Genomic DNA, 576,716 nt, shown 5'->3' with positions numbered 1-576,716 from the left:
CTTGAACTTTGGATCTAAGACATAGCTTTTGAAACTTCTTTGTGTAGGAGGCCACATCAAGATCCTTCTGCTTCAATCCTTGTCTCTTCTTATGAAGTTGGACTTCATAATCCTCTGGTAAGTAGTTCTCCTTAATCTTACTCACCATGGCCTTCCAATTGGCAATAGGTAGCTTCCCCATACTAACTCTTTCTTCTTGCAGGTACTTCCACCATGTCAAAGTTGCTCCCCTTAATCTTGATTTGGCAACTTTAACCTTCTGAGCCTCTGTCACTCCTTCACACTCAAAGTGGTTTTCCATGCCTCAATCCATTCCATAACAATGTCAATATCCATTCTTTCACTGAAATGTGGCAATCCTTCAAAAGATTTGGTGTTCAAAGCCTTAATAGCCTTTACAAAAGGTTCTTCATTGAACAAGGGATCTGGTTCAGGTATTATGTCATCTATGTCAATGGTTTTCTTGCCTTTACCCTTGGTGTCTTCATCCCAAGGTCCTTGTGTCCTCTAATCCACTGGACTTCCTGCAGCTTATCCCTTATCTCGCTCATAGCTTCTTCAAGAAGTCTATTTTTCTCCTTCTGCTCTTCTACCTCTCTAGCCAGCTCTGCATTAGTGAACATTCTGCTCTCCCCTACTGATTCACCAGTATATAGATACATACACAGTCCAAAAAATATTTGACTTGCTCTGATACCAATTTGATGGGATGGGGTTTGGGATAGACTAGCCTAGTCTATGCTCTTAAATCCTTTCCTTGGATCACTTGGTGTTATCTTCACACCCTAGGGTCTCTAGGACTTCCCTTGCTTGAGTTATCCCCTGACCTTGCCCAATCCACCCACCAATGAGTTGCAATGCTGCTCCTAAGGTCTCACCTACTCATGAGACTCAAAACCCCTTACTATGGCCAATAAGGGCTTGGCTTGCTCCACACCTTCCTAGGTCTTAGCAAGGTTATATCAAGTCTAATTCATGGTCTTTCCACCCATTCATGTGCCCCCAAGAGGTTTCAAACTTTCAACCCCTTACCGATTTCACTATTTTGTGTTTTGCCTACAAAATAGGGCTACAAGGATTAGGATCAATTAGGCCTCCTACCTGGTCCTTTAGGGCTCCCTCTCACAAATGACGCACAAACTACCCAAACTCCCAAAATGGACTACCATTCATTTGGCAAGGGCTCAAGGATTTCTCTATTTTTGGGCCTCCAAGTGGCCGTACAGTGCCTTGGGTGAATTTTGGGGTTTTTAAGGGTTTTGTGAGGGTTTTAAGGTCTGTCTGGGTCACAGTGGGTGTTTTGTGTTCTATCCACCTTGTATGAATTGGTGGAGGCTCCTCCTTCACACCAGTGGTGCTTCACACACTCCTCTACACCTCCTCCAAAGGGTGCACTCTCCACTGACCAACCTTGCTCTCCAAGATCTTTGCACCAACAACCATTCCTAATTGGGCACTGTCCAGTCTCGCCTAGGAATGGGTCTCCAAATGGATTCCTTGCATTTTCAAGGGCCCTGCTTGCATAGGACTATGATACAAGGTCTCTACTCTCATTCCCCATGGTTTCATGGTGATTCCACAATGGGGAATGGAGTTATGATTCCATTTGCACAAACCAGTCCAAAACTGGACAGTGAAAAGACAGTTTTCAAAATATTTACCAACACACACAACCTGCAAATAAAAACCTAGTCTAATGGCTCATAATGAAATTATTTACACCATATAAGACACTCCTCATACTTTTGTATGCAATTCAATCCATTAACTTGCTCGGTAGCTTGATTCAAACTGACTGGTAACCAACAAACAGTCACAGTCAGGTCACTTTGCTTGGGTCATACAATCTCTGACATCCAACCCATTAACTTAGGGTTTGAAAATACTTATACTACCCTCTCCTCAGTCTGTGTGTCCATATTAGGGTTGTCCATGCCAAACTAAGGATTTTGACCTCCTGGTGGAAAAGTTGCTTGACAACTTTTAAAAGTTGTCATGCAACTTTTGCAACTTTTGAGCAACTTTCCCAATGTTGCTTTTCTTGACTCCTAGACCCTTATTGGGCCAACCTAAGGACACCACCATGCTATAAAGGACCCCTAAACACTTCCAAGGCACACATACCCTCAATTTTCAAGAAATCCTCAATCTTGACTTATAACCCTTAAGACCTCAACTAGGACCGTAACTAGGACCTATGAGCACATGGCTCATTATTTTATATACAAAGGCTTCAAAAGAAGCATAACACCAACAAAACAAGAAGGAGGGAGAGCTTGGAAGGGTGCTCCTGCAGCAACAACCCTACATGACAACCTTATCCAAACATAAAACACTCATAGAACAGAAGATACTTGACCCATAAAAGATTTGATGCGAATCAAGAGACACACCATAAGGGTATATAATTCCAAAGTAGCAAGACTATTGAGCATTTCAAGACTTAGATAGAATACGGTGCATCGGAACTATGCAACAAGTATCATAAATGATCAGATCATAATATGAAGATAGTAAGGTCATCATTGGGCATATATACTAAATAGGATGACTACTTTAAGACATCTTACCTTTACATGCCTACCACACCAATGACTAAGGTTCCATGTTTCTGAATCTCCTATAAATTTATTCATCTTCCTATTTGTGCTTGCTATTATATCCATCATAATACTCCTAGATTTATATCTAAATACACATGTTGAAGTCTTAAGTGCCAAAGCATCAATTCAGATAATTACAAACCACATCAAATAGGCTGAGAGATAAAACATTCTAAAAAATGAAGAGTAGGGCATAATAAATTCAATAATTCATACCGGATTAGAACAAATTCTTAACACAAGAGCAAAGCTCGAACTAGGGTGATTGTTACAAACCCTAGGAAAATAGTCATGCAGCCCTTAAAGGAATACTAAGATCTGAAAAACAAGTGCACAAACTGACATATGAAAGCAGTAGTTAACAAGCAAGAGAACTTTGTGCACTAGATAAGACACCAATAACAATAAGGCAATCATATGCAAATCTCTAAACCAAGTGGACCCTACAAGAGGAATGAGAACACCTGAATTCTTATTCTTGCTATCATCCCATCGATGCCCTCAATTTGCCAGTAGGTATATTGTCCAGATTTGTTGCTGATTCATGCTAGCCCTAGTCTTGCAAAAGAAGTAATACAAGATCTACCTTCAAGCACTTAGGCTTTATAGAAGGAACCTACTCTAATACCATGTTAATTTTAAGACCTGACAGATAACAATAAGCAAAAAATAATAAAGAAAAAACACATAACACAGTAGTACCCTTGGAAAACCTCCCTCTTGGAGGTGAAAAATCTAGCAACAAGTCTCAGATGTTTATTAGGCAATAATCTGAAGTGATTTTACAATATGCTTCAGCACTTGAAGCTGTCAGCACATAATGGACAATAATAGCTTGAACCTAGGGAGTGAACTTATCTACAATTTGGATGTTGTTGTCCCAAAGATGAAGTTCGCTGCCCTTTAAATGAAATATGTTGGTCTCCCATGGTGATAGCAGTGCTTCAGATAAGGTTCGCTGAGCTTCCAAATATATTCGTTGCCTTCTAATAGTGTTCGTTGTCCCCTGATTGTGTTTGATGTGCCCTCAATGATGATCACAACCTTTAGATGATGTTTGTTGATCTCTGATCATAATATGTTGATCGCTGAAGTAATTCCAATAATGATCGCTACCTTTAGATAATGTTTGGTGATCTCTAATCATAATATGTTGATCGTTGAAGTAACTCACTTATGACAGATAGGAATGTATTTTCCAAAAAATGTATATGTAATGTTTGTAAATGACTTTGTATATATATGTGACCAACTAACCTAGAAGCCTTAGGTCGGCCTTGCTAAATGATTTCATAATAATCTAAGGTTAGCACCCAATATAGGGTTAGACCAATAATCATTTACAAGTTACATTTATATATATAGGTCTTGTCCTCTCCACAAGTTACATTATACATAGGTCTTGTCCTATCCTTAGCAGGATATAATTACAAGATACATGTATTTGATCCCAGCCTTGAGTTACATCATTTGCCTTCACGTTACATGTGTTTGGGCCCAACCCTAAGTGGTTCGGATTGCATGAGAGATAATACATGTAGGAATTTTAATTGTCATTGACAACAGTAAAATTCAACAGTCAGGTATCCGAGCTAGCTACAATTCTCAACAATAATAAATATAATTATAATATAATATTATATATAAATTAAATTAAACAACAAATATATATATATATATATAATCTTTCTTCCAACTTATATCTATCGTTGTATCTCTCTCTCTCTCTCTCTCTCTCTCTCTCTCTCTCTCTCTCTCTCTCCATCCCTATCTATAAATTTGTATTTCTATCTCCCTAACTTTCCCTCGATCTATCTATCCCTCTCTCTATGCATCTCTCTTTATTACTTGTCTATGTCACCTTATTTATCTCTCACTCATTCCCCCTCTATCTCTACCTCCCCATATCCCTATCTCCACCCCACATCTCTATCTATCTCTCATTATCCCTACCTCTCTTATTAACTCCATCTATCCTACTCTATATATATCTCTCTATCTCCCCCATGCTCCTCTTTATCTCTTTCTATCCATATCTCTCTAGCTCTATCTACCTCTCTCTATCTCTCTATATTTCCCTCTATCTATATCACTCTCTCCCTCTGTTTCTCATTCACTCCATATCTCCATCCATCTCTCCTACTCTATTTCTCTAGATCTCCCCCAATCTTTCCTCTCTCCATCTCCATCTATCTATATCACTCCCTCCCGCTCCCTACAATCAACTCCATCTCTCCTACTTTGTATCTTTAAATCTCTATTTTTCTATATCCATTTCTCTCTCTCTATCTCCTCACTCCTCTCTATCTCTTTCTATCCATGTCCTTCTCTACCTCTAATTACCTATCTCTATACCGCCCTCTATCTATATCTCCCCCTCTCTATATTTTGAGCTATCTCCCTTTCTCTCTTTGTTCTCTACCTATCTCTTTCCTTCCATCTCACCATCTCTCTCTCTCTCTCTCTCTCTCTCACACACACACACACACACACACACTCTCTCTCTCTCTCTCTCTCTCTCTCTCACTCTCACACACACACACACTCTCTCTCTCTCTCTCTCTCTCACACACACACACACACACACACACACACACACACACACCTCTATATCTATATCTCTTCACCTCTTTATCTCTAGCACTCTAATATTTATTCTTCCATATGTAAGGATTGTATACAAAATATGTTTCATTTTAAGTGGGTGAAATGATGGAGGTGTTTGTACACCGTATGAGATAAACAAGGATGCTTTAAAAAGAGGGATTCCATTTATGTATATTGTTTATGTCAATGGATACTTTAAATAAGAAATGACTCTCCATGTAGACATCTCCGGAGGGTCACATACATCAAATTAGTGTCTTACTAGGTAATGATAAGAGAAAAGTACTTATCTTTCTTCACAATTTTAAAATCGGTTTAGAAGAGGTCAATAGATATCTTATTTAAAAGATTACAAAATGATAACATGAAAGAAGAAATTTTTAGTTAGGATGGATACATATATATTTCTTTGTACTTCTACTTTAATTTTCATTTATACTTCTACAATCATATCTTCATTCTGATGAGGAGATCCTAAACATTGATGAAAAAAGTATTGAATACAATTTTCATGCATTTAAATATTATTAATTCATTTACAAAAAGTGGTTGAATGAAGAAACGAAAGATTGAATCTTTTACTATTCCTCTCGAACAAAAGAAAAATCAATGAGAGACAGAGACATGCCGAGTTAAGGTGTCCATTTGATCTCGGGGAAGGCGAGTGGAGACATGTATACTTCCTCCGCCATCATTTGCACCAAACAAAACCATGGACCCATTCTCATTCATGGATGCAGCCAGCACATTCAATGGCCTTCCCCATCCATAATCAATCTCATAAACTGGGAACCTGTGGGAGCTTATGACATTGGTGCCATAAACACTTCCTAATTCATTAATTAAAGACAGAAAACCGCTATCAGGAGAATCCAGCCAGTCTATCATATTGTTAATATGAGTTTCTGAGGTACAGGAATTGATGAGCTCCTGTATAAGCCCTGCAGCGAAGCAGAGGTTGTTTGAAAGCAGAGTTTTAGCAGTTGTTCGCACAACACCCATGGATAAACAGTTACCAAAGTAAGAGGTGGGCAATGGGGGCTTCACACGTCCTCTGCAATCAGCCAGCACACTGAATATAACATGGTCTTCATCTGGCACTTCACGAGCAATCATCACGCTTCTCCAGAAGTGGGCGGCCACTGCTACTAAGGAACTCACAGCCCCGCTCTGTTTTTTCAAGGCTCTGATGTTCTCTTCTGTAAAGCAGAAGGTTGAGTATACTACTTCTGTTTTCTGACATAACCATAACTCAAGAATCTTTTGAGTCTCTTCGGCGCTCGTTGTTTTTTCCTGCACTGCCTGCAAATCGTCTGGTAAAAACTTGAAAATTTGTGCCCCTTTGATTCCATTGATTTCTATCTCATGGGGTTTGTAGGAAATAGTAATGGGTTTCTTGTTTTCTACTTTGAAGAGTTGTCTGCTGTGCAGAGGAGGGTTTGACACAGGGAGCCCTCTGCTAACCTCTGCCCATGATTTCATGAAATTCCAATATGATTTTCCGTCTGCTATAATGTGATGAAGGGTAGTTCCTATGCACATTCCCTCTCCCTGAAAACAGGTAACCTGCAATCACCATTGAACGTTCACATAACAGTTAAGGAAAAAAACTAAAAAATATATATGTACTTTCGAAGTCAAGAGATACAAATAGTACTGTGGCTAGCAAACAGCAACAGCCAAAAGTGGCTTATCAAAGAATGACTAACAGTTCAGATCAACAACATACTGAGCTGAAATATTTTAGATACTGATACAGCAATATCAAAAGCAGAAGAATAAGATCACTAATACTGCTGGTAGTGCAGCAAAAACTTTGTTTTCTTCGTTGCCAGCAGAGCCATCTCAGAACAGTTTAGAATTTTGAAATGGTTAGCTGAATTTAATTTCAGCGCATCTTCATAGTTGAGTTAGAAGATTAAAGTTATTGTTTGAGATTTGGATATTAATGATATAGCTGTATTAATTATGTTTAAAAATTAAATTAAGGTATGGATTATGGATTGTTTTATTCATCATAGTGTTTGATTGATGCAATTTGTGAAAATGAATTGTTAAGTGTAAAGTTTTGATATGACAAGGGATGAGGTTGGGATCTATTGGGCCCTTGGTCTTTTGGTGAAGTTGAAAGGTTCTTAATGAACCCACTAGAGATCAAGTCTTGCAGAGTGCATGTCACTGATATCATACGGGATGATGCAAGGATCGTGCCCTGGGCAAATTAGATAGAATGGATACACATCAGTCCTTGGCTCCTAGCTGAAAGGAATGAATAATCCTTAAAAAAAAAAGAAAGAAAAGGAATTTGTTAATTTATTAGGGGAAAGGGCCCACTAGATATCCATCTTCCAATAGCTGCTATGGGAGTGTACAACAATGGTCCTTTATTTATGACTTTTATCAATTATGTTTGTACGAAATAAATGGACATAAAATATCCATTTCTTCAAATCACATCAAAGAAATAACTAATCATATGATAAAGCATAAAGTGATTGATAAATTGATGCTCAATAGACATGTTTCAATCTAAGGAATTTTTGGACAATTTAATGAAAACATAATTGAGGTGACTACATTATTGATATTAGGAACCCAAAACATTAACTTTAAACTTTTAATTAACCAATCAAAATGTATCATATTTTGAAAAAATCTAATTCACCATTTAGAAGCTTTGACAGATGTGAAATTAAGATATCATTTTCCTAATACTTGTTGAAAACGGAGAACAATAGAAAGAAAAAAAACTGAGCATAACACTCATCAACTGGAACGCTACCAAGCTTCCCTCCGTGGCTCTGACATCAGGAAAGAAACCCATAAAAGAGCTCTGAGGAATTCAGGCTCAGTCTATTCAATAAATAGCCAAATACATATTAAATTCGGTGCACACTGTAGATATGAGTTCTAAGATAAAGAATTTATTGTGAACAGGTGAGAAAGCATGGCGTGAATCACGTGGACGGCTAGAGTCGGCTGAAGACGGCTGGATGGCTGGTGATGGCATGCTCTGTTTCGACACTTGATAATTAATTTATTCATTCCAACACTTTTAATCTACAATTTAAAGAACAATTACTAACCCTAACCATATAACCACTATTGAAACAAATGAATCCTTTCCCCTAAGTGAAAAGACTTATAAGATTGTATTCTTCTATATACAGAGAGAGATGCATACTTGTACCGAGAGAAACGATCTAGGGCAGTTGTGGTCCTGTAAAGGGTCGACCTTGGGGACCAGGTCCTGTAAAGGGTTGACCTTGGGGACAAGGTCTTGAAAAAAGGGCATATACTGAAACCCATCTCTTTCCAGAAAGGAGAAGGGTATATCTATTGATGCTTCCACAAATTCCACCCCTTCATCATTGTAGTCAACCTCCAATCTGCCCGATTCTCCCTTGTCTAACCGTCCAGCCAATGGATAGAAATACACCAGGACTGAGGAGAGGCTTTTCTTTAAGCTCTCCACTATTGAAGGGTATTGGTTTTCAGGTGGAATTCTATAGAAGAGAATCCTCTGAACATTATTGACTGGTAACCAGAGAAGATCAATGTTTGCCAGAAACATTGGGTGCCTCTCTGTTGGGATCACCGGTGCCACACTTGAGATTCTCTGCACCTTTACTTGTGCTTGTGCTTCTTCCATTATTTCTACGAGGTAGTTTGCAGAGTTGATCAACTTCTAAGAGGATATAAAAGCTTGGGGAGTTTATTCACTCCCCATGAATGTGTCCATCTTCTTATCCTGAATACAGAATCAGATTATCCTCGAAAGTTGTAATTCGTTTGGTGTTTACCCTATAACTGCGTTTGTTTGTATTTGAATGCTTGCGTAAGAGTTTAAACCAAGGCAACAAGCAGGCTGGTCCAAATCATTTTTAAAACATCTCATAAAATTATTATAAAATCAAGTGAGAAAGACACTATGCAAGAGTCTCACATAACCGATGCCTATCATCATAAGGCCATAATTACTTGGTATATTCGCATTCCATAAAGACTACAAAAGAAGTAGAACTATTAAATCATTCAAGGAGGATATAACATTATCACATATACAAGGTTTTTATATATATGAATAATACGGTTGTATTATTTTATATATTATAAAACAGAATATTATTTATAAAAAATTAGATGTTAGAAGGTATATTCTTAAAGTCGATGTAAAGTGAAGCTCAAACAATGGGATAAAATAAAAAGACAATTGTCTAAACAATGACAACTACATCAATAGTGAGAGGAGGGAGTCAACACGCCTAGAGCAATCAATGAAAGGCTCCAACTAGTAATGAAACTTTCTTCTTCGTTCTCGTTTTCTATAGGTAGTTAGGGGCACAAATAAGAGAAATAACTAGAGCCAAGTGCAAGAATCCACTAGAATATGGAGCTCCTTAAATGTGAGGTTGTGGAGAGGTTGACGGTGGGAAAGATGGGATGAGACCACTCATGAACAAACTAGTCCTTTGAAAGGAAGCTAAGGTGTGGAAAATGCTTCCTAACACTATAATCTAGTGGGGGAGATAGTGCAAATTTTCTTTACAAATCTTCTATTACAGAATCGAAAACACATTCACAAGTAGATAATAAACATGCATAAAGATAAACACAATGAACACAAGATATATCGTGGGGAAAACCCTTTTGGGTGGAAAACCCCACACTCCAAAAGCACAATACTTTGTATTCCAGTAGTCAAATTATTACAATACAATATCAACTCTTAGCTTTTTCAATAGGAGTCGACAACTAACAACCCACAATCTAGATTAATTCTGGTGACATAACACTTCACCTGTAAATATCACATAACTAATACTCTCCAAGGCTACCTTTTATAGAGAAATACAACAACAAAGGAAGCTTCTAGGTGAAGCAAGAAGATGGGTCGTGCAAAGAATTTGTCCCTATTTTTTGGCCACCAAAAAGCATGTAAATGACACATATATGTCTTCAAAGACTCCCCATTCAAACCTTCTAAGTTAGGCACCCTAAATTTACTATTTCAAGGTATGGCAAATGCTCTTATGCATCTTACAACCATCATATTTTTTAATGTTGTAAGAGAATCCATCATAAATGACTAATACTAGCTTATTCTCTTACAACTCATCATAGCCCAACTTGGGCACCCACTTTCTACATGAAAAAGGTATCTCCTGCTACTTGTCCAATATGTCATAGAATCTGTCATAGGCTGACACTTGTCAAGATTCTCAAAGTGGGATGCCTACCTCTACATGTGCAACATATGTGTGATGCAGTCATCACCAAGTAGGATGACAACAAGCATGTGGGTCCCACTAGATGACTAGATATTTGTAGGAAAATAATAAATAAAATAATATTTATAAATAAATGCAAAATCAATGTTAGGATTTGCAAAGGTTGAGACACCTTAATCCCAATATCCCTAGCTCTCTATGGATATTCCCTATCCTATACAATTTAAGGGTTCATTTTCTTCAAAGAGCCCAATAATAGGTATACAATAGTTTTTCATGAAACAAACTTCTCAAGCATGTACAAATTAAAACTCATACAAAAATACATAAATCCACATAATAAACACTTTTCAAGTTCACCAAAATTTAACAAGGTGAAATAATCATTTTCCAATATATCCAACGTCTGTCTAATAGATCTTGAAGCATCTCTCCCAAAATTTCTCAATTTTTTGAAAAATTTAAAATATCAAAACTCTAAGAATACTTTGTTTCTCTAAATCTACCTAATCATACTTTTTCAAATATATATATTTTTGCAAAAAAAAAAAAAAGACTAAAGAACAAATTCATTATTTTTCAACAAAATTAAGAAAATGCACAATTGAAATTGTGAATGCCATTTTTTTTCCCTGAATCTACCTAACAACATGCTTTTCCACTCATATTCCAATTTGACAAAAAAAAAGAAGTTTTGGTAGAAAAAAAATTATCACATTGAAATTTCAAAATAATTAATTTAGTTTTTTATATTTTGCCACCACTTTTGGTGTGACAGCGAAGCTGCATGTTGTGGCCAACTTCCATGAAGATGAAGGACTGCAAGAATTATTTTACTTTTTCACCTCCTTCCACTCATCATTACTACCATCTTCTAAGTAGGTAGAAGCTGAAGAAAAAATAGGAGTAGTGGGACCTTTTTTCGGGCTAGGTTTTCGTGATGCTTGCCAACCATACCACAAACATCAATTTGTCTTTGTGTGGTTGTTGATCAAACTCAAGTAATGAATGCATAATTTTCAAATCTACAAATTGCTAGGAAGACACTAGACTATCCAAAGGAATCATGGACTTGAGAAATTCACCTATTTGGACATGTGCTTAGGGGAAGCATTCACCATATAATGTTGTGAAAGAGCGCCAATGCACTAGGAGCCCATGCAATCAACATTCTTGGGCCTAGGGCAATCATTGGCTATATCACTTGTGTCAAAATATTGCTTACATGAAAAGGGAAAACATTTTTAATCTAATGATTGTGACTAGCAATGCCCATCCAACTTGAAGGTGATATTGGTAGGTAGGAAGTATTTGTGTGAAGTTTGTGTGAGCGAAATTTATAGTATCCGAATCAATTGCTAAGAAATAGCCCAAAGTGTTGTCAATTGCTTCAAAGCAAGCTTCAAACTAGAAGTGCAATGAGAGGTTTGGTAGCCTAACCCAAATAGCTTCACCTTTGAAGATTCAGTGAAGGGATTAAAGTTTGGGTACCAAGGTTTAAGAAGGAGTATATGTTGCCCCCAAACTTAGTGTTCCTCCCAATCTTTTGCATACTCAAACACTGCAATTAAAAAACCACACATGCAGGGATAAATTTCCAAATTTCTTTTCATTCAGTATTTCCAAGCAATAGAGTTTTAATTGTCCAATTATGGGAGGCTGGGCCATAATTAAGTGAAATATCTAAATAAACCCTTGACGAAAAAGAAAGCTTCACACTTAGATGCTTCATTTTTCAACTCCCTTAGAAAAACTGAAACAACAAGAGAAGTGATTGACTTGGGAGGGGAGATTAGAATTATAGGTCACACCCTTGTCTAAGGAAGCAGAGGCCGCCAACGGCACCTAGGGTGGGCATCCCATGCAGTGTTAGTCCTCATCTTGCCGACATCATGTGTAGCGTCGTCATGGGTAGGAACGACAAAGGCTTGATCTTCCTAATAGCACCCATGATCTTGGGGAAGAAGAAGAGGTGAAGCAGATGAAAACCTCTGAGCAGACCCTTTTAATCCCTCGCTCTGATCTTGTAAAAAATACAGTCATGGGCTAGGGTTTTGCAACCGTGGGTGATCGGTCAGAGAGGGGTTGTAAGTGCAGACACCATGCAATGCATCCTTAATGGAGGGCTTTTAAATAGTACACATAGCCACACACACAGGTTCTCAACCATCAGTGCCCATAGGAGAAGTGCTCGAGTTGCAGCCACCATCTATCTATCCCTCTTGATGTCTCTCTCTTTATTACTTGTCTTTATCACCTTATTATCTCTCAATCTCCACCCTCCCTCTCTATCTATATCTCATTATCTCTACCTCTCTTATTAACTCCATCTATCCTACTCTATATATCTATCTCTCTATCTCCCTGTTGCTCCTCTTTATCTCTTTCTATCCATATCTCTCTAGCTCTATCTACCTCTCTCTATCTTTCTATATCTCCCTCTATCTATATCACTCCCCCCCTCTCTCTCTCATTCACTCCATCTCTCCTACTCTATTTCTATAGATCTCCCCCAATCTTTCCTCTCTCCATCTCCATCTATCTATATCACTCCCTCCCTCTCCCTATAATCAACTCCATCTCTCCTACTCTTTATCTTTATCTCTATTTCTCTATATCCATTTCTCTCTCTATCTCCCTCTCACTCCTCTCTATCTCTTTCTATCCATGTCTTTCTCTACCTCTATTTCCCTATCTCTATATCACCCTCTATTTATATCTCTCCCTCTCTATATTTTGAGCTATCTCCCCTTCTCTACCCATCTCTTTCCCTCTATCTCACCATCTATATCTCTATATCTCTCTATCTCCCTATCACTCTATCTCTTTCTTCCACTATACCTCTATATCCCTCACTTCCTTGTATCTCTTTCTCTCCCTACAACTCTCTATATTTTCATCTATCTATCTCCCTCTCTCTATTCATCCATATCTCTCTCCCTCTTTCCCTCTTCCTAGACCTCTATATCTATATCCCTTCACCTCTTTATCTCTATCATTCCATATTTATTCTTTCATATGCAAGGATTGCATACAAAATATGTTTCATTTTAACTAGGTGAAATGATGGAGGTGTTTGACAATATGAAATATACAAGGATGTATATACTTTATTTAAAATATTGCAATATGATAACATGAAAGAACCTTATGACAACATAATAACATGAAATATGCCTTATTTAAAACACTGACACTGTTTATACACCAATAGATACCTTATTTAAAAGATTGCAATATGATAACATGAAAGAATAAAATTTCAGTTATGATAGATAGATATATTTCTTTGAACTTCTACTCTAACTTTCAATTATACTTTTACAATCACATAAATCAATTTTATTCTTTATTAAATATTAATATTATTACTACCTATAATTAATTTATTTATTAAAGTCGTTGAATGAAGAAACGAAAGATTGAATCTTTTACTATTCCTCTCAAAACAAAAGAAAAATCAAAGAGAGACAGGGAGAAGCTGAGTTAAGGTATCCATTTGATCGCGGGGAAGGCGAGTGGAGACAAGTATACTTCCTCCGCCATCATTTGCGCCAAACAAAACCATGGCTCCATTTTCATTCATGGATGCAGCCTGCACATTCAACGGCCTTCCCCACCCATGATCAATCTCATAAACTGGGAACCTGTGGGAGCTTACCACATTGCTGCCATAAACAGGTCCGAAATCCTTATACAAAGACAGAAAACCGCTATCAGGAGAATCCAGCCAGTCTATCATATTGTTAATCTGAGTTTCTGAGGTACAGGAATTGACGAGCTCCTGTATAAGCCCTGCAGCGAAGCAGAGGTTGTTTGAAAGCAGAGTTTTAGCAGTTGTTCGCACAACACCCATGGATAAGCAGTTACCAAAGTAAGAGGGGGGCAATGGGGGCTTCACACGCCCTCTGCAATCAGCCAGCATGCCGAATATAACATGCTCTTCATCTGACAATTGCTGAGCAATCATCACGCTTCTCCAGAAGTGCGCAGCCACTGCTACTAAGGAGCTCATAGCCCCGCTCTGTTTTTTCAAGGCTCTGATGTTCTCTTCTGTAAAGCAGAAGGTTGAATATAGTACGTCTGTTTTCTGACCTAACCATAACTCGAGATTCTTTTGAGTCTCTTCGGCGCTCGTTGTTTTTTCCTGCACTGCCTGCAAATCGTCTGGTAGAAACTTGTAAATTTGCGCCCCTTTGATTCCATTGATTTCTATTTCATGGGGTTTGAAGGAAATAGAAACGGGTTTCTTTATTTCTAGTTTGAAGAGTTCTCTGCTGTGTAGAGGAGGTTTTGACACAGGAAGGCCTCTGCTAATCTCTGCCCATGATTTCATGAAATTCCAATACGAGTTTCCATCTGCTATAATGTGATGAAGGGTAGTTCCTATGCATATTCCCTCTCCCTGAAAACATGTAACCTGCAATCACCATTGAACGTTCACATACCAGTTACTGAAATATATATATATATATACACACTTTTTTATTGAAAGTCAAGAGATACAAATAGTTATACATAATAGTACAAAAATCAACAGTAGCCAGCAATTGGCTGATCAGAGAATGATTAACAGTTCAGATCAGCAACATACTGAGCTGAAATATCCTGCATTTTGATAGAGCAATACCAAAAGCAGAAGAAGAGCGATAATATTGCTGGTAGTGCAGCAAAAACTTTGTTTTCATCGTTGTCAGCAGAGCCATCTCAGAACAGTTTAGAATTTTAAAATGGTTAGTTGAGTTTAATTTCAGCAGATTTTTATAGTTCAGTTAGGAGATTAAAGTTATTGTTTGAGATTTTGGATATCAATGATGTAAAGAAGTTAAAAAAATCTTTTTTGAAAAATCAAATTAAGGTATGGATTATGTATGAGAGTGTTTTATTGATGTGATTTGTGAAAATGAAAAAAAGATCAAGTCTTGTTGAGTGTAAGGCTCTGACATCATAAGTATCTCTTGACTTTCAATAAAAAAGTATAAAGGTTCTTAATGAGTCCACCAAGGATCAAGTCTTGCTGAGTGCAAGCCTTTGACACCATAAGGGATGATGCCCAGATCGTACCTTCAACGAATCCAGAAGAGTGGATATCCCCCAGTCCTTGCTCTTAGCTGAAGAGGATGAACAATTCTCCATAAAAAAAAGAAGCAATTTGTTTATTTATTAGGGGGAAGGACCCACTAGATATCCCTCTTCCAATAGCTGCTATAACATTGCCCAGCAATGGTCCTCTTTTTATGAATTTTATCCATTATTTTTGTTCCAAATAAATAATCAAAGAAATGAGTAATCATATGGTAAAACATAAAGAGATTGATACAGGCATGTCTTAATAGACATGTTCAATCTAACTTTTCCTGGGAAATTTTTGGACAATTTAATAAAGACATAGTTGATGTGACTACATCATTGATGTCCAGAACCCAAAGCATCAACTTTAAGCTTTTAACTAAAAATGTGAAATTTCCTAATACTTAATTTTACAACTAAGATTCTAAAAAGTCAAAAAGAACAATTACTACCAATAACCATAACCACTATTGAAACAAACTCATTCATTGAATCCTTCCCCCTAAATTGAGGAGTAGAAAATGAAAGACTTGTGAGATTGAATTGGCCTGTATACAGAGAGAGATGCATACCTGTACTGAGAGAAAAGATCTAGAGCAGTTGTGGTCCTGTAAAGGGTGGACCTTGGGGACCAGGTCTTGAAAAAAGGGCTTATACTGAAACCCATCTCTTTCCAGAAAGGAGAAGGGCATATCTATCGATGCTTCCACAAATTCCACCCCTGCATCATTGCAGTCAACCTCCAATCTGTCCGATTCTCCCTTGTCTAAGCGACCAGCCAACGGATAGAAATATACCAGGACTGAGGAGAGGCTTTTCTTTAAGCCCTCTACTATTGAAGAATACTGGTTTTCAGGGGAGATTTTATAGAAGAGAATCCTCTGAACATTATTGATTGGTAACCAGAGAAGATCAATGTTTGGCAGAAACATTGGGTGCCTCTCTGTTGGAATTGCCGGTGCCACATATGAGATTCTGTGCAACTGCACCTTTACTTGTGCTTGTGCTTCCTCCATTACTGCTACGAGGTAGTTTGAAGAGTGGATCAACTTCTAAGAGGATATAAAAGCTTGGGGAGGTTATTCATCCCCCATGAATGTGTTTATATTCTTGTCTTGAATACAGAACCGGATTATTCTGGAAAGTTGTATTTCGTTTGGTGTTATCCTATAACTGTGTTTGTTTGTCTTTGAATGCTTGCGCAAGAGTTTAAACCAAGGCAACAAGCATAATCAGACAAGCAGGCTGGTCCAAATCTTTTTTAAAAACATCTCATAAAACTATTATAAAATCAAGTGAGAAAGACACCATGCAAGAGTCTTACATAACGAATAACCAATGCCTATCATCGTAAGGCCATAATTACTTGGTATATTCGCATTCCATTAATAGTACAAAAGAAGTAATACTATTAAATCATTCAAGAAGATATAACATTATCACATGAGACAAGGTCGGTGTATATATAAATAATAGGGTTGCATTATTTTATATATTATAGTAGAGAAATATCAAGTATTATTTATAAAAAATAAGATGTTAGAAGGTATATTTTCAAAGTTGATGTGAGATGAAGTTCAAATATTAAGATAAAATAAAAAGACGGTTGTCTAAACAGTGAGAGCTATATCAATAGTGAGAGGAGGGAGTCAATAGGCCTAGAGCAATCAATGAGAGGCTCCAACTAGTAACGAAACCCTCTTCTTCATTCTTGTTTTCTATAGATACCTATGGGGCACAAATAAGAGAAATAACTAGAGCCAAGTGCAAGAATCCACTAGAATATGGCCAACTCGGAGCTCCTCAATGGGGAGGTTGTGGAGAGGTTGAAGTTGGAAAAGATAGGATGAGACCACTCATGAACAAACTAGTCCTTTGAAAGGAAGCTAAGGTGAGGAAAATGCTTTCTACCGCTAATTTAGTGGGGGAGATAGTGCAAATTTTCTTTACAGGTCTTCTATTACAGAGTCAGAAACACATTCACAAGTAGATAATAAACATGCATAAAGATAAACACAATGAACACAAGATATATTGTGAGGAAAACCCTTTTGAGTGGAAAACCCCACACTCCAAAAGCACAATACTTTGTATTCTAGTAATCAATTTCTTACAATACTATATAAGCACTTAGCTTCTTCAACAAGAGTCTACAACTAACCACAATCTTGACTAATTTTGCTAGCATAACACTTCACCTACAAACATCACATAACTAATACTCTCCAAGGTTACCTTTTATAGAGAAATACAACAACAAAGGAAGCTTCTAGATGGAACAAGAAGATGAGGTCATGCAAAGCATTTGGCCCTATTATTCGGCTACCAAAAAACATGCAAATGACACATGTATGTCTCCAAATGACTCCCCATTCAAACCTCCTAATTTGGGCACCCAAAATTTACTATTTCGAGGTATGACAAATGCTCTTACACATCTTACAACCATCATAACTTACAATGTTGTAAGGGAATCTATCATAAATGACTAATATTAGCTTATTCTATTACAACTCGTCATAACCCAACTCAGGCACCCACCTTCTCCATGCAAAAGGTATCTCCCCCCACTTGTCCAATATGTAATAGAATCTATCATGGGCTGACACTTGTCAATATTCTCAAAGTGGGATGCCTATCTCCACGTGTGCAACATGTGTCATATAGTCATCAATAAGTAGGTTGACACCAAGCTTATGGTTCCCACTAGATGACTAGACATTTGTAAGCAAATAATAAATAAATGAATGCAAAATCAATGTAAAAATTTGCTAAGGTTGAGACACCTTAATCCCAACATCCTTAGCCCTCTATGGATATTCCCTATCCTATACAATTAGAGGTTCATTTTCTTCAAAGAACCTAATAATAGGTATACAATAGTTTTTCATTAAAACACACTTCTCAAGCACATATGAATTAAAACTTGTAGAAGAATACATAAATCCACATAATAAACACTTTTCAAATTCACCAAAATTCAACTAGGCAGAATAATCATTTTCCAAAATATCCAACGTCTATTTGATGGATCTTGAAGCATCTTTCCCTAAATTTCTCATTTTTTTTTTAAAACTTAAAATATCAAAATTCTAAGAATACCTTTTTGCTCTAAATCTACCTAATCACACATTTTCAAAAATAATAAATAGGGGTAAAGAACAAATTCATATATTTTTCATCCAAATTAAGAAAATACCCCAATTAGAATTGTAAGAATGCCATTTTTATTTTTACCCAAATCTATCCAACAACATGCTTTTCCACACACATTCCAACTTCAAAATTTAAAAAAGAAAATTGGTAGAAAAAAAATTATCACTTTGATATTTCAATATATTTTTTTATAAAAACCAAAAGATACCTCTTCACAATTTGTTTTCTCTCTACAAGCAATCAAATCTACCAAAGAAATCTCCAAGTAAATACAAGTCAAATATCTTTAAAACAAGGGTTTGAAAATTTCAATTTTCTCTATATTATTGTCTTTATCTTTTCAATGTGACACAATGATCAAATAACATGCCTTTTTCTTTTAATATTGCATTTTTCCACTAGGAGTCAATATTAAATATGAGATGTTTCTGACTTTAGTAGGAATAGATATATTTTCTTAATTATACCAATTTCTTATATTTTTACATAATACAACATTTTCTTTACATAATATTTATATTTCTAAATAATTAATTTAACAATCATTTTCCTTTTTTTTATAATTCATTATATAATTAATATTTTGAAAGGATTATTGAAAATTCTTTATATACTAAGAAAATGCATTAACAATAATTGAAATATTTCAAAAAGACACATTCATGGATCTAGCACTTGAGGATTCATAATCGCAGTCAATTTGGATACAATTTTCATAGGTTTCAACAACACAAAGAATTGTAAAGTGAGATGACTAGTAATATCCATGGGCTAATGTTCTCCACATACAAGAGCAAGAGCAAGGAAAGAAAAACAAAATCCAAGTAAGTTTATTGATGAAGTAAATGTTACCAAGAGAAATGCAGAAACCTTGGAGCAATCACCCAAATGTGAAGAAGGAGGCACAAGAACTTTTGAAAGGGGAAAAGCAAAGAAAAACCCCTTGTGTTATTATGAATGAGGCAATACCTAAAATGTGTGTGTGTGTGTGTGTGTGTGAGAGAGAGAGAGAGAGAGAGAGAGAGAGAGAGAGAGAGAGAGAGAGAGAGCTCTTTACAATAATGTCATTTAGAAGAACTGAAAGAGGAGACATCTCTTAAATAGAGATGAGGAGAGGAGTTACAAAACAACTCCCAAATCTATGAATGCCACCATTCATAAAATGTGTGTGTCATGTGTCCACATCCTCTTAAGGAGGAAATCTAATATTCCTTAATAAAGGAAAATAAGAGAAAGAACTTGTCCTCACACATGTACTAGAGGACAAATTACATGTAGGGAATCCAAAGGAATATCCTAAACTAAATACAAATAAACCTAAGCCAAGTAAAGATTAAATATTTTAACACCCCCCCTTAAGATTTACTTGGGGAGTTTACATCAAACCCTTCAATGGGTTGCAAACCAAGATTTTACAATGAAATTGGAATTTCTCTTTACAAAGTGGCTTGGTCAAAATATATGCAACTTGGTCTTCCCCCTTGCAATAGAGTAGTGAAACTTGTTTGTCTTCAATTTGTTCTCTAATAAAGTGGTGTTGGAGAGCAATGTGTTTTGTCCTTTCATGAAAAACTGGATTTTTAGCTAAGGCAATGACACTTTGGTTGTCACAATACAAAGGAGTTGGTTCATGTTGAGGTAGACCCAAATCTTCAAGTAGTCTTCTAAGCCACAAGGCTTCTTTAGAAGCATTAGTGCATCCTTTGTACTTAGCTTCAGTGGATCCAAGAGAGGTAGATTGCTTCCTTTTACTATTCCAAGAAATTGCTCCTAAACCAACAAAAAAACAATAAACACAAGTAGATTTCCCATCATTGGGATCTCCACCTAGATCGGAATTAGTAAAACCTTTTAAAGTAAAATCAGAATTTGCATCATAAAGCAAACCTACATTAATAGTTCCTTTAATATATCTTAAAATTATTTTAGCAACTTTAAAGTGTGTTTGTTGAGGTTTAGACATGAATCTTGAAACCAAACCAACACTATAAGCAATAGCTGGTCTATTAAGAGTTAAATAATTCAAACTTCGAACTAATTGTCTATACAAAGTAGGATCAACAAGTGGAGTTTGCATATCAAGCATTAACTTAGTGCCTAATTCAATAGAAATTGAAACATGGTTAGCATCATTCATTTTAAACTTATATATGAGATCTTGAGCATATTTATTTTCAGATAAGAAAATTCTTTTAGAGGTTTGCCAAATTTGCATTCCTAAGAAATAATGTAAAAGACCTAAATCAGTCATTTGAAATTTTTGATTGTGTTGAAACTTACTTTCAAAAATTAAATTATTGGAACTTGAAGTTAGAATTAAATCATCTACATATAAAATATTAATCACAATGTCATCTTCACTATGTTTAATATACAAATGTGGATCGGTTTTACTTCTAATGAAACCTTGAGAAAGAAAGAATGCATTAATCTTAGAATACCATTCCCTAGGAGATTGGTTTAAATCATAAATTGATTTCCTTAACTTGCAAACTAAATGTTCATTACCTTCCTTAACAAAACCAAGAGATTGAGACATATAAATTTCCTCATGTAAATCACCATTTAGAAAAACACTTTTAACATCCATTTGGTGAATAGGCCAATTCATTCTAGAAGCTAAAGCAAGCACAAGTTTAATTGTAGGTATTTTAGCAATAGGATCAAAAGTTTTAGTATAATCTAAGCATTCAATTTGAGAAAAACATCTAGCAACTAATCTCGCTTTAAATTTACTAACCTGATTATTAGCATTCAATTTAGTTTTATAAAGCCATTTGCAAGAAACAAGATTTTTACCATGAGACAAGGGAACTAAATCCCAAGTTTGGTTAAAAATTAAAGTATCATATTCTGAGCCTTCATTGCTTTTTGCCAATGTGGTTGATTTTTATCTTGACCAAATGTTTTAGGATCATTAGAATTCATAATCTAGTAGACATTAAAGCATAATTACAATAATTAACTCTTCTAGTTTGAAGTCTATCCATTCTAGCTAAGTATTCATCACTATCTTGAATTAAAGATTTAAACCATTTAGGTCTTCTTTTAGAAGTGATGGATTCATCACTCGAAGAAGAGTCATGAGGAGTAGAGTTATTATTATCATCATCACTAGCACTAGAAGGAATAGAAAGAGATGCATTAGGAGTAGGGTTAAGAGAAGGAGGTTGGTCCTCCACAAGCACAACTTTGCTTTGAGCAAGTTCATCATCTTCCACTTTAGAACAATCATGAATGCCTTTTTTCTACAATACAAACATCTCTTGCAACTTTTAATTTGTTAGTAATAGGATTGTAAACTCTATAACCTTTAGTATTTTCATCATAACCAACAAAAATAAAAGGAGAAGATTTAGCATCTAATTTTTGTCTTTTCTCCTTAGGTTTGTGAACATAATCCATAGAACCAAAAATTCTTAAATTCTGCAAATTGGGCTTTCTACCAGACCAAGCTTCTTCAAGATTTTTATGCTTGTATATGGTGAAAAGTGGAAACAACAATATTGAAAGACTAAATGAATTCAACCACAAAACCCTAGCCTAACAATCAACAAAGATCCACCATAACATATGAAGATTACCTAAGACAATGCAAATCAAATGAAATCACAAAGATTATACCATCACATGTCCAATAGGGTTTGGATCTCCATTCTTCCTATCTCCATTGATCTTGCTTGATATATTTGCTCTCAGATTTTATATGTGCACAAGAGCTCAACAAATAACAGAAATGTGGTTGCAAGTAGGCTTGATCGCATATGAAAGTTCGAAAGCGTAGTCGGGTAGTCAATTGATCAGGGTTGATAATGAAGGAAGCATCTCCTTATATAGAAGACACCATATGAAATGGAGGGATAAGATTGTGAGGTGTAAAAGATAAATGGTCGGCTAAGATTAGAGGGTAGGTAGAGAAATAATAAAATAATGAAAGGGTAGGTAGTGTATGAATTAAGAGATGAATGACATGTGTCATGAGTGGAAAAGGCTAATTAATTAAATAAATAAATAAAGATTCATTCAATTAATAGAAGAATATGTATCAATTAAATAAATAAAATATTTATTTAATTTAAGAAAGGGTAATTTAAATAAATAAATGTATTTATTTAAATGGGAAATAAGGCTAGAAGAGGATAAATGAATTAATTAAATAAATAAAGATTTATTTAATTAATAGAAGAATTAGGCTTAAAATAATTAAATAAATAAAAATATTTATTTAATTAGACAAGACAATTTTAGGTTTCTACATTTTGTCCCTCTTTGAGACAATGCAGCTTGTCGCATTGTTTCAAAGAAGATAATATGAACTTGATACAAAGTTGCCCCAAGATGGGAATGATATGCCCCCTCAAGAGATTGGATGAAAATGTCTGGAAAGATCGCAGACAATCTCTTGATAAGAAAGACGGGATAGAATAGAGTGACAGAGTCATGGGATAATGAAGACTGACATGGGAGACCCGAGTTAGGGCTAGGGCTAGGGCTAGGGTATTCTATAAGATAGACTACGAGGGGAATACACCCTCATTGTCATCCACACCTCCAAGAGATCAGAGTGCAGAGAGAGAATAGAGCAACATCAGTCAGCAGCGATGGCAATGGTGCATAGATTCGACCACGTTCGCCAATTTGAGAGGCCAGCAGATGCAGGAGAGCCGGTGAGTACCGTAAAACCTCCTTATACTTTGTCGCAATAAATGTTGTCATTAATGCATGCTAGGTAGGAAATTTAATGCATTTTAGGATATGTCAAACAAGGTCAAAAAATGTCGGGGCGCTTCTGTGCTGGTGCTAGGCGCATTTAGGTTAGCTAGGTGCGTCTGTGTTTGTGTCAGGCACGTCTGTGCAATATGTAAGTGTGTTTATGTAATGAAAGCATGTTTATGTCTTCAAGGCCAAATCGACAGTTCTGTGATGAACATATGTTGTTGATTGGATAAGCTGCTGAGAGGATTCACTCAAGCAGGTCCTCTAGGGAAGACCAGAATAGCAGATAGGGCTAGGATTGACAATTCTGTGATAGAACATACGTTGTCAATTAGGAAACTACTCAAGAGGGTACACTCAAGAAGAGGCCCTAGGATAAAATAGATTAAGGTACTTTGTGATGAACAGGGAATGGCAAGACATAGTACTTTGTGATGAACAAGGAGCACTAAAAAGAGTAGCATTTTGTGATGAACAAGGAGTGCAAAACACGTAGTACTTTATGATGAACAGGGAGTACCACTATGATAGAAAACAACATTTTGTGATGAACAGTGAGTGTCACTAGGATAGAGCGCCATATGATAGATATAAGCACTAGGATAAAAAACAATATTTTGTGATGAATAGGGATTGCCACTATGATTGACACAGTTGATTTGATTGACTACAGGAGGACCTACCTATGCTGGAGTCACGAGAGAGATTCTCGTCGACTCAGAGTTTGCGAGTAGAGATAACAATCGAGGAGAGAGCAGCAGTTCAGGCTATGGGCCTGCAACATATTCTATATGTGCTCGAGTTTCGGGCAAACATGGGATTGCTGACTGCATTAGCTGAGAGATGGCACTCAAAGACTTGTATTTTTCATTTGTCGATGGGTGAGATGACAGTCACCTTAGAGGATGTATATAGGATATGGAGGATACCGATCGATGGGGAGTTAGTTCCTTACGATCGAGATGGAGATAGGGATGCACTGAGACAAGTGTTTTAGGATCTAGGACTAGAGATGAGGGCAGGACATGTGGCTTGGGATACCATGAGACGTACTGGATTAGCACTACCAGCAGTGCTGGCAGGAGTGATCAGTGGGTTCCTCTGTCCGAATAGGGTGACACGAGGGTTGGATGTGGGATGGGGGAGGAATCTATAGAGGGATACAACTAGGCGTAGGAGATAGCTGAGGGACACTAAGCGGGAGAGGGATCAAGCTATTCAACACTATATAGAGGTTGAGACAACACTAAGGGCAAGGAGGCAGGCAATAGAGGACATAGGGGCCAAATACGCCTATGTTTTGCAGGTAGGGGAGGAGATAGCTTACTGGAGTGACTTATACTATGGAGTGGTGCCACCAGATGAGCAGGCTAGGAGCTTCTGTAGACCATCGCGGACAACGATGACCACTGGAGGGAGGGACAAGAGACAAGCATCGAGCGATGAGGTCATGGGTCCTCCACCACCACCAGATAGAGGGGATAGGAGAGATGATCCTAGGGCAAGTCCTTCCAAGGCTTAGACTTCATCGAGGCCAACCGGCTCTGAGGGAGGGAGTTCATCATAGCCTTAGAGGGCTCCCTATGTATCAGTGTTTTGTACCATTTTGTATGATGACACCTTCCGGTGATGGTAGCCATATGTATTTGACATCATTGTATCATGACACTTATGATTTTGATATATATATGAGATGATTCATCCTTGCGGCACCTATATGCATGTGTACCTATGTGATGTTGGTTCTATGTGATTTATGATGATGATTTTATGATATGAATGCAAATATGTACATGATGAAATGAAATATTTTTGTTCTTTTATGTTTTTAATATGTTATGCAAATGCAAATGGATATGATAATGCAAATAACTATTTACATGATGAAACTGTAAAATGTGCTAACATGTGTTGTGTGCAGGATGTGATGCAATTGTGATATCTATATGTATGTATGAAATGCTTAATATGTGGTAATGCAGGTGCAACTACATGAAATGCAAATATTTTTTGGTGTGTCATTATACTTAGTCATGTGATAGCAGGCTACACAGACTCGAGGAGGACTATGGAGGTCAATCAAGAAAGGGGGATGGAAGATAGAAGATATGAAAGTGAAAGAGCTTCTTGTGCGTTATCATCATTGAGCTTTATTATGGAAAGTTGGTTATGACAATCGAGGCATATGTTCGACCTAGAAAGTCATTGTACCTATTTGCATGGAGATAAGACAGTTGCAAACAAGGAATGCCCCAGTTCATACTAGACTCTCAGTGTCCTCATATCCTTGGACAAGTCATAGCATTACTAAGAGACAATCCACAGGCAACAAATAAAAATAGGTGACGATACCCCATCCTTGCCTTTCTAGTCAAAGACATCCTGGAGATAGAATCTCTAGTCAGAGACATCCTGGAAAAGCTAAAAGACATGTCACCAACAAGATAAAATCAAAAGAAAACCAAGACTCGAAACCAACATCCACTGTAGTCTTCAAGTTTAGTGTCTCTTGTCACTTATATAAGTCTTATTTGATTGTGGTCACAATGTTTATTTTCACAAAAGGATAGATAACACTGAACCATAATATTGTCTAAGTTTGTTGAAAGATTTGATTTGTTGAAGCCCATTGTTGCTGTTGTGTCTCATCTGAAACTGACCGAATCCATGTAACTGATACTTTATTGCGAGGAAGACGAAACTTTATTATGGATTGGCGATGCAAGTGTTGCTTTATTGTGGATTGAGCACGAATAGACTGAAGAAAGTTGGAAGAAATTGTACTCCTTAGAACGTGTGATGCTCTTAGTTCCACACCCATCACTAGACATAGGATTTGCCTTAGCCACAGATAGGAGCTGATTTATTATGGATGGAAAGGGGTGAAAAGGAATGTTTATCATGAATGGATAACCAATCTTAGGTAGATCAATAACAAGCCATGATGGGAATGGGTAAGTTTATTATGAATGAATAGGTCATGAGTGTGTGCAAAGTGAAAGGATGAGATGGAATCTTGAAGGAGGGAGGATCAATGTCTCTACGCATGGCGCCGGTGACCCGGTTTTCACCATGGTACTTGCCTAGGGCGCCACCGAAGTGGTTTTCACTGTTGGACGGAATGTTTTCTGTTTTTCAAAAAAAAATTTGTTTCACAAGGCACCTGTTTGCCAGGTTTTCACCAAGTAATGATTTTTTTGTTTTTATGATTTATTTATTTATTTTATTTTTTTTAATTTTTTTTGTATTTTTGAATTTTATTTTATTTTTTTACTTTTTAAATTTTTTTTTTTTTTTGTATTTTTTGAATTGGGATACTCTGAAGAGCTATGCGTAAAACCTGAAAAGGTGCATGCTGTTGATAGGATCCTCCAAAGGTTCACCATCTAGGGTTGAGAGTTGATATGCATCGAATCCATAGGCTTCTGTAATGATGTAAGGACCAAGCCAATTTTTTTCAGACTTGTCCTTCTTCTCTCTGTCTTGCTGAATTTTAGGATTTTCTTTGAGAACTAAGTCACCCACCTCAAATGTATGAGGCTTCACTTTATGATTGTAGCTGCATTGTTCCTTGATTGAATGATGTGTAGCTCGAGTGACTATCTTCCTTGATGAAGGAACTGAGATAGAATTACTAGCGTGTGGACTACGTTGGCCCGTATGCATGTCACCTAAAGAAGTTTGGGCATCCTTCTCAACAAAGTCCCACGAGGAAGCTCCATTAAAGGTCCATGATGTATTTCCAGAAGGGAAAAGATGTATGGAACAAGTGGATGAGTTATGAAGGCTTATGATTGCGAAAAGAAGTGAAAGTAGGATAGCATGATAGAGACTTAGGATCAACAAGTATTCTTTTTGTCTTGAAATTTTAGAACTTTTGCCCCTAGTTATTTTGATGTTAGGGGAGATCAACTCTTGCTCTTTTTCCTTTATAGTATTTTTATCCTTGACTTTGATTTTTGCAGAGTCCAATAGCTTTTGATTTTGATTTGGACTAATGGACTTTTCTTTATTTTTTACTTTTAGATTTTTCTTTTCAAAGCTTGATTTTTTATCCTTAATGAGTGAGGGCTTTTGTAATTCTTGTTGATCCAAGTCTGGGAGAGGAGTGGAAATGGAATGAGTGGATGAAATGGTAAGGTTATAAGAGTTATCAAGAGGGCTGGCAATACGCTCAATAGATTCTTCGCTAGAACCACTCTTAGGACAATTGATATCAAGAGGTGCTTGCACCACTAGAGGAGATTTGCATTCAGACTTAGTAGCCACAACACTAGGTGCTTCGTACCCAATTCCTTGGTATTGCAATTTTTTTATAGATTGTTCCTATCAAAAAAATGTGTTAGGAGATAGTGGGACTTGATCAACATGAAAGATATACTCACCACATCCCATGTCTTTAAACTTGAACTTTTCTTTGATCTCTTCTTTTTTTGATGTAGAAGCTTTCAAGGATTCTGGATCCACATATGATGAAGATGGAATAGCCTCTTGATTGGCTGGTATTGTTATTTTTGATCTAGGTTGTAGATTGTTGCAATATATGAATGGATTTGGGTTTTCTTTGACGGTCACTTCAACTCCATTATGTGGAAACTTGATACATCGATGATATGTAGATGGTACTGCGCTCATCTCATGAATCCATGGACATCCTAGCAATATGTTGTATGTGAGATCTAGATCAAGGACTTGACAAACCACATCTTTTGTAACTGGCCCAACTCTGAGAGGTAAGGTAACTGTGCCTTTGGATGAATGCTCTTTATCATCATACATCTTGATGGTAATTTTGTTTGTAGAATTCATAGCTTTTTCAGAATATCCCAATTGTTTAATAGTGCTCAATGTACAAATGTTCAGACCTGCTCCTCCATCTATCAAGACTCGTTTTATTCGGTGTTTGTGTAGGAAGGCTTCGATGTGTAAAGCTGCATTATGTGGTTGGCTCACGGAGGCATCGTCAGCTTCTGTGAATGTAAGGGAGTGTGGAACGGAAAGGTATCCCACCATGGCTTGAAACTGGTCCACGTTCAGATCAGTAGGGACAGAAGTGTCTCTCAAAATTTTGTCAAGAATTTCTTTATGTGCGGGGGATATGCATAAGAGCTCAAGGATGGAAATAAGCACGGGTGTCTTCCCTAACTGTTCTACAAGATCATACTCAGGCTTGGTTGATGAGGACGTTGTGTTTTTAGCTGGAGCACCTTGAAAAGTGAATTTACCTCGATGAGTTGTGAAATTACATTCAGAGGTAGGTTCGGAAGAAGATCCAATGCCTTTTAGGACAATCTTAGGTCTTTGGGTAGAATTCTCAGGCGTTTTGTCCTTGATGATAATGGTAGAGACATAATTGTCCATGGAAATGTGATTGATAGTTGAATCATAGTTATAAGATGCTCTAGTATAATTGGTCTGCTCATTTGTGGCTTTAACTTTTCCCTTGTCATGTTTTGGGAATTGTTCTTTAAACATTTCATGTTCTTGATTGGATGAGTGTCCCTCGATCTCAATGTCGCCTCTATCAATAAGGTCTTGTATGATGTTCTTCAGTCGATGACAATTTCTGTCTTATGACCTTTGCTCTTATGAAATTCACAATATTCATCATCATTCCACCAATTTGGTTTAACCTTTGGCTCATATGGAGGCAGATCTGGAATTGTTATTATTTTGTTTGCCACTAGCTTCTTGAAAACTGACTCTAGTGGTTCTCCCAATGGAGTGTAATTCCTTCATGACTTGGAAGTTATTTGAGTATTCACTTGATTATTTGTATAGCTTGATCCGGAAAAAATGATTTTGGGTTGTACTGTATTGGCATCAACAACACCATCATTGACTGTGTTCTTGTTTTTGTTCCAAAATCTTGGCTTGTCTTTTCCTTTAAAGTCATCTTTGTTTTCTTTGAAGATCTTAATTACTCCTTGTTCAATTAGGACCTTTTCTATTGCCAAGCCTTTTTCAATGACGTCCTTGAAGGTGGACAAGCAAACTTTCCTTAGGCCATAACCAATGTCTTTGTTAACATTTTGGGTGAACATCTCTACCATTTGTTTTTGTGGAATTTCACAAGAGCATTTGCTGGCTAAATTCCTCCATCTTTGTAAAAATGATGAAAAAAACTCTCCATCCTTTTGCTTGGTGTTGCACAAAGTAGTGACTGATATGTCTGTCTCTATGTTGTATGAGAAATGTTGGATAAATGCCTCTACTAAGTCACCCAATGACTTAATTCCAGGTGGGAGTTGGGAGAACCATTCCATAGCTTGATCACCAAAGCTCTGTGGGAATAATCTCATCAAATATGTCTCTTCTGCTACCACTTCAATGCAAGCTGTGAAAAACTATCTTATATGTGCCTTAGGATCCCCTTTTCCTCTGTACTTATCAAACTTAGGTGACACAAAGTCTGTAGGAAATGGAGGCATTGGAATGCTTTTGTCAAATGGATAGGGACATATGTCTCTCATTGTGTAGGTTGGCTTCGGTGTATTTATGTCCTCCATTTTCTTTTGTAAATCCTTAATTTGTTGTTCCAAATTGTTCTTAGGTGGAGATCGACTTCTTGGACCATACCCCATGCCTAAACCACCAGGTGGAGGAGGAGCATATTGCATATATGGATGATATTTATCATACACATGTTCATATGGAGGAGGTTTATAGTGATGCTGTGTATAAGGACCACTTGGTATAGAGTTATGATGAGGAATAGAGTATTTTTTTTTTCCATGTATACCATACTCTACAGGCATGTCATGAGTTTTTTCTAGTGTGTTGCCCCCAAATTTGACGTGGGGTTTCCTTGTGTCCAAATTTTGAGCATGCCTTTGAATATCCAATTGCTTTGGTGGTTGATCCTTAGCATTGGTATGTGATTGAGTATATTTTTCTGCATAAGACTTCCATATTGGTCTGCGAAGGTGAGTATCATATGTTTGACCATGTGTGTATGGGACCTCAAGTTTTTGAAACAAATATGATGGTGATTTAGGCACCATATGTGGTCCTCTATTGCCTCCACTATTAGGCCTCCTTTGATCCATGTTGGGGTGAGGTTGTTGCAAAGGTCGATTTTCCATTATTTGAGACATGTCAAAATCATGAGGAATCTTCGCTCCACTTTGTGCCATCACTTGTAAGAAATATTGTCTATCTCTCCTCATTATTTCCTCAATCAATTGATTGAAACGGGGATCCATAATGGAGTCTTCTACTTTTGCTAAGTGTACGGAAAAGTTGTCCATATTGTCATTGTGAGTATCATTGTTGTTTGTAGTGTCCATGTTCTCAACATTTGGAATGTTTCTATAGGCATCCATGTCAGGTAATGTAGTATGATCAGAATTGAAAAAGATATCATTGTCATACTCATAGGAACTCATGTTTGCGGACTCTTGAGCCTCTTTAGCTTCTCTCCTAGATTTTTGGGAATGGGTTTCAACCATGAACTAGGTCTTGACCAAGATGTGTGAGACTAGATGAAAACGGAAAAGAGCATGGAAGACCAAGAGTTGGATGCAATGTAAATGAATTTGAGGTTTACTTGCAATGTCCAAAGTGTAAGACCAAGTATGTATGTAGTAGAGTAGATGTGGCTTCCAAAGAGATGATAGTTTCTCTTGATGAGGTTAGTTGACCTTGACTCTAAGTAAGACCAAATGAGACCCAAAGGTGATAGGCCTTGATGAGGGACCACTTAGCAAAATTTTGTTGTATTTAGTGTGTTGACAAAGCAAGTTGAGGACAAGCAAGTGACCTTTTGACTCAAGTTTAGACAAATGTGAATGTAATGCAAGGTGTAAAGCAATGATGGACTTTGTGAGACCCAAAGGTGGGTTGAATGCTAGATGAAAACTTGGAGAAATAACCTAGGAAGCTCAAGAATTCTGAAACTTATTTTTCTTGTTTGTTGGACTGTAAATTTTTCCAATTTGTGAAGTTGTTTGTTGTGACCAAATTTGAAACTTTGACATTTTTTCGCGACAAGAGGACACAATGTTGACGAGGACTCAATGTTTGCAAGTGTTTAGACTCAAAATGACTCAAAGAAAAGTGTGTTGTTTGATGTAAAAATGTTTTCAATACACTTGAAGACACAAAAGGCACAATATTTTTTATGTTTGGTCTTGAATGTTTGATTGTTCAAAATAAGACAAGCACAATTCTTATGGTTGGCCAGGACAATAGTTATTGATCCCACATGAGGCTACGCTATTCAGAGCGGATACTTAGATGCTTGACGCCACTTACTCCACCCTCGACACTCACTTCTCGGGGCAGCCAAGCATCAGTCTCCACGAAAACTCCTCGTGCGAACTGTGTATCTCTACTAAGAACCATATGTGTGGGCCGCTCCAGAGGTCCGACCTCCTGCCCCAACAACTAGAAGGATTTTGGCTTCTAAAACAAAAAGGTGCTAGTAAGGGCATCCGCTCGTGTGGCCATACATGCAACACTTTCAGCTCTGTAAATATATAAGGCTCCCAGCCGGTAGGAGTTACACCCTACAAATGATCAAATAAATTTGATCAAACAGGTTTATGGAGAGACATAGTGTTGGTATGAACTAATCTACACACGTTACCCATGGCTTTCACCATGGATACAGTTGTTTATAGTGGTTCAGAAGAGGTGGGTTTTCCTCGCTACCACTTGGGTCATTCTCTCCTCCCTAGTAGTCCTAATGACCACACAAGGAGACAGACCCTCTAAAGATGAAATAAAAAGAGCCTATTGTCCAAGACACAAAAGACACTGGTTCAATTTTAGTGCACCAATTGAAGTGTTTGCTAGTCTATGAAAACAAGGCACACAATAAAAATCAAAAACCCTTGCCAAGGTCCTGCAACAAAGATCTATTAGTAGTTTGGATTGTTTCAAATGATCACCCCTTCCCGCAAGCACACAAGTTAGGTAAATTTTAGATCCAAAAGACTTTGTGAAATAGAGGCCTTCGACAAAACGATTGTTTTGACCAATTCAAAGATCTGATTCATCATAAAAAAAAACCACTTGTAAAATTTCAAGAAATTTCTAGAAATGTAAGAAAATCCAAAAAAATTGCTAATTTGCTCCAAAAATTATTTTTTTATGAAAAATCATAAAAAATTCATATAAAATGCAAAATGGATCCAAAAAATCTGAAATTTTTACTGGACACTCTTGATGACCTTCCAAACCTACATAAAAAAATTCCTGCAAAATTTCCAAGCAGTATGTGAGATATAAGCAAAATAATGCAAAACCCTAATTTTCAAAGATCCAATTTTTGAGGAATTATTTTGCATCAAATTTAAAATCACAAAGAATAGATCCTATGTATAATTTTGACGGATTTCCAAAAATATAAGAAAATCCAAAAAATTCGCTAATTTGCTCTCAAAATTATTTTTTCATGAAAATACATAAAAAATTCATAGAAATTTCAAATATGCTCCAAAAACTCTGATTGTTTTACTGCAAATCTATGATAATGTTCTTGACCTGCAAAAACAATTTGATGCTAAAATTCAAATCCGTTTGTGAGATCTGATCGAAATAATGAAAAACCCTAATTTTTAAAGATCTGATTTTTTAGGAAATATTTTGCATCAAAATTAAAATCACAAAGAATAGAGCCTATGTATAAATCAGAGAGCTTTCCAAAAATATAAGAAAATCCAAAAAATTCGCTAATTTGCTCTCAAAATTAATTTTTTATGAAAAATCATAAAGAATTCATGGAAAATGCAAATTTGCTCCAAAAATTTTGAATTTGGGATTGAGAGCTCTAAATACTATTGTCAACCTACAAACAAAATTTTGTGTAAAATTTCCAAGCCGTTTGTGAAATATGATCGAATCTCTCCAAGATCTTGATTTTGTGTCCAAAACCCTAGCTGCACAAGGTTATTCTCCAAATTGTTTTACAAAACAACAATATTGGGTTAGAAAAACCTGTCAAAAACACATATCTAACAAAAATCCATGTCCCACTGGGCATGCCAAAATGTATATGGTGAAAAGTGAAAACAACGATATTGAAAGACTAAATGAATTCAACCACAAAATCCTAGCCTAACAATCAACAAAGATCCGCCATAACATATGAAGATTACCTAAGACAATGCAAATCAAATGAAATCACAAAGATTATACCATCACATGTCCAATAGGGTTTGGATCTCCATTCTTCCTATCTCCATTGATCTTTCTTGATATATTTGCTCTCAGATTTTATATGTGCACAAGAGCTCAGCAAAGAACGGAAATGTGGTTGCAAGTAGGTTTGATCGCATATAAAAGTTCGAAAGCGTAGTTGGGTAGTCAAATGATCAGGGTTGATAATGAAGGAAGCATCTCCTTATATAGAAAGACACTATATGAAATGGAAGATAAGATTGAGAGGTGTAAAAGATAAATGGTCGGCTAAGATTAGAGGGTAGGTAGAGAAATAATAAAATAATGAGAGGGTAGGTAGTGTATGAATAAAGAGATGAATGACATGTATCATGAGTGGAAAAAGCTAATGAATTAATTAAATAAATAAAGATTCATTTAATTAATAGAAGAATAGGGATCAATTAAATAAATAAAATATTTATTTAATTTAGGAAAGGGTAAATTAAATAAATAAATGTATTCATTTAAACAAGAAATAAGGGTAGAAGAGGATAAATGAATGAATTAAATAAATAAAGATTTATTTAATTAATAGAAGAATTAGGCTTAAAATAATTAAATAAATACAATCCTTTAAGGCTTTGGTAGGTGTTCTATTAATTAAATAAGTTGCACAAGCCATAGATTCAACCCAAAACTTGTAATCCATATATTTTGCATGCAATAAACATCTTGGCATTTCCACAATGGTCATATGCTTCCGTTCTACCACACCATTTTGTTGTGGTGTATAAGGAATGGTAAGCTCATGTTTAATTCCAAAAGATTTCAAATAAGCATTAAATGCTTTATTGACATATTCTCTTCCATTGTCAGTACCAAGAATCTTAATTTTAGAACCAGATTGCCTTTCTACAAACATATGAAATTCAGTAAACACATCAAGCACTTGATCCTTACTATGAAGGAAATATATCCATGTTCTCCTTGAAAAATCATCAACAAAGGTAAGAGCATACCTTGAACCTTGGATGGAGGGATTCTCCATGGGACCCAAGAGATCACTATGAACTAGATGCAATTTAGTATATGCCCTCCAAGATTGACCATGAGGAAAGGGTTCCCTATGCATCTTACCACTCATGAAACCATTGCAAACAATTTGAGAAGGAACAATAGTAGGCAATCCATCAACCATGTTTTCTTTTTGCATCAATGAAATATAATCAGAATTGAGATGACCAAGTCTTGCATGCCATATATTAAAATCAACAGTAGTAAGCAAGGAATACTTTGTAGGAGCAAATTCATTGAACTTGAATAAGTTATCAGTGTCCATTTTATCAGTAGAAATAACATGATTAGTTTTTTGATCAATGATATAACACATGCCCCTATAAAATTTAATCTTATAATCTTGACAAAGTTTAGGAACTAAAAGCAAATTTGATTTTAATTCAGGCACATAAAGAACATCATGTAATTTCTCATTAGGGACATTCACATCACCAATAGCTTCAACTTTGCAACTATGATTATTAGCTAATTGAATAGGAATATTGGAAGTATCAGGATGCAACGATTCAAAACATTCTTAATGAGAAGTAACATACTGAGATGCACCAAAATCAATAATCCACGCAAGTGGTTGAGAAACAATATAAGTACATGTAAATGCATGACGGGATGAATTACCATTATTATTACCTTTCTTATAATGAGGTTTATGTTGTTGATTATTTTGATTATTTTGGTTCATGGGCTTTTTACCATTTTGCTTCTTAAAACAATTATTAGTCACATGACTATCCTTACCACAATATGTACAATGGGGCCTCTTAGAATAATTATTCTTTTGATTATTATTGGAATTGTTATTATAGGATTTAGAATGAAATTTATTATTAGAATAATAATTATTATGATTATTATTATTGGAATGATTTTGATTTTTAGACATAAAATCATGTTCACTACTTTTAAGAGTACCAAATTGAATTAATTTAGCTTCCTCTTGACGTAATAAATTATGAAAAATATCATAAGTTAATTGAGTAGCTAAACTAGGAATATCAAGTTGAGCATGAATATTAGTAATAAATTGCTGAAATTGACAAGGAAGACATTTTTTAAGAATAAGATGAATTAAACGTAAATCAGCTAGTGTAATTCCCAAACCAATTAATTGACTATTTCATAGAATCAAACTTTAATAAGAATTTATCCATGGTTTTAAAATCCGTTTACCTGAGATCTTCGAGTTGGTCTTGAAGCTGAATTTTTTGAGATTCATTTGAGCTATAATAAGCTATTTTTTAAAATTTCCCATGCTTCATATGCTTTTGTACAATTTCCAATAAGAGCATACAATTCAGGAACCATCGAAATACCAATTAAACCAAGTGCTTCCTCATTTTGAGCATTCCACCTTTCTTGGTCGGCTTGAGGAGTAGTTGTAGTGGGCTTTGAACTTTTATCAATAGCAACATCCAAAAGGTACTTGAAACGAAAAATAAAGGAAATATGTGTTTTCCATGAATGATAATTAGTGCTATTTAATTTAATTTCAGGAATTAATGTAGATATGATAACAAAACAATGAACAAATTATGGTTAGTTAAAAAAAAAATTACCCCTTTGATTAAAAAACAAAAACAAATTAACCTCATTGATTAAAATTGAACCGAATAACAATAATAACTTTTTTTTTTAAATAACAAATATTTATGAAAAAAAAATTAATTTGATATTTGTAATAATAAAATAAAAAAAAATTCTTAAATTTTAATTAAACAAACTTTATTAAAAAACTTTAAATTTTTAATTAAAAAGAAACTATTTATATAAAAAAAAAGTTTATATAATAAAATTTTATTTTATTGTTTTTAAAAACTTTAAAAACTTTTGAAAATTTTAATATAAACTTTTGAAAATTTTAATATAAACTTTTAAACTTTTTATATATTAAAAATATGTAAAAACTTTTTAATGTATGTATTAATAAGAAAAGAACTTAAACTTTTTATTTTAAATAAAGTAAGCTGTACTTTATACGTGGAAGATAAAGACTTAGACTTCCAAAGATTTAAAGAGTAAAGACTTATCGCATGAAATGAAATACGAACTAATAATTTTTTTTGCATGTAACAAAACGTTACAAAGTATCAAACACACAAGTTACTGGTAAAAAATGACTGATTCAAAGACATAGGCGTTTTGATATGTAACTAAAGTAGAGAAAAATTTAAATAGTTTTTTAATCTGTAGACATAAACAACTAGAAAAATAAATCAATAATAATCTGTAAGTGAAATAAAATTTTAGAACCTCGAAACAAATAGAGAATGTCTTGGTGGCAAGCCTTCTAAAACAAGTTATACAAAATGGGTTTGGTGGCAAGCCTTCCAAAACCAATAAATATAAATTACAGAATGCAAGAAAAGAAGTTAGAAATGGAGTTTTGGCAGCAAGCCTTCCAAAACCACAACTTTAAACCAGAAAGAAGAAACTTTGGCGGCAAGCCTTCCAAAGCTTATTTTAAAAAAGAAAACTACAATCTAAGAAGATTAAACCTGCAGGCAAACTTGTTAACAAGCTTGAAAAAAAAAAAAAAAAACTGAAACCAAAACCTACACAATAGAAAATATTAGAGAAATGACTTCTTCTCCTCTCAAGAATGCCTCCAAGAAGGTGAACTCCACAGAATGGTAACCTTCATCAATCTCAACTTGAAACAAAGATCAGAAACTTGCTCTGATACCATGAAAGGAAATACAAGAGCAAGGAAAGAAAAACAAAATCCAAGTAAGTTTATTGATGAAGTAAATGTTACCAAGAGAAATGCAGAAACCTTGGAGCAATCACCCAAATGTGAAGGAGGCACAAGAACTTTTGAAAGGGAAAAAAAAAAGAAAAACCCCTTGTCTTATTATGAATGAGGCAATGCCTAAAATGTGTGTGTGAGAGAGAGAGAGAGAGAGAGAGAGAGAGAGAGAGAGAGAGAGAGGCTCTTTACAATAATGTGAAGAAATGAAAGATGAGACATCTCTTAAATAGAGATGAGGAGAGGAGTTACAAAATAACTCTCAAATCTATGAATGCCACCATTCATAAAATGTGTGTGCCATGTGTCCATGTCCTCTTAAGGAGGAAATCTAATATTCCTTAATAAAGGAAAATAAAAGAAATGACTTGTCCTCACACATATACTAGAGGACAAATTACATGTAGGGATTCCAAAGGAATATCTTAAACTAAATACAAATAAACCTAAGCCAAGTAAAGATTAAATATTCTAACAAAAAGAATTATTGAAAATTCTTTACATACTAAGAAAATGCATTAAGAATAATTAAAATATTTTAAAAAAACACATTCATGGATCTAGAACATGAGGATTCATAATCGTAGTCAATTCGGATATGATTTTCATTGGTTTCAACAACACAAAGAATTGTAAAGTGAGATCACTAGTAATATCCATGGGCTAATGCTCTCCACATACCAATCATTGGTCAAGCACATGTACATCTACCATATACATAACAATAGCTGAAGCAAAATGATAGATTTATATAATGCCATAAAATTTATGATTCAATTAAATTATCCAATTATCCCTTCATGTAATATAATTAACACATATTGTCACATTGAACTAAAATAATATATGGTCTTAGCATGATCCAAGAACAAGATGCATATTCAAACATAATTCATAACTCTAAAACACTAAAATGATCTAACATACACAAGCACAACATATGCATCAAATAATTATGAAGTCATAAAACCAAAGGAAAAATAAAATCTTATTGCCAAGTTAGGTGCTATTGATCATAATACATGAATAATATAATACATTAATGAAACACTCACTACAACATATATTATATGAATAAAAAAATCACACTAGGAAAAAGAAAAGAGTGGGCATTATAAATGGAAACTTAATAAGAACTAAAATTTTGAGTTTGACTTTATTACATATAAAAATTGAGACTAGTGGGAAAGGACAACCAATTTGTTGGGATAAAAAATTGTCCATATATGACATGGTATGGTAGTATTTTAGGTCAAAAAACTTCAATTATAGTAAAATACCTTGGTTGAATATTATGGACAACCTCTAACTTTATACCATGAGGCTATCAAGTAGACTACACCCAATTTTATTTATCACTTTAAAATTAAAAATATTTCATAAACTAATAAATAAGAGTAAATTGCTTAAATCAAATACAATAATTATCAAACCTAGGAACATATAAATAACATTAATAAAGGAATATTTGTAGAAAGTTTCATTACCTCAATTAACATCTTGGGATAAAATGATGATCTCCCTAGAGATCCACGACTATCACTATATACTTTGATTGCAACACTATCAATAGATGCAAGTCTACTTGAAGTGGCTATCACAAATGGAAAATATATTTCCTAAAGTGTTAGGGTTAAGGTGCCATCAATCTTGTAAATCCTATGTATTTAATTACTGCTATTGTTGTTTGCAAATAATTCATTAAACACTTATGAGATTTTGTTATCTATGAAAAAAAAATACCAAAATCAAAAACCATATGCACGTCTATGAAGCTCTCGAAATCTACCCTAAATAAGATAAGTTGATCACAAAAAGGAGCCCATATGACTAAAAACAATTCCTAAAACTATTAAGTGTCTAAACCAAAATATAAACTAGTGGGGTAGGTTTGGGGGAGAAATTAGATGATGTCATGTTAATTTCAACACTTGACACGATGTATTATTTTCCCAAATTGATAGAAAAATCTTCTTTGGTTAAAACTACCATCAATTTTCTAAAATTTTCTCATGTAAAGTCAAAATTATTGTCAAAAGCACAAAAATTATTTGTTGTAACATATAGGTGGTTTTGTGGGAAGCCAAAATATATCATGGTTCTTAGTGCCAAAAAAGTCACTAGTATATAGTCAAAATATTCATCCATTGATCTAGAAGGGATGTTAATTCCATACCAATGGATCCCATGTACACTACGTGGTGGCAATAGGTACAATGGGGACCAAAAAGGCTAAAAATCAACAAATAGTATCCATAGAAAACAAAGAAACCAATAATAAACAATATTTGATTTGATAGACAAAAGAGGGCACACCAAAGGTTCTACTAATACCTTCATTACATAGGTAGAACTCTATGATCATTCAAATGTATGAGCAATTGAATGTTTCAGATAATGGAGGAGCTAAAAAACCCTCTATGGACTAATGTAAAAAGTTTCTAAAAGTAATGAATTGGTAGTCGATCCTTAATTTTTTGGGGCCTTATAAGTGTGATGGTGGATATAATTTAACCCCAAAATGCTCCAAAAATATAGGTACCTTCCAAATCTAGCAACCACCTCATAATTTTAAACTCTTATAGATCTAGCTTCTCCAATATCTAATTGAGACAAAACAAAAGGCTAAACTAAGTATCTTGGACACTTTGAACTTAACGGTGAGATTATATTTACTCCAACATGCTCCAATATGAAAATGCAATGTAAGGACACAAAGAGGAACCACTCAAAAATTTGGTATTTCTATCAAGTTTTTCTAGTTTTGGAGGTCCTCATATGACACAAGATAATAGTGTACTCGAATTTTTAAAGGAAGCCAACACCTCTCAAAAAGATTAACAAGAAGAAATCCTACAAACTTTGATAGCATGTAAGAGTTGGTATAGAATTATTTATACCATGCAAGATTTGACTATGGATGTATAGCCATCCAAAATCTAGGAGCTTAAATGAAATCACATAAGAGACGAAACATAAGAAAATGATTTTATATTTTTTATCAAAATATGCAAACTCACAATATGTGTACATGAATATGATTCAATATGATGGATTAGATTAGAATGAGAACCGCTTATTTATATAGGCCAAGGTGAGACACAAGACAATATAATATCATAATAAAAGTCTCAATCATATGACTAGAGACATAAAGTGATGATTCCCTAAAAATTTCTCAAGTAAAATCAAGTAAACTAGAATGAATAGGACCTAATAAGTAAATTGGGCTAAGTGAAATACACTACTTACACCAACATGATTGATCCTATTGAGTCCATAATTTAGTTCAAAATATTTTTAAAATTTAAGTAAATTAAGGAATTTATTGGTACATATTGACAAACTTATAATGCATATTAAGACACATCATAAGACATCTTTTATTGGGAGATGTTTTGTGCACTACTTTTGGTGGTTTTAATTCATGGGTTTCTAATTACCATTTGATGGTTTCAAACTATGTCTAATATATATATATTAGGTTCTTGAGATAGAGGTTGATTGTATAGTTTTTTGGATACTATTTATTATAAGAATTCATCTAGATCTTTAGTTGGTGGTGTAGACACCTAAAAACATTTCCGGCATATAGGTGGTACTCTCATAAAGGCTTGCTCTTCAAGTGTATTATATCATGGTTTATTGAATATTACATTGAGCTACCTTGGAGTATGGGGTTTTTCTTAAGAAGTGATTTTCCCTATGCACACTTATGTTATGGTATTATTTATTATATATTTAAATGTCTTTATTCTTCTTGTAATTTTTAAAAGATTGAAATTTGCATAAAAATCTTATTAGAATATTGTAGGAAGCATTTTTGCATACCATACACTTCCTTTCATACTATCAATTTAGTTATCACACCTAGATTTGGAAAATTACCAATTAATCTTTTCCTTTTATATTCAAAATAAATTATCACCAAAAATTTGATTAGGAACAGTAATCATGGTAGAAGTAAGCATAGTTTCGGATCAAGATACAAATTTTTATAGTTATTTTTGGAGGACATTATATAAGAGGTTAAAGATAAATTTGAAGTTCAATTCTGCACACCATCCATAGACTAATGGACAAACCAAAGTGGTGAATAGGAGCTTGGGTAACTTGTTGAGATGCTTGGTAGGAGATGAGCCCAAGGGATGAGATTTAATTTTACCACATATATAGAATTTTCTTACAACATTTTGTCAATAGAAGTACTAGTAAATCACCATTCCAAATTTAATATGAAACTAGTCGGTATGTGTAAGATCATGGTGAGCTAAACCTGCCCTTAAGTTGCAATGAAAATTATAAAAATAGAGTTAGGCAACTTGACATAAAAAAATGAATAAGTTACCAACATTATTTCAAAATTATGTAACAATAAAATCTATAGAAAATTGAATGTAGTTTCTAAGCTGCTAGTTGTTTTCTGAAAAAGAATAAATCTATTGGATGAAATTTTGAAATTTCAATGTAGTGGTACTAAAATTTTAGAAAAAAGATAAGTAGCAAGTGTTTGTTTGACCACCCTAACCACAATCAAGTTATAATATTTTTTTATAAGATTTTAGATATAAGTAGAAGTCTCATGTTCGGATCTGACACATATTTTTTGTATTTTTTTAAATAAATAATTAATTTTGATTTTTATACTACAACTTTTTAAAAATATAAAAAACCTGTATGTCTGACCAGCGTAACTTGGTCAAAAATTTATGAAATTCAATCTATTTATTTTTAAATCCTACAGTATATGAAGCATAGAATGTGAAGCATGTTTTGGATTCAAATACTGCGATATCATTTGAAAGTTATAGATATTTTCAATCGGCTTATCAATCAAAACTTTAGTCGGGATATTGCCACTTTTTGGTCCCTCATGATCCTACACATACCCTAGTCCTATAAATTCTTCAGAATTAAGGAAGATAGACAAGGGAGAAAAGAGTAGCATTGAAGCTAAAGACTTTGCAAAGTACCTAAAGAATTTGCATGAAGAGATGAGAAAGCATATTAATAAGATGAATATTTAGTACAAGGCTAGGGTAGATTAGAAAGGAGGTATAGATAATTTCATAATGGAGATGGAGTCATGGTTCATCTAATAAAAGAGAGGTTTCCAATGGAAATATATAATAAGTTGACGATGAAGAAATTTGGGCCATGCAAAATCCTAAAGAAGCATAATTCAAGAAATGTTTATGAGGTAGAGTTACCAAGTGGACTTAACATTTTACTTGTGTTTAATATTTCACATTTGAAAAAGTGTCATGAAGAAGGTATTGAATATGAATCAACAAAAGCACAATGGAATATTCCAACAACTACTTCAGAAAAGAAGGAGATAGAAGACATTGTGGATAGTCTGTGAGTAGAAGCACAAGAAACATGCAAAATGGAAAATATTTGGTTGAATAGAAGGGAAGGCCTTTTGAAAATTATACATGGTTGTCTAAGGAAGAGGTTGACTATCTTGGATCCCATGATGACACTAATGAGGTGGACACACAAAAACTTAAAATAAAAATAAAATATTCACCTACTATTTTTAGTAAGGTGGCTCATTCGGGTTCGTATGGACATGAAGTCTCAACCCAAGGAGGGAAATTGAAGCACAAAATGATTGGTGAAAGAATAAAATCTAAATATTGTGTTTTGTTTGAGATATATTAAAATTTTCATCACAAGAAATTTCTCCACTGAAGTTTCAAATTCAAAATTGAGGACCTTAATTAGAAGCCCCAAAAAAGTTTCATTATTGGATAGATAGATCTTTATATGTCCTTGTAGATATTTTTTCAATGAAATTTTATAATAGCAAATCGAACACTGAAAAATCTATGACTCCCAAAAGTTGTGCCACCAATACTCAATTTTTGAAATAGAAAATCTACCTTGGCAGGAAAATGAATCGTTGGACCATTGAATGTCAAAAAGAAGGAAAGATACACTTTCCGAAACATTCTAAAGTAGTTATTGATTCTAAATAAAGAGGTGAACAAGGGTTATATAACATGACTCTAGTTGTGTAGATTGTGGCTCTAGCTTGTATATTGTTGTAATAAGAAATCCATGTCATTGTTGTTTTTGTTACGGGTTGTTTTGACACACATCAACATCTAGGTAGAACATAAAATGCACCACCTCTCTAAAAAGGAAACCAACCTCAAGAGATTGATAACCCCAAGGTCCCTTTGTGTTAGGTCATGAAAATGATGGATAATTCAATGGCTTATGTAGTTGTACCTTTATAAGGGGTTACTGGTAATCAATTAAACAAGTAGTTTAATGCATGAGGAGATTAGAAAATATAATAAACAATGTATTAACAAGTTGCTCCAATCATCTATTGCACAAAATCGAACACTTTCAACACTATAAAAGCAATAGGACAATTTGCAAACATGGAAAAACTGATTTATAATAGTAAGTTGTTAAAAATTTACTCCTAAACTAATCAGATCTGAAAAAAGAACAAAAGATGAGGGTTTAGAAAATAAATAGGACCAACTTTGCATTTGATTCACTACCTTTTAACTTGGAAGATCCAATGAAATTTGATTAACCTATAATGTCATGAGTAGTATTTCACACAATCATAAACATCATAAATGCAAGATCCTAATTTTTTTGTGAAAATGATAAAGTGATTTCATAGAACTACCATATTACATGCACAAGCATTGCACAAATTTTATATCTTCACTATAAAATATGTAAAATCTCACCACTTTATTTAATTCCATCAAATAATCTAAATTTTAAAAACATAGCAAATACAAATGCATCACCATCTAAGTGAAGAACCAACAAGTTATGGACATGTGATACACTTTCAATAGAAATGCATACTAAAAATCATCATTATCCTTGTCTTTATGCTCTCATACATTTCTCTTTTTAAAACGAATAACACCTCTCTTTTTAAAGAAGTGGTCTAGCAATTTGTTCCTTGACTAACACAATCTAATCTCAAATTTAGATCTACTTTTTTAATATAAGCCTCAATTCAAATTTAAGTAACAATGAGATAAGGTAAGTCCTACTAGGCCTCCCTATGAGTAAATTACAACTCCATGTCCAAGTCATGTTCCCTTTGTTCTCTTCATGCAACTCTAGTTCTTCACCCATCAAGAAAAAGTGAACTTGTTATAGAAGATCTATTCACTCAAGTGTAGCATGCCATCTTCACATCTCAACATATCTTCATAACATTTCTAGCATCCTAGACCTACAAACAAGCAAAGAGAGCATCAAATTATTATTCATAAAATCTAATGAATAAGAAAAATTAATATCTATCATCACAAGCATTAAATCAATCAATTTAACAAATTTTGGACAAATTTGTTGCCATCGACAACTTCAAAAAAAATTTGTAATTCGAGGCCTTCATCCTTAGCCATGCATCTTCATCCCATATACTCTTGTATCCTATTGTTCATCTTCATAAATTTTTTGTGACAATGTAACTAGAGCTTAATATATGAACATGGTTGTCGTAGAGCTATTAAGCCTGTCAACATGCATCTTTGGGACAACAATATGAAGATTTTAAACAAATGATGATTTCTCCCTATACTCAAACTAAAATGTAATATCATTTTTTATCCATTTTTGTAATATCATTTTTGTTTTCATTTGTTTTTCTAGATTTGTATAGGTGTTTTATGTCCAATGTTTAAGATGAAACTCTATGATTCATCATCAGAAAATGAAATCATGAAAAGAGAGAAGTCATAGAGTTTGACCATGGAATTTTATCCAAAATGTTGCCCATAAAAATATACATAATCAAATTTAAAAAATCCTCTCGAACAAAATAAAATCAACGAGGGCTTCAAATGCCCTCTGCAATCAACTAGTAGGCTGAATACAACATGATCTTCATCTGGAGCTTCACGAGCAATCATCATGCTTCTCTGAAAGTTCACAACCATTGCTATGAAGGAGGCTTTGACAGAGGGAGGCCTTTTCTAACCTCTATCCATGATTTTATGAATTTCCAAAATGACTTTTCATTTACTTTAATATGATTAAGGGTAGTTTTGTACTCCTTCGATCTGCCTGAAAACATGTAACCTGTAATGACACCATTGAACATTCACATAATAGTTTGCAAAAATAAAAATAAAAATATGTTGGGGTAAAATCTCATAGAATTTTGAAAGGGTTATTTGATTTTTTTTTTAAATATCTTGACATATTTGTATGGTTAAGAGCCTAAAGTCAATGTTTGAGATTTTAGGTATGACTCGTCAATTATTTATTTGTTGAGATGTATTTTCGAGAAAAGTTAGATCAATGGAGTGAGTATTGATTGTTTTATATATCATTAAATGATGGATCATGTCTTTGAGCTTACCATTGAGTCCAAGGCATTGAAGAAAGTTAGAATTAGCTTTTTTTTAATCTAAATTCAATCTTTTTATCCAAACTTTTAAGGTTTTGAAGTTGGGTTAGTTGTCAATTTCAGGAGGTGGTTGATTGTTTGGAGTGGTTTGGGCCAAATCTGACTTTGCCGTTGCATCTAGAAGGCCCAAAAAACCCTAGAAATGCATGTCAACTCATCAAATTTAGACACTTTTTCCTAGAGGCCACAAAGGTTTTTTCTGCCATCATTATCACTGTATATAATCTATACAATCATACAGATATGTAATGTACGATATGTACATATAGTTGTAGAAGAAACAAAATCACCTCCCTCGTGGCAATTTTTTCTACTTATTAGACATCATCCAAGCATCATTTTGACATATTGGTTGCTATCTAGTACCACGTTTTTTTGGGCGTTTGATTTTTTTTAAAAAAATTCTATTTTTCCTTTTTTTTTTTGCTAGACCAACATCACTACTTTTTTTTTTTTTTTGTATTTTAGGTGGCCAAGGTTTATATTTGGTGGCATCAAATTTTAATATTGGTCAAATTATTTTTAAATATTGGAGGTTCTCATTATGATTGCTTTCCATATTCATGACCTCATAAATTGTGTTTGACCCTACTTACATTAGGTTTGCATCATTCAGGGATCCCCTGTCCCATCCAATGACTCGTCTACGTCACCTCTCAGCTACCTCAAAACTTTCGACCACTTTGTATTTTTTACCAACATTTTCTTTATCACCAAAGTACTCAAGTTACCACCTTGCAATCCCACACCTTGTGCCAACCCTTATCAAGCCTTGTAACAAGACTTTTCTATGTCCAAGCATTCAGTCTGTCAGACCTTCACCAAGCATGTGTGCCCTATTCAATCCCTTTGCCAACCATTTTCCTAGCCCTATCCAAGCCTTTTGTAGCCAACAACCCCCTTGAGGCTAATTTTTTTTTTCTTTGTGGAGCATAGAGGTCACATGGGTGACCAAGGGCCTATTTGGCCTAGGAGTATTTTTTGCTCCCTTGATTTTTTATTGGGCTCCATATAGGCATTTTTTTTACGAATCATAACTTGGGCATCCAAAGTTGGTTTTTCACAAACTATATATCATTGGAAATCTAGTTCAGCTAACTTTAGTGTGGTGTAAATTATTTCACTTTTTCTTGTTGTTTGTCAATATTTATTGCAGCTTGAAGTGGACCCTTATTTTTGGACTCCTGAGCTCATAACTTTTTGCCATGATCTCTGATTTTGGTAATTCTTCTGATGTTGGAAGGGTATTGAAGAGTTGTGTCACTAAGTCATGCATTTATTCCAAATTCAGCCCTAGGTATTATCTATATTTTTTACAATTTGACGCATTTACTTGATTACTTGGACATCCTATTGCTTGGAGAGGTACAATTTGTGGGGAGGGTTTCATTTATAGTTGTTTATCATATCTTGGAAGTTTAAAATTAGTTTTTATTAGATATTTTTCTATTTTTCTTAGTTTGTGTATTGTGGCTCTAATGGCTAAATCAAGATTTGAGGCTCTTACTCGTCATTATTATCATACATAGAATGAGAGAATGTGAAGATTAATGTGGTCAAAGGGATTATGGTATACCTTGAATGATGAACAACCTACATTCACTAAGGAGTATGATAATTTTGTACATAGGAACATATGTGATGGGGTGATTGGCTTGATTGCACTTCATGTTTCAGATTCCTTGTTCTTCCACATTGAGGAATGCACTACACTTAGAGAGGTATGTGTAGAGTCAAAAATTATGTACCCCTTTGCAATTCCACCTACACTTTTGTATCCACTTTAGTGTCCATTCCCCTAGCATTTGAGTAGGCTCATTTCAACCCTTACATTAGCCTTTTCCCTCTCAGGATGCTCAGGACACCTTTTTAGTAGCTATCCTTTAGCTTTTATTTCATGTTAGTCACATGTTTCTCTTGCCACTCATCATTTTTTAGCATGATTCATCTAGACACTAGCACACCTCATGGATGTTCAAGCGTTGCACATTCATCCTGAGACATCTTAACATTCAAATGTTAGTTCTGTGCATTTCAACACTTGTCACCTATCTTGGTTGATGGAAATGGATCCAAATATTCTAAACGGCTTGCCAACCCTCTTTTCCCTCCTCTTCTCTCTTCATTCAAGCTCTCTAGATTTGGGACACAATCTCTCTTATTCCTTGGTCTCTCAAAGCTTTCTCTTTCTCTCTCTCATTTGCTACAACAATCTCTAGTTTGCTACAACACTCTCAAGCCGTCACAATAATCTTTTGAAACTCTCTTTACTTTCTCAAGCATCTTTGGTAATATCTTTCTATCATTCTATCTATCTTGTCTTTGAGTATCTTGGGATTTATCACATCCCCTATCTATTTGATCATTTTATCATTGTATCTATTTGTCTTTTTGATCAATCTATTTATCTGGTTGTTTATGGAGGTGGAAAAACCAAAGCGGGGGTCTGACTAAGGTGGACCTCTAAACACAACCCCCAACAATTTTCCTCTTCTTCATGTGTGCAGGTTTATTAGAAGCATTCGAACACACGAGGGTTTTCTTTTTCTTTATTTATTTCATTCATATTCATTTCTATATATATTTATTATCTTCTATTCGCCGTCACATTTCTAACTTTTGGGTTTTGCAAGTTATCTGAAGAACAAAGATGGGTTTTCGTATTTCTAAGTCTTTTATGTTCGTGGTCCATACGAGACTATATCGCGCCACGCAACTGTCTGTGTGGCACACTGGCATCCTTGACCGAGACACTCAGACTTAGACCTAATACTCTCTGTCTTCTCTTTCAACTTATCTAATTGGATATCTTCACTAGTTTCACTAGTTGGAGATATCTGAATGTATGTTGTGAAATTGGATCTCAAGGGAACACAGTTCTTCCCTTTGTAGGGTCACTTTTGCACCATTACAATATGTAATAAATATAAGGATCTCTTTCATTTAGTTAGTAAGGCAAGAGATTTCCAACTAGAGGTAGAATTGATGTCTCTTTCTATTGATTCATTTCCTACTATTGAAGATTATTTGGTTAAATTCAAGACTTTGAGATCTCATTTAGCAAGTTGTGAGAAAGATAAAATTGATAAGGAATGCATATTCTTATTTTTGTCTAAGTTGAATGGATTCTTTTCATATTTCTCTATTTATTTTTATTCCACTATGGATGGGTTATGTGATTCATTAGTCATACCATCATTTCATACATTTTTGTGAGAGGTTGACTAGGGAACAATCAAAACTTCATCAAAATGATGTCACTCATAAGTCTCAAGCATTTATAGTTGCACCAAAGAAAAATAACAAGCCTAAGATAGAATCTACTAAGACTTTCACCACCTCTTCTAGATAGGTTCATCCTAAGAAGAAGAAACCCAAATTTATCCTTTTTAAGGGAAATGGGTATAGTGAACAAAATTATTATAAGAAGGAGATTCATGAGTTGAAACAATTACTCAAGGAGCATCATATTTCCAATCCTTCTTCATCTAGTTCACCTTCTCCTTCTACCAATCATGAGAACACTTCACCTCTTGGAAAGGAAAGGTTCATGCATTGATTATGACTCATGCATATAGGGATTTTGGTTGGATTATCGATTCAAGAGATTCATAACATGTTGTTAATTCACCTGATTTAAAGGTTCTAGGTTCTCTTAGAGCACTACATTATGATAGGATCTTAACTACAAAAAAGAAATTTGTTCATGTTGTTGTAGTAGGTGATATTGATTTGGGTGATGGATTAGTGGCTAATTCTTTTTGCATTCCTAAGATTTCTCATAATATACTTTTTTTATTATCATATCACATAGGCAGGAAAAATAGTTGAGATCATAGTAGATTCAATGTTAATTCGTGGTAAGAGAGGTGATTTTTATGAATGATCATACAAGGTGTATACATTTGATGACTTCCATAATGATCATCCTTATATTCCTTGGTCTCCTCCATTTAGTGTTGGGAATAATTCAATTCCTCTTAATGGGTTTATGGATCTTGTTATGATTCCCCCATTACCTGCTTCATGAAGTTTGATAATTGACATGGATTATAGGACTTCAACATAGTTGGAAATATTGGGTTTCAAATTTGTGGTTTAAGGAAGGCTTCTTTTCAGGTGTTTCAGACTTGGTTTGTCATTCTTATTTTACATGTTTGGAGGACATGATTGTGGGGTAAATCTCCTCTTCACAAATTTCACATTGGAGGATGTTCTTGTGTCTCCTTATTCCATTGTTTCCTCCTTGATTGGGGTTCTTCCTAGCCTTGGTCAGACATCTTTGGAGGCACTTGACTCTTCTTAAAATCTTGTATTTGTGAGACTTCTTCCTTCTCATGTCTTTACTGAGATGGAGTTTCTTCTATATGCACCATTGGACATCTTTCTTCCCAAGGGGAGACATGTTGTTTGCCATCATTGGAATCTCTTTTAGCTTTAGACATTCTTCAACGGTTTTGATAATACCTCATTATGGGGGATCAATGTTGTCTCTATATTTCCATTTCTTGGAGGGGTGATTATATTGTATTTTGGTGATGGATGTAATTCTTGGGAAGTATTGATGTTGATACCTCCATACATGAATTCTTCTATCACTTGTATGTAATTTGCATTATCTCTTTTGGGGAGATGAATTTTGTTCCCATTGGGTTTTTTCCTTTTCTTCATTTGTGTGAGATTAGTTGCATGATTAGTTGTGCATGGGTATTGTTGATCCCTAAGAGGTTAAGGACTAAATAAGGGTAGTTGGTAAGATTCATAGGTGTGAGATCAAGTGCAGCCTATGAGACAACCTCTGAGATTTTAGAAGCCAACACTTCATTCTTCTTGGGGTTTTGAAAAGGAGAAAGAAAACTCAAATTACCCAAACCCCAATAATTGTGTAGCATATGCTTATAATAAATTTAAATCTCTTACAACACTTTAATCCTTGTATGATACAAAGCCTAGGAATTACCTATTTTATAATAGGCGCATAGTATGCCACAAACCCTTCATTGATAGGAGAAGAAAAAAATGCAAAAACTGACAATGCCATAAGATGTAATATTCAGATCCTCATGGTGGGAGGCACTTTTAAAGTCCAAACAAATTAGATGAATCCTTTAAATCTCTGCAATAGTTCATCATTCTATAGATTTTGTGATTAAAGGTATAATTTGGTGCCTATATCTATGGAAAATAGAAGAGTGAAATTCCCTACATAATCTACCCAAATAGAAAAGTAATCATGAAATTAATTTAGAAGCACAAAACATTTTCCATAATACACAAAAGAAAGGTGACTAAGGTGAAATCTACTATTTTATTAAGGGCAAACATGTTGAGGCCTGAACACAGATTACATTTACCTAACTCAGAACCATGACATTTCCTTCTATGTAAGAAAATTAGAGATGTTTTCTATCAAATAGGACTAAGGCTTGTAAAATCCTTCTATTTATTAGAAGTAAAAAAAAAGATCCCTTTTACAATATCCTCTAGGCATTTTATAATTGATCTCCTAGCTGGAAAGCATCTTCATTTAGTTACAAAATATCTTTGTGGCGGTGTGATCATGATGATGGAGATAACTACTTATATGTTGGGGAACTTTGTGCCATAATCTTCCTTGATTACTAGCATGATCACCATCTACATCTTCACAACTTCTTAGCCATTATTTGAAGGAATAAAACACCCAGTTCTATTCATGTGATCATTATTTTCCCTTCTGTTTTGGTCCCAATTATTGGTGTGCATGTGATTTTGCTAAATAGGGTCATTTGGAACTCTTTGTATGAATACCATGTAATATTTGGTTTCCAAGAAGCACCTCCATGTTTCTTGATCTAAGTGGGATGTGTGATGGACACATGTTAGGTAAATGAGAAGTTCAGGGTTACTTTTAACATTTATCAGATCCTCCATAGAGTTAACATGTGGCGCATTAGTGAGGTTCCTTGAATTTAATTCTCTAGACTCATCTCATTTGCCTACGATGTCAATGCATGGTTCACTAGGAGGGAATTTTATTGAGATAGGAGGCTTTACTTTGGAAAGAAGTGCATAGCTCCCACTTGTAACTTTCGCCATTCGAATTGTGTGAGTAGAGAGGAAAGGAGACTGGTGTCTTTAGTTAGGAAACCAACTACCGTAGATGAAGGATATAGTTTTGGCCACTCATAGGGGGTTTCCTCTTGTAGAAGCAGACTTAGGATTTCTGATTTCATAGACCAGGTGTTTGAAAAGATTCCTCTTTATAGGTTCATGTAAGGTGTCTTCTATCAGATCTCAATGATGAACCAAGTGAATAGGGTCCTTCGAGATTTTAGCAAATAATGCATCCTCGCGTCTCGATAATATCTAGTCTTCCTGCAATCACAAAGGAATTTAGAGTCAGAAATTGATGAAGGTGCATAATATGCTCAAAATACACTTAAGTGGATTGCATAACCTAAATAAAAGTTGAATGAAAAAGGATGAAAATAAATCAATAGTCCATTAGAGACAATCAATAAAGAAAAAGTACACAATACTTTGACATGAGAAGAATGACACAAAAGGACTTTGTGCCAGATGACAGAAAGGAAAACATCAAAATAAAATATCATATTTTACCATATACGACTTAATTATTTTTTTTCAAAGATTCTTGATTTTATAACTCGAGAGATTTTATACTCAAAATATAGTCCTATCTAAATGGAAGATCCAAGAATTCAAATGTGGGTGCATCATAATCATTTTCTTTCTTCCCTTGATTAGAATAGGTAGAAAATTGTGTCATTGGATTAAGCTATGTAGTTGAGCCTATCCTCCCATAGCTAACTAGTTAGACCCTTGCTAGCAGGTAGGCATCTATAGCCCTGACAAGGTTATCACTTTGGTTACTACCATGAGGGCTTCACTTCATGAACTTGGGTTATAGCATGTGCATTCACGATGTTGCATATTGTTGAGAAGTTTGTTGGAATGATGTGTTGTCATTGATGTCAACATATTATTCTGTGTATTCCAGTGTTGCAGTTAGGTTGGATGAGTTGGTTTAGCCCATGTATTGTAGATGAGTTGACGTAGATTAAAGGGTCTATGGTATGTTGTATGTAGATGGTTCATTCCCATTTGTAGAGTTCCACATGATGTTTTGATCGATTTATGAGGTCTTGTATTATGGTTGGATATTCAGTTGTTCGTGTTATTCAGTATTCTGGTTTGTGCTCTGTATTGCTCCAGAATTGCAATATCTTTAGTTGCGGATATGTGGGATGTATTATGGACCTTGATGTGTGTCCTCAGTTCGATTGGTTCATGATTTAGAAATCCACAAATGAATCTTTCAAGTTTATAGTCAATTATGTTGGTGTTATTGAGCTCCAGTAGAGAGATGATGATGATTCTAGTAATTTGAGTTGTTGTGGTGCAATTCACATTGCTTGTGAATGTTTCTAGATCATTTTTTATGCGTATTGATGTTCCATATTGATTATTGTGCGTGTTATTGAAGATTTTTCTTGTTTGGTGATGTTCTTCATGTTATGCGACATTCATGATGTGGTAGCATGTTGTAGATGATCGAGGCATAATTCTTGGAGGTTTTTCATACTTGAAATGGTTGTTTAGGTCCAGACTATGTCTTAACCAACATTGTTTTGGTCTGCATGCATTATTGTAGCATGTGTAATTATATTTTTATAATATGTAGTGTGTGTTGAGATGACCTATATTTCATGGGTTGATGACTTGTATAAATGAATGTAATAGTCATTGAGAGGTATCATGCTATGTGCGAGTATTGTATCAATCATTTAGTAGTAGGGAAGTTGTGTGAAGAAGTGTTGTAGAGAAGATTTGATAGTGAGCTTAATCAGAATTGTACCCAGGCATATGCAGATGCTATCTTCATAGTTCATGTAATATGAATTGTTGTCTGAATGCTTTTGTAAGTTAGTAAGACTTCCTGTAAGGCAGTGAACCTTCCCTAAGGGTTGTCACCCTTCTGGGTTTCTTATTTGAAAAGTGAGCTCTAGGTAGTGTGTTTGAATGCATGTGCATTCCCCATTATAATATTTCATTTACTCCTAACAGGGTATTATCTCATTGTGGGTAGGTTCCCACCAGAGATTATTTTAGTGGCGAATATACGCCAATGATGAATTTTTCACATCGACGACCTGGGAAATGGTGAATATTTTGTACTGACTAGTGGTGGCCATGTCTCCAGAACATTATCAATTTCTGTCAAATTCACGGCCCGGTCGCCATATGTTTTATGTAATTAAGTATTTCTATGCAAGGATTTCGCCAATATAATATATAGTGGACACGTGGTAAATTTAATTTTTTCACCTACACTCTCCAAGGTTGCCTTAATAGATGACCATAATACGCGTATAGGCATATGAATATTTGTTAGCTAGGAGGACCCAATTCGCCTGACATTTTGCCGACACGTGTCTCCATTCACCCCAACTTTCGCCAACTATATTGTATTTGCCAATTATTTGGATGACCCATAATCACCTCGAAAATTACATAAGTCATGTTATAGTTACATAGGATTCACCAAATATTTGTATACCATATAAAATTCCCATGTAATTTGCCATATAAGGATTGGTATAAATACATTCAAAGATCAGATCTATCTCTACACAATTTGGTGGGTTATAGGCTCTAAATTCAGATCAATAGCGAAGTTTCAGACCAAAGAAAATCATTGTTGTTGAATGCATTGGCAACTACTAGTGACCTAAGGGTGAGCGATCATATTTTTGAAGTGTTATTTATCTATATCTGTTTGCACTGTTGAGTTCGTTCTTATTCAATGGGGACCCGTCAGTGCCAAAAGGTCAGCCGGGAGATTCAGACCTCAGACATCTAGATTGTAGGTCGTAGGGCCAATGAAACATATATTATACTTTATAGTCTATTGTTGCTTCTTCAACAAATTGATAAGATGGAAAACAAAGGAGGAATGTAAGCATGTGAGGAATGCTGAAGATTATTATTGTCATGAGAAAATACAGATGAAGCCTACTGAAGGTAAAGGTTCTATTGAAGCTAGTTTTGGAAAAATAATGCAAATAGAACAAGTGGGAAAAGTTGTTCATTTAAGCGTTGTTTTTTATATTTTGAGCAGAGGCTGTGCTATGACATATTCTCCATCAATTAGTGGTTTATTACACTTTTTGAAAGTTCCTAACTAGCCTAATAGCCACTAGTCAGTAAACAGTGGATGGGAATGGGCAAGTTGTCTTGCTGAGGTTGAAAAAGAAGATGTAAAGGAAAAAATAAGAGAGTCAAACTTTATTGCATTTTCTTTAGACGAAGTTACGATAGTAGAAAATACTTCATGGGTATGCATGCTTGTTTATACTGTACAAAATCATGCCCGCCAACCTCATCTACTATTTGTTGCTAAAATGAAGGAGAGTGGGACAATGGAAAAATTATTTCAACTAGTAAAGAGAAGTTTAATTAAATATGGAGGTATGGATGACATGAAGGCTGCCCAAAAATTGGTATGTGTTGGAGCAGATGGAGCTTCGGTATTGCAAGGTCACATGAATGATCTTTGTACAGAGATTGAAAATTCATTTGCACCATACATTACTGCAATTCACTGAATGACTCACATAATGAATCTAGCTTTTGGAATTGTGAGCAAGTATGCTTCGGTAAAAAAAATGAAATTTTAATCAGAGAGCTCTACTCACACTTCTGTCGAAGTCCCAAGCGATTTGTGGAATTTCAACACTTTGCTGATGGAATAACTGACGGGAACAAGATTCTTAAGGATAATGATACCAGATGGATCTCTTTGGATGGTCCAGCACATCGCATTTTTTCAGAATATCCATCCTTGATTGGACTATTTCACACAACTCACGATGAATTAGAGCAACCAAAATTTCTTGACCTTCTTCAGAGGTTAGTAATCTAGAGACACTCTTAACTTTAGTAGCTCTTCTACCCATGCTAGAGCAAATGAGGAATATTATGAAGGTTGCCCCAAAAAGAGCTCTGTATATTGCAGAATATGCTATGCTGCGTAAGATGACATGCATGACCCTCGACAATCTCTATCAAAATCAACCAACACTATCTGATGAAAAATTTGTTAAGTGGCGGACACTCACAGATTTGAACAATCTTGATAACTTTTTACAAATTGGTGCAAACGGGGAGGTATGTGCCAATGTACAGGGAGTTGAGATATCAATACACTTCTATGCCATAGTCGACCTCGAGGAACCAGGAAAGTGCCCCAAGAAGCAACTAGCAAGAGTTGCAAGGGAATATTTCGACAAGATTGTTGAGTCTGTAACTACTTCTGTGAAGAAAATTGCCTATGATCTTTCCTCACAAATTAGAATTAGATTCCCTCCTAACAACCTACTCGAAGCCATGTCTATTTTATTTCCTCAATATTGGAGCCTCAATAGTGCAGTTGATTTTCGAAGTAAGCTACTAACTTTGATAAATTTTTTTTGCATATCTAGAGAATTGAATGGAGTAACTATAAATGGAATATTAGATGAAACTTGTCTTAGAGAGAAATCATGTCGTTTTGCATACACCATAAGGGAACAATATGGTAGAATGGAGAACCCCCACGAAGAGGGATTAGTAACAAGGCTTTGGAAATATATAGCTGAGAATGAAGAGTTGCGTGATTCAATGCCAGAATATTTGAAGCTTGTTGATTTATGTTTTACCATGATATTGGGTTTGGTGGAAGATGAGAGAGTTTTTAGTGCTTTGGGGTTCCTAAAATAAAAGCTAAGAAACAAACTAGACAAAAATTTGGAAAATTGCTTGAGGCTCTATACATCTAGGTATGATGTCCACACTTTTCCTTACGATAGGGCACTGCAAATCTAGAGGTCCAAATGTGAAAGAAGAGGTTTGGGTAACACTTCAAAACAAAGTGCTAGTGGGACTATTGACTCATGTACTGGACCTATTGGTAGCATTGAGATGCATTTCAACGAAGGTATGCAGACTCAGAGTGAAGAAAACACAGACACGAATCAAGAAAGCTCTGAATTTGATGAGGATGAAAGGCAGCTGTAAGAGATTGGTATTTATTAATCTTATTACTATATCTCATCATTCAATTACAAAAGCATATTATTATGGTTGATAACTTGATGATATTTTATGAGTTTGTCAACTTTTTGCAATTAGAATTTAATATTGATTTGTAATTGTATTTTTCAACTTTCTATTTCCAGATTTAAAATAGCATGATAAAAGACCATAATGTGTCTATTGATACAAAGTTGTTTATTTAGACATGTTGAGAACTTAGATTTTCATTAATTCTTTCAAAATATAGCCATATGATACAATTCATTCAATACACCACTCTTTGTGATTCTCCATGCAAAAGTCAATACAAAGTTTCAGAACCCTTTGCAAATGACCTTGAATTCCCTTTTATAGAAACAAGGGAGCAACAATAGCTTTAGGTAAATTTGGAACATGTGAAGACTCAACATCAAAATCAATTACTAAGGCACCGAACATTGAATATATCGTCCCAACTACCATTAGTATCACAAACTCGGCACAAATTTACATGGCCATCACAGGTCGGATTAGCAATTTAACAACTGCTACATGTTTGATGTCTCCTATTCAAAAAATAGAGTTCAAAATTAAATATTAATTCAAGCCATGACAAATTAAATATAGATAATAGCAGTGCCCAAAACCTGGTAATGAGAAATAGAGAAATGCCAAAATGTTAAAACTTGGGAGAATTTGAGAATACAAATTTACAGGTTGAAGGTTTGCACTGTGCATCATAGATTCATAGGATGGATTAGCAATATCGAGTGCTATTTTTTTCCTATTCATAAAATAGAGTTATTTCAAGTGATGCCAAATTCCAAACAAAAAATACATAAAACCTTGAAATTAAGAATAAAAGCAGGAAACTGTGCAATACATACTGTGATTCTTAAGATTTATGTGCTAGTTTTTGTAGGGTGCTCCACTCTTCGCTTGATGGAAGGTCAATATTCTTTAAACTATGAAAAGTCAACTAAAACTTCGTCAATAATCCATATTGAGTGGCTTGACATCACTATTTCACCCAATACCGAATTCAGAGTTGTAAATGGTTGGATGAATTTGAGAAAGCTCTGGGGAGTTGTGTTCTTAGGAAGCAAGTCTAAATCAGACTTCATTTTTATCTCCATGTTTTTTTGTAAGCTTCTTTTCCAATGAATTTATTTGATGAGTCAACGGTCTTAGGAAAACCAAGTTTAATCAAAGTAGTTGTCTTTTCTTGCAGCTTCAATATCTTTTTGCCACATTTATCTAGAACTTCTGATGTTTCCCTTAGTTTATGAAACTTTTGAAGGATAGATGATGTCTTAACGGTGGCATCAATGCGGTTATTAATTCCCTTGGATATCAAGTAGCTGTCACTGGTACTGTAGACTACTTGCAAAATCTATTTTGCCATATCCTCTTTTGAATAAACATGTATGATCTTCTCAATGTTCCCTTTGGTTTTCATATAAATTAATCTTAGACTTTCATTCAATTCAAACCATTCACACAACTTGTCACTCCTTTGCATTATTTTCCCCCAAATGTTTTCTTGTATATACTTCGTTGTATTTTTCACATTATCTTTCAATCTATCATCCGAAGTTTTAATTTTATCATTTGCATTGTGCAGGTGTTCTTTCATTTGTGCACATTTTTTTCTTTCTTCCTCTACTTCCTCTTCCAAATGTTTTCTTTTTTCCTTCCCATGATCCAATAGGTCCTATATTTTTCTTATTTTGGCAACAACAAACTCATAACTTTTGTATAATTTTTGAAAACTAGCTCTTTCCTCATCAATTTTTTTACTGCTTTTAGCCAAGCCCTTCAATTCTACATCCATCTTTTCCTGCTCTACAATTTCTATTGCAGAGCCCAAATTTTTTATCCTTTTTTGTAAATCATTGCACTTGTTATCTGCTACTTTCCTCTTTAATTTTTCATTTGCCAGGTCTACCTATAACTTTTCTATTTGTTTCTCCAATTTATTTTTTTCTCTCTCCACCTTTAACAGTGAAGTGTAGACCACTTTGTTAGTCCTTTTCGACACACAAATTTTGTCCACATTTTGTACTTTGGAAAAATCCATTTGGAGGGTGCTAACTTGAAATTAAGAGGGATCTATTTGACTATGTGGTGGATTTTAATCTTTAGTGGGGGGCATAACAACCATGAACTCCATCATATCTTTGTGTGGGTCATATGTTGGAAATACCCCGTTCCTTGCAAGTTGTTCGTCTAAAACTTTAGTCAGGGAAACCCTATGCAATGCTCTCTTTTTTTTCTTTATTTGCACTTGTTGTGTGTACAAATTTTTCATAGTAATCACTAAATTGAAAATCTGGGCTTGCTGAAGCAATTGAATGTTTGAAAGGTGAAATAGTAGAGGCTCCAGTTCCACCTAGGCTTGTGGTTTTAACTAATACATTATGAGGAGTACCAACAACCATTTCTGATCCCATCCCATTGTTACTTGCATGTGTAGTTTTAATAGTCTTTTGAGGGGTTTGATCTGAAGCTACAAATGATAGATTTGTGGTATTAGTGGCATTGGATATAGGATTTTGTATAGTATGTGTATCTACCACTAGTGGTCTCTTGCGAGATATATTTTGTTGTTGCACTTGTCCAACACTAAGACAACTAGTATCAGTAGTAGTATCCATGCCAACCCCACCAATCATAGTGGCACTTGATTGAACACTAATAGGAATACCATCCCCAGATTCCCCATCAATGCCAGTGGAACTTGATTCACCACCAATGGGAATACCATGATGTGGTGGTGGTTGTGGATTTGAACTTGTAACAAATGCAGGTGGACCCTAAGGGTAATGAGTAGCATCTTTCTATGATGAATCTGAAGAATCAAGTCCAATGACTGGTTTAACATGAGCTTTTGATTTTGAATCTGATGGAAGTTGTACCTCAAGTGGATACCAAATGCCTTCTTCTTTGGGACCTAGACCGCCACCTTCAAAAACCATTTTTTACACAATGTTTGCCCCTTTGCTATATTTTTCTTTCATGGACTCATTGAGTCCACCTAATATTTTAGGGACTTTAGTAGTTGTTGGAGTGGGCTCAACCTCATACTCATTTTCATCTTCACTCTATCATATGTTGTTGTGGGATGCTCCATATTCCACAATTTGCTAAACTCTTCATCCTCATCGATGGACTCAAATTCTGCACTGGTCTTTGGTTCACCAAGATTCTTCCTCATAGTCCTAAAATCATTTATTTTGATTTGAGTCCAATAACTGTCTTTACATTCTTGCATAATTGTTTTGGGAATAGATTTGTTAGATGGATTAGCAAATTTTTGGTAGAAATTGTAGGACCTCCTATTTTGGATTCTCTCCTCTGTTGTCCTTTGTGTGTGCAATGCCATAATTTGTGATGACAATTCTTCTATTGAAATGTTATTGTCAGCAGCAATTTTCTCCATCTCTTTTTTTACCTCATCCTAGGAGTCCATGTTTCTAAGCTTTTCTAGCAATGGTTTACTTTCATGTTGACATAACGCTGAAGAGTTCACATTTTTCTTAAGCCTTGCTTGAACTACACCGATTGGATCATACTGCCAGAGACCCTCATCACCAAAGCTAAAAACTATCAAAAAATCATGTGCCACATTGAATGCTTTTCTCTCAAATGTGAACCCTCCACATGAGAAAGGCATGGAAGGAAATATTCTCTTCTTTTGCTGGCCATGGAAGTGCCTATCTGTGCTCTCCAACTACCATACATATTCCAATGCAAATACCCTCTCTGTCACATGTATTGGAAGTCTATAGGGTTTTACTGCTGATCTGTAAAACCTTAACACAGTGTATTCTTCCATGAAGAACCAGTCAGCCAAATGTATTTGACTTCCAAGTTGAATGCAATCTCTACAAGACATAGGCAATCTAGGCATTGGAGTGCTTGTAATTTCATTATACATTGGTGCCAAAAAGAAGTCTACAAAATGGTTGTAGTTCTTTCTGTTATCATGCATCCTTATCTTTGGTGTCCATTCATATATTGGACACTCTGTTCTAGTCTGAGTCTTTTCATCAATCTTATAGTTCACAATGTGAATATTGTTGGTCTCGAATATTGCACGATACTTGGATAGAAGAAGATAGCACAAGTAGGATGAGAACCTAAATGTCTTACATGAACCTTTTTTGATCATTAGTAATTGTTTTTGCATGGATTGAACAACATGCTCAGCAAAATTATATCTTACTGGTTGACTTACACAATAGATATTAAAAATCATTTCAAGAAGGCTAGCACCCACTTTCCTATCATTTTCCAATCCCAGGCAAAATGTCAGCAAGGAAATAGTATCCCGAACCCATGGAACAAAAATGTTAGAATCATAAGGAGGCTTATGATTCCGATCCAACGAAGTACCACTCATTATTAAATCTCTGATAAATGAATCTCTACGAATTGGATCGAGACTCTCATAATTCTCTGTCAGCTTTCCTAGGTCAATGTGGACATTTGAGTTTTGTGCTTCAAACCCTAGGCTCAACAAACGAGCAAATTCTCCCATGTTTATGGATAGAATTTCCTCTTTTGTATTTTTATTGACAATTGATTTTTTATCTTCATCATAATTTTTGGCGCAGACCATGACAAATTCAAGGCAAGGGAATACTTCAGGTAACACCATGCTTCCCAATCTAGCATCCCCAATGTGATTTTATTTGTTCTTAGTTTTTTAACATTGTGTTGAAAAAAGTAAATTTTGCCCTTCTTGGATCAGCCACCTTATTAGACAATGCATATCTAATATCTATGATATGGTTTTCACTATGGATAGCAGGGTCATAAATATCATGGTATTCATCAGTGAAACGTTATGTTTTAACGAGTTCGGTTAGGTCTATTTTTTTTTCACTTGGCTTCTTGTTGAACTACTGCTTCTCGGTTTCCCCATTGTTGTTATTGTTAATAATTCAAAATAATGCTAGATACAAACCTGAAAAATGCTAACCCTCAAATTGAACCACCAGATTTAAAAAAGAAAAAAATGTGGGATGTAGGTGTTCTAGATTTTACCCGAAATTTCTATTTCACTAGATTGGCACAGACATACTCTGTTGCAACTTGCATTCCTCAATCTAGTAGTTATTTTTGAATCTCCCTCGATTTAGTGGTTTGTCCATGAAATGAAATACGATTATAATTTATGAGTCACTTATTTTGAAAACACTGAAAAGTACAAAAGTAATACCTAAAGGGCAAAATATCTAGAATCCTGTTGTAATTTTATAAATTATTATTAATATCTATTCGCCGCTGAAGGATAAAACATTCATTTCTTTAGTCTAAATTCTAAGGATAGTGAACACGTCACCAGACTCGAGTGACGAGTCACTTTTCCGGACTATTTTTGAAGTCTTTTTAATCCTTTTCAACTTTCGCCCGAGATAGAGCTTAATTATAGATAATTAAATATAAAATATTCAATTCCGGGTCAAGTTCTCAAAAATGTGTTTACTTCTCACATTCGAGCTGAAATCCATCCTAAGTTGTTGATCTGTGCTCATCCAACAGACGATGGTATCTATTGTCAGTTGTCATGGGTCTCATGACTTTTGCCATTTTTCGAGCATGTCACCACACTCGAGTCACTTTTTCGGACTGTTTTTTAAGTCCTTTTAATCCTTTTCAACTTCTACCTGAAATAGAGATTTATAGACTTAATTATAGTTAATTAAATGTAAAACGTTCAATTCCGGGTGAAGTTCTCACAAATGTGTTTACTTCCCACATTCAGGCCGAAATCCACCCTAAGACGTTGATCTATGCTCATCCAACAGACGATGGTATTTGTTGTCAGTTGTCATGGGTCCCATGACTTTTACCATTTTTCGAGCATGTCACCAGATTCAAGTCACTTTTCCAGACTGTTTTTGAAGTCTTTTTAATCCATTTCAACTTCTGCTCGAAATAGAGCTTTCTAGACTTAATTACAGTTAATTAAATGTAAAACATTCAATTTCGGGTGAAGTTTTCACAAATGTGTTTACTTCCCACATTCGAACCAAAATCCACCCTAAGCCGTTGATTTGTGCTCATCCAATGGACGATGGTATCTATTGTCAATTGTTGTGGGTCCCATGAATTTTGCCATTTTTTGGACACGTCACCAGACTCAAGTCACTTTTCTAAACTATTTTTGAAGTCTTTTTAATCCTTTTTCACTTCCACCCAAAATAGAGCTTTATAGACTTAATAATAGTTAATAAAATATAAAAATTTCAATTCCGGGAAAATTTCTCACAAATGTTTTTACTTCCCACATTCGGGCCAAAATCCACCCTAAGTCGTTGATCTGTGCTCATCAAACGGCTCTGATTAAGTCTGAGAATCTTGAATTTTCTTCTAATGACTTTGGCCTTGAGTCTAATAATGTGGTGAATCTTATTGATAAACTTGGACCTCCTAAGGACCTATGCATTACCTTTGATCCTAGTGAGACTATTGAAGCACCTGATGGCCCACTATATATCAGTGCAAAGATCAAAGACATACTCTCATGAGGGGTTCTCATTGATCCAACATCTATGGTGAATGTAATAACAAGAATATCTTTATACTTTACAATTGCATGAAGTAACATATGATAAATTTGATTTAGTGGTTAAGATCTTTGATGGTTTCTCTTGTACTACTATAGGTTCTATTACTCTTCCTGTTAAGGTTGGTACTAAGTGCTTAGATGTCATTTTTTCTATCATTCCTATATAAGATCAATTTGGTGTGAATTTGGGACATCCTTGGTTCTCTTCCATGAAAGCAATCCCATCTACTATTCATAAATGCCTCTGTAAAGCGGAAAATCGAACCCTAGGTGTTCTCCCCCACTCCAAGGAGAAGGGGGGTCACTAGGATTGACGGTTTTCACTTAGGAGGGACTTTACATTCAAAAGAGGGGTTGAAACCCACAAGATCCAATCCCACACAATGCAAGATTGGATTCTAAATGAGTTTCAAGGGTTAAGACAGCAAGGCTACCCTCTTTTGTAAAGAATGTAGATAGAATGATTAAGCTAGGAATGCATGAAAAGTGAGAAAGATTCACTTATAAACGGAGATAGGAATATAGGATGAAGCTGCGGACTTGGAATTAGCAGTAAAATATCGAGACGACGCTGTCCTGTAAATTTGAGCAAAAGTTGACGGGACGATGGTGCCCGGCGTGCACACGGTCCTCCGAAAAATCCACGAAACGAAGGGGGATCTGTTCGTCTCTGCACAAGGATTCCAGATCTTCAATTACAGCCGCGTACCTGCAACCTAAACACAGAAAAGCAGAGACTATTGGGGGGTTAGGGATTAGGGGTTTGCCCTTAGGTCAAACCCCGGTTTTGGAATTAACTAAGAAATGAGAAATGCTGTAAATGTAAATGATTGTAATGTAAACAAGTACTCGATACCTTGTTGTAAGAATGTTTGTATTCTTACATGCGAAGGTGTAATGTTGTTGTATGTTGTATGTTGTATGTTGTATGTTGTATGTGGTAAGTGATCTCCTCTTCAATGGTTGAATCCTTGTCTTGAATGCAACACTTAGCCTTGAATGGAGACTTAGAATGATCAATTGCTTGAAGGAATGCTTGAATGCTTGAATATCATTTCCACGTCTTGTACACATATGTCCTTCCTCTTTTCATCTCCATCCAAATGGGAGAGGAAAATGTAGTTTATATACTTGTCAATTAGGGTTGAAAGACTGATTTTTTCGACCTTAGGCCGACCAGGAAACATTATTTTCCAATTTGCAAACTTAAAGACCCCATGCCCCAAAAGAGACTGGGCCCAAAATAGGACCAGGGACCAGGGTGCTGGGCGCCCTAGTCCTGAAGGACCAAAGCCCTGGGCACCATGGTCCCACCTCCAGGGACAGCAGGGTACAAGGAGGATTAGGCCAGGGTGCTGAAAAATGCAGTTTTTGATGTCATGGACAAGTTTCAGGGTCTCCATTCAAGTTCAGTGTTGCGTCGCCATCGTGAAGACCCAAATACGGTCGAAATTGTAAGTGTCACAATTTTAGGACGCTACATTTAGCCCCCACTTTAGCGGGAGTATAAGCGTACGCCAATACTTCCGGTAAAGTACAAGGAAACAACATTGAAAAACTTTCACCACGTCAAGAAGGAAAGATATACCAAGCCCCCAGTGGACTAAGGATCTTACGACTTCGATTGACAAAGTAAAAGGGAAGATCACGAGGGAGAACCATGACTGTCAGTAGTAAGGTTCCCTCACTATGAGTCATGCAAGAAAGATATCAAAAATTTTCAAGGCAAAGCTAAGTTCGCCAAGAAATTTTCAAGTATCCTGAAGGGATAGACGGGGTGTATGCCCCCCTACGTTAAAGCGATCGCACACGCCTCAACAAGGGTGATTTCTTTAAGGTAGTGATACATATAGGGAATGAGAAGGAAAAGGAGCACGTTATCACAAGGATTTAGCCCCCAAGTGTGAGATAAGCCCAAGGATAATAGACACAAAACACAAAGCACAAGGTGACTTCGCTTTCCTTGGGGTCAGTATGCTGTATGATCATTCATGTATATCATATGTATGTATGCTTAATTGTTCTTCATTCCCCAATCAAGGAAGGTCACCTAGAAGAAGGGAACACATGTGTCTTTTGAGTCAACATGAGAGAGACCAAAAGAGATCTCAATGTTTTGCATCGTCCTCAAGTAGACAACACTAAGGACAACAAATAGAAGAATGAGAATAACACATAGAAGAAGTAACAAAAGAGAGGAGGAAAGAGTCTGCTATACTAATGAAACTAGTCTAGCACGTCATCTACCCCCCGATCTTGCTGATCAATATTTTGGGAAGGCAGGGAACACGCTAGAGGAGGAACATCCAACACAGCAGATGGAGCTATCACAAGATCCAAACAAGGGCTATGTTCATGTTCCAAGCCACGTTGTTCTTCTCTAAGAGCTAGGATAAATGCTTTAGAAAATTCGTTAGATAAATGGTTATCAACATCAACATATTCATGTTCACTATCAGAATGAAAAGAAGTAACATTTTCATCATGAATAACATTTTCATCTATATCATCATCAAGATTTATAAAAATAGGATCTTTAACTCGCACAAGATCAAGACCATCATGCATCTTATGTTTAGGAGATTTTGGCTCAATTTCTGGTTGAGGAGAAAATGGAAAAATGCTAGCTGAAGGTGTTTTTGGGGATTGTAAAGTTTGAGAAGCAGCTGCCTAAGCTCTAAGACGACGCTTTCGTCGGCGTTCACGCGCAGAACGATTTTGTCTAGTCTTAGTAGGAAGTTGAGAAGATTGAGGAGGAGGAATGTTCTCATCCTTATCACTTGGGTGTTTAGGTTGTGGTCTCTTAGGTTGGATAATAGGAGAAGAAGAAGGTCTCTTCTCTCTATAAAAAGAAGGAGGAGGAACTGCTCCATATAAAGGAAGAATATTTGGTTTAGGAAGGAGACCAAGTCCATCATGACGAGGAGGTATAGGTCTACCTTTAGAAAGTTTATTAGGGATAGACATAGTCACATCCATGGGGATGGGTTGGGAATCTTCTTGAGGAAAGACATTAGTTTTATCTTTCAAAGGAAGAACTTCCTTCTCAAGAATGATAGGAATATCAAGTTTGGGTGTTCTAGGTTCACTTAGAGATAGGATCATATCTTTTTTCCACTTTTGATAAGATTTGAAAAGATGATCACTTCGCGGTGGAAGAGATTGGAATTGTTTAGGCCAAAAGTAATCAATAGGAACGCTAAAAGTTCTTTCAGCTGGTTTAAAGAGACCATGATTGACAGTAACAACTTCACCATTATGGGGAAATTTCAAACACTTGTGAATAGGAGAAGCAATAGCTTTCATGGAAGATAGCCAAGGATAGCCTAGCTTCACACGAAATTGTTCGGACGATGGAATAATAGAAAAGTTCACATCAAGGGATTTGTTATGGACCTCAATAGGTAATGTAATAGAACCAATTGCAGGAGAAGAAAATGCATCAAATAATTTCACAACCACATTTGTTTTGTCATAGATCACTTGATTCAATTGCAAAGTAAAAAGAAATTCTTCAGTAATAACATTAACCATGCATGAAGGATCAACAAGCACTCCACGGCAAGGTGTATTCTTGACTTTTGCAACTATATATAAAGGACCATCAGGTGCCCTGATAGTTTCACTAGAATCAAATGTGATGGAAGGTTCTTTAGGGATTTTATGCTGCTCTACAAAGTTAATCACATTCGGAGTCATAGACACAAGATCATCAGGTGAGACAGAGGAATCATTAGTATCAATCGCATTAGAGGTATGAGAAGGTAACGGATCAGTAAAAATCTTGAGATTTTGTTTAGGAGGAGCTACAGATGTGTTGCCTTTATCATTCACACCAGAAACAAAGATAGTATTATTATCAATCAAATCTTGAATTTTACCCTTTAAAGCAAAACATTTTTCAGTATCATGCCCAGGTTGACGATGAAATTGACAAAAAGATTTGTTATCAAAATAGGGTGAATTAATCTTTGCAGGATCTATTTTCCTTATAGGAGGAAGAGTAAGCACATTTTGTTCCAATAATTTATTCATAATACTATGCAATGGTTCATTCAAAGGAGTAAAGTTTCATTCTTTCCTGAAAAACTTAGAAATAGGAGGCACACTTGATGCTGCATTCACATTGTTGTTGATGATGTTTTCATTGAATTTAATGGACTCTCTGTTTGGTTTAAACTTCCCAAATGGTTGTTGACTACTATCACCCTTATCACTCGGAGCCATAGGATGTGATTGTTCCATTTGACTCACAGTCAGTTGATAATTGTGAAGAGTTGCGCACAACTGTTGGAAAGAAGTAAACTCAGAAAACAAGAGTTTTTCTCTAATATCTTTTTGTAAATTAGAAATAAAGATTCTTTGAATATCATTGTCAGGCACTGGAAAAGAAATTTGAGCATACAAATGCTTATATCTACCAATGAAATCAGTCACTTTTTCTTTAACACCTTGTTTACAATGCATTAAATCAATCAAAGTAACTTTAGGACTTATATTGTTTTGAAATTGTTGAATGAAAACATTTGCAAGTTGTTCGAAAGAAGTAATAGAATAGGAAGGCAACGAGCAATACCATTTTAGGGCTTTGTCTTTTAATGTTCTAGTAAACAGTTTTGCAAGCAACCTTTGGTCATAAGCAAAATCAGTACATATTGTTTGAAAAGTCTTAACATGTGTTAGGGGGTCACCCTTACCATTATAAAGCTCCAAATGCGGAATTTCAACATGTTTAGGGGGAATAGCTCGAACAATGTCAAGAGAAAGTGGGCTCGCAACATCAAATGTGGGCACACTAAACTTAGATTGATTCATAGAGGCAATTTGTTGCTGTAAAGAAGAGACAGTTTGTGCAAGATTGTTAATGGTCGCTTCAGTCGAAGAGTTAGATTGTGATGGAGGTGTTATGTTATTGAAAGAAGGTAGAGAGTAAGGTGGCGGGACACTATGATAGTTAGTCATAGGAGATGATTGGAAAGGAGGAACACTACAAGGAGGAATGGAATGATTAAATGAATTGCCCCCTTGCGCCAGGTTCATTTGCGGAGATGAAATAAGAACACTTACTGAAGGAATGAATGAAGAAGTCAGATTAAATGAAGGAAGAGGGTTAATTGCAGAAGAAGGATTGCCCCCATAACTAGTGATCATATGAGGAATGTCTTGTATTGAAGTAGTCATTATGTTTGATGTAAAAGTAGGTATACTAGCAATAGAAGTTGTTAAAGGAATAGAATGATTGATTTGAGTAGGAGGTTGTGTATAACCTAAAGTTTCCGCACAACTCTTCATAGGCATCACATTTGAATCCACAATGTGTGCAATACCACGCAAAATATCAATTCCATTCTTATCACTTTGAAGCATACGTTTTAAACCCTCAATTAAAGGAAGAGCTTGACTATCGGGGTATTCTTGAGACATCCATTGTCGAAAATCGTCAAATTGGTTATCCAATTTCGAAAGTTGTTCTTCAGAAACCTCATGGAGAGCTTCTTCATCATTAGGAGGATTAGAGGAATTACCTGTGTCCTCGTTAAAAAGGCCATTCAAATTAGGTTCCATCTCCTCAGTAATTAAACCTTGGAAAGACTTAATTCTAAGGCTTCGTCTAACGGGAATAGTGTAAGTAGGGCTTATTGTTGTAAAACTCATGCACTAAAGAGAGAGAGAAGATTTTGAATTTTAGAGGTAGCAAATTTTAGTAAAATCAGCCAATCTCCTAGATTTAAGCTGTTAAATACAATCAGGACAATCTCCCGAAATTTCGGAAAAAATGTCCGGGACCGTGGCGAACAAAGTGCACATGGTCCTCGCAACTTTTTTCGAAATTTTCAGGGATGAAAGTTATGATGATTTTACAGCTAACCTGAAAAAATTGAGTGATTTTACGATCTGTAGATAGGCCAAATTAAAGTTGCAATCTCGAAATTGAACCCTACCAAGATTGTCGAAAAATGCAAAATTTTGAATTTTGAAAAAGAGAGGGAAACTGAAATTTTGAATTTTATGATTTTAGAGGGAATACCAAAAGTAATGCTGGTTTTGAAAATTAAAAATTGACTCAATTTCACGCAAAATTCAATTTTGAAAGTGGAAATCAAGGTTGGTATAATTAAACACTTAATTTCGAAAGTCACAAATTGCAAGAATTTGAATAAAGCACTGAAATTTCGAATGAATGCCAACACACTTTTCAGATTTAGGATAGTAAGAAACACAATTTTGACATGAATTTCAGTTTCAACAATTTTTGAATGATTAGAAGCCTTAATCCAAGCAATCCCTAGACCAACTTTGACTGTAATTTTGAAAGTGTTAGAATTGATGAAATCAGTCAAAATTCTGGATTTTAGCAGAAAAATACAGTAAGATCTAACTCTCGAAATTTTGGAAAAAATGTCGGGGATGATGGCGCTCGGGGTGGACACGGTCCTCGCAACTTTTTTCCAAATTTTCAGGGATGAGAGATATTATGATTTTGTTGCGGAATCCAAAGTTACAGCCGATTTGGAGGTGTTTTAATCAGTGAAATTATCAGTCAAAGGCTGAATCAAGAGGGTTTTAAAAATTAGGGTTTTGACACTTAACCACTTAATTTTCAAACTTAAAGCACAGATATGATTTGATAATTTGTAATAGAAGGGTAGATCTGAAACAAGCATTAACATTTAGACATTTCACAAGCTTAATTACTAAAAAGAAAATTTTAGGGTTTTCATGTAATTAACCTCTAAAATTTGCAAAAGATCAAACATGGAAATGTAGTTAAGGAAGCAAATTTTTCAGATCTAACCATGAATAATCAGAATTAGGATGTTCACGTCGGGTTCACCAAAATGTAAAGCGGAAAATCGAACCCTAGGTGTTCTCCCCCACTCCAAGGAGAAGGGGGGTCACTAGGATTGATGGTTTTCACTTAGGAGGGACTTTACATTCAAAAGAGGGGTTGAAACCCACAAGATCCAATCCAACACAATGTAAGATTGGATTCTAAATGAGTTTCAAGGGTTAAGACAGCAAGGCTACCCTCTTTTGTAAAGAATGTAGATAGAATGATTAAGCTAGGAATGCATGAAAAGTGAGAAAGATTCACTTATAAACGGAGATAGGAATATAGGATGAAGCTGCGGACCTGGAATTAGCAGTAAAATATCGAGACGGCGCTGTCCTGCAAATTTGAGCAAAAGTTGACAGGACGATGGCGCCCGACGTGCACACGGTCCTCCGAAAAATCCGCGAAACGAAGGGGGATCTGTTCATCTCTGCACAAGGATTCCAGATCTTCAATTACAGCCGCGTACCTGCAACCTACACATAGAAAAGCGGAGACGATTGGGGGGTTAGGGATTAGGGGTTTGCCCTTAGGTCAAACCCCGATTTTGGAATTAACCAAGAAATGAGAAATGCTATAAATGTAAATGATTGTAATGTAAACAAGTATTTGATACCTTGTTGTAAGAATGTTTGTATTCTTACATGCGAAGGTGTAATGTTGTTGTATGTTGTATGTTGTATGTGGTAAGTGATCTCCTCTTCAATGGTTGAATGGAGACTTAGAATGATCAATTGCTTGAAGGAATGCTTGAATGCTTGAATATCGTTTCCACGTCTTGTACACATATGTCCTTCCTCTTTTCATCTCCATCCAAATGGGAGAGGAAAATGTAGTTTATATACTTGTCAATTAGGGTTGAAAGACTGATTTTTCCGACCTTAGGCCGACCAGGAAACATTATTTTCCAATTTGCAAACTTAAAGACTTGAAGCCCCAAAAGAGACCGGGCCCAAAATAGGGCCAGGGACCAGGGCGCTGGGCGCCCTAGTCCTGAAGGACCAAGGTGCTGGGTGCCATGGTCCCACCTCCAGGGACAGCAGGGTGCAAGGAGGATCAGGCCAGGGTGCTGAAAAATGCAGTTTTTGATGTCATGGACAAGTTTTGGGGTCTCCATTCAGGTTCAGTGTTGCGTCGCCATCGTGAAGACCCAAATGCGGTCGAAATTGCAAGTGTCACAATTTTAGGATGCTACAGCCTCAAACTTCTTCATAATGACAAAACCGTAACTATAAATCATAGCATGTACCAACCCACGGTGAGGCATGGAGATGTTAATCTTGATTAATTTTATCCTAAACAATTTGAACCTCTTAAGAATTGAAGTGATGCTCTTTTTTAATCTTATAAAAAATGGAAGAATGATATAATATTATCTTTGAGTAAGCCTAGAGATCCTAGACATATTCCTCCTCCTCATGATGGGCCCGATCTCCTTCCTACACCTTATATTCCTCCTTTATATGTTGCAATACCACCTCCTACATCTTACAAAGGAAAATGTCCAACATCTCCTATTTTTCAGCCTAGTAGACCTTCTTCTATTCATCCTCATTTAAAAGAAGAGAAGAAGCCTATGCCTATTGATCCTAAACCCACACAACCCTCAACTAAAACTAAAAGAAACTGTTGTACAAGAGAACATCAATGGAGACGTCGTGCAGTGTGCTAAGGCTCATGAACTTGCTTCGCAACCCATTTCCTCCCCGAAGACACCAAATGTTGATCGATGGTAGATGTTGTCAATTGTCGTGGGTCCCAGGACTTTTGCCTTTTTTCGGCCAGGTCAACAGGCACGAGTCACTTTTTGAGAATGGTTTTGAAGAATTTTTAATCCTTTTCAACTTCTACCAAAATAGAGCTTATTAAATTTAATTAAGAATACAATTGCAAATTTAGAATTTAACTATACTTAATTAAATGTTTATTGTTTATGGAAGTCTTCCATTAGAAGTTTGCAGAACATGTTTATCATTCCTCCGCATGCACTAGTTCAAAACTTCAACAACAAGTAAGATGGACTTTTAATTAACTTGTTTTTCGCAAGATAAACATCTTTTTTTTTTTTAATTTATAAAATTATAATCAACGATAATCAATGTACAAATAATTAATGGAATGAACTTGAATATATATATATTAAATATAGAGGAAGAAACATTACATAAAAAAGATCACAATATTAAATTTATTTCCATTGTTTAACAAAATATTGAAATAACATAGCTCATAGACAAAAAGAATTTGCAAAATTATCATTAATATTTATGTTTTGGAAATTTACAATTTTTACATGTCTGAGACTTGAGTCCCTCAAAAATTTTAAAGCCAAAATGAGTGAGCCTGTGAGGTTATGAGGACATAGCCAGAAAAACAAAACTACTAGGGGGTTGGGGCTAGGGCACAGGTAGTGGACACATTCATGGTTTTCCCTAAGAATATTGCCCTCCCTCCATGTAGAATTCTTCAAGCCAATTGTAGTTTGGAAAGTCGTCTAGGAGGAACCATTTCCAGAGAAAGTCCCTACCAATCCATGCCCATTTCCTATGACGCGTCAACTGCTCCACATTCAAGTTCAAAAGAAATGGTTGCCTAACCACTGGCACTGTTTGGTCAAGGAGGAGAAGCTTGGTTAATTCATTCGCCCAAGGGATCCCCACCCCTGATTCTGCAAAGATGACAATAGTAACATCGTCTCCAAAGAAGTCTTCTTTAAACACCTTCCTTTACAACATCAACATATCCACCTTGTCTCCTCCAAGGTCCAGAAGAGACGCCAAGAATCAAGACGTAAAATTCGTGTTAACATGGTATCTATTTTCATTATGTAGAAAGTCTCTGCCCAACACCATCCTCACAGCCTCATTGGTGAACATCTCAACCTCCTTGCAAATTGATTGGAGGGTTGGGTCTCTAACAGAGCCCAAAAAGGCCCTCTGGTCCTCCACAGAAATGCTTCTCAAGTGGATAGGAGTGTCCATCTTGAGAAATCAGATTACCAAATTAAACATCTTGAGCCTATAGACCTAAACCAAAGGCAAAATTTAAATACCATGGGCTTCGATGATTTATCTACCAAAGGCTAATTGAAGATGAAAGAGGCATAGATCGTATATAAATAGCTGAAGCTCTTGATTGTAATAATTCCTTCTCTAACCTTATTAATTTCTTTAATTTTTTAAAAATCTTTCGTATATCTCTGCAAAGCTTTCCCTCAAATGCACAAGTGTGCGAAATTGGAAACAACTATAAACCAGTACCAAGTACCACATTGGAAGTCGTGGGGATAGAGTGGATTGCAGTTAGTGACTAGATATATATTAAATGACCAACATTATCGACCGTGACCTTTGATATGTGTCTATTGAATCCAATTCCATTCTAGGCACTTTCTGCTGAACTACGTTCTCTTCAAAAATTTGGGCTGAAATAAAACTTTAGCCATTGATCTACGATCATTGAACGGTTTAAAATCATTGATGGATTTTAGATACGTGTCACCCTTCATGTGTCAAAGAGGTTGCACTTATCAATACGTCATGCAGAGTCCGGACGCAATGTGATGTACTGATGTGATGTGATGTGCCTTGTCTATTAATGACAATTAATTCATGAAATCGGCAATAAAATATATATTTTTCCATAAATAACAAAATATTAGCCAAACAAATTAAATAATTTTCAAGCGGTGGATAAAAATCGCCAAATATGCTTAAATAATTTTTCCTTTAGACTAAAAATTTTCGCCCATACAATTATATATTTGTTCCTTTAAACGAAAAATATTCGCGTCCTACAATATATATTTTCCCCACAGAACAAGGTATTATTCACCAAAATTTTATGTAATTTTTGTACCCTAAGAAAAAATCGCCAATACAAAATAAAATTTTTTCCTACTTTGAAAATAAATTTCACCATCAATATGAAAATTGCCCCCCAAAAATAATGTTTGATTCACTAGGATTTTACATTTTTGCCCGAGGGGGTGGTTTCTTAAAGTTATCCCTGGTTCCCACCATGGTTTTTCCCTTAACCGGTTTTTCCACATCAAAAATCTTAATGTTATGTGTGTATTGATGTGGTGTTGTTCCATGATTTAAACTATTAATTATCATATTTGATCTATGGTTTAAGTTGCAGTAAGTTTTTGGGCAAATTGATTCACCCTCCCCTCTCAGTTTGTTGCATAGTTGCCAACACATGGCATACTAAAGAATCCCTCTATTTTAAAAAAATATTGCCCTAAACTACTTTTTTTTCACCCCTTCCCAATACACAATGTGAATTAAAAAGCCCCCCTATTTTTGCCAAATATTGTATTTTTCATAGCCCAGATTAAAAAACCCCCTTATTTTCACCGATAGGCAATATATTGTACCCTCATTTTTGGGATATTAAATCCCCCAATATGAATGCACATGATATAATATTGTGTAGTTAGTAAAGCCCCTGTGGTTACCGCATGGTATAGATCCACTACCAATCGAGCATCCATAGTCCCGGTGGAGTTATGAACAACGCCTGATTTCTTACCTTTTGATAATATATATTTTTTATTTTTCTCTTCAATACATTCAGACAATAAATTCTTGTCACCAGGTTGACATCCAGAGTGATAGTAGGAGTGAACTTAAGATTTTTCACTGAAATTTAGGACATACGATTCTGCCACATCATCCTCATTGGAAGCATTCAAAGTGTGAATTTATTGCTAAGACTCATGGAGACTCCACCTACATATGACAAGACATTTTGTAGTATGCAAATGTTTGATTATAAAATTGAGAGACTTAACAAAATCCAAATAAATCTTATATCATGAAAAAAAAAGTATTAAATGCACTTATTTTCATTTCACCCAAGGTATACAATCCTTTTATATCATCCAAGTGTTATCATGAGGAAGTATATTTCGCATTGAATTTATGCTAACCATGGAAAGCCTTAGGACTACTATTGCTTGTTGACCTTTCCTTGGGAATGATTACTTGCCAAAATAAATAACCCAAGAGTAACTGCTCACATGTGTGAAAAGGACCTGACTGGGTATAAAATTTGGTAGTCTTAGCCCAAAAGTCATTCTAAATAAAGGAACATTAGCATAGGGTATGCAGTGAAATCAACACTCAAAATTTGAGCTAGGTTGACATGGATACCCCTATTAGGCTGACGATTAACAGAGCTTAGCATGGATTTCTAGTCCTTATAACAAACCATAGGTTTGAGCGCTTGCTCAATACTAATAATGAATTTATCATTGTAGCCATTAAGTGGGTCCTTGGAGCTGATTTTCTTACCATTGAGGATAGGTACAAATTAAATACCAACATTGTATCTTCCTTCATGGGGTCCCTACTAGACTTGGGTGAACTAAAGCCTGATATAGCACAAACGACACACAACTTGTTTGGGAGTGACTACATTGGGGGACTAGACCAAATTATAGAAGTGGCCCACTATGGGATTGAAATTCCCATGACCACAGATCTTAGGGCCTATGTGGAACGAGATGTTGTGGTGGCTTGACATCCATTTGTCTCTAACTTCCACACCTTGAGAATTGGGGAGCATCATGGCCATTTAGCTCCCACCTCTAAATTCATGAGGAAAATCACAAGAGAGGATTCAACATTTGATGTAGAGTGGATTGAGGAGTTCAAAGCCTTGGTTTATGATGATGAGAGCTAGGTTACTAATGACAATGACATGTTGAGAGAGGAGGTGCTCCTGGCGATTGATGAAGAAGAAGAGGACGATGATTTCTTAGATTGAATTGGGATCCATTGCACTATGCACCTTCACCCTTTTTTCCCTATTGTGATGACATGCATATAACAAAAACCTTTTTTCTTGTTAGACTTACAAAGAAAGCATACACGTATACAATAAATATTTATCTATAGCAGGAAAATATATACATATAGCTTTTACTAGAATTTTGTGTATGCTTTTGCTTCTTTTGTTTAGTGCATTAATGTCTTAATTGTTTATAATGAATGCAACTTAAAAAAAAAATCCTATCAAGTTAATGCATGAAGGAAACACGAATTATATTGGTGTCGTCTAATTTTTTTTTTTAAAAGTGTATGAGTAGAATAAGGGTTGCCATTCACTATATATGGTAACCAACGAAGGGAAGATAATACCCATCCCAGTCAAGGGGCCACTTAATGCAATTCAGATCCCTACCTTAGCATGTTTTCTCTTAAAAGGAAAAAAGTCACTGCAAAAGGGGTGAGGATAACACGTTTCGCCATTCCAAATAATATTTGCCTTTGCTAATGTTTCATATCAATGTTCGTTGTAAACTTGTAACATCCACTATTTAGTGCCTGATGAAGGACAAAACACGTGCACAATGCACTTAGGGAAAACAAGGACTATAAATGACTATCCCCAAAAGAAGAAGTTAAATGTGTGGTAGCGCTTCTTGGAAACAACAATAATAACTACCTAAATAGCTATAACCCACAATTATTGCAAGCTAAACAAACCCATTAAATGGTTTTTAGAAATAACTCCCTTAAGTCCTAATATTTTTGGTGTTTCATGAATTTGAGGCCACACTAGAAAAGGGAGGGATAACAGGTATCTTTTTTAATTGATTTTCTCACACAGTAGGAAATATAATATAGATACATGGAGAAGGACTATTTTCTCTAGTGAAAAGGTCAAAAACTTTACCAGATGAAGGACCACTTTCACACTTGGAGGAGTAAGTGACTTGAAATAATTGACTAACTTCTCTTTGTGCAAAATATCTAATGGACATCCACAAGAGCACGAAGGATAATATGTGACGAGTCTACAACAGGGGCCATTACTTCCTCTAGTTTTCCTTATCTCACATGCTAGGATTGAGGGTTCTTTGGGTGATTCTCTGTTGGAATTATCCTCACAGGTTTCAAAGATCTCTCATTTCTAGGTGTTTGTTTAACTCTAAGGAATAAGCATAAAATTTCTTATTCATCCCAGAACTAGACTTCATCTGCTTCATGGATCTAAGTATCTACCTCACTCCTTATTTCTTGATGGCCTTTGACACTTTCGAATAGTGCTTTCTTGTTCTCTTGGGGAAAGATTTCCTTCAGGCTCAAAGAGGCAAGGCCTTTCTCTAACTTGTCTTTAGTCACATTCAAAAGTGGCTCTACAATAGGCACCTTCATTATAGTATTCAACTACAAAACCTTTTCTTTTTATTCATGAGACCAATTTTAACTCCAAACCACTGGCCCAACTTTGAAAAGTGAGATAGTTTTGAGGCGAGAAACATGAGGTAAAATCCTTTCCAAGAATGGAATACATGACTGATATTCAATAGGACTAAACCATTCAGAAGCATAGATTGACTCCTTGTTGCACATGGATAACTTCAGACCTCCTATATTTATTACCTGAGAAGCCAAGGTTGGCATCTCTCTCTTCCTTTACTCTCCTTGTTTTGTTGTTGTATTCAGGCATGGTATGCGAGCAACTATTGTTATTGTATTATTTTGATCTCGATGGTCTTCGTATGTCTTTGAAAATAATATAACATCTCTTTGGCTTTCATATAATTGGGCTCCTCAAATATTGATGCTACAAATGAATCTTCAATTGAGAACATTTTCAGGGATTTGAGGAAGTATCCATTCATTGTTTTTCTTTAAAATTTCTCCAACGGAAGTTGTCAAGTGCTCATGAAAATCAGAGAACACACTAAATTATCTAAAAAATTTATCATTGGTCCCACCAAGCATTCCGAAAAATATTGTTGATCCCTAAGAAGTCGAGACCTAAATAAGGGCAATCAGAAAGCTTCACAGGTGTGGAAAAAAGTGTGACCTATGAGACAACCTTTGGGATTTTAGAAGCGAGCTCTTCATTCTTCTCGGGGTTTTGAAAAGGAGACAGAAAACTCAAATTACCCAAACCCGAGCAATCATTTAGCAAATGTGAATCATATAATAAATATGCAAATCTCTTACAACACTTTAATCCTTGTATGATATGACATCTAGGACTTACCTATTTTGTAATAGGGGCGCAATACGCTACATACTCTTCTTTGATGAGAGGAGAACAAAAAACACAAAGTGACAAAGACATAAGATGTAATATTCAAATCCTCACCATGGGAAACACCCATAAAGGCTAAACAAAATCTGATGAATCCTTTAAATCTCCGTAATAGTTCATAATTCTATAGATTCTACGATGAATGGTATAATGTGGTGCCTATCTCTATGGAAAATAGAAGAGTGAAATTCCCTCCCTATGTGATCTATCATCCATTAGAAATTTAAACAACTAGAGAAACCCAAATAGAAAAGTAATCATGCATTGAATGTAGAAGCATAGAACATTTCCCATAACAGAGACAAGAAAGGTGACTAAGTCACAATTTAACATTTTATTAAGGGCAAACATGCTGAGGCCTAGATACAGATTACATTTACACAACTCTGAACAATGAAACATTTCTTTCTAAATAAGAAAATTAGAGATGTTTTCTATCAAATAGGACTAAAGGATATAAAATCCTTCTATTCATTAGAAGCTGGAAAAAAAAATCCTCTGGGCCTTTTATATTTGATCTCCTGGCTGGATTGCACCTTCATTTGGTTACAAAATGTCTTTGTGGTGGCAGGATCATGATGATGGGGATAACTATTTTTGTCTTGGAGAGATTTGTGTTGTAAATCTTCCTTGATTACTAACATGATCACCATCTGCAACTTTAGAACTTTTTAGCCCTGATTTGTTATTTATATAACACCCTGTTCCACTCGCATGATCATTCTTTTTCCTTCTATTTTGGTCCCAATTATTAGTGCGCATGTGATTTTTCTAAATAGGGTCAGTTGAAACTCTTTGCATAACTACCACATAATATTTGGTTTTTAGGCAACACCTCTATATTGCTTGATCAGAGTGGGACACACGATGGACATGCGCTAGGTAAACTGGAAGTTATCGAGGGTGCTTTTAACATTTTCTAGATCCTTTGTGGAGTTAACACATGGTGCATCGATGGGGTTCCTTGAATTTCAGGAGTCTCATTTGCTCATGGTGCATCGATGGGGTTCCTTGAATTTCATTCTTTAGATTAGTCTCATTTGCTCATGGTGCATCGATGGGGTTCCTTGAATTTCATTCTTTAGCTCAAAAAGAAGTGCATAGCTCCCACATGCCACTTTTGCGATCCGAATTGCATGGGAAAAGAGAAATGGATCTTGATTTCCTTACTTAGGAAATTGACTACTATCAACAAAGGCTATAGGTACATAACATGCCCTAGTTTTTGAGATCCATTTTCATCTTGCATAATTTGCATGATAAATTTTCTCTCTAAGTTGCATTTAGATGGGTGTTAGAGTGAATATAATGATCTAATAAGGTCTTTTTATCTTGATTCTTAGAGAAGGGGATATAATTCACATGTTAATTTTACTCGGACATACTAGATAATTAGTTGTGATGAGTTAGATATAATATTATTCCTAGGTCATTATCTAGAAGTTAGCTTATAATGGGGCCATGTCTCTTTATTTAGTTTTAGTCACTTAGGCCATTTAATATTTGCAATATGCATTTAATACATCATCATATACAAGGTGCTTGTACATTGTAACATGTCTCATTCATGAATACATCATTTTCTCGATATTGATGCAAGCTCATGTTTAAATGTTCTCTTGTGTAATACATCTTTCTTGGTTGATCTTTGAATTTTGCCACTTTATTATGGATTAATTATCATTTCAACAAATTATAAATGCTACAATGCCTACCTATTGGTTAAAAATATAAATAGAATAAAGTAGCAATTTAGTGACCGCAATATTTTTAGTGAGCAATTATTTAACACATAGATGACATTTGGTTATAAAAGTTAAATAGCTAAGATGTATACAAAGGTACAACCTAGGAAGAAAAACAACCAAAATAGAAATCTTAATATTAGTTTTGACTTTTAAATCAATTAATAGAACTATAAATAAATAAATTGGTGACACAAGAACTTAATATATTGAACAATATTTTGTTGGGAAATGTATGTTGTACATATTGTATAATAAAATAATACTTTAAAAATAATATTGAAATGTGGTGCATCTTAGATATGTGGATGCCACATGGATGACATTTCTGGGGCCACTTATCTATCACATTTGACATTTGGATAAATATTTAATTTGAGTGTCATACTGACAAAATATTTAATATAAAAAAATCTTGATACCAGTAAAAATACCAATACTAGAAAGTAAATGTTAGGGTCATTATTTTTATAAATCTATTGTTTATATGCACGTGATTTATGTAAAACTTGGTTCTTTGTACAAGTTTATTTCTAGAAAAACAAACACATTGAGTAGTTGAATTGAAGTTGGCTTGTGTAACCTTTGGCTTGTTCGCTGAAGTTAGATTGAACATCTCACATATGTAACATATGTGAGTAAAATATACATGGATTGGTATGTGTGGCTTTATAATTCTCATTTTTTTGTTCACATGAAAAAATGCAACCATGGTGCTTGATGCTTGAGAAAATTTACAGGGAGACTTTGTAAGTGTATTACAAATTTGTTCATGGGATAATACATTGACTTGTGTAAGTGTTTTTGGAGGTTGATATTTTCCTTGAGATGGTTTTCCTAGGGTACATTTGATGTCATTTTATGGTATACTTTTTATTGTTTTACATTATGGATTCTAAATATTTGTTTTGCATATTTTTCTTTCATGAGACTTATATTGCTACAAATTTTCCTCTTTAATATTAGAGCTTGGATATCAGGTTATAAGAGGAAACATCCCTTTATTTGTTAAATATTGGTATGAGTGGAATATTGTACATAGTTAAATCCTTATCCTTGTAAAAAAATAATGAATCATTTTTTAAGGTTTCAGATGTCTCATAAATTTGACAAATGAGGTTTTGTTTGAGATATCTTTGTGAAGATTTTAGTGGTGAAGTTTTGTAGATAATTTCCTAAAGAAAATAAAAACTCACCACTAATTCTAGAAAGCCCAAAAACCTATGGATTCATATAAAAGTTGACCTTTTCAAAGTGAACAAAATTTTATCGTTTTTAGGGCTGTGGAGTAATCTTGCTTCATCATAAACATGTGGTTATAAAGATGCATATAGGCCATACAATGGTCTACAAAAATGTACTATAAATATACCTTAGCATATCCATTATTTGCATTCAATTGTATGGAGGTTTGTACAAATAGTAAATTAATTAGTTGATGGTAAAATTAGGGGTTGATGTTTGTCAGTACACAGGTTTATAAAACATAATAATAACAATTTTTCATGCCTAGTTGCACAAAGATGCCTAATCCCTAGCCACAACCAATCGTGTGAGTGATAAGTGTCTATTGATTCAAGAATCACCCACATGCCACCACTAGACCACCCATAAGTTCCCAACTACTAATTGTTCCTAGGATTAAGGTGCTACCAAAATTATAAATTTTATTCATTTAATTACTCCTAATGTTGATTATAAATCATTTGGGATGAAGAATTCACCATCAATAGTAAAAAAATTACCATTATGTTTTACTATTGCAATAATTAAGTTTTACTAGTACGATAATTATTAATTTTACCAAATTGATCAGAAAAAAAATATTAATTTTACGAAGGTTTGATAACTAATTATTATTGGCAGTGATCTACTATTTATCAAGAAGGATTCTTGGAGGATAGAGTTTTTTTGGCCTCCAATTTTACTTTTTTTAACTATGCTTGGTAAAATTTTTAACATGATCGATGATGCAGGCATGACATGCCCTCCAGCTCCATGTGAAACACTTTTGACCCAGAGCTATGAACTGGTGAGGCCACAAATAGGAGACCTCATTCCCACACTTCACTTGATCAAACTTGCAAGCTCGATGGCCCAGTGAAAGCACAAAGCATGCAAACTTAGTGGCCTAGTAGGGATTTGAACCTTGGTATCCACTTCAGTAATGAAGTGTTTTAACTATGACACTACACGTTTGAAGATGATTGGGCCTTAAAATTATTAAGGGAGTTGTTGTGAGGTTTTTTTAATCTTTTTGGGTGGCTATTATTAAAGATAAAACAACTTGTGGTTATAAACAATAACCACCAAGTTGGTTAGAAACTAGCAGCAACTAAGTGTCTATTTGGTGTGGAGCCTGATCAGTCTCCAAGTGGGAGATTGTTGATATGTGGTGACTGATTATGCAAGTACTGTACACTTGAAAAGAAATCGACTTTGAAAAAAACCCTAAAATAGCCAACTTTGTATGTTGCCCTAAAAATTGCATGTTATAAGTGGTTAGAATGAAAAAGGCATTGTAATGGTGTTGTACTGATTTACTAGATAATAAGAAAAGATTGGACGTATGTGCTATATGGATGTAGCCCATCTTGGGTGAACCACATTAAATCTCTGTGTTATCTATGTTATGCATTTTCTTCATCTTTTGTGTTTGTATCTATATATAATTATTAATTTTTATTTTCTCTGGATCTGCCTAAACTCTAACAATTGGTATTAGAGTCATGTATTTTTGTAAATTGGCAAGGACTTTCAGATTTGAGTGGGAGCAATGGAAGAAACCAAATTCAAGTTCGAGAAGTTCAACAGCCAAAATTATCAGTTATGGAAAATGCAGATGGAGGATTACCTGTATCAAAAGGATCTATGGCGGCCATTGGAAGGAAATACAAAGAAATCAACCACGATGTCATATGAAGATTGGAATATTCTGGATAGGAAGGCACTGGGAACCATTCGCTTGTGCCTTGCACCATCTATAGCATTCAATATATCAAAAACAAAAACTATAGATTTGATGTTGGCACTGGCTAAACTATATGAGAAACCCTCAACTTCGAATAAGGTTTTTTTAATGAAGTGTTTGTTTAATATGAAAATGAGTGAGGGAGGATCTATAGCAGATCATTTAAATGAATTTAATATAGTTACCAGCCAATTGTCTTCTGTAAAAGTTAACTTCGATGAAGAGGTTAGGGCTCTCTTAATTTTATGTTCTTTTCCAGAAAGTTGGAATAGCTTGGTTATGGTTGTAAGTAACTCTATCTTTGCTACAAACACTTTGAAAGTTGATGATGTTGTTGGTGTTATCCTAAGCAAGTAAATGCGGTAGAAAAGCACATGCGAGACTTCAATATCATCAGGTATTGTTTTGAATGTAGAGAACATGGGAAGATCAAAGGAAAGAGGAAAAGGCCATGGGTGTGAGAAGTCACGAGGAAAGTCAAAGAAAGGAAGCTCTCAATCCAAAGGAAGACAGGATTGTTGGTACTACGGAAAGCCAGGTCATTTAAAGAAAGATTGTTGGTCTCGGAAAAACAAATAAGGAGATAGAAATGAAGATGATAGTAAGGAAGAAAGTAATACTTTACAAGATGCCTTGATTCTATGTTTAGATAATGTTAATGATTCTTGGGTAATAGATTTAGGGGCTTCATTTCATGCCACACCCCATAAAAAATATTTTCTAGATTATGTTCAAGGTGATTTTGGACAAGTATATTTGGGTGATGATGAGACCTATCAGATTGTTGGAAAAGGAAAAATAACGATTAAGTTGTAGAATGAAAATGACTGGTTGTTGCAAGAGGTAAGGCATGCTCCTAATTTAAGAAGAAATTTAATTTCTGCAGGACAACTGGGCAGTGAAGGTTGCATAGTTACCTTTACATACAATGTCTGGAAGGTCACTAAAGGTGCGTTAGTAGTAGCTAATGGTGCAAAGGTAGGCACATTGTATTTGTGTACTGGTAATACTTATTCTACCTTAGCTGCTATAGAAAAAGTTATTGTAGGAACAACTACAATAGATGTTGCAAGGACATATTCAAAACTGTGGCACCATAGACTTGGGCACATGAGTGTGAAAGGGATGAAAATCCTTCACTCTAAAAACTTGTTGCCAATATTGAAGCAGATTGATTTATAATTTTGTGAAAATTTTGTTTATGGTAAACAAAAAAGAGTCAGATTTCTCAAGGTTGGGAAAGAAAAGAAGAGTGAGAAATTAGAGCTTGTGCATTCAGATGTATGGAGACTGGCTCAGGTATCATATCTTGGTGGCTCTTGTTATTATGTTATTTTTTATAGATGATGCGACCAAGAAAACATGGGTATATTTCCTAAAACAAAAATCAAATGTTTTGAAACTTTTAAGAAATGGAAAGCTTTGGTTGAGAACGAGACAGGAAAAAAGTTGAAGTGTCTTAGATCTGATAATGGAGGCAAGTATTGTAGCAAAGCATTTGAAGATTATTGTTCTTTCAATGGAATCCAAAGGTAGAAAATAGTTCCAAGAGCCCCACAAGAAAATGGTGTATCTGTGAGAATGAATAGGACCATCATGGAGTGTGCAAGGAGCACGAGATTGCATGTTGGACTGGCCCTACAATTTTGGGCAGATGCTATACATATTGTTGTTTATTTGATAAACAGAGGACCTTCAAATCCTTTGAATGGTGGCAATCTAGAGGAGGCATGGACTAGTAAAATGGTAAACTATTCTTTTCTAAAAATATTTGGTTGTGAAGCTTTTGTCCATGTTGATAAAGAAAACAGAACCAAGCTTGATGCTAAATCCAAAAAATGTACCTTTATTGGATATGGAATGGATGACTTTGGTTATTGGTTTAGGGATTTTGAAAACCAGAAAATAATTAGAAGTAGAGATGTTATATTCAATGAGAAGGTTGTGTATAAAGAACATATGTAGGAAAAGAAGCATGAATAGGTCAAAAAGGAATATGTGGTGCACGATGATATTCCTGAAAAATAAAATGTCATTGGTACCTGATGCTCAACAACAACAAAATATCCCACAAACTCCTGCAAGTGTTAGACATTCTACAAGGTTAAGTAAACCTCCTAAAAGATTTTCTCCTTATTTGTATTCTATTTTATTAACTGATTCTAGTGAACCAGAAGGATATGAAGAAGCAATGCAGGGGGAAGCCAAATAGCAGTGGGAGCTAGGCATGAAAGAGGAAATGAATTCCTTGATGAAGAATCAGATTTGGGACTTAGTCCCATTACTTGCAGGTAAAAGAGCCTTGCCAAATAAATGGGTTTACAGGCTGAAGGAGGAGAATGGAGGACGAAAACTATATAAGGCCAGACTCGTGGTTAAAGGTTTTTCACAAAAAAAGGGTATAGATTTTGATAAAATATTTTCTCTATTTGTAAATATGACTTCAATTATAACTATTCTAAGTCTTGTGGTTGTTCTCCAGTTGTAAAAATGAAGAATTCAATTATAACTATTCTAAGTCTTGTGGATGTAGAAAACTTTTATCTTGAATAGCTAGATGTTAAAAAAGTTTTTCTCCATGGGGATTTGGAGGAAGAAATCTACATGCGGAAACCACAGGGATATGAGGTCAAAGGTAAGGAGGAGTTAGTGTGTAGGTTGAAGAAGATTCTGTATGGCCTAAAGCAAGCACCCCAACAATGTTATTTAAAATTTGATAGTTTCATGGTTGAACAAGGTTACCACAGATGTAATTTTGATCATTGTTTTTATTTTAAGAGATTGGATAATGGTAGTTATATTATCCTGTTACTTTATGTTGATGACATGCTTTTTGTTGGGTCTAACATGCACAACTAAATGACAAAAATTAGCAAAGTCATCTGCTATGAAGGATTTGGGTGCAGCTAAGAAAATCCTTGGTATGAGGATTTCACGGGGCAGAAAAAATAGAACATTAACTTTGTCCCAAAGTGAGTATATAAAGAAGGTGTTAAAAAAATTTAACATGCAGAATGCAAAAGCAGATGGTACACCTTTGGCTAGTCATTTCAAATTGACTAAGGAGATGTGTCCAAAGGCACAAGAAGAGGTAAATAAAATGTCTAGCATCTCGTATTCATCAGTTGTTGGCATTATAATGTATGTGATGGTATGCACATGACCATATATTGCACATGTAGTGGGCATTGTGAACAAGTACATGAGCAATCCAGGAATAGAACATTGGAATGTTGTCAAATGAATTCTCAGGTATTTGAGAGGTACTTCTAGCAAGGCATTATGTTTCAAAGGATCAAATGCTTCTCTATGAGGATATGTTGACTCTGATCTGGTAGGTGATATTTATACAAGGAGTACTACAACGTATATTTTTATTGTAGGAGGAACTATAGTTAGTTGTATTTCTAGACTGCAAAATGTTGTTGCAGCTTAGCAAGGAGATGATTTGGTTACAACATTTTCTGGAGGAACTAGGCTAGATGTAGGAGGATAGCCCATTGTAACTGATAGCTAGAGTTCCATTCATCTTGCAAATATTTTTTCTCTTCATTCGAGGACAAAACACATTCAGCTCAAGTACCACTTCATACGGTTTGTTTTAGAGGTTGGCTAGTTACGGCTTAAGAAGATTCACTCAACTGAAAATCCCGTAGATATGTTCACGAAGGTAGTCCCATAGGAGAAGTTGATTTCCTCCTCAATTTCTCTTGGCCTTCTTGACTGAAAATTATGGAATTAAGGAACAATTGTGTCAAAGAGTTTTATCCAGTGGGAGTCGCAATTTCAACAGTGTCATCCAAGATTAGTCTCCAAGTGGCTGATTGTTTGGTGTGGAGTCTATTTAGTTTCCAAGTGGGAGATTGTTAATATGTGGAGACTAATCATACAAGTATTGTACACTCATTATGTATCCTTACTGGGGTTCAGGGTCAGATTGGGCCTTGAGTGGGGGTTCGAGGGCACAAGCCCCAAGGAATTTTTTTTTTGTTTTTATTGAAAAAAAACCTAAAATAGCCAACTTTATATGTTGCCCTAAAAATTGCATGTTATAAGCGGCTGGAATGAAAAAGGCATTGTAATGGTGTTGTACTGATTTACTAGATAATAAGAAAATATTGGACGACTGTGTTCTATGGATGTAGCCCATGTTGGGTGAACCACATTAAATCTTTGTGTTATTTGTGTAGACACATAATTCTTTCCACTTAATTAAATGAATATTTAGTATTTATTTGATTATTTAACCACCAGTCAATAGTTAATTAAATTAATATTTAACTAATTCATCCTCAACCTCTTCTTCTATTAACTAAATAAATTATTCAATTTATTTAAATCAATTCATTAAACCACACTAACAATTAGTTAAATGAATAAAGCATATTTGTTTAATTTAACCCCTTTCCTCATTTAAATAAATAAATATTTATTTAAATCTCTAATCCCCCCCACTTGCATTCTCCTACAAATGCAAGTTGCATAATTTTAGTTGAAATAAATGAATTTTATTTTAATTAAAATCCTATTTTCTCTCACCCACCAAACCCACTTGCACCATAAACCCCTTCTAGATTCTTCTAATCCATTCGAAATTAGCCTAATCCTATCCCCTAATTGTTGTTACATTCCTAAGAAAAGAGAAGTCACTTCTGAAAGCCTCCAAAATATTTGAAAAACATTAAAGGCTTTTATTCTCCAACAACTTATCCCCCAAAGTCTTCAAAACCATTTATGGCTCTTACATAACCATTTATAGTTAAACTCAACTCACCCACAAGGTTAGAGAATTTCTCTCTAACTCAACCCTCATTTAACTCATGGATCTCTTCAAGGATTTATTGCTTTGACCATGGTTATCCCCATTAACTCTTGCACAAGAGTTTGTCCATTGGATAAAGACATTATTCATTGGATAAAAGATTTATATACTAACTAAATCCTAACCAAACCCTCCCAAGGCAACCTTCATGTCATCTCAAGCATTTAATGCTTCTTCCCTCTCCTCTCAAGCCATCTCATGTTGACATTTGTCATCCTGAGATTGGGTTGAAAGCCCTCACATGGATCATAAACCCATCAATCGTGGCCCTTGTTAAGATTACTTAATCTTGACCATCTATTGCCCTATTTATCCTATAAATAGAGCTCTCATTCTTTATTTTAAGGAGGAGAGGTCTTTATGCATCAAAAATTATAGTCATTTTTAAGAGAGCATTTTAGAAGCATTGGCATTGTTATTTTACTAAAATTTACATAGACTAATTAGGTGCTTTCTCATAGTAGCTTATTTACACTTGCATAGGCATTTGTTGTTATTTTCATAATCATCTTGAATCTTCATAAGACATCCATGAATAGTGCAAAAAGTTGAGAGCTACACTCATGTGAAACTTGGAGAGGAGACGAACAAGGGAGGAACAACTATGAGCATTGTGAGGAGCATCTTAGGGGGTTTTCTTTCCCTCTTTCGTTTGTGTATACTTCTTCTTGTATGTTTTTTATCTCTCTTGATATGCATGTTAAGGTTCATAGGTTCATTTGTGTTTCACTAACATATTAATGTTTGAACTTGTGTCTTGTGCCTCCTTTTTAGCGTGCATCATTTGGTGAACCCGATGTGAATCGAACACACAACCTTATGATCTATTCCAATCTAACTTTTTTGTGATTTTTCCTATAATTTTCACATATGGGTTGCACTTTAGTGCTTTTGTCTCACATTTTGATGCTATTGACAAAATATTTTTAGCGCTTTTGCTATAGGTGTAGCGCTTTAGTCATAGTTTTAGCGCTTTCATTCATTTAATTAGCGCTATTGTAATAATCTAGCACTTTTGCGCTCTCTGTCTGTTAGTCTTTTAATTGTGTAAAACTATTAAATTAGTGCTTTTGTTCATATTTTAGTGTTGTTGTCATTTGTTTTTGTGATTTTGTAATTACTTCGTCATTGTTGTTTGAAGTAGCGCTTCTATGTTCTCACAAAGTAGCGCTTTTGTAATAGAGAGTAAAAAAAAAATTGTAACCGAAAAATTAAAAACTTAGGCTTGTGGAAGCCCACCCGAAATATTTTTATTTCACTAATTTTTCTTCTTGTAGGTTACTAACAATTTCTTGCATGATTCGAGGAGTTAGAATTAGGAAAATTTAATTTCTTTATAGCTTTTTAAAGTTGGGTAAAAAGAATTCACTTTCCTTTTGTTTAAAACGACTCTCATCTTTTATTTTGGGCTAAAATCGACTACACCTTCATTTGGGCTGAAAAAGAATCTTATTATAAGGCAAAAAGAACAAACAAATCAAACAACTTTGCTTTCTTGCAAGTTAGGGACAAACATTTCAATTTGGGTTTTAAAAAGAACAACAAATCTTTCATTTCTTGCAAGGATAAAAATTCATAATCAATATTTTATTTGCAAGTTAAAAGGAACAATCAAAACTTGTCCATTTTGTTTACAAAGCGATTTTACTTTAAAGAAACATGCTTTCATTTTGTTGACTAGGATTTCACTTTCCTAGTTAGAAAACAAATTTCTTTGTGGAATTAAAAAGAACATCATGTCTGTTGGAGCAACATCTCCAAATAGCAAATTGATGATATTACAATAAAAAGGTTAAAAAGAACAAGTGTCTTTTGTGTTTGGCACGCTTGCGCAAAATCTGTAGAGTGGTCCCATTTCTAACACACACTATCCTCTCCCTTGGCTCTCGTGGTCCTAGATGCAAGAGAAAAGTGTTAGTAATGCTCTAATTTTTTTATTTTTAAGAGATTCCCTCCAAGAGACACGTCACTCTTGGGAATGACCTTGCGCGGTAAATCCTTCGAGATGCTATAGAAATCAGGTGAGAGCGAAAGTTGTAGCCTTGGGTGTAGTTGTTCCTACAATGTAACTTACCGAAAGGACATATGGGCCCCACCACAAGTTACAAGGCTCTTAAGTGAGTCACTATAGAATGAACTTACATCCAAAGACATCAAACATTACTAGACACCTCTTATTTTAGAAGCCCACCTGTTCTATTGATTGAGGATATTTGTGAAAAGTTCAGTGCAAGAGCATAGATGGTTTTGCTCCCAAGATACTCACCATATATATTTCCTTGAGTAGAAATATGGATTTTTGACAGGCTACTTGTAGCTTGATGAAAGTGGTGACTCCCCCATCATAGCAGTATCAAATTCGAAGAAATATCAAGATGTGGGCTAAAAATATCGCAACTGGCCATGACCTTAGGGATAAAAAGTGTTTGAGTTGTCTTCATCTTATTTCAAACCAGTAAACATTTGGGCCGACTTTAGGCTTTGGGAACATAAAATACATTTATAAAGGGTCAAAAAGTTCATGATTGGGTTAATTTAGACCCACACTTGTTGTGCCTTTATTGAAAAGGGGAAAGATTATTGTGCTTGTGTGCTTGCTATGTTTTCTTGTTAGAGGATAAAAAACAATTAAAACAAATTATCCATCCAACAAACCTACATCAACATTGATAAACAAATCTACCTCAACAAGTGAAACAAAGTATCATTTTGTATGACCATCACTCATATCTTGAGAAAAAGGAGTCTTCATCAAAAGACCAAATTAAATAAGAGACAACTTGGTTCATAAGCTTTTATCAAGAAAAGAAATTTTTTCTATATCAATAGATAGCTATTTCTCTCACATAGGGTATTCTTGCGTCATATGCACTTGAACCTAGAGGGAAAATCCAACGAATTCGACAAAGAGACTTTGAGCAATAGAGATTTCACTCAGTATAGAGCTTTTGATTATCACAAAAACAAAGGGGGCAAGATCAATCCTACTTTCTTTCTTTAAATCTATATCACATACAAGAAATCTCAAGGGGAACCCAAACCCTATAAGAGAGGAAGAAGTAGAAACCCTCTTCATAATGGAAGAATTTTATTGAGACATATATCCTACCCACTTTCACGTCCAAGCATTCAAATCCATTCAACTCTCAAAACGCAAAGAGGTTTTTTTCCTTAGTACTTTAAGATATTGCTTAACTAAACCAACAAATCATTTTTAGGGTGTCTCTACATCTAGGATCAATCATCGTAAGAGGCATTTTTACACATCTAGATAGGTTAAAACTAGTTTATGAGTGCATCCTCTCATTTCTAGGATTGTAACACATCTCAAAACTTGCTATACCTCATCACATCCAATTGTTGAAAAACACAAGAGCAATTCACAAAGAACTCTATTGACATCCAACCTTTAGTATTAGAGATTTATCTTTCACCAAAAATTTCACAAAACTTGTCTTCCATCAAAAAATTTCATCACCATCTCATAAACACTTTCACAAACATCACCTTTCAAAAACATGGCTCAAACAATATCAATGTGAAACCGACAACCAAAAATTGAAGAGGAGGAAGAAAACCTCAACGATTTTCATGAGGCCTTTGGAGGAGGCACTAACGATGAAGTACCCAACACTCCAACTCCAAAAGATATAGAAAGAGCACAACATAATCCCAAATTCAATAGACTCTTTGATGAAATTCTTAAAAACAATGCAAATGCTCATTTCTTGAGACTTGCTCAAGAGGAAGCCAAACTACCCTCCAACTTTGATACAACATAGATATGACAAACATCTGAGCAACATAGTCATCATGATGGTGGAGGAGGTAGAGAATAATTCCACTATGACCCTAATCATCAATGGAATCCTCCACCTCCTCCTCCTTCAGAAATAGACATGTTGAGGCAACAAGTAGAAAATCTCACCCAACAACTAAACAATGGTGTGAAGACCAATTGGTTCTCACTAAATGACATTTGTCCCTATCATTTTGATAGTAACATGCTTATGCCACCTTTTCCATGAGGGTTAGAAACACCCAAATTTGAAAAGTATAGGGGCAAAGGAGATCCTAGGGACCATATATGAAAATTTCACTCAGCTCGTTTAGAGGTGGCCTATGAGGACACATATCTAATGCGCCTCTTTCCTCAAAGTTTGAGAGGTGCAACCACACAATGGTTTTCACGATTGCCAGGGGGCATTAGATCATTTGAAGAACCGGTCCAAAAATTTATCACTCATTATGCACACAACATAGAACATGATGTCACCATGGCAGATTTGTGCAACACCAAACAAAAACCAAGGGAGTTGTTCTCAAATCTATTGCAATGGTGGAGAAAACTGTTTAGTAGACGTTCCCTTCATCTACCTAAGCAGGAACTAGTGGAAATTTTCATTTCCAACTTAAATGATGAAATGAAATTTCATTTGGACATGAAGGGTACCGAATACTTTGAAGAAATGATCACTCAAGGACTAAAATGTGAAAGATCCCTCATCAAAAAGGGACTTACCAAAATTTATAATGAACCCAAAGATGGTTCTCGTCCACATTATAATAGCGATAAACCAAAATTTTGGAACAAAAACAAGAACATTGTCAATGACGAGATAGTGGATGCAAGAAGAGTAAAAATTGCACAACCTGTGGTCAGGTTTGCAGGACAAAAACCCCCTCCTAACAACAACACCATCAATAATCCACAATATCAAGGTTGCAATGCACAACAAGAGGAACCAAAACAAAAGAAACAAAACTACAAACCAAAATGCACATATACACCCTTAGGGGAACCTATTGAAACAATCTTACATCAATTGGTATCCTCCAATATGGTGACCTTACCAAAAACATCCAATTATGAGCCTTAGGTCAATCCTCCATGGTGGGGAGATCACGAACATTGTGAATTTCACCAAGGAAGGGGACATAAAACAAGCAATTGCCATCGGCTAAAATATTGTGTTCAAGATCTTATCGATAGAGGAGAAATTGAAATTGAGGGACACGACCCAAAAAAATCCAATGATGCTCACTTAATATTCAAGAATCCACTTCCATCACATGATCAAAGGGGTCCTTCCACCTCAAGGAGAAACATAGATACCACAACCAATTACACCCAAGATGCATACAATTATATTGTGAATCACCTTTATGATGCAGATGAACAAGTTGCAACTCTTACCATAAAAGATCCAAATCTTGCATGCAACGTTGTTATGCCTCATAGCAAGATTACTATTCAAGCAACACCACAAGGGATGACACCCCTGTCCAAATAATATAATCTTGTAGAGAAATTGGATAAGACACCATCCCTCATCTCCATATTAGAGATTTTGCACTTATCCCCCTCACATAAAACAATCTTGGACCAATCTCTCCAAGAAGCGTTCGTCCCTGCCAACCTCAACACAGATCAATTTCAAGCCATGGTTGGTCGTCTAAAGTCATACCCATGTCTCACTTTTACTGAAAGTGACAATACATCCTTCCAACAACCCCATAATGCCTCCCTCCATATTGAAGGATTTGTAAACTAGCATAGAATCAAGTGAGTCTTGATTGACAATGGAGCCGGCTAAAAAATATGCACCTTGCAGTTAGTCACAACATTGGGTTATGTCATAGAATCAGTGGATGACAACAAAAAGATAACCATCAAGGCATATGATGATGCAAAATGTTTTTCCAGAGAAGATGTTATATTACCTATTGGGGTTGGGCTAGTGGTGAAGCATATTGTTTGCCAAGTTCTAGACCTTCCTTTTCCATATAATCTCTTGCTAGGAAGACCTTGGATACATGCCATGCAAGTAGTTCCATCCACCTATCACCAATGCATCAAGTTTCTACATAATGGGGTAGAAATTACAATCCTCGGCGATGCTAATTCATTTGCATATTGTAATAATATTCACCATCAGCTAGAGATCACCGTACCTAAAAGCATAGAAGCAATCCCTTCCTTATCATATGTTAATCCAGCCTCTCTTTCTAGCTTAACAACCCCTACACCAAAGAAAGAGAAATTGAAAATGAAAATGGCTAAGGAAGGTCCAGGGGAATATAATCTTAGCCAACTCTTTTATGTTGGGAAATTACTCACATCCCCTAGAACTCATGGCAAACCCCAAGGTTTACTTCAAATACCACTGGTGAAAAGAACTTGTACTTTGGCACAATTCACCCCTAGTAAAAGTCAAGAGGAGGAAACCATGGATGAAGACCTGAAAGAATGGATCTACACAGACCCTATCGACAAAGAAAGACCAAAGGCTAAGCTCCCCACTGACAAATACGACAAAGGCTTCACTATAATGCAAAGAATGGGCTATGATGGCCATAGTGCTTTGGGACCCAACAAACAAGAGCCCTTACAATTGGAGTTGCAACCAAGAGATAAAACTGGAGTAGGTTTTAAAAGAGAATCTCTTCTCAAGCTTCGATTCAAAGGAAAACCCAACAAACCCATTTATCAGACGATTACTCTAAGGATGCAATCCTTGACTATATCTGCAACATCGATAACCCAACCAACAACATCAACAACATGAGCAACACCAATAACCCCATCAATGACACCAGCAACACCAACAACACCAATAACCCCATCAGCAGTATCAACAGAACCGATAACCCCATCAACAACATCAGTAGCACCAGCAACACCAACAACACCAATAACCCCATTAGCAGCATCAACATAATTGATAACCCCATCAACAACACTAGCAACACCAACAACACCAACAACCCCACTCCCAAAAGTACATAAGCCAGTAACTAATGCACTATTCAATTCAAAAGACATCCTAGCTTTGTACAGTAATCGGATGCTAGAGAGTGATTCAAAGACAGACTCACATGAGTGGGAGTGGGATTCAATGCATTTAAATACTTTAGATGAGGAAGAAACATCACCCCCTCCACCTCGTAAGGATATCCCAGTTTATGGAGAAGCATGGATTAAAAATGTTTGGGTTCCTGTGCTAGAAGGAACTTCCACAGGTCCTACGTCAAATCCTATGCCTGAATCTGTCAAGGAGAGTACCATCGATGAAATTCACGCCTCTGTATTAACTCTCACTGATGCCTCCAACAAACTTAACTTAATCGATGAAGCAATTCCTATCATTCATCCCAAACTCATTGAATGGAACCAGCCAAATCCCCCATGCCTTGACCATTTCCAAAATGATGAGGCACTCATAGACTTTTTGGAATTATGGGATAACATACCAAGCGGGGACCATAAAGCTAGGTTTGCCATTGAACTTAATAGTGCAACATACTTCGAGGTAGATGCCAAACCTTTCAGCTGCAAAAATATTACAATAAAACATGGATCTTCTAGTGAAAACCACATTGTGACACTGTTTGATCCCAAAAAAAGTAAAAACAAAGAGTATATCCAAAGGTGAAAACCTCTTCAAGGCACCCAAGGATGAAAGGTTTGACATTCTCCCCTTTAGTACGAATCCAGAGAGATCAACCATCCTAATAGAGGAAACAAAAGAATTTAATGTGGGGACCCCTGAGACTCCTCACCAAATACATTTGGCATCTCTTTTAACTCCTGAAGAACAACCAAAATGTTTGGAATTCTTCTAGAAGCGCCAAATCAACTTTGCATGGTCTTATGCAGACATACCCGAATTAGATCTAGATTTGGTCATGCATCACCTAACTATAGAAAAAGGAACCTAAGCTGTCAAACAAAAGCTCAAAAAGATGCACCCACAAATTTCCGTTCTTGTCAAGGCTGAACTTAAAAAGCTCTTGGATGTTGGTTTCATCAGACCAATTGACTATGCAGAGTCGATCTCCAATATTGTACCTGTCGGTAAACCTAATGGGGGCATCCGTATCTATAAAGACTTCAGAGATTTGAATAAAGCATGTCCTAAAGATGAATTCCCCTTACCAAACATTGACATGATTGTCGATCTAACAACAGGTCATGCAATGCTTTCTCTTATGGATGACTTTTCAGGATGCAACTAGATTAAAATTTCTCTAGAGGATCAACACAAAACTGCTTTCACATGTCCGTGGGAAACATATTGTTGGAATGTGATTCCATTTGGTCTAAAGAATGCAGGGGCAACACGTCAAAGAGCCATGAATACCATCTTCCATGATATGATGCACACAATAATGGAAGATTATGTGGATGATTTACTAGCTAAATCATTAACAAGAGAAGGTCATCTTGTAGTTCTAGATAAAATCTTCAATAGATTAGAACAATATCATGTCCGTCTCAATCCAAAGAAATGTGTCTTTGGTGTAACTTCTAGGAAGCTCTTAGGATACATTATCTCAAGTAAAGGCATTGAGGTAGATCCTACAAAAGTCAAGGCAATCATGGAAATGCCACCTCCAAAGAATATCAGTTAGTTGAGGACATTACAAGGGCGGCTACAATTAATTCAGCAGTTCATTGCACAATTGGCTGATAAATGTCATCCCTTCACCCATTTGTACACAAAAATATCCGCTTTCAATGGGATGCAAAATGCCAGAAAGCATTCCAAATGCTTAAAGAATACCTAATGAATACATCATTGTTGATCCCACCAGATCCATGCAGACCTCTATTGTTATACATTTCAGCTACAACCATGACATTAGGAGTACTGTTGGCACAACATAATATGGAAGGAAAAGAATGTGCTGTCTACTACATCTCTCGAACACTGGTAGCCTATGAACTCAATTACACACCTATTGAGTGAGCTTGCATAGCAGTTATCTTGCCAACCACCAAATTAAGGCACTACATGTTAACACACAAGGTACAATTTATTGCCAAGATAGATCCACTCAAGTACCTACTCAGCAAGGTAGCATTAACAGGTCACTTGGCCAAATGGGTTATGATTCTGAGTGAATTTTATATTGAGTATGTGGATCGCAAAGCTATCAAGGGATAGGTTATTACAGATTAGTTGGCTGATACACCACTCAAAGGTGATGATCCTCTTATCTCCAACTTTCCAGATGAAGAAATCTTCATGATCATAGCTACACAACCCTGGAAGCTGTATTTTGATGGCTCATACACTAGACATGGCTCGGAGGCATGTATTCTTTTTATCACACCTCAAGGTGACAACATCCCAAATTAATATAGGCTCACTTTCCCATACACCAATAATATAGCAGAATATGAGGCTTTGATATCATAACTTATATTGGCCATCCAATAGAATCTAAAAGAGCTAAAGATATATGGAGATTCCAGGCTAGTCATCCGACAAGTCACTGATGAATAACAAACAAAGGATGATAAACTCATGTCGTACAAAAGGATGGTGGATAGTTTCAAAGAATCATTTACATCTATCACATTTGAGAAAGTATCAAGAGATTAGAATCGAGCTACCAACGCAATGGCCACAATTGCAACTCTCCTGGATCTTCCACAAAATTCTACACACTATGAGTTCTTGGTAGAATCGCTTTGGATTCCTTCTTATGATATCCTTGAATCTGAAATTATATGTCTCTTTGTTGGTTCAGACTCCCCATGGTACGGTGAGTTATTCACATACCTACGTGACCACACACTTCCCCCTAACCAATCAAACAACCAACGAAAAACCTTTATCCTCCAAACCACTCAATACACCATCATTTCTGAAACCCTATACAGGAAAAGTCTTGATGGTGCTCTCCTTCGATATTTGGAACAAGATGAGATAACAAAAGCCTTGGAAGAGGTACATGAGAGAATTTGTGGGGCTCACTCAAGCAATCCTTCACTAGCAAAGAAAATCATGTGAGCTGGATACTATTGGCCTTCCATGGAAAAAGACTCCTACTACTTTGTCTGAAAGTGCAAGAAGTGCCAAGTTCATGGAGATTTGATACATGCCCCAGCACAAGAATTGCAACGTATCACAACACCATGGCCCTTATGTCAATGGGGACTTGACCTCGTGGGTAAAATCCATCCATCTTCATCCAACGGTCATAAATTTATCATTACCACCATCGAATACTTCACAAAGTGGATCAAAGTCGTTCCACTTACCCAAGTCACTGGCAAGCAGATCGCCTCATTCATCCTCAATTACATCATCTGCTGGTATGGTGTACCTATGTTCATCATCACAGATAATAGACTTCCTTTCAAAAATCAAGATGTCTGTGAACTCTATGAGAAGTTTCATATCCAACACTGTTTTTCCACCCCATATTACCCACAAGGAAATGGTCAAGACGAAGCATCAAACAAGAATATATTGAGGATCCTAAAAAAGACAGTCAATGATGCTGGCCATGATTGGCAGATTTGATTGAATCCAGCACTATGGGCATATCGAACTAGAATTTAAACCCCTACAAGCACAACCCCCTACTCATTGGTTTATGGAGCAGAATCCATATTGCCTATTGAGGTTGAAATACCATCTCTATAGGTCTCCTTGCACAACCTAATAGATGATGAAGAATACTGAGTCTCATGTCTTCAGGACTTGGAGCTGCTTGATGAAAAATGACAAGCTACCTACAACCACCTAAAAACCTATTAGCAGCACATGAGCAAAATCTACAATCATAGGGTCAAACCTCATACATTTGAAGTAGGAGATCTTGTTCTCAGGAAGAATCCTCACAATCAAATGAACAGAGAACATCAGAGCAAGTTTGAATCCAATTGGTTGGGTTCATATGTCATCACTATCGTCTTCAGGTCTGGGGCATATCAGTTAGCCACTTTAGAAGGCGAACCACTAGCAAATCCAATCAACAACGTGCATTTAAAAAGGTTTCATAAATAAGTTATGCAGAGCATCAAGCTCCTCCAATCTTAGAAAATACCCAAAACATTCAGAAAACAGTCCTGAACAAAATACAAAAAATAAAAAATAAAAAATAAAAATCAAGAAAATAGTAAAGAAAAATCATTCATCCAAACAGTGAAAACCACTTTGGTGGTGCCTTGGGTAAGTATGGTGGTGAAAACCTAGCAAACATGTTCCATTTGTAAAGGATATGGCTCCATTGTCTTTTAGACTTGTTGCGATCACATCCATTGCATCCATTCATCCATCATTTATACCATGGCTTGTTATTGATCCACAATTAGGGTTATTTCTTCATGTATCCTGCATCACACTTTCATACTGACATCCAACAGGGGCAAATGTTCTTAAATTTACTGATGGAAGTGGATTCTCCATTGCTCGTGATTCATTGAGTTACTCATTCAAAAATGTCTTGAAACAATACCAAAAACATTCACAACATTCAAAAAATCTAAAAACATGACAAAAACATCAAAATCAATCAAAAACATTGCAAAGCACATTATTCCTTGTACATACACATCACAAGAGACACAACACAACATTTTGAGCTACTCAAACAATGACCACCTATCAAATTGACCAACCAATCCAAACATTTGCACACAACCATCTTCACAAGGATGCATCCTTCCTCACAAACAAGACATGGTAACATTTTCTTTGACAAGAAAATTTGGTTTGGCTAATAAATACTTGCTCGATTTGTTATTTGTTTATTTATATTAGGTTGCTACACTACTCCAAGATATCCACAAGTGATTAGAGTATCTAGGATGGCTCCTGATATCTTTTTCTTTGTTTGTTGTCTACGGATTGATCCAATGAAGTTTTGGGGCATCGACTAATGGTGTCTATGTGGGAAGTTCACTAAGCTATGTGATCCTATGCAAAAATACATGTTAGGACCTGGAGGCAACTAAGAGGGGGGGGAGGGTGAATCATTTGTCTAATAATTTCATCCCAAATACAACTTAACCAAACTTAATACTTAATACCAGTAAACCAAACTTAATGTCGATAAGTAGAATAACAGTTAATAATAGTACCAATGAAACTTAATGCATGAAACATAAAAAGAAACAATATCCACAACACATAACACAAAGATTTGTACGTGGAAACCCTATAAGGGGAAAAACCACAGTGGGAAACCTTACCCACAATCAAATGATACTATTGTAGATAGTATGTGTATACAAATGGTGTCTGCACATGCAAAAAGGCCAACTGCCTAGAGCTCACTGCTCAATCACAAGAATGGGAGTCTCACTGACTACAAATGGATGATTAAATCCAATGATAATGTACTTCTCAAAGTAGCATCTCCAATGTTGGATTCAGTACCGGTTAAGCTCTGATTGTCTCCTTCAAACCTTCCTTGAATCTTCAAATGATGTCTGCGTGAGTAGCTCTGCTTATATTCATATATACTAAATAACACAACCTTACAGTACCTTATTACATACCATTACCACATTAATCTCACAATTGAGATCTTACATATATACCAAAACCTAAGACCAAATGTGTAGGTTAGCTTACTAAGAATAATACAATAAAATCTATTACAAGTAAGTCAAGATGCAATGCATCATGTTGGCTTAATGACAATATTAATTGATTGAACCATCTCCATAATGTGTCGTGCTGATTTGGAATAGATAATGTGTGTCGGTCCATAACCTAGACGAATTTGCTGGTAACAGCAAATATGTCAACCCGATTAGACCAATAACCAAATCTCCAAAACCAAGTGTCCAAACCATGCCTTCAATATAATCAAGTGATCTCCAGATGATAACAAGTCATCCTCAGTGTCGAAGAACGATATAACCTTCCAGTGAGCCAAATACCGGTGACTATGCATAAGTCACTGAACTTGCCGGTGAACATAATCAAAGATCTCCATAAGGATAAGTGTTGACATCAATGACAAAACCAATGCAACATATCCATAATACCAACAATCTCCCCCTTTGGCATTGATGGCAACACTCGTGAGAAAAGATAGATGAGGTAAAGCAAGAATTTTCAAAACAATGGATTAGGAAGAGAGATCAAAATGTTGATGAAACTATCTCTATACTGGTAGAATAGAGTTATCCTCCATCGGTAGGAGATTCTTCATCCAAATAATAAGTAACCCTTTGGGGGTATTGAAGCAAGTTGAAAATCATGCAGATTACCCTTGGTTGATGGTGAGAAGATAGATTTCTTCTTTACCGGAAGATGTGTTAAGTTTTCACTTAACCGACGAGCATTTAATGTGGTTGGTGAGAGAAATGTCATTATAAATCAGCTAATTTCCCTCATTTTTCCAACTCACCAAGCATTCAAATTAGCAGAGAGACGAAAACAGAGCGAAGGCATTCAAGGTGAAGGTGCGAAGTGATTTCTTCAAGCATTCATAATATTTTCAAGCAGCTAAAGGTATTTTTGAACGGCTTCTTCTTCTGCTCCCAAGTTTATTCCGAACCCTATTATTGTGAAAAATGTGAAATGCCCTAGGCTTGTATTTAAGATAATTCCTGAGATTGCCAAGCAAGATGACTCTGTAGGGTCATTTTCAAAAATTCCTAAAGGTGTAGCATTTGCAAAAGACCCTAGGATTTATGTACATTGCAATATAGAAGAACTAGGTTCTAAAGAATTGATGAAAATGTTTACTAAGGTAATTTGTGATGAAAATGGTGTTGTTAAACCCAAACACAAGATTGTAGAAACTCTAGGTTTTGTGAAGATATTGAACATTCCTCAATTTCTAAAGGAAGTAGTAAGAATTGTTTTGAGTAGAGCACATGGAGAATTCTTATGGTTGGATTTTGTCTGCAAAATAACCCGACAAGCAATTAGGGCAGTATCTCTTTTACCTATTGGTATTTTGATGTGTTGCATTGGTTTTGTCATTGATGTCAACACTTGTTAATGCTTGTCAACACTTATCAACACTTAAAGATCTTTGGTTTTGTTCATCGACAAGTTAGAGACTTATGCACAGTCACCGATATTTGGTTCACCGGCACTTGGAATGACTTGGAGACTACTTGGTTATGTCAAAGACATTGTTTGGAAACCTTGTTATGATTATTTGTTCATTGGTCTATTCGGGTTTGCATATTTGTTATTACCGACAAATAGGTCTAGGTTATGCACCGGCAAGAATATCTATTCCATATCAGCATGACATGTTATAGAGATGATTTGTAATTATTGTAAATGCATTGAGCCGACATGATGCATCACATATTGATTTATTTGTAATTGATTTTATTGTAATATTCTTGTAAGCCGACCTACACATTTGGTCTTAGGGTTCGGTATATATGTAAGATCTCATTTGTGAGATTGATATGGGATTGAAAAAAGGATTGTAATAAGGTATATACGAAAATAAGCAGAGCTATACATGCAGAAATCATTTGAAGATTGAAGGAAGGTTTTGAGAAGATAATCAGAGCTTAACCGGTACTGAATCCTGCATATGAAGATGCTATTTTGAGTAGTACATTATCATTGGATTTAACCATCCAATTGTAGTCAGTGTGACTCCCATATTGTGATTGAGCAGTGAGCTCTAGGCAGCTGGCCTTTCTGCATGTGTAGACTCCATATTGTATGCACATACTATCTGCAGTAGTATCATCTAATTGTGGGTAAGGTTTACCACCGTAGTTTTTCCCCTTACAGGGTTTCCATGTACAAATATTTGTGTTATGTGTTGTGGATGTTATTGTCTTTCTGTTTCATGCATTAAACTTTACCAGTATTGTAATTAACTGCTAAACTGTCTACCAACATTAAATTTTGGTTTATCGACACTGATCATTAAGTTTGGTTAAGTCATATTTGGATTAAATTTATTAGACAACTGATTCACCCCCCCTCTCAGTTGTCTCCGAGGCCTAACATTACCCTCAACCGACAACAGACCTGATAAAACAAAGAAGATTCCTAACAACAAAGTGATGACCCTAATAGGAGCAACATCCGACAATAGATCACTAAGAGTGAATGATATCAAGGACATCAATGTGAGATTTGTAAGTATGGTGCTAGGATACAAGACCACACATGCTAACAGGCTAAATTCAGTTTCTAGTATTTGTATAAAAAGTGATTATGAGATGGTTAACAACAATGCAATGATAGATGCATGTGAATGGCTAAAAGATGAACTTATTGACAATTTTAAAAAGATTAAAGGAGATAAGAAAGGAACTTTCTGGTTTAGAAATCTTTTGGTATGCTTGATGTTGTATTTCACTAAGGAAATCCCTGATATAGGACCTAAAGACTTTGGATATGATATACTGATAGGAAAATAATTACAGGAAGCTTTTACCAACATGGGAACTACAAAGGACAACAACATAATTGAATACTTCAAAACCTTCGAAGCTAAAATAAAAACTAGAGTAAGGCTACCACAGAGTGTAGTGGACAAATATGACAAAGAGATCTGTTTTGTTATCAAGAAATATGAGACATGGATGGAAGTTGTACTCCCTAGGACTGTTTGGGCTACTAAAATGGGATATGAGGTAGATCTTACCATTCTTGAGACATATGCAAAAGCTTTACTAGATGCACCGAGAGAACCATCAGAACAAGTTTTTGGTAGTGCTAAGACTATTGAAAGTGGTTTTAAAATATTGAAGCTATAGACACCCAAAATTGTCCAGTCTAATTAAATAAATATTTTATTTATTTAATTATCTAAGCTTAATTCTTCTATTAATTAAATAAATCTTTATTTATTTAATTAATTCATTTATCCTCTTCTAGCCTTATTTCTCATTTAAATAAATACATTTATTTATTTAAATTATCCTTTTCCTAAATTAAATAAATATCTTATTTATTTAATTGATCCCACTTCTTCTATTAATTATATAAATCTTTATTTATTTAATTAATTCATTAACCTTTTCTACCCATGACACATGTCATTCATCTTTTAATTCATACACTACCTACCCCTTTCATTATTTTATTATTTCTTTTACCTACACTCTAATCATAGCTGACCTCCTTTTACACCTCTCAATCTTATCCCTCCATTTCATATAGTGTCTTCTATTTAAGGAGATGCTTCCTTCATTATCAAACCCTAACTACTTGATCAATTGACTACTTGGCATATGCGATCCTACTTGCAACCACATTTCGTTCTTTGTTGAGCTCTTGTGCACATAAAATCTGAGAGCAAATATATCAAGCAAGATCAATGGAGATAGGAAGAATGGAGATCAAAACTCTATTGGACATGTGATGGTATAATCTTTGTGATTTCATTTGATTTGCATTGTCTTAGGTAATCTTCGTATGTTATGGTGGATCTTTGTTGTTGTTAGGCTAGGGTTTTGTGGTTGAATTCATTTAGTCTTTCAACAAAAATCCACCATAACATATGAAGATTACCTAAGACCATTTCATATAGTGTCTTCTATTTAAGGAGATGCTTCCTTCATTATCAAACCTTAACTACTTGATCAATTGACTACTTGGCATATGTGATCCTACTTGCAACCACATTCTGTTCTTTGTTGAGCTCTTGTGCACATAAAATCTGAGAGCAAATATATCAAACAAGATCAATGGAGATAGGAAGAATGGAGATCCAAACCCTATTGGACATGTGATGGTATAATCTTTGTGATTTCGTTTGAATCTTTGTTGTTGTTAGGCTAGGGTTTTGTGGTTGAATTCATTTAGCCTTTCAATATCGTTATTATTGTTATCCACTTTCACCATATACATTTTGGCACGCCCTGTGGAACATGGATTTTTGTTAGATCTGTGCTTTTTTTTTGCAGACTTTTCTAACCCTATATTGTTGTTTTGTAAAACAATTTGGAGAATAACCTTGTGTAGCTAGGGTTTTGGACACAAAATCAAGATTTTGGAGAGATTTGATCATATCTCACAAAAGGCTAGGAAATTTTGTACCAAATTTTTTTTTCAGGTTGAAGAAATTATCAGGATCTCTAAATCCAAAATTTAGAATTTTTGGAGCACATTTTCATTTTCTATGAGTTTTTTATGATTTTTCATAAAAAATTAATTTTGAGAGCAAATGAGAGAATTTTTTGAATTTTGTTACATTTTTGGAAATCTCTCATAATTATACACATGATATATTCTTTTTTATTTTAATTTTGATGCAAAATATTTCCCTAAAAATCGGATCTTTAAAAATTAGGGTTTTTCCTTATTTTGATCAAATCTCACAAACGGCTTCGAATTTTGATATAAATTTTTTTGTGCAGGTCAGGAAAAGTATCAAAAGGATTCAGTAAAAATTTCAGATTTTTTGGATCATTTTGTCAATTTATATGAATTTTTTATGAGTTTTCATAAAAAAATAATTTTGAGAGAAAATTAGTGAATTTTTTGGATTTTCTTACATTTTTGGAAATCTCTCAGAATTATACACAGAATCTATTTTTTGTGATTATAAATTTGATGCAAAATCATTCCTCAAAAATTAGATCTTTGAAAATTAGGGTTTTGCATTATTTTACTCATATCTCACACACTACTTGGATTTGTTGCAGAAATTTTTTTATGCAAGTTTGGAAGACCATCATGACTCCCCAGGAAAAATTTTAGATTTTTTGGATCGATTTTGCATTTTATATGATTTTTCATAAAAAATTAATTTTTGGAGCAAATTAGCAAATTTTTTGGATTTTCTTACATTTCTGGAAATCTCTTGAAATTTTACAGGTGGTCTTTTTTTATGATGAATTAGATCTTTGAATGGGTCAACAAAACGCATTGTTGAAGGCCCCTATTTCACAAAGTCTTTTGGATCTAAAATTTACCTAACTTGTGTGCTTGCAGGAAGGAGTGATCATTTGAAACAATCCAAACTACTAATAAATCTTTGTTGGAGGTCCTTGGCAAGGCTTTTTGGATTTTTATTGTGTGCCTTGTTTTCATAGAATAGCAAACACTTCAATTGGTGCACTAAAATTGAATCATTGTCTTTTGTGTCTTGAGCAATAGGCTCTTTTTGTTTAATGTCTAGAGGGCCTATCTTCCCGTGTGGTCATTAGGACTACTAGTGAGAAGAGAACGACCCAAGTGGTAGCGAGGAAAACCCACCTCTTCCGAACCACTATAAACAACTGTATTCATGGTGAAATCTATGGATAATGTGTGATGATTAGTTCATACCGACACTATGTCTCCCCATAAACCCGTTTGATCAAATTTATTTGATCAGTTGTAGGGCATAACCCCTACCGGCTGGGAGCCTTCTGTATTTACAGAGCTGAAAGTGCTGCATGTATGGCCACACGAGCGGATGCCCTTACTAGCACCTTTTTGTTTTAGAAGCCAAAATCCTTCTAGTTGTTGAGGCAGGAGGTCGGACCTCTGGTAGCGGCCCACACACATACGGTTCTTAGTAGAGATACAAAGTTTGCCACGGGGACTTTTCATGGGGACTAATGCTTGGCTGACTCGAGAAGTGAGTGCTGAGGGTGGAGCCAGTGAGGTCAAGCATCTAAGTATCCACTCTGAATAGCGTAGCCTTGGGGGTAAAACCTCATGTGGGATCAACAACTATTGTCTTGGCCAGCCGTAAGAATTGTGCTTCACTTCTTTTAAACATTCAAAACATTCAAGAGCAAACAGCAAAACATTGTGTCTTTTGTGTCTTCAACTATATGCAAAACATTTTTTACATCAAACAACACACTTTTCTTGGAGTCATTTTGAGTCTAAACACTTGCAAACATTGAGTCCTCATCAACATTGTGTCCTCTTGTCACGAAAAATAATCAAACATTCAGATTTGGTCACAACCAACAACTTCACAAATTGGAAAAATTTTACAGTCCAGCAAACAAGAGCAATCAGTTTCGGAATTCTTGAGCTTCCTAGGTTGTTTCTCCAGGTTTTCATCTAGCATTCAACCTGTCTTTGGGTCTCACAAAGTCCATCATTTCTTTACATCTTGCATTAAATTTACATTTGTCTAAACTTGAGTCAAAAGGTCACTTGCTTGTCATCATCATACTTTGTCAACACACTACATACAACAACATTTTGCTAAGTGGACCCTCATCAAGGTCTATCAGCTTTGGGTCTCATTTGGTCTTACTTAGAGTCAAGGTCAACTTACCTCATCAAGAGAAACTATCCTCTCTTTCGAAGTCACACCTACTCTACTACATACATACTTGGTCTTACACTTTGGACATTGCAAGTACACTTCAGATTCATTTACATTCCATCCAACTCTTGGTCTTCCATACTTTTTCCATTTTCATCTAGTCTCAGACATCTCGGTCAATAACTAGTTCATGGTTGAAACCCATCTTCAAAAATCTAGGAGAGAAACTAAAGAGGCTCAAGAGTCCACAAACATGAGTTCTTATGAGTATGACAATGATATCTTTTTCAATTCTGATCATACTAAATTACCTGACATGGATGCCTATAGAAACATTCCAAATGTTGAGAACATGGACACTACAAACAACAATGATACACACAATGATGATATAGACAACTTTTCAGTACATTCAGCAGATGTGGAAGAATCCATTATGGATCCCCGTTTCAATCCATTGGCTGAGGAAATAATGAGGAGGGATAGACAATACTTCTTACAAATGATGGCACAAAGTGGAGCCAAGATACCTCATGATTTTGACATGTCTCAAATAATGGAAAATCAACCTTTGCAACAACCTCACTCCAACATGGATCAAAGGAGGCCTAATAGTGGAGGCGATAGAGGACCACATATGGTACCTAAATCACCATCATCTTTGTTTAAAAAACCAGAGGTCCCATACACACATGGTCAAGCATATGATACTCACCTTCGCAGACCATTATGGAAGTCTTATGCAGAGAAATATGCTCAATCACATATCAACACTAAGGATCAACCACCAAAGCAATTGGATATTCAAAGGCATGCTCAAAATTTGGACACAAGGAAACCTCGTGTCAAATTTTGGGGCAACACATTAGAACATGACATGGCTGTAGAGTATGGTATACATGGAAAAAATAGATATTTCATTCCTCAACATGAATCTATACCAAGTGGTCCATATATGCAGCATCACTATAGACCTCCTCCATATGAACATGTGTATGATCAATATCATCCATATATGCAACATGCTCCTCCTCTAATTGGTGCCTCAAGCATAGGGTATGGTCCAAGAAGTCGATCTCCACCTAAGAACAATTTGGAGCAACAAATTAGGTACTTACAAAAGAAAATGGAGGACATAAATACACCGAAGCCAACATACACAATGAGAGACATATGTCCTTATCCATTTGACAAGAGTATTCCAATGCCTCCTTTTCCTACACACTTTGTGACGCCTAAATTTGATAAGTATAGAGGAAAAGGGGATCCTAAGGCACACATAAGATAGTTTTTCACAGCCTGCATTGAGATAGCGGTAGAAGAGACATATTTTATGAGATTATTCCCACAAAGCTTAGGTGATCAAGCTATGGAATGGTTCTCCCAATTTCCACCCGGAATTAAGTCTTGGTGTGACTTAGCAGAGGCATTTATTCAACATTTCTCCTACAACATAGAGATAGACATATCAGTCACTACTTTGTGTAACACCAAGCAAAGGGAGGGAGAGGCTTTTTCATCATTTTTACAAAGATGGAGGAATCTAGCCAACAAATGCTCTTGTGAAATTCCACAAAAACAAATGGTAGAAATGTTCACCCAAAATGTTAACAAAGAGATTGGTTATGACTTAAGGAAAGCTTGTTTGTCCACCTTCAAGGACATCATTGAAAAAGGATTAGTAATAGAAAAGGTCCTAATTGAACAAGGAGTCATTAAGATATTCAAGGAAAACAAAGATGACTTTAAAGGAAAAGACAAGCCAAGATTTTGGAATAAAAACAAGAACACAGTCAATGATGGTGTTGTTGATGCCAATACAGTGTGACCCAAATTCATTTTTTCCAGATCAAATCAGGTGAATACTCAAACAACTTCTAAATCATGAAGGAAGTACATTCCATTGGGAGAACCACTTGAGTCAGTTTTCAAAAAGCTAGTGGCAAAAAAGGTAATCACTATTCCAGATTTTCCTCCATATGAACCAAAGGTTAAACCAAATTGGTGGAATGATGATGAATATTGTGAATTTCATAAGAGAAAGGGTCATAAGATAGGAAATTGCCATCGATTGAAGAACAACATACAAGATCTCATTGATAGGGGTGACATTGAGATTGAAGGGCACTCATCCAATCGAGAACATGAGATGTTTAAGGAACCATTCCCAAAGCATGACAAGGGAAAGTCTAAAGCCACAGATGACCAAACCAACTATGCTAGAGCATCCTACAACTGTGATTCAGCTATCAATCATATTTCAATGGACAATTATGTCTCTACCATTATCATCAAGGACAAAATGCTTGAGAATTCTACCCAAAGACCCAAGATTGTCCTAAAAGGAATTGGATTTTCTTCCGAACGTACCTCTGAATGTAATGTTACAACTCGTCGAGGTAAATTCACTTTGCAAGGTGCTCCAGCTAAAAACACCGCTTCCTCATCAACCAAACCTGAGTATGACCTTGTAGAACGGTTGGGGAAGATACCCACACTTATTTCCATCCTTGAGCTCTTACGCATATCCCCCGCACATAAAGCCATTCTTGACAAAACTTTGAGAGACACTTCCATCCCTACTGATCTAAATGTGGACCAGTTTCAAGCCATGGTGGGATACCTTTCCATTCCACACTCCCTTACATTCATAGAAGCTGACGATGCCTCCATAAGCCAACCACATAATGCACCTTTACACATTGAAGCCTTCATACACAAACATCAAATAAAATGATTCCTGATAGATGGAGGAGCAGGTCTGAACATTTGTACATTGAGCACTATTAAACAATTGGGATATTCAGATAAAGCTATGAATTCTACAAACAAAATTACCATTAAGGCATATGATGATGAAGAGAGTTCATCTAAGGGTACAATCACCTTACCTCTCAAAGTTGGACCAGTTATGAAAGATATGGTTTTTCAAGTCCTAGACCTAGATCTCATATACAACATATTGCTAGGACGTCCTTGGATTCATGAGATGAGTGCAGTACCATCTACATATCATTGATGTATCAAGTTTCCACACAATGGAGTTGAAGTGACCGTCAAAGCGGATCCAAATCCATTCATATATTGCAACAATCTGTGACCTAGATCAGAAATAACAATCCTAGTCAATCGAGAAGCTTTTCCTTCTTCAACATATGTGGGTCCAGAATCCTTGAAAGCTTCTACATCAGAACAAGCAGAGCACAAAGAAAATTTCAAGTTTAAAGACATGGGATGTGGTGAGTATATCTTTCATGTTGATCAACTCCCACTATCTGCTAAGACATTCAGTTGACAAGAACAAACTACAAACAATTTGCAATGCCAAGGAATTGGGTGTGAACCACCTAGTGTTGTGGCTACTAAGTCTGAATGCAAATCTCCTCTAGGGGTGCAAGCATCTCTTGATATTAATAGTCCTAAGAGTGGTTCCAACAAAGAATCTATTGAGCGTATCACCAGCCCTCTTGAGAACTCACATAGCTCTACCATTTCATCCACTCATTCCATTTCCACTCCTCTCCTAGACTTAGATCAACAAGAATTAGAAAAGCCCTTACTCATTGGGGATCAAAAATCAAGCTTTGAAAAGAAAGATCTAAAAGTCAAAAATAAAGAAAAGTCCTTTAGTCCATATCAAAATCAAAAGTTATTGGACTCTGCAAAGATCAAAGTCAAGGATAAAAATCTTATGAACGAAAAAGAACAAGAGTTGATCTCCCCTAATATCAAAATAACTGGGGGCAAAAGTTCTACAATTTCAATTCAAAAAGAATACTTGTTGATCCTAAGTCTCCATCATGCTATCCTAGTTTCACTTCTTTTCATAGTCATAAGCCTTCATTCCTCATCCACATGTTCCACACATCCTTTCCCTTCTGGCAATACATCATGGACCTTTAATGGAGCTTCCTTGAAGGACTTTGTTATCAGGGATGCCCAAACTTCTTCAGGTGACACACATATGGGCCTATGTAGTCCACACACTAGTAATTCTATCTCAGTTCCTTTATCAAGGAAGATAGAAACTCAAGCTACATATCATTCAGCTAAGGAACAATGGAGCTACAATCATAAAGTCAAGCCTCACACATTAGAGGTGGGTGACTTAGTTCTCAGAGAAAATCCTAAAAATCAGCAAGATGGACAAAAGAAGGACAAGTTCGAACCAAATTGGCTTGGTCCTTACATCATTACAGTAGCATATGGATCTGGGGCATATCAACTCTCAACTACAGAAGATGAACCTTTGGAGGATCCTATCAACAACATGCACCTTCGCAAGTTTTACACACATCTCTTCAAAATATCCTAAATTCAAAAAATACAAAAAAAAATTCAAAAAATTCAAAAAATACAAAAAAATTAAAAAAATTCAAAAATACAAAAAAATTATAAAACAAAAAAAATCGTTACTTGGTGAAAACCTGGCAAACAGGCGCCTTGTGACACAAAAAACATTGAAAAATTGAAAAAAGTAAAGAGAAATAATTTCGTCCAATAGTGAAAACCACTTCGGTGGCTCCCTGGGCAAGTACCATGGTGAAAACTAGGTCACCAGCGCCATGTGTAGAGACATTTCTCCTCCCTCCTTTAGGATTCTCTTTCATCACTTCACTTTGCACACACTCATGACCAATTCGTTTATAATAAACTTACCCATTCCCATCATGGCTTGTTATTGATCTACCCAAGATTGGTTAGCCATTCATAATAAACCTCCCTTTTCACCTCCCTTTCCATTCATAATAAATCAGCTCCTATTTGTGGCTAAGGCAAATCCTACGTCTAGTGATGGGTGTGGAACTAAGAACATCACATGTCTTGAGGAGTACAGTTTCTTCCAGCTTCCTTCAGTCTATCCACGCATAATCCACAATAAAGCAACATTTGCATCATATATCCGCAATAAAGTTTTGTCTTCTCCACAATAAAGTATCAGTTTCATAGATTCAGTCAGTTTCAGATGAGACACAACAACAAAAATGGGCTTCAACAAAATCAAATCTTTCAACAGACTCAGACAACAATATGGTTCAGTGCTATCTATCCATTTTGTGAAAGTAAACATTGTGACCACAATCAAATAAGACTTATACAAGTGACAAGAGACACTAAACTTGAGGGCTACAGTGGATGTTGGTGTCGAGTCTTAGTTTTCTTTTGATTTCATCTTTTTTGGTGACATGTTTTTTAGCTTTTCCAGGATGTTTTTGACTAGAGATTCTATCTCCAGGATGTCTTTGACTAGAAAGGTGAGGATGGGGTATCATCACCTATTTGTATTTGCTATCTATGGATTGTCTCTTAGTAATGCTATGACTTGTCCAAGGATATGAGGACACTGTGATTCTAGTGTGAACTGGGGCATTCCTTGTTTGTGACTGTATTATCTCCATGCAAACAGGTACAATGACTTTCTGGGTCAAACATATGCCTCGATTGTCATAACCTACTTGCCATAATAAAGCTCAATGATGATAACGCACAAGAAGCTCTTTCACTTTCATATCTTCTATCTTTCATCCCCCTTTCTTGATTGACTTCCATCATCCTTCTCGAGTCCGCGTAGCTTGCTATCACATGACTGAGTATAATGACACACCAAAAACATTTGCATTTAATGTAGTTGCACCTGCATTACCACATATAAGCATTTCATACATACATATAGATATCACAACTACATCACATCCTGAACACAACACCTATTAGCACAATTTACATTTGCATTATCATATTCATCTGCATTACATACATTCACATTTGCATCATGCATACACATATAAAACATAAAAGAACAAAAAAGTATATTGTATTTCATCATATACATATTTGCATCCATATCATAAGCATCACATAAGAACATCTCATCACATAGGTACACATGCCTATAGCTGCCGCAAAGATGATGCATCTCATATATATATATATATATATATATATATATATATATATAAAGTGTCATGATACAATGATGTCAAAATACATATGGCTACACAACCAATCCTCGTGTCGCCCTATCCAGACAGAGGAACCCACTTATCACTTCTGTAAATACTACTGGTAGTGTTAATCCTATCCATGTCATGGTACCCATGCCACATGCCCTGCCCTCATCTCCAGTCCTAGATCCCAAAACACTCATCTAAGGGCATCCCTGTCTCCATCTTGATCGTACAGAATCAGCTCCCCATCAATTGGTATCCGCATAATCCTGTATACATCCTCTAGGGTGACTGTCATCTCCCCCATCGGCAAATGAAAAGTGAAAGTCTCAGAGTGCCACCTCTCTGCCAGTGTAGTCAGCAATCCCATGTTTGCCCGAAACTCAGGCACATACAGAATATGTCTCAATCCCATAGCCTCAATCGCAGCTCGGTCCTTGGCTATCAACTCAGGTCGCAACCTCTGAGTTGATGAGAATCTCTCCCATGACTCCAGCATAGGCAAATACTCCTGCAGTCACACAAATCAATCATCTCAGTCCTAGTGACACTCATTGTTCATCACAAAGTGTTGCTTCTATCCTAGTGGTACTCCCTGTTCATCACAAAGTGTTGCTTCTATCCTAGTGGTACTCCCTGTTCATCACAAAGTACTACGTGTTTGCCACTCCCTATTCATCACAAATTGCTACTATTTTCTAGTACTCCCTGTTCATCACAAAGTGCCTTGATCTATCCTATCCTAGGGCCTCTACTTGAGTGAATCTTCTTGAGAATTTTCCTAATTGGCAATGTATGTTCTATCACAGAATTGTCAATCCTAGCCCTATTTGTTATCCTATTCTTCCCTAGAGGACCTGCTTGAGTGTATCCTCTCAGTAACTTATCCAATCGACAGCGTATGTTCATCACAGAACTGTCGACTTGACCTAGAAGACACAAATTTACATTTTTGGACACAAACATGCTTTCATGACATAAACGCTCTTTTAGACCACATAAACGCGCTTGGCACAAACACAGATGTGCGCCGACATTTTTTGACCTTGTTTGACATATTCTAAAATGCATTTATTGCACTACCTAGTATACATTAATGACAACAATAAATGCATCAAAGTACAAGGAGGTTTTGTGGTACTTACTGGCTCTCTTGCCTCTACTGGCCTCTGGAATCGGCGAATGCGGTCGAATCTGTGAACCAAAGCCATCACTACTGATTGTTGTTGCTCTTTTCTCTCTCTGCACTCTAATCTCTTGGAGGTGTATATGACAATGAGGATGTATTTCCCTCATGGTCTATCTTATAGACTATCCTAGCCCTCTTTTCCCAAGTTAGTCTTCATTATCCTGTGACTCTGTCACTTTATCCGGTCAGTCCATTCTAGCCTCTCTTTCTTATCGAGAGATTGTCTGCAATCTTTTCAGACATTTTTATCCAATCTCTCGAGGGGGCATATCATGAACTCCCTCCCTCAGAGCCGGTTGGCCTTGACGGAGTCTGAGCCCTAGAAGGACCTGCCCCAAGATCATCTCTCTTGGCCCCTATGTCCTCTACAACCACCCCTCGTGTCACCCTATCCGGACAGAAGAACCCACTGATAACTCCTGCCAACACTACTGGTAATGCTAATCCCGTCTATGTCATCGTGTCCCATGCCACATGTCTAGCTCTCATCTCTAGTCCTGGATCCTAAAACACTCGTCTCAAGGCCTCCCTGTCTCCATCTCGATCATACGGAATCAGCTCCCCATCAATCGGTATCCGCAGAATCCTGTATGCATCCTCCAGGGTGATTGTCATCTCCCCCATCGACAAATGAAAAGTGCAAGTCTCAGAGTGCCACCTCTCCGCCAGTGCAGTCAGCAATCCCATGTTCGCCCAAAACTCAGGCACATACAGAATATGTCTCAATCCCATAGCCTCAATCGTAGCTCGGTCCTCGGCTGTCAACTCAGGTCGCAACCTCTGAGTCGATGGGAATCTCTCCCGTGACTCCAGCATAGGCAAATACTCCTGCAGTCAAGAAAATCAATCATCTCAGTCCTAGTGACACTCACTGTTCATCACAAAGTGTTGCTTCTATCCTAGTGGTACTCCCTGTTCATCACAAAGTACTACGTGTTTTTGCACTCCCTGTTCATCACAAAGTGCTGCTCACATTTGCACTCATTGTTCATCATAAAGTGCTACTCATATTTTAGTACTCCCTGTTCATCACAAAGTACTATATCTTGGTACTCACTGTTCATCACAAAGTGCCTTGATCTATCTTATCCTAGGGCCTATGCTTGAGTGAATCCTCTTGAGTAGTTTCCTAATTGGCAACGTATGTTCTATCACAGAATTGTCAATCCTAGCCCTATTTGTTATCCTATTCTTCCCTAGAGGACCTACTTGAGTGTATCCTCTCAGCAGCTTATCCAATCGACAACGTATGTTCATCACAGAACTGCCGATTTGACCTAGGTAGAAGACAAAAATTCACATTTTTGGACACAAACACGCTTTCCTGACATAAACGCGTATTTATTACATTACCTAGTATGCATTAATGACAACAATAAATGCATCAAAGTACAAGGAGGTTTTGTGGTACTTACTGGCTCTCCTACCTCTGCTGGCCTCTGGAATCGGCGAATGTGGTCGAATCTATGAACCAAAGCCATCGCTACTGACTGCTGCTGCTCTTTTCTCTCTCTACATTCTAATCTCTTGGAGGTGTAGATGACAATGAGGATGTATTTCCCTCATGGTCTATCTTATAGACTACCCTAGCCCTCATTTCCCAAGTCAGTCTTCTTTATCTCGTGACTCTGTCACTCCATCCGGTTAGTCCATTCTAGCCTTTCTTTCTTATTGAGAGATTGTCTGCAATCTTTTCAGACATTTTTCATCCAATCTTTCGAGGGGGCATATCATTCCCATCTTGGGGCAACTTTGTATCAATTCATCTTATCTTCTTTGAAACAACGCGACAGGCCGCATTGTCTCAAAGAGGGGCAAAATGTAGACACCCAAAATTGTCCAGTCTAATTAAATAAATATTTTATTTATTTAATTAATTCATTTATCCTCTTCTAGCCTTATTTCTCATTTAAATAAATACATTTATTTATTTAAATTATCCTTTTCCTAAATTAAATAAATATCTTATTTATTTAATTGATCCCACTTCTTCTATTAATTATATAAATCTTTATTTATTTAATTAATTCATTAACCTTTTCTACCCATGACACATGTCATTCATCTCTTAATTCACACACTACCTACCCCTTTCATTATTTTATTATTTCTTTTACCTACCCTCTAATCATAGCTAACCTCCTTTTACACCTCTCAATCTTATCCCTCTATTTCATATAGTGTCTTCTATTTAAGGAGACGCTTCCTTCATTATCAAACCCTAATCAATCATCCTAAGTACCTAACTACTTGATCAATTGACTACTTGGCATAGGCGATCCTACTTGCAACCACATTCCGTTCTTTGTTGAGCTCTTGTGCACATAAAATCTGAGAGCAAATATATCAAGCAAGATCAATGGAGATAGGAAGAATGGAGATCCAAACCCTATTGGACATGTGATGGTATAATCTTTGTGATTTCGTTTGAATCTTTGTTGTTGTTAGGCTAGGTTTTGTGGTTGAATTCATTTAGCCTTTCAATATCGTTATTATTGTTATCCACTTTCACCATATACATTTTGGCATGCCCCGTGGGACATGTATTTTTGTTAGATCTATGTTTTTTGCAGATTTTTCTAACCCTATATTGTTGTTTTGCAAAAACAATTTGGAGAATAATCTTGTGCAGCTAGGGTTTTGGAAACAAAATCAAGATCTTGGAGAGATTCGATCATATCTCACAAATGGCTTAGAAATTTTGCACCAATTTTTTTTGCAAGTTGAAGAAAATATCAAGAGCTCTCAATCCAAAATTTAGAATTTTTGGAGCACATTTTCATTTTCTATAAATTGTTTATGATTTTTCATAAAAAATTATTTTTGAGAGAAAATGAGAGAATGTTTTGGATTTTCTTACATTTTTGGAAATCTCTCATAATTATACATAGGATCTGTTCTTTGTGATTTTAATTTTGATGCAAAAATTTTCTTAAAAGTCGGATCTTTAAAAATTAGGGTTTTTCCTTATTTTGATCAGATCTCACAAACCGCTTTGAATTTTGGCATAAAATATTTTGCGCAGGTCAGGAAAAATATCAAAAGGATTCAGTAAAAATTTTAGATTTTTTGGATCAACTGTTCAATTTATATGAATTTTTTATGAGTTTCCATAAAAAATTAATTTTGAGAGCAAGTTAGTGAATTTTTTGGATTTTCTTACATTTTTTGAAATCTCTCAGAATTATACACAAGATTTGTTGTTTGTGATTTTAAATTTGATGCAAAATCATTCCTTAAAAATCAAAACTTTAAAAATTAGGGTTTTGCATTATTTTACTCATATCTCACAAACTACTTGGATTTGTTGTAGAAATTTCTTTATGTAGGTTTGGAAGACCATCAAGACTCTCCAATAAAAATTTCAGATTTTTTGGATTGATTTTGTATTTTATATAAATTTTTTATGATTTTTCATAAAAAATTAATTTTTGGAGCAAATTAGCAAATTTTTTGGATTTTCTTACATTTCTGAAAATCTCTTGAAATTTTACAGGTGGTCTTTTTTTATGAAGAATGAAATCTTTGAATTGGTCATTAAAATACATTGTTGAAGGCCCCTATTTCACAAAGTCTTTTGGATCTAAAATTTACCTAACTTGTGTGCTTGTAGGAAGGGGTGATTATTTCAAACAATCCAAGCTACTAATAAATCTTTGTTGCAGGTCCTTGGCAAGGGTTTTTGGATTTTTATTGTGTGCCTTGTTTTCATAGACTAGCAAACACTTCAATTGGTGCACTAAAATTGAATCATTGTCTTCTGTGTCTTGAGCAATAGGCTCTTTTTGTTTAATCTTTAGAGGGCCTATCTTCTCGTGTGGTCATTAAGACTACTAGTGAGAAGAGAATGACCCAAGTGGTAGTGAGGAAAACCCACCTCTTCCGAACCACTATAAACAACTGTATTCATGGTGAAATCTATGGATAACGTGTGATGATTAGTTCATACCGACACTATGTCTCCCCATAAACCCGTTTGATCAAATTTATTTGATCAGTTGTAGGGCATAACCCCTACCGGCTGGGAGCCTTCTATATTTACAGAGCTGAAAGTGTTGCATGTATGGCCACACGAGCGGATGCCCTTACTAGCACCTTTTTATTTTAGAAGCCAAAATCCTTCTAGTTGTTGAGGCAGGACGTCGGACCTCTGGTAGCGGCCCACACACATACGATTCTTAGTAGAGATACAAAGTTTTCCACGGGGAGTTTTCATGGGGATTGATGCTTGGCTGACCCGAGAAGTGAGTGCTGAGGGTGGAGCCAGTGAGGTCAAGCATCTAAGTATCCGCTCTGAATAGCGTAGCCTCGGGGGTAAAACCTCATGTGGGATCAACAACTATTGTCTTGGCCAGCCATAAGAATTGTGCTTGACTTATTTTAAACAATCAAACATTCAATACCAAACAGCAAAACATTGTGTCTTTTGTGTCTTCAAGTGTATGCAAAACATTTTTTACATCAAACAACACACTTTTCTTGGAGTCATTTTGAGTCTAAACACTTGCAAACATTGAGTCCTCATCAACATTGTGTCCTCTTGTCACAAAAAACAGTCAAACATTCAGATTTGGTCACAACCAACAACTTCACAAATTGGAAAAATTTTACAGTCCAGCAAACAAGAGCAATCAGTTTTGGAATTCTTGAGCTTCCTAGGTTGTTTCTCCAGGTTTTCATTTAGCATTTAATTTGTCTTTGGGTCTCACAAAGTCCATCATTGCTTTACATCTTGCATTAAATTTACATTTGTCTAAACTTGAGTCAAAAGGTCACTTGCTTGTTCTCATCATACTTTGTCAACACACTACATACAACAACATTTTGCTAAGTGGTCCCTCATCAAGGTCTATCAGCTTTGGGTCTCATTTGGTCTTACTTAGAGTCAAGGTCAACTTACCTCATCAAGAGAAACTATCCTCTCTTTCAAAGTCACACCTACTCTACTACATACATACTTGGTCTTACACTTTGGACATTGCAAGTACACTTCAGATTCATTTACATTCCATCCAACTCTTGGTCTTCCATAATTTTTCCATTTTCATCTAGTCTCAGACATCTTGGTCAATACCTAGTTCATGGTTGAAACCCGTCTTCAAAAATCTAGGAGAGAAACTAAAGAGGCTCAAGAGTCCGCAAACATGAGTTCTTATGAGTATGACAATGATATCTTTTTCAATTCTGATCATACTACATTACCTGACATGGATACCTATAGAAACATTCCAAATGTTGAGAACATGGACACTACAAACAACAATGATACACACAATGACAATATGGACAACTTTTCAGTATATTCAGCAGAAGTGGAAGACTCCATTATGGATCCCCGTTTCAATCGATTGGTTGAGGAAATAATGAGGAGGAATAGACAATTCTTCTTACAAATGATGGCACAAAGTGGAGCCAAGATACCTCATGATTTTGGCATGTTTCAAGTAATGGAAAATTGACCTTTGCAACAACCTCACTCCAACATGGATCAAAGGAGGCCTAATAGTGGAGGCAATAGAAGACCACATCTTGTGACTGAATCACCATCATCTTTGTTTCAAAAACTAGAGGTCCCACATACACATGGTCAAGCATATGATACTCACCTTCGTAGACCATTATGGAAGTCTTATGGAGAGAAATATGCTCAATCACATATCAATGCTAAAGATCAACCACCAAAGCAATTGGATATTCAAAGGCATGCTCAAAATTTGGACACAAGGAAACCCCATGTCAAATTTGGGGGCAACACATTAGAACATGACATGCCTATAGAGTATGGTATACATGGACAAAATAGATATTTCGTTCCTCAACATGAATCTATACCAAGTGGTCCATATATGCAGCATCACTATAGACCTCCTCCATATGAACATGTGTATGATCAATATCATCCATATATGCAACATGCTTCTCCTCCAATTGGTGCCTCAAGCATGGGGTATGGTCCAAGAAGTCGATCTCCACCTAAGAACAATTTGGAGCAACAAATCAGGGACTTACAAAAGAAAATGGAGGACATAAATACACCGAAGCCAACATACACAATGAGAGACATATGTCCTTATTCATTTGACAAGAGCATTACAATGCCTCCTTTTCCTACATACTTTGTGACACCTAAGTTTGATAAGTATAGAAGAAAAGGGGATCCTAAGGCACACATAAGACAATTTTTCACAGCTTGCATTGAGGTAGCAGCTGAAGAGACATATTTGATGAGATTATTCCCACAAAGCCTAGGTGATCAAGCTATGGAATGGTTCTCCCAACTCCCACCTGGTATTAAGTCATGGGGTGACTTAGCAGAGGCATTTATCCAACATTTCTCCCACAACATAGAGACAGACATATCAGTCACTACTTTGTGCAACACCAAGCAAAAAGATGGAGAGTCTTTTTCATCATTTTTACAAAGATGGAGGAATCTAGCTAGCAGATGCTCTTGTGAAATTCCACAAAAACAAATGGTAGAAATGTTCACCCAGAATGTTAACAAAGATATTGGTTATGACTTAAGGAAAGCTTGTTTGTCCACCTTCAAGGATGTCATTGAAAAAGGCTTAGCGACAGAAAAGGTCCTAATTGAACGAGGAGTCATTAAGATATTCAAGGAAAACAAAGATGACTTTAAAGGAAAAGACAAGCCAAGATTTTGGAATAAAAACAAGAACACAGTCAATGATGGTGTTGTTGATGCCAATATAATACGACCAAAAATCATTTTTTTTGGATCAAGCTCTACAAACAATCAAGTGAATACTCAAATAACTTCAAAGTCATGAAGGAAGTACACTCCATTGGGAGAACCACTTGAGTCAATTTTCAAGAAACTAGTGGCAAACAAAGTAATCACTATTCCATATTTTCCTCCATATGAACCAAAGGTCAAACCAAATTGGTGGAATGATGATGAATATTGTGAATTTCATAAGAGAAAAGGTCATAAGACAAGAAATTGTCATCGACTAAAGAACATCATACAAGATCTCATTGATAGAGGTGACATTGAAATTGAGGGACACTCATCCAAGCAAGAACATGAGATGTTTAAGGAACCATTCCCAAAGCATGACAAGGGAAAAGACAAAGCCATAGATGAGCAGACCAACTATACAAGAGCATCTTATAACTATGATTCAACTATCAATCACATATCAATGGACAATTATGTCTCTACCATTATCATCAAGGATAAAACGCCCGAGAATTCTACCTAGAGACCCAAGATCATCCTGAAAGGAATTGGATCTTCTTCCGAACCTACCTCTGAATGTAATGTTACAACTCATCAAGGTAAATTCACTTTGCAAGATGCTCCAGACAAAAACACCACTTCCTCATCAACCAAGCTTGAGTATGACCTTGTAGAATAGTTAGGGAAGACACCTGCACTTATTTCCATCCTTGATATTTTACACATATCCCTTGCACATGAAGCCATTCTTGACAAAACTTTGAGAGACACTGTCGTTCCTACTGATCTAAATGTGGACCAGTTTCAAGCCATGGTGGGATACCTTTCCATTCCACACTCTCTTACATTCACAGAAGCTGATGATGCCTTCGTAAGTTAGCCACATAATGCACCGTTACACATTGAAGCCTTCATACATAAACATCGAATAAAATGAGTCCTGATAGATGGAGGAGCAAGTCTAAACATTTGTACATTAAGCACAATTAAACAATTGGGATATTCTGATAAAGCTATGAATGCTACAAACAAAATTACCATCAAAGCATATGATGATGAAGAACGTTCATCCAAAGGTACAGTCACCTTGCCTCTCAGAGTTGGGCCAGTTACAAAAGATGTGGTTTTTCAAGTCCTTGATCTAGAGCTCACATACAACATACTTTTGGGACGTCCATGGATTCATGAGATGAGCGTAGTACCATCAACATATCATCGATGCATCAAGTTTCCACACAATGGAGTTGAAGTGACCATCAAAGCAGATCCAAATCCATTCATATATTGCAACAATCTACAACCTCAATCAGAAATAACAATACCAGTCAATCGAGAGGCTATTCCATCTTCATCATATGTGGATCCAGAATCCTTGAAAGCTTCTACATCAAAACAAGTAGAGCACAAAGAAAACTTCAAGTTTAAAGACATGGGATGTGGTGAGTATATCTTTCATGTTGATCAAATCCCACTATCTGCTAAGACATTCAGTCGACAAGAACAAACTACAAACAATTTGCAATGCCAAGGAATTAGGTGTGAACCACCTAGTGTTGTGGCTACTAAGTCTGAATGCAAATCTCCTCTAGTGGTGCAAGCAACTCTTGATATCAATAGTCCTACGAGTGGTTCTAACGAAGAATCTATTGAGTGTATCGCCAACACTCTTGAGAAATCACATATCCTTACCATTTCATCCACTCCTTCCATTTCCACTCCACTCCCGGAATTGGATCAACAAGAATTACAAAAGCCCTTACTAATTGGGGATGAAAAATCAAGCTATGAACAAAAAAAATCTAAAAGTCAAAAATAAAGAAAAGGCCTTTAGTCCAAATCAAAATCAAAAGCTACTAGAATCCACAAAAATCAAGGTCAAGGTTAAAAATCCTATGAAAGAAAAAGAGAAAGAGTTAATACCAAAATAACTGGGGGCAAAAGTTTGAAAATTTCAAGCCAAAAAGCATACTTGTTGATCCTAAGTCTCCATCATGCTATCCTACTTTCACTTCTTTTCGCAATCATAAGCCTTCATAACTCATCCACTTGTTCCACACATCCATTCCCTTCTAGTGATACATCATGGACCTTTAATGGAGCTTCCTTGAAGGACTTTTTTATTAGGGATGCCCAAACTTCTTTAGGTGACATGCATATGGACCTGTGTAGTCCACATGCTAGTAATTCTATCTTAGTTCTTTTATCAAGGAAGATAGTCACTTGAGCTACACATCATTCAGTCAAGGAACAATGCAGTTACAATGATAAAGTCAAGCCTCGCACATTTGAGGTAGGTGACTTGGTTCTTAGAGAAAATCCTAAAAATCAACAAGACAAAGAGAAGAAGGGCAAGTTCGAACCAAATTGGCTTGGTCCTTACATCATTATAGCAGCATATGGATATAGGGCATATCAGCTCTCAACTACAGAAGGTGAGCCTTTGGAGGATCCTATCAACAACATGCTCCTTCGCAGATTCTACACATAGCTCTTTGGAATATCCTAATTCAAAAAATACAAAAAAAAATTCAAAAAATTCAAAAATACAAAAAAAAATGATAAAACAAAAAAAATCGTTACTTGGAGAAAACCTGGCAAATAGGCACCTTGTGACACAAAAAACATTGAAAAAATCAAAAAAAGTAAAGAGAAATAATTTCGTCCAACGGTAAAAACCACTTCGGTGGCACCCTGGGCAAGTACCATGGTGAAAACTGGGTCACCAGCGCCATGCATAGAGACATTGCTCCTCCCTCCTTCAGGATTCACTTTCATCCTTTCACTTTGCACATACTCACAACCTATTCATTCATAATAAACTTACCCATTCCCATCATGGCTTGTTGTTGATCTACCCAAGATTGGTTAGCCATTCATAATAAACCTCCCTTTTTCACCCTTTCCATCCATAATAAATCAGATCCTATTTGTGGCTAAGGCAAATCCTACGTCTAGTGATGGGTGTGGAACTAAGAACATCACATGTTTCAAGGAGTACAGTTTCTTCCAGCTTCCTTCAGTCTATCCATGCACAATCCGCAATAAAGCAACATTTGCATCACAGATCTGCAATAAAGTTTCATCTTCTCCACAATAAAGTATCAGTTTCATGGATTCGGTCAGTTTAAGATGAGACACAGCAACAACAATGAGCTTCAACAAATCAAATCTTTCAACAGACTCAGACAACATTATGGTTCAGTGCTATCTATCCATTTTGTGAAAGTAAACATTGTGACCACAATCAAATAAGACTTATACAAGTGACAAGAGACACTAAACTTGAGGGCTACAATGGATGTTGGTGTCGAGTCTTGGTTTTCTTTTGATTTCATCTTTTTTGGTGACATGTCTTTTAGCTTTTCTAGGATGTCTCTGACTAGAGATTCTATCTCCAGGATGTCTTTGACTAGAAAGGCGAGGATGGGGTATCGTCACCTATTTGTATTTGTTGTCTGTGCATTGTCTTTTAGTAATGCTATGACTTGTCCAAGGATATGAGGACACTGTGAGTCTAGTATGAACTAGGGCATTCCTTGTTTGTGACTGTCTTATCTCCATGCAAATAGGTACAATGACTTTTTGGGTCAAACATATGCCTCGATTGTCATAACCTACTTGCCATAATAAAGCTCAATGATGATAACGCACAAGAAGCTCTTTCACTTTCATATCTTCTATCTTTCATCCCCCTTTCTTGATTGACTTCCATCATCCTTCTCGAGTCTGTGTAGCCTGCTATCACATGACTGAGCATAATGACACACCAAAAACATTTGCATTTAATGTAGTTGCACCTGCATTACCACATATAAGCATTTCATACATACATATAGATATCACAACTGCATCATATCCTGCACACAACACCTGTTAGCACAATTTACATTTGCATTATCATATTCATCTGCATTACATACATTCACATTTACATCATGCATACACATATAAAACATAAAAGAACAAAAAAGTATATTGAATTTCATCATATAGATATTTGCATCCATATCATAAGCATCACATAAGAACATCTCATCACATAGGTACACATGCATATAGCTGCCGCAAAGATGAATCATCTCATATATATATATATAAAGTGTCATGATACAATGATGTCAAAATACATATGGCTACACAACCAATCCTCGTGTCGCCCTATCCAGACAGAGGAACCCACTGATCACTCCTGTCAATACTGCTGGTAGTGCTAATCCTATCCATGTCATAGTATCCCATGCCACATGCCCTACCCTCATCTCCAATCCTGGATCCCGAAACACTCATCTAAGGGCATCCCTATCTCCGTATCGATCGTACGGAATCAACTCCCCATCAATCAGTATCTGCATAATCCTGTATACATCCTCCACAGTGACTGTCATCTCCCCCATCGACAAATGAAAAGTGCAAGTCTTAGAGTGCCACCTCTCTCCCAGTGCAGTCAGCAATCCCATGTTCGCCCGAAACTTAGGCACATACAGAATATGTCTCAATCCCATAGCCTCAATTGCAGCTCGGTCCTCGGCTGTCAACTCAGGTCGCAACCTTTGAGTCGATGGGAATCTCTCCTGTGACTCCAGCATAGGCAAATACTCCTATAGTCACACAAATCAATCATCTCAGTCCTAGTGACACTCACTGTTCATCACAAAGTGTTGCTTCTATCCTAGTGGTACTCCTTGTTCATCACAAAGTACTACGTGTTTGACATTCCCTGTTCATCACAAAGTGCTGCTCTTTTCTAGTACTCCCTGTTCATCACAAAGTGCCTTGATCTATCCTATCCTAGGGCCTCTGCTTGAGTGAATCTTCTTGACAAGTTTCCTAATTGGCAACGTATGTTCTATCACAGAGTTGTGAATCCTAGCCCTATTTGTTATCCTATTCTTCCCTAGAGGACCTACTTGAGTGTATCCTCTCAGCAACTTATCCAATCAACAGCGTATGTTAATCACAGAACTGTCGATTTGACCTAGAAGACACAAATTCATATTTTTGGACACAAACGTGCTTTCATGACATAAACGCTCTTTTAGACTGCATAAACGCGCCTGGCACAAACACAGATGCGCTCTGACATTTTTCAACCTTGTTTGACATATTCTAAAATGCATTTATTGCACTACCTAGTATGCATTAATGACAACAATAAATGCATCAAAGTACAAGGAGGTTTTGTGGTACTTACTGGCTCTCCTACCTCTACTGGCCTCTGGAATCGGTGAACGCAATCGAATCTGTGAACCAAAGCCATCACTGCTGACTGCTACTGCTCTTTTTTCTCTCTGCACTCTAATCTCTTAGAGGTGTAGATGACAATGAGGATGTATTTCCCTCATGGTCTATCTTATAGACTGCCCTAGCCCTCGTTTCCCAAATCAGCCTTCATTATCCCGTGACTCTGTCACTTTATCCGGTTAGTCCATTCTAGCCTCTCTTTCTTATCAAGAGATTGTCTGCAATCTTTTCAGACATTTTCATCCAATCTCTCAAGGGGGCATATCATTCCCATCTTGGGGCAACTCTGTATCAGTTCATCTTATCTTCTTTGAAACAACGCAACAAGCCACATTGTCTCAAAGAGGGGCAAAATGTAGACACCCAAAATTGTCCAGTCTAATTAAATAAATATTTTACTTATTTAATTATCTAAGCTTAATTCTTCTATTAATTAAATAAATCTTTATTTATTTAATTAATTCATTTATCCTCTTCTAGCCTTATTTCTCATTTAAATAAATACATTTATTTATTTAAATTATCCTTTTCCTAAGTTAAATAAATATTTCATTTATTTAATTGATCCCACTTCTTCTATTAATTATATAAATCTTTATTTATTTAATTAATTCATTAACCTTTTCTACCCATGACACATGTCATTCATCTCTTAATTTATACACTACCTACCCCTTTCATTATTTTATTATTTCTTTTACCTACCCTCTAATCATAGCCGACCTCCTTTTACACCTCTCAATCTTATCCCTCCATTTCATATAGTGTCTTCTATTTAAGGATGCTTCCTTCATTATCAAACTCTAACTACTTGATCAATTGACTACTTGGCATATGCGATCCTACTTGCAACCACATTCTATTCTTTGTTGAGCTCTTGTGCACATAAAATCTGAGAGCAAATATATCAAGCAAGATCAATAGAGATAGGAAGAATGGAGATCAAAACCCTATTGGACATGTCATGGTATAATCTTTGTGATTTCATTTGATTTGCATTGTCTTAGGTAATCTTCATATGTTATGGTGGATCTTTGTTGTTGTTAGGCTAGGGTTTTGTGGTTGAATTCATTTAGCCTTTCAATATCGTTATTATTGTTATCCATTTTCACCATATACAGAAGCAAAGAAAGAAAAGAGAAAAATATATTAGAGATGCTTCGAAGAAAGTGAAGCAAATCAAGGAAAATGTAATGAACATTAGTGGCATATCAGCTAGTGAGCTTGAAGGACTTCAACCGCAGGAACACATTTCACTGGTTGGCACATCTTTTGGAATTGACAGTGAGAAACCAGTAGAATTTAAAAGAGTTGAAAGGAGGAAGAGAAAACCTTCACCGGTACCCTCTCCTTCACCTAAGAGAACAGGACTTTGAGGAAGAAACAATAGGCAATAAGGGGACCACCAAAGAAACTAACACCAAAGAAGAAACAAAAACCTATTACTCCTTTGAATGATTTATTGAATGAGATAACTAATGATGGAAATTTGGCTAATGTACACAAATTGTGTAGCACATTTAATGATTTTGACAGGGAAAGCATTGAGAATAGTATTATTTTACATCTAGACATATATAAAAAGGTTTTAATTGAAGTTGTGGATGACTTACCCAATAAATTGTATAGGAGATTGGAAGCAAAAAGGATTGCAGTGATGGAATTAGATAAGAAACCGAAAGTTGAAAAACTTCTAGCTGTACATCCTGTAAATTCAAAAGAGGAAATTGATGAATTATTTTCTAAGGCTAACCGATCTGTTTTTGCCAGTGGACACCGACAAGTAAGTTTAATGGCAGAAAGAGTAAAAGAGATTGCAGATGAGACTATTGATAACTTTTATATATTTTTTGTGGAGAAGGAAAAAAAAGAAGAAATGAACCGACCGAAGAAGACATTTAAAGTGTATCAGAAGGATAAGGACAAGGGAAAAGGAAAAGTTTGTGGTATTCCAAACATCAAGATTACTAACAATCTACCGCCACCTTTGGAGACTGCGCCAGTACACACAAATGATCCACTAGTTATTAACACTAAAGGTGTTACACATGATGACACAAATCCTAAATCTGAGATACTCTTCACCATGAATGTGGATACTTAGGAAGTGAATATTGTTGTAGATAAGGATAGTGCAGAGGTTAAGGATGACAATGTTGACAGTGGCAACATGACTGAGAAATTGATAGAGACTGTTGAGGTTGAGATCCCAACCCAAATAGAGCAACCATTAAATGTTGGGAAACCTACTAAAGGAATAGATGCTAGCACAAGGTCACCGGAGATTGAGATACCGGCAGTTGAACTTACTGAGAAACCTACTGAGGCAAAGAAATTGGCAATCACTAAGACATCAAAATAGTCTGAGAAACCCTTGAAAGTTGAGATGCAAACACAGACTAATCCATCGACAAAAAACACAAATAAAATGGTTACAAGTGATGGAAGTGCAGGGGTAATAAAGGCAATTGGTAGGTCTGAATTCACTTGCTGATGTGTTGGATGTCGGTGGGATTTGTGACCCACAATATTCACTCAGTTATTGAGCAGGAAATAGCAGGTTTTGAGGAAAAACTAGACAAACTTGAGAAAGAAAAGGCAAGGATAAGGTCTAATGCCAGAGAACTTAAAAATAAACTTGGTCCCAAGTTGGACAATCTTATTTCTCAGAGAATAGAAATATCTAAGGCATTACTTCAAGGAGAATGATCACCAGAAGATCACATGCATTATCTCACCGGCATGATCCAACAGACTGAGGCAACTTTGAATGACAACAAAAGGTTTATGCAGAGTCTGAATTTGGTTTTGGCAGATATCTTTCAGATTGTAACCAACCGGTTACAGACTTTGAGGTGAAATTTTTGCACTCGTTTGACTATTTTTGACAACCTTTGTCATTGATGTCAAAGGGGGAGTAGTGGAGAGAAAAATTCTTATTTAGAGAATATAGATCATTTGCTCAGGGGGAGCACATCTTTTTGGAAACTTTTTGGACTTCAGTTTTTGGATTTTTCTCATGAGTGTTGCCATCAATGCCAAAGGGAGAGATTGTTGGCATTCTACACTCTTATGAGAATAGTTGAAGTTGTCATTGATGTAAACCAACTAGAAACCAATTAGAAATCATCTGTCAACCCACCAGTAGTTACTGACACCGGCAACAAACTTCTACATTCACTGGCAGACACTTCACCGATAATGGCAATAATGCATACCAACACTCAAGCCGACATGGAATAAACTTTTGTTTATTGTTTTATATTGTAATTATCTTTTGTAAAAGATGACATGGCATATTGTAAAAGACTCATATATATGTATGAGATCTTATAGGTCATTTAAAAGAATGATAATGATGAGAGAGAAAGAATAGATGATATTTTTGTATAAGGTGATATAGTTGATAACAAAGGTTTTGGCAATAGACTGAGCTTAAACCGGTACTGAACCTGACATAGTTGATGTTGATTTGAAGCAGTACATTGTATTGAATTTTGATAATCCATTTTGTAAGTCAGTGAGACTTCTGTTTTGTATTTGAGTAGTGAACTCTAGGCTGCTAGCCTTCCTGCATGTGCAGGCCCCTCATTGTAAGTAATATTTATTCATTGTCCAGTGAGTGAATATTGTGGGTCACAAATCCCACCGAGGTTTTTCCCACACCGGGTTTCCTTGTTAAATATCTTGTGTTATGGTGTGTTCTCTATGCTGTCTCTGTTATTCTTATTTTCTGCATTAATTCCTATTTACCGGTACACTATTGTGGGATACAAAGTTCTTAATAAGTTTAAATATTCTCTAAACTGGTTAGACACTGATTCACCCCCCCCCCCCCTCTTAGTGTCATTGGGACTGTCATTGATTCTAACAATACAGTCATGGATCACTATGGCTTACTAACTACAACGTATACCTAGACCATTTGTACATGAACCAAAATGGAGGGGAACTTTCCTTGTTTGCGATGTTTTCTTACAGGTGAAATGATCAACCGTGGTTTCAAATACCTCAGCCAAGATCGATACTACCATGCTTGATGATGAAAATAAGGCACTATGAATAATCCATGGATCGTCATCTCATCTCATCTATTTATATTGCATTTTGTTGCATATCACCCATCCATTTGCTCATTCATTATTCATATCTGTTGTTTGCACCTAATATAATTTTTTCTTGGGTACAATCATGATGGAGTTCTTTGATACATCGTCTCTCATCTCCATTCCACATCCGCAATTTCTCACCAAATTGCATTCATATATCATGAAGGCGTGACATTATCATTTAGTTGCATCAAATGCATTCATTTCATTATCATTTACTTGCATTTACATTCATTAAATCCATTTAGATATTCATTTAAGTGCATTTGTTTATTCATCAATTTAGTGCATTCAAAACATCAAGTGCGTTTATTATCATTTACTTGCATTTCATCATTTCATTTAGTTGCATTAAGTGTATTTAGATTCATTTAGATGCATTTCAAATCATTTCATTCATTTACTTCCATTTTAGTTACATGTTAGTCATTGATGTACATTCACTTAGTCATTAAGGTGCATTTACTATCATTTAGTTGTATCTCAATCATTAAGTTACATTCATCTAATCATTAAAATTCATTCCATCATTTAAGTTGTTTCTGTTGGCTTGATTATGATTGTAATGATTAAAATTCATCATTTGTTGTCATTGATGAAACACATACACATACATAGGTTCATATTGTCAACCGGTGTGACTTCAAAGTTGTTTATATTACAACCGGTATACTAGAGGTTTATATCCAACCGATACATGGTGACAACCGATATATACATGGAGACAACCAGTGGATTTGCATAACTTGGCATCAACATGAGGATCCAGTGGAGATTATCACAAGAGCATCAAGGATAAATAATTTATATGCTTAACTCCAACCGGTATTGATTGTTCCAACCAGTATTCATTAATTATGTGATGAGTTATCCTTACTAACAAGATTTGGCAGTATTTTTTTGATGAGTTATGATCACTTAACTAGATAAATTGCACCTAGGTAATTGTGTTATGATTTCTAGAGGTCGACATGAAATCTAGATATCTATATATTGACATCACAATGAATTATTGTGTATGAGTGAAAGTGATATGTTATGTGTGAGGGAAGAAGTGTTAAGTCGCAGAGTATGTTGGTAAAGAAGTGTTAAGTACGTAGAAGAGGATCTATACAAGCAATTTGTGGTACTAAATCACATCACCTGTTGTTTTCTAATCACTACAATAGTCAAATCCCCTAACCAGGTAAGCTCTAACAACCTTCATTGTTCAAATCATCTAACCAGGTGATCCTTTATTTTGGATTCAAAAATCCTCCACAGAGGTTACTCCTTACAGGGTACTACCTTTTATAGTGTATAGCTTTTAACTAAGTTCTAGGATCTTTAAGAGAATTTTCTCCTAGCAGAGCACTTTCTAGACCCTAACCGGTCAGTTATCTATTACTGCAAATAGTGAACTTGTGAGTCCCATCTCACCGTGGTCTTTAACTATTTGGGGTTTCCATGCATAAACACTTGTGTTATGGTGGATGTTTTACTTATTGTGGATGTTTTTATATCATTTTTGATTGCATGCATATTGTTTAACAAACTTGTTAAGTTTATCTACCGGCCAATGTTTAAAGTAGTACTATTGTTGGTGTCATTGATTCACCCCCCCCTCTCAGTGCTTTACAAGTCCATCAATTGGTATCAGAGCCTAACTTCTTTAAAGCCTAATTGCTTGGAAGGGAACCCTAAAGCTACCATGGGGGATATGAGCTACTTTGAGATGGCTAGAGAGCTTGAGGCTAGTAGGAATGAGCTTGAAATCCTAAGGGTCAAAATGAAAGCTTCTCAAGTCAAAAGGAGAGAGCTAACTAAACAACTGTTAGAAATATCTGATAATAGTTCTTCAGATGAGGCCAATATTGATGCTTTAGCTAAGGAAGTTGAAAAACTAAATAGTAAGAAGCTAAATCTAAGGAGAAATTTGAAGGTCATTGCTTCACATGTAAAATGAATGAAAATAGATCAATTGAATGCACATATGGAGTGAATAATCCTGTACCACCTATGCATTCAAGACCAAATGGCAACTGGATGAGAAATTTTGACAACCGGGTCAACATGAACTGACAAAGACCCTACGAAAACTTGTTTAGTCCATTTGAGATGGAAAAGGTAACAAATGTCATTTGCACCATCTGTAAAAACTTTGGTCATGGGGCTAGGAGTTGCAGAAGAAGAACTGGGAGAGGTAATGCAGGACCTTGGAGAACATTTGGTATGGCCTGCTATCACTGTCATAAACTGGGACATATGGAAAAATTTGGTAGATCCAGAAAGAGCAAACCGGTCAATCCTTCTAAGGCTTAGAAAGGAAAGCAAAAAGTGATGACTCACCCAGAGAAGAAACTATTCCTTCACCAAGTGTGGAGAATCCTGCACCGGTGAACTAAGCCTTTTCAATATGGCTAAGGGGAACTTAATGGTAAATCCACTTCTGGACCCCTTGAGATGAATGATTGGTAAGAAAATTTGAATGCATGAAATTTTGATAACTTTCTGACAATCGGTTATCAAGCGGTTTTACATCTGTCAAAATTGTATGTATTATTAAGTGGTGTAATTAGGGTTTGTAACCCTAACGAGTGAGCATTTAATGCAGTTGGTAAAAAGGATAAAAGCGAGTTTTCACTTTGTTATTTTTTACCCTAACGCATACAAGAAATAATTTTTGAGCGCTTGCAGAGCTAAGAAAGGATTGTTAGTTGATTTTAGTTGAAGTTGCATTGTGATTTGAGTAATCAAGCTGATTTGAAGGTTGGTGAAGACTGAACTGGTGTGAACTTGAGAATTCAACTGGTTAAAGAGGCAACGTGCATGAAATAAGGTATTTCTTTGAAAAATCCTACTTCGAATCTAGTTTATTTGGAATGACATCGTCTTCTAAAATAGTAGAGAAATTGATGATTACATTTGAACCTATGGAAGTTGTAAAAGTAGAATGAATTGTGTCTTATAATGCTTTATCACAAGTTCCCAGTGGTGTTATAGTGAAAGGAGATTTGTTCAGTTACATTGATTGCAAGATTGAGGATTTAGGATCATTGTCGATATATTCTCAGTTAAAATCCCTTTGCGATGAAAACAAAAATATTCAAACAAAAGATATTAGGGTTTATGAAAAAGGTTTTCATTATGCAACTTACTTTCTTGAGGATTTTGAAGAACATACCCAAATTATTTTGAGTCAAGTTCATGAGGAAAACATGTATTTAGAAAGGACTCATACTATAACCAAGGAAGCTATTCAAGCTGTAACTGATTTTTACTCAACTGGTGAAGTAACTAAGCTGAGGCATATTTCAAAAGAGACAGTAAACACTCTAACCAGATCAACATCTGATAGGCGTGCTTTTTTTGTCAATAACATCAGGGACCCAACGATAAAGTTGGCATCTATGGTTATAGGCTACCGAGTATTCTATTCTAGTAGATTAAATAGTGTTCCATCAGTAGCGGTGCATATTGCTTAAAATATGATAGCTGAAAATGCTAATTATGACCTATGTGAGGCCATAAGGAGCCAATTATTGTTAAATATTCAGTCTATCAAGAAGGACAAGAGTCTAAAGTTTAAGTTTGGATAGTTATTGATTGGGATATTCTTTTATTTCCATAATTTCCTACCAAGAATAGGTGATCTTGAATGATCTAAGGATCTACCAGTATCTGCCTAGATTAAGAATGGTATCAAGGCTGTGAAGAACACCTTTTTTGCTGCAATGAACAAATACTTCAATGAATTTCAGAAGAAAATGAGCATGAGAGTAAGATTGCCTGAGGATGTGGTAAAACACTTTGCTAAGGATATTGTTTTCACAGTTACCATTGATTTTTGTTTGATGGAGGCAATTGAGCCTAGAGAAGAAGAAATGGAAGATATGAGTTATGAGGTCAACTATGACTTCCTGATTGGTTATGCCAATAACCTGTTGGCATCTCCAAAGGATAAAAAGAAGGCAAAATTGGATACTTTGAAGTTCAGACTACACAAATTGAAACCAATATTGTTCCTACCACAAGTGGTAAAGGTAACAAGAATAAGGCTGAGAAAGCACCTCCAGTGATGAAAAGTACAAGAGTGGCACAAAGTGTCCAAACCAAAAAGGAACCAAAACCTAAAGTTTATGCAAAGAAGGAGAATTAATCAAAGAAAAGAGGTCAAAAACTAATTCTCCAAGAAAATTTGAAGGTACTGACACTGAGGAAGAACCCAATAAAATGAAAGCAATCAGTAGAGAAGCTAAGCAAGTGAAGGAAGTGCCAAAGGTAACTATGCCTTTTGATATCTCAACTTACAAGCCTGAGACTACCTTTGAGAAGACAATGAAGACATTAGGAAGAAATAGATTTGATAATGTCAAAGATCATTTTGATTCCTTCAATGAAAATGAAAAGGAACAAATTATTCAATAGGTAATCAATTATTTGTGTCATTATAATAGACTACCTCATGATCTTGAAAAGGATATCTCTAATTCCTTGTATACTATTGTTTTGAATAAATGGGAGGAAGAAATAAAGAAAGAAAAATAAATCATAGATGATGTATTTGTATAATATTTTCCTGAGTTGTCAAAGGATGAGATGAATGAATTGGTTGATAAGTACAAAGTTCATTTTGCTTACAAAACAAGAAGATTGAAGCTGATCAGTGGAAAGGTGCAACCTATTGAGGCTGAGACTCATCGGATTGCTCGTAATATCAAATGCATGGAAGATCTTATACATTCCTCTAAGGATGAGAAAGATACTGTTGATCAACCTAAAATGGATGAGGAAGAAATTGTTAAAGATGATGTTGTCTATTTTGTCAAGAGAAAGGATGACACTATTGTCCAACAAGTCATATTTGTCAATGATACTCAGGATACAATTGATCTATCTGGAATCATTATTGTACCAGATATGCAGCCACCTGAAATCACTAACTTATAGTTTAATTCAGTTGAGAAACCGACAACTCAACCAAGAGTGGATATTCCACCAAAAAAGGAACAACCTGATAAACCCTAATCCCCATCGATTTCACAGGACATTCAGAAGGAATCTTATAAAAACATTGATACTCAGATCTCTGAACAGGAAATGGAGAAAGGACAAGAGAAAGCAATTATTAAGGTAATATCTTCTGAACCGGTAAAAACATTAGTCATACAAAAGAATGATGAAGATGATGATGACTCATTAGGCATCTTAGGGCCTATAATTGTTGATAATATGAGTGCATCTCAAATGATGAAGATTGCAACTGTCATGCAATCTAGGGCACAAAAGAAGAGACTTAAAGAAAAAAGAATGGAAGCTGACACCATTTAGAATGTTGTAGATATTCTATCAAGTCTACTACTAGAAACTCCTACAGGACATATGAAAACCCCTATTAGCAAACTTGGTCAATTGGTTGCTAATGCATATGACCGAATTAAGTCACTTGAAGAAGAAACACAAACTTATGTTGAGAAGAGTTACAGGAAGAAGCATGGAGAGAAACTTATTGAAGAAGTTGATATAGGAAAACTTGCTCTATCTTTTAATAAGGATTTGTTAAGAAAAGCTATTGAAACATGAGGAAAATATCTTTCTTCTACTTCTAATGTTTCATTCTTTTATTCTGATATCAATAACTGGCAAACTGAAACAAAGCAAGAGCTAGAAAATATATGCAATGCATATATACCACTTCAAGATTCTATTTTTTCTTTTAGTAAATTTGTGGATGATTTGCACAATAGGTTGGATATCTATGGTCTTGAGAAAGAAAAAAGACTCTAGTCACCGAAGGAATTGAAGAGTCTACTCACATCCCACGTGGACATATTGCAGAGACCCTACAAAAATGCAGAAGCTATTTTAGCTACTCCAAAAACCTGTACACTTGATTCCATGGAAGAGTTCCATACACAAATTATGTCTACACTTGAGTACACTGAGAAGATGCTAGAGACATGGAAACACACCTTATCACAGTTGAAGAGGAACTTTAATGTTATTTTCATGAGACTTGCGAATGCATGAATCTTGATTCAATTTTTCAAGTTTTTGTATATGTAAAACATTTTGATACAAACTTCTCTCTCTCTCTCTCTCTATATATATATATATATATATTACTTTTCAATTTGGCATTGTTGTCAAAGGGGGAGTAAAAATATGTATGTGTGTTGTGAAAATTTTGTATACTAGAGGTTTATATCCAACCAGTACATGGTGATAACCGGTATATACATGGAGACAACCAGTGGATTTGCATAACTCGACATCAACATGGGGATCCAGTGGAGATTATCATAGGAGCATCAAGGATAAACGGTTTATATGTTTAACTCCCACCAGTATTGATTGTTCCAACTAGTATTCATTGATTATGTGATGAGTTATCACAATTCGTGATGAGTTATCCTTGTTGACAAGATTTGGCAATATTTTTGTGATGAGTTATGATCACTTGACCAAATACACTGCACCTAGGTAATTGTGTTATGATTTCTAGAGGCCGACATGAAATCTAAATGTCTATATATTGACATCACAATGAATTATTTTGTATGAGCGAAAGTGATATGTTGTGTGTGAAGGTAGAAGTGTTAAGTCGCAAAGTATGTTGGTAAAGAAGTGTTAAGTGCACAAAAGAGGATCTATACAAGAAATGTGTGCTACTACTAGATCACATCACCTGTTGTTTTCTAATCACTGCAATAGTCAAATCCCCTAACTGGGTAAGCTCTAACAAGTTTCTTTGTTCAAATCCTCTAACCAGGTGATCCATTAGTTTGGATTCAGAAATCCTCCACTAAGGTTACTCCTTATAGGGTACTACCTTTTATAGGGTATAGCTTTTAACTAAGCTTTGGGATCTTTAATAGGATTTGCTCCTAGCAGAGCACTTTGTAGACCCTAACCGATCAGTTATCTATTACTGCAGATAGCTAACTTGTGAGTCCCGTCTCACCGTGGTTTTTACCTATTTGGGTTTTCCATGTATAAACACTTGTGTTATGGTGGATGTTTTACTTATTGCGGATGTTGTTATATCATTTTTGATTGCATGCATATTGTTTAACAAACTGGTTAATTTTATCTATCGGTCAGTGTTTAAAGTAGTACTATTGTTGGTGTCACTGATTCAGCCCCCCCCCCCTCCTCAGTGCTTTACAAGTCCATCAGTTTTGTATTTCATTTATCATCATTTAGTTGCATTTAAGTGCATTTGTTTATCTGTTATCAAGAGCATTCATCTATCCATTTAGTGCATTAATTTAATCATTAAGTGCATTCATTCATTATCATTTAGTTGCATTAAGTACATTCAGCCATTCATTTAAGTACATTCATCTAGAAACATACATAACATTTTCATACATTTCATTTTAGATTCATCTTAAAAACATGCATCATTTACTCACATCATCATCTCATCATATTTGGCATGTACAAAATTATCTATCACAATATCATTATTCATTATCTCATCTCATCATTTAGCATAAAATATCACCATTTCATCACATTAATAGCATTACAAAAGCATAATCCATCTATTAACCTGCATCCACATGTTAGAAAATCATCCATATCATGCATATAGAAATCATATCATCAACATGTACATGTAGAAAGTAAAAAATATCCGTATCATGTATCTAAGCATAACTCATATCATCATCTTGCATAAAATCATACATATCACATGGATACATATCATATCATCACCACAAAAATGAGATCTCATCATATATCGCATCAAGAATAATACATGTATTAGAGTAGAATGATGTCTCAAAATATCGGCTACCAAGATCCATCCAAGTATCAATCTAGTAACAATGTAACAAATGCATAGAAACACCTCAAATGGCACTTCAACTAGATGTTGCTACCCTACCACCCTCACCATCTTGTCGAGGAGGACCCATCACACCACCACTTCTTTGAACCCTCTGAGACCACTCTAATCTTGCCTGCCACATTTGAGAGTATCTCATCGCTCGCTGACTAATAGGAACAACCTACTCATATAATCCCCACAAGTAGTCAATCTCTGCCCCTGCCCGCCACATCTCCCTCAACACCTCCCCAGTCAGACCCTGTCCCTATGCTCCCTCCAAAACCTGAACTTTATCCTTTAGCTCCCTCACCCTATCCACCAGATCATTTCTCTCTTGCACAAGTACTACAATCAACTCATCCTCCCATGCAAAAAACTGGACATCCCTGGCTACAATCTCCACATCCCTATCCTCCAACTGTGCCTCGGCTGCTGTCAACCAAGTCTACAACCGTAATATCATAAACTCTTGTAGGTCTCCCTCTCCTCCACCTATGGCTCCCTCTCACATCTCGATCATCTCCTTTCCACCACCTTCGGCTCCCTGTCCCATCTCCATCGCCTCATCACCACCCTCTCCCCCACCGAGATCTCTCCCTCTTGCTCTCATTGCTCCCTATATCAGCGGACCCTATGATAGTTGTAAAGGCTTCCCACCTCCTCCTGCTCCTCCACCTCCTCCTCCAGCATTGTGTTTTGTCATCCTCAAAAGGTGGTATGGGATCTGCAAGATCTGAAATCCCCAAAATTGGATGAGCGGCACGATACTATGTGCACTCCTCTGTCACCTCTGCATCTACAATCTCTAGCCTTATCTATCATGGTCTTGCCTTTAATGTACGGAACTCTGCAAGGTCATAGGGCAAAACCGACCCCCACTACCATCTCTCCCACACTACCCATGCATACTCCCTTGAACCTCTCGACATACTCTGCCTCCGCCCAAACCGTATCATCACTCTGCTTGGCAAATATCTCTCCACAACATAGGATGTGTGACCAATAAAAAAATGTGTGATATACACATACGATAAAGCCTCTCCATCATTCTCCCAGACCTCACAATCAGTATAAGGCCTCCATATGATCGTTTCTAAGTCATCCAATGCCCACTGCCAAAACTCCAACTTCCCCCACTGCCAAAACTCCAACTTCCCCAAATGGGGCTGGGTCATCAAACCTCCATACATAAAAAACATAGGGCTAATCTATCGCCCTAAACCTCAAACATACCATTCATGTGACTGGAAAGTGCTCCCAAGCCCAAATATGTAACAAAGTGATCCCTACACCTAGTAATCTACTCTCTTGGTACACTGCCTTGTGCAAATCGCTGTAAAGGTGCGCTAACACACATGACCCCCATGCATAGAGAGTCCCCTCTATCACCATCTACTCTATCACTGGGTCCCAACCAATGGCCAATCCATGCAAATGTCAATTGGGGAAAAGAAAACCCCCTATGATACCTGCTAGTATGGATGATAGAGGCTCATAAAGCACTGCTATATCCTCCCATGCCATAAAACCATCCTCAATGTATACATCCTTGGAGAATATCCTCTGTACGGATGTCGTCCCTAGGTGCCGAGCATATGTCATGAGCTCTCCTCTAAACAGGATATTAAGTATTCTCCACACATCCTCCAAGGTCACGGTCATCTCTCCCATCACCAAATGAAAGGATCACATCTCGCTGTGCCATCACTCAGCCAATGCTATCAGTAGTCTGTGATTCATCTGAATCATGGGTAGATATACCTTATCATATAATCTAGCTACACAGGTACAATCTATCTTCACCTTAGTCAACTACTCATGTAGCTCCTGTGTCGCAGGGTGTCACTCCCACATCTGTAAGACAGGAAGATCCTCCTACACATATGAACACATATTAGTTGTTTTGCTACAAATTTTCTTAAGTTTCAACCTAGACTATCAACAGATACTTTTCAATCAAGTATCTTTGGGTCTCAACAAGTAATCAATTATGGAAAACCTAGACTACAATAGGTATTTATCATAATGACCTAGTCTCAATGGGGCTATTATGATTCACCAAAACAACCAATCAATCAATCAACACAGGCATCATGAGATATTTTATCTAACACTGGGGCATTTTATCACAATCGCGCTACTTTGTTGACAATAGCGCTATTACTATGATACAAATGCGCTATAACAACAAAAGCGCTACAACAGGTATACCATAGCACTATTTTCTCACAAAAATGCCACAACACCTACACAACAACACTAAACTAAAAAAGCACTATCACTATGACACAACAATGCTAGACAAACAACAACGCTAAAACAAATATGCAATAGCGCCATTGCCGCACAATAGTGCTACTTTAGGTGATAAAAGTGCTAAAACATAGGTTTAGCATTATTGTCTTACTTGGACTTTGACACTTGAAAAAACATGACAAAAATGCATAAAAAACAAAATTCAAGATTTGCGTACTGCTAGTCCGTAGTCCTCTAGCCGCTGGTATTGATAGATCTGCTCTAGCCAGTGATCCGCTATAGGCATGAACATGATGAATACTGCTCACTCTTTCACAAAAGGTCACTATCAGAGCTCCAAACTGGCAAGGAGATAGGTGCAAATGAGATAGTTTTACCCCTTCCCCTCCATATTGGTGCAGGAGCACCTAGTTTTTAACTAGTTTTGTTGATGCATTTCCAAATTTTGGAGTGATTGATCATGTTTGAGATCAATGAATGAATAATGGATTTTAGTTAGGTCCACAAGTGTGGTTTAGAGTGATTTGAAGTGTATTTGTCATCAAGGTTTATTTGTTTTCTCATTTTTGGCCAATGTGCCCTTGTAAGCCAAAACTAACAATATTTTGCAAAATAGGGTAAAACTCATTGTAAGGCCTTATTAGGCATTTGGTCATGGTATTTTTATATTGGGGAACCATCCTAGGAGGTTTAGAATGAAGAAAAAATTTTAGGTTGCAAAAATGCCAAAATGGAGCAAAAGTTGTCATTGTTGCTTGACAACTTTTTGCAACTTTGCAAAATTGAGAAAATCGGTGGTTAGGAAACCAATGAGGGGTTAGTTATGACCAAGGAGGCATATAAAATTCTTATTCAATGATTTTAAATGGGTTAGAAGATCCAGGAGCAAGTTTGAATAACATTTGAAGACAATTTCCAGATTTTTGCATAAGTTGTTATTTTGGTAGCAGCAGTTTGTACCAAATGGATTGATCTTATTACTGTCCTTCCATGGTGGTTTATTAAATTATATTGTGTTTCACAAGAAGTTTTTGTATACTTTATTAGTGTAGGTTTGGTGTGTGTTTACAATTTGTCTCTTACTACATTGCTCTTGGTTTGAGCAAGGGTTTAAGACCCTAGACATGGTTCCAACTTGAAATCCCATTGTGTTTGTTCAATGGCCCTTGGGATTCAAGTCATGGGACCTTTGTATAGTGTATATACTCTTTGGAATGTCTTATATTTTGTTTGGGAGCCACTTCCTATCATATCCCAGGTGAGCTCTATCATAGCCCGACTAGGAATGTGACTATCATTTTTGTCTTTACTTGCAAGGATGAATAAATGTGAATGTGCCAAGTGTTTGGCATGGAAGTATGAAGCATATAAGAATAGAAGAATCTCAGAGAAGAGATGGAGGTGTCACAGGGTGTAGAAACCAATAAACCCTATTGGAGAAGACCGCTAACTCTAAAACCCTCAAAAGTGTCATTTTTGGGATCCGTACCGGTACGAACAGATCAGACAACCTACCCTAGTGAATCCAAAAGTTTGTCCAAAAGAGTACTCAGATCACCAAAGCTTTTGGGGGGTCCTTTGAAGCTTTTTTGAGTAATTGCACAAAAACCGGTAAGGTAGGGTTAATAGGGGCTCTAGGGCTACTAGACCAAGAAAATAGGAAGAAGAGGAAACGATGGGAAAATGGAGAGAAACCAATTGAAGAACCACTTGAATGGAGTTGAAAAACTTACTATACACTCCTTGAGACCCCTGCAAGTGTGTGTTGGAGGTTTGGATAATCTAATAGTTGGATTTACTCTAGTGAATCCCAACCATGCTTGGGAGCAACTATGGAAAACAAATTGATAGGGAGCACTCCAAAGGAGTTGAATTGTGTAACTTGTTAATGGCCAAGGTTAGGGTGATGGAAGCCCACTAAAACATATTTTACCTACCTATTGAGCAAAGTATAACTCTTTTTGTGAGAATCTCCCCATCACATATATACCCCCCTAGTCCTAACCCTAATTCACCTCGCTCACCGCCATGGTCCCTATGAACTTTGGAAGCCTCTCATTTCTCTATTTTAACTCTGTTTTCTCCCATTCTTCTATTCTACCTCCCCCCCAATGTCTTTCTCTTTTTCGAGAGATCGCTTGATTTTTCAAAAAAAATTCTGCCCATCTCTTGGGGGGGCATCCCACCCACTAAATTAACATTTTTAGGGCATATTTCTCATACCTATTTTTATTTCTTTCAAACGATGTGATAAACCACACCATCTCAAAGAGGGGAAAACGTAGACACATAAATCTTTCCACTTAATAAAATGAATATTATTATTTATTTAATAATTTAATTATCAGTCAACAATTAATTAAATTAATATTTAATTAATTCATCCTCAACCTCTTCTTCTATTAACTAAATAAATTATTCAATTTATTTAAATTAATTCATTAAACCACACTCTAACAATTAATTAAATTAATAAAACATATTTGTTTAATTTAGCCCCTTTCCTCATTTAAATAAATAAATAAATATTTATTTAAATCTCTAAACTCCCCCCCCCCCCCACTTGCATTCTCCTACAAATGCAAGTTGCACAATTTTAGTTGAAATAAATGAATTTTATTTTAATTAAAATCTTATTTTCTCTCACCCACCAAACCCACTTACATCATAAACCCCTTCTAGATTCTTCTAATCCATTCCAAATTAGCCTAATCTTATCCCCTAATTATTGTCACATTCCTAAGAAAAGAGAAGTCACTTCTCAAAGCCTCCAAAATCTTTGAAAAGCATTAAAGGCTTTTATTCTCCAACAAGTTAACCCCCAAAGTCTTCCAAACCATTTATGGCTCTTACATAAGCATTAATGGTTAAGCTCAACTCACCCACATGGTTAAAGACTTTCCCTCTAACTGAACCCCTATTTAACTCATGGGTCTCTTCGAGCATTTATTTCTTTGACCATGGTTATCCCCATTAACTCTTGCACAAGAGTTTGTCCATTGGATAAAGGCAGTACTCATTGGATAAAAGATTTATTCACTAACTCAAGCCTAACCAAACCCTCCCAAGGTAACCTTCACGTCATCTCAAGCATTTAATTCTTCTTCCCTCTCCTCTCAAGCCATCTCATGTTGACATTTGTCATCCTGGGATTGGGTTGAAAGCCCTCACATGGATCATAAACCCATCAATCCTGGCCCTTGTTAAGATTACTTAACCTTGACCATCCATTGCCCTATTTCTCCTATAAATAGAGCTCTCATTCTTCATTTTAAGGAGGCAGAGGTCTTTATGCATCAAAACTTATAGTCATTTTTAAGAGAGAATTTTAGAAGCATTAGCATTGTTATTTTACTAAAATTTACATAGACTAATTAGGTGCTTTCTCATAGTAGCTTATTTACACTTGTATAGGCATTTGTTCTTATTTTCATAATCATCTTGATGTTAGAGTAAAGTAATTAATTAACTTTACTCTCCTCTTAAGATTTCACTTTATGCACACATATTAGGCATTTAATAATTAATATTTAATTATTAAATGCACTCACCTTAGGGTTAATTTTTCCTTTTGGTGTTGATCTCCTTTATAAGGATTGATCTCTTGTATTGTATTACCCTTTTGATTCATTTTTTCTCTAATAATACATCTTACACATTGTCAGAGCCAAAACCCTTGTTTTGTTCTCTCTCTTTCTCTGTGACAGGTTTCTTGCATGCAGGTGTTTTTTGGGTTCTGTGGATTTGTATTTCTCAAATCCTACATGGTATCAAAGCCAGATCTGCTACAGCTTGTTCAGTTTTTGAAAGATTTAGAGATCTAGGTTTTGGTTGCATCAGATCTGTGTTTATCTTTTTTTATTTGCAATAGGGGGTTAATTTTTTTTTGGAGCACTTTGAGCCCAAATGGACCTCACCGTTGAGCTCACAGCATCCAAAAACCCCTATTTTCATATAATATACGTCCGATTCGGACACAGTTGCTCCAGAAGGCAAAAAAATTTTGCCCCAAGGCCGTACGGCCGCAGGGCATGCAGATCAAGGTCGAAAATCATCGAAAAATAAATAAAAATAAAAAAAAAACCAATCTTTTGGTTTTCATTTCTACGCTTGCCATTCAAAAGGGGGAACCACCCGGCGGCCACCCCTGCACCGCCCGGCAGCCACCCCTAGCGGCGGGCTCGGGAGGAGCCACCGCCGCTCCACCACTCCCTGGCTTCAACCCCCACTGGCTTCAACCCCCATGGGCCCTATAGCGCTTCCGTGAGGTCACATCCATGATCGGGAGCCCGTCGCTCAACCCTCGCCGTGCTCCATCGAGCTTCCCCGTCGCGCTCCGCTGAGCTTCGCTCGGTTCTCCGTCGATCCACCTGCACAAGCCCCGCAGGCTCATTCCTAATCCACGACAGTCATATCTGTGACAAGGGGCCATGCCCAGAGCCCTACGCTTCAGCCCCCTGGTCTGCCCAGATGACCAAGTCCTATTTTTTTAGCCCCCAGGGGCCAGAAGGGCCAAATTGGACTTTTTCGAGCAACTTTACGAAATCGGGTATAAAATGGGCGTATGAGCTCCGGTTTTTGCAAACAAATAGTCGTTGGAAAGCTGCTTCCGGCACTGTTCTGATGGATCAGGTCCGATTTCCTAGTTTTTCCATTTTGATGCTGTTTTCCTCAGTCAAAGTCAGAACTTGTTTTTTGCACTCCCGGAGCCATATCTTTTGCATACAGACTTCATTTTTCGCAAATGAATAGGCGTCAGAAAGGTGGTTTCATGAAATTTCTAGATCTTCCATCTATTTCATCAGTAAATTCTTCAGGTAATAAGAAATTTTTCTCAACCAGTTACTACTTTCTATCATTTTCTAGCTTTTAGTTTGTACTGGGGATTGGATTTTTGCATTGTGGGGGGGTTTTTTTTCTTGCTTTCTGTCATTTACATCAGAAAACTAGAATCTACAAACACCAAAAAAAAATAAACAAACCCCTTCTGCATCTTCTATCTAGTTCTGAAAGACCACTTAATAATAATTAAAAAAAATTCAGAGCAGTTGAGGCACAGTTCACAGGATGGTCGACAGATCTATTGAACCTCTCACACCGCATAATTATCACACCTAGAAGGGTCACATGATGACTCTTCTCCAGTCTTGAGGGTTATGGTCCTGTTTAGATGAGGTTCAGCCTTAGTTGACTCGCCCCTTTGAGGTTATGCAGCACAGGAACAATATGGATCAGGCTATGGGATTGATGGCTTTACACATTTCCAACAGTCTCCTGTTTCATCTTGAGGGTTGTCTCACTCCTCAAGCAATTTGGACCAAGTTTGATGGACTTTTTGGTACTATCAATTAGTTCAGAGCTTTGCAGCTTGAGGCCGAGTTAACTTCTTTGGGACCTGATTCGTTTCCCTCCATTGAGGACTTTCTGATGAAGTTCAAACAGCAAAGTTCTATCTTGCAGGGTTGTGGAAAAGTTAAGACTGATACAGAGTGCATCTTTCTGATTCTCTCCAAGCTTCGGGGTCCATTTCAGATCTTCTCTTCAACCTTCTATTCCACCATGGATGCCTTGGGTGCTCGACATGTCATGCCTTCTTTTGAGGTCTTTTGTGATCATTTGACTTGTGAGCAAGCTAAGCTCAAGCAGTTGGATTCACTTTCCGGTTCACAGAACCAAGCATTGGTAGCCCAGTCCTCCAAAGGAAAATAGACGCAGAAACCAAAGCCTAAGAAAGATTCATGGGCTAGTGAGAATCCCTCCAAGCCACCACCTAAGTCTGATTCAAAACCATAGTCGAATTCTAAACAGGGCAAATCTTCGAAGTTTGGTGAGTCTTCCTCCAAGACTAAGAAGAAATCAGGAGATCCTTGCAGTTTTTGTGGCAAGGAAGGACATCTAGTTTCCAGGTGTTGGAAACATTTAGAGGCTTTGGAGGAAGCCATGCAGCAACATAATATCAGTGCACCTTAGCCTCCTTCACAGCCCATAGGGAAAGGTCATGCTCTTTCTGCACAAGCATTGTCCTCAGAATCCACTTGGATTCTAGATTCTAGTGCCTCTCACCATATGACACACACAGAGGATTTGGTCACTGCTCTTGCCCCTACAGGCACTAGACATATTGCAGTTGGTGACTCCGCACAACTTACAGTTTAGGGTTTTGGTACTGTTTCATTAGATGGTGGTTGTTTACAGGATGTGCTTCTAGTTCCTGACATTTCGACAAACCTTCTATCTGTTTATCAGATTTGCCACTCTGGCTCTAGTAAGACAGTTGAGTTCTCACCACATGATGTGGTTATTCGAGACCTTCATGATCCTAACTTGGTTGTGGCTACTGGGAGTGTGGATTCTACATCACACTTATATAGATTTGATGGCTTTGAGAGTTCAGACATTGTTGGTTTCTCTCTTATAGCACATGCAGATTCAGTGAGCAAGCTTTGGCATGAGCATTTTGGCCATGTCAATTACCGATATCTACAACAGATGAGTACTCAGGCACTTGTGATTGGGCTCCCACAGATTTCTTGTACTCATGGTGTATGTCGACGTTGTGTTCTTGGCAAACATCAGTGAGATCCTTTTCCTAAGGGTCGAGCCACTTGTGCTAGGGCACCCCTAGAGTTGGTACACAGTGATCTTATGTCATTTCTGACTCCTTACTTTTCAGGGGCCCGCTATGTACTCACTTTTATTGATGACTTCTCCAGACGTACATGGGTGTACTTTCTTAAGTACAAGTCTGATGTCTTTGACTCTTTCAAGACTTTTAAGACATTTGTGGAGAAGCAATCTGGACTTTCTATCAGGAGGATACGCACAGATAATGGGGGGGAATATGTTAATCAGGCTTTTACAATTTTTTGCACTGAGCATGGTTTATAGCATCAGTTTGCAGTCCCTTACACCCCTTAGCAGAATGGTGTCGCTGAAAGAAAGAACAGAACCTTACGAGAGATGGCAAATTGTATGATACAGTCTCGAGCTATGAGTTCTTCATTTTGGGCTGAGGCAGTCAATTGTGCCAATTATATTCAGAATCGGATGCCTCATAAGGAATTGCGACATATGACTCTTGAGGAGGCTTGGACCCATGTCAAGCCTGATGTTTCTACATTCTGAGTTTTTGGTAGTGAGGCTTGGGAATTTATTCCTGATGCTCATCAAAAAGCCATGGAGAGGAAGAGTTGACCACTCATATTTGTTGGCTACTGTGAGGATGTTAAGGCATACAGGTTGTTTGATCCTGATTCCAGAGTGGTCTTGTTTCGGCGGGATGTCCAATTTGATGAGCGCTATCCTTAGATGGATTCTCCATCACCAGCTTCTCCCTCATTGCCTACTCCTCCCTCTTCACCTCTTGAGGATTACTTATCTCTTGAGGATGATGTAGATGATGATCCACCATCTCCACCACCACCAGTTTCTCCATCTTTGCCTAGGTGGGCCCGTGTCACTGTTGATGTAGTTGGTTCTTTGGCAGGTGATCCTTCATATACTCATCGTACTCATGCTTAGACATCTAGTTCTAGTCTTTTGAGTCATGCCATTTCGGATGATCCTCAAAAGTTTTCAGAGGCGACAGGTCACCTTGAGTGGGATAGGGCCATGGATGAGGAGTATTCTTCTTTGATGAAGAATCGTACTTGGGATCTTTGTCCTCTTCCTAAGGGAAGAAAGTTGGTTCGGTGCAAGTGGGTGTACCATACCAAATATGCTGCAGATGGTTCTATTGATAAGTATAAGGCACATCTTGTTGCGAAGGGGTTTTCTCAGGTAGAGGGTATTGACTACTCCGAGACCTTTGCTCCTGTCACCAAGATGAATTCTATACACTTGGTACTTTCACTTGTAGCTTCATAGGGATGGATAGTGTTTCAGATGGATGTGAAGAGTGCCTTCTTGCATGGAGACCTACATGAGGAGATCTATATGGAGTAGCCTCAGGAATTTGTGCAGGACACTTCTTTGGTTTGCAGACTTTGGCGTTCATTGTATGGTCTCAAACAAGCCCCTCAGGCTTGGTATGAGAAGATGGACTCTTTCTTGCTTTCCTCTCACTTCACACGCTGTCATTCCGATCACACAGTGTATATTCAGCATCAAGAGGGTGATCTTTTGATTCTTGTGCTATATGTAGATGATCTCATCATTATAGGTACCTCATCCTCCATGATTCAAAGTGTTCAGAGAGCTTTGATGGAGCAGTTTGAGATGACAGATCTTGGTCTCTTGCACTTCTTTCTGGGTCTTCAGGTTATTCAGTCTTCGGATGGGATTTCCATATTTCAGGAGAAGTATGCTTTTGATATGCTTCAGCGATTTGGCATGCTTGATTGCAAGTCTACCCCCACTCCATTTCAGTCAGGTGTTGTTTTGTCTTCCACTTGCTCTACTCCTTCAGTAGACCCCACTTTATATAGGCAGTTGGTTGGCAGTTTGTTGTACTTGACACATTCTCATCCTGATCTTTCCTTTGTGGTTGGCATTGTCTCCTGGTTCTCCCATGATCCTCATGAGAGCCATTGGCAAGTAGCCAAACATATTTTGAGGTACATTCGGGGCACCACTCATTATGGCATTCACTACACTTCAGGATCCCCTCACATCATTGGCTTCATTGACTCCGATTGGGCTGGTGATGTCAACGATCAGAAGTCTACTTTTGGCTTTGTTTTTTGCCTTGGTTCTAGTCCTATCACATGGTCTTGCAAGAAGTAGTCTGCTATTGCATTATCATCTACAGAGGCTGAGTACCATGCAGTAGTGTTAGCTAGTTAGGAGGTTTTATGGCTTCGGCAGTTGATGACCGAATTTGGGTTTCCTCTAGATTGTCCCACTATTCTTTGGTGTGACAATCAGAGTGCCATTCACATTTCTCGCAACCCAGTGGAGCATTAGCAGACAAAGCACATTGAAATCCACATGCACTTCATCAGGCAGTTGATTCAGGATGGTTCTCTCATCTTGGAGTACATTCCTACAGAGGAGTAGGTTGCAAACATCTTCACTAAACCTTTGGCATCTCCGCGCTATCTTCAGTTGCGCTCCATGCTTGGGGTGAAGGAAGTTGTCCTTGGAGGGTCTCAGGGAGGCCATCCTTCCTTCATGTTTTTTCAGCATGTTTCTTTATCTCTTTTTGGAGAGGAGTTTTTTCCCCCTGGGTTTTCTCCTTTACTCCGCTTTATAGAGATTTTTTTGTATTCGGGTACCTGATCAGGCCATGTTGTTGGGACCCTCTGTTGCTTTGTAGTTCCTTTGCTTTCTTCTGCATTGTTTGTAGATGCATTGTAGATCATCTTATGGGGGGGTGTTAGAGTAAAGTAATTAATTAACTTTACTCTCCTCTTAAGATTTCACTTTATGCACACATATTAGGCATTTAATAATTAATATTTAATTATTAAATGCACTCACCTTAGGGTTAGTTTTTCCTTTTGGTGTTGATCTCCTTTATAATGATTGATCTCTTGTATTGTATTACCGTTTTGATTCATTTTTTCTCTGATAATACATCTTGCACATTGTCAGAGCCAAAACCCTTGTTTTGTTCTCTCTCTTTCTCTGTGACAGGTTTCTTGCATGCAGGTGTTCTTTGGGTTCTGTGGATTTGTATTTCTCAAATCCTACACTTAAATCTTCATAAGACATCCATGTATAGTGAAAAAAGTTGAGAGCTACACTCATGTGGAACTTGGAGAGGAGAGGAACAAGGGAGGAACAACTACGAGAATTGTGAGGAGCATCTTAGGGGGTTTTCTTTCCCTCTTTCATTTTTGTATGCTTCTTCTTGTATGCTTTTTGTCTTTCTTGATATGCATGTTAAGGATCATAGGTTCATTTGTGTTTCACCAACATATTAATGTTTGAACTTGTGTCTTGTGCTTCCTTTTTGGCGTGCATCAATCCATGTTATGCATTTTTCTTCATCTTTTGTGTTTGTATCTACATATAATTATTAATTTGCATTTGCTCTGGATCTGCCTAAACCCTAACAATGCCTACACTAGGAAGGAAAGTAAAATAATTACAATCTTCTTATCATATGTAGTAATTGGAAAGAATGAAAAAAAATGGATTATTGGTGCTAAAGGATTGGAGATATAGGAGGAGAAATGAAGGACTGCATGTAATATTTTTTTTTAAGATAATAAAGATTTGGGCCTCTCTTCTTGGTGGAGTTTTTTTTCTAAAAGGGTTTATCTATGTAAATACTATGTTATTTGATTAATTTGTTTCTCAATATTTGCCTGAGTAACTTCTTATTTACTTTTTTGTATTCTCCATTAGGTTATGCACTAGATAAAACCTAACTTATAGTTGAAATCAAATTTTCATTTTATAGCTATTCATCATCATTTATAATACCTATTCCTCACCAAGGTGTCACTAACATGTGTCCTTCCTATTTTTTAATGGTGTAACCACCATTGTATCCCAACCATCATCACATAACAATTTTTCCTTTATAGCCAATAGTGAGATTTCCACCAGCTACCTAGTTGCATATTGATTTTCTTAAGGAAGCAATTTTTTGGAGAACATAACTTTCACCCATGGAGTCAATTTTTTATGTTCTTATAGTCAATAAAAAGATATTTTTAAGAACTACATTATAATGTCAATGGTTTTTTATGTTCTTATAGTCAATAAAAATATATTTTTGAGAACTACATTATGATATCGATGGTTTTTTCTATAATTGTCTATTTATTATAGAAAATACTAGTTGAAAGGTAGTTTAATTTTCCTTATATTTATAGGTCATATCTTATGCTCATAGTATCCAATTTGGATTTTTTTATAGGGAACACAAAGTAATTTATAAAAACTTTACAATAAATTAAATCTAGAAGTGTTGATATGTAATTTGTTCAACTACATGTTTTTGAGTTATTTGTTCATTTTCTTAACTATATTTACTTTGTGGGTTTGCAATAAATCAATTCTACAAGTGATTTGGTAGTTGATTCATAGTAAATATATATATTTTAATCTCTAGTTGTCCTTATTAACATTGTTGATATAATTTAAAACCTATATGTGAAAGTGTAGATATATTCATTGTGCAATTTTGTAGGTTCTCTATACTTATATGTTGCATAGATAACTCAATTGAGGGTGATCTATACTCACAAACATTCCAATATTAATGTAGACTCTATTGGTTGTCCATGCTTTTGGTCACTTAGTGCATTAATAAAGTTTTCATTATGAGAAAAAAGATGGTGTTACCTCAAATACTTGTATTATGATCTACCTATTATTTTTTTCTATAGAGAACATGAGACTCAATAGGAGTTTGATGTAGGTACATTGGGCGATGATCATCATGCCATGGAATTTATTTGTACACTTGGATATTTGGCATGACATGTTTGTTTATGCATACATATTGTTTGGAATGTACTAATTTTAGAATTACAAGTGGTGGTTATCTTCTTGGTTTGGAAATCATGATTCTATTCTATCTTTTGGAGTTGGTATAGTATTGGATTATTTTTTATTGTGAAATGTGCTTGAATACTTTTTAGTTGGGATATGGTTATCATAACTCTATGTGTAGTTTGGTTTCACAATTTAGTGGGAGCTTTGGTAGTGATGTGGATTCCTCACTTTATGATGAATGATCTTTTACAATTATTGTTGGTGACATAGAGGAACTCTTGGATCATGTTTTTTGTATATAGTGGTAGCTATTTAAAATATGAGTTTTTATTGACTCTAGATGGTTATCTTCATGTGAATTGGAGAGGTTGACATATTGTTACAATGGATGGATCTTTGATACATTGAATGAGGTGTTGGTTATGATTTTCTAGTTTAAAAAGTGATATTTGGTTTAAAGGATGGACATTATCGTAGTATGGTGGACTCTTCATATTTTTTACATGATACATGCACTCTTAAGAGAGAATATATTTAAGACATGAAACCTTATTTTGAGATGTAGATCACAATGTCATTTGGTGTGTTCCCAATTCTACAAATGGATCTTTAATAATGATTTATGATAATTTGATAGATGAGGTTTTTTATCATTTTTATTATCAGATTTTAGTCACTGCAATGTTGCAATTAAGGCTTGATCAGTGTAAGATGACTAATTGTACACCTATATCAAATTAAGGTGAGGCTAAAGATCTCTTGTTCTTGGAGATTATGTGTTAAGACAATTACTCTTTCATAAGGTTTAAAAAATAAGATCAAGGAGGCTACACTTGATTTGGATGTGAGTTCAACATTGACTTATTAAGGAAATTATTCTTGGAGAGACTCATTGTAGCTTGGATATTGAAGGAGCAATCTCAATCCCAACTCTTGGTCAACTCAATAGTGAATTATTTAATATATATTCCCCACCTTATTTTTAGATGCATTTTTTATGCTTTTTTAAATCTCATGGGAATAAGTCCTTAACTATGAATGTTGGTTTTGGAGGGATTATTTGAGGATTAATTTGTATGATTTTATTTTCCCCCTATCTCCTTATGTATAAAAGTTTGTTATGAAGATAATTTTGAGGAGTCTAGAGGATGGATTTGGGCATATTCCTCAATTTTGGTAATACTTTTTATTTATTTCTTCCTTAAATTTGAGAGGCTTGCATCCTAGTTAGTCTACTTTAATGCATGTGATATGTTTGACCTTTGATTTAAATAGTTGGATGTTGATGAGGCTTTTATTTTTGGGATTTTGTGAAGGAGATATTAATTATAATAGCTTGAGTGATTAGAGTTGTTGGTAGAAGGACATCCTACATGGTCATAATTTACAAATTTTCTCTCTTGAGTCTTATGTTTCTTCCTAGGGCTTCATATTCAAATGAAAATGGAGTTAAGTTTTCATAGAGCCATTATAATCACCATTTTTCCAATAATTTACTATTAATATACTTCATTGTTTTCTATGTGGGTAATTGTGTGGAGGATCTTTAATCTCTTATCTTTTATGATGTGGAGAACTTGTAAGAGCTAGAGAGTTGTGGTGACAAAGTTATGTTGCAATGGTTTAGCTAACAAGTTTTGTATATCATTATAGATGTTCCTTGGTAAAAAAAATTTGATATTAATGGCATTGACCACACCATTATATGTAAAATTAATTAGTGGATTTTTAGATACTTTTATTTATTTCAAATTTGATATTGCCCATACATTTGGACTTCTAGGTTGTATATGTGTCCTTTGTTAGATATTATCATTGTACTATAATATTGAAGGTCTTTAGGACATGAACTATTTTTGTAGGAGAATTATAGACAAGGACCTATGATTACGGTTTGGTTTGGATATGCTAATGGCATAAGGTTAACCTATTATGCCAATTATACATTATTTTTGAAGTATAGATAGTTGAACATGTTAGAAATGAGTTGTGGTTGATATTCTAGCTATGTTGGTGAATTCTCAAAAGCCACTCAAATCCTATTTGTTTCCATTGTATTTGGTGTTTGTGTTTAGATATCAAGTTGAGATAGGATTTTTGCTTCTATGTAATAGTGAGACATCTCTTTTAGATTGGATATATTATATTTTGTGCAATGAGATGATGAAGGATGAGGAAGTTCTTGTTTGAGATGGTGGTCACCTTATTTGTTGTTGTAAATATCTTGATAGAGAACATGGAGCACTTGGATGTTTTGATGGTACATACTGGCTATAGGGATTATTCTCTAGGTAGTTGAGTTTATTTTTGACCCCTCGTGCAATGTATACAAGTGGAAGAATATTGAAAAATTGTGTTGTATACTTTGCATAATGAAATAATAATGCTAATAATTTAAAAGTAATATTTAATTGTGATGCATATTTCATTCCCAAGGTTACTTGTATGTTTTATGCAACATTGAGATAAATGTTTAATGTGGATGACACATTGGGAAAATATTAAAAATTGAGAAAAACTTAGTACCTATGAAAAAAAAACTTAGAGAAAATTGTAAATGTGGAGGTTGTAGTTATGTAAACTTAAAGTTTTGAGGCACATGGTCTATGTAATACCACACAGTGGTTTTGTACAAGCTCGTTTCTATAGAAGAAAACATGAGTAGTTGAGGATGACTTGTGTACAATTTTAATTTTTGAACCTTAAAGTTGGATTGAACATCTCTTGTAGCTTGCATATATGAATAGAAGAAGTATAGATTGAGATGTATGGCTACATGATTCTCATCTTCTTGTTCATGTGGATGAATTCAACTATGGTTCTTGATTATTGAGAAGATGGAGATATTGCAAGTGTATTGCAATATTTCTCATGAGATAATACATTTAGTTGTGTGGCTCTTTTGTAGGTTAAGTTTTTTTTTGGATGATTTTTCTAGGATACATCTAAATTTTCATCTTGTGGTATGTGTTGGCAAGAAAGAAGAAAGTACGGACACAATCATTATATATACTATCGTACTTCACCACAAAGAGATTGTGGAGTTTCATTTAAAAAAGACATCATCCATAATAGAAGTAGAAAAGATGAGCCACTTCTCATTAGCTAGATATTGTATAGAGAAACATGTAAGTAACAAAATATGATGATGCGTATGAGGGTGAACAATATATGTATGTAAGAAGATAGATAGAATATAAGATGAAGAGTAGATATATATATATGATGTAATAGAAGATATAAGGATAGATAAATATGCATGTGAGTGATAATATCAATATACCAAAACTATGCATATTATACTATCTATTGAATGCTTCATATTTTGATGCTTTATTAACTTGTTAAGTAACCCATATGGATCAACTCCTTGCTTCCTTTGTACAATTGAGTTTAAAGTATAAATACAACATACAAAAATAACTCAAGGGTATCAAAACTTCACTTTTTGTTCCCAATTTGTTTTCAACAACATTGGTTATGTTGTTGAGACTTTAATTAGGTTGTATAAATGTCATCAAGGATATACTTAAATTTTAAATTTTAAATGAAATAAAAAATCTAAAAAATGATGATTTTTTTGATAAATTGCAACACTATCCCCTAATGTTTTCCTTATGAAAGGGGGTTAGGTACCAAGGGAATAGAGAATGTAAGGAGGGGAGAAGGCGGGGGGGGGGGGGGGTGTTATCCAAAAGGAACACTTGAAAGGATGTGACTAATAGAAAAGGTTCCTAATAACTACCATGGGAGAAGATAAAGATGTAATGTAATCCCAAATCACATACACCCATGGCCAAATCAGATAAGAAAAATTAAAGACAAAATTTAGAATGGATTGATCAAATAAATAATGTGAACATGGCAAGCCTGAATGGAGAGGAAAGAAGGAAAAGACAAAATATTGAGAGAGGAGAGATACTAAAAAGATAAAAATATAGAGATGATAAGGAGTGATAAAACCAATGAGGGTACTGCTAAGCATGCCAAAGTGGGTGCTACCTGAAAGAAGAAAGAAAGAGAAAATAGAGATAAAGAATAGAAGACCCTAGAAAAATAAAATTCATGATGAGAAAAGCTAGGAAAACTTTTGAAATGATTAGAGTGTTGGGAAAATAGTGTCTCAACCTTGCATTTAAATGAGGTTATTATTTATAGAAAGTTTTCATTTGAGCATAAAATGGTGTGAAATTATCTCCAAAACTTTTGGTTGGATAGATAAGCATATCGGTAAACTTTCATCACAAGACCACAGCTAGTTTTGAAGATAGTGAAGTTTCTATTTTGGAGGGGTGCAATGAAAGGTTTAAACTTAATTTTGAGGACTTTAGAACCTCCTAAAAACCATAAAAATTGGTTTTAAACTTCATATCAGTTTACAAGGTGATAGAGCACTTCACGAGCTTTTCGACACTTCAAACAGTTCATCAATCAGACACACGGTTCACAAGTTATGGCCTCCAGAAGTTTGGACTCCTGAAATAGGACTTATAAAATGCATCGGACACATAAATGAGTTGTAAAGGGGAGGGACACGTGTTGATGTATGTTTTGACACGTCATAAGGCATCTAGATTGGAGATAAGGTCAGCTATACTTTATTAGGTGGTTTTAGCCCATGGTTTTGTAATAGTATTTGACAGTTTTTTGTATTGTATCTCTTATATATGAGGTGCATGAGATAGAGGTTGTGTGTAAGAGTCTTATGGATATTGAGTTACCTTTGAGTCTTTGATTAATGGTACTCCTGTAAAGATATTTCTCTACAAGTATATTGTAATCTGTAATTGATTGTTGAATAATATATTGGGCAGCTTTTGGAGTGAGGGGTTTTTCTCTCGAAATGGTTTTACCCATTCAAATCACTGTGTTGTGGTATGAATGTTATTATGTCTATTTATGTTAAGTTTTTGTAACTATTGTGATGATTTGTATAACTTTTTGCATTACTCACCTCTCAAGGTTAGTGTAGAAAGTTGTCCCACTACTTAACTTCCTTACAAGTGTTATCAAAACTTGATCACCTTTGGTTTCAATTGTGAGTTGTTGGGTTTTTTGAACTAATCTAGATTTGAGTGGGAGCTTGTGCATAAGACACTTTTTTTTAAAATCTTGTTGCAGTAATTTTAAAATGGCAAGTTCATCAAGGAGAATATAGGTGGCTAAATTTAGTGGAAGTAATTTTGAGATGTGGAAGCTGAAGATGGAAGATCTGCTAATAAATCAAGATTTGTGGGATGCTATTGATGCGAATGTCCAAAGACCCTTAGATCCTACTGTAGTTGCTCAATATAATGTTATGGACTGTAAATCCAAGGGTCTAATAAGACCGTGCTTGGCAGATTTTGTTTTGATCAATGTCCACGAAGAGAATACTTCAAAGAAGTTATGGACTAAGGTTGGTGAGATTTATCAAGCTAAATCTTTATTAAATAATATTTTCTTGAGGAAGAAATTGTATTCCTTGAAGATGGAAGAGGGTGGATGAATTGCAAACCACCTAGAAGCATTTAATATGTTGGTGGCTCAGTTGGTATATGTTGCTTATAAGATGGACGAAGTGGAGAAATATCAGATCTTGCTTTGTTCTTTACCTGATTAGTGGGATTATCTTTTTATGGCTATCAATAGTACTTCTATTGTTTTGAAGACTGAAGATCTAGTGGGTTCCCTACTTGGTGAAGAGATGTAGAGGAAGGTATCCATGGGTTCGAAGTAAGCCTTAACTGTTCATGGAAAACCTAAGGAAAAAGGTAAGAATAATGAGAAGCATAATAAATCCAAGTCCAAAGGGAGATCAAAATCTCTTGGAAAGTCCAAAGTCATCTGCTAGAATTATGGTAAACTAGGACACATCCGTAAATACTCCAAAAAAGAAAAGAAGAAGAAAAAGAAGTACGATTTTGATTCTGAGTCCGAGAAGGAAGATGGTGATGCATTCATTGCAGTTTTGGCTACTCATTTAGGTAATGATGCATGGTTAATTGACTCGGGTGCATCTTTTCATATGACTTCCAATAGAGATTGGTTTTCTGAATATGAATAATTTAATGGAGGTAAGGTATACTTGGGTGATGATTTACATTTAGATATTATTGGTTATGGTAAAGTTAGGATCAAGTTTCTAGATGGTAGAATAAAAAGGATTGGTGGTGTGTTGCATATCCCTGGATTAAAATAAAATTTATTATTTGTGAGCAAACTGATAGATGCGAGTGTGTTGGTAGTCTTTATTGATGCAAGATGCAAGATGATTAAAGGTGCTATGATGATTCCTAGAGGTATCATGTTCAAAATTTTATATAAGCTAAAGGCATACACTATTGTGTGTAATAGCACTTCTGTAAAAAATAAATCTTTGGATACTTCATCGGAAGATTTTAGGGTTTCACCTTCAGTGGATGGACATGGCTTTTAGGTACCTAAGGGTGCTCTTTCTTCTAAAGAAAAGTTACTTGCAAAGAAGACTATGTTATGGCACTAGAGACTTGTCCACATTGGAGGAAAGCGTCTAAGGACCTCAAAAAATAAAAACCTTGTTGAAGGTTTGAATGATTGTGATCTTGACTTCAATTTTTGTGAGCATTGCATTTATGAAAAACAACACCGCGTTCAATTTTACTCAAGTTATCAAAAATCTTGTGGTGTTTTGGATCTTATTCATCCTGATGTGTTTGGTCCTATAGATGTTTCTTTGATTGGAAAATCCACATATTATGTTTCATATTTTTTAAAGAGTAAATCTAAATTTTTCAGTTGATTTAAATAATTTAAAGCAATGGTTGAGTTGTAGACTAGAAAGAAAATCAAATGTTTGAGGACTGATAATGGTGGTGAATTTTTCTCTAATGATTTTGATAGATATAAAGAATGTGGCATTAAAAGAAATAAGACAACTCAATATTCTCCACAACAGAATGGAGTTGTAGAAAGAATGAACAAGACACTGATGGAGAAGGATAGGAGTATGCTTAGTGATGTTGGTCTAGAACAAAATTTTTGGGCTGAAGTTGTTGCCACTGCTTGCTACCTAATTAACATGTCTCCTACATCAGCTCTTGTTGATAAAACACCTATGGAAGCATGGTTGGGTCACAAACCTTCATTGAGAAATCTTAGAGGTTTTGGTTGCAAGGCATAGGCACATGTGCCAAAAGAGAAGCAAACAAAGTTGGAGAACAAGGATATGAAATGCATCTTCATCAAATACAGTTATGGTGTGAAATGATACAAGCTTTGGGACCTTATTGCATAAAAGGTAATTCATAGTAGAAGTGTAATTTTTAGTTTTACAACAATGTTTCTTGCCCTTTCCTTTGAATCTTCTAAACTTTTCTTTCTTATCAGTGTTAGGGCGGTTAGCATCACTATGACCAATTTTATTACAAGATAAACACTTCAAAGGTAGCTTTCCTCTATACTTACCAGTGCCTCTTGGAAATCTCTTTGCTAACAATGCTTCAAGTTCCATCACTTGATCTTCACTATCTTCATCTCCTCGGTTGCTTCCATGACTTGTCCTACACTCATGATTTTGATATGTCTTTTCCTTTTCTAGCAAATGAACTGGTAACAAAAGCTTTAAAGGAAGATTCGGTAGATTTAGTCACCTTATTGTCAAAACTATTTAACTCAAAAGATATAAGCGTACCAATTAATGAGTCAACAATTACCTTATCCTTTAAAATAGATATAAGTTCTTGGATTACCGATACTCTTATAGCATACTAAGGTTGAAGAGTTGTGAGCATTTTACTTACTATTACATCATCTTCTATTTTTTCTCCTTCCCTCTTAATGTCACCAACAACTTCTTTTATTCTCTAACCATACTATCCAATATTCTCTCTTTCCAACATTCTCATGTCATCGAACTTTCCTCTCAAGCTTTCCTCTTTTTCTCTTTGAACATTCTCATATCCTCCATAGATTCTCTCTAACTTTTCCCAAACCTCACCTGTAGTTTACAATCCTTGAACATCAATATATTTTGAATCACATAGAGTACTTACAGTAGCTTCTAGGGCTTGTATGTTATCTTGTTGTTCTCTTATTTCATCTGATGTCAAGGGAGTAGTGGTAGGAGCAACATATGTTGTTTCAACTTGCTTCCAATACTGTGCACCAAGAACTTTGATGTAGATCTTCATTTTGTCCTTCTAGATCTTGTAGTTATCCTTATTGAACTTGGGACACTCTTTCTTCATCATCTTGAATTCTTCAAAATCTTTTCCTCAAGAAATTAGGATTTCTGCACACGGAGGATTAAGATCTGATACCAATTGTTAATCCTATCAGGATTTGATTAATACTGAGAGGGGGAGTGAATTAGTATTAAGACCAATTGAAACTTTAACTCAAATTCAAACTTATTTCAGCTTATCTCAAATCTAAAACTATTTAACAAATATCTCAACTTCTGTAATCAGATCTAATACCCTCTTTATCAAATTTGCTTAACACATTATTCAAATCATTTACCAATACTTTCACCACCAAAGTAATCATATAAAATTGATCAATTACCAACTCATTAATCTTAGGAATAAGATCAAATACTTTCTCAAACAACTTCTTATCAGTACCAATAATCTCTGATATGCTTCTAATAAAACATCATAACCAATGTCAAGAAATAATGCATGAAATAAAATATAAACAAGAACATCACATGAAAACACATTCCACACATGAACACCATAAGGTTTTGACATGGAAACCCAAATAGGAAAAAAACCACGGTGGAAGCTGGCACCCACAAATATTTGTACTCTTTTGAAGTACGCCCTGTTACGAGCTTAGCCTTGTTAGAAGCTTACAATACGTCCAGTTAAGAGAAGACCTTGTTAGGAGTCACCTAGTTAAGGTATTTGCCTTGCAACTTGATAATCTATTAGGATCAACCTCATGAGAGTATTTAAAACTCTTTTGAGAGATTCCCTATTAGGGGACTTAAATGTTTAAGGCTTGTTAGAACCTACTCGGTCAAGGGATTTAACCTGTTGCAACTGTTAGGGAACAACAATAAGAAAATCATCTATTTACTTGCACTTCTCTGTTTGATTGATCAGATCCAGTTATACACAACACTCTACAACTCTTAGGTAGATTTCACACTTCACTTGGATGGCTTAACACATTCTCTAAGACTACCAACACAATAAACATCAACTGTGTCAACATAAATAGCCATCTCAACTAGGTCGGCCACAAAATCTAATTACATCATGAATTTACAATAAGATCACAAAAGATCATCATAGATCACTATCCAGATCATAACAACAAATTACAATGCAATATCTATAATTGATTGATCATAACTCATCATGGAAATCTGATCTGTATCCTCAAAACACTCTCCAAAGCATTTCATTGATTCCCAAGAAAATCTTCCTTGAATCATGCTAAACAACTATTAAATCTTTCACGCGGGTTGTGTCGTGTTACCAACTTTATGATAGTTCTGATACTTAATATAAGTACAGATCCAATAGCCAACAAGATGAGAGGGGGGGGGGTGAATCATACAAACTTAATCATCAATGAAAACATCAGATTCTACCTTGGTAACATATATTAGTCATAGAATAAAAACTGTCAAACATGCAAACTCAAAAGTATATGAACAATATAAACCTCATAACACCAGATTTAATGTGGAAACCCAAATAGGGAAAAACCACTGTGGGATTTCAGACCCACTAACAAATATACTCTTCTAGAGTATGCTCGGTTAAAAGCCAATCCTGTTAAAGATTACAAAACACATTGCTAGATGTGACCCAGTTAAGGGATTTCCCTCAGATCTGTTAGGATCTTCACTTTGTTAGAAGTGACCTTATCAAAGGATTTCAAACACTCATTTTGAATGTCACCATGTTAGAGGATTTACTTATAAGACTATTAAGTCCACTAGGTTAAGAGATTTCTTGTTACTTTCACAAGCTAACAGTAATACAATCTATCTGCAACTTTACATCTAAAATGCTAAAGCAGATTCTTATTTGTTCAACACAATCTAGACATAGAACTATTCTAGTCTATCTACTAGGCATCAATACTCTGTTATTCCAGCAGGTCTTCAAGCTTCTATGCTCAGTGATCACTATGTAGCATCCCTATGCATACACTTGCTTGCATCCACTGTTTATCAACAGTTCCTTATTTATAAACAATCATCTAACCGCTTAATCTCCTTGATCACATTTCCCATGATCAATCATAGCCATTAGATCTTCAATCTTGTCCAGGTTCATTGTATCTTACGATCTGAAAAATGTTTTACCCTACCTTGGAACTTGCACAATCATCTTGGAACTTGTGTTAGGGTAATGTGGTTCAATCTGAGCTGTAGATATTCTTGCCAATTTTCCATTGCCTTAGATTTGTTAACAAACTTCTTCCACGGCTTGCCAATCATTGATCCGCTCCATCTCATCAGCTTCTTTCATTAAATATCACATGTAAACATTTAATGCATTCTTTTATAGCTCGGTTACAACTTGGTGAATACTAAACTTTACTCAGTAGACATTCTGTCTTCATTAACCGACTGCGATAACCTTAGGGTTTATCGACTAGGTTCCTTAGGGTTTACCGACTAGGTTCTTTGCCTAATAACATAGTGTAGTATTAACCTTTACATTTTACAACATATGTATGATGTTAAAACAATCTAAAACATCAAGATCTCATCATTTTCTGACTTGGTAGAGTTGCCCATTGAATAACTTATACCTTTATTCATCATATTCTTTCCTGTGTCTTTACTGACTTCTTTATAATCTTGATATCATATTTCTTAAGATATGGCAACATCATACTGAATTAGAAAATGAATTTCTTGACATCAATGACAAAATAATAATATCAAGACAATAAAACATCTTTAATTAGTTATGTCCATAATCATCAACAACCTTCTCAATATCCTTGTTATATTGCCAACAATCTCCCCCTTTGGCATTGATGGCAAAACCAATTGATTTGACCATTAAGAATTCGGATTGCTGTGATTCTAAAATGCTGAAATGCTCTCCCCCATACATCAGACTTCTCTTCTGGTTTTCTCTCAGTCTTCTCAAGTCTTCTCTAAGTCTTCTCAGGTCTTCTCCTCCTGGTAGTCTTCTCCTCCTTTAGTCTTCTCCCCCTTGGGTAGATCTTCTCCCCCTAGTAGTCTTCTCCCCCTTTGACAACAATGCCAAAAAGAAAAGAACTAAAACATAAGTTGTTTCTGTAAGAAGTTATTTCCTGCTGATGTGTATCAACTGAGTCTCGGTCAGAGCATTTGTTTACAATTCCTGTTCCCTGTATCATTTTCTATATTATCTTAATATTGTTCCAGTACACTTTCAGAAAAGCATTCTAAAGTGTATCACTCCAGCATCTACTCCCTAAAATATATTCAATAGATTCATCAAAGTGATGCCTTCATTGGACTCGGTCAGTGAGTAAGAGATAGGGGTAGGACCCCTAACTTACTTCTGAGATATTCGAAAGTGTCCTTTGGTAGTGGCTTGGTGAAGATATCAGCTATTTGTTCCTTTGTGTTAACATATTCCAACACCACTTTCTTTTCATGAGCTTCTTCTCTAAGATAATGATATTTGATAGATATGTGCTTTGTCTTAGAGTGCATAATAGGGTTCTTTGAAATATTAATGGCACTAGTATTGTCACAAAATATAGTTACTGGCTCGGTAACTTTCTCATTTATACCTTCCAACAATTGTTTGATCCATGCAATGTTGGTACAATTCAACTTACTATAACAACATATTCAGCTTCGGCTGTTGACTGAGAAACACATCCTTGTTTCTTGCTAAGCCAACTCACTAGTCTTTCTCCTAAGAAGAAAGCTCCTCCACTTGTGCTTTTCCTGTCATCAATGTTGCCTGCCCAATCAACATCAATATAGACTTTCAAATCAAAATCATTTCCTTTATAATATACTAAGCCATAATCTTTAGTGCCTTTCAAGTATCTGAAAATTCTTTTGATTGCTGTCATGTGTATTTCCTTAGGATCTACAGAGAATCTTGCAACAATACCTACTGCATGTGCTATATTAGGCCTGCTCTGAACAACATATTGTAGTTTTCCAATCATGGATCGGTAGAGTGTCTCATCAACAGATGCAGATTCATCATTCTTTGATAGTTTGCAGTTTGTAGTCATAGGAGTACTTACTGGCTTTGAATCCTCCATTCCAAATTTCTTCAAGATTTCCTTTATGTATTTGGATTGAGTAATGAAAATTTCATTTTTCATTTGTAGTATCTATAAGCCTATAAAATACTTTATCTCACTGATTAATGACATCTCAAATTCTCTACTCATTTCATTACCAAAGTTCTTGCATAAAGAGTCATTTCCACAAAATATAATATCATCAACAAATATGGCTGAGATTAGTATTCCATTTTCATTATTCTTCATGTACATGTTGTTGTTCTCACTTGTCCTTATAAAACCAATCTTAATCAAATAAGAGTGCAGTCTTTCATACCATGCTCTAGGTGCTTGTTTCATACCATATAAAACTTTGTTCAATTTACATACCTGATCTTTATTATTGTCTTCAATAAATCCTTCAGGTTGTTCAATGAAAACTTCTTCTTCTAATATTCCATTCAGAAATGCAGATTTGACATCCATTTGATATACCTCGAAGTTTTTGAAAGCAACATATGCCAGCAATGTTCTAACTCCTTCAAGTCTGGCAATAGGTGCAAAAGTCTCACCATAATCAATTCCTTCTTCTTGGGCATAACCTTTGCAAACCAATCTTTCTTTGTTCTGAATGACCTCTCCTTTCTCATTTAGCTTGTTTCTGAAGATCCACTTTGTACCGATTACATTTTTGTCCTTAGGTCTTCGGACTAGTGTCCATGTGTTAATCTTCTTGATTTGATCAATCTCTTCAGTCATAGCATTTATCCAATCTTCACTATTGAATGCCTCTTTTACTATTCTTGGTTCAAATTCAGATATCAAACATGTGTTTTGTCTCAGCTTGTTCCTTGTCATCACTGGATCATCCTTATCTCCTATAATCTGACTTGGTACATGATGTCTTCTGACATATTTGGCTAATACAGGCTCGGTAGGCTCTGTATGATCCTCTTCATCACTCGGTAACTGGATATCTTCCTCATTTCCTTCAACAGTTATCTCGGTAGGACTTTTCAGTTGCACATAGACAAATTCATCATAGTCTTCTGATTCTTTGGAATTCCTGTCATCAGTTTTTTATGCAAATTCATCAATTTTCACATTTGCACATTCTACTATTTTGTTAGATGATTTGATCAGACATTTAAATGCTTTGCTTCTAGAAGAATATCCTAGAAATGTTCCTTCTTCACTTTTCTGATCAAACTTGCCATTTCTATCATCTTTATGAACATAGCATTTGCTTCCAAAGATCTTAAAATAACTTATGTTAGGTTTCTTGCCATACCAGATTTCATAAGGTGTCTTTAAAGTACCTTTCTTCAATTGAACTCGATTCAAGGTGTAAACAGCTATGCTTATTTCTTCTCTCCAAAATTTTTGTGGAACCTTCTTCTCAATCATCAGTGTTCTAGCACAATCCACAATAGATCTATTTATTCTTTCAGCTATTCCATTTTGCTGTGGAGTCCTCGGTGCAGAGACTTGTCTTTTAATACCATGATTATTGCAAAATAGGTTGAACTCATCAGATGTGAACTCTCCTCCTCTATTTGATCTAAGACATTTCAGTTGTCTTCCTGTTTCATTTTCAACTCTAGCCTTGTACCACTTAAACATTTGAAAAGCTTCTGATTTTTCTTTTAGAAACATTACTGCCATCATCCTTGAATAATCATCCACAAATAATATGAAATACTTATCACCATAATAACTTTGAACTTTCATAGGACCACAAAGATCAGTGTGTACAAGATCTAAAATTCCTTTAGAAGAGTAGGACTTACTTGTAAAGCTAGATCTTGTCATCTTGCCCATTTGGCATCCTCAGTACATAGCATTCTCAGGTTTTTCAAGACTCGATAGACCTCTTACTCTGTGCTTCTTACTTATCTTGATCAGATTATCAAAATTAACATGACAAAAACATTTATGCCATAACCAGGTGTTATCAATCTTTGCATGCAAGCACTTGTTGTGAGTAGAGTCAAGGTGAAATGTATTACCTTTTGTTTGTGTCCCGGTAGCAGCTAACTTTCCATTTTTGTCATGAACTTTGACAATTCCTTTCTGAAATTCTATTCAGTAACCTGTGTTGTTTAGCTGTGCTACACTCAACAAATTATATTTCAAACCTTCAACCCAATAAACATCATTGCATCTTGCTTTATCAAGAAGTGTTATTGATCCTTTACCTCTTACCAGACATGGTGCATCATTACCAAATCTAACATAGCCTCCATCATAATCTTCTAACATAACAAACTTGTGTTTATCTCTTGTCATATGATGTGAGCATCCACTATCTATAATCCAAGAATCATTAGTGTTTATGTGAGATATTAGGGCTTTTTCTTCATACCTTACTTCATCTGATCCATCCTTGATAGCCACATAAACAACTTCCTCTGTATCAGTCTCATCTGATTTATCATCTTCAGATTCCTCATCAGCAATTAAGAAGGTCTTTCTATCTCTTCTTCTGAAGTCTCGGTGACCTCTGTAATGATTATCTTTCTATCTGTCATCTCGGTAATCTCTCTTTTCAGTGAAATCTTTGTCAGGATAGTTAGAAGCCATATGTCCAATTTTATCACAATTGAAACATTTCAAGGGTAGTTTTCCCTTCTACTTACCTTTGTCTCTTGGTAACCTTTTGGCCAATAGTGCTTCAAACTCTTCTTTCTTTCTGATTTCTTCATACAGTTTGTGTACCTTCTCCATGTTCTTCCGAAATATTTCACTTGCTCCACTATGATCTCCTTTAGAGTACTTATACTTTCTTTCATTGTAATCATTAGATTCATTCAGATAAAAAGAACTAAATGCAGACCCACTGTTATCAAAATTACTTAACTCAAATGCATGTAGCTTACCAATAGTAGCATCTAAGGAAACTGGCATATTAGGTATAGACCTCAATTCATTGATTGCAGAGACTCGGATTACATAGGCAGGTAGAAGGGTTCTTAACAACTTACTTGTCACATCCTTTTCTTCAATAGTTCCTCTTGCTCCCTTGATTTGATTTACAATCTCCTTTAGTCTTGTACTATACTGGGTTATGTTCTCACCTTCATTCATCCTCATAGATTCAAGTTGTCCTCTTAGACTATCAACTTTTTCTCTTTGAACATGTTCATCTCCTCCATATACATATATGAGCTTAGTCCACAAAGCCTTCACATCATTGCAGCCTTCTAGATCATTAAACTTAGAATCGGTCAATGCAGATGTTATTTCAATCATTGCTTGAATGTGTTCTTGCTTTGCCTTTATCTCTTCCATAGTCAATGGATAGGTGCTCGGTGTAACAAAATCATTCTCCAGATAGTATATAGCATATTCTGCAACTCCTAATAGATGTAGCTTCATCCTTTTCTGCCATGTAGAGAAACTTGACTTATTCAGCTTAGGTGCATCCCTCTTATACATCTTTGGATTTTTAACTCATGTGCCTTTAAACTTTCCTTTCAGAGTCCAAAGCTCTCATACCAATTGATAGTTCTGATACTTAATATAAGTACAGATCCAATAGCCAACAAGATGAGAGGGGGGGGGGGGTGAATCATACAAACTTAATCATCAATGAAAACATCAGATTCTACCTCGGTAACATATATCAGTCATAGAATAAAAACTGTCAAACATGCAAACTGAAAAGTATATGAACAATATAAACCTCATAACACCAGATTTAACGTGGAAAACCAAATAGGGAAAAACCACTGTGGGATTTCAGATCCACTAAGAAATATACTCTTCTAGAGTATGCTCGGTTAAAAACCAATCCTGTTAAAGATTACAAAACACAATGCTAAATGTGACCCGATTAAGGGATTTCCCTCAGGTCTGTTAGGATCTTCACTTTGTTAGAAGTGACCTTGTCAAAGGATTTCAAATACTCATTTTGAATGTCACCTTGTTAGAGGATTTACTTATAACACTGTTAAGTCCACTCGGTTAAGAGATTTCCTGTTACTTTCACAAGCTAACAGTAATACAATCTATCTGCAACTTTACATCTAAAATGCTAAAGAAGATTCTTATTTGTTCAACACAATCTAGACATAGAACTATTCTTGTCTATTTGTTGGGCATCAATACTTTATTATTCCAACAGGTCTTCAAGATTATGTGCTCAGTGATCACTATCTAGCATCCCTATGCATACACTTGCCCACATCCACTGTTTATCAATAGTTCCTTATTTATAAATAATCATCTAACTGCTTAATCTCCTTGATCACATTTCCCATGATCAATCACATCCATCAGATCTTCAATCTTGTCTAGGTTCATTGTATCTTACAATCTGAAAAACATTTTACCCTGCCTCGGAACTTGCACAATCATCTTGGAACTTGTGTTAGGGTGATGCGGTTCAATCTGAGCTGTAGATCTTCTTGCTGACTTTCCATTGCCTTAGATTTGTTAACAAACTTCTTCCACGGCTTGCCAATCATTGATTTACTCTAGCTCATTAGCTTCTTTCATTAAATATCACATGTAAACATTTAATGCATTCTGTTATAGCTTGGTTACAACTCAGTGAATACTAAACTTTACTCAGTAGACATTCGGTCTTCATTACCGACTAGGTTCTTTGCCTAATAACATAGTGTAGTATTAACCTTTACATTTTACAACATATGTATGATGTTAAAACAATCTAAAACATCAAGATCTCATCATTGTCTAACTCGGTAGAGTTGCCCATTGAATAACTTATCCCTTTATTCATCATATTCTTTCTTGTGTCTTTACCAACTTCTTTATAATCTTCATATCATATTTCTTAAGATATGGCAACATCATACTGAATTAGAAAATCAATTTCTTGACATCAATGACAAAATAATAATATCAAGACAGTAAAACATCTTTAATCAGTTATGTCCATAATCATCAACAACCTTCTCAATATCCTTGTTATATTTCCAACACTTTATGTAGACTCGTTTTCGATCACCGTTATAACAAAAAATCATTATTGGTTTGATGATTTCTTCACCAGTCCTTAAACCCTTCTAAAATCTTAGCAAAACTTCATTAGAAATTTGAAACATGCCTTCCGGTAATCGTCACAAGTTCCAGTTCTAGTCATAAACACCTTTCCATGATATAAGTTCACCATCCAAACCACAAATCACCAATCATCGCCAATCGACCGATCCAATCAAAACAATTTTGCTTTACCGATTAAAGTCCTATTTTACAAACTTTAGTTCACTGCCGGTAAACCCTGTCTTCTAGTAAACCAAATCATTTAGATGATAAAACAAATCATCAGGAACATCAGTTGCCAACAATGACAACATGAATAACTGATCATGTCATCTATTCATATAATCTCAATATCTTCATCACAAATATACTTATATCCCTTACCGGTGTAATCAGCCAACTTCAACTGCATGACCTGATCTGCATTAGTTATGCCAAATGCCAACAGATACTCTCTTTTCTCTTCCAAGGTGCTCAACAAGTGGGAGAATGTTGGGAAAATGGTATCTCAACCTTGCATTTACATGAGGTTACTATTTATAGTGCATTTTCATTTGAGAATGAAATGGTGCAAAATTATCCCCAAAGCTTTGGGTTTGCTAGATAAGCATATCGGTAAAGTTTCACCACAAGATCACAACTAGTTTTGAAGATATTAAAGTTTTTATTTTGGAGGGGTGCAATGAAAGTTTTAAACTTAATTTTAAGGACTTTAGGCCCTCTTAAATTCTCTAAAAATGGGTGTGAATGGCGTATTGGTTTACAAGGCAATAGAGAACTTCACAATCTTTTTGATGCTTCAAAAGGTTCGTCAATCGGACACACGGTTCACAAGTTATGGGCTTTGAAAGTTTGGACTCCTGAAATAGGAAATATAAAATGCATCAAACACATAAATAAGTAGTAAAAAGGAGGGACACCAGTTGATGTGTGTTTTGACACGTCATAAGGCATCTAGATTAAAAATAAGGTCGACTATACTTTATTGGGTGGTTTTAACCCATGGTTTTGTAATACCGTTTGACAGTTTCTTGTATTGTATCTCCTATATATGGGGTGTGTGAGATAGAGGTTGTGTGTAAGAGTCTTGTGGCTATTGAGTTACCTTTGAATCTTTAATTAGTGGTACTCCTATGAAGAGCTTTCTCAACAAGTATATTGTAATTTGTAATTTATTGTTGAATAATATATTGGGTGGCTTTTGGAGTGTGGGGTTTTTCTCCTGAAAGGGTTTTCCCCACGTAAATCACTATGTTGTGGTATGAATGTTATTATGTCTATTTTTGTTAATTTTTTGTAACTATTGTGATGATCTGTAAAAGTTTTTGCATTACCCTTCTCTCAAGGTTAGTGTAGGAAGTTCTTCCGCTACTTAACTTCCTTATATGGAGAAAAGAATAAATAACTAAGGAAGATATAAAAATTTGTTGTTAGGAGATTGTAGTAGCATAGAAGCTCCATCTCTACCACAACTCTCCAAATGTATGATAATTATGATAGGTCTATCAAACCTAACAATAAATTTAGATGATATATTTCTTGAATTTCTCAAAACTCTGGAAAAGGTCTTGTTGATTAAAGAAGAATGCTTGGAGGAATCGGTCAATAGAAGAATAAATAAATTAAAAATAGCAGAAATAGAAAAGGATAAGATTAGGTATAATTTGGGATTGGAAAATATGTTCATTAACTAATGAAATGTCATTAAAAAAATGATTAAATGATGTTATGTAGAGTCACAACTATAGACCATGATCCATCGCTTATGCCATATAAGACTAGAAGGATTTCAGTTGAGGAAGTACCACAAAAGGAAGAGACAATTAAGTGAGAGGATAAAGTAGAAGATTGGGCAGCGATTCTTAGAGAAGATTTTTTTGAGATTAAGTTAGCAAGAGATAGGGGAGGATAAAATAATCCCTTTATATAAAAATAATAAAAAACAAGAAAACAAATAGTCCACAGATCCACAAATCCAAAATAGAAAAGAAAGAAGCTAAAATGGAGTCAACCTTTAAGCTAATAGTGTTTGGGAAGAACACCACAAAAGTTGCATAGCATATATTCTTATTGGAGCCACTTTGGGATAGGAACTATATTGAGAAGGATGCAATTAAATTATTAAAATGTGTGTCTTCCTTGGAGGAAGGCACATTGGAATAGTACAAAAAGGATGCATCCTAAACATGAGAAAAATTTAGAAGAAGTGAAGGAATACTTATTAGCTAATTTTGATACTCTAAATATCCCTATAGAAAGTGTAAGTAAAATGAGGGATTTAGTTCAAAGGAGGATGAATCAATCAATAAATAATTATGGATCTAGTTCAAAAGGAGAAAGAATCAATCAAATAATATGACAAGAGATTCAAGGAGACATGTCAAAAGGTAGAAGAACCCTTGACTGAAAGACAAAAGTTTGAATGGTTCATCTCTAGTTTATAGAAAGATATTAGAGTAGCATTGGAGGGAAATATTTTTGACACCTACAAGGATGTTATCATATGTCATACTACATTGAGGCCCAATCATGGCATGGAGTTAGATGGATAGAAAGAGGCCCTTGATAAATTACAATTGGTAATAGAACAATTGACTTCACAAAAAAAAGATTATAGCCAGAAGGAGAACCAAAGAAGTCTAAAGAAGTACGGTGTTCATACCGCTCAAGAGAAGGGAATGTATGAAATGAATGCCCCAAAGTACAAGGAGAAAGAATAATAGTTTCCTCACAAGTAAAATTCAGAATCACACTAGCTGAGTTAAACTCATTATATTGTGGGACTTGTGATGAATAGGATAGTCACCCCATAGAGAATTTTCTTGCCAATCAATTATGGATCTAGAAAGTTTAATACTATCCAGACCCTATAATTCCATTGCTTAATGATTTTTGATAGAGAAGTAGATTGGAATATGACTTATGTTAAATGTCTTGCAAAGCTCCCTTTATATGCCAATGATGGAAGATATAGAAAAATCCCATGGAGGAATAAGATAAATTCTTATGCATTATAAACCATCCTCCACAAAATTATCTAGAGAATAATAGACGATCCAACTATAGGGGATGACGAGGATGTAGAAGAAACAACTGCATGAGGAATGATGAAACCTTATATAACTATGGAAAAGTAGGTCATTTTGCAACATAATGTTGATTAGAGAAGAAGAAAACTTGTTCCCTTTGTGGAGATGATACACATGACCTATTCAAATATGAAAGAGGGAAACAATATTTTCAAAATCCCCCATCACATTCAAGGAGTGATGACTTGAAAGGAAATAGAGGAGCAAGATTTATAACAAGAATTCCACTGCATAGGGTGAGAGGATGCTAATGCATGGATATATAGTCATTTGATGCCTCAAACAAAGAGTTTTTAAGAAGGAAAATAAGACTTGGATCTCAAAGAAGAAGAAGTTATGAATAAAAGGGACAAGGCTATAGTCCTAATGCGTTAGGGAACTGATACCAAAATAATTAAGTATAAGATTATTGAAGAAGCCAATAAGGGTTTTGGATTGGAAGAGGAATAATATGATTACTTCTATCCCAATAAGAAACAACATGATAGGAAAGTAGAAAATCCTAAAAAACATATCCTACAAAAACATAATGATTATTTGGCTTGTTTTTTAGAAGTTTAGTTATGACGTTAAAAAGATAGGTCTCTTTGGCCCAATAAAAGTATTTATTAGTTAAATTGAAACAATTGGGAAAAACTAGAATAAATAGAATATCCTCAAATTCTATCACATAATCGAATACTGGTGTAGACGTCTAAAAATGGTCAACGCTTGCGGAGTCATACTTTAACATTCGCGCATTGCCTTATTTTAGAGTTTTTGCGTTGCATTAACATTTCTTCTATGTTGTACACTTGGTCTTTATCATTTGCGAGCATCGAGTCCTTCTTCTGCATTCCTCTTTTTTTTTCTCGCTTTTGAATTAGGTCTTGTCGATAGCAATCTTCAGTCATGATTTTGGTCGATCTTATCTTGTCACATCATTGTGTGTGCTCATTTTCATCATTTTGGACATTGTCAACCCTAATCAATGATAGAATTAGGGTTTTGTCCTCCTGTCAATCTTTCAATCATCTTTTAGTAATCATTTGTGATTATCAACTTGTCAATCTTGTCATTTTATGATCGATTCATCATCGATCCTTATCCTTGTCAATCTTGTCATTTTTGCGATCGATTCGTCATCGATCCTTGTCCTTGTCAATCTCGTCATTTTGTGATCGATTCATCATCGATCCTTGTCCTTGTGAATCTTGTCATTTTGTGATTGATTTGTCATCGATCCTTGTCCTTTTCAATCATGTCAATTTGGATCAATTAGTCATTGTTCCTCATCAATTGGTGCCTATCAATTTGATCTCCTTGTCAATCTTGGTCAATTTGTCATTGATTTTTGTCAACCAATTTTAATCATTTATCAACATTGGTCCTTTGTCAGTCAAAATCATGATGGAACCTACATTAATTTCTTGTTGTCGTGACCTAATTCCTTGTCCTCTTATTTCTAGGGTTTTATGATTTGTTCATTTAATCCTTTTCTTATTCTTTGTGGGTTAAATAAATCTATTTACTTAGTCCTAGGTCTCTTTCATGAATTAATTAATGGATGAAAACCTATTAATTAATTCACCTAATTTCTATTTCATCTTTTTCCTCAATTTTCTAATTTTCTAATTTCTCCTAATTCCTAATTTCTATTTCTCCTATTTTCTTTAATTTTTCTAATTTTTTCCCCCTAATTTCATTCCCTCATTTTCTCCTATGTTTATGCTTCCATTTGTTGCAATCATGGAGGCTATTTTCTCTCTTCCCTTTTGTCATATGAATGGCATTTTAATCTTGTCATAATTTGTCATAATTTGTGATGCATTTTGCATAGCAACTTGTCATAATTTGTCATACTCCTTGCATAGCAAATTATCATTTTTCATAATTTTGCCATTCTTGATTTGAATTTCCTTTCAAATCTCTTCATGCTAATCTTGTCCTCTCTCCAATTTGTCTATAAATTGGATGATTTTCTTCAATGAAAGGGGAATCAATCACATTTTCAATCAATCAACCATGCTTCTAGTATCCTTATGTTGCAATTTTCATCTTGTCATCTTGCTTGCTTTCATACTTTTCTCTTGCACTTATAGGTGAGATCCACAAATAAGATAATGTGAAGGAGAAAGAAGGACAATGGAGGTCAATTGAAAGAGACATTGGTGATGATTTTTCATTTATTTTGAATGTCTTATTTTCAATTCTTCTATTGATTGTAATAGAATTTTATTTCATTGCAATTTAGCTTTTTGGTTAGCTAATTGATATTGCTTCGATGCATTCCATTTTCCTAGTTACAACTGGAATTAAATAAATGTACCTCTATTGATTACCAACATCTCAATAATGTCAAATCCAAGCATGTTATGATAGATTTTTGTGTGAATCTCAATATCACTCTAACAACCATTTGGGGAAAGACTAGGTTTCCCCAAGTTGGTAAAGTCTCTAATTGACAGAAGTTTAGCAAATGGATTAGGTATGGAGACATTAGGAGCATGGATAATGTGGAAGTAAACATTCACGACCTTAAGAAACTAGTAGACTTTGAAGTAGTGGAAGTGAAAGAACCTTTCAATACTCTTAGGGAAATGATAGATCTAAAATAGTTTATCAATTCTAATGGAATTGTGGATTCAAGGAAGGAATAAATCTCTTTTGTGGATGAGAACAAAATAGTCCATAATCCCTTAGGAGAAGGAGAAAATAGAACATAAGTATCTCAAGAAAGGGATAGACAAGATCGAAGAATCATCTGTTCAATATCTAGGCTACCCACTGTAGACAAATAAGAAGATTCAAATAGCTCCAAATAATTTGAGTTAGTCAATGACAATACTAGTGTAGATAGTGAAGAAGTTATAGATGTATGGATACAAGATGAGCATGAATTAACTTCTCAAAAAGTCTATGGGTTAGAGTGCATTTATGATACTTAATTGGTTCACAATTTTTTAGAAATCTACTAAAGAGAGATAATCGATACCGCACAATATAAAAATAACACAAAATTACTAGACAAACTCCATCACAATGCCTAAGCCAAGAGGTTATACATATTCACCATACCACAAAAATCATCAACCATAAAATAAAGAACATACCCAAGGCACATGCTTGTTACCAAAACATTAAAATTGGAAAGGGATAAAATACATCACAAGGTCCCACAACCTCCATACTACGCACTTGTTATACATTACTTCCCAAAGAAGTGGGAGTTACCTGTTAGATCTAAGTTTGAATACCCATTTCCTCAATTTAACCCTAAGAACACTATTTGAGGTACTGGAAAAGAATACTCTAAGAATAAATTTAGAATAGTATATCACAAAATAAGAAGAAGTGCACCATAGTGTATAATAAATGCATATATCCAAGAAAGGGAAATGACTCATTGAAATAAATCTATAGAAAAGATAACATGTAGAAAATTGTGGGAAGATGAGAAAATGACTACAACATTAATTACACTCCCTCACTCCATGGCCATAAAGATACAAGGTTGGTGTCCAAATGTATCATTTTTTTCTCTCAATATATCTCCATTCTTGTCCTCTTCTATATTGTAACACTACAAATACTTGTCTTCCACCTTGCACAAAATAAAAGCTTCTATCCTATTAGATATCACTTAGAAGCCTAGTCCTAAGTATAAAAATTTCCCATATAAGGCTATGAAAATTGAACCAATTGGAGAATTCTCCAAAGTCCTCATGGATATCATTTACATAGAACACATCTGAAAGTATATCCATGTGCCCCTGAAAAAGATGGGCTATATAAAATTTGAGACACAAATGCTCATCTTTCTTAGTTAATCCTAGAACCCAAACTTGCCAATCACAATACAAACATATAGTAGAAAAGAAGCTTGATGCGTGGAGATACTTTATTGACATCACAGATGAAGAAGGATGAGTCTACATATAAGAATGATAAATGATGAATATTTTAACCTAGGCCGGCCTTACTGAATCACAAAAGAGGCCATTTAAAATCCATTACAAGGATACACACACAAAGAGGTGCCACCAAAGAATAACATTAAAAATGTGGAGGTCACTAAGTTGGTAGGAGCCACATATGACTAAAGGAGCTTAAATGGAACCAAGATCACAAACCTTTCTATAAAGTATGCACAACTATGGGCATCACAAACAAGGTCTACTACACCAATAGGGAGGATTTTGCCACTGCAACCTCTATTCATGCAACATATTAGATGGTGATGGTAGGAAAAGATATTTACCTTTACAAGGTACTACACTAGGATTTATTGAAGAATTCAGAGCATGAAAAACAATCACAATAATAATTTTAGTATGGTGCCCTAGTTATTTGTCTAACATTCTACTTCATAAATGAATTACAAACATTTGTAGGGAAAGTATGTGATACTACTAGTTTGATCGCAACACAAATTCAAGACCATGTTAAACACTTCAGGGATGTCACCTCCTACATTGCAGCATACTAGGGATTTCCAAATCATTCATAAATAAGATGCATGATAGGGAGAGAATCTAATTTGACATGGTCTAGAAATACATGGACACACTTGTATTCTTGTTTGACAAGGACTTCATTCTCATGGAGGCCATTAAGCTGTAGACTTGTTGGATTCCCCAATTTCCTTACGAATTCACTAAAGTGGAGATAGATTCATATTCCACTACACTTCTCAATATCCCCAAGGATCCTAAGGTAGAAAAAATTACAACCTATAGTGAATTCATGGATAACAGAGAAAAGAATAAATGGGGGGAACACTTTGAGAAGAACAAGGAAAAACTTAGAGAACAACAGAGCCTACCTGAAGGAAAGCTAGAAAAACAAAGTACTACAACTTTGTTGAGGTTTATAAGGTTACAAGTAGGATCCTCCATAATAAAACTACACAATCTAGAAGCAACAAATAAAGAAAGAGAAGATTGTGAACTACACCACCAAGGAAAGAAAAATCCAATGAAGAGGCCTTCACAACTCTAATGCAAATGAGTTTGGAAAAATAACACAAGTGGAGGAAGGAAAAATGCCTAGGGAGGCATCATTGAAATAAGTGGAAGAATAACATGATCTATTGGAGGAAAATTCTCTTCCAGAGTAAGATGCACAATTGGTGGATGCAAATCAAATTTATAGTGGGTTGTTTTACAAGGAGATACTTGATATGACAATGGAAACATAAACTGATATGGTGGTAATTAATAAGATAATCATAGAGAGGGATTTAATATAGTACATGGTAGCTTCTAACACAAATCTAGATGATCTCATCAAATGTTTTTTATACCCCCTCCCCATCACACTTAGAGTATGAAGAGAACAAGCGGCTAAAGAAGAAGAGAACATAAGGGATCTTGCCATTGGGGAAATAGCCCCTATTTCCATCCATTCATAAAGACAAAGGATCATGGAGATTCAAGTAAAATAATTTTGATCAAAGAAGAGGTTGGAAAGGCTAATGATGGAAAACTAGACATAAAAAATAATGTATAGATGGAGATTAGGGAAGCCACTGTCAAGATCCTACTAGAAAATTTGTGAGGAAGACAAAAAAATATAAGACCACTTGTTCAGAATCAACACATTCAAAATTGGGGACATCTTCTCTTCCACTACAATCAACTACACCTTCCTCCACAACCTCACTAATGCATTCCATCAAGGACTTTTGGCTTGCTAGAAGTAGATTCAACTAGTTACCTCACTGCAACTACTCCAACATCCACTGGTGGGATCTAAGGTGGATATGTAACATATCTCCTCTACATAAGTTTTATTTGGGGGACCTATTACATCAAACAACAAAAAGAGAGAGATTGAAACAACATGTGGATATCTTAAAATAACTAGAGAGCTTTGTAAAAGACATCAAAGAAAAGCTCCCACAAAAACAAGGGGATTCTTCTCAATTGCTTTCAATGCAATTGAAGACATTGGTTGATGGAGTCCTACAAGAGGATTAGTTGTAGAAAAGACAACACATCAATAAATTTTTGGTAGAATTGTAGAAGACATGAATGGAAGAGGAAATAAAAAAGTGTGCCACCTCCCACTCTACTCTAGAATCACATATTAGTGCATTGAAAAGTACTAAGGGTGATACTAATGCCCTCTAGCATTTTTGCTTACAATGGTCTATAGTGAAAACCCCTATCAAGGCCCAAATAGGTCAATTATAGGTACATACAATTTAGAGAACTACCACATATAATGCTCTCTAGGATATTAATGGATAGTTCCATTAGAAACTTGAAGAATTATATGTATAGTTCCAATAGTTTGAAGACTACCAAGATCAAACAAGGTACAAGTTCCACTAGTTGAGGGAGGCAATAAGCCTGTGGTTAGGTCAAATCACTTGAATCCTTATGAAGGGATGATCGACTTTACAACAACAACACAAGAAATACATAAGAAGTGAAAGAGAAAATGCTTAATTTTATTACTCTGATCGAATAAATAAATTTTAATATTCCAAATTCTAAAATAATAGTGGCCAAATCAGCTTTACAAATATGCAGGCTGGAGCTATAAGCTTTCCAACTATTGTTTTGAATTGAATAACTCGACTCTGAATGAATAACCTCTTGCCCAAGCCTTCATTTTATAGTACTCTTGTGCTTCTTGAAAGTCCCAATCCCCCTCTTGATGGACAACACATCAAAATCAATGATTACAACACATATCCAATAGACGACCTTTCATCTTCCCCAGGAGGCCACCTAAAGAGGTTTCTTTTCAATCTTCCCAAGTGGGTGCCTAAAAGGCGTCTTTTCCAATTTTTACGTATAACCATTCAATAAATATGAGTGCATGACTCTTCCCCTTCCCTATTCTCACATCCAAAAGGGTATTTTTATGATTATAGCATGATAAATGATAGAAAAATGTGTTCCTTCATGAAAATTACAATTTCCTTTGCATATAGACCACAAAGATTTAATATTTTCAACCATATATGTCCTCTTGGACACTTTACTTGGTACCTAGAGACCCATAGATGCTTGCATTTATTTTTAATCACCTACCCTTAACTAAAAATAAAAATAAAATATTTTTTGGGTGATGCATGATTGCTCTAAGCTGGTGGATGCTCCTACATCAAGTCCTTTAGGAGATATAGAGGTTAGCTCAATAGATTGAAATTACCAACACCCTTCTAGAGGCAAAGCATATGCTCATGCAGATTTAGGTGCACAAACAACAACTACAAAAAGATAAGATAAAATGGGACAATAATTTTTCTAATCTCAAGGAGATTTATAAGGATGTTATTCCTATACAATATAGTTGACTTGAGGACAAGCCAAAGTTTTGAAAGGGGGGATGATGTTGGTAAAAGGAGCAAGTTGACACAATCATCATAGATCCTACCACGCATCATTACAAAGAGGTTGCAGAGCTTCATATTGAAAAGACACCATCTAGAATAAGAGTAGAATAGATGGGTCACATCCTATTAGCTGGATATTTGTATAGTGAAAGATGAAAGTAACAAAATATGATGATGTATATGAGAGTGAATGATGTATGTATGTAAGAAGATAGATAGAATATTAGATGAAGAGTAGACATGTAACTATGATGTAATAAGAAATATAAGGATAGATGAAAGTACACGATTACTCTTTGATAATATCAATATGTCATACTTCTACATATTATGCTATTTCTATTGAAAGTTTCATACTTTGATGTTCAGTTAACTAGTTAAGTACCCTATTCAAATCAACTCCTTTCTCCCTTTGTATAACTAGGTCTAGGGTATAAATACAACACACATAAACAACTTAGGTTTAGAACTTTGGTTTGTGTTTCCCACTTTTCTCACTAATAATATGTTATTGTTTTTTTGCATTATGGACTCCAAACACTTGTTTTGCATATTTTTCTTTCATGAGAGTTATGTGGATATGCATATTAATCAAATTTCAACATCTCTAATTAATACTTTATGTACCATATTTATTTATAAAGTTACAAAGATCAATTTTAGGGTTTGAGATGATCATTAATTTATCTAAAAAATTAGTATATTTAAATAAAAATGACAAAAACTACTAAAAAAAAAGAAAAAGAAAAACTTTGAGCCATAAATGAAAAATTACCCTAAAAATGCTAACTAAAATATCGTAAAAATAATCTATCATACATCTTGTACTAAAATAGGATCTTTAAAAAAGCAATTTCTAAAAATAACAAGCATTGTTTTTAAATGTGCCCCCTTTGTATGATTATCTTAAAAAATCTTAAAACTAACATTTTTTGAAATTGCTATTTTATTTTGAAACACAATGAATATGTGAAGAATCTTGAAACTCTAACCACCAACCACCTATGACTTCACCAACTATCAAAACCCTACTATAGAAAGTTTGAAACCCTAAGATCTATGATGGGGAAAGACTGCCTTAAACCTTAATGACACTCTAGAAGAAGGTTGACGAACACTAAAAAATCTTACTAAAATTTGATGACAAACAAGTCTAAATAAAAAGTAGACAAACATGGTACTTCTACTTTTAATGTTTAAAATACTTTTTATTTTGGTCTAAATAGGCTATAAGTGCTTTTTAGGGGTTTTTGGCACTTGACAAATTCATAAAAAGAATGTATTTTTGCTTCTTCTACCATTTAACCTCACTAAGGAGTGCTTTTGCTATTCTTTTTCACCTTTTTTATACCTTAGTCAACATTTTAATTAAGAAATAAAGTGTGTAATGTTGGGTCCAAAACTCATTGCTGCACTTCCTAGAAAAAATCTCATGTTCAAGGCCAAGGTTATCATCATGAAGATGAAACCCATTCATCTAAAAAACAAGGATGGTTAGAGGTCAACTCTATGAGAGTGGATTTTCTCTGCTACGCTTTGAGCTCAACTTAGACTTAGTGGTTTGAGTAAATAAAATGGACAATTAAGAAAAATGATAGCAAAATGATTTAACTCTAAATCTTGTAAATAAGTTGAAAGTAACTAGCTATCTTAATACCTCAAAATAGTCGATTTTGATACCATTTCAATGAGAGAAAGGTGAGGGCATGATACATGACTTAGAGGGTAATTTTTTTAGTTTTTGATATGTAACTCATAGGGTAATTTAATATTCCCTATTCTATATGCAATTATGAACTGCATGAAATTTGAGATTGAACTAAAATTACTAGTTTAATTATTTGTTTGTTTTAGTTTCTTGATTTAATAAATATATTCCTAAATGAATGCTTATCAAGGGTTCTAGAGTCAAGTTGATAGGAAAAAATTATAGTGAAAGACAAAGTACTTAATAGCTGATCAAAGCATGGAAATGCATCAATTTAAGAGAGTCATAGATAAAACATACTTAGTTATCTATAATTGAATTCATCAAATTAAGGTTACACTTATAATAGAAATGTGCTAAAAGAAAACCTGTGTTACATTAAAAATAACCTAAAAGTGTACCTACAATATTAGAGATATAGAACTTATGATACTCAGTACAATATTCTCTTTTGAGATTTCAAAAAAATTTAATGTCTTCTTGAAATTGAGTTCAACAATTGAAACCCTAGAAATCTCTGAGACTTGTATCTCCTAGGAATTTGTATCAATTGTTTCAAGGTGTGCGCCCTTGGTCTCCTTGTGTTGTGCAATGAAACGCTCAGGTTTGTGACATGCCTTAACTGCCTCCTATGGATTCTATAAGTATAGTGGTTGTATCGATCATTAATAGGTTGATCTTTTGGTGCAACAACAACCACACTTGTAACAAGTAGTATCAGAGCTTGGTCACAGGTTCAAACCCCTCACTTGTGCCTGGGGGGGGGATTGTTGCAAGGTATGCACCCTTGGTCTCCTTGTGTTATGCATAACAGCGCTCAAGTTTGTGATATCTTAAATGCCTCCTGTGGATTCTATAAGTCTAGTGGTTGTATCAAGCATTAACAAGTCGATCTTTTGGTGCAACGACAACTGCACTTGCAACATCAACCAATACAAAAAAATGAAGCAAAACATCCCCTTAAACATGATGGACACCAAAACCCTAAATGTTTTTGGCTTGATGATGATTGTAATGTATTCATCACTTGTCGTGATTGATGAAACACTCTCACACACACATATGATTACATTGACTACCAATGTAACTTCAATTGGTTTACACTGTCAACCGGTATGTTTAAGGTTTATCTCTAACCGGTACTTTGTGTCAACCGATATGTGCATAAGAGACAACCTGTGGCTACACTAAGTCAGCATCAAAATGAAAATGAAGATGAAGATGGAGATCAAGCAGAAGATTCCAGGACAACAGTTCACATGCTTTGTTCCAACCAGTATTGACTGTTCTAACCGGTATCTGATTTTGTGATGAGTTACCAACACCGACTTCTTGGTGGTCATTTTTGTGATATCTGATTTTGTGATGAGTTACCAGCACCGACTTCTTGGAAGTCATTTTCGAGATGATTTTTGATCACTTGTCTAGATACACTGCACCTAGGAAATTGTGTTTTGATTTCCTTAGCCGACATAAGATTTGAATGTCTATTTTAAGACATCTTAGTGAATCATTTAAAAGACATAGAGAACAAGTATGGTTATGATGTTATGTGAATACAAATATGCATCAAGAGTGAAAGATTTTATTGAAGAGCGAAAAGTGTTAAGATGAAGAGCAATGTTGAATGTACTTAGAAAGATCTGATCAAGCAAGCATTGTGCTACTCAAAATAGATCAAATCATTCTTGTTATTTTCTAATCATTACAACAGAATCAAATCCCCTAACTGGGTAAGCTCTAACAAGCTTCATTGTACAAATCCTCTAACAAGGTGATTCATTAGTTTGGATTCTCAAATCCTCCAATGAGGTTACTCCTAGCAGGGTAGTACTCTTAACAAGGTATAAGCTTCTAATCAAGCTTTGGGATCTCGAACAAGATTCACTCCTAGCAGAGAACTTTGTAGACCTTAACCAGTCAGTTATCTATTACTGCAGATAGTTAACTTGTGAGTTCCATCTCACCGTGGTTTTTACCTATTTGGGTTTTCCATGTATAAACACTTGTGTTATGGTGAATGCTTTACATTTTGTGGATGTTGTTATATCATTTTGGATAGCATGTATTTTGTTTAAATGCTTGGTTAAGTTCATCTACTAGTTAGTGTTTGAAGTAGTGTTTTATTTGGTGTCATTGATTCATCCCCCCCCCCCTCTTAGTGCTTTTGAATTCCATCAAATGCAATGTTGTAGCTCCAATAAAATCAATGATTTATAAGAATTCTCACCTAAAATGGATGTCTTATATTGAATAGTAGTTGTTATATGTATAGAAGTAATTTGGAGGAGAAATGGAGGGTAGATGGAGTTCATATAGGTAGGTGGGAGAACCCCCCTGCATTAATAAAATATATACGATAAAAAATAGTGTTACCACTACATTTGGTACTCAATTATTATTATTTTTTTTAAATGTACATTATTATTAGGCTCCTTTGATATATATCAACATTTGTGATGTACGCATATATCAACTTCTAAAAAATTGTTTGTACTTTAGAAGAAATTTAAAATCATGTGAGGAGTTGGAGGTGGTTTAAGAAACACCACAAATCTCCACCAAACTAAAACTCTATCTTGCCATCAATATGAAAGATATAATAAAAAATCAAAACTTAGGTAAAGGTTCTTAGTTCCTTTGAAATCTTTGATGACAACCTTGAGAAATTTTTCATTTTTCAGAGTGTCACCACCCCATTGAAACTATTTGACAGTTTCTTATATTTGTTTTGACATTTAGAGAATTATCGAGAACAAGATCCTAATTGCGAAATTTAATCATGTCAAGAACCTTTTGTCTTTGCTAGCCTCTAAGGGCCCAATGGGAACTCCATGAAATTCTAGAATCAACTTAGAACTCTGCAACATATAAAAAATGCGCTTTTCATGACTTGAGACTCCTATATAGACCTTCATGCAATTTCAAAACCACACTAAAGTTTTGATACACATAGACACAACATTTTCCTTTACTTTACTTCATCCATCACTCAACCCTCCTTAATTAATTCATCAAGAGATCAAGGGTGAAATAAAATGAAAAAAATTACTTGAATAAGGGAAGGTCAAAAGTTCAAATTTGATAAGTTGTATGAAGGAATCGACAAAGTTTTGAATCTTTGTGGTTGAATGGAAAGGAGTAGTACCTATTTAAGGAGTGGTTGAAAGTTCCAACTCTAAAAGAATTTTATTTTTTTTGGAATGTAATGAAATGGTGTACGAGGTGTGCAAATGCAATGAAACAAGTACCAAGGGATGAGATGGATGAGGAAGTCCAATATTTTGATAAAATATTTAGTGGAAAATTTAGGGATGCCAAATTTTAGGGAAGGCATGTTTTGAATGAAAAGTTCAATGGGGACGGAGGGATCTAAAACTCCAAATGACCGATGAACATGAGAAAATTTTGAAAAGGAACAAATCAAGTTGTTAGGATAAATAGGGAAGGCATTAAGGTATGAACAACCTTGAAACTAAAACTTTGGAAAGCACACAAAAGTAGAAGGCCAATAATCATACTTAGCTAATTTTGGATGTTGACATAGATGCTTTTGATAACATACATCATCTAAATATATATGACCCATTTGCAATGTCTTAATTTTATAATCAACAATGACTCAAACATTAATATGACACAGAATGGAAATGAACTCGAGAAAAAGTGACATTATAGATTTGAGTCGTAATATGCAAATTGCTAGACCATCTTTGTAGGCATGAATTTGACTCTAATAAATTGAATCAATTTTTGTGTTTTTATTCATACATTTCAGTGCAACACAAAATAAAATACATGTTTTAATTTTCAAATTAGAAAGGAAAAATTGACAATACATGGGTAAAATTCATAATATTTACACTGATTTTTGAGATGTTTCACATTAATATTAAATAGCATTTAAGTATATACCTTTTTGGCTTTCTCCAATGTAAAAAGATAATACACTAGATCAAAATAGAAGACAAAAGAATTTATGTTTATTGTGTAACGTCGTAAATTAAACCTTGTGCAATTACACATCACATAAGCATCTTCACTATAAGTCGATTGGGAACATTCATCGCTTGTTTGTATTTTTGTCCAAATGGATTGTGCTGGTGCCCAAAACCACAGATTGGAAAACCAAAAGACTTACCAAATCCTCAAGTAATCCAATCAGCCTTGGCCAATGAACAGGGATGGTCGAAGACCAAATCCCTTTGCACTTTAGGCTCCATTGAACCTAGGTGGGTATGCCCCTTCCTCTCAAGCATAAAATAGGTTATTGATAGTGGATTTAAACCTTCTAGAAAGTTTACACAATTGGCAAATTATTGTTCTGCAACTATGCTTTATTATGTGCTTTAACAGAATGCTTTGAAAAGAAATGGTTCTGAATGTATATTGAAAATGAGATTGCTTTCAGGACTTAAATAAAATCTGCATAGATTAGTTCATATAGGATTTCGGAAGAACATTTCTCTATCAAGGATCTTGAATGCATACAGATCAAAACCTTAAAAGATCAATAACAAACCAGTGCCTCTATCTGGGGATATATATGACACTTTATGGACAAAATATCTTATCAACTCAAGAGATGATTTCTCATCAACTATGAAGGTTTAGTATGCATTACACAAACAATAAGAACTCAATCTTTCACTTAATGCAATGGTATGTGATTCACATCATAGATAGTCTATAAACAGATTTATCAAGAGGACAAAGACAAATCATCAACACAAAAGTGTACACAATATTTGGAAAAAGAGACAGTGAACCTTGCATATTAATCTTCAGGAAATAATTGCATACATAAGCTGCCCTTGTAAATACTTCATTACAGATTGCTTGCACAAAATGATACTTCTCCTTCCTATAGACTTCTCTGATACAAAATGATATTCAATCCTGACAGCATTCTCTTGTTCTTGTGACTCCCCCTCTTTTAAATAAAAATGACTCCCTATAAGTATCTGAATCAAAAGGCATATATGAAAGGACACACCCTTTCATACACAGACAGTTTCCCTCCAAAGGACACACCCTTTGGTTTAATAAAAAATTACAAATGAGAACCTTTAAAAATACTAAATGATGCTTTAATAATGTGTCTTCTATTCTCCATCTCGATAAAAATCTTCAGCAAATATTCGTCATCCTCTTATTTATTCCTTTTGTTTTTTGATGGGACCACGTCTGATTTCTTCATTGAACCTCATGTCAATGAAACTATTGCTTTCAGTAAGTCTTTTCTAAGATCCGTCGCAACCTAAGTTTGTTCGATAAGCTCTGCATATATGAAAGGACACACCCTTTCATTCACTTCAACCGTTTGCCTTAACTGCCTCTATCTACTACCTGTCGCTAATGGTTAGTCACCAAGTCACGATGAATACACATCGAGCACCTTTGATCGCTATATAGCGACCACCATTGGATCAATTTGTTCGACCATCCGATCATCCTTATTTGCTCGACCTTTTACCTTACCTGAGCGAGTCTCTCTTTTCTTTGTCTATCTGTGTCGCGTGTCACTTTTTGGTTCATCTGCGGATCCACCTTGAATGCCACTGGACCCTATCTATCTTGCCATTTCATCTACCATTGGACCTGGGTTCTTCTTCTACGCTCCACCACGTGGCATATCTGGACTCGCTTGTAGATCTACCTGGATGACACCTCATCTACCACCTTGGTAGTCACTATGTCATGGGGGATATAGGTCGTGCAACTTCATCTTGTGGTATAGCGACAACTGTGATAGTTCTAATACTTAATGTTAAGTACAGATGCCAATCTAATAAGATGAGAGGGGGGGAGTGAATCATACAAACTTAGTCTTTCATAAAAACATCAGATTCAACCTCGGTAACATATAATTCAGTAATATATCCAAAACTGTTAAACATGCAAACTCAAAAGCATATAAACATCATAACACTCATAACACCAGATTTAACATGGAAACCCAAATAGGGAAAAACCACTGTGGGATTTTGGACCCACTAAGAAATATACTCTTCTAGAGTATACTCAGTTAAAAGCAAATCCTGTTAAAGATTACAAACACATTTCTAGATGTGACCCATTTAAGGGATTTCCCTCAAATCTGTTAGGATCTTCACCTTGTTAGAAGTGACCTTGTTAAAGGATTTCAAACACTTAATCGGAATGTCACCTTGTTAGAGGGTTTTACAAATAAGACTGTTAAGTCCACTCGGTTAAGAGATTTTCTATCACTTCACAAAATAACAGTAATAAAAATCTATCTGCAACTTCACATCTAAAATGCTAAAGCAGATTCTTATTTGCTCAATACAATATAGACATAGAACTAATCTTGTCCATCTACTCGGCTCTATATTCTGTTATTCAAAACAGGTCTTCAGGCTTCTATGCTCGGTAATCACTATGTAGCATCCCTATGCATACACTTGCCCGCATACATTGTTTATCAACAGTTCCTTATTTATAAACAATTCGCAACTGCTTAATCTCCTTGATCACATTTTCCATGATCAATCATAGCCATTAGATCTTCAAACTTTGTCTAGGTTCAATGTATTCACCGATCTGAAAACGTGTTACCTTGCCTTGGAACTTGCATATATTTCTTGGAACTTGTGCTAGGGTATTGCGGTTCAATCTGAGCTGTAGATTTTCTGCCAATTTTCCTTTGCCATAGATTCTTTAGCAAACTTCATTCACAACATACCAATCATTTAATCATAGCCAGCTCATAAGCTTCCTTCATTAAATAATGCATGTAATCATTTAATGCATTCTGTTATTACTCGGTTGCAACTCGGTAAATACTAAACTTCACTCGGTAGACATTTCGCCTTCATTAACCAATAGAGATAACCTTAGGGTTTACTGACTAGGTTCTTTGCTTGGTAACATAGTATAGTATTAACCTTACAATCAATAACATATGTATGATATCAAAACAATCTAAACATCATGATCTCATCATTTTTTGACTCAGTAATAGTTGCCCATTGAATAACTTATTTCTCCCCTTATTCATCCTATTCTTTCTGTGTCTTTTACCTATATCTTTATACTCATCAAATCATACTTCTCAAGATATGGAAACATCATACTGAATTAGAAAATCAATTTCTTGACATCAATGACAAAATAATAATATTAAGACAATAAAACATCCTTGATCAGTTATATCCATAATCATCAACAACCTTCTCAATATCCTTAATGAAATGCCAACAATCTCTCCTTGTCTGTTCTAATGCCAATAATTTCCCCCTTTGGCATTGATGGAAAAACCAATTGATTTGGATTGTTGTGAGATTCTGAAATGCTAAAATGCTCTCCTCCTGTCATCAGAATTCCCCCCATACATTAGTCTTCTCCAGTCTTCTCCAATCTTCTCCAGTCTTCTCCCCCTTTGACAACAATGCCAAAAAGTAAAGAACTAAAACATAATTTCTTCCACAAAGAAGTGAATTCCTGATGTTATATGTCAACTTAGTCTCGGTTAGAGCATTTATGTCTTCAATTCTTGTTCCCTATATTTGTTTCTTGCACACCTTTAGAAAACCTCCTAAAGTGTCTAGTTCAACATCAACTCCTAAAGATATTCTGTAGAGTCATCGAATTGATGCTTTCACTAAACTCGGTCAGTCAATAGAAGATAGGGGTAGGACCCCTAACTTACTTCTGAGATACTCAAAAGTGTCCCTTGGCAATGGCTTGGTGAAGATATCTTCTATTTGTTCCTTTGTGCTAACATACTCCAACACCACTTTCTTCTCTTGAGCTTCTTCTCTAAGATAATGATATTTGATCGAGATGTGCTTTGTCTTAGAGTGCATAATAGGATTCTTTGAAATGTTAATGGCACTATTATTGTCACAGAATATATTTACTGGCTTGGTAACTTTCTCACTTATACCTTCCAACAGTTGTTTGATCCATGCTATGTTGGTACAATTCAATGCTGCAGCAACGTATTTAGGTGTTGTTGTTGACTGTGAAACACATCCTTGTTTCTTGCTAAGCCAACTCACTAGTCTTTCTCCTAAAAAGAAAGCTCCTCCACTTGTGCTTTTCCTATCATCAATGTTGCCTACCCAATCAGCATCAGTATAAACTTTTAGATCAAAGTCATTTCCTTTCTGATATACTAAGCCATAATCCTCAATGCCTTTCAAGTATTTGAAAATTCTCTTGATTGTTGTCATGTGTGTTTCCTTAGGATCTGCAAAGAATCTTGCAACTATACCTATAGCATGTGCTATATCTGGCCTGTTGTGAACAACATATTGTAGCTTTCCAATCATGGATCAGTAAAGTGTCTCATCAACAGATGCAGATTCATCATTCTTTGATAATTTATAGTTGGTAGTCATAGGAGTACTTACTGGTTTTGAATCCTCCATTCCAAATTTCTTCAAGATTTCCTTTATGTACTTGGATTGAGTAATGAAAATCTCATTTTTCATTTGTAGTATCTGTAAACCTATAAAATGCTTTATCTTACCGATTAATGACATCTCAAATTCTTTGCTCATTTCATTTCAAAAGTTCTTGCATAGAGAGTCATTTCCACAAAATATAATATCATCAACAAATATGGTTGAGATCAGTATTCCATTTTTATCATTCTTCATGTACATATTGTTGTTTTCACTTGTTCTTATAAAACCAATCTTGATCAAATAAGAGTGCAATCTTTCATACCATGCTCTAGGTGCTTGTTTCAAACCATATAAAGCTTTGTTCAATTTACATACTTGATCTTTATTCTTGTCTTCAACAAATCCTTCAGGTTGTTCAATAAAAACTTCTTCTTCTAATATACCATTCAGAAATGCAGATTTGACATCCATTTGATATACCTTGAAATTTTTGAAAGCGGCATATGCCAACAATGTTCTTACTCCTTCAAGTCTAGCCACAGGTGCAAAAGTTTCACCATAATCAATTCCTTCTTCTTGAGCATAACCTTTGCAAACTAGTCTTTCTTTACTTTGAATGACCTCGCCTTTTTCATTCAGCTTGTTTATGAAAATCCACTTTGTATCGATTACATTTTTGTCCTTTGGTCTTGGGATCAGTGTCCATGTGTCATTCTTCTTGATTTGATCAATCTCTTCTATCATAGAAGTTATCCAATCTTCACTGTTAAATGCCTCTTTCACTATTCTTGGTTCAAATTCAGATATCAGACATGTGTTCTATCTCAGTTTGTTCCTTGTCATCACTGGATCATCCTTATCTCCTATAATCTGATTTGATGCATGATGTCTTCTGACATACTTGGCTAATACAGGCTCGGTAGGCTCTGTATGATCTTCTTCATCACTCGGTAACTGGATATTTCCTTCATTTCTTTTTGCAGTTTTCTCAGTAAGACTTGTCGGTTGAACATAGACAAATTCATCATAATCTTCTCGTTGTTTGGAATTTCCTTCACCATTTCTTTTTGCAAATTCATCAATTTTCACATTTGCATTTTCTACTATTTTGTTAGATGATTTGATCAGACATTTGAATGCTTTACTTCTAGAAGAATAACCAAGAAATGTTCCTTCTTCACTTTTCTGATCAAACTTGCCATTTCTATCATCTTTGTGTACATAGCATCTACTTCCAAAGATTTTTAGATAGCTTACATTAGGTTTCTTGTCATACCAAATTTCATATGGTGTCTTCAAAGTTCCTTTCTTCAGTTGTACTCAGTTCAGGGTGTAAACTGTTGTGCTTATTGCTTCTCTCCAAAATGTTTGTGGCACTTTCTTTTCAATCATCAGGGTTCTGGAACAAGCCACAATAGATCTGTTTCTTCTCTCAGCTATTCCATTTTGTTGTGGAGTTCCTGGTGCAGAGACTTGTCTTTTAATACCATGATCATTACAGAATAAGTTGTGCTCATAAGATGTGAACTCTCCTCCTCTATCTAATCTAAGACATTTCAGTTGTCTTCCTGTTTCATTTTCAACTCTTGCCTTGTACCATTTAAACATTTGAAAAGCTTCTGATTTTTCTTTTAAAAACATTACTGACATCATCCTTGAGTAATCATCCACAAATAATATGAAATATTTATCACCATAATAACTTTGAACTTTCATAGGACCACAAAGATCAGTGTGCACAAGATCTAAAATTCCCTTAGAAGTGTAAGACTTACTTGTAAAGCTTGATCTTGTCATTTTACCCATCTAGCATCCTCGACACATAGCATTCTCAGGTTTTTCAAGACTCGGTAGACCTCTTACTCGATGCTTCTTGCTTATTTTGATCAGGTTATCAAAATTTACATGACAAAACCTTTTATGCCATAACCAGGTATCATCTATCTTTGCATATAGACATTTATTCTGAGTTGAGTCAAGGTGAAATTATTACCTTTTGTTTATGTACTGGTAGCAGCTAAATTTCCATGCTTTTCATAAACTTTGACAATTCCTTTCTGAAATTATATTCGGTAACTTGTGTTGTTTAGCTATGCTACACTCAACAAATTATATTTCAAACCTTCAACCCAGTAAACATCATTACACTTTGCATTGTCAAGAAGTGTTATGGATCCTTTTTACCGGACATGGTGCATCATTACCAAATCTTACATAGCCTCCATCATAGTCTTCTAACATAACAAACTTGTGTTTATCACCTGTCATGTGATGTGAGTATCCACTATTTATGATCCAAGAGTCATTAGTATTTATGTGAGCTATTAGGGCTTTTTCTTCAAACCTTTCTTCATCTGATCCATCTTTGATAGCCACATAAACTACTTCCTTTGTATCAGTTTCATCTGATTTATCATCATTGGATTCCTCATCAGCTATTAAGCATGTCTTTCTATCTCTTCTTCTGAAGTCTTGGTGTCCTCTACAATGATTATCTTTCTGTCTGTCATCTCGGTAATCTCTCTTCTCAGTAGAATCTTTGTCAGGATAGTTAGAAGCCATATGTCCTATCTTATCACAATTGAAACATTTCAAAGGTAGTTTTCCTTTATACTTACCTTTGCCTCTCGATAACCTCCTGGCTAATAGTGCTTCAAACTCTTCTTTCTTTCTGATTTCCTCATACAGTTTGTGTACATCCTCCATGTTCTTGCAAAATATTTCACTTGCTCCACTATGATCTCCTTCAGAGTACTTATACTTTCTTTCATTGTAATCATTAGATTCATCAAGATGAAAATAACTAAATGCAAATTCAACATTATTTACCGATGACCCACTGTTATCAAAGTTACTTAACTCAAATGCATGTAGCTTACCAATAGTAGCATCTAAAGAAACTGACATATTTGGTACAGACCTCAATTCATTGATTGCAGAGACTCGGATTGCTTAAGCTGGTAGAAGGGTTCTTAACAACTTACTTGCTATGTCTTTTTCTTCAATGGTTCCACCTGCTCCTTTGATTTGATTGACAATCTCCTTTAGTCCTGTACTGTATTGGGTTATGTTCTCACCTTCATTCATCCTCATAGATTCAAGTTGCCCTCTTAGACTGTCCACTTTTGCTCTTTGAACATGTTCATCTCCTCCATACACTAATATGAGCTTGTCCCACATAGCCTTTGCATCATTGTAGCCTTCTAGATCATTAAACTCTGAATCGGTCAATGCAGATGTTATTTCAATCATTGCTTGAATATGTTCTTGCTTTGCCTTTATCTCTTCCATTGTCAAAGGATAGGTGTTGGGTGTAACAAAATCATTCTCCAGATAATATACAACATATTCTCCAACTCTTGATAGGTTCAGCTTCATCCTTTTCTGCCATGTAGAGAAACTTGACTTGTTCAGCTTCGGTGCATCCCTCTTATACATATTTGGATCTTTGCCTTAGGTACCTTTAAACTTTTTCTTCTAGAGTCCAAAGCTCTGATACTAATTGATAGTTCTAATACTTAATGTTAAGTACAAATGCCAAACTAATAAGATGAGAGGGGGGGTGAATCATACAAACTTAGTCTTTCATAAAAACATCAAATTCAACCTCGGTAACATATACTTTAGTAATATATCCAAAAATGTTAAACATGCAAACTCAAAAGCATATAAACATCATAACACTCATAACTCTAGATTTAACGTGGAAACCCAAATAGGGAAAAACCATTGTGGGATTTTGGACCCACTAAGAAATATACTCTTCTAGAGTATGCTTGGTTAAAAGCAAATCCTGTTAAAGATTACAAACACATTGCTAGATGTGACCCGATTAAGGGATTTCACTCAGATCTGTTAGGATCTTCACCTTGTTAGAAGTGACCTTGTAAAGGATTTCAAACACTCAATCAGAATGTCACCTTGCTAGAGGGTTTTACAAATAAGACTGTTAAGTCCACTCGGTTAAGAGATTTTCTGTCACTTTACAAAATAACAGTAATAAAAATCTATCTACAACTTCACATCTAAAATGCTAAAGCAGATTCTTATTTGCTCAATACAATATAGACATAGAACTAATCTTGTCCATCTACTAGGCTCTATACTCTATTATTCAAAACAGGTCTTCAAGCTTCTGTGCTCGGTATTCACTATGTAGCATCCTTGTGCATACACTTTCCCACATACATTGTTTATCAATAGTTCCTTATTTATAAACAATTTACCAACTGCTTAATCTCCTTGATCACATTTCTCATGACCAATCATAGCCATCAGATCTTCAAACTTTGTCCAGGTTCAATGTATTTGTCGATCTGAAAACACGTTACCCTGCCTTGGAACTTGCATACATTTCTTGGAACTTGTGCTAGGGTATTGCGGTTCAATCTGAGTTGTAGATCTTTCTACCGATTTTCCTTTGCCATAGATTCTTTAACAAACTTCATTCATGGCATACCAATCATTTAATCATAGCTAGCTCATCAGCTTCCTTCATTAAATAATGCATGTAATCATTTAATGCATTCTGTTATTACTCGGTTGCAACTTGGTAAATACTAAACTTCACTCAGTAGACATTTCACCTTCATTAACTGATAGTGATAACCTTAGGGTTTACCAACTAGGTTCCTTAGGGTTTACCGACTAGGTTCTTTGCTTGGTAACATAGTATAGTATTAACCTTACAATCAATAACATATGTATGATATCAAAACAATCTAAACATCATGATCTCATCATTGTCTGACTCGGTAATAGTTGCCCATTGAATAACTTATTTCTCCCCTTATTCATCCTATTCTTTCTGTGTCTTTTACCGATATCTTTATACTCATCAAATCATACTTCTCAAGATATGGCAACATCATACTGAATTAGAAAATCAATTTCTTGACATCAATGACAAAATAATAATATTAAGATAGTAAAACATCCTTGATCAGTTATATCCATAATAATCAACAACCTTCTCAATATCCTTAATGAAATGCCAACAATCTCTCCTTGTCTGTTCTAATGCCAACAGACCGTTGATCCACTTCAAACTTGCATACTTGTTAACCTCCCCTTTTCCGCATGTGCGTAGTCACCAAGTCACGAGTTTAAACCAGCATGCATCTCTGCCTTGTGACATAGCGACGATCGTCAGATCCTCTGTGATCACCATCTGATCAGTGAAACTTGCTCGATCTTTAACCTCCATCCTCACCAGTCTGTTGTAAAATTTTGGTTTCTTCGGGATACGTGTGCGTGTGGGGTCCACTGGCTTCAGCCTTCTCCATGCCAAAAGCCTTCTGTGTTTCAACAATTATCATACAGGCCGCTTTGGATTTAAACGTAAAATGAGCTTATCCCACAAATAATGTGGGATAAAGGCTTTCCCTCTACTAGCGCAGCACACTTGAAAGTTTCCAAATCCTTTTCCACCATTTGATATGCCCAGGTTTGGGGGTCTTGGCGATGCTAGTTAATATTTGGATAACTCCATTATCTTCAATATGCTCCTGCATATAAAACACCCGCAGTAAATGCTCGAATGATAAGAAAAGGGGTATCTATTATAGCACAAAGTATTTTGTAAAAATATGTGCTAACAGTGGTTCTTTCTAGGGATGTATGTTCTCTTTAAGGACATTATAAGATCCTAGTTATCTCTAGAAAGCAGACCAAAATGAAGATTGAAAACATATAATAGAAAACAAGAGAAAAAACTATATTACTATAATATAAAAACTACTCTCTGATCATCAAGAGAAGAAGTGTTTCAGATATTGAGCATGAACTGGAAATTCTAGCACTTCTCCATCAATATCCTGCAAGTAATATGATCTTTTCTCACCTTTTGCAAAGACGATATAAGGTCCTAGCCAGAGTGCATCAAATTTTCCATGTTTTCCTTTGTCTTGGTCTTTGGCATTCCATTTTAGTACCCATTCTCCCTCCTCAAAAGTTCTGTCACAAGCCCTTTTATCATGTAAAGCCTTAACCATCTGTTGCCTCTAAATATTTCTTTCCTGAGCCTCTTTTCTACATTCGTCCAACTCAGCCAAAGTCATCAATATGTCCCCCATAAATTTTACTTCTTCTGAAGGTGCCTCTGTAACAAATTTATAAACTGGGAGCAAATTACTCAAAGGTAATATTGCTTCTTTGCCATACACAAGCTCATAGAGGTCAAATCCTATGGATTTCTTGACTGTCACTGTATCAACCCATACTGTCGATATCAATTTTGAATCCCAAGCTCTTTTATTATCACCCAACATCCTTTTGATAATCTTCAACAAGTTTTTATAGTTGGATTCTGCTTGCCCATTTCTTTGGGGATGGTAAGGTGATGAATAGGACAAAGTGATGCCATAGTTTTCACAAACATTAGAGAACTCATTGGATCTGAAACACATCCCATTATCTACCACAATTCTCTGAGCTACCCCAAATCTAGTAAGAATGTTTTACAAAAGAAACTTTATCACAACTTTGCTAGTAGCTTGTCTTGTAGGAATGACTTCAACCCACTTAGTAAAATAGTCAGTAGCCACCAAAATGCATTTATGCCCACCACTAGATTTGTTTTCTATTTCCCCTATGAAGTCAATACCCCACATCTAGAATGGTTCCTCTATATGCATGGGTATGAGAGGAATGGCTCCATTATACTTAAGTTTTCCTGAAAACTTTTGACATGCTTAATATTTTCTGATATAAGCATGACTATCTCTAAAAATTTGGGGCCAATAATAACCAGCATTTAGCATTTTATGAGCAGTGGTTTTAGCTGAGAAATGGCCTCCACATACGCCTTCATGTAAGTCTCTCAAAACAATAGATGCTTGACACTCATCAAGACACAATAAAAGAATACCATCTCTATTTTTCCACTATAGATCTCCATTAAGTAACACATACTTAGATGTTTGAAGCTTTAAAGTCCTCTTCTGACTATCATTTAAACTATCTAGACATTTCATGTATCTTAAATAATTAACAATATTTGTATACCAAGGACATCTCTCAAGGCTAATTTGTACATTTTCCAACTCTACCTGATTTACCTGTGCTGTTTCAAAATTTGATTTTTCCATTAGCTTTTCCAAACCATGACCCCTTACCAACTTTGTGATTTTTAGATCAATATTGAATTCTTGGATTTGATTTATCCATCTGCATCTCCTCCTAGTGGTTTCTGACTATCTGAAGATGTCTTTAACAGTAGCATTTGGTACATAGGCAATGACAGTGGCACCAACTAGATAAGGTCTAAAAGATTTCATAGCTTTCATAAGAGCATAAGCTTGTTTTTAATTTAAATCATAATTCAACTCGAATGCTTGCAATGTTTTGCTAAAAAACACCACCGTTTGTTCATGACCTTCATCATTCTTTTGTAACATGATAACAACAATAGTATGGAATGAAGCAAATGAAAACACTTGGAAGGGTTTAGAGAAACCAAGTGATTTTAATACGGGGGCTTCTTTGATGGATCTTTTGATATTTACAAAAGCTTCAAGAGCCTCATTAGTCCATTTTATTTCAGCACCCTTTTTCAGCATTTTAGCAATAGGCTTTATGATTTCAGAGAAGTTTGAAACAAATCTTCTTACAAAGTTAATCTGACCGAAAAAAGATTGAATTGCTTTAATTGTTTTTGGGATTTAAATTTTATCAATAGTAGAAATCCTTTATGGATCAATTATTACACCATATTTTGAAACAATATGGCCTAAAAACTTTCCTTCAGTAACCCCAAAGTGACATTTTTTAGGATTCAAAGATATGCCATATTCTAATGCTGTTATAAAAAAAAAAGTCTAAGTCGTTACAATGATTTTCTGCATTTTTAGAATAAGCAGTCATATCATCTTCGTACGCTACTAAAATATGATCAATTAACCCTTCAAAGGCTACATCCATGGCCCTCTGGAATGTAGCTCCTGCATTTCTTAAGCCAAAAGGCTTTCTTGCATATACATAAGTCCCCCATGGTGTAGTAAAGGTTGTCTTGTATTTCTCTGACTCCTTGACCTTAACTTGGTTATAGCCTGAAAATCCATCCATCATAGACAACAATTCATTTCATGTAACCTTCTGCAATAGAGCTTCCATGTTAGGCAAAGCATAGTTATCCTTCAAAGATGAAACATTTAAATTTCTGAAATCTACACATAACCTAATATCACCATTTTTCTTTCATACTGGTACTAAGTTTGACACCCATGTTGAGTGTCTTATAGGCTCAATAATCCCTACATTTCTCATTTTCATTAACTCCTCCTTCATCTTAGAAGCGAAGGTAGGGTTTATAGGCCTTTGATTTTGCCTAAAAGGTTTAGCATCTAGTTTTAGTGGTACCTCATGCTGAAAAAGGTCTTCTTTGTATGCTTTATGGTCATCATATGACCAGCTAAAGACATGCCTATACTTCCTCAATAAATTTATCAATGTTGTTCTAATCTTCGGTGTGAGCTTTTTTCCAATATACACTTCTCTTGGATTTCTCTCACTTCCCAAGTTAAATTTTTCAACACCTTCACACCCTCCTAAACTAGGTCTAAACTAGTCATGTCTTTATCATCAAACATTCTTTCCATCTCTACCAATCCCTTCGAGATTTTATTTGTCTTCAGCTGCAACACCTCCTACCCAAGCACTATTTTTGTGCCATCCTTATCTTCTACAAGTCCATTCCAATCAATCTGTCAGTCTGAATACTGATCTTCACAAAAGAGAAATCTTAGTAGACCCCTGTCATTATCAAACACTTGCCAACTCTTAACATTATCAAGAACAGATGGTCTTGTTTTAATTTCAACTTGTGTAATATCATCAAAAGGGATATCATTATGTTTAACTGCCAGGTTAGCCATAAAATCCACCAAAATATTATTGGACCTTTCAATCCAATTAATGGAAAAAGCATAAAAAAATTCAATATAATCCCAAACCTCATTCCTATAACTTTTTAATTTTGTATTTTTCGCAGCAAATTTGCCTCTAACTTGTGAAACAACTAATTCTGAATCACCATAAACTATTAGTAACTTAATGCCATGCATGTTTGCTAATTTAAGTCCTAATAAGAGAGCTTCATATTCGGCAATATTGTTAGTACATTCAAAAGCCAATGAGAAAGAGTATTTAAAAGATTTTCCATTAGGTGAAATAAACACAACTCCTGCTCCATTTCCATCCTTACTATAGGCACCATCAAAATACAATTTCCAAATTAAACTTTCATTGTGTTTAACAACCTCTACAATTTTTTCAACTTCTAAAGGTTTAGAAATACTTACCTGAAAGTTGTCCATGTCAAAATGGCAAAAGCAAGTTACTTGATCCAAATAAACTTCTTCTATGAGGTAGGGAGATCTTGTTTCTATGTTGATTCTTACCTCTACTCCTTTGACCGGGATGGTAGCATATGATAGATCTAATTGCACATATCCACCTACCAAGTTCAACCACTATCTGGATAGGAGCATTCCATAGTTTGCAGACACTTGTACAACTGTTACATCTATTTTATAGGCAGTGTCTGGACAAGCTGGAAACCTGGACTCAATATCCTTCATGATCCCAACTACTAGGACTAACCTATTATCCATTGCATAAAATTTTCCGTAAGGGGTATCTACCTTCATTCCTAACTCTTTCATGACATCCTCTGGCATAATATTTACTGTTGCTCCTGAGTCTATCATGCAATTTTTTACCATCTTATTGTTTATAAGCAGTGTTAAATAAAAAGGATCCACTTGTGCAAAGTTTTTAGTAATGGACATGCCTAAATATACCACAGTAGGATCTTATTTTGATTTGGGATTTTCTTTATTGGCATCACCCACATTTGATATGATTTTCAAAGTCTCATTCTTGTAATCTGGAAATTTCATCACTTCAAGCAAAGGCATATAATTTTTTACCTGAGACAACGCTTGAGACATAAAATTTCCACAATTTGAAAGAGGCTTACTGATTTATTTTTTCTCCATAGGCTTGACCAACTTCGGAGTATCAATTTTCTTTGTTGGTTCACTTGGATCCTCTTTTCCTTTCTTTTCATTTGCCTCCTTGTTCACACTTTGTTTTGAGACTTTTGCGAATATTCATGTAGGCCTCCCCTATTCAAGATTCATTGTTCTGTTTCTCAGCTCGTAATTACTCTTGGCCATGGCAACAACAACCACTATGAATGCTCTCTTCCTCCTCAGTCAAGTTTCTCAAAGAAGGCACTGCTTGCTCTTGAAATAATTTTCTCAAGGCAAGGGCATCTTCATCGTCATCAGAAAAAACCTATTGTATGCTATATTGTTGATGGTTTCTCATCCTTTACATATCTGAATGCTTCTCTTCCTCAGATGAATCCTCATCTCTACCCCAAATAGGATCTGATGACAAAACATTAATTGTAGGCTCACATTCCTCTTCTTGATGCCAATCCTCCATCAGACCCTGTGCAATCATGCATTGATTTTCATCATGGGGAAGATTGCATACCTCACACCATGGAAAATCTCCCACAAAGTTATTTGCTCTCTTCAGTGGATTTGGGGTTTCTTTACTCGGATTTGGTTTTATTGGCTTCCCATCTTTCTAGTTGGTGTTATAAGGCATATCATGGAGTCTAGGCCTATTGAAATTCATTTGCTTATTATTTCTGTATGGCGGCTTTTCATTAAGATTTTTTTTACCTTTTATGTCCTTAAGCATATGCATGATCTAAGTAAGGTCATCTTTGTTGGGAACCCTAGGATTGTATAACTTTGTATCATCTCTTTTAACAATTTTCACATCAACCTTCCTATTGTTCTCAATAGTTGCAGCAATCTTGAATGCTTGTTGTAGAGTATCAGGTCTATGAGACAAAATCTCATAATGGGTTTTACTTTCAAAAGCACTCAAATAAAAGTTAATCAAAAAAGAATCAACAGGTCCGACATCTCTGGGTATTCTATTTAATACTTTATTAAATATTTTATTAAACTCAGCAACTGATTCATTCTGATTTTTCTTTATACTTGTTAATTCATGGGATGCAAATGAAAGATCATTGTGATCTCCAAATTCTTCCAAGAACAAAATTACAAACTCATCCCAACTGCCAATACATCCATCAAGAAGATTCCTATACCATTCCCCTGCATCTTCTGCCAAAGATTGAACAAACAACTTCATGAATATATCCTCATGAGGAAACTCAAATTCTTCAATGATATTTTTTACATTAACTACATGTTTTTCTATTGAATTAGTTCCATTCCCTAAGAATTTGGGGATTGCTGATCTTAAATCACTAGTGATCTAATTTGGATAACCAACAATGCCAATGAAATCCATCTATCTGTATCTTTCAATGATCATAGGCCTTCTGTCGACATGATGGTTGCCTTGATTGTTCATACTTCCTCTATTGAATCCACCATTGTTGCCATAATTACCATTGTTCCCACTATTTCCACCACCATTATTATTGCCATTGTTTCCATTATTACCTCCATTGCCATTATTGTTGTTCCTATCTCCACCATTGCCATTTCTATAGTTGCCATTGTTATCTCTATTATGTCCATTATTTTGACTGCTTCCATACCCATTACCTCCTGTATGGTTACCCCTATTTGTGTTATTCTAGTTCCCATCATTTCCCCCATTTCCATTCCTTCTTCCATCCTCATTCTTTTCTTCACTTTGATCTCTATGTACATCCCTCCATCTTCTAGTTCCATTTAATAATGGGTTATCATAAGTTACAAAAGGTTGTTCTATTCTTCTCATATGAGGGAAACTATATTTAGGAATTGTTGTCCTATTTCCTTCACCTTTACTTTTGTCTTCAATTTCTTCTGGCCTAGGGCTTTGAATTATATCTCTTTTTATTCCTAGTTTTTGCAACACCCAATCTGGTTGTCTCTTAAGAGCTTTAGCCATCTTGGATTCATCTCCATTTAAATTGGCCATTTTAAGTATGATTTCATCTAGTTGCTTGTCCTCCTCAGTCAAGATCTCATCATGACTATGTCTACTATCTTTTGTACATATTTTATAGAAACAATTTTCCTCCCTATTTTCAGATTTGCCAGCAGATGAAGAATCTTCCTCCCTACTAGGAAATCTCTTATATCCTTCAAACGACATGTTTGATTTCTTCTCTTTGTTCCTTTTCTTGGGACTCAACTAAACAAAATCTTCTTGTCCCTTGTGCAGAGACCTCCTCCCCTGCATAAATCTTATTAATAAATTCCTAGGGGTTTCTTTTATTTTCTCAACATACCAATTATTATTCATGTATTAAAATGTTAAGATTCGCCACCTCCTAAGAGGAAATATTACCAACTTAACTGATCTTCTAGGATCTCTCCTCTAGTAGAGTCTAAAACAAACTACCAAAGATTTTGAAAACTTCATGTGACAACTCCCAAGCAGAGTCACCAATTTCTTGGTGCCGAAAACCATAGATTGGAAAACCCAAAGACTTGCCAAATCCTCAAGTAATCCAATCAGCCTCGACCAACAAACAAGGATGGTCGAAGACCAAATCCCTCTGCACTTTAGGCTCCATTGAACCTAGGTGGATATGCCTCTTCCTCTCAAGCACAAAAGAGGTTATTTATAGTGGATTTAAACCTTCTAGCAAGTTTACACAACTGGCAAATTATTGTTCTGCAACTATTCTTTATTATGTGCTTTAACTGAATGCTTTGAAAATAAATGGTTATGAATGTATATTGAAAATGAGATTGCTTTCAAGACTTAAATAAAATCTACATAGATTAGTTCATATAGGATTTCGGAAGAACGTTTCTCTGTCAAGGACCTTGAATGCATACAAATCAAAACCTTAAAATATCAATAACAGACTAGTGCCTCTATCCGGGGATATATATAACACTTTATGGAGAATTATCAACTCAAGAGACGATTTCTCATCAACTATGAAGGTTCAGTATGCATTACACAAACAATAAGAACTCAATCTTTCACTTAATGCAACGACATGTGATTCACATCATAGCAAGTCTATAAACAAATTTATCAAGAGGACAAAGATAAATCATCAACACAAAAGTGTACACAATATTTGGAAAAAGAGAAAATGAACCTTGCATATTAATCTTTAGGAAATAATTGCATACATAAGCTGCACTTGTAAATACTTCATTACAGATTGCTCACACAAAATGATACTTCTTCTTCCTACAGACTTCTCTGATACAAAATGATATTCAATCCCTACAACATTCTCTCATTCTTGTGACTCCTCCTCTTTTACATAAAATATGACTCCCTATAAGTATCTGAATTAAAGGAATATATGAAAGGACACACCCTTTCATACACAGACAATTTCCCTCCAAAGGACACACCCTTTGGTTTAATAAAAAATTACAAATGAGAATCTTTAAAAATACTAAATGATGCTTTAATAATGTGTCTTCTATTTTCTGTCTCGATAAAAATCGTTGGCAAATATTCATCATCCTTTCATTATTTCCTTTTGTTTTCAATGGGACCGCATCTGATTTCTTCGCTGAACCTCATGTTGATGAAACTGTTGCTTTCGGTGAGTCTTTTTTGAGATCCATCGCAGCTTAAGTTTGTTCGATAATCTCTACACCACTGGACTGTTTCACTTCAACCATTTGCCTTAATCGCCTCAGTCTACTGCTTGCCACTAGTGGTTAGTCACCAAGTCATGATGAATACACATCGAGCACCTTTTGATCACGATATAGCGACCACCATTGGATGAATTTGTCCAACCGTCCTTATCTACTCGGCCTTTAACCCTACCTGAGTGGCTCTCTCTTTTATTTATCTATCTGTGTCGTGTGTCACTTTTTGGTTTGCCTACAGATCCACCATGAATGCCATTGGACCCTATCTATCTTTCCATTTCATCCACCACTAGACCTAGGTTCTTCTTCTGCACTCCACCATGTGGCACATCTTGATTCTCTTGCAGATCTACTAGGATGACACCTCATCTGCCACCTTGACAGTCGCTATGTCATGGGGGATATAGGTCATGCAACTTCATCTTGCGGTATAGCGATGTTCGTTGATCCACTTTGAACTTACATGCTCATTAACCTCCCCTTTTCTGCACGTGCTTAGTCACCAAGTCACGGGTTTAAACCAGTGTGCATCTCTTCCTTGCAACATAGAGACAACCATTAGATCCTCTGTGATCACCGTCCGATCAGTCAAACTTGCTCAATTTTTAACCTCCATCCTTGCTAGTTTATTGTAAAATTTTGGTTTCCTCGGGATACACATGCATGTGGGGTCCACCAACTTCAGCCTTCTTCACGCCAAAATCCTTTTGTCTTTTGACAGTTATCATATGGTCCGCTTTGGATTTAAATGTAAAATGAGCTTATCCCAAAAACAATGTGGGATAAAGGCTTTCCCTCTGCTAGCGCAGCACACTTGAAAGTTCCAAAGCCTTTTCCACTATTTTATATGCATAGGTTTGGGGGTCTTGGTGATGCCAGTTAATCTTTGGATAGCTCCATTTTCTTTAGTATGCTCCTGCATATAAAACACTCACAGTAAATTCTCAAATGATAAGAAAAGGGACATCTATTATAGCACAAAGTATTTTGTAAAAATGTGTGCTAACAGATTGCCTTGTCTACTTAGAACTTGTCTTCTATCAAGCATGTTGATCAATTGACCGATGGATTCAACCGCATCGCGGAGATGTCCACACACCATACTATTGTCCTGCGAATCTATCAATCCATAGGTGGTTGCTTGAGCGTTATGCCTATGCTGGAAAGAGTTTATAATGCCTTTATCTGTGGTCACTGATGTCGGGATTCCTTCCAATAGCTATATCTCAAGTATTTTTGTAATTTGAAGGGATTCTTGATCATTTTGAGAATTAACTTGATCTCTTGGTGTCCATTATCCTCATCATACATAGATTTTTCCAACATTTGAAGATCACCATTGTTGCAGCTTCTTGGAGAACCCGTGGTGTCATCTTCACAAGTGTTGGAGGGGATTTCATTCTCTTTCTTAATTAATTTGCATATCCATAATCTCTCTATTCAACTTATCTATTGTTTTAATTGTCCATTTCTTATCTTTATCATTTTCTTTCCTATCATTGTTACTATCTAGGTTGTCCATGGAGGTGGAAACACCAAAACATGGGTCTAACTGAGGCAGACCTCTAAATACAACCCCCAACATTTTCTTTTCTTATTTGTGTGCAAGTTTGTAATTGAGAGGGAAAATATCTATCTTGTTGGAGGCTTCAATCATGGACTGGTTGTAAGCTTTCTTTATACTTTCTAACTTTATTTTAGTGTCACACATTTTTTATTAATTAGCTTAGCTTATTATTACATCATTTTTTTAGTAGCATAGCTATATTTGTCATTTCTATAAGGTCTATGTACTTTGTCCACATAGGATGACAACATGCTGCACTGGTGTCCCAGTCTCGCGTGCTTGTCCCTAAGATAAAGACTTAACAGGGTCATCTAGGAGCTTTGTTTGTTGGTTATTTATCTTATTTTATACTTAGCATCCCATGGATCACCCTTAGCACCATTTTAAGTGAGGTAGAGAGAAATTAGGTTTGTTCCTTGAGGTTCATCACCTTGAGGGTAACAAATCTCGTCCTCTACATTTTGGTGAACTTGACGTGATCCAATTGCATTATCATTTTTGTTTGTCTTTGTTTCATAATTTTATTTAAAATTTGAAACAAAGTAAAAAGAGAAAACAAAAAGACAAGTACAAATACATTCTACCTTTAAACTCAATTTGATCCAATTTTCTTCACCTCTAAGCATTGTAGACTTGTGGCATCCTCGTAGTGTGGTCAAAGTGTTGTGGAGCTTGTCCATGAGCTTTATGATCAACACTACCACAAGAGTTGTTGTAAGAAGGATTGATAGGAAGAGTATTCCTACAAACCGTTACAGTCCTCCTAGGCTAGGTCCAATGTTTAACAATCCACTTCCTGATCCTAATGAATTTATGACCTCTCACCTTGTCAGAATCATTTTTACAAGAGGACCTTATTCACCCGATTCACAATCAAACTCTTAGAATAATACTCTAGGGAATTCTCCTCCATCTTCACCTCCTATTGTTAATCATGATTCTACTATCACCATTGATTTTAAACAAATTAACATGTTAGAGAAGAATTTGAGAGACTTTGAACTAGGAGAATATCTTCCCCCGGGCTAGAAATATTGTAAGCACTTTGAGAGACATCTTGATCTCAGATAGAAGAGGACTGGAGATGTTGAGGGCATTATCTATGATTGTCAAGACTCACCTGCCCTTGGCTGGTACTTCTCCCCAAGATAGCCAATCTGACACTTATGGTCTCAACTTGGTGTTGACATACCTAGTATGATGATACATATGGTTGAGCCTACACCCACCATCCCTAGTATTAATGCTTCTACCATTCCCCTACGTTATACTAGTATGGCTGGTAGTTCCACTCTCACCTCCACTACAGGACACACTGCTTCTATCAGTGCTAGTCCAAGTGTTGGTGCTATCTCTAGTAGTAGTACTAGTCCTAATGTCAGTTCTGATGGAGGTAGTGGCACACATGGTGCTCCTCCTCCTCCATCGCTTGCTAATTTTGTCTTGAACACCACATTGTAGAACATGGGGCAATTATAATTATAGATCACAAACCTTGCGTCCATCTCTGGCTAGTCTTTGATACTATCTGTGGCTAAGGCAAATCCTACGTCTAGTAATGGGTGTGGAACTGAGAACATCAGATGTTTCGAGGAGTACAGTTTCTTCCAGCTTCCTTCAAGGCCATTCGCACACAATCCGCAATAAAGCAACATCTGCATCGCCAGTCCACAATAAAGTTCCATCTTCTCCACAATAAAGTTTCATCTCTGGCTAGTCTTTGAAAATTAGGGTTTTGCATTATTTTACTCATATCTCACAAACTGCTTGGATTTGTTCCAGGAAATTTTTGGTGCAGGTTTGGAAGACCATTAAGACTCTTTAGTAAAAATTTCAGATTTTTTGGATCGATTTTGAATTTTATATGAATTTTTTATGATTTTTCATAAAAAATTAATTTTTGGAGCAAATTAGCAAATTTTTTGGATTTTCTTACATTTCTGGAAATCTCTTAAAATTTTACAGGTGGTCTTTTTTTATGATGAATCAGGTCTTTGAATTGGTCAACAAAACGCATTGATGAAGGCCCCTATTTCACAAAGTCTTTTGGATCTAAAATTTACCTAACTTGTGTGCTTGCAGGAAGGGCTGATCATTTGAAACAATCCAAACTACTAATAAATATTTGTTGCAGGTCCTTGGCAAGGGTTTTTGGATTTTTATTGTGTGCCTTGTTTTCATAGACTAGCAAACACTTCAATTGGTGCACTAAAATTGAATCATTGTCTTTTGTGTCTTGAGCAATAGGCTCTTTTTGTTTAATCTTTAGAGGGCCTGTCTTCTCGTGTGGTCATTAGGACTACTAGTGAGAAGAGAACGACCCAAGTGGTAGCGAGGAAAACCCACCTCATCCAAACCACTATAATCAAATGTATTCATGGTGAAAACTATGAATAACGTGTGCTGATTAGTTCATACCGACACTATGTCTCCCCATAAACCCGTTTGATCAAATTTATTTGATCATTTGTAGGGCGTAACCCCTACCGGCTGGGAGCCTTCTGTATTTACAGAGCTAAAAGTGCCGCATGTATGGCCACATGAGCGGATGCCCTTACTAGCACCTTTTTGTTTTAGAAGCCCAAATCCTTCTAGTTGTTGGGGCAGGAGGTCGGACCTCTGGTAGCGGCCCACACACATACGGTTCTTAGTAGAGATACAAAGTTCGCCATGGGGATTTTTCATGGGGACTGATGCTTGGCTGACCCAAGAAGTGAGTGCCGAGGGTGGAGCCAGTGAGGTCAAGCATCTAAGTATCCACTCTGAATAGCGTAGCCTCGGGGGTAAAACCCCATGTGGGATCAACAACTATTGTCTTGGCCAGCCATAAGAATTGTGCTTGACTTATGTTAAACATTCAAACAATCAAGACCAAACAGCAAAACATTGTGTCTTTTGTGTCTTCAAGTGTATGCAAAACAACTTTACATCAAACAACACACTTTTCTTGGAGTTATTGTCAGTCTAAACACTTGCAAACATTGAGTCCTCATCAACATTGTGTCCTCTTGTCACGAAAAATAGTCAAACATTCTGATTTGGTCACAACCAAAAACTTCACAAATTGGAAAAATTTCACAGTCCAGCAAACAAAAGAAATCAGTTTCAGAATACTTGAGCTTCCTAGGTTGTTTCTTCAGGTTTCATCTAGCATTCAACCTGTCCTTGGGTCTCACATAGTCCATCATTGCTTCACATCTCATTTTACATTCACAATTGTCTAAACTTGAGTCAAAAGGTCACTTGCTTGTCCTCATCATACTTTGTCAACACACTACATACAACTACACTTTGCTAAGTGGTCCCTCATCAAGGTTTTTTACCTTTGGGTCTCATTTGGTCTTACTTAGGGTCAAGGTCAGCTTACCTCATCAAGAGAAACAATCGTCTCTTTGGAAGTCACACCTACTCTTCTACTTACATACTTGGTCTTACACTTTGGACATTGCAAGTACACCTCAGATTCATTTACACTCCATACAACTCTTGGTCTTCCATACTTTTTCCATTTTTCATCTAGTCTCTCACATCTTGGTCAAATACCTAGTTCATGGTTGAAGCATGCCTTCAAAAATCTAGGAGAATAGCTAAAGAAGCTCAAGAATCCACAAACATGAGTTCTTATGAGTATGACAATGATTTATTCTTCAATCCTGAGCACACTACATTACCAAACATGGATGTTTATAGAAACAATCCAAATGTGGAAAGCGCAAACACTATAAACAACAATACTATACACAATGACAATGTGGACAACTCTTCAATACTATCAGCAGACATAGAAGACTCCATAATGAATCCTCATTTCAATAGATTGGTTGAAGAGATAATGAGGAGAGATCGACAGTACTTTTTACACATGATGGCACAAAGTGGAGTTAAAATACCTCATGACTTTGACATGTCTCAACTTATGGAAAGTCGACCCTCACAACAAACTCAATCCAACATGGATCAAAGGAGACCAAATAGTGGAGGAAATAGAGGACCGAATATGATGCCTGAGTCACCATCAGTTTTGCTTCAAAAACTAGAGATCCCACATACACAAGCTCAAACATATGATACTTACCTTCGAAGACCATCATGGAAGCCTTATGCAGACAGATATGCTCAATCACATGCTCAAGGTATGGATCAATCAAAACAAGTAGATACTCAAAGGCATCCTCAAAATTTTGACACAAGGAGACCTCATGTCAAAATTGGGGGCAACACAATGGAAAATGAAATGCCTATTGAATATGGTATATATGCACAAAATAGATATGGGGTCCCTCAACATGAAGTTATGCCAAGTGCTCCATATATGCCACATCAATATAGACCTCCATATGGACATGTCTACGATCAGTATCATCCATACATGCAACAAACTCCTCCTCAAATGGGTGTTTCAAACATGGGGTATGCTACAAGAAATCAATCTCCTCCCAAAAATAATTTGGAGCAACAAATAAGAGATTTACAAAAGAAAATGGAGGACATGAGTACATCAAAACCAACATACACTATGAGAGATATATGTCCTTATCCCTTCGATAAGAGCATTCCAATGCCTCCATTTCCTGCACACTTTGTGACGCCAAAATTTGACAAGTATAGAGGGAAAGGAGACCCCAAGGCACACATAAGACAATTCTTCACAGCTTGCATTGAGGTAGCGGCAGAAGAAACATACTTGATGAGGTTGTTCCCACAGAGCTTAGGCGATCAAGCTATGGAATGGTTTTCTCAATTACCTCCTGGTATTAATTCATGGGGTGACTTAGCAGAGGCATTCATTCAGCATTTCTCTTGCAATATAGAAACAGATGTCTCAGTTACTACCTTGTGCAATACGAAACAAAAGGAAGGAGAATCTTTCGCAACATTTTTACAAAGATGGAGAAATTTAGCTAGTAGATGCTCTTGCGAAATCCCACAGAAACAAATGGTAGAAATGTTCACTCAAAATGTTAATAAGGCTATTGGCTATGATCTCAGGAAAGCTTGTTTGTCTACATTCAAGGATGTTATTGAAAAGGGCCTAGCAACAGAAAGAGTCTTAATTGAACAAGGAGTCATTAAGATATTCAAAGAAAACAAAGAGGACTTTAAAGGAAAGGACAAACCAAAATTTTGGAACAAGAACAAGAACATAGTTAATGATGGTGTTGTTGATGCCAACACAGTGAGACCCAAGTTCGTCTTTTCTGGATCAAGTTCTACCAACAATCAGGTGAACACTCAAACAACTTCTAGACCATGAAGGAAGTACACCCCATTGGGAGAACCACTTGAATCAGTCTTCAAAAAGCTTGTGGCAAACAAAGTGATCACAGTTCCAGATTTTCCTCCATATGAACCAAAGGTCAAACCAAATTGGTGGAATGATGATGAGTATTGCGAATTTCATAAGAGTAAGGGTCACAAGACAGGTAATTGCCATCGATTGAAAAACATTGTGCAAGATCTCATTGATAGAGGTGATATTGAGATTGAGGGACATTCATCTAATCAAGAACATGAGGTGTTTAAGGAACGATTCCCAAAACATGACAAAGGAAAAGGCAAAGTCACAGATGATCAAGTCAATTACACTAGAGCACCTTACAATTATGATTCTACTATCAATCACATCTCAATGGACAATCATATCTCTACTATTACTATCAAGAACAAAAATCCTGAGAATCCTTCTCAGAGACCCAAGATTGTCCTAAAAGGTGTGGGATCTTCTTCTGAGCATACCTCTAAATGTCATGTTACAACTCGTCGAGGTAAAATCACGTTGCCAGGTGCCTCCACTAAGAATACCAATCCTTCATCAACCAAGCCTGAGTACGACCTTGTAGAACAGTTAGGGAAGACACCTGCGCTCATCTCTATTCTTGAGCTCTTACGCATATCCCCCGCTCATAAAGCTATCCTTGACAAAATCTTGAGAGACACTACCATTCCTATTGATCTGAACGTGGACCAGTTTCAAGCCATGGTGGGATACCTTTCCATTCCACATTCCCTTACGTTCACAGAAGCCGATGACGCCTCCATAAGTCAGCCACATAATGCACCTTTACACGTTGAAGCCTTCATACACAAACATAGAATAAAACGAGTCCTGATAGATGGAGGAGCAGGTCTAAACATTTGTACATTGAGCACAATTAAACAATTGGGATATTCTGATAAAGTTGTGAATGCTACAAACAAAATTACCATCAAGGCATATGATGATGAAGAACGTTCATCCAAGGGCACAATCACCTTACCTCTTAGAGTTGGGCCAGTTACAAAGGATGTGGTTTGTCAAGTACTTGATCTTGATCTCACATACAACATATTGCTAGGACGTCCTTGGATTCATGAAATGAGTGCAGTCCCATCTACATATCATCGATGCATCAAGTTTCCATACAATGGAGTTGAAGTGATGGTCAAAGCGGATCCAAATCCATTCATATATTGCAACAATCTACAACCTCGATCAGAAATAACAATACCATTCAATCGAGAGGCTATTCCTTCATCAGCATATGTGGATCCAGAATCATTGAAAGCTTCTACATCAAAACAAGCAGAGATCGAAGAAAATTTCAAGATTAAAGATCTGGGATGTGGTGAGTATATCTTTCATGTTGATCAACTCCCACTATCTGCTAAGGTATTCAATCGACAAGAACAAACTACAAACAATTTGCAATGCCAAGGAATTGGGTGTGAACCACCTAGTGTTGTGGCTACTGAGTCTGAATGCAAAACTCCTCTAGTGGTGCAAGCATCTCTTGATATCAATAGTCCTAAGAGTGGTTCCAACAAAGAATCTATTGAGCATATCGCCAACCCTCTTAAGAACTCACATAGCCTTACTATTTCATCCACTCATTCCATTTCCACTCCACTCCCAGACTTGGATGAACAAGAATTACAAAAGCCCTTACTCATTGGGGATCAAAAATCAAACTTTGAAAGGAAAAATCTAAAAGTCAAAAATAAAGAGAAGTCCTTTAGTCCAAATCAAAATCAAAAGCTACTGGACTCTGCAAAAATCAAAGTCAAGGATAAAAATCTTATGAAGCAAAAAGAACAAGAGTTGATCTCCCCTAATATCAAAATAACTAGGGGCAAAAGTTCTGAAATTTCAAGTCAAAAAGCATACTTGTTGATCATAAGTCTCCATCATGTCATGATACTTTCACTTCTTTTCACAATCATAAGCCTTCATAACTCATCCACTTGTTCCACACATCCTTTTCCTTCTGGTGATACATCATGGACCTTTAATGGAGCTTCCTCAAAGGACTTTGTTATCAGGGATGCCCAAACTTCTTTAGGTGACACGCATACGGGCCTACGTAGTCCACACACTAGTAATTCTATCTCAGTTCCTTTATCAAGGAAGACAGTCACTCAAGCTACACATCATTCAGTCAAGGAACAATGCAATTACAATCACAAATTCAAGCCTTGCACATTTAAGGTAGGTGACTTGGTTCTCAGAGAAAACTCCAAGAATCAGCAAGACAGAGAGAAGAAGGGCAATTTCGAACCAAATTGGCTTGGTCCTTACATCATTACAGCAGTATATGGATCTGGGGCATATCAGCTCTCAACTACAAAAGGTGAACCCTTGGAGGATCCTATCAACAGCATGCACCTTCGCAGGTTCTACACATAAGCTCTTCGGAACATCCTAATTCAAAAATACAAAAAAAATTATAAAACAAAAAAATCGTTACTTGGTGAAAACCTGGCAAACAGGCGCCTTGTGACACAAAAAAAAATTGAAAAATCGAAAAAAAGTAAAGAGAAATAATTTCATCCAACGGTGAAAACCACTTCGGTGGTGCCTTGGGCAAGTACCTTGGTGAAAACTGGGTCACCAACGCCATGCGTAGAGACTTTTCTCCTCTCTCCTTCAGGATTCTCTTTCATCTTTCACTTTGCACACACTCACAACCTATTCGTTCACAATAAACTTACCCATTCCCATCATGGCTTGTTATTGATCTACCTAAGATTGGTTAGCCATCCATAACCCTCCCTTTTCACTCCCTTTCCATCCATAATAAACTAGATCCTATCTGTGGCTAAGGCAAATCCTACGTCTAGTAATGGGTGTGGAACTAAGAACATCACATGTTTCGAGGAGTACAGTTTCTTCCAGCTTCCTTCAAGTCTATCCGCGCACAATCCGCAATAAAGCAACATCTGCATCGCCAGATCCGCAATAAAGTTCCATCTTCTCCACAATAAAGTATCAGTTTCATGGATTCAGTCAGTTTCAAATGAGACACAGTAGCAACAATGAGCTTCAACAAAATCAAATCTTTCAACAGACTCAGACAACATATGGTTCAGTGCTATCTATCCTTTTTGTGAAAGTGAACATTGTGACCACAATCGAATAAGACTTAAACAAGTGACAAGAGACACTAAACTTGAGGACTACAGTGGATGTTAGTGTCGAGTCTTGGTTTTCTTTTGATTTTATCTTTTTGGTGACATGTCTTTTAGCTTTTCCAGGATGTCTTTGACTAGAGATTCTATCTCCAGGATGTCTTTGACTAGAAAGGCGAGGATGGGGTATCGTCACCTATTTGCATTTGTTGTCTGTCGATTGTCTTTTAGTAATGCTATGACTTGTCCAAGGATATGAGGACACTGTGAGTCTAGTATGAACTGGGGCATTCCTTGTTTGTGACTGTCTTATCTCCAGGCAAACAGGTACAATGACTTTCTGGGCCGAACAAATGCCTCGATTGTCATAACCTATTCTGCCATAATAAAGCTCAATGATGATAACACACAAGAAGCTCTTTCACGTTCATATCTTCTGTCTTCCATCCCCCTTTCTTGATTGACTTCCATTGTCCTTCTCGAGTCCGCGTAGCCCGCTATCACATGACTGAGTATAATGACACACCAAAAACATTTGCATTTCATATAGTTACACCTACATCACCACATATAAGCATTTCATACATACATATAGATATCACAATTGCATCACATCCTGCATACAACACATGTTAGCACATCTCACATTTTCATTATGTAAATAATCATTTGCATTATCATATTCATTTGCATTACATACATTCACATTTGCATCATGCATCACATATACAACATAAAAGAACAAAAATATATTGCATTGCATCATATAAGCATCCATATCATAAAACATGTATCACATAAGAACATTTCATCACATAAGGTACACATGCATATAGCTGCCGCAAAAATGGATCATCTCTCATATATAATCAAAAGTGTCATGATACAATGATGTTAAAAGAATCATATGGTTACAAAATCACCCGCAGGTGTCTACAATACAAAAATGGTACAATACTGATACATAGGGAGCCCTCTAAGGCTATGATGAACTCCCTCCCTCGGAGCCGCCTAGCCTCGATGGAGTTTGAGCCCTAGAAGGACCCACCCCAAGATCAACTCTCCTGGCCCCTGTGTCCCCTGCAGCCACCCCTCGTGTCGTCCTATCCAGACAGAGGAACCCACTGATAACTCCTGTCAACACTATTGGTAGTGCTAATCCTGTCCATGTCATGGTATCCCATGCCACATGTCCCACCCTCATCCCTAGTCCTAGATCCTAGAACACTCGTCTCAGTGCATCCCTATCTCCGTCTCGATCATAGGGTACTAACTCCCCATTGATTGGTATCCGTAGAATCCTATATACATCCTCCAAGGTGACTGTCATCTCACCCATCGGCAAATGCAAACTACAAGTCTCTGAGTGCCATCTCTCAGCCAGTGCAGTCAACAATCCCATGTTCACCCAAAACTCAGGCACATATAGAATGTATCTCAATCCCATAACCTCAATCGCAGCTCAGTCCTCGGCTATCAACTCAGGTCGCAACCTCTGAGTCGATGGGAATCTCTCCCGTGACTCCAGCATCGGCAAGTACTCCTGCAGTCAAGCAAATCAAATCATGTCAGTCATAGTGGCATTCACTGTTTATCACAAAATGCTACTCGCTATCTAAATGCACATAGCTATTTATCCTAGTGACACTCACTGTTCATCACAAAGTGTTGCTATCTATCCTAGTAGTACTCCCTGTTCATCACAAAGTACTATGTGTGTGACACTCACTGTTCATCACAAAGTGTTGCTATCTATCCTAGTAGTACTCCCTGTTCATCACAAAGTACTACGTGTGTGACACTCACTGTTCATCACAAAGTGTCACTCACATTTGCACTCCCTGTTCATCACAAAGTGCTGCTCATATTTTAGTACTCCCTGTTCATCACAAAGTACTCTATCTTGTTACTCACTGTTCATCACAAAGTGCCTTGATCTATCTTAGTCTTCCCTAGAGGACCTTCTTGAGTGTATCCTCTCAACAGCTTATCCAATCGACAGCGTGTGTTCATCACAGAACTGCCGATTTGACCTGGAAGACACAAATTCGCATTTTTGGACACAAACACATTTTCTTGACATAAATGCGCATTTATTACATTACCTAGTATGAATTAATGACAATAATAAATGCATCAAAGTACGAGGAGGTTTTGTGGTACTCACTGGCTCTCCTGCCTCCGTTGGCCTCTAGAATCGACGAACACGGTCGAATCTGTGAACAAAAGCCATCGCTGCTAACTGTTGCTGCTTTATTTTCGCTTTGCACTATGCTCTTGTGATGGTGTAGATGACAATGAGGATGTATTTTCCCCCGTGCTCTATCTTATAGATTGCCCTAGCTCTCATTTCCCGAGTCAGTCTTCCTTATCCCGTGACTTTGTCACTTTATCTGATCAGTCCATTCTATCCCGTCTTTCTTATCGAGAGATTGTCTGCAATCTTTTCAGACATTTTCATCCAATCTCTTGAGGAGGCATATAATTCCCATCTTGGGGCAACTCTGTATCAGTTCATCTTATCTTCTTTGAAACAACGCGACAAGCCGCATTGTCTCAAAGAGGGGCAAAATGTAGACACTCAAAATTGTCATGTCTAATTAAATAAATATTTTATTTATTTAATTATCTAAGCCTAATTCTTCTATTAATTAAATAAATTTTTATTTATTTAATTAATTCATTTATCCTCTTCTAGCCTTATTTCTCATTTAAATAAATACATTTATTTATTTAAATTATCCCTTTCCTAAATTAAATAAATATTTTATTTATTTAATTGTCCTACTTCTTCTATTAATTAAATAAATATTTATTTATTTAATTAATTCATTATCTTTTTCTACACATGACACATGTCATTCATCTCTTAATTCATACACTACCTACCTCTTTCATTATTTTGGTATTTCTTTTACCTACCCTCTAATCCTAGTTGACCTCCTTTTTACACCTCTCAATCTTAACCCTCCATTTCTTATTGTGTCTTCTATTTAAGGAGATGCTTTCTTCATTATCAAACCCTAATCACTCAGACTAATCAACAATTTTGGAGGACTTGGCTACACTACGATCCTACTTGCAACCACATTCCGTTCTTTGTTGAGCTCTTGTGCATATAAAAATCTGAGAGCAAATATATCAAGCAAGATCAATGGAGATAGGAAGAATGGAGATCAAAACCCTATTGGACATGTGATGGTATAATCTTTGTGATTTTGAGTTATTTGCATTGTCTTAGGTAATCTTCATATGTTATGGTGGATCTTTGTTGTTGTTAGGCTAGGGTTTGGTGGTTGAATTCATTTAGCCTTTCAATTTTGTTATTATTGTTATCCATTTTCACCATAAACAGTAAGATCCTGCTTGACATCACCATCCTTAATACCATCCTTCCCTAAGGGGCTGTCATTGAATTTTGATTAGTTCAATGGTGATGGATATCCCAATGTACATTTCGATTCGTTCATGACCATGTTTAGTGACTACCATAGTCTAGATTTTATCTTAAACTATTCTCACACTATCTTACGGGGGTCATGTTAGAATGGTATAGTTCCTTACTCTATCACTCCATCCAGATATTTGATAATCTTATGGATCTCTTCCACAAATGGTTCCAAGCCAACATTGGCAGCAAGGTCATCATCGCTAACCTTGTTCATTGTATGCAAAAGTTGAATGAGAGGGTTACAGACTTTATCTCATGATACTAGATCTATCTCAACCAGGATCCCCTTTTCCTTGCTAGATAGTGACTTGCAAATGATGTTCATTGTAAATCTGCAAACGACATTGAGGGAGAAATTATCCCTTAATCATTATCAAAACTTTCCAATCTGTGTTTTTTGCTCACTGACTACTAGTATATGATGACTTAGTTCAGAGACTCCTCTGTGAACCCTCGTATTGGTACATTCGTAGGCTTGTCCACGGAAGGGTCCTAAAATAACAATGTTGTGGCTAATATTATAGCTACTCCTTCGATAGTTGCTACATAGGAACCACAATGCAATAGGATCACCAAATTGAATGATTCATATTTGAGCATAATGCAAAGGTTATTGAAAGACAATCTCATAACCCTTTCGGAGATTAGACCTTTGTCTAATAACATACCATACCCTTGTTGGCATGATGATCCAAATTTATGCCAATATCACTATATGCCTAGTCATGACATTAAAAGATGCTATTATCTTAGACACATAGTCCAAGACCACATCGATAGTGGAGCTATAAAGGTTGATGATAAAAAGCATAAATCTAACAAGTCCATTGATAAAATAAATAGTGAGTTGTAGATATACATAGATCCATTCCCTCCACATTCATCTAACTTTATCTCTAATCCAAATTCAGTATCAGATGATGGCTCTTATATTAATATTGTTACTATCACTTTGATCTCACCTCCTAGACAGAAGGTGCAAGTATTTGATATATCATTCACCCTTCTGGATGCCCCATATTGTGGAGATATTTTTCCTTTGTACATCGCTATGAAACTTAATGGTGAAACTATTATAGGTGTGATATTTGACCTCTCATACTGAGTCAATGTCATCATAGAGGAAACCTTGTTTTTCAGTGGATGGCGTAGGCCAAGATATGACAAATGTTGTGCAACTTTAAGAATGCATAATGGGTTGTCCCTTTCTCCTTTGGCCAATATCACCTTGATGGTCTTTGTGGGACCCAAGGTTGTTTCGTCTATGTTTGTGATCATTCCTGAATCAAACATTTTTTGAGTTAAACTAGGTATTTACTAGTTGATTTCTATGGATGTGGTCCCTTTCATGATTCATAAGTCCCTAAAGTTTCCTCTTAAGGGTTCAGTGCATGTCATCCAGGATACTCGATATCAACCCTTGGTAGCTCGTGGGGATTTTTTTGCTAGATCATTTTTTTCCTACTCTAGTGGAGCCCATGCTTCCCTTTGGTGACCTGATGTACCGAGCATATTATCAGTACAAGATGGGGGAGTCAGCCCCTAGATTAGTTTAGCCTAGTTATTTATTGCCTCTTCCTACATTGAACTCTTCTTTGTCTATTCCTGCAAGTAGTGCCTTATGCCCATTCATCATCGAGGGTTGAGGTTAAGCCCGTTCCTCTGAATAGACCTCCTCATTTGCCTAGGAATATGTAGCCTCTAGTGGTGTCTTTTGTTCCTGCAACAATACCTAGTGCAAACAAGGGAAAGGCACTTGCACTATCAAAGTATGTGGCCCACCCTCCCTTTGAGCTCTTGATCATCGTTGATATCCCTCGACCTTCTCAATATGAGAAGGGGAAGTGTTCCCCTCATGCTCGTTCATCACCAATTTCTCCTGCTTCACAACCTATGTCGACACCCTCTATTCCTATGGATGCTCCTCAAGTGAAGTGAGGTAGGATGCCCGTTGCTATCAATGTAGTACCTGTAGACACTAAATTAATTATTTTAATTAATTTAGTTCTCTCACATAGTTAATTTATTTAATTATGTAGAACTAATTATTTAATAAATCAATTCTCTCCTATTCTTCTATGTATCCAAAATTAATTCGTCATAAATCTCCCCTTTAATTAATTAATATTAATTAATTAATTAACCCAAGTGATTCCTACAAATCACCTTTTCCTAATCTATCATTAACCTAATCAATTCTTCTAGAAGTTCTCTTAATCCCACTTACCATTATTCCTCTAATTTTTAATTGCTTCCACTCATTCTCTCTCCTAGTCAAATCCTCCTACAAATCCCACTTGCCCTAATCTCACCTAATCATTCTTCTAATCCCTCCTCTAATGAGTTGCTAGTAGCTAATCCTCCTTATTAGCCACAAAGTCAACTCCTTGTCCCCTCACTCAACCTCCTTCCTTAAATGCTCTTTTCCTAGGTGAATGTGAGATTTTCAAAATCTCACATTCCTCTAGGTATCCCTTCACCCAAGGAATTTTTAATTCCTTTCTATTCCTCCAATCCCCATGCTCCTTCTTTTAGGGAATTTTAATTCCTTCTCCTCATCCTCTAAGGAATATTTTTATTCCTTTTGTCTTTCCTAGGTGCATTGGGAAGCCTTCTCAATGAACTTTGAGGAGTGTGGAGACAAGAAATGCCTTTATGACATATCTCTTGGACTCCACACTTGTCTTGTCAACTCCTCTCGATCCATGTGTGGGCTCACATGCAATCGTGACCCTCCATTTTCAATCAATCTTAGCCCTCCATTTCCTCTCTCCTAAAAATTGGAGACTCCACTCCTTCATTATCCATCTTTAAATCAAGTAAGTTTATGCTGCCCATTTTTGTTCAAATCATCATCTAAGCACCCAAGCTATAGCCAAATCCATAGCAATCCATCACTTAGTCATTTATCCATCCATCTCATCCTCCCATAAATCATATTATGCACATTTGGAGAGCCAACCACATACAATCCAAGAGAAAGTCCAATCCAGTTGGAGAAGGGTGCTATTCTAACCTCGTTACGCTCAATCCGAGGAACAAGAGATGTATGGAGGTATAATGGTTTATATTAAGTTGGTTTGAGTGTTTATGTTTATTTATGCTTATATTAACCATTTTCTTTCATTTCAAATTTCCCTTGGTTCATTTTGGCACACTCGGTGAGACCCACGTCCCTTATTTAACAATTTTCTTCTAGTTTTCATGAGTTTTTAGTCGCAAGTGTCAGAACAACACGAGCGACTGCATTTTGGCATGAGAAACTCGGTATCAATGCGAGCAATAGGGTCTTTAGTGTGTGCGCACACACTTCAACACGAGTGATTCAAATTTGAATATGTTAACCCACCCCTTTTTGCAGGTTTCTCGATCAACACAAGAGCTGCGAAAACAACGCTTCCAACTATAACATTTTTCTACTCGTTTTCCTAGTTTTTGTTTTCAAAATTCTACTTTTGGTTTTATATTTAGTCATTTGAAAAACACCTAAAAATAAAAATAGCTCAGAAAAAAAATATTAGTTAGTCTTTTGATTTGGTCTTTTTTTCATTTACAAATGTTGCTTTAGCATGAGTGCTTTGTAAATAGTGTGGGCGCTCTGCTAGAATCCCGCCCGTATTCAAAATTTTAAATTTTCAAAATTGTGCTAACTCACTAACCGGTTTTGTTTGTTTTGGCGCGAGCGCATGCGCTTCAGTACGACTAACATTAAAAAAGTGTGACCACTTGCAAGTATAACATTTTGTTTTTGCATTTTTTTTATTCCACATTTTTCAATTTTCTGTCTTCAGACCCTACTGCAGTGCGTACGTAGGCTTTTCGGTGCCTACACAGGCGCTTCAGTGCAGTTGTCTGCAGAACAACGTGAGTATTGTTTGTGCATAATTTTGTATATTAATCAGATTTTGTGAGTTTTGTAGGTTTGTCCGATTAGTCCAAGACACATTTTCAGACTACTAACCTATGTTTCTGAAGAGCATTGGCCCAAGATTCTGCTTGTTGAAGAATTCATTGCTCAAAACCATAAAGACTACTAATACATTGTTTTTGTAGGTTGCCCAAGGAGATACGAGCAAACTTTGTCATTTTTTTAATTAGGCACTTAAATCTAATTGGGTAAAAGAACAATGTGTCTTACGTGTTTGAGAAAAGTGTAGAGGTAGGAGAGTATGCTCTTGTCTATATAGACAATTAGAAATCCAGACCCATGAAAGTTTTCTAGTTTGTTTGCATGCTCTTTACCTTTTGCGGGCCTGCCCTCCCAATCTACCTGACACACTCGCATAGGCATTGGTGAGAGGGGAATGACCCAAGTGAGTATGCCTAAAACACAAGCATTCCAACTGTGTAGGGGAAAAAGCGAGACTAGGTTAACATGCCCTAATCCTACCTTTTGACACACATTACGGAATACGAAAGAGCCTAGAGATATCGCACAATTGGCTACTTCTTTTTGTGAAAGAGAGAGCCACAGGATATCTATTAGGATTTCTATTCCCTTGTTGAAATTGAAAGATAAAATGATGCAAGTTCAATCCCTAACCTCAAAATGCAAGTAGGAACTAATGACAAGATTGCAGAATTGAACTTAAATGATGGAAAGCTGTAAACACAAGGATAAGACAAGAATGAAAATGCGTACCCGGAGTTAAAATCTGACTGAAAATGTTCGGGACGGGGGCGCGGGCGCCACTGTCCTGATTCTACCCCTGAAACTGCTCCAGAAACTGCTGTTTTTGCACTTTGGAAAAAGCTGTCAAAAATGCTGAAAATGCTATCGGACCAGGGCGCCCAGTAGGGACCAGGGCGCCCAAAAGGGACCAGGGCGCCCAACGCCCCTATCCTGGCAGGACCAGGGTGCCCCACGCCCCTGTCCTGGTCTTTTTCTCTGAAATTTGGTGGGAAGGTCGGTCTCAGTCTGCTTCTCCCGGATCTGCAACCTGTGGCGTCGTCCGAGTCCCGAAACCTGCACTTATATCTGAAAAGGTGTTTGGGCGGCTATATAGGGTTTTGCCTTAGTCAAACCCCCGCTTCGGTGATTTCCACCTCCACGAATAGCCAAGTTGTATTGTAAAATGTATTGTGTGTGCAAGGTCCTTAAATGCAAGAAAGCAAACTAGAGCAACCTAGAAAGTAAACCCTAATTGCTTGTAAATGATAATGTAAATGCTCTAAATCAAGATGCAAAGTGATCTAAAGTATGAATAAATGATATATTGAAGCTTATGCAAAGACATGAAAACAACATGAAATCATACCCAACCCTCAAGGGAGGAGTACAAGCCAATCTTCGGTCGGTAATCTCCTATTGTTCTTCAATGTCTTCCAAGCCCTAAATGAATGAATGAAATTGATGAATACTTGATAGATGGATGTTGAATGTTGTTTAAGTCTTCAAAGATCTGCTCTTTCGCTGCATATGAGGCCCTGAAAATCAAAAATCGGATCCTTTCCAATGAGGAAAGAGAGCTTTTATGTATGAAACCCTAGGTTGTAAATTCGTATTTTGGCCGACCTAGAGATTGAATGTCCCACCAATTTCTTGGGGTTAAGCTTTATTTTATGATTGGATCGTGCTCCCAAAATTTCGGGAAAAATGTCCGGGACCATGTTGCACGGGCGCCATGGTCCCGACAACTTTTCACCAAATTTTCAGGGCCGTCAGATATGATGATTTTAGAGAGAATCCCGAAGTTACAGGTGATTTTGAGATGTTTTGACCCCCGAAATCAAGCCCCCAAGTTCAAAATAGGACCTAATTAGGGTTTTTGATTAAATGATGTATTGGAAGAATAAAATGAAAGGGGCACACTTTAATGAAAGGGCCCAACTTTATGATATGGGAGATGATAAAATAGGACCTTAGACCTAATTAATTTAATTAATTAAGTGCTAAAGGGGAAATGCAATGCAAAATGCAAAATGCGCCAAGGCGGGTGCTAAACTAGGTGTGAAATTGTACCACCCTAGCAAGTGCGTACAATTTACGACGCTACATTTAGCCCCCACTTTAGCGGTCATATGAACACTACGTGCATATGCAAGCTAAAGTACAGAAAAGTAAACATTATTTGAAAAAGGATATATCCATAAGTCTGTCGAACGAAGCCCCCAGCGGTATCTGCAGTACACAGTTAGGAACCGCACCCTACAAAACACACGTTAGATCACAAAATCACCTAATGCTTACTAAGGAAGGTGATGAAAATTCGAGGGTAGCTATATGCCCCCCCCTATTTCGGCTTGCTAATTTTAGTGAGTTGAAACAGGGTATCATGTTTACCACTTCGAATTGTTAAAGAATATTGATGACAAATGCTCACAAGAAGATTTGATATGAGATCAAAAACTAATGGAGAATCATTTGGTAAGAAAGAGGACTAAATCTCAATTCCAACACAACAAAGAGTGTGAGGATTTGGGAGTTCTCTAACACAAGATGAAGGATGTAAATGGAAACAAAATGAAAAGAGAAAGAAAGAAAAAAAAAAAAAGCATGAATACACACATTGGTGATCCAAGAGAAGAATAGTGAGAGAGAAAAACATGGACTTCTCGCCCCTAGATCTTGTCTAGGTGATCCATGGGAGAAAGGACACGGAAAACTAGCCCCTAGAGTCTGTCTAGGTGATCCATGTAAGGGAGGAGAGTGAGAAAGTCTAGCCTTATGCCGCTAGTTCCACTCAACCTCGTGCATGTGTGTGTAAGGGAGGTTAGAAGCACCTCATAGGAGTCTATGCCCGAGTATGCTACAACCTGTATATGTATAGTACAAAAAGGTGACATCTCGCTCTAAGAGTCTGTGCTCTGGTTTCGAGAATGACCCATTGCCCAAAAAGTGTAATGTTTATGTCATAAGCAAAGTAGAACAAGGATACCTACCTTCATCACAAAAGAAGATACCCCAAAAATGCAACAATGTCATAGATCCAAGCAAGAGAGTTTTGCACTCTTTAAGCAAGGATGAGATAGTTGAAAAGGGATATCTTGTAGTATGTGTAAAGGAGATCCTTAGAGGAGAAGAGATCTTTGTACAAAAGACACCTATCCCCAAGAGGAATTGTCTTAGACAAATATAACATCTTCTAGAATAAGACAAAGAAGAGAATAAGAATGCAATACTTTCTTCTTTTGTGAGTTGAAAGTGATTCTTAATGAAGGACGATGCTCCTTTTAACCCAATTGGGAGAGTGAATTCATTATAGATGTATTTTACCAAGTGCAAAAGAGGTTGTAGTCAAGGACTTAGTCCTCTTGTAAGAGAGAATCCTTGAACAAACAACAACAAATGCGTACAAGGCATAACATCAAGTAATAAAGTCCACACCATCCAAAAAATAGGAAAAAGTGGATCCTTAGATAAAAATAAGGAAAGATTATTGCCTCAATGAGAAGGACTTACACAATCTTCTAGGAAGAGATTTGGACATAAGCAAAAGAAGAGATGTATGAAATCACTCTTGTCCCCATAAGAACAAGAAAATTAGGCTATTATGTTGCTTCAAAAAATATGACTGCACTTGAAATTTTACCATCATGAATGACAATGAGCCCCCAGTAAATGAGCTACCAATGTCACATAATGATGAGCAACATAATAGCCATTAATGTTATTTAAAGACATGATAGATTGAATGAGGTATTTGAATATGACATGCTAAATGCTCAACTATAAGTGAGATCAAAAACATGTATAAAATGATAAAAATTGAAGAAGAAAAATCACAAGAAATCTTAGAAGAGGGATGAGTGTAATTTATTAGAGCCTTATCCCTGGAGGAAAGGACTTTATGATGAATAGGAGATAAAGATTCATAAATGGATTTAGAAATTTGAGGGGATTCATAAAGAGATTTGTTCATCGCCAAGATTTCCTTATGAAGGGAATGAGAGTTGATAGAAGTAGAAGATGATTTAGTTGAAGTGAGATCATCATCACTACTAAATATAGCATTCACATTTGGTCTTTTAGATGCTTTAGTGCGTTTGCAGAGATTATAGCCGAGTCCAAAGGCATAATTGTGAAAATTAGTCTCTAGAGGAACTTTTATCCCTTGTTCATGAGCACCACAACCTTTTCCATGATACCCATGCTTAGCAAAAATGCGAAAACCACGACCATAATGATCATAAGACAAAGAATCAAACTCTTCATAATTAGAGGTGTGAGGAGAAGAATTTTGAGAAGCGGCCACAAAATTATTGCTCGTAGATTCAGGTAAGACTGATTGATCTCTAGTTTCTTCCTTCTCTTTAACTTTAAGCACTCTAGGAGGAACCCTATACTCACCTACAAAGGTGGGATTGAAATCAAGAGATCCCCAATCGTCTTCTGCGAGAACCTTCTCAAGATCAAAAGCCTTTTCATGTGTAGACTCAAGTCAAGAAGGATCTTCTTCAAGAGCTTTAGACTCATCCAAAGAATTTTGATTATCAGAGGGTGATGATTCATCCATAGGTATCTTGTTTAACGAGTCATCACTAGAAGAGGAAGGCTTAGAAGAACTCCCTTTGGAAGTAGATGTTTGCAAACAAGCCTGAAGTTTAGTATCACCTATCAAGGTATATGTCTTATTTTTATAAATGAATTTAACTTGTCTATGCAATGTAGAGGGGACAGCTTGCATACTGTGAATCCAGGGTCTCCCTAATAACAAGTTGTATGTTAGATTTCCAGACATAACATGGATAGGAGTAGGCAAAGTAACAGGTCCCACTGTGACGGGTAAGGTGATAATACCTAATGAAGACTTAGCCACATTATCAAAGCCTCAAATGGGATGAGAGTCAGGCTCAATAAGGGATGTATCCACATTCATCTTATGCAATAGATTAATGCTACACACATTAAGGCCAGAGCCATTATCTACTAGTGTTCGTCTTATAGCAGTGTCATTTATGATAACCACAATCATCAAGGGATCATATTGTTGTTGAATTTCACTAGTAGGCAGCTCATCTTGGGTAAACACAATTTGAGCTTTAGGATTCATCACAGAGTTAACCAAAGACACTATATTACTAGATGTATTAGGTGGAGGAACATTCAAATCTTTCAAGGCATCTTGTAACATTCCATGATGAGCAGAAGAAGTTTGGATCAAATCCCAAAGGGATATCTTAGCAGGGGTAGCTTTAAGTTGTTTTATGAGATCATAGTCCTTACTAAGCATTTGTGAAATACGAGGCGCTTGAGGAAGAATAGGTTGGGAAGGAGGAAGTGAAGTGGGGATAACTGGAGGAGGACTAGGTTGCCTATTGTTTCTTGTGTTATAGGTATGAGCAACTGCATGATAACTCTCTCTAGTTAGTTTCTTAGCATACTCATAAGGGCTCTTAGAAGAATAACCTCCTTGCACAGTAATAATGGGTTTCTTAGGAGTGCAAAAAGAATCATTAGCATAACCACCTTGAACCACTAAGATAGGCTTATTTAAAGGTTGAGAATTTTGAGAAGGACAAGCACCTTGGACAGTGAAGAGAGGTTTGTTAGGTGTCTCATTCACATGTATCAAATTGATTGAGGATGGTTTAGAGGAACGAACAAAAGTGTTGGAAGAATTATTGATAGTCTTCTCTTGCACTAAAATATTATCACAGATTAAATCAATTTTAGGAGAGAGACAAGGGGTAAGCATTGATGTTCTAGTAGGAAGAGGAAAGGTCATATCATCCTCTATCATCAAAGGATCTACATGGGGAATAAACTCTCTAGGAGAAGGATCAACACTACTCTCTAAAGTCTCACTTTTGAGAGGGAGATCTTTGAAAGAAATGTTAACCATCTTGCTTTGAACTAGGGTTTCCTTATGAGTAGAACCAAGTTGAGGAGAGGGAGATGCTTTATTTTTAGAGGGAGAATAATTGAGATTCAAGGAAGGGGAGAAACTATCAAGAGAGTTTCCAATCTTGATTTCATCCCCTTTGGCTAGGGGTAGAGAATAATCTATATCTTCTTCTAATGGTTCATCCCAAATAGTGAGGTTGTTGAAAGGAATGTTTAAAGTATTGTCAATTTCGAGAGAGGAGATAACATTGTTTATTAATTCTTCATCCTTAGGAGGGAAAGCATCAATAAATGTGTTAAACTCATCCTCTTTCCTCAAAATATGTTCAATATGATCTTTAGGGGAGAGAAAATTAAGGAAATTGCTTATTATTTCATCTTCTTTCTCTAAGGGATGCTTATGGGTAAGACAAACTTTAGGAGAAGGGTAAGCATTTATCATTAATTCATCATCTCTAGTGGGAATTTTGTTGGAAAAGGAAAGGCCATCACTAGGAAATGTAGGGATAATGTCATCTTCTTGCACACAAGGATCCTCATGAAGGGAGCATTTTTTAGGAGACACAAAGGCATCAAGGGCATCATCCCACAAAGCATGATCGTATCTATTAAAAGGTTTATCTTTTGATTCAAAAGGAGATATTTCCTCATAGAGGGGATTATTGAACACAACCATGTTACTAGATTCAGTGGAAGAGTTGCTAGGAATGTACCCTTGAGAGGAACCATTTGACTTATCTTTCTCATCACATCTAAATGGCATAGTAACAAGGTTTATGAGTTTTTGGTAAAATGAAGGTTTGGTATATTTAGGTTTCAAAAATTCATCTAAAGCTTCATCTAACTCATAATCATCACAAATATGATCATCTTGCAAATAAAAATCTAACATTTTGAAATTGCATAAAATTTAAACACACAATGCAAAGAAACACACTTTTTTTTTTTTTCTTTTTAATGAAAATGAAATGAAAACACACAAAATCTAGATCTAGATCTAAAAAATGCAATGCAAGAGGAAGCAATGATAGATTCACATCGGGTTCACCAAAATGTGTAGGGGAAAAAGCGAGACTAGGTTAACATGCCCTAATCCTACCTTTTGACACACATTACGGAATACGAAAGAGCCTAGAGATATCGCACAATTGGCTACTTCTTTTTGTGAAAGAGAGAGCCACGGGATATCTATTAGGATTTCTATTCCCTTGTTGAAATTGAAAGATAAAATGATGCAAGTTCAATCCCTAACCTCAAAATGCAAGTAGGAACTAATGACAAGATTGCAGAATTGAACTTAAATGATGGAAAGCTGTAAACACAAGGATAAGACAAGAATGAAAATGCGTACTCGGAGTTAAAATCTGACTGAAAATGTTCGAGACGGGGGCGCGGGCGCCACTGTCCTGATTCTGCCCCTGAAACTGCTCCGGAAACTGCTGTTTTTGCACTTTGGAAAAAGCTGTCAAAAATGCTGAAAATGCTGTCGGACCAGGGCGCCCAGTAGGGACCAGGGCGCCCAGAAGGGACCAGGGCGCCCAGTGCCCCTATCCTGGTAGGACCAGGGCACCCTACGCCCCTGTCCTGGTCTTTTTCTCTGAAATTTGGTGGGAAGGTCGGTCTCAGTCTGCTTCTCCCGGATCTGCAACCTGCGGCGTCGTCCGAGTCCTGAAACCTGCACTTATATCTGAAAAGGTGTTTGGGTGGCTATATAGGGTTTTGCCTTAGTCAAACCCCCACTTCAGTGATTTCCACCTCCACGAATAGCCAAGTTGTATTGTAAAATGTATTGTGTGTGCAGACCTAGTGTGTGTGCAAGGTCCTTAAATGCAAGAAAGCAAACTAGAGCAACCTAGAAAGTAAACCCTAATTGCTTGTAAATGATAATGTAAATGCTCTAAATCAAGATGCAAAGTGATCTAAAGTATGAATAAATGATATATTGAAGCTTATGCAAAGACATGAAAACAACATGAAATCATACCCAACCCTCAAGGGAGGAGTACAAGCCAATCTTCAGTCGGTAATCTCCTATTGTTCTTCAATGTCTTCCAAGCCCTAAATGAATGAATGAAATTGATGAATACTTGATAGATGGATGTTGAATGTTGTTGAAGTCTTCAAAGATCTGCTCTTTCGCTGCATATGAGGCCCTGAAAATCAAAAATCGGATCCTTTCCAATGAGGAAAGAGAGCTTTTATGTATGAAACCCTAGGTTGTAAATTCGTATTTTGGCCGACCTAGAGATTGAATGTCCCACCAATTTCTTGGGGTTAAGCTTTATTTTATGATTGGATCGTGCTCCCAAAATTTTGGGAAAAATGTCCGGGACCATGTTGCACGGGCGCCATGGTCCCGACAACTTTTCACCAAATTTTCAGGGCCGTCAGATATGATGATTTTAGAGAGAATCTCGAAGTTACAGGTGATTTTGAGATGTTTTGACCCCCGAAATCAAGCCCCCAAGTTCAAAATAGGACCTAATTAGGGTTTTTGATTAAATGATGTATTGGAAGAATAAAATGAAAGGGGCACACTTTAATGAAAGGGCCCAACTTTATGATATGGGAGATGATAAAATAGGACCTTAGACCTAATTAATTTAATTAATTAAGTGCTAAAGGGGAAATGCAATGCAAAATGCAAAATGCGCCAAGGCGGGTGCTAAACTAGGTGTGAAATTGTACCACCCTAGCAAGTGCGTACAATTTACGACACTACACCAACTCACTATAATAAATAGACCTTTTGGGATGAAAATATCGAAGGACGGAGCTATTTGAGAGTTCACTCTCATATTGGGAATTTTGTAGGGCCTTTAGGTCTTAATCACGCTTGTGTCACTACATCTTGCTTGGTACTTTGTAGGGCTATAGGCCTCAATCATGCTTGTGCAACTATAATAGGTAGTCTTCAAACGAAAATCCTTACTAAGAGCCCTAGGACTAGAAGCCATCTGGTTCACCTCCGAAAGGTAGATAATCTTTGTGAAAGAGAGATAGTAACTCCCCCAAGAGACTTTCCATATTGTGCCCCCATTAGCATTTGGAGTTGGCTAATACAACATTGAGAATCCATTGCATTAGACTCAACGGTCATATTTTGATTAGCTATTGGGTGTGTACCTGTGTCAACAAGCAAAGGTTTTCCTCCTCAACCAACTTCCTAGGATAGCATGTTGTGCTTGATGTCTCTATTTGAGTCCATGGTTAATGTTTTTTCTATGTCTTCTTGCCAAGAGTAGAATTAGTGTATCCAACCTTTCATATCATCATAATCCAAGTCTAGTCCAAATCATAGTGCCTAGTCATCCCCACGTCATGTTCTAGTCATACCCAAGTCATGTCCTAGTTTGGTCCTAGTCATATCCTAGTCCAATTTTGAACCAACCTTAATCAACTTCAAGCCACACTTAAGTCCAAATTTTCCAACAAGTCAAACTATGTCGTAAATCTGCCTGCCTCATGTTTCATAAGCCAAAGTTGTACAAGCATCCTAAGAAGTCAATCCATCGTCCAATCAAGAAGAAGAGTCTCACACCAGCACAACTCATTAGACATCGAAAGTTTTTGTTTACCAACCGCAAACTCTTCCTCAAGAATAGGACCTTTTTGCACCGATATCACAATTATATCCATGGTCATAGCAATGAGTTTGATGCTAGTCATGACCTAAGAGTCTAAGATTTACACCAAGGATCCAACTTGTTTTTCAATACCAACTATCATCAAAATTAGGGTCTTCGCATACCTTCATACAATTTGCCATCTGAACCTATCACTTATTGAGTCACTTCCATATCAAGGATAATCTAGTCATCAAATTCTTCTAATCATCACTATCACCCTTCTTTAATCTTTCATCACCAACTTTTTCTAAGGATTTAGCACATCAACCAATCTTTATTCAATCATCTTTGATCAAATCAATCATCAATCAATCATCCTTCAATCAAATCAACCTCACACTAAGGTTCTATGCCTTGTGAAGTTCTATTTAGACCTCATCCTTAATCAATTAATCATTTTGCCTTTGTACTTGGGAAAGAATCCCTCCCAAGTACCTTTACCTCATCCTTTGAGTTGATCAAGACTCTTATCCCACGTCTTTATTTTTCTTTGGATCAATAGTCAATCCTTAGTAAAAGAGAGACTTTGATCACTATCCTAAGGTCTAAATTTTACCAAACTTGGTCATTACCTTGCTTGTGGTTTCATCAACATCTCCCACCTAAAATCCTCATCCAAGGACTAAGGTGCAACCCTAATCAAACTAGTGTGCTAATCCAAGGACCCCATCAATCAATCTATCTGATTTCATCAAATCCAAAATCCAAAATTTTTGCTAAGTCCTTTCATCAAGCCTTTTTCTTCCAATCAATATTTCTAAGGTTATTCTTGCATGGTCACAACTCGTGTTGACATATGTGCAGAATTTGATGACATGATGATAATGTATGTTGTCATTGATGTCAATATGCTGAAGTGTGAACCAGTATGTTGAAGTAGGTAAACTAGCAAGTGAACCGGTATGTTGAAGTAATCTGGCAAGTCAACCAGTATATGCAAAGTTTGTATCGGGGTTTCACTTAATATGACTACCAGTTGGTAGTCTTAGCTTCAGGGTTTCCAGTTGATGCATTCCAAGTTTGTGCAATTCCATCGACGACATCCTGTGATGAGTTAGCATTGAAATGAAGATCTGAGTGTGTTTCCACGTCAACCTTGTGTGCGTGAAGGATCTCCTTGAGGATCTTGCATGAGAAGATTGATTCTATCCACCTCGGGAATGTGCAAAATCTTAGTAAATGGCAAAGAACGCATGATGGGTTATCAACTTCCACAAGCGGTGAAGAACGGATGATGCAGAACATCTTGAGATTTGTTCAAGATTGTTTTACCCTATGTAATGTGATTAAACGGTCAAGATTGGACCGACTGTATTGTTAATCTAGATGCTTAGGGTTTTAGGTTTTGGCCACTGACCTAATTGTTGTCTATAAGGTCGATGATGATTTTCATTTGAAGTTGTTGGCAAATGAATGTATGTGAGGTGATTCTTGCCAGACCGGAGAAGTGAGTAGAGATTTGCAAAGTGTGATTGCACATGTAGAGGAACTGAAGTGGATCTGCCTTGGCATTGAATGCTATTATCAGATCAATATATTACCTGTTGACTTCTAACCATTTCAGTAGTTGGAAAATCCCTTTACCGGGTAGCTTTAACAGGGTTTTTCTAAATCCTTTAACAGGGTTTTAACCTCTAACCGGGTGATCCCTAGAAGGATCGGTTCCTAGCAGAACCTGCTGTAAAGTCTTTAACCGGACTAGGCTCCTAATAGAGCGAACTTCAGAAGAGTTCAAGAACAACTTCTGGGTATTCATCTCCACCGTGGTTTTTCCCAGTTGGGTTTCCACGTGAAAAAATTAGTGTGTTATGTGTGATGCCTTTTCATGTGATGATTTAGTGTTTTCTATTAAGTCGTAATGCATGTTGATCTAATGGTCATTGTATGTCTGATGTATTACTCGCTTAAGCATATGGGTGAAGTTGAGATGGGATATTAGGTTTTAAGAAATTCTAAGTGTTACTGGTTTATTTTTTTTAGTCTTACTGTGTGTTAGCAATAGTGTCTTGGTTTAGGTTGGTGGTGTTGTTTGCCAGTTAGTGCAGTCTTTGCAATTTAAGAAATGAGAGAAAGTTTTTGTCTATACTGATTCACCCCCCCCACCTCTCAGTACCTATTGGGTATGTATTGTTCATCATTATTCATCAATTGGTATCAGAGCATGTGATGAGCATGTGAAGCAAGCTAAGGAAGAAAGCCTTAGGGGAAAATTTGAAGACATGAGGATGGTTGAAGGAGAGACCATTCAACAATATGGGATAAGAATTAAAACTGTTGTTGGAGACATCAAGAGTGCAGGAGGTATAATGGATGATCCTACCATTGTTAGAAAAGTTTTAAGATCCTTGTTACCGGTCTATATAATAAGGGTTGCCGCTATTTAGGAGTTGAGATCTATTGACAAGACAAAGGTATCCCTAGACTCCATCATTGCTAAGTTGACCGCATATGAGCTAAATAGTTATGATGGTAGTGTTCAAAAGATCGAATCAGCCTTAGAGCATCCACTGCACCATCTAGAAAGGGAAAAGAAGTTGGTACCGGCTATGAACCTAGACAAAGAAGAGATATGGATTATGAGGAGATCCTAATGGAGTTTGAAGCTCTTCTTTCCAAGAGACTTCTTAAGGGAACTGAAAAATACAGAGGTAAGCTCCCTTTGAAATGTTTTTCTTGCAATAGGATAGGACACATTGTTGTCAACTGTCCTAATAGTGATAATAAGGACAAATTGGAGACGTTTAAAAAGTTCAAAGGAGGAAACAAGAGAAACCATCTTGTTGCGGTCGATGAAGGTGTCACTGATGATGAATCAGAAGATGAAGAAAGCGAAGACACAGCGTTTGTAGTCGTTAAGGAAGATGTGTTAGACAAGAAGGCTCTTGTCTCCCACTTTGATAATTCTAATGAGTGGATTATTGATAGTGGATGTTCTCACCACATGACTGGTGACTGGAGAAAGTTTCTATCTCTGGAAGATTATGATGGAGGTGTAGTTTGATTTGGTAATGATGCACCATGTATGGTAAAAGGCAAAGGGTCCATCTCTCTAAATGGAAAAAGCAGTGCTGATAATGTGTATTGGGTAGAAGGTCTCAAGAATAACCTTTTGAGTGTTGCCCTGCCGAATGATAAAGGACTTACTCTGGAATTCAAAGGTGGAGTGTGCAAAATAAAAGGAAAAAGTGGGGAACTGATGGCCACCAGTATGCAGACTAGAGGTAACTTATTTCAGTTAAACACAAATATCAGTCAATGTCTAATGGCTAAGTTTGATGACAGTTGGATATGGCATAGGAGACTCTGCCATGTAAATTTTGATAATATTGTGAAGGCCAGTAAGGTCAAGGCGGTTAGAGGATTGCCTATGCTGAACAAACTAGAGAATCCTTTGTGCAGAGAATGTCAACTAGGGAAAATGTCTTCCTCAACCTTCAAAGGTAAATCTTTCACAACAAATAATTTACTTGATCTTGTGTATACTGATTTGTGTGGTCCTATGAAAACTAGGAGTGTTCAGGGAGAAAGGTACTTTATGATTCTTACTGATGATTGCTCAAGAATGATGTGGGTTACATTCTTGAAAGACAAGTCTGAATCTTTTGGAAAGTTTAAAGCCTTCAGAGCACTAGTTGAAAAGGAAAGCGGTAAGAGGATTAAATTCCTTAGAACCGACCAAGGAGGTGAGTTCACTTTTGATGAATTCAATAAGTATTATGAAGAGAACGAGATCAAGAGGTGACTATCTGCCTCCTGGACTCCACAACAGTATGACCTAGCAGAAAGGAACAACCAGACTATAGTTGAAGCAGCTAGAACGATGTTGATTCAAGGAAAGGTTTCTCACACTTTTTGAAGAGAAGCGGTGAGCATTGCAGTCTACACGATGAACTGGGTACTCATCAAGAAAGGTAAGGATAAAACTCCTTATGAGTATTGGACTGGTAAGACTCCAGTAGTGAGCTACTTTAGAGTATTTGGTAGCAAGTGTTATATCAAGAGAAGTGAACACCAGAGCAAGTTTGATGCAAAATGTGATGAAGGAATATTCCTAGGGTATTCCACCAAGAGAAAATCTCTCAAGTGTTTTAATAATAGGACTCAGAGAATTGTTGAAAGCATCAATGTTAGAGTTGATGAAACCTTTGAGAAACCTAAGGAAACTGACAACGAACAAGCAGTAGATGAACCAAATGTAACCTTCTAGGAACCAGTTGCAAAACAACCAAGTACAAGTAACAATGCTCCTACACCGATAGATGTAGATGAAGATGAAGATGAGGATGAAGAGGAAAAGCAAGATGGATCAGCTAAGATCATTCCTAGGTATGTAAAGCTACATCACAATCCAAAGAAAATCATAGGGGGTAAGGATGCAAGAATACTTACAAGAAGAAAGGTCAGAGAGAATTCTTGCATGATTTCTGAATTTGAGCCCAAAACATTTAAAGAGGCACACAAAGATGAAGACTAGATTAAGGCTATGAAAGAGGAACTTGACCAGATAGAAAAGAATGGTACATGGTCTTTGGTACCCAGACCTGAGCACAAAAATGTTATTGGCACCAAATGGGTTTTTAGAAACAAGCCGAATGAAGATGGCACAATGGCAAGAAGCAAAGAAAGATTGGTATGTAAGGGATATGCTCAAGAAGAAGGAGAAGACTATGGAGAAACCTTTTCTCTAATAGCTAGATTGGAAGGAGTTCAAATGCTACTTGCATATGCAGCCTTCAAGGGATTCAAAGTGTATCAGATGGATGTAAAATCTGCATTCTTGAATGGAATACTTGAAGAAGAAGTGTATATAGAGCAACCAGATGGGTTTGCCCTATCAGAAGACAATGATATGATGTGTAGGATACATAAAGCCTTGTATGGATTGAAGAAAGCACCTAGAGCATGGTATGAATGTTTACACTCCCATCTTGTGAAGATTGGATTTGAAAGAACAAGTGAAGATAGAAATATCTATCTAAAGTCAAAAGGAGATCAGATTCTAATCTGTGAAGTGTTTGTTGATGACATAATTTTTGGTGGAGATGATAAGATGAGCCATGCATTTGTAGATGAGATGAAGAAGGAATTCGAGATGTCACTAATCGGAGAGATTAAGTTCTTCAGTGGACTACAGATTCAACAAATGAAAGATGGATCTTTATCACTCAGTCCAAGTATGTCAAAGAGGTGTGAAGACCTTTGGCATGGAAGACAACAAACCAGTTGGTACACCGATGTAGACCAGTTGTAAATTGTCAAAAGAAGATGATTCAGCGTTGGTGAATGAGAAGGAACATCGGTCAATGATTGGTAAATTGCACTATGTAGTACACAATGGACTAGACATTGCACATGTAGTGGGCATCACTGCACGTTTTTAGAAAAGTCCAAGAGAATCCCACTTGGTAGCAGTCAAGCGGATTCTTAAATATCTGAAGGGAACTATAGATTATGAATTGTGGTATCTATACAGTAATGATTTCAATCTCAAAGTGTTTACCAATGCCGATTGGGCTGGTAATGTGGACTACCGAAGGAGCACAATCGGTGGTGCATTCTTTCTCGGTGGTAGACTAGTCTCATGGATGAGCAAGAAGCAGAGTTGTATCTCTCACTCCACAACAGAAGCAGAATATGTAGTAGCATTTATGAACTGTACTCAGACAATTTGGATGAAGCATGTATTAAGTGGTTTCAAAGTCCCTATATCTGAACCGGTGAGTATATTTTGTGATAACACAAGTGCAATCAATATTTCCAATAATTTGATATTGCATGCTAGAACCAAGCACTTTGAGCTCAAGTGTCATTTCTTAAGGGAGAAAGTTCAAAGCAAAGAGGTTGTATTGGAACATGTTTCCAGTAAGGAGTAGTTAGCAGATATATTCACCAAGCCTCTATAGAAGGCTACATTTACCTATTTAAAAGGTGAATTAGGGGTATTTCCCTTCAAGAGGTGAGCTAAAGGTATGTGCTCCACATCAGTCAGATATTGCATTGTCAAATCTTTTTTAGGATTGATGTGTTGAAGGATGCTACTCCTCTAGGGGAGCAGCATAGTGGAACATGAAAGCTTTTGCCTCCACTTTGGCATTGTTGTCAAAGGGGGAGAAGATGTGAAGCAGATATGATTAACTGTAGTATTAAAGACATATAATATGGAAGAAGATGTAGAGATATCTTTGTGTATTGTCATCAATGCCAAAAGGATAGATTGTTGGCATATGTGCATAATTTGATGACATGATGATAATGTATGTTGTCATTGATGTCAATATGCTGAAGTGTGAACCGGTATGTTGAAGTAGGTAAACTAGCAAGTGAACTGGTATCATGAAGTGTGAACCAGTATGTTGAATTAAACTGGCAAGTGAACCGGTATATGCAAAGTTTGTATCAGGGTTTCACTTAATATGACTACCGATTGGTAGTCTCAGCTTCAGGGTTTTCGATTGATGCATTCCAAGTCTATGTGATTCGACCGACGACATCCTATGATGAGTTAGCATTGAAATGAAGATCTAAGCATGTTTCCACATCAACCTTGTGTGCATGAAGGATTTCCTTGAGGATCTTGCATGAGAAGATTGATTCTATCCACCTCGGGAATGTGCAAAATCTTAGTAAACAGTGGAGAGCGCGTGATGGGTTATCAACTTCTAGAAGTGATGAAGAACGAACGATGCAGAACATCTTGAGATTTGTTCAAGATTGTTTTACCCTATGTAATGTGATTAAATGGCCAGGATTGGACTGACTATATTGTTAACCTAGATGCTTAGGGTTTTAGGTTTTGGCCACTGACCTAATTGTTGTCTATAAGGTTGATGATGATTTTCATTTGAAGTTGTTGGAAAATGAATGTATGTGAGGTGATTCTTGCCAGACCAGAGAAGTGAGTAGAGATTTGCAGAGTGTGATTGCACATGTAGAGGAACTAAAGTGGATCTGCCTTAGCATTGAGTGTTGTTATTAGATCAGTATATTATCTGTTGACTTCTAACCATTTCAACAATTGGAAAATCCCTTTACCGGGTAGCTTTAACAGGCTTTTTCTAAATCCTTTAATAGGGTGACTCAAAATCATTGAGGTCTTCAAATCCTCTTGCGAGGTAACCTTTAACAAGGTTTTAACCTCTAACTGGGTATTTTGCCATCCCTTAACCTGGTGACCCCTAGCAGGATCGGTTCCTAGCAGAACCTATTGTAAAGTCTTTAATCCGACTAGGCTCCTAATAGAGAAAACTTCAGAAGAGTTTAAGAACAACTTGTGGGTATTCATCCCCACCGTGGGTTTTCCCATTTGGGTTTCCATGTACCTGTTGGGTATGTACTGTTCATCATTATTCATCAACTCAATCCCAAAAGAAAAAGATGGCCGAACAACAATATGGCATGCCAGACATTAGTGTCCTATATCAATACCCTACCCAAGATCCTACGCAAAGTGTACAGCCCGACATCCAAGATCCCCAACCACAAGGGGACCCTAACATGGTTGATCAAGATGACCTCTCTCTGAAAGTGCGAACATTTCTAGAAAATTCATACAATCAAGAAATGATGGAGAAATTCATCTGACATAATCCTAGTGGTCTCCAAAAGACTGTTATTGAAAATGGAGCTCACCTTCCCCCTAATTTTGATAGATCCATTCTTGATCAACAACCATAAGGAGACCTTGCTCCTGCTCACATTGTCACACCTATTCTTCAACCTCAACCAATCACACCCCCGCCTATCATTCAACCCCAATCAATAGCGCCTGCGGTATCCATCCTTGTGGTCTCCACCCCACCTTCTTCCTTCTTAGCATCCATGCCAATATTAAATCCGATCTCATCTATTCTCCAACATGCTTCTATACCATCTTCTTCTACCTGATCACATGTCTCTATTCCACAATCCTCTATTCCTCTCAATAATATTGCTAATTTCATTCACGCTTCACTTCCTCCCATCACAACAATTCATGGGTCGCAACAAATTGTCACTCAAGTCCCTGTGACATCAATCATCATATCTCACATTCTCGCTTCTTCATCATATCAATATATTAGTGGTGGTGGTGCACCTTCCATGAATCATCTGATATTAGGGGCAATCACAATCCATCATGTCCAAAATCTATGGTGCAGAGACACCTCAACACACAAGCATACGAGGAGGTCAAAAGTCATAATATGAGCAATTTTATTGTATTTGAGTCATTCATAATGTATTAAGGTTATTTGAGTCCATTGAAGCATAATATGTAAGGATAAATGAGACATTTTGTCCAAATATATCATATTTGGTCCATCTTGAAGTGTTAAAAGTGTCCATGTAAGGGTTAGAGTCATTTCTGTCAAAAATGCAAAAATTGTAAAAATTGCAAAGTTGCAACATTGCCAAAAAGTGCAACAAAAGTGTAAGAATGAAATCCATTGGTCATGAGGTGGTTAGAGTAGTTAGGAGTGAGTTTTAAATGGTTTATAAAACCATGTTTGGTCAAAATCAAGGGGGTAGAGCAATTTGGAGGGGATTTGACAAAGATTATCCATCAACCCCTCAAACTATCATAAGGTTTTAAGGAATCTATGACTGTCATAGATCCATGGAGGCTCACATTGTTGTAATTTTTATATGTAGATATTTTTTAATATATATTTATGAATTATCTTTTAGATGAATCCTTTCTTATGCATTTTTGTGGAGTATTTGGCAAGATATGTTTGTTTTTTAAAAAAATGTCAAAACCCTGCCAAGGGTTACCCGTTTTGGAAAAATCCTCTTAACTTTTTATTTAACCATTGGATCGGGCTATAAATTTGAGAGAGTTTTTTTACCTCATTAATATAAATTTTGACTGGAGATATTATCTTTATGATCAATATTTAAAAAGTTATTGATGACTATTTGTTACAGTTCAAGGTGAAAAGCAAATTGGTGAAGGCAGCAACCGTCCGGTTGCAATGTTTGGTATGGACACATGAGGAATAATAATGAAGAAAGGATATATGTGTTGGAAAGGTATTTGAATCATATTTCTATTAATTTTTATCTGACTTAATTTGGTTAAGATTTGAATAATTTATGATTATTTTGGTGAAAATAGGTTTTGAAGGATGAAACCCTAAACTAGGGTATTCCATGGCAATAAAAAAAAAATTCTCTCATGTTGTGGTGAATGTTATGATCTGAAATCTTGAATGAAGGTCTGTAGGGATGGAATATAACCTTTGAAATTGGTTTGGAGTTGAGAAGAGTGGTTGATCTTTTTATATGCCTCTTGATTCAAGTTTAAGGTCTTGTATTAGTTTTGGGTCAGTAATACCCTTGAATGAAGGTTTTATGGTTTGTGATAGATGCTCTGCATCAAATTGGTATCACAGCCTAGTAAAAGATCTAGTCTAAGAGAGATGTTTGTTTTTTATGTTATGGATGAGTTTTGGTTGCAGGTGCTTGTCCATCTAGCTGTAAGAGGAAGTTGGTGTTGTGTGTGGGTAGGCAAGGAAGGTCTATCAAGGGCCAAAGGGATGGTCTAGGGCCATGGGATGGTCCATTGATTGACAAAAGACTAGGGAGAGAGGCAAAGAGGAGAAATCCTAGGTGAGGCACATAGGTTGTTGGTAAGGCGATGTAGCATGGAGAGGTGTACTTATGGTTGGTAAAAGCACTTGGATGGCAGCCACTACAAACTCCATTGGTAGGAGTCACAAAGAGATTGTTTAAGAAGGAATCAACAACATACAAAGGCATAAAGAGGTAAAGATGAAGACAAAGGTGAAAATTTCACTCAAATTTTTTCTTTCAGGTCATTGTACCTATGTTTCCAAAGAACTTGGAAAATTTTCAAGGTTGGGAGTATGGCACAGAGGCACCTAAGCACACAAGCATACCAGGAGGTCAAAAGTCATAATATGAGTAATTTTATTGTATTTGAGTCATTCATAATGTATTAAGGTTATTTGAGTCTATTGAATCATAATATGTAAGGATAAACGAGCCATTTTTTCCAAAGATATCATATTTGGTCCATCTTGATGTGTTAAAAGTGTCCATGTAAGGGTTAGCGTAATTTATGTCAAAAATGCAAAAATTGTAAAAAATGCAAAGTTGCAACATTGCAAAAAAGTGCAACAAAAGTGTAAGAATGAAATCCATTGGTCATGAAGTGGTTAGAGTAGTTAGGAAGGAGTTGTAAATGGTTTATAAAACCATTTTTGGTATAAATCAAGGGGGTAGAGCAGTTTGGAGGGGATTTGACAAAGATTATCCATCAAACCCTCAAATTGTCATAAGGTTTTAAGGAATCTATGACTGTCATAGATCCATGGAGGATCATATTTGGTGTAATTTTTATATGTAGATGTTATTTAATGATATATTTATGAATTATCTTTCAAATGAATCCATTCTTATGCATTTTTGTGGAGTATTTGGCAAGATATGTTTGTTTTTACAAAAATTGTCAAAACCTTGCCAAGGGTTACCCATTTTGGAAATGTCCTCATAAATTTTTATTTAACTGTTGGATCAGGCTATACATTTGAGAGAAGTTGTGTAACTAAGTAATATAAAGTCTGATAGGAGAGATTTTATTTATGATCAATATTTAAAAAGTTATTGATGACTGTTTATTACAGTTCATGGTGAAAAGCATATTGGTGAAGGCAGCAACAATCTGGTTGCAGCATTTGGTATGGACACATGAGGAATAATAATGAAGAAATAATATATTTATTGGAAATGTCTCTGAATCATCTTTCCAGTGCTTTTTTCCTGACTTAATTTGGTTAAGAACTGAATAATTTATGATTATTTTGGTGAAAACTATTGATTTTCCCAGGTTTTATTGGATGTATTTTAATGTATATATCTAACAAAATCTGATACTTACATTCTTGGAATTCTATGTATAATATTGAATTAGATATTTACATTCAAATACATCCAATAAAACCTAGGAAAATCAACATGGTATCAGAGCTCAGGCCTGTGAAGTTTAATTTGGAGGTTGGAGAGGGTTGGAGAATTCAGTTTTTTTAGAATTTTCAGTCTAAAATATGCCATTGCATAGCCCTTGGTTGGCCTCAAAATGAGGACTATAATATATGGATGGAAAGATCTATGTTTCTATTTTTCAAATATGTTTATCTCATCAAGTGTTGGTGTTGGAAATAAGCCACACCTGGACCGACGATGGACTGGTCCAAGAGGGGCCAGTAGCTCAGTGGTAGAGCACTCCAGCAATGTATGGAAGGTCCTAGGTTTGAGTCTTAGTTGGTCCATGTCTCAACATGGTATCAAAGCCAAGTCCAGGCTAGGAGTCCCAAGCACATGAGAGGTGTGGCTTAAGGGGGGGTGTTGGTGTTGGAAATAAGCCACACTCGGACCGATGATGGATTGGTCCAAGAGGGGCCAGTAGCTCAGTGGTAGAGCACTCCAACAGCGTATGGAAGGTCCTAGGTTTGAGTCCTAGCTGGTCCATGTCTCAATAAAAACAATTTTTAAAGGATGAAACCCTGAAGTAGGTTATTCCATGGCAATAAAGAATTTGTTCTCTCATGTTTTGGTGAATGTTATGATATGAAATATTGAATAAAGGTCTGTAGGGATGGCATATAACCTTTTAAATTGGTTTGGAGTTGAGAAGAGTGGTTGATCTTTTTATATGCCTCTTGATTCAAGTTTCAGGTCTTGTATTAGTTTTGGGTTAGTAATACCCTTGAATGAAGGTTTTATGGTTTGTGATAGATGCTCTACATCAATCTGTGACAAGATATCATCAAGGAAATCCAAGACATGAAAAACATCATCAAGAACATGAAGGAAGGGAATAACAAGAGAAAACCTTATTTGTTTGAGGAATTGTGTCCTTGTCCTTATGACTCGTCAATATCCATCGCACCTTACCCACTAGGGTTTGAGATGCCTAAGTTCATGAAGTATAAGGGCCAAGAGGACCCCTGAGACCATGTCCATGAGTTTCATATCTTATGCCAAGAAGTCTCCTATAGCGATTTATATCTTCATAGGCTCTTTCCTAAGGGTCTTAGGGGAGACTCTCTTGCATGGTTCTCATCCTTGCCTCAAGGTTCTATCACCTCCTTCCTGGAATTAGTAGAAAAGTTCATGGCCCACTATGCCTATAACATTGTCAACGATGTTTCTACGATGTTTCTATGATGGACCTTTGTAACATGAAATATAGACCTAAAAAAACTTTTGCTAACTTCTTGCAAAGGTGGCGACACCTTATCAAGAAATTTTAGTGGGATATGCCAGAACAACATCAAATTGAATTATTTCAAAAAAAATTGGTTCCCAAATTGTCAAAACCCTTGACATCTCAATGCATAAATTCTTTCCAGAAGTTGACTGATAAGGGCCTAGCTCTTGAACGTGTCTTTTTAGAGGATGGTACCCTAAAGCATTATAAAAAATCAAGTCATAATTCCTCCTCTTATCATAATGACAAACCAAAATTTTGGTCTAAGAACAAGAATGTAGTCAACGATGGTGTTACTGATGCAAAGAGGGTTCAAACCATGGCTGCTCCTCCAAAGCCCACCACCACTAATTGCCAATTCAATACTCATCAAAACAATCAAAATCAATCTCAAAATCCTCCCAATAATGTTTCAATTCAAGGGGGACCACCCCGATCCAACAATAGGACTCCAAGAGACTATACTCCTCTTGCCGAGCCCATTGAGGTTGTGTTCCAAAAGCTTGTCCAAGTGGGTACGGTCATTTTTCCAATAACTCGCTCATTTGATCCTAATCAACCCAAACTTGGGTGGTACAATGAGAATGAGTATTGTGAATATCATCGTATCAATGGGCATGGTATACAAAAGTATATGAAGCTGAAGATCTACATACAAGACCTCACTGATAAGGGTGATATTGAAGTAGCGACAACAAAACCTAGTAATAACAATGACAAACTCAAGATGTATCAGGGACCTTTCCCAAAGCGTGACAAAGACAAGGGATCATCATCTAATACCATGAACTACGATTACACCAATCACATAACAGGCTTTGACTTTTTAGTGGGTCTCAATGAGCTTGTAGATAACCATGTTAATGTCATCGTTGTCCAAGGAGCTAACCCTCCCCCTTCCCAAAGAAGACTTAGGATCACTATCCAAGGTGATTTCACTCTCAACCAGCAAGAAGACCTAACCCTACCAAGACAGTCATTCAAGGTGCCACACTTTCCCCTTCCCACTCTCAGAATGACTGCAATGTAACTACCTATCAAGGGAGAATAAATGTCCAAGGAGTCCCTCCTTCGTCGAACCTGTCCCCATGTCATCCACCCGTCGATATGATCTCCTTGATCATCTTGGGAAGACCCCCACACAGATCTCCATCTTAGAGCTCCTCAAGACCTCTCATGTCCATAAGGAGATTTTGGAACAAGCCCTCCTCGAGTCGCGTGTCCCCGACAACATTAATGTTGCCCAATTCCAAACCCTCATTGGAAATCTCGCTGTCGAGCAACACCTTGTTTTCACTTCCAATGATGATCCCACAGATGAGGACCATAAAAAACCATTGCATATTGAGGTCCTTATCCAAAAACACAAGGTTAAACGCATTTTTCTAGACGGTGGATCCAAACTCAATTTTTGTACATATAAGTTAATAAAGCAATTGGGGCTTTCTGAGGACCTGGTGAATATGTAAGGAAGAATCACAATCAAAGCCTATGATGCAGAAAGGGTTTCTAAATGAATGATCACTTTGCCTCTTCAAGTAGGCTCTGTTACAATTTAGACCCCTTTCCAAGTCCTCCTCGGATGCCCCTGAATTCCTTCCCTTCAAATCGTTCCTTCCACTTATCATCAATGCATCAAATTCCCCTTCAATGGCAAAGAGATCGTTGTCAAAGTTGATCCACAACCCTTTCAATACTGCAATCTCTTAGAGGGGATGCATCCATATCATTTCTCATTAAATAGACCCTCTCCAACTCCCCCATCTGATGCATCTAAAGTCACCTCCACCTCATCTCAAACAGAGCCCAAAGTCAAGATCTTGGACAATGGTTATGGAGAATACAAACTTGAGGATGTCTTATTAATAGGCAATCTCTCCTTGTCTCCCAAGTCATTTGGTAAGCCCAAAGAAAATAAAAAAGATTAGAAACATGTTATACAATGCAAGGACACTACCTTCAAACAATGGGGTCCACTTGATGAGGAAAGTCTAGAGACAAATGTTTCTTCGTGGTTGTACCAGGAAGAAGATGAAGATACAAAAAAAAAACCCAAGAAGATGTACCCAAAAGAATCAGCCATAGTGGAGAAGATGTGCTATAAAGAACACGACCTGGGGCCAGAAGAGAAAGGAATCAAAGCACCAATAAATCCCATCTCATACAAGTATAACATGGGCTTGGGTTATACTCTAGTGCCTAAGATCACTATCATTGGTGCCCCTTCAAGTCCTTCTTTGTATGTCAAAGACTCTGATGAAGAGAAGTTCCATGAAATTCCTTTTGAATACAAAGCTGACATCTTCTTTCACACCCACGTCAACACCATCACCCCCATAACCCCTTCCACACCGCACGAACTACAACTCATTCACCCTGAGCTTATAGATTGGGACCAACAAGACAAACCCGCTTTAGACATCTACACCGACGACAATGCTCTCATGACTCTCTTGACTATGCACAATTTAGAAAACTGCAACAGAGTTCATGGGATTCAATTACATGAAAAATGATACTTTGGTAGTTAGGTCAATGCCCTTAGTCGCAAAAAAGATAATAAAAAGAAAAATCATGATTCCCTAGGTGAAAACCTCTCTGAGGCACCTTTGGATGAGGAAAAAGTAAAAACAAATGGCGTATCCGAAAGTGAAAAACTAGATCAGGCACTTGAGGATGAGGGACTTGACCTCCCTACCATTTTTCCTCCTCAACAGGATAGGTCAACTTTGCTAATAGAGGAAATAAACATTATCAATATGGGCACCGAAGACATTCCAAAGAACGTGCTCATTGCCAAGTGCTCATTGCCAAGTCCTTGACGGATCAAGAGAGACAGGACTTTATCAATTTTCTCAGAGAAACAAAGATCAATTTTTCCTGGTCATATGTTGATATGCTAGGCCTAAATCTCAACTTGGTAGTTCACAATCTTGTTGTTGGTTCATATGCCAAACCAATAAAGTAGAAGTTGCGCAAGATGCAGCCACACATTTCACTCCTCATCAAAACAAAACTACAAAAGATGTTGGATGCTGGATTCATAAAAACAATAGACTATCTTGAGTGGGTATCAAACGTTCTACCTATCGGCAAAGCTACTGGGGGCATCAACATTTGCACAGATTTTTGAGATTTGAATAAAGCCTGCCCTAAGGATGGTTTCCCACTCCCCAACATAGACATGATTGTAGACCTCACAACAAGACAAAAAATGTTATCACTTATGGACGGATTCTCCAGATACAATCATATCAAGATCGCAGAGGAAGACCAACACAAAACAAAATTCACAACACCAAGGGGCACTTTTTGTTACCGGGTCATGCCTTTTGGTCTCAAGAACGCCAGAGCTACATATCAACAAGCAATGACAACAATTTTGCATGAACTTTTGCACAAAATCATGGAGGATTATGTGGATGATCTTCTAGAAAAATACAAGACAAGACATGAGCACATCCCTATCCTAAGGGAAATCTTTGAGAGATTGGAAAAATACAAATTGCACCTAAATCCCAAGAAATGTGTCTTTGGTGTCACAGTAGGGAAACCGTTAAGCTTCATTTTTTTGCGCAGAGGCATAGAGGTTGATCCTTCAAAGGTGAAAGATATCATGGAAATGCCTCCCCCAAAGTCCCTTAGACAACTACGCAGTCTCCAAGGAAAGGTCGAATCTATCAGATGCTTCATCTCACAACTTGTAGACAAATGTCACCCATTTGCTCACCTATTATGCAAGGATACCGAATTCAAATGGGACTACCCATGTCAAAAGGATTTTGAGAAACTTAAAGAATATCTTGCATTGCCTCTAGTTCTTATGCCTCATATTCCAGCGAAGCCACTTCTTTTGTACATATCTGCTATTGCAGTGGCATTGGGGGCATTGTTGGCACAAACAGATGATCAAGGAAAAGAGCATGCTATATACTACATCAGTCGCACACTAGTAGGGTATGAACTCAATTATACCCCTATTGAAAGAGCATGCTTAGCACTTTTCTTTAGTACACAAAAGCTCCAACACTACATTCTTAACAATAAAACAAAATTGATTGTTAAAATCGACCCTCTCAAGTACCTCTTGTCAAAGGCTGCTCTCAGTAGCAGAACTCCTAAATGGGTCATGTTAACTGAATTTGACATCAAATATGTGGATAGAAAAGAAATCAAAGGATAGGTAATAGCAGACCAACTGGCCAATGCTCTGCTTCCAAGTGATCACTCGATCCTCATAGAATTTCCAGATGAATTCATAATGACTGTCACTACATCCTCTACATGCAAGTTATATTTTAATGGTTCTTGCACCCAAAATAATTCGGGGGTAGGAATATTGTTGATCACACCCCAAGGAGATTGCATCCCTAATTCATACTAGATAGGCTTTGCATGCACCAACAACATCACATAGTATGAAGCACTAATCATTGACCTATGCCTAGCTATCCAATGGAAGATATTAGAACCACATGTCTATGGTGATTCCCAACTTGTCATTAAACAAGTCAATGATGAGTATCAAACAAAAGATGACAAGCTTCTTTCTTATCGTAGTATGGTTGAAGACCTCAAGAAGCATTTTACATAAATTAAGTTTGATCAGATTCCACATACTAACAATAGAGCTGCAGATGCAATGGCCACTATTGGTTCCCTCCTCCAGATGCCGACACATAGTCAAAAATGCAATTTTTTGGTTGAGAAACTCTTCATACTGACATATGACCTACTAGAGTCTGAAATGGTGTGCGTACTCGTTGGTCCTAAATCTCCCTAATATCAAGAGACCTCCACTTACATAAGAGACAACACCATTCCCCCGTATCTCACCAAAACCCAATAAAAAATCTTTATCCACCGATGTGCCTGTTATACTATCCTTGGAGACACCATATTTAGAAACCATTTTCATGGTTCCCTCCTAAGGTTTTTAGACAAATAAGAGGCTGAATGGGCACTACGTGAAGTGCATGAAGGTATCTATGGGGAACACTCAAGTGGTCTCACTTTGGCTAAGAAGCTCTTGCACACGAGATACTACTAGCCTACAATAGAAGTGGATGCATACAATTATGTCAAGAAATGTATCCATTGTCAGAAATATGGCGATAAGATCCATGCTCCATCACAAGATCTGCAACCTTTTATCACACCTTGGCCCTTCTCACAGTGGGGCCTCGATCTCATTAGGAAAATCCACCCTACATCCTCCAATGGTCACAAATTCATCATCATCGCCACTAAATAATTCACCAAGTGGGTGGAGGCTATTCCTCTTACCTTCACCACTAGTAAACAAATCTCTAAATTCATCCTCAACTACTTGACCTTCCGATATGATATTCTCAAAATTATCATCACATATAATGGCAGACCTTTCAAAAATTGGGATGTTAAAGAGCTTTGTCAGAAGTTTGATATCCAACACAGCTTCTCCACCCCCTATTACCCACAAGGTGCCGACCAAGTTGAGGCTTCTAATAAAACCTTAATCAAAATTATTAAAAGGACAGTTAATGAAGTTGGTCATGATTGGCACCTCCAACTCCATCCTTCTTTATGGGCTTACCACACTTCCATCCGCACACCCACATGCGCCACTCTATATTCCCTCATCTTTGGCTCTGAAGTTGTCCTTCCTCTTGAGATCGAGATCCCCTCCCTAAGGGTGTCACTGCAGAACATCCTCTCGGATGAGGAATACAAAGTTGCTAGGTTGCAAGAGATACAATTGTTGGATGAAAGGCGCCTCAAGGGATTAAATCATCTTCGGGTATATCAAAATCACCTATGCTTGAGTTACAACAAGAAAGTCAGAACTCGAGAACTTGACGTTGGTGATCTTTTCCTTATGGAAAATTAGAGAAACCTTCAAGAAAGAGAAAAGAAAGGCAAGTTTGAGCCTAATTGGCTTGGACCTTATGTGATCACAACAAAGTATGGGTCAGGGGCGTATAAGTTGGCTACTCCTGAAGGAGATCCCTTGGATGAGTCAATGAACATCATGCACTTGAAGAGATTCTATCCCTAGTCCTCATAAGGACACCAATTGTCTTAAAATCTCAAAAAAATAAAAAAATCAAGAAAATACAAAAAATAAATAAAAAATGAGAAAAAGATCCTGAAAAAATATCGTCACTCTGGTGAAAACCTGGTAAACAGGCATCTTGTGACACAAAAAAAATGGAAAAAGCATAAAAGTAAAGAAAAATCAATTCGTCCATCAGTGAAAACCACTCTATGGCGCTATGGGCAAGTACCTTGGTGAAAACCTGCGTGCAGGTGTCAAGGTAAATAATTTGAATCCATTGTCTATCGAGTCAAACTCGCTCCCCATTTCCTACCCATCAGATATCCATGTTCGCTACCGCCCAATCCTCCTACCATAACGTTCATCACCCGCTCACTCAGCCACGTTCCACAAAACGATCACTTGCATGATGATAAGTCTTTGCTTGAATTGTGAATAAGGATAAAACCCATTAATATGAGCTTTCCCCCAATCAAACTGCACTTTGTCCCACTTCCTGAGCTTGTGTCTCCATGTGAGCTTCATCAAGTCTTGATTTTAGTCCTACGTACATAGGATAGTCCTCATGGTCATCTAGCCAATTTCCTAGTCAAATTTTATCTTCCTTATCCTTTTCCCTTGGGATGAATCCTTCCCTCACCTAGTAGTTTAATCTTTTATCCTAATCCTACTCTTGGCAAGAGATGACAGTTGGTCATGTATGGGTGACTTGCTTGATTTTTGGGATTTTCATTTTTGGCTTGCATCTTTTTCCCTACAACTACTCCTATCTACGATTGCCTGGATCCTCCATATCAAGGTATGTTTGCGATGGGTGTATATTGGGGCATGTTTCATGGTATGGCATGTATCGGATCTCTCTTGTACGAACCGACAACCTGGTACTAGTGTTTATCAACACTTACCTTGTCATGTACAAGGGATATCTATGTGCTTGAGGGTTTCCTTGCATGTATCCACAACGTTCTATCAATGTGCTCGAGGGTTTCCTTGCACGTATCCACAACTTTGTATCAATGTTCCTCATATTTCTTCTATCCTATTTTAAGGTCATTATATTATGATTGACATATTCACAAATAAATTTTTCATTATTCATATAGGTGTATTTTTATCTATTGAATTAATCATTTAGGTTGCATCTCAAATCTTGTTATTCATTTAACGTGCACATCAAACTTTGCTATTCATTAAGGTTGCATCCCAAATTTTTATCCATCACTTCGATTGCATTTTAAATTATGTTGCATTTTTATCGTTTAGTTTGCATCCAAATTGTGTTTCATCATTTAGGTTTTAAATTTTGTTGCATTATCCATTTCATTACATATCCACTTTTCTTATTACATTACATATCCATTACATTACATATTCACTTTTCTTATTACATTACATATCCATTGCATTATGCATCCATAAATCATCAGAAAAATCTCAAACATCATACAAGTATATATATAAACGCATCATAAAATCTCAAAAACATATGCATCCATCAAAGAGTCAGTAACATATCATAAACACATGCATGCATATCCATCCTACATCCATCAACATGTCATTAGAAAATCATAATCATAGATGTATATAAGCATCCATCCTCCATCACAAATAGGTCAGCACAATACATCTATAATCATCATCCATACATCACATCATAACGAATAATGTCCATAACAAAGTACATGTATAACCGCCGCATAAATCATATATGTATACACATAAAAATTGGCTATGAGCAATTAAATAAATATTTTATATTTATTTAATAATTTTTCTTCTATTAAATAGTTAATTTGAAAAGATTAATTTATTTAATTCATTCCGTGTCTTTCTATTAGTTAATATTTTATTAATTAATTCATCTATTCTATTCCTCTAAAATAATTAAATATCTAATATTTAATTATCCTTTTAACCAAGTTAATTAAATATCTAATATTTAATTATCTCCTCCAATCAATTAAACATTCTAATATTGAATGGTTATTCTCCTATCCTATAGTCTCAAATATTAAATAATTCTCAAAATTATTTAATCCCTTTTCCAACTCACCCTCCATCTCCACTTCATCTTCCCTTTGCCAACTCATCAAACATGTGGCTAAGGAAATTAATATTTCTTAAATATTAATTCATCATTTATCTTCAACCTCCAAACTTAATGAATATTGTGTATGTACACATATTTCATAACCATTTCCTATATTCTCTCCAACACCCCCTACATCTTAGGAAGGACTTGAGTCCACTTGTCCTCTCATGCCTAAATCTTCTCTAACCATCCCTAGATTCTCTCAGTCAACAACCTAGTCAAGGTGAGATGAGTGACACTTCTCTTCTCCTTCCCCCTTTCTCTCAACCTTCACCCTTACTCATAACCATTCAAATCTACAGAGCTGATCATGACCGTTGATCTAAGCCACATCATCTCATCCTCTCAAGGTCTATAAAATCAAGAGCTTCAGTTGAGAGAGAGTTAGCCTTCAAATTAATCATATGCATCAGTGAGTTTTAATCTTGAAGCAAATAGCAAATAGCAAATATCATATAGCATTTTAGCATAATCATTTAGCATAATCATGTAGTATTGCATATCATAGTATCAGTTAACTACAAGTTATCAGTCCATTCTCCATATGTCATCTTGGAAGCCATCAATGCATTGTTTGAGAGCACACCATCTGCAACCAAGAACAGTGGAGTTAGGACACAATGAGACATAAGCCATGAAGGTAATATTAATATTTTATTTTATATGTATTTCATGCAGTTTCATTGGTTGAGTTTGGATTTCCTGTAGCATTTCCATTAGTATTTTGTGAAACTAACTTATTGTAGGTAACATTCTGAGGATGAAATTCAAGTCGACACAATATATATATATATATATATAATGAATATGTCAGTCATGATACAATGATCACCCCAAAGGGACAAAAATAACACATAAGTCAAAATGGACCTAGCTCTCTCCGCCTGTCTCCCTAGCCCCCTCCTCATCACCTCCTCCTCCTCAGGATCCCCCTACTCTTCCTATCCTAGGTGGTCTGAAACCAACCGATCAATTTGTTTGTTGACTCTGTGTGGGACACTGGCTGTGGGTCCTATGGAAGCATACACTCTTGGTGTACGAGGCCTCTCTCTAGTCTGCTGGTACCACCCCATGGTATAATCCTCTGTAATAGGAAACCTCTCGTCCTTCCCTCTCTTCCCTCTCCTTCTGCTGCATCATATCCAAGTACATCTATCCAAGCCCTGCAGGGACCAACATCTGTCGTGTTGTGTCCCTCTCCCCCCACAGGCGAGTAACATTTGCCTCTGCCCTATGAACTCTAGCTCATAACACCTCTAGCTCCTCATCCTATTGCCGTAAAGAATCCTACAACTCCCCAATGGTATTCTTTGACCTAGCCTCCTCCAACATCCTCTTTGACTCCTCCTTGTCCATCTACAGGTCATCTACCTCTGTCCTGGCTGTTTAGAGGCTCTTAGTCAAATCGCTGACCTCTTGGTGTAGCCTCTCCACCTCTGCCTCTAGGATCTCCCTCCTTGCCCTCTCAATTTGCACCTCCTCCTTGAGCTAGTGTAGCCTCGCCCTAGTAGCATCCCTCTAGTGCAAGTTTGCCAAAATCTGCCTGTGATACCCCTCTTCTACCCTCTTCTCCTGCACCCTATACCTGTACCTCTAGTATTTCCATAGGCATCGCCTCACCCATCCCATCCCCTCCTCCCCCAACTGCGTCCCCTATCACTATTGTTGCTGCATGTACCTAGGTTGTCTCTAGATCTCTCCCTCATACCACCCCCCTCTATTGTCTCACAACACCTCTGCCTCCTCCTGCCAAAACCTTGTCTCCAGGTGCAACCTCCTCTCCTCTAACCACCTCATCGACTGCTAGTTGTAGCTAATCATCCTCCAAAAATCTAGGAATATTCAAACGCATTGGTAGGTGCACCTCCCACCAGCTCCTGTATCCTCTGGTCATCCCCAGGATCCTCCCTTGCTCCCCTCCGCTCATCCCACACTAGCTAGGTTTCCATCTGAAAGCTGGTCCTCCCCTCTAGTGAACTCACTACCTACCCCCATCTCCCAACCTCCCGAGTCATCCGAGGGTATAATGGTATGTCCCCCACTATATTCTGCACCAAACCGAACTACCGAGCTACTCTGAAAGGTGCGTAGTACTCCATAATTTACACTAACCGACTAAAGAGCCACATCTCTACACCAACCCAGTGCAGCTGCCAATCCTTCCTCCATCTCTCACAATCCAAAAATGGTTGCCATGTAAACTCCATGAGCTCATCGAAAATGCGAGGTCAAAACTAGATAGCTCCTATCTATGTATAGTGTAGAAGGCCCCTGTATCTATCGATATAAGGTCGTCGAGATTGTCTGTCCTGTATACCAAGTGGTCATGTCATTGCGAGGTGCTCCCATGCCCATATGTGTAGAAGGGTGACCCTTGTAGATAGACTGACATAGTCCATGTATACTACAAGATGCATATCTTGATAAAGTTGAGCCAACATCGCTGCTCCCCAAGCATACTCTGTGCATTCTTGTATCATGTAGTAGACACAACGGCTCCATCCGATAGGAAATCCATGCCCTCTCAGACCAGGTATCATCCGTCTACTCAGATCACAAGTACTAGGCGAGGAATGTGTGGGATCTCCATCGCCCTACCTAGATGCATCTTACTCTTGTTTAACATGGGTAGTGCATCATACTCACAAATCTCCCGAAGGTAGAAATTTTCCGCACCTAGTTGGTACTCAGGGATGACACTGCGAATGGGGATCTTCAATATCCTCCATACATCTAACAAAGTCATTGTCATCTCTCCTATGGGCTGATGGAAAGTACAAGTCTTGTTGTCCCATCTCTCTACTAGCGCGGTCATCATAACAGTATGTGCTTGAATACTCAGTCATTGACCGACAAAATGCAATCCTACTGCGGCTAGTATATCTAGCTCATCCGTCCTCAGCTGCCTGTAGAGTCTCATGGTTGTCATCTAGTGCTCCCTCGATGCCAACGATCCCAAATCAGCCTACATCCATGCAACCACTTCATTATCTCATAACATTCTTCTCCCTATTCTATCCCGAGGCATTCATGATCCCCAACTAAGCCATTTTATTTGCCTTTACTTATCAAATTCTTCATCTCCTTCCCCTCCTTGTGCTTGCGCTGATTCATTCAGTGCTCATGCCAAACCCATGGCGCTCGTGCTATGCCACAGTCACATGTGATAAAGCATCCCAGATTTGGGTCCTTAGCTCTGATCAGCATGGGCACTCACACCACGTGCCCTCTTTCCCCCCCCAACCTAGCCCTAACCTAGCCTAGCACAAGTGCTCGCGCCAAATATGTTTTCCTACCTTAAAACCCCTTAAGATCCCTATTGCCCCGCAAGCGCTGGCGCTATTCGCCAATGCTCGTGCTACCCTAGGGGTGTGCACGTCGAAATGACAATCAACATGTCTACGTTGTCAGACTTCTTAGCCTATTTCTAACTCTAGATATAACCTAAACCTATCAAATCAAAGAGGAGGTTAGCGGTACATACCGGTGGTCCATAGCAGGCAGCTCTCTCGTAGCAGCGAAGCCTCTCAATGCGATGCTCATGTGTCGGAATGCGATCCATATCCTCTTCTCTTCTTCTAGGCTTTGAAATGCTCCAATGCTTATGTGTGACAATGACCCTTAATTGGGCCCTGTGTGACTTATATAGGCCCCCTCGCGAGCCCTCTCCCATCGTCTTCTCCCTTCCTCTATCTCCCCTTATATTTCCTCATTCATTTCTCTCTTTCTTTCTCGTCCTCTCGTCATTTCTCCTCCTTCCTTCTTCTTTTCGAGAATTTTCCGCCAAATTTTAAAAAAAAAATTCCGAAAAATTCTCAAGGGGGCATACACCACCCGCGCTTTACATCGGGTAGCCTTTTTCTTCTATCTTTTACTCATCACTAAATTTTGCCGCTGCGTAAAAGGTACAAAATGTAGAGACTTAAATTAATTATTTTAATTAATTTAATTCTCTCACATAGTTAATTTTTTTTATTATGTTGATCCTTGTTCTCCTCAGTAATAAATAAATTAAATTTAATTAATATTGTCACTATGGTCCAATAATTGATTTATTTAATAAACCAATTCTCCCCCATTCTTCTAAGGTATCCAAAATTAATTATTCCTAAATCTCCCCTTTAATTAATTAATTAACCCAAGTGATTCCTACAAATCACCTTTTCCTAATCTATCATTAACCTAATCAATTCTTCTAAAAGTTATCTTAATCCCACTTACCATTATTCCTCTAATTTTTAATTACCTGCACTCATTCTCTCTCCTAGTCAAATCCTCCTACAAATCCCACTTGCCCTAATCTCACCTAATCATTCTTCTAATATCTCCTCTAATGAGTTGCTAGTGGCTAATCCTCATGATTAGCCACAAAGTCAATTCCTTGTCCCCTCACTCAACCACCTTCCTTAAATGCTCTTTTCCTAGGTGAATGTGAGATTTTCAAAATCTCACATTCCTCTAGGTATCCCTTCACCCAAGGAATTTTTAATTCCTTTCTATTCCTCCAATCCTCATGCTCCTTCTTTTAGGGAATGTTTAATTCCTTCTCCTCATCCTCCAAGGAATATTTTTATTCCTTTTGTCTTCCCTAGGTGCATTGGGAAGCCTTCCCAATGAACCTTGAGGAGTGTGGAGACAAGAAATGCCTTTATGGCATATCTCTTGGACTCCACACTTGTCTTGCCAACTCCTCTTGATCCATGTGTGGGCTCACATGCAATATTGACCCTCCATCTTCAATCAATCTTAGCCCTCCATTTCCTCTCTCCTTCTATAAATTGGAGACTCCACTCCTTCATTATCCATATCCAAATCAAGTAAGTTTATGCTACCCATTTGAGTTCAAATCATCATCCAAGCACCCAAGCTATAGCCAAATCCATAGAAATCCATCACTTAGTCATTAATCCATCCATCTCATCCTCCCATCAATCATATTGAGCACATTTGGAGATCCAACCACATACAATCCAAGAGCAAATCCAATTTGGTTGGAGAAGGGTGCTATTCCAACTTCATCACGCTCAATCTGAGGAAAAAGAGGAGATCTATGGAGGTATAATGGTTTTTATTAAGTTTGTTTGAGTGTTTATGCTTATTTATGCTTATATTAACCATTTGCTTTCATTTCAAATTTCCCTTGGTTTAGTACCTATCATGATTGCACCTCTTGTTCTATTGGTTGGGCCTTCTCTAGTCCTCGACAAGGTTTTGAAGGCCTCTTTTATGGAGCATGATGATCCTAATTCTTCTAGAGCTTCAGCTCCTAGTACTCGTCTTCATCACAATTAGTGTGCACGCAAGCGTAAATGCTATCGACAGGCCATGGCTCGAGAATGTGATGCTACTTAGTAGTTTAGCGGTGCACCTTCAAAACTTGTTCCTGTCACATCAGATCCTATCTCTTCGAATATTCTAGTCTCTACATCATCTTTGGTGTTGCTTTCGGTTGTTTCAAGGCCTATTTATGAACCTCCCCCTAAATGGATACAGGTCTTCATTGCTCCTTCCTTGGAGCCACCCCAAATCACTTCATTTTCGGATGTCCCTCCATTGTCCCAACCTTTGGATATGTTCCACATGCAAGTGGTGTCTAGTGTAACTTTGTTTGACCCTTCTGTTTCGCAATCACTTCTTCATCAGAGCTTTCCCGGGTTCCTCCAACTTGCCAAAGTTTACAAGAAGCCTGTGTTTCCTATGCAACCTAAACACAAGTTCAAGCAGGGCCCCGTTCTGGAGTTTCATAGGCACAAATTGGCTTAGGTATGCTTCTCACCTATCTCTTTGTCTGCTTATGTTGTTGAGAAAGCCCCACCTTCTCCTAAGTTTGTCACTGCCCCTCTTGCCGAGGCTAGCAGTCCAACTCCTACCTCGCCTCCTCGAACCGAGTCAACTGCTTTCTCTACGAAGGCATGCTTGTTTGACTCTCTAGAGGATATCTTGACGCTATCTACAATTTTCACATGAGGTGAACTCACAATAATGGTTTCCACTTTTTTGCCAACTTTGACATTGAGATGAACATTTTTAAAATAATCTTCACTTTCTGACACTTATAACTTTTAAACCATTAAGAATTTGAAGATGATGTAAATTAATGATTTGTAACATCTTCTCTGTAGATTCCCAATATATTTATTTTTCCATCTCCCTCAAAAAGTAGTTTTTTTATAGCAAACAACATTTTTAAGAGTGATGTGCCCCTCGAAACGCATTAACTTTTTTTTTCTATAAATGATAAAAACTCAATTCTTTCGAATTTTGGTTTGTAACATCAATATCCAGGGCATGGAGTTGGTTTTCTAGTGATATGTTGAATATTTTTCATTTTATTAAGTTTTGAAGTCCGACTAATTATAATCTAGACATAGGTGTATGTTTGAACACATAACTTGTTCTATACATATCAAAATTCTTTTTTTTTGGTTAGAAATAAGACATCAATATGTAGGGCATAGATATTTTTCATAATTTTTTTGATTTAGCTTACTATTTTTCCCAATGCATTGAACAGAGAAGTTCATGTTCATTGAAAAACCAATATTTCGTAAAATTAAAAAAAAGATCATAATAAACTCACAATGTAATTAATTATAGTCATTGGAAAGCTTGCTTTGAGGACTACCATAAAACATTTTGGGTTGTCAAGATCATTCCATTTGAGCCTTCAACTAGAGGTTTGAAGGCCAAAAATCTGCATAATTTTGTAGAAAGTTTCAGAGAAGTGTTAAAAAGGGGGTTCGAATGAGAGGGGGTTCGAATGAACCCCCCTAAATATCTTTGAATGAAGGGGGGTTTGAATGAACCACCCTCCCCCAATATAATTAAAAATCAGCAAAAATAATTGTTAAAGGGGGTTCGCTCGAAAGAGGGGGTTCGAGCGAAGTGGGGGGTTCGAGCGAACCCCAAAGGGTAGTTCGTTCGAACACCCCTAGTTCGAGTGAACACCCTCCAAAATTTTTTTCCCAACATCGCGTTTTTCCTTCGTGGGTGAAAGTGGGAACCATTATTATGAACTCACCTCGCGGTTGTTGACCCTTGCCTCTTTTGAGCTTGTGGACGTGGATGTTGCTGCAATCTCGTCCCTTTCCCTCACTACTAGTGAGGCGTTTGGTGCTGCCCTTGCAATGGTTCCGCTTTGGTCTTGCCATCCTTCCTCGTATGATCAAGATTGGGAGGACGATGACCTAATCATTGAGGGGTTTTAGGGCACTACCTTCCTTTACCTTATAGCATAGTGTGTGCATGATTGTCTTTCCCCGTGCTTTCTTTACATACATTTGTTCCCTCCTAGAGGACCTAGGTTACTCCGTAGGTTCTTGGAAATGAGAGGTTGAGTGTCTTTATCTATTGTGCTCTCCTGGAGGACCTGAATTACTTTATAGGTACTCAGATACAAGATATTTTTTATCGTACAACTTCTTCTATCTGTTATCTACTTCTTCTATTTTTCATATCTTGCTTTTCGACATTCCAGTACAATGTAAAGCATTGGGGGCATTTAGGCCTTCTTCCATGTTGACCCAAATTTTTATTTTCTCTTTGTCTTGATGTGCTCTTCTTCAAATCCGAGAACTTTGGCATTATGATGAAACACCCATTTGCAACTCTATTACACACTTTATCTCTACTATGGGTTCTAACGCCAAATAATTAGAACCCCCTACGCTCTTGCATCCTCGTTGATGTTGTGGGTCTTATGTATCATCCACCAAAGATGACATTCCACTGAAACATCCCGCTATGTTGACATGCCACAACATTTCTTCTCCTTAGAATGACATCTTTCATGCATACCACTCTAAGGGGGAACTATCATATCTACATAATTTGCATTTGTATCTGTTTAGCTTAGCATTCTTGTTTTCCTTGGTGGGGGAAAAACCACTTGATCTATTTTTATCTTGTCACCTTTTGTGGGGGCCAATCCACTACTTATAAAATCAATCTATGATCACCCAATCACATGACTATCTAGCATTTTGCTATTCATGCTGGCCAAATCTCGCCCAATCAGATGACTATATAGCATTCTACTATTCATGCTGGTGAAATCTCACCCTATAATATGGCTATCTAGAATAACACAACTTTCTACTCATACCGACACTATCTCTTTTATCATGGCAGCTTATATTCCTTATCTTTCATAATAGGGGTTTTCCTCCATTAAGTAGGGTTTGTTTCTATCATGCTATCTTATCTATTCAATGTCTGATTGCTTTTTTGTCTAACATGTGAGACTGCTAGCATGAAATAGCATAGCAAAATCTAACTATATCTCAAGTTTATCTTGCTAGGGGCAACGTCGTCTAATCAACAAATTTTGCTCCAATGAATTTTGCTTCCTCTTCGTGGATATAAATATCATCTCTCTACTTTAGCTTCACATTTCTCGACAAAGATATGCTCACTAAAGTGGGGGAAAAATATAACATCATAAATTGCACCTCGTGCATTTCCACGTCACATAAGCATCTTCACTACAAGCCGATTGGGAACATTTGTCGCTTGTTTGTCCTTTTGTCCACATGGATTGCCTTTTCAGCTTAGAAATTGTCTTTTATCAAGCATGTTGACTAACTAACTGATGGAATAGCACATTGCGAAGACATTGGCACGCCATGCTAGTGTCTCATGAATTTGTCAGTCCATAGGTGGTCATTTGAGCATTACGCCTACATTCGAAAGAGCTTGTAAGGCCTCTCTTCCTGACCACCGACATTAGGATTCATTCCAACAGCTATATCTCATGTATTTTTGTAATTTGAAGGCACTCTTGATCATTTTGAGAAGTAACTTGAGCTCATGGTGTCCATTATCCTTATCATACACATATTTACCAACATTTGAAGACCACCATTGTTGTAGCTTCTTGGAGAACCTGTGGTGTTGTCTTCACAGGTGTTGGAGGGGAGTTCATTCTCTTTCTCAATTCATTTGCATATCTATAATCTCTCATTTCAACTTATCTATTGTCTTAATTGTCCATTTCTTATCTTTATCATTTTATTTCCTATCGTTGCTACTATTTGGGTTGTCCATGGAGGTGGAAGCATCGAAACGGGGGTCTGACTGAGGCAGACCTCTAAACACAACCCCCAACATTTTCTTCTCTTATTTGTGTGTAGGTTCATAATTGAGAAGGAAAATATCTATCTTGCGAGAGGCTTCAATCATGGACCAATTGTAAGCTTCCTCTATCTTTTCTCACTTTGTTTATGTCACACATTTCATATTACCTACCTTAGCTTATTATTACATAATTTTCTTAGTAGTATAGTTGTATCTGTCGTTTTCGTACGATCTCTGTATTATGTCCGTAGAGGACATAAGTGCAAAACATATCCTCCAATGCAAATAACTCAAATCCAGATCTCCACACGCTATGGTGAGACCCATAACACATCAAATTACCTTCCACAAATCATATCCGAACCTAAAGATAGGTCTAACATAGAATATCACAACTAACAATGAACAATGCCACAACATCCAGAGAACACATAAATTTTTGGACCACCAAACTAACATATCCACAATGCCAAAAGCATAACCAAAGAAGAAAACAATATCAACAACACTTTCCGAACCCAAACACTTCTGGAACAACCAATAGAACAACTACAACACCAACACGATAAGATATCTCAACACCACAAATTTTTCGAACCATCAACTATCCGAAACAACAAGTTTTCCATCAATGACAACCACAACAACACATCCAACAAGGATGCCATTTGAGTGGCAAGTGTTGATACAAGAGTAATGGCACTGCTATAAGCACTTGGTGTTGAGGGCTTCTTTCTTTTAGGTGAGGTAGCCTTAGTAGCTCCACCTTTCTTCTTAACTACCTGAATCTTTGTCCTTTTAAGGACAATTATTGTTCCTCTATCAAGATCATCAGCTTCCCGTTGGTCCCAATTAATAGGATCCAAGGGTTGAGCTTGTATATAATAGAGATACATGAGGTCAATGAGGTTAGACCCATAATCTGTGATCCCTACTACATCCCAACATAGTTGGTAATCTATTATTTGTTTCGAAGTCAATCTTGACCAATATCTTCTTCTAACTTCAAGATTGTCAACACAATCCTCCTAATAATCTTCGAGCTAGGGTATATGATTAAATGTAGGACCTAGATACAAATTGTCCCTAACAAAATCTTTGTTGTCATAATCTAGCCTCAAAACATCAAAAACATCCAAGGTATACTTATCTAGGTCTTTTAGATAGTTGAGTGCATCTAATTGTAATTTGCAAGAATATAGGCCTAAAGTGACAGGAAACTGAATACCTACTTTCTTCCTCTTAGTGCATCTTTTTTTTACGTCAACAATTTGTCTCCAAAGCTCAAAAAGAACCCATTTTTCTTTGACATACCTAGGTAGCTTCAACAAAAAACCATCAAAGCCTCCAACACTTTATTACTAAATATATAAATTACAAATATGCATTGAATGATGTAAATAAAAGCTATTAACTATAAAAAAATAATTATCAACTAATACATTTTTTTTAATACTAAAGGCAACAAAACAAGGGTGTTGACTCTATACAAAGATAGTCCAAAAAGGCCACAAACTATTGATCACAAACAAACCTTTGATAGCAGAGGCCAAAATAGACCACTTATACAACACACTACTAGAACAACTAGTAACCCACGCCGAAGGTGGGTAGAATAATCACACAGAACTTGAAGGAGTGTTTGGGGAGAGGGGAAAAACAATCTTTCCTCCACCGACGAACAACAATCCAAGCAATACTATCATTTGGGATACCATCACAAGGGGGATCAAGAAGGGGGTACCCCAAAGTGAGACCATTAGCACCAAGAGTAGAAAGTTGACCAAGCAACAAAGCCTCCTCTGAAGGCTAGACAATAGTTGCAGATGAAAACGGTCCATTGGTTCAGAGGGGGCCACACCAGTAGTAAGATGTAGAGGAGGATCCACGAGGTCTTGGGAGGCCACACTAGTAGCAGGAGGCAAACCATCATCTAGGGGGGAGTCATCAACAACATGTGAAGAGTCGTGAGAGGAAGATCGAAAACTAGGATAGTTAGGTGATCACCACAAGCATCCTTCCACCAAGTTGTGGTGCCTTTACAACATGAGAGAGAACAATCTGTGGCCAAGTGATCAATAGAGAAGAAATAACTACATCAAAGAGGAGACCCTCATAATCTAGCGACTGAGTCCATGGCATATCCCCAACCATAAGAACGCCATCCCCAAGATTGGGCATGTAGATGTCAATATCAAACAAAATGCATGCAAATATATAATGACCCATTAAGAAAGTGGTATCACCTACTGTCAAGAAGCAACCAATAGAGTTGCCAAGATCAATCTTTTAATTTTTTTTTATAATGCGAACAATAAAACATTTTTATTATAATGCTCAAGATTAATCATTTTACTTTTAAAAAGTCGAAATATATTTACTAGTGAACAACAAAATGAATTTACTTATACATAATAAATATTGACTTCTTTATATACATTCATTTTATTTACTTTGCAACAATTTATTTATTTTAAAATATCATTTTTTACTTATTTATTTTATTTAAATTTAATAAATTACTAATTAATAATAAAATATTGATCAAAGATCAATATGTAGGAAACAAAACAAAAGAAAAAACAATAATAATCACTTTGATAGATTTTATGTGTGTATGCATGCTTGTGCAAGCCACTCCTTTTTTAAAATGAGTACTACATCTTATAAAGTGTACTTCATATGAGATTCATTTTATAAGGTTTGCTACCTTATTATATAAAAAAGATCATGACTCTATAACATGCATTATAGTTTAGGGGTAAAATAATTTCTTTTATAAATTATCAAAAGGGTTGTAATTCAATTGATTGAGCACAATTAGTATAATTATTAATATAAATTAATTTATAATTTTAAGGATGTATTAGTTTCCTTCGTATTTACATAAGCATAAAAATGTGTTGATGTTCAACTATTTCAAACATATAAAATTCATTTGCAGGGAAGCTCACATCCACAACAAATTTTCACAAAACTTGATTGCAATAAAGTTCTCACCTCAATGATATGTACACCAGAAGGATCATTCCTAAATAACCTAGGAAAATTTATTGTAAGATCTTATGGTAATAATTGATGCAAATAAACTCAAGGATAAATTCGCATGAAATAGAAAATTATGTCCCCGTATTTTTGGGACAAAGGAGCAAGGAATGTGGGAATGTATTTTTAGGATGAAAGAGGATGACGGGAGGCCTTTATATAGAGGGATGTTAGAGGACAATTTAAAAAGATGATTTTTAAGTTATTTATAGGATAATATATTTATTATACAATTATATTACATAATATTACAATAGAATTGAAAGTTGAGATGTTCAAAAGTTTAAAATAGTGTGTATATGTATATACATATATATAAAATTAAAATAATAAGATGGACTATAATTTTATATTATAAATTTTCTCTTGACAATCTAACTTGCACAAAAATTTACTATGGAAAATCACATCTTAGTACTCTTTTCAGAAATATCTTAATATACAATTATTTTGAATCAATTTGTTAAGCTCAGTAAAATATTTCAGTTGAACATTTTAGTTTAGTTTCGATACGTAGCTATATATATGTATATATACAAAAAATTAAAAAAATATACATAATTATAAAACTAAATAAATTTGAATGATACTTCATCATTGATCGATGCCAAATTAAAAAATAAAAGTAATATATCCCAAAACTGTCAGAATAATTTAATATATTGTTAAAAACTTAATTAAAAAAATACTTATATTAAGACTTAAAATTTTGTACATATTTAAATTATCAATTGAAATTTCAAAATTTATTTTTAAATTTTTAGAAATAAAAGAAAACAAAACAAAAAAAACTGAAAACAAATGCCAAGTTGCTGGGTCACCTCGTGGGAGTTGCCGAATTGTGTCAGTGTGTTGAAATGCAAGGCCGCATTGGTGATGAAAAACGGTATCTGTTGATAAAACTATCACCCTTTGTGCCCTAGCCGTTATTCTCAAGAGTCAACAACGAGATCAAAATTAACATGTTCTTATTACGCAAATTTGTTCGTAAATTTTAACAGTTTTTTTTGCCACCATTTAATATTTGTTGAATTTCGAACTGAGGCATACCCTAAGTGCCCAAGCGAACCCCGGGCGAATCCGGTGCGGGTGCACCACTCAAAACCCACGTACCCAATAACTTAGGTTATAAGTTTTGATAGTATGCATAATCAAGTTCAATAAATAACAAACAAATGTGCTAGGATCTCTTTACCTACTTTCAGTACTAAGGTTGATTTGATCTACTTTACAAAATAATATATTGTATATCGTGTGTTGGCTAGAGTTTTGGAAAGGGTTGTGGTCCTCCCCTGACCCTTTGTTTTATTAGTTTGGTTTTGAACATTTTCCGAGGCATCCCTGTCCCTAAAAGTTTTAGGGATGGGTTGCTTGGAGAAGGCCTAGAAATATGTACCTGCATATTTTTTATTAAAAAAATAATAACAGACACAAATAAGAGATGATCATTTAAGCATTACTTGTTGAATGATGATGTGGCAAAATTTAAATCAATCATTTTATAATTATTTCTTATGCAGCTATTAAATATCAAGGTTCAAAAAACTTAAAATAAAGTGAAACAAATTCTATATTTCTTGTGTACAAATAATTGTCATAATGGTAATGGGTGACCATATTAGTACAACTGGTAACATGTGTAATAAGGTTGTAGTTCAAGTTTATTCCCTCCAAATTATGAATAAAAAAATTATAGCATACCTTTGCCCTATAGGTGCACATTTAAGATAATAAAAAATATAACTACCTACATAACAAATGCCATCAAATGCTTAGCGTTGATCATGATAAAAATCATGTCCTGATAATGATACAAAACACTTAATCAAGATTTGATTAATGATTATGAAATCAGCATAATATTATGCAACAATAATTAGTGGACGCAATAATGTTCTGCCTCCTAATCCTCTAGCTCTCTTGAAAGCCACAAGTGGTCTCTTTTATACCGTCCAAAATTATATGAAGATTTTTGACTACCTGTTCATGTAAGGAACAAAAGAAATGAGGTTAAAATTTGAGATAAATCTACATTAATGAAACGATTGCTGAAACATCCTTCCATAATTGGTCAACTAAGAGCAGATAAAATTGATCACTTAATGTAGAAACAAATATTTATATTTCAATATTTGCCAAGGTCATAGTATCATTTAAGAAAAGAATAAACGACCATGTTAAAGCTCTAACGGTTTTTTCTTTATAAAGCATCTATACGCTAAACAGGTAAATTTTTAGCAAAGAAACCTTGTAGCTATAGATTGCATCTTAAGGTAAAACTTGAGCAATATTGCTAAGTGTATGGGCTAAAACAAGAATGCATATAGAGAAGCATCTAGAGCACCAAAATCACTTACACCTGAACATAATGCTTTGAATAGAATGAAATAAAATTACTTATGTAAATAGTAACCTTGAAAAATTTATGAGTGCTGTGTCTCAAAAAGCATAGGGAAGAAACTCTGAGGAGTAAGCCAAAGAGTCTTTTTTCATTGCCCTTTCTCAAGATTCTGTGAGTGTTTCATGCATGGTGAACAAAGGTTGCTTAGCTATTCAATTGATTCTGTGTGTTGTTGAGCATTGGAAAGAACGGTATTTTTGTCTTTTTAATAGTGCTACAGAATTTTACAAGATTACAAGTCAACGAAATTTCTTTTGATTAATCCTTAAACAAATATACCGACACTGATAACAGAAGAGGGAGATGTAAAGAAAACATTTTTTTGATACTGAGGAAAAGCTGTGGAAAGAGACAACGAACCAGGGATTGTGACTTTGCAGCACAGATTTTCCCTATTTCCGTACTATAAGAAAGGAAGATCTCTTGAAGTAGAGTACAAGTTGGCAAAGAAAATGCTCAAATGTTCTAATATTATGAATCCTAAAATGGCAGGTGGGAATACAATAGAAGTCTACAGATTGTTACCTATATGCATTACAGTCTACAAAATAATATATTGAATAATTACAATTAAACTCCTGATTTTTCTTTAGCAATCTGGAAATAGCACTTGGAAATTTTCTGGAAATGATGCTCCAATTCTTGAAAAATGTTCAAAAAGGGTAAGGAAATTGCTCAGGTCTGCATGAAATTTACTGGTTTTTCTTTCAAGAATCAATTCTTTTCAACTACTTTTAATTTGTTTCTTGATGAAATTTGCTCAGATCTGGGTATGAATAACCTGCATCTCCTTCACAATTTGCCACCTCTAGCCTTCAATGTTGAGTCCTTATTGTCTTAATTCTCAATCATACAATTACTTTCCTCATTTGTTCTACTTCAAAATCTGATTTGCATACATAAATCGCACTTACTGCTGCTTCTTATCTGCTGCAAACTGATTTGAATAGCATTGCAAAATGACTTTCCCTCCACCTTGCATTAATAGGCGCTCCACCTAGTGATTTGATTTTTGACAAAGGGGGTCCACTATGCAATAATTAACATTGTTTTTTTTCAAATTTTCACATTGCCTTTTACTCCAATCCAAGTCGGCCCTCTCTTTGCTTTACATTTTGGAGTTTACACTCTAGATCATTTCACATGTTTTGCTCCATTCTCCAAGCTGACCTTGCCTTTATTCACCTTGAGTGGGTATATGGGGTACATGCAATGCTAAGCAAAATTCCAAGATATTCATGCATTGCTACGTGTGATTGTAAGGTAGCCTTGCAGAGTTTGGAGGAGTTGCAAGATGAACATGCAATTTTAAGAGGGATTGCAAGGTTGCAATACAATGTTAATTGAAATTGCAAGGTTGACATGCAATGTCAAACGAAATTGCAAAACTGATGTGCAATGTTAGGGGAAATTGCAAAGTTGATGTGCAATGTTGAGCGAAACTGCAAAGTTGATGTACAACGTCTCCTTTGTAATTTTGAGCAGAACTTGCATGTAGATCAACAATTTTAAGAGAAATTTCATATAATTCTTGCAATTTGTAGTAGAATTTGAACCTTGTCTTTTGCACGATTCTAAGTGGAAATTGCACGTTGCTTTGCACACTTTTGTTAAATCAATTTTGAAACTTATTGCAAATTTCAAACTTCCCTTTCATTCTACATCACTTTCACACTTTTATTCCTTCATTCTTCACTTTCTTACTTTTACACAAGGGATTTGAATCTACCTTATTTTCCTATCTTGTAAATAAGACCTTACGAGGAATCCTCCTTGCTATGGAATTGAAACCTTGGATTTTCCTTGTCATTTCCTTCTCAAGCTTGGAATTCTCCATCATTTTTCTCTTCTAATACACATTTCACTTTCTTGCCAACTTTTTGACAACATTTCTTGATCAAGCGAAGTTTCCTCATGATTTTGCATTTTATCATTGAATTCCTAGTCCACGAGATAGGTGCTATTGAGCAACATTTAGACATTTTCATTGAATCTTGACCATTTGAAAAGGATATTATGCAATTCACTCCCTACCATGAACTCCTATCCATTTCATGAATTGATCATTGCATTTCTCTAGATTAACAAGGGTTTACAACCTTTCAAATGGCTAGGAAGTTAAGAGACCAAAATTATTGCAAAGCTTAAGAAAAACTAAGCAAAACAACTAAGCTAACGAGCAAAAAAGGGGGGTGTGTTTACAACACAACATTAGTGCCAATTCAAAAAACTGTTCTTGAACATTTCAAAGATACAAATCCATTCCGTACCCAGAATCTTCGGATAATTATTTCCAACCTATCAACCGACTAGGACATATAGTCGAGCGAAGAAAAACCACAAATTGGACCAAGGCACTTCATCTTTGATTACCCAAGTGTGTGCAAATGCGTTCATTCCATCTCAAAGACCATTGAAATCTCTAGAATCCATCATGACAAGCTATGTGAGTAGTCTTACGTCAAAAGAAACTTGGATATTGCCTCACTACCAATCAGGCGTCCATAGCCCCAACGAGGTTATCGTTGTAATTCCCACGAACATTGTTCCATTGCCAGCCAAGCGTCCATAGCCCTGATGAAAATATTCACATCTTCCCAAAGCCAAATATTTTGATATTTCTCTTTTCATTTCATTTCTTTCTTCTTTTTTCTTCTTTTCTTTTTTTGTTGAAACTGCTTTTCTCACATATTTTTTGCAATTTGGCCCATAAGCCGTGAAGCTCATAATGGGTTTGAGAATTACAATGGCGCTAAAGTAGGGATTTAAGATTTTTCACTAGCCACGATTTCTCCTAAGAAATTGCAATATCTTAGAGCAATTGATTATGTGTAAAAGATATAGTAATCATGAGATTTTAGTATCAAGACACAATAGATGATTCCCTTCAGAGTCAAGGACAAATCCTCACCAAATGATAAAGCTGGAGAGAATAACCTCAAATTCTAAAAAACTTCATAAATATTTACCCAAGAAATGAAGTGGACATAAAATCAAAATCATGCCGATGTATGCCAAAAACTAAGTTGCCAGATTCTTCCAAAAATTCTCAGGGTCCCAATTCAGTTCTGCTGGAATTCTGGTCCTTTACAAATTTGCTGCAAATTCTTCCAAGGTCCTGAATTTGCCTTGTGGGTTTGCTAAAAAGGAACTAAGGAGAATTTTGGGGAATTTGCAGCGAATTTCAAATTCAGTAGCAGAACCCAGGACGAATTTGGGCGCTAAACATGTTTTTTAAATTTTTTTAACAAGTTTTTTTATTGCCTATTTTGGTCAACTCGACCCTCCAACCCTAAAATAGACCACTAAAGAGGCCAAAAAGACCCTCCAACTCTATTAGCATAGTTGACACTTGACAATGCTGAATTATGAATTTATTTGCTGCTGCATATATGTATATATTTTTTATCTTTTAATTTTATATGTTTTTGTATGGACAAACCCAAAGCGAACCCAAACCCACCCTCAAAAAAATTTGAAAGAATTTGCGAACCCAAATCCGAACCGGGACCGACAGTTTACGCCAAAAACATAATACCCTTCTCACAAACAAAGCTCCCACAAAGGAAACTAAAACTAAGCAACAAATAACACTAACGCAAAATATAAAAAAGAAAACAAACTAAAACCACTCGAGCCAGTTGACCCAAGGCATATCCACAACTAGGCTAAGCAAAGAAAAACTAAACTAAAATAGATGGAACGGAAACCTACTCTAGAGCTGAAAAACAAACTAAGCTATGTACAAAACACCTAGAGCAAACAAGACTCAAAGGACCTAAATATATACAAGACCTTACATGATTTCTCAAAATATTCAACGGTAACAAGGCATTGGTCATGGTTCGAAGTTTTGCAAATTTGTCTTTGAATTTAGAGAAATGTCCTTTCACTATGCAACCTTCATATTCAACGAAAAGATCATGCAATATTAACAACTTAGGCAATTCATTGGGTCCATGATTTATCCACACACGAGTTGTTTTTCCTAAACTTCCATAATCAATCTGATAACCTTAAAAACTAATGGTAAGGAAAGAGACAACCTGGCATGCTTTGTCCTCAAATGGACATTCGTGTTTGCCATTAATAGAATATTAAAATAATGTTAATTTTAGTATTAATGCTCAATAGTGTATATTCTATTTTAGTTAGATCGTCTACGATCTTCTCAGCAGTTTCTTATTAGAAACTTGCTATTCTTGTAAATATTCTTGTATTATTTATGAGCGCCTTGCTCATTCTGTTAATGTATCAATTCTTTGAAATCCATATGCTTCTGCATTTGTTTTATGGCATCAGAGCTATAGGAGAAATTTTTTCGAAATTTTTTTAATTCTAATCTCCAATTAGTGGAAATTTTCGAAATTATTTCTGGTTTTGAAAAATCCATCTAGGGTTTTTCAGTTTCCTAGCTCCTGTGACTACCTCGCGGGTTTGTACAGTCACGTTTTTTTGCGACCTGTGTTCGGCGGCGTTCGTGGTTGGTGCGTGACCTGCAGAGTCGTCGCGACCTGTGTTCGGCGGTGTTCGTGGTGGTGCGCGACCTGCAGAGTCGTCGTGACCAGTGCTCCGTCTGTCCACCACCTTCGTGTGTCTGCGACCTCCGTGTGTCCGCGACCTGCACCCTCGGCGTCGCGACCTGCAACCCTCGATGTCGCAACCTGCACCCTCGGCGACGCGACACGACCTGCAAACGCGTCGCAACCTGCACCCTCGGCGATGCGACACGATCTGCAAACGCGACGCAATCTGCACCTTCGGCGACACAATTTTTTTCTGAGCAAATCATGGCTTCCATGACCCTCTGTTTTTTCGATTAAGGTGTTTAACTTCCAGTTTTCATCGAAAATAAATTTTTCTTGCAGATTCTTGGTGGGTTTTTCGAAACCTAATCTGGGTAGTTGCCCGATTTTTCTGGGTGCATCGTTTTCCGTGCCTCGATTTTCGAGCCAACAAATTTGAATTTGGTTTTCAGATTCCCTCTGGGTTTTCTCTCATCTTTCAGTACATTGGGAAACATGCAAATGGCATCTCTCACCAATCTGATGTTAGAAGGCAGTCAACGCTTTAATGGCCACAATTACAACATCTGGAAACAGCATATGTTGACCATTTTTGAATATAGGTGTCTTGACCAGCTTGTTTTGGGAAAAGAGCTCAGTCCTGGTACACCTAGTGCAGATCAAGATAAGTTTGATGAACGCAATCAGGAGGCAATTATGCTTCTCAAACTCTCAGTGACTGATGATCAGTTACCGCAGATTCCTTCCGGCAAGACAGCTTCCGACATCTGGAAGCATCTGAAGGAATTGCATGAGACATCCGACAAGAGTCGAGCATTCTTTCTAAAGAATCAGCTGTTCTCCATTATGATGGATGAACGTATGTCCTTACAGGAACACCTCACGAGGATTAAGGACATTCGAGATCAGCTCGAAGCTATTGGTCGGACTATGGAGGAAGAAGACATGGTAGTAATCACTCTGAAAAGTCTTCCGAAATCGTATGAACACTTCATTGAGACCCTCAATATTACTTCCACTAATGTTGATCTGAAGTTTTCAGAATTGTGCACCAAACTTCTACAGCAGGATCATTGGAAACAACAGTTTGGTAGTGGTACTACATCAGCCTCCTCGGAAAATGCTTTCACAGCCCAATCCTTTCATAAGGATAAAGGCAAATTTCAGTCCTCTCAGTCTTCTCAGCAGAAAGGCTCTTCTCAGACACAGGATGGAGCTAAGAAGAAGAATGTGCAGTGCAATTACTGTCACAAGTACGGCCATATGAAGAAAGATTGCCGTCAGAGGCTCGCTTTTGAACAAAAGAAGCAGGGAGGGTCACACCAGAAGGCGCATGTTGCTGAACATTCCGAGCAGAAGGAGTCTGCCTTTTATGCCTTTATGGCTAAGAGGTCTTCAGATCATGCCAGGTCTTCTGCTTGGTACATCGACTCTGGTGCATCACGTCACTTTTCTCATCGGCGTGACTGGTTTACAGACTTCTCACCTTTCAGTGATTCCGTTGTATTTGGCGGAGGTGAGGAGTATACAGTTGTTGGCAGAGGCACTGTTCAGATACAATCTGGTGGTAGGACTCTCCTTTTTTTGAATGTGTACTATGTTCCTGGAATGGAACTTAATCTGCTCTCTGTCAGCTAGATTATGAGGAATTCTCCTCAACTAGATGTGGTGTTCAGTGCTCACAAGTGTTCCATCATTGATCAGGAGACTCGTCTTACTGTTGCTGTTGGTCTAGAGGATCATGGCCTATATAGGCTTCTTGACACTGGTGATTCTCCTGAAGTGGCTCTGGTAGCTCGTGTTTCTCCTCTCAGCACTTTGTGGCATCAGAGATATGGACATACAACATTCAGTATCTCTCTCAGCTATCTCAGGAGGGACTTGTTTCAAGGTTACCTAATATTCAGACTCAGCATCTTGGAGTATGTGGCGCCTGTCAAGCTGGCAAACAGCATCGGACTTCATTCACACATGGAAAGTCTTGGCACACATCTAAGGTACTTCAATTACTTCATGCTGATATTTGTGGTCCTATGAATACATCTTCTGTTACTGGTTGCAAATACTTTTTGCTTATTGTAGATGATTTTAGTAGAAAGATGTGGGTGTACTTTCTTAAACATAAATCAGATGTATTTAGTATCTTTCAGAAGTTTAAGTCCTTTGTTGAAAAAGAGTCTGGACATAGCATCATTACTCTTAGGACAGATAACGGGGGGGAATTTTGTTCTTCTGCATTCTCCAACTTTTGTGATACCCATGGCATCAAACGCCAATTGACTACACCCTACACTCCTCAGCAAAACAGTGTTGTCGAGCATCGCAATCGTACGGTTGTTGAGATGGCTCGCTCTATGTTACAACACAGGAGTGTTCCGAATAAGTATTGGGCTGAAGCAGTGTTTACTGCTATCTACCTCCTTAACCGTTCTCCTACTCAGGCTGTTAAGGGGAAGACTCCAGAAGAGGTTTGGTCTGGTCGGAAGCCTAAGATCAACCACCTGAAGGTTTTTGGCTCTGTTGCCTATGTTTGGATTCCAGATGCTAAGCGCTCCAAGTTGGATTCCAAAAGTCAGAAACTCATGATGACAGGTTATAGTGATCACCATAAGGCCTACAGACTGATAGATATAGACACTGAACGTCTTATCTTCATTCGTGATGTTGTATTTGATGAAGACAGAGGATTCTTTCAGTCCCTTCTTCTGAGCAGAGTTCTGAGAATCAGCCTCACAGTGTTCTTATTCCATTAGGTTCGCCTGATGGGAGGGATGATGCAGAATCTATTTTCGATGATGCACTGCCTGAGTTCCCTTCGGAGAATAATCCTCCTCCTGCTACTCCTGTTCCTGATCCTGAGCCTCTTCCAGCTCCTCCAGATGTTAGCACGTCTACTCTCCGGCCTAAATGGTGGGCCAAGACCATTGGTGATCTCAGGGATACTGAGCTCATTGAGGATAGAACCTCTCGTAATAAGAGCAAACAGCAGCATACAGTTAATTTTGCTCTCATGGCTAACATACACAGTGTTTTTGAGCCTCAGACATACTCAGAGGCTAAAGGTATACCTGAGTGGGAACAAGCTATGGAAGTTGAGTTCCAGAGTCTTCAGAAGAATCACACTTGGGCCCTTTCTGATCTTCCTTCAGGGAAGAAGCCCATTAGCTGCAAATGGGTGTACAAAGTAAAATACAAAGCTGATGGAACCCTAGACAAGTATAAGGCTTGTCTTGTTGCTCGTGGGTTCTCACAAAAAGAAGGCATTGACTATGAGGAGACTTTTGCTCCTATAGCCAAAATGAGTACCATACGGCTCGTTCTTGCCTTGGCAGCCCAGTTCAGTTGGAAAGTCCATCAGATGGACGTTAAGAGTGCTTTTTTGAATGGTGACTTACAGGAAGAAGTCTACATGACGCAACCCCCAGGATTCAAGATTGCTGGTCAAGAACAGAAGGTCTGTAGACTAGTCAAAGCACTCTATGGTCTGAAACAAGCTCCTCGAGCTTGGTACATGAAAATTGATAAGTACCTGACAGATCATGGTTTTCAGAGGAGTCCATCTGATGCAAACTTGTATATCAAGCATACTAGTAATGATATTCTGTTTGTGGTTGTCTATGTGGATGACTTAATCATTACTGGCAGTTCAGCACATTTGATCACTGGGATCAAACAAGATTTGTGCCGCACCTTTGATATGACAGATTTGGGACTTCTACATTACTGCTTAGGAGTTGAAGTCTAGCAGACTGAGAACAGTATCTTTCTCTCTCAGTCCAAGTATGCCAGAAGTCTTGTGGACAGGTTCAGAATGCAGGATTGCAAACCCGGCTCTACTCCTATGGAACCCGGGCTCAAATTTTCAGCTCAGTCATCTTCACCAGTTGTGGATGAATCTCTGTTCAGGCAACTAGTGGGCAGCCTCATCTATCTTACTGCCACTAGACCTGACATCAGTTTTGCAGTGAGCTACATTTCACGCTTCATGACAGCTCCCAAGGCTGATCATTGGATAGCAGCGAAGCGTGTGCTGCGTTATGTGAGTGGCACTCCTGATTATGGACTTCTGTACACTCGGAGTTCTGATCCTATACTCAGTGGCTACACAGATTCTGACTGGGCAGGTTCGGTTGATAACCGTACGTCTACAGCAAGGTATGTGTTTAGTTTGGGATCTGGTGCTGTCACATGGACTAGTAAGAAGCAGCAGGCAGTGGCTCTCTCCTCGACAGAAGCAGAGTATCGAGGAGCAGTTAAGGCATCTTGTGAGGCGGTTTGGCTTCGATGAATGCTTGCGGATATGCATGTCTCCCAGGCAGGTCCTACTCCCTTGTTCTGTGATAATCAGGGAGTGCTCAAACTCGCCAAGAATTTAGTCTTCCATGAAAGAACCAAGCATGTGGAAACTCATTGTCACTATATTCGACAACTGGTTGAAGACAGATCCATCCAGTTGCTGTATGTTCCTACCTCGGAGCAGCCAGCAGACATCTTCACCAAGCCCCTTGGTCCTGATAAATTTGTAAAATTCAGGGGGTCTATAGGTGTAGTTAATAGATTGAGCATTAAGGGAGGGTAATAGAATATTAAAATAATGTTAATTTTAGTATTAATGCTCAATAGTGTATATTCTATTTTAGTTAGATCGTCTACGATCTTCTCAGCAGTTTCTTATTAGAAACTTGCTATTCTTGTAAATATTCTTGTATTATTTATGAGCGCCTTGCTCATTCTGTTAATGTATCAATTCTTTGAAATCCATATGCTTCTGCATTTGTTTTAGCCATTCATCACTTCAGAAGGTTGGAGTTGATGATGTAGCATTCCACTTGCATCAACATCATATTCGTCAATGAGCAATGCAAATTGAAAATCATATTCAAATTTGAATGCAAGAGAATGGAGTATTTCTCCTAATTGTCTATCTTCATGTTGCATAAACCATGCATCCTTGTGCAGCTCTGTAAGCATATCTTCAAAAACTAGGGTCTCTTTGAGAGGTTGACCTTTAAATACTTTCTCCAGTTGTTCCTCAAATACAATCTCCATGTTTGAAGATTGATTACCCTCTGAAAACTCTTCATCATGAACAATTGGTAAATCTTCATTTGAATCTTCCTCTTCCTATTGCAAAACTGAATGTTCACCAAGGATATCTTCCTCTTGACATATATTTAAGTCACTTCTTTAAATTGTAAGACATCAAATAATGACAAATCTTGACAATCCTTTGCATCACTTGTTTCTTTTGCCAAGTTCTCCATTTTAGATTCTTAATGATTTTTGGTCACAACAACAACTTGTAGCTCTTCTTGCTCTAATACTTCCAAACATTGATCATCACTTGCCACTATTTTGCTTACTTGAATATCTTCCATTGTCACCTTGACTTCCACTTCAACATATTCTTCTTTTGGTGCCATGCATGATAAGGTATCTTTTACTATAGTACATCGATCATTAGGCTCAATCTTGCTATCCTCTTGTAACTCATTTCCTTCACTATCAGATGATGCGGCAACACATTCCTCTGTTCTTTCAAGTTCTATCATGACATACTTCTTAGTTGCAAGGTATGTTCTCCAGATTTTGTCTATGGTGTATTCCTCTACCGCACTTGATTGCTCTGGTAAACCCAACTGAAATTTGACTTGATTGATTGCCATCTTGCATAATGAACATGTAAACTCAGAGTGGGCTATACTATGAATCCCACACCAATTAGGTAGAAGTATTTCTTCCAGACATAATCCATTATCGATACTTAACTGATTTTCAATCCACCTTTGGAATCTTATGAATGCTTCATTTCTGACTTCTAGAACATTGAAATCATCTACTTCGTCAAGTATCATTGGTTTAGGTGTACCTCAAAAGATCTTTCCTTGTAGTGCCACTCTACCCTTGACAACTAAGTTGCAGGGTTTGCCCCCCTAGACCCCTGGTACTGGTCCGGTCCACTTGTGGTCTGGACAGGGTCCGTGATTCATAGGCCTAGTTTGGACCAGGTCGAACTTAGGAGGGCCCAGGGGTCTGATGGCCCAAAAATGATGTTTTTTTTGCAAAATTTAATTTTTTTTTTTGAAATCCACCATATAAAAAATTAAAATATAACCCTCAAAGTGAGTTTTAAAACATTAACTTGGTTCATTTCACACAAGCAACATGACTACAAGCAAGGGGAAACGAAGATGTGGGATATAGAGCCAGAGCATACTAATTTGGATGCTTTCGCTTCTCAGCGTATTGCATTTGATGACTCGGATAGTGAGCAAACTTATAGTGCAAGTGCAAGTGGCATTGACATTGGTTCATCTAATGTCAATGTAAATGACGAGGAGGATGCAGAGGAGGAGAATGAGGATGATGAATAAGAGAATCCATTTGATGATTAAACTTTAAATTGTTGAAAGTTGAAACAATGATACTGGAGTATTTTGTCATTTTGATATTAACTTGATGTATATGATGCTATTAAGTTTTATGGTATGATCATGATGCTATGATTACAAGTTTATGTTGGTTTTGTTGTTTATATGATGCTATGTGACATGCTTATAGGTTGCATATATATAGATGAAATTTAAATGTTTTTGTACTAACGAACCCAAAACCCTTTTCAAATTTTTGCCGTACCAACGTACCGATTCTTTGAACCCAAATCGATGCTTGAACCCTAACCGACAACTTAGCTTGACAAGAAGGTCAAGGAATTCAACTCATCATGTTTAGTTGTATCGTGGATTCTGCATTTTCTTGGTAATGCAAATTGAGACAAACTTTGTGGATGTAACTATGCATTCAAAGCCCACCAAAGCTAGAGAATATCAACTTGAGGACTATCTCGGTCACAAGAAACATGAAACCGCTGCCCATCCATTGAAAATTTAAAATCTTATAATCTTCTATAGACATAAAATAAGTCACTTAATTAAAAAACCATGGTTTAACACTTAATTAATTAAATACGAATAATCCTGAGAAGCTTAAGGACTATTCAACATTTAATTAATTAATTATTTTTATGACACCTTTTAAATAATTAAAATTAGTCATCATTAATTGTTTAATTGATTTCTAAGGTCAAATAAAAGGGGACATTACAGTCTTCCCTTCCTAAAGATTGCTTGTCCTCAAGCAATCTAAACCTGCATGCCAATATTTGAATCCCAAATAAACCTAAAGAATGCCCCATCATAAATCCGTTGTACCATTCTGACACAACTGAACCTGTAGATGGAGGAAATGGGTGTTCGAATCAATGATTCAAACTTGTTCCATCATCCTACTTGCAAGAAACATACATGCCAAGCAAATATCTATACTAAAACACACATGCATGCTACAAAACCCACTCCACTACCTTCCTATCTTCCATGATCTTGCATTTAGACCTTTAGTACTCTTAGATTTTTACCACACCACACAAGAGGCTAAGGAAGAATGGAATGATTGATTGAAAAATGATTAAAAACAAAAGATAAGTACGTTGAAGAACTCAAAATGACATTATAATCCATGAACATCAAGAAGCGAGAGAGCTCAATGTAAGAGGGGCAAATGGTTTTATAGGCATCCTCATAGAAAAAGCAAGTTGAGGGAGCAATGTGGGATTAAAGAAGGTAGTTAGAAATAAAGTTACAAGACTCACCGAGTCCCGAGGCGGGTCGCCCTCGCCGAGGCCAGTGGCCTATCGACTCAGACTCGGCTAAGATTGGCCGGGTTTTGGCAAACTCGTTGAGTCTCAAGGGCTAGACTTTGCTGCCCAAGCAGCAAATAAAAAGTGAAAAAAAAATGGCTTTGTTTTAAATGAAACAAAAGGTTAATGTGTTTTGAGTCTCACCCTAAAAAGTCATTTTTGTTGTTTGAAAACGCGAGGAGAGAAAAAGAGGGTTTTGAGCAAAAAAATAGAGGCATTGAAGAGTAGACCAACAGGTAGATTGAAGAGGAGATTGCAATTGTTGATTGTTTATGCAAGTTTGTAGCTTGCATTCAAGCATTTAAAGGTGTTAAAGAAGGATTTGGAAGAGGTTTCTAGCCAATTTATAAAGGTAAGTACCATTTTTTTGTTATTTTTTGATTTTCTTACTTTCATATTTCCATTTTTTTGTATATTTGTTTTGTTTTTGTTTTATTTTATATTCATGGAAAAAATATGAAAGTTGAAACCCTAGTTTTGTTTTTTTTCTATTATTTATTATTAAGTTTAACTTAATTAGAATAAGAGACATTATGCTGATTTTTTTCATTTATAATATATTGCAGCATAATGTCTCAACCTATTGGTAGTGGAAGTGGTGCCCAAGTTAGACAGGATAAGGCTTGGAAACATGGCATCCCTAGATCAAAAAAGAAGTAACATGTATTTATTGCAAAACAAAATATAATGGGGGAGGTATTAACCGGTTGGAATACCACATTGCACAAATAGAATGCCATGATGCACACCCATGCAAAAAAGCAACCCTTGAGGCTATACGTGAAGTGCAAGATCAATTAGAGGAATTTAAAGAGAAATAAGAATTAAAAAGGAAGCAAATGGAAGAAATGGCAGCCATTGGTGGAGAGGCTTCTTCAAATCCTCGACCACCATTTCCTAGATCTAGAAGTAGTGGTCTGTGGTAGTGTGAGTGTGAGCATTGGGCCTCGAATTGCAGAGTTGAGCGATCACTGATATTGGCTCCTCTGAGCCTTAAACTTCTAGGCTCTAGCTTTTATGTTGATATATGTTTTGCACTTTTGATGACATGGACTTCATCTTCCATGAATTTTGTAAACATTTGACACTTTGTATTTCTAATGTGTTATTTAGTTTATCTTATTTCCTTCAGCTCAAGCCTAAAATTTGCATTTATACTTAGGCAATGAATGTAAACTTGTGTATGTGTTCAAAGTAGCTTCTATTTGATGAGATTATTGTCTCTTTGAGGTTTATTTATTAAAAAATACATGAAACAAGTTTAAAATCGTTAAAATCTTTGAATTTCTTGGGTTTTTCTATTTGTCGAGTCTAGATGCTAAGTTTGAGTTCGAGTCAAAACTCAACTTGTCGAGTCTGAGTCTTGTAACTATGATTAGAAATGAGCAATTATCCCACCTTCTCCAAGTGGATGAAATTGGTAGAGTGAAAGGGGATAAATTGGACATGGGTTTCTGAAAGGATTAATGAATATGTGTTTGTGAAGTGGTGAAGATTAGGGATTCATGAGAATGAATTTATGTAGGAGTTTAATGAATTGATTAAAATTAGAGAAACACAAAATGATATCCATTTAATCGATAGAACAATTATGGTAATGTATAAGGACATTGTATTGAAAAAAAATATGTGACTACAAAACCCAACAACTTTGTCACGCTTTAACACATTGTAAACCAAACCATCCATCATAAAAATCTCTGGATCACAAGGCCAGATTGGGAATCTACTATTCTTGATATCTGATGGCTCTTGCTGCACCACTCTCATTACAACTGAAATTCCAATCTACCAAGACTTTATTTATTTAGCTTATATCCGAACAAACTAACCATCCCATAGAAGCAACCAAGGAGACTTGCAAGAATCAGCTCCTCCTTCCATAGAAGGAAGCACCTCATACCAACCATGCATCCCACTCTTATGTGTCATTTGAAACATGGTCAATCATCTCTGTGAGTGGGTTGAAAGAAAAATAATATACACACCTCACAATGCAATCAATGTGAAATGCATCGGCAGAGTCCCTTGGAAATCTTGAACAATCACTAGGATTCCATATCTCATCATTCTCATTGCATGAACCAAGAGGTGTGTCAGAATTAGATCATGAGTAGATAAGTTTGCATCACCATGCAAAATCTGCTCACCAAGCCTAATGGAATTGCACCCATGATGGTCTATCCTAGCACTATCATCATGTCAAATCTCTTTGATAGTAGAACTGTTGCAGTTACTAAGTAATTGTTCATCACTCCCGAGCTCATTAATTCCTTCAATCATTTGTTCAACCTCTATAGCCCTTGTATCACATTCCTGTTCCTGCGATGTGGCTGCAACAAGTGACTGTCTTCCTGCTTTGTAAAGAGAAAAGTGGGCTAAACTTAACTCAAGTTTAATTTCATCAACTTCTTTCTCTTTCTCTATGAATGCTCTATAAGCCTTGCCTGCAAATTTGGTGGCATGGTCTATGTTCAAAAGAAAATGCAGATGATCTGATTTTATTAATGAAAGGGGTCATTACAAAATCCCAAAGGGCAGGATTTTCAGCTTGATGAAAAATGGGTTGGCTATTGTCTATAGAAATGAAATCAGAAATGTGTATTTTTGTTAAAATTTATATGTAAACCAAAAGGAATATGTAAGGTTCCAAGCATATGATGTCCCGGATTTATGTGATGAGAAAGAAGGAAATATGTACTTAAAAGTAAAAAAGAAAAATCCAATGGATGTTGAAATGGTACATCAAAACATAGAAGAGCTGGTTAAACATGCTTTGAAAGAATAAGAATTTAGTGTTGAAAACAGAGATGAAGCAAAGCCGGTTAATGGTACTTTTGAGTTTTGACTGTGATACATCCAAGGGCAGTATCAATATAAAATGCTGCTGAAAATTGTCCCTGTTCTATAGTTTGATCCTAATGAAATATGGTGACCATGGCCAGTTAAGATGCTGATTTTTAATGCTGACTTTTACTTTCCCAGGCTTTTGTAGCTGTCCCTGTGGTGGTTTCTTTCTAAGTATTGGCTCTTCATTTTGTGTAGAAATTTTGATACAATGGTCCTTACCATTGTACTGGCCTAGTCGGACATCAAATTTCGTAACCTTCCTTTTTAGTAAGCTATTTTTTTTATTTTATTTTTTTAAAATGGCAGAAGAAATAACCTCCTGCCAAAAGCAAGATAGGATAATATACTGTACTAAATGTCAACTACACAAAGGGGAGGACGTAGCATACAAAATATGTAATTTGCACAACACACAACTATTCGTCATAGTGGTCATCAAGGATGTGAAAAATATGAGACATCCTCCCATAATCAGATTAAGGTTAAATGTTTGCTTAAGCTATAAGGATGTTGAACTCAAAATTTTCATAGCAGGAGAAAATAGGATTTATTTTCCTCTTCAATTGAGGATATCAGATGATCAATGTTGAACCCAAACTGTTCATAGCAGGAGAAAATAGCACTTATTTTCCTCTCCAATTGAGGATATGAGATGATCTTTTTCTAAACACTTTGAGAACCAGATAATTTTGATCTTCTGATAAATTTTATCTGGAGTCATTACTAATGAAAATCATAAAATTTAGTATTGTATTTTCTGATTGAAATACTTCTTCAATGTTCAGCAAGTGTGGTTTGCATTGTTGACCTGAGTATATCAGTATTAGAAGCTTGTTTCCCTAATAATATTCAATTTTTTCTATAAAAAAAGAAAGAAAACAAACCTATCTTCTTATGTTTTCAAATTTGTATACTCTGTGACTACATTTGGTCTGGAAGACAGCATTATATTGTGGGGCCGCCCACAATTATACTTACAATTTAAAATATCACCTCCATAAAAAAGGTTACATGCTCAAATTGTAACCACCAATAAGAAGAATGCAGCTGAGTGGAATTTAAACTCCAGTACATAGACCATGAACAAAACATGGATGAATAAGTAGGCCAAGAACAACACAATGATACTCCATTTCTTCTATTGCTTCCAATATCTAGAGAAATCAGATCAGCTGAGTCATTCAGACACTTTAATTGGAAGGAACTGTGTCTTATCACCATCTAGACATCTAATAAATATGATTAATACCTCAGATTTGATGATGTTGATGCTAGTAGGCAACAACAACAGTCCATATGAATTGAATTTATGCTAGATCAGTTGCTAAAAGTAGCCTTCAGAATTGAGCCACCATAATGCACCACAGGCAGCAGATCCCATTGCTAACTTTTTACTTCTCATAGCCTCCCCCAAGCACTCAACAGAAACATTTCCAGGGAGTCTTAACACAACCATATACGTGAAACTGCATAACATAATAAAGAGTCTAAGATTTACACTTTAAAAGAAATCATATATTGTCAATCTTAAGTGTAACTTTCCAAAGAGGTATTGACCTATAGAATCATTCATCTAAATCTCATACTCATATTTAGTCTTAATATTAATTTCATGGCATTCCTAGCATATGATGCACCTAACTATGTGCATGAAACTAATTCCTTTACCTTCTTTGGTGTGGCAAGCCATCCTCTTTACAGCAGACCCATAATGGTGACTCCCACCTCTGCTTTTGACAGAATTCATTGAGGTTGGATATTGCAGATCCTAAATACTGTGAGTTACCTGAGCATACGTTAGGTCTCATAAGTCCATTAAAATTTAAAAGAGATCACTCATTTTGGAAATCTCAAGAAGTACTAATTTATGTACAAGGAATGTGTAGATCTCAAGTAAAGAAACCAACAGATTATTTGATTCCTCAGCACAATAGGCATGAAGGTAAGCATCTTGGATACAGACCTGTGGAATAATTTGCAGATGGTGACTGATACCCAGAAGATTTAACATCTGATTCAATACATTGATGGCAGTCTGGTTGTTCATCTTCAGAAGTTGTAGCTTGTGCTGTAGAACTATATGTCAGAGTATCTTGTTTGCATTCTATGTTTTGAATTGTTGATGACGTACGGTTTTCCGACAAGATATCTGAAAATGGCTGATGATTCCCATGCTTAGTCAAGGTGCTCTCCTGTACTGAGGGTACAGCATCCATATTGATTTCAACTGGATCTTTTGAAAACATCCTCTTCTTCTCAGATGTATTTGAGAAAGAAGATTTAGAAATAGAAGGATTTAAAGCTTGATGTTTCCCACTAAACATAATTTCTAGGCCTGGTCTGTATGTTTTATCATTACCAATAAGCACAGCATTGTTCTTTTTACATGTTCTGAAAAACACTTCCAAAGATTTATTTGGATGCTCTAAGTTATAAGCCTGCAAAATCCATTCCAATAAGACTGATTTAGAGTTAAGTAATGAGTCAACATCTACAGAAAGCTGTACAAGATAGAGAAAAAAGAAATGCCTATTATAATGCTTCCATTTAAAAAAATTGAAAAGCACATTCTATTAATCATGTAACGTTCGCTGTTTCCACAAGACCAATCAAACTGAAGAGGCCATTTACACAAAATGAGATTAAAATACATTTTCATTAGTAAACCATGAACTTGATGCTTATTTGACAATCGAAATGGTTTTAATCTGGAGATTCATAAGGATTCTACTATTAAACACCCACATGCAATGCTTGAAATTGTTTTATTATTGATTATAGGTTCAAAGTAAATAGGATTAATGTTCTCCTAGTTCAATTCTAATACAACATGGAAACTTGATTTGTTAGACTGGAGCATAATTTGCAAACTTGGATTTGCCAAAAACTTGGCAGACACAAGTTTGACTTGGACTTGGTGATTTGGCAAAAATTTGGCATGCATGAGTTGCTCCTATAAACTTGCCAAGTACTCACCATAAGTTACTTTGTAAACTCACCGGAAACTCGGTGAGTTGGAGGTTGATTTACATGATGCAGAAAATCACTCACATGTACTCAGTGAGTTTGCAATTTATGAACTGGAGTATTAGTTACACATTCTTATCTACAATGCATTAATAAATAAAAGCACACAATTAGATAAAGTTAAATGAATGCTATGAAAAGGTATAATGTATTGGGCTCTTAATTTTTTTTGAGATTACTACATGGTATTATATTTCTTATTAAAGAAAAGCATTATATTATTATTGGATAAAGTACAAAATTCAAATGTTTTGAGCTTAAACATGGATGATACAAAAGACGTTTAGAGAAAAGGTAGCAAAAAATGCATATGATCTAGTGAAGTACAAAACCTTGGGATGGAAAAGATTTCTTCTTGCCTGTAGACGCAGCTGAAGATGGTCTTCCTTTTGTGTTTGAATGCTTGCAGATTCCCAATCAGCAAACTGAATAGGTGGTGACTATTGCCTTTTTGTGAACTTTGTGCCTTAATAACTTCTAAAATCTCACTCAGAGTTTCACTTATATTAGCAAGTGCAATGTGGACAGAAGAGTCCTTGAAACGGGATATCATATTTATTAGAAAGCATGAGATGGTTCCAAATAGGACGTGATGTCCAAATCTTACTTTTAAGCTTACTTTAATAAGATATGATCAAGGGTGGCAGTCTTGATAACAATCTTTAAATAGTAAGATAATAGCAAGAGATTAAGGAATATGGAAACTGTGAAGTCTTATAAATAAGACAGTTTCCTAGTAACATCAAGAAAAATAAGATACTAATCTCAAGATGTGATTACTTCGAATAGGATAAGGAGCGATACATTGTCCATTCACCTTAAATAATAAAGACTTGCAAGCATCCAAGTTATCTTTATGATTGCATCTCAGGTCTGCTAGGAGATACAGTATTGATTTACAGGCAACAGTAGATCAATCATCAAGTCAAGTATCATCACGGCGAGATGAGAGTACTGGATCCAATAATCCTCATCACGGAATAACAGCTATATATAGGAGAGCTGATATAAGGCAATATATGAATCCGTGAAATACGATACAGATTACTGATTAGTGATTAGTTTGGTATGAGATATGCATAGTAACAATAGCATGGGAAGAAAGATGAACAGCAATAATGAAATCGAAAATCATTATGCAAGGAAACAATGTTGCCGTCGGGTTCCAGTAAACATAAGTATTGATCACCGATTACTATGCATTATGCCCTATTAATCCAATTAAGATTATTTAAGAATCGGTTAAAGTTAATAACAAAAGGATGTGATAACGATGGACGTGTCTCTATTCTCCAAAGGAACATAACCGATTGATTGTGTGGATATATATTCACAATCATTTCATTCTCCAAAGGGTTGAATATATTTTATCTTGTTTCTTTGTTCCAGTTTGGAAGAGCTCGAAGTGAGCAAGGGTGAAAGCCCAATACTGTGTGCATATTCCAGTCAGCAATATATATGAGAAACAGCACCCTCATTGCATAGAGTTCAATTAATAATCAGAGACAGAAACCATCTCTCATCATTGTTAGTGATTGAGGATCATTATCAGCATAGTTCCATTGCCAAATCAGACACAGCTTCACAGCATATCATATGCTTATTGCAAGTTACTATATTCATATCAGATACAACAGTTATATCACTTCAAGCGATAATACAGATCAGACATTGCATGATTCAAGTGACTATATCATAAACAGCGACCTACATTGCCATAGGCAATAGAACCTTATATATCATTGCATGTTTACCTTGTTATATTTGATACAACAAGTAATTACCGCATTCAATGCAAATATTCATCAATTCGCTTGAGCATACTTTCAACTATACAAATCAGAGAGAGCAAGTGGCATTGAGCATTGTCATATCTTATATAAGTGCATTCATATTTCAATTACATAATTTCATTGTAAAAATTAGATATTGTCAATTAGAAAATTGAAGTAATTGTCCTAATATTCATAGCTATCCTAAAACGAGACATTACATAGGAGTTTGGTACAGATGTTGGCATTGGGATCAACATTTTGATGGGTGGCAAGGCTAAGTAAATTAATAGAGAGAGTTTAAAAGTTCTTTGTTTCAATCATAGTTATTAGAATATTTGATATCAACTAAATGAAAAGTGTGACCAAAGTTGCCTAATATTAAAAGATAAATTTACACAGCCACAATTTCATTTGAATAATGTAAAATTAAAAAAGGAAGAGCACAAATTTGATCATTCATCTTCCTAATATGATACTGATCATACCACAGACTGAGAAATTATTACCTTTAGCTTTCGTATTGCAACTTGTGCAGCAAATTTCTTAGCCACATTTTTGTTTGGCCTTGAAGCACTTCCATACACCATAACTTCTTTTCCATTCACTTTTAGTTGAACCAAATATTGAAACAGATATTCATTTCCTTTTCTTTCTATCTGGTCCTTGCATTTCAATTCATGGTGTTGGCAAATTTCAAGGAGTTCCCGTACGGGTTGAAGACGTAAGGTTTCAGGTGTGACTATTGGCTCTAGAATCTTTAACATCAGTTTCCAAACATACTCCAAATCAAAGCCAGTATCTATTAGCAAAGCTCCAGCAAATGATTCCACTAAATCTCCAAGTACCTGAAAGTTCAATGAACAACATAAGCATACAGTTACACAATAACAACCACACACAACAACAAAGCCAACTATTTATTAAAATTAAGTACAAAAGGCAGGGGCAAACATCCATTTCTCCCATGAAAAGGAGATTATTCTTTTACCTAGACTTTTTATATCATACTTCAAAAACCAATTACAGTTTGATGAACCTGTTAACAATTAAAATATATTAACTTCAAGCAAAGTGAATAGGAATAACAAGTAATCTCCACTCTAATCAAACATTTAGGACTTAAAGATTCAAATAATTTGCTTTGATGACACTGGAGACTGTTCTCAATATTTTGAAACAATTCTTTAGATTTTGAAGTGCTAAAGCTTTTTGTCAACCTCAAGTCAAAATTAATCTTTTCTCAGTGTTAAAAGATATTTTCTTGATGCTATAGCTAATTTCTACGTTGGTCCCTAGTGGATACCTATTTTCAGTATTATAGATGAAGTTTAGTTTTTAACATAGTCACCACATAACAAAGTGAAGTGTCAGTTAGCTTATCTTTTGGGCCACAGTCATGAGGCAATCTTACTTATAAAACCTAAGAAAAGGAATTGTATGCCTAGGACCAAGCACTCAAGCCATGGAATTATTATTATATGCCTTGGTCAGCGTGCTCATGCAATAGCACCATTAACTTCTTAAAAATGTAATGACCCTCACCAATTCTGATATAAATTTCAGACTTTGACCCCTTGGAGAATTTCGTCAAATACTTGGCATATGACTGGTTCAAAGTACTTCAGACTTATCTTGACATTAGAACCCTTTGTTTCAACAAATAGATGACTTGCAAAACATAAAACTACTATCTAGGATGATGATGCAACTCTATTTCCTATTATTTGATTTCAATGACATAGTATAGTATGCAGAAATAAAGATTACAGCAGACTGTCATTAAGACAAACAGTTGGCAAACATCATATAACAATGACTACATGAGGGACAGCCTTATAACTCCTTTATTCATGAATCGAATAGGCTCATTACATTCATTCAACAAGTGTCCAAACACTTAGCCAATGAGTACTGATTTTCAGATTGTCTGAAGATATAAGACAGCCAAGACATACATGCAAACTACTGAGAAATACAATGAAGACGTGTTATCTTAGAACCTGGTATAAATCGCCAAAGTGAGGCGATGAAGAATCAAGCAATAGCCACTAACAGTGAGCCTCCAATGTGCAAGATTGAACCATGTCCAATGCCGCCCCTGCTGCTGCAAGTGGTAGGTCTGAGATGTCAAAGTGAACTGCATACAAGGGCTCCAAATCACCTCCTAAACTGGTCGGCCTCACTCCTAGAGGAAAGCGCTTCACTCAATGGTGTGTCTAAATGCCAAATAATGAAGTTATAACCCAAATCGAAGGGTTCTTGATGCACAGGTCCGTTCTGATCAAAACACTGAAATATGGCCAGATCTATCACCCAAAACTCTTCAAAGATATCACAAAAGAAATCGCCTTGCCTCCCAAATGATATCGCTGTCCTCCAATGTGGAATTCAATGCACAAATGATGATGAATGAATCAAGATCGTGGGTTGGGTAAAGTCTGCTCCAGTCTGATAACTAGCTGCAACTTAATTCGATTCACCTCCAAAATGCACCAAATAGCATCGCCCTCTTCCATCTACTATGACCCAAGAACAAAATCATGGCAATATGAAGGTCTGAAGCAAACTCCTCAAATCTGATATGAAAACTCCATAAGCTCAATGTGAAGAACTGAATATTCCTCACTCACAAAGCAACCCTTCAGAGGATCTTCCACCTCCTCAGTTATGCAGATCGAAGGGAGGTATCGTTCCCTAAGACCAATTCTGCAGACAACCCTTGGCTCCACAACTCAATTGAAGAAGATAACAAACAACTGATGCCGAAACATGTATTCCCCACTTCTATTTATTCTTTTCATAACTCATCATAAGATACGTTCTAGAAGATAGGTGTAGGTACACTTTATATTATTTTAACTATAATACCTTGTTGTGCCTTGCTGTGGGTGCTCTTCATTTGCAGTTTCGAGGTATTGTTTTGTTTGCTTATGTCATATGCTTCATTTGCTTCTGATTTGGCATGATTCTATGGAGTTTTGAGTGAGTTACAAGCAATTTAGTGAGTTTTGGGATGGCTGGTTCTGCGTTTTCCTTGTATTTGATTTCAGAACAGCAAGTAGTATTATTGGTTAGAATGTGTTAGTGAATTCATAAGATATGTACTTCACTCTATCTCCTTTCACATTTCTATCATTGTAAGAATTGCTTCAATAGTACTGACCAATTCATTCTATGTTGTATTTCCCGCTGAACAAGTGGAAGAGGATGGCTTAGCCGCCTGTATGTTTGTAATTCAGTTTTGTCCTCCCACTGAGCAAGTGGTTGATTGATGTTGTCCTCCCACTGAGATATGCAGTTGAGTCATAGTTTCATTTAAAAGTCCTCCCGCTGCATAAGCGGTAGAGTGATTTGGTTCTATTATGATTTGTTGCCTTGGCTGGTTTACCGCCAAGTTTGTGTTCTTCATCCTGCTGAAAAGTGTAAGGGGTTGGCTTGCCGCCCAGTTTTGTAATTGCATTGTAATTTCCAGCGGATTAGAAAGCTAACGAACCCCTTGTCGCCGTATGCTCTCACCTTCCCACATTGGGCTCTTGGTGATCAGAAAGTGGAAGGGTTACCTTTCAGCAGCATTTGGTTTTCATTTCCTAACCATAACAAGTGTCATGTTGAATGTAATTGTGGAAAAATTTCAAAAAAAATAAGAGGGAATTTTACACACTTCCTCCATCATACACTTATAATTAGACTAAGTAATGAGTGTTACTAAAGATATCAACTTCTATCTCAGGTTCAACCACAACATATGTATGCAAGATGATATGGATATCAATGTGCTTATTAGCAATGTTTGATATATGAAATATGTTGATAGTATAATGATGTGATGTCTGATATAAACAGTATAAATATCCAATCAATAAGTATTGCTTGCAGCACGGTATTTGTTGTATCTGATGCTGCAACGTACTGATGCAAATGTGCACTATCACAATGGTCAATATGTTGTTGTGACTGGCTCTGAATTATATGCTTGCAACTATAGATATTGATGTTGTTCTGCCTCCTTTCTATTGGATCGATCAAGGTGTTGTCTCTTGTTCCTAATTCCCCCCCGTTAGAATGTTTTTGGATACTTCTTTGTATTTCCCAATGGAATATGATAGGTTGCATTCCCAGAGGATACCACACATATCCCTTCATAATTGCCTCTTTCCTTGTAATGTCCTCTTCTCATTGACAACCTTCCAATAGTCCATTAGCCTATTCCTGAGACCCGTAGGCTAGGTGGAATGAAGAATGAGGGTCCAGCATTGATGAAACGAGGACTTACTATTATTAGTAAGTCAGGGAATGGCTATTCTGGTGATACGATCCTACTGAGCTCTCCATGCTTTGCCTCTGGACACAAAGATCATGCTTTTCGGAGCATTAGTTTTTGACTTACTATTTTTAGTAAGTGGTAGTGTGGCATAATTCTATTTTTCGCAGTGGACAAGGTTCTGATTCTGCAGCAGTTCAGTGGTCATCCTGGCTCAGTTTTATCCTAGTTTTGATAATAATTAGTACGGGAGTCATATGTGACACAATTAAATATTATTTCTTTATCCTAAGGTTTAATATTTAATTAATCTGTTTATTTGCTACTGATTATCGAATTTGGGATTAATGTCTATATTCTCCTAAGTATTTGCTGAATTTCATGTTTAATAAAGAGATGTCGAAATGTTTGAGAGAGATATTATTTTTTATGACTTATCTCTAATATTTGCCAAAGTGTAACGTGGGTCCATGCCTTGGGCGTGAAGTTTGACTTGTGGGAAATGGCACTACACTTGGGGTCCACATGTGGTGGAATGAAATGCAAATGAAAGGCATTGAATTTGAAGGAATTTGCATTTGGGTTTGAGGTGTGTGAAGTTATAAATAAGAGCCTTGGGCTCCCATTTGCTCCATCTTGAAAAATTGTAATGTTATGCTGCCGGTTTAGTGACAGAACTTGAGGCTTCGGAGTGCGTCTCCCTAGTGCTACCCGGTTTCGTACTTGAAATACAATACCTAGTTGTGCATTGTATTCTCCTACATTCTCAGAGTTTGCCAGACATTTTTGGTGGTGAAGTGATTTTGGAGACTCGCTGGTTTTGCCTGTGGCTGAAGCACATTTTCGATCACACCTTTCTGCTGGAGCGACCAACGATTATGGGTATCAGCTCTATCCTCCTTCCCAGCAATGGCGATACATTTTGTGAGTTTTTAGCAATTTTAATTAAGCTTTGAATTTCCTAGACCAAATCGAAATTCCTAGGTATAGTGTGGGTTTTTGTTTTTGCATTGGGATGCGTGCAAATAAATAAAGGGTTGTTTGGGTTGTAGTTTTGATTGGTTGTTGTTGTGAGTGATATATTGTGGGTTTGGGACTGGTTTGAGTTGATTCGGATGTAAAATGAGGGAGTTATGAGCATTTTGGTATTTCCATAAGCTTCTGATTTGTACTTTCAGCCTGCAGATTGGTTGTAACAGAAATTTACATTCTTATTGTAGAAATCTGCATTACTCTCCTTCTTTCATCTCTATTATTGTAAGGTTAGGTAGTAGTACTACTAACCAGTTCTATTTTTTGTAACTCTCATCCTACTGAATAAGTGGAAGAGGCTGGCTTGCTGCCTGATATTCAACAACTTTGTAATTTTCAGTCCTCCCACTGAATAAGTGGTCGAGTGATAGCTTGTGTAATGGTCCTCCTGCTGCATAAGCGGTTGAGTTGAGGTTATTATGTAATTGCAGTCCTCCCATTGAAATATTGCGGTTGAGTGATTATTATTTTGGGTATCTCACTTGGCTGGTTTACCGCCAAGTTTCCTTGTTCTCCTACCGGATAAGCGGAAGGGGTTGGCTTGCCGCCCAAGCATTGCATTATGTTTCAGTTTTCTAATGCTAATGATCCCCTCAACACCGTATGCTCTCACCTTGCCACATTGGGCACTTGGTGATCAGAAAGTGGAAGGGTTACTTTCCAGTATGATTTCAATTATATTTTCTAACCTTGACGGGTTAATTCCTTGTTGATGTTATTGCCGGCCTTGAAAATTCAAAAAACTTTCACTGGGATATTACATTCCTTTAGGCAAATCACACCCCTTAGTAATCAAGTGGTTAGTTATAATTACTTCTTTATCGATTAATGATAGTTCTTCTTTAATTACAAATATGGTGATTGTTGTTATCATCATCTAAAACGTTGCTTTCCATAATCGATTCATTATTAATCAATGATACATAATAGTTTATGTATCTGCTGCTGTTATCCACTCCCGATGACTAATTCTTGGTTTAAGCTAATCTGATAATCGTTGTTATACTTCTCTGAGTCACTGATTCTTGATCGATACTTGTCAGTGTTATTCTGATCTCTATGGATCCTTGGTTATATTGTCTTCATGTATACTTGATGTCTTCAAAGGCAAATTCTATTCCTCCTTAATTGATAAAGATCAATCTTAAAGCTATGATTGGTATTGGTTTGTGGATTGCCCGCATGGGGACATCACACATAACATCTTGAGGTCATGACTTTCAAGTCCACATTGTGTAGGGCCTAGGTGGATGGTTAAGGTAAGGAGGTGTGAAAATTGTATAAGTCTGGAGGTGACCCCCTTGTAGCTTGTACAAATTTGTGCATATCTCTACTTCATTAGTGTCCAAGAGGGGAAAATCATGAAATTTGGCTAAGTAGAGTATCAACCCCCTCCTGGCATGTACAAAGTTGTGCAAGGGTAAGGGGGGTAAATTGTGTAAACCCCTACCTCATATGCACCCTAGCATCTCATCTTATGCAAAGCTGCTTGTCAAACCCGCTATACATTATGACATCAAAAGGAGCTTAGGCTTGTGCAAGCTAGGGTCATAAAGCCACCTAACATCCTTGTGCTAAGAACCCTTCCATATACACTCTAGCATATTTGTGTAGGACGACATGACAAACGTGCCCTACTTTGTGCAAGCATGATCATCATATGCCCTCAAGAGGGGATACTTGTGAGGTTGTCTAAAGTGATCAAACTTGTTCAAGGCATTAATTTGTGAAACCTTACCTTATATATGTGCCATCCTTGTTGTGCAAGCTTACCTTTGAAACCTGAACCCCCCTTTGTGTGCAATGGTACCCTTAAGATGCACTCAAGGGATAGTATTGTGCAAGGTTATCTCCTAAATGCGCTCACAAACTTGTGCGTAAGCATGCCTAAAACCCACTCCAAGAGGCCATTGTGCACACAAATGTCTCATGTACGCTCCTCCCCTATGCAAACAAGCTACTAAATTTTCAGCTACCACATATGCAGCTACATTGTCAATCACAATTTGAATGGCATTTTGCACTCCCACTTCCATCATCACCTCATTCAACATGTTGCACAATGTCTCTCCATTTTTTATTTCATAGGAGGCATCAACTATTTTAAAGATACCAACTATCCCCCTAAAGCAACTAAAAAGCTGAAGAGTGTCCTATTTCTACCATTTGTCCACTCAGCAGATAAAATGTCGTGGCCTTTTTTTTCCCCAATTCTCCCTTGTTCTTCCACTAGTCTGTATAAGTTTTAGACCTATCCTACAATAATAGCCCACTCAATTCATGACAACTTGGTATCTTGAACCCCTTACTTCCCACGGTCAATGCAGTGACCAATTGTTCCCAATAAGGACTAGAAGCAACATTGAATGGAATATTATTGTAGAACCAAAATCTTGCACATGCCAACTTTGCCTACCAGGACTATTATGGGGAACAAAAAAGTTAGAAATATGGCTGTCCACACATCCTAATCCACGTATTCATGGCCCAATGGAAGAAGAGTCCTCCACATCTCCTTGTGACCCTGTAGAACTGAAATATGGGATTGGGGCTGCCATTGCCTATGTACTCTCTTTATCTACCTTCCATTTCTCAAATGCTGCAAGGAGTGCTTTTGCCTCCCTCTCAGCCTCTTCATAAGCAACTTCACATGGCTTAGCATCTCGGCAAGTGATCTATGCAAAGTGACACTAAAGTCAATTTATGCCACCATTCATAGGCTTAGCGCAATAGAAACAAATAACTTCTCTTCACACTGCATCTACAATCCCATGTTTCCAGCAAGATCTCCTGGTTTGCCACCAGTTCTACTTGCAAATGCCATTTTCCTTTAGAAAAATAGGAAAACCTAGCAAAAGGGAGACAGCATAAAAAAACAGTAATACTCTAGTCAATAGTGCTGCAACCTAAAATCAAATTGTAAAAATTAAAAATAAAAGCACAAGTGACAAGACAATGTAATAAATCTAGTATCTACTTCAGCCACATGAAAAAGAATTCATGTTCCCCTAGCATTGAAATTAACTTGCAAAACCTGATCTACAGGTAAAATATCTAGCTATGCAGGTAGGTTTTGTTAGTAACATTTTTATTATATTTGTAATTGTGATTATATTTATTTAGAGTTTGTTAAAAAAAAATATTTATTTATGTAAAACTTATACAATCTAGAAACATTGGATATTGAAGGCATATTTTTTGTATGTTGCTAAGGTCTATTAACAATTTATGTTTTGTACTGTCTTGTTGAAAGGGATTGTGCAATGCTGGTAGAGGAATGTTTTCAGTTGCTACAACACACAAATAAATTGAAAGATAGAGATTACATTGGCTCCCCTACTTTGTCGGAGAAGAGATGAATTCATTAGTCAGGACATTTTGAGCCCCAACCAAAATAGTCACTGATACAAGGTTCTGCAACTTGTAGAGGCAATATCTTTTGCATACAAATTTGAAACAAGATGCTGTTTCATTTTAAAATGCATTATTTTTTGGGAGGAATCCAAGCATGCAAAAGTATTCAATTTTAGATATCTTATTTATGATGATTTTGCCCCCAGAAGAAAATTGCTTTTAACATGTTCTAACATTCTAAAAATTCAATACATGAGAGAGAATAGTATATCCTAACGTTCACAAAGGTCAGCCAAGGTGTGTTCACACCACTAACATTGCTAACATTTTGGACATTATATTTATTAAAGAAAATATAGAAGTGCAAAATGTAAAATTAAATGTTTACTTAATGAATATAATCTGGTGGTCCTTTGGGCCCCTTGTTTTTCATTGTGCACTTGTGGTCAACATTACCAATAATGGATGGTGAAGCACTTTTTTGATGCTTTATCCTTAGTAATTTAGTATAAAGAAGACTTCAAATTTGGTGATATTGACAAATATGAGCATTGAATTTAAGGCTTGGTGTCCCTATTTATGTCTTAATCCTTAGGCCATTTCATGAATAAAAACAACTGGATCATCATTGCCATTGCAAATTACAACAAACGACTCTTACATAAAGGAACAAAATAGTGCAAGACTTGAAGATATGGAGTTGAAAACTCACTACAAAACAAGATTGGAGCTATAGAAACAAGGACCTACTAGAAGTGCTAGGATATATCTTCCCATCAAAAGTGTCATCGAAAGCCATCAACCATGTGACAAGTTGTGGTCAAATGAAAACATCATTGCAGCTTGCCCCAAAGAGTTATCCACAAGTATCGGTCTTCCTTCTCTATTATGTTTTTCACTTACACTAATTGAAACACGATAATGTTTACATTATTACATACACTAGCATCGAGCCCTTTTAAACCCTAACATAGTCACAGATTTCTTTCAATGTAAAACCTTCGATTCACACTTCTGGTCATGCTTCCGTTCACGTCGTCGTGCCCTAGATAACACATTGAAAATACCTCCTCTATCATAGTTAAAAATGCATTAAATAACTTTTTTTTAAAATTGTTTCATTGATAGAACTTTGATAAAAAAATTGGTGAGTTATATGACAATTTTTGGCAGTTTTGGGGATTTTTTTGAAAAAATCACAACACGTTTCAAACAAAATGTGGGGCCAATTTATTTGGCAACCAACTCACTGCCCTTTTTAGTACATAAGTTGTTTATTGTTCTATTTGAAATAATAGAGATGACAATGCATACCAAATACAAGAGTAAAACATCTCTTTAATCACACATGAAATTATTATAGAGTCAATCCGACTAGATCATACTACTTAATCATACATAATCTATGTGAACGACCTAACAGTTGTTGAGAGGAATACGCTTGTCAACCAATTGATGCTTATAACTACCCAAAATCGACAAACAATAATACATAGTCAAATAACCAAAATTATTGAAACATAATATTAGACATTTACACAATCTAGAGCATCCCCTCCCCTCCAAAATGAATAAGTCACCTTCCAAATAACAAGTAAACATCTAGTAACATTAGGGAAGGCTTTTCAAAAATGATAATGATTTTGTAAACAAGGAACTATAACAAAACTGGAAATGAAGTTTGCAAACTTGGACTTGGACTTTACTTGGCAAATCAAGTAAGAGCAATGAGGATGTGGGGGCAATGCCCCTAGTAGGGTCAATGGGCAGTGTTGTGACCATTTCACACATCGCCCCATCACAAATGGGGACCCCCTCTTTTGTTTTTTAGTTTTAGGTTAGGTTTGCAATATGGTCCTTTAGAATTGGACGGGGTTGATTTCTTTCTTTCTCCTCAACGTTTTGAGACGAGCGATCTAGGATGATCGTTTCATTTGATCATCATTGTTGCCTTGCAAAATCGGAGATGAAGTGTTGAAGGACATGTTATTTTGTGAATGGATGCTTGGAAGGAGAATAGGTTATAGTCAAAATATTCATGAAGAAGCTTAAGGCCAAGTGCTTAAGTGAGCAAAACTATCATCTTGGAGTCATTTGCTTTGACCCCCCAAGGCTGCGATCTAGCTTGGATCACTTCCTTTGCCCCCCTAAAGGTGCAACCTGTCTTGGCTCAACATTTCCTTTGCCTAGGTCCTTGAGTGAAACCTATTCCTTGGCAATTTTGGAGGTTAATGACTTGATCTTGGTGAGGTAATGTTGAGAATAAGGTCTGATTGAGCAACTTTGTCAGAATTCGCTCCTGACCTTTCCAAAGGGTCCTGAGCGAAATTCTTATAAGGTTTGTCCCTGGGAAGGATTCTAAGGCAAATTCCATTTTGATGCCTTCTCATTAATGATTTAAGGTATGGAATGCTATCTTGAGATAAATACATCATGTGTACTTGATCATCTTTCGGTTTGTTTTGCAGATAAGAGGAGACCAGGCCAGGACAAGGACGACCTATTCCAGTCGATCATCATCAAGGACATTCCAAAGGCATAAAGGTGGACTCAAGGTGTTTTGAAACGTTGGAAAACTATAGGTGTTGAAGAAGTTGCCAGCCATCTCCAAAACCTTCACTTCGCCACACTAAGGACCCACATGATGACAGAGAAGAATGACCTTACCAACACTTCAAGGCGAGGTATGCTACCAGAGAAAGAAGACTTGACAATTAGGAAGCCTCATCAAGCACATATGAGTCAAGGAGGTATATCATTCATCACATCAAGGACAAAGGAGGATCAACCAAGGCACAGGCGTCAAACAAGGTGGCATTTCAGTCACAGCTCCTCGAGTTGGATTGGTCCACCTCAGCATATCCAGATTCAATGTACCTCATTTATCGGGGATGACACAAACTTCGAGGGCTAGGGAAGTTTGTTATAACAAACCCTAATTAGGGTTTCTATCTTGTAATCCTAGCCATTAATTCTAAGTCAATCAGAGTCGTCTGTTTATAAAGGGTTCTCTATATAAAGCCCTAGCTCCTCATTTGTAAAGGTTAATAGTTAATAGTCAGAGATTAGTTAATAGTTAGGAATTAGCAAAAAGAGATAGAGATAGCATTTTAGACTAAGTTACCGGTTCGGGTTTGGATTCAAGTACGAATTCGCGGATTCGGCAAAAAAAAAAAAATCTTGGGTATGGGTACGGGATCGTCCGTACATATATATATATATATATATATATATATATTTTAATTATATGTAATATGTATAACATATGTTATATATGTTCAATATATACAATCCATACAAAAATAAAATATACAATGTGACTTTCCATACATAAATGATAAATCATAAATCCATAATTGCCAATGCCAATAAATATTCATATATCACAAATGTAATCAGTAAACCAATAACTAAAGTCTAATATCATATTCATAATTTGCAAAAACGATAATATTCAAGTTTCAAGTCTTTTTTAAAAAGTCATAAAGGGGCGAATTAGAGTTTTATTATAAAAAAAACTATTTTAAAAAGTCATTTTTTATTGTTTTTTGACCCGTGGGCCCTATTTTTGGGAACCCACGGGCCTGGGTTCACGCAGCTCCTCCTGGGTTCACCCGAGTCCTCCAGGGTTCCTCCCAGGTCCTTCCCAAGTGGCCGGGTTCCTTGTGGGTCTTGCAACAGGGAATCCGACCACCTGAGAAGGACCCGGGAGGAACCCAAGGAGAACCCAGGGAGAACCAGGACCGGGCAAGAACCAGGACCCGGATCAAGGCCAAAAGGGGAAGAACCGATATCTTAGATTTTAGAGTAGAGTAGAAAGAGAAGGCAAAGATTGTTGCCAAGACATGTAAACTTCATTGAAGGAATGGTGAATTCTGTATCGATTCTGCAATTTGCATGGTCTCTATACTTCTCAAATTTAATTTCATGTTATTAGATGAATGGAAGAAATTTGTATGATCAATGGTGAAATTTGTATATCCACACTACTAGCGTTTTGTTGATTGCAAACTTGCCTTGCGTAGTCAACTGGAATCATTCAGCTTAAGCTTGACTTCAATTATCGCTTCTTCATTGATATGCATCAACCTGACGGTGTCTATGCTTGTAGCGGTGATCTGAACATCATAAAGCCTTCCTTAGAAGATCGCACTAACCTTGTGGAGATGATCCTAGCATGTCAAAGCAAGACTTAGTTAAAGTTTCATCAAAGGTCATCCATCGCTCCTAAATTCTTAGTGTTAGAATTAGATCCTTCTCCAACCCTTATCCTTTTCCCTTTTTTAAAAATCAAGGATCAATAAAGACCCACGTTCCAGTGATATCCAAAGCAAATCAGACGCTCAAGTCATTGAATGTAAGTCCCCTTGTGATTCCAGCAAAATCACATCATACCACAAGAGCTTATCCACACATAGAGAACCTACAATCATAACCTTGGAGCTACTCTGATTGATCCTCCTGCGAGATCTTCAGCATTCGAGGAAGCTTTATTCAAGAGAGGATAAGGTACCTTTAGGTATTTTATTCTGTGTTTGGTCGTGTACAAAAAAACACATCAACACCTACCTCTTCATCCCATCCAAGCAGATCAACCGTTCACCCAATGGGGTTTAGACTTTATTGGCATGATCAACAAACCTTCTAGTGCTGGCCATAAGTGGATCTTGGCCGCAACAGATTACTTCACTAGGTGGATAGAGGCAATTGCATTAAGGGATGCCACTGAGGCCTCAGTGTTGGAATTCCTTAAGGGAATTGTGACAAGATTCGGTGTCCCCTCCACCATCATATCAGACAACGCCCGGGCATTTGTTGGAACCCAAATCAGTTCTTGGGCAGTTAAGCAGTGTGTATACTTAAAGACATCATCCAACTATTACCCTTCAGGGTAACGGCTTAGCTGAATCTTCCAACAAGAAACTCATCAGGATAATTAAAAGGACAATTGAAGACAATTAGAGGGCATGGCACACTAAGTTGAGGACAACCTTATGGGCTGACAGGATCACACCCAAGAGGGCGATTGGTAACTCCCCTTTCATGCTAGTATATGGGAAGGAAGCAAGACTCCCAACTTCCCTAGAGTTACCCTCTCTTGAACTAGCACATCAGCTGGAATTAACAGAGAATGATGCCATGACAATAAGGCTAGCAGAGCTGATGGAGCTAGAGGAGGTTAGAAGTCAGGCTATGCATACACTTGAGACTCATCAAGAGCAGGTCAAGAAAGTTTTTGACAAAAGGGCGACTAATAGGGTCTTCAAAGAGGGGGATCTAGTTCTCAAGTGGGATGCAAACAAAGCCAAAGTTGGGCAACACTCCAAATTTGATGCTATCTAGAGTGGTCCATATGTCGTCACTAGTTGCAAGGAGGCCCATGCATTTCATCTCTCCAAGCTAGATGGCGAAGTCCTTCCAATCCCAGTGAATGGGTTCATCTCAAGCCCTACTTCTAAAGAAGGGTGTTGATGACTATGTAAATATTAGACTAAAGGTTGTTCTGTTTTCACAAGTGCTTATGCACATACCACATTCTCCTTAAGAGGGTGTGCACTCTAGTTTCTAGTTTTCCTCCAAGTGATGGCACACACATGTTTTGGATCTTTTCAATGACTCAGTGCCCAATGGATGCTTAAGGCTTCTGGACTTCATGCTTAGCAGGCAAGCAACCCGCAGAAATTGCCAAAAATATTGTCATTTTATGACACCCTTGGTCCATCAGTGAGAACCGATCAGAGATATGTTCTATGGACCAGTGCTACCCCAGTTGATCAAGGAGAGAAGAATCATGAAGTGTGAAGTGTTGCCTTGTCCGGAGGAAGTTCCTCCCTTGGCCTTTTCTTCTTCTTCAGAACTCCGGACCCCCAAGGTTCTGAAGTTCTTTTCCCTTTGCCTTCTCTTGTTCTCCTTCTCCGGAACTCTAGAACCCCGAGGTTCCGAAGTTCTTTCTCTTTCCCTTCTCTCGCTTTTTCTTCTCCGGAACTCCGGAACCCCTTGTTACCTCTCCTTTCTTTTCCCAGAATTCTGGAACCCCGAGTTTCCGAAGTTCCTCTCCTTCTCTCCCTTTCTTTTCTTCTCTCCCGAAACCCCGAGGGTCCAAAGTTCCTTTGCGCAGTTCCCTGGAACTCCGAAACCCCAGGGTTCCAAAGTTCCCTCCCCTTCTTCTCTCCGGAACTCCGGAATCTCGAAGTTCCCTCCTAGCCCTTTCTTCCTTCTTTTCACATGTTTCACAAGGTTGCTGAGTTGATAGCTCAGCAAGGGTGCGAGCTTTTGTGATAACAGTTTCCTTGTGTTTTGCTCAAATTTTGGTGAATTTGCCCAAGTCCAGATGAGTTTTATTGAGTTTTGAAGTTTCCTAGTGGTTTTGAGTGGAAAAATCATCATATTCCGGATGAAAATCCATATTCTAAGGGTTAAAAGGTCAAAATTCCAGACTAGAGGTGCTTTTCCCCTCATATTCCTGACTACCCATGATTTTCCCCTCTCAAAATCCAAACTGGACATGGATTTCCCTTGGAATCCAAACATGTCTTAATTTTCCACATTCAAAATCCGAACTAGGGGCAATTTTCCACTAGGATGATTAAATTTTGTTTAAGTGTTGGGAATTTTCCTGACTACTTTCGAATTTCCCCTAGGGAGTGTGGATGAAGTTGTGAATGACTTAAGTGAGGATTCCTGATGACTATCGATTTTCCACCAGAGCTTTTCATGACGAATTTTTGTAAATTTTAGTGCCTATTGATGACATTGATGACTACTTAGCTAGGAGCAATAATGAGAAAGAATCTAAGAAAGATGAGATTTTGTCACACATAGCTAGGGATGAGACAAGAATGCGGATTGCGTAGGTGGTTGTCCTATTGGAGATGTGACAACGAACATTGCTACTCCCATGGATTTCTAGATTACTTCAGTTGTCCTTGGTTGTACTACAAAAGAGCAAGAATTTCGAGAGGTTGGTGACACCCTTAAGGCAATCAGTGCGAGATTGGTTAAAGAAATAGAGAAAAGAGAGAACTACGAAGAAGAGAATATCAAACTTAGAGAGTATATTGCAGGGATAAGGTGTGAGAATCCCACCCTTATTTCCCCTATTGCAATTGATCGTGGACTACATTCACATTATGAGGTAGCGAGAGATACACTCTCGGAGTTGGAGAAATGGATTGAAAATACAGAGAACCAAGTGGATGATTTCCTTATTCAGTTTGTCTAGGCTTATGACAGGACAACGGGGCTTATATTTTGAATACATTATTTGGAGGGAGTTTGGGAAGAATTCCGACCTATTCAGGAAAAGACTATTCTACGCCTCAGAGCTTTGACGAAGATTCCAAAGTCCACATTGATCAGGGAGAATGTTGTGCACAATGGAGATAGATATGATTTCCATGGTTGGTATTGTTCATTAGCCATGAAGAAATCAACTTATGAGAGCGCACAAATAAGTTGTGCAGAGAAGGAAGGATCAATTCATGGTATTCAATCGAAGATCCTTGCCTCAATTGAGGAACTATTGGGAGTTGATGTCAGTGAAGCCAGTGGGTTGCACTTAGCAAAATTGAGAGACAAAATGAAATTCATGTATTTCAATTAGTTGGACTCTTTGAAGAAGAGTCAGACGGATGATTTGGTCTCTTTGTTGATTCATGCTCATAATTCGCAGAAGCTCATGCCAAATTGGGAGAACACTTTGGAAGCTTGTTCAGATGCGTTGGACATGATTGATTTGCAGCAGGATACGTTACCCAGCATTTCCATGGAGGAGTTAGATTCTATGTTAACTAGATTCTTGGTTTATGCTGTGAGAGAAAGAGATGCCAAGCAGAATCTTCTAGAAGATTCCCTATTTGATGACTAGGTATCTTTCTATTGGGCCATATGTTGGTGGCTCCATTTTTTATGTAAACTGTAATTAGGGCAACTCCAGGGTTTTGTTGGCATGATCTTGGCCATCCATTTTGTATGAGACTCTTTATATACCTCATTGCCTCTCATTTGTAAGGGAGAGATTTTGTAGAATTGTTGGTATATGCTGCAGCTTCTGAATATAAATCATTGTTCAACTTGATGGTGATTTTGTTTTTCAAGTGTTGTTTTGCATTCAAGGTTCTCAATTCCTCCAAGTTAGATTAGAATTTGCTTTCATGTTTGTTAGATTGAATGAAAGAATTGTTGAGTATATTTGTGTGTAATCTATGAATCCATACCACTAGCTTCTTGCTGATTGTAAGTGCGCCTTTGTGGTCAACTAGAAATTTATGCAAACTTAACTTTGATTATTACATATCCATTGTTATGCATCAACTTGGATGGTTTCAATGCTTGATGGTAGTAATTTGAATATCTATGAGATACCCCTTAGATGATTGCACTAAGCTCATGTCAAGATCTGTTCGATTTGATGGTGAGACCTTACCTAGTTTGGTTCCCCACTAAATTTGTTCATCATTTCCTGCATTCCTAGGCTTAGAATAGATTTCCTGAACCCTATTCCCTTTTGTCCCTTTTTTGAAAGTCTTGTTAGAATTAAGTCTAGAAATACATTTCCAAATCCTAAGTTATCAGCACACCCATTCCATATTCATGATAAGCAAAGTTGATCCGAACAATTGTGCAAGTCCCCAAGTGAAAACAACAATTCACATCGACCATTGAGTTACCCACTCGTCAAGATCTGACTATAGAAACTATTGTCATTTTATGACACCCTTGGTCCATCAGTGAGAACCAATTAGAGATATGTTCCATGAACCAGCGCGACCCCAGTTGATCAAGGAGAGAAGAATCATGAAGTGTGAAGTGTTGCCTTGTCTGGAGGAAGTTCCTCCCTTGGCCTTTTCTTCTTCCCCGGAACTCCAGAACCCCGAGGTTCTAAAGTTCTTTTCTTGTTGCCCTCTCTTTTCCCTTCTCCGGAACCCCCAAGGTCCGAAGTTCTTTGCCCTTGTCTCTATCCTTCTTCTTTTTCCGGAACTTCAGAACTGTTGGTGTCTGTTTTATCATCTACCAAACATTAGGATAGGATACCCTAAGGTATTCTATCCTCTCCTGAAAAATCACTACTGATTCCAAGGTCTATATGTGCGAACAAGCCACTTTAGTGGAATAGCTTCTTGGGTAGTGTATGCTGAAATTTTCAAGGGGGACTTACGTTTGACAAGTATTCTTTTGAACTGCTGGACTTAGATGGATTTAGCAATTTAGGCTCTTCTTTTTTTGGGAGTTTTATGGGATTTAGACTTTCAAAAGAAAGGGAAAAAGAGATAGGGTTCAAGAAGGCTAATCTAATCCTACGAATTCTGGAGACGGTATCAACTGGATGCTTTCGAGAAACCAAAGCTTGCTTCGCCACACTAGGGACAACTACACAAGGCCGGTGCAATCTTCAATGGGTTGTGCTTATGATCGAGATGTTGGGATGCACAGGGGATGGGCTCAGACTAACTTTGCACGGTAGAATGGAAATCATCCATTTACCAAAAGTATGAGCGGAAACACATCATCAATTGATACTTATCAAATCCTTCATTCAAATTAACAACAATGAAAGCAAATCTAAATTAATTCTAACTAAGTGTTGAGGCAATTGAAACCATGCAAATCATTCAAATAATAGAGATTACAAAGCAACGCACATGCAATATATTATCTGGAAATGACCTTAAGCAACAATACATCAAAAACCTCACCCCCTCCAAATGAGAGGAGGTAGGCTTATATAGTTTTCAAGAATAAATGGACGACCGAGATCAAACAGTGATCAACGGCCCAGATTGAAAGCTATAAACCCTAATTAGGGTTTCCAAAACTAACTACCCTCGACCAATTACATTTGGGACACTTGTCCTTCTTGCTAAATATGAACCATCAATGAAAATAGAAGGTTGTTGCATTGTGAAGTGTGCCCTTCTAGAAGCTTCTTGATAAGTCATGTTCATCGAACCTGGACCTGCTAACTTGGAGTGATCTGATTGGTTGGAAAATGACAAGGCGCCACCTCAACGTGTTGGATGTCTTCCTTGAATTCTCCAATTTGTGTCAAGAAATCATCTAAGTATGGAAATTTGATTCCTTCTTGTCGCCATTTGATTCTGCTTGGGAGCTTGTCTTTTTAATTCCTTCAGGAGATGAAATCCTTCAAGAAGTTGGAGGTTTATTTAACTTTCCCATATTTTCACCAAGTCTGAGAACTTTTCTTTCTTGATGCCTTGAGATTCTTTCAAGTGCCTCAAATTTGGAGAAGAAATCTCTTCGCGAAGTATTTCTCATACTTAGCCAAATTTTGTCCCTCTCTATGCTCGGACGAACCTTGCTCGTGGTCCTGTTTTCAATTCTGAAATTGGCTTGAAACTCCATTTGTGTTTTCTGTGATGATCTTGCCTTCAGTTGCCAATTTATGTTGCGTGGGAGGAGGGTTAGAAAGCTCTCGGTAACCCCTTGCAAATATGAAATGATGGGATCAAGTTGTTCAGGCATTCGTTGTGATCATGTCCTTCTTCTCGATACCCTGACATGCCTTCAACATTTCCCATACTTAGCCAAATTTTGGCTATCTTCACACCCGGATGAACCTTGCCTGTGAACTCCAACTGCGATCTCTATGATGATCCCGCTTCTATTTCCTCCTGCGTCCTGTAAAACCAAAGGAAAATAAGTTAGAAATCTATCTTGGATTAAAGAAAATCGAGGCTGCGAATGGCTAAGTGTTTCGAAAATTTCACTTCATTTTCATACTTAGCCATGAGAATGGGATTTTCACATGTAAATTCTCCAACCTTCAAGATAACTGTGATCACAATCCAACACCAAGTGTTATAACTCCGAAAATTTCTTATACTTAGCCAAAAAAATGATTTTCCTCCCTTAGAAATTCGAACAAATTCACTATTTCTCAAACTCTAGAAAAACTCAGAAAATACATAAATCTGCCTCATGAATTTAATTTCACCTTCAAAAATACTCAAAAATTCAGGAGAGATTCAATAATTCGTCCTTATACTGGTTGTCTTTCTCCAAAAATCTGTGAAACTTTTGTCAAAAAAGTTTATCCATCTTCCAGCAATATCCAAAACTTTCTCCAGATGAACTCCAAACTGAAAGTATTTTACTATGCTCTCCTTAATATTTTCGAACTTCTTGGTGTAGAAATAAAGTTTACAACGAAGTATTTGTAAATAAAGTTAAATCCGCAATCAGAAACCCTTAAAATCTTCCAAATCATGTTTCCAATTTTAACTTCATTCTTTTGGAAAGTGTTGTCATGTTTCCAAATTCAAAGAAAATATCTTCCAAAAGTTTCCAATTTGGCTATAAGTTCGAAATATTTATTAATCTTCTAATATTCTCTTTAAAAAAAACTTTCAATTTTGGATTTAAGTTCGAAATCTTGAAGGATTTTCATGACATCACTTTGTATTTTCGTTGATTTTGTTTGACTTTTATGTGTAGGTGGACTTTTGGAGGCTTACCTTCATCTTCCTCAAACTTGGGCGGACTTTCCTTACCTCTCCAAGGCATGGCGGGGTTTGAGAAGGCTCTTCAACATCATACTTAACATCTACTTCCTTGGGCGGAGTTTTGAAGGGTCCCTTCAACATGGAGGGCAGACTTTGAGCAAAGCTCAATCAAGGCGAATTTTTAGCTAAGGCATAGGGTGGACTTTGGAACACACCCCCTAGGCGGACTTCTAAGACATCTCCAACATGGGCGGACTTCTAGACCTTTGCATCATTTTGCTAGGGTAAAGCGGAGTTTTGATGGGTCTCCAACATAGGGCGGACTTTGGACTTCACCCCTTGGGCACCCCACACACATGGCAGACTTTAGAGTGTTGGCCATCATGGCCTCTTCCAAAACATGGTAGACTTTGAAGGGTTGGCCACCAACATGGTAGGATAGGGCGGAGTTTCAAGGCCATTCACTCAGCAGCACCTTGGGCGGAGTTTTGCTAAGTCCCCTTAGGCATGGCGGACTTTGGTGGCACCTCCTACATGGCTCTCGAACCTTTGGCGGACTTTAGACTTGGCTCCATCAAGGCGAAATTTTGGCTAAGGCATGAGGCGGACTTTGAAGGCCTCTCCTCATGGCTTCCTTTACCTTGGCGGACTTTGTAGTAGGCACCTCCAAGGTCTCCATCATCATGGCGGACTTTGGCTACACTCCTCTTGCTTGACTTAGCATCTTGGGTGGACTTCTAGCAAGGTTTCCACATGACTATGGCGGACTTTGGTGTCTTCTCCATCTTGGGCGGACTTTGGAGAGTGCTCCTTCGTGACCTCCTTCATGGCTGGGCGGACTTTGGAGTTACCTCCTTCATAGCCCCTCTTCTTGCTTGGGTGAACTTCAACCTTAGCCCCCACATAGCCTCTTCAGCCTTGGGCGGACTTTTAGCTTGGCCTCTTCATGGCTGGGTGGACCTTGGAGTTACCTCCTTCATAGCCCCTCTTCTTGCTTGGGCGGACTTCAACCTTAGCCCCCACATAGCCTCTTTAGCTTTGGGCGGACTTTTAGTTTGGCCTCTTCATGGCTGGGCAGACTTTGGAGTTGCCTCCTTCATGGCCCCTCTTATGCCTTGGGCGAACTTCAAGCCTTAGCCCCCACATAGCCTCTTCAACCTTGGGCGGACTTTTAGCTTGGCCTCTTCATGGTTGGGCGGACTTTGGAGTTGCCTCCTTCATGGCCCCTCTTATGCCTTGGGCGGACTTCAAGCCTTAGCCCCCACATAGCCTCTTCAGCCTTGGGCGGACTTTTAGCTTAGAACCCATGTGACCTCTCCAACCTTGGGCGGACTTCAACCTTTGCTCCTCCATGGTCTCCTAAGGTGGGGCGGACTTTGACCCTTGCTCCTCCATGGTCTCCTTAGGTGGGGCGGACTTTGGAGTGGGCACCCATGTGACCTCCAAACTCATGGCGGACTTTAGGCAAGGCGCCCACATGACCTCCATTAGCATGGCAGACTTTAACCTCAGCACCCACATGACCACTTCATCCTTCATGATGGGGTTTGAACCTGTAGAAACACTTCAAAACCCTTGTTAGCCAGACTTAGAAGAATTTTCAAAGAAATTTCAAAATTTCATAGTTTAATCTAATTTAAACGGATTAACTTGAAATTTGAAATCCGTGCTTAGGTGGATCATCTGAAAAAGCAAAAAGCCTAAAATCTAGGGATTTTAGCTTTTTAGGTCAAAACTTGGAATTTTCGAATTCCAGTCGAAGCAGGTCAGTGGTGCAAGTGTAAACCCTAGGTTTGCATCCCGAAAAAAGCAAAAAGCCTAAAATCTAGGGATTTTAGCTTTTTAGGTCAAAACTTGGAATTTTCGAATTCCAGTCGAAGCAGGTCAGTGGTGCAAGTGTAAACCCTAGGTTTGCATCCCGGAAAAAGTAAAAAGCCTAAAATCTAGGGATTTTAGCTTTTTTGGTCAAAACTTGGAATTTTCGAATTTCGGTCGAAGCAGGTCAGTGGTGCAAGTGTAAACCCTAGGTTTGCATCCCGGAAAATGCAAAAAGCCTAAAATCTAGGGATTTTAGCTTTTTAGGTCAAAACTTGGAATTTTCGAGATCTGGTCGGAGCTGGTCGATGGTGCAAGTGTAAATCTTAGGTTTGCATCCCGGAAAAAGCAAAAAGTAGACATCCCTAAAAAATAGGAAAAACTTTCTAAAAATAGCCATATCGGGGATTGGGCCAAAAATGCCAAAAACGAAACTTCCTAAAAAATAGGAAAAAGCAAAAAAGCAAACTTTCTAAAAATAGAAAGTTGTCCAAATTCGTCCAAATCAATTGCGATCTTCGTCCTTTGGCCTCTCTAAGCACTCTGGTGGCATTCGCATTTCGAAATCACATAACTTGCAAAAACTAACTTTCAATCATCAGGCCTGAAATGCTCTGAACTGGACAAGGCTTGGTGAAACTGCAGCAAAAGGTCACAGGACACTAACAAAATCCTAGAAAGCAGGAAAAGAGAGGGTCCCCATTTGCAATGGGGCGATGTGTGAAAAAGGTCACAACAGTAACCTCGAGGTTCCAAAGTTCTTTGCCTTAGCCGCTTTCTTTCCTTCTTCGGAACCCCGAGGTTCCGAAGTTCCCTTCCTTCCCCCTGCTTTTCTCTAGTTTCTCCACAACTCCAGACCCCCGAGGTTCCGAAGTTCTTTCCCTAGCTTAGCCCCTCCTCTCCCTGGCCTTTCTCCCTTTTCTCCAGAACTCCGGAACCCCGAGGTTCCGAAGTTCCTAGCCTTCCTTTCCTTCGCCTCTTCTCTTAAGCTTCTCCTTTGCCCGGAACTTCGGAACCCCGAACGGGGTTCCCCTTCTCTCCTTAGCCCTTTCCCTCTCTATCCCGGAACCCCGAGGTTCTGAGGTTCCCTTCCCTTGCCTTCCCCGGAACTCCGGAACCCCGAGGTTCCGAAGTTCCTTCCACTTTTGCCTTCTCTCTCTAATTCTCCGGAACCCCGAGGTTCCGAGGTTCCTTGTTGCCCTCCTTTCTCCTATCCCGGAATTCCAAAACCTAGAGGTTTCGAAGTTCTTCCCTTGTCTTCCCACTTCGGGAGTCCGAGCTTCCGAAGTCTCTGGGCTTCCTTCTGACTGGCGACACTTCCAAACGGCGTGATCGGCACTCAAGGCTTTTAATGCTCCGACAATTTTGGTGACTTGTGCACTTTCTTTTGTGGAGCCACAAGGGTGCATTAAGTGGTTTTGGCAGGATTTCCATCAGGGAGGTACGGGGGCCATGCTTGGTGACTTTTGTCATGACTGACTTTGGAAGGTTAGTCAATCCACCTTCCTCAGAATTGCCTTTTGAGGTATGGCTAGGTTGCTTGCATGTACAAGTCAAGTGCATGCACTTCCCTGCACTTCAAGACTGACATGCAGGGGTCATGATCACCATTGTAACCCATTTTTTTTCTATATAAATGCTATTAAGCCTCATTGTAAAGGGTTCTCTCCCTGCTAACTTGAGCTTTCTTATGCTCTTCTCTTCTCTTAAATATTTGTAATTATTTTTACATTTCTGCAACTATAAGATTGGCTTTTGGCCTTATGATTAATTGAAAATCACCATCCTTGCCTTCTTCTAACCTATGTATGTTGTGTATGCTTTCTTACCTTCATTATAGGTGTATTTCTTGTGGCTTTTCTCTCCATATATGCTGTGTTAACTTGTTTTCTGATTGTGATTTGTGGGAATCCTTCTCCCCTCTTGACACTTAGCAAACTCTAACCTCCATACATGCGTTTGGGTCACTTATGCAATTGAAGTTGTGCATCTCTTGGGTTTTTTAGTTGGTTCCTTGTGCCATTTTGGTAGGGAGAGAAACAATCTCTTATCTTGGTGCATCACCTCCTTTCATTTCAAGCATTCTCTCTTCCCTTTTACCTTTGCAAATTGTTAGGATAGGTTTAAGAGTTAGTTTTGAAGTGTTGAGTTAGTTCAACACTTGCACCTGGATTGAGAAGGAAGTCGGCCTTCTCCGGAGATTCAACCCCCTTGCACAAGGTCCCACACTTCGGGGTTGTTTCCATGTTTCACAAGGATGCTGAGTTGATAGCTCAGCAAGGGTGCAAGCTTTTGTGATAACAGAAACCTTGGAATCATTTTAGTTGATCTTATCCTTAGCATCTGAGGTGATTTTGTTCAAGAGAGGGTAAAGTACTTTGGTATTTTATTCTGATGCTTGCATGTGCATAAAACACACATCAACAGGTTGCCACAATGACGAATGAATAAAAAGAAATTGTTGAAGTGTGATAAAGTAAGAAAAGGTGATGATGTGGGCAGTGATCACATGTAAAGAGAAGCGATTGAGAGTCCAGGAACAACAACGAATAAATTGTATAGCAATATTAACTAATCCACGGTTAGCAATGAACGAGAGCAGCCCAAGAGAAGCCACACAAAGATATTATTTAGACATCTACGTGAAAGCACATGTAAAGAGAAGCGATTGAGAGTCCAGGAACAACAACGAATAAATTGTATAGCAATATTAACTAATCCACGGTTAGCAATGAACGAGAGCAGCCCAAGAGAAGCCACACAATGATATTATTTAGACATCTACGTGAAAGCAAATTAGCTTTAAATAAGGAAATAACTCCAAAGAAAGTAGTCACTAAGAGTAGCAAAGCAGTGCTTACTTGTGTTTATTTATAACAAATTAAGACAAACTTCAAGGAAGTATTTGAAAGATAAACTACTAAAGTCAGTGACAATATAGAAGGCAGTGACTATGTTATTCCAAAAGTCAGCGACTTTTAAGGGAAACGTCTTCAAATGAAAGATCTAAATTAATGAGTTTATGTTAGTCAGCGATGCAATTTGAAAGACAAAGCATCTAACAAAATCGATCTCCAACTATTTTATTATGGCCAACTCCCACATAAGCCAATAGCGAACTCATCTCTAAAATGGTGACTTCAAACTAAATATATGCAGTGACTTCATTAGAAGATTATGACCGCAATTAACATATTGATTGTAATTGAGTAAGTTATAATTGTGACTTAAATCAAGCAGTGTTGATATAACCAATACAAACATAGATCACCAAAGATTACGTTCGATCTGTTTCAGAAGACAAAGGAAGTAAGACTGATCGACGATAAGCAATCAACAACATAAACAATTATCGTTGTGGAGGGATGCAATGTCATCCAATAGTCAGCGAATACACATGTGAGTTAATATTAAAGAAGAGGCACAATGTCACACTCAGATTAAGTTATGTAGAGGCATCAAAGTCTATACCCATGACCAAAATAATAATGAAGGAAACAACTAATAAGCTGTTATGAAGAATGATGAGTTTGAAGGGATATGACTCTGCTAAGTGACTTATCCTTCCAATCTCATGGTATAAGAGGGCATTCTCAACCTTTGAATCCGGGTATCGATTTTGGATGTTATCTCTTATTTCATCCCTTGGGGGGTCTGATCTAATTTGAACAATTTGCTTTAGTATTGTTAGCTGCATATAATTAAGGGAGGAATTAAAAAAAAACGGGGTGGTGAGTATAAGTATGATAAGAAAGATATATCTCATATAAGTAAAGAAAAGAAAGTTTGAAGAAAGAATTAAAGAGGTGTTATGTATTGTGTTGTGGGTCAAGGAGATAGATAACACATCAGATTTGAAGAGAGCCTTGTTTAAGAAAATTATTTTCAGGCTTAAGGAGAGGATTGTGCAGAATTTATGACAAACTTGTGAGAAGTTTGTAATATGATTTGTGATAGATTTTAAGGTGAAATAAAGAGCTTCATTATAGCAATTTTAAGAAGAAAGTATTGTTGCAGACCTACACCAGATTTGTAGAGCAACTTGAAGAGGAAAATTGATAGCATTGATGGTGAAGATAAGTCTAAATTATGGTAAGTCCCAAATGGGGACATTACAACGAGGATGTCGTACAATCTCTTATGTAAATGCTTATGAAGTATTGTGTTCCTATAGATAACACATCAGATTTGAAGAGAGCCTTGTTTAAGAAAATTATTTTCAGGCTTAAGGAGAGGATTGTGCAGAATTTATGACAAACTTGTGAGAAGTTTGTAATATGATTTGTGATAGATTTTAAGGTGAAATAAAGAGCTTCATTATAGCAATTTTAAGAAGAAAGTATTGTTGCAGACCTACACCAGATTTGTAGAGCAACTTGAAGAGGAAAATTGATAGCATTGATGGTGAAGATAAGTCTAAATTATGGTAAGTCCCAAATGGGGACATTACAACGAGGATGTCGTACAATCTCTTATGTAAATGCTTATGAAGTATTGTGTTCCTATAGTAACTTTCCTAAGACTCCCTACAAGAAACTAACAATGGTTAGAGCATACAAAGCTGAAATACTATAGAATTGATTTCAGGGGATGTTTTAAAATCCGTTAAGTAAATGCTTATAAAGTATTGCATTCCTGCAATAACTTTTCTAAGATTCCCTACAAGAAACTAACTCTCAACAATTAATCATCTAAGCAACATTTATTTAATGAGTGACATTTGTTTTGTTTATTTATTTATTATAAACTAATGAACTATAGATGTAACAAAAAATAGCAACATTCAGAAACCATTTGAGCGTCCTACCTATTAAACCTTTGCTTTCTTGGTACTACCATCCAAAATAGGAACAACCACATTTCTCTTCCATTTGACACCATTCTACCTGCTCTTAACCTTGTGATCAAAGGCAAATTGTAAAACCCTACGAGATTCCAAGTATGAAACATAGTAAAACTCTTGGGAAACAAAGGTAGAACTTCATGCGGCACATGAAGAGAAACCAACAAAGAAGCCAGTTCCTAGACTTAGAATAAAGCCACAGTTCAAAATTGATGTCTAAATTTGCAAACCACAAGGGGGTAGCATTTCTCTTAAAAACCACTTGAATGAATACCTATCATCTCCTTAGGATACTAGCAGCCACTCACATGCACACATGAGAAATAAAAGCATTGGAAGATGACAATCTTCTACTTGGTGATAATGTTGATACATCATTTATTTAACTAATATATAGAGCATGTAGATATCTTCTATATTCAAATATTGTTCATTAAATATAACATTAATTTAATTATAATTATTTAAAATTAAAATAACAATTAACAACTAATTATAACTATATAATCAATGTATTATATTAATTATGCTATTATTGATATCTCTTGGCGTCATTTAGATAGATGTATTTTAGATATCTAGACTAGTTAGCATTTGAAACTTCTGTAAAACTAACTTCTGACTTAGTGTGCTAAATATATTCTACATAACGATGTTAAACTAAAGCAAGCTGAACTATTTTACACTGATTGCTCTCATAAGTACTAAAACCACGCTGAAAGCGAGCGTGATCTAAATTCTTTTGATTTTTAGTAGCTGTTCATTAAAGTGTTTTCATTACCAAATACTGAAGACACATACCATTAAATATAAGCATCATTATGAACATTTTGATTTATTTGTAACATATAGGCCTATCTTGAAAGAAGCTTCCTGACTGTGGATGTGCAGTTGTGTTTGACGCTAGGGAGAGAGAGAGAGAGAGAGAGGAGGCTGACCTTAGGGCATTTTGGTTCTACCTCATCATATGAATCTTTGTTTACATGAGTATTTATGAAACACACATACTTGTCAATTGCAGAAGAAAGACTATCTGACTTCTGAATAAGATATGTATAGAGGTCCTTCCGTACAGCTACATTAGCAAAAGATTCATTATTCACAGTCATTGATCTCATATCTGTCAGCCGGCCAGGACCCATGTCTGGATAAACTGAATACAAGTAAGATGTTATAATGTAGTCCAAAACAGCATCTCCAAGAAACTCGAGACGCTGAAAGAACAAAAAAATATGTGAACCCCACCATTAGAATGCCAAAGGAGGTTTACTCATAATACAAAAACCATCACTTGAATGAAAGCAAAAGAAAAACAGATATATATAATGTTTGATTTATAAATATGTGGAAAGACTTGGGTTTGATTATAAACTAACCTGATAACATCCTCCATTATGCTCATTATATGAAGGATGTGTGAATGCCTCCAAAAGCAACCCTTTGTGAAGAAACTTGTGTCCTATTAACCCTTCCAAATTAGAAATGTTTATGTAATCGATTAGAGATAAATTATTTCTACTTTGTATGCAAGCATCCTCTATAAGCAAGGGATCAAAATCAATTTCTATTCCAATCCACTTAAGAAATGATAAAGCTGCTTTAAAACCACTTTCCACTAAGTATGCTCCGATCAGAGCCTCAACTACATCCGCAATTGTCTTCATATGCATCCAGTGATGTCGTTTAGAGCATTTTACAATCACACCATCTACTTTTTCCTTCATAATATTCCCCTCATAATAGTGTATCTCATTGACATTCTCTGGAGTACAATTTTCTTTGCAAGGACGACCAAGAGCAAAGAAATGTTTTGGATCAAAATACTCATCCCGTATATATGCCTATAAAATAAAATGAGGAACCTGAGTATGTACATCATAAACTAAAATCAAAACAAGATACGAAAAGTAATTACCATTCAAAACAAATTGTGTTGCAACTTACTAATCAAGATTATTCTATTCATATAAGATAAAGATAGAGAAAGAAGGTATTGGCATGGAATGTAATCTCCAAACAAGAATATACCACATCTTTATAGATAATTTGTAACTAGAAAGCATGAAAGTGATAACCTCAAGGTAAGAGGACCCACAAAGAATGCACAAACACCACTAATTGATATTAGTATCAGTAAAAAGGATATTCAGCAGCCTTGAATTATGTTAGAGAAATTCCCATAAAAAGATTTGCTGCTTGCAAGTAGATAATTTGGATTAAAAGGAATTATAATAATAAATACAAAAGCAAGGGGGTGCACAATGCACACAGGCACACAACTAATCCATATCGGTATTCATAAATAGAATACTCAACACAACTAAGCAATATTATAGACAGAAGGGCAGAAAGAGAGAGGCTGATCTAAATTGGACCTTGAAGTGAGTTCCAAACTTCAAGTAGATAATTAATCTCACTTACCAGTCATAATGGCCCTGGCCACAAAAAACACTTGCACTACACCTAATAAGTCATATGTCAGAAAGAACAGAGATACAAGTCAAGAAAGGAACTAAAGAGGTTGCAAAAAGGATCTAAGAAATTGCAATCCCTTAAGGGCCATAAATTGCTGAAGAAGGTCCATCAGAGTGAAAGTGGTAGCTACATTAGTGGGATCATAGCTTAGCTAGAGTCATGTCAGTTTCATATGTGTCATGTCAAACGCCTACATGACATGGCAGTTTTGCCTGTTTCAAACAGAAAAGAAGAGTAACATCTGAGAAATGATGTCACTTTGTGTTCCTTGGTGTTTGAACTCTTTGTTATGTTCATTATATTGAGTTTGTGAATATATACACCTCTAGGTAAGATATTTCTTCTTGATTAAGTGTTATCAAGCTGTGCATTGATTTCAGTGTAGTGTAGGTGAATTGCAGAGTGTATTGAACTGTAACAAAACTACTAATGTGTTGTTGCTTTCCTTGAAGGCCTTTGAAAGGCAAATGCCTGTTTATGTCTGTAAAATGATGTCTCTTTATGTTCCTTTGTGTCTGAACTCTCTGTTTGCTCATTTTGTTTAGTGAATATGCACACCACTAGCTAGAGTAATTCTTTTTGATTCAGTGTTATTGACTATTATCATGGAAGCAAAGTGTAGTATAAGAGATTTGCATGCTACTGTAACCTGTAACAACACTGTTGACATGACATTGGATTTCTTTAAGGCCTACAGAAGGCATATGGTTTGTAATCTTGAAGGAGACTGACACTTAACATTACAATGGACCAGTTGCCAATAAAAGGATGAATTGGTCCATCCATTTGTCCCAACTCACAACTACCTATAAAGCAATCAAACAATTCTGCATCTTTTCATCCAAACTCCCTTTTCCACAAAAATCTGGTATAAATTGGCTAAGCGCCTCAAAATCAGACTAAAAGTGACAACTCAATTAGAAGCAACAACATTCATTAGTCAAAGCAAAGCATGAAAATATCAATACTTATGCTCTGCCATCTAGCTAACCCCAAGGTTAAGACCCTAGCTCTTATCGAAGGACCATAAAATTGACAATAATTGAATTAATATAATATCAATCATAGTCAAAGCAGTCATTTGTGACACTTCTCTCTAGTGCTACGTTCTGCAAACTTCTATAACATGCTTCTTGCGTCTGCTTTCTTTTACAGAATGTACAAGGACTATTTCTTGTAGGAAATCTAATGTCAAATAGAAAAATGATGGCAAATTTAAAGAAGCTGACGAAGAGAACTACTGATGCTAATGAAGTCAAATTGTTGCTGACAAAGATTTCTTAGTTGCTGCTGAATATAATAAAAAATTGCTGCTGAAGATAACTAACAGTTACTGATGAAGATGACAGACAGTTGCTGGTGAAGATAATAATAGTTGTTGCTAACACATCTCTATACAGTCTATAATTTGTTGAAATTTTGGGCACACTTAATTAAAGTAGATTATGTTTTAGGCATTATTTCCAGCTGTCCAAGTCCATCTTTAGGAAATTATAATAATTTTTATTTATTAATTAGCTGTTTTAGAAGAAAGCCAATTGCCATTTTCAAGAAAAGTTTTTACTTTTCAGGGAGATATTTTTAGTTGGTCAATATGTTGATATAATCACTCAGATTTTGATTTTATTTTAGTTTAATCGTCCAACTGGAAAATTGCATGTCAGATACCTTATGTTAGGATTGATTTAATTTTCTTTGTTAGTTACTTTTAGGAGATCATCTATATTGTGTAAGAAGTTTTGGGAGAGAATCTTAGATTGTAAATCAAAACTCAAAAAAGTCAATTTCATAATAAATAAAATGTTTTTTAGTGTGTTAATTTCTAATTAACCCGTCCCATAATTTTTTTTTAACAATGGTATCAAAATGACTTTCATTGCGTAAGTGACAATTAGATTGGAAAAATTTAGACTTAAAGCTCCTCCAAAAATGTTCAAGATCCAAAGAATTTGAGAGAAAATACCAGCTTTATAGTCACAATGGCGACAAACAATGTTGTAATGTTACAATATTCACAAATATTATTGTAAACTGCCTTTTTTGGCGATTTTTTTACAACCATGGGAACCTCGGCTCCTCAAACCCTCTGAACATGTCTTCTTGCAGGTTGTATGTACACATGCAACAAATCTCTCACATAATCCAACCCTCAGGACCTAGTGCAAACTGCCCCCAATTCGACATTCTGTTTTAATACTCAGGAACTCCCCCTCTGATGCCACTGATGAAGGGATGAACCCTCTCAAAGCACACATGCAAGTAACTAATAATTTGACTTAAAATCTGTTGTAGGGTACTAACCTATATCAAAAGAACATACAAATGTAGTTCGGAAATGCTAAGAAATTTCAGAAAAAGTGCAAACTATCTCTCTTAAATTTTATTCAAATGCTCAAGAAATATGCAAATTACTTGACAAATCCGAAATTACATTGTAGGACAGCCTTATAGGCATCATAAGCAATCTGAAATTTACTACAAACTGATATAAATAGTTTCAATAACAAGAAGAAACTACTCAAGAAAACAATTCCTTCAACAATGCATTATGCCGCCAAACTGGCTTCCAAACCTTCAACCTACAATTTCTTCTTCTTCTTCTTCTCCATCTTCAAACCTGCAATTTCTTCAAGTGCAAGTTTCTTCTTCCCCTCAAACTTATTAAATCTGAGCCCATTCGCTTAACATTCAATACATGCAAATCTGATTACAATATCTTTCAACCTGCAAGAAGAAACTACCACAGCAAAATACCCTTCAAATCTAAATTCCCTTCTTTTCCCTCCTCATTCACCTTTAAACCCTTCAAAATTCGAAGTCTGGAATTGAAATAATGAGAGTTGTAGTTGTCAACCTATACATCAGTTACCTATAATTGTGGTTTGATGACCCCCAAAAGGCTACGCCAAAATCAAAAGGAAAACATCTTCTCCATTTAAAAATTACTTTAAATGTTTATGGATGCCTTGTCAACTCCACCTCCTAACATGCCCAGAATAACAGTCCACTTTGCCATCAAATACACTCAACAGGACCCCAAAATAGAAAAAGACAAACTCATTCTCAAGCACCCATTTGAACAACTATTTTTTAGGAGTGAATTAGTGAGTTGTCACAAGTTGTAACTCCTTTTTCCAACACAAGAATATTCCAAATTTAAGGAAAGAATGTGCCAAATTCAAATTTGAATATCCTGTCTGTTGATGTGTTTTTTACGCACATGCGAACACAGAATAAAATACCCAAAAGAATCTTATCCTCTCTTGAACAAAGCTTCTCAAATGCTGAAGATTAGCTTAAGGATCACTTGAGACAACTCCAAGGTTTATAAATGTCAGGTCTTGACGTGTGGATAAGCACAAGTGGTCGTTATTGTTGTTTCATCAAGGGGCCTTTCGCATGAGGAGACTTTATGAAGTTTTTCGCGGATGATATGCAATGAAGTTCTTTCCTACTACTACGAGATATTTATCAAAAAAATGGCAAAAGATGAGGGTCGAGAGGTACTAAGCTATCCTAAGAATAGATAGATGAAGGGTGATTTGAGTGAAACTCTACTAGTCTTAGTATCACCATATAAGAACAACTCCACCAAAACTAGTGCAATCTTCTAAGGACATTTGAAGATTTTCAAATCGCTACTAAACATAGACAGCATCAATTGAATGCATACCATGGTTAAGCAACAATTGATCTTGAGCACTTTCAATGATTCCAGTTGACCACACAAGGCACTTACAATCACCAACAGGCTAGTGGTATGGATTACGAGCTTCACAATAAATCAAGTACAACATTCCATCATTCAATCTAAATACTTAAACTAATATCAAAGATTGACTTGATAGGATGAAAAACCATTCAAGAAGCTTCAAGGATTGAATAGAAACACCATAACTTCAATGATTTATTAATCCAAAAGCAAAGTAACAACAATTCTTCAAATCCTTCTCTTATCATTCTTGAACTCTAATATCTCTAATCTCTCTCTATTATCTCTAACTGGTCTATTATTTCTCTATTCCTTCTTACAAATGAAATGAGTGGAGTTTATATATCACTCCCAAATACAATGAAGGGCCAAGATCAAATGAAGATAAAGGGCCAAGATTTTGCCACATAAACCCTAATTAGGGTTTGATACAACTGAAACCCTATCTAGATAAACATTATCATGAAATCAACCAATGAGAAAATAACAAGTGCTAGCACTGAAATCGAGGAAGCATCCTCCAATGAGAAAATGATTTGCCAAGTAGAATCATAACAAATTGTCTTCTAGAATCTTATTTCCTTTCTCACTTTCCCTTTTGGCATATTCAATGAATCTTGACGTTATGCCCTCTATCTCAGTCATCGGAACTTCTAGTAGAGACTTCAACTGTTCCTCCATGTGCATGACTTCATCGAAGGCTTTGACGATAGCATTATCCCATTCAGGTTCGAGCTCTTGTGTCTTGCTGGCTAAAACAACGAGTTCAAGCATATCATCCAACTATCTTTTGGTGATCATTCCATCAGTTCCATGAAAGATAACTCTTACTCTCTCCTCCAATTCTCTAGCTTCTATAATCATCCCCGGATTGATCTTCCTCTCCAAGACGATTTGTTCTACTTCTACTATCTTATCATGAATACGATGCATATCATCTTAAACTCGATTGCACCCGTTTCCAATATCTTCAAAAATGATCTTCTTTCTCTGAAGTAGACTACTCCAATGTAGAAAGTTGGGTGTAGATCCTTCTTATTTTCTCTCTTGATCAGACTTCCCAAGGTGTATTTCTTATTACTTACAATACTGGAATGATAACATCTCTAGCATGAGAAAATGCTTCAAAAGGTTCTATGAGGACATGAGTTCTTCCAAGGACTTTTATGACTCTATCAAGTGTCTCTATTATACCCTTCATGAACTTGCTAACCTTGGTATAAGAGTCTTCTATCCATGTATCCATCAGTTGTGCTAAATTCCTCATCTTCTCCATATGATCAATTGATTTCGTAGGAAGCAAGGGTGGTGGTGTAGCTACTGGACTCTGATGTCTCAATGGTTCTTGGAACTGTTGGAAGTAGTTTCTCCACACACTTATCTCCTTCTCCAACCTTTTATTCTTTTCTACTTCCACTCTAAGCATATCATTAACTGCCTTTAATGAATCATTGCATCACCTATGGCTTGCTCGGAGGTGAGTGGACCCAAATCAATAGTCTCCATATCATATTCATCTCCTACTTCATACTTGTTAACTATTGGAGTAGCTATTTGTAACTTGCGAGAACCTGAATCATCTCTGATCACCTCAGACATCTTCGTAGCTTTCCTTTTCTCAGTGACCTCTCGAGTCCGACTTAGAAGGCTCTCTAAGTCATATGTTGGTTCTTCATCAACTACTATCACTTCTCTGGCCAGTCTTTCTTTAAGCCATTCAGGAATAGAGGATCTCCCTTCTTGAACTTGTGTTTCTTCAAGCATCTGCTCATCTCGGGGTGGCAAAGTAGTCTCATCATTGTCTTCTTCTTCATCTCCATTGATCTCTTGAATGTGAGGAGTGAGATCTTCTTGTTCTTGTGATGATTTCTCTTTGCCTTTATCATTATGAACTATGGATTCCATTGATTCAATTGCTCCTTGACTCAATTCCTTATCTACCCTCTGTTCTTCGTGTCTTTCATCGTGGTTCAACTCTTCTTCATGCCTGGAGGAAGGATGATTGGAACTTGATTTATGCTTCTTCCTTGATAACTCCTTTTCTCCACGATCATCTTTTCTCTTCAAACCTCTTGAGTGAGATGGTTGAGAAGCACTTCCACTCGCGCTTGCTTCATCTTCATTGTCTTTCCTCACTTCTGAGTGGAATGTCATTGTTATGTTCTGCTCTTTCAATTTTTTATGTTGTATGTCTATACATATGCGAGTGTATTCCAAGACTTGTTTCATCAAATCCTTCAAATCTTCGACCTCCGTGTCAACCCAATTGATCTTGATCTCCTTGCTTTCTTTGGCATAGGCTAATTGGAGATATTTGCCACTATCTTCCACTTGATCAGCAACATTAAACAACTTACATTTCCTAATGAAATCGAGAGGTAGTCTAGAATACATCTTTTTCTTCACTTCCACATCATCTTGAATGTTCATCCAACAGTCATCTAACTGCCATTGGTGTCCATACTTCTTTCTCAAAATTCCTTTTACATTGTCATATGGATCAAAGTGATCTCTAGGAGTGAATGGCTTGAGTGAATAGAGTAGAATGCTAACTCTTTCTCGGCGTCCTCAACTGCTTGAAGGGAAGGACATGCTTCAATAGAGTCTCCAAGTGTAATAGGAAAAGAAACACTGGTTCTATGCTTATGCCTATATGCCTTGACGTATGCCACCAATTGTCTCACCACTTCAAGTAGCACAATTATGTCTGTCGGGTAGCATGGCAACATGTAGGGAGGGGAAGGACACCCTTGGACTCTAATATAAGTGAACTTTGGGAATTGGATGAACCACACACCATATTGTTGAAACAATGCTTGTGCTTTTGGAGAGAGTCTTTGCTGAAGTCCACCTCGAAGCGACCTTGTGATGTGCATAGTGAATGCATTATTCACTCTCCGATAGTGTTGTTTAGTTGGATGATGGAGCTGTGTATAGCACTCATGTGTTGAGACATGGACCAGCTAGGACTCGAACCTAGGACCTTCCATACGTTGCTGGAATGCTCTACCACTGAGCTACTGGCCCCTCTTGGACCAGTCCTTCGTCGGTCCGAGTGTGGCTTATTTCCAACACCAACACCCCCCCTTAAGCCACACATCTCGTGTGCTTGGGGCTCCTAGCCTGGACCTGGCTCTGATACTAGGACTCGAACCTAGGACCTTCCATACGCTGCTGGAGTGCTCTACCACTGAGCTATTGGCCCCTCTTGGACCAGTCCATCGTCGGTCCGGGTGTGGCTTATTTCCAACACCAACATCATGCACTTTTATTTCTACTGGTCCTCTTCTGACTATACCCCTATACACCAGTCCAGGATACTCGTAATTCCTTGCAAGAGAGTATATGACATAGGAGCTCATGTAGAATGTGCTAGTGGGCATCAACCTTCTTAATTGCAAATCGATATTGTTGCTAATGAGCCTCGCCCAATGGATTGCGTCCTTGCCATGGGTGACAGTCTCTATGAAGTAGAACATCCAATCCTTGAAATATGAAGCCTCGGGTGCACCAACCACTCAATAAAGTAGGGTGATGAAGTCTCTGAATTCATCTTTGAAGTCCACCCTATGTAATCTGTCGGGCCACATGCTCTTACCACCTCTACTCTTCTTTAACCAAAACTTATCGACGACCTTTGAACAAGCTTCTGGATCATCGTCATAGGCGGACTTAGCTCCTTCCACACTTATATAGACCATGTCCTTAGGCTCAAGTAGATGAAATGCTTCACTAGTTGCTGTCTCTGAGAGATATGCGAGTACTCTTCCATCCTTCGCCACTATTCTTCTTGAGGGAGAATCATAGTGTTGAGCACATTCAACGATTAACTCGTAGCATTGCACCGGAGGAGGGAAGCCAGCTGCTTTTATAATCCCACTATCGATCATCTTCTTCGCTGTAGTATAAGGCTCACTTGTGTATAACGGGTTCCGGAACTTCTTGGTGTTGAATTTCCCGAGATTGGTATCTCCTATTCTGTTCCAATGAGATGTGATCTTAGTTTCTAATGCACTGCTCCTCGAGTCTTCCTTGATGAGCACTTCACGGTTCATGGTTCCACTTAATTTAGGTGCCGCCATCTCTCACCTATAAGAGATGTGTAAGTTAGGATAATGGTAAAAGATATGCGAAATATTGATACAATGAAGCCTATTTGCTTAGTAGACAACCTACGATATTGATCTAAATCAATCTTAAATTTAAATGAATCTGAAATTGAATGCTAAATAAGACTGACTTTTACACCTATCTGCACTTTCTCAATGAATTAAGGAAGTCTACTTTACTAAATATGTCATTGTTTGCTCCTAATCAGACCTGCATCTAGCCTCCTATCAACCAAATACAATATTTACCTCTGATCCTTTTGAAATTTAACCTTAAGTCTGATCAACAAGGTGACTGCTGAGACTGTAACTGGTTAATTTCGCCTTGAAAAGGTGAATTCACTTGGATTTGTTATGATGCTAATGTGATTCACAGTAACTATATCTCCTTTATGAGAAAATTCGCTGTCTCCTAGTGACTTTCCAGCTCAATAATGAGATTCGGCCCTCTTGATTGTTGGATATGCTATGCACCTCAAATCTTCCTTTTTTGTGACTGAATTCACTACTTGAATTCGCTCTTAATTCTGATTGAATTCGCTGATCTTAATGAAGTTCGCTGTCTGCTTGAAATTCACTAGAGAAGGATCGTTTTGATTTGATGTTTGAATGAATGATTTTATCCTTCTTAAATAGGCATTCAAGGCAAAAGGTTGTGTCTTTTCCTATGAAGGCCAACTTGGTTTAACAAAAAGAAAATTTGTTATTATCTTTTAATGCAGGCCGACTTACATCTTCTTATTTAAATTTGAATTTTGTTTTGGCGCCAAATTATTGTTTGATTAATCTTTGAAGTGCATTCAAACATAAGGATTTTGCTCTCAAAAGGGATCACATGAAGTTCGCTCCTATTGATGTTCACGTGAAGTTCACTCCTAAACCCTTTCACATGAAGTTCGCTCTTGTTAGCAAGCACATGAAGTTCGCTCTCAAAGGCAAACACATGAAGTTCGCTCTAATTGTCTTGCACATGAAGTAACTCTTAAATTTCGCCTTTCATCTTCTTAACTCAAAATAATTCTTTTCAAGCATTACATTGGCTCAAAGCAGTGGTCTTATAAGCAATCTTGTAGATTCGCTCTCAATTAGAGGCATACGAAGTAAAGTTCGCTCCATTACCTTAGCACATGAAGTTCTCTCTTGGAGGCCAGCACATGAAGTTCGCTCCAATTGCCTTGCTCATGAAGTTCGCTTCAAACAAGAATTGAACTCACCCTCAATCACTTTCATTGTTTCATCAATTCAATCCTTAGGGTTTTTAAATCTTCATCCACAAAAACATGTCAAATTGTCCTTATGAAGGCCTAAAATGAAAATTCACTCCTATCAAAGAGCACATGAAGTAAACTTTGCTCCAAAGAAGGAGTACTTGAGATGATCTCAGATCAAAATCATGCTCACTATCTTCATTAAAACACTCTAATTCACACTCAAACAAAGCTTTTAAGGGAAATTTGCTCCAAAAGTGATGGTCATGAAGTTCGCTTCAATTACCTTGCTCTGAAGTTCACTCTTGAGGTCATGCACCTGAAGGTAATTTCGAGTCAAGACACTAACTCTCCTTTGCTCTCTTTCGCTCATTCTTTCAACTTTAATGCGTCATGCCATGCTCAACACAAAGTGTTAGGAAGAATTTTGCTCTGTAGGAGAGGCACATGAAGTTCGCTCCACAAGAGGTGCACATGAATTTCGCTCCAAATGCCTTGCACATGAAGTTCGCTCCACGAGGTGCACATGAATTTCGCTCCAGATGCCTTGCACATGAAGTTCGCTCCAAGGTTCATGACATGAAGTGGTTTGAAATTCAAGACTTAGTGTTTGCTCGTTCACCTTGCTTCACTCCATCCATTCAAAACTTGTCAAAATAAGGCTCATGGAACAACTTCGCTCTCAATGAAGGGCATTTGAAGTGAATTTTGCTCCTCAAGAGGAGCACATGAAGCTTTCGCCCTCAACCTCGACCACTTGAAGTATCCCTAACTAGCAGTCTCTCACATTCTTCGGTTGAACTCATGATAGACTTGGCTCTCACAATATCTAGACACTACAAACCCACTCATTTCACCTGCAAGAGTTGAGATTAGACTAAGAGACTAGGACTTGAGCAAAAACAAGGGGGTTCCCCATTTTGATGGGGCGATGTGTGAAATGGTCACAACATTGTCGACCATGGATGCTCCTACATCATGATGTAATCTATATAGAAAGCTCAAACAAGATGAAGAAACAATTTAAAGAGGCCATAATGAAAGAATTTCAAAAGACTAGTTCAAGACCAATGCAAAACTTTCTTGGCATGGAGGTATGCCAATCTAATGGTAAAATATTTATTTGTCAAGCTAAGTATTTGCAAGATATGTTCAAGAAGCTTAATATGCTAGATACTAAAAGAGCTAGCGCATCAATTTCATGTGGAGAAAATTTGATGAAAGAATATAGATCATTGAAGGCATATTAAAGGAAATATAGAAGTATTTTTTGGAGCTCAATATATTTGACAGCTACAAAGCTCGATATTGTGTTTGCACTATCATTAATTTCAAGGTATAGAAGTGAACCTACAAAAAGACATTTACAAGCAATAAAAACAATACTAAGGTATGTTAAAGGAATAAAGGATCATGGATTCCATTATTATTCAGTTGAACATTCATAGTCATTTGGTTATTCAAATACAAATTGGTAATATCATCAGAGGAAGAAAACATGATAGCATTCTTTTACACTAAAGTGGATTGATTACATGGAGTTCAAAGAAGCAACACAGTGGCATTATCAAGTACAAAAACTGAATATGTTGTACTAAATGAAAGCATGTACACATGTAGTTTGGTTAAGAGTTTTGGAATATCTAGGACAAGAACAAATAAATCCTACAACAATATTTTGTGACAATGAGGTAGTGTAATGTCCCTTCTAAGATTTCTTCTATCTTCTATTCCTTTAAATACATATTACTTAGCAATAGACAAGTCGCTGTCCTAACTCGATCTCCAATTAATAGATATTAAATCTTTTCATGGCAACTGCCTTAATCAAAATCCATGAATATGCATATGGGATCGATGATAATATTATTTTGTTCAGAATCTATGAGTGACTAAAACTGCTCATGCCATTTTCTTTATGATAATGAAAGCTCAAACTTTTGACGGTAACCACCATATTGTCTATTCTAATCCTTCAATATATTTTCTGACAGATTTGTCTTAGTCGATCACTTGTCGAAGGTTTGTGTAGTTTCCATAAGTTTCGCATCATATAGTCTAGTGTCTATTTATGAATGATTGGAATTAATATCCGATATTATTTGTGCTTTGCACATAAACGATATCTCTTATCATAATCATTGTCCAATTAACTATTAATTTCAATTAGTCTAAATGATATTCTTGTTTGTTGGAGAAACCATATGATTGCTCTATATGTATTCTTTTGACCGGTCCTTATCATTTCTTTGATATCGATTTGAGTCTTCTAAATTCGTCTCCATAGGAGACTTCCTGAATTTGGACAAGTTCAGCAAACTATGCTCATATGGTCTTAAACTTAGAATGGTTTGTTAAGGTTGAATAGGGATATCAAATTGGTTCACTATTTTGGTCTAGTGTTTATAGTGGGGACATGACAAGCAATGAACCGCTTATCTAGAGTGGCTTGATTAGACTTCATCACTTTCATCAGCCGGCACAAATCAACTTATTGGTGTTATAGCCGATACAAATCAACTTCCTCTTGACACTTCATGATTTCCGTTTTATTTTTATCACTGCCTTTTACATGATGATCACTTCCCATTGATTCGATGCTTCTATAACCTAAATCCAATAGCACTAAGATCAAATCTCTAATGATGGGTTGGCCACCTTAATTGTTCTTTAATCTGTAATTACCATCATAAAAATTTCCTTGGAACAATTCTTGTAAAGTATGTTTGCAATGTATGCATGTCTTGTGATCGGTCGCCTTTCATCTTCCAATCTAAGTACCAGCGCTGCAATCTTTAATACTGTCCCTTTGTTGGGCCTCAAGGGGTCGACTGCTTTTTGTAGTCACTATCATATATCATATATCCTGTAATCTTTGTCATATATCATAGGCTTATTCACTGCTCGTTATTCACATTTTTCATAAAGATAATACAAGCAGCTTTCTCAATACTTGACGGAATCTTGTTTGGGGACATCACAACCATAGCATACTTATTGCACACAAGCTAGGATTGACCATCTTTGATAGTTCTCTACTCAAATATATAGTTTTATAAAGCACATTGACAAAAACTGACAGACCGAAGAACAAATTATAAGCATCCATATATTTTTATTTCAATAACCCAATAAACAAATTTAGTCACAAAATCCTGAACTGAGTGCTGCACTCAAAAACAAAAACAATCACAAAGAATTACACATGCACCAAAGATACATATTGATACTATACAAGAAAATTCAGGAATATCAAAAAAACAGCACAAACCACTAATTCCTTGCCAATATCATAAAAACAAATTGAGCATGTTTAGTACTTCCATTTATCCAATTGGAAACATATATACAAACTAATATAGCTATATAATTAAACTGGACTTTCATAGTTACCTGAAAACCCTTCACTTTGGCCCTTTTGATTAAATTCAAATTCTTTATGGCATTAGACCTCTTTTTCGTTAGTTGCCCCTCACCCAACTTGTCATGCACCAGAAAGAGACGCCGGCTGACACTATATTTGAGGAAAGCATCTCCAAGAACTTCAAGTCTTTCTAAAGAAAAGCCTTCCATGCATCTTTCTGTAGTTATGGCCTCAAGAACCTGCTAAAACAATAACATATGAAGCTAAAAAAATGGGATAACCGGCTTTTATACTTGTTGCAATGTCTTTAGAGATGAAAAGAAAATTCAATTTCAAATTGATGCCAGTAATGCAGAAAATATCAATCTGTTACTCAGCCATTGTCTTCCCTGTGCCTATCTTGATGAACACCAACATTCTTATAATTTATTCCAGGTCTGTACCTACCCTGCTTGTACATAACTGATTTCCTTCTGGAAACGATGCTGCCAATAATTCCTTCAGTTCAATGGCAACAAGAAAGTTTTCCAGTCGATGCATCATTGATGGTAACAATGAAATCGAACTTGCCAGATACTTTGAAAATCCAACGAGTTTCATGATACAAAGTTCCGGAGGAAGCTCCACAAATTTCTCCTCCAAAGTCCCATCTCCTGAAATTTCAATTTGAAGTAGAAATGTAAAATTAGCAGGAAAGTAAACTGGACTGGAAAAAAAAGGAAGATCGCTATACAGAAAATATTGAATCATAGCTGCAAAACATATTAAGAAGATGATTAAAAAGAAATTTGCATGACAAAAGAACATAACATGACACATGGCCAGCTTCTATGTAAGGTGGGAATTTGGAGACTATTTGAACTTACAGGCAGTAGTAAAGATCCGGTTTAAGACTCAACACACTCGAGAACTTGCTCACTACCATTTCCCTTCTGCTCCAAAAACCAAACTAGCTTAACCACATCAAGTCTGATATTTGACAGTATTGATAATGATGGGAACACAAAATATTCGCACCAATATGATCATCAAAAAACTTGAGATTCCCACCAAAATAACACATATCATTGAAATAAGTTCATGCTGTATTTATATTATATTGATATCAAGACTAGAAGATGGTCTCCTAAACTGTAGTTTTGTTACCCCAAACTAACCATGAAGAAATAAATTCAACAATTCCCTTCTTAAGATTTGAAATGTCATGTTCCCATATTTGGTGTAAGCCACTGAAGACCCTTAGTCTATTTCCACAATTTTCTTGTTGGCTGAAGGAATGGTAAAAAAGAAAAAAATTATATCCCAAATACTCCTCCCCCTTTGACATCAAAGGCAAGGGATTTATGAGGTCAAAAGATAAAACAATGAATAGCTCCCCCTACACACATGCCTCTTCTAAAGAACATAGTGACTAGATGAGAGTGATATCACTCCAGATTTCTCCCTTAGATACTCAGAAGTCTCTTTTGGAAGGGGCTTTGTGAAAATGTCCGCAATTTGTTCCTTTGTAGCGTCTACCCCAACTTCACTTCCTAATCAACCACCTTCTCTCTTAAGAAATCATATTTGATTGGAATGTACTTTGTCCTAGACTGCATAACCGGATTCTTTGAGATGTTGATTGTACTCATATTGTCACAAAATATGGAGATGGCATGGCATGCTCATACTCAACCTAAACATCCTTCAAAATCTCTTTCATCCATAGAAACTCTGTGCTCACAAGATTGCAATCTTCCATTCTAAAGTTATTCAACATTTCCTTACCCTACTTGATTTGTGAAATGAATATCCCTTTATCTAATTGAGAAAGTTGTAGCCCAAGGAAGAAAGATTACTCACCAAGCGTAGACATTTTGAATTCTTTTTGAATCTCAATGTAAAACTCTTAACACATATTGTCAAGTTACTTCCTCCAAAAGAGATATCACTAACATAGACCAAAACAATCAATAGGTAATCTCCTTCATTCTTGGAATAAAGATTGTTGTCCACAATTTCCTCTATTTAAACCGTGTTCTTGAAGATGCTTGTCTAGTTTTGAATACCAGGCCTTGGGGCTTGTTTTAGCCCACAAAGTGCCTTCTTTAGCCTGCAAACATAGTCCTCATTCTCTAAAAGGACGAATCCTTCAAGTTGTTCAATGTATACCTTTTCCTCAAGATTGCCATTAAGGAAGGCAGACTTCACATCTATTTGGTAGACTATAAAATTCTTATAGCTGGCAAGCGCTAAAAACATCCTTATTGCCTTCATACGAAAAACATGGGCAAAGGTTTCTTTGAAATCAATTCCTTCAACTTGAGTGTAAACCTAGCATAATAATCTTGACTTGTTTCTCACAACTTAGCCATCCTCATTTAGCTTGTTCCTTGATACCCACTTAGTGCCAATCACACTTTTATCCTTAGGTCTTGGGACAAGTTCCTATTGTCATTTTATGACCACCTTGGTCCATCTGTGAGAACCGATCAGACATACGTTCTATAGACCAATTCTGCCCCAATTTATCACGTGCCAAGTTAGGGAATCAAGAAAATGCTCAAGTGTTCTTTCGTCAAAGGGCAAACTTTTAACCTTCTCCCTTCATCCTTACATCTTGCCTTCAAATCTCAAGGTCCACTAACCAGCTCTCTTTCCCTTATAGGATGTTGGCGTTCACGATTCAGGAAACTGGTCCAGCCCTTACTCTTTTGGTAAGCGTTAAACCGTTTCTCGGAACCCTGAAATACGAAAACTCTTCCTTTGTTGGATTTCAAGACTCAAGGAACTAGTCTAACCCTTACTCTTTTGGTAATCGTTCGACCATTTCCCCGAACCCTGAAATACGAAAAAACCCTTCCTTTGTCAAATTTCAAAATTTGGGGAACTAGTGTAAACCTTACTCTTTTGGTAAGCATTAGACAGTTTCCTTGAAATATGAAAACCCCTCCTTTGTCAAATTTCAGGATTTGAGGAACTGGTCTAACCCTTACTCTTTTGGTAAGCGTTAGACCGTTTCCCCGAACCTCGAAATATGAAAACCCTTTATTGGATTTTTGAATTCAAGGAACTGGTCTAACCCTTACTCTTTTGGTAACCTTTAGATTGTTTCCCTGAACCTTGAAATATGAAAACCCTTCCTTTGTCGAATTTCAAGATTCGGGGAACTCATCTAACCCTTAATCTTTTGGTAAGTGTTAGACCATTTCCGCGAACCCGAAAATACGAAAACCCCTCCTTTGTCGGATTTCAGGATTCAGGGAACTAGTCTAACCCTTACTCTTTTGCTAGGTATTAGACCATTTCCATGAACCCCGAAATAATTAAACCCTTCCTTTGTCGGATTTCAAGATTCAGGGAACCGGTCTAACCCTTACTCTTTTGGTATGTGTTACACTGTTTCCCTGAACCCTAAAATATGAAAAACCTTTTCATTGTCGAATTTCAAGATTCAAGTAATTGATCAAATCATTACTCTTTTAGTAAGCGTTACGCCGTTTCCCTAAACCCTGAAATACGAAAACCCTTCCTTTATTAGATTTTCGGATTTGGGGAACTTGTCTAACCTTTACTCTTTTGGTAAGCGTTAGACCGTTTCGCTGAACCCCAAAATAGGAAAACCCTTCATTTGTCTAATTTTGAGATTTGGGGAACCAATTTAACCCTTAACTTTTTGGTCGGAGTTAGCCTGTCTCCACGAACCTCAAAACCCCGTATCCTTCTCTCGCCTCTTTCATTCCTTCAAACTTTCGAACTCCACATTCTTGACTCCTCATCCTTAGCAACGTTTTCTTGAAGGTCCAATATGCAATCTTTGATGACCACAACACTTTTAGATGGCATCATTGACATTCAAGAATCTTAATGCTTCACCAACTCCTGCAACTTGTCTACTTTCATTCATGGAGCTACAGGGGTGCATTTATTGTATTTTGTAGGTTACCATCAAGTGGAGTCCAATGCCATGCCTATTTATGGTTGTTTGATGGGTTTAATGTTAACTATGTGTGCGCCAACCTTGGATTGTCAAGCAATCCACCTTCTAGAGGCACTTTTCTTCTTGTGATTGCCTTGTCAATGTATGACCTAGCTTCTTGCACACACAATCCTGTTAGATTCGGCCATTTCCCATCTTCCCAGATTGACATTCTCCTGTACATGCCAGAGTCAAGGTTTCCCATCTTTGACTGTTGGTTTCTTCTCTACAACCAGTTTGCTACAAATAGGTTGTTAAGCATCATTGTAAAGGGTTGTCTCCCTACTAGCTTGAGCTACTTTCTGTTCTTTCACTTCTCTTGAGGATTTGTACATTTTCTTGCATTTCTACAACTGTAAGTTGGGTCGTTGACCTAAGAATGAATTGAAATCATCATTCTTGCCTCTTCGACTTATGCATGTTGTGTATTTTTATTTACCTTAAGTGTGTGTTTAGTGGTTTTCTGAGTGCGACTTTTGGGAAACAATTTTCCAAATTACATTCGGCAAAACCTAACCTCCATACATGTGTTTGGTGTCATTCACGCAATTGAAGTTTGTGCATCTCTAGGGTATTTTAATTGATTCTTGGTGTCATTTTGGGGCAAGGAGAGAGACATCTCTTATCTTGGTGCATCACCTCCTTTCATTTTCTGCATTTCCTTCTTCCCGTTTCTCCTACGAGCTGTTAAAGTAGGTTTAGAAGTAGAATTTGAGGTGTTTAGTTCGTAAAGCCTCTTACTTGGATTAGGAAGGAAGTTGGCCTTCTCCAAAAATTCAACCCCCATGCGCAATGTCCCACACTTTCGGGTTGTTTCCATGTTTCACGAAGTTGCTGAGTTGATAGCTCAGCAAGGGTACAAATTTTTTTGACAATAGTTTCTAGCATGCCTGGTGGGACATACTTCAAGATTAGTTCATCAGCCTGCTGATTAGATGGTGCTAGACAAAGAAATCTAGCTCTCGTGCTAAGGGATCTGTGTTTCTCTTAGCATCTTGTCCTTGAAGAGGCCTTAATTCAAGCACTTGGCAACTCTGAATTCAATTTGGTTTCTCCATGTGGGAAAGACTGTCATTGATGTCAAGGAACTTAGTTGTGTTTGTTAAATTTCATTATTGATGATAAACGAGAGAAGAAAAATGAAGATTGTTAACATCAAATGTTATAGACATGTTGATGTCAAGAATATATTCATTATAATTATGAATGAAAGAGATGGATGAACAAACTGTTAGTGATGTCAAAGTAAATATTCACTATGAGAAGTGAGTCAAGAAGAGTTATTTGATTATATAGACACAGGCTCTTAAATTGATGTGTACCGATCCAATTTACAAATAGCAATTGATGGTATCAAGATTCATTCTATACTTGATAGCTATGAAATGTTTGATGATTAGCTGAGTGACTAAGATTATCTGCAGCAACTACATTAGAAGTTTCATTAGATACATGATAAAGCAGCGAACTGACAAGGCAAAGTGACTTCATATCATTGGCAAGTTTCCTTTATATAAGATGGTTGACTATTGCAAAAAAGCATTCGAGTTTAAAGCAGTATGTAGTGATTACATATGGAAGAACAATGAAGACAGTGAGTTCAGAAAATATATGTCTAAAGAATGTAACATGTCCTCTTAGACTGCAGCAATTAGAAGTCAAATAACAAATTCATTAGACAAAGTGATTAATATCGACCAGTTATATATGGCTGTGATTAAGAAGAGTTAAAGTGTAGCGACCTTTTATTAAGGAGAAGAAACGATAATAAGGTCATCAATATGTTAGCAAACATTAAGGTTGCACGACATCATCATGATCACACAGCATTAAGCAGGAAACTAATATGTTAAAGGGTGCAATTGTGATCGCAAAACATGCAGAAATTGATATCAAAGAGACAAAAGTTTTTAGACATCAATATAAAATGAAGCAATATTTTGTATTGAACCATTATCACTAATGCAGCAATGCAAGACAATATCAAAGTAGCAGCGATTTATATGAAACAAATATCAAGCAGTTTAGAACAAACAACAACCAATAAGCAGTGATTTATTAAACAAAAGTTACTATGTTTAGGGGTGCAATTTGCAAGAAGTTCAGTTTCTTTTTGTTTTAAAAAAAATAAAAATTAAAAAGATGTGATTTAAGACAAGAATATTATTAAGAGTTGCGATTCATTCTGAAAGGATACAATTTATTTATTAAAACAAAAATAAATCAAAAAAAGAAAGATTAAGCAAAAAAGTATAAATCTAAAAGTCTCCTGATCTGATTTATATCAGACCTAGGAAGATTAAGATCTCAAGGAGAAAGTGTGAGTAGTATGTCTATTATTTATTAAAGGTGAGTGTGCAAGATATATTTAATTCAGATTTACTACTGCTGTAAAGAAATAAAACTAAATGGGAAAAAAAAGTTATGGCTCTGCATGCAAAAAGCAGAATAAGGTCATTACCTCTCTGCGAGCATCCCTTTCCACTGCGAGGTGTTTACCAAAGCTATGGAAATCGGTTTGTGGTTCTGGCTAGTCACACTAGGGCAGACGAACTGAGCAGGGTAAAATCTCGAACCATCAAGCAAGAAGCTTTCTTTGCAAAAACAAAGTATTCTCTGGTTGATTCGGCTAGGGTTCCCCTTCCTTCGCTCCAAGGCAGGGATCGAAAATGGCAGTCGGTAAAGCGCAGAAATAATAAGGCAGAAGGGCAATCAAATCGTCTTATGCGAAATCCCAACCTTGGTTGGAAGGAAGGTTCTGTAAAACCTAACCGGACAAACAGGCCCCCGGCTTCCATTCTCTTTACTAAAAAGTCCGTTGGCAAACTACCTAAAGCTAGTCCCAGCGGGATAATCATTGATATTAATTCCCAAACATTGGATATGTATCAAATGCATTGCAACAACAGAATGTTTTTTGCACGATGGAAAGGTTGGGGGATCCCAACTGAACAAATTGCTAACTGGGTGGTGTCTTCTCTCAATAACCAGGTAAAAATTGACATCCTTCTTGATCAGTTCTTAGCTATTGAATGCGGTAATCAAAATTTAAGCAATTCATTGCTAAACAAGGGCTTATCAGAGTTCATGGGCTTAGGGTTTGACTGTTGGGGATGGCAAACCCTCTTTCATCCTTCTCAATTAAATTCATGCATGGTCAATAGAGCTATATCACTCGAAAAAATTCCGGTTGAATTACAAAATAATGATTTTTTAAGAATTTTAGGGAACAAAATAGGTAAATTTGTAGAAGTTAAAAAATCAGCCCTAAGCTTCTTTAACCATCTTCTGATTGTTAACATGGATATTAACATTAAAACTATCGAACCAGTAACACTAAATTGCGATAATCTATGTTTATCCCTTGAATTACCCTTCTACAATGGTCCTTTCGAAGTTAAAAGGCCAAGGAAGATTCCCTTTAAAAACGCTTTCCCTAAATCAATCTCCGAGTCGAGAATCGCTCCAAGGGGGTTTCTCCATTAAGGGTTTTAATAATACTAGCACTAATCACCCTGCCACGGTTCTGTGTCATTAGAGATCCCCAGTTAAGACCTTATGTTCTCCCCAACCACTGTCCTCTGTTATTCCCCCTATAGGTGACCCTTCTCTCAGCGATCGAAACTTGGAAGAGGGGGAAATTTGTGAGTGGCTCCCCCAAAAAGAACAGCCCGGTATGACAAATATGTTACCATCGTGCTCTCTTACCCCACTAGAGAGAGAGAGCTCCTCAGAAACTTCCCCTCTGCGGAATCTCACCATCCCATCGCTATCAAAAGAGAAGGATAATCCTCCCCAAGATCAAGAATGGGCTTCTTGGCAGAATCAACCATTCTCCCCAGTCTCAAGTCTAAAGGCCCCTCTGGGGGAAGAGGCTTGCCCTTCTTGGCCATGGGTTGACCCTGTTACAACTGTAATATCTGAGAGTGACCGCGTGTCTAAGGAAGTCGACATCATTGCCAATTTTATAGGGGAAGAAGTAGTAAACGACCTTATGGATCAATTGGTTGATGAAATCTGTGATGATGAGGAATTGGAAAGACAAAGGGATCTCCTTGTTAATAATCTAGTAAATATTACTAGAGTTAACTTATAAACAGATGAACTCTTTATAGCATCAGAGAACTTGGAAAATCAGCAACCTAACACCCTAGGCATTCTCTGCTCTGTTAAAAGCAAAGACTCTCCGGATTGTGCTAAATTCAGTAAAAGAAGGGGCAGGAGATCCCTTGCTGAATTAAGATTGAAGGATGGAGAAGCTAGAGGTCAATCCAAAATATCTACTCTTTTTAATGTAGGGGAGGGGAAGTTCCTCCCCACAGAGCCATGAAAATCATAACGTGGAATGTTAGGGGTTTGAATACCCCTAACAAACAATGCATCTTAAAGCGTTGTATCTCTGATTCTAAACCTGACTTAATGTTAATTCAAGAAACAAAAATGAACGCATCTGAGATTTCCCTCTTTGAGCAAAAACTAGGGGCTAGACAACTAAAACATTCCCCGGCCACAGGCGCCTCAGGGGGCTTAGCTATCATTTGGGATTCTAGAACCCTTTCGTTCACACCTTTAGAGATTCAGCAGAATTGGATAGGAGGAGATGTAGTAAGCTACAAAAATAACCTTAGATTCAAACTAATTAACGTATATGGCCCCATCCAGAATAAGGATAAGGTGAAGGTTTGGAAGGAACTTGAGTCCTTTCTAAAAAGTTTCCCGAACGACCTAAGTATCATCGGTGGAGATTTCATTGCCATCACTAAGGCATCAGATAAGAGAGGAGGAAGTAGCAAGCTTCCTCCTTCAGCTGTAGATTTCAATCTCTAGATCAATAGGAATTCCTTGCTAGAAATCCAGATGGCAGTGAATGCCTTCACCTGGAACAATAGAAGATCTGGTTTCTATAATATTGCAGAGAAACTTGATAGGTTCTTTATCTATGGAGGGCTCTCAGAGCTAAATTACTCCCTGAAGGTAGATTTTCTTCCTTTATCAAGATCGGACCATTTCCCACTCCAATTAAACTTATCATCCGACAATGCCCCTAAAAAATGCCCCTTCAAATTTGAGAATATGTGGTTTAGAGATGACAACTTTCTAAACTTACTTGAGAAATGGTGGAGTAGCTCCATTTTCTCAGGTTCGAAGATGTTTATTGTTGCTAGTAAGTTAAAGCTTATAAAAAGGAAGCTCTTAGAGTGGAATAGGACCAATTTTGGTAACATCTTTGACAAAAAAACCCTAATAAAGAATGATCTCAATAAGGTTAACACTGAGGTACTTGAGAAGGGGATGGATGAGCATCTTTTCCTTAAGGAAAAGAACCTACTCTTAGAGTATGAAAAGATACTATCTTACGAAGAGATCTTCTGGAAACAAAAATCCAGGGAGACTTGGTTGAGTGATGGGGACTGAAACACCAAGTTCTTCCACAACAGCACCAAGCAAAGGAGAGGGGTCAACCGAATCTCTAAGATCATGAACAGCCAAGGATCCATCCTGTCTGAACCAGATAAGGTTGCGTCTGAGGAAGTTAAGTTCTATGAGAATATCTTAAACAATCTTGAAGGCTCCAACCTTAGGGGCCAACTCGATATTATTAAGAATCTCCCGAAACTCATTACCAATGACCACAACCAAACCCTTTTAAAGAAATTCTCAGTGGAGGAGGTTAAATCTGCCCTCTTCAAGATGAATCCAGATAAGGCTCCGAGCCCGGATGGCTTCCCCACTAGCTTTTTTCAAAAATGTTGGGCTTTTATGGAACAGAAATCACGGATGCCTTAGAGGGGGTAAGGAATTCGGGTAAGATTCTTAAAGAAGTCAACAATACCTTCCTTGCCCTCATTCCAAAAAAAAAAAAACCCGGAGAGCTTTAATGACTTCAGACCAACTGCTCTCTGCAACACTCTGTATAAACTCTTAACAAAAACCTTAGCAGCTAGACTCTAGAATCTCCTCCCCTTAATTATTAGCGAGGAACAAACTGGCTTCGTAATGGATAGATCAATCTATGATGGGGTGATTATTGCCCAAGAGGCCATTCATTCGATTCAGCTCAACAAATCACTGAGCATGCTAATCAAATTGGACATAAGTAAAGCTTATGACAAAGTTGATTGTCGCTTCCTTTGCAAATGCTTGGAGGCCTTTGGCTTTTCCAAAACCTGGATCAACCTTATCTTCGAATGCATATCCACCCCTAGATTCTTGGTTCTGGTTAATGGCTCCCTGGAAGGTTTCTTTAGTAGTTCGAGGGGGCTCAGGCAGGGTGATCCTATGTCCCCCTTCCTTGTCATTATTATGGCTGAAGCCCTAGGCAGATCTATTTTGGTGGCCAAAGAGAAGGGGAAGATCCAAGGTATTCCCATCACCAGTGGCCTCCCCTCCTTCACCCACCAGCAATTCGTTGACAACACAATGCTTTTCGGGCAAGGTGGCTCGAGGGAGGCTCGTGCCTTTAAAGACATCCTTAATTCCTACATGTTGGCCTCGGGTCAAGAGGTTAATCTAGCTAAATCTGCAGTTTTTTTGTTCAACATAGACCCCCTTTTAGGAAAAGAAATCTGCAATGTCCTGGAAATTAGTCAAGGATCCCTTCCTTGCAAATATCTAGGCATTCCCCTTGACAAAGGCAGGAGACCCTCTAATTTATGGGACAACTTAGTGGACAAGATCAAGTCTAGAATTAGTACTTGGAAAGGGAAATGGCTCTCTTCGGCTGGCAGGACTACTTTGGTTAGATCGGTCTTATCAGCTATGCCCATTTTCCAGCTTTCCCTCCAACAGTTGTCTTCTTCCAAACTTGCTGAGATCAACAAGCATCTCAGAACTTTCTTTTGGCAAGGTACTAATAGCAACCACAAAACCTCACTCATTTCTTGGGATAAGATATGTACACCAAAAGAGGATGGAGGTATTGGCATCAAAAACCTACGAGATCAAGGTAGAGCTTTGGGGGCCAAGCTAGTCTGGAGATTATTCAGATTTCCTCACCTCAAATGGGCAAGATTACTTAACCTCAAATACCTTAATGGAGATGATCCAACCCAAATCTTCAGGGAGCCCAACCCTCCCAAAGGTTCCTACCTTCGGAATTTTATGCTCGATTGTAGGAAGATTATCTCTGACCGGCTAACCTGGAACCTGGGGTCTGGGGACAAAGCCCCTCTTTTGGTCAGATTCTTGGGGATGGTATAAAGCCATTGAAAACATCCATGACTTTGGGGTTACCCGGGCCCTTCTTGAATCACATAGAGGCCCCCTGCTAAATAGTTATCTCTCCCCTTCAAAGGAAGGGGCTGGTTGGCAATGGATCGAAAGGGATGATGAAGCCATCTCGGAGAGGGACAAGCATAAACTTTTGTCAATTCTTAATTCTAGGAACTTTGTCGTAAGTCATGATGAGGACAAGCTCGTATGGGAGGGCTCCTTAAGAGGAGAATACAATTCCAAGGATGAGTACTCTCACATATCCAAAGCAGTTTTAAGACCTAAGGTAGAGCTTCCATTGAATCTTTGCTGGGATAGAAATTGTCTGCCTAAGGTAGGGATTTTCTCCTGGCTGGCGATCCAAAGCAAACTCCTCACTGCGAACAAATTTAGGCGTATGGGCTATGAGGGTCCTAGTAGATGTCCTCTATGCGAAGCAGAGGAGGAGGACACCAATCATATACTCCTTAACTGTCCCTTTGCTCATCAATGTTGGATCTGGTTCACCAATAAACTTGAATGGTCTGCAGCCTTTCCCAACACCATCTTAGGGATGCTCATGGCTTGGCCTCTCCTTAGGCGTGGATGTCTCTTTGAAGGTTTATGGAGAGCTCTCCCATCATCCATAATGTGGGAACTCTGGAAAGAAAGAAATAGGCGCCTCTTTAAGAATGAAAAACTAGATGCCCTAAGAATCATCAATAAGATAGAGTCAGCTGTCATTGAGCTTGTGAACAATAGACTTACCTCAGGTTCACTAAAAAATGCTTCTATATCTTATTGGGATGAAAGGACAAAAAAACGATGGAAGGGCTTGTCCTTTCCTCCCTTTGTAGGAGTAGGCCCTTCGGCCAACCTCCAATCTAGGGCGACATGCAGATGGCAGCCCCCTGGTGAAGGGTGGCTGAAGCTAAACTTTGACGGGGCTGCCCAGGGCAACCTAGGGCAAGCTGGGATAGGATGCGTTGTTCATAACTAGGAAGGCAAGGAAATAGCATCCCTTGCTTCTCTGGCTGGCATCAACACAAACAACTAGGCAGAATCCTTGATCCTTCATCATATGTTACCTTGATTCGCTACATCTTCCATTAAACTTAGTCAAACCACCTCCTTTTCTTCACTGGCTCTGCTCAACTGACTTAGACAGGGAAACAAACAGGACCTTGACAAGAAAAACTCTATTTCAATCTAGACCTGACCTGAGACCTATTCTCCCTGTTCCTTGATATAACCAACTTGACTCTCCTGAAAGGCATGCTTCATTGTTGCAATCTTGAGGCTTCAGGCAGACGACTAACAAGAAAAATGATGAAGGAGTAAGCCTAAACAAGAAAAATCGCTCCTGACCCTTCTAGAGGGTCCAGGGCGGAAAACCCTAAATTCACCTTTTTCTTCCAGATTTGAGTGAGACTAAGCTTGGACTACAAGGAAAGAACCTATTTGGAATGCCTTGAAGAGGTTTTGGACCTTCAAAAATGAGAATTTTGAGCTCAGGAGAGAATTTCACTCCTGACCCTTCCAAAGGGTCCAGGGCAAAATTCCCAAAAAATGCAATATTTCCTTCAAAGTTTTGATGAGCTAACCCAGTAATAGAGATAAATGAACCCTGGAGATTGCCTTGGAGGAGGTCAACGATCAAATTAAGGTGAATTTTGACCTAATAAGCAAAAATCGCTCCTGACCCTTCCAAAGGGTCCAAGGCGAAATTTACATTTCCACCTAATTTCCTCATGAGAAATGATAAAAGTTTGAAATGCAAGACTTTGATTAGGTCAAAACAAACATAAGCTCGCCCTCCGAGAGATTTTGGAGTCGAAAACAAGGTATTCAGGACCTAATTTGAAAAATCGCTCCTGACCCTTCCAAAGGGTCCAGGGCGAAATTCTTGAAAAAACCTATTATTCACCTTGTTTAGGCTAAGTTGAAGGCAAAATGCAAAATTGTGATGGCAAATCTAGGTTGTGAAGATTTTGATTCATGAAGCAAACAAGCCTAGATGAGAATTCAAACAAGTCTTGAAATAATTTAGGCTTTCATCACTTTGGATATTTCAGTACCTAAGACGCAAAGAGCCTTCATTAAGCCTTGATCAAACCTTGATGTTCCTCAATTTTCACTAAATTAGCCAAATTCAAGACATTTGGGGAGTCTAAATTAAATTCGCATGAGTTAAGGCCATTACAATTGAATTAATTAATTTTTAAAGCCTTAACATAAATATAAAATCCACCTTGGAGGCCTTAAAATCAATTTTAAAATTTTAAAAATATAGGTGAGTGCTCAAAATGCATTTACTTGCTTTTACAAGCAAGTCAGCCTCTTCCTAAAGGGAATTTTATTTGTTTTATTGCTAAAAAACTAGGTCGGCCTCATAGTTAATTAGGGTGAGTGCCCTATATAAGAGAGGAGTATTGTTTCAAAGTGCAAATCATTCATTCATTGTTTTAAATGTGATTTTGAGAGGCAGATTGGAGAAGCGAAATCTAGCAGATTGGAGGCGAATTTCTTAGCAAGTTGGAGGATAATTTCCAGATTTTGAAGGTGTTTGAAGGCGAATTTCCAGATTTTGAGAAGCTAGTGGAAGGCGAACTTCTTTTGAAGGCTAATTGAGGTGTAGTTCATCCAAAAGAAGACCACAATTCAATCCTTATCCAGCAAAGTCTGATCTTCTTTCTTCATTTCTCAAGGTTCATAGCTAGGCTTTCAAAGGAGAAGGTATGAAGAATCAAATTGTTTGAAGCTCTTATTCAAGACTTGTTTTGATTTTCATAGTTTTTTTTAAAGTCTAAGTCTTGAAAATCCAATTTTCATTCATAATTAATTTGAAAATTTAGAATTTCTGGATTTATCATGTCATGTTCAAATTAATGTTTTGGAATCATTCCCTTTGAAAGGTCTTAAATTCTACACTTTAAGGTATGATGCTTAAAGACTAATTTTAAATTTTTGTGTAGGCATCAAATGACGACCCCCAAAGCTGGAGGATCTACTAGTCGGCAAGCCCTCATCAAGGAAGATCAGAGGAGCGACGAATTGGAGACCAGGATCGTGTCCAAGTGGAATAATGTCGGAGACACCAACTTAGGAAACTTCAATGTGAAGAAGTTTCGAGAGTTCCCCTATATTGGCAAGCCATCACCTGTTGCAAGAAGGATAATTGAGAGTGGCATCATCAAGGCTGCAGGTTTCCCTCCCGCAGTCAAGTGTCATGAGTTGATGATCGAGTGTGCCCGCCACTATGACTCACAATCAAGGATGATAGTAACCAAAGATGGGAACATCTTAGCCTACCTTTTAGAGGAAGCTATAAGCGAAGCTCTTCATCTTCCGGACCATAAAGACATGATCTACAAAAGCTTAGAAGGAGCAAGGTCGATCTATGAAGATGATCCTGAGTCTTGTTTGAACTTCATCAATAAGAATTGGTTGCTCAAAAGTCAACCTCGCCTGAACAAGATTCCCAATACACCACATAGGATTGACTTCCAGGAGGAATACAGAGACTTGATAACTTTGCTCAATCGAGTTACAGGTGCTTCTCAAGCCTTCTTCTTCGAAAAGTGGATGTTCTTCTTCATACAAGTGATAGTCCAAGGAAAAGGAATGCTTCATTGGGCCAGAATCATTAGCAATTGTCTGGACGTGCAGTTGAGAAGGCTAAGACCCACCAAATCATTCCACATGAGCTCATATGTTATATATGCCTTGATCAGGAGTTTCGAGTATGCAGGGCTACCTCACAGAGGAGTGATTGGAAGAGGACCCGAAGAAATAAGAGTTTGTGATTCTTATGTTCATCTGCATCATCCGCCTAGAAGTGACTACAAGTTAGTCAATGACTCCTTCACGATGAACATTACCAGGATATTGCAAGGAGGAATTCACAATCGATTGTCTCTGGATGCACAAGAGCTTGTGAAGAAGTATGGCGCATGGTTCATCCAATTTCAAAAGTTCACATACATCAGAGTTCATGGGTGTCCTTCACCTCCTTACATGTTGCCAAGATATCCAACAGACAGGATAGTACTACTTGAGGTGACTAGACAGTTGGCAGCTTATGCGAAGGCATCCAGACACAAGCATGGAAATGGGATTCCCGTGCCCATCATACTAGGGAACTCAGTTGAGGTGTGTCCTAATACTCAAGCCGCAGAAGATGCAGAGAAGGAATTATCTTTATACTCATTCACATCCTTTGCCTCGCAAGAGAATTTTGATCCTCATGGTTATATGGAGGAGACAGTCGGTAGGAAGTACAAGCATGAGTTTCAGGTGGAGGACTTTTGGATGAATCTCCCTGGCTAATTTAGAGGTTAAAAGAAAGATGCATTCCAGGCTACCCTTAGATTTCATCAAGAAATGCAAAGTTTATAGAGTACCCGATCAAGCCCAGGATAATGGTAGATACCTCCAGTCGTCCTATGAGAAAGAAGACAAAGAAGTGAAGATAGATTGGAATGAGCCTGAGGTTTTAGACTTGAGAGCTTTGATGGCTCCCGTTTTATCCTGCACTCGCAGATGGGTGGATGTACAGCATCAAAAGTTGAAGGAGCAAAATGTATCAATGACATTTACTTTGGAGGCAAGACCAGAAGAAGGAGAGGCAAGTGTGAGTGAGAATACTTCTCATTCCAAAGGCTCAAAGAGGAAAGAAGGACCTGAGAAGAAAGAACCTTCCAAGAAGAAGCAGAAAACAAACCCTAATCACCCACCAAGCACATCTTCTAGGCATGAAAAGGAGGCGAGTCAAGGGGAAGATCAAAGGCAGATAGTATATGAAGTTGATGAGTCTATGGAATCCATGGTACAAAATGATAAACAAGAGAAGGACAGACACCTCAGCATTCATCAAGTCAATCTCCCCAAGTTGATGCTAATGAGTAACACGAAGAAAAGAATGATGATGAAGCAACATCTCCTTTCCAAGAAGATAGGCCACTACCTAAAGAAATACAAGTGAGGGAAACAAGATCTGCCATTCCCGATTGGCTGAAAGAGAGACTGACAAAGGTAGTTGTGGTTGAAGAGGAAGAAGATGTGTTTGACTTGGAAAGCCTTATAGGAAATTCTCATTAGGTAATGGAGAAGAAGAAGGCCACAAAGATGTCTAAGGTAATTAGAGATGAGACAGGATCCAAGAAAGTGCAGGTAGCTACACCAGTGGTGGACAAATATGAGGATGAGATTCTTGCAGAAGAGTATGGCTTAGAAACATTTGAGCTTGGTCCACTTACCTCTGAACAAGCGATGGAAGAAGCAACTGATTCATTTGAAGCACTTAAAGACAAACTCAAAGAAGAAATGGAAAAGAATAAGAAGCTTGTAAGGGAGGTCTGTGCTTGGAGGAACTATTTTAGTCACCTTAATCAGCCCTTGAGACGTCAGGATCCAGCAGTATCTCCTTTACAAGCACTCCCTCTTGAATCAGTAGGTGAGGCAGAAAGGGTGAAGAGCTTGGTTCAACTTATGAGTTCTTGGATTGATAAATCCCACACGGTAGCTGTTGAATTTGCAACAAGAATGATGAAGACAGTTCATCGAGCTATCCAGGTCCTTGAGATTATCCATAATCTAATGATAATTGTAGCTGCATTCACTCACACTAGAGATGTTATCATTCCTATCTTACAAGTGATAAGACAAACACCAAGACGGATTTTGGCACAAGAAAAGATAATGGATGGAGGAACCCATAACCTCCTACAGTGGTCAGCTCTGCTCCAGACGAAAGAGGTCCTTTTTGAAGACATCAACACCAGATGCAGTCGAGTTGAAGGTATCATTCATCCAATTCAAGATAAGGTGTTTGAGGTGTTGTGTACCATTCTTGACAGGCGGATCGAGATTGAGACAGATGTGGACATCCAAGAGTTGGAGGAAAGAGTCAAGGTCATCTTTTGCAAAGAGGAGAACATCATCACAGATAAGCAACGAGATCAGATGTACACTACTATGTTCCTGATTGAGAAGACCAAAGAACTTGAACCTAGATGGGAGACAACTCTTCTCACTGCTTTTGACAAGTCCTTCACTTGGAAGAACGAATGAAGAATCTTCTTGAGATTCCCATTGCTAAGATTGAGAGAATTGTGTCCAGATTCATTGAATATGCTAAGAAAGAGCATAGGAAAGGGAACAACATTCTAGATGAAAAGTTGTTATAGAATGATGTGGCAACTTAATTCCTATTGGTCTATGTCTCCTCGGTATTTGTGCCAATTCTTTATTGGCTATAGATTAGTGATGTTTATCTAAATGGGGACTTTTTTGTAACAAACCCTAATTAGGGTTTAGGTGTCAAAATCTCAGCCATCGATCTTCTTTTGATCCGGGCCATTCATTGTATTTGAGGATGCTATATATACCCTCACTCATTTCATTTTAGAAAGTTAGAAAAATTAGAGAAGAGAGAGAGAGCTTAGAGAGAAGAAAGTTAGAAAGTTATTGTTGTAGCAAGATTGAGTAGTGAAGAAAGAATTTTGAACAACTGTTGTCCATTTGGCTATGAGATCAATAAAATATTGAAGTTATGGTGTTTTATTGCAATATTTGTGGTTATCTTCATGATTGTTTATTTTCTTGAATCAGTCTCAGTTGAAGTAGCATTTAAGTTTTAAGTTTGAAAGACGAAGTGTTATACTTGATCTTTGATAAGATTCATATTCCAAACCACTAGCTTCTTACTGATTGTAAGGACGCCTTGTGTGGTCAACTGGAAACCTTGAGATTGATTAAGAATTCAATCATTCTTGGAAGTATTGATATGTATCTCTATGATAATATCTATATCCTTGATGATTTGAAAAACTATTGAATCCCCTTAGAAGATAGCATCAATTCCAGTAGAGTTGTAATTTCTTGGTGAAACTGAAATTGGTAGAATCTTATCAAGTCTAGTCTTCATTGAGTCATTCTTAGGATCAGTTCAAGTATTCCTTCTTTAAAACCCTTATCTTTTGACATTTTTGAAAATCTGTTAGTGTTAGGAAAATCCTGTTCCTACATTTGGAAAGAAAGTAACGTGGACAAGCTTTCTCTGAAAGTACGTAAGGCCCCTTGAAGAAACAGCATATACAACGACCACTAGTGCGCTTATCCACACGTAGAGATCCTACAACAAAGAACCTTGAAGTCATCCCGATTGATCCTTTTCGCGACATCTTCAGCATTCGGAGACTTTAATCAAGAGAGGATAAGGTACCTTTAGGTATTTTATTCTGTGTTTGGTCGTGTACAAAATACACATCAACAGGATTTCATTATGAACGAGGACCGAACCAAAGCAAACTCGGATATTGCAGCAATGTTTCTAGCCCTTGCAATGCATTTTGAGAAGGATAGGGATACGGTGGTGAAATTATGTAAGAAGGTCTTCATTAAATACATTCTCAGTGAATTGGAACGGGTTATGGTTAATATAGATGAAGAACTCACAGCTCCCAAACCACGGGACTATGATGTCCTTATCAAAAAAAATAACCCAGTCCCTCGCTCCCCTATTCTGGTAATTGAAGACCTGGTGGCTTTCGAAGCTCTGCGCTCTGTCAGAAGTAGGAATTTCCTATTTCTCACTTGGATTCTCCAAGTTAAGAAACCCCCACGGGAGAAGTGGTTGCAGAACTATCTGGAAGCGGAAAATATCACGATCATCCCTGATCATATGCCTCTCCCTCGTTCCCCTATTGCCCTCTCAGCAGATGCACCAGAGGGCTTTGGGCCTCGCCCCCCCCAACAAGCTGAGCAAGAAAGGATGAAGGCCCCTGGAATGGCATTCCTCAAGGACGAGGTTACATTATCAGAAATAATCTTTTTTTGTTTTAAGCAGTTATAGAATACTTAGAGGCAATACGCTTAACAGCCTTTTAATCCTTTTTGAAAAGGAATGCTACATAGATGATCTTTCAAAACTTTTCCATTAGACTTGAGATGGTTTTTGCCTCTTGCTGTTTTTTGATTTACGAAGACATGAAGCTATATATCCATAAGAAATATATAGATATGTGATTATATAAAGGCATAATATAGATCTTTCAAACTCTGTTTTTCTGTAGAAATCTGCTTTCCTAGGTCTTTCTTATGCTTCTAGGTTAAATATGGGGGAAGTGTTAGTTATGCTTTGAGGCTGCGATTATAAGGGTTTTTTGCTTTGATACATTTATTGGTAGTCTCAGTTTCCAGTAGTCATCCTATGGCCTTCATGAGCACAATCTCGTTCTACAGATATATACTCAGAAATTTCATAAATACATATATATATTCATGTTTCTTCTTGCAATCCAATGTTTAGAATGAAGCAATGAGTCTCTGCCTTTTTGTTTGGTGTTTGTTAAGTTTGAGTATGCAGGCAAGGGGTGTATTGCATCAATTTAAGAGGAAACATTTATGTATAACATTCATACACTTTATCATGCTAAGTTTTACTTAGACTTCAGTTAAATTACTTCAGTTAGGCAAAACCACAGCTTATAAATGTGGAAATTCATAATACCCAACTCCATGTAGAACTAGAAGTCAATCCTAGTTAGCATCAAAGTCTAGCGAGTTTAGTCAGATTAGATGACTAAACTCACTAAAGCCATTGTGGGGGTTTACAAGCAATCACCTTCGATGAAGAGGTTTAACTTTGAGTCAAATTTAAGCAACATTCAATCATGATTTCAACATGTTTGGCCCATAAAATGTCATTTGTGTAATACAATGTTTAGGCTAGAATCAATCAATATTAGAAGCCTTCTATTATTTTTGCAAATGTTTCAATGTCACTATTAAAATTGGCAAGAGTCTATTTGAGTGGGTTTTATGTGTCCACAAGGCCCTTGAGCAAATTCAATAAGTGAATCCAACAATGAAATAGAAAAATAATGAAAAGACATGCTTTTAAGTAAGTGAAATTGCAAAACAAAGCTTAAAAGATAACTTTTGAAAATACTTAGAACAAATTCTAACCTCGATTTATTTGCCCTTGAATATTCACTTGTGACCTAGCATGAAGCAAGTTGCGCAAGTTAAACAACTGCTTTGCCTTTAATAATGGTTGGTCCTTGTACTTTAGAGTGACTTTATGCCTGAAATTGAAAACACATAAACTAGGATTCATATTGAGATATAAAAACACACAATGGTATGCATTTCCATTGAAAACAACATGTCTCCCAAAGTTTAAAGATTTTCCTTGTATGAATCAATATGTTACATGCAAAGATATGCACATTCCATTTACTTGAAATAAACTAAATAATTGCTTATAGCTCCTAAATCGATTCATCAACATAACTAATCAATTCTTCGTCTTTTTTCATAAATGAAAATATATATTGATATGGAAAAACATTTATAGACGAGTGTAGATATATTAATATGCCAACCTTAGAGTTCTGCATAATAACCACATGTAACATCAAATGTACAATTTCATCAGATGAGTTTTTGCAAGAGACAAAAAACAACTATAAAAGTTAAATGTTGTAAAAGAGAGATCAAAGAGGCATGCACAACAGAGTAACACTAATAATTACATCATCGATACAAAATTCTAAATTAGCAGATTGCAAGAACAAGTGGGAATCCATTGCTTAAGTAGAGCATGATAGAAATTAGGACAGTAAAGACAGCCTTCCTCTTGCATTTCTTGCCTATAATTAAACGACGCTTCTTGTTGTGCAACCTCTAGTAGCCAACTAGTGTCTCCTTTTGGCACATTGTTGGAGCTCTCTCCTCAAGGAAAATAATGTATCAATGGGCTTGAGAATTTCACTTGACATTGGATAATGTTGACGATGTGACACCTCACGTTTTCATATAAGAGCAATAAATTAATGGCCCAAATTTGTTCTGATGATTTTGTAAAACACATTGATCTTCTAAATGTTTTAGTTCTTTGTATTCCTTTTTTTTGTTGCTTGCCAACCACATGCAACAACTACAGTAAATTGGTTTCCATAAATCTGTTATGTGTGTAAGCATCCTTTAGGTATTTGTCTTGGGCTCAAATATCATTTATATTATCATGCCAAGCACCAAGCAGATTAGGATCACTTATTGGGGCCTTGCTAGCTATTGGAACCATCAATTAAAAACTCACCTAACTCGTGAGTGCTTACAAGTTGTAGACTGGGCCAAGTAAATTACCCACTTACTCATGGCAAGTCTTGGCAAGTTGCTGGCTAGGACTTGCAGCAACAACTTGGTAAGTCCAATTTTGCAACCCAACCCCACCTCTACTATAAAAAAAATATTGTAATATTTAGCTTACAATGGTAAATTAAATTGTTTAGTTAGTTTTTAGTAACTTTCTATTCTGTAAGTCAGTTAGTTAGTATTTAGTATTTGTAATATTATAAACACACAAGCCCCATTGCAAATGGGGACCCCTCTTTTTTGCTTGTTAGTTTAATCACTTTGGCTTAGTTTTGCGTAGCTTGGCAGTAGTTTTAGTATCCTAGCAAATTGGGGAGGTTGTATACCCTTGTCAGTCTAGAAATGCAGTGATCAATACATGAAGTAGATGTGAGGTTAGTCCTTGAAAAGATGTGATCAAGTTGAAAGTCCAAGTCTAAAGTCTATGATTGAGATCTTCAAGATAAAGGATAGAGTGTCAAATCATGAGGGAAATTTGCTTACCAAGACATGGAATTTGAAAGTTGTCAAGTTGTCAAAGAAAAGTTGAGATGATAAAATTCAAGATCAAGACAAGAAAAATTTCTTGTCAAGGTCATAAGCGTGGATTTCTGACCTTGACAAGAAAGGAAAATGAGGTAAATTTGATTCCCTTGTGCAAAATAAAGGAAACATTCCAATGTTTAAGTGACAAAAGCATGGAATTTTGTTGGAGATCATTTCCCATGTTCAATTTTACTTGGAATTTTAGTTAGAACCAATGAATGAGCCTCAACTCCTCAAAAAGAATAACCATGACTTTGGTGAATCCTTGACTTCCTCTGAAATACACTTGGAATTTAATCAACAATCCTCATCCACCTTGTATTTCCACTTCAAAATCCCTCTCTAGATCTAAAGTGTGCTCACTAGTACTTGCACTAAGTGAAAATGCGCCCTCTAGTCCCTCTCCACCTTGGAAATGTGCTTAAGTGTCCTTGGACAACCTTGAAATGCACCTACTTGTCTTTGCACATCCTCAAAACCCACTCAAGAGTCCTTACACATGGAAAACCCACCCATTTGTTCTTGATCATCATGAAATTGCACCCAAGTGTCCTTGAATAGGTAAGATTCGCGCCCAGTAGTCCTTTTACAAGGTGAATTTGCATTGGACAGTCCTTGTCAAGGTCAGATTTGCGCTTGGAATTCCATGACCACCCGCAAAACCCGCTCAGCATTGCATATATAATATATATACCTGAATTCTACTCAGGGAAAAGGCAAATGTGTGAAGTATGATGAGGGGGACCAACCTGTTTTTCTATAAAGGAAAATTTGATGTAAGAAGTGACAAAATCAATGCAAAACATGTAACAAGGAGGCTGACTTGACATGAAGACAATATAAATTGAAAAAACAAATTAAAATGCAAACCAAGTCAACCCTTATCAAGAGTTTGCTACTTCTAATATGAGTACCTATTTATGCAAGACAAGGAGGTCATTTCTAGCATCATTCAAAACAGATTCCACACTAAAAAAAGCAATCAGCAAATAAAGTGCAGAATTAAGGAGCAAATCCCAGTAGAGAGAAAGGTGAATAAGATCTAGAGGAAAGCGAATTCCACACTATTGTGACCATTTCACACATCGCCTCATCACAAATGGGGACCCATCTTTTGCTTTCAGTTTTAGGAGTTTGTTAGATTAGATTGCTTAGAGTGGTCCTTTTAAAATGAGTAAGTTTGAGTTGATCTTACTGTCGGCATTTTGAGAGTCAAGGATTCACATCATTCACTGGTTTTGATTGAAATTAAGCACGAATTTGGCTAATGTAGGTTGCTTTTGGAGGGTAAGTATTCTAGGTTGGCAATTTGGAGCTCAGTCATTGACCCCCCAAAAGTCCGACATAAGCTTCCAGGCTCAGTCATTGACAACTTGAAAGTGCGACTTGAGCACCTTAGGCATTTCCTTGCCTTGGTCTTGCATAGCATTGCCTTTGATTGAGATCATCATTGTTTTGACAAGGCCTTGCTAGGATCAGGCAATATCGAGTGTGGAGAGAGATTGCCCACATGATCAAATCCACAAACTAAAGGTTTTGGACGATTTCTCTTGCCTTCCTCAACCAGCGACTTAAGGATTTTCATTTCCTTCATTGATCAAGATCAGCAAGTTGAGCAATCTCATCTCCAATCAAGCTTCCAATGGACATCTTAAGCATTTCAGATTGCACTTCCTTTGACCATGCAAAAATGCGAACTAAGGATAGAGTCATTTCCATTGCTATGCCAACTCAGTGACTTAAGAGATCAACAGACTTCCTTTGCTAGGCTGATTGTGCGACTTAAGACTTCCTTTGATCACTCCACTTAGAGAATGGGCATTTCCTTTGAGGGTCCAAATGTATGACATAAGGATCAAGACACTTTTTTTGACCCCTTGGAAGTGTGACATAAGGATCAAGGCATTTCCTTTGACCCCTCAAATATGCAACATAAGAAATTACATCATTTCCTTTGCTAGGCTGATTGTGCGACTTAAGACTTCATTTGATCACTCCACTCAGTGAATAGGCATTTCCTTTGAGCATCCAAATGTGCGACATAAGGATCAAGACACTTCCTTTGACCCCTTGGAAGTGCAACATAAGGATCAAGGCATTTACTTTGACCCCTTAAATGTGCCACATAAGGAATTACATCATTTCCTTTGCTAGGTGAAATGTACGACTTAAGAAATAAGGTGATTTCCTTTGCTACCTCAAATGGGCAAGATAAGGTTTTTATCACTTCCTTTTCCCCCCAAAAAGTGCAACTTAAGGATGAGTGGCTGTCATTGATCTCTAACATTAGCGACTTAAGGAAATGATGTTTGAAAGATGATTGAAAGGGCCCCGCGATTTGACAGAAGAAACTTTTTTTTTTAAATTTGAACTTGATGATTCAAGTTGGCCTTAGAAGTTGTTATTGCAAATCATTCAATCATATCGGCCTTTGTGACGAACTATCGCACCCCTTCAAGCAACTATAAAGTTATGTTTAATCATTTCATTTGATCAAACTAAAATCGATTTTGCACAGGCTCTATCGAAGGCAGCGATCCTTCATAAACCATAGCAAATTCACTCTTTGATTGAGGGCTATTTCGATTAACACTGAAGCGAACTCATTGGAGGCATCAATTTGATCATTATCTACAGCGAATTAACCCTTTTAACAGCAAAATCGTCCCCAAGGGCGGCGATTCTAATCTTGATCACATATCATCAAATTTGTCATTCCAGATCACAGTCAATTCCTTCATTGGAAAAACGACTTTGACGAAGAAAAGGCAAAGCCTTTGGAGCATATCAAATTCACTAATCCAAACAGCGAATTGGAGAAAGGTTATCGAATCTACATCAGCAGCTTGACAAAATCCAGCAATTGATCAATGTAATGGGCTGCCCCAATTTGAAAAAACGAGGTGACTGATTTTTCACTTGAATGTCCCTGTGGTTTAGTTGGACCTGGTGCGTTTTACTTTGTTTTCCATGCTTTCATTCATTTTTACAAATTCTTGTGCAACAAGTTTAATGAATAACAAGTTTTGAAAACAATGAATCGCAGATAACAATCATTTCATTTTTTCATTTCACAATGTCAATGGGTCTCACACATTATATTGAACAACCCAGCTCAAACAATATATATGTTTCCCAATGGCCCAAATTCAACAGACAATATACCCGAACCCAATGTTTTTCAGTTATAAAAGTTTAAAACTCAGTGTCTGATGTACCTATGCATTAGCCGCAAAATAGTTCTAGCGACCCCTTCACTTCACAACCCAGAACCATGAATGAATGAACATCTTTCGCACCCCAAGTATGCTGATGTAACTCTACCGAGTAGCGCAGTATTCCAGTCACAATAGCAACCAATAATCCTGCGGCTCCACACTCTACATGACCCAAGAAAGGTTTGGACGGCTAGCAAGATGCATTCTGGGCATCATACTTCTCCCATTCCTCTGCCACTCCTCACGATACTCCTCCAGTGAATAGCGCAACTCTGATATCTGCTGTTGCGGCCACAATACAGTGAACACCAACAGCACTATGACCCGCTATGTGTTGGTTCTGTGAGGACTGTGACTAATAAATGGAGGACGTCCTCTCCCCATGAAAGTCGTGCAACTTAATATAATTCCAAACACAAGATTCAAGAGAAAATCAAACACTGAGCTCTGCGAATTCGGAATTAAGTCCTGCTAACTTCCTTCCCAGCTGTGTAATCACCATCCATACTGGAACTATCAAACCCACCTTCACTCCATGACAATTTGTTTTTTAAATTTCTCTGATCTGGTCTTTCACAAGCGCAAGAAATATTGCAAAAGAGGATGATCGTCCTCCAATGCCTGAAAGTTCCCCAGAGGTAACTCCAGAAACACAAACTCCAAGAATACCCAATTTCCAAGATACACAACCAGCATTTAACGCTCTTATTTATAACATTTCGGCACAATTACCAATGCACCATAAATGTGGGATAAAAGAATGCTGTAATAAAATATTAATATCCCTTATGTGTCCAAAATGAAAGGGAACTTTTAATTTTTCCGTCTAAACATTAGTCCCAGCATTAATTAATCACTGAAGTTAAATATTTAAATTTAACTTTAGGAACTTTTAATTTAATTGCCCAATTAATTAATGGCTCATTTAATTAGCAATCCTGTTGAAGAATTAAATGCACCAAAATACTGACATCAAAAAATGATTCAAATATTGCCAGACACTAAGCCACAACTGACTTACTATAAATAGTAAGTAATTGGAAACCCTGTCAAAACACCTCTGATTGGCCTGAAACTGAAATCACCTAGGCCAAATCCTACACTGATCCCTGTAAAGTCCTAGTTAGCCCTCGAGACCATGGCAAGATGGGCTAACGATAGATCACCTCATGACTGCTAAAAAGAGGACATTACAATCAAGGGAGCACTCATTTAGAAAGACAATTTTGTCAAAGGAGCAACTAAATTGATATAACCAGTCTATCTCGAAGCAATTCACAAGTAGGACATGGTCGAAGCACAACAGGCTCTCATCAAGGAGGACTTAAAGGGAGAGGCGGTGGAGTCAAAGATTGTGTCATTCTGGGGCAATGTAGGACATATCAACCTCAACCAATTCAACATGAAGAAATTCCAGGGACCGCTATACACCACCAAGCCATCCGACTACGCCAAGATGATGATCAAGAGTAGAATACTAAAAGCAGTAGGCTTCCCTCTGGCAATGCAAGGCAACGAATTGATCGTTGAGTGCACCAGGCATTATGATACAAGCAAGAGGATAATAGTGGCACCTGACGCCAGAGAACTTGCTTACCTTTTAGAAGAGGCAATTAGTGAGGCCTTCCATATACCTAAATTCAACAACATGATCTACAAGAGCAAGGATTCAGCACGGACATTCTATAATGATGATCCTAACAAATGCCTACGCATAATCAACAAATCCTGGCTATTGAAGAGCAGGCCTGGCTTATCCAAGATACCCACCAAGCTCCACAAAATTGAGCTCAAGGAAAAATTCAATGATCAAATCACACTACTCAACTGAATTGTAGCAACTCCTCATGCCTCTCAGTTCGAGAATTGGATGTTCTACTTCATGAACACATTATATAAACTGGAAAACAGAGAATCAATTGGGCAAGGATAATTAGCAATAACATTGATATACAACTCAAGAGGCTTGAGCGAACCAAGACATTCTTCATGAGCTCATACATCATATATTCACTTCACAAAGCTCATGAATATGCAGGATTAACCTATAGAGGTCCAGTTGGTACAAGAATCGGAGAATTGAGGGCATGTGAGTCATACAAATAGTTGTTTTACCTTGGCAAGACACAATACAAGAGAGTGAATGATGCCTTCACTATGCACATCATAAGAACGTTTCAAGGTGGCATTCATCAAAGATTATCCCCACCGGCGAAAGAGCTAATAGAGAACTTTGGTGCTTGGTTTATCCAGTTTCCCAAGTTCACCTATATAAGAATACAAGGATGGTCATGCCCACCCTACATGTTACCGAGCTATCCTACTGACAAGTAAATATTGCTTGATTTGGTGAGTCAATTGATAGCATACAACAAAATTCAGAAGAACATGCACAAGACGAGGATCACATTTCCCATCTCAATTGGACAGTCGTTAGAGGAGTGTCCATCTTTGCAAGTGGCAAAGAAGGTGGATGAGGAATTGAAATCTCTTCATCTAATTCCATACTTTTCCAGAGACAGCTTCGATCTCTATAGCAGCATCAAAAGACCAAGTGGAAGAAGACACAAGCATAAGTTACAATTAGAAGATCATTTCATAAATGCTAAGGATGATCTAAATATAAGGAAAAGAATGTGTTTGAGGCTACCTATTGATATTGTTAGAGCAAGCAAGGTCTTTAACATTCCTGATCAAGCACAGGATAGTGGAAGGCGCCTCTTACAAGTATATGAGCAAGAGAAAGATAAAGAAGTAAAAATCAATTGGATTGAAGAAGAGGTCACCAACTTGAAAGACTTAATGAAACTAATCCTATCATACACCAAGTGATGGGTAGATGCTCAAACCTATGTATTGAAAGGTCAAGGCACTTAGGTGACATTTGACTTGATGGGAGAGGTAGAGTTTCCAATGATGGGACAGAAAGCGAAAGCTAGAGTGGAAGCGCCACCCACTCGGCTCATTCCAAAGGATCTAAGAGGAAAGAAATTAACAAAGAAGAGTCTCCAAAGAAGAAACATAAGTCAAGTTCAGGACACCACCCTTCTTCCAGTACCTCTTCCATGCATGAAATAGAAATGAATCATGCAATTGCTCGGGAAGATCACCCACCTAGAGAGAGCATAGATCATTGAGTGAATGAGTCCATGGAATCTACAATCCAAAACAATAGGTGTGAAAGGGCAGACAAGGGAAAACAATCGATGAATCAAGACAAGGGAGTCCCTCCTAAGCCAGTCAATGATAAGGCAGGCAATGATGCATATATGAGTATTGAAGATGAGGATCAAGAAGTTACATCTCCACCCTGGTGAAGATCAGCAAATGAATGAAGTGCAAGTAGGAGAACAAAGATCCGCTATTCCTACATGGCTTAGGGATTGATTGACAAGAAGTTATAGTAGGAGAGGAAGATCCTTCTAGATTGGGCAGCTATATAAATAGAACTCAAGAAACCAAGAAGAAGAAAGCAACCAAAATGTCAAAAAGGACGAGATGGTGAAAGATCCAGAATAATACAAATTGCCACTCCTAGAGTAGACAAGCCCAAGGATGAGATCATAGCAGAAGAATATGACTTGGAGACTACTGATTTAGGTCCTCTTACCACTGATCGGGCATTGGAAGACATGAATTGTTAAGATATAGCCCTCATGAATCTAACTAATGGTAAATCGGTTATTATCTAGAGAGTGATATATTAACAGAGCATACAGTTTGGAAATTAAACATAAACAAACTAATTGTTATGAACGGTTGCCTCCGTAGGGACATGTCCATACATGGCAACTGCCACGTATGGACATGTCCCTACGTAGGCAACCTTTCCTCTTGTATTTAAACCGGATTCAATGATGGAGACGATCAATAACTCGCGGCAATCAGTCTTCCAAAATCGCTGTCATTATTCTTCGATCCATATTTAACAACATGGTATCAGAGCCAGCATATTAAGAGAATAAATTAGACAGCCATATTACTCATAAGCATTTATCGGAAGTAAATAACAAATCAACGCAGAGGCTATATACGCAGAGGATATATCTGACTAAGAAAATATTCAAAATGTCAAGTAATATGAGAGTGGAAGATAGACTCGAAGGAGCCTCCAACTTCGTTTCCTGGAAGATACGAATCATTGCCATTCTTGAAGAACTAGAATTAGAGTCTTACATAGAAGAAAATCTAGATATGCCAAATGATGAACCAAAGAAATCTACCTGGAAAAGGCGTAATAATAAAGCAAAGAAAATAATTATTGACTCAGTCAAAGATCATATTCTTCCATCTATAGCCAGACTGCCTAAAGCATATGAAGTATTTAAAACCATTAAAAATACATATGAAGTTAACAATGCGAGCAGAATGTTAACCTTGAAACAACAACTTTTAAACATAAAGATGAATAAAGATGATACAATATCTACATACTTTTCAAGGATATCTGAAGTAAAAGACCAATTACAAACTATTGGAAAAGAGGTAGATGATCAAGAAATCTCTCTCATAGCCCTAAGAGGATTACCAATTTCATGGGAATCCTACATTCAATGTATTAGCAGAACACCCCCCTTACCCAAATTTGAACAACTTAAGAATGAGTGCATTCAAGAGGAATCTTGACTAATCTCAAGAGGATTAGGGACAAATAAAGAAGGAGAAATCCAAGCACTTAATACAAATACCTTCAACAAAAAGAAAAAGTTCTCCAAACAGAAGAGAGGAAATAAAAACCATCAGAAAAGAGATATGTCTAAAATTCAATGTTACAAATGCAACAAATATGGGCACACTCACAGGAATTGTCCAGAAAGGAAGAAAACACAAGCTAGTCTAGCCGAAGTCAAAGGAGAAAACTCACTTTTCTTCTTAGCCCTATCAAGCGAAATAAATACAAATAAAAACACTTGGATCGTAGACAGTGGAGCATCAAGGCATATAACTGGATTCAGAAATCAGTTTGAAACACTTAACGGGCACTCAAGTGAAGAGGTTACTATTGGAGATAACTCCACATATCCTATGAAAGGAATTGGGACCTGTACTATCAAACTAAGAAATGGAGTATCTCTACAATTAAAGGATGTTCTGTTTGTACCTGGAATAAAAAGAAATCTAGTCTCAATCTCAGGCCTAGCTGATCAAGGATATCGGGTTACCTTCAATGAAGATAAAGTTCTACTCTGGCCTAAAAATACAAATATCAAAAATGCCATAATAGTAGGTTCAAGAGATAGTAGCCTATACAAACTACGCAGTGATCAAAAGGAAGCACTAAATCTTGAAGTTTCAAATAATAATGAATTATGGCACAAAAGATTAGGACACCTAAGATATAGTGCTCTATCCAACATAAAGAAGATTACTTCAGGACTGCCCCAACTAAAATCTGAACACACAGGCATTTGCAAAGGATGTGCCTTGGGAAAGAATGTGAAAGTTTCTTTTCCCTCAAGCGAGCACAAATCAAAAGTTATTTTAGAACTAATTCACTCAGACCTATGCGGTCCCATGTCAACACCATCCCTAACTGGATCCTTATACTACATAATCTTTGTTGACGACTACTCTCAAAAAACATGGATATATTTTCTAAAGTGCAAAGACTCAAATGAAGTACTATCTAAGTTCAAAGAATTCAAGGCACTAGTAGAAAACCAGTCAGGGAAGAAAATTAAGGTGTTAAGATCCGACAATGGGGGAGAATATACATCTGACAACTTCAAAGACTTTTGTAATTCTGTTGGGATTAAGAGGGAGTATACTGTAACATATAATCCACAACAGAATGGAGTAGCAGAAAGAAAGAATAGAACCATAATTGAAGCAGCAAAAGCCATGATGCATGACCAAAACTTACACACTTCATTCTGGGCAGAAGCTTCAAATACAACAGTCTACATTCAAAACAGATGTCTGCACTCAGTTCTAGAAAACATAACTCCTGAAGAAGCTTTTACAGGGAACAAACCAGACTTAAGTCATTTAAGGATATTTGGCTGTCCCGTATATATACATGTTCCTAAAGAAAAGAGGACAAAACCAGAACCATCCGGAAAAGGAGGTATCTCCATTGGCTATAGTGAAAATACTAAAGGATAACGCATTTACATTCCAGGGAAAAAATCTATTGAGATAAGTAGAGATGTAAAGTTTGAAGAAAACACTACACTCAAAGAACCTGAGGATGATAACATTACTAAAGAAGAAGAAGATCACATAACTGAGATTGAGAGGGAGAATATCATAGAAAATTCCAAACCTTCAGACACTGAGAGGGAGGACATCATAAGAGCTTCTGAACCTCTTGTTGATGAGAATATTGAAACACTCAATAACAAGAAAAGACCTCTATGGGCAAGGAAAATGATTGAAGAGAATAATGTAGAACCAAATGAAATTTCCAAAGAAAATAAGAGAACAAGAACTCTAAAATGTTATGTTGCACTTCTAACCGAACTCACAAATTCTGAACCAACAAATGTCAGAGAAGCCTTATCAAAACAGGCTTGGAAAGATGCTATGGTTGAAGAATATCAATCTATACTAAAGAATGATATTTGGGATATAGTGCCTAGACCAAAAGACAAATCAGTTGTCTCATCCAAGTGGTTATTCAAGATCAAATATGCATCTGATGGCAGCATTGAAAAACATAAAGCTTGCTTTGTGGCCAGGGGATTCTCTCAGAAAGTAGGAATTGATTATGAAGAGACATTTGCCCCAGCTGCGCGGTATACGTCAATAAGAACAATCATTGTAATTGCAGCATCCAAAGGATGGAAAATTCACCAAATGGACATAAAGACTGCCTTCCTAAATGGTTCAATTGAAGAAGAATTAGATATAGAACAACCAGAAGGATTCACCATACGTGATAAAAATTGCTATGTTTGTAAACTAAAGAAAGCTCTCTATGGGTTAAAACAAGCACCTAGGGCCTGGTATGCAAGGATAGACAACTATCTCTCCAAACTAGGGTACTCCAAGAACCTAGCAAATCCCAACATCTACTTCAAGGCTTCAAATGGCAATATGATTATATTGGTCCTTTACGTGGATGATCTTTTGATAATAGGGGAGGATAATCTCATTGAGAAATGTAAGCAAGATCTGGCAGCAGAATTCGATATGAAGGATCTAGGGCTTCTACATTATTTTTTGGGATTAGAAGTATGGCAGAAGAAAAACTACATCTTCCTAAATCAAGGAAAGTACACCACAGATATTCTAACTAGATTTGGGATGATGGAGTGTAAGCCATTAGCTACACCAATGGAAACTAATTTTTACAAGCTGAAAATTGAGGCAGAAGATTCAGAACCTACAGATCCCACACTCTATAGACAAATCGTCGGTTCACTCATGTATTTGGTAAATACTCGTCCTGATATCTGCTATGCTACAAATGTATTAAGTCACTTCATGTGTGAACCTAAGAAGATACATCTAATGGATGCTAAACACATTCTAAGATATTTACGAGGCACAATCGGACTTGGCTTAAATTATGAAAATGTTGAGATTCAACTTGAAGGATATTCTGATTCTGATTGGGCCGGAAGTACCACTGACCGTAAAAGTACTACAGGGTTTTGCTTCAGTCTTGGTTCTGCTATGATATCTTGGTTCAGTAGAAAACAGTCAGCAGTTGCACAAAGCTCCACCGAAGCAGAATATATGGCAGCCTCCATGGGAGCTCGTGAAGCGGTATGGCTAAGAAAGTTATTATTTGGATTATTTGGAAAAACTCTGAATTCAACAATAATTCACTGTGATAATTAGAGTTGTATCAAGCTCTCAGTAAATCCAGTTTTTCACAATCGATCCAAACATATTGAGATCCCTTATCACTACATAAGAGATATGGTAGATCGAAACGTCATAAAACTAGTGTACATCAATACTGAAGAGCAAAATGCTGATATCTTCACCAAGCCACTTGCAAGATTGAAGATAGAATACTTGAGAAGTAAACTTGGTATGACTAGATTATAATTGAGATTATTAGGATGAAATTACTACCATGTGTAATTTGTTCATGAATGAATAAATAAAATGTATATTGCAATATTCTAACTGTGTTCAAGAAGATGACAATCTTCTTATGTTTAAGGTTACTATTTCAAGGTGACGATCTTGACAATAGTTGACCAAGTGTCAAGATTGACTACATTAAGTTGTTGTCCCGGACTGTGCCGGATATCTTGATCCTAAAGTATGTGATCATCTCATGATTGACTTCTTAAGTGATTGTCCCGGACTGAGCCGGATATCATGATATTGAGTTTATTGTCATGAGACTATATTAAATGTTGTCCCGAATTGTGTCGGAAGTCATGACAGAATATGCTCCCAAGAAAATTACTTAGATCCACTCCTGCTAAGAGGGAGTGTTAAGATATAGCCCTCATGAATCTAACTAATGGTAAATCGGTTATTATCTAGAGAGTGATATATTAACAGAGCATACAGTTTGGAAATTAAACATAAACAAACTAATTGTTATGAACGGTTGCCTCCGTAGGGACATGCCCATACGTGGCAACTGCCACGTATGGACATGTCCCTACGTAGGCAACCATTCCTCTTGTATTTAAACTGGATTCAATGATGGAGACGATCAATAACTCACGGCAATCAGTCTTCCAGAATCGCTGTCATTATTCTTCGATCCATATTTAACAACATGAATGACACAGTGAAGACAGCCCATGACAAGCTAAAACTGGAAGTAGAGAGGAATAAGAAGTTGGAGAAGGAAAACAGTGTATTGAGAAGTCATCTCCAGAAGCTCAAGTTACCGCTAAGGCAGCAAGAACCTTTGGCTACGCCACTGCCATTGCCTTCTCTCGACTCAGTTGATGACTTTGAAAAGATGAAAGCTTCAACACAACTAAAGGATACTTGGATTAATAAGACTTTCAAAAGGGCGAATGCATTAGTAAGGGAGCTAGTAAAAATATTTGATAGAGCAATGGGTATTCTTGAAAGAACTCCAGCGCTCATGACAGCATATGATACTTTTGTCTACACCAGAGACTTCACCATACCCATATTGCAAGTAACGAAGATTATGCCAAGACAGACTTTGGTAAGTGAAGGACTGTTGAAAGATGGGCAATCACCTAATTTCCAGCAATGGTGTAATTTGCTTCACATGAGGAAGGTCTCATTTGTAGATATCAGTGGTGGATGCACTCAAATTGATCAAGCAATTAATTTGATACATGATAAGATTTTGGAAGTAGCCAAGACCATTCTTAAGAAGGAGTGGCACGAAGGAATTGATATTGATGCCAATTTGCTAGTTGAGAGTGTGAAGGTCATATTCTTTGGAATAGATGAATCACCTTCTGAGAGGCAGCTAGATGATATGCATTCATTCATCGTACTTGCCAGCAAGAATAGAGATTCCAGTCCAGGATTGGAAGAGACGTTTGCCTCAAGCTTGGATGAAGTCAGTTACTTGGAAGACCAATTGAAGAACCTGCCTACAGCTCCAATAACTGAGATTGAATCAATGACGTCCATATTCTTTGAATTTGCAAAAAGACAAAAGGATGACAGCAACAAGATTCTAAAAGATAGTTTGTTATAATACCATGTGGCATCAATTTTTCCTATTGGATAATTTTTCCTTGTATTTTGTGCCAAATTGATATCACATTCCAATTGGCTGATATTTAATAGTTTGCAATAATTAGGTATTTTGGTTGTAATAAACCCTAATTAGGGTTTAGGTGGCAAAATTTGGGCCCTTGATTCAAATTTAATCTTGGCCATTCATTGTAATTGAGAGCTCTATATAAGCTCAATTCATTTCATTTGTAAAGGATCGATTAGAAGAGTTTTAAAGAATTGTTGCTCGATGCTGCAAAAATTAATAAAATCATTGGACTAATGGTGACTTATTGAGTTTTGAAGCATTTGCTTGTTTCTTCATACTTTTATGAGAGAAGTTAACATTGAAAAGACAAAACAAATTAGAATAGAATTTTCTTTAAGTATTTAGATGAGTGAAAGATGTATGTGCATGATTGAAAGTGAGCCTCGTTGTTCATACTATCGGTACTCCATCAACGGTGAAGTATCTCGGGTGGTTAACTAAACCCATCTTAGCCAAAGCTTAACTTCAATTCCTATTCCATCATAGATATGCTTCATCTTAAGGTGTCTATGTCTGTGATAGTGATTTGAGAATCACCAAGCTACCTGTTGGTGTTTGTTTTATCATCTACGAAACATTAGAATAAGATACCCAAAGGTATTCTATCCTCTCCTGAAAAACCACTACTGATTCCAAGGTCTATATGTGCAAACAAGCGACTTTAGTGGGATAGCTATTTGGGTAGTGTATGCTGAAAATTTCAAGGGGGACTTACATTTATGAATGTCTTTTAAGCTTTTGGACTTAGATGGATTTATTAATTTTAGGCTCTCTCTTTTTTTGGATTTTTCGGGATTTAGACTTTCAAAAAGGGGAAAAGGGGATAGGGTTAATGTAATGTCCCTACTAGTTAGAGATCATTGTCCTGCAAAACAAATTGTTAGAATACAACATATATATATATAAGCCATTTTTTAATTTGCAATCTATCTTTAATACTAAATTAACATCATCATAATTTTCATCTAATAAAATGGATACGAATGCCATACGAAAGTATGTCCTTAGGTGGCCGTGAAGCTCACCCCCTTGGTTCCAAGATGTCCTTAGGTGGTCGTGAAGCTTGCCCTCTTGGAACCCCTTGGTTCCAAAATGTCCTTAGGTGGCCGTGAAGCTCGCCCTCTTGGAACCCCTTGGTTCCAAGATGTCCTTAGGCGGTCGTCAAGCTCGCCCTCTTGGAACCCCTTGGTTCCAAGCCCTCCAAGAAATCGAAGATGAGTTCGAATCCTGTCCTCTTACACCCAAGCCATCCAAGGAAGACCCTTGTCTATTCCTTGCCTTGGGTGATACCTTCATCATCCAAGTCCTCAGAGGGGACCGGCTAGATCCGTCTCTTCTTGGTTGAATTTAATCAACCAAGCCATACATATGCATATCAGTTTTCAGTATATATACTGCCCTAGGGATTATCATAATCCCTCCCTTAGACTAAGTGAGTTTCCTCCCTATAGCCTCCATCATATAATCACATTTATAATACATTTTTGCATTTGATTACTATTTTCCATTCTATAATTCACATTTACATTTTCCTAATTTAACATGTATTCCCTAACATATTTTCATAAAAATGTTCATTAACCAATATTCACATTTATTTATTACGTATATTCCTAATTGTTCATTAATATGTATTCATATATTTTCACATATCCATTTAACACGTGTTTACACATATTCCTAAAAACCATTCCTTAATATAAAAATATCCATTAACATATATTAAATATACATTAATTATATTTATTAACATATATATTAAATTATCCATTCATTAATATATATCTAAAAATATTAATTACTTGTATTTGTTAACATATACATTAAATGAGTATTAATTATATTTATTAATGTATATAATTAAATGTTCATTATTTATATTTGTTAATATATAACATGAAGTTTTCATTCATTACTTACCTGACCTCTTCCTCTTTCCACGTAGTAGACCCCTTATCCTCCCCTGATTTTCCCTTATTTCCTTTCCTTTATATCTCTCAATTTGAGGGAGAGGTCACACCTCTTCATCATCTATGCCCTTTGGCAAGAGACACACCCTTTCACCATTATCACCCTTTGAAAGAGTGCAACTCTTCATTATTTCTAGCATTTGAAAGGGACACAACCTTTCATAATCAAATCTGCACTTATTATTTAAATCAGATCTGCACTTCTCCTTACCAAATTATCCCCCCCTCAAATGAGGTTTTCTTCTCCCTTTTATATATCATTGTTGAGGGAGTCACAACTTTTCCTTTCATGTCTTTTGACTTTTCATTAACTTAATTAATTTTTAATTAATCATATTAAATTATATCATTTTATATTTTAATTTTATTATTATCATTTATTATTAAATTCTATTTCAAAGTGGGGATATTATTATCATTTATTATTAAATTCTATTTCAAAGTGGGGATATTACAGACCACCCCTCCCAAATTTGCTTGTCTTCAAGCAATGCAGATTTTAACTTTCTCAAACTAAGTCATCTACAAATATGAATTAAAAAACAAAGAGCATACACTTGAAAAACACTAAGCATACACATGGATAATTGCAAACACAAAGCATACACATGAATACATGTATTGTCAGATTTCTTCTTATTGACTAGAATGATTCAATGATTCATCTTTACCCTGCAAGATGGCAGGATCAAGGTTCTGATACCACTATAATGTCCCTACTAGTTAGAGATCATTGTCCTTCAAAACAAATTGTTAGAATACAACATATATATATATATATAAGCCATTTTTTAATTTGCAATCTATCTTTAATACTAAATTAACATCATCATAATTTTCATCTAATAAAAAGGATACGAATGCCATACGAAAGTATGTCCTTAGGCGGCCGTGAAGCTCATCTAAACCTATGAACTCTGGAGACGGTATTAACTAGGTGTTCTCGGGAAACCGCACTTTGCTTCGCCACACCAAGGACAACTACACAAAGCGGGTGCAATCTTCAACGGGTTATGCTTATGATCGAAATGTCGGCATACATAGGGGATAGGCTCAAACTAACTTTGCACAGTGAAATGGAAATCATCCATTCACCAAAAGTATGAGCAAAGATACACCGTTAATTAATACTTATCAAATCCTTCATTCAATTCTAACTTTGAAAGAAAATCTAAATTAACTTATAACTAATGTGTTGAGGAAATTGAAACCATGCTAATCACTCATATAACAGAGATTACAAAGTCTTAAGAAAAAGCGCAGATGCAATGTATTATTTGAAAAATGACCTTCACGCAACAATATATCTAAAACCTCACACACTCCGAATGAGAGGAGGTAGCCTTATATAGTTTTCGGAAAATAATGAACGGTCGAATTCAAACAGTGATCAAGGGCCCAGATTGAAAGTTATAAACCCTAATTAGGGTTTCTCAAAACTCTATCATTTAGAACAAGCAAAAGAGTGACATGTGGCATAGCTGCTATTGTCACTGAGGTGAGTGTCCAGTTTCCCTTTTTGTTGATTCAATGTATCTGGACACAACGAGCTGAACCTCTTCCGTAGTGACACTTGGCAGGTTACTAATCTGGATGTCAACGATGTCCACATCATCAGTACACGTGGTGAGGATGCATTCCCACTCAACTGCCTGGACAAGAAAGTTTTTGTCAATGAAAAGAAAACTCGCGATCCTTGAGAGATTGCCCTTATCAATCATCCCCGAGACTTTGAAAAAGATCGACTGAACTCTGGCTCTCAAGTTCTTTGCCTGCAGGTGTTTTTCTCGTATACCTTCTTTTTGCCAAATTTCTGATGCCACACGAAACACTTTACTTAAAATCTCTCTGACATTTTCCTCAATCTCAAAACACTTAGCTTTAGATTTCTTCAGGACTTCAATCCTAGTGACCAAAGCATAATATCAAGTGTTAAAATCATACTTATCCCCAGCCTGGATGACACCTACATCTACCAAGTTTTGCTTTGATAGACCTCAACTAACCCTCAATTGTGGAAGTATTTCATCTTGGATTTCTTCAATATCTTCCCAGTTTGCAGCTAAGTCCTGAATTTTGCTGACCAATGAAGAAGCCGACTCATGTGCTGATACCAAATTTTCCACAAGTATGTCAACACGCGCCGAAGCATCTGAGATCCATTCCTTAACTTGCGTGAACGTGCCCTTCATGTCCTCATAATCTTTCATCGACTCTTGCAGAAGAGACTGCGGAGGGGTGACTGGTATCTCATGATTAAGTGGCTTAGTTAGATGGAGAACATATTTCCTCCACTGTTGATTCTCTTCCTCGACCTTCATTCTTTTTTCCTTCTCCTTGACTAGTCTTGCCTTGAGGGTGTTGCAAGAGTCGTCAAAGTATTGGACTTCTTGGTCCTGAGTAGGCTTACCCAACTTTACTGTAATAATCTTATAATCTTCCGGGGCAACATTGTCCCGAGTTTTACCTTCTTTTGGTACAGCTATCTGAACCGTTCTAAACCCTGCACTATCCCTCTAAATTAAAGAGAATTTCCTAGCTAGCTTAGGTGGTTTAATCACAACTGGTTCTTTCACTTTCGCCAAAACTGTTGATGTATTCTCTTTAGAGTGGGTCTCATTAGGAACTTTAGCCCTTATCCTTTCTTTCAACCAATCAGAAATGGTTGACTGCTCCATAGTCTCTTGATCAAATCCACCATTTGTCTCTCCTGGTCCAGTGACTATACCATCAAGAAAAATTACTGGAGGCTCAATCTCTTCAACCTCTGTGGCTCTACTAAGAACTGTTCCTTGTCTAGGTTTTGGACAGCCTCTCTCATTATTTCTTCAATTGAAGGAGAAGGCACTCTTACTTCATTATCCCCTAAATCTGTGTCCATAATTCATTATTCTTCGGTTCTCTCTGGTGAGTGCTTCAATGCCCTAGTCACGATCTCTTAATTGCTTGGAGAAGCTTAAAGATCGAGTCTACTGCTTGAGACAACTTATTACCATTCTACCCAGATCGAAATGGAAAAGAGTAGGCGACCGAATAAAGCTCTATCTCGAGAGGCTCTCTATTGCTAGCTTTATTCTGTAAAGGCCCAGCAAGGTTGAGTCCAGTTGGCCGTCTAGTTGGATCGAAAGTCGATGCCCCCCACTCCTTTCTTTCAAGTTATAGTAGGGCTACTTTCCGTATAGCTCTGGTCCAAGTGTGCAACCTTATCCCCAAGATTAGTTGATCCGCATCGAGGTAGCCCAATATAGAGGTAGGGGCGTTTGCCCCTCACTCGTATCTCGTCGACGTATCACCCCAAACCTTTCTTCAATCACTAGACCGTTGGAAGCACCTACTTCCCCTGATGCTGCCACTCGAGCACTACTCAATCTGGGGCCAGACTGCTCTTAGTACAAACATATGCTAACTAGGAATCGTCGTTGCTACCTGATCCGAACATGCCACTGCCTCCGTCGTCCATAGTAAACATGCTTCCTCCACAGCCCTACCGATGTCGGGTGGGAGGAATGAAAGTTGGTGGGAGGCCAAATAATATGAAAGGCACGGGTGGGTGGGAAGCCCCTATTATTTAACACGGTCCTAGGGTCGGAGGAAGATAAAACGGTTGTTGGATATGGATACGGGAGTCAATTAAGTAGGCGGGAGGGAGGGCCCCTACAATTACAATTCTATGGTGACGCCCCCCAACTATATCGGAACAGGAACTGCGTTTTGAAAATAGCTACCAGCCGAACTACTATAGGTTCTCAGCTACAACGAATCTACCGACTAGAATTCTCGAGTTGGGTGGGAGGCCCATCAACCCCCCACCCATCCCCACACACGTTGCCAACCCACCCCCAAGTGGGAATTCTAGTTCTCCCACCCGCCCCTGGGGAGGGCGGGAGGAAGACGCGCCAGGTAGTTGCGTTCTTCAACTGCATTCTGGTCAAGCACAACAGATGCGGGACTCAAATGGAATGACCTTCGTTTGATTCACGTCTCTCCCCAACAATTTTCCTTCCCTTGGCCTTTCCAAAACTTCCAACAAGTTCTTTTCTTTTCTGGGACCAAACACTTTCTGGATTCTGAGCATTGCCTGTAGAGATACCAGGGTTGGAAGACATAGTCATCCATTCCCATCAAATCATAAGCTAGGTCAACACCTTTAGACTTCAGTTGCTTTGTCTTCTCAGATGTCCACCACTTGGAGTATTCGACCACTGATCTCATAAGGTCTGCCAAATCTGACTTTTCCTCGTCTGACCAATCAATCAAGGCCAATGGTTCATTTCTTATCTTCTCGAAGCCCGGCTGCTAAAGCTCAGGATTGTCTTCTACTTGATCAGCAACTTTGAATACTTTTGTTGCTCTCACCATACTTAGGGGAATCCTTGACCAAAATCTTCTTCTGGTTTCGAAACTATCGACTGAATTAGTCCAATAATCTTCCAAATCAATTCTGTGTTCAAATACCATTCCTTCTACCTTTTTCATCTTATGGGATGGATCAAAGTTCCCTCTTGCCTTGTATTGATAGAAGGGGTACCAAGCCAACTCTTTCTCTGCAATGGCAGCAGCTTGTGATGATGGGCATGTCTCTAGTCCATTTCCAATAGTGAGAGAGAATGTTCCTGCCTTCTTCTGCTTCTCTCTCTGAACTATCATATAGCTTTCTAGTTGCCTAACAACTTCTAGCAGCACAACTCGGTTGGTAGGATAGATTGGGAGCTTATAGGGAGATCCGGAAAATCCCTAAATTCTGATATAGGTGAATCTCGGGTATTGAATATACCAATACCCGAATCTGCTTATGAAGTCCATAGACTCTTGAGAGAGTCTCTAATGTAATCCACCTTGAAGTGTTCGTGTGATATGCATCAAAAAAGTATCATTTACCCTATAGAATTGTAACATTTCTTCCATGTGCAGCTAATCGTAGACAGGGAACTAATTCTCCTTGCTTCCTGTTGTCCCCATTTTTGTTTCCAAAAATGAAGGACCATTACATAAAAAATTTGTGAAAAAATGAAAAAAATTACTCTATGGCGCGCTTCTCGAGGCAGAATTTCGACTAATCCTTGGTTTAGCTTAATCCTCAGTCCATCCTTGAACTACATTTCGAATTTCGTCAAATTCTGGGTTCGTTTGCTATGTCTTTCTTTCAATTTCGGGTTTTAAAATCCCGACTGCAGGTGGAGAATTTTCTTCAAACTACAAGTTTTAATGATGTCCATTGTTTTGGTCTTTGTAGGGGAATTTTTAGCTTATTACATGTACACTTTTATTAAAAGATGAATACTTGTAATTTGTTTTAAATTTCCCCTTTGTTGTTTTTATTATTTTTATTGTTTTTTGACTTTTTTAGTTAAAATAGGAATTTTTTGGCTAAGTTACAAGTAAACTTGTAGTTCTCTCCAAAAATCCCTACTTTAATGGTTTTTACATGTGATAGGGATTTTAAACCCCTATTACATATGTGCAAGTAAGTTATAACTTGTTGTAGGGGTTTTATTTCCCCTTTACAAGTGCATAAAACTTGCATCTCTCTCCAAAAATCCCGATTTTGCCTTGTGAATGAAAAAGTGACAATTTTAAACTTGCACTTTGTCTCCGAACACCCGATTTTTCTTATAAAGTGCATTTTTGACATTTTAAACTTGCTATTTGGTCAAAAAATCCCGATTTTGCCTAACATGTTGAAAAAGTGAAATTTTAAACTTGTTATTTCCTCCAAAAAACCCGATTTTCATTGGTTCATGCAAATTAAAACTTGCTATTTGTTCCGAAAAAACCAGATTTGCAAGGGAAAAACGTTTTTTGAGGATTTTTAGCAAATTTTTGTGGAGAATTTGTTGGAGGAGGAAGGTGTTTAGGATTCCTTCCTATTTTCTTGCATTGTTAGACACCTTTCTCGCCACATGGAGGTTAAGATTGCTGGTTTTTTGCTTTATAACAGCAACCACGTTTTTTTTGCCATTTGAAATGCCACGAATCAGCAATCTTATAAACCGTTTTTGCTTGGTATGCTAAGGCGTTGAGGTTAGAAAGAGTCTTGGCCACTTTCCATGCCATTTTCCATCCATTTGACACCACGTTTTTTGCAAATGACGTTTTTCAAAAATGTGGCAAGGGTTTGGGATTGCGGTTTTTGTTTATTTATTGGATTGTCTTCTTCATTCCAAGATTGATTAATCATCTTGTTGAAGAGGCATTTTCAGATTGGAGCAAGGTAAGATTTCTTTTCTTCTTGTTTCATTTTTCTTGTTTTCAAATATGTTGGTTCTTCCCCAAAAAGAAATCGGTTTTGTGAGAGAGATTTTCCCCTTTGTAAAGCAATTTTATAATTGCATTGTTCTTCCCCATTTTCCCTCTTTACTTGTATTCGGGATTTTAAATCTCAATTACATGTTGGATGAAAATAATTGTTCTTCTCTTATGGATAAAAGATTTAACCATCTTTTGTTGAAATTCCAAATCGCAAAGATGAGAAATACCCATCCTTTCAAAATCGGGTTTTTAGAACCGGATTACATGTTGAAAGTTCTTCCCATTTTCATAAAGATGATCTTCCCAAAATCTTTTCATTTTCAGTCATATTCATTTCCATCATCCGTACATACCATTTCATCCACTCATTTCACACCTTCATTCATTTTCCCCATTTAAAGTCTACCTGCGGTCAGCCATCGAGAACCCGAAATTGGTCCAAAATGCACTCAAAAATCACTTGAAAATGAGTTTTAAAGGTCCAATTACAAGTGCAAACTTGTGTTTACCCATTACGCATATGAAGTTGCATGTTTGTTCCCACACTTGCAAGTTAATGCTCTTGTTTTTCCCACACATGTAATGTAGCTTCCAAAACCTGAAATTCACTTGTGAGCCCTTTTTTGTATCAATTTATCTCTTCCCTTGTCAGTCCGGTTTGCACACACGATCTACCAAATCAATGAATTAAGGCATGGGCCTTATTTTGCCAGCAGATTTTAAGATTGGAGGATGATACAAAGAAGAGATACAACAACAATTCATGGTTGAGAGCATAGAATGCTTTCAAGACAAAGATGGTCATGACATGAAAAGAGGAAGGCGGTTCTTTCCCTCCTGAAAATCCAATACTACCCCAAGCAAGAAGATAAGGTTGAAGTTCGTTGGCCAAGGACACAAATATCATTAAGGATGCAAGTTCCCTTTCCGGTTCAAGACATCTTTACCAATCAAGAATACTTCAACTTCTAGCATCCTGAAGCGACATGAAGATCATCACAGACAAAGGATGATGCAGTTAGAGTCATGTCTTTAGACATTGAATAGTTTTAGTTATGCATTTGTAATTTTGTTTTGACAAGTTACATGTAAAAAATAAATTTGTAATTGCAAGTTAACTCATTACTTGCAGTTTTGTAATTATATGTAAGACAACTACAAGTTGTGTCCAATTAGGACTGTAGTTGGAATAAGTCTTAGTTAGTTATTGAAGTCTTAGTTAGTTATTGAATAAGTCTTGGTGGTTGAGAGAATCTCTCAAGTTAGTTAGGATCCTCCCACCTTTTTCTCAAGGCTCCTCTTCTATAAATACTTGAGGGGTCTATTGTAATCTTTATCTTTTGGAAAGCAAGCAAAAACTCTGCCAAATTTACAACAAAGAAGTCTTTGAGCTTTCACGTGTAAATTCAAGAATTGAAAGGAATAGAAGGAAATTGCTCAAGCTTTGAGTCTCTGTGCTACATACTTGAGTTCGTGTTCTATATTATCTTTCTTGCAAGTGTTCCTTAAAGAGCTTAATCACATCTGATTCGCAGTCTTTGTGTTGCAAGTAGTTGAGGTTAATATAGATTAAAACAAATATTTTGTTGAGAAAAACTGCAAGTCTTTGTGCTTTCACTTGTTCTTAGGAGTAGATTTTGTAAGAAATAGTTGTAAGTCTTTGAGCTTATACTATTTCCCATTCATTTAAGTAGAAAAGAATAAGATATTTCAGTCTTTGAGCTGCTATAATTTGTTCTTTATAGCATTAGTATAGAAAAGGGTAGATAGGACTTTACATAATCAAGTCTTTGAGCTTGATATTGCTGTCCCGTCCCGAAGGAAGTGACGGAAGTCTTTGCGCTTTCAAGAAACTTCATTTCTTTTCTCTCATTTCATTTTGAAAGTGGTTAATCCTGTTTATATCAAATCGCTATCCTTTTCTGTGAAGAGAAAATGATATTGTCTTTCTTCAAGGAAAAAAAAGATTGTTGTCCCATCCCATTTTATTTTCAAAGTTGTAGTTAGATAGGGGGAGCATTCCCTTAATTAGGAGAGTTTTACTCACACACTGTGGTTGAAACCACAATTTTGTATATTTCCCCAAATGTACAAAATTTTCAACAAACACTTTCCACCTCCCCTCTGCAGGTGAGGCCTCTGTATCTATAGGTTCTAGCAAGGGAATAGAACAAGTATGAGCTCATGTAAAAGATCCTATCTGCCTCCAGATTTCTCAACTGGCTGTCCAAGTTATTGCTTATCATCTTAGCCCAGTCAATCATCTTGACTCCATTCATTATCTCGTTTATGAAGTAATACATCCAAGACTCAAATGGAGCGCCTTGGGGATTACCTATTATTCTGTTCAACAAGACAATCATGTCTCCAGTATCTTCTTTAAAATATGCCCTCACCAAGCTCTTCCTTGACAGCTTGGAGGCACCCTTTCTTGGCTTGTCCAACCATGAATGATTGATGGTAGCCTCATACTCCTCCATATGGTCTTGATACATTCGATCAGCCTCATCCCTGGTCACATACACAGCATTATGATATTTTGGAATTCTAAAAGCTTCCCTTATGGCCTCATCACTGATATTGGCCAGCACTCTTCCATCCCGTGCTACAACATCTCTACTGACAGGGTTATACTGCCTAGCGCACTCAGCTACCAACTCCATGCACTGCATAGTAGGGAGAAAGCCAGTAGCATGCACAATACCACTCTTAATCATTTTATGTGCGGTCACGGTAGGCACAAGGTTATCTAAGCCGAACATCCGCTTCTTAAACTCCATCAGATTGATATGCCTGAGGTTTGTATCACTGACGCTCTTCCATTTTGAGTTCATTATTGATTCAAGAGGAGCATCCTTGTCTACTTGGAACTTCATTGTGCCTGAAATCTGCGAATAAACATGAAGCTTAAGTTAGAAATCAGAACTTAGATTAAATATTTAGGAACTTGATGACTAAGTGGTTAGTATTTCACTCTATTCTTGACACTTAGTCACAAAATGGAATTTTCACATGTAAACTCAACACTCTAGGGATACTTATGATTTCAATCCAAAAACCAAGTCTTATAACCTTCAAAACTCTCATCCAATTCAGTCCAACATGATTTTTCTTATTGAAAATTTGGATAAATCCATAAAAATCACCTCCAACAAACTTGGAAAACTCAGAAAATTGAATAAATCTGCCTTCAAAACCAACTTCACCTTCGATGGAGAGAGAAGAAAAAGACAAGAAGATAGAAGGATCTTTTAGAAAAACTCAGAAAATTTGAATGATCTGCCTCCTATCAGCTGGTTATACTCCAAAATCTATCAGCGTTTATGAAGAACAAGGTTGGAAATGATGATTAATGCCTTCAAAACCTCCAAAACTACGCTCAACGTGTGAATATCTTCTTTCAAACTCCTTCAACCTGCAAGAATAATTCTTATTTTTGCTCTCAACACTTAGAAAACTCGAACTCGTGTGCAGAAATGAAAGGAGAAATGTCTTATTTGTATTAGAGTTGGTTTTCACAATTAGAAACACGCAAATATCTTTCCAATTCATGTTTCTAAATCAGTTTCAGTCTTGAATATTCATGGAGAAAGTTTCTAATTTTATTTGAGTTGCACAATCATCTTCATCTAGTTCGAACTTTCACAAGTGCAAGTTTCTAATTTGAGAATCGATCCTAAATTCGAACTTGATCTCCAAATATCTTCTTTTTAGAACTTTCTAATTTAGTTCGAAGTTCAAATCTTTCCTCAATCTGCAATATCTCTTCTCCAAAAAAACTTTCCAATTCAGTTCAAAGTTCGAATTTCCTTGAATATGCTAACATCACCCTGAATTTTACCTCATTTTTCAAGCTTGTGTTGACTAGTTTGACTCCTTAATCATATGGCGGACTTATTTGATATGTTGGTGCCACATCTTCATATAGGGTGGACTTTATTGTGTACTTGACACAAGTCTTGGCACTAGCACTTGTCCAAAATGTTACTATCTTGCCTCCAAATTCATCATTTTACCTTCAAATTTTCCTGTGTTGCACTTACCAATAATCATTTTAGCTCCTCTCAGTCTTGTTTAGTGGTTCTATTACCTTTCAATCTCATTTTGCCATCTTAAGGCCTAACCAACGGGGCGGAGTTTAGAGAGCTTGTGACACAATCATCTTCATCTTAAGGGCAGGGTTCTTCTTACACTTGGAACTTGCCTTGACACCACAAGGCGGACTTCATGAAACATGTGCACCTTGCATTTTAACTAGATCTCCCTCAAGGCAGACTTTGGAGGGGTTGGATTTGTGCACTCAAAACCTTGCAATCAATACAAGGGTGGACTTTAGGGCATAGGTGGAACAAAACTTGGAACAATCCTCAAGAAGGCGGACATTAAGCCATTCCTTAAATTGCATATGTTCATCCTAAGGCGGACTTTGTAGGCTTCATGACACAAGGCAAGGAACTATTCTATTCATCCTAAGGCAGACTTTCAAGAGCTCAAGGCAAAACACTTAGAAACTTTTCTTCACTTTACAAGGCGGACTTTGGGAGATAAGTGGAACAAGACAATGCACCACACCTAGTATCGAGCGGACTTTAAGCAATAGGTGGAACTAAACAAGGCACCACACTTGCTCATAGGGCGGACTTTGAAGGCTCTATGTCACAACTCTTGGCACCTCCATCATCATGCTTGGGGGGACTTTCTTGATGGTTCATGCACCTTGAGGGCGGACTTTTGAAGTCTTGTCCACCTTCACCTTGGCGGACTTTTTAAAGTTCATGACCTTGCCTTCTCACTGGGCGGACTTTTTCCTAGGCACCAAGGAGGGCGGAGTTTGAGCTGGTTCAAGGCAAGGTAGGGCAGACTTTTCCCGTCTCAGGCACCATATACCAAGGCGGATTTTTGGAGACTTAGCCACCTTCTTCATCATAGGCGGACTTTTGATCTTTCCTATCATAACATCCACCATCACACATTGATTAGCTAGACTTAGAGAAAAAAAAAATTGAAAAACTCCAAAATTTGATAATTTCACCAATTTTCGCCACATTAGAATGATATTTGAAATCCAAACTTAGGTAACCTATCTAAAGCGTCATGACCCCTAAAATGTAGGATCTTAGCTTTTTGGGTCAAAACTTAAAAAAAATTATCACGATCGGTATAGGTCGATGGTACTAGTGCAAATCCTAGGTCCCACTTCGAAAAAGCAAAAAGCAGACATCCCTAAAAAATAGGGAAAACTTTCTAAAAATAGAAAGTTGTTCAAATTCGTTCAAATCAAATGCATTCTTCGTCGTTTGGCCTTTCTAGGCACTTTGATGGTGTCTAGACTCTGTTATCACTTGGCTTGCACAAACTGACTTTCAATCCTTCGGACTCAAATTGTTCAAAACTTGACAGAACCAACAAAACTGAAGCGGAAGGCCACGAGGCACTAATAAAAACCTAGAAAGCAGGAAAGGAGAGGGTCCCCATCTTCAATGGGGCGATGTCTGAAAAAGGTCACAAGACTACCCCTAGAAGATTGCATTAGCATCGTGAAGATGCTTATATCATGTCAAAGCAAAGCTTAGTTGAGCTCACTTGAAATTATCCATTGTCTTGCATTCTTAGCATTGGCATAGCATTCTTTTTCATTTTTTTTAATCAAAGATCATTATCCATTGTCTTGCATTCTTAGCATTGGCATAGCATTCTTTTTCATTTTTTTTAATCAAAGATCATTAGTAGTAGGAAAGAGCAATATTGCAACATCATCTGAAGAACGTCATTTCATTGAGCTTCAATTGAGCAAAAAACAACTATGTAAGTCCACTCGCATGCACAACAAAAACATAATACCATTGAAGCTATCCAACACGTCAAGACTTGACATCAAGAACTTTGGAGTCTTCTCAAGTGATCCTTTTTGCTAATCTTCAGCATTTGAGAAGTCTTTGTTCAAGAGAGGATAGAGCATTCAATACTTTATTCTGTGTTCAATTGTCCATAAAAATGTCACCAACACACACCGAAATGGGAGGCGATTCATGAAGAAAACAAAGTCAATCTCAACACAATTCAAAGTGAATCATGTTGATTGTAACTAGGTAGAATGCGGATTCCAATTGCCTTAAGGCAACATTGGAATCCGCCAAGGGCTGGGCCCTCTCTCTCACACCAACATAAAATAGGGCAGACCCTATCCTCACGCCACTTGATGTGGCTTTATAAAAACATGCTAAGGAATAATAATAAATAAAATAAAGGTTATTTTATGCTAAGCCGACTTTAGAGGTTTATACCTAGAGGAAGATATATATATGAGTTCATCAAATGAAGTAAATACAATTTTCACACCACACATACAATGCGATCTGCTCTGCTCCTAAATGTGATCTGCCCTCCTCCACTTGGCGAATCTGCTCCTTGGTGAACTGCAAGAACATTTAGCTACATGCTCCTTCAGCCTATCAAAGTTATCTTCTGCTGGTGGATGTCTTGATCATCTACAACTAGGGCATCACTCTACATCACCTTGGCAGCTTGCTGTTTGGACAGCAATCAGAGATAAGTGTTGTAATCAGAATATTGTATTTAAGGCATAATCAGATCTGAGGATCTTTCTTGCTGGGTTTTTCCTCCTAGGAGGTTTTCCCAGGGTACTTGTGTGTTGTGTGTTCATTTTGTTCATTTCTTAACTTTTACTTAATTCTGGAAATTCCTAAGTACTAACAGCAATTCATATAATCTGGAAATTAAGTTAAATTCCTATTTTCTGAGTATTGAATTAATCTAAAAGACTAAAATCGACAAATCATAGCGAATTCAACAGCAGATGGTGCGAATTGGTTCAAGGAAACCAGAATTCAAAGGCAAGTGTTGATAAAGGAGGCTAAATTTTGTCAAGCAATCAAATCAGACGTGAAAAGGAAGTGATTCATCAAAGATGAATTAATGATTTACATACAGATCCAAGTGTTTTTCCTCCTCATTTTGAGCATTTTCCAGACGTGAAGCTTCATTTTGCAAGTGAAAGATGCCATTTTCCACATTTGAAGCATCTTTTCTAGGGTTTAAGAGGGGTTTGTCAAACAATTGTTGATGTTATCCTGGGATTTGTTTCATAATTTTCCCTTAAAATATGTCTATCAAAATGAATTTAAAGTGCAAGTTTCTGAGCTTTTATTCCAATATTTGTTTCATAATTTCCTCACATTTCACTACAGATCTCCCGAATTGAAATTTCATTCACAATCATGATTTAAGCTATGTTCTATTTTCAGGTATGATTGCAATAAGGAGGCGGATGGAAAATGAGAACTCAACAAGGAGAAGGGCATAATAACCTCAATAATGCAATCACAACATGGAGGATACATCTACAACAAGAAGATCAAGAATCCAAGGAATGATTTACGAAATGAAAGCATGGAATGATGGAGTAGGAGACAGATTCAACACTTCAAGAGGATGACAAAGGTAGATTGATCCATGATGAAGGACTCAACATGATTGATGGAAGACAACATCAAGATATTCAAGATTGAAATACAAAGGAAAAGCTAAGGAATACATTTCGGAGAAGACAAGTACAAATGAAAGATAATACAAGAGAACTTTTCAAGGGTTGCTCTATGATGATGTAGGATGAAAAACATCACGTGGACGTGCTCAAAATCAAAGACATCAAGGACCAAGACATTGATGAAGAGGAAGAAGATAGCAAAAGAATTCCAAAGATAAAGATGGAAATACACAATGAAGCCTAAGGAAGATAGTTTTAGAAGAGTTAATCAAAGTTACAAACTCATTTGATGGCGAATGAAGGATGCAACAACACAAGGTCAAGATCCAGAGCCTCCAAGAAAGAAAGAATGATAAAGATGATGCAATTTGGGAATATGAACCATCACAATCAGTCAAAAAACTAGATGATGTTGAGTATCAAGAGATATTGCTAGAGATGCAAAGACATTTTCGTGATGAAGGATGAAAGTTTACAACAAATGCAAGCTAAGGTGGCATCTACTCATCTCAACCAATCCAATAATGACAAGTCAGCATGTCTGGATTCATTGAACCTGACTCATCAACAAGTTGGCATGTGGAATCATATTTAATGAGATATTACAAATCATTTTTCTCATTGGTGTTTTTTCACAAAAAGATGTGCATTTAAGGACTTGTCATTTTATCATTGGCGGATATTAAATGTATAATGTGGTAGTTATAACTACCTCAACTTAGGATTTCATTGAATTTTCTTGGCCCTTGATTTACAATTAATTTGGCCCTTCATTTGTACCTCAAAGTCTATATAAGGGTTGGCTTTTTCATTTGTAAAGGTTATTGATAGAATAGTTGATAGAGAAATAGTTCTTTAAGCAAGTAGGAGGAGGAGGAGGAGGAGGAGATCACAAAGTGTTGCCAAAACTATGATAGAATAAATACATAATTTTCATTGAAGATATGGTGGATCTTTCTGTGTTGTTTCAACATTTTGCATGGCTTCTACTTCTCAAGTTTTAGTTAAAATTAATTGATTTTAATGGAGAAATGTGGAGATATGTTATGAGTTCCTTGGTTCATACCATTTGTGATTTGTTGATTGCAAATTTCAAAGTATGGTTAGTCTGAACCTCATTTTGGCAATAGTTTGATTGTGGATGTTTATTTGCATTGCGCTAGCATTGGGTATTTGAATGATGTATTACAATATGAAAATCTTTCACTACATTAGAAGATTGCACTCTTTCTATAGCGATGTGAGCTATAGAAAGTAGTTCCATAGGAAGTTGTCTATCAAAGCACTATCCATTATTATCATTGTCCTTAGGATTTTAGATTAGATTATCTAACCCTTCATCCTTTTGTCTTTTATTTGAAATTCAAGTCAGCCTAGCATTCAAGTTCCAGTGAAGTGTAAGTCACTTTGTGATACCAACAAAATCACATCATCTCACTGAGTCATCCCATTGCATTGTCTAGATATAACATGTGTAAACCTTGGGGTAGCCTTAATTGATCACATTGTTTAGCATTTGAGATTTCCTTGTTCAAGAGACAATAGAATACTTGGTATTTTATTGTGTGTTGTAGGGTGTCACAAAACATGCATCAACAATATCTTTCTATTCTGTCTTTAGTTCTCAACCATTTTCGTTATGGAAAGATCATCTGCAATTGCTTATATAAGGAGTATTCCTCTCCTTTGTTAATACACAACAATTAATTATTATTTCATGGTATTAGAGCATAGGTTCTCTTTTGGCAAACTTTTGGTGTCACTATTATGGTAACCTTGGTCATATGAAGAAGTTTTGCAAAAAGCGGTTGGCTGATCAAAAATCCAACAAGGGAGGATCTCAATAGCAAGCTCATGTCATAGACCATTCAAAGGAGGAGTCAGCATTCTATGCATTGATGGCCAAAAGACCAGCAAATCATGACAAATCTTTTGCATAGTAGTTAGTAGAATGACCATTAAGGGAGGATATTAAAATAATATTGTGATATTTAGGTTATAACGGTCATTTAAGTTGTTTAATTAATTTTTAGTAATTTTCTATTTTGTAGGTCAATTAGTTAGTATTCAGTATCTTTCTATTTTGTCTTTAATTCTTGATCATTTCCAAACACTGTTTCTAATTGCTTATATAAGGAGTATTCCGATCCTTTAGTTTTTTTTATGATATCATGAGATAACCTAGCGAGACCCAACCCAACGACCCAACCACACCTTGTCTCGGTCTTACTTTTTGTAGAGTTTTTGGGGCATGGAGGGGGAGAGCTAAGGCGAGAATACCTCAATGGACAACTGAGCAAGCTCAAACAACCCAACCGTCAGATAAACCCTACCAATGAGAGTTGAAACTTGGACCAACATGGGAAAAACCCAAAGCCTTGGCACAACCTTACCAACCGTTTGAGCTATGGACCAAAGCCCAATATTCCTCTCCTTTGTTAATATAGAACAATTAATTATTATTTCATCTAAAACATAGCACGCATGTAGGAATGCACTATAAATATGCATGTTTTTTCGTAAATAAGCGCTACAGGCCCTCAACACTCACTCACAAAGAAACGATTTAAATGCCTTTGAACTCATCCTGTATTGAATTCAACAATTGTACAAGAGAAATTTTATAGATTTTTGATATTTCAGATTTTCTTCTCTTAGTTTCTCTTTTCAGCCTTTTCAAACTTGTTTAACATTTTAAAAAATTCCAAGCTTTGAGAAATATTGGCTTTTACATGTACAACTGTGATTTTAATGCATTCGAGTTAATCCATGCTAGCTTTTGTTCAAAATTTCTTAGATTTATTCACTTTTTTTTTTTACTTTTCCAAAGCTAGGTTTAGCACTTATTTTATTTTTCAATGCTAGGGTTTGCAGCAATTTCTTTTTCTTTTTTGGATTCCAATAGCAGTGTCAGTGGCATCAAGAAATGGAAATTGACACTAAAGCATTTGAAACAAGCATGTCACTCGGAAGCATGGCATACTACGACGAATTGTTGGATTTCTTATTAGTGAGTGGAGGCATCAATAGCCTCAAATACAATATTACATGCACTATAAATTGTATCCAAATACTGAGGCAAAGGTTGTATGAGAGATGAATATCACCCTCCTTATACAAGAATATATGATATTTGTCATTTATGTTTTGAAACACATGCTAGTCATGTGATCTTACAATTTAGCACAACAACAAAAAAAAATCAACTGTAGTCACACATTCATGTAGGGTAAAAGGAGGCAAGAAAGAAAATCATTTGAAATTAGCATAAGGAAGTAAATGAATAAGAACATCATTTTTATTATATAAACATTTTAAATCCAGTCACCATTAGATGTGGATATAAGAATGTGTCCACTTGCTCAAACTGAAGTTTCCAGCTAACTATGCTTTTAAGTTATTCCCAAATTCTTTATGTTACCAAACATAAAAATTCTCATGCAATCTAGAACATTTAAACTTACTTCTTTTGAAAATATTCTGCATAGTTGTACTCTGAAGAAATGCCAAATTTGCTATTTGAGTTCATCTGATGAAGGATGTCAACAATACAATAGAATGTATTATCATGTGTTGTAAGCACCAAGGAGTTTTTTAGAGTCTGCATAGGTACCCAACCATTAGCCAACCTCAAATAATCTCTCATTTCAAGTAGGTGTCCCTCACCAAAATTTTCAGGCATTTTTTGTGATGTAAGACTGAAAACAGGGGACGACAGAATGTCTTTTATAATCTTCCACTCAATAGTAATGTCTTTCTTTGCATCACATGATTGAACTGGAAGCAGCAAATAGGAGGTTGATGGGTTTCCCTGGTTTCTATCTTCCCTACCTACTTCCACATAATCGTTCTCAAAATCTGCCCTGTCCAGTATGATTCTGAGATATATTTCTTGAAATTTTAGTGCTTCTGCAAGCTGCAAAGACAACCATGCATGGAATTAAAATGTATCTTGACAAAATCAAATACTGAATTTACAGATATTTAACAAACTGCAACTGTTAATCATGTTACCTGAATCGGATCGAATTCCAAACTCCTACAAGGTATTAACTCTGTATTGACAATCCTCCCATGAGCCAGATGAAGCTCAATCTTCATGGTCGCTGCTTGCATGGGTAGAGTAGATTCAATAAAAAGAGCAAATTGTGTGTACTCTCTATCTGGAGGAATAGGATTAAATTTCAACAAATAAGCATTAAGACAAACAGGCTTTGTGCATTCATTCAATCCTCCTTTCAGAGCAACAGGAACTAACATCTCATAAAGCTCCATTCCCATCTCAGCTCCTGATACAAATAATTAGCATTGTGTTAAATAATATAAGTTAAAATTTATGATTGCGTGAATATAATTAAACAATCATTTCAAACTTCAATAAATGCATAATCATTCTATTATCAAAACAAAAACAAAATCAAGAAGCGTAATTATTCAAAACTCCAATATACCAAAAATAGTGGAGCATGGAAAGCACCCTGTACATAAACAAAAAGATGGACATACCTTTAGTCTTGCGTGAATCGGAACGTGGGCAGTCTTCACTGCCTTCATCCTGTTCGTCTTCTGCTGGCAAAAGATAGTCATTAAGAGCACCTATAGAGTGTAAGAGTTTGCATGCCTCTAGACATGCCACCCTCTTTCCTTTTTCCACTGAAGAACATATAGGACCCTCTACTTGCCGAAAAGGTGCATTAGATGGAAGACTTATACAACATTTCACACCTCCTGGTTCTTCAAAGTTGGAAAATTCTGGAACGGGACAAAAAAACCTATTCAAATAACAACAGTATTAGCATAAACTATCAGAACTTGAAGACTTTCAATTTAGAAATACAGTTAAGTAATCAAGCTACCAAAAATTAAGAAAAATGAATTGGAGAGAAATAATCACAAATTTCAGGAACATACTCATCTTTAGAAAGCTTTGAGCAGTAATGATAGAGTAATGAGACACTGCATCCAGTGCTGATGGTTGCCTTTGTACTATCTACTTTATATATTTGATCTTCCTCATCTTCATATGGATCTGCACCTTCTGGAGTTCGATCCAAGACCTCTCTTGTCATCTGTTCTTCACCAGTTACAAAGTGTTTGACTAATTTTTCCTCGGCAAAATTTCCCCTGTCAGAAGGATAGATTAAATAGATATGTTCGACAAATATAGCATACATAGAATCCTGGCAGTATATGGAACAACTATAACATTTAACAACAGAAGCAATGCACAGAGACATTGACAAGAATGCAAAGAATACCTTTCAACCAAAAAAATATATTCAGACTCTAGCATACGTGCACGACCTCTAGATTGTATGAAGCTGGCCACAGTGTCTGGAAGATCAAAGCGTATTACAAGAGAACAGGTTTGAATATCAAGGCCTTCTTCAGCAACATTAGTTGCTACCAAGATATTTATCTGTTTGTAAAGATTCAAGGATTATGTAAAGTTATTCTATATCAAATATTTTATCTGTTTGTAAAGATTCAAGGAACATGTGAAGCTATTCTATAATAAATGGTTGGATTTCCAAACAACGCAACCACAAATACATTTTATAATATTATATGAAAAGAAGTCCAATAAGATAGGAGATCTACAGGAAAAAAAACATTAGCTTAGCCTAGATTACAAGTCACACCCCTACACCTTAGAATCAGATAAAAGCATAAGCATCAAATAAAAACATTGCAAAGAGAGCATGAATCATGCAGCACATACTAGGATTGGCATTGTGGACCAACTTTCTAATAAAGTACTTGGCCAAAAGTCATATTTCACACAAACAAGAAATAAATAGAAAAAATTAAGTAATATAACAATACCAATTGAAATATCAATTTGAATGACTTAATTCATAATGTGTTGGAAGCAAATATTTCACAATGTTCACATCAATTTTATCTTGTTAAAATTCACCATGTATACATGGAAGAGATCACACATAAAAAGCACAGAGAATTACAAAACTAATTATAAAGCCTTGATATTAATGCAGTTGTCTTATTTACATGCAATCTTACTAAAGGTCCAATGGTATTTTAATAGAAAAGTTATTTGTAGAATTCCTATCCAAAATTTTCACATGTGGAATTTTGGTCAAGCAATTAACATATTGTCTTTGACATGGAATTTATGAGCAGATGTGTTAGGGAACTTGTGGTTTTGAGGTTTGGGACAAAAATCATTTCATAGCATCTCAATGACAAGCAGTTGGCAGTCTTTCATTATAATGAAATCTGAATACAAAAGACTTTTGCTGTCTGCAACAGAAATATATTCTTCCAGAGCTGTTGCAATCAACTTTATTCAAGTAAATAAATAATTTTACTCCCATGTGAGGTTACCTGTGCAATCTGAGATAGCTTCAACGTGAATATAGATTGCTCCATCGTGAATGCATGACTGCACTCGAGAATACTCCTTATCACGGGTATATCTGCACCCAATAAATTGACCACACGTGTTTTGCCTGTATAGGTGAATCCTACTACCCTCTTTGCTTCCATGAATGACTGCTCTTCTGTCTTCCACAGGTTCCCCAAATATCGGGTGGTAATAAGAAGTCTTGTATTCTACTAACAACTAATACATGCAGAGCCTCCCATATTACCAATCACCATCAACATCCTTCCAGTCAATGTGCAAGGAAAATAAGAACTATTTCATTCAATATAGAACACTTCACTAAGTTCATCACTAGCCACACAGATTTAGGCATGAATTCGTCACAAATACATTCCAATAATAAGATTGCCTTCCTGCACAGTCGCTAGGGAATGTATCTTTCGGTTTCCACGTGTTTCATCCCCAAAACAATGTTGGATGCACCTCCAAAATACGTATGCTTAGGAAAACATGATTTGCATTAATGGAAATAATAAAACAGTGCTGTTAATGATATATATCATACTTGCCCATAGAGGCCCACAATTGAAAGTATTTTCACGGTATAAATAATAAACATACCAAGAAGTCTTTCTAATCTTTTATAATGAAACCATGTAAATTTTCATAAAACCATCAAACATGAGACTTCTATCACCAGTATCAAATATTTGCCATCTTGCTCATTATGGACCAACTACAAATACCACTCAAGATGAGAATAGCGCTGCCCCTGGAATACAGCCAAAAAGATGATATATTTCCTCTCTATGCTAATGCCCATGCCTCCATTATAAAATCATCTGAAGAATCTGAATGATTTCTCCAAGTCCATTTAGGACAGATTTCACAATGTCAAAAATGGTGATTCCCAAGCTCCAAATCCGAATAAGAATTAATCTGAGAAAACTCTCAAATCAATGTTGAGGATAATAATATTCATCAGGTATCCAACATCAATACCAAAGCCTCTTTAAATAATATATAATTCGGTTCCAGCACAGTTATATTTTAGTGACTTTAATTAATCTTTATTTAAAGCCACTTTAATTAGTTATTAATAATATTGCCTTTTAATTTAAAGTTTAGGTAATACTATTAAATAATTCGTTTTAATTCTTTTTCCTCCATTTTAGCCTTCAGAAATAAAACAGGACGTTACACATTAGATCCCTTACTACCTGTAGCTGTTATTATCACTCAACAGCTCTCTTACTCCCACTAGCATGAAAAATGACATCACCCCACTCACTTACACCTCCCAACTAAGGATACAACTTTCTCAAGGACCCAATCCTTTTGAGAAAGCCCTTGTAAGCCCTCAACTAAAATTTTCAATGTTGTCAAAACGTTATGTGATTCCCAAACAATATTTCACATAATAAAACTAGCTTTTGTTCCATACCACAACATGTACAAAGGGTACACTTTTCAAGAAATAATGTACACAAGGTATATTATATTCGTACTAAACAAATAAATACTACTACCATTTAGGAATAGCCAAAAAGGATAATGTAGTGTCCCCAATCAATCTTCTTTTCTATGAGTAAACTGCAATCATTGGTGTTGCTCCTTTTGACATATATAGACTTAGTTCTTTCCAAGAGTTTTAGACCTACCCTTTGATTTATCCTTAGGTCCCTTTCGATCCCTTTTTGGTCCTCTTTCCTTCGACTTACTACTAGTGTTAAAGTCATCTACCAAAGTTTATGCCTTAGGATCGCCAATGGCATACATCTCCATGCCTTCCAAGTAAGGGAGAACATCAACATTCTCCATTGGGATTTCAAAGGCCACCACTTTACCTTTTTCTTCTTCCATCAACTCCATTAGGTAAAGGGGGAGCCTAGACATCCTTATTAAGGCATGGTTTCTCCTCTCATTAGTGATACCAAGTAGATATGATGCAATGTCAAAAGTATTAGAGTTTACATTTAAATCCAGCCACTTATATTTAGGAGAATCCACTAAACTCTCAACCTACTTTGACCGATCAGCATCCCGTTAACCTTATTTGCATAGCTGAACTACTCGACAGGTTCTCGGCGAGTTGCAAAAACTTGCCGAGTTTTTCTGCCCAGCGAGTATTTACGACTTTTACTCGCCGAGTTTTAGTCAAAAACTCGGTGAGTCCGAGTCAAAAACTTGGCCGCATGTGCGTGATAAGGAAAAACAGCACAAAACAAATTCATTTTGGGTTTTTTGATTGGGTTTTCGGCTGAGAAGGGGGAACGTTGAAGCAATTGTGACCGCAATTGGAGCTTGTTTGAAGCAATCCACACAAAGAAGAGGAGCAAGTTAGCGCAGAAACGCCTCAATGACCTTGTCTTCATGCAATATAACCTTCGATTGCGCGTAAGGAAGGTGGAGGAAATAAAAGGTGGTCCAATTGACTTGGATGATATAGATCCTTACAATGATTGGACATCACACAAGCAGCCTCCATTGTTTTTCGAGGGTGAGATCATTGATTTGGAGAGGCAGGCTATGAAGGAGGAGGGGGGTGGATTTGGTTTCACGCTGGATGACATTGAGGAGGAAGAGGATGAGGATGAGGGGTCATTGCCAGTGCCACAAGAAGGTGGAGACATAGCTTCAGCCATGATGGAGGATGAGCCAGCCATACCGAGCGAGGAGGCACAGACACTCACACGCCCACTGCATACTTCTAGGACTGGACCCTCTAGATCTACCTCTCGCAATTTTTTTGCTAGAGCTGGGAAGAGGAAGTTGTAATTGTAATTTGTAATGATGTATTTACTTTTGGTTTTACAAAAACTATTTACTATATTGCTTTCAAGCTTCTAGCCATCAGCATTCCTCATGAGGATGCGATTTTGTAGACACTTTGCATTTAAATATATCTGGAATCAGCTTGTTTCTTTTGTGTTGTCATTTATTGACTCATTGGATGCATCTTCTCATTAAATTTTGCAAAAAAAATGCATTTTTATTAAATTTAAGCGTGTTTTTAAGTTGCCGAGTTTTTTGCCGAGTTTTTCCGGGTTTTTGCTGAGTTTTTGTCGAGTTTTTTTTCCCAAGGGCTTAGCGAGTTTTGTCGAGTGCTGAGTAGTTCAACTTTGCTTATTTACTTGAGATTTGGGGGTGTTGGGCCTTTCAACCTCAACCTTTGGATCCAAGAACCGTTTACTAAAATGATTTCAATCTTTGTAGAGATTTCCTCAGCAAGGTTGATATTAATGCAAAGCAAAGCATAGATCCCAAGTACATGGTTGGTCGTTGAATAATCCACAGACACAAGGCATCCTAAACAAATACCAATCTCTTTCAATATGTCTTCAGAACAATATTTGGTAGCTAAGTTTTTGTAATGTCCCTACTAGTTAGAGATCATTGCCCTGCAAAACAAATTGTTAGAATACAACAAATATATATATATATAACTAATCTAATTTGCAATTAAACTTCAATTACTTAATTAAAACTAATCTCAATTCTTATTTAATAAAAAGGATACGTGTGCAGTACTGGGACATGTCCTTAGGCCGCTGTGAAGCTCGCCCTCTTGGAACCCATCTTGCTTCCAAGCCATACCAGGAAATCGAAGGTTAATTCAATTCTTGTCTTGGATGTAATTTCTTACACCCAAGCCATACCAGGAAATCGAAGGTTAATTCGATTCCTGTCTTGGATGTAATTTCTTACCCCCAAGCCATACCAGGAAATCAAAGGTTAATTCGATTTCTGTCTTGGATGTAATTTCTTACACCCAAGCCATACCAAGGAAGACCATCATATATGATCAATTCCTTGCCTTGAATGATGCATCTCATCATCCAAGTCTACCAGAGAGGACCGGCCAGATCCATCTCTTCTTGGATGAACTTTGTCAACCAAGCCATAACATATATGCATATAGATTCTTAGTATATACTGCCTACCAGGGATTATCATAACCCCTGCATTAGACTAAGGGAATTTCTTCCCAATAGCCTCCATCATATAGCCACATCATTCATACTACATTCTAGAATTCATTATCATTTTCATTCCATAATCTACATTTACATATTCTTATATTAACATGTATTCAGTAACATATATTCAAAAAATATTCATTAACATGTTCTCAGGAAAACTCATTAACATATAAAAAATATTCATTAACATATTTTCATGACTATTCATTACCGTATATTCACAAATATTCATTAACATATATCTAGAACTATTCATTAACATGTCTTAAAATATTCATTACTATATATATGTGTGTGTGCGGCACACACGTCCACACACATATATCCTCTGTGAACCGCAGACATCACTTACCTGTCGCAGTCTGCAGTCTTAATCGCTTGCTATCCTCCCATCTCCCTTTCTTCCCCTTGATCCCTTAATATCAGATTATGCTCTTAATCGATTCCTTGTGAAGAGTGTTACTGTCACATTAACTCCCTGTTCAATCTGTGTATATGTTTATCTAATCTTGCTGAGCATAAATATGTATATAAATATAATGATTGATTTGACGAGTATCGACCCTTAATCTCTACACTTTTTATGATAATCCGTAGTAATCTCCCCCTTCATTCACCTTCAATGCTTCCTTTTATAGCCTCTCATATACTTGGAGAGGGGCGACTATATGGAGGGAGGCGCCTATTCAAGGAGTTGCATCCTTTAATAATCATTTTTTTATAATAGAGGTCGCACCTTATAGTGTGGAGTTCCTCTAAGGTAATCGCACCCCAATTATTAATTAATTAATGATTAGTTATACATGGTCATTCTTCCATGGAGGCGATCTTATTAAGGAAATCATGTTGATCGCTAAGTAATAATAAACGATTGTCTTGAATCTCTAAAAGCTTATTGTTGGTTGGATGCTTCGTGGTTATGGCCACTGACTTATATTGCCTGATGGAAACATGGAATCCCTCGAATAATCATCATGTGGTACGTCTGGTGCAATAATCATATGGTCATGCTGTTGTAGTCACTCCTAGTGTAGATGAAGGTGATCGAATCGGTTGATTTCAATGTTCTTATGTCTAACCAGGTTCTTGGTCAACGATCATTGAGCAGTCCCTGGAGATCACTTTTTTTTGCTAAAGATGGCCGAAAGACTAATTTATAAATGTGTAAGTCCTTACTTGTCGTCCTTCAACCTTAGAGGAAAATCGTGAAGTCTCATAAATGAGACAATTTTCCGATTTCATTTATATGATTAAAAAAATATTATTAAATAATAACATTAAATAAATATTTAATAATTTCAAATAATCATTCGTTAATAATTATCATATTATTTAATAATAATAAGTGTTTCATTATGCTATATATAATGATCAAGGAGTGGACATGACAGTTTTAAAGTCTACCCACATGGGGGTGATCGAAATTCTATGAACCAGTGAACCAAAGTTCAACTACCACTCCTTGATGTAGAAACTAACACCATCCATCAGCCATGGACCATTATTTTAGCTATCTTCCTTGTCTCTCTTTGGAATCACAAATGATTAAATTGTATCCCATTGACAAATTTCTGATAATTACCTCTTGTCCCCTGTTTAGTTTTACACCAACTGGCGATTTTATCCCAGACTGGCCCAAAATTTGCACATTTGGTATGGATAATTGTTTCTAATAAGGCCTTAACTAAATGATCTAGGGCAAGCAAATTCATGAACCTCAAAAGTCCTCAGCTTTGCACTACAACCCAAAGGGATTCTATTGGCTCCAATCAAAAAATTTGGGGATAGGGCATGAGCAATTTAACTTATCAACTTCTTCTCAAGCATTACCATATATCAGCCTCCATTCCCTAAAAATTCCATGTTGATCAATCTTCTAGTTGTGTGGCAAAAGGTTTTAAAACTGGTTGCTGCTACTTCTTTAGGGAAGAACCATATCTTTCAAAAACCCCAATGCCCGAGAGCCATTCCCATGACTAGTGTTTTTGTATTGACCAAGGGCAAAGTTTGAAGTCCTTTTGATCCATATTCTTCCTTCCATATTCATCCCTAACTTCTTTCACAATTCATGCTCTAAATTCCTCTATCAATTCACCAACCTACTACTTTTATATTCACGTCTAATTATTTTGTCTATTGTCTATAGAAACCCTATTTTTTATTGCAATAAAAGGAATGGTGATTCAAATTCTGCTCCCCAAATAGAGCTTGGTTGGAAGGTATTTTTTGTGTACCCAATAAAATCTTATGAAATACTAATTAAAGTTTGGACTCAAATATTTAACCAAAACCCTAGACTATATTAAATGCCTACACAACATCCTGTAACAACTTAGTATCATGCTTTTGACTTCATTATATAACCCTGAAATAACAAACTCTAATCTACTCTTCAAGAGTCTTACAAAAACAAAAGTTTCTCTTTACCTAAAAAATTCTATTCCATGCATGGATAACCTAGAACATGAAGCAACCCCATAATAGAAGATAAACTTTAAATTGTATTCATATTAAACAAGCTAGAAATGCATTATAAAACATTGCCACCATAGCAATAATAGATTAACATATGGCAGTTGCAATAATAATAAACTCATGGCTGCATGGACACAACAATGAACTGAGAATACAATACTTACAAAAAACCTAGATTACAAATCATCTATTATATCAAACAAACTATAGAATATTGCAATATTCTATTATAGTAGCTATAGCAAATGGATTCATAAGTGCTTACATCCACAACAATTGTAAGTGTCATGTAGACTCAATATCATCAGTTTCAACCACCATTAAAACTCAAACACAACCTCTACATCAGACCGCTTGTTCAACCAAAGGGGTTTCATCTTTGAATGCAAGATTTATGGGGTTTCTGTCCCTCAACCTCCACAAATCCATGTGTTTTTTGTAATGTCCTGTTGGTGTACGTTTTATCATATACCGAACATTAGAATAAACTACCCAAATATAATTTATCCTCTCTTGAACAAAATCACCGCATATACTAAGATTGCTAGAAGATCATATGGCGATTCCAAGGTTTCTTTTGTCAGGTCTTGACGTGTGGATAAGCTCAATGGGCATTGTGATATGCTGGTAATACACAAAGGGACTTATGCTTGAATTGTTCACAACTTTGGGATTTAGAAAGGTTTATCGATTGATACTCTTCTCTTTTTTGGATTTTCGGATTAAGACTTTCAAAAAGGATAAAAAGGATAAGGGTTTAGAAATCTACTCTACTCCTATGAACTCAAGATACGGTATTGATTTGGTGAACTCAATAAACCACACTTTGCTTCGCCTCACTTAAGCCAACTACACAAAGCGGATGCAATCTTCAAGGAATGTGCTTATGATCGGAAGTTTAAGCATCCACAAAATGGAAAGCTCGGACTAACTTTGCACAATGAATAAAAATCATCTATTCATCAAAAGTATGATCGGAGATACACCACAAATCAATACTTATCAAATCCTTCATTCAATCTAACAACATGAAATAAAATCTAACTAAGATGTTAAAGAAATTGAAAACCTTGTTAATCACTCAAATAATAGAGATTACAAAGCCTTAAGAAAAAGAACAGGAGTAATATATTATTTGAAAATGACCTTCTTGCAACAATATTTCAAAAACCTCGCACTCTCCAAATGAGAGGAGGAAACCTTATATAGGCACACAAAAAGTTTGAATACCCAAGATCGAACAATGATCAAGGGCCTAGATTAAAAGATCAAAACCCTAATTAGGGTTTTAAAACTCAATTATTTTCAAAATAGAGAAAAAAGCACAAGTGGCGCAGCTGCTAATCTTGGTGAAGTGACCATCTAGTTTCCTTTCTGGGATGCTGCAAATTCAATGTATCTAGACACAAGTGGCCGAACCTCCTCCATGGTGACATGTGGCAAGCTATCAATTTGGAAATCAACCATGTCCACGTCATCAGCACATGTGGCGAGAGTGTTCTCCTGGTCAGCTGCATGTGCTAAGAAATTCTCATCAATACGAATGAAACTTGAAATCTTGGTGAGATCTTCCTTGAGAATCGGCCCTGAAACTTTGAAGGACTTTCCTTGAACTTTGGCACTCAAATTCTCTACATGCAGATGCTTCTCTCGCACCTCATCCTGCTGCAATATCTCAGCTGCCACAAAGAAGACTTAGTCCTGAATACTCCTGATAGTCTTTTCAATCTCTAAACACTTAGCCTCAGATTTTCTCAAAGATTCAACCCTAGTAATCAAAGCAAACTAAGAAGTGCTGAAATCATATATGTCACTGGGTTGGATGACTTTTCTGTCTATAAGATCCTGCTGAGAAAGCCCTCTAATTATCTTCAGACATGGAATTATCCTGCTTTGAATATCCTGAATATCTTCCCAAGCTTCAGCTATGTCTTGAATTCTACTCAATAAGGAAGATGTAGAGTCATGTGCTGATACCAGGTTCTCAATGATTATGTCAGCACACTCTCAGGCATCAGAAGTCCATCCTTTGGCTTCTCTAAAAGTCATCTTCATGTCCTCATAATCCTTTAATGATTCTTGTGGAAGAGGTATGGGTGGAATAACAGGTACCTCCTCCTGATCAATGGGTTTTGTCAAATGTTGAACATATCTCTTCCATTGCTCATTCTCAGCTTCAAAGAGAGAAAAGACCCTGCTGGCAGCAATAGAGTAAAATTTGCCTTATCTAAATTTTATCTTCATTCACTGATTGTCAATGCACAACTTAGACTCTCTTTCTGCATTATGTGCTTTGTCTTTTTATCAAATGGGCAGTCATCTTTCATTTCCACGTTTCCTTAGGGATAAATCTGAATTAGGACATGTTTAAGAGGGGGGACTGCTTGTGGGGTGCGGATCCTTCCCCCAAGGGATTAGTCTCGCCTCAACTCGCTGGGCTGGGTCACGGGGATACCCTCAGTATCAAAAAAAAAAAATCTCAATTAGGACATGATTGCCTTTTCATCCACTTTTCTCCCTCTTAAAATTTGTCTTCTAGCTTTGAAATCTGACCATTCCACTTTGACCTGCAAAAAAATATCCTTTCTAAAGTTGGAAAGGCTGCAAATATCCTTCTTTTAAACTTTTGTGCCTTAAACTTTTTGTCTTGTCCAGCAACTTGTCTCTTCCAAGTTTTGAATTAATATCCAACACCCAACACAAGTTTCTTCAACACCAAAATTAATCAAAATACCAATCACGCCAAAGAGAAAATTAATGAAGCTTCAACACTGGTTTAAAATAAGTTTTATTAGAACCATTAATTAAATCAACCAGCCATGCAAAAGGAATCTCCAATCGTATGGAATATAATATTCATTCCACAATCTTTAGCAACACCCCAAAAGACTTCACAAACAACTTCCAATCGTACCTGCAAATCTGTTATGCTTAAGCTGAGACTCCGTTCGAGTCTCACAGCATTGACCAGGGTAGATCTCTCACCACCGGAGCTGATATTCAGAAGGGTTTTCGTCCTCTAAAAGGTTTGAGATGAATTGTGTCAATCTCCAAAACGATAAGGGTTTTCACCAAAGAGAAATAATAATCTTCAACATATTCCAAATGAGAGCCAAAAATCTATTATATAGTCTTAATGAGAAATTAGGGCAACACAACAACAGGACAACTCAAAAAATAAAAAAATAATAGCCTTTGCCCTTTTTGCTCATAAAATATCATTTAAATCTTTTATTTCTTTTCCTCCAATGTCCACTTTATTTCACTTAAATAATAAAGTCACTTTATAAAATATTTAAGTCAGATACTAGAATAATATCACCCAACCTTAGGAAATTCACCAAGTCCTGAGACTAAAGACTTTGCACTCTAAAGCTGAGAGGAGACCAAAGCTGTAAACAGTTGCCGAAAATAGCTGTTAATAAAAATAGTAAGTCAGCCAAAACTCCCAATTGACCTAATAGGTGTCTAGATTGACACTTACTAAAAATAGTAAGAACGGACAAGTTGTCCAAAATTGCTCCAGAAAGTGTCACTCAACTCCATCAATCCATCTGAACACAATTGCAACAGCAAAATGCTCCTCTGATCATGCCAACATCAAACCTGAAAGCCAACACAAGCTACACTACAAGAGAACCTAGAAATGGAGACATTACACTAGGACAATGTTGAATGAAGCTAAGTTGCCTAACATATATTGGAGAGAAGCAATTCATACTATTGTTTACATTCTAAATTGAAGGCAGATAAGAGTGAATAACACAAAGACGCCATATGAATTGTGGAAAGGCAAACCTACATCAGTCCAATATTTTAGTGTTTGGAAGCAAATGTTACATTAAAAGAGATGAAGATGACTTGGGTAAGTTTGACTCAAGATCTAATGAAGTTATTTTTCTTTGTTACTCAACAAGAGGCAAGGCATATAGATGCTACAAATAAAAGACTGAAGAACATTGTCGAAAGTGCTAATGTGAAAGTTGATGAGGCACTACATTATAAATTGGCATCAGACAAAGAAAATAGTGATCCAGATGGATCAAACTGCATGAATGAATAAGTTAAAGAAGATGAACCTAAAAGAATCGATACAAAAACTTCACCAAGGTGTGTTCAGAGAGATCATTTTGAGAGTCAGATTCTTGGAGATAAGAATGGTGTAGTTCTAACTTGAAGAAGATTAGCTAGACTGAATGAGCAAGTACACTTTTGCATTTGCTTTGCTATCAATAATTCAATCTAAAGATTTTGCAGAGGCTACCAAAAATGATAATTGGATAGATGCAATGGAAGAAGAACTAAATTGAAAAGAATGAGACATGTGAACTTGTTCCAAGACACAAGGATAACAATGTAATTGAAACAAAATGAGTATTGAGAAACAAATTGAATGAAGATGGAAAAGTAATCAAAAATAGGGCAAGACTAGTAATTGAAACAAAATTGGTATTGAGAAACAATGTAATTGAAACAAAATGGGTATTGAGAAACAAATTGAATGAAGATGGAAAAATAATCAAAAATAGGGCAAGACTAGTCTACAAGTGCTATGCTCAGGCAAAGGTACTGATTTCAAAGAAACTTTTTCTTTGGTGGACTGGTGGCCAGATTAGAAGCAATTAGGATATACTTGGCATTTTCAATATTTAAGAATTTCAAAATTTATCAGATGGATGTTAAGTCAACATTTCTAAATGATAATTTGGAAGAAGTGTACATTGAACAACCTGGAGGGTTTCAATTGTTTGAGATATGCAAGTTGAAGAAATCGATGAATGGTCTCAAGCAAGCTCCCAAGGCTTGATATTCAAGATTGGATAGGTATTTGTGGTAGCAACTATTCAAGAAAGGTATTGTTGATACCGAGCTCTATATAATCAATTGATTGTTGTTGTATATGTTTATGATACAATTTTTTATGGTAGTAGTGACAAAATGTGTAAAGAATTTGTTGAAGAAATGCAAAAAAGAGTTTAAGATTTCTATGTTTGGTGAGTTATCATTTTTCCTTAGTTTACAAATTTCTCAGTCAAACAAAGGTAAATTAATATCACAAACCAAGTATGTCAAAGAGATGTTGAAGTTCAAGATGGAGGATTGCAAACCTATGAATACACCTATGGTTACTAGGTGCAAGTTAAGAAAGCATAATGAATCACACAAAGCAAATCAAACTATATACAAATCAATGATTGGAAGCTGCTTGTATGTGACTGCATCTAGACCTAACATTACACAAGCAATCTATATAATTAAAAGATTTCAAGCTGCACCTTAGGAGACACGTGTAAAGGCAATAAAAAGGATTTTCAGATATTTGAAAAGTACTATGGACTATGGTCTATTATATCCTAGAAGCAAGAATTTCAATTTGACAACATACAAATGCAAATTGGGCTGGAAGTGTTTATGATAGAAAGAGCACTAGTGGTGATGCATTGTTTATTGGAGATAGTCTTCTATCATGGCTAACCAAGAAGCAAGACTCTGTATCCTTATCTATTGTAGAAACAGAATATATTGCAGCAATGTCATGTTGCAGTAAAATACTTTGGATGAAGCAGACCTTGAAGGATATGAAAATTGAATATGATGAGCCTACTTCAATTCTCTATGATAATACAAGTGCAATCAATATTTTCAATCTGATGATGCATTCAACGACAAAGCATATCTCTGTCAAGCATCATTTTTTGAGAGAAAATGTTGCAGGTCAAGAAGTCAAGCTGGAGTATGTTGATACAAAAGAGCAAATTGAATACATTTTTACTAAACTCCTTCCAAAAGAAACATTTGACTATATCAGAAAGAAGTTGGAAATGATATCTCATTATCTCTAAGTGCTTAAGGAGAAAAGCACAAGTTCAATGGCAGCTAATCAATGGATTATTCTTGCATCCCTGAAATGCTACAACTAGAGAGAAAGCAATACTTCTTCACATTGTGACCTCAAACCATTGATATTCGAATATGATGTGTGTGTCATTGCAAATCTCATGTTCCTTCGCACAAGCCAATTTTTTGTGTAGAGATTGCTCAGCAAAGTGATCTCTAGATAACGATAATTACTTCCAACCTAGTCCAATTTTATCTTTTCAATTCTTAACAACCATAACAATATCAATCACACACGATCTAACAATTATGCAACACAAGAAGAACACATGATTTACGTGGAAACCCTTATGGAAGAAAACAACAACAAAATATTGCTTATAGAAAATTCTCTTTACAAGTTTTATCGACACAAACCTACTGGAGACATCAATCCCCACAATTTGTAGAAATCAAACCCCACCGCCAAGAACTACTTAGCAAGAGACACCAATCTTTCCTTTAGGAAGCATCAACTTCCAAACAAAATTCTACATTATGAATGTTTCTTCTGCAACGGATGATGGACAAATCAATGTCCTTCTTCAATCTTGTATGCCTTCTTGAATCTTGAGTGTTACTCATATAAACTTCATCACAAAATCTGCCTTGAACAATTACTCTTCTTTCCCATCAATTTCCTTGTGTTCGAATAATGCATCTTCACATGGCACATGTATTTGCTTTACAAATCTGTTGGTGTATATGACCTGTTGTAAAGTGTATCCTCACATAATTTCATACTCATTTGGGGGTCACTTTGGTGTTTCTCCCTTCATGCCCCTGATTTTAACTGATTTTGTTGAAAACAATGCCTAATTCTAGAAAACTAACACCTGCAATTTCTCTCTAACCTAGTTCCCAGCCTAGGAGGACAGGACTAGTCCTCCTAGACCCCTAAATTATGGTGCCTAGCACCATGGTCCAATCTAAAGGGGCCCAAATTTGAACCCTCTAACGATCAAAAAAATATTGAGCGAGAAACTACTCCCCAATGTCGGCCTTTTTCAATTTTTCAACATGTTTCATGCGGTTTGAGTATAAAATCAAGTCTCGCCCCCTCATTTGAACATCTCTTAGTAGCAATTCAATTCCAATTGAGCAAGCAATCAAGCATTTTAAAGGCAAAGGAGAGATCAAGCATTCAACATGGCATTCGTGATCAAGATTATGTATCTTTTCCATGAGTGAAGACATGCATAAGGTCCCACCTTGCAACATCAACCTTTCATGAGACTTCAAGCCAAAGAGATTCATAGAAAAGGTATAACATTTGAATTCTACATTTCCTTAAGGTTTTCAACCTCTACCCTACAAGGGTAAGCTCTCTTTCTCATTATCATTGTTGTAGGGGAGGTTAATTCCTACTCGAGGTTTGACTTAGGCAAGCCCCTATATAGCCCAACACCATTTTCTCTCTCTTTTGTGTGTAGGATTCAAATCTAGCAAGGTTGTATTACAGATTCATGAAGTGTACACTGCGACAAACATATCCAGACCTTGAAGAAGCAGGAAACCTTGATCACTATCAATTAGCCATAGTGACCAACACTTTTTCGACGAAATTTTGAGGAGAATCTGTGGGACATCCTAATCAATCTGGTTATGATATTTGCATCAAACATCTTCAAATCAATGGCACCTAGCCACATTGACCGACACTTTTAGGCTCAAATTGTAGACACAGTTTCCTTCTTGATTCCTATTTCCAGATCTATCTTCAAACTTTGCACATATGTTTTGTATCTTACTATTCATGATGATTATTATCAAATTTGAATCTTTACACCTAGTTCTTGCATTTTCTCATTCTATCTTATACAATCATATCAAAAGTCAAAAGAGAATATCTCAATCATTGTGCCAAGCTCTCCCAAAGGTTTGAAGTTGGGCGTACTGATTATTCTCCAATGTATGTTGATGTGAATGGGCTTGATTCCTAGTTTGCATGTTTAGACTAGTGAACCCCATTTACACCACTTTACCATTAGACTAGTGAATCCAATACCCCAATGAGAAGAAGTAAGAGACTTATGGCTTCCCAAGGTTTAAACACTAAGGGTGTTGAGCCTGGGTTGGTTAACTTATTCCCTAGGAGCTTAGGTGAATCCTCTTTTCTTAATCCAGCACCTACTATGCCTAATATTGTTGAGAATCCTTCCCATCATGCTTCTCATGATGAAGAGTCGATGAAGATTACTCTTCAACTCAAGTGTCTATTGAGAAATTGGGGAAGATTGTCAAGCAATTGGATCAACAATTTTTGAGACAAGAACACTTGGGTGAAGAGGCAATCCACTTGATCGAAGGTCTAAAGAGGTTGATTCAAAATGATGAACATGGTGTGGATGTGTTACTGTTAATGTTATTATAGCTATGGTCGGATTCCTTCAGGCCAACATAGATAACATAAAGGTTGTGATAATATAATTATATTATAATTATTGTGATAATATAATTATTGATATTATAATAATTATATTGATAATACAATTATTGATAGTATAATAATATATTGATATTATATTAATATAATTTGTGGGGCCATCTTGGAAGAGTGGCATCCCTTGATGAAAGGGCACCTCTAGCATATATAATGAGATGTGCAATCTCATTCATCAAGACATATGACAATACAATCCAAGTGCAAATCAATTTCATTAGGCAGATCAAATATGAAAGTGCTCAGGGGAGACAATCATGTATTGTCTATGGTTAGGAGGGCAACTCATTGCCTGTGGTTAAACAAGCATTTTAAAAAAAAACATGGTATCAGAGCAGATACGATCTGGGAGAGTAGGGGCAGATAGAAGTCTGTGAAGAATTTTATATTCTTGCCGAATCTATTTCAAATGGGATGCTTCTATTGATTCAAGCCTTCTATTATTTGGCGGGGCAATATATTTTTTGTATATCATTTATGCTAAAGTTTTTCATTATTTTTGTTGGGCCCGATTCTATATGTATGCCTTCACCGTAAAGCATATGGAAATAATTCTAGTGATTGTATTAAGTTCTAAGAACTAAATATAGAGCAACTTTATTGATATCAGCAACACTATATTTATAATCGCATCAAAAGTTTATTACTTCCCACGGGCATTTAGAGTTTTTGCCGTTTAATGTCATCGGGCAATACAAAGGAAATAAAATGTTTGATATCCCATATTAGTGCGAAGATTATTGTTTGGGATAATCAATTGTTTGTGTACTTTTTCCATGAGGCCCGATATATATATATATATATATATATATATATATATATATATATATATATATATATATATATATATATATATATATATATTATTGGGGTCTTCTCTATGGTTTGAGAGGCTATATTTCATCACAGATAACTATAATTGATGTTATATTATATGTTGAGTGATCTTTTTACAATATTATAGTGAAATACTTCAGAGGATTATCGACACCATTCCTCTATTGGGTGATTATCTTGTCGTGAAGAGCTTTAAGTCATAGGATATTAATATTTCATGCCAAACTATATTTCAAGAAGGTTGTATTGTTGTAGACTTCTATTGCCAGTGGTAATTGAAGTTCTTGAAATGGTATAATAGTTGTTGGCTTGCCGAATATAAATTCTTAGAGTATTCGCTGGGTCGATTCTCTTCCAAGAACCGTTTCACATCTTTTAGAGGTGCAGTTCGAGGAAATGTATTTGTGTTTGGGTGGCTACTACAGAGATTATTGCTGGAAACTCATAACAGTTTTTGCATGAAAATATGGAAGATGTTTTTGCTAATAACACTCATCGTGGGCATGTATGGTACCATTATTCTATAAACCATTAATGTTGGTAGGTCACCTAGTGGAAGGGATATGGTGTTGGGCATTAGAAGTCAAACGAATGTGTGAGTTGGTTGTGGGATGCCACTTCCTTGGTACGGCTCTTCAAGAACTCTGAGATTCTAACAACACCATTACCTACTGGACGTTATTATAAATTCAATGTTGGAGTTGTTGTCTACTGGAGCTATGCATAGTGATGCAATATCTGAAGAGTGACCTCCATATCATTCAGTAGTTGTGGAATCTACTTTCATGCTTCAAGTACAACAAATGCCACCTTGGTCTAGGATACAAGGATGATACCAATGAATCTTGGTTCAATGCCAAAGGAGATACCTTTAATTGTCACCCATCCCACAATGCATTTTGTGAGACCTTTGTATTGTTTGAACCATGGCAAACAGATGCCCACTATAGAAAATGTTGGTCAACTTCTTGGAACATTCATGAGACACTATAGTGGTGCAAAGATCAAGAAAGAACAATTGGTGGATTGTGAGGAAGATTAAACAAACAAGTTTTTTTATGATTATACCTTTGAATAATGTTCATGAATTTCTTATGTAGTTATTATTCATGCAATAACATTGGTATCTATTCTCGAGATAGTTTAATTGTATGAACTATTAGTAATCTCTTTCTATAATGCTTCTAGGACGGATCTAAGAGCAAAAGGATGAGGAGAGATCACATTCAAGGGAGAAAGAGCTTGATGCATCCTGTGAGGAAGTCACACAGGCTGAAGAATGGAGACACAGACTACTGCCTTGGGACTAAGTTGGTGGCACATAAATGGAGACATCCCTTGAAGAGGGAGAACCTATACAGATTGCAATTACAATCAGTTTCTTCGAAGAGGAGGAGTTAACATTCAGAGGGAGTCTGACAAACCTACAAAGGCAACCTTGGATGAGAAGGTCAGCAGGTTGATGTTAGTACTCGGAGCTTTAGAGGGAGTCCCAGCATCAGTGATTTCTTGAGATGTACCTAAATGCATTCTTCTATGTGTGAGAGAAGTTTGAGGTGCAAGCCCTTGTTAATGCATTCTTCTCTGTGAGAGAAGTTTGAGGTGCAAGCCCTTGTTTCCACCCTCTCTGAGTAGCCATGGTGGTAATGCATTCTTCTTTGTGAGAGAAGTTTGAGGTAAAAGCCCTTGTTTCCACCCTCTGGGAGTAGCCATGGTGTTAATGCATTCTTCTCTGGGAGAAGTTTGAGGTGAAAGCCCTTGTTTCCACACTCTGGGAGTAGCCATGGTGGATGTCATGTGAGAGACTCCATGACTTAGCACTTGTGTTTATTCACCCTCTGTGAGTAGCCATGGTGAATGTCATGATGAGATGGCAACATCACGTTGAATGATTCCATGATGAGCACTTGTGTTCACTTGCATTTCCATTCATGGGAGTAGCCATGATGGACCCACCCTCTGGAAGTAGCCATGGTGGATATCTCTACATAACTTAGATATCGAGAAGGATTCCTCCCTAGCTAAGAGGGAGTGTTAATGTTATTATAGCTATGGTCGGATTCCTTCAGGCCGACATAGATAATATAAAGGTTGTGATAATATAATTATTGATATTATAATAATTATATTGATAATATAATAATATATTGATATTATATTAATATAATTTGTGGGGCCATCTTGGAAGACTGGCGTCCCTTGATGAAAGGGCACCTATCGCATATATAATGAGATGTGCAATCTCATTCATCAAGACATATGACAATACAATCCAAGTGCAAATCAACATCATTAGGCAGATCAAATATGAAAGTGCTTGGGGGAGACAATCATGTATTGTCTATGGTTGGGAGGGCAAATCATTGCGCGTGGTTAAACGAGCATTTAAAAAGAAAAACAGTTACGTGGTATACCTGATATAGCAGATGAAAAGACTATGAAATTGGCTAGTTGTGCCGAAGTGCTTAAGCATTACAATCCTCCAACCCAAGTTACGATTTCCATGCCTATTCCTACATCTCTACCAAATGTGCCTACATATACATCTTCCATCAAGGCTACCACTACACAAAATGTAAATGCTACACATGTTAGTAGTGGGAGAATCCTATCAATCAATCTTCCATTTGTTTCTCAACCATCTCCACCTACCTACTGCAATGTTCCATCTACCTATCAAACTATACCTTCAAATCCTCCATCACAATCCAATTCATCCACCAAAGCCACCATAAACCACTTCATTAAAAATGTCTCATCATTACAAAAACAATTGGCTACCATAAGCCAATCCAAATCCACTATTCCTACATATTCCACTGCTACCCCACTTTCCATTGGCATCCTTCATACTCGTCTTCCACAACACATTGAGGTTCCCCATTTGGAGAAATATAATGGACAAGGTGACCCCCACACTCATGTGAAAACATTTTTAACTTTGTGTAGTAATTTCCATTATGATCAAAGACCCCTTTCAAAATTATTCCCTCATTCCTTAAAATATAAAGCTTTGGAATGGTTTTGCTCCTTGCCTAGTTATCCAATTGATACTTTTCAACAATTGGTCAATGCATTTATTCACCATTTTCCAAACAATATTGATCCACAAATTACATTGACTGATTAAGTGCATTGTAAACAAGGTGTTGAGGAAAAAGTAACTGATTTCATTGGTATATATAAACACTTGCATGTGGGGGATGACCCCACAACGCAGTGGTCAGCTGAGAGCCTCCTACATGGAAGGTCTTGGGTTCAAGTCTACTCGACTAGTTCTTAGCTCCAGGGAAAAGCTAAAAAATACCGCTTCGGCTGTGACTTATCAAATATATATATATATATATAAACTTGCATGCACAAATTGCTTATCCTATGATTGAAGGTGATATTCAAAGGATTTTCATTAATAATTTGCAAAAAGACATTAACGATAAACTTTTGTTTTTTGAATTCACATCTTTCACAAAAATGTGCACAACATTTTATAATTATCAGCTTCAAGTGAGTCAATATGAGCCCTCATCATTTTTGACTCCGGTTGATAGGAATGAAGATGCTCATCAAACATTTCAAAGTTTTAGAAAACAAAACAAAACTTTATCAAGATCAATGGCAAAAATTCTTCCAATCACATTGATTCTCAAGTGGCGGCCACAACAACCCCTGTTGTGGCTCACTTTTCTTCAAAATTCAAGCATCGCAACTTCACTCCTCTTTATGAATCTTTGCATAGAATCACGCTTCAAATGATTAATAATAAGGTGATTAAGGTTCCTCCTATTTGTCCTATAAGTACTTCCAAACCTTTGTCACTTCCTTGTGATCCAAAAGCCTTTTGCCAACACCACTATCATGCAAGCATGATATTGAGAAATGCATATGTTTGAAATATGAAATGTAAGACCTTATTGACTCTAATCTAAGTTACCAATTTAGGTACGAGTATGGATACAGATTCATGGATATAGTAGAAAAGAAAGAAAAAAATCTTTGGGTACAGGTATATATATATATATAGAGAGAGAGAGAAAGTTAAAATAAGGTTAATATAGTAAAATAAATAAATAATGCACTTAATAATAATGTGTTTGAATATTTAATAAAGTTGAACACTAAACAAAATAAATAATAAAATATTTTTAAAAATTTAATTTAAAATATTAGTAATATATAATAATATAAATAATAAATATATTATAATATGTTTGATTTAAATATTTTAAAATAGTAAATTTTAACATTGAATTAAAAGAAAAAGTAAATACTAAAAGACCGATTTAATACATATAGCATAAATAAATTCAATTTTAAATGAAAAAGCAAAAAATCAAATTAAAAACAAGACAAAAAAAAAAAACATGTGCATAGTCTACTGAATCCAAGTCGAACCCAGAGCCATACTAGGCTCGAACCCGACCCTACACCCGATCATCCAAACCCATACCCGGTAACTTAGATTCTAATGCTATAGCAGTGGATGGTGTGAATGATAAAAAATAAAAAAATCTATGGCACCTCCTAATCAAAATTTGCAAATCTTTACCAATCATTTGCCTTCCCATTCTACCAATGTTGTTAAGCATAATGACAGAGGCTTTATAGCTATTAATGATATATCTAATCAAGCCAACAATGGTGTGAACTTGATTGAGCGTCACCTTTGACTCGAGACATCATAAAAGCATATGATGGACCACTATACATTATTACAAAAATCAAAGACAAGCTTTCACATGGAGTGCTCATTGATCCAGTATGTATGGTAAACGTTATCACAAGAAAATATCTCTATACACAACAATTTCATCAAGATATGTATGACAAATCTGATTTTGTGATTAAGGTGTATGATGGTTTCACTTGACCCACTTTAGGTTCCATCACCCTCCCCTACGAAGTTGGTACCAAGTGTTTCACTTGTCCCACTTTAGATGTCACCTTTCCCATTAACCCTACCTCAAACCAATTTCGTGTGAAGTTGGGACATCCTTGGCTCAATTCCATGAAAGCTATCCCTTCTACCATCCATAAGTGTTTGAATTTTTCTCACAATGGGCAAGTTATAACGATCAATCATAGTATTTATCAGCCCTTAGATAATCATTGAAACTTCACCCTTGATTGCTTTTGGCCTCAAAAACCTCAACCTTTTAAAACTCGTTGAGATGTCCTCTTCCTATCCTATCAAAAGTTCAAAGCATATAGGATATCAAATTTAAGTAAACCTTCAAGGTCAGCAATGGCTGCTCTTCCTAATGATTCCTTATCTATGGATATGGAAATAACTATTCCAGATCCACATCCTGGACTAGGACTTCACTAGCCTCTTCCTCCTATATATGTTGTGGTTCCACCTCCTAAATCCTATAAAGGACAAAGAGAAAAGTGCCCAACATCTTCTACCCCTCAACCTAGTGTGGTTTATTCCATTCCTCCTGCACTCAAACAAATCTAGACCTTGAAGAAGAAGAAAATCTTGGTCACTATCAATAATCCACAATGACCAACACTTTTCTAATGAAATGTCAGGGAGATAATCTATGGGACATCCTAATATAGAATCTATTTACGGTATTTGCATCAAACATCTTTAAGACAATGGCAACTAGCCACATTGATCAACACTTTCAGGCTCAAATTGCAAACACAGGGTCCTTTCTAATTCCTATTTTCAAATATGTTTTCAAACTTTTCATATTTGTTCTATAGCTTACTGTTCATGATGATTATTGTCAAATTTGCATCTTTATGCCTAGTTCATTTTCTTATTATATCCTACTCAGTCATACCAAATGTCAAAAGAGAATATCTCAATGATTGTGCCCAACTCTCCTAAGTGCTTGAAGTTGGACCTATTGATTATTCTCCAATATACGTTGATATGAATGGGTTTGATTCCTAATTTGTACATTTAGACCATAGTTACAAGACTCGGACTCGGCTCGGACTCGGCAAGCTGATTTATGACTCGGACTCGGACTCGGCACCCAGACTCGCCAAATAGAAAAACCCAACAAATTCAAAGATTTTTAGTGATTTTAAACTTGTTTCACGTTTTTTTTAAGAAATAAACCTCAAAGACACAATAATCTCATCAAACAGAAGCTACGTTCAACACATACACAAGTTTACATTCATCACATAAGTATAAAGGAAAATTTAGGCTTGAGCTGAAGGAAATAAGCTAAACTAAATAACACATTAGAAATACAGATAGTGTCAAATATCTACAAAATTCATGGAATATGAAATCCATGTCATCAAAACTTCAAAACATATATCAACATAAAAGCTAGAGCCTAGAAGTCTAAGGCTCAAAGGAGCCAATATCAATGATCGCTCAACTCCGCAATTCGAGGCCCAATGCTCACACTCACACTACCACAAACCACTACTTCCAAATCCAGGAAATGGAGGTCTGGGATTTGAAGAAGCCTCTCCACCAATGCCTGCCATTTGCTTCCTTTTTAATTTTTTTTTCTCTTTAAATTCCTCTAATTGAGCTTGCACTTCACGTATAGCCTCAAGGAGTACTTTTTTCCATGGGTTTGCATCATGGCATTCTATTTGTGCAATGTGATATTTCAACTGGTTAATACCTCCCCCATTATATTTTGTTTTGCAATAAATACATGTTACTCATTTTTTTGATCTAGGGATGCCATGTTTCCAAGGCTTATCCTTCTAACTTGGGCACCACTTCCACTACTAATAGGCTGAGACATTATGCTACCATATATTATAAATGAAAAAAATTAGCATAATGTCTCTTATTCTAATTAAGTTAAACTTAAAAATAAATAATAGAAAGAGAAAACAAAACTAGGGTTTCAACTTTCCTATTTTTTCCATCAATATAAAATAAAACAAAAACAACACAAATGTACAAAAAAATGGAAATACGAAAGCAAGAAAATCAAAAAATAACCAAAAAAATGGTACTTACCTCTATAAATTTGCTAGAAACCTCTTCCAAATCCTTCTTTAACACCTTTAAATGCTTGAACGCAAGCTACAAACTTGCAAAAACAATCAACAATTGCAATCTCCTCTTCAATCTATCTGCTAGCCTGCTCTTCAATGCCTCTATTTTTTTGTTCAAAACCCTCTTTTTCTCTCCTCGTGTTTGCAAACAAGAAATATGACTTTTTAGGGTGAGAGTCAAAATATATTTACCTTCTGTTTCACCTAAGACAGACATATTAATTTTTTTAGCTTTTTTAATGTTGCTTGGGCAGTGGAGTCCAGGGCTTGGGACTCGGCGAGTCTGTCGAGTCTAGCAGACTCGGTGAGCCTATAAGCCGGTTAATTAGTAAATAAGGCTTTTTGTAATGCTTTAAAAGAAGACAATAGTATTAAGTTATAGCTGCGGGGTAGTTAGTTACCGGGCGGTTGATGGCCTAACCAACCGCAAACTCTTTATATTGTAACCTTGTAGCACATTTGGAAGACATAGGATGAGAATGGAATATAATAGAGAAATCTGTGTTACATAAATATATCTTAGTATACTGTATTGTGTGTTCTTGATTCCGGATTAATGTGTTACTATGCTCTGGTGTTATAATCTGGATATTAATGTTCTGGATACTACAACCTAACTCACTTAAGCTACTTACATTTTGGCGTCGTTGCCTAAGTCGAATCTGAAGGTCTCAGGAGGGAAAGCTAGCGGGATGGAAGTATAATGGGTCATCCATTCGACCAAAGCATCTTGGTGACAGACAGTGACGTAGAAGATAATACAGAAGTAACCAGGGAGGATTAGTTGACACAAGACCTGATTCACGCGTGGAACGTTTCCGTGGACCGGTACGTACAGCGAGAAGCGGAACTGAGCGCTGTCTCGACTGGTACGGTATGAGCAGAACTCAACGTGAACCAGGCCGTGCACGATCTCCTGGGTAGCCTTCCACGGTTGTTGGCACGTGTACTCGTGGAACATGAAGAGGAACGAGAGAACACACGAAGGGAGCAACGGAGGTAGCAAGTGCTTCAACAGTATAGAGAAAGGAACCGAAGGGAAGAAGAGCAGAGGGACTACACACAACGACGAAACCACTGCAATTCCAATAATTAATGCCAAATACACTTAACAAAGATCGAAGCCGACAAGCCTCGGAGGAACAAGAAGGGAACGAAGAAGACATAGTGAGAAGATCCCTGCGTATCCAGGAGCAACTGGAGAGGCACCTGAAACTCTACCGGATAGTTGAAGAAAGAGGGAGCCTGGCAAAAGGTTCTTGACAACATACACAAGAGTGGGACAGGAGTCACAACAGCCCAAAGGCAATAGGCAGCAGTGATAATTGGGAACAAACAACTGCGCCAACTGAGTCATTCAACAATTCCCAGAATAACTCGGGGGGTACGAGGAAGATGGCACATAACTCCGAAAAACAGAAACTTCCCAGATTCAATGGACTAGGATCGAAGGACACCGCTCGCCACTGTAAAACGTGTGTCACCATATGGCAGGCTAATGGCAAGGATGATGAGGATAATTGGCTGAAAGCATTTCCAGCCACCCTCCGTGGAATTGCCATTGACTGGTACACGGACCTACCCACCACTGCAAAGGATACCTAGAAAAAACTGGCCAAAGCATTTGAGGAGTAGTTTCGGCTACTAAGGGACGATGACGAGATCGTCGCAGAAATATACAACACTAAACATGGCAAGACTGAGACCGTACGGTCCTATTACTGCAGACTAAAAGAATTAATTGGAAAAATGAACAATACGCCAGCCGATGGGTTGAAGAAGCGATGGTTCATCGAGGGTCTGCAACCATCCCTGAGGAAAAAGATGAAGGTAGTACCTCCATCTACTTTCATGGACGCTTACAATAGAGCCATGGATATTGAAAGCGAGAGCAAGACATCAAAAGGCAAGAAGCGCACAAGTGATGAGGATAGTAGTGATCAGGAAAGCGAGGAAGAATCACAAACCATACAAGCACTCCGGAAGGATATGAGACGGATGATGCGGCAAATACGGACGCAAAAGGAGGAAAGTAGGGAGGGCAGGGACCTCTAGTACACAAAGTGCAAACTAGAGGGACACACAAAAACCAATTGTCCAAAGAAAACTTTTTGTGACATCTGCCAAGTGTTGGGGCATTCCATTAAGGAATGCCCCTACAACTTGAAGGCAAGGAGTGCCCAGGTACTATATACTCAAGAACAATCAACACCACCAACTACACCCTCCAAGAACACAAACTCAGACGCATCACCAGGTGGCTATAGGAACAATTGGAGGGGAAGTAACAACAACAGCAATAATAATACCCCACGAGGACGCATCCAATATGATGCAAAAGGCAGACCGATGATATAATGTCGACGATGTAACGAATGGGGCCATTTTGCACATGACTGCCAGAGTGGTGTTGGACAAGGAGGAGGGATACTCTGCAAATGGTGCGGGTCGGGCAACCACGAAGATACAGAATGTCCAAGACAGAAAGGCGTGAACATGTTGGAGGTAGTACAATTGAAACCAGAAGTATTGGCCATTACCTGATCTCATACAAGGAAACTAACTTACCCCGAACCAGGTATAGAAAAGGAAAGACTAAAGGAGGCACAAAAGGAAGTAGAAAGGGAAATGAGTGAGGGACGGCGGAAGACAGTACCCCACAAAACCACCAGGACCATACGAGCCGACTCCGAAACTACCATAATAAACCAGCTCCTACAAACCACCGTGCCAATCCATGTAGCGGATCTGTTGTAGACACTACCACAACTACGGATAGCTATAAACCAAGTGGAGGAGACCACAAAGGAGGAAAAGACGCCAGGCCACAGAGAAGAAATGGAAGGAAGGAACCACTCAAAGGAGACCGCTGACCCTATGTTGATGGCAATAGGGGTAGGCAGGACACCAGCCGTAGTAGAAATGGAGATTCTTGGTTACAGACTTACTAACACGATTGTAGATGGTGGGTCCGCGGTAAACGTGCTACCCGAGGAGACATGGAAAACCTTGGGGAAGCCGACGCTTTGGCCCCCTGCCTTTCACCTCGTAGGAGCAGATCAACATGGCATAAAACCACTTAGCACACTTATGGGCCAAAAGGTAACCATTGGAACCCAACAATTTTTTCTGGATTTTATTGTTATATCCTTAGCAAGGAAAGGATACGATGCACTCTTGGGAAGAGGATGGCTCATCATGGCCAAAGCGGATCACAATTGGAAGAAAAACACTCTCTCAATCGAAAGTGAAGGAAAGAAATATATCATTGATCTAGGAAACCAAGTAGTGAGTCAAGAAGTGGCTTCAGACTCCGGGTCCGAGAAAGGCACACCAGGGGAGGATGCTGAAATGGAACCTGATGAAGGAGGAGTCCTCCGCCTGGGGAATTGCTCAGAGGACAAAACAAGTTGTATCAATGGGTTATTCCACTGGCAGATGGAAGATTATGAAATCTTCCACCCGTGCAACATGCTGGAGATCCTGGAGATCGAGGAAGGCAATACTTACCCACCACAATTTGCCGAATACCAGGAAGGGGAAGCCCAGGTAGATGGGACCCCGGCCCACCAATTCGAAGAAAATGAGATCGTACAATATGTGGAACCCAAGGTACAACAAACCAACCTCGGCGAAGAAAAGGATCCAAAAGTAATACTAGTAGGGGACGATTGGGACCCCATACTAAAAGCAGCAGCATTTAAAATATTTCTCGAGTACAAAGATGTGTTCGCATGGACATATAAGGATTTGAAAGGAGTGCCTCTAGAACTATGCGTACATCGCATACCATTAATACCAGGGGATAGGCCAGTAAGGAAACGCCCTTACCGCATGAATATAAATTACGTGGCAAAGGTACAAGAGGAAATAGAAAAAATGTTAGAAGCCGGAATCATATTCCGGGTGCAAACCAGTGAATGGGTCTCGCCTATTGTCATTTCGCTCAAAAAAGAGGGAAATCAGATCTGCATCTGCGTAGACTTCAGATGTTTAAATGCTATGACAGTGAAAGATCCCTTTCCCATACCATTTACTGATAGTATACTGGAAGAAGTGGCGGGGCACGAAATCTATTCCTTCATGGATGGCTTTTCGGGCTACAACCAGATCAGCATAGCCGAAGAGGATAGGCTGAAAACCACCTTTATTGTGGAAGATGGAGTTTACGCGTATAATCGGATGCCATTCGGATTATGCAACGCCCCAGCCACATTCCAGAGGATCATATTGCATATCTTCGACAAAATGGCAACTGGAAATTTTAAAGCATTTTTGGACGATTGGTCAGTGTACAGCGAGAAGAAAAATCACTTGCAAATACTAGGGGAGTGCATGGAAAGGTGTCGTCGAGCACGACTTGCCCTCAATCCAAAGAAATGTCGGTTCCTCATTCCCCAAGGAAGGTTACTTGGCCACATAGTCTACAAAGCAGGGTTGAAGACTGACCCTGATAAGATAAGAGTCATCATGGAAATGGAAGACCCAACGGATGTTACAGGAGTAAAATCTTTCTTGGGCCACGTAGGATACTATCGACGGTTTATCAAAGGATTTGCTAAAGTGTCCCTCCCACTAGAAAAACTCACAAGGAAGGGGGAGCCATTCGTATGGCACCAAGAGCAAGAAGAGGCCTTTAGGGAACTCAAATCCAGACTTGTAAGTGCACTTATTCTGGTATACCCAAATTGGGATAATAAATTTCATGTACATGTGGACGCCTCCAACTTTGCCATTGGCGCCACCCTAGCATAGGCAGGAGCCACAGGCTTGGACCACCCTATATACTTTGCCAGCCGCCTACTGTCGAGAGAAGAAAGAAACTATAGTACCATAGAACAAGAAGCCTTGGGGATGGTGTACGCAGTGCAAAAATTGTCATTACCTCCTGGCCACGCCCTTTACCTTCTTCGTAGATCACCAGGCACTCTTGTATCTAGTAAACAAACCGGTCATCCAAGGGAGAGTAAGTCGATGGCTGATCTTAGTCCAAGAATTTACCTTCAACATTGTGGTGCAACCAAGAAAGAGCCATGTAATGGCTGATCATCTGTCAAGGATAAAATCTGGGGAACGCACAGAAGGGGGAGTAAATGAGGATTTTCCGGATGGCCACTTGTTTCAAATAGCAGTCTTACCATCTTGGTATGAGAAGCTTGGACAATACCTCGCCAGCGCAACGTTCCCAAAGGAGATGCCCCCAAGTGAAAGAAGGAAGCTGGCACTGAAAAGCACAACGTTCCAACTGATCCACGACCTTTTGTATAAAATGGGCCCTCATGGGGTACTACGAAGGTGTGTCTTAGAAGAAGAAATTCCGGGGGTTCTGAGGGAATCACATGAAGGGCTAGCCGGAGGGCATATGGGCCCAAATGCTACCGCAAGAAAAATATTACTAGCAGGGTTATGGTGGCCTACACTTTATGTAGATGCGCGAGAATGGGTGTCAAGTTGTGATACTTGCCAAAGGGCGGGTAAGCCACTCAAACAAGACTTTATACCTTACAAAATGGGTCGAAGCTAGAGCTCTTCCAGACAATACGGCACTCAGTACCGCCAAGTTTCTATATGAACAGATCGTAACTCGATTTGGCATACCGATACAAGTCACTAGTGATAGAGGCGTACATTTTGTGAATCAAGTGATACGCACTATGACAATAGAATTCAGAATTTTTCATACCCTGTCGAGTCCATACTACCCAAGGGCGAATGGACAAGCAAAATCAACAAACAAAGTATTGGTGTCCATTCTATACAAGACTTGTGGAGTAATACAAGAGGACTGGGAGGAAAGGTTGAGCGCGATGATGTGGGCCTATCGTACTTCTTACAAAGCCACTACTGGGCACACCCCATTCCAGCTCATGTATGGACAGGAAGCTGTAATGCCAGTAGAGTACACTATACCAAGTTTGAGAATAGCGGTCCAAAACCAGTTGGGGGACGAGGACAGCCTAAGGGAGCGATTGACTACATTAATTCAGATGGAGGAACGTAGGACAGTGGCACAATGGGCCACAAAAGTAGCCCAAAGAAGAAGGAAATTTTGGCACGACAAACACCTGAGACGAATGAAATTCTCATCAGGACAGTTGATGCTCAAATACAACGGCTGGAATGAACTCCGACCTGGGAAGTTTAAGGTACAATGGTTAGGACCCTATAAAATAGAGGGAGTAGGGGCACACGGAGCTATAAAACTATCTACCATAGATGGCAATCCGATCAAAGACCCAGTAAATGGCTCAAAACTCAAAATCTACAAGGAGAGAGAAACTATCTAGGGGAGAGGAACTGTCCAGGAGAGAGGAGAGAGAAACTCTTGCGGTAAATATGTTGGGGTATGCCTGGAAAGAAAGTGGGACCAAGGAGAATGGTTCTAAGTCACAAAAGTTAGAAACATGGGCTAAGAACAAGGAAAAATTAAATGCAAAGAGAACCCGAATAAAAATATTTCGCATGAAAAGAAAAGGCCATAGAAAAATAAAGACCAGAAGAAATATAAAACGTTTAATATGGGGCCAGCCAAACACAAGAGGGAGTGCCTCACAAAATACGAAACGGAGAATAAAAAGCACTCGACATAAAAGGAGCCAAGTGGCACAAAGGCACATAAACCTTGGCAAAGGCAACAAAGAAGCATGGAGGAGTATAAAAGGCGTACGCAGTAAGCAATTGGCACAAAGGCATAGCAACCCTTGCGAAGGCACTATGCGGCACATACGCACCACGCAGCACGTACGCACGACCAAGAAAGGGTACGCTACGCATTGGAAAGGTTGGAGCATACGCAGAGCCACGAAGGGGAGACGCGGCGTACGCAGAAAGACAAAGGGGAGAGGTGGCACGAAGCACAGTGGCACGAAGGGAAAGCCAGGAGGCGGAGGCGACGGCTACGAAGGGAGCGCCCCAAGCGTACGCAGGCTAAGACGTACACGGGACAAAGGCACACGCAGCACCAGTGGCGTATGCAACACCACCGGCGTACGCAACACCACCGGCGTGCGCAGCACCACCGGCGTACGCAGCACCACCGTAGGCGTGCGCAGCACCAGACCAAGGCGTACGCAGCAGCCAGTGTACGCAGCGCCCAACTGGGATGTACGCCTTAGCCATAGCCACAGCCACAGCGCACACAGCGACCAGGAAAAATGGCCACATTAGCTCCATAGTATAGAGATCCGTGAAAAAGCTCAAGGCTACCAAAAGGGCCATCACTATGGTTGCACAGTAAGGGGAAAACATACGCTAGCAAGGCACAAGATGGTGAAAGGAAGTCACGGCAACCCTAGAACAAGAAGTTATGACATAAACTACAAGGCCAGTACCTCTAATAAGCAACCAATGGCCATGACAGGAACCAGCAAGAAAAGCCAGGAGAGGGCAAAACAGGTAAACGTGGAGAATATCACGTTTGAAGGAGTTCTTGGAAGTGAGTGCAGGAGGTGGTCGGAAAGCAATGAGGACCACCCTCTAAAGAATTCATTGAAAAGAGCAGAGGTGGATAAGATCATTTTTATGCCCATCTTCAATCTAAAAGAATTCGAGCCTCTATTGCGCGCCATGGTCCATGGATATGAGCAGGACAAACATAGATCAGTAATTGACTATTTGGGTCAAACAGTGGTCATTTCTTATGCACCCAAGGAATTCAACAAGGTTTTTGGAATTCCAAGTAGCGGCGATTCAGCTATGAAACCATCAGCAAGGATGTCTACAAAAGAAAAGAAGCAGCTGCTGCAACACATCTGCAGTAATACACTCACAGAAGAGCAATGGGACAGTTTATGGCAGAATAGCAATAGAAGGGGCTTGAAAAAATCTTATCTCACCTCACCAGAATGGAGATGCGTTATGGACATCCTAAAGAGTAAGCTAACTGCAGCAAGCCGAGCATCCGATGTTGCAATATGGATGCTACGCCTCATGTATGGACTGGGCAATGGTAAAATATACAACTGGGGCCGAGTCCTTTCGAGCCGGGTAAAGGAAGCCATGCTCCTCAAACACAAAACCCTATATGTACCTCATCACCTCATTGCTCTCTTCTTGGAAGCATTGAGAACACAGGTAGCATTAGAAAATAGAGGAGGGTTTGTGGCCTCAAGTCGGGTGGAGCCCTACAAGCCAGCCATGTACCATTGGCTACACCTGGACACCTTTTCAGTAGTAGCCACCGAGGCACCAAGAAAGAAAGCAAGGCAAGAACTGGCAAGAGGCATGGAAGATGACAACTCTGACGAAGAGGTAGAGACGGGGGAAGAGGAAACATATACATCATCTTCATCGGAGGAAGATGAAGGGGAATTCTGTATGGAGCAGAGCCACACTATACATGGACCAGAAGGTGATAAGGAGGATAGGACAGGGTCAGAATTCTCAACATTGGAACCAATGGGCATGGAACAGGAAGGAGGACACATTGGAGGTCTGCTGCTAGAAGGCTGTATATGGATGGGGAGTAAGGAAAATGGTACTTTTCAAACCAGCATAGATTCCCACCAATGCGGGAGCCCACACTCTCCATATAAACACACCCAGGGGCGTGGAAGCGGCTAGAGCTGTGGCATTGGTAGTGGCACCAATCACCGATCCGCTCGCAACCATGGAGGTAGGAAATACAAAAGAGGAAATACACCTGGAAGAGCTAGAAGGAGACAGAGGAAAGGGGACCAAGGAAACAGACATGGAGACAGAAACAGACAGCCTACTGGCCAGATTCCAGATGGACATAGAGGTTCCACCTCCTTCACCATGGCTGGGGCCTAACTAGCAGGAGGAAAGCCTGAGGATTGAAGAGATTGGGAAAGGGCACAGTACATCCTCACCAGCGGAGGGGATCCGAGAGTGGGACCCAATTGCGCAGCATTTTCTTTCCGAGTTGGAAGTAATGAGGATAGCCACGGAGAAGATGATAGATCATTCTCGAGGATCTGATATGCCTGCTATAGTAAGAGCAATGGAAGCACTACTAGCATTTATGACAGAAGGCTGCAAGAGGGAGTTCTCAGAGAAAATTAGAAACCAAGGTTGGCCCGACACGGGAACTCTAGATATAGTAGCAGAATGGGGAGTACCACAGATCCTTAGTGGGCATACAGGAGGTAATCAGGAAGTAATGAGAACCCTCACTTCCATGGAACAAAAATTCCATACTACATTCTTACAGCTCCAAGGGATGACCTGGAAAGTGAGCAAAATGGAAGGAGACCACACCTTAGCCCTACAGTGAGAGAGTGAGTTGAAAGAAAGGATCAAAGTTCAAGAGCAGGAAAGGGTTCAAGAGAGAACCACGCGGCTGGAAAAGGAACGGGAGTTGGCTGCCTCTGAGAAAGACCGAATGGATGCACTCAGGCTTCTGAAAGCAACTCAAGAGAAACAACTAATTGCCGAAAGAGATCTAAAGATCCTCCGAGAGCGGACCCCTACGGGAACAGGGACGATCTCTTGTCCCTCTAAGTAGATAGTTTTTGTTATTTTGCTATTTGTGTTCGTCTGGAAGACGAACAAGTTTTGGGGAGGGATGATGTAAGCCGGTTAATTAGTAAATAAGGCTTTTTGTAATGATTTAAAAGAAGACAATAGTATTAAGTTATATCTGCGGGGTAATTAGTTATCAAGCGGTTGATGGCCTAACCAACCACAAACTCTTTATATTGTAACCTTGTAGCACATTTGGAAGACATTGGATGAGAATGGAATATAATAGAGAAATCTGTGTTACATAAATATATCTTAGTATACTGTATTGTGTGTTCTTGATTCCGGATTAATGTGTTACTATGCTCTGGTGTTATAATCTGGATATTAATGTTCTGGATACTACAACCTAACTCACTTAGGCTACTTACAGAGCCTACCAAGACCCAGCTAGACTCGGTTGAATCCGAGTCCAAGGTCGCCTAGCCTCAGCAGAGGCGACCCGCCTCGGGGCTCGTCGAGTCTTGTAACTATGGTTTAGACTAGCAAACCCCATTTTCACCAACTTACGACATTTATGATATAACTTATTTACTTCACACACCCTCTCTTCTGCACATTCCACCCTCACATCATATGCCATCTTCACAAAATTTGTATAACCTTCTTCAACATATATTTTCCTTTCTAAATCTGCTCTAACTTTCTTTAATATAAATATGAAATACTCTTCAATTTTGAATGATATTTCATTGAAGACTTACTTTATTAACCTCCACCTTTTTCTTCTTTTTATACCATCTCATGTCCCCTCATAACGGGTGTGAACTTCTTCCAAGGGAGGAGACACTCCTAAGAGGTGTGATTCCTAAATGGAGGTTGGCCTCTTTTATTTAATCCTATCGCTTCCTTTTCTAATCTTTAAATGCTTCCTTACTAACCTTTATCTCTGCCCTTAGTCATTGGTTCCCTTCATAATATAATCTCTTCTCTTCATAATATAATCTATGTTTTTCGAAATATAATTGCAGCTTTTTTTGAGCAAATTGCTACCTAGGGGTAGCTACCATTCTATTAAGCAAAAAAGAAGTAAATGATCAGGTGCAGAGACTGAACAGCAGGGTTCTTATGGCCTCAACGACCTCCTGAGAATGCTCAATCTGCTGTGATGGAAACAAGCTCCCATTGACACACACTAAATATTCATAGGTTTCCATATTGTTGTTGCGGTTGTCGTCCCTAAGCACCTTGATGGTCTCAAACTTGACATGAATCTCCAGTAACTCTTCTACATCAAAGACATCAGCCAACAGACCAAAATGTGTAGTAGTGTCCAACTGCTGCAGAGCCTCCACAGCCATCTCCCTAAGTGGGGGGACGGCCATCCTCCTAATGGCCCTTTCCGCGGCTCCATGATTACTGGTGGTCCTAGCTACGATGTACACAAACCGCTCAAGGAGGGCTGCATTGTGGGAGTGGGGGTCGTTTAACAGTTTCTCCACTAAGATTTTTCTCACCACGTCAGTCTCCACATCACCATCGATGGAAAACAACTCTTTCAGTTGATTCTCAACAGAGCCTTGTTTGCAGTCGCAGTGGCACGCTGAGATAGATACCGTTTGAGAGCTCGCCATTTCTTCAAAAGAGAATGAAGTCGCTGCAACTTTTACAGGCAATTTCTATATTCTACCCATGAATCCTGTTATTCAAGACCAACATTCCCATCTAAGTCTATCCATGCGTTGGGATTGCCATCGATAATGGATTGCTCGGTCTGATCAATTGTGTGGTTGGACAGAAAATCTGCTGCTCTGTTTGCCTCCCTGAAAACATTTTTGATGGAGTAGTCCTCAATATCTTGTAGCATCCTCTGTATGCAAATATAATTGCTACTTTGCATAATATACTCTTCATAATATAATCTATGTTTCTCATAATATAATCGCTGCTTTTTAACTCATCATAATCACTGCCTCTTTTGATCATAAATGCTACATATTGGAGTTTGCTTCCTTCTTAATAAGAAATCACTGCTCCTTCTTAGTCATCAGATATCTTTCAAACTTGAGCAATTAATAATTTATTTATACGCCTTTTAACATATATAAAACTATAGTCAGCCAGCATTGACTTTATTTATTTAAATACTGTATTCTTATTAATCAAATGAGTATATTCAACATCACCTCCGAGATATTTGTTGTTATGCTCTTCTGATCTTTTCCCTTTAAAATCATTGACAAAATTTGCAAAAATGAGCCACCTTGGGAGCTGCTTCAAGGGTCATTCAGCCTTAAACAAACAGATCTTAATACATAAAGCTTACAGCTCAGTCTGCAACACTTCAACAAGTCAATAAATCTCACATCACAGCCATTTGGGACTAGTTTGACATATTAAAACATTAGTTTCACTCTTAATAATTTTGGTTATGTCATTTCCTTAATCTATCCGGTCCTAGCTGTATGATAACATTGTAACAGCATTTTATATCAGAATATACCAAAAAGCAAGCAATTAAATATCATTTGAGTTGCATTTGTGAGCTGTACCTGAGAATAAGGAGTTAGTAAACTTTATATCAGCATTAATGAGATTTTGATTTCAGTTGATTCACATTATGCATATGTAGCAGCTATTTTTTTGTGTTTTGCGAAATCACTTTCCTTAAATAATTAATGATTTGCCATTTTGTCAAATGTTTGCAAAGATACAAAAAAAAATAGTTAAGGATATTTCATTATCATTGAAAATGAAAACTACTAGAAGTTCATGCTGCATTTTTGGTGCACCTTCTAGCTCAAAATGACCTTGAAGTCAAACATTTGCGCGAATAATGAATAACTTCAATTCACTAATCAAGTCAATGCCAGAGGTTGTAAAAGCTATGTACAACTGTTAAGGTATAACCAATCATAGACAAAATTAAATTCAGAGCATATAACACCCTTCTCTCAAAAAGCTAAAAATCACCTTGCCAGAACGAAAATCATCAACAATATTGTTCATCTTTGCCCGTGACATTGCTTTCAACCCAGAATGATGCCCAACAAGGAAATCACTTTGCCAAACATCCAGTACTTCTACATGATTAATAATTTGTACTAGTAATCGTGCTGCAATTATCCTTTTCACAAAAATAATGCATTTCACATTCTTTTTGTTCCTGAAAAAAAGAAGCTTACAATATCAGATTTATCATCAGCCTTCATTTTTACAAAAAATAGTATTTTACTATTAACTACCACAAATTTTCACAGAAATTATTAACTGCTGATTGTGAATTTTCTGTCTGAATCTACATTAATCTTGTCCCTTCAGCATGTTGGACACATTTTACTTAGTATGCCAGCAGGCACACTTTAGAGGTCAGGCAAACACGCATGATTTGCAGCCAACTCATATTAATTCCCAAATATAGTCAATATAACCAAAAATAGACCAACCATTATCCTCTAGCCTCCAACTTACAATGACCATACAGAAGATTTCCAAAACTTCATTTCCAATCATCATATCTCACAACAATGTGAACTTAAACCAACACAGCAGAACAGTTTCAAAGACATGATACTAAATGAACAGCTTTTGGCAGAACACTGAGTTTGAGCTTTTCAATCAACGTTTTCGATCACAATCTGTAATCCATCATCAGGACAAGGAAAGAGAGAATCATCCTGATGATGGATCACCAAGTGTGATCCAGAACATTGATTAAAAAGCTAAAACACAGTTTTCTGCCAGAAGCTCTTCATTTAACAGGAAAAGTCGCCATTTCTAGCCAGAAAGCACAGAACAAGAGCATTATACAGCTAAATTAATAGCAACAAAACAAATTCTAAAATACTTTTTGCAGCTAACTGGAAGCTATTTGGTAAGTGTGTGAAGTGCTTCCCCTGTCAAGTTTCAGGATTTCCTAGTCCTCTGTTAAATGAAGTTTCAGTTCTTTTTCTTACGTTTTTTGAAAAAACAAATCCTAATGCCCCAAACAAAAAATAAATTTATAAAGCACAGAACAAAAATCGCAAAATAATTGTGATTAATTGCAGATTGCAACCACCAGAATCAGATCACTCATTTATCCATCTAATAACTAGAATAACTTGCAAGGCATGAAGACTTCCCAAAGTTATTTTAACTGCAAATGAAGTGTAATTGATTTAGCTGGTTTATTCAACTTTCCTATAAATTAATTATCCCATCAAAACCTCATTTTACATTGCAGGGTTAGATTCTCTTAAGTAATTAAACATTTGGCCAATTAGAGAGCACTCATTCTTCAGCATATATATGTTCCATCCTCATTCAGTTAGGAACTAATTACTGTTTTATGGTGTGAACACCCACATTTTTTGAAAAATGGCATGTTGCCCCAAAACCCCTTCTCTAGTAATCGAAAGAAAAATTAAAAATTGTTGTGGGCTATGCTGGAAGGAAATAAGTGCTTTTTCCTTTATTTACCTTGAAATTACAAGAATGGCAATTTTTTCTCAAATAATCGAATTACAATTAGAATTTTCATTTGCCAAGTCAAAATCCCAATCCAATTAAAGTACCATGAGTAAAAGAATCAATAATGCAACTGTGCCAGTGAAAGTCAAAGGAGGGCAACCAGAAAGCAAAAACTAGTAGGACAACAGGAACTGGCGTAGTAAGAACAAGCCAGATAAGAATTCAATTTTTCCTTTCTAGTCTTAAAAGGCTTTGCTCTGTTGATGAAACAAAAAAGAGTATACAATCAAAGCAAAGAAAGTGGAATGCCAACAGAAACAAGGAGTATGTACTCTATAAGAGAGGGAAAGAGAGAAGTATCTGTAATGTCCACTTCACCTTAGTCCGCATACATTCTCGGGATTGACCTATCATTTGACCCTCATAGGCCAAGGAGATTGATTAGGGACTTAGGGAGTCAATTGGTAGTGATTTGCGGCTTCACATTTTGTGTCTATTTAACTTTATTGCGAAATAAGGAGATTACACATATGTTGAGACGTGTGCACTTTAATTATAATGAAATAATATTTTTAAAGTGCAATTTTATTAATTAATATGTGTAATAAAATAATAAAGTGTAATAAAAGGAAATGAGGAGAATCTTCTAGAAGGAACCAATTGATTCATTGTTCATTGTTCATCATCGGTTATTTGGATATCTACTCTTGTGTAGACTTGTGGAGCCAAGTGTTTCTACAGACTAATCATTTGGGAATGAAAACTCCCTATGATTTGCATAACTGAGGAAGTGAAAGATCTTCCGAGGGGTTGCAGCTGAGAATGGGAGACAACTCAGTCTTCCATATTGTGCTTATTGGGATTACTTCATTTACATTTACATTTTCATGGTGATTGAAATCCATGGTAATTTCAGATCATTATATTGGACATCCCTAGTGCATCGATTTTTATGTGAGAAGAGAGGCAATGTAATATCTTGAATAAAAAAAATTGTTTTTAAGTGCAATAAGAACTACCAACCAACACTTAACCCGTTAAGGTTAGAAACCATAATCTCAAAGCTTGCTGAAAATGCAACCCTTCCACTTTCTGATCACCAAGTGCCCAATGTGGGAAGGTGAGAGCATACAGTGATAAGGGGTTTATTAGCTCACAAATCTGCTGGAAATGATAAAGCAAATACAATACTGGGCGGCAAGCCAGCCCCTTCTGCTTATCCAGCGGGAAAGCAAGGAACTTGGCTGTGAACCAGCCAAGAGAATAATATTGCAAACACAAATCACTCTACCGCAATATTTCAGCACGAGGACTGAATTACAAATCACTCAACTCAACCGCTTATGCAGCGGGAGAACCATTAAAACCAACATCACTCGACCGCTTGTGCAGCGGGAGGACTAAATTACAATTTATCAGATGTAGGCAGCAAGCCAGCCTCTTCCACTTTTCAGCGGGATAAGAGATTACAATCCAGAATGGGTTAGTAGTACTACTACTTAACCTTACAATAAAAAGGGAAGTGAGAGTAGAAGAATAATGCTGAATATAAGAGATAATGATCATGAAACTCTTTCAACATCAAAAACAACAGGCTGGAAATGCATAACCAGCAACCCATAAACCCACTAAATTACTCATATCTCTCTCAAATCTCACTCAATTCACCCCAAATCACTCCCAAACCAGCACTAGACCAGCAGCAACCAAAACAAACCAAAAGGAAGCTACCAAAACACCCCAAATTACTTTGCATGCATCCCAATGCACCCTCTAAAACCCACACCTAACTAGATATTTTCGATTTGCATTATTAAATTCAATACTCAATGAAAAGTGCCACAAACTTACAACATGAATCGCCAACAGCAAGAAGGATGATTGAACCAGTACCCAGAACGACCAGTCACTCAGGCAGAGAGGTGTGATCAAAAATGTGCTTCAGCTGCAAGGAAACCAGCAACTCCAGAAATCACTCCAAACTCCAAAAACACTGAAATATGCAATGAAAGTATCATAGATTACAGCACGCAGCTAGGTACTATATCTCAAGTACGAAACTAAAAAACACTAGGGAGCCGCACTCCGAAGCTTCAAAGTTCAAACGCCAATCCAGCAACATAACGATGCAAATTTTCAAGATAGCCAAAATGAGAGCCCAAGGCTCATATTTATAACTTCACGCCTCCCCAAATGCAAATGGCACCCAAACTCCATTTAAATTCACTTTCATTGTGCCTTATGTCTCCCACCAACATGGCGCCCACTTACCTTTCCTAGGCAAGTTTGAACTTTGCCTTGGGTGGCGTCTTTTTGCAATATTAAACATTAAACAAAAGATGTTTAATCCTCCTAAAGTGCCACCAACAAATTCGCCCTTTGACTTAGGAAATAACACATGAATATCAATTAATTATTTTTCCTAAGTCATCCTCAACAATTAATCAGTAACTACAAATATTTAAATATTAAACCTTTGACAAGGAAATAATGTTTAATTAAATTACTTATGACTCCCATACTGATCATTAATAGAAACCAGGATGAAGCGGAGTAAAGAAGACCAAAGAACTACTGCAGGACCAAGACCCTGTCCACTGCCAAAAATAGAAATACTCCATACTGCCACTTACTAAAAATAGTAAGTCATGAATTACTGCTCCGAAAAGAATGGTCTTCTCACCCAGTGATAGAGCATGGAAAGCTCAGTAGGACAGCATCATCCAAACAGCCAACCCCTAACTTACTGAAAATAGTAAGTTCTTGCCTCACCAACATTTGAAACCCTAATTCTTCATTACACATAGCCTACGGATCTCATGAATAGGCCAATGGACCAATGAAAGCACATCATTGAGAAGGGGACATTACAGGTGATCTTATTGAAGGACAACTAGAAGTGAAAATTGTGAGTTTGCTGATCGAATTGCAGGTCTGAGACAGAATCGTGTTTCCTCCTCCAAACCCACGATTTGGTTCACATTTCATCATTAAGGCATTGAATCATCCTTAGGAGGTCAGCGATAGCATTGGTGAAGAAAGGTGATGCCTTTGGAGGAATTTTGAAGGATTATTTAAGGAGAGATCAGTGACAAATCAGGTCTGAAGCAAAATCGTGTCAGACCACCATTCTCAACAAATTTGCTCATAGTCTTCTATTTTGGCAATATATCTCACCAAAGAGGACAGCGCCTCACTTGAGGAGATAAGACGACCATTTCTGGAGAAGAGATTGGAGGCTAGCAGCAGATCATTAATTATTATCAGACCATCTTTGTTGCAGCAGGGGCGATTTTAGGATAAAATCGATTTTGCAGATTGAAGGCTTCAAATACATGATATTGCTTGCTTCTTCCAGTATCAAGTTGGGCGATCTCTTTCAGGTTCTTTTTTTGGCAACATTCTATGTACTTTCAGATAGTTGTAATATTCATGGCTGTCAATGTCTTCAGAAATTCTGAGTAGTAGATGTTAAGTGTCTGGTCTTTGGTAGAAGATATTGTATGAGTTTCTTGATCATTGCTAATTGAAATAAAGGAGGAATAAGGTTGCACTTCAATCATATGACTGTCTGAGGTTTCATGCCAATTGTTCGATGTAATGACAGCTAGCTGTAGGTAAATAATTGTGTGTCCTAATTGGTATAGAACATCATAAACTAGTTGCTTATGCATCTTTGGCAATTATCCTATCTATTAGAAGTTATTGTAGTTGTTCATTCATTAGAAATATGTGGTTGTTAATCTCTACATAAATCTGAAGAAATTCTGAGACAACATATCAGCATAACAAGCAAAACATAAAATCCGCATAACACGCAGTTGGACAGTTGTTGGTTAGCAAATATTCCTTGCATTTTCAGTTAATCTACTGCAGGGGATATTTCAGTATCTAACAGAATTTTTGCAGCCCAAATGAAGAGGAAAGGGCTGATTCTCTAATAGAAATTGTGAGACAACTCTTATTTATGGATTTCCATATTTAGACTGAAATTGAATGTGTGAAGTGATTTAATTAATTGATGTTTTTGGTTCATGTGCTTAATGTCTGTTTAAATTGTATGTCTCAAAGAAATGTTATAACAATAAAAATATTATTCATTACACATCTTATATTATAAATTGAACCATGTTGCAGGATGCCAATGGAAAAATCATGTAAAGGGAAACACAATAAGATACCGAACACAGTATAGGGCATATCAAATCCAAACCTGTACTGTATAAGAATTTCTAAAAGAGCTAGTACTTTGCTTGAAAAGAATGGTTCCACCAAAGAATCAGCAGCAATCAATTTATCATCTTTGGCACCATCTGTGTAGACCATGGAGGACAATAATTATTTTGAGCCCGAAGGCTGAAAATCAGAAGAGACTAGAAAGCACAGACAGACCAATAATATTATTTTCCCATGACAGAAATAAGATTATTTTCCAGTAGAAACACCATGACTCACTTCATTTTCCTCAATATAATTAAATAGGAGATATCAAATTATAACGATAGAATTCAACTTGCAAGTACAATTACTCTCACACAAATACTAAATAATTTAACTTAGATGATAAGTCTCCAGGAAATAGGGTTTTGTATTTTCATATTATAATGATACTATACCATCTTATAGCAATAGAGGGCTAATGCTTGACACCCAATCTAGCATTGGATCTTTATAGTATGAAATAAGGCAATTTCAAGTAATGTTTTATAGAATGCAAACAAAACTCGCCATTGAATTGACCAATAACTATTTACCAATCATCTTTCATTAAGTTTCAAGCACATAATATACTCATTCCTCATGCCATGAGCAGCAACTCAAGGATCAAACTTGAATGGAAACATTTGTAATCAAATTTTGGTGCACATCATTAGGCTTTCAAGGTTGCTTTTAATTCTTACTAAGTGTGTAACTATAAAAGAGACTAGAATCTAGACGATAAGTTCACACGTGGAACGCTGAAAATAAAAGGCTCAAAGGTATACCCAAGTGTTGTTGTGCTTGACTCATCTTGTATGCCATCTTAGAAAAATTATTTGCGAAACCTCTTCATTTTAACTTTCAAACATATTACATACTCATTTTAGCATGTAATTTCCCCATTTGGCAAAGGCATTCAGAAAGCAAATGATTTAATTAATTAAATTAAATTGTCTAAATTACTATTTTTAGGCAACTTATATTTAATCAATTATATTTATAAGTTGAATATTTAATTTTAATAAAGTGACTTAGTTGGGGCCAAACATAAAATAAAATAAAATATTATAAAATCATTTTAATGAGAAAAAAGAAATTAATATTTTAAAAGTTATTTTATAATTAAATTCCGAAAAGTTCTGCTCAAGGTTATAAAAGGAGACTGAGGAGAAGAAAGGGATCAATCCAAAAGTTCAATTATTTCTCTAAGATATTGTGCCCGTGGCCAAATTCTTACTAGTGGGACAAAAAGCCCAATGCTTCCAACCAGAGATTGACAATGAGCTGAAGATTTGGGATTTAGGGACGAAACCCTAGGATTTTGTTTGAGCAATTTCATAGAGAAGTTGTCATTGTGCTAAAGTCGTGGAAGTTGGAGATCGGGTTTAATCAATAAATCTTCCACATTCACAGAATTTTGCAAGCTCCAAATTTATTGAAAATTTGCAAACAAGTAATAAATTTATGTGATTTGAATGTAAGAGTGGAGATGAAAAATATATTCTGTTCATGTTGTGAAAGAAAAGGTTACAGATCATTTATTTGAATCAATTGTAACCTAGCCATACCATTATCCTAGGCTATTATACTATACTCAACTGTACACCATACATGGAGATGTCAATGTGTGATGTCCCCATCAGTGACTTAAAAAGAAAACACATAATGTATAGTTAGGTGATCGAGGGTAGCAGTCTTGATCAACCCAATAGTTAGGAGTTAGAAGAAATAAGTATAGGAATTACAGGTTAGTTAATCACATAGTTCATCTCCTTCAAAGAATAATAAACAAACAAGGGAATGAATGTTCTTCTCAGAAAAAAAGATAGCAATACCTCCATAAACATAAGTACCCAAAGTATCCTTCAAGAATAATTAGAAGTCATACCTCTAATAGGAAGAGGCCATAGATGAATCTCGGTACACCTGCAATAAGATATTTAGCTTCATAATATAAAGACTTGCAAGCATCCATAAAAATAAATGGAGTCCAGAAGGAACACAATTGCCAAACAAAACGATCTCCCTCATCCACACACCTGCTCACAATCATACCCTTCTATATCATAAAGGATCGAGCATAAAAGGATAGGGTCATGAGCAGATCATCCTTGGATGAGTGGCATCCTCACATTTGACAAACTTCTATCCGGACTTTTGATTCATTCCATTCAAGTTCCAGTTATGAACAGCGGATACAATGTCAAAGATAGAACACATAAGAGGAGACATCCAAGTCAAAGGATGTCGATAACTCCATAAAACATTATTTTTACCAAAGTGTAAAGAATCCTGCTGGTACTTACTGCTGATGCTGGTATTTTTTTGTTTTGTGTTTTGTTGTTTTGTAATTTTTTTGTGTTTTTCCAAGGATTTTGAATTTAAAAAGCAAATGCTAATAAACTAAATGAATTGATCACAATTGAAAATGCTAAGATTGTTTGAGAAATGATAACTTCAGTCACACAACTTCAACATTATTGAAATATAATCCTTATACAAAGCATGCATACCCGGAGGAAAAAGAATACAGTTGCTGCTGGAAATTTCTGCTAAAAAGCAGCACCTTTATTGATTTGATTCTACCCACAGATGATATCTTTTCTCTCAAGAATGCCGCTGATAACTCCTTCCCTGCTGGGCGCTGCACTATGATTATTCGTGTGATTTTTGGCAGCCTCCTTAACCAAAATCGTACCACTACTAGGGGTATCACCTTGCTGCAACTAAGGGTTTTGGGAATGCAAGCCGTACAATCCTGAAATGAATCCAAAGCCCTCCTTAATCAGCACATTCAAAACCTCTATTATTCTGATCAAGAAGAGATGAATAACCCTGTGAATATGTTTCCAATCTGTACAATGTTGACCTCTGGATGAAGCCAATCCTATAAGATATCCTCAGCTGGAATTTCACAACCTCAGGCAGCTCTGACAACAAAGAATGCACGTCCTCCAATGTCGAAATCTCTGAAAATCTGCAGGAAACCCATGTCTCTCCACAAACTCCAAAGCTCACAATATTCAAGAGAAATAATCATCAACATAATGAATCTAACTTCTCATTCCAAGGTTTATATATCTCCAAAGAAGTTCGAATTTTTCCAAAAAAGCATTTTAAATCATTTCATTAACTCCAATACTTTAATTAATACTTTGGCATAGGCTTCCACGAATTAATTAAATAAATGGCCCCTTTCCAATGATGACTCGACCCTCAACTTAAATGAAAATTATAAAGTTAAATTATAACTTTATAATAAGCCATTTAATGATTTAATATTAATTTGGCCACTAAAATCTTAATAACTCCCAAATACTTAACATTTTGATATGCCGTCTGAAACAAAAGTCCATCCTGCTTTTCCCCATGTGACCAAATGCTCTTTCTAAAAATAGAAAGGTCCCCTCTCAATCAACTTCTGGCTTACTATAAATAGTAAGTATGGCAAATGTATAGCAAATGAAGTCCAAATGACGCCAAATGAAAGCCAAACCAAAGTATACTGAATCCTGGAGTAGATGCCAACTGAACGAGACCCTCTATCCATCCTTATTAGCCGACAAGGGTCAGAAATATAGGCTAATCTACCTGATACTGATGACTAAATAGAAGGGGACATCACATAAAGAAGGATCCGATCACATGCCTCCAAAGAACTAGTCATGCATATTAAAATCGTGACACTCAATCACGATTAGGTGTTAAACAAATGCTAATCAAGGAGTTTGACCATCAAACTAACCATTCCATTGGTTAGTTAATCAAAACCGATTTAATGAAGGGGTGCAATCCAACAAAGAACGTGGCTCTTAACACCGCGCCTCCTCACATTACAAGCAAAGTGTAAGATCAAGTTCTAAACATTCTCAAAAGCATCAATGTATATTTACCTCTCTTTGTATAGATATCCATTGGATAGCCCGATCTGAGCAATTGACCTCAAGTCAAGAATTGGTTGCATAAGGAATACATTCCATAACAGAGAAGGCACCACTTTAATGCGCGCATTTCATATTCCAATCAGAAACAGTATCTCTGCACTGTCTATATCTTCATAATTATTGTGAAGCATATAACGCCGAAGGCCCAATATTGTAGCATATATATAAAATGGATAAATTTCACACAAGGCTCAGTTCATTGCATGCTTAAAACTGTCATATTCTGAAACAGCAGTACCATCATTATTGCATAGTCCGAAATTTGTATTAGACTCCATTTCAATCCTTATTTCTATAAAGGACCACATTTATTCAGTATATATCAGACATTGTTGCATATTCTCAATATATATATATATATATATATATATATCAGAACTGGCAATTGATTGCTTGTGTAATCTCTTTACTAGACTCTAATTGCAATTATTTGATTAAGTAAGAAATCAGAATTAGTTAATTGTTCCAGATTCCTGAGATAGTCAAAAACGGGACTTTACATGATGCTAGTGATTTGCAATATTAAATTCATAAATACTAGACATCACAATTAAGGAGTCAGCATAGTCAACAAGGTCATCAAAGAAAGGAACTAAACCTTCCTTTTTGCTTGTTGTACTTCTTCCGAAGTGAAGAGCACACGATTATACTAAGAGGGGGGGTGAATCAACGTAACAACGATTTTTACCAATTTGAACTTTATCAACCACAGTAGAATTATTTACTAAATCCCAACAATCATGCACATAAGAACACAATAACACAATGTTTATGTGGAAAACCTAATGGGAGAAAACCACGGCAATTTAATGCTTTTATATAATTCTTATTTTACAAAGTTCGTAGGCACCAACCCCTAACTTAGTTTGTGAGCATCGACACGCTAGAAGCACCAACTCCCACTTCTGAATTTGTAGGCACCAACCCTTACATTCACTTCGTGAACACCAACTCACTAGAGGCACCAACCTCAACAATATGAAGCACCAACTTCACTAGTTCACTTTCCACCTTGTCAATGTTGTTTTTACAATGGATGATGGATGATCTTATTCTTCACAACTTATGCTATAAATCTTCTTCTCAAATTGATATTAAGTCCGCTATGAATTGACTATAATTCTTCCACAAAACTCTTTTCACAATTGTGCTGTAATGGAGCTCTTATACCACCTTCAAATCTGCTATAAGTCTGATCACAGTTGTGCCACAATATGATCAGACTTTCTCTCTTCAAACACTGCTATAAACTCTTCTTATGTCCACTCTTTCAGATCTGTAATAAATCTTTCTTCAATTCTACTATAATTTGTCCTTGAATCTGCCAAAAAACTTATTTCAATTCTTGGCAAAATTCTGATTGCAAAGTTGTTATAGACCTTCTCACAATTTCCTTCTATAATCTGATCATAAGACTGTCATAAAATATCCACAATCTCTTCTCAAAAGTCTGTTACAAACACTTTATATACTTCAGCTTAAATCTTAAAAGATCTTCACATAATTGTCTCTTAATCTGGTGTATATAATATATACTTGATTATCTTCTTCACACTCAATACACACCTCTTCCGTTCACTTCCAATCTCTATACATACCTTCTTAGTCATGTATTTTAAAAGACGTGTCTCTTTACAAATCATATCTCTTCAAATATAAATTGCACCTTCTCCTTCACCTTAAATCTTAAAAGATCTTCATATAATTGTCTCTTAATCTGGTGTATATAATATATACTTGATTGTCTTCTTCAAACTCAATACACACCTCTCCCATTCATTTCTGATCTCTATATATACCACCTTAGTCATGTATTTTAAAAGACGTGTCTCTCAACAAATCATATCTCTTCAAATATAAATTGCACCTTCTCCTTGCAAACTAATGTATATATTTCTTTAATAAATCTCTATAACAAACCATTGCATAGTCTTAGTGAGTCAGCTATCATGTTTTCTAATCCATCGCTCATTTAATAATTGTTGATTGTTTAATACAAACAAATCTTATTTATATCACTGCTATTTCACTGTGTTTATCTAAAGCAAATTGGATCACTTTTGTTAGTAGTTGGTCTTTATAAGCATATTTGTCTTTTATGAAAAGTGATGCTTGCTTTGGATGAGAATCTCTGCTTGTTTCTTCACTGCTTGTTTTATCTTCTTGTTTATATTTAATATAAACATCATTGCCATTGTAATGTTAGTCTCTTGTTCATAATTAATCGCACCCTCTTATTTCTAAACGGTTTGCTGCTTAATGTCATTCTTTTGATGAGATTGCTGTCTTATGATGATCCCTGTCGCTGCTCTTTAATTCTTTTCTTAATCGCTGCCGCTTAACAAACATAGTCGGGCTTGCTTATCAATTGCTGTCTTCCTTGTATATTCATTACTGTCCTTCGCCTTTAATATACATAGTGCCACCTCTCAAAAACTTCACCCCTTGTGTTCACTTTCAAGCACTGCATTCCTTGCCTTAATCTTTACCTCCTCGTAGACCATATCAAGTCACTGTTTCTATTGTTCATTGTTTACCACTAATATAAACAATTTAATGATAATCGTTGTCATCACTATTTCCTTTGTTATTGTTGCTTACCTTAATACTTTACAAAATCACCATTCTTTGCTGTATGATATCGCTGCTCTTATCAATCAGTCTTAGTCGACTTTGTCAAACATAGATCATAGATGAAGTCATCCTCATCGCTACTCCTTAACTTATATTGGTTGTCTTATGATCAATGTCATTAATTATTGTTTGCTCCAACTTCATAACTTCAATCACTACTAATGAAGTTGACCATGAACTCGCCCAGCAATAACTATAATAAAATGCTGAATTATAGAATACACATCAATTGACATTCTTGCATTCCCTTGAATGCCAACCTCTTTATTTCATCTGTTCCTTCATTCTCCTCTTAATTGAATGTCTTAAGAGAGTCAACCATATTCATCATTCATTCTCTTCTAAGTGTTTGATTAGTTTACTCCAAAGATAATCACATGAGTGCATGACTTAAGTTTATCCATAAGATAATTAGCCATCCTTGCCTATTTATTAGTGGCCTTAAGCCATCATACTTTATCAACCAATTCTTCTTTGACATCAATGACAAAATCTAACAATCACAACTAAGTGCCCTTGACATCAATGACAATATTTCCAACACTGAGGAGTCGTACAAGTTTGAAAACATTTGATAGTAGCATGGCATCCTTTGAGGAGTCAAACAGGATCAAATATTATCATAATAGGGGTGACACGGCCTTATAAAGGCTCAAAACTTCTAATCAGCAGAATATATTCAATTCTATCATACAGACACTGAGCAAGTATAAGAGGCCTGAAAGAAGAGCAGGGGTCTGTTGTCTACCAAGACCAAGGGCCGGTTGATTCTAACCCTCTTGCTCGACTTGGCAGCCCTGTTTTGCTACCCTTCCAGACTTTATGCCTTAAGACACTTAGATACTTTCTGACTTGGTAAGACTGGCATGGAGATGGTAACTGGCTCCTTGACTTCATGGGTCCTATGACCACACGACAGCCCCTCGTTACCACTGGATACACTCTCCAATGCTCTTGCCAAGATAGAATTAAAACAGTAACTCTAAACTACTTATTTGATACAGAGCAATAATACCATATGAAATTATACAGTGCGTAATATCAGTCATGCTGTCCCAGTCATATACAAACAGTAATATATATCAGTCATGCTGTCCCAGACATATTCAAACAGTAATATATATCAGACATGCTATCCCAGTCATATACAAGCAGTAATTTGTAAAGTCGGAACTGTTACATCTAATAAATACATACATGAATAATTCCTATTTAGTATTTTAATACTGTTTCCTAAAGCAATAATTAATAAACTGACTGAAGGAAATTACTGTGTTCTTGGCTGGGCCAAGAACGTAACCCTTACCTGTCCGTGGTAGAGTAGAAGATAATTCCAATGTGATCTGAATTTGATACCTTGCTGGCAATCGTTTCCTCCTTTTATTTTATGTTCTCCTTTCTTTTTATCTATGTTCCCTATCCCCTCATTTCCACACAATGCCTCCTCTTTATAATGAAAGAAAAGGCACCATAGTTTGGGGAAATACGTGACTTATTCTTGAGTCACGTCTTTCCACTTGGAATAATATTTCTCTTATAGGAATCGAAACCCTTAAATAAACTTGTCATTAATTTAATAGCTAATTTAATTATAATAATATTTAATCATTTACACATTTAACTATTTATACATTCATTTATCTTATACATTCGTTTATTATATATACAGTATATTGATCAACATATAATAAACACTCAATGTTAATATTGAATAGAACAAATGAGCCATATATTCATAAATTCAATATTCAATTAGCATGATTAACTGCTGACTACATAATTATGATTATAAAAGGGGGAATTAATGCTGGCACATGACAGTCCACCCTTCCTAAATTTGCTTGTCCTCAACCAACTTGAGTTGGGGATGGTTAAAAATTTCTTCCCCTTCCCAAGTGGCATCTTCTTCGGGCATCCCTTTCCATTTTACCAAAAATTCTGAGATGACCCTGTTTCTCAACCTTCTTTCCCTCATGTTTAAGATAGTTTCAGGTTCTAAGATCAATTTACCCTCGTCATCGAGCCGAAGTAATTCTGCAAAAGGGGTAACTTGTTGCCCCAATACTCTTTTCAATCTGGACACATGAAAAATGTTGTGGATCCTACTGTTTTTTGGCAGTTCAAGCTCGTATGCCACTTCACCTATTCTTCGTAAAACTTTGTAAGGACCATAAAACCAAGGTTTAAGCTTTACTGCTTCACTCACCTTAAGGGAGGCCTGCTTGTATGGTTGGAGTCTTGATAAAACTAGGTCTCCAACCTCAAAGGTTCTTTCCACCTGATTTTGATCGGCATAAATCTTTTGCTGATTCGGTGTAGATTGTCCTTGAGAACTTTGAGGATATCCATACTTTGCTGTATAAAGTCCTTGGTCCCGGGCACCCTGCTGTCTTGGATGATTAGATTCCCAAAAGAAGTAGCATCATACCCATAAAGGGCTTTAAATGGACTCATTCCTATGGAAATATGATGGTAACAATATTCCAATACTTTGAGGATATCCATACTTTGCTTTAAGAAGTAGCATTATAACAATATTCCCCCAAATGCAGCCATTTGATCCATGCATTCTGCTAATTGGTAACATAGTTCCTACAATATCCTTCCAACCACTTGTTAACTACTTCTGTTTGACCATCAGTTTGGGGATATTTCCTATTTAATATTTTAATACAGTTTCCTAAAGCAATAATTAATATCCTGACTGAAGGAAATTGCTGTGTTCTTGGCTGGGCCAAGAACGTAACCCTTACCTGTCCGTGGTAGAGTAGAAGATAATTCCAATGTGATCTGAATTCGATACCTTGCTGGCAATCATTTCCTCCTTTTATTTTATGTTCTCCTTTCTTTTTATCTATGTTCCTGTTGACGTGTATTTTGTACACAATCATACACAGAATAAAATACCAAAGGGTACATTATCCTCTCTTGAATAAAGCCTCTGATTGCTGAAGATGTCGCAAAAAAGGATCAATCAGGGTGACTCCAATGTTCTTTTATGTAGGGTCTCTACGTGTGGATAAGCACCAATGGTCGTTGTGAATGTTGTTTCATCAAGGGGCCTTACGTCCTCTGAGCTGCAGGAACAAGATTTCTCTAAACTAACAAGTTCTCAAAAAGATCAAAAGGTAGAGTTTGCAAGGGATAAATTCTAATCTAATTCTACGAATGACCCAAGGTAGGTTAGACTTGGCAAGATTCTACCAATTTCAATATTGCCATGAAATAACAACCCAACTAAAATTGATGCGATCTTCTAAGGTAACAAATGATTTTCAATTCATCAAGGATCATAGACACTACCACAAAGGCACATATCCAAAGCTCAATGACGATTGAAGGTTTAAGTAATTCAAGTCTCTCCAGTTGACCACACAAGGCGTTCCTACAATCAGTAAGAAGCTAGTGGTTTGGAACGTGAATCTCACCAAAGATCAAGCCCAACACTTAGTCCTTCAAACCTAAATACTACTTCGATTGAGAATGATTCAAGAAAACAAACAACCATGAAGATAGCCACAAGAATTGCAATAAAACACCATAACTTCAATATTTTATTGATCTCAAAGCCAAAATAGGCAACAATTGCTTGAAATTCTTTCTTCAAAACTCAATCTTGCTACAAAATAACTTTCTTCTCTCCAAAAGCTCTAAACTTCTAACTATTTCTTATTGCTCTCTATTTTCTAATTACAAAATGAAAGTGAATGAGGGTATAAATAGCATCCTCAATTACAATGAACGGCCCAGATCAAAAGAAGATCAACGGTTGAGATTCTGACACCTAAACCCTAATTAGGGTTTTATTACAAAAGTTCCCCTTTTATTGAACAATATTAAATGCATAGCCAAATATTTAATTTGGCACAAAAATCTAGGAAACATAGACCAATGATAATTAAGGTGCCATGTCATCTATAACAACCTCTCTTCTAGAACCTTGTTCCCTTTCCAATGCTCCTTTTTAGCATATACAATGAATCTAGACACGATTCCTTCAATCTCAGCCATAGGAATCTCGGGAAGATTCCTCATTCGTTCCTCCAAGTGAATAATCTGATCAAAGGCCTTGAGAAGAGTTGCGTCCCATTCAGGTTCGAGTTCCTTGATTTTCTCAATCAGGAGCATGGTAGCAAACATTTGATCTCTTTGCTCATCTGTAATAACATTCTCATCTTTGCAAAAGATGATCTTGACCCTTTCTTCCAACTCTTGAAGACCCACATATGTCTCAACTTCGATTCTTCTGCCAAGAATAGTACATAAAACCGCAAACACCTTGTCCTGGATTGGATGGATGACCTCCTCCACTTGATTGCATTTGGCGCTGGTGTCTTCGAAAAGAACTTCCTTCATCTAGAGTAAAGTAGACCACTGGAGTAAATTATGAGCTCCTCCATCCATTATTTTTTCTTGTGCTAAGGTCTTCCTTGGTGTTTGCCTGATTACTTGAAGAACAGGAATGATAACATCTTTAGTATGAGCAAAGGCGGCTACTGTTATCATTAGGTTGTGGATGATCTCAAGGACCTGGATAGCCCGATGAATGGTCTGCATCATTCTTGTTGCAAACTCAACTGCAACTGTATGGGATTTGTCAATCCAAGAGCTCATAAGCTGGACCAAGCTCTTAACTCTCTCTGCCTCACCAACTGATTCTAGGGGAAGTGCTTGCACAGGAGATACTACTGGATCTTGACGTCCCAAAGGCTGACCAAGCACCGACCTCTCTCTCAAGTTTTCTACTCTTTTCCATTTCTTCCTTAAGTTTATCTTTAAGTGCCTCAAATGAATCAGTTGCCTCATCCATTGCCTGCTCAGTGGTGAGTGGACCAAGCTCAACGGTTTCTACATCATATTCTTCTGCAAGGATTTCACCTTCGTACTTGTCCACTGCCGGTGTAGCTATCTGCAACTTCCTAGACCCTGTCTCATCTCTGATCATCTTGGACATTTTGGTGGCCTTCTTCCTTTCTGTTACACCCTGAGAATTTCCAACAAGGCTATCTAAATCAATCACATTATCTTCGTCTTCGATCACAATTACCCTTGTTAGTCTCTCCTTCAACCAATCTGGAATGGCGGACCTTGTCTCTCTAACTTGTATCTCTTTAGGCAATGGTTCTTCTTTCCGGAGAGGAGATGTCGCTTCATCATCATTCTTGTCTTCATGTAGCTCATTGACCTGGGGAGATTGACTTGATGAACGTTGAGATGCCTGTCCTTCTTCATGTTTATCATTCTGAACCATGGATTCCATAGATTCTTCCACTTCAAGTGTCTTCTTCTCTTGTCGAGAAGATGTGCCGGATGAGCGATCTCGATTGGCCTCTTGCTTCTTCTTGGAAGATTCTCTTTTCTCAGGTTTTTCCTTCCTCTTCGCACCTCTAGGATGAGGATTGCCTTCACTCACGCTTCTGGGATGAGGATTGCCTTCGCTTGTGCTTCTAGGATGAGGATGGCCTTCACTTGCGCTTGCTCCTCCTTCTGCCGATCTTTCCTCCAAAGTAAAAGTCATAGATATATTTTGCTCTCTCAACTTTTGATGTTGCACATCAACCCATCTGTGAGTACAGGACAAAACTGGAGCCATCAAAGCTTTTAGGTCCACAACCTCAGGTTCATTCCAATCTATCTTTACTGCCTTGTCCTCTCTATCATAGGATGACTGAAGGTGCCTGCCACTGTCCTAAGCTTGATCGGCCACTCTGTAAACTTTGCATTTCCTGATGAAATCCAAAGGCAATCTGGAATGCATCTTTCTTTTCACTTCTAAATCATCTAAGAGATTCATCCAAAAGTCCTCTACCTAACATTCATGCTTGTACTTTCTACCAACTGTCTCCTCTATATACCCATAAGGATCAAAATTCTCCCTTAATGAAAAGAATGAAAATGAATATAAGGCCAACTCTCTTTCTGCATCATCTAAAGCTGGAGCATTAGGACATACCTCTACTGAATTTCCTACTATGATAGGTACAGGAATTCCATTTCCATACCTGTGTCTAAATGCCTTTGCATAAGCTGCCAACTGCCTAGTTACCTCAAGTAATACTATCCTAGTTACAAGCTCCTGTGCCTCTTGAGATATCCGATTGTGAATCCTGCCTTGCAGTGTCCTGGTGATGTTCATTGTGAAGGTATCATTGACTAACTTGTAATTACCTCCTGGTGGATGATGCAAATGAACATAAGAATCACAAACTCTGACTTCTCCAGGTCCTCTTCCAATCACTCCTCTGTGAGGTAGTCCTGCATATTCAAAACTCCTGATCAAGGCATACATGATGTACGAGCTCATGTGGAAGGATTTAGTAGCCTTCAGTCTTCTCAACTGCACGTCCAAGCAATGGCTAATAATTCTAGCCCAATGAATTGTTCCTTTTCCTTGAACTATCACTTGGATGAAGAAGAACATCCACTTCTCAAAATATAAGGCTTGAGGGGCCCCTGTAACTCGATTGAGTAAGGTTATCAAATCTCTGTACTCCTCCTGGAAGTCGATCCTATGTGGTGTGTTGGGAATTTTGCTCAGGCGAGGACGACTTTTGAGTAACCAATTCTTGTTGATGATGCTCAAGCAAGTGTCTGGATCATCTTCGTACATGGATCTAGCTCCTTCCAAACTTTTGTAAATCATATCTTTATGTTCTGGTAGGTGAAGAGCTTCACTTATAGCCTCCTCTGAAAGATAAGCTAAAGTGTTTCCTTCCTTGGACACGATCGATCTTGACTGTGGGTCGTAATGGCGGGCACACTCGATCATCAGCTCATGGCACTGGATTGCTGGAGGGAAGCCGGCCGCCTTGATAATGCCACTTTCAATTATTCTCCTCACGACAGGTGATGGCTTCCAATGTAAGGGACCTCTCGAAACTTCTTCACACTGAAGTTTCCCAAGTTGGTATCTCCAATGTTGCTCCACTTCGACACGATCTTGGTCTCCATTTCTTCATTCCTTTGATCTTCCTTCATGAGGGCTGGACGACTGGTAGATGCTCCTGCCTTTGGGGTCGCCATCTTGATACCTACATAACATTTCATAATGAGCAATATACCTTGGGACGTAGAAATATAGACTGGATTGAAGTTTTGAAAATTTAGGAAACTTCATGATAAGTCTTTGAATTATCATTTCCTAAATATGACTATGCAATTAGGATTTCAAAATTTCAAAAATTGAACAAGGGAGATCTTGCCATACCTCTCTTTGAGAACTAGCTCTAAAAAACGATGCAAAAATTAAGAAATTCGCTAGGCAAAATGAAGATCAAAGTCCTCTAGCAAATGCGCCTCCTTCATCAACTTCACCACCCTTTGGATCTTCAACGCCTTGAGGAAAACTCGTTCCACCTCCAACAAAATTCGCACTCCTTCTTGGATGAGAATTCGCACTTCTCCTTGGATGAGATTTCGCTCCTCCTATTACTTCTCCAAATCGCATTTAAACAATGATTGAATGATGGATTAAAACGCTATAACATACCTCCCTTATATAGGCGCTCATGCACTGTAATTGCCATAGGCCAACTTGGAAAATAAGCCTAGAATAAATAAAAATTAAATAAAAGAGGAGGCCGACTTTTATAAAAATGTTAAAATAAAACCCCAAGCGCACTCCCTTCATTTAATTTAATAATAATTAATTTAAATGCCTTTGCAATTAAAATTTCGATTTCTTAAAAGGCTAAATTAATTATTAAATGCCTTATGCGAACTCATTAAATGCCCATTTTAATTAAAATATTTCAAAGTTTTATCGAATTTTGGCATTTAATGCAATTTAAAAAATATTGGTGCCTAAGCATGGGGGGTATAAGGGACATTAACAACATCGCTCTGGTCCTTGGGTGAGGGACAGGAGCGCCCATGCATTTTAGCCTTGCATTTCTCGCTTTTCACATTCAAAGTTTTATCCTGGACGTCCAAAATGGCCTTTTCTCTTGGAATCTTGAGTTTGATTTATTCCATCTATGGAAGGAGTGCATCTTAAAACATTTTCGCCCTAGTCCCTTGGTGAGGGACAGGAGCGATCCACCTTTTGCCCTTGGTCCTTGTCTTTTCCAATCGCCAATTCACGTTGCAGGGCAATCAATGATTTTCCTCGTTCGTTCCATGCATGCCTAACTCGTTTCTCTAGTACCAAATGAGCTCTTCCAAGGACATTCGCCCTGGTCCTTCAGTGAAGGACAGGAGCGATTTTTGCTTTTGGGCTTAAAATCATCGACTCTTGAGGTTAATTCCTTGTTCATTATCTTCCTAAGGACATTTTTGACTTCGCATAATCTCGCCTTGATGTGGTTCTGGAAAGGGATGATTGATTCTATAGAAATCGCCCTAGTCCTCCAGTGAAGGACAGGAGCGATCTTTAGTCCATGGCACAAATCCTTAATCATATCGATATCAAATTATCTCCAAGGCGTAAAACGTTGTTCCCTAATCCATCTTGAGTCTTGTAAACGAAAGTAACACTCCATAATGTTAGGCAATAAGGCAAGTTTGAAGATTTCGCTCTGGTCCCTGGGAGAGGGACAGGAGCACCTAAGCCAAATTCATCAAGTTTTCGTGGTCTTTGCAACTTTGTTCTTCTTTGAAGCATTCCAAATATTATCGCCATCATGTACCTTGGCCTGGATTTGACCAAACTTGAAAGGGAGACTTGATAATACATTTTTCGCCCTGGTCCCTGGGTGAGGGACAGGAGCGCCTTGACCATTATAGGTTCCACTTGTGTTTTGCAATCTTTCAAAATTATCTTCAATGGAGTGATTATGCCTTCCTTTACTCATCCCAAACGTAAAACTTGCTCTTCCTTTGCCAAAAACTTGTCTCTTGAGAAAATCGCTCTGGTCCCTGGGTGAGGGACAGGAGCTTCCTTTTAAAAATCGCTCTGGTCCCTGGATGAGGGACAGGAGCGCTTTAGTTACTTAGGTTGATTTTCTTCATTGTGGTCCATTCAAGTTATATTCAATGAGCAAAACATACTTTCCTTGTCCTCCTCAAATCGCGAAATCATTTAAATCTTGTGAGGACAATGCAAATTTGGAATTCAAGCTCCGATCCTTCAGTGAGGGACACAAGCGATTTTGCAAATCCAGGCTCATCCGCCCTTCGTTAGGCTTCCAAACTATCTTCAACGGGCAAAAAATACCTTCTTTCATTCGTTTCAATCACAAAACTGCTTCGTCCTTGTAAGAAAATTGCATTTTTTAGAAAACCGCCTTGGACCTTCAGCAAGGGACAGGAGCGCCCTTTTGCAACTTGGTATATTTCTTTGCCTGTCGACTACTTAAATTATATTCAATGGACAAAACGTGTCCTTCTTGATCTCTTCCAATCATAAAATTGTTTTGGTCCTGCAAGGACAGTGCAAATTTGAAAATCAAGCTCCGGTCCTTCAGTGAGGGACAGGAGCGATTTTTGTCCTAAAGGTCAAATCTTTACAATTTTCATCTCAAATCTCCTTTGCTAGGAAAGATATCATCGTTTTACAAGCCATGAACAAGAGCCCAAAATCCAAAAAATGTCCAAGAAGGTGTGTTTGAAGAAAATCGCTCTGGTCCCTGGGTGAGGGACAGGAGCGAACTTGTCTTGTTAGGCCAAAAGTTCAATCTTTCATTGCCAACGACCAGGTCTGGATACTCCTTTATGCTCGTTTCATCCTTCATTGTGTCCTTATTCTGTCTGTTCGATCAAATGAGGCCCAAAACGATCTAGATGAGCCATTTCGCCCTAGTCCTTCAGTGAAGGACAGGAGCAATTTGGCTTTAAACTTTAGAAACTTGTCATTTTTGAGTCTTCAAAAATCTTCAAAACCTTCAATTCACGCTCGATTGTATCTCCTGGCGACCCTGCAAAAGCAAATAAAACAAGTCAACAACCAAGATGCATAAAATATCATTTTCGCCCTGGTCCCTGGGTGAGGGACAGGAGCGATTTTGCCCCTTTTGGAGTTAAAATATCAAAACCTAGGTCTTCAGATCACTTCATCATGCAGGGTTAGGTCGTCTTCAAGGCCAGGAATCAGTTAGCTTACTTCCAAAATTTGGTCAAAATTCACCCAGACAAAATGCATAATTTAATCATTAAAATGCTATCACTTAGACCTAACTTGAATTTGCCCTCAAAATCTTGACTTCCTGGCAGGCTCATCTTATTTCAAAATTGCAATCTACGAGGATGCTTAATAATCTTTTCAAAATTTGACTGGACTTCGGCTTGAAAATATTAAAAGGAAACCCTAAGGCTTAACCCTAGTCCAGACGACTCACACACTCACTCAAAACCCTAAAAGCAGAGAGAAGAACAGGGAAAACAACAGCAAAAAAAGAGGGGGTCCCCATTTTAATGGGGCGATGTGTGAAATGGTCACAACAGTTCCCTATCCCCTCATTCCCACACGATGCCTCCTCTTTATTATGAAAGAAAAGGCACGATAGTTTGGGGAAAGACGTGACTTATTTTTGAGTCACGTCTTTCCACTTGGAATAATGTTTCTCTTATAGGAATCAAAACCCTTAAATAAACTTGTCATTAATTTAATAGCTAATTTAATTATAATGAATATTTAATCATTTACACATTTAACTCTTTATACATTCATTTATTATATATACTGATCAAAACATAATAAACACTCAATGTTAATTTTGAATAGAACAAATGAGCCATATATTCATAAATTTCAATATTCGATTAGCATGATTAACTGCTGATTACATAATTATGATTATAAAAGGGGGAATCAATGCTAGCACATGACACATTGTTATCCTTGGTGGGTTGTAGGGTTTTTTATGCATATCCTTTTCAATGGGAGTTTTTGCAGGTAGAAGTTTTTAACCCAGTTGCACATCTGGAATGATAGAGATGGAGAAAAGCAATGGCAGCAATTTGTGTTGTGGAAACTTCAAATGGAGGACATGATCGTTGACAGAAACCTTTGGGCTGTGATAGCTGGCTCAAAACCTCAGACTATAACCCAAGATGCTTGGGATACAATGGATCAGAAAGCTAAGGGTCTGATAAGACTCCATCTAGTTGACTTTGTGCTCCTTAATGTTCATGAAGAGAAGACTGCAGCTGAGCTTTGGAAAAGGCTTGGTGATATTTATCAAGGGTAATGTTGTGCTCGCACACACACCCCTGCTTTAGGGGACCATCTAGTTGACTTTGTGCTCCTTAATGTTCATGAAGAGAAGACTGCAGCTGAGCTTTGGAAAAGGCTTGGTGATATTTATCAAGGGTAATGTTGTGCTCGCACACACATCCCTGCTTTAGGGGACCCCCATCTTTTTTTTTGGTTTGCCCAATAGAGAGAGAATGAAGGATCTTGCACTTTCAAACCCTAGCACCTTGCAGACGAAGCAACAAAAAGAAAGTCGCGCCCCTTTGATGCCCAAGTTTGCAAGGGAAGCGCACAAGCCGAAAATCGCACATTCTTGCAAAAAGACCCGAGTTAAATCACATAGTAAGGCGTAAAAACAAAGTCGGCCCATTCTCATGTTTTGCGAAAAAGGCACAAGGAAAGAAAATCACGCAATTCGGCCAAATTAGCCAAAATTAGAAAACCAAGTTCGCAAAAGGACCCCATAGGCCGAAAAATGTCAAAATGAGCATTCTCACAAAATGACTTAGAACCCCGAAAACCAATAAAGGCGATAAGATTTGAAAAATCACCTTTCAGGCCGAAATTGGCAAAAATGAACAAAGCATCAAAATTCGCGTAGTCAAGCTAATTAGGCCGAAAATCATTCAAATACCTAGATCGTGCAAAATGGCCCATTTGCCCGAAAAACTTAAAGAAGACGTTAAACTTTTAGATCCCCTCATTTAACCGAAAGTGATCAAACAAACTCTCAAAACGACTTTTAAAGGCCTAAAAGGTGAGAAGATTGAAAAAACGAAAGTCTAATTCGCACAGAATAGCCAAGTATGCCGAAAATGATAAAGGGAAATCAAAGTCACCCAATATTATCTTAAAGGCCGAAAATTACAAAACAAGTCTAAATCGTGCACTTTCCTCCAGTTGGCCGAATTTCTTCTCTAGAAGGTAGGCGTTTAAGTCAAAACAAGAACATCTCGCATTTCTCATAAATAGCCCGAAATTTAAAAGGAGGTATTTTTTTAAATGAGATCTCTCAAAACGTCTAAAGGCCGAAATTAGTATACAACTTGCAAAATCGGCTCATAAGCCGAAAAGGGTGAAAACCTTTACAAAGTTCGCCAAACCATCTTAAAGGCCGAAAAACTAATGAGTGCAAATTCGTGCAAAACAAGTCAATAAGCCAAAAATAAAATTAGAGTTCCAAATCTTGCAATAAGACTTAAAATGTCGAAAGTAATTCAAAGACTAATATCTCTCAAACAGAGCTTGGAGGCCGAAAATCAATATAAGTTCAAAATCTCGCATAAGGAGAAAGAGTCAAATCGCACCAAAGGTCCAATTTCACCAAGAGGGTCTTTCAAGCTTAAAACTCAAAAGCTTGCAAAATCGTCTTGTAAGCCGAAAATGACTAACAGTTCACATTCGCACGATTAGGCCAAATAAGCTGAAAATACAAAGGAACCACAAATTCACAAATCGGCTCATTTAGCCGAAAAGGTGAAAAGAACCTAAAATCGCACAAAGAAGTCTATTTGGCCGAAAGGACTTCAAAGTTCAAAAATCGCACATATAGGTCAAATAGGCCAAGGATTGCAGATGTCTGTCTAAGCTGCGCCAAAATTGGGTGTTTGGGCATGCATCTGCAGTCTCAAAATCTTCTAAATCTCCCTTGAATATTGCACCATTCTTGTGAGGTTGTGAGTTATTCTGGCCAAGCAAGGATTGGTTATGTCGAATCCGTCTACTCGCACACCAGTCTTGTTTATTTTAGGCCTCTTACCCTTCTCCTTTGCTTTTATTCCCCAACTTGAGAAATGCAGCATCATTTTAGATGCATTTCAGCTTGTTGCAAATGTAAGGCCCCTTGTGCTCCGAGCAAAACACACCAACCGTTGAGTTATCCCGCAGTCATGACCTGACATTTTGAACTAAAACAGCATTAGGGATTCCTTACACGAGAGGATTATGATACTCAGAGAGAACATTCTATTATGCGTTGGCCAGATAGAGTTGTAGCAATACAATTTTAGCCACGTCAACAAGTAATCCTTGGTAAATAAACTTTTTCTGATAAAGAAGTTGTATTCTCTGAGAATGGAGGAAGGAGGATCCGTTGCAGATTTCTTAAATGCATTCAACATATTTGTTGCCCAACTAAACTTTGTGGGTGTAAAAATTGATGATCAAGAACATTGCATGCTCCTATTATGTTCTTTGCTTGTTTCATGGGATCACCTGGTTATGGCTATTGGAAGCACAACACCCACTTTCATGTTGGACGATGTGGTTGCTTCACTGTTGTTAGAAGAAATGTTAAGTCTTCTAAGATGGCTAAGGATGACCTTGTTGCTCATGGAAGATCAACGGTGAAAGGAAAGAACAAGGACAAGAAAGGCAAGTCTAAGTCTCCTCGTAAAAAGTCCAAGGCTAAATTCTAGAACTGCGGCAAATCCAATCACTTCCGAAAACATCGCAAAGAGAAGAAAAGAAAAAACAAGAAAGCCTCTAATTCTGATTCCAACTAATCCTGTCAAGATGATGTGAATGCTTTGGTCGCTGCCTGGGCAACTAATGCATGGAAAGATGTATAGTTGATTGACTCGGGTGCTTCTATCCACATGACCTCTCACAGGGATTGGTTCTCAAAGTATGAAAAATATGACGGTGGATAGGTGTATCTAGGTGATGACTCTCACCTAAAGATTGTTGGTCATGGAAGAGTCAAGATCCAATTCCCTAATGGTAGAGTGAAGGGGATTGATGATGTACTGCACATTCCTGGTTTGGCACGAAACCTTCTTTTAGTTAGCAAGCTAAGCGATGTGGGAGTGCAAATTGTTTTCTCACAAGGTGGATGAAAGATGACCAGAGGTTCTATGGTGCTTGCTAAAAGTGTTTGGTTAGGCACTTTGTATAAGTTGGATGCATGCACGGTTCAGTGCAATAGCACTTCTGTGAAGTCCAAGAAACGGGCTTTGGATTCTTCATCCTCACCATCAAACCAAGCAAAGAAGAAAACAATTGCATCAACATCTAATGGTCGTGCTTTTAGGGTACCTAAGGGTGATAATGCTTTGGAGATGAAGCTCCTAGCTGAGAAGACAATGTTGTGGCACCAAAGTCTTGGCCACGTAGGTAAAAAGGGCCAACAAGCCTTGAAAAATAAGAGTCTTTCTGAAGGCCTTGATGATTGTAATCTCGAGTTCAACTTTGGCGAACATTGCATATATGGAAAACAACACCATATTTCAGTTTATTCTAGTTCTCTTAAGTCTACTAGGGTTTTGGATATGTCTGTTCTAATGTATTTGGTCCACTTAATGTGCCTTTTTAAATAGATCTATGTACTTTGTTTCTTTCATCAATGACTATTCTAGAAGAACATTCGTTTATTTCATCATAAGTAAATCTGAAATTTTCAGTCCATTTAAGGAATTTAAGTCCTTGGTTCAACCAGACTAGTAGGAAAATAAAGTGTTTTAAGGACAAATAACAGTGGTGATTTTTGTTCTGCTGAGTTTAATAGGTTTTGTAATGACCATGAAATTGAAAGACATAAGAAAACTCCATACACACCACAACAAAATGGAGTTGAGGAGAGGATGAATTGAACGTTGATGGAGAGGGCTAGGAGTATGATGAGTGGTGTTGGCCTTGAACAGAAATTTTTAGCTAAGGCAATAGCCACTACATCTTATCTAATAAATAGACCTCCTACTTCGACGCTTGTTGAAAAGTCTCCTATGGAAGCATGGTCTAGTAAAACACACTCAAGAAATCTCAGAGGCTTTGGCTATGAGGCATATGCTCATGTGCCTGATGTAACGAGATCTAAACAGGAGAAGAAGGTGGTTAAGGGTATCTTCATCGGTTATGGTATCGATGTGAAGAGGTACAAGCATTGGGATCCAGTTGAAGTGTAATCTACAATAGGAATGTAATCTTTCGAGAGCTGAAACCTTCCACAATTGAAGTGTGGACAAAGAAGGATGAGACAAAGAAGGATGAGAATCAGAAGAAAGAGTCTTCCACCCACTCCTAAGAGAGATGAACTACGTACCCTTGTGGAAGCTGATGATGAGGAGAGTTCTAAAGAGGAACTCGTGATAGGTGGCAATGTGAAAGATACAATTATTCACCAGAAAGGTTTGGTTATTCATTGTTAGATTCTAGTTGTATTTTTGCTTTGTTTGCTAATGTTGATGAGCTTAGGACTATTAGAGAGGCAATGGGTATGCATGATGTAGATTCTTGGATGGAAGCCATGTATGAAGAGATGGTTGCATTGAAGAATGCTACATGGGATCTAGTACCTTGGCTTGAGGGACGAAAACCCATTGGTTGTAAATGGGTGTTCAAGAAGAAACTGGGTCCAGATGGCAATGTTGAGAAGCACAAGGCACGATTGGTCGCTAAGGGATATTCCCAGGTGGAGGGAATTGATTATGGAGAGATATTCTCTCTTGTAGCTAAGCTAACGTCCATTAGGTTCTTGTTATCACTCGCAGCAGCTCATGATTTGGAAGTTGAGCAAATGGATGTGAACACAGCTTTCCTCCATGGTGACTTGGATGAGGAGATTTACATGTCACACCCAAAGCACTTCGTGCAGAAAGGTAAAGAAATCTCTTTATAGTCTTAAGCAAACTCCTAGAATGTGGTACTAGAAATTCGACGCCTATATTTTGTCAGTAGGATTTTTGAGATCTAAATTTGACCACTGTATTCATTACAAAGCTGAAAATGGTCATATGCTCATTATTGTCCTGTATGTGGATGATATGTTGGTCATTGGAAATGGGAAGAGAATGATTTCAGATATGAAGTCTTAGTTGTTAGCATAGTTTGAGATGAAAGATCTAGGTGTAACAAAGAACATTCTAGGAATGGAGTAAGGAGAAATAGAGCTAACAAAAAGCTTTGGTTCAGCCAAAGAAAGTATGTGAACTCTATGCTGGAGACATTCAAAATGTCAGATTGTAAACAATTAATTGCTCCTCTTTTACAGGGGACGAAGCTTTCTATTGGGGATTGTCCAAAGTCTCCTACTGAGATGGAGGACATGACCAGAGTACCTTATACAAGTGTTGTCGGTAGCCTAATGTATGTTATGGTCTGTACGAGGCCAAACATTGCACAAGCAATGGGAGTCCTTAATCGGTTTATGGCTAATCCTGGACGGGTGCATTAGGTTACAGTGAAGAGAGTGTTCAAATATTTGCAAGGTACTTCAGAGTATTCCCTATGTTTCCATGGTAATTCTATTGGACCTCGAGATTCCTTGAGTATTTGTGAATATTTAGACTCTAACTAGGCAGATGACATTGACTGTAGAAGATCCACCAGTGGATGTGTTCACGATGTTTGGTGGTGCAGTAAGATGGATGAGCAAGCGGCAAGCTGTTGTCGCTTTGTCCACAACTGAAGCAGAGTACATTGCAGCTACTCGTGCTTGTAAAGAGGCAGTTTGGCTAAGAGAGTGTGTTCGGATATTGGTTTTGATGCAAGACATATCACTATTAGTTGTGACAACTAGAGTGCCATTTGCTTGGCAAAGTACCCTACATTTCATGCCAGGACTAAGCACATTGATGTGCAGTTTCATTTTGTTCGTGATAAGGTGCAAGATGGAAAGGTGAAGTTGGAAAAGGTAGACACTTTGGTGAATGTTGTTTTGACAAAGCCAATGACTGTAGAGAAGTTCAAGTGGTGTGACACTTGTCGCAATGGCTGAACTTTGAAGAAGTAAAATTCTTAGGAGCTCTTCAAAGTCCAGCCCAAGCGACATGTGGCAATCGCTTCCTATTCTTTAGCACAGATTTGGAAAGATTCTCAGCAGAACCTAATCTTCCACCCAGATAGACTTGGAGTAAATTGGAAATTTCTATTTTGGCATATGGCATAATTATCTCATCTTAGACACCTTGCGTTTGAGGAATAAATAATATTTGCATTTAATATTATTTATGCAAGAGTTATACACGAAGGAAGTTTCTAATTATATGTTGCAAATACATTGAACTTGAATAGATTCGCAGATTCATTAAATGTGGACGCTTTTGTGAAGCTTCTATAAATACAATGTGTTGTAGAAGTGAAATTAGGTGATGCATTTTTAAAGATGTCATTATGTTGCCTCAATTGTAATAGATTTTTATATCACAGTTGAAGACACCTGCAAGAGCATAGACTCTATATATTATTTGCAAAAGGTTTTTAAAACTGTAATACAATTGATCTATGCTTTGGTGTGGTAGGTTTTTTCCCAAATGTGTTTTCCCACGTTAAATCTTCTATGTCATGTTTACGTTAAATCTGAAATTTATTTGTGTGTTCTTTCATTTGTAATGTTGTTAAGGGGTTTGCAAAGAAAATTGCATTCACTCTCTTAGGGGTTTTGCATTAGGAAGGTGTTGTGACGTATTCACACATCCCCCCATTGCAAATGGGGACCCCTACTTTTTGCTTTCTAGGGTTTGTTTTCTGGGTCTTTTAGGGTTTTGTCTATTAGCCTTTGCATGCTGAGTGTTGCTAAAGGGATCACTAAGATAGCAGGCTCTGCTTGAGCCAGGGTGAGTCCACAGGGCCCCAAAATTAGGGTTTCTTTGAAAGTCTTCCTTAGGACAAAGTTTTGCTCTTGTTGCTAATTGTGTCTTGTTTGAGGAGGTCAATGAGGCTTGGTGAGTGAATATCATCCTTGAAGGTCTGAGTTAAATCAAATTGGTGAGTGATGAAGTCTGGAATGTCATCTTGATCTTCAAATGTCCTGAAATTTGGCTGTCTGGAATGTCATCCTGATCCTGAAATTTGACTAAGTCTGGAAAATTGAAGAATCCTCCAAAAACTAGATTTTGCATTATAACTCTTGGAGGTCCGAAACCACTCTCAAACATCCTGACAGTATATATGGAATATAACTTAAAGTATAAGAATTCTTATACTTAAATGTTATATTCCATACATGAATCCTGACAGAGAGACCAAAATGTCAAATTTTGCTCCTGACCCTTCCAAAGGGTCCAAAGCGAATTTCGCTCCTGACCCTTCCAAAGGGTCCAGAGCAAAATTCTCCATATAACATTCTAGTTTGACCCAAACTTAGAACTAACTCATTCCCAGGCATTATTGAGGGCAAAACACTTATTTGGATGAAGAAATGTGAGAAATGAAATCAAGATTTGAGCCTAAATGTGAATTTCGCTCCTGACCCTTCCAAAGGGTCCAGAACGAAATTCTCCCTAGACACCTTTTTCTCCTTGTTTGCACTGGAAACCTTGATTCCTTGGGCATGGTAAGGGCAAATTGACATATTCTTGCCTTAGGAAGTGATTTGAGGTGTTTGAAAGAGTGGATTTTGTCTAAAGCATGGATTTCGCTCCTGACCCTTCCAAAGGGTCCAAAGCGAAATTCACCTTTTCCTCTATTTTGCTCTTTCACATGGCCAAGTTTTGGATTTTTGAGGCATAGTTGAGGAGACTTGGATGCATGTTTGCCTTGGAGAGGACGTTTAAGACTACAAAATGGTGCAAATCAACCTAGAATGGAAATTTCGCTCATGACCCTTCCAAAGGGTCCAGAGCGAAATCTTCCATTTAACCTTCTATCTTGCCTAAAATGATGAATAGAGTTTGAAAGGACCTTGAAATTGATCAAGTTTGAGAAAGAATTGGATAAATCAAGATTTTCACTCCTAACCCTTCCAAAGGGTCCAGAGCGAAAATCCTCATAACCCTCATTTCCTTCCTAATTTTGGCTAAGTGTTGGTCTCTAAGGCACGTTGGAAGGTGGATTGGTATGTTCTTGCCTTGAGAGGGAGTTGGACGCTTTGAAAGATGAAGATTTTGCCCGAAGTATGAATTTTGCTCCTGACCCTTCCAAAGGGTCCAGAGCGAAGTTCATTATAAACCTCATTTGCTCCCTTGCTTGGACTTCAAACCTTGTTCCTAGGGTGGAGAATGATGTATTTTTGCCTTACAAAGAAGATTGGAGTTGAAAAGATGAGATGTCAAGCCTAGAGTGTGAATTTAGCTCCTGACCTTGCCAAAGGGTCCAAAGCGAAATTCCCCAAAACCACTCTTTTCCCTCAATTTTATGCCAAGTCTAGGGTGGTTCAAGGTGAATTAGGATTGGGAGTGTCCTTAGGTGTGACTTTGACTTGCCAGTGATTATCAAGTTTGAAGGAATTGAACCAAATCATGAATTTCGCTCCTGACCCTTCCAAAGGGTCCAAAGCGAAATTCCTAGGATCACCTATTTTCCTTGCAAATCAAGTTAAGTTTTTGGTTTTTATGGCCTAGATAGGAGTGAGGCGGTGTATCCTTGGACCCTCTGGAAGGGTCCAGAGCGAAATTCTAAAATCTACCTATTTCTTTCATATTTGTGCCAAGCCAGGCCTAGACAAAGATGGTAGAAGCCCTTGAGATTGCCCTTGAATGGATTGTTCTCTCCAAAAGTGATGATTTTGGGCTAGAGGAAGATATTCGCTCCTGACCCTTCCAAAGGGTCCAGGGCGAAATCCATTATGGGTCTTGTCCCTGGCTATGATTTCTAGCAAAATTCTCTTTTCTAGTCATTTTGAGGTCAAACAAAATGTTGCAAGCATGGCAGAAGGATCCAAGGTGAGAATCAAGTAAGAACAAAGTGAGAGGAATGGAGTTGAATGAAGGAAAATAAGCAAATCATGAAATTTGCTCCTGACCCTTCCAAAGGGTCCAGGGCAAAATTCACCAAATGTCCTTTTTCTTCCAAATTTGTGCTAGACCAAGACAGTGATCAAGGTAGATTGGGCTTAAAGATTGCCACAAGCATGTCTTAGAAGGGGTTGTGAGTGAAAGAAGTCAGTGTTTTGTCCATGATCAAGAAATTCGCTCCTGACCCTTCCAGAGGGTCCAAGGCGAAATCCTCAATTTCACCTGACTTGCTCATGATAAAGGTCAAAGCATGGATCCCTAGGCTTGGGAGGAAGGAAAGCTATCATATGTTTGCCTTGGGAGGAATTTTGGAATAAACAAGTAATAGAATTATCCTAGAATAGCAAAATTCGCTCCTGACCCTTCCAAAGGGTCCAGGGCGAAATTCTTATAGAGCATGTCCCTGGGAAGGATTTTGAGCGAACTTTATTTTAAAGTCTTCTTGTTGATGATTTAAGGTGGAAAATGCTTTATTGAAATGAACATGTCATATGTACTTAATCACCTTTTGGTTTATTTTGCAGATGGAGAATTCCAGTCCAGCATCATCAAGGATGTTCCACAAGCAAAAGGGAAGACTCAAGGTGCTTTGAAGCATTGGAAGACTCAAGGTGTTCAAGGAATTGCCAGCTATCTCCAAAGCCCTTCACTTTGCCACACTAAGGAATCACAAGATGACCAAGAAAGGCTTTGCCAGCACTCCCAGATGGAGGTGTACTTCCGGAGAAGGATGACTTGAAAATCAGGAAACTTCATCAAACACATGGGAGTCAAGGAGAGGTACTCCATTCATCAAACACATCAAAGACAGAGGAGAATCAACCAAGGTCGATAGCAAGGGTCTGTTGAAGAAGCAGAAAGTTTCAAAAGAGTTAATTAAAGTTAACTTCTCAACATCATCAAATTGAACATCAAACAAGTTACGAGTGTCAGACAAGGTGGCATCCCACTCATCACTCCTCCAGTCTGATTGGTCCACCTCAACATGACCAGATTCAATGTACCTAATTTACCGAAGGTGGCACAAACTTTGAGGCACCTACCCCTGCTTCCTATTGGTCCTCACCCTTGGAATGTAATTTTCTAAGGCTAAGGAAGTTTGTTGTAACAAACCCTAATTAGGATTTCTATCTTGTAATCCTAGCCTTTGATTCTAAGTCAATCAGAGTCGTCTGTTCGTAAAGGGTTCTCTATATATAAGCCCTGGCTCCTCATTTGTAAAGGTTAATAGTTGATAGGGGGTAAATAGTTGGTTAATAGAGAATAGATAGTAGTGAATAGTCAGAGAATAGGAAATAGTTAGAGTAGAATAGAAAGAGAAGGCAAAGATTGTTGCCAAGATGTTGTTGTAAAGGAGTTGTAAACTTCATTGAAGAAATGGTGAATTCTATGGGTTGATTCAACAATTTGCATGGTCTCTATACTTCTCAAATTTGATTTCATGTTATTAGATGAGTGGAAGAAATGTGTATGATCGATGCTGAAATTTGTATATCCATACCACTAGCAGTTTGTTGATTGCAGACTTGCCTTGTGTAGTCAACTGGAATCATTCAGCTTAAGCTTAACTTCAATTGTCGCTTCTTCATTGATATGCATCAGCCTGATGGTGTCCATGCCTGTAGCGGTGATGGTCCTGGGATGTCAAAGCAAGACTTAGTTAGAATTTCATCAAAGGTCATTCATTGCTCTTACATTCTTAGTATTAGAAATAGATCTCGTTTCAACCCTCTCCTTTTTCCTTTTTTTCAAAATCTAGGACCAGTAAATCTCACGTTCCAGCAATATCCAAAGCAAATCAGACGTTCAAGTCGTCGAGTGTAAGTCCCCTTGTGATTCCAGCAAAATCACATCGTACCGCAAAGAGCTTATCCACGCGTAGAGAAACTACAATCAAAACCTTGGAGCTACTCCGATTGATCCTTCTGAGAGATCTTCAGCATTCGGGGAAGCTTTATTTAAGAGAGGACAAGGTACCTTTAGGCATTTTATTCTGTGTTTGGTCGTGTACAAAAGACACATCAACAGAAGGTTGTTTCTGCTCCTCTGCTTTCCTTTCAACAACAGTAGTATAACAGCAATATAAACTTCAAAAGTGGTATAATAGTAGTACAACTAACGTTACAGACTCGCCTGGACTTGATGAGTCCCGAGGCAAGTGACCCTTAGCAAGTCTCGGAAACTTGATTGTGAAGACTCAACCATAATTGGGTTTGGCAAAAAACAAAAAATGATACATAAAAAAGTAACTCACTCTATTATTTGTGTCTTATATTTGCCTCATGCTTTCTAAAAGCAACTTCAATTCATTTTCAAGCCAAAAGAGAAAGAAAAAAGAAAGTTTTGAGCCAAAATTGGAATGTTTTGAAGGAAAACCAACCAAGAGATTGAGTCAAAATCGATGGTTGAATCACATTTGAGGAGGTTTTTACCTACTTTTGGTACATCTAGGAGGACCAAGAGCTCACCATTGATTTCAAGCAATATTAAAGAGGTAAGTTTGCATTTTGAAGATTTTTTGTGTTTTTTAAAAGAAATTCCATTTCTTTCTCTTTTGTTTTTTGTGTTTTTAAAAAGAAATTCCATTTCTCTTTTATATTTCCTTTTTCCATTGTCTATTTTGTTTTAGTGGACCAAAGAACAAACCCTAGGTGGGTTTAGCTTTTTTGTTGAACAAACCCTAGGTGTTTTTGTAAAACGAGTTAGTTTTATAGTTGTAAAAGCTAGATTTTTTTATCTTAGTTTTAAGTATAAATCATAAATGTTAAATTTTTCTATTTATGTGTTATTGCAGCATTCATGAGATTTATAAATACTTTTTATCAAAATTGCCATTATCAATGAAAAAATATTTTAAATATAATTTTCTAGAGCATTTGCCGCCAATGGTAATGACTTGGATATTGTGAGTCTAAATGGCTATGTCACCATGAGATTAAAAATACATTTACTTCCCAGCATTAATATTACTGATGTTAATTTGTGTGGTTCTTCACCAGATTTAGTATATGTATTTGTTGCGGAAGGTTTGCCACCAAAACTATTTCAATTATCAGTGTTAATCTGGAAGGCATACCGCCAAAATAAGTATTTCATTGCTTCGACACTTTGTAAAGAATGCAATATTGAGTTGTATAGCATGCCACCAACATATATTTTAGTAAAAAATCCTTTTCATCATATGCTCTCACCTTGCCCACGTCATGATCTTGGTGATCAAAAGGTGTGAAGGCTCATGGAATGTCCATTGTGAAAATTACAATGAGACTTAGGTTTGACTTAGAAATGAGAAAATGACTAAATTGTTGTTTGCAATACGAAAAAAATTGTGTACAACACTCCATAGAAAACATAGGTTTTGTACTACACTCCAATTAGAAGTAAAACTATCTAGATCTTTTCAGAGTTTAGAATTCAGAGTAAAATTTCAGTGTGTCCAATTTTAAATCTTTTTAGACTTCCACAATTTGTTTTAGTTGTAGTTACAGGGGAGGGTTTATCCTTGTGCGGTGTTCTATTTGTCATGTCCCAAAACAACAAATTTGAACACCAACACAATCCATTATTCAAGGAAGAATTTGGAATTATGACTTTTGACTTTAGTTGCCCAAGAATATAATACAAGAAAAAATACTATAAATAATCTTTGTAAGCTTGAGCTCATAATGTTTGCAATGATACTTCTTATAGTTACCTATAATTATATTTGTTATAGATGCCATAAAAGGTAGCAAATTTCTAATACTTATTAACATAGAGTAATTACTTTATAATTTACACAACATACCTCATAACATATATACATAACAGACTAAATAAAATTGTCATAAAAGATGTGAAATATATTAATTAACATAATTTAAATAAGCTTTTAGCACAGGCAACCTTACCTTCAATCAAAACAGAATCAAAAATCGAAAAGGTGTCCCGTAAAAATGATTTGCGGGTATCACTATCAATATCATCTTCATTTGCATTTGCATTATCTGCTGTCTCAAGTAGCAGAATTTTAACAGCCTGACAATAAAAGGAATAACAAATAATAAATAAGCACCTAGTCTCATCCACCATTGAATATTCAACTAATTCAGATATTCAGCACGGTAGAATAAAAAACAAGCAAAAAAATAACAATCATCTCACTGAGGATCATTGAACACTAACAAACATTCATACCCTAGTTTAAAATAAAATAATTCAAGTTATATAATGATTCTGCAAGTTCTTGATGTTGGAAGAATGAAAACATGCAGTTTAAGAAAATTGGATGGCACTTTAATGCATGTGTGCTGACATTCATTATTAAATGCGGAACTTGCATTAGTGGTTGTAACTCAATTTTCAGACATGTGTTGTTATTGGATCATTAAAGAATTATTGATATAATGTAATGACATATGTTGTACTAGACAAAATGTTACACTACTTTTTGTAGACGACTCAAACTTGTCCAGAAATTCAACAATAATTATTGTACCAAGAGGTTTGTCATTAGACCAGCATACTTCTCCTAAGATGTACAGTAGTGGAAGAAAACATCACCAATGTCAATTCATTGCCAAATGTACTGATGAACTGTAAAGACCCCTACCAATTTAAACCAGATTTTTGCACTTCTTCCCCATGATCACTTTGTCAGCATTTTGCATGCATGTGAAAGTGGGGCATTACTGTTTGCAGAGTTTATGATGCTTGGAATGATGATAATATTTAAACATCATAAATTGCACAGAGCATTCATAAATAACACAACAATAGTTTTCACTATCCAGAAGAAATAATAACATCAATATTTCATAGATCAGTCTGCTCATGCTGTGATAAAAGTTCAGATTACAAAGGTGAACTTTAATAATTTCTAACCTCAACGAATAGCTACAATTGACCTTGGTAGCAGCAGTAGCAATCTGAAACACCAAATCTCCTTCAATCTCCTACAATCTAAAACAGCAAAATGGATACAGGAAAAACCCGAACATTCCCTCTTTGACTGATAGACCAGCAAATGGAGTCTGAATCAGCCCTTTCTGTCACACTTGGCAATGTTTAAATAGTTGCCTAGCCCCTTAGAAACCTCATGTCCAGCCACAAAGGAGTCCTATGGCCTGTACGGTGTTTATTGTTCCAACCCCAAACTGAAAATGGTGGCCTACACTATGACTTTTAATCACCCGGCCCTTCCTACATTCAAACACCCCACTAACTTGGTTACTAGTGGCAGCTGAAGCACTATAATCACCCAAAACTCAGTCAAAATTCGTCGCCCATCTCTTTGAATGGTTTAAGGCTAAAAATGGAGGTTAAAATCACCCAGCAAATCTTTAGTATCATGTACAATCAGTTATTTCTGATTTTTTGTAAGTCTCTGCTAACTCTAACAATTTGTCTTGCCTGCAAGACTTCACAAATTGTCCATTCATTCAATCCAAGCCTGAAACCTGTGTGATTCCACCTGCAATCAGCTAAGGAATGTATCTCACTGACAAAACTGCTTGGTCTTAGGGTTTTCATCCTAGGGTTTGTTCCTCAAGAAGCTCAAAAAACCACCATAAAGAATAATAAGCAAGCATACAAAATGAGCTATCAAATCCTCTTTTTATAATTCCCTTAGAAAATTCCCAAAGGGCTTTTTGAATTCCCACTTAAAATAATTCATTAAAGCACATTAATAAAGTGGCTTTTAATATTTGTTTCTTTTTTTCACTTAAGTCACTTTATTAAATTAATTAAAGTAAAGCTATCCATAAAATTTACTTTATTGGACAACTTTACTTAATTAATTTAATTTATTCTACGATATCCCGAAATTAGCCTACCAGAATTAAAAGGGCTAAACAGATCATTCCCACTACTACTGAGAAGGGGACATTACATGAACATCAATGTGTTTGGTGTGAGCATAATAACTTGGTCTCTTCACTATCTTTAAATTCTCTGGTAAAAGCGGAGTTAGTGTAACCTAAGAAAGTTGCAGATCACTCGAAACTTGTTGTAACCAGATTGCTTTACAATTAGTACTAACAGCTGCTTCAAACTCTATAACATGTTGAAGATTTTCCTGCAACAAAACATTTCCCATGCCCAGACATAAAATACAGCTAGTAGAACAAGCCAATGTGTAGTCTATCTATCCTATCAACCTAAAAACAAATGTCTTCCAATATAGAATGCCAAAGTCAAGAGCACCTTTGGCATATCACAACACATGTTTTGTTCATTGTCAATGAACAAGATCATATTGGCAAAAAATCGAAAGAGACTACTAATAACAAAAGAAAAATATTATCAAACTATCTGCTGGTTCTCTACAGAATGACTCATCAATCCTTAATAAATCATCATAGGCTGACAACTTCAACCCAGCCTCCATAGGTGTAGTGGAAGCATTCTTATCAACCATCAAAAACCATTCCAAAAAAATCCTGCCATACTTGCCTTATGAAATGAAAATGTATCCAGAATACTACATATAAGCAAAATTGTAAGAAGCCAAGATCAATGATACCAAAAGCATAACATAGATCAAATTTCACACCCTAAAATGTGATGGCCCTACTACCTGTGATGGCAAAATCATTGACATATGCAGCCAAAATCACAATATTATTGCCATCACTTTCGAAAGAGATGTGTATCCAAATAAAATTGTCTCAATCCAGAATATTTAATGCAATCAGCTTTTATGTAGTAGGATAATGAAGCCCGCTTCAGCCCCACACAAACTTAAGAAACCAAAAAACTAGATGATCATAACGAAGTACCTAAAATCCTTTGATCTCCACCATATAGACCTCATAAACTCACAAATCAGGTTGCATATAATCAAAGACAATAAGAGAAGATAGAAGATATTTGAGCAATGCCAAAGAGCATTAATTGAATTTATGTACAACTCACTAGTGTCTAAAACAACAAACAATGAATGTTGTCCACTAAAGCACTCGCAACAAAATGGAGATCATAACCCTTACTTTGGAGAGCCCAACCAAATATACAAGATAGGCACAAGAAACCACAATAATGAACTATTATATAACAAATGAAGCACAAATTACCAAAGAAGGAAAAAATGAGATCTGCTAAAAGGGGAATGCTGCAAATGTATAACTTGGAGGCATCTTAGTAACAATTGCATAGTTGGCGACTAAAGGATTCTCGTAGAGGGAAGTAACAAACTATGAGTAGACCTTTGTTCCTACAACAAAGATGAGCACCATCTGTCTAGTTCTAGCCATGGCAGCACAATTTAGCTAGAAAGTCCATCAAATAGACATGAAGAGTGCCTCGGGGTTTTCAGGTTGTTGGAAACAAGCATTAGGTATACAGACTGACGAAAGCTCTTTATGGTCTGAAACAGACACCCAGGGCATGGTATATAAAGATTGACAGGTATTTGGACGACCAACGGTTAAAGAAGTCCTTCAAATCCCAATTTATATGTCAAAACCATAGGTAATGATATCATTCTTCTTGTCATTTATGTGGATGGTATTATCCACAAGTGAAAAACTCTCCAAAAACTCTTTTGATTTGCGAGTACTCCTGAGTCAAAATGCCAGAAGAGTTACTCTCCAACGAGTTTTTGAAAAACTCTCAGCGATTTCTTCCTATAAAAAATGCAAAAAATCGCGAGTATTGTATTAAAAGCTCCTCCAAATTCATATAATTTACTTTTTTCTTGCTTGCAATCAAAAAAACGTGATTTTCATTTGTGGTAAAGGTTTCAAAGGCCTTAATTTGGGCTTGGCTGCCCCTCTAACCCGATGGGGGTGTTGCCCCCAAATCCCCACAAGGGGCGCTGCCTCTTGACCCCATTGGGGTTGTTGCCTCCAAACCCCCATGAGGGGCACTGCTCCTCCTCATTGGGGTCTCCACTCCCAAATCCTCATTAGATATTGGAATCTGTCAAATGAAAAGCTTGATTACAATGAGAGATGACGGGGAACTAAGATATAAAGCTTGATTACAATGAGAGATGACAGGGAACTAGGATATTACTCGAGTGTGCCTACTTAGACGTTATTATTGCACAACTTGCCAAAAATCTCTTTAGATGAGGCAGCTTCTACATATGACATGGCTGGTGGAACTTGCATTATAACCCATTTAAAGTTGAACTTGTTTTTTGGTCTATGGTATGTATTAAATTCTAATATGATTTATATATGATGTAAATTAGTAATATGTGTGTTTTTGAAGAATATTTTAAACATTTATATATATAAACTGTTCGATAAAATTGCGGAGTTATTGCCGATTTTTTGGCCAAGTCCCGAGTTTTTTTTTTTAAATTAGGCCAAAAGAGTTATTGTCAAGAAAGAGTTTTCCATCTATGATATATTATCATTACAAACAGTGGACCACATTTGCTTGAGCAAATCAAATGGAAATTGTGTCAGGCTTTTGATATGACAGGCATAGGCCTTCTTCAGTATTGCCTAGGTATAGAGGTTTGGCAAACACATAGTGGTATTTTTATTTCTCAATCTAAATATGCCAGGAGTTTGCTAGATAATTTCAGAATGAGAGATTGCAAAAATTCATCTACACCTATGGAGAAAGGGTTGAAGCTTTTACCCAAAACAGGGTCAAAGGTAATCAATGAGTTAGCATTCAGGCAACTAGTAGGCAATATTATCCATCTTACCGCCACTAGACCTGACTTGAGATATGTTGTGAGTTTTCTTGTTTCAAGACAGCCCCCAAGGCAGAACATTGGGTTGTAGCAAAGCTAGTACTAAGATATGTGAAAGGGATACTTGACTTTGGCATTTTATATAGAAGAAGCAAAGATCCTAGGCTGGTTGGGTTCATACATTCAGATTGGGCGGGTTTTGTTGACAATTATATGTTTCTAGCCTTGGTATGGGTGCAGTCACATAGACCAAAAAGAAGCAACAGGCAGTAGCTATTTCCTCGATAGAAGCAGAGTATCAAGGAACTGCCAAAGCAGCATGTGAAGCAATCTAACGAAGGATGCTTTCTAACATGCAAATGTCTCCAGCAAGACCTTTACACTTGTTTTGTGACAATCAAGCGGTGCTAAAGCTTGCCAAGAATCCAATCTTCCACGAACATATGAAACATGTGGAGCTTTATTATCATTTCATTTCATACAACTTGTAGAAGATGAATCAGTGATGTTGCAGTATATTCCAACAGAGGATCAAACTGCAAACATTCTTACCAAGCCCTTGAGTCAAGACAAATTTGCAAAATTTCGGGGCAGACTAGGTGTAGTTAGTAGATTGACCATTAAGGGATAGTATTAAAATTATATTGTAGTATATAGTTTATAATGATCAATTAAGTTAATTAGAATAGACATTAGGAGTATTCTTTTATTTTTTCAATTATGTTCTTATCCTCTACTTTTCCTAGTTGCCGATCTTATCCTTTACAAATAGATCTTTGTAATCTCTTATTTAAGGATACTTTTGCTCCTTATTTCAATATCAAATATTTTAGAAATCATTCTCTGTGTTTTCAATTATTTTACAATTATCAGCCATTTGACTTGATCAATTCTATGACTTTTCTTCTATTGCAAATTGGTTGACTAGCAACCAATATCTTTGGATTCGATTCCATTATCCTCATTCTAGTCTATGTATACTCTCACATTTACCACATCAAGAACTTGGTGATTAGAAAGAATAAAATTTGAGTGATTGAAAAAATCTCTTGTGGATTGAAACCAACGCCTTTCAGGAGTTATTATATACTCTCCTTAACTGTCATGGCCAAGTTTTCCAAACAAGATTCAACAAGTCTAGCATGTTTAACCAAACTCATCAAGTACTCGGTAACCAAATCTCTAAGCCTTGTTTGACTAGTTCACCTCAAGACTCCACGAGTCCAAGCAAGACTAAGCAAATCTCCTAACTCACCCAAGACACTATGTTTTGAACACTAAAAGCCCGTATGGAAATCTAATGAAGTGGTTATACCAAATCTTCTAACTCACCCAATACATGCCAAAACAAACATGTCATTAGATGTGCTAGCTACCCAACAATGCTTGTGAATTGAGACATACTCGATGACATGTGAATCAAGACATCCTTTGCACATGCTTTGCATCTATAGGAGCCACCAACATACAAACTGGGGCATACTCTACATTTACATGACAACTCTTCAACAATGGACTAAAGCATACTCAATGTCCAAAGAGAGATTTCAAAAGGGCAAATGTGTAGTGAACACCATAAAATGCAGCAAAAAGCAAAATAAAATCAAAGGCAAAACATGCAATCAATGAGCACCTAGAGTGGAGTGAAGGTTCAAACATGCTACAGACTTATGTTTTCTGCAACACCTAAAGAGGCAGCAAAAGCTTCATGTTCCAATTAAACTCCAATGCAAAAGTGGCTAAATTATAGATAGAGCCCTAAGGGGACCTCTGCTTGGTTGAACTGATGAATTTCCATGACCATGGAAGGTTTGCTCAGTTCAAATAAGGATTTTGCATGAAATTGAAGTGTACACCCCAACAAGACATGGCAACTCACATGTCCAACATGATTTTTCCATCTTGCTTCTCCTATATTTGCCCAAGACATGACTCTACCGTGGTGATAAGTAAAGAATCAAACCCTTGAACCCTCTGGGCCAAGCCAAAACCTTAAAATCGCACAAGAAGCATTCATTAACTAGGCAAAAGTACAAGTTGCAACCCCAAGCAGATATTGTCTTGCCAATAAGTTATAATTTGCATGACCAAGTTCTTCTAACACAGCTAAAACACTAAATTTGTGTGCTTATGTGACTTTTACCCAACATCACTTGTATTACATCATGACTCTTTAAATAAGATAGTCAGTAATCTAGAAGTAACTCCTATCTATAAAAGATCAACATATTTTGAAAGCAAAAACAATTTTAAAAAACTAAAACTTGATATCTTTCCTATTTTTGAAAAGTAATATCTCCATTCTACACAAACAACATGTCATTGTTAGTTTCTAGGAGGAATTGGTTCTATTTTTGGTGTTGTGGCAGGTTTTCATGCAGATTTTTGTACCATAGAAAGTCATTATTAGAGTCCTAATAGTATGGAAAGACACCATTGTCCTTCTGCAAAATGTAGTTATTTTTAGCAATAGCTTAAAAACAAATAAGTGCTTTGAGCACAAAACATTCAAGGGTAATGATTGACACTATGTTTATGCTACCAAAATTATTATTCACACCAGATCATCTATATTAGTAATTTCATTGATTAGATTGAGAATGAAAATAATAAGTGTCAAGCTTTATATTGATATTGCTTTATTTATCTAGGTTGTAACTTTGCATGCAACTAGCCATTTAGTCTTTCAAATCGTGTATTCTCCTTTGTTCAGGTTGTTAGTCCTTCAAATCTTGTTTGGAGTGGATTACTGTTCTCTCTTTTAACCAATCATGTTTAGATTAAATGGCTTTCATTCACAATATCTGGAATCCTCACTTGCAAGACACATCCAGCTCTTGTATCCAAAGCGAAAACATAGGGAAGTAATCATTTTTTGAACAGTGTTTATACTTGTATATATGGTCTATGGTGTGGTGTCTATGGTAAGTTAGCTTAGGTTTAGGTTTAGTTTAGGTCTTGTTGACGTGTCTGAAGTCGCATTGCTGCAAACTCCATACGGCCAACGCAGAATAGAATAGCCGACTGATTATCCTATCCTCTCTTGAGATAAGGAAGTCCCTAATGCTATTTTTTATATTTGATCAGAGGGGACAACCTCAAGGTTTCTTTTGTCAGGTCTTGACTGCGGGATCTCTCAGTGGTCAATGTGCTTTGCTGGAAACACAAGGGGGACTTACGATTTTGCAACAAGCTAGTCTACTATGATTCTCGAATTACGCAATAAAGAGCAAAAGGAAAGGTGTAGGAGATCTAAAACTAACAACACGGGTATGCGGGTAGACGGATTCAACATAACCAATTCCTGCTTGGCCAGAATAGCTCACAACCTTGCAGGAACAGTGCAATCTTCAAAGGGACTTGGAAGATTTTCAGACTGGAGACGCACGGCTAAGCACCCAATTCTGGCGCGGCTCAGGCAGACACCTGCAATTGAACTAAACACAATTAAAGGCTCAGGTTAACCACACAAAAGGATACACAATCAGTATATCCTCAGTGGTATGAGCCCGAATCTATCAAATACCTGCACACCTAAAATAGAAAGATCTATCTAAAATGCTGAAAGAAACCATGCAAACAGGATGAAAACAAGACAATAAACACCAAATCAATGTTTATATATTGATTTCAACTACCTATTACAACAATTTCTGCAGCATCTCTATGCTACTGCTAAGATCTAACCTATTCTAACTCTAAAATCTAACTATCTAACCATCTAACCCTTTACAAAAGAAAGGCCTCTGCCTTTTATAGATTTTACAATAATGAATCGAAGGCTAGGATGGACTGCATCCAAGGGTCCTGATCTGCCTTCCAGAAGCTGGCAGCTTTAACCCATGCCGAATTAATTCTTAGTTATCCAACCAGCAACTATCTCAACTACCTGCCACTATTTGGCTTTAATTCAGGTCTATCCAATCTTCCTGGTGGTTGGGAATAGTTATCCACAAAAATATCTTGCGCGGGACCCATAAGCAGTTTACAATAAAGCTGTTTCAATTTTAAAACTGAATTTCTGGACTTGAATCCAATTGTGTGTCTTTTCTCGAGAAGGCATAGACTTGCAGCATTCAGAGTGTTCTTTGCCTTTTGCCTTCAATTTTGCCGGTGGACTTCATCTTTGCTCAGTGGCACGGTTCCCAATGCTCGGTTGTTCTCGTGCTCTTGCATCTTTTCTTTTCCAATCTTCAGCGCCTGGCTTTGGAGTGCGATCCTTTCTTGATTTGCGTTTGAGGCCTTCTCCTAGTTTTTTAATGACGTCCTGCAATCAATCAACCAATTTCATTTCATTAAATCAATTTGAAAAATTAATTAATTAATTTAACAAATATTAAATCTAATTATGACGTCTGGCTTGAGAAGCTCTTTGTGAGATGTATCTTGAAAATGCTTCTCCTTTCTCTTCGAACGTGAAATCTGATCCTTGGTCTTGATGGTGTTTGGGCGATTTACTTCTACGTGTTTTACCTTTGGAGTCTTGGGCATTTTGAAAACTTCTTATAGCGCGACTCTGGAGGTTTGAAGAGCTTCTACAAATTTTTAAAACTCTAACTCTCATGCCTTTTCTGGTGAATTTCGAAGAATGGAGGGCACTTTTGCAGACTTTAAACTTTACGTCTCCATCTTCCAAATTATGAACTCTGCGTTTTCGCGCTCTGTCTAATAAACTTTCTACGCTGTGTTCTTCGGATGAATGGGGATCTATCAATTTCGCATTCCTTATATTTGGGCCTATGCGTCGCGATTCTGGGCACTATGGCAAATTTCGGACCTTGGAGGGGTTTTGACGATTTGCCCAGAATTTCGGACCATTCAGCATTTTTATAAATTTCAGAGCTAAACGCGTCTTGGCAAATTTGATATATATTTTGAAATTTCGGAGCTATTTCACCCTTTGCAAATTGCGGAGTGTTTTGAATGAATTTAAATGCTTTATCATTTTCGGACCTTCTAGCCTGTTTTGCAAATTTCGGAGCATTTAGCATTTTTTTTTTGTGTAACCTGTTGAAAATTCGGACCTAAATGCCCTTTGTAAAACTTCGGATCTATAAACCCGTTTGCAAATTTCGCAATTTTTAATGCCAAATTCGGAGATTAAGGCGCTTTTTACAACTTGTCCAGAATTTTGAACCATTCAACGTTTTTGCGAATTTTAAAGTGAAGTTCGGAAATTTGGAGGTTTTAACGTTTTGGTGCCCAAAGGCATTTTCGGACCATCTAACACTTTTGCAAAAAAAAACCTCGAACCCTTTACCCTTTCTTGCAAATTCTACGAATTTCGAATCGTTAGGCGTTTCTAGAATTTCAGAGTTTTCAAGCGTTTTGGCGAACTGGGAATATTTTCGGACCTAAACTACCTTGTGGCAAGTTATTTACTTTTTCAACTTTTTGCCCCATGGTCCGAAATTGGGGATTTTAAGTGATTTTCGGACCTCTGGGGTCTTTTTGCAAATTTATAACAAACTTTGAAATTTCGAAGCCAGGGTCCGAAATTGGGCATTTAAGTGAAATTTGGACCTAAAAGCACTTTTGGCAAGTTAAGTGAATTTCGGACCTCCAACCAGTTTTGTCAACTTTTTCACTTTTTGGCCCAGGGTCCAAAATTGGACAACTTAAGTGAAATTCGGACCTCTGGGGCATTTTCGCAACTTTTGAACTTTTTCATATTTTAGCCCCAGGGTCCGAAATTGGGCATTTGAAGCATTTTTAAACGTTTTTCTAAAGAAGTGCGAGCTTGGGCACTTGGGCAAGTTTGTCAAGAGCTCGCTGAAGGATCATTCAATGGAATATAACATTTAAGTATAAGACTTTAAGTTATATTCCATATATACTTTCAGGATGTTTGAGAGTGGTTTCGGCCCTCCAGGAGTTATATTGCAAATTCTAGTTTTTGGAGGTTTCCTCAGTTTTCCAGACTTAGTCAGATTTCAGGATCGGGACATTCCAGACTTAGCCAAATTTCAGGATCAGGAAATTCCAGACTTAGCCAAATTTCAGGGCAAGACAGAAAGGCACAAACTGGGGGGTCCCTGTCCAAGACAGAGATGGGTGTGCGATTCGCACAACAGGTCTCAGGGAGCTTTCCCTTCAAAATTTAACTGAGCTTTATCCTCATTCATTGTTCCATTTTTAATTGTCTTGCAAAAAACAAATTAAAATGCTAACTGACTGCAGTATCAGATTTCCCACCTAGGACAGAAAGTGATAATAAACCCATACACAGGAAGTAAATGACTATATTTTGTAATTTATGTCAACAATGAGGTCAATATAATCAGTAATCTAAATCCATGTTATCAGTAATTTTTTTTTGTTTTTTCAGGCCAATAGCAATTCATCCACAACAATTAACCCGTTAAGGTTAGAGTAATAAGCAAAACAACTGAAAGGGAACCCTTCCACCTTTTGTTCACCGAGAGCCCAGACTGGGAGGGTGAGAGCATACGGTGTTCCGGGGATCGTCAGCATCAATAAACAAACTAAAAATTACAATTGCATGGGCAGCAAGCCATCCCCTTCTGCTTATCCAACAGGATAGAAACTAAACTTCTTGGCGGTGAACCGACCAAGGGAAAGATTACAAGAAACAGAAGTTCAATCACTCTACCGCGTATTTCAGCGGGAGGACATTACATTAACAATCACTCTACCGCATATTTCAGCGGGAGGACCGAAAACATTGAACTTATCACTCGACCACTTATTCAGCGGGAGGACTGAAAATTACAAATTATTGCATATCAGGCGGCAAGCCAGCCTCTTCCACTTATTCAACGGGATGAGAATTACAAAGAGAGAACTGGTTAGTAGTACTACTACCTAACCTTACAATAATAGAAAAGATAGGAGAGTAATGCAGATTTCTGTAGTAAAGATATAAATTTCTGTTACAACCAAATCTGCAGGCTGGAAACACAGACCAACAGCAAAGATAAATGCCAAAATATTCATATCTCCCTCATTTTACATCCGATTTAGCTCAAACCAGACCCAAACCCACCATACAACATATGCAATGCTAACCAATCAAAACAACACCCCAAAAAGACCCTTATTTATTTTGCACACATCCCAATGCAATGCAGAAAACCCACGCCTAGACTAGGAATTTCGATTTTGCATAATTAATTCAAAACTCAAACAAACGTGCTAAAAACTTACAAACTTATTCGCCAGTGCTGGGAAGGAAGATAGGATTGATACCCATAACTGTCAGACGCTCCAGCAGAGAGATGTGAGCAAAAATATGCTTCAGCCATACGCAAAACCAGCAAGTACAGAATCGTTGCAACACCAAGATGTCAATGGCAAAGCTCTGAAAACGGTAGAGGAATACAAGGCACAGCTAGGTACTGTATTTCAAGTACGAAACCGGGTAGCACTAGGGAGACGCACTCCGAAGCCTCAAGTTCTGTCGCCAATCCGACAACATAACATTACAGATTTTCAAGATGATGCAAATGGGAACCCAAGCCTCATATTTATAACTTCATTCATCAAATTCAAATGACATCCCTCCAAATTCCACGCTTGCATTTGAATTTCATTTCCACTTACATGTGGACCCAAGTGTAGCGCCCATTCTCCTAAGTCAAAACTCATGCCCAAGAAGGGGGAGGACCCACGTTGGACACTTAGGCACATAATGGCGATGTAAAGTGAAATAATATCCCTTTTAAAAATATTTCACATGCCATAAAACAACTGAATTTCGCCCAAACTTAGGATTAAACAAGCATTAATCCCAAATTTAATAAACCAGTAGCCAATAAATAGATTAATTAAATATTAACCTTAGGATAAGGAAATAATATTTAATTATGTTGCAAATGTCTCCCGCACTGATTATTATCACCAACAAGATGAAACTGAGCCCAGACGACCACAGGCTGCTGTAGAATTCAAACCCCTGTCTACTGCCAAAAATAGAAATGTGCCACCCAGCCACTTACTAAAAATAGTAAGTCAAGAATTAATGCTCAGAAAAATATGATCATCGCGTCCAGAGGCAAAGCAAGGAGTGCTCAGTAGGACAGTGGCACCAGAATGGTCATCCCCTGACTTACTAAAATTAGTAAGTCCTCGTTTCATCGATGCTAGACCCTAATTACTCATTCCACCTAGCCTACGGGTCTCAGGAATAGGCTAATGGACCACTGAAAGAACATCAATGAGAAGGGGACATTACAAGTCTGCAAGACGAGTGTTTGAGTTTTCATCTGGCTCCATCCTCTGCTCAAATCATTTAGTATAATTTGACAGTCATGCAAACTTCTATTACTAAACACAAAAACAAATTTAATGTGCATACCATGTAACCATAGCACAAAGAATATCATTCAGAAGCAAACGATTATACACCAAAATTGCATTCAAAAGAAATATGTAACAGAACAACCATAAACTACAAATTATGCTCTCAAAAACATTGGAAATGAAAGTCAAGCATCAAAATGTTTGTTAGAGCAAATGTACCAACCTTATCCACTTAAAAAGAAAAGGATATAATCAGGAAAATCTAAGCATGCATTGCAAAGTAATGTAACAAGAAAAGCCTATAAATACAAGAGCACAAATTAAAGCAAAGTATGCTAAATGACCAATCTGATGTGAGCATACTAATTACTAGCATACATATTTTGGAGGAATATAGATAAAGTACGCTGAAAGATTCATATTTGTTCATTATTCCAATTAAAAATGTATATATTATTATATTGTAAATAATATTAAATTATTATTATATGATGATATTGTAGTTAATATTAAATTGCTATTATTAAGATAATATTATAAGATTATATTTTTATATTTCTATTAAACTCTTGATCAAAGTAAAAAATCTATTAAGACTACAGTATTATTATTATTATTATATTATCATATCATTATATTATTATTATAATATTGGATTGAGATAATTACGAAGTTAACTGATTGCATGATGGAGATAGACACAATAGATTGATCAATTAAACTCAAACTTAATGGTGGTTGAGAGAAGAAAATAAATAAATTGTTATTTTTGTTTTTCATGCATTTAAGTGTTACAAAAACATCAAATTGAATGCTTCTAGTTTTTATTAATGAATTTTTTTGCATAATTAATATTAATTTATTATTACATTATGATATTGTAATTAATATTAAACTATTATTAGGATATGATTATATTATTATGTTTTATATATTATTATTTTTATATTACCAAATTATTATTGTTATATTTTTATTTTATATAACTTCTTATCCATATTCTTGAGAAAAAAACCGGACTTTATGTAGGGACACTTTTAATTCCCATAATTAATAATATTAGATTGAGATAATTACGAAGTTGATTGATTGCATGATGGATATAGACAAATTGATTGATCAATTAAACTTAGAGTGGTAGTTGAGAGGTGGAAGTGAAGATATGATTAGCATTAAATAATTAAAAATTAGTTAATTGAATACAAGGAAGGAGAAAATAAATTTTTAAAAAAGTAATAATTTTTTTTTATTTTTAGTCATTTAAGTGTCGCAAACAAGTCAAATCAAATGTTTCTAGTTTTTATTCACAAACGTTTTTGCATCCATATGTGAGTATAATACACCTTCAATGTAAAAAATTTTAATAATTTTTATTTTTATTTTTGAAAAAATAGATAATAAAATAGATTAAATATTGTATAGAGATTTGATTCACAAAATTTAAATTGAATAAAATAAAAATTTATATAAATAATTAAACTATTTTATTACAAGCATTACACAAAAAATATTTCTATTAAAAAAAATAAACCCAAATATTTATCTTTTATAATTATAACTTTGTATATTGTCCAAGGGGTTGAGATTAACTAGTTAAAACACTAGGTTCTCACTATGGAGACCCAAGTTCAATTCCCAATAGGGACATCTGAAGTGGAATTCTAAGTTGTGACTCTTGGCCTTCCATAGGAAGGGAAAGGTCTTGGGGTCAATCTAATCAAACATAATAATAATAATAATAATAATTCAAAGATATGTAATGGGGATGGGGCCCCCTACTGTGTCCCCACTGGTTCATAGCTCCAATCAAAAGCTATTCAAGCATCTGCCAATTACCGATCAAAAAAAAAAATTGTAACTTTGTATAGTTTTTTTTTGAAATCATTCTATTTTTTATTAATATTTTTTGAAAATCATAATTTTCTTTCTAATCATTTTAATATATAAAATATAATTTTATAACATTGAATCATAAGTTTAAATATTTTTCATTTAGCCATTAAAAATACTTATTTCAATTTTTTGTTTATATTATATAATTTTATAATTATTGATAATTATTTGATTAAAGATTAATTATAATTAATATTACATAAATATAATTAAAATAATATATAATCTTAAACAAATAATTATTAATTAAGTTTAAGATTAACATTATTTTTTCAACAAATTGCTACCTAGTGGTAGCTACCATTATATTGATTTGAAGAGATTACTATCTATAAGAGCTTCCCTCGATCTAGACCAGCTCGACTCACATGAATCTAGCGACGGGGCGGTGAAACTGACTCATCCCCCTATCCTATATATAGATGGGGACCGAGCAATAACAATATATACAGTACAGGGGTCTCGGTCGGGCCAATGGGAACCACTTGGGTTAGCAGAGACGAAACCTCTCCTCCCTCTATATAGATTGATTGTATGGGTTGGACTATATATAGTTGCCCGGAGATGTCAAGGACGGAATTCAGAGGGGAGGGCGGCTATATAGATAGGGGGGCCCCTTATACATCTAGCCACAAAGGGAGAACAACAGGGTCTTGATAGCATCTATGTGTTAAATTGAATTATCTTCTATTTGCAATCTCCTAATCTAATCATTAAATTTAACATGGTATCAGAGCCACGGTGAAAGAAGATCGTGATCAGATTCTCTACAACTTCTAAGTATTCTCTCCTCTCTCTTCGTCGAGCAGTACCTCTAAGTCTCAAAAATGGTGAACGGTCTTAAAGTCGAAGATAGGCTTGAAGGTGCATCTAACTTCACCTCATGGAAGTTCAGAGTGCTTATTGCACTTGAAGAAAATGATCTTCTTCAATTCATAGAGGAGAAGGATTTATCCGAACCTAAAGAGCATGAGGAGAAACTGCAATTCAAGAAGAATGCAATCAAGGCAAAGAAGATATTAATCGACTCCGTAAGGGATCACTTGGTGCCTCTCATCTCCAAGATGACAACTGCAAGAGATATGTTCAAGACCTTGGAGGGTTTATATGAGATTACAAGATTAACAACGTAAGTAGGGCTCTTGCCTTGAGACAACAACTCCACCAGATGAAGATGGCAAAAGGAGATTCAGTCATCACCTACTTCATGAAAATTTCAGAATTGAGAGATCAACTATGCACAATTGGGGATCAAGTGATAGATAAAGACCTTGTTATGCTAGCCTTGAATAGTCTGCCTCCTTCATGGGAGCCATTTATTCAAAGCATAAGTGGAAGGTCAAAATTACCTAAGTTTGATCGACTTCGTGCAAATTGTATTCAAGAAGAATCAAGATTGACTACCAGAGGAATCGTCAAGAGTTCTCAAAATGAAGATACACATGTTCTTGCCACTCAATCTACCAAGAAACGAAAGTATTGGAAGAAGGGCAACATCAAAAGGAATAGAGATTTCAAACCAGATTTTGCACCTGATTCTAGGAAGAGGAAGAAAGATCTCTCTCGCATCCAGTGTTTTAGATGTGACAAGTTTGGTCACTTTGCAAAGGATTGTTTAACAAGACCTAATCATCAAGTAGCAAACATCAATGAAGTCTCATCTCAGAAGGAGGTTGAAGATAACTCCAATGGTTTTCTTTTCATATCAGCATTATCAAGCAATGTTCCTACGGAAAGTGATACATGGTTAATTGATAGTGGAGCCTCTCGACATATCACCGGTCATCGGGAGCACCTTTCTGATTTAGTAGAGAAAGAATCACATCTCCAAGTCATCATTGGGGATGATGCACGCTATGCTGTAAGAGGAGTTAGTGCTACATCTCTAAAACTTCAATCAAGAGTTTCTCTACACCTAAGTGATGTATTGTTCGTACCAGGGGTCAAGAGGAACCTAGTATCCATTTCAGCCTTGGAGGATAAGGGATATCAAATTGCATTTTTTGAAGGAAGAGTTTTTGCTTGGCCTAAGAACTCCAGCATCAAGACTGCTCGTGTGATCGGAAATCAACATGAGAGTTTATACAAACTCTCCACTCTCCCAGTTCAAGCACTTATTCATGATTTTGCAAGTTCCAGCGAACTCTAGCACAGAAGACTTGGACATCTTCACTTCAAGGCTCTTCCATCTTTGGAGAAGATGGTAAAAGGTATTCCTAAACTCATTCATGTAAATGATGGTACTTGTAAAGGTTGTGCTATGGGTAAAAATATTAAAAATCCTTTCCATAGCAGTGAAAGTAGGTCTAAAGAAATACTAGATCTGGTACATTCAGATTTATGTGGTCCAATGTCAATTCCATCCCTAAGTGGATGTTTGTATTATGTAAATTTTATAGATGACTACTCTAGGAAGACTTGGATTTATTTCTTAAGGTCTAAAGAGTCTGATGAAGTCCTAGGTAGGTTTAAAGAGTTTAAAGCTCTTGTAGAAAATATCTCTGGAAAGAAAATTAAAATTTTAAGGTCTGATAATGGAGGTGAATACACCTCGGGGTAGCTTTCGTGATTTCTGTATTGAGGCAAGGATCGAGAGGGAGTTATGTGTTCCTTACAACCCTCAACAAAATCGAGTTGTTGAAAGGAAGAACATATCTATTATTGAAGCTACAAAAGCTATGATTCATGATCAAGACCTTCAGATTGTTCTATGGGCAGAAGCCTCTAGAACAGCAGTGTATATTCAAAATAGATGTCCCCATCGGATATTACAAAATATGACTCCTGAAGAAGCCTTCTCGGGTATCAAGCCTGATATCAGCCACCTGAGAATATTTGGTTGTCCTGTATATGTGCATATTCCTAAGGATAAGAGAACCAAGTTGGAGCCCTCTAGCAAAAGAGGAATATTTGTAGGCCACAGCGAAACCTCCAAAGCCTACCGTATTTACATTCCTAGATAGAAGCAAATAGAGGTTAGCAGGGACGTCACATTTGAGGAAGATGTTGCATTCAGGAAGTCAAAAGGCTCATGCATGGAAATAGATGATGAGACTCCTCAAGATATGGATGTTGATCATACTCCTGAGGTTCAGAGGGAGTCTACAGAACTTGATATAAGTAATGATCTAATTGAACCCTTGGATCCCACTGATGGGCCTAGAGATATTGTTGTATCTCGAAAGAGACCTCTTTGGGCACGAAACACTATGCAGGAAGCAGAACAATTTGCTGCTCCTAGAGGCACATTTAGAGAAAGCAAAAGACCACAAAGATTCTTTGGTTATGTTGCATTAATGTGTAATCTTATTGAATCTGAACCTTCTAGAGTAGAAGCAGCCTCAAATCAACAAGTTTGGAAAGATGCAATGGACGAAGAGTATCAATCCATTCTCAAGAACAATGTGTGGGATATTGTGCCTAGACCAGAAGGGAAGTCTGTTGTATCTTCCAAGTGGTTGTTCAAGATAAAACATGCAACTGATGGCAGCATTGAAAAGTACAAAGCTAGATTTGTGGCTCGTGGTTTCTCCCAACAAGAAGGAATAGACTACGAAGAAACATTTGCTCCTGTTGCTCGCTATACTTCCATTAGACCCATCATTGCTATTGCAGTTGCTAAAGGATGGAAGTTGCATCAGATGGATGTGAAGACTGCTTTTCTCAATGGCGTGATTGAAGAAGAAGTCTACATCGAGCAACCTGAGGGGTTCGTGATTCATGGGAAAGAGTCTCATGTGTGTAAATTGAAGAAAGCCCTATATGGTCTTAAACAGGGTCCTCAGGCTTGGTATGAAAGAATTGATAGATACTTAGTGGGTTTGGGTTTCTGCAAAAATGATGCTGATCCAAATCTTTACTTCAAAGTATTCAATGGTGATATGTTGATCTTGGTACTTTATGTTGATGATCTATTTATTACCGGAGAAGATCATCTCATTAATAGATGTAAGGAGTTGACTTCAGAATTTGAGATGAAGGACTTAGGACTTATGCACTTCTTTTTGGGGTTGGAGGTGTGGCAGAGGCCCAATAGAATTATCCTAAGTCAAGGTAAATACACCATCGACATCTTGAAAAGATTTGGAATGACTGATTGTAAATCCATGTTCACACCCATGGAAACTAACTTGAAGAAAATAATGGAAGTTGCAGCTAGTTCAGATCTTGTGGACCCTACTATGTACAGGCAATTAATTGGGTCCCTGATGTCTAGTTAACACTAGACCGGATATTTGTTATGCAGTGAGTGCACTTAGTCAGTTCATGAGTGAACCTAGACAGATACATCTAGTTGCAGTCAAGCATATCTTGAGATACTTGTGTGGCACAGTTGGATATGGCTTGAAATACTCTTCCAGTATGGACCTGATTCTTGAAGGATATTCTGATTCTGATTGGGCAGGGAGTGTTACTGATCGGAAGAGCACTTCTGGTTGTTGCTTCAGTTTGTGATCTACTATGTTTTCCTGGTGTAGCAGGAAGCCTCCTACCTTCTCGTTGGGGTGCAAAATGGCATTGAAATCCCCTCCCACTATGGCCTTGCACTGCCTATTTTGTACTTCTAGACTCAGAATTTTCCACAGTTCTTTCTTCTCTGGAGTTTTGGAGGGGCCATAAATGTTATAAAGGATGTAATTCAAATCAAAAAGGAGGCTTTTAATTTCACATTTAATCCAATTCTGGTTTGAAGAAATAATTGATAAAGTTAATTTATTGGGTTTCCAAAGAACACATAAACCTCTTCAAGCGCCTGTAGCCTCCTGTGAGAAACCTTCCCATCCAAAGCAAAATTTAATGAAGGCTTCTCCATTTTCTTTGGATAATTTTGTCTCCTACAAGATGATTATGTCTACTAAATTACTTTCAATTTGGCGTTTAACCAAACGCCATCTGTTAGGGGTGTTTAGGCCCTTAACATTCCATGTTAGGACCTTCATTGCCCCCCAAGGGAGGGCTTGCCTCCCTTGTATCTCAACAGGTAGGTTTTGATGGATGACTAATCCGAGAGTAGGCCATCCTCCGCTCTCTTCTTGCTATTGGTTTTCCTACCCACTCTAAGTTTGGCAAGGGTCTCCTTGGAAGGAATTGCAATCGTCTAGCTAATTGTTCTAGGCTCTGCGATATCCAATTCTTCTTCTTCTTCTCTCCAGTCGAGCAATTGTATATCATCCTCGCTTAGAACAATGTCTAGATATAGCAATGGCTCTGGTTCTGTTATACCTTGATCGTTCTGTATAGAGGAACATCCTACTTTATCTTGGTCATTAACAACTATGATTGCTTTATTTTTCTCATCATCCTCGTTCTCAACTATCTTTGGAACAGTTTCAGTTTGAGTATCAACCGGTGTATCGTTTCGTCTCCTCTGTCTCCAAAATTTGTCGACCATTACTCTGCACTGGTCTACATTGTGGTTTTTTCTTCTGCATCTAATGCAGAAAAAATCTTTGTTTTTCAATCTTTTGAATCCATCCTCTCGCAGGCATCCAGAATTTCATTTCTTTTGGGATTGGTTGAATGCTTAAAATTTTTATTCAGGCAAAGTGAATTTAGGTATCATCCCCCATGTCCGTTTCTAGCATTATACCCATTTTATTGCCAATCTTATTCAAACAATCTTCACTCCAAAATTCGAAGGGAAGGTCATATAACCGCAACCATATTGGTCTTTCCTCTGTGGTTTGGGCACAAGGGTCAAAATTCAAGGTCCATCTCTGGACATATATCTTTATTTAGGATTGAATTTCTCGAGCTCTTCGACTTCAAATTCCACCATGAAAAATTGTTTTGGCATAAAGTTTATTTCTTTAGCCTTGTTCCAATTCTGATAGACCCATTTACGGATTTCTTCCATGGTTTTTTTTAACACCCATTACTCTGGTTATAACAGCCAAATTGTTGCGGCAATATCTTTGTCCACAAAGTCTAACAGCTCTACTTCCCATGTTTTATCCTCCTTGCTTTCCATTCCCTTCTCTCTATTGTCATCCTGGTTGGCCTTCCCCTGGTTCGAAAGCCTTTCCCTCTCCCTTCTCTCCATTTTGGTTTTGTCATAGTTTAAGACTAATCTTATTATTATAATCATAATCATAATTAAATTAGGAATTTATTCTTAAGAAAAATGTATATTTTCACTATAATGTTTATATTATTTTAATGAAGTGAGAGTTATCGTTAATATTACAAAAATATAATTACAGTAATATAATTTAAAATAACAATAATTCAAAATTATAATAATTAGGAATTACAACAAATATTTTTATTACAATACTATAAAGGCAAGTACTGGCCACTGCATTGCACTTGTTTCATTTGACACTCCACATCAAATTAAATGTCTTTACTTTTTATTTACAAACATTTTTTAATTCTTAAACAATACTTAAATTTTAATTAGCTTAAATTTTGTTATGTTATGTTTAATTTAATACCACAATCAAGTTTAAATGGCGAGTGACTACACTTAATTTTAGCTATTTATTTAATTTCATTTGACACTCACAAGCACGTCAAATTAAATGCCTTTAGTTTTTATTTACGAACGTTTTTAATATCCAAGTAAGTGTAATACGCCTCTCGGCATAAATTACATCCTTTGAAAAGAGAACAAACTCCAGCCATAATTAGTTAACATGCAGAAGTAGGCACTTTTCCAGTGCTAAGTATCCAAACATGGGTTGAAAAATAAAAAATAAACAAAGCAAATCACATTCCTCAAAGTCTTAAAGAACACAACCTAATTTCTGTGACCAAGCATATGCATGAACAAATTCTATTAGAAAAATGTCACCTTACAAGAAGCTGAGAATGGTTCCAAACATGCCACAATAAAGCAACAGCAATACTTACTCGTGAATGCTACATGAAAATATAATTTGGGTAATACAAAGCTGAAGATAGCATGTAAAAGTAGAAATGACGCACTTGTTTTGCACCCCAGAGGCCAATTTCACTCAAACAGTACATCACTTCAAGATATGACTTGCTGATGCTTCTAGTTTTCTTTCCAGTTCCATTAAAATCATGTTTGTTTATCTCCACATTTTCCCCCGTGCAACAACTAAAAACCTGAGAAATATGCTGTTTTCACAGATCAAATGACATTAGAATCTGTCATCATCATAACATGCACCAAAACCAATATAAGAAAGAAATAATGAAGCAAATAAAAACAAATAGTTATCAAGTTTCAATAAGCATTTGAGCACCTGAGTTCTGTATTTATCAAGTTTGTCCCTGCAAGATGTAATGGGCCCACCATCCATATGACTTTTATTATCATAATAACAGACCATCATTTCCGGAGAAGGCACAAACGATTCAATTTCTGACCTGTCCCCAACGGTATATACCTGCATCGACCCTTATCACAGATATCATAATGAACAAAATGATCTACCTGTGGTAAACAAGGTCACAACATAAATGATAAATCTATAAAACTCAAACAGAGTTATATAAGTAATAAAATTCCTACAAAGTTCTGCAAAAATTTTCAGTAACCTCATAATGAAAATATTCACCTTTGCTTCTAATAACTGCTCCAAAGTGTTTATGCCTTTGGCATACTCAAGTTGATTGGACCCACCTACATGACATAGATAATTAACAAGTTTAAATCAGTATCCAAGCCAACAAATCCACTACTAAATTAAAATTGAAATATCAAGAGGACAATTTGTTGATTTGTTCCCTTCATTTATTTATTAATTGAATATCTAGATTTTTGTATTCGGGAGATAATTTCACAACATACATAATAAGTAAAAACATTCAAATGCGAGATTCAAAAATATTTTTTTAAAGTCATATTGTGAAGATGGCGCGAATTGCCAAAGATTTGAATCGGTGGCAGGCACAGAAGGACGGAAGTAGCGGGGAGCATGGCAACGAGCGCGGAGCAGAGTGCACAGGACCTAGCATTTGGGCTCGGGAGGCTGAGGAGGCAATTCCTATGGAGGCCATTCGAGATCAGGTGGCAAAGGAGAAATGGAGGGCCTCAAACTCGGAAAGACTTCAACTTTCAGCATCACCCAAAGATGGAATTCAAGTTGATCCGCACCAGAAGCATCAAGAAACGCATGTAGCCCAATGGATTTTTGAGGGGGGTAGATGGATCAACAAGTGCTATCCCTATTATCAAAATCAACATCACGCGGAACTACTGATGGGCAGAGGTCAAAATTCAATACGTAAGCAGCGGTCGAATAAGAGATTAGGGCCTCCATGGACCAAGCAAAGGGCGAATATTCAGCATGATTTCAAGAGGAAGGGGCTCCCTCCCACGACAAGTGTTGCAGAGCATCTCCAAAGGCATGGCTTCAAGAAACGCAGGAGTGGGTGGTTCACGCAAACAGATATACCTAAAGCTAATCAGGACGATAATTGGAGATCCAGAAATCCAATGTTCACCCCCCAATCCAGTGCAGTATGGAAAAGGAAAGTGAATTTCAAAGAAAATGGCGAAAGCTCCCGAAAACCTGCTGAACCACAAGAACAGGTAAGTGAAAAATCCCTCGCTACAATCCATTTGGAAGATGATAAAATCAAGGAGATTAGGGATAGTCTTCGAAATAAAGGATTCTTTGTAAAATGGGGTGGGGGTCATTGGGGTAGAGGGAATTTTGCAAATTGGTGTAGAAATCAATGGGGTGATGGGATTAGGATCAAGTTGCTCCCAAACGATTACTTCTTGGTTGAATTTCCGAACAAAAATGATAAATGGAAAACCCTAAACAGTGGTCCATACATGTTGGATGGTATTGGAGTCCCATTTGATCGAATGGCAGCCCAACTTTAACCTTAGGACTCATACCCTTCTTGACAGTTCGGTTTGGGCAAGGCTCTACAACATTACATCAGATTATTGGAACACAGAGATACTGAAAGAAATTAGCAAAAGCCTTGGAACCTTTATCTCGTAGATGAGATCCTGGAAGATAGGATTTGGGGAAGCTTTGTCAGATTATGCGTCAATGTCAACCAGATCTCAGCTATGCCAGGTAAAGTCGGGCTTTTGGGTGCTAGGGAGGTGTGGACATAGAGAGTCAATAGAGAGGATCAAATGTTTATATGCCCCAAATGTTTTTCTAGAGAACATGTAGGTGTGGAGTTTGAACTTACTGCAAAAATATCTAAAGCATATGCATGCACCCAAAGCAAGGAATTGACCAATATGGGAAGCACTGTCAATTCTAGTGCAAAGGGTCAAACCAAGGATCCTCTCATTGATCCAGGAATGCTAGGGTGGATGGATAAAGATAAGGACTTTATAGGGTCACAGAGGGAGCTGTTGATTGATGAAATTATGGGAGCCCCCGTCACTATTTCTAACCCCATCTCTAAGCCACACCTGAAGCTGCCAGACCAGAGTGGCCTAGAACAGGATTATCCAGAAACAAAATTGGAAGGCAGTGCAGTAGGCCTACAAGCATTGCTAATGGAAGTTAAAACTTTACAATCTGAGATAGAAATGCACATGAGGATTCTGCAAGTGTCACACGGAGATGGTCTAGGTCCAATCACTATGGGGGAACCGGGAGAAGTAGCCTCCACTGGAGGATCAAAACAATCAGTGCAGGGGATGCAGAGGGCAGCCTGCACACAGTCAAAATCATCCCCTTCGGCGATCCGCAAAGATGATCACACCTCTGTAGAACATTAAGGGGATACAGTTATAGAAAACTTGGAACCCCAGTTGGAAGCTATTGGGGAAGAGGAAACTGAATCTGAGTGGGAAGAAGATGATGAAATTGAGCTTGAAGAGTTAGGAGACTGCAGCACAAAGGGGTTTGAGGTTATTGTAATGTCCCCTACTTAGTTTAGGCTTTTTTTAACCATAATTAATCTATCTCAACGTACTTATGACTTAAACCAAATTGATTAGGAGACAAACTATTTTTAACAAGAATCCAATCAATGATAACAAAGAAACATAGGCTTCTTTCTGATATTAACTTAAACATTCTATCTGATTTATATTCTAATACTTATTATTAATATACATATATTTTATCTATATACATTATTTATTTTCAGATATTATCATTATATATTTTACAACATATGCAGTTCTTATAAAAGATCATCATTATTATTACTATTTTATTTTTATTATTATTATTATTATTACTATTATTATTATTATTAAATTCTGCACAAGAACATTATCGGACTTCCTATATATAAGCATACATATTAAGCACATCATCGTGCATACCACCAATAACAAGGCTGAAACTGCCCGTAACTTAATAACCTTTTTCTCTCCCCCCAGCATATGAGTTTGAAACCTCCATTAAATATCGTGTAATGCTGATCAGGTGCATCTCTTAATTTGGAACAGCCATATCCTTTCATTATGTTATCGATTATCCTTTCTACTAATCGTTGTCTTCTTAAACAGATCGCTAACCATAATATTGATCGATATTATTATGTCCTTTCTAATTATCGATTAGATAATATAGTTAAAGGATATGGAGTTGTAAACATCTGAGGGTAGTCGACATTGTAAGTGCGTGGCGGCCATTGGAAGAGATTGTCTTTGTTGATCTTATCAATATTCCCTTAATTCTGCATAAACAATAACTCTTTCCTTAAATCGATAGTCTTTATGACTAATTAACAATATTCAATGCTAATCTTAATCACTCCTAGTAATGTTCGAATCACTATTAATGTCTTTCGTATCAATATCGCTGTTAATGATAATAATATCATTCCTTACTTGCTGACCACATGAGAATTGGTCGCTGTCTATCAATTATATTAAAAATATTATTATAGCTGGTCAAGGGTGACATTCCTTAGCAATACTGAGTTCAATCATCTCTGCAACATAGCTATGGATGATGATTCTGTAATGTCCCCGATGTATATTACGCTTGACAATTTGAGACTCAGTTTAGGTTAGCAGTTACTATGTGAATAAATGGTGGATGCTTATAAGTTTCAACTTCAAATTAAAACTCATTTATTCATATTTAATAATAATTAATGAATTTCAAATAATTGTTATAATAATTAAAAATAATTATTTCAATTAGGCTTTATATATATAATGATCAGAGAGGGGACATGACAGTTACTGGCTCCAAAATCCCTAAACTCAACATCAAACCTAAAGGTAGGAGAGGGCGCAAATCAAATAAAACAATGTTGGAAATAGCAGCAAAGGCTGCAGGGCAAACCAAACTTTTGACAGGGAAGGGTGCTCCCCTTCCCCAGGGGCAATGAGGATCACAATCTGGAATGTCAGGAGCTTAAATACCCCTAACAAATGGCGCTTGATCAAGCGTCAAATAGATGAGGCAAAAGGAGACATATGGTTATTACAAGAAACGAAGTGGAGAAGGGCTGAAATTGATAGAAAGATGAGGATGTGGAGGTAGTGGTCTGGACAATTTGTAGAAGCTGAGGGGGCGTCGGGAGGCATTGGCATCATCTGGAATCCGTTAACAGTAAGAGGAGTAGTAGTGGGCGAGGGCAGGAACTGGCAACCAGAGTTTCGTGACTCACGGTGAGTCACGCGACTCAGCAAGCCGAGTGACCCCTGCCTGGTCACGGTGACCCTAACCCGGGCTCGGACGGGTCAGGTTGCGTGACTCGCCAGACTTGCCGAGTCAGCGAATCACTCCCTGACTCGCCAAGTCCGAGGGTCATGACCCAGCCGGCGTCACTTAAATAGGTTAGTCTTCAGACATGTAAAGTTAGTTACTTACCTGTTTTTCTAGGATCTAAGTGCAAATGCTTAGTGTTGCAAATGAAGAAATCAAATAGGATGGAATGTAGATGATTAAAAGCGAAAGGGAATGAAATCATATTTTGCAAATTATATATGGCGAGGCATAAATTGTCCTTTTATGATGGTCATAAGCTAGTTTCATTATGTAAGATAGGATCTCCACTTGCATTTATTCTTCTAAACTCACAAAGACGCGAAGTTTCTAAGGATAGCATAGGAAATTGTTGATTTTCTTTCTGGTTCAGCCCTGGAACATGCTGCATAGTGGTAAAATAGGTAGCCACTGATATGCTTCTCATATTAAAAGAACATCAGGCATCTCTTTGATGATGTTATAGTGTCGTTAAGCTAATTCAATAATGCATGTATGAAACAAGTTTTAAATTGTTAAAAATCTCTAAATTCAAGGGTTTTCTTATTTTGCCGAGTCATTACTGAGTCACGAGCCGAGTCACGAGCCGAGTCACGAGCCGAGTCAGCCTTGCCGAGTCGGAGCCAAGTCCGAGTCTGGGAACTTTGCTGGCAACATACTAAGATAACTCTTTTGAGCAACAATGAAAGTTTTTTCATTATCAATGTGTATGGGCCTATGGCAACCTCTGAAAAAAGGGAGCTTTGGAATCTAATTACTAGCAAGTTGGAAGGTAGTAGCAATGAAAGGAGCATCATAGTAGGAAACTTCAATGCCATTTTGAACGATCAAGAGAAACTAGGAGGCATCCAGAGACCCAATGCAGTTCAAAGGGATTTTCGAAGGTTTGTGGATCAGAATCAGCTTATGAATATTATCCCCAAGAATGGTTTTTACACTTGGACAAACAGGAGGACAAGATTCACTAATATTGCTGAAAGGTTAGATAGGTTCCTGATGTATGGGGATTGGATTATGCAAGGTCCTCTTATGGAAACTTCCATACTCCATCTTACGGGCTCGGATCACTTTCCTGTTCGACTAACCGCATCACCTTGTCACCCTGGGGGAGGCATCCCATTCAAGTTTGAGAAAATGTGGAGCACCAGATTACAAAACTTGATTGCAACTTGGTGGAATGCGATTGATGTGGGAAATAACTCAAACCTCTACAAATTTTGTAAGAGGCTAAAATATATTAAAACAAAACTCAAAGAATGGAATCAAGATCAATTCAAAAATATTTTTGCAAAAGAAAGAAGAAAGGAGGCTAAACTTGAAAGGATCAATGAAGTTGTGATCAGCAGAGGAATGGATAATTCGGATTACCTGAGAGAAAAGATGCTTAAGGATGAACTCAATGAAATTTTGAAAAGGGAAGAAATACATTAAAGGCAAAAATCGAGAGAGATATGGCTCAAGGGACAGAAATACAAAGTTCTTTCATAGATCGGCAATTGCTAACAGGAACAGGAACAGGATCTCAAAGATTAGGAGAGCAGATGGCAGCTTGGCCCAGAACTCAGAGGATGTCAGTAAAGAGGCTGTAAATTATTTTGAATCAATTTTGAACAAAGTCAATCAGGAGGACATAGGCACTAGGGACAAGATTTTGGAATCCATCCCAGCCTTGATATCAAAAGAACAGAACAAGGACCTATACAAAAGGATTGATGAGGAGGAAGTCAAAAAAGCTACCTTTCAACTCAACCCGGACAAGGCCCCTGGGCCTGATGGCTTCCTTGCAGCTTTCTTTCAAGCTTATTGGGGCATCATAGAGAAAGATCTTCATCTAACTGTGGAAGAGTTAAGGAGGAAGATGACATGATGGGAGCAATTAATCACACCTTTCTAGCTTTAATCCCAAAAAAGAGCTGCCCTCGAGAGATGGGAGATTCTAGACCAATTGCCCTATGTAATACAGTATATAAGATAGTCACGAAGATTATTGCAAATAGGTTGAAACAGATTATTAATCACATTGTATCTAATGAGCAGAGTGGATTTGCCCCTAGGAGATCAATTGTGGAAGGTATTATTACGGCTCATGAAACCCTGCACTCTGCCAGAAAAACCAGGAATGCTTGTATGATTTCGAAATTTCACATCCTGAAAGCCTATGATCTGGTGGATAGGCAATTCCTTTTTGAAGTATTGGATAGGTTTGGCTTTGGAAGTTGTTCGATTAAGTGGGTTAAGAGTTGTCTGTCTACTCCCAAATTCTCTGTATTAATCAATGGGGCTGCCCATGGTTTCTTCTCCACCACAAGAGGTATTCGGCAAGGGGATCCAATTTCCCTCTTTTTATTCATCATTATGGCAGAGGCCCTTGGGTGATCAATCTACAGGCTCTATCAGGATGGGCCTTGGCTTGGGGTTAATGTGGCAAACGGAGTTGAACATACTACCCATCTCCAATTTGCGAATGACACAATTTTGTTTGGTGTTTCAAGCAGGTGTGAGGCTAGAACCATCAAGTCCTACCTGGAGGATTATTGTAAGGCATCAAGGCAGAGCATTAATTGGAATAAATCTGAAGTTTTTTTCATCAATACCCAACCTAGACTGCAGAGAGCTCTATCTAGGATTTTAAATTTAAAAGTTGCCAATTTCCCAGGAATATTTTTAGACACACCTTTGTTTGTAGGTTTAAACAAGATTAGTTATTGGGATAAATTGATTGAGAAATGCAAGGCCAAACTTGAAAACTGGAAAGGAAAGTGGCTATCTTCGGTTGGGAGGCTCACTATGATCAACCTATGGCATGTTTGAAAATCCCTATGGCAGTAGAAGAAGAGCTCATCGAGATCATGCGTAAGTTCCTACGGAATGGGGTCGGTGACCAAAACAAATTTCCTCTGGTTGCCTGGAAAAAGGTCAGCCAACCCAAGGATGCAGGGGGTGCAGGCATTTGCCAACTCTCAATAACGAACCTGGCCATGGGAGCGAAATTAGTTTGGACTGTATGCAGTGGTGGAGAACAAAAGTGGGTCAGGATACTTAAGCACAAGTATCTGGATTCAACTGAGCCAAAGAGGATCCTGACAACTCTCAATCCTCCTAAGGGATCAGCTATCTGGAATTATATATTGGAATGTTGGGATATCATCAGCAACCATGTAACCTGGGAAATAGGGAATGGATAGAATGCTTCCTTTTGGAATGGTTCCTGGGGGTGGGGAGATCTTGAGTTCGCTCCCTAATTTGAACAAGATAAAAAATGTGACATCTGGACTGTGGGGATGCAAGGTCGGTGACTTTGGTGAGATAGTACAACAAAATGGAGTAAGCAAGTGGGTGTGGCAGTCCCTGGACAACCTAAATGTTGATCAGCAACAAAAGGATACCTTGAGCAACATACTAAGTAGTCGTATGATTATCCCTTCTGGGGAAGAGGATATAATTCGATGGTATGCATCAAAAGATGGGAAGTATAAAGTCAGCCTAGATTATAAGCTTAAAGATGTTGCGATTGCCAACCAAGAATGGCCATCAAAATTGCTATGGAATAAGCACTGCTTGCCGAAGGCGGGGGTTTTCGCCCGGTTGGCTCTACAGAAGAAAATTCTAACTAGTGATAGACTCATGAGATTTGGTGTGCAAGGGCCTAGCAGATGTGTTCTTTGTGGGCAAAACTCGGAGTCAGTCGAGCACTTGCTATTGTCATGTGAATATGCAAGCAATTATTGGTGGCATTTCATGCAAAAGTTGAATTTTTCTTGCCCCTTCCCGGTCGGGATTGATGAATGGTTTAGAATGTGGCCACGATATTCTTCGAAAGCAGTTTTTGGGGATTTATGGCTGATCCTTCCTTCCCTACTGATTTGGGAGCTATGGAAGGAGCGCAACCAGATAATCTTTCAAGACAAAAACATGGGCTTTGAAAGCCTTTGCCAGAAGATTGAAACCTAACTGATTGATCTTACAAATGAAGCTGCCAAATCGAAAACCTTGAAGAAGAACTCATACACTGGATGGGATAGCAAAATGAAACTAACCTTCTCAAACCTTTCTATTCCTACTCTATTTGGGAGCGACTGTAGCAAACTTCCGACCAACTCCAGACCTTTGGTCAAGTAGACTGCCCCTGAACCTGGTTGGGTCAAGATTAATTTCAATAGGGCATCGACTGGCAATCTGGGCCCTAGCAATATTGGCTATGTTATCAGAGATGAACATGGAAATTCTCTGGCTGAGGTGACAAAGCATATTGAGTTTTCCACAAACAATGTGGTAGAATTTTGGGCTGTATTGCGTGGGCTCCAGGCTAGAGTCGATGTTGGGGCTCGGAGAATCCACTTGGAGGGTGACTCATTAAATGTGACTAATGCAATTAGGAAGAATGAGACCCCAAGTTGTATCCTTAACCAATAGCTTCGCCCAATCAAAACCATTTTGGACGGATTGGAAGATTATCGCATAAGCCACGTGTATCGAGAAGGCAATGAGGCGGCAGATAGGTTGGCAAAAGCAGCAGCGGCGTTAATCAATCCATAATTTCTTAGTACTATGGGTCTCATCATAAGACAATTTGGACGGGATTGGTGTTTCAATAATGTCTCGATGAGGAATTATTCTCCCCCGTTTTCATTTAAAGACAGGTGGATTCAAGTATTCATTTTTTGTAAGCTCCGGCGAGGTATGATTTGACATGATGAATAAGAGCTGGATAACCAAGCTCATTGAAACCTCAAGTTGTGGCGACTTGGAAGTTGTGTGGCACATAGGAGCAATTAATGATGAGGATGATTGGACATCTCATACTTTCTCGGCGTTCATGACATTACATGGAAGTGTCTATTTATAAGCTTTTAGTTTCTTTGTTTTCACACTGCATTTGGTTGTTGTGAGTTAGATTGAAGTGGTAGGTGTAGTGTCCTAAAATTGCGACCCTAGCAATTTTCGACTGCATTAGGGTCCACATGCATGCGAGATCGAAACCTCTAGCCTGATCGAAGACCGGAGACTGCTCAACCCTCGGAATCAGCTTCTTCCTTGGCCTCTGCATCACCCTGTCTGCACTCTACCCTGGAGAAAGGGCTAGGACAGGGGTGTGGCGCCCCTGTCCCCCCTAGGACAGGGGCGTGGCACCCCTGTCCCTGCCCTATTTTGGGGCAGGTTCCTTCCTAAAGCATGCATTGTGGGTTGTGTTGTCGGCCCATGACGAAAATCAAATCCACTAACATGTATTTAAGGGGCATTTGTCCTCTCATTTGCATAAGTTAGAAAAGGTTAAAGTTGGATAAGATTGGAGTTTGTCAAGTTGCATAAGCGATCAAGCATTCAAGAGCATTCAAGCATTATTTTCCAGCATTGAGCATTCTCAAGTCTCCCTTCAAGGCTAGGTGTTGCATTCAAGTCAAGGATTCAACCATTGAAGAGGAGATTGATTACAACATTCAATTCCACACAAGCATTTCTATCAACATTGCTACCACAACCTCCCTTGAGGTGATTTACAATTCAGTCTTTCATTTACATCTACTTGCAAGTACTTTCTTTCATTATTTGGTTAATTTCATTGTGAAACTCTCATCTCTCCTTAGAGGGAAAGAGTAGTTTCCTCTTGATCTCCATCATTCACCTTTTTCCACATTACAGTAGGGTTGTGAGACTAAGTATAGCTAGGGATGGACACGCCTATCATGTTGGAGGCTACAAAACGCCAGATGGCATTTATGGGGGAAATTTCTGACAAGCGGCTGTTAGCAGTTATGGCCACTAAACACCCTCTCATTCTACATGTTGTGAAAAGAATTTTGGGTGGGGATTTTCTCAGAGCTATTCACCGATATCGGGTAAATTCGGATATCCCAGCCATGTTTGTAGCCATGTTGATCTATATGGGGGTGAGTAAGCAGAGAGTGAAAAAGATCACCCAGATGGTCTTCAGGCATTGTTTTTTGGGGGAGATTGACACTGTCTTCGACAATGTCGATGCTAATTTGCGCACCCCCCTTCCTCAAAATTATTACATGTCTCTTGGTGTGGGTGTTGAGGTTAAGAAATTTGTGGTAGTGCAAGCTCTTGATCAAGAGAGTCTGGTTGCAAAATGGGAGACGAAGGCCCGAAATATCTCCTTCCTGTTAAGGGTTACAGGCATACTGCCCGGCTTTAGCAAATCTTGGAGGCGGCAGTATGTTGTGGCAGAGGGTTTGTGTGGAAGGCAAGATATTGGAATTTTGGTAAACGGAGAGGAAGACCCAGAGCATGAGTGGGGATTTGGCTGTGGCGAGGAGTGGATCCCGGATTATGATTGTCTCCCTAAAGAAATGGCGGATTCTGAAGCTCATGCAGATTATGGTTTGGAGTACCCAGTGGAACTGAGAGCTGTTATGGCCCAGAAAGAAAAGGCGCTTGATCAAGACGATGAGGAGGACGAGAATGGCGACCCAGATGCCATTGAACCCGAGGATGCGAATGTTGGGGCAGTGTGAAGATTATGGTTCTGTTTTGTTTTCTGTGTATTTGCAGGGTAGAAACCCTGAATTTTGAGTAGTGCTATATTATCTCTATGTTTTTTCTTGCTTCCAATATGATTGTATAGAGTGGCCATAGTTGATGGGGCTGTCTAGATATTGGCAGATTTTGGCAATACTGTCGGATATAATACAGGTGTAGTTGGTCCATTTTGGAGTCAGTAGGGCAGTCTGGTCGAATATGGTGTTTAAATTTTGTCTTTCTATACCAGACTCTGGAATATATCTATATGTACAAAATCCTTTTATATTAATATAAATGGGTGCTTCCCCCCTGCAGCTATTAACTTTTCAAAAAAAAAGCCTCAAATGCAAAAGGTATATTACCATAAATAATTTAAGGATTTTATGATAAACAAATGAAATTGCAAGAAGAAATAAAGGCAGTGTAAAGAACCAAAAGTATCGATACAGCAGAATTCAAGAAGAATAAATACAATGTAGGTTGATTCAATTTGAGTATTATAGTATTATTATACTGAATGACAAAAATCTCCAGATGGCTGCAAAACGTCCAATGCCCAAAGCAAATGATAGAAATGCAAAGCTAAAAGTGGAATGATATATGAGTAATGCTTTGGGTACTACATTTACTATGTTTTTCTTTGTAAGTCTTTTGAAAGACTTGCTAGAGAATAGGAGAAGTTAGTTCAAATAGGTACAAGTCATTCCAAGTCTTCTAAGTCATTTGCATTGGTTCCAAACCAATTTACAAAGGTTTAGAAGGCCACAACTAGTTCAAATAAGAGGTAAAAGAAAAATACACCTTCCTACTCTACTTCAAAGACCAAATGCAGAATAATAGAAAACAAGGCCATATGTGAAAACTACAAGAAAGAGGTCCCAGTGAATCCAAATGTATGCAATAATAGATAGAGTAGTTGATTGATATCATCAAGAAGAATGACATTACAATTCTTGATTCTTTTTCTACATGTTCTTCCTCCTCTTCCAAATATGGTAATGTAAAGTGTGACAATATATGCATAAAATCAAACATAGGCAACTTCTTGGGGTCAGGATAAAGCAAGCCACAAGAAAAGTCATTGAAAGTGAGCCAAGAGCTCATGTTTGGGGGAAAATTTTGGTGTGTGTGTGTGTGACTTGGATTGAGCACTACCTGTTTCGAGTTACTCAGTTTAAGAGAATTTTCCAAAGCCATGTGAGTATATGCAATCCATTTGTTCAAAATAACAAAGCTGAAAGAAAAGAAACCCATCTGTTTGCAGAAAAGTCAAATGCACAATATTGAAAATAAATTAATCTAATCCAAATATTTTTGAATTCAATGCAACAAATAAATAATCTTCTTTTCATTTTTCCATTTAAATGCTACAGTGCAGTTTCCTACACACAAACTTATGCAACTAATGCAGTTTTGCTATCCTGATTTCTTCATGTTGGAAATGAAATTATTTATCATCTAAGATAAATGCAAAGATATCATTTTATATTTGCATGCAATGTCTATATTCCTTGAATGTGAACTGATTTGTGTATGCAGCTGTTCATAGTAGTGCAAGTTCAGCTTTAAATGTGATGTGCAGAAGATGCAATGTTTCTTATGATGTATGCAAGCATGAATGATGATTCTCATGCAAATAAAACACATCCCAAATGACTGTTCCAATATATGGAATGCAAGTTTTGTTAGAATAAATAAACCCATCAAATATTAGTATTACATCATTATAGAAATTAGCAATAATAATACGGTGTATTGTTATTGTTAATAATATATTCAATTCGGTTCTCTACCTCAACCAACAATCTCACTTTGTATATATTCCTCCGCTCATTAATAGTAAATCACTGATTGAACTCCTAAATTCATTTTGTCTCAGAACCCTGTTGATTAAAGCAAGTTGAAGGTACCCTGTTCTATGTTTTTCCTTGCTATGCAGGGACTTTTGAGATTTAGTGAAGACTGTAGCTAAGCAAGACAAACATGAAGAAATCCAGATTTGGAAGTGAAGGTCGGGCTATGATCAAGCCCAGTCCACGCAATGAGGAAGGAATGGTTTTGTGATGAGCAAAGTGAAAAGAGGTGACTCTTGGCATTTGGCAAACATGCACAATCAATTCAAGAGAAACTACTAGTTTTCAGCAGGGGTTGATCTCAAAACAACCACAGTGGTTTCATAAAAGATGCAATAATTGCAAAATTGCCAAGGAGTGTTTCATAACAACTGCCAGTAACAAACCAGTGATTTCGCCTAAACTAAGGAAATGTAAACAAAAAAGGACCTGAAAAGAGTGAAAAGACACTAAGGGACCATAATGGGCTATAAGGCATATTAGAAGAGGTTTACGAGGTTTAATTGACAAAATTGTCCTAGAAACCAAGGTCAACTGGTATTTTTTACACTATGTAGCCTCTCGGCAAGAGTGGTGTCACATCCCCTTTTCCAATAAGTTCCCAAGATGTTCTATAAGCCCATTTCCAATTTCCCATGGGCTTAGGGTAATGACTTTATGACCTCTAAGTGAGTTATACCCTTTATGTCTTTATAGAGTGACCACTTCAAGTGTTTTACAGTTTTTATGTTTTTTTTAAAGAGTAAGGGTATCAGCCCATTCCTTAGGAGTTATGCTTCCATTTTTGGAGCATAAGGTATCATCTCATTTCTTCGGACTTTTGAGTTGTCATCCTCATCTACTTGTAATCTTTATAAAAGCAATTTCATTGCACTTATTGTTTACAATTTGTGAATGGTATAGCTGAGATTTGTTCATTGCATTTTGAGTCTATGTTAGTTTATCGAGCAAGTGGATCATTTCTGAATAGCTTCAAGGCAGCTGTTTCTAGGTAGAGATTTCATGCAATTATCTGAAACTTTACAACAAAGCTCAAAATGAAAACAGATTGTTATGCCAATAAAGAAATCAACACATACAGAGAAAACAATTATTCAACTTAATCATTTGGGTTTAAAAAAACAATGGCAAAGTCATCACAGTACCTTTCCCCATTATTGGAGAGGCAGTCATACCAAATATTCTTGGACGCTTTTCACTATCCTTTTTGAAAAACTCCTGCAGATATTTTCAAATCCAGTTTAAGTATGATTCTGGCATGGACTTAAAAACCAATTATAGTGATCTTCCCTATAGTTAATCTACAGCAGTTGTGCTTACAACACAAACTCATACCTTCATTACTTGTGCATATGAATGCCGTTTCTGAGCATGATGGCATTCATCAAATATCAAGACCTCAATTAACTCCATCTTCATAAAACAGTGATGCAAATTATGTAATAGTATATCTGGTGTCATAACAAGAACCTGTAACAGAAATACGACAAATATCATGAGTCATAGAGCAACCACCAATTTGTGTAGAGATGTATACCATATCAGATACAGCTATTTTTACAATATACATTTGTCTGAGCATTAAAAAATTCAGGATGAAAAATCTTGATTAAAACATAAATATTATTGTGTATAGATTGTAGTTTTGACTGTCTAAGGTTTTTTACTTGACATTTCAGATCAAACTCCATGATCGATCATCAAGAAGAGAGAAAGAAAAGAGAAAAGAAGGATTGTTAGCAGACCAAGCAGGATAGAAAAGGAGGGAAGTGAGTCAGTATGGGAACCAAGAAGAACAAGGGGAGGATGGGGAAGGGGTACCCTTATTTGATTCAAAAATTCCAAAGGGGAATAACCAAATTATTAAGTAATAAAATTAAAATAACAAAAGAATAATAAATCAAAAAATTTATGGAGAAAAAAAATCAGATACATCTATATGTATACAATAACAATAATAAGGATAATAAATTATTAGTATTCACTATCATAATGGTATATTAATAGAATGATATTAAAATATACATAATAACTATATATACCTCAGTTACCGGTTCTTGCCAAAAATGGCCGGGTCCTGGTCCTGGTCCGAGCCTAGTTCGACCTGGGTCCCACCCGGGTCCTGCCCAGGTGGCTGGGTTCGGGACCCAGGTCGAACCAGGGAGGACCCGGGTGAACCCAAGCCCGTGGGTTCCCAAAAATGAGGCCCACGGGTTAGAAAACAAAGAAAAACAATTAAAAAACGAATTTTTTAATCTTATTTTAACATTTTGAAACTTGAATCAGTTGAAACTTGAAACTTGAATATCATCTTTTTTGCAAATTATGAATATGATATTACATTTATGATTTACGATATATCTTTATCAGAATATTTATTGGCATTGGCAATTATGGATTTATGATTTATGATTTATCTGTTATCATTTATGTATTACTGTATGGGAAAGTTACATTGTATGTTTCATATTTGTATGTTTGAATTGTGAACATATATAATTTTGATGTTTGAAGTTTCATCATATATATATAAAAAAAAAATTAAAATATATATATATATGTGTGTGTGTGTGTGTGTACGGACGAACCCGTACCAAAAAAAAAAAAATTTGCCAAATCCGCGAATCCGAACCGGAACCGGTAACTTAGATATATACTTATAAAATATATCAATAACAAAAAAAAGCCAAAAGAATAACATAAATAGTATTTTTATTCCTAGCAAAGACTCATTCAAATCATTTTAATAACAAACTTAAAACCTTTCAACAACTTGGCATGTGCCAGCTTCTTTGTTCATTCTATATAACTTACATTGGACAAACTAATGGCTTCATTCAAAATTTCAAACTATAAAAGTAAACCTCATATTTCTCGTGTAAATTTATAACATATCAAGAGGTCTGTTTTAGCTGAACAATTTTATAACACAAAACACCAAATTTGATACCTAAACACTACTACAATAGATTATTTCAGAAAGTAGTAGATTTTGTGCAATCTTGACTCTTACTTTTCAATGTATATTGTTAGTGTCAAGGCCACTTGTAATAATGTGAAATACAATTGGATCCAATGCGCCCAATTATATGCCAATGACTTTTGTGTGTATATAAACACATACTAATTTCACTACTTAGTATCTTGTTTGATCTGTTGGTGTTCGAAATAAGCCACGCCCGGACCGGTCCAAGAGGGGCCAGTAGCTCAGTGGTAGAGCACTCCAGCGGCGTATGGAAGGTCCTAGGTTCGAGTCCTAGCTGGTCCATGTCTTAACATGGTATCAGAGCCAGGTCCAGGCTAGGAGCCCCAAGCACACGAGAGGTGTGGCTTAAGGGGGGGTGTTGGTGTTGGAAATAAGCCACACCCGGACCGGTCCAAGAGGGGCCAGTAGCTCAGTGGTAGAGCACTCCAGCAGGGTATGGAAGGTCCTAGGTTCGAGTCCTAGCTGGTCCATGTCTTTACATGATCATATAAATGTAGTAAATATATTGCCTATGGTTTTCTCCATATTCTCACTTGTGTATTTGTTAATTGAAAGATTTGTCACCTATAAGAATTTTCCACATGTTCCTACAGTAGGTGTGACAATAGAAGTAATAAATGTTATCAAAAATTGCAATTAAATCAATCACATTTTTTCCCTTAAGAAAATGCATATTTTGAGTAAATCATAGTCAACATTTTTTACTGTTTTGTCATGTTTAACAACATTTAAACTATCTGGAATCCTGTTTAAATCATCCATCTGATCTTTCAATCAATTTTCCTGTTTTTGATTGCTTATGACATGACCCACAAATTCTTTGTTTTTCGGTAAGGTTTTCTATGCAATTATTCCTTCAATTGAATAGTACTCCTTTTCAAATTGGTGAAGATATATTGCAAAGTAACTAGCATGAGCAATTTAGTTGCATCTTTCAACTATTCTAAAAGTGAGTGCAAAGAGTGTGACTACCATAGCACATTTTAGCTCAGCTTGGCTCATTCATCAGTCAATTCCACACAAGGTCCAGATTTTGGATAAAGCATTTAGTTCAAAAATAAAACAAATTCTATTCGTTAAATCTTTTGCTACAACTATAGGAAAGAGTAGGTAGTATTAGAGTCCTATACAACAACAACTAAGAGGACTACAAATAATCAAATCCAGACAGGGTTCAAGTTTTGAATGAATGAGATTGGAAGCAAGTTATTTGGTCCTTCCACAACAAAATAATTACGAAGACACAAATGGATACCTCCTAAAACCAACTTAAAGTTCTACTTGGCATCAAGTGCAAAAACTTCCACCTGGTGCCAAGTTATTAAAGTTCCACCTTTTGGCATTAGTGACATAAAATCTCCACCTGGTACTAATAAACCAAAACTTCCATCAAGCACCAAAGGAGCATCTTTTTTTGCCAAACAAAGTGGCAAACAAAACAAAAGTGGCACCCAAGTTAGTATATGAGCTCAAGTGAAAGATAAACATCAAATAAATTGAAATAAAGAAGAAAAAGCAATGAATATGAGGCCCCCATTCAAAGTGACACGCAAGATGAATCATATCAATATATTATTATTTTTCTGAGGTAGGTAATGGCTAAACAAATGATTTTTGTGAAGTAGTGAATCGACAAGTAGTGCAAACTCCCATGGAAGAGAGTAAAAGTTTTTTGATTCATCATCTTTTTGGGATGGCAATCTTTAATGGAGCATATGAGATTGCAACTACTTCCACCCTAGAAGCAATAATTAATGAGAAATCAACAACATCAAAATTTCATCTATCTAAATATGCAGATCACTCTCACAAAGGGAAGAATATCTCAGACCCAAAAGATTATGTTACACCTACAAGCGATTTTCTTTCCATTTATGGAGGTACTTCAAAGACATTTTTATATAAAGATGTTAATATTTACAGCCAAGAACAACCAAAAACAGATCTTTTTTGTAAAGATTAAAAGATTAATTAAGTCAAGGCCAGAACAGTGACATGAATCAAAGAAACAATCAGTTGTAACAAAAATAAAAGAAGTGCAACTCCCAACAAAATTGAATAGCACAAAAGCTCTCATTGAACAGCTAACTCCAAGTTTAACAAGAGTTCGAGTTGAGGAGAAGACAGAAGACATAGCAATTGAAGTGTTAGGAAAACAACCACTGTTGCAAAATTTGCAAGTAATTAATAAGGCATTAAAAACAACGAAAGAAAAATACTTGCATTTCATAAGTGACTAGGATATTGCCATCAAATTTGCAGAAGAAGCCCTTAATACATCTAAGGAAATGAGAGAAAGAGTTGAGGAACTCACTTGTGAGCTTAGTTTAGCACATTTTGTGATTCAATAGGCAAAAGAACAGCAAGTTGTTGCAGCAAATTTGAGGGACATAGAAGCTAAAGCAAGGTCTAGAGAATTAAAAAATACAACTAATGAACGTGAAAGGCTAAAAAGGGAGCCTGAATTGGTTCAAGCAAAAGAAAGGAGAGTCAAAGAAGGCATAACTAAGAAATTTTTGTAGGGGATTATGGATCAACAAGCAAAGCAACTTGAGGATGTCAAAACTGGATGGGAATTAGAAGCAATTGCTTCAAAGGACAATTGCACAGAATTAGGCCAGCAAGAAGAGTGGTCTAAACAGCATACTGAATTCCAAACTGAAGATTGAGATGATTTTCAATCTTTTTCTAGATCCCAGTAGGTTCATGTTTCAATTATCATGAGAGAAATTTTTGATGATTCTTTCACTATGATCATTGAAGAAGCATCACCTGGTGTAGGGATTCCAACTCCCAATCATGTCAAATAGGTCCAGCAAAAGCCAACTACGTCACACGTAAGATCGAGGACTGCAAATTAAAAATTCCCAAGAATGATTTGGGATAATGGTATTTGCAGAAAGATTCTGTCACAAGCTCTTGAAGAGTTGCACTAACATTGTTTAAAGACGAGCAATTTTGAAAACCCTTGGCATTACTATTTTGAACTCTCAAACATTCAAAATAATTTTAAAAACCAAAAATTGAAATCTTATTCTAATTTCAATTCATTATTTTAGGTTTTCATACTTTTAGTTTTTTGTACATGCAAGTTAAGGGACTCCAATTATGCGTCCAATTGAAGCCTAGGGCAATGAATTTTATGTGAACACTAGGGTGAAGAGTTTACATATCATATGCTGAATTTTTACACTTTTGAGGTGTTCAACCATGATTCTTTAGATTATTTTAAAGACAATATTGCATAAAATAATGTCTATATTGTTTTAATTTGTGAGCTCAGGAAGATCTAGGGATAAAACTATTGTTTAGGCATTTCTTCATGATTCTTCATAGTACATTAGGATAGTGTAATGTCCCATTTTAGGATAACTTGGTATTATGGGACAATTACTTAAATTTCTTCTACTGACTATAGATTACAATATCTGATTTTGATTATGAATTTATATAATTGATAGTATAAAGATAAATATATAAATAATGACACTTATCAATGTTACTTGCTCTATCTAATAGATGAAATGATGTATGTGCTAAGTGAATGATACGCCAATAAACTTCCCTTTCACCGATTATGTGATTTATGCCACTGTGATACTCCAATCTGCAACTAGATGCCGATGCTTGCCTGATATGTCGATATATTTCAGCAATGATCCTTGTTTCTAAGTCTGATGTAAACAATAATGTATGCAGATATGAAGTGGCTGCTCCTGATGTGAAGAGATATACTTGCAACAAAATAAAGACTGCTGTTCCAGATATATCAATTGATCTGTGCAATGTCTTGGTGCCTTTCCTGATATATGCCCTTGCTCCTTATGCAATTGGTGGGGTGCCTGAATGGCAGACTGCTCTCAAAAGCTGCTGAACATTGCCCTCAAGGTGTCTTCTTACTTGCTTTTGGAGATGGCTTTGTATGTTCCTCTTATACTTCTTTAAGGACCCATGTCTTATTTTAGATAATCTCTCTTGGGGAATTTCATCAAGTAATCCCTTGACAATGATCCTCTAACCAATGATCTTGAATTCGAAAGTCATGGTCTTGAAGTTTTGGGTGAACCTGCCAATTGATTCCATCCATTCTATACCTAATATCATGTCTATGTTTCCCAATTCCATCACATGTAAATCGTCATGGAACTTATAACTTCCAATGGTGACTTCAAGCATTGGCGCTATTGTGTGGCATCTTAATCTTGAACCATTGGCCATCACTATGGTGAAACCTTCTTATTCATAAGTCGAAATCTCTTGGGATTGGATGAGAGAAGAATTTAGGAAATTATGTGCGACTCCACTATCGATAACAATTGTGATGGGGTGTATGTGTAGGAACCCCTGCACCCTAAATGTTTTAAGCCCATGAGGTCCAATGATAGTAGCTAAAGTGCCACCTTTCTTTTGTAGAGAAGGTGGGCTAGCCTCATCTTTTGATTCGCTGCTATCTAAATCACCATCTTCTTCTCCTTCGCTATTTGGCCTAACTTCAATGTAATGAATCTTTCCTTTCCCCATCCTGGCTCCCATGGCTCCTTACCTGCAAAACAAAGTTTTCTTCTTCTTAGGTCCTGTCTTGTTGCCTCATCTAGTTGGTTTCTTCTTGACGCCTCTCTTTGGAAAGGTGGGTCAGCATGGTCTTTGGGTTTTGCAGATTCCTTGAATGGTGCTTTGTTCTTTATTGTTCCTTGATCCATGTCCCTAGATTTCTTAATGGCCTCTTGAAATGTTTTTGGATTGAGACCCTTTATCCAACCTCTTAATGGATCCATCAGCCCATCCATGAATAGTACTATTAGCCTCCTTTTGGATATCTCAGTAACTAGGACTGATAATCGTTGGAACTCCATTATATATTCATCAATGGATCCCTTTTGTTTAAATTGGACCAGCTCTTTAAAGCAAAGTTCCGAATCTTTGTTGTCAAATCTTTTAATTAATCTCTCAATGAATTCCACATAAGAGGTGATTTGTGCATGCCCCATGTTGGTCATTCCATGGTAGCACCATTCATGTGCTACCCCATCTAGATGTAGCGCTGCATATTTGATGGCCTCATCTTCGGACATAGAGTTCAATTGAAAGTAGGTATCAATCTTTTGTACCCATGCTCATGCAGTGGTCTTTCTTGAACCATCAAAGTAAGGTATGCTGAGTTTTCCAACCTTCCTCTTCAATTCTGAATAATTGTCACGGTTCCCCTTTTTGGGCATATGCCTTATCCTTAAGTCCATGTAGTATTTTAGTGACATCTTTGTTTGAAGACCGCCATGTATCCAATCTTGTCTCAATTGATCTTGAAGATCTACTAAAGAAGGTTCATTTTCTTCTTGCTGTTCAACCCTTGGTGTAAAAGTTGGTATCATGGGCCAGGAGCTCTTTGTAGTAGTCCTATGGCTTGGACTTCCATTAGTCGATTGTCCTTCATTCCCTCCTTCATTAATATTATTATTATAATGATTTACTGAGACGCTGATCATTGTTTGTGTGAGAATGTCGAGTAATTGAGCCATTCTTTGTTCGGCAAAGAATTGATCCATCTTCCTACCCAGATCTTTGTCACCCATGTTTGTCTTCTCTTGTTGGTTGTTCTTGTTGTCTTGGCCTGACCTCTTGCATTGATAGGTTTTCAGATTTTTATCACTCGTAAACATTCACAGGCTGACAGGATTTCTTGCTCCAATACCATTTGTAATGTCTTGTTTTAGGAAACTTGGTATTGTGGAACAATTACTTCAATTTCCTGTACAACTATAGATTACAATATCTGATTTTGATTATGAATTTAGATAATTGATAGTATAAAGATAAATATATAAATCATGACACTTATCAATGTCACTTGCTCTATCTAATTGATGAAATGATGTGTATGATAAGTGAATGATAGGCCAATAAACTTCCCTTTCACCAACTTTGATGAGGGATACAGAATGAGTACAATGTTGTCTCTGATCTTGTTGATGTGTTCACTAGGCACATGCAAACTCAGAATAAAATACCAAAGTATCTCTCTTGAACAAAATCTTTCGGATGCTGAAGATTTGCTTAAGGTTCATCCGAGAAAGATTCCAAGGTTCCGAATGTAGGATCTCTACGTGTGGAAAAGCCTAGTTGGTCGTTGTAATTACTATTTCATCAAAGGGCATTTATGATTCGAAAGGACTCAACAATTGATAAGCAGATGGTATGCAGTAAGGATTTTCCCTAATACTACTAAATGATTTTCAAAAAGGGCAAAAGGTGAGGGTTTAAAGGGAATCCTAAACTACTCTAGCATGAATGGATGAAGAAACAATACAAGTGAAACTCAACTAGTTATAGCATCGCCATACATGAACAACTTTGCTAGAACTAATGTAATCTTCTAGGGATGTTTTAAGGTTTTCAAATCACTATCAACCATAGACACCATCAATTGAATGCATATCAAGGGTTAAACGATGATCGAACTTAAAGACTTTAAAATGCTCCAGTTGACCACACAAGGCTCGCTTACAATCAGCAAGAAAGCTAGTGGTATGGATAACGAGCTTCACAATGCATCAAATACAACATTCCACCATGAAATCTAATACTAAAATTATCATCAAAAGATTAGCTTAAGAAGATAGAAGAACCATGTAATGAGCTTCAAGGATTGAGTAAAACACCATAACTTCAATGTTTCATTAATCCAATGACCAAATAACAACAATTTTTCAAGTCTAACTCTTGCTCTTATTGCTCTTTCACTATTTACTATCAATTGTTAACTATTAACTGCTCTCTCTTCTCCTTGTTATTCCCATTAACCCTACAAATGAAAATGAGTGGAGCTTATATAGAGCTTCCAAATACAATGAAGGGCCGAGATCAAATGGAGATCAAGGGCCATGATCTTGCCACCTAAACCCTAATTAGGGTTTGACATAAATGAAAACCCTATCTAGAAAATCATCACCATGAATCAACCAATAAGAAGACAACATGTGCTGGCACGAAAATCGAGGAAGCATTATCCAATAGAAATACGAGATGCTATGTGAGATCATTGTTGTCCTCATTTTTGTTTCCAAAAATGAAAGACCACTACATTAAAATTTTTGTGAAAAAATGAAAAAATTTACACTATGGCATGCTTCTCGAGGCAGAATTTTGACAAATCCTTAGACTGGCTTAATCCTCAGTCTATCCTCGAACTACGTTTCGAATTTTGTCAAATTCTGGGTTCGTTTGCTATGTCTTTCCTTCAATTTCGGGTTTTAAAACCCCGACTGTAGGTGGAGAATTTTCTTCAAACTGCAAGTTTTAATGATATTCATTGTTTTGGTTGTTGTAGGGGAACTTTTAGCTTATTACATGTGCATCTTTATTAAAAGATGTTACTTGCAATTTGTTTTAAATTTCCCTTTCTTGTTTTTGTCTTTTTTATTTTTTTTTGGTCTTTTTTAGTTAAAATAGGGATTTTTTTACTCAATTACAAGTAAACTTGCAGTTTCGTCAAAAAACCCCTACTTTAATGGTTTTTGCATGTAATAGGGATTTTCAATCCCCACTACATATGTGCAAGTATTTCTAACTTGTTGTAGGGATTTAATTTCCCTTTTACAAGTAATTAAAACTTGCAGTTTGCTCCAAAAAACTCGATTTTGCCTTGCAAATGCATTTTTGACAATTTTAAACTTGTCATTTGTCCAAAAAATCCCGATTTTGGCTTGGCAAGTGAAAAAGTAAAAAATAAAGCTTGTCATTTGTCTAAAAAATCCCAATTTTGCCTTGTAAGTGGAAAAAGTGAATTTCAAACTTGTTATTTCCTCACCAAAACCCGATTTTCATTGTTTCATGGCAATTCGAACTTGTTGTTTGTCTCCCAAAACCTGATTTGCAAGAAAAATGAATTTGTTGAAGATGTCAAAGCGATTTTTTGTGGAGATTTGTTGGAGATGCAAAGCGTTTAGGATTCTATCCTATTCTCATGCATTTACAAACACAATTTTCGCCATTTAGGGTTTATTGTTACTCCACAAATCTGCATTCTCCTAAATCGTTTTCCCTTCTCTCACCTAGGCATGGAGTTTGGGATAAGATTTAAGCTATTTAATGATCCATCAATGATGCATTGAATACCACATTTTTGCAAAAACGTGATTCCTTTGGCTGCAAATTGGAAGGGTTTAATGCCACGAATCTTTGATAAGATGAATCGTTTTTGCTTTCCATGCTAAGGCGTTGGGATTTGAGGAAGATTTGACCTCTTCTTGTGCCTCCAAGTTTGCATTTTGCTGCCACGTTTTTCATATAAGACATTCTTGCAAAAACGTGTAAAGGGTTTGGCATTACGGTTTGGGTTTATTGATTGATTTTGCTTCTTCATTCCAAGGATTGTTGCATTTTTGGAGAAGCATTTGCATTTTCAAAAACGGTATGGCTTCTTTCCTTTCTCTCCTTTTTTTTTACTATTTTCTTGCTTTCTTTGTTTCTTTTTTGTAAATATGTGTTGTTCTTCCCCCAAAAACCAGTTTTTGTGAGAAGGATTTTTCCCCTTTGTATGCAATTTTCGAATTGCATTGTTCTTCCCAAAACTCCCTCTTTACTTGTATTCAGGGTATTTAATCTCGATTACAAGTTCGCTGGAAATTCTTGTTCTTCCCCTACGGTTAAGGAATTTAACCATTTTTGGTTAAAATTCCAAGTTAAAAAGTGTGAAATACCCCTCCCTTGCAAATTCGGGTTTTGAAAACCGGATTACATGTTGAAGAGTTCTTCCCATTTTCATGAAAATGACTTTCTCGGATTTTCCCATTTCTATCCATTCATGTTCCCCATATCCGTACTTTCCATTTCCATCATTTCCTGCAAGTCAAAATCTCATTTTTCGTCCATTTCTCCATTTTTGAATTTATATTCAGGTTTTAAAACCCCGATTGCATGTATGTCCTTTCCAACTTGTATACTTGCGAAAATTCTCCCAAGATCCGAAATTGGTCAAAGTCAAGATTTTCCCATTTCTACATATTTCCCCTCTTCCTCTCACAAAATCGTGAAATTCAAGAATCAAAGTTTTACCCATTTGGAGAAGGAAGAATGATATTTGCAGTTGACTATGATGTTGCCTTAACTCTTTTAAGTCTTCATCACAGCATTCCAGGTTCACAATCAATGTCAGATTTGTCGGCATCTCCAACTCCAAAGAAAATGAAATACAAATATGACAAATATCTGAATGAGGTTGCACCTTCCTAGGTTTCTTCTCCTTTGGATCGCATCAAAGACACAGAGATAGGGCACCTTGATATGGCATAATTCATCAACAAGGTAGAAGATCCACAGGATAATAACTTGCAGCGGCTGTTGGACAGCCATATCCATCATGCATCTTCCTTCCCAATGGCTGCCCTAGAACCTGAATTTGTTCTTACATGTGCCCATCATTTTGACAAGGAATCAAGAGTCATCAAAAATGATGATGGTGAAGCTATAATTCGTCTTGATGCGGACAATTGAGGAGGTCTTCAAAATACCTCCTGCACCTGTTTATATGGAAATCACCAAAGAAAGTGCAGCAGAATATTACATGAAGAGGGAAAAAGATTGCAAGTGGCACATCAATAGGTGGATCCAAGAGCCACGTCCTTCCTTCTCAAGGTGGGCAAAGTTGTACCGTTGTGATTTCAAATGGGATATAGGAGACACCATCACTCTTCTCAGCAGGATGATGGGCCTTGAGCATTCCAATGTCTTTGAGCCATGGATGTATCAGTTCATTATGTTCATACGGCAGTCACATCACATTTCATGGGGGGAAGTCATCAGCGATGCCTTGTGCGAACAACTTGCAGCAGTTCCTACCACCATGACCTTCTTCATGAATTCTTACTTGGTATATTTAGCAACATCACTTAGACACTTTCCAGGTCCTTCTACCAAGCGTGATCGCTCGCTTATACCAGTTTGGGAATATTATGACCAGTTGCCATTGAAACCCAGCAAACTGCATTTTAGAAGGGTCCAAGATGCATTCTTCAGATATTTCATGTGTCAGTTTGACAGAGATCTCAGGAACAAAAGAGTATCAGATGAGGCATGGGTCAAGGTCTGAGTATGGGTGTTTGTTCCTACAATTTCCCACCTTCACCTATATGAGGATAGGATGCTATGATGGTCAGCCATAAATGCTTCCAAGATACCCAACCGATAAGATAATTTTTATGGAGTTGGGAAGACAGATCATGGCTGTTCACACTTTTCAGTCTGCTAAGCACAAGGTTGGAATGGGGATCTCTACCACAAACCCATTGAAAATTGGTCGATACTCACTTGTCACATCTGTGAAGGCTAAGGCCATGGAGGCTGAATTGCAAGAAATCAAACTTAAAAGGTTCAAACCTAGAGCTTATTTTGATTATAGAGGTATGAAGGAGAAGATCAAGAAATCCTTTGTGCATGTTCATCGCATTGAAGACATCTGGGTAGATCTCCGCACAGAAGCCGAAGTCCTCAAGACGGATTACTGCAGGCTCACTGTTGAGCAAATTGTTGATTTGAACTTGGTGGATATCCCACAACGGATGATTGATGACGGGCATATACTTGATACTGAATACACTTCACGGAGGGTTGAAGAAGCTCCACTTCCTTTGATCCAATGGTCACACAAGAAGTGCATCTCCATCCTTGACAGATTTCAGCCTATCTTGGCCAACACTAACCCATGGCTGAAAAGTAATGTTGTTAGACTTATAAAAATCAAGGTTGGTAAAGAAGATGATTCTACGGGACCTCTTGGACTGAAATCTGAGATTCAGATTGACAACAAGGAGGGTGCTTCATCTTCGGGCACAAGGATCAAGTTACGAGTCGGTCGTGCAGTAGTGCTCCTTTCTGAGGAGACGACTATTCGTGGGAAGGAAAAATCACAATTCCATGTTCAAGTGATCGATCTGGATAATCCAGAAGAGGGGCAGCAATCTGATGATGCTCCTAAGTCTCCAGTTTCAAACTCGCCTCATAAGGTCATTCCTCCAAGTTCCATTGAGATGCCTCTTTCTCCTCCTGATTTGCTTGCGGATGAGTCTCCTCAGAATGCAATTCCCATTTCAGCATACGAGCCATCTCCTGATCATCAACAAGAGAGTGTTGAAAGTTACTTGCATTCAGTTATCAGAATTTGATACTTCCACTTCTGGTTTTGAAGAATTCATGAGGCAATCTTCATGCCCATTGGTAACTGAGCAAACCATGGTCGCTGTCCAAACAGATATTCCTCCCAGGATGAACACGGTGATTCAAACAGAAACTGCTTCTCCTTTGCCTACGACCGTGACTAGAGGGGAGTTAATGACTTTGCCTCCATGGCTTAGTTCTTTTACCCCGAAAAGGAAGAAGCAAGAAATCTCACCTGATGCCTTTGATTACCAGCAACTCAAACAGTCCAAATCCAAAGTTGCTAAGAAGGCCAAGACTATCTCTAGGGTAACTGTTGATAGCAACAAGATGAAAGTAGTTGAAATTGTGGAACCTATTGTAGATAAGCCACTTGATGAAATGTCAACTGCTGATTATAAGGTTACGAAGATAGAGTTGGGGCAAGCAAACGCATGAGGTCATTAAACATGATGCTCAGTTTTCTATTGCTTCATTGGTGCCAAGGTGTGATGATCTTCTTTCAAAGAAAGACAAGCTAGAAGAGAAAAACCAACAGCTTATGGCAGCCATTCATAAAATCACAAAACCTGCTGTTGAAGGGAGTAACTCCATAGGTTCCTCTGGTTCCCAAGAATCGATTTGTGGAGTGGAAAGGGCTGCTCAGAAAGTACAAGCACTGAATTCTTGGGTTGATCAGCTTCATGATCAATGTGTACAAGTAATGAAAGACATTTTTCAAATAATGTCTAAGTTGGAAACCATTGAGGAGAAATTGGATCAGACTTCTAACACTTTCAAAAAGAATCTGGAAAGTGTTGAGAAAAGTCTGACAATCTGGCATACCATGCCCCAACAACAGCTGAGTATTTTGCAGGAGCATGCCATCATCTCTTCCAGGGTCATGTACTTGGAATTTGAAGAACTCCTGGTAAACAAGACCCTTGTTCTTAAATCCCTCATTGAGGAGATCGGTGATGCAAGGAGATTCCGGGGTGAAATTTACCGAGGTATTGTCTCACATTGTGAAAGGGCTTCTTGCAACATAGTAAGTCAGGATGGAGAGCTGATTCCAGAAGAAGAAGTTCTTGCTGATTTACAGATGAGGATTCATAATGAATGGAGGAGCGAACAATTCTCGGCAGCTTCGATTCAAGCATTGATGAAACACCAAGCCTTTCTGCATGAAATCCAGTCTATCCTCGATAAAAACAATTCCGCGCTCCTCCGCTATCACAACACTATTGTGAAGACTATGGTTGTTGCCAAGAACACCCATGAACCAAATCCCGATGAACTACAAGTGAGCATCCGAAAATTTCAAGGATTTGTGTCTTCACAAAATGCAACTTAAGTGTTTTTTAACACTTAGTTGATTTTTCCTTTTTTGTAATCTTTAGTTGTAATTTAGTTTTGACAAGTTGCATGTAAAAGTATTTTTTTGTAAAATGCAAGTTACACATTACTTGCACTTTTGTAATTACATGTAAATCAACTACAGTTGTGTTCGATTAGGACTATAGTTGGAATAAGTTTTAGTTAGTTGGAATAACTCTTAGTTAGTTAATGAAGTCTCAGTTATTTATTGAATGAGTCTTGGTGGTTGAGAGAATCTCTCAAGTTAGTTAAGATCCTCCCACCTTTTTCTCAAGGCTCCTCTTCTATAAATACTGGAGGAGTCCATTGTAATTATCATCTTTTGGAAAGCAAGCAAAAACTCTGCCAAATTTACAGCAAGAAGTCTTTGAGCTTATGTATGTGGATTGAAATTTTTGAAGAATAATAAAGAAGGATTACTCAACTTTTGAGTCTTTGAGCTACATGTTTGAGTTTGAATCTTTTATTTCTTCTATGCCAAGTGTTTTTAAAGGAGCTTAGTCCAATCTGATTTGAAGTCTTTGAGCTGCAAGTAGAGAAGATTAATTAAAATAGGAAACTCTCTTGAAGAAGCAGCAAGTCTTTGAGCTTGCGTCTATTCTTGAGGAAAAATTACTGTTTGATAAGAAATAGCAGCAAGTCTTTGAGCTTGCATTAGTTCTTGTCTTTGTGTTGAAAGAATAGATTATTTCAGTCTTTGAGCTGTTATCTTTTATTTGTTGTAAAATTTAGTATAGCAAAGGGTAGATAGGACTTCCAATAGTCAAGTCTTTGAGCTTGATATCGCTGTCCCGTCCGGAAGGAAGTGACGGAAGTCTTTGCACTTTCAGGAAACTTCATTTCCTTTCTCTCATTTCACTTGAAAGTAGTTACTGCTGTTCATATTCAATCGCTATCATTTTCTGTGAAGAGAAAAGGATATTGTCTTTCTTGAAGAAAGAAGGAAGACTACTGTACCATCCTATTTTTATTTCAGTTTTAGTTAAATAGGGGGAACCTTCCCTTAATTAGGAGAGTTTTTACTCGTGTGTTGTGGTTGAAACCACAATTTTGTATATTTCCCCAAGTGTACAAAATTTTCAACCAACAATCATAACAAACTGTCTTCTAGAATCTGGTTCCCTTTCTCACGTTCATTTTTGGCATATTCGATGAATCTAGACACCATTTCTTCTATCTCCCTCATTGGAATCTCTGGTAGAGACTTGAGCTGCTCTTCCATGTGCATTACTTCATCGAAAGCTTTGACGATGGAGTTCTCCCATTAGGTTCGAATTCATGAACCTTGTGTTAGGATAACCGGTGAACAACTGAGAAGGGGGGTGAATCAGTTGTTAACCGATTATGTCAATCAAACCACTTAATAACCTTTAACCGGATCACATAAACATTGAATACCGGAATAGCAGAAACAGATACCGGTAAGCAATAAAACTTAAGAATAAAACAAAGAATTAACACAATGCAACCATACCACATAGCACCATGATTTGTACGTGGAAAACCCGGAAAGGGAAAAACCACGGTGGGAAGCCTACCCACAGTCAAATGATACTTCTGTAGAAAGTATGTGATATAATAAGGGGCATGCACATGCAGGAAGGCACACTGCCTAGAGCGTACTGCTCATTACAAAAGAGTCTCACTGACTACAAAGAGGTTATAACCACCTCAAGATCATTTGTGATGTCCCCATTTAAACAATCAAAATATAATAATGCCATTCTAAAATAGAATTTAATAATAAATAATAATCCAATTAAAAATATAAAAAATAATTTAAAAAAAAAAATATATATATATATATAACCAAATAAATGAATAGAATGGACTAAATAAAATCTTAATAATAATAATAAACAAGATTCAATATATAATTTATATTTATTAATTACATATTCATCAAATAATAATATAAATTATACGGTATTATATTATTACAAAACACAAATAAAAAGTTCTCACCGATTCCTTGAGTTTGATTGTTGTTGCTAACTTATCAAATGGTAAACTTTGGGCAGGCCAGATCTGGCGCATGTCAAAATGGTCTCCCTTGCAAAAGTATAAGAATCCTTCCAAGTGAAATACGAACCATACAATTATGGTGATAATGACCTTTGGTAGTGATTCATTAAAATGATTAATCTCTTATATTTATATGAGAAAATGAAGGTGACAGCTTGATCAATAAAGATAGCAATGATATTAATATTCGATACAAGCATAGAAGATAGCATTGGATAAAAAGAAGACTGGAATTAGTCAACAACGATAATAAGTATCAACAAATGACATATCCTAAACAAGATAAGATTATAGATGAGAATCCATAATAAATTACCTTGAAGACTAGACGGAGAGTTTATGATCCTTCCAACCAATATGTAAGAGGATATAAGAGACGAAGTCGATTAAGCCAATTATAATACCAAGAATCACCACCTAGGATTAGTTAGTAATAAATAAGATAATATTAAACAATATCATTGGTCGGTTATGAAAGGGTATAAGCCATGCCGGTTGGAGTGCAATCGATCCTTTCGGTATTGCAAGATATAAAAGGAAATTGGATTCACTCTGAAAAGGGGAGGAGAGATTAATATCCAGCAGGATCGATTAGTTCAGATCAGAACTGTTATTAAGTTACAAGCAGTAACATCTTGTTCTTGGTAGCATTCATGGGATGTGCTTAATATGTATTTCTACTTTATGAAGTCTGATAATGTTTCTATGCAGAATTTAATATTAAGGAAAATATTAACATAGAGTGCAATATATTTAATAAGGATATAAGTATCATGACAGTGGCAGACCAGAACTGACATGCATCAGATCTGTCTGCCAATACCAACCCCTAAACATATTACCAATTAGGATTGTTTCAAATGGTAGTAGTATTAGTAGATTATATAAAAGGATACTAGCAAATCCATAAATAATTAGTAATATTTTAATTCGTAATTCATTTGTTATATATATATATATATATATAGTAACATAATGATTGTAAATATAGATATTGATTATAATAGATATTAATATAATAATTATGGTTAACATAACACTTTAGAAATTACTCAATAATATTACATAATAATTCATACAAATAATAATAATAAATGCGTAAATAATTTATAAATGAATCAGAATAAGATTGATTGTTTAATATGGTAAGTTAGAAAGTACTTGGTAGATTAAAGAGAAATAAATGATTAAATAAGGTTAATATATATTTAATATATTAAATGATGAAGAAATGAGTTATTACAATGTTATATGAATAACAATAATTTGGTTATGTGATAGAGGCTAGTGGGAAATTCCCTTAGCCCAATGCAGGGATTAAGATAATCCCTAGTAGGTAGTATATACTGAATATCTATATGCATATATATGGCTTGGTTGACTAAGTTCATCCAAGAAGAGGCGGATCTGGCCGGTCCCCTCTGATGGACTTGGATGATGAGATGCATCATCCAAAGCAAGGAATTGACATATGGTCTTCCTTGGATGGCTTGGGTGTAAGAAATTAAACCCAAGACAGGAATCGAATTAACCTTTGATTTCCTGGATGGCTTGGGTGTAAGAAATTACATCCAAGACAGGAATCGAATTCACCTTCGATTTCCTGGATGGCTTGGAACAAGGATGGGTTCCAAGAAGGCGAGCATCACAGCCGCCTAAGGACATATCTTCGTATGGCATTCGTATCCTTTTTATTAGATAAGAACTGTGATTAGTGTTAATTAAGCATTTTCAAGTTAAATTGCAAGTTAGATTAGTTTTATATATATATATATATATATATATATATATTGTTGTATTCTAACAATCTATTTTGCAGGACAATGATCTCTAACTAGTAGGGACATTACATAATTGGACAACAATCCAGAATAATGAACTGCCAGAGATAGCATCTACCATGTCTGATTACAGTCCCGGTTAAGCTCAATACCGGAGGCCTTTGATCTCTTCCTTAAACCCAATTCGATCACCTATGATCGACCAAAACTCCTTCGCATATGATATTGCATTTCACGACCACAACACACTTATTTCATTCCATACCATTCCCATTCATGATCTACAATGAGATCTTACATCAATTTATACAAGCCGTAAGACCTAAACCAATTAAGGTTGGCCAACTAAAAGATATTACAATAAGATCATTACATACATCCATATTACAATGATATGCCATGTTGGCTTAAGACCAAAACAACAATAACCAATCCATAAAAAATCCCGGTAACTTGTAGAGAACACGTTAACATGATATCGGTCCATAACCTAGATAGGTACCGGGCCTAATCTGGGTCCACCACGCCAAAGCAATGTCTTCAAACAGTTGAGGCATGATCAGGGATCACCTTTTGCATCCTGAATTCCATCTAGAAGCCACACCAACACCACTTAGCATTCTGTCAAGGTTTCTCAGTGAAAGCTCTCTCGGTTAAACCTTAAACCCATGTTGGTAAGGGTTTACAAGAGTGTATGATAGCATCCAATTACCAAGTCAATACCGACTGACCAAAACATGCTCCAGAAGCATGTAACACTTAAAACCAAACATACTCCATTTATCCAAACATGTTGGAAGTATCCAACAGATAGTCTCTTCTGTTGGTAACACTAGATCTTCTACCGGTAACCAAAACCTGTCTGTCGGTAACCAACCATAACAGCTAGTGTTGACATCAATGACAAAACATCAATGCAACACACAATCAATTCATCCATATTGCCAACACCTTGCTTGTCAAATTCACAATCTCGAGCATTTCATCTATTTGCTCCTTGGTTGCCATATCACCTTCACCGTAGAAGATAATCTTTATTCTTTCCATCAACTCTTTGGATTCTATGACTATTCCTGGATCAATCTTTCTTCTCGGGACATCTTGTGCTACTTGTTGTCCTCATTTTTGGACCATTACATGAAATTTTTGTGAAAAAAATTTTAAAAATTACTCTATGGCATGCTTCCCGGGGCAAAATTTCAACTAATCCTTGGACTGGCTTAATCCTCAGTACATCCTCGAACTACGTTTCGAATTTCGTCAAATTCTAGGTTCGTTTGCTATATCTTTCCTTCAATTTTGGGTTTTAAAATCTCGATTGCAGGTGGAGAATTTTCTTCAAACTGCAAGTTTTAATGATATTCATTGTTTTGGTCTTTGTAGGCGAATTTTTGACTTATTACATGTGCACTTTTATTTAAAAGATGTTACTTGTAATTTGTTTTAAATTTTCCCTTTGTTGTTTTTATCTTTTTTATTGTTTTAGTCTTGTTTAGTTAAAATGGGGATTTTTTGGCTCAATTACAAGTAAACTTGAAGTTTGGTCTAAAAACCCCTACTTTAATGGTTTTCACATGTAATAGGTATTTTAAATCCCCATTACATATGTGCAAGTATTTCTAACTTGTTGTAGGGGTTTTATTTCCCTTTTACAAGTAATTAAAACTTGTATTCCTCTCCAAAAAAACCCGATTTTGCCTTGCAAGTGCATTTTTGACAATTTTAAACTTGTCATTTGTCTCAAAAATCCCGATTTTGCCTTGTAAGTGAAAAAGTGACAATTTAAAACTTGCACTTTGGTCTAAAAAAACCCGAATTGCAAGGAACAACGTTTCTTTTGAGGATTTTTAGCAAATTTTTGTGGAGATTTTTTGGGAGATAGAAGGCATTTTGGATTCCTCCCTATTTTTATGCATTTTCAAACACCTTTCACGCCACATGGAGGTTAAGATTGCTGGTTTTTAGCTTTATAACAGCAGCCACGTTTTTTTGCCATTTGGAGTGCCACGAATCAGCAATGTTATGAATCGTTTTGGCTTGGTATGCTAAGGCGTTGAGGTTAAAAAGAGTCTTGCCCATTTTCCATGCCATTTCTCATGCATTTGCTGCCACGTTTTTCAATTTTGGGCATTTTTTCAAAAACGTGGCTAGGGTTTTGGAATACGGTTAATTTTTTTTTAAGAGATATTCTTCTTTATTTCAAAGATTAATCATCTTTTTGAAGAAGGCATTTTCAGTTTCGAGCAAGGTAAGATTTATTTTCTTCTTGTTTCATTTTTCTTGTCTTTTTTTGTTTTCTTATTTTCTTCTTGTTTTCAAATATGTTGGTTCTTCCCCAAAAATCAGATTTTGTGAGAGAGATTTTCCCCTTTGTAAAGCAATTTTAGAATTGCATTGTTCTTCCCCATTTTCCCTCTTTATTTGTATTCGGGATTTTAAATCTCGATTACAAGTTGGATGAAAATCATTGTTCTTCCCTTACGCATAAAAGATTTAACCATCTTTTGTTTAAATATGAAGTTGCAAACATGAGAAATACCCATCCTTTCAAAATCGGGTTTTTGGAACCGGATTACATGTTGAAAATTTCTTCCCATTTTCTTGAAGATGATCTTCCCAAAATCTTTTCATATTCATTTCCATCATCCGTACATACCATTTCATCCATTCATTTCACACCTTCATTCATTTTCCCCATTTAAAGTCTACCTGCAATCAGCCATCCAAAACCCGAAATTGGTCCAAAATGCACTCAAAAAACACTTGAAAATGAGTTCTAAAAGTCCAATTACAAGTGCAAACTTGTAGTTACCCATTACGCATATGAAGTTGCATGTTTGTTCCCCGCAATTGCAGGTTAATGCTCTTGTTTTCCCCACACATGTAATGCAACTTCCAAAACCGGAAATTCACTTGTGAGCCAATTTTTGCATCAATTTCTCTCTTCTCTTGTCAGTCTGGTTTGCACACACAATCTACCAAATCAATGGATTAAGGCATGGGCCTTATTTTGCAAGCAAATTTCAAGAATGAAGGATGATACAAAGAAGAAATACAACAGCAATTCATGCTTGAGAGCATAAAATGCTTTCAAGACAAAGATGTTCATGACATGAAAAGAGGAAGGCAGCCCGTTCCCTCTTGAAAAGCTGGTACCACCCCAAGCAAGAAGACAAGGATGCAAGTTCCCGTTCTGGTTCAAGATGTCTTTACCAATCCAAAATACTTCAAGTTCTAGCATCCTAAAGCGACATGAAGATCATAATAGACAAAGGATGATGCAGTTAGAGTCATGTCTTTAGACACATGGAATAGTTTTAGTTATGCATTTGTAATTTTGTTTTGACAAGTTACATGTAAAAGTAATTTTTGTAAAATGCAAGTTACACATTACTTGCACTTTTGTAATTGCATGTAAGGCAACTACAAGTTGTATCCAATTAGAATTGTAGTTGGAATAAGTCTTAGTTAGTTATTGAAGTCTCAGTTAGTTATTGAATGAGTCTTGGTGGTTGAGAGAATCTCTCAAGTTATTTAGGATCCTCCCACCTTTTTCTCAAGGCTCCTCTTCTATAAATACTGGAGGAGTCTATTGTAATTTTTATCTTTTGGAAAGCGAGCAAAAACTCTGCCAAATTTACAACAAGTCGTCTTTGAGCTTATGTATGTGGATTGAAAGTTTTTGAAGAATAATAAAGAAGGATTACTCAAGTTTTGAGTCTTTGAGCTACATGTTTGAGTTTGAATCCTTTATTTCTTCTATGCCAAGTGTTTCTAAAGGAGCTTAGTCCAATCTGATTTGAAGTCTTTGAGCTGCAAGTAGAGAAGATTAATTAAAATAGGAAACTCTCTTGAAGGAGCAGCAAGTCTTTAAGCTTGCGTCTATTCTTGAGGAAAAATTAATGTTTGATAAGAAATAGCAGCAAGTCTTGGAGCTTGCATTAGTTCTTGTCTTTGTGTTGAAAGAATAGATTATTCCAGTCTTTGAGCTGTTATCTTTTATTCATTGTAAAATTTAGTATAGCAAAGGGTAGATAGGACTTCCAATAGTCAAGTCTTTGAGTTTGATATTGCTGTCCTGTCCCGAAGAAAGTGACGGAAGTCTTTGCGCTTTCAGGAAACTTCATTTCCTTTCTCTTATTTCACTTGAAAGTGGTTACTGTTGTTATTCAATCACTATCCTTTTCTGTGAAGAGAAAAGGATATTGTCTTTCTTGAAAAAAGAAGAAAGATTGTTGTCCCATCCTATTTTATTTTCCAAGTTGTAGTTAGATAGGGGGAGCCTTCCCTTAATTAGGAGAGTTTTTACTCGTGTGCTATGGTTGAAACCACAATTTTGTATATTTCCCCAAGTGTACAAAATTTTCAACCAACACTACTCCCACTATCTTATCATGAATATGATGCATTTCATCTTGAACTTGTTCACATCCTTTTCTAATATCTTCGAAAATAATTCTCTCTGTGCGAAGCAAACTACTCCACTATAGAAGATTGGGCGTTGTTCCTTCCTTTCTCACCTTTTCCTTGGATAAAATATCTCTCGTTGTCTTCCTTATTACTTGAAGTACTGGGATGATTACATCTCTAGAATGGTTGAATGCTTCGGAAGCCTCTATGAGCACGAGTTCTTCCAAGAACTCTTATAACTGTATCAAGGTTTGCATAATATTTTTCATGAACTTGCTTACTTTCTTGTAGGAATTTTCTATCCATGTATGCATCAATTGAGCTGAATTCCTTATTTTCTCTATATGATCCACCGATTCTGCAGGAAGCAAAGGAGGTGGTGTAGTTGTCGGGCCTTGTTGTGCCAAAGGCTGCTGAAATTGCTGAACATAACTTCTCCATACATCTATTTCCTTTTCCAATTTTCTATTCTTCTCAATCTAAGCGCTTAACATATCATTAACAACTTTTACTGAATTAGCTGCTTCGCCAATAGCTTGCTCGGATGTGAGTGGACCCAAGTCAATAGTCTCCATATCATATTCATCAGCTATGATCTCATCTTGATACTTTTCAACTCTTGGAGTAGCTATTTGTAATTTTCTTAATCCTGATTCATCTCTGATTACCTTCGACATCTTTGTAGCTTTCTTCTTCTCAATAACTTCTTGAGTCTGACTCAAAAGGCTTGCTATGTCATATGTTTGTTCTTCTTCCTCTACTATTATTACTTCTTGAGCGAGTCTCTCTTTTAGCCATTCAGGAATAGAAGATCTTCCTTCTTCAATTTGTGCTCCTTCTACCATTTGTTCATCTCTTGGTGGCGAAGCAGCCTCATCATCATTCTCACATCTACCCTCAATCTCTTGAATAAGACAAGTTGAGTCTTCTCGCTCTTGTGATACTTTCTCTTTGGCTTTTGTATTATGTACTGTGGATTCAGCTGATTCATTAGCCCCTTGACTCAATTCCTTTTCAATTCTTAACATTGGATGATCTGCACTTGATTTGTGTTTCTTCTTTACGGGCTCCTTCTCACCATGATCTTCTTTTCTCTTGGATCCTCTTGAATGAGATGGTTGCGGTGCGCTACCACTTCCACTAGCTTCATTATCTTCCATCTCCTCTAAGTGGAATGTTGGAATTATGCCTTGCTCTTTCAATTTCTGGTGCTGCACATCTACCCATACGCGAGTGTATTCCAAGACTGGTTTCATCAACTCCTTCAGATCTTCAATTTCCAAATCTGCCCATTTGAATTTGATCTCCTTATCTTCTTTGGCATATGCTCCTTGGAGATATTTACCACTATCTTGAACTTGATCAGCTACATGGAATAGTTTGCCTTCTCTAATGAAATTGAGGGGTAGTCTTGAGAACATCGTCTTCTTCACTTCTATATCATTTGGAATATCAACCCAATAATCTTCTAAATGCCATAGGTGGTCCACAACTTTTCCCCAAAAGTTCTCTTACTTTACCATATGGATCAAAATACTCTCTTATTGTGAATAGTTTGAGTGAGTGACGTGTTAATTCCTGCTCGGCATCTTCAGCTGCATAAATAGATGGGCATGACTCAATGGAATCTCCGAGTGTGATAGGAAAAGGAATGCCTGCTCCATGCCTGTGTCTATATGTCTTTTACATATACTAGCAACAACCTCACTACTTCAAGCAACACCACTCTATTTGTGGGGTATTGTGGCAACATGTAGGGAGGAATAGGAGACCCCTGAATTTTGATATAGGTAAATTTCGGAAACTGTATAAACCATGTACCATATTGCTCTATCAAAGCTTGTGCCTCTGGAGAAAGTCTTTGTTGTGATCCACCTCAAAATATCCTCGTGACATGCATAGTGAATGCATCATTCACCCTCCTATAGTGTTTGTTTCGGTGGATGTTTGAGTTGGGGATAGTAATCATACACTTTGATTTCTCCAGGTCTTCTTCCTACTACACCTGTATACATGAGTCCTGAATATTGAAAATTTCTTGCTATAGAATACATAACATAAGAACTCATATAGAAAGCTTTGGTGCGCATTAGTCTCCTTAATTGCTTATCAATATCATTGCTGATAACCCTTGCCCAATTGATCACCTTCTTATCTCGAGTGATAGTCTCAATGTAGTAAAACATCCATTCTTCAAAGTGGAAAGCCTCGGGTGCTCCAATTACTCGATGAAAGTCAATTCTATGCAATTTATCCGGCCATCTGCTTCTCCCTCCTCTACTTGTTTTTAACCAAAATTTATCAATGATCTTCGCACAGGCCTCAGGATCATCTTCGTAGGCTGATTTAGCACCTTCTAGAGTTATGTAAGTCATCTCCTAGGATTCGGATAGATGAAATGTCTCGCTGATAGCTGTCTCCGAGAGATAGGCAAGCACCTTCCCATCTTTTGTAACGATTCTCCTTGACTCTAAGTCATAGTGTTGAGCACATTCTACGATGAGTTCATAGCATTGCACTGCGGGGGAAAAGCCAGCTGCGCTGATAAGTCCACTTTCAATCAACTTCTTTTGTGTTGTTGTAGGCTCATTGATGAATGATGGATGACGGAATTTCTTCATGTCGAACTTACTGAGGCGAGTATCTCCAATTTTGCTTCAACTTGACGTGATTCTACTCTCGATCTTGCTTCCTTCATATCTTCCTTGATGAGTGCTTAGCGAGAGAGATTCTTGTTTTGCTTGGGAGCCGCAATCCTTCACCTACAAGAAGCGTGTAAGTTAATTTGATGAAAAATAAAAAAATTGAATTTTCAGATCAATCTTTGTTTGGTAAATTTGCCTCTAAGAATTTTAAACTAATTTAAGTATAATCAAATCTGAATCCAGATAATTGCACCTTAGATCTTATGCTAACACCTTATTAAAGATCCAAATAATGATGAAACTTGCAAGGATTAAGGACGAATTTGTTTTAAAAACAAACCCCTGCTGATCTTCTTACAAATTTTTTTGATTCAATTAAAGAGTGAATTCGATCTGCACTTGTTGGTCTATAAAATTCGGTGTCTTATTCTAATGGTGTCTGCTGATTGATGTTTGCTGTTCACTAAAATTTCAATTTTCTGCTAATTTGCCGCTCTATGCTGATGAAATTCGCTGATGAAGGAAGGATTAATTTGTTTGATTTTATGTTAAAATGATTGCTTGAAGTGTTCCTTTATAGGCACTCAAGATGCAATGATATTTCTTTTCATTAAGGCCGACTTGTCTTAATGGAATTTTAAAAAATATTTGCCTTAGCCGACTTTCTCCTAAACAAATTTCAATTTGTTTTATTCGTCTCACGTACTTCGTTTAGGCATGTTTGGGAATAGGAATCATACTTAATGTCAGATCACTCTCTCACATCTCATATCGCTTTCATCCTTCAACTTACGAAGTTGACATATGCTAAATTCAAGGTGATAACTGCCTTAGTGAAGTTGGCAATTTCACTTACTGCTATTCAACTTGTCTCATGAAGTTTATGCATCGCTTTCCTCTCTCAACTCACGAAGCTATCTCATCGCTTGGTTCCCTTGATACATGAAGTTGATTCATCACTCACCTAACTCAATTCATGAAGTTGTTTCATCGTTCACCTCTCTCAACTCACAAAGCTATCTCATCGCTCGATTCCCTTGATACATGAAGTTGATTCATCACTCACCTACCTCAATTCATGAAGTTGTTTCATCGCTCACCTCTCTCAACTCACGAAACTATCTCATCGCTCGGTTTCGTTGACTCATGAAGAAAACCATCGCTCACCCTCTCCCCGAACATGAAGTAAATTACATCGCTCGTCTTCTCTTGAGCACGAAGTAAATTACATCGCTCGTCTTCTCTTGAGCACGAAGTAAATTATATCGCTCATATCCTTTCATATCGCTCCAAAACATCAACTCATGAAGTAGATCACATCGCTCCCCTCTCCCCGAACATGAAGTTGGGCATTGCTCCTCCTCTCTTGAGCATGAAGTAAGTATTTCGCTCTCTTCTTATAATGCATGAAGTTAACATTTCGCTCTCTTCTTCCCGAACATGAAGTTGGGCATCGCTCTTATTCTTTCATACATGAATTTGGTTGCATCACTTATTAACTCCAACTCATGAAGTAGATGAATCGCATCGCTCTTTAACTCCAACTTATGAAGTGTTTGCATCGCTCTATCCCTTTGAACACGAAGCAGGTTTCAATGTGATTGCTCATATGTTTTAACTTGTGAAGTAATTGTGTCGCTCTCTTCTTGTTGCACACGAAGCGAACTCCATCGCTCTTCTTCCTTTGAACACGAAGCAAACACATCGCTCTGATTTTTAAAGTTGATCAACCACCTGTTGTGACGTATTCACACATCGCCCCATTGCAAATGGGGACCTATTGTGACCATTTCACACATCGCCCCATCAGGATGGGGACCCCCTCTTTTTTCTTGGGCTTTGCTTTCCCTTAGCTAGGTTTTTTCTCTGCTTGCTAGGTGTTTTGAGTGAGTTAGTGGTAGCCTGGGCTGGGTAGATTAGGGTTTCTCTCAAAGAGCTCATCCTAGAGTTTCTTTCAAAGCTGAGTGTAGCCTGGATTTGGGAAGTCATATGTTGTCTGCCTTGAACCCTAGGGTTGTCTTAGGGGAGCTTTACCTTTTAGGGGATTGAAGATGGTAAATTGTGCAAAAGAGATAAAAGTTTCAGGTCAAGGTAGGTTAGGAATGTTGGTTTTCATGTCAAAGTCTTGTCTTCCTCTAAGTCAGAGTCGATTAGGCAGAGTCAATGGCCAAGGGAAGATTCAGGAGGCGATTTCAGGAGTTGTTGAGCAAATTGGCAAGGATGTGGAAGGATATGCACCAAGGATTGAGTCCAGGGCAAAGTCAAGTTAATTCCAAAATGAATTAGGCCTGGAATCAGGGATTTTGCTCCTAACCCTTCCAAAGGGTCCAGGGCGAAATTCATATTTCCTCTGCTCTATCCTTGTCTTGACCAAGTTTGAAACTTCTACTGCATGGTGTGGAGGGCTCGGATGCATATTTGCCTTAGGAAGAAGGTTTGAAGCGACAAAATGATGGAAATTAGCTTGGAGGAGGAAATTAGCTCCTGACCCTTCCAAAGGGTCCAGAGCAAAATCCTCATTTGACCTCCTATTTTGCCTAAGGCATTGGAAAGACCTTGTTTTGAGCTAAGTAAGTGGCAAATAGACATGATGGTGATAAGGAGAGGTGAATTTGATCAAGTTTGAAGGTGAATTGAGGCAATAGAGTGTCAAATCAACCTAATTTTATGAATTTCGCTCCTAACCCTTCTAAAGGGTCCAGAGCGAAATTCTTAGATGTCACCTTTTTTCTCCTTGTTTGCACTGAAAACCTTGTTCCTTGGGCATGGTAAGGGCAAATTGATATGTTCTAGCCCGAGGAAGTGATTGAAGGTGTTGGAAAGTGTGGATTTTGTCTAAGGCAAGAATTTCGCTCCTGACCCTTCCAAAGGGTCCAGAGCGAAATTCACCTTTTCCTCTATTTTGCTCTTTGATATGGCTAAGTTTTGGATTTTTGAGGCATAGTTGAGAATGCTTTGATGCATGTTTGCCTTGGAGAGGAGGTTTAAGGCTATGAAATGGTGGAAATCAAGTTTGAAGGAGAATTTCGCTCCTGACCCTTCCAAAGGGTCCAAAGCGAAATCCTCCATTTAACCTTTTTTTTTTGCCTTAAGACCTAGGTTAGCCTTGCCTAGAGCTAGTTTGATGATGGATTGCCTTGACTGGGATGGAAGGAAGTTGATTTGATCAAGTTTGACGGAGAATGGGATAAAGGAAGTGAGAGACTAGCCAAAAATATGAATTTCCCTCTTGACCCTTCCAAAGGGTCCAGAGCGAAATCCTTGAAAACACTCATTTTCTCCTTAGATAAGGTCGAGACCTTGGCGTGGATGCAAGGAGAGTGATGTATGTTTGCCTCCCAGAGAAGATTGGAGTTGGAGATATGAAGAATCAAACCTAGAACATGATTTTCGCTCCTAACCCTTCCTAAGGGTCTAGAGCAAAAATCTCCATGGACCTCATTTCCTTCCTTGTTTGACCAAGCTCTTAGTGTCCAAGGCATGTTGGAAGAAATATAGACATGTTCTTGCCTTGGGGAATGATTGAAAGCGATAAAAGGTGGAGATTTTGTCCTAGAAAGGGAAATTCGCTCCTGACCCTTCCAAAGGGTCTAGGGCGAAATTTCACAAAACCACTCTTTTCTCTCAATTTTATGCCAAGTCAAGTGTGGGCTAGGGTAAATTAAGATGGGAGATGTCTTTAGGTATGACTCTGACTTGTTGGTGATCTTCAAACTTGAAGGAATTGAGCAAAAACATGAATTTCGCTCCTGACCCTTCCAAAGGGTCCAGAGCGAAATTCTTAAAATCACCTATTTTCCCTTCAGAGCAAGTCAAGTCTTTGGTTTTTATGGCTTGGATGGGTGTGAGGAGGCGTGTCCTTACCTTTTGAAGTTGATTGAGGTTGAAAGAATGAAGAAATAAGCTCAAAACAAGATTTTCGCTCCTGACCCTTCCAAAGGGTCCAGAGCAAAAATCCTAAAAACCATCTTATCCTCCAAAATTTGTGCCAAGCCAGGCCTAGACTAAGGTGAGAGAAGCCCTTAGGATTGCCTTTGGATGGATTTTGACCACCAAACATGTAAATTTTGAGATAGGACAAGAATTTCGCTCCTGACCCTTCCAAGGGTCTAGAGCGAAATCCTGGATAGGTCTGGTCCCTGGCTATGTTTTTGAGCGAATTTTCCTTTTCAAGCCTTTTGGGGATCAAGCAAATGTTGTTAGGTTGAGAAATGGATTCGCTAGGTAGGAGAAGACAAGCAAAACATGAATTTCGCTCCTAACCCTTCCAAAGGGTCCAAAGCGAAATTCTTCAAACTACCTATTTCCTCCTTGTGTGAAGCCAAGACTTTGGTTCCTAGAGCGTGGTTGAGGTTGGAATGATGTTATTTAGCCTTGCAAGATGAATTGAAGTAAAGGAGATGAAGGATTAAGCCTAAAACTTGAATTTCGCTCCTAACCCTTCCAAAGGGTTCAGAGAGAAATTCACAAAATATCATTTTTCCTTCAAGTTTGAGCTAGGCCAGGACAGTCATAAAGGAGGATTAGACTTGAAGATTGTCACAAGCTTGCATTTGAGTAAATTTTGAGTTCAAGAAATGTGAGTTTTGACCTAAAACTTGAATTTCACTCCTGACCCTTCCAAAGGGTCCAGAGCGAAATTCTCATGATCACCTAATTCACCCATGGTGGAAGCTAAAAAATGAATCCCTAGGCTTTTGAAAAGCTAAAACTAGCATATACTTACCTTGAAGAGAAATTCAGAGTGAAGGAGTGAGGTAATTGAGACCTAATTATGGAAATCGCTGCTGACCCTTCCAAAGGGTCTAGGGCGAAATCCTTGGAAATACCTTTATTTTTTTACCTTGTTTCAACTAGGCAAAGGCAAGTTGCAAGGACATGATGACAAGAGAATGAAGTAGTGAAAAATCAAGGTTGTGAAGGTGTTGATAGATGGAGTAAATGTACCTAGGTGAGATGTTCAAGCAAGCCTCCTTGGGGTGATTTAAGCCTTTCTCATACCATGAACATTCTAGTGACTATGGAGAAAATGTGCCTTCATCAAATTTTGAAGAAACTCTAGCATCTTCTAGGCTTACCTATATCCTCTCATTAAATTGCTAATCAAGCCTCATTTGTGTGAGTAATGCAAATTCGCATGATTTAGGCACTTATCAAAATGGGTTAATTGATTTTTTTAAGCCTTAAGATCAAGAAATTTATCCTTTGGCGCCCAAATATTCTTTTTTAGCTTTGTTGCTAAATCGGCCATGCTTTAAGGTGATTTTATTTATTTATTTTTTATACATTTATGAAGTCGGCCTTTGGTAAAATGGTGAGAGCGCCCTATAAAGGAAGGATGTATTTTGAAATCTTCATTCATTTTTTCCTAAGCGAATTTCAGGAGCAGAATTAGAAGGGCGAATTGCAGCAGGTAAAGGCAAATTTCTTGATTAAGGAAGACTGGTTAAAGGCTGATTGAAGGCTAAATCATCAAGGGAGAACCTGAAATTCAGACTAAAGACCTTCCATCCAGCACAAAACTTCATTGTTTTATCCATCTTTTCAAGTTGATAGCTAGAAATCAAGGAGAAGGTATGTACAATTGGATTTTTGAAAGCATATTTAAGATTTGATTCAAATTTCTATATCAATCCTTTGTGAGGTTAAGTCTTCAATAATCTGATTTGATTCATAAGTGATATAAATTTGAAAATTCATAATTTTACGGGTTTATCATTCTATTTTCAAATTGTAATCTAATCATTTCTTTAAATGTTTCAAATCCCCTATCTTGGGTATTATACTTAAACCTAACTTAAACCTCTTTTGTAGGTATCAAATGACAACCCCCAAGGCAAGTGGATCCACTACCCAGCAGGCTCTCGTCAAAGAAGATCAAAAGAACGATGATTTGGAGACCAGGATCGTGTCCAAATGGAGCAATATCGGAGACACCAATCTAGGAAACTTCAATGTGAAGAAGTTTCGAGAAGCGCCCTACATCAGCAAGCCATCACCCATAGCCAAGAAGATAATTGAGAGTAGCATCATCAAGGCCGCAGGCTTCCCTCCCGCAGTCAAATGTCACAAGCTGACGATTGAATGTGCCTGACACTATGATTCACATTCAAGGACGATTGTAGCCAAGGATGGAACTGTCCTAGCTTATCTTTCAAAAGAAGCTATAAGTGAAGCTTTTCATCTCCCAGAGCCGAGAGATATGATCTACAAGAGCTTGGAAGGAGCTAGGTCTATCTACGAAGACGATCCTGATACCTTTTTGAACTTCATCAATAAGAATTGGTTACTCAAGAGTAGGCCTCACTTGAACAAGATACCTAATACGCCACACAGAATTGATTTCCAAGAAGAATACAGGGACTTGATAACCATGCTCAATTGGGTTATAGGTGCCTCTCAAGCCTTCTTCTTCGACAAGTGGATGTTCTTCTTTATTCAAGTGATCGTCCAAGGAAAAGGAATGCTCAATTGGGCTAGAATCATTAGCAACAACCTAGACATGCAGTTGAGGAGGCTAGTCCCTACTAAGTCATTCCACATGAGTTCATATGTTATATATTCCTTAGTCAGAAGTTTTGAATATGCAGGGTTACCCCACAGGGGAGTTGTTGGGAGAGAGACAGGAGAGATAAGAGCATGTGATTCTTATGTTCAACTACATCACCCACCTAAGAATTGCTACAAGCTAGTCAATGACACCTTCACAATGTATATCACTAGGACATTGCAAGGAGGGATTCACCATTGACTGTCTCCGGAAGCACAGGAGCTCGTGAAGAAACATGGTGCATGGTTCATTCAGTTTCCAAAATTCACCTACATCAGGGTCCATGGATGTCCTTCACCTCCCTATATGTTGCCAAGATACCCTACAGACAGAATGGTATTACTGGAAGTGACTAGACAGTTGGCAACTTATTCTAAAGCATCAAGACATAAGCATGGAAATGGTATCCCCGTACCCATTCTACTAGGAAATTCAATTGAAGTGTGTCCTAATTCTCAAGCCGCAGAGGATGCAGAGAAGGAATTGTCTCTGTATTCATTCACATCCTTTGCCTCAAGGGAGAATTTCGACCCTCATGGTCATATGGAAGAGACAATTAGAAAGAAATACAAACATGAGTTTCAAGCAAAGGACTTCTGGATGAATGTTCAGTATGATATGGAGGTGAAAAGAAAGATACATTCTAGATTACCCTTGGATCTCATCAAGAAACGTAAAGTTTACAGAGTAGCCGATCAAGCTCAGGACAGTGGTAGATATCTCCAATCGTTCTATGAGAAAGAAGATAAAGAAGTGAAGATAGATTGGAATGAGCCAGAAGTTGCAGACCTAAGAGCATTGATGGACCCTGTTTTAAATTGCCCTCGCAGATGGGTGGACGTACAGCATCAAAAGTTGAAGGAGCGGAATATAGCCATGACATTCACCCTAGAAACAAGAACAGAAGAAGGAGAAGCAAGTGTGAGTGAGAATACTTCTCATTCCAAGGGATCGAAGAGAAAGGGAGGCTTGAGAAGAGAGAACCTTCCAAGAAGAAACAAAAAGTGAACCTTGATCGTCCACCAAGTACGTCTTCTAGGCATGAAAAAGAGATAAGTCAAGGAGAAGATCAAAGACAAATAGTGTATGAAATTGATGAGTCTATGGAATCCATGGTGCAGAATGATAAACAAGGCAAAGGACGAACACCTCAGCACTCATCAAGTCAATCTCTCCAGGTGGGTGCTAATGAACAACAAGAAGAAAAGAATGATGATGAAGCAACATCTCCTTTCAGAGACGATAGACCTCTGCCTAAGGAAATACAGGTAAGGGAAAGAAAGTCTTCCATTCCAGATTGGCTAAAAGAAAGACTAACAAGGGTAGTTGTGGTTGAAGAGGAAGAACAAGTATTCGACTTGGAAAGTCTCATAGCAAATTCCCATGAAGAGATCGAAAAGGAGGAGGCTACAAAGATGTCGAAGGTAATTAGAGATGATGCAGGATCCAAGAAGATACAGGTAGCCACACTAGTAGTAGACAAGTATGAGGATGAGATTCTGGCAAAGGAATATGATCTAGAGACATTTGATCGTGGTCCACTTACCTCCGAGCAGGCCATGGAAGAAGCGATTGATTCAATGAGAGCGCTTAATGACAAACTCAAAGAAGAAATGGAAAAGAATAAGAAGCTAGAAAGGGAGGTTAGTGCTTCGAGGAATTATTTTAGTCACCTCAATCAACCATTAAGGCGACAAGATCCAGCAGTATCACCTTTGCATGCACTTCCTCCCGAATCAATAAATGAGGCCGAAAGGATGAAGAACTTAGACCAACTCATGAGTTCTTGGATTGATGAATCTTACAAGGTAGCCGTTGAATTTGTAACAAGAATGATGAAGACAGTCCACAGGGCTATCCAAGTCCTTAAGATCATTCATAATCTATTGATAACTGTGGATGCATTCACTCACACTAGAGACATTGTCATCCCGGTCTTGCAAGTAATAAGGACGTCAAGGCAGGTTTTAGCACAAGAGAAGATAATGGAAGGAGGAACCCATAACCTTCTGCAGTGGTCAACTTTGCTCCAAATGACAAAAGTTCTTTTTGAAGACATCAATATCAGATGCAGCCGAGTTGAAGGCACCATCCACCCTATTCAAGACGAGGTGTTTGATGTATTGTGTACAGTCCTTGACAGAAGGATAGAGATCGAGACAGATGTAGATGTCCAAGAATTGGAAGACAGGATCAAGATTATTTTTTGCAAGGAGGAGAACATGGTCATAGAAAAGCAGCGAGATCAAATGTATGCTACTATGTTCTTGATTGAGAAAACAAAAGAGCTAGAGCCTGGATGGGAGACAACACTTCTCGCAGCTTTTGATCAAGTCCTCCACTTGGAAGAACGAATGAAGAACCTCCATGAGATTCCCATTGCTGAGATTGAGGGGATTACGTCCAGATTCATTGAATATGCCAAAAAAGAGCATAGAAAAGGGAATAGAGTTCTAGATGAGAAGTTGTTGTAAGATGATGTGGCAACTTTATTCCCATTGGGCTATGTTTCCTCGTTATTTGTGCCAATTTCTATTGGCTATGGTTTGATAATGTTTATCTAAATGGGGTTCTTTTTGTAACAAACCCTAATTAGGGTTTAGGTGTCAAAATCTCAGCCGTTGATCTTCTTTTGATCCAAGCCATTCATTGTATTTGAGAGTGCTATATAAGCCCTCACTCATTTCATTTTAGAGAGTTAGAGAGTTAGAGTCAGAGAAAAGAGAAATAAGATTAAGATTGTTAGCAGCAGAGAAATAAGTAGTGAAGAGAGAAAGTTGAACAATTGTTGTTTTATTTGGCTATGAGATCAATGAAATATTGAAGTTATGGTGTTTCATTGCAATCCTTGTGGCTATCTTCATGGTTGTTTATCTTCTTGAATCACTCTTAATAGAGATAGTATTTAAGTTTTAGAATTAGATTGATGAACAAATGTTGTGTTTGATCTTTGGTAAAACTCATAGTCCAAACCACTAGCTCCTTACTGATTGTAAGCACGCCTTGTGTGGTCAACTGGAGATATTAAGATTGTTTAAGAGTTCAATCATTATTGGAGATATTGATATGTATCTTAGTGATAGTATCTATTCCATTGGTGATTAGAAAATCATTAAATCCCCTTAGAAGATCGCACCAATTACAATAGAGTTGTAATCTTTTGACAATACTGAAATTGGTAGAGTTTTATCAAGACCAATCCTCATTGAGTCATTCGTAGGATTAGTTTGGTATCATCTCCTTAAAACCATTATCTTTTGCCCTTTTTTGAAACATCAGTTAGTAATAGGAGAACTCAGTATTCCTCATTGAAAAGTAGTTGCAAGAACAAGCTTTCCTAGAAAGTACGTAAGGCCCCTTGTAAAACAGCAAACACAACGACCATTGGTGCTTATCCACAAGTAGAGAACCTACATAACAGAACCTTCGAGTTTCTCCGATTGATCCTTCTACGAAATCTTCAACATTCGGGAACTTTCTTCAAGAGAGGATAGGATACCTTTGGGTATTTTATTCTGTGTTTGGTCGTGTACAAAAGACACATCAACAGGACCCCTCCTTTTTTTTTTTGCTTTCTAGGGTTGGTCTTCTTGGCTTGGTCTTTTTAGGCTTTGTGCTATTAATCTTTGCATTGGAGAGTTGCTAGAGAGATCATTAGGATAGTAGGGTCTACTTGAATTGAGGTGGGTCAGTAGGTGGTCCAGGTCAGGGTCTCTTTGAAAGCCTCCCCTTGGTTAGGCTTGAGTCTTGTTTCTAGGGTCGAGTTTGATTGAGTTTGAGGAGGTCATTGTATCATGCTAGGAGCCTTGCCTTTTGAGACCTATGCCATTGAATCAAGTCAAGGATGCCTTGGACATTAAGTTGAGTAAATTTTTGATCATGGACAATGAGGAATTTGAGTGAGAACTTCAATTTCGCTCCTGACCCTCTCAAAGGGACAGGAGCGAAATCTTCCTTGGCTCTCTTTGCCCTCCTATTTTGGATAAAAACTTCACTTTAAGGCATGGATTGGGAGGAAATTAGCTTGAATTCACCCTTGGAGACGCCTTGGAAAAACTTAGACTTGGAAATTTGGAGAAAAGGTCAAGAATTTGAGCATTATTGCAAAATTCGCTCCTGACCCTTCCAAAGGGTCCAGACCAAATTTCCTTAGACTCTTCTCTTGCTCTCAGTTTAGGCCACAAACCTTGCTTTCTAGTCATGATTGAGGAGAGGATGACCTATCTAGGCCTTGAGAATGAATTGAAACATTGCCAAATGCACTTGGATCATGGAAAAATTTGGAATTTGAGCTTAAAGAAGAATTTCGCTCCTGACCCTTCCAAAGGGTCCAGAGCGAATTTCTCTAAAACACCTCTCCTGCTTCTAACATGAGTTAAAATCCTTGATTCCACGCCTTGAGTGAATGAAAAATGATCTATCCATGCCTTTGGAAGTGAGTTGCAACCAAGTGAGATGAGGAATATGGAGAATTTATGCAAAAACATCAAATTTTGCTCCTAACCCTTCCAAAGGGTCCAAAGCGAATTTCTTCTAAGCTCCTGACCCTTCCAAAGGGTCCAAAGCGAATTTCTTCTAAGCTCCTGACCCTTCCAAAGGGTCCAGAGCGAAATTCTCCAAGGGACCTAATCCCTCACTAGAAACATTGAATGGTGGTCATGTATGGCAAGAAAAGAATTCACCAGTCAATTCTAAGGTAAAGATGAGTGAAAAGAAGGAAGAATTGGGCCTAGAGGAACAAATTCGCTCCTGACCCTTCCAAAAGTAGTGAATTTCTCAAAAACATGTACTTTCCTCCCAATTTTAAAGCAAATTGCCCTCAAGGTCTTTTCCTAAGATGGTTTGAAGCTAAATAGCATGAACAAGCAAGCTAAGAGAAAATTTTATCAATGCCTAAGCCCTATTTATCAAATTTCGCTCCTGACCCTTCCAAAGGGTCCAGAGCAAAATCCTCCAAAAGACTTATTTCCTCACCAAAAGTATTGAGTGGACATCACTTTGAGAGCAAATTGGCTTGTGTATGATAAGGTAAGGGTGCAAAAGACAAGTCCAAGGCAAATTGAATGTGAATGTGAATTGAGCCTAAAAGTGCCAATTTCGCTCCTAACCCTTCCAAAGGGTCCAAAGTGAAATTTCCTAAACCTCTATTTGCTCCTTGTTTGGGGTCAAAATCTTGGTTCCTAAGGCATGGTTGAGAGAGGATTGATGTATACTTGCCTAGAGAAGTGGATTGGAGCAAAGGAAATGAAGGAATTGCTCCTGACCCTTCCAAAGGGTCCAGAGCGAATTCTCTTGAAACCTCCTTTTGCTCTCAATTTTGTATCAAGCCTAACGTTGATTGAGCTTGATTGAATTTAGAGGCATCCTTAGGCATACATTTGAGTGAATTGTGGTCACAAAGTGTGAAGAATTTGTTCAAAAATGCCAATTTCACTCTTGACCTTTCCAAAGGGTCCAAAGCGAAATTCCTAGGAGGTCTAGTATTTTGCCTAGGCCCTTGAGCGAAACCTATTCTTAAGCATTTTTTGAGGCGAATGATTTGATCTTGGTAGGGTAAGGTTGAAAATAAAGTCTATGTAAGGTAAATTGAGCAACTTTGTCAAATTTCACTCTTGACCCTTCTAGAGGGCCCAAAGCGAATTTTATTATAGGTCATGTCCTTGGAGAGCGTCCGGAGCGAAATTAATCCTAATGCCTTTCTTGTTGATGATTTAAGGTAAGAAATGCTATGTTAGGATGAATATATCATAAGTGCTTGACAACATCTTTTGTTTGTTTTGCAGATCAATAAAATCAAGTTGGAGGGAGATCAGGCCAAGACAAGGGTGACCTCTTCAAGTTTCATCATCATCAAGGACATTTCAAATGCGAGAGAGGACTCAAAGTGCTTCCAAGTTGAAGGACTTCAAGTGTTCAAGGAGTTGCGAGCAATAGAGCAAGCTATCCTCAAGATCTTCATTCTACCACATTAAGAGATCACAAAATGTCAGAAAGAGGATCTTACAAACATTTCAAGGCGATATGAGCTACCAAAGGAGGAGTGACTTGACCGTGAGGAGGTCTAATCAAGCACATCGAGGACGAAGGAGGATCAACCAAGGTCAATGTAAGGGTACATTAAAGAAGCGGATAGTTTTAGAAGAGTTAATCAAAGTTAGCTTCTCATCATTATCACATTGAATATCAAGAGATATGACATTCCTTGATTAACCAAGCACAAATGCAAGACAAGGTGGCATCACAGTCACTGTTCCTCCAGTCAGTTAGGTCCACATCATCATGTCCAAATTCAATGTACCTGACTCACCAGTGATGGCACAAAGTTCGAGGCACCTACCCTGGTTTCCTATTGGTCCACTCATTAAATGTAATTTTCTCATTGGCTAAAGGAGTTTGTTGTAACAAACCCTAATTAGGGTTTTCAATCTTGTAATCCTAGCCATTCATTCTAAATCAATCATAGCCATTGAAATGTAAGGAGCTCTCTATATAAGGCTTTGGCTCTTCATTTGTAAAGGTTAATAGGGAGTCAATAGTTAATAATGATTAGTTGTGAATAAGATAGAAGGATAGAAGCTTAGATAGTAATTAGAATAGAGTAGGAAGAGAAGGCAAGAAATTGTTGCCTTGGTTGTAAAAAGACTCCATTTTCATTGAAGATATGGTGAAATATGTCGTTTCTTTGCAATGTGCATGGTTTCTTGTTGAGTCTTCATATTAGACGGTAGATAATTAGATTGAATGGAAAAAAATTGTTGAATGCACTCGCTTGGAATCCGCCTAGTCCAAACCACTAGCCTCTTACTGATTGTAAGGGCACCCTGCGTGGTCAACTGGCATTGAATGAGTTTAATTTTGAATTGGTATGCATCTATTGTTCATGCATTAACTTGAATGGTGATCAGTGTCTGATGGTGTAACGATTTGAACAATTTCAAAATTCCCTTAGAAGATTGCACTGAGCCGATGTCAAATTGTTCAGTTTGATGGTGAGACCTAACCCAGTAGGACTCCACCTAGTCGTTTATCCATCTTCTTACATTCTAGGTCTTAGAGTAGACTTTCTGAACCCTTTACCTTTTGCTATTTCTTTATTATCTCGGTTAGTAGGTAGGACTTAAGTTCCAGCATATCAAAGCGTTCAAGCAATCAAACATAAGTCCCCTTGTGATTCCAGCATAATCACTTCACACTAACAGAGTTTATCCACACGTAGAGACCCTACATATAAAGAACCTTGGAGTTATTTCGATTGATCCTTGGGCAAATCTTCAGCGTTCAGATAACTTTGTTCAAGAGAGTATAAGATACCTTGGTATTTTATAAAGTTTTCATGTGCATAAAAAATACATCAAAACCACCCTAATCGCTTACATCTTTCATTGTGTGAAGGAACTTCATCGCTCATATCTTCTCATAACGAAAAATGGATCTCATCGCTCTTACATCTTGGAGCACGAAGTTGATAAAATTGCTCACATCTTTTGATACATGAAGCAAAATCATCGCTCACTTACTTTAATTTATGAATCGCTGTTATCTTCTCAAACATGAAGACTATAAATTGCTCACTTACCTCAACTCATGAAGTTCGTTCATCGCTTTCCTCCTTCAATGGATGAAGTATGTGTTCTGCTCACCTCCTCTAATACATGAAGTAAATGATATCGTTCCTCACCTTTGAAACCTGAAGTTCGCTCTGATGTGTTTGAAGGTGAAGTTAGAGGTTCACTTCGCTTAGTTCCTTTAATGCACGAAGTTGATGCAATGCACTTTTCAGGTCACTTTTCTTCACTTACATCATGAATTTCACTTCTCATTGCAGATCGCCCTCTTCCTCTTATACATGAAGATGTGAATTCGGTGTTCAACTTAAAAAATTCAGAGTTCAGGGCAAACTTACACATTCAAAGGCTCAAATTCCTACTAATTCAATCAATTCTCAAACAAGAGACTCGAGACAAACCAATTCGACCTAAGAAAATGGCAAATTGACTAATCCCCAAGCTGGATCCCTGATCAACCTGACCTGAAATATAAACTCAAAAAGCTCACTCAAATCAATTGAAAGCAAAGAGAGACATGGCAAAGCAAGAAGAGACCAAAAAAAAAGGGGGGTCCCCATTTTGATGGGGTGATGTGTGATGTGTGATGTGATCACAACAGATCTGATTATGTGATTTATGCCACTGTGATACTCCAATCTGCAACCAGATGCCAATGTTTGCCTGATATGTTGATAGGTTTCAGCAATGATCCTTGTTGCTAGGTCTGATGTAAACAATAATGTATGCAGAAATGAAGTTGCTGCTCCTGATGTGAAGAGATATACTTGCAACAAAATAAAGGCTGCTGTTCCAGATTTATCAATTGATGAGTGCAATGTCTTGGTGCCTTTCCTGATATATGCCTTTGCTCCTTATGCAATCGGCGGGGTGCCTTAATGGCAAACTGCTCTCAAAGAGCAAATCCAAACTGGATATGATAAGAGATATAAACTAAATTGATGCCTTATTGGAATGAATAGGATTGTCTTAATATATGATGAGGAAGGGCATCTAAAAAGACATGTCTCTTGTCTCTTTGAAATCGTTTCCCTTAATCTATCTTTAATTGCATCCTTTCACATATTAACAAATCGGTTGTGTCCAACTTAATTATTAATCATAACCGTATCTTTTATTAGGTTAATGACTGGAGATTAATCAAAAACTAAAAATTGTTTGCTGTCTTAAGTTTGATGCTGCCATAATGGTTATTATTTCTCTCATATGTCAATGTGCTTGGGATGATTGGTACTTTGTTTGACCTGATTGGTCTCTTCCTGCGATGATCATCTTGGAAATGATATGCTGATGTTAGATCTATGCTAACTGTTTGTGATTTGGCTTACTCAGATCAGATGTGTTAGAATAATAGTTCTTTACTGTTAATGGTCAATAATGTCTACAGTAGTCAGTAGTTAGAAGTAGGTAACTTATTTAATAGCTACAGTATTTTTGTAACTTCTATATATTGTAACTTTTTCCTCAGTTAATGAACAAGATATTTTTACCAGTGAATCTATTATTCACATGGTATCAGAGCCTAGGGTTTTTGCGTCTGTTTAACCCTAAAGATCGCAGATTTGTTTAAGGAAGAAATTCGAGGGTTTGAAACCTTTGTTCTAAGCATCAGTATCTGGGTGGTTTTGGGAATCGTTTTTCTTCCTTCCAGCAGCGTGAAAATTTCGCGATTTTTTCTAGGCCCCTTTCGCGATTTTCGCGACTTGAAAAATCGCCATTTTTTCTACAAACCCACGTCTGTTTTTGGTTTTTTCGCGATCTGCTTCCGTGTTTTTTCGCGATCTGTTTTCGTGCGAATATTCTTCGCATCTTTTGCAACCCCCACATTTTTTTTTCGCGCTCTCTGTGCGGTGATTCGGCGGCCATTTCGCAAAAAATCGCGAAATTCCTCTGTGTGCAATGGTTTTTTTTCTTTTTCCGGTGACTGTATTTCAAGCCACAATAGAAATTTTTTATCGCATTTTTTTTATGATTTCGGCCCGCGCCAACGCCTTCTCTACCCAATGGGACTCCATTTATTCACAAACCTCTGTTTTTTTTTCGGCGGGAATAGTTTTCTGTTCCCTGCGACAGTGTCTATTTTTCCCATGATCGGGGTTTTGTTTATCTACACTTGCGACAAACAATTTTTGACTCATGTCTGCTTGAAGCAGCTAGGGTTTATGGGTCGCGCCTAGGGTTTCCAAAAAACACCTGTCTTTTTTTTTGGCACCTAGGGTTTGCGAATTTCTGCAATATGGGTGTTTTTTTTAAACGGCCTATGGTTTTGACCCTCCATTTCAAGGCAGAATTTTATTCTAATTGCAGCTACTTAGTGGGCTTTTCGAGAGCTTTCCTAGGTCATCGTTTGATTTTTCTGGGTCTTCCAAAAAATTTTGCCTTGAAAACCATGCCAAGGTTTCAATTTCTGCCTCAAAATCCAACTTGCAGAACTTGTTTTCATTTGTTGTTTTTCATGCCTTCAAATTCGTGTCGTCACCAGTTCGACCTTGGGGTACGTGATGGAATCTCTGACGAATATAATGCTCAAAACCAACCAGAAGTTCAACAGCCACAACTACAACACCTCGAAGCAGCGTATGTTGATAATTTTTGAGTACCGATGTCTTGATGCAGTTGTTTTGGGCACGTCTCAACATCCAACCACTACCGGAAAAGATCAAGACAAATGGGATGAGCGCAACCGGGAAGTAGTCATTCTCATCAAACTCTCCGTCACCGATGAGCAATTACCTCAGGTACGTTCTAGCAAAACTGCGAAGGAGATATGGGACCATTTGAAGAGTCTCCATGAAACCTCAAACAAGAGCAGAGCATTCTTCTGAAGAATATGCTCTTTTCAGTTATGATGGACGAAAGGACACCTCTGCAGGATCACTTGACCAAGATCAAGGACATAAATGACCAACTTGAGGCAATTGGTCGCACAATGGAGGAAGAGAACATGGTCGTCATCACTCTGAAAAGTTTGCCCAAATCTTATGAGCATTTCATTGAAACTCTCAATATCACTTCCACTGACGTCAATTTGAAGTTTTCCGATCTTTGTAACAAACTTTTACGGCAAGATTGGTAGCGCCAGCAATTTGGAAGCGGTACCAGTTCCACCTCCACCGAGCAAGCGTTCTCTGCCAAATCTTTTGCGAAGAACAAAGGGAAAGCTCCATCTTCTCAGCCGAAAGGCTCTGGTTCTTCCCAAGACAGCAAGAAGAAGAAGAACGTTAAATGCAATTAATGTTGATAAATGATAGCCTCGGTAAGATAAATGATTGAATGAGAGATAAATGAAGTCTCTCATTCAATCATCTATCTCATCGATAGACTATGATAAGACTTCAGTCATCTTATATATACACGTGAGATTATGATCATGATTCAGTTATCATATATTTATCATCGATTGTATGCATGATATACGATCTAGTTGTGATTGTATCCCTCGATACATATATATAACCTTCCATATAAATCCCGATTAACAATCGGGTTCTTAACTAATGTCTATATACCAATTAACATCGGTTACAAATCATAATGCATAGGATACCGATTGGTATCCGGTTTATTGTTAATGCTTACACACCGATTGGTATCAGGTTTAATGTTAATACTAAATACACCGATTGGTATCGGGTTTAATGTTAATACTAAATACACCAATTGGTATCGAGTTTAAAGTTAAATGCATACACATCGATTAGTATCGGGTTTAGTGTTCATTGCATACACACCGATTATCGGTTAATTCAATTATGGTTTGAAAAGGCACGATCAAGTAATATCTTGATCGGTCATGTCTAATAGACATGCCCGGTCAAGGTATTGCTTGATCTCCTATGTTTGCATATATATATCAATCAGTGAAATGTAGGGAGGACATCGAAATTGATAAATGCTCTTTCTCCATCTGCAACATACCATATAAATCAGATTTATTATATTGCGAATTAACATAACTTGAAAGGAAGAATAACTTGAATATAACTTGCACCTTGAATTGAAAATTGAAATACATTTACAATTATTGTCATAAGTTTGGTCACATGAAGGACGAGTATCAAATTCGATTGGCTTCTAAACAAAAGAAGCAAGGAGGGTCTCAACAAAAGGCAAATGTCGCAGAGCACTCAGAGCAAAAAGAATTTGCATTCTATGCTTTTATGGCCAAGAGACCAACAAATCCAGTCCATTCTTCTGCCTAGTATATCGATTCAAGGGCTTCATGGCATTTTACTCATCATTGGGATTGGTTCACGAAATTTGAATCATTCTCAAATTCAGTCATCTTCGGAGGAGGAGAGGAGTACACAATTGTTGGTAAGGGCATTGTCCAGATTCACTCAAGAGGTAGAAATTTATTTTTTCTTGATGTCTACTATGTTCCAGGCATGGAACATAATCTCCTCTCCGTCAGTCAAATCACGAGGCATTCTCCTCAATTAGATGTTGTCTTCAGTTCATCCATCTGCAGCATTGTTGATAGGGAGACTCGTACTACAATCGCTATGGGACTTGAGGATCATGGTTTGTATAAAATTGTTGATTCTGACGATTCTCAGGAGCACGCTCTGGTTACTCGGAGTACATTCATCAGAACACTTTGGCATCAGCATTATGGGCACTTAAACGTGCAATATCTCTCTCAGTTATATCGGGAGGGTTTGGTTGTTGGTTTACCTGAGATCCAACCTCAAAATCATGGAGTTTGTGCAGCCTGTCAAGCTGGGAAGCAGCATCGGACACCATTCTCGGATGGTGATTCTTGGCGAGCCTCCAAGGTCCTTCAGTTGGTTCACGCTGATGTATGTGGTTGTAGGTACTTCTTGTTATTTGTTGATGATTTCAGTCGTAAAATGTGGGTGTATTTTTTGAAAAATAAATCAGATGTGTTCAGTACATTTCAGCAGTTTAAGGTCTTAGTTGAGAAAGAATCCGATTCTCAAATTGTCACTCTAAGGTCCGATAGGGGGGGGTAGTTTTGTTCCAATGACTTCTCTACATCTTGTGCTACACATGGCATTAAACGCCAACTCATCACACCATACACCCCTCAGCAGAATGGTGTTGTTGAACGTAGGAATCGCACCATTACTGAAATGGGTCGTTCTATGATAGAGCATAGAAATGTTCCTAAGAAATACTGGGATGAAGCAGTTTACACTGCAATCTACCTTCTGAATCGGTCACCTACACATGTCGTCAAGAAGATGACTCCTGAAGAAGCCTGGTCAAGACGCAAGCCTAAAGTGGGCCATTTGAAAGTCTTTGGTTTTATTGCTCATGTATGGATTCTAGATGCCAAGCATGCTAAGCTGGATTCAAAGAGCCAAACACTTATGTTTACTGGTTACAGCAACAACCACAAGGCCTACAGGTTGATTGATGTGGAGATAGAACATCTCATTTTCAGTCGTGATGTTGTGGTTGATGAGACTACTGGTCCATTCATGCCTTCTACTACTCCTAGTCCTATGACTTAGTCTCTGAAGACTTATGATGTTGGTGTTCGTCTTCCTCTTGGTTCCCATGATGGGAGGGCTTCAGAGCATTCTGACTCTGAAGATGAGGAGTCTATTGGTCATGATATAGCACCACCTGATTTTCCTCAAGATTCACATCCAAGTGACTTTGTTCCAGAAACTCCAGGGGATGTTGTTTCTCCAATGCCAGATGTTGGTACTTCTACCCTCAGGCCTAAATGGTGGGCCAAGACAATAGGAGATCTTCATGATGATGAGCTTATTGAGGGCAGATCCGCTCGCAGAAAGAGAAAGCAGCAGAATACAGTCAACTTTGCACTTATGGCCAACATCCACAGCAACCATGAGCCCCAGACAAATTCTGAGGCTAAAGGCTTTCCTGAGTGGGAAAAGGCTATGGAGATAGAATACCATAGTCTTCTGAAGAATAACACTTGGGTTCTTTCTGATTTGCCTCCTAGGAAGAAATCTATCAGCTGTAAATGGGTTTACAAAGTCAAGTATCATGCAGATGGTACTTTGGATAAGTACAAAACCAGATTGGTTGCCCGGGGTTTTACATAGCGGGAGGGCATTGACTACGAGGAGACTTTTGCTCCTACTGCCAAGATGAGTACCATTCGTCTTCTTCTCACCATGGCAACTCAATTTGGATGGAAACTTCACCAGATGGACGTTAAGAGTGCATTCCTCAATGGTGACTTGCAAGAAGAAGTTTATATGACTCAACCTTCTGGCTTCAAGGTTCCTAGTAAGGAACATCAGGTTTGTAGATTGGTAAAAGCCCTATATGGCCTGAAGCAAGCCCCTCGGGCTTGGTACTTCAAGATTGATCAGTATTTGGTTGAACATGGTTTTCAGTGCAGTCCCTCTAACACTAATTTGTATGTCAAACTCTTCGGTGATGTTATCCTTTTTCTTGTTGTCTAAGTGGATGACTTGATCATTACTGGCAATTCAGCACATTTGATTACAACCATCAAACAGGACTTGTGCCAAGCTTTTGACATGACAGATTTGGGGCTTCTCCATTATTGCTTAGGTGTCAAAGTGTGGCAAACTGATGACAGTATCTTTATTTCACAGTCCAAGTATGCCCGCAATTTGCTTGACAAGTTTCGAATGCAGGATTGTAAACCTGCTTCCACACCTATGGAGAAAGGGCTGAAGTTATCAGCCAAGTCTGAATCGCCTGTAGTAGATGACACCGAATTCAGGCAACTAGCAAGCAGCCTCATCTACCTCACTGCCACTAGACCTGACATCCGTTTTGCTGTCAGCTACATCTCTCGCTTCATGACGGCCCCAAAAGCTGATCATTGGATTGCAGCGAAGCGAGTACTGCGATATGTGAAAGGCACTTCCGACTATGGCATTCTATATAGCAGGTGCAACAATCCAAAGCTGATTGGTTATACTGACTCAGATTCGGCAGGATCAGTGGATGACAGAAAATCCACTTCTGGGTATGTATTCAGTTTGGGCATTGGTGTCGTCACTTGGAGTAGCAAGAAGCAATAGGTCGTGGCTCTTTCCTCGACCGAAGTTGAATACTAGGGAACAATCAAGGCTGCATGTGAGGCAGTTTGGCGGATGTAGACATATTACATAATTCTTGACTTGTTCGTTTGATTATCTTTGATGCAAATCTGTCATCACGGATAATGAATGGATATATTTATGATCGGCAACTCTTCTTGAATAAGTACCACTTTCTTGTGGTCTTGATGACGATGTTGAATCATAAACATCTGATTTGGATCTTATGACTGCATATTCTTTGATGAAAGATCAGCTGTGTATGCCTTGGGTGCTTGCAAGTCTTTATGCCTTGATGGATAGCTCATGTACCAATACCTTATTAGTCTTAGTCCTAATATTTTCTTGGAATAGGATGGTGTTCTCAATGTTTTCATTCTGCAGTTAATGTAAATATACAACCTAATATTAGTACTATGCACACTTTACTACTCTCTAACTCTTAACTAATTAAAGATAGTCATCAAGGCTGCCACCCTTGATCACACGACTGTTTATAGTTTTCTAGGCCAAAGTTAGGGACAGTATAGATAGAGCCATAAAACCTTCTTTCCAAGGAACTTTATCCAAATTTTATCAGATGACTGTCTTTTGATTCATTTTCATTGATCAGCCGCACAAAAGCAATATTACTACTAGAATTTGAAATCAAATCTATAACCTAGAATCTAGTGCATAGATATAGATGTAAATTAGCTTAATGAAATTAAACTAGCTAAATCTCCAAAACAAAATTGGTCACAAAATGTTTGCTTTGTTATTCTAATTATTTAACTAGTTTAAATCTATTTATATGCACTAGATTTTGGGTTATCGATTTGACCATAGTTCACAAACTTTGCAAGTACGCATCGAGTTGCCAAGTATTCACTGTTTTTTTACTGCGCAAGTTTTTAGAAGTTTAACTCGCAAGTTTGGAGGAACGATTTTCTAGTGAAAACTTTCCCCATTTTTTGTGAGTACTAACCAAAACACAAAGAATCCGTGGAGAAAAATCATGACATAGGAAAAATGTACCAATGCAGGAAAAATGGGGGTAAAAACACCGACGTGGGTAAAACACAGATTAAAACGTGTTTTTCTCATGATTTTTTGCCTACGAAACCATTCATTCACCCCTCCATTAAACACATAGCAGCAAAAAGGGTCAATCAGACCTGTAGCAGTCTATTATACTTCCTCCATCCAAGGTATCTCTTGTTATCTTTGGTTGGGTGATGGGTGAATGACTTAGAGCACGTTTTTGAAGAGTAATTCCATCAATACGAACTTGTATCTGCATGTTAACTTGTATCAGCATTGTAATCTCTTTTCATGCACTTTATGACAACGACATATCATTATTGATATGTTTATGTGAACTTTATATTGTCAAAAAATTAAAAGAAAAATGAGGGTGGTTATCACAGAGCAAACCATATGATTACAACACTTGGTAGGTCTTCTGTGGGATTAGATGCAGGTGCCAATTTCTTGTTAAGTGGCCTGACTTGTTCATGAACCAAGGGCCTTCTATGAGGATGTCCATAGAAGCAATACAATTCCATTTATTCTTGAACTTTGATCTGAGAGTCCTTGTTCCAAAGTAAGTGCCCATAAATCTGCATAAACTTCTTGCTTTTTATTAGCCAGATTCTGTATTCCATTTCATCTACAGAGAAAGAGCCTTTCAGATGTGTAGGCATCTTGATATTAGCACTTCTCCTTTTTCATTGGAAAACTGAACTGAGAGATGATTTGATAGGATGGTATTATGTCATGTACACTTTCTAGAGTGGACATCAGAGATGGAGGAGTTGGCCTATCATTGGAGTCTCGTAGGCTAGCAGAGGTTGATTGGGATATAGTGACTGGATTTTGGCCGTACAGCCAGTTTGGAGCAGTTCCTAGATTTTAGGGGATATCCCTAAATTTTAGGAGGTCGTGACAGTTGCCAGTCATGAGGTTATTCATGACCTTTCAGATGGTTTCAGTTTCCGGAGATTTGGGTGTGTTTCCTAGTTTCTAGGTGAGACTGCCGGTTGATCCATGATTTCCGACATCAGTCACAGACAAGTGACAGGTTCAGTTTCAGGCTTTTGGTGTGTTTCGAGCTTTCTATAGCTATTTGGGTTATATTTTTAATATATTTAAATATTTCCTTAGTCAGCATTTTAATATTTTAAATAAGGCTATGTCTATAGCCATTTCGGAGTTATAAGGGGTTTTTGGCTTCATCTGGATTCGTATGCCCATGTGTTATAGCTCGTTGGAAAGGTCTTGAACTTTTCTAAATGATTTTCACTTGCCAGGGTCCTTTTGGCACTTGGAGTTATTTTATATTGAAAAGTGGTGTTTTCTCTATACTTGGGCGCCCAATATTGGGAAATATGACTTTATATTAAAGCGCACTTTTCATATATCTTTAGGGTTCGATTTGAAAGGAAAGAGATATAAGGAGAAGGAAACCTAATTTCTCATTATCTTTTACATATTGAAAACTTGTTTGGTGCAATATTGCTCTAGTAGCAATTCTTCAATCTGGGATGCAAACCCCATGATTGGTACTGGCTGGGACGTAGCCCTCAGCTATTGATTGGCAGTGGATTCTTTTGGCATTGGCATTATTGGTCAGAGTGTATGCACCATTCCTTGTGGAGATTCAGATTGTTTGGTGAAGGTTTCAGCAGGGTGATTGAATTTCCCAGCTGGGGCGTGATTGTTTCAGCTTGATGCCACCATTACAGCAGGTACTCTATATGCTAGAAGTGGTGAAGACTTTCATTCAGCCATAGCTGGTGTTCTTGGTTTGTGTTCATCATCTACCCTTCAGTTGGCGCCATTATTGGATGTAAGCACATCCCCAGTGCGTAGGGAATAATCTGGATATTATAAATCAGAAATCTGCCTGGTAAGATTTGTATCAATTCTGATTTAATTGAATGTTCTTACTTGTTTCAGTTTCCTTCCTTATTTGCTGCTCTTTATTCATTACTTGCTTATATTTTCAAAAAAATACAAAAAGAAACCAAAAATTCTGCAACTTCTCTCTATTCTATAAGACCATCAGCAAAAATCACAGAAAAATATAGTTTATTATTTTAAAAATTACAGCAGATCAGCAAGGGGATCCATCAAGGATCTTTCATATTAGAGGAAGTTGTGAAACTATTTTACTGAAGCACTATAACTTGCCTTATGGATGATTAAGGTTGAAACTGGATTCAGATTTTTGTTCTTCATTTACTTTCTGGATTTAAAATAGTATATTACAAACACAAACATAATAGATATGCATGGAAATAGCATAAAGAACTTCAGAAAAGTTAAACAAGTAATGCATGTTTGGCACATCAAACAGACATATATTGATCCAAATGAGATTTCAACATTAATCCAGTCCAAACCAGATGCCTCTGAGCAATTCGAATTTCAAATTGTTATAAAACTTCTAGATTGTAGAAAACTTTGAGATAACAATCCTGGAAGAATTTGATGTCTAATTGCTATCTAGATTGTAGAAAGCTATGAGATAGCAATCCTGGTTTTGGCATCCATATGCATGCTAAAACAACAAATTAAGACATCTGTGTACAAACCAACTAATGCGCATAGAAATGCAATCATCAGAGTAATGCTTCTGGCAAACCTCATGATTCTCTAGCTCTTCCATCCAACTTTGATGGGCATGTGAAGAATGTTTTGCTTCCCCATAGTATTTCCCCACCTTAAAGTATGTGTACTTTCTGATGACATCAGCTTGCTGCCAAAAGAAAAAATAAATGACCTATAGTCAGAGTTGAACAAACAAAATCTACAAAACACCTAGATATACCAATTCCATATAAAAAGTAGGCCAGAATAAGAAAAACTATTTCAACCAAACAGTTATGTTGTATATGTATCAAAAATCCCAATCAACAACCCAACAACATTGTGAAAAACCAATTCAAGAATATGCTAGCCCCCTTCTCATCAGTACTTTATACCTAGTAATTTAAAATAACAAAGTGTCAAAATGTATCATTCATTCTGGTTGTGTATAAAGCCTATCTATGGAAACTGGGAATTTTTACCCAGAAATTAATGTAAGATAAGAAATGTGAATATCAAGCAATATCCTATTTCTTCACTTTTCATCGATACAAACTTCTTTGTTCCTCCGCACCAACTTCTAACACTACAATTCTCATGGAAAAAATTTCTTTCACGCTAACTCCTATTGACTATATTATCTCACCCCCAACTCCCCTTCTATTGATCTTTATTTATTGTTCTTCTTTAATTCTTGAGCTTACTTTTTGTTGAGATTCGACAATCATACTCACCTTTCATAAGGTTTGTCATCAATTGATTGTCATTTTTTGTGTCAATAAAATCAATCCAGTCAGTTTGAAAGACCATCAGATTAGGATCCATGTGCTTCAACTAACACTTTTGCAGACTGAGGATGATTGCCATATGGTAAAGAAATGATAAAATATGATAAGGAAATGGTAAAATATGAGGGGCAGTAGAAGAGCAAAGGAACAAGCAGGGGCATATCAGCAAAAAAATTTGGGAAAATGAGTTTGAATTTCATCTAAGTGTTAAGAGAAAAGGAGGCACACTTTTCCCAAGGCTTTTCCCATGGGTTTTTTTGCCAAAATCATTAAATTCGACCTAAGTGGGATTGCCATGTGATTTTGAAAGAAAAACCATGAGTTTTTTCCACTGGAAAACATTTCTGATTGTTGAGTCAATAGTTTATTCTACCTAAACCATTATAAAGTTCCGCTTTTGGGTTAAGTTGATGGAAGTTTCTGCCCAACTCCCCATTTTGGGTATAATATTGTGCATCAAAGAAGACTAAACCATAAATTCAAAATGTAGCACACAATTTCACAGTTTAAGCCATCAATGATGTGTTCCTAAGACTTTAAAAAGTGGCAAATTGATAAGTGAATGCCACCAACCTTGTCATGCAATCAAAACAACTAAAATCAAGCACTTTTTGAGTGGCAATGCCTTTACTTTTCCCCACAAAGGATGGCCTAAATAGCCCATGCATGCTTTAGAGGTAGATTTGCCACATAAAATCTCTCCCCAGCAAGTGAAATAAATTATAATGTCTAAAAACCCTAGTGGTTTCTGCTTCCCTATATTTAGTCACCCTAAAAGTTTAAAACAGGTTTAAGCATGTAACAGTTGAATTCTAACAACTATAAAGGAATGCTGTTCATCTTTGATAATATTGTGCAGAATAAGTACTTTTCTTCTTATTTTTGCAGACCTGCCAAATTTCAATACCAATTTAGAAGGCTTTTCAAGAACTGAAGTAGTATATCAAAGGTTTCCAGCAGCATCCTTTCAATTTCTTCCTCCTTTTCTTGTCTTTTCTCTGTTGCTAACAGTCTTATACTGTATTTGTCCTTAGTTGAGTGGCTAGTTTACATCAAATAGAAGCCATTTTTATTTAGCACAAGTTTTGTTTTCCACAAGGCACTTTTCAGCCACCTTTAGCAGCAGAGTTGGCATTGAAGAGTTTCAAAAGCCTAGCTTCACAGTTTTCGCAGCAGCAGAGTTGGCACTTTTCGCTGATGAAATCCTTTATGAGCAACTGCCTAGGGTTTCACGTATACTGTTGTGTGAATGGTATCCTAATGGTTTAGGACATGGTTCAAGCCATCCTAAGGCATATCAATATATTGTTCCAGCTGTTTGAGGATGTCATGTTGCATAACGAATTGATGGAGTTATCAATGGCTTCACCATGGTGGTTAGGGTTTTATTCTTCTTCAAAAAATTATGAAGGATTTGCCATATTTCAGAGGATCTATCAATTGCACTGGAATTCCGAAGGTCATTCATGTGCAAACTTTTTTAGCAATGATGATATCTAGTAGTGACTATTATCAGTACTCTAGGTAATGTATAAGAGCCTATTTTGGGCTGTTTATATTTTATAAGTTGTTTTAGAATAGATTTGCTTTAAAGTTGCTTTCTTTCTGCTTTTTCTACAGCCTGTGGATAGGTTTACCATTGTCTTTAGAACGATTAATTTTGGAATATTTAATTATTATTCTCAAATCCCTGAAAGCTATTCATTGTAACCTAAAAATAAATGCCTTGGGAACAAAGTTCTTATTGGTGAGAGGTTAAAGTCAAGCTTATACTGCAGAGACTGTCATTTACGTATTCGGTCTGAATTATTGTGTTCTTGTGTAAAATTTTCATAACTCATTGTTAGGATTACTTTGGATTATTCCACTCTTGTTGGTAGGAATCTACTAGCATCTGTTTTAGCCAGAGTAAGCATTTGTCTTTCGGTTTACTTTGTTTAGTTACAAATCTACTAAAAAGCCTAATTTGTGAGATAGTACCATTCAGGTCTTCTGCTCAACCTCTGAGATCAGAAAGATAGGTCAGGTTTATTTTCAGTGATTTTCTCTCATGCAAAACCCTATTGATAATCATGTAAAGTGTACATAGCTATTAAATTTGTTCATAGCTTCAGGTTTTAAGATTAGTGTTTAGAATCTAGACCTCAATGAGATTCCTTTGCTAATTTGAAGAGAGGTTTTCCTCATATGCTGTTTGGTTTTGTGTTGTCTCATAAGAAACAAAGTTAAAACACTAAAAAAAATTACCATCCCTTAGGCAGTAATTTAATATTTTTAGTTTCTTTTAATTTTGTATCGCTTAACTCCGCCTGTAAAAGGGACTACATGGGTTAATCCATCCTCCCATAAGGACAGAAATGTCGACTTGGTAAAACCATAGGTAGGATGGGTCAAAATTAGCTGTTTGGTTTTGTGTTGTCTCATAAGAAACAAAGTTAAAACACTAAAAAAAATTACCATCCCTTAGGCAGTAATTTAATATTTTTAGTTTCTTTTAATTTTTTATCGCTTAACTCCGCCTGTAAAAGGGACTACATGGGTTAATCCATCCTCCCGTAAGGACAGAAATGTCGACTTGGTAAAACCATAGGTAGGATGGGTCAAAATTAATTTTGATGGAGCTTCAAAGGGAACTCCGGGCCTTCAGGGACAGGCTGTGTGGCTTGAGGATGGAACTAACAATGAAGCAGAGGTCAAAGCGGCATTGCTTGCTGTAAACTTGGTGAGGAAATTATCAATAACAAATCTTCAATTGGAAGGGGACTCGCACAAATCATCATTAGTGCAATAATAAATGGAGTCTCACAAACATGGAAAATTAATAAATATATAAAATTAATTATAGCCAAGCTTACCATCTTTAATGATTTCAAAATCTCTTACACGTCCAGGAGTGGAAATGGGGATGTGGATATTTTATCGAAATGGGCAGCTGCATCAAAAAAAAATGATGACTGTGAAGTTTTGGAGGACTTTAAAGGGGTTAGCAATGATGATGATTTAATACGTTTTGCTAGATGAAAAGCAGTGAGTTATCGAGGTGAATTTCAGTCTGTGGAAGAAGGAGGACCAAATTGCTTTTGGGGGGATGATTACAGATGAGAGGCTGAGAAACATCTTCTCCATAGCCGACCCCATGTTTCTGCGAATTGTCAAAATGTTGTTGGGAGATGAGTTTATGCCCTCAGATTATAAGTACATAACTAATGTAGATATTGCATCCATGATCTTAGCGTGGTGTTTGGAATTGGGGAGCAAAGAAGATGCATGTTGGATTATAAACGAGTGCGTTAAAGGACAATGGTGTTATGGACTGGAAGCTTTCATTGCTATTGCTATTCCAGGAGAGGGTTTCAAAGCTAGAGGGGGAGATTGGCTTCATGTTGCAGAATTCACCCCACCTCTGAGGCCATTTTTTTTGTGGAATGCATTAGGCAACAAGGAGGATAGAAGAGATCAAGCTCAGGCGGGTTGGAGCTACTTGAAGGAGTATTTACAGGAGCGGGAGGTGAAGAAGCTGACAGAGACTAAGCCTACGCGGGCCAACAGCTCACAGAGATGGAAATATAACAAGGACGACTATTGGCAAGGACAGGAAGGGAGAAAAGCATTAGTTTTTTGATAAATCTCTGAGCATATCTACGTATTTGGAAATTTTGTTATATATTATGTACATTTTGTTTTAGCTGGGCATTGGACACTTCTGATCAATAATAGGGATTGTACATTCTTGACATTCAGTGGGTTGTATAAGGGTTTCATTAGGAGCTGGTAATATATTTTTTGTAAAAAATGGGTTTGAGGGGACTGTTGAAAATATGTGCATATCAGTAGTAAAAGACTACAGCATTGATTTTTGTATTAATTTTTTAGTATCAATATAAGACTATGCAGGTATATCCTGCCTTAACCAATCAAAAAAAAATTATCACTTCCACTCTTTTTCCATAAACCCACCTTTCTTGGCATCTTGAGCGTCATATAGATAAGACTACATTCAGCAATCTTTGCATGTTTTTGTCGTTATCCACATAATGGATATCGGCACATGATCTAAAACATCAATGTAAAAATTGCTACAAAATTTTCTATAAAAGCTTGAAAAAATTTCTAAATAACATTCAAGTTTTCTAAGATCATGTTTTTGCAAATTGTTTTTGATTGTATCCGGTAACCCAAATACAAAAAATAAAAAGAAAAACACTTATAACTGATATCAAGTTGTAACTCTTTTCCCATACATACCCATGTATTCTGTAGGTAATTCACCTTTCTTGGCATCTTGAGTATCATATAGATAAGACTACATTCAACAATCTTTGCATTTTTTTGCCTAAGATATCCACATGATGGATAATGTCACATGATCTGAAACATCAATGTAGAAATTGCTACACAATTTTCTCCAAAGGCTTGAAATATTTTCCAAAACTATTATCCAAGTTTTGAAGTTCACTTTTTTGTAATTTTTTTTGGATTATATCCAATAACCCAAAAAAGAAGAATAATAATAACTGATATCAAAGGAGCAACTTCACCATTCCCGTATTTTGATGGATAATATTTTTTGAAGGATTCCTTAAGTGATCAAGAATAGCCCTTTCCATCACTAGTTTCCCAATTGACATTTTTCTATCCAGATAACGACAAGGGCAAGAAAAGCCCAGTTGTATTCCAAATAAGGGTCAATTTGAATATCGTGTACATGAAAGAAGGGGACGGGGTCAGATTTCCTTGCAGATTTTCAACTTGTCAATTTTGAGTCATCTCAAATGGGACAATAGGCTCAATAGCCTCAAACTTGTGAGTCATTAGGCCATTCAACCATTTACTGATTTTTTATAGATTCATCAACCAAATTGTTGATTTCTCATTATACCGGAAACTATAGGTGTCAATGAACTTCCAAATCAGCATCGTCACCTATATCCAAAGTGGCAATTAGTCCACAAGATCAATCCCAAGAGATGCAGGGGTCAGTCCAACATCCCCTCCTCTGACATAACTCAAGGGAATTGAACCTAGGTTGAGGCTCTAATACCACATGTAAATTTGTCATTACACCAAAATCTACAAGTGTTAGTGAACTTCCAAATTAGCAAATTCCCCTATGGCATTTTGTAATGTCATTTACAAGTTGTCTCAAGAAGCACAAAAGACATAAAAATCCTCAAGCCTATAACTCATTAGATCAATTAACTTCTGTTGGTTCTCCTGATTGGTTACAGTATGCTGAAAATTTTGCATGTTCACCACTTCGAAATCAAAGGTTGTGCATTCACAACAATCCCAAAAACAACTTGAAATTTTTTATGGATTCCTTGAGCTATCACGATGATCCTTTCCATCACTATATTGACATCATCTTAGGTCACCTAATTTACATCCCTCTACATGGCATAAGTCTAGAAGGTACAATCCCTATTGTATTCCTTCTACTCACAGTGATCTTCATGGTTTTTATTGTGTTGCTTGTTAGAGAAAAGAGGAGCAAATTAGATGCAAAAAGAAAGACATATGCTTGCTGTATATTGTCATTAGTGGAGATGTTATTGTAGATGCAAAGACACCTTTCTTCTCAAATAATTGTAATCTACTGGCAGTCTTGTATGGCTAACTACTATTGATAATTTTGGAACAAGTGCTAAGGTTCAAATAAAACATGGCTTTGAGCAGAGAATATCCGTGGAGTCCTAGATGACTCCTCTTTCAAAGTGTGCATCCAGCAATAATCTCAAATAGGGAGTGGCCGGTAACCAATTTAGACTCCAGAAAATCTTCAATAAATCTCCTTCCAAAACTAAGGCATCCTCATACAATGAAGCGGTCAACAGTTTTATGTCTTGAATCTCCAAGAAAGATGTTGGTTGGGATAATAGAAGCTTAGAATGAACGACCAACCAAAGATAATAATCCAAACTCCACAAATTTATTATTTTCTTACAAATCTTCAATAAATTTCTAACCTGCCAAACCCCCATGAATTTGGAATGATATGTCAAATTTTCAACTCAAACTATTTAATCCTTATCTTCTTGAGGCTGCCACTTTTGGCTTTATCCTATTTGAGGTGGCTATCTTATACTTCTTTTGTTTTCTGTTTACTTATTTTTATTTTTAACCTTTTTTTTCTTTTGCTATAAGGTTTGAAATATTTCTATGGGGACATAAAAGAAACTGCCTGCATCACTTGTTATTATATATTATACACCAAACTGCAGTATAAAAGCCCTGGGCACAGCATCAGTTTTTAGAATACAGATGTTTTGCATCAATCAAACACTAGGCTGGAAAAACATCACAAACAACATAATTTATAGTGAAAACACCCTCTATTCTTTACCATAATTTGGCACTTAGATCTTCATCCACTACACTCAAACATTCCTTGCTAGAATCTGTCATCCAATCTTCTCAAGCACTCCAAGCACCTATCTTCAAATTTGTAGCCAACTATTAATCTCAAAACACACCTAAGTACGGCATACACCACTTAACTTTCAAGTTTGAAGTGCTATTGTCACTTGAAAGACAATTGGTGGAGATGTTGATGGCAAAACCATCATAGGTGCACACATTACACAATTTAACCATTTTTTTGCTTGTCCAAACTTTTTTTTATACAATTAATTCACTCCAGGAACATGCATCATACATTTGAGCCATTTTCTGGATAGCTAACATAAGTTTTAGTGGTAGTCATGTACATACACTTGGGTAGAAATTTTGTTTGATGCCACCACATTCACTTATGCGAAGTGTGGGTTTCATTAAGTTGAACCACTGCTGTAGATTTTAAGTGATATTGGCACCTTTAAGTGATGTCAAGTGGAACAACCACCCCCCTTATGCCAAGGCAGTACTTTCCTTCACTTAAGTCAGGTGGAAAGAGCCTCATCTTACCCTTTCAGTCTTCATTTTTTTGAGGTACTTAGTTGTATATTACTATATAGTGTTATGTAATGTCCCCTTTTGGGATCGCCCTGAACCTTGCCCTTTTAAATATCAATGTCTGCTAATTTTCACCCTTATTGATTTTGATATTAGATATTGATCCATTGACTTTCTTGTCTTCTTTGATCTTATGGATGGTTCCTACAATTCCCCCTTCTCAATTGAATTAATCTCTTCTTTATATCTTCGTTTGTGGGAAGTCACGCCTCTTCGTAGAAATGAGTTATCACTCTTCATTGCTGCCCTTTGAGAATAATAAATTATTCTTCAAATTGATCTCCCTTGGATGTAGACACAGCCTTTCCACCATCAGCACCCTTTAAAAGAGTGCAACTCTTCATTATTTCTACCTTTTGAAAGGAACACAACCTTTCACATTCAGATCTGCACTTCTGATTCCCCAAATTATCCCCTCAAATGAGGTGGTCTTCTCCCTTTTATATCTCATGTTTGAGGGAGTCGCAACTTTTCGTTTCATGTCTTTGACCATTCATTAACTTAATTAAAATTTAATTATATTTAATTGTATTATTTTATATTTTAATTTTAATTTTATTACTATCATTTATCATTAAATTGTATTTCAAAGTGGGGAAATTACAAGTTAATAATTGCTAATGACCCTCAACAACCATTGAGAGCTTACAAGTTAGAGGTTGACAGTTCGAAACCTGCACCCCCAAAAGTTTCACTCACTCCAGCCAGAATTTACCAAGCAGAGGCATGTTTATGTGAAACCTAACAAACTGGATTGTTGACCTATAAGGCAACGAAGGTGATATTTATTGGAGTCAAAATCCTGACGTAAGTGAAGGTAATGAAGGATTGCAATAGCTTTCCCTATTCACCAAAATAAATAAAAACCTACAAGGATCCCCCAAAATTCACAAGGTGCAATCCAAGGAGCTTCTAGCAAGGCAAGCTTCAAGTTACAGACTCACAGAAAGGTCCAATGTGGCAGTTAGGCCATTGTCCAATGCACCTGCTTATCTACATTTGCTTCTTAAGTTTTAGCAACACAAGTGCTCCTATGCAAATTTTAAATCAAGCATATAAGATAATTTGGAATCTTCTCCTATAATGATGGAGCTGTCATAGTTTAGGAATCATTAATAAACTGTGAAAAACTAGGGGGTGTTCAAATTATACAGCCACTGCATAATGAAAAATTTGTCAAATGGCTGCATATATTTCCTTCCCTCTTTTTTTCTATTTCCTTCCAAATTTTACCTCCAAAAATTTTCTTGATAACACAAATACATACACATATCTACCATTCATTTAACAACTGCTTAATTTTGGCCTGTTAATGGGCTTTCTTGGGTTGATCCAAATAAGGAAGATAGGTCTACAGTGGAATGGAGGAAACCGGAGCAGGGATGGACAAAAATTAACTTTGATGGAGCGTTCAAAGGCAATCTAGGCCCTTCAAGAGCGGGCTAAATTTTTCGGGATTGGAAGGGGGATACCCTCGCCCTTGGGGCGAGATGGCTTCCGGAAGGTACAAACAATGAAGCAGAGACTTGGGCGGCTTTATGGGGAGTAAGGATGGCAAAGAGACTGAATGTTTCTAAACTACACCTTGAAGGGGATTCGATGATCATTGTCAATGCAATTATAAAAGGAGAAATGCTTTCATGGAGGCTAGATAAATGTATAAAATTAATATTTAAAGGATTTAAATGATTTTGAATGTTACCAAATTTCCCATACCCTGCAAGAAGGAAATCATGAAGCGAACACTCTATCCAAGGTACGGGCATCATTTAATAATATGCAATGTAGGGAGATATGGGAAGATTTTAGAGCAAGTGAGCTAGGGTACGAGGAGGAAGGTATGTCAGCAATCGAGGAAGAATGATGAATTTTAGTGGTCAAGGTTGGCGGTGATAATTAAAAGGGCACTGTCTAGATTTTTCTATTTTCAAAGCAAGGTGGTGAAGAGTGAAAACAGAGCTCTGAGGTGGTGGCAAACAAGTTCAAGCAGGAGATAATGGAGGTGAACTTTTCTCTGTTGTCGACAAAACAACAGCTTGCCTTTATGGGTAAGTTTTCGAAGAAACGATCGAATGGAATTTTTAAATTTGAGGAACCCATTTTTATTCAAATTTTGGATTTACTTTTTGGGGAGGAGTATATGCAATTGTAATTCAAATTCCCCACCAATGCGGATATAGTTTCTATGGTGGTCGCTTGGGATTTAGAATTCGATTCCAAGGAAGAGACTGAATATGTAATATTCCCACTAATTTTTTTTTGTTTTTCGGAGCAATATCACAATCAGCAATCACCCGTTAGGGTTAGAATAATGAAAACCATACAACTGGAAGGAACCCTACACTTTCTGATCACCAAGAGCCTAGACTGGGAGGGTGAGAGCATACGGTAGCAGGGGATCGTTAGATATGAACTGCTGAATTGCTGAAGTACAATAACGGGCGGCAAACCAGCCCCTTCCGCTTATCCAGTGAGAAAGCAAGGAACTTGGCAGTGAAGCAGCCAAGAGAACAACACTGCAAACACGAATCACTCTACCGCAATATTTCAGCGGGAGGACTGAATTACAAACTACTCAACTCAACTGCTTATGCAGCGGGAGGATCATTACAACCAATATCACTCAACCGCTTATGCAGCAGGAGGACTGAAATACAAATTATCAGATATAGGCATCAAGCGAGCCTCTCCCACTTTTCAGCGAGATATGAAGATTACAATCCACAATGGTTAATAGTACTACTAATTAACCTTACAATAGAGAGGAAAGTGAGAGTAGAAGTATATTGCTAAACACAAGAGATAATGATCATCAAACTAATTCAACACCAAAAACAACAGGCTGGAAATGCATAACCAGCAACCCATAAACTCACTAAATTGATCATATCTCACTCAAATCTCTCCAATTCACTCCAAATCACTCCCAAACCAACACTAGACAAGCAGCAAATAAGAACAATCCAAAATGGAGCTACCAAACACCTCAAAATACCCTACATGCATCCCAATGCACTCAACAAAACCCACGCCTAGCTAGGATATTTCGATTTGCAATATAAAATTACCCAGAATGATCAGTCGCTCAGCAAGGAGGTATGATCGAAAACTTGCTTCAGCCACAAGGAAACCAGCAACTCCAGAAATCACTCCACAATTTGAAAATACTGAAATATGCACTAAAAATGTCATAGAATACATCACACAGCTAGGTACTACATCTCAAGTACGAAACTAGAAACACTAGGGAGCTGCACTCTGAAGCTTCAAAGTTCATATGCCAATCCGGTAGCATAACGATGCAATTTTTCAAGATGGTAAAATGAGAGCCCAAGGCTCATATTTAAAACTCCAAGCTCCCCCAAATTCAAATGCAAAAGGCGCCCAAACTCAACTCAAACTCCCTTTATTTCATTTCAAGTCTCCTCCAACATGGCGCCCACTTCCCCTCTTCCTAGGCAAGTTCGAACTTTGCCTTTGGTGGCATTTTTTGCAATATAAAAATTATAAAACAAGAGTTGTTTTATCCTTCCAAATTGCCACCAAATAATATGCCATTTGACTTAGGAAAATAACACATGGATATCAAATAATTATTTTTCCCTAAGTCATCCTCAATACATTTTAAATACAAATATTTAAATATTAAACCTTAGACAAGGAAATAATATTTAATTAAATCACTTACGACTCCCATACTGATCATCAACAAAACCACGATGAAAGAACTGTTGTAGGATCAGGACCCTGTCCACTGCCAAAAATAGAAATGCTCCATACTGCCACTTACAAAAAATAGTAAGTCATGAATTACTACTCTGAAAAGCATGATCTTCGCACCCAGTGACAGAGCATGGAAAGCTCAATAACACAGCATCATCCAAACAGCCAACCCCTAACTTACTAAAAATAGTAAGTTCTCGCTTCACCAACGTTTGAAACCCTAATTCTTCATTCCACATAGCCTACGGGTCTCTAGAATAGGCCAATGGACCACTGAAAGCACATCATTGAGAAGGGGACATTACAAAATAGGTGTTTCATGTTTGTGTTCCAGAGAGATCCCTGTTTGGTTTCAAGTCTCTATTGGCAAAGGCAGTCCCTAGGAAGGGATTACAAAGGAGTTTGAGTGAAGATATTTGCACTGGAGAGGAGAATGAAAAGTTTAGGCCCTTCATTCTGTGGAAGGACGGGATGGACAAAATGGAACAGCGGGAGGAAGCCTTAATTGGGTGGGAAGGGCTCAAGGATTTTGTCCGTGAAAAGGAGATAGAACAACAGAGGTTGCGGGAGGAGAAGAAGAAGCGGTGTGGACAAGGGTCACGCTTCAAGCCTGAAGAGTACTGGGAGAACAGACGAGGGGTCCAAGGGTTTCAATGAAAGTGCGGGATGGTGCAGAACTGTGTTTGCCATTTGCCCATTTTTTGTAAATTTGGCATAAAAATTATATCTAAAATAGATAGAAGTTTTTATGTTTAATTTATTACAGTTGAATGCCAATTTTGTTTCATGGCCTCAGCCACGGGAGATAGTAGTTTACAGTTACTTTTATGAAGAATGTTTATGGCATTCGGGGATGGGAAGCATATGAATGTAGCGGGAGATCTTTGGTTTAGTCATGGTAGTTGCTGGACAGATATATTTTTTTGAAGTACTATGTAATACTTTGCTTTTTGAGAAATTAATAAAATCATAAATTATTGAGTAAAAAAAAACAATTGCTTAATTTTAAGCAGAAATATAAAAAATTCATGAAACCACTAGCTTCACAAAAAGTTCCTAAAATATTTGTGCACTGGTCACTAAACAAAATAAACTATGCAGCCTCATGGCAACATGGCCTTAGCTAAAAAAATTAGCTGCGACTGCTCAAATATTTAGGAGTTTTTTTTTCATTCATTGGTCCCAAAAAAATTTATATTTTTCTGCTTATTTGTAAATCTTTTTATTTTTATGTAAATGTGCAGTAATTTTTTTGGTTTTATTTAAATGTGCAGGCCCATGGCATATTTTATAAGTAAATATAAAAAGAAAAAAAGTTGAGCAGTCATGTGACACATTTTCCATTACACAATGGCTGCATCTTATTCACCAACAGCTAAAATTCAAATTCCTAGACTGTCATTGTTCCGCCATTTTTAAAAAGATTCAGTATCACACATTATTTAGCAACAAGTTCAACAATTAGCCAAACTCGTTAAGCAAGAAACAGAAAACGCGGCAATTTTAGCGGTTCTCTAGAAGTACAATTGTTAAACAAAATGTAGCATGTTCAACGAATTCAGAACTAAACGGTTTCTTAGTTAAACGTTCAGCTAACTTAACAGGGGTCCTGAAGCCTAAGAAAAAGCTCTACAAACTTTAGCGTGTCACTAAAAGTAGAGTAGTCGTTAGAAAAAATTAGTGGGCAGCTCAAAGTAGGGGCGGCTCTAACCTGTTCAACAAGAGGTACGGTAGGCGCAAGGAAAACAAAGACATTTTTGCCGGGCTTCTTGACGCGCTCGGCAAGTTCTACCATTAGCAAAATAGCTATCAACGTCTTCCCCATCCCTGTCTCCAAATACACAATAATATTCTCCTCCTTTGCCTTTTCACATAACTCCAGCTGATACCTAAATTCATTACAAAAAATAAAGCATTACATGCTGCAAATACACTTAACTATTTTATTAAACTGCTAATAAACAGCAAATGTAGACAATTTTAAAGAAACTGTTATACAAAAACCTTGGAAAAACAAACTTTTTGGCAATTATACATTAAACTGTGAATACGGGAAAATTAAGACACGAATTTAAAAAAACGTTAAAAAGAACAGGTGATCTGACCTTCTGGCGATGGCTCTGGGGTCCTTCGTCGCCTTTTCGGCTGGATTGTCCGAATTGAAGTCATCCAAATAATCTATAGCCAAATTCGCTTCATTATTTTCTTCTATTTCGTCTATGGTGACCATTTTTGGGGAAATTTTAGCTGGAAGAATGCAGCACTGATGCAACGGTAATCTCCTGCTCAGGAACTAAGGCATGGTTGGAATGTAAAGAGTGGAGTGGGTAAAACTTCAGAAAGTGTAAGCAAGGAACTTTTGTGATACCTTCCCGGAAGGTGGAAGAAAAGAGTGAATGGGTAAATAGAGTTAAAAAGTTGTCGGAATGTTAAAAAAAGAAAAGAAAGACGTTGGCCTGTGCTTCCCACGCCCTTTCCTGAGGGTTTCCCATCTATTTTCGGAGAACGTGGGTTTGAAGTTGATCCGAACATTCAGTTAGCTATTACATAGTGCAAACGGTTGAAAAATAATTTAGGGTTTTTTGAAATAAGTTAAAAAAATTTAATGAAGTCTATTAAATTAAATATTTTATGATGAAGTGTTATTTAGTTTTAATCATCTTTTTGTTGCATAAGATGTAAGTTTTTTTTTGTTTTTTTGGTCTTTTAAAGGTTTGTTTATTTATTAGTCTCACATTTAAAATGATGTGAGTTGGTTTTCATTTGTGTAACTTAGTGTGAATTGGTTTTCAATTGTGTAACTTAGGTGTGAATTGGTCTTCAATTATGTAACTAAAAGCTTAGCTTTTCTCTATATTGCAACTCTCATATAGGTTTTTTCATCAAGTTCTTATGTGGGGTTAAACTCTTTGACATAATGCATTTTTTTCAGTCAATTTGTTTTGTATATAATAGTGTTAAATTTTTCTAACATAAACTTTTTAATATCCTCATTAGCGTTAGGATATTCTTGCACATCAATATTCCATAAACTCATCTACTTATTGTTCTACTTTATTAATGTCTTCATTTTACAATCTAATTTCTTCTCAACAACTATTTTAAGTAGATGTTTATCCTTGTTTTCAACCTTTTTTAAATAATTTAACAACTAAATTACCATTCATGTCTTTATAAAAATGTCTTGCTTTAATAAAAAAAATCTCATAAAAGACTATTGATTTATGGGTGCATGTTTTCTTGGGTTAGATGTGCATAGCTTTTTTTCAAGTTTGGTGGGGTTTGCTCTTAGTAAATGTCATTAAATTCTTTTATTTATCATTTATTCTATTTTTTAATTTAAAAGGTGAAACATGGAAGTTGATGTTCCAAGAAATGGCTAGGTATTAATGGAAATGTTAGGTAACTTCTCTTCCTTTTATTTTAAAGGATGGGAAGTTAAAAAAAAATGTGGTTAAGGAAAATAAACATTTTCTATTGTTTTTTAATGTTTAGTTTTCTTAATATTTAATTTAGGTTGGTTTAATAAAATGTAATTCATATAAGTTAAATATTATGTTAGTTTAATAAAATTTAATTTATATATGTTTAATTAACTTAGAAATTGACTAATATATATTTGTGGAATTGATGTTATGGTAGTTTGTATTAATTTTTTAATGTAAAAATATAAACAAAAAATAACGTAATTATTTTTAAATTGTAATATGTTTAATATTGATATACATGTTAAATAATTTGATATATTTTAGAATCAAGAACACATAATGGTAGATTGGTATCCATCTCCAAAATAAAATGTTTATTCTTTACTATGTAGGGACAAATATAGATATCAAGGACAAGTATAATCACATATTTGTTGTGTATCAATGAACTTTTACTTTGCAATCCAAGTTCCTTGTTCTTCACTTATCTAATGTATCTATATCATTTGCATATTTTGAATACCTAAGGATTAACAATATTTATAAATGCCTTGGTAGGGCTCCCAATATGTCACAGTTAAACATGTTCTCCTAGGTCAACCTACATTATATAAATGGTTGAAAATAACCATGAATATGTCTTTAAGAATGCTTGTGTATATTATCTTAGAATAAGGATGCATATGCATACACTAGTTATTAAGAATGGAATTATGAGAGCTATATTATGAGCACAAATAAATGACTAAAATCATGACAAGAATTAGATTATGTGGCAAGAATTCAGATTACTATTAGTAGCCATCAATGAAATCAGACAAGCATACAATGTGGAGAACCCCTTTGGATTTAAAAAATCCACCAAAATAGTGAAGTGTCTAACTTGTGTACTCCAATTGACTTAAAATTACAGTTGTTCGTATTCTTTAGATTGATTCAAAAACAAAGAAACACTCTTAACTAACCAATTTTAACAATTATCTACTATTCTTCAACTCTTTGCTACACCATGGTCATAAATTGTAGGATTTAAGAACTTGAAGAAGTTTTCAACATTGTATCTCCAACAACTTCCAATGATCCATACTAATCCAACACAACATATGTAGATCCTTAAGATGTTTAGAAGCTAAAAATACTATCACAAAGAAGAGGAAGACAAGATCCAAATTGTGGAACACCAAAAGTCACTTCTTATGGATATTTTACCATCTACAATTAGTGTTTTGTTTTTAGTTGCATATAAGACATTTATTTTGCTACATATGGTAAGATTCCCACCTTGAAAAGATACCAATTAACCTTTTGAATAATTTTGAAGGTTAAAAAAGGTCCACAAAATTCAACAATAAATATGCAACTTTGTTAACAAATTTGTATTTGTGATAGCAACCTTCTCAAAGTCATACCTTTTATATCCAAACTCAAAACATAATGTGATTTTTTTAAATTGTACAGTTTCTCAATTTGAAAATAGCATTAAATTGACTTGGAAATATGCCCTACAATTTTGTTGTGGGCATGATAAGAGTAAAGGGGGAATAATAATTCTTTTAAGTAGTAAATGGTCCAACTTTGTTGTTAGAATTTGTTGTTTCTCCCTGTAACATAAGTATTTGGCTAATTTTAGAAAAATATGGGATCAAATGTGGACTTTACTCTAGATATCCTCCTAATGAATATAAGGAAAGGGCATAGCTATGGAGTTGGTTATCCTCGTTGCAATAATCCCTTGGGTTTTTGGTGGATATTTTAATATGGTGGAATATAAGGAAGGCAAAATTGGGGGTCTAGGTGTGAATTGGATAGGGAATGAACCATTTTTTCTAAAATATGATGAAGAATAGTTAAGATGTAGTGTCCCTCCTAGACTCACATTTTGGATTTATGCTTTGATAGACTTGTTTAGACTCATGGTTGATGTTTTGATGATTTTTGATCGACACTTATGATCTTATTTAAACTCTAGATGCTTGTTGATGATGATGGATATTTGATATGATTCATGATGTTGGATGATTTATATGATCGATGATACATTCTGGATTATTTTGATGAATGGATTATATGCACTTGATTTTCCTATGTGGACTATATGATTTATGATGTTATGTTAGTTCTTACCCCTATTTCGTGATTATGGCTTCATGTGATGCATTGATGTTGTGTGAGTGTCTTCGTGAAATGGACGATGTCATATCACTCATTGTGAGCATGATATGGTGTTGTTATTCTCTTGTCACTTGCATGTTTATCATTATGTATATGGTGTATCATGTCTAGTGATGCAGGTTTGCAAGTACCGAACATTGACTCCACCTGGTCTCACAGGTTTGAGTGTGTCCTATCTCAATGGCAAGTTGTTGGAGATGGCATAGCTTCCCTCACACACTCTAGGCTTGGGATGTATGCCTTGTCAGTTGCGCCACGATGCAAGTTGGTGTTTAGAGTCTTGGGCCAATTGTTCGTTCCCTTTTTGTCAGTTTGCTTGAGGAGATGTGAGTATGTGTTTGTACCAATATGAATATTTAGTAATGTTTGATTATTAAATAGTAATACTATAGCTAATTATTTATCGATTAATTAATTAATTATTATTTATTAATTATTATTTATTTGGTTAATTGTTTATTTGACATTTATTTATTGTTGTTAAATTTAATTTATTGATATTGATTTATGGGTTATTGATTATTTAGTATTTATTTAATTAAGGTTGATTTAATTGAATTATTGATTTATTATTTATTAATTATTCAATTATTATTTATTGTTTGATTATGATGTTGTTATATGGACCCTAATCAGACTCGGAGGTTAAATTTTCCCTACTTCTATTTGTTAGGCCCAATATGGAAAGCTAATGTACTGAGAGGGGAGGGGTGAATCAGTACTCCAAAACCTTTCTTCAATAATAACCTTACTGTTATGCATAAACAAAATAGTGCAGTAACATAAAATAAAGTTAAAACAAATAGATAACAATCATACATGATTCACTCCATAACACATATATTCTGGTTATGCAGAAACTCTTGGTTAGAGAGAAAAACTACGGTGGGGATGGCACCCACAACTTCACTACTGCAATAATAAAGATTGCTCGGTTAGAGCTACATTTAGCTATTTTTGATAGCTTACCCTGTTAGGAGTAACAAGATCTGTTAGATCTACCTTGCTAAAGGATTTTACAACATTAATCTGAATGTTGCACCTGGTTAGAGGATTTACAGTTTATAGACTTGGTTAGAGTCTTTTACCCTGTTAAAGGTTTCTCTTTCAACTTCACAATATTACAATAAAATCATTACAAATATCTGCAACTTTACATCTAAAATGTTATAGCAGATTCTATGTGCTCAGAATAAGATTACCTTGCTTATAACATACCTCGGTAACCCATATTATAACTCAGTAAACCCTTCTGTTTACTCTGTTCTTCAACTGTTCTCTGATAACCTTCTCAGTGACCTCTCTGTGTCTCTATAACAGTCTTCCTTCATACATATATGCACACACCCTTGTTCTTAATCCATGATGTATAAATAGATCTCTTAAAATGGTGATCTGATTCATTGCTTCGATCTTACAAACAAGATTCCTCGAATGAATAACTAAACAAAATATTTCATTGGTTAGATTGACCTTGCAATCATACACAATCTTCTAGTGCAATTTCCAATGTAATAACGGTTAGCTGTGCCTCGATCTTGTAATACGTTTTCATGTGCATGCCAAGTTCAATGTATCTGGTAACACGTTTCACTCGGTGAATATCAACTTGGTGTGTTAACTTTATTGCTTGGTAGCCATAAAAAGATACTCAGTAAACAGCTCGGTAAATACTACGTTTTGTGACTGCTTTCTTCTGTAACCGACTAGACTGTTCATACCGACTTCTTTGTGTGTACCAACTGCATGATTCGGTAATGCTAACCGACTAGAATATATAGTATGACTTTGAATATAAAAACTAATGGCAATTTGATAAGTAGTAACAATCTCCCCTTTTGACATTAGTTGAGATGTTTGACAAAAACTACTTTCAAAGTCATAACTCAAAAATCTATATACATTGCAAAATGACTACACTTGACAATATATATAATAGTCAATGAAATAGTATATGCAGATATACTCCCCTTATCATTATTCTGTACATAACTCGGATTTTGCATGCTCAATTCTGTTATGTGCTTGTGTGCTCTGATTGCTCTGTATATTCTGCTCGGTATACTCCCCTTGTATACAGTACTCAAAACTGTGTTACAAAAACTGTGTCACTCTCCAAATATAGTATTACTTCCCCTTTGTCTGATATTACTCCCCCTATGTAGTATTATAGTATTACTCCCCCATTTTGACAAACATCAAAAACTTAATTTCCATCTAGGGGCGGTAACTGATCAAAAATAGATTTATACTTGTTCTGGGCATCGGTGAGGGCGACTGAGAGTGAATCCTTTACACTTTCCATTAATGAATTTTGTGCTTGAATATCAGCTAATAGTGATATTAATCCATCAAGAGTGCTTCCCTCTTGTGTAGTTGATAGGAGTGTAGCTCTGTTGATCTATTCATGTACTAATGAGAGATGAGGAAGGAATAATGTTTGAAGGGTCATTATATCCATCCTGATTTTATGCTCTTCATTCCTGAGTTCTAACTGTTGAGCCATGAGCTGTTGAAGCTTGGTATAAAAATTCTGAACTGAATTAGGCTCGGTGGTGAACTTAGTTGAGAGATCGGTGATCTCTTTCTCAATTGCATCAGTTTTATTCTTGATATCTTTAATGAATAAGGAAAATGTACAAAGTTTCTGAAATAAATAAAGAATATGCTTGAGTTGAGGGGACAACTCAGCAATGAATTTGACAAGCTTTATTTTTCCTATAGCTAGAGCTTTTTGTACCTCTTCAATCATTTTTGTTGTAAGCTCTTTATCTTTTAGCTTGCTTAAGTACTTAGATGCATCAACTCCAGATGTTTCTATTTGAGTAAGGAGTTCATCCAGTTGAATGTGGATGGCTGCATCGGTTGACACTGTTGTTGAAGGTAGCATTTCTGTTAGTAGTGTCTTTACCTTCTGAAGTACTTTATTCTTCTTTTGAATAGCCAATTGTTTTTCCTATTCGGCCTTTGCTTTGCATAGTTCACTGAAATCGGTAAGTGCTTGCCCTTTTAATTTTGAGATATCCACATTGGGAAACACGATCGGTTTAATCAAATCAATTTTGAAACTATGCTTTCTCACCTTCTTCTCTCTTCCTTTGGTCGGTTGCACTAAGACAAGTGCTTGTGAGGCTTGTTGACCCTCGGTAGGTTGCTTGGTAGATGCAACACTTTGGTCGGTTCCTGTAGCCGTTGTAGTGTCCTTGGGTGTCTCGGTGCTAGGGGTCTCAGCTGTAACATTTACAGTGCTTGATGATGCTTGAGACGTCTGATCTTTGGTTGTATCTTCTACTGCTTCAGACTTGTGACCTTCGGTGCCTTGATGTGTGTCCTTAGGAGCTTCGGTTGAGACAGGTGGCTTCATCGGCGGATAAGGCTGAACTTGTTCTAAAACAGATTCACTAGATACAAGTTTTGCATAGATAGTGCCTTCAATCATTTCCTGCTCTGGTGCTTCTTCATCCATAACATCTTCATCAATTTGGATAGTGTTAGTCGGGTCTTGCTTGGTAGCATCAGGACCTTGCTCTGTGACATCAGGATCTTGCTCAATGACATCAACAATTTCAACTCGAGATTGTTCACCGACATCCTTTAGTTTGAAGATTCCCTGCCACTTGGCTTTTGTCTCATTTTCCACATCAATGTATAGCCCATTCATCAATTTTAAGGCTCTTTGTTTGACAAGAAATTTAGAATTGTATGTTGTCAAATGCTCCTTGATTTCTACTACAGACATATCAGGGAATAGATGGACTAGACTTCTCTCTCTTATTTGTTTCTCTAAGTCCATTGCATATTTCCATCTGTTATCAATATGTAAGTATAATTCACTCGGAAGTGACTTTACTAGTTCTAATGGAGCTAGCCGAAACTTTAGAAGTGTGCAGATGACAGCTTCTTCAATTTGTCACTTCTCATCATTATTCCTAGTCTCATACTTAACATATCTAAACCTTGCAAATCCACCATATTCTTTAAGATTGGCACAAAAAATTTCAACACTGTGAATATTTACCTTTTTGCTTTTTACAATTTGAAATTTGTTCACATCATCAGATTCTGTATCACTAGACTCTTTTGCCAAAATGAGTCTCTGAGTAGATTTCTTATAGGTCTTGGTTACCTTGGGTACAGTAAAACTCTTTTGTTTCTTACTCGGTGATGCAACTGATGCTCTAGTGTTGGGTCTCTTTGTTGGTGGTGTCGGTAGGGCCTTTGAAATGTCCTGTTTCTTTCTTTTCAAAATTTTACCCTTAGGCAACTCGGTACTTAATGTTATTGCTGCCTCTTGAGCTTCTGATTCCTCTTCGGTAATGGCAAGAGTGCCTTTGACAGGTGTAGAGGAGGATTCTTCTCCGAATTTCTCAGATAAAACCTTTATCATTTTTGTAGCTTTTTCTTGTAGCCTTAGGTACTACAATGCTCATTTTTACTTTTTCCTTCACCTCTTCATATGTTCCATATCTTAGTTCGGCAGCATGCCTTGGCAACGATAGATAGGCATCAATTTGCTATTGTGTTATATCATAGTCAATCTCATAACCCATTGGTGGCAAAGATTGAGTCCTTGGTTCAACAGCATTCATATAACAATAATCGGTGTCTACCTCAAAACATATATCATCCTTATATTTTTCTACCAGCTGTGGTGGAATCCTGTACCTGTTGTGCATCTTCTCTTGAAATTTGCAAAAATAGTCATCCATGATATCATTAAAGTTATCTCCCAGTTTCTTGATAAAATCATTGATTTGATGGGTGATAGGTTGGTGTAGCTCCCAAACTACTTTACCGACTAAGGGAAAGAACTTCTCAAAGTAGAAAAACATGCATACAAGAAGTGAACCAAACTTCAGTGTATTTGTCGAGTTGTTCTTCTTCGGCTTTCTTATTGTGTTCAGGTTCACAAACAAGTTCTTCAATAGCACTTCACATAAATCTACTTTCATTCCCTTCTTCACTATTTTGTAGGCCAAGTCAACTACGACACATGGTACAATGTTTTCCCTTGCAGATTGGAAGAAACAGTAACCAATTACTCTAATTGCAAACTTGAGTTCTGCATCAGTGACATTGTTCAATTTTAGTCCTCGATAATCAAATTCTACTCCAGTTAGACTGATTAGCTCCTTCTGTGATATCATTTTTTGTGCTCATGCATGATCATAGATAGGATATCTGGTGATCACATGAATGATTTCCTTAGTGATTTTGAATGGTTGCTCCTCTAGCTACATAAAATCATCATGTACTCTGCTCAAGACAAACTTAACCCACTGGGGTTTGAACACACAGGGATAGGCTAGGGCTTCAGTTAATCCCTTGATTTTGATACGCTCGAATTTGCTATCCATTTTTCCATTAGTACAAAGTTCATCATATGTATCACTAATCTCAACATGACCGAGTTCCTCAACACGACATTTGGTGAAGAATCTAACATCTTCAACTAACAAGACTCGATCCGGGATGAGTGAAAATGCAGTTTTGTCATCCGATTCAAAGGCAACTTTGGGAGTCAAAGAATATTTCAGCGAGGGCTTCTCCACATTTTTGACAACTACAGGATCTTGGATCTTGGGCGCCATTGTAGGTTTCAGGTAAAATTTAGCAAACTATCCTTAGGGTTTACAAATGATTGACGCTTCACACTCGGTAGATAATAGCAATTTAACTAGATCGGAAACCAACTTAACAGTGTGAATAGATTTGATGTAAATACCTTGAAATTCGCTCTGAATGAAGTTTGATCGCCTTGATTCGCTCTGCTCTACTCTCTTGAAAACTTGGTGAATGAAAATGACCGTGAAAATACCTTTAAGTACTCAAAAAAATCTTATTGGGCTCAATGCAAGTTAGGTCAAAACATTAAATGCACTCGATTCACCTTTTACTGATTTACTCCTTTTTTTCGTTTTAACTAAGTAACCAAATTTCCTTCATTAACTGACTTGACAGGCTTCCTGTATACACTAACTTGACAAGTTTCTTGTAAAGTACTTTTGATAGAATTTCAAACTGACTAATTGCATCTTAACTATGCAGATTTTGAATTTTGTACATAATAGAATAGGAACTGTTATGATTTAACTTTTAGAGAATGCAGTCCCTTCATACCTTTTCTGACTAACTTGGAATAGGTGCACCTGACTTGGTAGGTAAGGTGCTTTCTTCATCTGACATGATTTCCTTCTTTTTCCAAATCATCTTGAATTTTTCTTTTATCTCTTCAGTGTCTCTTCTAGGTTGATCTCTGCAATCTCCAGCTAAATGTCCAACTCTGTGACAATGAAAACATTCCATACCAGGATTTCTCCATGATCTTCGGTTGTTCATTCCAAACCTTATAAAACAGTTGGCACTAATATGTCCATATCTTCCACAACATTCACACCATATCCTTGTATTGTAATCCCATGGTACTGTTGTATATTGTCGATAAGGATCAGTGTGAGTCCGGTAACCTCTAGTGTTTGCTCGGTGTGGATACTGCATGTAGTTCTTTTGCTTAGACTAGCACTTCTCGATATTATGTCCATATCTATTGTAGTTTTTACAAAACCCTTTGAATTTTGCCTTCTGATAGTTGTTAACAGACTTTGTCCTACATTGATTAGATGTGTGACCATATTTATTGCAATTGTAACAATATCCATTGGACTTAGTGATATTCGGTTGCTTACCTTTTTTAATCTGGCATATGTTGGCAGTATGACCTTGATTTCCACAGTAGTAGCAAATAGGCTTCTTCCTTTTGATGTTATTCCTGTTTCCAGCTTGCTTTGATGATTCTCCTCTCTTGGTAGTATGAATTCCTTTCTTAGTTGATTATTTTCCTTTGTAACCGAGTCCTGCATCTTTGTTGGGTCTTCTTGTACTCAGTTGCTCATCCAACATCTTTGATGCTTCATAACTCTTCTTCAATGTTTCTTTGGATTTCATCTCTGTTTCAATTTCACCAGTCAACCTTGATACTTCAAGTTTTAATGCTTGATTTTCATCATTCTTTAGAATTGCTTCATGATGTGCATAACCTAGTTGATCGGTCATATTTTGTTGAATACCAGTTAGCCTTATGATTTCATCATTCTTTTCAGATACTAAGACTTCAAGTTGTTGTTTCTCTCTTTGTAGATCTCTTGCTTTATCCTCGGCTATCCTTAATGCATCTAGATTTTTAGTCATTTGTGTACTGAAATGTTCATGTTCTTTTTTCATTGCTTTTAGTTGATTAGCCAATGCTTTGTTCTTTTCTTTCAACATTCCAATCATTTCTTCAATCTCTTCAGGTATACTATTCTCAAATGATGTTTCGATTTGTTCCACTAACTCTTGATAATCCTGCAAGTCATCAGATAATCTTCTTCTTACTTTCAGAGATTTTTGCATTTGCCTTTGCATGTCTGCAATCACTTGATTTGCATGATCCAACTCTTCTTGTAGATATACAATCTTCTGAGATTGTTTATAGCCTTCCATTGATAAGATCTTTCTCTTTAGGTAGTTAAACCTTTTTTCAAGATTCAAGCTCTGATACCAATTGTTAGGCCCAATATGGAAAGCTAATGTACTGAGAGGGGAGGGGTGAATCAGTACTCCAAAACCTTTCTTCAATAATAACCTTACTGTTATGCATAAACAAAATAGTGCAGTAACATAAAATAAAGTTAAAACAAACAAATAACAATCATATATGATTCACTCCATAACACATATATTTTGGTTACGCAGAAACTCTTGGTTAGAGAGAAAAACTATGGTGGGGATGGCACCCACAACTTCACTACTGCAATAATAAGATTGCTTGGTTAGAGATACATTTAGCTATTTCTGATAGCTTACCCTGTTAGGAGTAACAAGATCTGTTAGATCTACCTTGCTAAAGGATTTTACAACATTAATCTGAATGTTGCACCTTGTTAGAGGATTTACAATGTATAGACTTGGTTAGAGTCTTTTACCCTATTAAAGGTTTCTCTTTCAACTTCACAATATTACAATAAAATCATTACAAATATCTGCAACTTTACATCTGAAATGTTATAGCAGATTCTATGTGCTCAGAATAAGATTACCTTGCTTATAACATACCTCGGTAACCCATATTATAACTCGGTAAACCCTTTTGTTTACTCTGTTCTTCGACTGTTCTCTGATAACCTTCTCGGTAACCTCTCTGTGTCTCTGTAACAGTCTTCCTTCATACATATATGCACACACCCTTGTTCTTAATCCATGATGTATAAATAGATCTATGAAAACGGTGATCTGATTCATTGCTTCGATCTTACAAACAAGATTCCTCGAATGAATAACTAAACAAAATATTTCATTGGTTAGATTGACCTTGCAATCATACACAATCTTCTAGTGCAATTTCCAATGTAATAACGGTTAGATGTGCCTCGATCTTGTAATATGTTTTCATGTGCATGTCCAGGTTCAATGTATCTAGTAACACATTTCACTCGGTGAATATCAACTTGGTGTGTTAACTTTACTGCTCGGTAGCCATAAAAAGATACTCGGTAAACAACTCGGTGAATACTACGTTTTGTGACTGCTTTCTTCTGTAACTGACTAGACTGTTCATACCGACTTCTCTGTGTGTACCGACTGGAATATATAGTATGACTTTGAATATAAAAACTAATGGCAATTTGATAAGCAGTAACACTATCAATGCGGTTTCCCCCCATATTCTTCGACGGGGGTTTGGGGGCAGCGCCCCTTGCGCATGATATAGGGCAAGGTCGAGGGGTAGCACCTCGTGAAGCCAAAAAGATTTTTATTGTTTTATTAAGGCATTGGATGTTATTTTTCTATTGGTTGACATGTTGTAACCCTAATTTTTTAACCGACATAAGTCATGATAAAAAGGCTAACGGTTAGGGTTTTCTGTAGAGAATTTTATAGCATTTTGCAACGGTATTGAGTTGCAAGGGATTGTTGGTTGTAATCATTTTTGATTTACTAAATAATAATATTGGACTCTCTATTTGGTGGATGTAGCCCGAGATTGGGTGAACCACGTTAAATATTGTCTCTTCGTTGTTATTATTTGTGTGTTTTTCATTCCTATGTTAATATTTATCTGCATATAATTGATTTTTTTGCTTGCAATTCCTAACAAGTGGTATCAGAGTTGGTTGTGTTCGATTATCGTCTGCAGGAAAAATCTCATAGTTGAGTGGGAGTCTCATGGTTAAGTGGGAGCAATGGTGAATGAGGGTAAATTGAAGGTAGAAAAATTCAATGGGAAGTGTATATGGTGAAATTGGATAACAACAATAATGAAAACTAAATGGATTCAACCACAAAACCCTAGCCTAACAACAACAAAGATCCACCATAACATATGATTATTACCTAAGACAATGCAAATCAAATAAAATCACAAAGATTATACCATCACATTTCCAATAGGGTTTGGATGTCCATTCTTCCTATCTCCATTGATCTTGCTTGATATATTTGCTCTCAGATTTTATGTGCACAAGAGCTCAACAAAGAACGGAATGTAGTTGCAAGTAGGATCGCATATGAAAAGCGTAGTGTAGTCAAGTGCATAAATTGATTAGCCAGTTAGGGTTTGATAATGAAGGAAGCATCTCCTTATATAGAAGATACTATATGAAATGGAGGGATAAGATTGAGAGGTGTAAAAAAAAGGTCGGCTATGATTAGAGGGTAGGTAAAGAAAATAATAAAATAATGTGAGGGTAGGTAGTGTAGGAATTAAGAGATGAATGACATGTGTCATAGGTAGAAAAGGTTAATGAATTAATTAAATAAATAAAGATTTATTTAATTAATAGTAGAAGTGGGATCAATTAAATAAATGAAATATTTATTTAATTTAGGAAAAGGGATAATTTAAATAAATAAATGTATTTATTTAAATGAGAAAAAAGGCTAGAAGAGGATAAATGAATTAATTAAATAAATAAATATTTATTTAATTAATAGAAGAATTAGGCTAAAGTAATTAAATAAATAAAATATTTATTTAATTAGACTGGACAATTTTAGGTGTCTACATTTTGCCCCTCTTTGAGACAATGCAGCTTGTTGCGTTGTTTCAAAGAAGATAAGATGAATTGATACAAAGTTGCTCCAAGATGGGAATGATATGCCCCCCTCGAGAGATTAGATGGAAATGTCCGAAAAGATCGCAGACAATCTCTCGATAAAAAAGAAAGGCTAGAAAGGATTGACCAGATAGGATAGAGTGACAAAATCACGGGATAAAGAAGACTGACTCGGGAAACGAGGGCTAGGGCTAGGGTAGTCTATAAGATAGACCACGAGGGAAATACATCCTCATTGTCATCCACACATCCAAGAGATCAGAGTGCAGAGCGAGATAAAGTAGCAGCAGTCAGTAGCGATGGCATTAGTTCACATATTTGATCACGTTCACCGATTTCAGAGGCCAGCAGATGCAGGAGAGCCGGTAGGTACCACAAAACCTCCTTGTACTTTGTTGTAATAAATGTTGTCATTAATGCATGCTAGGTAGTGCAATAAATGCGCTTTAGGATAATGTCAAAAATGTCCAAAAATGTGTAGGCGCGTCTATGTTGGTTAGGCGCGTCTGTGTTTGTGCCAGGCGCGTCTATACTGGGAAAAGCGTATGTGCCAAATGCGAGCGCGTCGACGTTGTTTAGGCGCGTTTGTGAAATGTGGGCACATTTATGTAGGGCAGGAACGTTTGTGCAGAGTAGGCGTATTTATGCAGTCTATAAGCACGTTTATGTCTTCAAGCCGCGTTGATGTCTTCAAGGTCAAATCGGTAGTTCTGTGATGAACATACACTGTCGATTGGACAAGCTGTTGAGAGGATACACTCAAGCAGGTCCTCTAGGGAAGCCTAAGATAGCAAATAGGGCTAGGATTGACAATTCTGTGATAGAACATACGTTGCCAATTAGGAAACTACTCAAGAGGATTCACTCAAGCAGAGGCCCTAGGATAGGATAGATCAAGGCACTTTGTGATGAACAGTGAGCACCAAGACATAGTACTTTGTGATGAACAGGGAGTACCAAAATGAGCAGCACTTTGTGATGAATAGTGAGTGCAAATGTGAGCAGCACTTTGTGATGAATAGTGAGTGCAAAAACGTAGTACTTTGTGATGAACAGGGAGTACCACTAGGATAATCAACAACACTTTGTGATGAACAATGAGTGTCACTAGAATAGAAGCAACACTTTGTGATGAACAATGAGTGTTACTAAGATAGAGTACCATACACACTTAGATAAAAAGTAGCATTTTGTGATGAACAGTGAATGCCACTATGACTGACATGATTGATTTGCTTGACTGCAGGAGTATTTGCCTATGCTGGAGTCGCGAGAGAGATTCTCATCGACTCAGAGGTTGCGACTACAGTTGACATTCGAGGACAGAGCTACAATTGAGGGTATGGGTTTGAGATATATTGTGTATGTGCCTGAGTTTCGGGTAAACATGGGATTGCTGACTGCGCTGGCTGAGAGATGGCACTCAGAGACTTGTACGTTCCATTTGTCGATGAGTGAGATGACAGTCACCTTGGAGGATGTTTACAGGATTCTACGGATATCGATCGATGGGGAGCTAATTCCCTATGATCGAGACGGAGACAGGGAGGCCCTGAGACAAGTGTTTCAGGATCCAGGCCTAGAGATGAGAGCTGGACACATGGCATGGGACACGATGACAGTGACAGGACTGGCACTACCAGCAGTGCTAGGAGGAGTGATCAGTGGGTTCCTATGTCCAGACAGGGCGACACGAGGGTTGGTTGTGGGCTGGGGGAGCACCTTGGAGACACTGGTTACATAGCACACCAGATATGCTTGGGGATCGTGTGTGCTCACTTGTACTATGAGCTGCATCAGTTTGTGTATCATGGATCCATAGGATTGGGTTGCGGAGTTACATTGCTACAGGTATGGGCCTATGAGCATCTGTCAGTTACCTGACTAATACACTTTAGGGTCAGGGGTCATAGACGCAGTTTTGTGCATTTATATGATATGATTACATCCCAGCCACGGATTGGCAAGTTGGAGCATTGGCATCGAGTCTTGGATGAGATCGACACTATGATATGGAGGTCATACCTTGGGTGTGAGTAGTGGGAGGAGGACGCAGTGGATCTACCATGTACTTTCCGGAGCAAATATCTGATTGGGCGGACACCCTATGTATTGGAGAGACAACTGATTGATAGGGCGTGCAGGCAGTTTGGCCATATTCAGCGGATGCCATGGGGTTTTGGGATGTATGCTCGGACAGTCAAGGATTAGGCACACTTTGGGCCATTGTTGTCGTATGATCAGGTCATGATGCAGCTGGTGGAGATGGTGCCCTTGCCGTGGGATATGTGGCCGAATATTGAGGATGCAGGTATGGATGCAGAGTACACTGCATATTGGGTTGAGCATCCATTCCCATGATTGACAGACCCAGGGGAGGTGGTAGATGGAGATGACGATGGAGATGGTGGGGGGAGAGGCCGACGAAGGAGGCGGGGTGCTATTGGAGAGAGGAGGGTGGCTCCACGGAGAGAGGGTGGGGAGGAGAGATAGGTTCGGGTAGTGAGGGGTCATGGTGGATTGCCACTACAGGTGCCAACAGCATAGGGTCCTAGACAGGTGCAGGGACAGGGGCAGAGGTAGGTACAGGTATAGGCACAAGCACCAGTATAGGGGGAGCCACAAGCAGAGCTACAGGCAGAGGCACAGGGGGCCGAGGAGGAGGAGGATGAGTTGCTTGAGCTGAGGGAGATCTGCTAGAGACAGGCAGATGAGATTCAGGACCTGGAGAGAGAGACAACTAGGCTCAGGAGGCGACTGAGGGAGACAGAGCATGAGCGGGATCAAGCTATCCAACACTATACTGAGGCTAAGACAACGCTGAGGGCTGGGAGGCAAGCAACATAGGATACAAAGGTTCGATATGCCTATGTTCTATGGGCAAGGGAGGAGATAGGTTACTGGCGAGACCTATATTATGGGGCAATGCCACCAAAGCAGCGGGCGAGGAGCTTTCACAGACCATCGCGGACAACGACAGCTATGGGAGGGAGCCAGAGGAGACAGGCGTCCAACGGTGGGGTTATGGGTCCTCCACCACCACTAGATAGAGGGGACAGAAGAGATGATCCTGGGGCGGGTCCTTCTAGGGCTTAGACTCCGTCAAGGCCAGGCGGCTCTGAGGGAGGGAGTTCATCATAGCCTTAGAGGGCTCCCTATGTATCAGTGTTTTGTACCATTTTGTATTATGATGTAGACACCTTCGGGTGATTTTGTAGCCATATGTATTTTGACATCATTGTATCATGACACTTATGATATATATATGAGATGATTCATCTTTGGGGTAGCTATATGCATGTGTACCTATGTGATGAGATGTTTCATGATGTATGTTTCCATGTGATGGTTATGATATGGATGCAAATATATACATGATGAAATGCAATATTTTTGTTCTTTTATGTTTTTAATATGTTATGCATATGCAAATGTGAATGTATGAAATGGTAATGAATATGACAATGCAAATGATTATTGACATGATGAGAATATAAAATATGCTAACATGTGTTGTGTGCAGGATGTGATGCAATTGTGATACCTATATATATGTATGAAATGCTTAATATGTGATAATGCAGGTGCAACTACATGAAATGCAAATGTTTTTGGTGTGTCATTATACTCAGTCATGTGATAGCAGGCTACACGAACTCAAGAAGGACGATGGAGGTCAATCAAGAAAGGGGGATGGAAGATAGAAGATATGAAAGTGAAAGAGCTTCTTGTGCGTTATCATCATTGAGCTTGATTATGGCAAGTAGGTTATGACAATCAAGGCATATGTTCGACCCAAAAAGTCATTGTACCTGTTTGCATGGAGATAAGACAGTTGCAAACAAGGAATGCCCTAGTTCATACTAGACTCTTAGTGTCCTCATATCCTTGGACAATTCATAGCATTACTAAGAGACAATCCACAGACAACAAAGAAAATAGGTGACGATACCCCATCCTCGCCTTTCTAGTCAAAGACATCCTGGAGATAAAATATCTAGTCAGAGACATCCTGGAAAAGCTAAAAGACATGTCACCAGAAAGATAAAATCAAAAGAAAACCAAGACTCGACACCAACATCCATTGTAGTCCTCAAGTTTAGTGTCTCTTGTCACTTGTATAAGTCTTATTTGATTGTGGTCACAATGTTTACTTTCACAAAAAGGATAGATAGCACTGAACCATATGTTGTTTGAGTCTGTTGAAATATTTGATTTGTTGAAGCCCATTGTTGCTGCTGTGTGTCATCTGAAACTCACTGAATCCATGAAACTGATACTTTATTACGAAGAAAGAGAAACTTTGTTGTGGATCGGCGATGCAGATGTTGCTTTATTGTGGATTGTGCGCGGATAGACTAAAGAAAAGTGGAAGAAACTATACTCCTCAGGAAAATGTGATGCTCTCAGTTCCACACCCATCACTGGATGTAGGATTTGCCTTAGCCACAGATAGGATTTGATTTATTATGGATGGAAAAGGGGCAAAAAGGAATGTTTATTATGAATGGCTAACCAATCTTGGGTAGATCAATAACAAGCCATGATGGGAATGGGTAAGTTTATTATGAATGGATAGGTTGTGAGTGTGTGCAAAGTGAAAGGATGAAATGGAATCCTGAAGGAGGGAGGAGCAATGTCTCTACACATAGCGTCGATGACCCAGTTTTCACCGTGGTATTTTCCCAGGGCGCCACCGAAGTGGTTTTCACCGTTGGATGAAATGTTTTTCTTGTTTTTCAATTTTTTTATTTTTATTTTTTATTTTTTATTTTTATTTTTATTTTTATTTTTTATTTTTTTTATGATTTTTTGGTATTTTCAAATTAGGATACTCTGAAGAGCTGTGTGTAAAACCTGCGAAGGTGCATGTTGTTGATAGGATCCTCTAAATGTTCACCCTCTGTGGTTGAGAGCTGATATGCCCCAGATCCATATGCTGCTGTAATGATGTAAGGACCAAGCCAGTTTGGTTCGAACTTGCCCTTCTTCTCTTTGTCTTGCTGATTTTTGGGGTTTTCTCTTAGAACCAAATCACCTACCTCAAATCTGCGAGGCTTGACTTTGTGATTGTAGTTGCGACTCATTCGTTGTTGATAAGTCTTGAGATGATTAAAAGCAGTCTATCTTCGTTCATCCAATAGTTCAAGTTCTTGTAAGCGAGAGACCTTATAGTCTTCATTACTGATAATGTTTTTCAAAGGGACTCGTAGAGAGGGTAGCTCAACCTCAATAGGAAAGATAGCTTCAGCGCCATAGATAAGTGAATAGGGTGTAGCTCATATAGGTGTGCGGTAGGCCCAAAGTTATCCACCAAGAACTCATAGCGGGTCTCATTCGGAGGTAGATCGATCAGTGAAGCGATTGTAGCCATGGCATCTACGACTCGATTCTACTCTCTTGGTATCTGCTCAAATTCTATCTTTATGAAATGTTGTTTCAGGTCATCCACCATTCTTTTGTAAGGCATTAATTTCTCATCCTTTGTTTGGTAGTCATCAGTTGCTTGACGAATTACAAGTTGAGAGTCCCCAAAAACATGAAGTTCTTGGATCTTCCACTGAATTGCAATCTGTAATCCTGTTGTTAATGCCTCATATTCTGCTATATTATTAGTGGAGGGAAATGATAATCAATATGATTTTGGTATAGAATCCCCTTGAGGAGTTATGAAGAGGATGCCAGCTCCTGCCCCATGCTGTGTGTATGAGCCGTCAAAGTATAGTTGCCATGGCTTTGCATGTGACACTGTTAAAATGGATTCATCTGGAAATTCTGAAATTAGAGGAACATCATCTATCATGGGGGCATCTGCTAATTGATCTGCAATGGCTTGTCATTTTATTGCTTTTCTGTCCACATACTCGATGTCGAATTCACTCAGGATCATTACCCATTTGGCTAGTTGCCCAGTAAGCGTTGCTTTATTGAGAAGGTATTTCAATGGATCGATCCTTGCAACCAACTTAGTCTTATGAGTTAGCATGTGATGTCATAATTTATGTGAAGCAAAGACCACGGTGAGACATGCATGCTCAATTGGTGTGTAGTTTAGCTCATATCCCACCAATGTGCGATTGATATAGTATACTGCCTTTTCTTTGTCCTCAGCAACTTGTTGTGCTAAGAGTGCCCCCAGTGCTGTTGAAGTAGCTGATATGTATAGTAATAAAGGCTGATCTGGAACTGGTGGCATCAAAACTGGCGGATTCAGAAGATAATCTTTGAGTATGTGGAAAGCCTGTTGACAGTTATCATCCCATTTGAACTTGATATTTTTATGTAGCAAGTGCTAAAAGGGATTACATTTATCTGCAAGTTGTGCTATGAATCTTCGTATGGATTGAAGTCTCCCTTGCAAAGATCAAAGCTGACTGATGTTTCATGGTGGTTGCATCTCTAGGATGGCTTTGACTTTTGCTGGATCGGCTTCAATTCCTCTTTTCGATACAATGAATCCCAGGAGCTTCCCGGAGGTTACTCCAAAGACACATTTCTTGGGGTTTAATCTTACTTTATATTTTTCCAACAGATCAAAGATGACTGAAAGTATGTCTAAATGTGTATTTTTGTCTATTGATTTTCCCAAGAGGTCGTCAACATAATCTTCCATAGTAATGTGCTTGAGATGATGAAAGATAGTAGTCATGGCTCTTTGATATGTAGTGCCTGTAGTTTTTAGCCCAAAGGGCATGACATTCTAGCAGAAGGTTCCCCAAGGACAAGTAAATGTTATTTTGTGCTGATCCTTAGATGCAATTTTTATTTGATTGTAACCAAAGAATCCATCCATCAAAGATAACATTGCATGACCTGCTGTGAGATCGATGATCAAGTCAATATTTGGTAATGGAAAATCATACTTAGGACAAGTTTTCTTGATGTCTCTGAAATTTGTACATATTCTGATGCTACGATCTGGTTTACTGACAGGCACTAAGTTGGAGATCCATTCAGGATAATCAATTGGGCATATGAATCTGACATCCAATAATTTCTCAAGTTCTGCTTTGACTAGTAATGCCACTTGTGGATGCATCTTTCTTAATTTCCATTTCACTAGTTTTGCCCTCGGTTTAACTATCAAATGATGCATTACCAAATCCGGATCCAATCCAAGCATATCAGCGTATGACCATGCAAATTTGATTTGTCGTTTCGTGAAGAAACTTATGAATTTTGACCTTTCTGACTCTGTCAAAGATTGAGCCAGGAATATGTTGTGTGGAACTTCTTTTGTACCAATGTTTGTTTTGATAGTCTCCTCTACCAACATGGATGACTTTTCCTCATATGATGCTGGGAGAATGTCGAGCCTTCCATCTTCGGGTGCCTCAGAGAGGTTTTCGTAGTCAGATACATCCTTTCTTTTTACTTTTTTGGGGTTAGACAATGCCACAGTGTGGTTTTCGCCATAAGACCCTTGGTTTGTTTTTATTTTTATATTTTTGCGACTAGAAGGTCCAACACCCTCACCAAAATATGCCATGCTGTTGAGTTCTATAGTGTATCCTGCTTTATGGTCCCCAGGGGAAGATCCTCTCGTATGCCAAGATAGTCAATAAGGGCTTCATCATTTTGGAATGTGTCAAACTATGCAGGTCCTTCATGGTCCCAGTCAATAAGTTGGTGGTGAACAAGGGGAAGGCCTTTGATGTCTTCATAGTTAGCGGGGTTAAGAGTGAAGATGTAGTTATATTTAGGTATGTCGAGGTAGTTATCGAGGTCATCATTAGCACTCTCCTCATCAGTCTCGATCATGAGTGAATCCAAATTATCATCACTAGTTTCACATTCCAGGATAGGTTTTCTCATTCTATGTGATTTCAACCCAGGACCTAGAGGCAAAGACTATATGGGATCCTCTGGGGTTGTTTCCTGACCAACTTTGAATTTTTTATTAAATTCGTCTTCTTCTATTGGTTCACCTGGTTCTCTGAATGTCTCGGTGAGCTCATAGTCACTAGAGGATTTGTTTGAACCCCATTCCCATTCATTGGAGTCTGTGGAATAGCGATTTTCTTGTTGAATTTTGGCAGCTTTGATTTGTAATGCTTCTTTTGTCTTTTGAGTATGAACCTTAGAAGTCATGAAACCAAGTCCTTTGGAACATTCCTTTTTGAGTGTCAATTCAGGTTGTAAAGGCTCAATGATGCCTTCTTTTCTTAATCCAAGACGACTTTTGCCATCATACCTGAATTTTTGTAGGATCTTGAACCCTTTGCCATACTTTTCACATGGTATACTGATGTGATCTTGTGTATCATTTTCAAGGTCTTTGTAAAGCATTTTGTATAAGTCTTCCTCTTCGAGTTCACCCCATCTTTGAAAGATAGTAGGGTCCCATTTGAGTATAATGATAGATACCTGCTTATTAGGATGTGGTCTTCCATATTCTTTTGGTGAATTCATGACTTGTTGTAAGTACATGGTCTGATTCAAAGTGTATTCACCCATGCCCTTGTCCTGGAATTTGCCCTTAAGTTCACCTTGTTTTGATGTCGAAGGTTATAATGACTTAGGATCAATGTATGCAGAAGAAGGAACAGCTTCACGATTACTGGGAATGATGGTCTCAGTTTTTGGTCTCAAGTTATTGCAATATATGAATGGATTAGGATCTCCATTAACTGTTATTTCAACTCCATTGTGAGGAAACTTAATGCATTGGTGATATGTAGATGGGACCACCCTCATTTCATGGATCCAAGGATGTCCTAGCAATATGTTGTATGTGAGATCAAGATCTAGTACTTGAAAAACCACATCCTTTGTAACTGGCCCAACTCTGAGAGGTAAGGTGACTGTGCCCTTGGATGAACGCTCTTCATCATCATATGCTTTGATGGTAATTTTGTTTTTAGAATTCACAACTTTATTAGAATATCCCAATTGTTTAATAGTTCTCAATGTACAAATGTTCAGACCTGCTCCTCCATCTATCAGGACTCGTTTTATTCGATGTTTGTGTTTGAAGGCTTCAATGTGTAAAGGTGCATTATGTGGCTGACTTATGGAGGCGTCATCGGCTTCTGTGAATGTAAGGGAGTGTGGAATGGAAAGGTATCCCACCATGGCTTGAAACTGGTCCATGTTTAGATCAGTAGGAACAACAGTGTCTCTCAAGATTTTGTCAAGAATAGCTTTATGTGTGGGGGATATGCATAAGAGCTCAAGGATGGAGATGAGAGCGGGAGTCTTCCCTAACTGTTCTACAAGGTCATACTCAGGCTTAGTTGATGAGGAAGCGGTGTTTTTAGTTGGGGCAGCTTGCAAAGTGAATTTACCTCGACGAGTTGTGACATTACATTCAGAGGTAGGTTCGGAAGAAGATCCAACGCCTTTTAGGACAATCTTGGGTCTCTAGGTAGAATTCTCAAGGGTTTTATCCTTGATGATAATAGTAGAGACATAATTATCCATTGAAATGTGATTGATAGTTGAATCATAGTTATAAGATGCTCTGGTATAGTTGGTCTGGTCATTTGTGGCTGCAACTTTTCCCTTGTCATGCTTTGGGAATGGTTCCTTAAACATTTCATGTTCTTGGTTGGATGAGTGTCCTTCAATCTCAATGTCACCTCTATCAATGAGATCTTGTATGATGTTCTTTAGTTGATGACAATTTCCTATTTTATGACCCTTGCTCTTATGGAATTCACAATACTCATCATCATTCCACCAATTTGGTTTGACCTTTGGTTCATATGGAGGAAAATCTAGAATTGTGATTACTTTGTTTGCCACTAGCTTCTTGAAAAATGACTCAAGTGGTTCTCCCAACGGGGTGTACTTCCTTCATGATCTAGAAGTTGTTTGAGTATTCACTTGATTGTTTGTAGAGCTTGATCTCAAAAAAATGATTTTAGGTCGCACTGTATTGGCATCCACAACGCCATCATTGACTGTGTTCTTGTTTTTATTCCAAAATCTTGGCTCATCTTTTCCTTTAAAGTCATCTTTATTTTCCTTGAATATCTTA

At 37.0% G+C, this 576,716-nt stretch overlaps 3 protein-coding genes and 1 non-coding gene across 5 annotated transcripts; all 4 read right to left on the bottom strand.

The window, feature by feature from the left end:
• Positions 1 to 5,764: 5,764 nt before the first annotated feature.
• Positions 5,765 to 8,988, bottom strand: LOC131043924 (hydroxycinnamoyltransferase). The gene is made up of 2 exons (XM_057977159.2): positions 8,395 to 8,988; positions 5,765 to 6,776 (listed from the first exon to the last, which is right to left on the bottom strand). Exons 1-2 carry the CDS (start codon positions 8,860 to 8,862, stop codon positions 5,817 to 5,819), a joined length of 1,428 nt encoding a protein of 475 aa, XP_057833142.2. The 5' UTR covers positions 8,863 to 8,988; the 3' UTR covers positions 5,765 to 5,816.
• A 4,913-nt stretch (positions 8,989 to 13,901) lies between these two features.
• LOC131043912 (hydroxycinnamoyltransferase-like) lies at positions 13,902 to 16,527 on the bottom strand. Its single transcript, XM_057977147.2, has 2 exons — positions 16,084 to 16,527; positions 13,902 to 14,861 (listed from the first exon to the last, which is right to left on the bottom strand). The coding sequence occupies exons 1-2, from the start codon at positions 16,525 to 16,527 to the stop codon at positions 13,902 to 13,904; spliced, it is 1,404 nt and encodes a 467-aa protein (XP_057833130.2).
• Positions 16,528 to 263,553: 247,026 nt separating this feature from the next.
• Positions 263,554 to 553,556, bottom strand: LOC131043928 (endoribonuclease Dicer homolog 4). Of its 2 annotated transcripts, XM_057977166.2 has the most exons (26): positions 553,146 to 553,556; positions 552,752 to 552,929; positions 539,634 to 539,747; positions 489,856 to 489,990; positions 489,666 to 489,738; positions 476,090 to 476,154; positions 475,775 to 475,918; positions 475,491 to 475,646; positions 453,661 to 453,787; positions 423,406 to 423,505; positions 417,714 to 417,906; positions 381,625 to 381,785; positions 381,278 to 381,490; positions 380,873 to 381,138; positions 380,381 to 380,655; positions 379,831 to 380,282; positions 346,034 to 346,152; positions 326,362 to 326,567; positions 325,944 to 326,153; positions 312,423 to 312,887; positions 311,985 to 312,260; positions 284,786 to 285,124; positions 281,441 to 281,915; positions 281,146 to 281,263; positions 280,727 to 280,943; positions 263,554 to 263,981 (listed from the first exon to the last, which is right to left on the bottom strand). In XM_057977166.2, exons 1-25 carry the CDS (start codon positions 553,268 to 553,270, stop codon positions 280,802 to 280,804), a joined length of 5,127 nt encoding a protein of 1,708 aa, XP_057833149.2. In that variant the 5' UTR covers positions 553,271 to 553,556; the 3' UTR covers positions 263,554 to 263,981; positions 280,727 to 280,801. The 2 variants fall into 2 exon arrangements, with proteins under 2 accessions (XP_057833149.2, XP_057833150.2); XM_057977167.2 differs by lacking the exons at positions 489,856 to 489,990; positions 539,634 to 539,747; positions 552,752 to 552,929; positions 553,146 to 553,556 and having other exon boundaries at positions 475,775 to 475,929; positions 489,666 to 489,710.
• TRNAV-AAC (transfer RNA valine (anticodon AAC)) lies at positions 320,189 to 320,260 on the bottom strand. Its single transcript has one exon. It is a non-coding gene; the product is annotated as a tRNA-Val (tRNA).
• Positions 553,557 to 576,716: the final 23,160 nt, after the last annotated feature.

Source organism: Cryptomeria japonica, chromosome 9, assembly GCF_030272615.1.
Source record: "Cryptomeria japonica chromosome 9, Sugi_1.0, whole genome shotgun sequence".
Taxonomy (NCBI): domain Eukaryota; kingdom Viridiplantae; phylum Streptophyta; class Pinopsida; order Cupressales; family Cupressaceae; genus Cryptomeria; species Cryptomeria japonica.
The sequence above is the reverse complement of the archived record's forward strand: the minus strand, read 5'-3'. Positions and strand labels throughout refer to the sequence as shown.

Coding starts and splice junctions, on each gene's coding strand:
- LOC131043924 (XM_057977159.2), bottom strand. CDS start 8,862: ATGGAAGAAGCACAAGCACAAGTAAAGGTGCAGAGAATCTCAAGTGTG. Junction 6,777..8,394: donor GATCGTTTCTCTCGGTACAA/GTATGCATCTCT, acceptor TGGTGATTGCAG/GTTACCTGTTTTCAGGGAGA.
- LOC131043912 (XM_057977147.2), bottom strand. CDS start 16,527: ATGGAGGAAGCACAAGCACAAGTAAAGGTGCAGTTGCACAGAATCTCA. Junction 14,862..16,083: donor GATCTTTTCTCTCAGTACAG/GTATGCATCTCT, acceptor TGGTGATTGCAG/GTTACATGTTTTCAGGGAGA.
- LOC131043928 (XM_057977166.2), bottom strand. CDS start 553,270: ATGGTCACCATAGACGAAATAGAAGAAAATAATGAAGCGAATTTGGCT. Junction 346,153..379,830: donor GCAGAATATTTTCAAAAGAA/GTAAGTTTAAAT, acceptor TTTCAATTTCAG/GCATAAAGTCACTCTAAAGT. Junction 326,154..326,361: donor ATCAGTTATGTACAAGCAGG/GTAGGTACAGAC, acceptor TTGTTTTAGCAG/GTTCTTGAGGCCATAACTAC.